Raw genomic sequence first — 576,716 nt, forward strand, 5'->3', positions numbered from 1 at the left:
CAAGAAAATAAGCAAGATGAGAATTGATATGATACTAAAGGAATGGAATATGAAAAATAACTCTTTCAAAGTTGTTCAATTTTGCCTTGAATAAGCATTTTGATATTTCTTCTTTTATTTAGACAATTTTTTTCATTACTTTTTTGGGGAATCCATTTGCACAGGGGAAAACAAACTCTTGGTAAACATTTACTGTACACACTGTCCCATATGGTAGTTAAGGACTCCTTGTGCACACACATTACTAGGGACAAAGGGACACACATCCTACCTTTAAAAATCATATATTTCTTCACCCTAAGGCTCTGACTTCAGAGAAGAGGTGAGGGGTGATGGAACAGTACACCCTGCCTCCCTTCATTCTTGGAAAATTCTGCAGAAGTAGCTCAGAGACTTCCTACAAATCTGAAAAGTTTATAATGTCCAGAAGATGACCATCCTGTCCACTCAGCAGGGGTGAAGGCACGTGTAATCTCCTTCCCAAAAAGCATAGGGAAAAGCTCCCTAGTGTTCATGGAAGACTTTCTACTAAACTAAAGCAATGTTCTGGATCTGCTGCAAAATGTTGATTCTCCCATGAAAGTCACCCTTTATGGGAATAATCTTTCCTAAGATCACAATTTCAACTCAGCCCACCATATTTTTAGAGCAGAAATGCTTTTAAATTCAAGTTAGTATTCCGTTTAACATCTGGACAATTCAGAGCACCACAGTTCACTTTGTCCAGTAAAATAATTCTATGTGTGCACGTTGCATAAATATAGTTGAAGTGGTCCTTTGAGAGCAAAAAAGAAACAATTTTATGCAGCTTCTATCAAGTCTAGAAGTCTAAAAAGTCTTGGAGAGCCAATGTCCATAATGTGGCAATGAATAAGCCTCTCAGGGTGGACTGCAAGTCTTGAAGCACTCCTTAAATCCCCACATCTGCTGTCATCTTGGCCAGTTTGTCCATAAACCAGACATATGAAATGCATTGGTGGACTAACCTAAACCACCTTCTTTGCTGAAAGATGTAAAATGATGCTGCTTTTTTTGCCAAAACAGAACTCAGTAGTGTGTTTTGATATTATCAGGGAAATGCAAACTGGTTTGAACACAATTTTGACTTGTGGCCACAGCTGTGGTATCCAAGGGGTGTATCTGCAACAGTCCTGTGGTAATCACTTGAACAATATATAAATTCAGAGAGAAAGAAGTCCCAGCTAAAAGCTATTTGAAAACAATGTAGCCCACAGGGCACCCCGAGATAAGCTGATTCCCCTTTCATTACTTCTTAACCATCCATTAAAAGCTAAGCACTCTATTCTGCCCCTGCTCGAACACCCTGAGGATCCTGGAGGTTTGTGTGAAGTGAATGAAAGGCACTGCCCCAATCTGTCATTCAAACTACAATTACACATCCATCTTTAAGAACCCAGGGCAGAAAGAAAATATAAAATAGAGGGAAACAAGAGATTACTTCCGAAGGTAGGAAACAAAGAACACATGGCCCATATAGGCATTTAACGTGTGTTTTCATTTCTGAAATGTTTTGTAGGCTTGCAAAAAAATTGGGTGCATAGGTTAAAGTAGTCCCTAGGCAACTTTAACGTGCACAACCAGCATTTACTGAGCTGATCACCATCCGTTATCACTGACCTTGGCAATACTACAAGAATCCTATATTCACACGGATAAACTCTTCTCCGAAACCCCACCAACTTATTAGGGATAAACAGGCTTTACTTGAGCACCTGGCATGTGTGATCCATATCTATCTATTTTTCATTCAGCTTCCTCTTTCCACCTCTCTTTGGACAGTGATTGCTTCTCCTCCGTTTCTCCTGCTGTGTGCTATGTAAGTAAGTTTTCGAGAGATCAGTTTATTCAACAGAGAAAGCTGACAGTGAATAATATCCAAAAGAGTGCAAGCTTATGTTACTCCAATTAGTCATGATGAAGTATGTAGAAAAATAAGAAATACAAGGGACCTAAGATTGGGGGGAAAAATCCTTTTGTTTGTGCTAAACTGTACAGAAGGTACTGTTACCCATTTTATATTGTTTACTTGATAATTGTTGGAGAAAAAAAAATTGAGTGCTTTTTAAACACCTTGTTACATTTATATTTTAGTTCAGAACCTAAAGTCAAACATGGCTTTTGCTATTATTTTGGAAAAGTGTAAAAAAAAGCCTCTGTGTATGTATAAAAATAATATAAGCTGATTAATACTCAGGATAAATAGCTGTGACTAGCACACTGACATTATATTAATACCATCTCAGTATGATTCTTGGGCCATACTGTATGCTTGATATCAGAAAAGCTCATGGCTAGGTATTACTGAAAAATAAATTATACCTATAAATGGTGAGATTGAAGAAAGCATTTCCAGAATAAAAATGAAATTCTTCAAAGATAAGTTACTCTTTAAGACCACATACCTAAGAAACGTTTAGGTTTTTCTTTTTTAAAAGCTGTTTCAGATTTAATATTTCTTCTATAGTAGAATGTCTGTGGAAAAGCCAAGAAGAGCACTTACTGCTAAGCCATTTCTCATATAGTTTCACTGTCTATTCTGTACCTTTTGTGTACCAGTAAAATTAATTTCCATTTTTAGTAGAAATTGAGTATTGCATACAATAAAGAGCAACATTGGAGCACCAAAAAAGTAAAGCATTGTGTAAGTATTCATTATACATGTGTATGTTCTGATTTCAAATATTGTAATAATTTCTTGACCAAGGCAGACTGTGGTACAGTTGTATATTTTTTATTCCCAGCAAACTGGAGGTTTACAGTTTTCACATTTAGCATTAATACTCTGGGATTATGTAGTTGAGGAGTTGGAGCAACTAACAACTATGCTTTTGTTGATATGGTACTAAGGTGAAATAGTCCAGTGACAATTGTATTATTTCTTACCTTTTCTTCTGTCCAACTTGTGCAGTAAGCTCAGTGTACTGTCAGGTTTCACCATTTACCTTATTTGCTATCACATTGTATGAACCTGTATAGTGATAAAACAGAATTACTTTTTTTTTTTCTTTTTTTAAGTTGAATTCCTCTTCACAGCAAAAATGCCATGGTTACCATTTCAATCAGACATGGGTAATCAAGTCCATAATAAGGGATCTCAGGTGTGTTTGGTATTTGGCTGGAAGATTAAAGCTTTATAAGTTAATGTCACTAGAACCAATGAGGAAAACAGCTGCAATATGGAACCTGACAGTTTACTTTTTTTTTTTTAATTTCTTTTTAAGGCTCAAGAGGAATGCATAAGGCAATGCTTGTTACTTAAAATATGTTGGTAGATTTTATTTCTCTCATGTACACACATTTCTATTATCTTTCAGAAAATTCCCTTTGAAAACATGATATTAAGAGTCTGGTATTGTTGATCAGGACTATCTGAACACACCAGCAGGTTTGCTGTTTGCTTGTCACTGCAGTGTGGGACCCGTTATATTTGCAATCTTCATAGTCTACATTTTCTTTGAAAAGCAGTTAGCAGCACAATGCAATCCCAGAGCTCGGCTCGTGTTTGTTTTCATCAGAATGCAATAATCCATTCTCATAGGATGGTTGTGTGAGCCACAAAAGTGTAAATGCCATTCTTGCCTACACTCTCATTGCAGGTGCTGAAGCAGCTATTTCTCCTTTGAAAGAGCCATGAATCTGCTAGTTGTCAGCAAACTGAGATTTAGATGCTAACTTTTCCCCTTGTGTTGCTGTGTATTGATCTCTTTTATCCTAATTTCTGTTTGTTTGTTGTTCGGTTCACTGTCTCTGAGTAAGTTAATCTGTTTAGACTTTTATGTATACACATGGCTCTGCTTTAGGCTTGTGTTTGCTTTAGGGTGGTGGAAGTACAAGAGTGCTCGAGGTGTCTGTTACATGGGGCAGGCTGCCTGTTATGCACACACCCTCAAGGATACTGGAAACCCTTGGTAACTGCAGGTTCACTATTTGGGTTTTTTCCCTTGATAGCTAGATTTGGTAAAGTATTACTAAAAAAAAAAAAAAAAAAAAAAAAAAAGAGAAAAAAAAAGTATTAGTAACATGGACTTCATAGTCAGTCGGATTTCTCTTTGTAGGATACCAAGAGGCCCCAGATCATTCAGATCATCCCCTGCCTCTCCTTGTGGGTCACTACATGACACCTTACTGCTCCACAATGGGCATTTTGATCCCCTGCCATCTGTGTCTTTACTCATTATTCCAGAGGTATAAGATAGAAACAAAGACCAGCGAACAAGTGAAAAAACAGAATAGAGTGAATCCCTCAAACCAATATGGAAAAAATTGCTAATAATTGCTCGTAAATTGATGGTAATTGCTAAAACTCATAGCAATTTGTTTGCTTTACATAAACAAATTACTAAAATATGTTGCTGTGACTTACAGGTCCCCAATTCATCTCACTCACTAAATGGTTATGGCTCCACACTTTAAAACACTGTTTATACACAATTCTGTAACAACCTCAGTGTATGACAAACTCACATTTGCATCTCTAAATTGGTATCTGGAGCATTCACACTCACAGAAGGTCTGTCTGAAAGGCTCCTAAGATCAATGAGAATTTTTCCATTGCTTTCAATATGCTTACTGTGAATCCCAAAGTGAAAAGTAGCTTGCAGGGATCTGGATATTGAGCAGGCTGATACACACAAGTAGGAAGTGCCAGACTGTAAATTTCTGGGGAATGTTTTTGCTTATGAGCCAGAGTGATGGGTTTGGTGTGAAACTTCTGCCTTTGGTATCCTTAACAGCCTCTCATGCAGTTGGACCTCCCCAGCATTTAGCAACAGTGACAACGACGCCTGACCTCCACTCTGGTGCTTCGGCTGCCACAATATCCGCTCCACCCCACGTCAGTGAATTCTAAATTTAAAAACACCCCTAGTGCTTCTTTCATGCACTTCAGTAAGCAATTTTTCTTTTAAATGTTCAACATATGTTACATCTATGTATTTTCTTCTCTTTCACTGCCCTCTATTTCCTCTCCATTCTCTAAGACAAGGGAATTTTTAACAATTTTTCCTCTGCTGTGCATGGGAACACCATTCAACTTGTGTTGCATCAATCAAAGCTCATCACTCTGCAGTCAGGTATATCAGCTTAATCCTGCTACAAAGTTCAGATTTTCTAAAAATCTGAGAACTGAGTTTGTCAGCCAACAAACAGCATCAAATTCCTTGTTCTGCGTGTTGAATGATGAAATGTCTATATTTCTTTTTGTGGTTTCTAATTTCCCAGCAGTTCAAATGGTTCTGTGATGGGAACTTCAAAAACTTTTATTAATTATTAGTAGCCCTTGTCAGATAAATTTAGCTGGAATCATATTCTTCTGGAACATTCAGGTCTATTATTACAGTACAAGGTCAGTTCCTGTGTGCTGTACTGTATCAAACTTGCTACAAATTGCTTTTAAACATGGGCTTCTAATAGTGACAGGGCTTTCCACATCTCTAAACTGAAAATTCATACAAACATTGATTGTTAATTCAATAAATGTGAGACCTGCAAACCAGCACAAGCCCCAGCTTTTAATTCCTGCACATTAACCCTTCTCAGAACCGACTGTAGTGAATTTCAGTGCTCCAGATTAAAATTAAAAAATTAAAATCTTGAAAATCACAGCCATTTGGGTAGTTTCAATGGAGGTCCAACTAAAAATTCAGGTTCTGTTTCATTGCTGACCGGTGACTTGAGTGAACCTCCTTGAAAAGCTTTGTGCTGTCCTCTGCTAAGTGTTCTTTGGCACACAAAAAGCAAATGGTGAGAAAGTAAGGTAAAATCTGTTTGTACTGGGTTTTTTTAATGGAGGTAATTACAGCTGTTTGCTAATTCCACTGAGGGGATCAAATTCTGCTCTCTAAAGGCAGTATAAATCCGCTGAAACCATCTGAATTATTCTGAATTCATTCCAGATAAGTGCGAGAATTTGTCCCCTTGGACTACAAAGACAAAATTTTAAATGTATTAAACAGGAAATAAGAACTCCAAAAGACAAAGAGTTAATTAGTACACAGCTGAATATATAAACTAAATAAATTATCCAGGACATATTGTGCCCAAAGAAGTGGTGCCAAGCGTAGCTATTTTGAAAAGCTGTCAGATGGAGGCGTTTGGTGGTTTGCATAGCAGATAGAGACTGCTGAACGCCTCCCTCGAGCCTGACACCATTGCTGCTGTATAACCTTAATTGCCATCTGATTCCAAACCCTTCTCTCTCTTTTACTGCTGGCAGTCACGTCCACCCGAGAGTGGACAAAACTCCAGATGCAGTAACTTAAAGTTGTAACCTCCCTTCCCTGAACTGATACGTGATAGGAATGCTTAATACTGAAATTGCTTGGAAAGATTAAAATAGCACTTGTCATCTCTCTTCAGAAAAAGAAAATAAACCTGATTTTCCAAGCTGAACGAGACCTGGTATAATTATGTGACAAAGCGAATACCAGACGCACAGCACCAAAGCAAAGCATCGAAAGCATAAAAGCCAAACAAAACATCCAAGTCTGTCTACTTTTCTCCTCATTCCTGTTGAAATAGTTGACATGTATGCATAACCAATCATACTTGGCACATCTGCATTCAGAGGCCAATTGTCTCTCTCAAAATAATTCTGATACTAATTGAGAGAATGATCAAGTGTAAGACATACATACCAATGACATGAGTCAGCAAAAAATACATCCAGCTGTTCTGCCCTTGACAGTCCTGGGGCTTACACAATATCTTTTTTTTTTTTTTTTTTTTTTTTTTTTTTCTTCAAGAAGCGTGGGTCACAGTTTCATTTTGTCCTTCTGATCATTAACTTCAAGGATAAGAAGAATGATTTCACCAGAACATCTCAAAAGAATTACAGTTTAGAGTTAAGTCCAGTGACTCCTAGTCTTTGTACCTCTCTCAGCTGTGAAACTGATCCTTTTCTACTCACCTCTGTGCTGCCAGTGCCTCCCTGCTCTGCTTCTCCCAACTTCTGCCCTTTCACCAATGCTTTCACATTATGTTATCTAAATTCTTTAGACTTTCTGGTGCTTCCTTAGGGTGTATTCAGCATTTTGCTCTGCTTTGAAGAAAATGCAACAGAAGGAGGAAGAAGATAGGGGATGGTCAGGAACCTTAGATATTGAAAAGATGCTTTCGAAAAAATTTCTTTTCAGGTTTCATATTTTCTATGCTGTACTCTGAATTACATTAATATAAAAAGGACATTGGTAAATTGTCATTACGTCCTGTAAGAACTACAAAAACAGATCTGGAAGTGTCTTTTTTCCCTTTTTTTACAGAAAAGGAATTAATTATTATCATGTTTTTTATTACTTTTAAATGTTAATGCAATTCATAATCAATAGTCCTTTGTTAACTGCAAACCAGTTTATGATGCAGTATTCCTTGTGTAAATTGGTATTTTCACTGTACTATTACCCCTGGTTCTGGCAGTCACTGAAAGAAAACTACATCAGCAGATGTCTTATTTACATCTGATGACAATATATATTTATATTACCACTAACATATAGTCTGCATTCTTAAGTGCTGTAAATTGAATTATCTCTCTAAGAGCATTAGAACCATTCATTTATTTTAACAAGCATATAATTAATTTATTCATTTCCCTATTCATGGTCAGTTAGGTATTTCTGTTTTCTCAGTAAATTAGGATATCACACATAAGATGCACACTTTCTGTGGCCTCCTTTCCATGTATTACTTTATGTGTAAAGAGAGTGTTTTTCCCTGTAAGGACATGCATTTTCTGCAAGTGACAGGGATGAAACTGGCTTTTTTATAGTGTTATCAAAATCAGATGAGCTCAGAAAAAGGAAATGTCCTTCCTCATACTCAGGACTTGACAGAGGGAAAATTGGTGATTTTCCATAAGTGAGGTGTTTGAAGTCAGATAGTTACTTAGGTCTCATTACATGTGGTTAATTTGGCTAAGAATAGACACAATCAAACCAGACATCAGTGTCTTAAAAGCCACTCATGGGATAAACAACAGCTTCTTGCTTTAAGCCACTTAATTTTTGCCATCAAATTAATATTTTATTATTCCTTTGAGCCCCTGACATGGTCTTTATGGTTTTAATATGTGCAGCACACCATATACACAGATTCTAAATAGCGTCTTGCAAGTCCATTGAGAAAAGGTGCTGGAACTAAATATTTTAGTTTCTAGCAGAAGTAATTAACTGTGTATAATGTTGTAATAGTTTAAGTAAAATTGAACAAGAGAATAAAAGTATAAATAAATTCAATTTCTGGACTGCTTGTCTATAATACTGGCTTCTGTTGTCATCTCTAAATATCTTTTTCAAAACTGTTGATTGAGTGTCCTGCTGGTAAGTATAAATTTTATAGCCTAAACCATCCCATATTTCACACAAAAGATTTCATAAAGGAGAAAGATTTATAATTTTTTTCACTGATTTCAAAATTATCAATTACTTTTCATATAAATTTTTGCATATTTACCGAGAAGGTATTCATGGCTTTTAGACTCTTTTTTCATCAGTCATTCAGAAGTAAAAGATTTATGAAGTGAAATGTTTTTTATCATGCTCTGATTCATACAAGCATGCTGGTTAAAATTGGTGATGCTTCAGACAAAATAAATGTTCACAGTAATGAATTTATACGTTTTAATAATGCAGAAGAGGTGAATTAAGAAATAAGGTGGCATGAATACATAGAAAAAGACAGATTAATGTGGGCCAATATTTTCAAAAAGGACTTTCATTAATAAAATATACTTTCTCATTTGGTTAGTACCTGGGTATTTTTTTCTGTATTATTGGGGAAAAAAGGCAATTCCTGCCACATTTTGAGCCATGACTACATCAAACAAGCACTAAGATAATAAATTGTTTGTCAGAAATGGTTAGAACTTGTCAATAGTAATCCACAAAAGGAGATTTAATTTTTTTCATATTTAATACAAATCAGGGACCACATAATTAGCAACTTGTAAACACTGTAGAATTACAAATGCTCTTAAGATAAGTTTATGTACATTTTGGGAAGTTTTCTGCCCAGCTCCCAAGGCGTGTTCACTGATGTTGGTACACTGTGAAGGATTTAGTCAGGTGGGTTTTAATAGCACAAATGGGATTCCTTTATGCCTTTGTAATATGTGCTTCTGTAATAATAAGCCTTTAACTGAAATTTTCCTTGGTCCATTTCTGTCTGGCTCCCAAGACATGTGCAAGGACTGTTCACAGCGTTGTACTAATATGCTTTACACAGATCATTTTACATTAATGTGGAAGTGAACATTTTTTACAGAACACATGACAGGTAGACAGTGCAGTTTCCACAGTGTGGCTCTGCCATGAAGATGCAGATACCAGTCTTAGTGGTCATTAGCAAATACCTGGATTAAATTCCACATGGACGAAATCTGATTATCGAGACAGCTTTCTACAAATGATGAGCAGACTGATTATAGAAAAGCACAGAGGATTACAGGAGAATGACCATAAAAAAGGGCAGAGTTAGACAGCTTAATCTGAGCAGAGTGGAACAGGCCAACTGCAGCCAAGTGGGGTAGGAAGGCTCCATTGGAGCATAACAAAGTAGGCCAATAGTTTTGGCAGTGGGAAAAGGAGCATGAGCCAAGTCTATCAGGAGGAAAAGAAGAGCTGAGAAGAACTGTTCTTCTGATGAGGAGGTGAATGAGCCAGCCTTTTTTAAAGAGAGAATCAAACCATACTCAGCAGAGGAGTGAATTGTATAGCAATAGCACTTGAAAAGCCTGAAATCAATATTACTTGATTGGAAAGAACTGTAAGTATTATGCCAGAAGAAGCAGTTTTAGGTTGGAAACAGAGTCAAAACCTATGAAGTACTCCATGTAAAGTAGCTTGACATGCAGGCAGACTGCTAAAGAGAAAGTGGGTGATGGCACAGCTTCGAGAGCTTGTGAAAATGTGTGTTAATCGATGCTACTGGCAGCAGGATCAGTGATTCAACAAGTGTCTCTCATGGTATTTGCTTTCCATCCATATTTCTGCCCTCTCCTCTGCCTTGCAACGACTCATTGAGAAGAGATAGGTAATCACAGAATTTTTGAGGAATGATTTTGAGGGACATGTAATCTAGTAATTTTTTCCATTCACTGCAAAATATGGCACAAAAGCAAAATGAGGGGAATTCTGTAACTGTTCAGCCACAGACAAATGGAACCAAGCAGTAAAAGTTTAAAGTATTTTTTATGTAGGTTAAAGCAAATATTTTCCATTTTATACCTCATAAGTTTGCATTGAAGAAAGTTAACTCTTTCCTTTAAATGTTAAATAGCAAATCAGCGACAAGCAGATTTCTCTGAATAGGAGCTGGGGAGATGCATCATGCTTCCTGTAAGAGAATAACAATCCATGTAACAATCATCTTTGTCCTTTAGTTTAAATATCTTTTATTTTGCTTTCACTCTTCCTGTGATGGTAATTCAGGTTAGAAGACAACAAGCAGTTCATAAAGCCAGCATGAAGCACAGCCCAGAGCTGTCAAGGTATGTGTATTGGTCATTGTGGCCAGAAGTCTCTGGGGTATCTTGTCAATGCAAACTAGAAGCTGGGAACTTAGAGGTTAATTTTTAAAAAAAATAAAAGCATAATAATAATCTTACTACCCTTTGTTAATTTTCTTTTTTAGCTTGCACTTTATTCTGGGTATAGAAAAGCCCTACAAATCCCTCTGGAATGATAAATGGTGGATGTTTTCCTACTTTTTGCTCTCCCAAAGCTCAATCCATGGTTGTGGTAATGATTAATTCTTGAGTAGTCATTAGCCTTTCTGTATAATCCTGATCTAGGAATGACAGTAAGAAGGATTCCTTATAATAGAGTGATGTAATAGTCTGGGAAATTAGACACTAAGAGTTCCAGTACAATAATGTTACATTAAAGAGAGATAATCACAAGAGGAAAAAGTCTTACAGTGTCACAGCATGCCTATGAAAGTCTCTGGGTTATAGAATCAAAGTGTTTTCTACAACGCTCTGTCCATGTCAAGCTTTAATAAGGCGTCTCATCATGACATTAGAAAAATCAGACTGAGTATGCATTATTGCAGTAGCTTCAAGCCAAAACCGAAAATCCTGGTTGTGTCAGATAACTCTTGTTTAAAAAAAAAAAATCTTTTTTAATTCTCCAGGGACTGTCTATTATAGGCAAATCACTTTCAAGAAATGAGCTACAATTTGTGGTAAATTAACATTCCTGAGAGTGCATAGGAGCTGAATTTCTGACAGAGAATGAAACTGCTCTAGAGACCTACATGTGATGATAAACTGTAGATCCAGGCAAACCCCCGATGAGGATTCATTTTGGCCTATGTACAAAACAGTGAAGCCATAACAAAAGTCTCAAAAATTTATGTGTGAAAGCCTATATGACAAAAAGCACAACAACTTCCCTCAACTATGTACAGAAATTAGTAACACAAAAGGTGCAAAAGAATTTAAATATCACTTATTATAATGTTTAATAGAAAATAAGAAAGCAGGGAGCACTGGGAGTAAAGCAAGAAAGATGATAATATGTAGAATGTCCTTATGCTATCTCAAATTAAGTCTAGCCTTAAAACTTTTCTATCTGTATCAACTATTCAGGTTTAGTTTCCTCTTTCCCCATTTTATAAAGGACTTTGAACTTCCTGCTTGATGTTAAAAGCAGTATATAAATTGAAATTCTATTATGCAGATAAAGATACTGAAAATGCTAAGAAAAAATTTTGAATGAGACACATTATAGCTGGAAATGCAAACCACATTAATCCAAGAAGTTTTTAGGGTTTAGTTCTGCCAAAGGAAGAGAGAAGTCAAGAGAAATAGTCTAAAGAATGCAGAAAGGAATATGAAACAAAATCATAGAGGACAGTAAACTAACTGAATAACAAATGAAAGCACACATTGTCACACAAGTCCAAACCAAGAGACCAGGCAAAAAGCCAGCAAATATGGTTGCAATATTAAAAGAAGGCATGAAAATCATCAAGCAAATTATAGACGTATTAAATGTCTGTATGTGGGGAGAAAAGGGGCAAAAGTTAGTGACACAGAGAGACAGTCATTGGATGGTTATATTTTACAGCACATGCAGAACACTTAGGGTTTGTCACAGTTCACATAGGGCAGTAATGAGGGCATCCTAAATATTAGATAAAATCTGGCCATGTTGGACTCAATGTGCATTTTGACATTGATTTTAACAGAGCCAAGATTTCCTTCATTAAGGGAGGACTTTAATACCCACCTCAATAAGGTAGGCAAAAGCAGTATTTCATTTTGTAGAGGGCAAACTCAAGACTCCAGTAGACAAAAGGTCATATTCTTTTAAGCTTTGTTGCCTCTGTGAGGTCTAGAGACTTTGAATTTTAACAGCCCTGTGTCTAGCATGTAGAATAAGATCTCAAGACAAGATTTAAGTGTTCGGATTTTCAATATGATATTCAGGTGGAATTAATTAAGTAACAAATCAAGAGCACAATTTTGAGCTAAGCCAACAAGTAATCTTACACTACACATTGAAAAAAACTTGGGCTTCCCCAGACCTGCCTAGTCAAAAAGCCCATTTAATGATTTTGAGGTTTTTTTAGCAAAAACTCTGTGAATAACTGAGAAATAACTGCCTAATCAGCTCAGATGTGGTACAACACAAGCACAGTCACACAGCATTGTTTCACATCAGAAGGTTCTCATAGTTCACCAGGAGACATGGCAGAGGACACATTCATCAGGTCCCCAGTATATGGATAAGGAATACCTTAGGAAATACAAAGTAAAGCAGTCTGTAAGCCAGCCCTTCAAAATCCAGGTAAGAGGGAAACAACTCCTTTGCATTTTTTGTTTGTATCCCTTGAATGAACTACGCATGATTTTTTGTCTTTAAAGAGATGTTGGAGGACTTGTTGAATGCATATTAAACAATTATTGACAAAAAAACTCTGAAATAAATACTGGGAGTACATCCTAGAACACTTACCCCTTTTCGCAGCTGAATGCCCTGCTAAAATTGAGAGCTATCTTTCATTCTTCCTCCTTATGAAGCTACTCTTGCTTTATTTGCTGTTTTTATTATTTGTTATCATCCTCTGTTATCAAGAAAGAAGGTGTATATTAATTCCAGAAAGTCTGGTGACTCACTCATTGTGGTGATTATGGCTTGTAAGCCTCCTGATGCGTGGAAATTAATCGTTCCTAGGAGCTTAAATGTTTCCTTGTCTAGTTTTTGGTTTCTGATGGTGCTTAGAGAGAGTTCCCACTTGCCAGAGCTCTTCAAAGAACGTGAACAATGCATCTCTCTCTATATATATATATCTTAAAGATGTGCCAGGTAGGAGAAAAAAAATTAAAGTGCTCTTTTATAAAACCACAAATCATAAAGGATTATTGGACCCTAAACCTTAACTAAGTCTCGTTTTCAATGAATAAGGCATATACAAACATTCACATTGCAACTGGTCGGAATATCAAAGTGCTCCAGCCCCCAGACTCTTGTCTTCATCCAGCTGGAAGCTCACTCTGCTTTCCCTAAACCAAGGATTACATAAGCACTCTATATCATCCAAAATCACCAAAGCTTCGGCCGGTGAAACCTTGGCTAAAAGCTCCCCAAACTTTGCCTGAAAGTGAAGGAGCAGTAACAAGGTCAGCCCCATTACCTGAGCTGCAGCTGCAAGGCTGTAGCTGTAGCTGGATGCAGGAAGGATTTTTGTGTGTGCCTCCAACTTCTTGGATCTATTTCTACAAAATGTGCTTTTGATCTCCCAGATCTCCCAAGGTTTTTGATTTATGAGCTAACCCTCCATCTTCCTTGCTGTGGGACTTTCCTCGTGACTATTTGTCCTGGAGTCTGGCAGTCTTTCCCCGGGCAGATTGTGCATGAATTATTACAATGTTCCTAATGCAGGGATCAACAAAACACCCTGTCTTATTAAAACCAAAATTTTCAAAATTATTATTTATGTATAGAGTTGCCTACTAAGATGCTGGTTTTAGTTACAGTGTTTGTTATATTTCATACACTCCATTTTCTGTTTCTGTGTCAGCCAGGGACCTCTCTAGGAACCTGTATAAGAAAGAAATAGAAAGCAAAATTATGTATTTCAAATAACTTTGGAGTTGTTGAGCAGCTAGAGTTTTAAGGTTGACTATCCATACACCATTAAACCAGACAAGAGTAAATATCACTCTGGAACCAAAAAATACCTTTTTTTTGTCCCCTACTGGAAAAAAACCCAATTCTATTATCAGCCTAAGTTTCTTAGATTTATGTAAAATTAAGTTGGATGCATTTTTCCACATTTCTAATTGTTTCTTCACCTTTAACTACTATAATTAGAGCTGTATTACAGATGAGGGAGATAAAAAGGTTTAGTACCAATACCTTAAAAATAATAAAAATAAAACTGCTCAAAACACTTCTCAAATATGTAGAGCACAGTTTACATGAAAGTAATTGGTATAAAAGATTTAATTATGCCACCATTGGCCAGACTATATAATCCACCTTAAGCCGAACCATTCAAGCCTTGCACTCCGAGTCTGACAGTGGGTGAACAAGGGTCAATGCACATATAACATACAAATAACCAGTCAATCAGCTGCATTCAGCAAGTAATTATGTAAGGTGTTTCATCATCTCTGCCTCCTTATATCTCTGCTCGAGAGCTCAGTCTGGGAGCTGCCCTCACCTCTGCCCAAGCCGCCGCCGGCCCTGGCAGCGCAGTGACCGCGGGGAGCGTCCCCTGCGAAGGGCAGGGGCACTCCCCAGGGCACTCCTCCTCCTCTTGAGAGTGCCCCAGCTGCTGCCAGAAAAGACAAAGTGAGAGAGAGAGAGACATGCACCAAACTAAGGTTGATGATCATAATCAATGCTCAGTTCTCCTTGAAATTCAAGTAGTTAGATGTAGAATTTGCTCATTTTCTCCTTTAGATCATCATATAGCTCCAATGTGCTAACAGCTGAGAGATATTATCACAGAAAATCAGTTAAATAAAACATATTTTATTGTCAAAAAAATCACAATATAACTCATAAAAGAATAACACGTTCAAGCACAAGGGTCTGTGAAATACATAAAGTAGCTGGAAAAAATGCTTTATTGGGATTCATTCATTGAATGGGTTATCAGCTTAAAGCATCAAAGCAAGTCAAGCCTCCTGAGTGCAAGATTTGGTTTTACTGATCCTAGAGCACCCTTGCCATTAGGAAACAAAATCTGAAGAAAAAAGTCCTGAGTATACAGTACTTGTTTTGTAAAATATATCCTACAATTGTATGTACAGAAAAAGACATAGATATCAAAAAGCTACAAAAAAACCCAACCAACCAAAAAACAAACAACAAAAGAGGAGAACAGAGAAATGCATATTTAAAAAATAAAGGCAATAATATTTGTTAAATGCAGAAGTATAGGTGGGCTACTCCCTGCTGAATAGCAATTAGCAGCAACAAGCAATGTTTAATTCCCAGTTGTGCCTTTAAATTATTTACATTTTTGTTTTAGTAAACCTTCTACTGTTAAAAGTTCAGCTGATCTGAATAGTGGTAAGGATTCAAAATTAGCAAGATTTGGGTTGTTTGAGAAAAAAATACTTGTACCATCTAGTTAGGAATTGCTTATCCATTGCCTTTATATTCTCCTTTCTTTTTTTTTTTCCCCTAAGAAACGGCTGACAAACAGTGGGTATATTATACAACAGCGATTAAGCCTAAACTGTTTTTTAAAAGGAATCCATTGAAAACCATTTTCATAGCTGTTATCATTTATTGTGGACTGTTTAGAGACTGCATCATGAAGACCTGCGAAAGTTATAAAGCCTGTGTTCTAGGAAAATACATACAAGGATGGGAATAATTTGAACAGTGTGTATATAAGCAATCAGTCCTTCCAAGATCAAGCCATAAATTTGCACAATTAAGAATTTACCAGGTTCTATAACCTAGTATAGTCCTATAGTCTAATACAAATGTTCTTTTTCAATTATATCTATTTCAGACTGAAAAGAATATACTTAAAAATCACTTATTTGAACAAAAAGCCATTAAATTAGAATCTTACATTTAAAAGCATTATTAATAGGAAAAAAGGTAATAAATCTAAAAGGAAAAGTTAAAATTAAAAAATATTTAGAGAGAATTTTGGACCTGATATGCAATAAGAAAAACATGATTTTCACAAACTGAAAATTAGTTTTGTCTCATATGGAAAGTATATAACCATCCTTCTCCTTCAGCCTCTTCACCCCTTGCATCATGCAGCAATTTTTAGTGTTGTTCTAGCATTTGGAAATTCCAGTATTCTCTAGAATTCCCTCTATATCTTCATGCTTCCCAGTTCCTCTAATTCAGGAAACAGTTGTGAAAGAACAGAGGATGCATATCAGACTCTAACTAATGAAAATAATTAAATAAAGTGTTAACATTTGCACTCCTTTATCAGTAGTTCCAAAATGAGATAGTAAATAAAGTTGCAGCCTAATTAAAACATATTCATGTTATCTTATCTATTTCTTCCCAAGTGTCCTAGACAGCTGTACATTACAAAATAGATATCAGAGATGCCTAAGGAGTAAATTGTCTTTAGGGAGGTGCTATTAAGCATGCATCTTCTTGTATGTGATACAAAACACCTTTAAAATGCAATCATACAGCTCCTTTTGTAGCAAAGTACAAGTAAGGTGCTATAAAATAAAATGGTAAAGCAGAATAAAAATGTTGCCTGTTCATTGCTAGCAAGATATTTCTCCAATGACAAAAGCAAGGGAGTCCCACATGGAATGTTATTATTTCTGTCTTATCGTCTCTCAGTGAGATACCACAAGTCCTAGCATATTAGGGTTTTTCTTATCTTGCCACTCAAGCAGTCATGTGCCTATACCAGAGTCCCAAATTTCACTCTAAAACAGAAATACTCTTGCACTCATTTTGGGGTGTGAATTGATTCATGACTCTTCACAGCTTGTGTTGCTAGTACAGTTTCTAACCTACTTTAATATCATTATCTAATAGCAATAAGGGATTTTGATAGCACAAGCAACAGCTCAGAAGTGTAACTAGCTCACACAACAGAAATTTACTGGAAAAAAAAGCTATACTTCAAGAATTTACCATGGTTGCTGCTTCAAAAACCTGTGACTAGCACCTTATTTCATCCCAAAACATGTCATTTTGCCTCATTCATCAAAAGCACTTACTTCAGTCTCAGGCAGCTGCAAAACCATTTGAGGTTATCTTGCCAGAGAAGGAGCCTTCATATCCTGCTTGACTTAAAAAGCACCTTTGCTCTTTACATACCGGAAGGTAAATACACTATAAAAATGCCAAGGCCTACCACAGTTCAGATATTTGAGAGCCTCATGAAGAAAAGGCACACAGAGAACCTGAGTAGATGCTGCCCATGAACTTTTCAAAGAATGCAAGAACATAATTCTTGCGTCTCTGAGGTGAGCAAGTCATCAGCTCACTCCTAATTCATTCCACTCTTAACAAGCTTATAGAGCAAAGCACTACAGAGAAATGTGTGCTTTAAAGAGAGACCAACAGCAACCCCACTCCCCAGCTGTGCTGTGAATCTTCTCAGGAGACAAGAGCTATGCATGGCGCCGTGTAGCATTTATTATTAACAGTAAGTGGCAGCAGTAATATAATTAAAAATTCCTTTCATTTCTTTCACTTTGCAAAGCAAAGGACGAACAGATTTGAACAATGTTCCTAAGGATAAAGCAAATACCCAGTCAGGCTTCAGAGATGGCACCTTCCTAGTGAATGCTATGCTCGTGTTGAGATCTCCCTGCTCATGAAGATAGGGATTCCTACAGAAACTGTAACAGATGCTTACATTTACCAGCATTAGCAGATGCCCCTTTATTAAAGACAGCATTGGAATGAACTCCCCTAGTTTAAATTTCATAAAGTTTGTTAAGGAAACATTTTTTGAAAACAGAGAGAGAAACTGTGTTTAATGATGTTCACATGTTTCCCCAAAGAATGAAAGCTGATATGTGCAGGCGTCGAAAGCATTACATTCTAATTTCATTACAGTGGGGGAAGGTACCTAGAAAAAGCAAAAAAGTAAATGCTGTTGACCTCCCTGACAAGAGGCTGAAAAGGAACCTGCTCTGGGAAGCCAAGACTTTTTGCCTCTGTAACAACTGGGTAGGTGATGGCTGTCTTGGAAAATTTATAGTATCATTTTATTTATAGCAGATGTCCTCTAAAATCAAACAGTTTTTGCTTTATGCTCCACAAATCTTATGGATAATTGCACAATGTAACGTGGAGGTTCAGTAATGCTGCAAATAGCAACATTATTTTCTAAAATTGATATAAATGAAAAGAGAAAAAATGTCCTGATACTGATCTAAGGCTTGAAGATAAAAGGTTAATCAAAACAAGACTTTTGCCTGTGCTTTCTAGAAACTTGTTGTTTTAAGTGGAAAAGGTAAAAGTTGAAACTTTGTATGGAGCCCACTAATTAAATTATCATTTGCCCCAAATGAGTCTTGCAGTTCCAATAAAGATGATCAGATGCCAAAATAAGCTTAAAGTATCACAGGTAGTTATGGACATAGACCTGTATGTAATCCAAGAGTTTATTTTGGATGTGTAACTTTTTGTTCAAGAACAGTCCTACTTGCATCTCTTGTTCTGCCTAAGTGAAACAAGTTCAAATGATCAATTCCATTTTTTTAGTGGAACTCATATGATAACTTCTTTTTCACTTCAGCTATAGCATTTTTTTCCTGACAAGGCATTGATGAGCTGCATCTTGCAGAAACTGCATCATCTCAAACCAGTTAAAAGAATCAAGAACAATTAAATTGGACATAATCCCATGGAAAAGTTTTATCAATACAGAGAATGATTAAAGAGGTAGCATCACTTTTCAATATAAAAATTTTAATTTCCCATGTTAACCTTCTTCCAGTTTCAAAGATAATACTTGAAGCCCGTGGATGTGAACTAAACCACTGTTGATTAAGTGTTTGCTTCCTTCATTTTTCCCCCAATAAGCAAAGTTGAAGGTGGAAATAAATGGATTTTTTGAAAGTAAAATAGAAATGGACAGAAACAATACATTTGTGAATTTGTTGTTCATTATGTATGGTTTGTAAGAATGCATATTTCAAAAAGAAAGTCATTAAAGTAATTCTGCTGTTCTGTTTCGCAGGTCTTCATGACAGTTTAAGCAATAAAATGCTTTAATGTTTCTAGATTTCAAAAACTGAAACCCCTGACAAGGACAAGATATTGGCAGAATTTATAATAATATATTTTTACTTATGTCACATATTTGTAATTTCAAGGACATGATTCACAATGACCCTATTGTAATGTTGCGTAGGCATTGTTCTACACTGATTTACATTAATATCTACAGAAGAGTTTTCCTCTCCTAGTACTGCTTCAGAGTATATGCTTGTCATTAAAATTCTGCTCACAGATGTGGGTTAAAATATCTCTAACCTTTACAAATGTATTATGTGGCACTACTGACATAGCTTTTATTGCAGATAAAATCTATAACAAATCCTGTGTGTGACAAGAGAGGAACATGATTTTGTATTAAACTCAGATGATAGAGATGCATTCCTTGCTTGTACTTTTAAAATGCTTTGGATATAGTAACAATGAGTTAGGCTTTCAACTCCATTGCTGTTAGAAAGCCATTACATCTATTATTTTTTTTTTTCTGCTTTGGTACTTTAATAAATTCTTCTTAAGCTGTCTTTCAGGAAAGGACATAAAAGAGTGGAAATATTTCAACTCACTTCCAATCTTGGTTGAATACATCAGAAGTAAACAAGAAATCAGTTCATTAGGATGTATTATGTAAGATCCATCAGTAAAAATCTTTTATAACCTACACTAAACACAGGCCACGATCCTCTATGTCTCTTTTCTAACTTCATGTATTCAAGCACATATTCATGTCTGAAAGGGTCTCACATTAATGGACTGATTTCCCAAGTATATTTTGCACATTCCACTGTTTAAACTGTATTTTGAACATTGCCCTACTTGTCCATACATGCTGGAAGGTAGTGCTTTCTCTACTGTTTTAGTCACAGTATTGTTATCTTGGATATTTTTAAACAAAAAGGCTTCATCTGTTTGCAAAGTGAAGGCATGTGTTGAACCTAGTGTTTAACAGATATTATTCCCGAATTTTTTTTTCTGCAACAACACAACCCCTCTTGCTTGTATCAACTGAGTCTGATTCCACCCTTGTCACAAAATAATGGTTTCTACTGGATAGGGTGAGAGCTCCCCTAGGGCATAGCTAACATCAAAATTTTGCAACCAGATCTAGTACTGTAACTTTGTCCTTAAGAGAGGTGAAGCTGTCGTTGTGCAGCTAGAGGAGATGGATTGCTGTGGGTTGACACTTAAATACCACAAGTTTGTTGTTCTTACCATGTTGAGATGGAGAATTTGACTACATTGTGATGTCAAACACACTTTAGGATGAGTCTGTCCTAAGGAGCATAATACAGTATGGTCATCCATTTCACAGCAGAGTTGGGATCTGTGTCAGAGCTTTTGACCATATTAATGCATTTTCCATATGTTTATATAAATACAAAAGCTTCCTACTTTTTATTCTGCTTTTAAAGGAAAGGAGATCATACCAAGTGATTGCTGTAATTTCATCTGTCAGGGTGGACTCACAAAATATATTGGAATCTCTTATTTATTGGTGGAAAGAGCAATATCTGAGTTAGCATATTACCTTTAATTCCAATGTGTCTTCTTTGGGAAAAAGAACTGGAAAAAGGAGGAAATTTAACCAAATAACAAATGAAATTAAATAAACTATTAATGATTATGACATTTTTAGTTTCCACCCTAGGAACAAGAATGCAACATAGGGATATGGGAAGTGTATCTAATGTGAAATCCAGTGCCAGGGCTCTTCTGATCAGTTCAAATAGGTTTGCATGCACTGGAAAAATGCTCGTAAGGGGCAGGGAGTATTTCACTCTGATACTGTCAGATCTCTGGATCTTTGGTTCTCAAGGACTTCTGTGATCTTGTACAGCCCCTAGCACCTTGGACATGCAGGAGCAGTCTAGGGCTGGGAAACAATTCATTGCACATGCAGGGAGGAATAAACTCAGAAAAGTTCACATAATTGTCTTCAGAAATTTGCAGAAGCAGTCCTTATTTACAGTAATAAAAACTGAAAGAAAATCACATGGAGTTTTGTTAATCAGTAATGCTCAGTGATGAAAGGGTGAGAAAGAAAACCAAAGGGGGAAGAGTGGGGAAGAGAACCAAACAAAAATCAGTGAAAAAAATGGCATGGGAAGTTGCAGAATTACTGAATTTAGAAATGGATGAGGGGTGTGATTTGGCTGATTAAGTTGATAAACTCTTGAACTTGAAGGTTCCATGCTTTTTCCATAAGAAGCAGGTATTTTGCAAGGCAATTCTCAGTCTGTGGATTATCAAAATACATGTTGTTCAGGACTGAGATGTTGTGCAGTGCACACTGCTCACCTCTGCTGGCATGGGACAGGGCTGGGCAGAGCTGGGAGAGAACCCTCCAGGGCACTGGCTGCACACTCAGCATGCAAGCAGAAAAGGTGACAGCAAGTACTCTAGTGTCTTTAACTGCTGTGCTCTTCTTATTTAACCCTTCCTTCAGTGCAGTAAGAATTTGTCCCAGGAGCTGAGGACTGAGTGGAGGAGCAACGATATTGCCCACCACTGAGTCACCATCTGTGCCTCTCCCCTCCCTGCAGGGCTGCTGATGCCGGCGCTGCTGAGAGCTGAGGAGCAGGGCATGAGAACAGATGCTCTGGGCCCACAAGTGGGTACCCATTCTTCCCAGTGCCCTCTCACAGCTAATGTTGGCTTGTAAAGTCTTCAGTCAACTTCTGTTCCTAGAGAATCCCACGTTAAGTATGTATAGATTTCGACATTCCAATTTAGACACAGCAGAATGTACACAGTGACACATTTCCTCATCTGAAAGAGTGTGAATTAAAATCAAGAACTCTCAAGTTATTTCAGGGTTTCAAATTATTTAATTGAAAGGTTTTGCCCCTCTCAGATAAATTATTTAGCCAGAGAACTGAAAAATAAATTCTTTGTAAAATAAAGTATTTTACCGGTGATAGAAATGAAATGTTTCATTTGAGAGTTGCAGGAATGTGAGGGGCTTCTTGATGGAAAGAGGATTATGTTGATAAAAGGTCCCAAACCCTGCTCTTGAATTTTCTCTGCAATTCACTTACTTAATAAGATTATGGGAACAGATACCATTTTGTTGTTGTTGTTTTAAATCTCTTTAATTTAGTCATGATGCTAAATCATTTCAAGACTTCTTTATGCAGTAAAGTAATTTGAGATTTGCAGAGAATATGCATTGAGGCCTTTTCTAACTACAAAATTTCCCTACCTTTACAGTGAGAATCATGATGCCAAATCTATTTTTTGGAGAAAGTCTAAAGTTTGAGAAATTCTAAAGAAAAGTGTTGTATGAAAGATACACATATATAATATTCATATTACAATAGAGTTCACAATAATTAATTTATTTATTCAAACATACATTATATCATTTAAAAATTTCTGGTATTATTTCCAATTATATTTATTAAATATATTATTCATATACATTTTAATATTAACACAAAAATCCTGATAAAAAAATGCCCAAAATATTTCCAGTTAATGTTATTCACTTATTGTGAACACGACTGACAGCAATTTCATAGAGATGTTAATGAATTTTACATTATATTCATGAGAATGAATGTCTTTCTCATCAAATAAGATGTACGAGGTTCTGGCCAGAAAAGTGTAACTGAGTTTGTAAAAATGTTAAGATGTAGCATATTTCTTACAGAACAATTTGCAGTGTGCATGGAAGAAAGCTGATAGTACTTGATTATATTGTAAATTACATAATTCTTCTTCATATACTATACTTCTACTGAAATAGGAGAGGGAGTTTTCCTCAGTTTAATGCCTTTTTCAGGGGTACTGAACACAGATGGATACATTTGTATCAGTCTAAACTTTTGTGTCAAGGAAGAGAGACGTCACTATAAATAAAATTCCAAGGCATGTTTGTCTTCAGTCTCACTAAATGATGGATTTAAAAAGTAATAAACAACTAAAATAAAAAAATATTTTTATTTCATTTTGGTATGGTAGAAACAATCACAGAAAAGTATTGCTGAATTTCTATTTTTGGCAAAAAAAATTTACTTGTTAATTATTATGAAGACTTTTGTTCCATTTTCTACTTGATTTTCTGTAATCTGTTTCCTTTAAATACAGCCTATCTTTATAGCCTCAAGACCAAATACAACCTGATTCAGATGACATACCATTGAAGTCAACAGAGTTGCCTCTGCATTTCATGGAGTTTTCTTTCCATCTTTGTGTGTGTCATATATTGTCACATCAGTGCGATTCAAGACAAATGAGCTCTCCACACAGGCCAGATCCTGCCAGGTACTGAGTGCCTGAAACTCAAACCAGCTTCAAAGCAAGCTCTCATTACCTCCCAGCATATCTGGCTCAAAATACAGTATTTTCTTGTATTTCTCCATAATTACCCTAGGAAATACTTTGAATAGTACAAATATTGAGTTTAGCCAACTGCCAGAGCCAGCCTCAGTGGTTTTGTATAGATCTGTGACAAGCTGCATTTGGTTCATCTTTTGGGTTTTTGACACCTTTTTCTCTTCCCTCCCTTCTCCACCATGCACATGTAACAACTATTTTACATGCAATTTTGCCCTGTAAACCCAAAATGAGTTTTACCCTTTTGGAGGGTAAGATATAGAGTTATGCTGTGCACAAAGTCTGAGTCCACATATATGCCTCTGTCTCTCAGGGGTTTTTGGGGCAGGTGATGTCTACAGTCCCCAGAATGCCTTCTTTTTACAAAAGTGGAACCTGGCTGCCTCTGTCATCAGCATGCAGAAGCCTCTGTCATCATAAAGGAAAATGTCAGCAATAAACTTATGCCACCTGCTCCAGGAATTGAAACATTCCTGTCCTTTCCCGGCCATCCCACACAGTCAATGGCTGCAATTCCACCGAGTTTTCAAAAACTTGCTCGGTGCATCCAGAGGAACTTTATGGATTGCTCTTGATCCCGCACAGTAAGTTTTGGAGCTAAGCCCACTAAAGCAGCAAAGACCTGCTTTCAGCTATAGATAAGGGAGAGAAGTAGAGCTGGGTTACCTCAGCCTGAGCCGGGACTGGCAGGGGAGAGCTCTGCTGTGCAGTTCTGTGGCTGAAACAGCCCCAACACACGGCAGGACTGAATCTGCCCTCAGCTTCTCTCAGTGCTGGCACAAACTACAGCACCCCTGACAATCCGACCCAAAATAATCCAAATTATATTTTCTGTGATAAATATTTCTAAGGGTTCAGGATGTGAGCAAATGGATGTAATCCTCCTCACCTCTTCTCATTTTTTTTCAAAGGAATGATTTGTCTGCATAAATCAGATCTTCTGAATAAAGTGCTGGTACTGTAATAAAATCATGAATATTAATAACAGGACAAAGCATACAACAAAGTGTCATGAGAGAGTGACACAGCAAGGAAAAGGTGGATAAGCTTTACACTCTTCATAGAGTAATTTCTTTGCATTACCTAACCCAGTGGAAAAGGCTAAAGTGATTGCTTAAATTCAATCTTCAATATTGCTTCTCTGCAAAAATAAATGTGATGAATTAAAAAGTAAGACTTGCATGAAGAATAGGTTTGCCTGAATTCCTGAGCAAACAGAAAACTAGTCCAGAAAGATTTCTTTTAAGACTGATCAACTAATTTGTTTGACCTTATTAACTCTTCCTTAGCAATTTTGTTGATTTTTGCCTATCAGCCCTCTGCTTCAAATCAGCTTTGACACTTATAAGGAATACAGTTTGGTAGTATGCAAATCACTTTTAATGAAAAGAGCTTCCTAAAGGCAACCACAGAACTGAAAAATTTAATTCATCCAGGTGCTGCCCAAACTGTTTTCATTCACTTCTGAAAGGGAGGAGTTGGGTTGCTAAAAGAAGTAGTGAGAGGAAGTAATAAAAATACTTCAGGAAACAAGAGTCCTTGGTTTAAAAAAAAAAAAAAAAAAAAAAAAAAAAAAAAAAAGTTGCTAGATTTTCTGTTCAAGTCTCCTGGGATGAGATTCTCAAAACAATGTCAGCATAGACATCAAATTGTCACTAACTGTAATGGCAAATGGGTATCAACATCCATTAACTGCTTGTTAAAAAGATCCCAAAATAAATGTGTTCATCTTTGACACTGCAAACACAGCACTCCTGGTACTCATTTGGAATAAAAGACCACAGATCCATTTAATTTATTCATCTTCTCTGGAAAGTTGCTGTGGCCTCTTCACAGGTAAAAGCTCAGTTCAAATGCAAAGTGGAAGGTTGGGGGCCCAGCCTGCTCTAGGTGACCTGGATTGCTCTTTGAAGGAATGTCTCTTTCTCCTTTTGAGTACACAGATAGTTAGAAAGATGAGGCTCCTAGTGCTGTATTTAAATTGAATTTTTAATATCAGGTTTTATTAACATGCTACAGGATTAGATAGAAATTACAATTCTTAGTCTTTCAAAATATATTTTTATTTACATCTTTGGCTTTAGCCCCATTAAATAAATGTTAGGATCACAGAATGATAGAATGGTTTAGGTTGGAAGGGACCTTAAAAGTCATCCAGTTTCAACCTCCTGCCATGGACAGGAACACCTTCCATTAGACCAGATTGCTCAAAGCTCCATCCAGCCTGGCCCTGAACACTTCCAGGGATGGAGCATCCACAGTTGCTCTGGACAGTTTCTCCCAGGAGCCTTCCCTTCCCCAGACTGAAGAGTTCTAACTCTGCATAAGAGAGCAACTCCAGCCCCTGATCACCTTTGTGGCTTCCTCTGAACTCATTCTAACAAGACCATGTACTTAAGCAGGGGACCTCAGAGCTGTTTAATTTTAATGCCTGTGGAGCTGCTGTTTAACGATTAATTTTATGTACTGTGTACAGTCACACTGAAATTACCAGAAACAGGAAACTAAACAACAGGCCCAAACCTTTCAGGAATCAAGATATGAAATGGGAACATTCTCAGTTGAATGTTATTTAATAGACTTGATCATCATACTGTTCCTGAAATTAAACAGCAAATCTCAAAATGGTGCTTGAAAAATGAATATTTCATATCCTAAAACATTATATTGGTAATTGGGGAGAAAAGAGGAGATTGCTGTATGTTGTGTTCACTTGCTGTTGTGTTCACTTGACTAATATTCTGTTCTACACAAACCAAAACAGACTCTGTTGAAGGGGGATGGAACAGGAAAAGAAACAACATGAATTAATGCCAGGAGAATGCCAAAAGTCTCCAAGTGAGTCAGTCACTGAAAACATCTATCTGTAATGTTAACAGTTCTAGTTTTTCAATTGCAACGACAAAAGTGGTGCAGTTGTTAGGTAGTCCTGAGCTGCAGAGAAGGCCCTGAGATGCCTGGAGGAGGGGACTTGGTGCTCCAGGGAGGTGACTGGGGATGCAAAACTTGGAGCAGGTGAGGAGCTAAAAGGGCTGTAGGGGAAGCCCTGCTGCAGATAAGGACAAAAGACTCAAGAAGGTTAATTTAGATTTCACTGCCACTGAAAAATTGTGAGGGAATTATCAGATACCCAGCTCGCCCCTTGGACTATTCTGGCAATTACAGGCAACACCATTAATATCTTCACCTGGAGAGAAGAGACACTGGATCTTTTATAATGACAATAGACTCACTCTTTTGTCTTGTTTGATGACATTATATTCATAAGAAACAAGTGGAAAAGGCCTCAAGTAACTCTGAAAACAAAGCTCCACTTAGACAAAAACCCACTGATCCTTTTCTTTCACACAGTTTAGCAGATGTGATTCGTTGCAGTTGGTCATTCCAAAAAGAGATGTGACAGAGTTGTATCAAATGTTAGACTGTGATATGAATCAATGCAATCAGATGTGATGACTACAGTATTACAGAACTCATTTTGAATTCCGATAAAAAAATCCAGAATACTAGTAGATAACACCTCTGAAACAGAGGGCTTCTGAAATTTTTGCTCATTTTTGTAAAACCGAATCCCACATAAAACAAATCAGATGTCTTGGATTTTTTATTCATCATACTGTTTCTAAATTTTTCTCTTGCTGAATTCTTTTTCTTGCAAAATATATACAAGTTTTCACTCATATATCTAAAAAAGAAAAACTTCAGGCACTTTAGAAATTTAAGATAATAGTTGCTGCAAGGATAAACTGGTGCTTTGATGTGGATAATAAAGACAGAACAGATTTATGAAAAAGAAAATTGAAATCTAAAATATTTTTTGTTTTAAATAATTAAAAATTATGTACATTTAGTTTCCATGGATTTTTGTAATATTTGTTTTCAATTTGATTTTGAAAAATACTGGAAAGTGGATAAGAATATAATTACAAATAGAATAAACACTCCCATATTGCCTTTTTTGCTTCTGTAATTTTGATGTTTATGGGTGAACTTGTTACATACTCTTATTTGGAAGTTTGTGGTATTATATCTTATTCTGTCACCTGATATTTATGGTGGTTTTTCTTCCCTATGTGATGTTCCCCAGAGCCCTTTCCAATATTCAGAGCCTCACAAGATATAAAACTGTTTCTCAGGGTCAGTTAGCATAGTTATGCATAACATGGTGTCTATGTGAAAGCATTCTATCTCTAATATGAAGGTCCTGTGCTATTTTTATTTTTTCTTTCTTTCCTTTCTTGCTTTCTCTAATCCATACCTCATTTTCAACCATTTCTTAGGTTTACTAGACTTTATTAAAAAAGATGTTGCTTCTATTATTCCTGCTTAACTAATGAAATTTAGTTAATCTCCTGTTTGGCAATTTCTTGTCTTAGTCTGGTTAAGAAATGTGTTTTGTTTCCTTCTGAGCAGGGTAACAGACTGGCACCAAGAAATGTGTTGAGGCCATTTATATGCAGATGATCTGCTGTCCTGCTTCTTTCACTAGGTGCCATAAATTAGCATTCAAATTTTGCTCAATTTTGTCAGTTTTTTTTATTCATTTCATATGTATTTAATCCCACATCAGCCTCAGTTCTTCTGCAATATGTGCCATATTGCAGCAGCTTTTTGGCTGCCACTGATGATTTTCACATTCCTTTAGTGTGAGGTTTTAATTCTGCTAACACTTTTGTTAATGAAATACATTTCACTTAATGGAATTAAGTGCATAGTCTGTCTATTGCTCATTACACTATCCAGTCTTAGAGTCTGGATTTAAATTTCACCCTTCTTCCATAAAGATTATCCACCACATTTTCGCCTAACAGGCACTCTGTTCTTTGTATAAAGTGTGGGAAAGCTGTCATTACAAGTAAAACACGAGTAATTGTTTCAATGTTCTCTGAAATGTTTTATTTTATTCCTTTTTCTCCTGTTACTAAATATGTTTTAAATGCATTTTCTACCATTTCATTATGTAGGGCTTGGAAGGCTGAACTAGCAATTTGATCACCTACAGACATCACAGGTAAACCTCAAACTATCCAGAACATCCATTTTTCCATTTTTTAAAAATACAGTATAAAAATACTTCAGAGATTATATTTAAAGTAAGAAAAAACATACATGTCTGTAAGCATACAGGACAATTAAAGTCACACAGAAATTCACCAGTGAAATTTTTCTCACTAGGCACCAGCTTGCTTTTTTCATAGATTACATACTTTGTGGAAAAATCCATGGAATCCATTTTTCAATTCAATTTTTGTTGGGATGTGTATTCTCAGTTTCTGAGTAATTATTCTGGGGATGAATTTTACATGAATAACTGAAGGTAAAATCTGAAGATTGGCTGCTGTTCAGACAGGTTGGTTCTGAGGTGAGTCATTGTCTTTTATGAAAACTTTGGTACAAGGTGGAGCAAAAAAAAAGAAAAGCTTTTGGAAATTTCAGGTTTCTTCAGGGAGAATTCATTTTTAATTGAATTATTTTCTCTCTCAGATCTACAGAATTTGACACTTGCTGCAGAATAGACCCTTTGGATTTACATCAGGTAGTTGGAAAGCTTTGTATCTGCCTCAAAGGATTAAGAGAGCTTTGTTTCTTTATTTGTTTAAGTTAAAATATTGTATTAAAATTAAATAATTGTTTCTAGACTCTACCACTTCTGGATGAAAGTTACATTCCTGTCCCCACCTTTGCTATTATCAGTAAGTTTATCTAAGCAGAACATTAAATATATTGCCCATAGTTGCACACCTGAAACAGGGAAAACAGGGTCCAGCAGCTGCACCACTGCTGCACCACATTTCTTCACCTCTACAAAGAGACCTGCAAAGGATCAAAGGTTTCCTTAGAGCCTTCCTTGGCATCTACAACACTTCATCAGAAGTTCTCCAGTTTAACAAAGCAGCTTTTCTCAATGAAATTTCTTCAGCCAGAAAATCTCTCTGACTGGCTTGGCCTCCTTCAAAGACTTCATTTAGAGGGTCACCAAGGATCTGATTTCCTCTACTTTCCTCCTTAGGAAACCAGATCATAGGCTCTTCTTTCTGGAATTAATCAGCTCTGCTGGAAGTATTTCAGGTAGAACCTTTTGATATTGATTATTTTGAATATTTGGGATTTAGTTACAGCTTGCACACGCATTTATAATAAGTTACAAGAAATCCAGGATCTCCTATTGTATCTGAATGTATTTGCTTGTTGCTGATGTTTACATCTACCTACATTGGGAAGAGGAATGAACAAAAATAGCACCAACAGCAATCACATTGGTGTTTTTGCATATTAATCTGACTTTTTTAGGTACTGAGTTATATCTGCTGGACTTTCCTTTCTGGGATGCAGCAGATAATGTGATAGCCAGTTGTTAGAATGTATTTGGCTTTTCTGCTGTTATAACCATGATTGGTTCTTTTCTGCTTTTCCATTGTCTAATCAACAGAGAATTGTTAACAGGGTATACAAGTGCAGAGCAAGGATGTTCGGGGGGATTTAAATAAATCAAAGGGACCTCTTTTATAAGTGAATCAAAATCAAGCCTCTTGTAAAGTTAAAAAATGTTTTCTTGCATTTCTTTGTCCATTTTCTCTAATCTTTTCTACATCCTTCACTCTCTCTGCCTGACTTGCTCTGTGATTTCAGTCATGGCTAAAAGTTAATATGCTTTTCTCATTTATTTTACTCCAGCAATATTTCCCTGGTAAACTGCACTCCTGTCTTTTCCTGCTACATTATCTTGCTCCTTTCTATGTTTCTTTTCTTTTTAGTTATCTTGGATGGAGTACCTAACAGATTCTGTACTGGATGCTAAAATAATTGTTATATCTATGACATAATCTTTCCTTATCAGACAGGTTTCAAAATGAAGGGTAGAAGAGGGAAGAATGCACAGTGCATCTACAGACAGCATATTCTGAAGCATGACAGATACACCATTGAGTCTGCTCGAGTCTTCAGCAACACCAGAGACACTGATTGGCACTAAACAGGGGGAGGGAGAAGACACATGACAGGTCACTGAGTTCAGTGGAATATATTACAGAAATTGGGAACAAAAGATGAGGAATCTCTCAAGCCTAGTCTTCTAATTGCATAGGCAACCAGGTGAAAGGACATTTTTAACAGAAGAATCATTCTCCATTAAAACACATTTAATTTATTTTTTTTTTTTTACCCTTACTAGAGCTATTGGGAGTCTGGAAAATTCACTTTTCTTATGGTTGAAATCCCTCTCTGCATTTCTTATCTAAGCATGAGCTGCTTTTCTATTTGTCAGCCTCATTCTATAGCTTTATTCAACTGTTTTCCAGTCTGCTGTGTAAGAAATACATTTACAGACACCAGTCATATCCTCTTTCAGTTTTTTGCTTAGTCAGACAAAAGCAGCTAAGTCTTTTACTCTCCTCCATGAATGGTGCCTCTCCAGTTTTCCAGCCATTGCAGTTGCACCTTCTTCCAATTATCCCAGTTTTTGCATATTTTCTTGATTCCAAGTGACAAAGACCACATACAGAATTTCAGATAAGGCTACACCCTTTACATGGCATAAATATTCTTTTTACTATTATTATTACAGAAAAATATAGTACCATATTTCATGTGTGTGTGTATAAACTATTCCGGTACTTGTATTTTATGTAATTAAAAAAACCCACTCAACTTTTGTAAGGATTTTGTTTCCTAGCTCAATGGAAACTGTAGATCTCATACCTCTTCTTGTCATGCCTGAATGTTAAAAAAAAGATTGATTGAAAGACTCATTTTTGAAAATTCCTGCTAGTAAATTTCCAGCAGTTTGATGCATCTTTCAATGCCACCTGTTGCCATCTATCCATTAGACAATCTCTTATCCACTTTACAACTCCTCTCCTAATCCCCTGTTTCCTATGTAATGCTGTATCATAAGCAGCACAGATACAGATAAGATGTATCACAAATCTTTTGTTTAGAAAATAATTTATCTTATTAAAGAGCGGTAACAAATTCTCTCTGTACATTCTATCTTTAGTAAATCCTTTTTGTGTGTTATCCCATTTTCCATTTGCCTCCCTGTCTTCAATTATTTTTTCCTTCAAAATTTCTTCTAAAGCAACTGAGGTCAAACTAATGGGTTTGTAGCTGCATAGGTCTCCCTTTTATAAATGGATAATACATTTGCTCTTCTCCAGTCAGCCAGTATCATGTCTGAGCTGCTTCCTACCAGCTTTGGGATTTCATCTTGTCAGATTGTGGAATGGACTTTTTTTGATACCTTTCCTTTCCATGTCCTGAGTATACTGTGCTTTTAGTTTTGATTCCAGTTTGGTAATTTTCTGTCATCACAGCTTCTTTCCCACTATTTATTCTTTTTCCCCTGAAAACACACATGAAGAAATATTTAATTGTTGATACATTTCCTTTGTTTCTATTAGCTTGTATTGAAGCCCTATTTTTTTTTTTTTTTGGACTCATCTGCATGAAGATTGTTTTCCTCTTTGTTTAAAAGCCTTTCCAGATTGTAAATCAGTTTGGCTGTTGACAATTTTTACTTTACTTTGTATTTTGACCTCTAATACACATCTGTCTGTTGATCCATCTTTTTTCTTTCATCCTGTGATTGCATATCTTATTAAAGGAAGGAGTTCTTCCATGTCATGGAATAGCTTGGCCACTTTTCCATGCATTGTCTCATCTCCATCTGCTACACATTCCACATGTCTTTAGCTTCTTTAATCTAAAGGAAGTCCAAGGATCTTCCAAATTCAAGGTCTTGAATAATCTGGTCTAATTTTACTAACAAGGTCTTTTAGGCTAACAAAATTTTCCCTTTCAGCCATAAAGCCTTATTTTTATTGATTGCTCCATTTCATTTAAATGAGCTTCACTCATGATCTGGTTTTGGACTACTTTTCTGATAGTATCTGTACTGCTTATCAGAAGAAAGAGAGTGGCAGCCTTACTGGCTGGTGACTGCTTGGTAAATATTTGCTTTAGTTTGGTCCAAATGTATTCTTGTCTGATGCATGCCATACCTTTGCTTTCCTAATCTATTCAGATTATTGGAAGGCAATTACACAAGTTTACTTACCTTTCTTCAGGTCTTTCCTGAGCAGACTGAACACTTCTGTACCTTGGTCCCACTATGTAAATTTACCTTCTCTTACCTGATCATCCACCAATATTTCCTCAACCAGAGCCCAGTTTTCATTGAGCAGATTTGCTTCTTGTTGGGTAGAGCATCAAGACATGAAGCTCTAACACGGTTTCCACATATCTGTAAAGATTCTTTATTTCCTTAAATAATGTGGATCTAAGTTCCAATTTTTTCCATGGATAGTCAGCCAGCTACTATTCCCAAGAGTCTTCCCTTTTTAGGCACTTTTCCCCTACCTAAAATGAAATCATTTAGTCTAATCATCTTTGATTTATTCCAGTGGGAATTTCTTAGCATCATTTCCCATTGAAGAAAATTAAATTTAAAAAAATATCCTTCCCCATTCCCAGCAGAATGCATTTTTCCTTTTCCACCCACATCTTCCGTATTGAGAAATTACCTCACATCCTGCTCTGTGGAATTGATTTAGTGACAGTTTATTTGTTTCTGATTAACACAGGCTCCCTGTTCAAGCAGCCACTATTTTTTCTTAGTCCATTTTGCCTTCTATTAACAGATGATCCTTACTTTCATTGTTCCTTTCTCACTAACTTCTCTACCATCGTCAATCCTTTTTGGATTCTAGTTTTTTTCTGGAGTTATTTTTTTCCACTTCATTTCTACCTTCTGTTTTGGTTTTTTTCTGTTGTAGTTTTTGAGTCTCCCAGACGACAAGCATATTATTTTGCTTTCCTCTGTTTCCCAGATTGCTCCACTTGTTATATTTTTACAGACTTCCCTGACTCACCAGTCTCCCCTGAGGTATCTCTTATATGACCTCTTGCTTAAAAAGTGCCCATAATTCTCCAGTTGCCCATTCAGTTTGCTCTTTCTCACACCATTTCCTCAAATCCACATTTTCATTCAACATTATGTGCAGGAACATCTCTAGTAAGGTCTTCTCTTGATGAACTTTAGCAGATGACATTGCAGGCATATATATATTTCCAGAGAATAAGACACACCCTACAGTTTCTGAATCCAGTGCACATTGTCCCTGGATTTTTTTCTTGTACCTTCCATGGCTGTCTCCACTCCTTACAAAGGCATTTCCTCTTACATGTACCCTTAAGGCAAAAATCCCTCTCACTACTGGATGATTTCTTTCTTTTTCTAGGATTCCCAGTTGCTGGTGACATACAGGTTGGTGGGACTGAATAGCTATGCCATTATCAGCTTGGATACTGCAGCACTGAGGAGTGTATTGCAGGGTACAGAGTAATAAGAACAAATTTGGTTCACAGTCCATCTTTTTCAAAGCCATCTATCAACCAGGAGGCTGTTTTACACAGCTATCATATACAGGTTTGATATTGAGACTAGACTTCTGAGTACCCTGCTGGAGTCAAATTCATCTGTTATTACCTGGTGAGTGGTCACTGGAAGTGGAGTGGTCACAATTGAGAAAATAAGAAATAAAATTTGGGGTCCAGCTTACAAGTAAGATATTTCCAGAGAACATAGTTGAAAGTTCTGGACTGTGCACAGGGAATTATGACATTTCAGTCAGGTTAAATACTATCTGGGTAAGTATCCAAAGAGACAGAGTCTAGTTGAAGGATCCTTCCCCTCTCAAAATAATCAAACTCCCAGACCTCCAGTGAAACAAGAGCATTTCTGAGAAGCACTTTAAATGGTACACCAATAACTGTGTCATATAGCATGTCTTAGGAAACCCAAATATATCCTCCATTACCTTTTCCAATGTCTATGGGATTGTTTATCTGTAGTAAATTTTACTTCAAAAGAAGCAGTTTCTCATTCAATTAAGTATAGTATTTATCCTATATTCTGTTCAGATAAAGGCACCATTCTGGATTCTGTGTTACAAATAAATGTTGGCATCCCCAGAAATGTGAAACCTAACAGACTCATGTTGGACTCAGCTTGATTTGCAAATGAGTTAGAAACAGACTTCAGCCGTGGTTGTCCTTGTACACAGTTTTATTCTATTTATCTCTGAACGAGCACTATTTTAGAGTAAGACATGCATCTTACAAGGCAACATTTGAGTCTTTTGAGTGCTAATACAAGTCATTTTGTCCCACCAAATCTCACCAATGAATAATTCTCAAAGAATGCAATTGCACCCATTCCTGTTTTAGGATGTTCATGAAAGAACACATGACCAGTCATTCTACTACTTTTCATGACTTTTGGTCTAATTTCTGAGCAGAATGAATCCATGCAGAGGTTCACAAAATCCTACACTATTGTGTACAAATAACTTATTTTAAATATTCTGAACAAAAGAAACAAAGTTTATTTCAGGATCCTCTTGGATTGGATGCAGGTTCAAGAGGGTTGAACATACTCTCATATTTCTCTAATCAGCTTAAGTACTGCATTTAAATCAAATCAGGAGTGTGCAACAGGTAATGTTTATGGTATTTATGGTAATAAGGGAGAAATTCTGAAGTGGTTGAATGCAAATTTTTTGTCTCTCTTTTGTCTTGATAGATTTTTAGATAACATTGAAACCAGCGGCTGGAACACACACCGCCGCCCTGTTAGGGATCTTCCCGCACAGCATGCTCTGAACGCTGCCATCCCTTAACTATTTTAAAGGCACCTGTACACTCACAAATGATAAATCCGCCATGGCACACTTGGAAATAACCCATCCCCACTTGTACAAGTTCCTACGTTCAAAACACTTCTGCGTTTCAAATCGTTTCGCGGGGTTTACCAGATTTATAATCATTTAGGCTTGCAGTCCAAAACCCTGGGTGCGCGTCAGGCTGAGTTATTAAGTGTTTATAGAAATCTGATCGAATGGGCCATCACAGGCTGGGGGAGCAGGGGCGGGGGTGGGGGCTGTGTGTTAAACTCGGCGGCGAGGACAGCTCCGCTCTCTTTCGGCTGCGGCATGAAGAGGGAGCTGTGGCTCCGCCGGCCGCGCCGCCGCCAGCGCGCCCAGCCGAGCGCCCGCTCGCCGCTCGCCCGCCGCGCTCCGCTCCCCGCGCTCCTCCGCTCGCCACCGGCTCCTTCCTTTTTTCCCTCTCTCTCTCCCTGTTTTATCTTTTTTTTGTCTTCTATCCCTGTGCCCCCGTGCCAGTTCGTTTAAATGTATCTGTTGAAGTGGAGATAATCCATGCAAATCAGAGGCACTGGCTCCCAGTGCTCGATTCACAAAGAGAACTCAGCTTCAGGAGGTCACTCGTTCACAGCTGCTCCTCCCATTATATTTTTCCCTTATTGCAGAACTACTGCATGTATACAGTGACTGAAAGGACTCAATTCACTGCAACTGCTGCCTGGCTTTACTTACAACTTTCTTTAAAGGGGGACTTACCTTCTATCACTCTTGCTAAGGTAGGAAGTCTGATTCTTCTAAAGACATGTAATGCCTCCAGTGTTTGCTCTTTATCAGATCCCACTATAATGATGTATATTGTTGTCAGAATTAGGTCCTAATAGATTTGCACCAGGTGCCTGATGCTTTTATTACTTGTGTGTATAGATACAACTGTTTAAACAGCTCATTTACTGTTTATTTAGCCAGCTATGTATCCTCTACCCCCCTGTTCTCTTTTCCTTTACATAATGGCAGGTAGGATCCGAGTGCAGAAGCTTCCTAATCTACAAATGTAATCTGCAGCCAAGTTTGTATGCTGTTTTAAAAATGTTTTCTAATGTCTGTGTAAGTAAATGAAATGAACTGTACCCCCACAAAAGAAAACAAGAGAGCTTTCTGGCCTGAAACCTTAATAAGGTGCTATCTCTGGAGCAGAACAAACTGTTGAAAGGTTTTAAACAAAAATAAAAGGGTCACCTTTTACTTTGCAGTGTTGTAAACAAGGAAACTCCAGGCCTCACTGCAAATGGGCCTGTCATAAATTTAGACCACAAGATAAACATAGTTAGTAGAATTACCAGCAGAAGTGATGAAATGGAACCCTCACTATTCTCTGTTAATATTTGTTGTTTAGAAAGGTTGGACAGGCAGTGCTTGCTCTGCAAACAAAGTGCAACTCTAAAACAACTATTTGAATGAGATTCCTAAAAAAACTCCCTAAGAAAAGGAAAGTCTCACTAAGTCATTAGTTATAGTCTAATTTTAAGCATACATGACTTGAAATATTGAACTAATGCATCTGACAGCACACACTGGTTTTATGAAAGCAGACATAAAATCTTGCATTTATTAATGTATTTTTCTTTGAATACATTGTCAGAATTTAGGGCTGAAAATAGTTATATAAATAGCTATATAAACAACTTTAGGTGTGTTAAATCACAAGTAATGGATTTGAAGACTAATATATTGCAAAAATTAGAATTTTTCTGACTTGTACTTGTCCCAAAGTAAAGTTCTTGTTTGTTGTTTTGCACAGCTGGATTTAAAAAATGACAGCAATTAGATTTGGAGCCAACTTGCTTTTGGATAACTTGCTATCTAACATAGTCAAGTTAATCATATAACAGTTCTGTGAGGCTTCAAACAGAGTTCAAAATGAAGATTTAGTTAACCAGCCAGGACAGAGAGATATTCCCAAACATATCCTGTCTAATTTCTTCAAGAACACTTGAGTCATACATTTTCATTTTATGTTTCTGGATTAGATATTTTTACTAAAAGTGCTTCAGGAGAGTATTTGCTCACTATATTAAGTATTTCAGTGCCTAAAATGTGCATATTTTCTCTTTGATATACAGTCTGCTTCTTGAACAAAAAATGCATTCTGATTTCGGAGTACAGTGCAAACCTAGAGAGCCTTGTCATTGTTAGCATAAAGGAGACATCTACACAAGTATTACTGTGCAGAGGGCAATCTTTCTTTCTCTGGCATTTGTAAGGTTACTGTACATAGAATTTCACAGATAAATATCTTCTGCTTCATGGCATTTTGGAGATCCTATTGGTATGCAGGTTAGCCTGTGAGGATGGCAACTGAAAAAAAGAAATATGTTTTATAGCAGTGTGTAATAAAAGCCCTTCACAATGATGTAAGTGGAGTCTGACCTTTCTTTCTTATCCTGTAATTAGAATTTTTTTTTAACTCTTTCAAGTGTAGAGTTTTTGAATAAATTTATGTTGGAGAGAACAAGCATATATATATATATATAATGTGGAGGAACAAACATATATTTGTGATACACGAGTTTTAAAAGTAAAATTTAACAATATTTTTTAGACAGGAAAAAAGAAATATATTCTTCCCAAAAACTCAACTTGCTCCACACAAATAAATTTTGATTTTCAGAAAAGAGGCATTTGATACTGGCATCCTGCCTCCTCAGAAGAAAAAAAAAAAAAGAATAGAAAGCAAAAAAGAAGGGGAAAAAAACTACTTCTTTCATTTTGTGAAAGAGAGGGGAAATGCATTTTAGAGAAGTGAGCTGAACTTCAGGAAAGACATTAAGGATCTTTTGTCTGACTGAATCTCTGGCCACGGTAAAGTTGGAAAGTAAAGGTGATCCCTGTGGAGTTTAGCAATATACAGAGATGAGATTAGATGAGTCACCACTGGAGATATGGAAAAGGCTTTCCAAGGAAGATTTTTTGTAAGTGGATTAAAATACTGTTGGAGCAGACAGCTATTTCCTGATTCTTTTCCATCTTTTACCCAATGCCCACTGTCTCACAGGGACAAAAGTGGTCCTTAGTGAGTCATCAGCAGCATTTCACATTTCATACAGTTACTTCCAAATTATGTACTCAAGTTTCCTTTAAGTTCACCAGGCTTACCTGACATAACGCAGTTTAATTCTTTGATACACTAAAATAAATGAGATGAAACCAGGTTGAGATGAGATATTATTAAGGCCTCTGAGTGTTTCTTCAGCAAACTCTCAAAGGAGAGAGACCCCGTGTTTCATTTCAGGCTAATTAATGCTATGGAGTTTTCTAGAGAAGATTGTCAGAGACTTTCTGCAGCCAATTTCATTTTCCCTTTGGTTTGATTTCTTCCTCTGCCTCTGCAAACTTGACATTGCTACAGTAACTCAGCCAAAACTCTCTTCTAGAAAGGTTTCCAGAGTCTCTCCTGTAGCATGCCTTGCAGCAGTCCATGGGACACAGCAAACCTCATAGCTGTATATAATGCAGGGCTCTCACTCCTATCAGGCTCTTTTCTCCTGGTTTTACCATCTTAAAAGAATGCTTTAAGATTGTTATTAAGTTCCACCCAACTTCTTGAAAGCCTTGTTTACAATCCTAAGCTAAACAACGCTTTAAAAAGAATTCTAGAGAGGGGGAAGAAATGGGAATCCTAAAAAGCAACTTGTAGAGCTTTTGAGAAAACTCATGGCTAAAAATAGGAAATTTAATTGTCAACAAAGTCCTCGAGGATTTGTTATTAGTATTTTCTATAATTGCATATAAAGACTATGTTCCCCACAGCTTCTCATCAAATTACGTACACAATTATATCATATTCTCCTTTTTTATTATTGCCTTGTGCTGCAGATTATTAAAACGTAATATTGCAGAGTATAGATATTGCATATCTTTTGCAGATAAAGTGTGCTTATACCTCTAGGGGTTAAAAGCTGAATCAGATCTATAACTTGCCTACTGACAGCCTTTGAAGTTGCTCTTTACTTAGTTATTTATTTGTTTATTTGGTTGGTTGGGTTCTGTTTATTTATTTTAGTCTAAAGATTTGGATTGACAAGCTTTAATATATTTGGAATTCTTCAGCAGATGTAAAATGCTTGGTAATGACTGAAGTGAACCTGAGGCTTTATATATCCATCTTCCCCAGCAACTGCACTGAAGCTTTAGCAAGAGTTGAGAATTTTATGCAAACAACTATTCTCATGAGAACTTCTTATTTTTTTGTCCTATCTTACTCTCTTTATAATTTCTAGAGGTGTTTTAAGTTGAACCCTTTTGCTTCCCTCTCTCCCAAATACCTGTCCTCAGAGTCAACATGAAAATTTTCACAGATGAAATGCACCAAAAGAGAAGCTGATAAAAAGAAAATAAGTGGAGTGGAAATGAATCTTTAAATGGCAAGTCTGTGAAACACTGAACATGGTTATCTGACATTATGTCAGTGAGTGTTATCTCTTGAGGAGAAATGAGCAAGAGCAGTCCACATAGGAAAAGTAATTGTTGCTTTACTTCTGTCTGTTTATTTGGGATAGCTTGAACTGCCTCCCACTTTTTTTATTTTTCTCAGTGTGAAAAGATTAAGTATTAGAAATGCAGCCAATAGGCATATGACTCAAAAGCAAAACTCATTTGACCTTTGGACACAAAATATCTAATGCAAATGAAAATCTAAGCAACCTCAAAAATCACTGAATACAAGAAATACACAGAATATGGGTCAGTAGAAATTCAACACTTTTAAAAATGAAAACAAAATAAACCACTGAAATCACTTGGTTAGCTTAATATTTATTTCTCCATTCCACATCAGGGTATCAGATGTTGCATTTTTGTCCATCTTACCTGGGGCAAAAGGCCTGTGGCAAAATTCTGCATTAGTTTTAACAACTGAAACTGAAAGGTTTCGGAGGAGAATATAGGGGAAAAGGAGGATAAAAGATTGTTAATCAATACATACATATTTGTCAAAAGCTAGGTTTTATAGGACACAAAGAATACAAAGGAATTAAGATGCATTTAAAGGGTGTGATGCTACCACTTCTTTGCTTAAAGGTTACACTCATCACATAAGGAACTTCATCCTTCCCACTGTTTTATTCTGCTCTTTTAGTAGTGGGGCTGGTTGGCTTTTCATCATTAGGGGGAATAACATGTAAAAATGCATGAGTGTGAATGGATAAAAATCTCTCACTCACTAGACACTTTCTTACTTCTCTTCCTGCCAAGTTATGAAGGATGAAGGCAGAAAAGAAAAAAATTATTCCATGTGAGACAAAGGACTGAGGGACAGATACAGGTTCTGTCTCTGGAGAAATAAGGCTAGTCACAAAAGGCCTCTGGAGCCAGGACTTTGATATCTGACTTGCCCCTGCAGAAAAGTCTATGACTTAGAAATTGTGCTCTAAGGAAGAAGATGAAATACTTGTTAAAGTCAAGTAACAGTCCCCATGCAATTTTTGCTCCTCATGTTTGTTATGGCTGTGTTACCTGAGTTCACAGAATTGTGACAGCATAATGTCAGTTGGCAACCTAAGATTTAAAAAAGAAAAGAAGTTTCAGTATTTTCTCCAGTGAACCTGAAAGTATAATATTCCCATTACCCTTAGAGCTGAGGCAAGAATTGTTTACCGGGAGGAGGGTACATATATTACATATACATACATATACACAGACCTATACACACACACACACATAGGGAATGTATATTTAGTTTTTCTTATGAAAATTTCATTGTCTGTGTTGAGTACAAACTTGATCACTGCAGAAACAGCTAGGTGAGTGAGCAGGCAGGTTGGAAGGGAGGATCCACAGGCATCCTATATTCCATATTTCCTTTGTTCCATATTTTCTCCATAGATTCAAAAGTTTCTGTTTCACCTGTCCAGTGAGAAATGTGTAACCTGGTGCCTCCTTTCTGAAGGGAGGCAGAGATGGTCAACAAAGAGATGTCCAAAAGTTGATAAGTGTTGAGCCTGCTAGAAAACTGCAGGCATTGCTCAATGGTTCCCCAAAGTCCATCAGCCAGCCCCAAAAATATGTCTATAAGTGAAAAGATCAAAAATGTTTCACAAGTTCATGCTATATGGCAGGATTTCATGTAAACCTAGAAGGATGGAAGACAGAAGGACACTGGAGAGTATTGAGGTAACATGGGGGACAGCCAAGGACATTATAGAGGACTGCTTAAAAGTCCAAGACATGGTTTACAGTCAGAATTTTTGGGTTTAATTTATCTAGAAATTACATTAATACATTGTGAAAAAACAAATACAGCACGCCATTTCTGGGGATCTTCTCTGTGTTGTTTGCTATGGATGTTTTCTCTAACCTTGCAGTCTCTTCACCAGGCTTCCCTCTATCCACCGCAAAAAAACACCAAAAATGTATCATAAAACCTGTTTAATTTCATACAAAAGATTATACTAAGTGTGCTTTTAATGTAATGATGTCAGTGGTGGATGATAATATGTATTAGGTAGTGCAAACTGCTGATTATCTGTCAGGATAAATCTGTTTATTTCAGAAATAGCAGTCTGACAACCCCCTGTTGTTAATCATGAAAGTACATGCTAATGCCAGGTACTGTTTGGCTGGAGCATCTCAGAGGAATGTGTTAGATTTGTGCTTTGACAGTCTTTACACTGAGTTTTGCAAATTTTCTGTATATATTTTTTTCACATATTTTTTAATACAGAGGCTAGAACAAAGCTGCTGATCTATAACTTAGATTCACAGCAATTCAGAGGATGGAATGACTTGTGAAAAGAGAGAATAGATTATAGGATTACACAGTGGTTCAGACCGTGCCCATGGTGCGTTCATCTGTAGTAATTTAAGTGCAGACCCATTAGTGATGAGTAGAAAAAAAACAAAATGAAAGTTAGGGAGTTCTTTTTTCCCCAAGACTCACTCCTCTTAAATTTGTTTATTTATTTTTCAGCATTTACAGCAATTCCTAATTATATCCTGCACTAAAAAGATCATCTCCATATGATGCTCATACCATTCCTTCCTAATGAAGTAAATGGCAAAGTGAACCAGACAGCTTTTATGATATTGTGAATTTGACCCAGATTTTGTGTTGTAGAAAATTACTACTATGTATTTTGAGTGAAACATAAATGGAATACTGAGGTACAGTTTGTCAAACCTTAGGTGAAAAGGTGTTTTATCTGACTTTGTTCCATTTTGATCATTTCATGAATGCCATAAAAGCTGAATAGCATAATAAAAATTGATATTTATATTGACATTTCAGGATTCTAAATAGAAGCAGAGAAAATCTAAACAGTCCTCAGTATCTCTGCAGCTGTTCCTCCAAAACCATCTGAGTTCTGACTAATTCACTTTTTCTCCCCATATACCCTCAATTGGTGCTAATATAAACATCTCTCTCTAAAGCAATTTCTCTCTGGAAGATTATGCACATCTTCATCTTAATTTAGAATTTACATGTGTACTTTGCATATTTTTGCATCAGTATGTGTTTTTTAAATTAGATAAAGGTCACTGTCATTCATAATCAAGAAGAAGGTGCACAAAAGGTCAGGATTCAATAAAAAAACTGATTAGATGTAGAGGTTTGTTCATATGATTCAGTATATCATTGGATAAGTGGAAATCATGAGTCAACAAATTAACCTTGGTATAATGGGTTACTTGCTTCATTAGGATCAGAAATGAGATTCACAGTTTTTTTTTCCAATATACTCCTTGTTTGTATCTGTAATAAGAAGAAATTCTATGGTGTTAGTAGTTACATAACTGAGTATTTTTATAATTTAATTTGGCTTAAAATGTGACACAAATGACAAGTCTAATGTGAAAAAAGAACTGAGGAACCAAATACATTTTCTATGCATATAAATATCAATGGAATAAAAGTTATCCACTGTAAAAATAGAGAAGTTAATTTAAATTAATGGTTTGTTTCATATAGGTTTTAGCTATGATTGAGCCTGATGAGTCAGGCTTTCATAATCTAGTGTCAGGAAGAGGTCCGAGTGCAAGTGAGCCTGAACTGAGGGCAAGGATAAGCTTGTGCTCCACATGTTGATTCTGCCACATACTTTCCATGTGTCCATGGATAAATCACCATCATTGACTGCATGGCCAGTGCAAAAAATGAAAAATAGTAAGAGGGTTTATATTCTTGTGTCTGCAGACATGAGATGACCAGGAGGGCTAAAATTTTATGATTTCCACCACTGCTCTATTTTTTACACTATATGCTGCGTCAAATTGGCAGAATCTGCACTAGAAACCATCTGAGGATTCTACACAGATATTCTCCAGCATAGACAAGAAATATCAGAAATACAAGACTCTACTTACAAAAGAATCTGGCCTAGGAAAGACAGTATCAATTATATATTGATATATATATATATATATATATATATATATACACTATATTCTCAACTTTGGACTGTATAAACTTGGTGCAATTTTTATGACTCCACCATAAGTTTTTCCAAACGGTTGGTTTGGGCTTTTTTTTGTTGTTTTTGTTTGGTTGGGTTTTTTTTTGCCATTGGAGTTGGTTTTGGAGTGTTTTTTCTTTTTGTCTGGAAATTATTGCAACTATTTCAAGCTCTACCATAGCCAAATGGTCTATTAGAAAATCAACATTACAATTAAAATAGGTATACATGTCTATGTTTCAGACCTTGTGTATTTCTGTGAGCTTTCTTCACGTCTATGTAGAATAAATATCAAGTTACTACTTGTTCATTTTTTTTTCCCTTGGGCAGCATTCTGTACCTATTAAATCCTAAGTATGAAAGAAAATTAGACTTGCCTGTTACCACTATAAACTTACACCCAGTGATTTTTAAATAACATGTAGGTGATCTCCCTTCTGTAAACATAAGAGAATTGGAGTTGCTCATAATTAAAGCTGCAAGCATCACAATACAAGCTGACACTTTTCTGACGTTCATATGCCTCATTCTCTCACAAAATGAAATGAAAAGACACTGAACCATAGAGAACTTTCTTTATTTACAATATTATTTACATTTTATGCAAGTTTAGTACAGCCATAGTTTCATTCTGTTATTCCATCCTTTGAAAGTCAGCTGTGTACGAGTAGGACTTTCAGCTGGGGCTTACTATGTGAGATTGTAGGATCTGCTCCTGGTCATTAAAAGGATGAAACAGTTCTTTGTAATAACCTGGCTTAGCGTACTTTAACTCCCAACCTCCATTACTTCCCCTTCATAGGTTTCTAAGCCAGATGTATTTGACTACTTCCCACCTTACAGAGGTCTACTATGGGCAAACTGATGTGTGCTGGCCTTGGAGGTACCAAGGCACAGAACCAGCATGGAGGTTGTACCTCCATGAGGGGGCACATAAATTACAAGTGCACTCTTGAAGGAAATACCCACAGCCTTCCAAAACAGAGCTGCAGCCCAGAGACAAAATAGTCTTGTTCCTTCTGGACATCTCTGAGCTAGAAGATGTGTTTCAGGAATGCCTCTGGTGGGACATGAGCAGTCGTGGACATTCAAACCACAGGAACAAGCCACAACTAGCCCATATTCAAACACATGACATGTATGTTGGGCTCTCAGTGTTGGTGATTCACATTAAAACTGACTTTAGTTGAGTCAGTTTCTTACTAAGGTAGATATATCCTGAGAAATATTACATGGAGAGCTGGCACTAGACAGAATTCACCAACTCCACCCCTTATTTCAATATTAGGAGCTCACTATATGTTCAAGTCATTAGTTATTGAATCTTGCTGCAGACCTAACACAGAAGAGAACTTTGGCTGCCTTATCAAGCCTAAGAAATTATACAGATAAAGGAACTTTCATTCTGTAATGTAACCATGTCCTGTGGCTGTCAGCTGATGAGGAAGATGCTCCTCACAGTGTCCCTTCTCAGTAACAGCTGCACAGTCACAACTAGAATTGAGATTAATTCCTCATGCTCGTCTGAAGCTGAAGAACTGACCTTGGGACACTGGACAGGATGATTTGGTGCGTAATTCCTAAAAAGTATAAACAAAGCTAATTCCCAGGAGTTTTGTGGCCACAGCTATTTTCAGCCAGTTTTGTGAAATATGGTAGGAGGTAACATAGATGCAGGTGAGAGGAGGAGTTTATATGAAATGACCAGACTTCTTCAGTGTCCTCTCCATGAGGCAGTGTGGCCTCAGCTATTTTTGTCATTAGGCTGCTCTGGGAAGAAGGGAAGGTTCTCTTGTCCTTGCAATATCTGGACTATGATGCAGCATTCCCTGCCCACTCCAACTTCCTTTAGCTGCACAGATCTACCATATTGTGATTTTCTTAGCCCATTGTTTCTGTGCAGGAATCTCTATAAAAAAAAGGTATTGAAAATCAAGACTCTCCTAGGTCTAACACTGGTACCTTTGGAAAAGTCACCTAGGTGAATTTTTCCAAACTTAAAGTTGCAAATTTAAATTTAATGTTTAAGCATCCAAATTAGTGGTCTGATTTTAATGTGTGCTGACATTCACATTTTCAATTGACTTCAAAGGAAGTTGTGAGTTCTCAGAAGTCTAAACCTATGAAAATCAAGCCAGTTAGAGACTCAAACTTGAAAGGTTTCTCCCATACCATTATTGTTATTTGCATTACTTTAGTAGCTTGACACCCCAGTTATACGACTAAAGTGCTAGGCACTATATTTTATATTTTTTTTCTTATTTTGCTATATGTAAAATATGACACACAAGGATGTTGTGATGATTGTTTTGTTAATATTTGTATACAGCTTTGAAAAATAAATACTCTGTAAACACAGATTATAATTATTCATGGATAAAAACCACAGATTATAATTATTCATTCCTTTTTGAAACAAGTTCCGTGGATTTTGAACCTGTCCTTAAGAAACAGACCTGATACTGCATGCAGAATACATAAAATAAAATGGAGGGGCCAAATTCATCATTTGCTGTTAAAATATATGCTATACCTGTAGTAGTTTGAACAGTAAACAGAAATTAAATAGTCTCATACTGTGTTCAATTTGAACAGAAATCCACACCATTTAACAACTCCTACATAATCCTCAAAGAAATTAAGTAGGATGATGAACCACAAAGCTTTCCTTAGAAACTTTTGTCTTATCCATACCTCTTTATTTTATTTAAGCTGATCCTTACTAGAAAATAGTAGACTCTTTGTACCTGGGACCTATGCAAAGCTTTCTTTTTATTTCCCTGTGTATTCAATAACTAAGCTGCTTGGAACACCTTTGATTTTGACAAAATGTTTTGCTTAAAAGAAAGTTTTTGCTCACAAATAACTAAGAAATTTACCAAAGCCTGTTTTTAGTTTAGAACTTTAAAATATGAGGTGTTCTTTTGAATGAGTTTCCATCCTCTGAAAAGCTAATGGCTTCAGTAGCAGCTTCCCCACTGACTTCAGTGACACAGAGCAGCCGCTGTGTGTGAGCAAATACAGCCACGATCTGAGGTTTTATAAGGCTAAATGCAACATATAGAATCCACCAGATCCCTAATTTTAGATCAAAATAGAGTGCAAGCATTTCTCAAGAAAAGGAAAACAGGATTTCTATAACAGAGCTTTTACTGTAGGTACTTTGGCCCATGGCTGTGACATCTCAACACAGGCACATTCCAGTGCCATCAGATCAGGAGTGCAGTATTAATGTATGCAAAAGTGCACATTGGTAGTTTCTATTTAAATAAGACAGGTGGTTTAAAACAGATCATAACTGATTAATAAGTTTGTTCATGCAGAATTTCATTCAGGCGTCAGGAATAAGTGCTCTGTCTGGTTGATAAATATCCAAGCTAAACACAAATGTTGTTATTTGTCAAATAGTAACTGTTTTAATGGGCAATTCTTCATGATCTTTAACAGCTATAAATTGATCTCCAGAACTCAGATGTCACAGAATAGTCCCTGTATTTCTCAAAGAATCCCCTTAAAGAATCCAACTTAAGGGAAAGAATAGTACCAAAGAAGGAAATGCTTTAATTTACTCCAGGAACAGAGTATATTAGGCATAGTAATGAGTATTTTACAAACAAGCAGCAAGGTTATTATTTTTCTACAAAGCAGATAATATAGTAATGAATCTAGACAGTCATTGTATATCTTCCAATACTTAGGAGTTTAATAGAAGTAATCATCAGGAATTCTATTTAGACTTTCAGACCTTTACATCTTGGATCATTTAAAATATTGATACATTATTTTAATCTGTATGGTGTAAACTTATTGATTTTTTGCTTGTAAACTGCACACTCTTCAGATAGATCAATTTTCACATTTACCATACCTAATTATTTTCTGTTTCCTTCTGACTTTAAAAGGCATAGACTATTGGTAGCCCCCTTTCTTTAACTGACAGTTTCATGACAACTAACACAATTAATAAAATAAAACCTGGAAAAGAAATAAGTTGTATTTAATAAAAGGCTTAGCACAAGTGTTTATGTCCTGTGAGTACAAGGAGCTGCGCATGTTTCCTTTATCTTGTAGTGTCAGGTAGCAGCATTAACAATATTTCCTATCTTTCATATATAAAGTTCCAGGTGATTACAAACCTGAGCCTGGGTAGTGGAAAGAACTTTGCCCAAAAATGAAAAGAAAGACATATGCTCCTGAAAAAGGACCCAGATCCATATCTTCTGGGAGATCTGGGAAAGTCACTTTTTTGGAAGCAGCATAGAGAGATAAATGCGATAACAAAGGCTCACAATTCTAGCAGGTTCCCGTGGAATAGTACTTCAGAAATGTGAGGTGTGAAAGAAAGGCAGTCTGTGCCAGATACTGATTAAATTTCAGTCATCTATCCAAAGCAGTCCCTAGTTGCTTGTAAAATGCTCCATGTAATTACAGCAACTACAGTTTTTAAAGCAATTTACACATTAGCCTTTCACTTGGGTTTCTTTTTGTGGGTGCATTTCTTCATTGGAATCAATATCCTTAAAATATATGTAAATAAGAAATATGACTTTGCAGCCATATAGACTTTAAAAATTCCATCTCTAGTATTTTCTTCACAGATTCCTCTTGGCTTTTCAAAAAGCTTAACTGTAATAAAATATCACACTCTGGATGTTTAGCTAATGTTGTTCAGTGACCCCAGCTGTAAGTCACAACCATATTTAAAACTGTTAAGGAGCTAGGAATTGATGCAAAATCAAACCAGGATATATTAAAATGCTGCCAGGATAAAATAATATTAAGGGCTAAACTTTGTCCTTTGCTAGTTACACAGGTGCAAATATCAGACTTGGAAAATCCTTTCAAAACTTTGTGCATCCTAATCTTCCAAATCTTCTCCTAGTCTTTGGGCATGGAAGACTTTACTAATGCAAGAGCCACTTACATAGTTACAGGATGAACACTGGCCAAGTAAAAGAGGTCTGGCTCATAGCTGTGGTATTCCAATTTTAAATTAATGTGTGAATTTTGGAAGGAAACTAAACTGACTATTTCATTAAAATTCTACTGGCTAAAAACAGAAGAAATGCAAGGAGTGAATTAAACTCCTCACAGTGAATTAAACTCCTCAACAGTCAGTTCCCACCAGAGCTGCACAGTGCAGCTGCAGGTAGCTTTACACTTTTGTTGTTGTTGTTGGTTTACTATGTTTGTTCAAGGTGTCTTTTGTATCTGTCAAGCACAGAAAAGCTCCCCAGTTCTTCTGCACTTCTTTGTTACCAAGGCTATTATCCTAACTGGGGCTAATAATATGAAGCACATTTATGTTTGTGTAGGAAAACTAGGGTCACTAGAGATAATCCAGAAAGCTGTTCCACAAGGGATTATCTAGGATGCTGTTTTCCAAAACTGTCACATATCAGAAAAAGGGCAAAGCACTTGTAACTCTTGTGATTGATCCTCTGTCAAGTCATGATTGCTGTCACCAGCAGGTTACATTCCTTCAGCAAAGCAGTAGGCACTGCTGAATTTTAAGCTAAACCAGTTAGGCTTTCAGTGTCATATTCCTTTCCTTATCTATTTCCATACCTCATTCTCTCACATCAGAAGACATAAATTTGTAACTGAAAAGAGAAGATGACATGGTGTATGTTGCAATATCTCAAAATTAGTGCTCCCCTCCCAATAATATATTTGGTCCTGAGGAGTCTACATATTTGGCTTATAGGTCCTGAAATGCCACAACTGAAGCATTTAATTTGCTCTAAGGTGAGAGGGTATGGAATGATTAATCTGATAAAAGTTAAATGCAGGCCTTAGTGTTCTATTAGACAAAACTATAGGTTTACAATTCTTGTGAAATAACAGATGTTTTCCAGCCTGATTTTGAGATTAAATGCTTATATATGGCTCTGTCCAAAGATTCTGAAGCCACTTTTGTACCATCAAACATCATTGTTTTGTAATGTTGTGGTCAAGAATGTGCTCTCTGTCTTTGTCTCTCCCAATAATTTTCTGTGGTTTTATTCCCTGTCTTCTTTCAGTCTTTGAAAGTGTGCAGTGATTACATCCATTGTTCTCAGCTATTCCATGAATTTTTTTAAGAATGTCAGAGATTTTATTGATTTTTTTCCAGTGAATCTTGACATTTGTAATTTATTTGCATTAATTTACTGTAATTAAATATTTGGTTTTTTTCAAGGGCATTTACTTTCAAATATATCTTTTAGTAAATCACATAGAGATCCACCTGTTTTCCTATACACATATTAAGGTGCAAGTAAGATTTTTAATTAAGCATTCACTTTTTGTTTTTCTAAAGTTTTCATTATCAGCTCTTGTTTAAAATGGTTGTGGGTTAACTATAGACTTTTCTAAATGTTTCTCCACCAAGTGCCAGTCTTTACAAAACTATCTCATTGCGCCAGTCTTTAACTTGCCTTGCATGAAAGGTGACGGTCTGCCTGATTTAACTTAGACTTCATGGGAAAGCATTCCTGAGGAAGCAATGGAAAATGGTTTTTCCCCTTTGGTCTGTCACCTTATTCCACCAGAAGCTGCCATTCTCCAAGCTCTGTTTGTGGAGGAGTTTGTGTACACATTCCTTTGCATTACAGACAAAATGAACTGGGAAAGCTTAATGGACTGTTGAAGGTGAGTATGAGCTAACCCAGCTCATTTTGTCTGAAATAGATTGAGAAGCACTCACATGACCTCCTTCCTCTCTCAGAGCCCGGGGTAGTTGCTTCCCATGATGGAAAACAGCACCAACCAATTCCGTGAGGTCTTGAAGAAGACTTTTTTCTGTGTCCTGAAAAGCAGGTTCATAACTCACATTACCTTTTCTTCAGCCTTTAGAGAAAGACTTATATCAACTGTAAATGAGGAGTTGACTTTTAGGGGAAGCTAAGCAACCAGCAATGAATTACAAGTAGGCAACACAGGTTTTTTCAAAGCTATGGCCATAGTCTCTATTGGTCATTTCAATTACTGAATGTCTAGGGGCAAAATGTCCAGGCCAAATTTAGTGAAGTCTGTAACAGCAATAGTAAAATGCTGTCTCTGGAAAATTCTCTCTTCTCTAGATGGTGGTTAATTTTAAAAAATTACTGTCTAGGTGTCTGAGTCTTCTATTATCTTTAGCAAAGAAACTTTTGGAGGTGAAAGGCTCTTTCAAACAGCCCTATACTGACTCCTTTTTAATAACCTGCAGAAAGCTTAATAAACTAAAATGTCCACACCAATATTCCAAAATATTCTCATGTTCTCCATACACATGAATGTAGCTTCTGTCTCCATTATTTCATACATTAGTAAGGCAACTGATTCATCTCTTCTACTCTTTTGCCCTCTAATATAATGTTTGAATAAGGAATCGTTAAAGTTCTCATTAGGTTTGTTGTGGGGTTTCATAATGAATTCCTTTTCACAAGCTGGAGAGTCTTTTGATTTTTGCTTGCATATTCATAGAAGAACTATGTCATAAACAAAGTCTAAATCTGGCACCACTCTCTTGCTAAGCCATGCTAAGACTGTGTTGTATCTTTCTACACTTTACCTCATAAAGAAAACAATGTCAATGCCAAGCATGGAAAGTGAAGAAGACTGCTATTTAAAGGATATTTTTCTGGCATATGAAGTACCATTGGAGGCACATCAAAAACAAAAAGAAAGTGCATTGCTTTTCTTCCACAGGCCAAAATTCTGCCTTGGTCCATCCCAATAGAAAGAACAATATACTTCTGTGCAAGATTGTTCAGTAAAGTCCAGCTGCTCAGGTAAAACAAATCTCTTGCCATATTTACATATGTAGAGATACGTAAAAAAAAAAAACATATTTCAGAGTTCTTTTTTAACCTACACTCTCCTTCTAACACAAGTTAGACATGAATAAATGAGATTTTTCCTGTCAACATGAAAAGAGAAGCATATATTGATAAATGATCTACATGGATGCACTGGTCAAGCAGTGGACTCAAGCTTAACTGACATGTTTCATTCAAGGGCAACTATATTTGCTTAGGGCAGCAAAAAAAAATTCTGTATCTCCTGATGATGTGGAACTGAATTTTTTCTCTCCCTTGCTGCTAGCTTGCTTTTAAGGCAGAACTGGACATATCTATGACAACTAAATAGGTATTTTGCAAATTGTACTTAGCTACCTTTATGAAGAGGTCCAAACCACATATAGTATAAGCATTGCCAGAAATTTTATCGAGCTTGGCTGGAAAAAACATAATGCTATATTCTTCTTGCCAATCAGTGCAACAGAATTTTTGATTTTTTTCTCTACCCTCAGCTAATAGGCCAGTATTGCAGGCAGAATTTTGATTCAGAGATGCTGTTCTTTTAGGGCCTTTTTAGGATACTAACAGAAATGTCAACAATAATACATAAAATCACTGTCATGTGAAATAATTGATAAGTTGATCAGTTCTCTATTCTATTTCTTAAATACATTTTCCCCAAGAATAATGATTATATTTATAGAAATATAATAATTTTCCATGCTAAAGCAAAATGGTATTTGACATTAACAAAAGGTCAGGTGTCATACTGTAAACCACAATGAGTATTGCTTTTAAAGATTATTGAATTAAGAGGTACATGTATTTGACAAAGTATAGAATTCCAATCACTGCCATAGTAGCAGTGCCCTTTTACATGCCATGGATTTATTGACATTTCCTAACTGTAAAAATGCAAAGTAGTTTGCATGTAACAGGCACTATCAATTTCAAAAATAAAAATGTCTCATTCAGGAACATGTATGTTTTCCTTCTGATTCTGCATGCACATATTTGAACACTCAAACATCTGTGTATCCCATTGTGATTGTGGTTCATAGGGACAAATATATGTTCACTTTTTGAAGGCACTTTTGCACTGTGCATCCTCATGCAATAATAAACCATACCTTTGTCTTTTCTTGAAACAATGGTGTCACTGCTCTGTAAACGTGCCCCAAGACTTTTCAGGGGATTTAGTTAAAATGAGTGTGAGGACAGCATCAGAGCCTCTCCGTGGTATTTGCCCACACCACAGATCTGTCACAGTTTGGTGTGACTGACGGGCCTTAACTGAAGTCCCAGGTCTTTTCAGGGTCAGAATCACTGTTGGAATTATGCCAATGGCTGTCTAGAGAAAACACCAGAGCTTCAATAACTGCCAGGGTGTTTCAAGCTGTGAGGGCAAATTAACTAAAAAGGATTTTTAACATTGATAGGTTTGAATAATAATACTTTGCAAATGTAGCACCTTTTATGTGTTCCTGCAGTTAATACTAATAGAAAAGCCATAGAGAATGAGCCTTCTATTCCACAAAGCTGTGCCATGTTACTAAAACCCTCTAACAAGAATAAACTGTTTATTAACGAAACTAGCTCAGTTTCACTTTAAAAGGATATTATACATTTCAATGCGTCTGTATTTTCAAACAACTTTTCTGGTAGTATCAAATGAGTTTCTTATAACAGGAGGTCTTGAGGTTTTTGTTGTTTGTTGTTGCTGTGATGTTTCTTTTAAATTTACAATTGATTTTTTGATATTTAGCAACAGAGCCCAAATTCCCAGATTGGCCAGTTCCATGTTCAATGATTAAAAGAGAGATTTTAGCCTAAAGATATGCCTTTTCAATAGTTTTCTGTATGTAGAATGAGGATTCAATGGAAGGTGGTTATCTAACAGCTTTTCATTAGTCGTTATCCACTTATCATCAGCAAATGTGTCATTCAAGGCACCCTTAACTCTTCCTTTGTTCATCCTTTCTGGACCCTTCAAGCTTCTAGTCTCTCTCACTTCTTCTGCTGCCTACAGTGTTCTCTGGTCTTTTTTCTTTAAACTCACATCAGCTGTTATACCCAGGAAATGAAGTTTTTATTATAAAGGAGCATTTAAAACTTAAAAAACTCTAAACTGTAATGCTTTTCTGTCAATAAATTGAAAAAATCTGAAAACAATCAAATAAACAAAAGCCAAAGACAAAATATGGATGCATTGTAGGATCTAATAGTTTGTGTACAGTACCTCAGGTTTTGGTGTAAGAATTGCCATGGTGGATAGATTGAAGGCTTGCAATGCCAGCAGCACAAAGGTTGTCACATGTAATTCAAAGTCAGAACTCACTTTTCAAACACGGATGCCTTGTCAATACTGCCAAATCTTGGATTTGGTCTATTAAATCAGCACTTAGGCAAATAAAATAGTCATTTGAGTGATAATTTCAAAATACTAATGAGATATTCAGATGTCAGTAACTGAAAAATACACATTGGCCTTTTGAATTTAAGCCAAGACAGACTTTAAGACTAAGACTTTATAGAAGGATGAAAATAATTTCTGAATTTATCTTAATCCTTCTGGGAGAGAGGCAGATGGGATTAAAGCTCTTTATAAAGTCTTCACTACTTTTGGATATAAAACTTTTCTTTATCATCTTACTATTAATTAGTTGTGCTTTGGTTTGTTTGCAGGTCAAAAGCATCCTTATTCAAACATCCTCACTTTCACTCTCATTCTATGCAGTTCTCACCATGACACTGCTCCTGTAGAAGTGCCTACATCACTTCTGTTGAAACAAAAGTGTATCACTTTTCTTGCCCTATATCTCTCTCTCTGTCATTAAAACCAAGGTTAGCTGAGCCTAAAGAGATCTGTGTTAGATATAAGTTTTGGCAGACACCAAAAGCAGCTTTTTTTCATCTAAATAGTTTTGTTCATATAGATAGTGAGTATTTAATTTTTATTGTTGTTCTTTTTTTTTACATATTCCTCAGTTTCCTAAAAAATGTTAAGACAATTAAAATACTGCAGATAATATTTATCCTAGAGATGAAAAGTCTCTCTTATGCTTTATTTTTCTTAGAAAATTAACTTGAAAATTATGTCTTTAATTATGATTGTGACTTTCAAGAACTATACCAAAGTATGGCTCAATGTCATTATTTTTTATTAATTTTTATTAGCATTAGTATGCTGTCTTCAAGCATAATAATTGTCCCTACTTGAAGTCCACTCTGCTGAAATCATTCTAAAGAGGCTGGAAAAATTCCTGTGTTGTGTTTAAGTGCAAGATAATACAAATAGTATAAACCAAAAGAAAATGAGACAAAATTTACCAATGTAATCAGTAGTATTCCTTGCAAGCCATAAGCCTTACCATTCACAGGTGCAACAGAGCAAAGAGGTTTTAAGGAGGAATTTGAAGTGGAACAATGATGTGCTATTTAACAGACAAATTAGCTCAGATATTATTGGGCATGTTCTCTACCTATTCTGATAATGTAATCTATCTTAGCTTATTTGCTAGCTCCTTGAAATTGCTAGGTATCCATTTACTGGATTAATTAATTAAACATATTTAAATTATGCATTAGTCATGGCTTTAGAAAGTTAGAGTAAATAACATAGGCTTTATTAATTTTTCCCCTCTCTTATAATTTTCCTATCCTCAGTCTCTAATTTTCATCAATTTCATTTTCTCTCTTTTCCCATTCCTTTTAACTTTTTGTTAATTTTTTAATAGTGCTAGCTGTTTCACCATTGGCTGACACAGGAGCAGATGTCTTTTCTCCAAAGCGACACCAGAACTGATGTGTGGAACAACTGAGAACAGAGTTGTCCCTAGGGATGGAGCACACCCAGTTTTTCCCATGACAAGTTGTCAGGGCTGGAGGCTTAAAAAATTAAAGGGATTTTTTTGTTGTTGTTGTTTTAAGTGAAATATTTTCCACCACTTTTATATTTTCAGAACATTGTTCTGGCCTTGTACAGGAGACAGAGAAATGTAAATGTCAAACATTTACTTCTGTTTAAATGGGCTTATTATACCACAATGTGTTGAGATTTTGCTCCCTACCGGCCGGTTCTTTTCACTGTCGTACCCTTTAAGCACTTTCCTTGCACCTGCCTGAGGAGACTAATCCTCTATTAAAACATGTTCAAACTGAGCAAAGGCAGAAATAGCAGCCATTTCCCTCAAACAAAATGAATCAAAACTTTGTAAAAAATAAATTAATCAGGATAGCTTTGGAGAAGACATTTGGCTGTTTGGTCTGTAGCTGAAGCCTTGTTACCTCGCTATATTCCATCTGGAGAGCAGGCTTTGCCCTTAGGGCATGGACCTGTTTTGAAAACTGTGCAAAGAAAACTCCCTCCCATGTAGGTTCTCAGTGCCACTCACTGTGAACCAGTGCCACACAGACCTCATTATTTGGGGATACACCAATGACTGCCATGCTCTCACTTTCTTCTCCAGGATCATGGCTATTTATTTAGATGGAACAGTAATAATATGGATAATGTGCATTTCTCTCCCAGCCTTGGTGCAGAGTTACACTCAACAAGGAACTGTGGAAGCATAACAGAGAAGAGTGGTGTTGCTGACTGGCTCACTGGGGAGAGAAGCTGCCTCCACCAGACAACAAAGAACTGCAGTCAAACAGGGCAAGGGATGGGGGGAAATCTGTTCTGCCATGGTAGATCAGCAGGCTGAATCTGTGAGCTCACACTGCACTATGCAAGAACAGAGTCCTGCTGGACAGGCCTCAGCAGTGCAAAGTACAGGGCTGATCACATTGCAGTCCTCAAGAGATAACTATATTTTAAAAAACCCTAAGAACATAATAACAACAACAGACACTACTCGCCTCCAAGAAGATCATTGCAACTGCTGCTCAGAAAGCCAGGTAGTTAATTTATGGTATGAAGTCACATTTTTCTACAGCCAAACCAATCTCAGCTGATAAAACCGCTACAGAGATCAAGGATAAACAATTCAATTTGCAGGCAGACAAATTATACAAACAAATATACAAACAAATGTGTTCATGCTAATTGCAATGAAATTTCAACTCCTTTCAAGTCCTAAGCTTCTTGTATCTTTTTAAGTTGGTCGATGAGTGGATCAGGTTGATATATGATGACAGTAAATTATTTATAGCCAAAAGAGTCACTTAAAAATGCAGTATTCACCATGTTATCTCTGTTTTGTGCAACTTTTTTTACTATTTGTTTCATAACATTACCTTTTGCAACATGGCTTTTGCCGTGTGTTTCCCAAGAATTTCAAAATTCCTCTGTCTTATGAACAAAACCACTCACTAATATTTTCCCTACAAGAAAGTGAAAAAAGGTCTGTGCTGTTGCTGAGAGACATGCCATACAACCTTATATCTAGACAAAAGAGAGCTGGATTTATGCTGGTTATTTTACTGGAGACCCAGGTGTGTCTAGATACTTCTCAGAGAAGTTGTATGGAAGACTAATTTAGAGTAATACACACAAAAGCAAGCATAAATAAATCTGCAGACAACACCCCTTAGTTTTCAGAAGCTCAAAAGGTACATTATTTTATTTTAGTCCCAAGTATTTTGATATATATGATTTGGTATCTGCTAAAAAGATTTCTTTCCTAGTGCCAGCAAAACACAATTAATGATAGCATGTTTCCAAATTAAGATTACATGGAGCACATCAGCAACTGATTGTGATTTTGATTACAGATTCCCACAAATGATTAAAAATAGTAAGAATTCCTTTACAAGTGCTTCACAAGTTTCATATAGACAAAGCAATTGTACACCACTGGTCATTCAGCAGAAGCCTCTTAGTATGGCAGGATGCCAGGTTTCTGCCCTTCCTATCATCCTAGCAGCTCAGCTAGCTTCTGATCAGCACAAAAATCACACTCTAGAAAGGTCAAAGCCAAAAAACTACAGAAGTTCAACAGACTGTTAAATCATAGGTCCTCCTGAGGTACAGCTTATGGACCAGTTTGTGTTAATGGTTGTTCTTCAAGACAAGTTCTAGCCCCTAGAGACACCCTGAGATTTCCAGCCCATGCAATACTCTAATTCAATCTTTGAAGCAACATGCCACCAGTAGGAGAAAACATTACAGATGTGAACCAGTGGAAGTTTATCAGACCCTGAGGAAATGCATTACTAGCACTGTTGAACTATTACTGGAGGGTTTGGGTTTGTTTGTGTTTATTTTTGGGTTGTTTTTTTTGGGGGGGAAGTTAGGGAGGGTGTAGACAAAATTAAAACTTCTTTGAAATTTCACACTATGGAAAACAAATGGAATCCCTAAATATTTTAGTTTCCGGATTATACCAAGGATATCTGGGTATAGCAGTTGAAACAGCCTAACATTTACTTTTTCTTAAAATTTTGTTAATAAATTTCTGTGTTTCACTTTAAATTATCAGCAGTGATTTTAAAATATGACCCTTTAAATACTACATTATTATTTCTAAAGCTGCAAGATGCACATAATCTGAACACAGTAAGATATAACCATTATAATTTGTGATGAATCTCCACTGATTTTGGTGGACCTAGCCATGATGTGATTAAACATGACATTTTATTGTTCTAGTCATCTTGCACAGCAGCTTTCTTTCACTTATAAAGCAATATGGTTTCATATATTCTTCTTGTCCTCACTACTGCTTTTGAATTACTTTAGTAACAGTTGTAAATAAGCAAAGCTCATATGATTTTCCTATTATCTACTTACTAGCTTTAGATTCCAAGATGGATTGTACCACATATGGGGAGATACAGATTTCAGGGGACCTGTATCTGATATAAACACATGGCTCATGTTAACATTAATGAGAAACTTAGATAGCACTTCTCATTTAAACATCTTGTATGTAATAAAAATAAAGGCATTTTTATTCTTTACTCAAAAAAAGGCATGAGACAGAAATATGCATTCTCATGCCTGGTCATTGAAGGAATATGTAGGTTATGAGATACATGGTGAGAGAAGTCACAGATTCTTCTCAATCCATTCAGTTTTGAAGGTCTGAAAATCAGAAATGTCCTACTGTAGCCAATTTAAGAGACTACAGGGATACAAAAGAATTGTGCTGATACTGTCTTCAGGGATAAATGTAAAGCTCATTCTCAGCCAGGTGATCTGTTCATCTAATACAGTCCTTTGTTCTACACTGTAAATGTACAGCCTTTCTCATCCTCCCTCCTCCAGCCCAGATTTCCCCTTTATGCTCCCCTGAAATCCTAGTCTTTGACTCAGATCTCTCAAAGTCTGTTTGGCTGAGGAATATCCTCACTTCCTGCTGTTCAATACCCTGAGCAGGGCCCTAATTTGCTGCCTGAGTTAACTTCATCCAAGCCATTGGGCGTTTGTAAATCCCATCACAGGGACTTCATGATATTCTTAGTTCTGTTTTATTCTGAAAACCCCACTGCCCAAGGTTACCATATTATGGGAGTTTCATTTCTCTGTGAAAACACAAACCCCAAAGCTGAAAACACAATAAATAAATAATAATCCAAATTATGGTTGTTGGAGGGGTTTTAATCTCTTTATTTCTGAGACAAGCTCTTGATTTTGCTAGAAGCATAAATCATGATTGTTAAACACTTAGCTATTCTGTACCACTCAGCTAGGAAAAATATTATTTCAAGAAAATGAATTTTATAGTATTTCATCTTAACCCATCATTCCTTGTATTTCAAAGAAAAATGTCAGTGCTCCTCATGCTATTAATGTCTACCATTTTCTGTTTGGTTGTGTCTAATACCCTAAGCATGGTACTGTTGAGGCCAACTCATAAACCGAAGCACGACTCATAAACTCTGCCTGTCAAATGACATGTAATGCTTTGTAGTCCCTAAAAACTGTTATGGAGATTTAACTAAATCTAAGGATAGAATTCATCTCTAAGAAAACACACAGAATGACAAAAATGTTTAAAATTATCTCATAACAAATGCCAAAAGAGGAGGGGAGGAGGGGTATATTTTTCCTTTAAGTGAATTTTTTAGGTGTACTCCATAGCCTAATGTTTGTTACTTTTATAAAAACACTTTAAAAATTAGAATAGATTTTGAAATGAAGATCCAGCCAAGCTTCTCTGGAGTAATACTCAGACATAGTAAACAATTACATTACATAAACCAACCATCTGAGCAAAAATGATAATTAAAGTAATGCATTGGTGTGCTTCATTGATTTATGAATTTGCTTAATGATTCCTGTTAGAGCAGAAGAAGCCATTATGCATTCACTGATTTTAAGAGACAGTATATAGTATTGTGACCTTTCACAAAAGAAGAAAAGTAATATTACTGAGCAATTAAAAAAATTGTAAAAGAAGTGTTGGTATGAAAAACTTTTTATAACTATTTGAAAATAACATCCCAAGCCCATAAATTTTGTTCATGAATAAAGCTGTTCCCATTTTTCACACTGATATTCAGAAAAGAGTAGAGGAATTTGCCTAGTGCATACTTGCATGTTGGATCCTGTCTGAAAAAAAATAAAATAAAAGAATCCAAGGCTAAATTTATCTGCCTTTGATTCAGAGTCAACCCAACCAAGTACCCCAGGTTCCTGGCTGAAGGATAGTGGCTCACACTCCCCACTCAATTACTGTTATTCATTGCGCTCATGCGCTCATCCAAAATCAGAGCTCTGCTGTGTGAATTGGGGTTAACACAGACACTGAAATACATACACTGAATATCTCTGACCCAAAGCACTTGTGATCCAGACAGACAGTTGGGGAAAACCTGAGCATACAAATGAAAGCATACAAATAATATCCTCCTGCTGAAATCCAGGGAGATTTTACTCCCCCCTGTTTCAAGCTAATTCTCAGTGATACTGAAAATCTCACCCACAAAGACCAAGAAAATGTATTATCTTGCTGTTATGGAGATAGGGAGCTAAAGCAGAAAAAGATGAAGTATTATCATCCAGGTCTGTGCAGGAATTTTGTGGCAAAATTGAGTCTTAAAAACAGGATCATAGATTTCTTCAACAGGTCAATTTCTGTCCTGTCCCCAGAAGTTTTGTGAAGAAGGTCTTCTCCCACCCTTAATGTGCATCCATTAGTACTAGTGAAATCCACACCAGGTACTAAAAGTAAATAGTATTGAATGCCTTCAAACCTTGACACAGCAGGAGGCATCCTGAAAGTAAGGAAGGAGGAGTCTTTTAAATTAACTGTTGTAAAACAAATGGAAGGGTCCAGAGGGTGCATTTGACATTTATCTGTGTATTTCCTTGCTTTTGTTGTTTTCTGTCATTGTCCTATCATTCCGTTCCCCTTGATTTTTGTGTAAACTTCCTTGTTTGTTTGCTTTTCTGATAACTTGTAGAGTAAACTTCTCCTTCACAAGAGAAAATGCAGCTGGGAGAAAAAGGCAGGGGGAGGTTTTCTGGCTGAAATACTTTCAACATGGCATCAGCATAGTTGCTTGTGACTTTGAGCGCTGTGAAACATTTGTTTGTCTTGCTTTCTTTCCTTGCTTTTCACAGCCCTTTTCAATCTTCCAAGCAGCTGATGGAAAGAGAGAGAATCCCTTACAACACTAAACACATTTTGTTATTTACTGTTAAATCTCTATTTTCACACACAGCAGAGATTGCACATGTCAATATATCCTTATAATTGTATGTGGAACTTGTCACATCAGGTTGTAAGCCCCTTGAAGTCCCAGAGCCCATTCTGAACTGGGTTGACACTTCAAAGTAAAAAGGGAACAAGTATGGAAAGCTCTTTGAAACACAAAGAGCCAAATGAAAACACTCCATCAGACTTCAATCCTCAATTATGCTTTTTCCCTGTCTATTTTGTCTGCCAAAATCCATAAATGACCTTCAGAATGGCAACATGATGATCTAGAGACCAGCTCTTCATCCCTTGTTATCATTTCAGCAGTTCAGCTCATTCAGGCAGTTTGACTTTCTTGAAGGCATACAGAGGTGGGCGTGAAACTCTGAATTTGTGGGACAGACCCTCAGCCCTAAACTTAGACCTTGTCCTAGTGGTGCTTTTTTCTCATCTGCTGAGATGGCCACTCACATTCAGTAGGTGAGAAAGAGAAGGATTTACAGATAAAAGCATGGGATGGTCCTAATATGACTGTTTGGAATCTTTCCATTTTGTGTTGTAATAAGTATTATTTTTACTCTAACAGAGTAAAATGGGTATAGCTTCAAAATTCTTGAAAGAAAATAAGAAGGTAAGAAAAGGGATATTTTGATTTACATTCTTTCAGTCCTGGATACATGATAACCATTTCAACTCTTTGCAATACTGCTAATAAAAAAGTCCTGTGATACCATAAACTGTTGAAGCATTTCAGAGATATGTAATAGAGTAAGAAAAAAATACACCAATAAGAGGAGGAACTGTGAGAAGAAAAAGTGAGAAGAGCTCCTTTTTCTCCATGAGCATCCAGCCTTCCCTGCAGAACCACAGTGGCTGCGAACAGCCAGCAGTCTCTCCCTGCTCCACAAAATTACCTGCAGAAACAAGAGCCAGCTGCTTCCCCAGCCCTTTGGTTACCATCTCTCTGTGAAAAACAAGAGTGAAAGCAACAGAAGAGTCTTTTTGTTCTCGCCTTAGAAATAGTACAGGAGCCAAGGCCCAATGCACTCCTTAAAGGCTACTTAAGTCTAGAAGTACTATGTTAAACATGTCTCTCTTTCTACTACACACATTTAAAGCCAAGATGGATATTATTTCAGGATTCAGAATATTTGGATTTAAACTCTTGCTGTAGCCCCTCTGAGTTTTCACATAGCTCACTGTCTGCCTTTGGAACATACTAAGGTAACGTTGATTTTACCTGACTCCTACACATGCTTATCTTTATTCACTGTAGGGAGGCTCACTGATGTTAGGAGGGTTTTTTACTATGGATTTACTGTGTATCAGATTAAGTACTTTTTTAATTCCTTGATGGATCACTGAGCATGCAGCACCAGCTTTTAAATTTATCACCATTACTGGCAGTAACTGGCAAAGCTTTAGAGGTGCTGGTAGAGACCACAGTCAGAGAGCCTGTCTTAAATCTAGCAGTCAAAAATTTGATTGAGATTCCACTTTAAAGAGCAGTTTGCAAGCAGAGTTTTGAGTGAAAGCGAAGTATCAGTGTGAGTCTGAAACTTATTCAAGCTGTCAATCTCAATGTCTTGTGTCTGTTAGCATGCCCAGCTTTGGTGTTATTGTTTGTTTGCATGTTAACCAAAATGTAGGTCTACATTTTTCCAGCACACACAGACTTCTGCTGACTGACTTCCATGGATGAGATGCAATCGAGTGGTAAGAGGCAGTTAACTTCCATCCAGCAAAGCCTGGAGCACAGGCGTGTGGAGCTGGCTCTGCACATGCCTCCCCTCACCTCTGCAGGTAGCAGATGTTTCCATATCACGCAGTTCCTAAAGCGCAGGTTGTGCTGTTGCCACATACGCCCGCCTTGAAGCTGTCATTTTACCCCGAAGTTCAGCATCTCAGGCTGTGTCTGTTTAGGAGCCAGCTTGCCTGGGCTCTGTAACACACCTGCTGCCCAAAGCCAGCAGAGACATCCAGCCCCATTCCAAAGAGGTTAATGCCCACACCTTCACCCATCAAATTGTTTGTAAAGACATTAGCACACCTCTTCCCTATCAGTAAGCTACTTAAATGCAGAAAAATGCATTTATAACCTAGGTAGGCTTGCCAAAGCAGTAAAAACAACTTAATTTTAATGTTTGACATTTTACTAGCCGGCAGCCTGACGTAATGAGGAGTAACATAAGGAGCTTCAGAGATAGAGGTATCTCCTAAATGTCTGGGCCAGTAAATGAAAACAAAATTTAGTGTACATGATTGAAAATATGAAGTCTAGGAGCAGTGAACCAAAACAGAAAAAAAAAAAAAAATCTAACCTATTAAATAACAAAAACGTGCAGCATACTTAAGAAGGAAAGAGACGAAGCAAAGAGATTTGGGAGATTACTGCAAAAAAAATGCTGATGTCTTTCTCTGTGTGGCTGCATTAGAAGAGACAAATATGAAGGATAAACTAACCCTAGAGACAATAAAGCAAAACAACACCGAGAACCTGAGCTGTATTAACCACAATCCAGTTTAGTATAAATTTGTCAGGGAGAGCAAGAGGCTTTAAGGTAAGATTATGACTTTAGGGAAGAGGCATATTACAAACAGCATCTGCCAGAGGCAGCCACAGAAAGCATTCTGCGAGAGATTCCGCTGGAAAATGCCTGTTCCTTGCGGAGCCTCAGTGCCATAGGAGGAGTCGGGAGCGGGCAGCATCAGGAGCGCCGAGCAGGAGCCGGGCTCCAGCTGCGCTGGGGCTGCAGGCTGTGTGCCACACAGGCACGGCAAAAAGGAATGCTCTCCCCTGTGCCTGGGCCTGGTGCTTGGCTGTTTCCATGGCGATCAGTGAGTTTGTGCCGTGTTGTTTTCTCCGATACCGGGGTGTGATGCCCGAGCCCCAGGCTGGGCAGGAGTTTGAAGGAGCGTGGGCTGCAGTGACTCGAGGCTGCAAAATGGCGGCGGTGCGCCCGGGGCAGGCAGCGTGCTGGGCAGGGAGCCAGGGTGGTGCCACTGCCCGGGGATGTGCCTGGCTAACAACAAACTTGATGTTTTGTATGTGCAAAACCTCCTGAAAGCTGCTGGGAGGAGGTGCTGAAGGTACTGCAACAGGCTTTGTGTGCTTGATTCTCGTCCTGTGACAGAGCTAATTTGCCTAAAGGACAGAGCAAATTTTTTTTTCCCCACAGATTTTTGTTCCTGACTCAAATTTAAATTTAGGGACTTGCTTTGATTAGATTTGGTTTCCCTTCCTCTGTCATTCACTTCGCTGAAATCAGTTGTGTTCCTCCCTTCCCTCATGTCTCAAGCTTTCGCTCTCTGCAGGGTCTGCCCGAGGCTGGCACTGCCCTGGCAGGCTGAGCCACACCGCGAAGGTGCTGCTCGGCGTGGGGCCTCACTCTTCCCTTGGAAGGGAAAAAACACAAAGAAAAGAACAACAAGAAAAACATAGCAGGCAGATAGGCATAAGAAGTATTTGTAAAGTTTGGCTCTCATTGTTTAAGATGAAAATGTAGTACTGGTAACTTAAAAAAGAGAAGATGGATGGATATTTAGCACGCGTCTTTCCTAGCAGTTACAATTGCCCTTCCAGCGCTCAAGACTTTTGTTATTAAGGAAGGGAAGAGAGCCCAACTGCAGCATTTAGCACATTTCTGCTATGGACTTTCTCTTCCTGTGGTACTGCAATATGGCATCTGATTGTGCAAACCTCCCAGGAATAAGTGGAATTCTTGCATCACTAATTCCACCTGAACACAATAGTCTCTTTATAGCATGTATTAAAACTCTAAACAAATAATAAGAGTAAAAGTTTTACCAGGATATTTGTATGGTTGTAATGGATTTTGATTAGCTTTGGAAATATTGAAACCTTTTGGAGAATTAATTTTACCATTTAGTGGCGTTTTAAAAAAAGAAGCAACAGAACATCACCAGCTTCATAAAGTTTACATGGAGAAGTTGCATGTGAATGTAACCAATATGAAAAACAGTGGCAGAATGTTCAGGTGTTGAAATACATTGCACTATGTAGTGCTGTAGTGATGTAAATAACCCCCAAATTAACTGGCTTTCCTGTACTCATACATAGTCTGAAGATGAGTGACTGCAGCTTGTGTTTCTTGAGAGAAACAAATTTAAGATGGAACAAATAACCCTGAGTGAACTTTGCACTGAAGAAAGAAAGGAGAATAAACTTTGCAGACGCAATCCAAATGGCCCAGTGCATGACACAGTTGTCTGCTAGGTCAGTGTATTTAGTATCTATTGCTAGTGGACAGTATGCTTGTCAGAGCATCTAAATAGTTTCAAACACTAGGCACGTAGAGATTTGAGGTCAGAGAATTGAAGTCTGAGCTGTACTATAAAAAATTAAAAACAAACAAAACTTAAAAAACAACAACAAAAAAAAAACTTAAAAAACAAACCAAAACCTGAAAACAAGCCATGATCCTGGAGAAATAAGCGAAGATGAGATTATATTCTTGGGTAGATTGATAGTAACCGTGAAGTCTATCTATTTCAGCAATTGCTTGTTTGTTTCCTTGTTCGTTTGTTCATTTCCTTGTTCCTTCCTGTTTTGACCAAAAAGGGAACTGCAGTTCTCTTTGTAACTCACATTTAGCTGTGATATGTGACTCTGGCAAGAATACTGAGCCAGAAGTTCACAGAGCACCTGGATTCTGCCTGCTTTGTGCTGTTTCAGGGCGATTAAAAATTCTTTCAGGCAGTTTATATGACTGAGTAAATTAATATTTATAAAGCCTGTAGGATAGCTTATGTTCAACACCTCTAGGGTATTTTTATTCAGGAAAGGCCTCAATTTTACAAAACAATGTACTTCAAGAGTGACTCAAGAAGGAGTGTTTAAATCCATATTGCCTTGGGATTGCTGAAAAAAAAAAAGCTGGTTTTCTCTGGAGACACTGACAGCTGGAATGCCAAAGTAGTTAATTCCTCTGCTGAGGATGTGGAGTGTGTGAGCTGCGGGGGAGTAAAGGAGAGTGATGCCTTATATATAAGGACCACTGCTACAACATTTTTTTGATGACTTTTGTTCTCTCTCCATCTCACCAGCTCCAGGCTTATCTGCAGGTGAGGTACACGGACAGAACATGATTTTAAAACAAAATCCCCGTAGGAAAACAGCTGTAAAGCTCACAGTGAAATGGAAGGCCAGGCTATGTTTCCATAGTTTAACTCTTGCTAGATGAACATACATTTAAGGGCATCAAAGAATCTGTGCTTGGGTGCAGTAAATGGTAAGAAGCTTGCTCTATTGTTATGTAATATCACTGGATACCAATATAATTGTCTCTTCAGAAGGAATATTGCATTATATATATATATATATATATATATATATGTGTGTGTGTGTGTGTGTGTGTGCATGTAGGTATGTGTATATATATATTTGGTAGGATTAGAGGTGGATGGCTTGATCTACTGAAAGTGTTGTGTCTCTGCTCAGACTAGAATGCTAAGGAATTGAGTAGTTGCAGTCCTGGGCTGTGATCAAAGACAGCTGCTTCTCCTCCCTATCCCCACATCGCAGGAAAATCCATTCCTGGAGATCTGGTCTGTGGTTTCTCCTTGTCGGTATAGCTGCGTTCATTCTTGTTTAGTGTAACAAAATGTTGCATTTTCTTTCCAAGTTTGTGGCAAAATATTTTGCTGTTGTTTCAAACTGCATTTTTAATAGGTTTTTTTTTAATTTTAATTCTATTCAGACATTGTAAAATCTTAATAGATACACAGGTACTCATAAATTTCTTGTTAACCTTCAGTGATGCGTGAGCTGATGTGGTGTCATGGTTTTATTGTCAGCATCTTTGGCCTCAAAGCTGTCCTTTTTTGGTATTTAAACTTGAAATGCCATTGGTTTTTTGGTTTGTTTCTTTTTTGTTTGGCAATGAATCAAGAACTCTATAGTCACTTGTGTTTGGCACAGAGATTTTTCCTGCCACCAGTGTTGTTGGGTTAATAGTTGTGTGTAAAGAAAAAATGCACTGCATATAACTTTCATAAAATATTAAATGGTAGAACTATGCTTTGCATCATCAAGGAAAAATGATGATTAGTCATTTTCATTGACCAAAATGTCAATGAAAAGTCACTCAGTCTGTTAGCCCAGCAGCACCTCTTCCAAAAACACACCGTGTATGTTTATAAATGTATCCAGAAGTTCCCAATATATTGCAAGCATGATGATTACAGCAGAAGTTAACAAGGGTCAGCTAATAATTACCATGACAAATTTGGGCCCAGATTTGGCCCAGCCTGCAGAAGTACTGCAGTTAGTTTGGGATCAAACCATTTAAAAACAGTAGTAGTCTGTGCTGTTACTTGCTCCTTCACAAATACCCTTGTGTTGAAACTGTCTCAGCTACTCAATCTCACAACCTCTTCCAGTCAGTACTACTTAGTTTGGGATGTGATGAAGCACTTCAGTATTGGAGGAAACCTCTGAGAGAATCTGTAACGAGTCTCACTCTTGGTTTTCAGATGGCAGAGTAGAGTTGGTAGAACACAGGTTCCTACCTGTCTTTGAGCACTCTTGCCAGCAATTTTTTGGGAGTCCCTGGTTGCCCAAAGTGTGTCTCACCTGTGAGTACTGATGCAATAGTGTGCAGCTGACCCCTTCTGCTTCAGGAACCAAATGCACAGGGACAATGAGAACAGAATCTCTTCAAGAGTCGTGTGAATGTACTTGGAGCATTAAATGTGAATGCTGGAGCCCTGAAATTATGGAAACACGTACGTTCAAAAGTCTTGTGCAGTTCAGTGTTTGCAGCCATGTAGAAATCCTATACCTTAAGTATAGGATTCACATTTTACAGTTTTTTTACTGTTTAAGATGTTTTTAGTTTCTGTGTGATGTGCTCCAAGATGACAGAGGTACAAGCTTTTTTATAAGACTTGCAATATTATTCTCTCATAAGTGTTACAGTATTACTTGGAACTGGAATTAAAATGTAATAAGACCAGTGTTTAATTATATTCAATAATAAATTTTTCTTTAATTTTTAAAAAAACGTCTTTCACAACCAGTGGTCTGCTGGACTTGGACAGTGAACTGTAAACCTAGAGCTTTAAGGGAGTCATTTCAACACTCAGCAAAACCTTTGCCAGGCTGGATCTGTTTCACTGGAGGTTTCCTGTTGCTCGTGTACAAGAGAAAAGGATCATTCTGCAGTGTAAGCATCCTCTAATTTGAAGAAATGGCTTTATTGCAGCAGTAGTTATTGCAATAACAGCTGGTACTGTCAACACTGCTGTATGGGAAGAGCTGTAGTGGCAGAGATTTGGTTCTCACCTACAATAGGAAGTAGCTTACGAGCCTCTCACTTTTTTTTTTCCTAGCACCAGGAGAATTAATACAGATTTCTTTTAAAAAATAAATGTTGCTCATACAGAAGGATCAAAAGGAGAAACCTAGAGCAAATTTAATTTAGCTCTTTATTGTAGCTGTGTATTTTGAGACCAAAAATAATTGCACTACTTGCATCTGGGAGTGGAAGAAGCCACAATGTGGAGTAATTATTTAAAAGTTTGCAGCTAACATTCATTCTTTGCTGAATGAGATCTGAACTGAGGATTTAAAAAAGCAAAAGGCATCTCAGTTAAGATGCCAGGTGTTCCAAAGCAACAGTAGTATTTATTTCACTATCTATGTTCATTCAGACAGTAATTTACTATATAGATTGCCTTTCACAGGATTTTTTTATTTTAAAAAAGTAAATAAAAGAGATTATGGCAATCTTCGAAAGAAGGCATTAAGGCATTCAACTAAATCTTTTTACAGTGCTTATGCACCTTATATAAAGGTCACGGATGGAGGGAAAGCAAAATATGCCACCTCCCATGTCAAATGCTGCAGTTCTTGAGAGCAGCAAATTGTTCTATTACTTGAATCTTGTATCCATTTGGGACTGAACAATTTTTTTCTGTAAAGCATTAAAATGTGTCTTCTGTCTGGTAGAGTATATCCATCACTGTACTGAAACTATTGTTCTAACCCTGAAAGCAGTTTTCTGCTATGGAGGAGCTTATTCTAAAGTCCCAGTTCATGTGAAAAGCCATGTGCCTGGGTTGGTTTTTTTTTGCTTGGGTATGAAGTAGGGAAGAAGGAGGTCAGGAAAGAAGCAATGTGTGTGTGAATGATTGTTTTTCTCCAAGAGAAGGGCATAGGCAGGCTAAATTAATCTTTATTTCCAATAAAGGGTGGAAACTGGAGTGAGAAGGGAACTGTCAGAAAAGGTGCATGGAAAAAATATATTAGATAAAGCATCACTTAAATGTGTATAATTCAAATGCAGAGGATATATCTTGCAGGAAGGATTGGACCAGGATTCATACTAGAGTTATGTATTTAAAATTTTTCCAATCCCATTATTAGTGTGACCATTGCTGGTACAACACTGGTGACTAGAAGGTTGCTCAGACTTCCTGGATGGTTTCCTCAAAATGGGGGTGTCACTGGTTATGCAAAATCTTCTGCACACCAAATGTTACCAAGGAATTATTCTCAATATTATCTGTACTTTGACCTGTTTAAGAAAGGAATGCCTAACTTCCTTTATTCTGTGTGAAGTGAAGTGGTTCAGGCACCACTTCTACAATTCCTGCCAGAAACAACAAAGACTCTAGGTTAGTAATATTACCATATATTTAGCTGCTTTCTAGAATATATGACTTTAAGTGAAGTTTAGGGGGATTTTTTGTTTGATAGAAATTGTTCTTTGGCACATCAGCAGAAGTTATGGGACAGGAGGAAGTGCTGTTTGTTAAAGCTGAAGTCATTAGATTAATATTTTCCATTGCCATTCTGTTTAAAAAAGAAAAAGTCATCTTTAAGGAAAAATACCTTAATCTTGTCTTGAGTAGTATTTTTATCCCTATATCTGTGACACAGACCTTCATAGTATAATTGCTCATTAAAGTGCTGTTGCACACTAAGTAGACTGAAGTCACTGCTATCCGTTTCCTGCAAAAAATTGAATGTTTCTGTAACTTTTGATAGTGACCTCTTTGTTCAAGTCTTGTTAGATAATGCAGGATTTTATTTTCCTTTGAAAAAGAAAAACACTTGCTTTGAGAAAGTTGATCTATACATGTAAATCTGTTTAAAATTGATCGCTTCAGCAGTGTTATGACACAAGTCTTTCAAAAGTCTTTTTAAAATAACACTAGCTATTTTACAGATGTCTTTGACAATATTAAAATCACATTATGTTTTTATTAACTATGATTTTTCTTCCTTGGTCTATCTTAAAACTGTTTCTTTTTATGTTTTTAAAAGTGAAGTCACTCCTTTAATATTAAATCAACAATTGCCATGTTCTATTATTCATGATATAGAACTAATTCTGACTCCTTGGAGGTAAACAATAAAATAGAAATGCAAGGGGGAAAACCCAAACACAACCCACTCTTAAAGCTGAAATGGAGGTGCTAAGCAGGACTGGAATTGGAAGTTATCATGCAATTTCTCATATGACTCCATCTACTAAAGACCCTATTACATGAAAAAATCTTCTACAGCTTATTTTATAAATAAAGTATTTATCAGGTACAGCCTATGACATTTACAGAATGAATCAGCATGATTTCTTGGAATATGCAAAGGTTTTTCAGTGTCTAAATAGTCTTAAATTACTATAAATGAGATTAAGACCTTCAAAGACTGTTCCATTTAAATAGCTAAAACCAGATTTTAACTAAACCAAAACAGAAATTTTCCTTAAAACCATTCTTTGGGGCAGAAACAGTCCTGGGTTTCAGTGAAGTGCTTCATTCTATGTATTTTTATTGTTTTTTTATCATACATTCCAATGACAGAAACCATGTGCCAGTTCTCAGCTCTTCAGGCTTCCCACAGGCCTCCAAGCCACATCCCTGCACTTTGGCAGTTCCCTTGGGAGGAGCCCCCCAGTGCTGCCACCTCGGCTCCTTCTGGGGCAGCACCAGCCTGGGATGGGTGTGAGGCATGGTGAGCATCCCCTGCAGCCAGAGCTCTCTGCTGGTACAAGGGTGGGGCTCTGCATCCAGTACCTAAAGCTTTAGAAGAAATTTGCTTATTTGGAACAGAACTTTGCCGCCTGTTTCACCAAGGATCAGAAATGGCAATGACAACATCAAAATTTTAATGAGATTTTCTTGTCAGTTGTTGTATGATAATAGTAAAATGATGCTTCTTATCATGATTTATAGGTGCTTCAGTGTTTGCAGTAGAAGTGCAGATGTTACCATTTATTGACTTCATAAAGAGAGACCATAAAAGATTAAGGTCAACTTTCTCAAAGGCTTTGCTATTTTCATTGAAGCAATAGATGGTACATGGTCTGAATTGTTTGAATTTTCATGTGGGCAATCTGTTCAAAAATCTGGGTTTAGAGAGACAGGGCTTTGATTAGCTCTTGATATTCTTGTAGAAGGGGCTTAGATGTGCTCTGTCTTGTAGACAAGGTAATGTCATGTAGTTATTCTCTTGGTTGGTTCAGATGCATAAAAGCTGCAATCAGAGTAGTTAGTTTTTCTTTATACAAGAGCAGTTAAGGCAAGATTTCATTTCAGATGTGAATTAAAAACTTGGATCTGTGCATGTAATATAAGCAGGTACAACTTTTGGAAATAACTTTCCTTAGTGCCTTTAATTACTGGAAAATAATATTTGTACAGTTGAACTAAAAGTACAAATCAAAAGATAGTTTTTTTTCAAAAATTCAGTCAAGGATAGTTTTTCCACTTTTTTTAAAAGCCATTCATGACACATAAGTATCAGAATATTTTACTTTCTTTCTAACTATCAGGTTTTTTACAAATAAAATCACTTAATAGCCTCTTTCTAACTCTGGAGAAAGTATATTTCTATCAAATATTTCTTAATGCAACATGATATTATATTTGGTGTAGTTATTAGTATGAAAATGGATAGCTTCCAGTAGTAATTAATATGATGTTCTTTTGTTTTTGTAAATAACTGCTGGCTCTAAGGATCTGTGCATGGATACCGGAAAAATGCATGCAGTATTTTACTACTGTTTCATTTCTAAACAGTTAGCATGTGAGTGTCAGGACAGCATACTGTAGTCAAATTATTATAGCAAAATTATTTTGTTTTAATGAAAAAAAATCTCAGGTCTTACCAGAAAGTCAACCCCAAGGTACACCAACACATTATGAATATTTCAACACCCAAATAAGAGCAGTATCTCTCAATATCTGCATAAAGTAAACAGTCTTTTTTGGCTGCATCAATATTATTGCTATTAGATTGTAGATATGGATGTTTCTACCTAGTTGCTTGATTGATGATGATAAAATCTGAGCCATGTAGCCCCGATGAGTTTGTCAGCACATTATTTGCATGCTGGATTCAGTCATTATCTCTAGATTGGTACTGTCTGGTTTCTCTTAGGGTAGGGGAATTGAGGATTCATAGTATATGGAAAGCAGACATAGCTAACACAGAAGTTTGATACTTCTAGAGAACTGGAGTTCTGCATTTGGCTTCGAGTTTTCATATGCTGACAGTGATTGGGCATAAATTTAATTGAGTTTTCACATGCCATTCAATAATACTTTTTTTTCCCCTAGGGTTCTTCTGCAACCCAGTCTCATATATTTTCACAAATTTTCACTCACAAGTGCTAGAAGACCAGTTGAATGCTAACCAAGCATCTAGCCTGGCAGATAAACCCTCAAGGAGGCAAGAAAGAATTATCTGTATTAGAGTGGCATTTCAGAACTAATCCCACATTCCAAAAAGGGGCATATTTGGGTTTAACAGTCTGCATTAAATAAGCAGGAGGTAAATTTGCAACAGAAGTCTTATTCTGTCCTCCCTAGAGGAGTCTGTTATTTGAGATGCCTTGCCCAGTAATGTGATGTGGGTCTGTGATTGAGTTGAAGTACTTCTAAGTCCAGTGGGAAACAGATAGCATCATCTTGTTTGATTTCTTTTTATTAGTTCTGCCTTTGAGTTTGTAATACAAAGAAGGATGAAACGAAGGTCTTCTAAAGCTGCAGGATTTGGGAATTTAGATATAGGGGAATATTTCTGTGTTGGCTTTTTTTTTCTTTTTTAATTGATGGGAGCAGGGTGGGGTTGACACAGAGAAAGAGGAGAGTTGCATACCTGGTGAAGAAGCTGATTTAACTGAGATTCAGTAGACCAATTATAGCTAGGAAGAATTACCTAATTTTATCCTTTCAAATGTGGTGCTTTGAACTGTGACTCCTGTGCTTTCCATTAAATTGTATGAAGAGCTATCTCACCTCATGGTCAATATTACCTGAACTGTAACACTTCCAAGATTACATATTGCTCTCTGACATGCTTTCTGTCTTTGTGACAAGATCTCAGATAGGTACAAATTTAAATTTGTTTAAATTCAATCTGAGTTTCAAGTGGTATTTTCTTGGTAAAAAAAAACCTGCTATGCCATAGTGCAGCTACTACTGGCTCAGTTTATTTCTGGATTGTACTCCAGCCAATAGCCTGGGAACCACAAACATTCAGCTCTACCATAATCCATTTTATATTTGAGATCCTGCTAGCTTCTAATACCCTATTCATCTGTATTATTCCATAGTCCTTAGGTAACCTACCATAAAAAGCCTATTTTATGTATAATGGAACCATAGGATCAATCTTCAAACAGCAATCTATTTTCATCATAATACTTATATTTTGTGTTAATATTATACTTTGCTTTGAAATTCTTTTCCTCCCCACAAATTTATGGAATCAAGTTAATGAATTACTGATTTTTTTTTTTTTTGTTTGTTTAGTTTGAGGAATCAGGTATTCACCAGGTGAGGTGGTACATGTAAAAGGAAAATCTGGGGTGTTAATGCAGGGCAGAGAAGAATTAATCCAAGACTTAACCTAGTACTCACCTGTTAATTTCATATTAAACAGTCTTTCTTGTTTTCATTTGCTCTTGCTACCTCCCACTGCAACAATTTACTGAAAAAAGAAATGCTAAAAGCATTGTCAAAAGAGCTACTCTTACATGTCTCTTGTCCCAGAGCAAGCTGGAGAGTTAGAGAATTATGTGGGAGTAAATTTAATCTCAGACATTTCCTGAGTAATTTTGCAGACACAAGTAGGGTGGCTGGTTCAGATTAAAGCCAGGATAAGAAGTTAAATTTAGGCTGCACTTTGATATGAAATCTTTGGAATCAATAGAGTGTAAACAGTTTTTAGCTATTCTTTGCTCTCTGTTTATGCCCTTGCAGGTTTTTCTCAGCTGTACTAGTATCAGCATGAGAGAATTGAACCTGGGAACTGATCTAGATTTTTCTGACTCAATATTTTTACAAGAAAGAGCTGGGAAAGGGTGAGATTACTAAAAGGATGACAGAAAATTTAAACAAATTTTGCTGCTGAGTATTTCATATTGTATAATCATGGCCCTAGAAATAGCTTTGTTTGCCTGTAAACAGCCAATTGCCTATGTTGTTCATGTTCATGGAGTAAATTTCCAAAGGACAGTAAGAAAAATATCTCCTCCTTTTAATAAATTCTGATTGTACAGAATGATAGTCTTCTCTTGTAAGAAAGTGAGATGTGGTCTTCCACTGGCTGATGTAGGCTTGATCCCATAAATCATGTGGTCTGGGAAATAAATGGATTGGACTTGTGTGGTTGCAGAATGTGATAAATAAAAGGCCCATTCTGGGAGCTAAATCCAATTCTGGCTTCCCAGTCTAGGCAAATGCACTGGGATCCTTAGAAAATAGTCTGTAAAGAGAGAGTGTTGAATAGAAATAAACTAAATAAACCTTCCCGTATGGCTCATTGAGAACACCAGGATCTTCTGTTTCAATGTCTGAGTCCTCATCTGGTTTCGCTCAGTAGAATGTGGATTTCTACAAGGTACTGCTTATTTCCAACCATTTTTTAGAAGCTCTTATAGTGCAAGAACTTCACAGGGAACAGCAGTAATAGTTTTAAATATGCCCTGATTAATAGGGACCACCCTATGTCTTGTGTGTTCAACATTTGGAAATACCTGTTACTTAGTCCTGATGAGACAGAACTCAGGAAGAAACTACAACTGTTAATAGTTACTTCTAAAAACTTGTTTCTTAATATGTCCCAACTGAGAATCAAGGAAAGTTGGGCAAGTGCTATTTTAGTGTCTAGTAGTATTTTAATCACTTGATAAAATGCTAAGTCAATATGACTGCTTTAGTGATATGATTCAAATACATGGAAACTCAAATTTCTGGAAAACTGTCCTGGAGGCTGCCTGCTGTTTCAGATGACTATCACTTCCCCTGTGAAAGGGCAGGGGGAAATGGTTCAAGCAGGTAACAGCTTCTTAATTTGCTTTCTTAGTCTCACATCACCCACATATGGAAGAACCAAAATCAGGTTAACACCCAAATTTAAACATAGTAGACATGTATTCTCATGATGTCAGTAATAAAAGTATGCATTAAGCAGCATGTATATTCTGGAAAGGAAGCTAACCGTTAAAGCCAAGAAACATAGTCTGGCACAAATCTTTTTACAAGTCCAGAAAGACTCGATGATCTACAGATAGGTGTAGCTTAACAGCAGGAAGAAAAAGGAAAAGGGGGTTGGGCAGCTGTCTGCTGTGTTAGCAGACAGTGCCAGAGAGTTGGGAGTAGCTTAAATGGATAGTAGTGCAATTCCACAAAATTATTGCTTTGTTTCATTATGAGTTTGGAATGAATACAGTCCAACACTGAAAGGTTTCACTACGCAGTGAGGATCTGGCACAAACTGTGAATACAAAAATAGAGAGAGATTCCTCAAATTATCAGGAGTTAAGATCATGTTTGTACAAATGTTAGCCTGTTGTCTTAATTCCTATGGTTTTTATCTGAAGTATTAACTTCTCCTTATGGGGAAATATTCCAAGACAGTTTATGGGAAGAATGTAGTTACAGTTTCTAAAAACCTGCTGGAGTAAGAGATAAGAATCAATTTTTAGTCACTCAGGTAGTAAAATACACAAATAAAATCAGTTTTAATAACTATATACTCAGATTAGACATGTTCTGCAGGTTGTTTGTTTCTATACACACTGCTCAGTGTATAAGCAATCAGGAAAATCTTTCTGGTTTAATTTAAAGGGCTCTAATTTTTTCCCTCTGGATTATTTATTTGATGATACTTCATGTTACTGACATAAAGACATCATACCATGGAGGAAGAAATAAACCTATTTATTGGCAAACGAGCACAGAGCCCTCCTTCAAGAAGAATTTTTACAGTGGCCCTTTGCAGTGCAAAGGCTCTTAGAGAGAGGGAGGTGTTTGACTTCTTGAAAGGATGATTGCCCTGATATTTTCAATCTCACTGCTAAACAATATTTTTTGCTTAATGAGCGGGGTGTAGCTATTTACTGTGTTGCCAGCAGTAAACAGAGCAAGGCTGGGGTAACAGATTCACACCATAAGCACAGGAGCTGCTCTTCAGTTCTGCAGAATGAGACACCAGAAGATCTGTCTGGTTCAGTGCACTAGTTCTGGTAGTCCTGCACTTCTCCAAAGCTTTCCTGTCATGTATTTGGGCACCAGCTGTAAAAATCTTAAACAGCCACATTCTCAATCCTTCCCAGTGTAGCTCCTAGGCCAGAGTAGCATAAAGTCAAACTAGATGGTTGCTTTAGGGCAGAAGGCTTCCTAGAGGGAGAAAAATTAGCCAAGGTGTTTCTTTAATTTGTCTGTCCCAGAGCCCTTGAAAACCACACTTGTCACTGAAAAAAAGTTGTCTAAAGGAGTGGGGTGGGAAAATTGCTATTTTGTCCATTATCCTTACCAGGTCTGGACTGGCTGGCACTGATTCTATCCCATTATCCTAGGGATGGAAATTCTTAGGTTTTTTCTTTTATTACTCCTTCCCCATACTGGGAAGTTTTGAGTTAGATTATTGCCTGCTCTTTAAAGCTATTAGGGGAATATTCTTTCTGTACACTTAGCTGCCAAATAAAGCAGCAGTTTAATAATTCTACTGTTACCTTTATGTTGCCAATCCACTGATATTTGTAACAATTAAGAAAGTTTCAGAATCTAAACAAAAATTTGAATAAGAATGAGAAATTACTCTCTAATCTAACCAAAACTGTATTATAGCTGCTTAGTGTCTGAGCTCAGCAGTGGGGAAGGGGAAACATGATAAATGACTGAGGAAGGACGTGCTTCAATAGAGCTCTGCTTTGGTCTTCAAATTAAGCCAAAATGAATTGGGCAGAAACATACTTTGAAACAGCGTCCTCTTGCCCCCTCCTTTTCCCCTGAGTACATTAATGATTACAAGATGTGGGATATATATCTGAGCAGCAACAAGAGCCTGCTTCCCAAAGTGGAGAGGAATATGGGAACGCACCCAGAGGAAACATAAGTTAGCCACCAAGCTCTTAGCATTAAGAAGTACTATCAGCAACAAGGGATTGTAATACCACACATGTATCAAAACCAGGCTTTGATTCTGTATTTTTATTGGGATGGTAAAGGTATAAAGTGGTACTTTCAAATAAATGGACAATTGTCTTTGTTTCCTTTTTTCTGAAGACATGTATTTAAAGGTCAAAACTATCTTCCAAAATGAACATAATAGAGCTTTACATTCCCTGAATATGAAATGGCTTTCTAAGATTTAATCCTATTTATAGTTAAGGAAACTAAGGCACAGAGAGGTGAAATAATGACAAAAAAGGCCAGAATAAAACTGTGTTCCTTGAAATCCAGTCCTATGTCGTGTTCATTGATAAATTCTGTGCATCTGGTGACCAACCTTTTGTCAACTCTTCAGTGACTTTTTATTGTTCTTAGAAGCAAAGCAAATTTGAGAGAGGCAGAAAGAGAATCTGTGTCATCAAACAACATAAATCTGTCTTCCTGTGCCTCATTATTTTCTTCTTTGAGAAATCTGGGAGAAAAAGGCCATGTATTTTCTTTCCCTTGCACTATTTGCTCTGAATGTATTTATTCTGGATGGATTGAGAGTGTATGTTCTCAACAAAAGGCATTTCTCATATTTATTGTTTTTCTCTGTAGATGAAAGGATTCACATTTCTGGTGATTTTTATGATGTTATTTGGCTAAATTTAATTTTTCATATCATTAATATTCTGATATCTGAACTTAAACATTTCAAATTGTACCTTATGTGTGGACTCTTCCTTACAAGAAGATAGTCTTTTAGATTATATGGTTATTTTAGTTCCTCTTATTTTTATAAAAATTCTTTCCTGCTCACAAAGCCCTGAATGGTATTCTCAGAGTAAAGGCTTGGAGTGGGACAAAAGATGCATTTTCCCTTTTCTCAGCCTGGGACTAATGGTATGATGGGTGTTTGCAATGGTATCTTGGGCCACAGAGGTGTACTAAACTTCCTTTCAAGATCCTCAAGAGCTGCTGCAAATTTAAGAGGGCTGCCTTAGTTCTGCACTAGGAAAATACAACAGCTTGTTGTAAGATGTCTCAAATCTCCTTCCCTTCTTTCTCCCTAGGCTACTTCTCCTAAAAGGTGCAGCTCAAAGATTGCCCAAAGCCTTTTGCATGTTCTTAACAGCAGTAAAGAAGAACATACTAGAATTTGTGTCTTTGGTTTCTGGTTAGACTAAATACTAAGCCATTTTACTAATAATGATACTCTAATGTCTAAGTTATCAACAAGGTAATTTATTGAGATATTAATATTACTTACTGTAGTGTGTTTGGATTCAGTTTTTTCTCTGTGCTCCGTAAATGTATACTGCTACATGTACAGCCAGACTTCAGCTTTGTGTGATTTATTCCATGGCTATTTTAACAGCAAGAAAAAACTGGCTTGCAGTTTTCTTTAATTAAAAAAAATTTTAAAAAGAGTCTAGGATTAGGACAGAAGACACCTTTGTCATCATTGTCTTCAAAGTGACTCTGGGCTGAATTCATCTACAATCTATCATACTATCCAAGTCAGTGCTAGCTTTGGTGACGATATAAAGGCAGAATATCAACATCAGCATTAACTTTCAAAAATTGGTTCCAGGGTTAGCTAATTCAGGTCAAAGTATTCATCTATGTGATATGTCAAGCCACAACAAGCTGTGTTATGGATTATATATTTTCTTTAGCCAAAGTAGGATCCAAAAGTGAAATAAGCGTGAATATGTAAACAGAGAAATATAGTTGGTGTCTAGGATAGAAGGAAGGTATCCTAGCAAATAAGAATTTCTAATTATTTCACTTTCTCACCTCTGTTTTGTTTTTTTTTTCAAAAATACAGAATTAGGGTAAAAGTAGTAAAAAAAAAAAAAAAAAGAAGTAGTAAAGAAATGCCAGTAAGTTACTTACAGTCCAAATTAGATGTTCACTTTGCTCAGCAATAACAGATATTTTCATGGCTTAAGAGGCTTTTCTTTCCTTAAAAGAAACCTAAATGAACTTTCTCTAATAACTCTTCTTTTTAAAGAGCATGGAAATCTAATAATTTCTTCTGGTCATACTTATTTGGCTGTTAGAGATCTGCTGTCAGTTTCTTTACCACGTTTGGATAATAGAGATAAGAAAGCTGGGCTCCAAAGATTTCATGCCACTTAAATGTAAAAAAAACTCCAAAGTGTCAGCAGAGATACTGATAATGTGCATTTACCTCAGAAATCTGGAGGAAGAAAACCCTCATCACTAGATTAGTGTGCTAATGCAGGACCTTATTGCAGCGGAGTTTGTGTGTGGGTACAGTGCAGGTCCTTGCACATGTTGGTGTGCAAATGCATACACATCCATTAATTGGGGTTTGCCTTATCTCTCATCTTGGATTCTTATCTCATTCTTAGTGGCCATTCTTAACTGACAGACCACTGATAAAAACACTTGGTGAAGTTGTCTTTGATACTTGAGTTTAAGTAATTTTCCTCAATTATTTTGAATTATCAGCTTGTCTTTCCCATCAGAAATACTGGTCATTTATGCTAGCTTTAAACAGGAAACCTTGGTTACATTTAATGGTTCTCATGGAAACATCTTCATTCATGAATCATCACTATAATATGATTGTGACTTTATTTGAGTTACTGAAGGGGCTCAAACACTCATTTTCTAAGAACCATAGAAGTAGGGCAAAAGCATTCTCTGAGGACCTGGAACCTGTCGAGATGGGGGTACAGGAAGTAAGGAACTCCATTAACCATTGCCTCTCTCTCTCTCTCCATATCTTCTTTGTTTCCCACTCCCTTTCCTTTTTGAGTATTGCTGGCTTGGATTTGGCAGGGAGCGGGGTCGGAGTCTGTGATCCCAGGGATGGTCCCATATTTTGGCCAGTTGTGGGAGCAGCAGTGAGGGATGGGTGACCAACCAAAGAATGGAGTGGTTTAGGAGAAAACACAGTGGGCTCACAGGCAGTCAAATGCTGTTTCCCAATTTGTTACAATCCCCCTTTGCATATGTGCTGACCTTGAGGAAGTTTTGGTGTTTATGCGGATGCACAAAATCCTTAGGCAGTCTGTGTTGCCTGCTTCCAAGGAAGTTCAGGCTTTTCAGGACAGCTGAGGTGGAGTAACAAAAAAAAGTGATACTCCTGCAGGGTATCCTTCCTCAGGAATTAGTAGTCAAGGGAAGTACGAAGTGCACTAGGAGCATGGGGGCTTTCAGGGGATAATACTAACAGTATAGGCAACCAGCTAGGGAAGGCTGGTAAACTTGTGCTAAGAGCTTTGGGGGAGAGGAGGAGGGGGAAAAATTCTGCTAAACAAAACCAGGTGGGTTCTATGGAACTCACTGCACAAGGAGTGGGGATAGACAGCTCTTTGTGAGAGCAGTTGAGCACTGGAGACTCGGGTGCAAGAGTTAGGGGAGGATGTGTACAGGGAAAGGGCAGCATAAACCACTATGGAGAAGGGTCAACCAATCCTAAACACTTCGAATACTACTCACCTGATCCTAAATTTAAGCAGAATTGTTAAGAAAGCAGAAACCTGGAAGCAGAGCACCCTGTACAGATTGGGAGTAGAGTTCAATACTATTTTTAACTTTGTTTCAATATCTGGTCCACTGCAGTAGGCATGGAGAGGAGACAAGCTGTGACATCTCAGCCTTCAGAAAGCTAAAAGCGGAGGATTACTGCAACACATTTCCTCTGGCTGAGGAGGAAAACTCAACCTAACTCTTTTTCTCACATAAAGGAGGTCTTGAAATTATGGATGAAAGCAAGATCCTCTCTAAAAGCAAATAAACAAAAAAGTCCTTAATTTATTGTCCAGAAGAACTGAATTAATGAAGACTGCTATGTTGTTATGACCTTGCAAACTCTTTTACTGTAGTGCTCATGTTAGGAGCATCAGGAAGTGGCATTACCAGGAATGTTTTCCAGCTACCTTATAGGAAAGAGATCACCAATCCTCTAGTTTTCAATAATACTCCATTAAGCTGTTTTCTAAACAACTTGAAGCAGCTTTAGAGGAGGAAGGCATCTTTAGCCAAACAGTGCATGCATCTTCAAACCCTGAAAAATGGTCATATTTCTGCTGAGCTTATTTGGGCCTATATGTAAACAGAGCTAAAATTCTGCCTTCAAATAAGCATTGGTCTAACCTGTGCATATACAACCTAGTGGCTTTGTAAGCAACCTGAAACAGTCCTGTCTTGACAGAAAGAGTTTATTTGAATTGCAGTAATGCCACAATATTTACCTTGTTAGCATTGTTTTTATATTGTTAAAGGAACGTCAATTTCTATTTGGATTATGTGGAAATTATAATGCAAAACAAAAAACCAAAAAAACCCAAACCGAAGCAGCACAGCCCAAACCAGTTCATTGTCTAGGTAAAGTGATTAAATTCTCTCCAGCTTTGGTTTGGTTGGAACAGAGCTGGCAATTACTGCCCAAAAGTAGAGATGCTTTAGAAGGCACAGAATAGTTTTAGATAATCTCAATAACCTCTCAGCTCAAGGTTAGTTGTTCACTGATTTTTGTCTAGCAAGAGACATGTGTTTTTGCTTTATTACACCTTGGGATGCGTTCTTCCTTTAGCTGAGGTAATTTCCTAGATGAAGTGCTGACCGTGGCTGGGCACGGCAGTTTGTCTCCTGTTCAGGTCTCTAATATGTGCTGTCTCCGCTGCCTGTTGTTGTGGCCTTTAGCCTGCTTGTGCTCCTGTGAGTCTCCTGAGGAGCAGCTTCAAGAAAACCCTGCTGCACCTTTGTGACCATGAGGGCTTTGCTGTCTCAGTGGCTGGCTGCAAGGCTCTCTTACACCCTGCGGAGTTCTGAAATTCCTGTTGGCAAAGGAGCGCTCCAATCTGCATTATTCTGGCTGCTGCAGGAAATGAACGGTGGCTGGAGTCTTGCCACCCTTTTGGTTATGCAAATCGGGAATTATGCAGAAGAGCTATTTGAGTCTTGTTTTATTTTTGCTTAATCAGTTGTCAACATGTTTATACAGCTCAGTCACTGTCACTTGCCATTGTTTTGCCCTGACTCCATGCTTGTGGAGGAGTTCATCACAGGGAAGGGCAGGCAGAGAGGCTGCTCCTTTGAGAAGCAGCCGGGTGAGGCTTGCAGACATTTCCCAGAGGCACTGGGAGGCCACCATCCTACCCAGGCACTGCAAACCCCACGAGGCAGAGAAGAAAACAGAAATTGCCAACTGGTGGATCTGCCTATTAAGCCCATGCCAAATCAGTCCCATTTCGTGCTGGCTTGTCCTGAGAAGGATTCCTGTCTTAATGAAAGCTGTGCAGATCTATAGTAACTTTATCATCTGTAATTGGGTTATCCTGGATTTGTTCCACCTAAGGTTGGTATGTGATGCAGATCCTCCCTCATGGTAGGAGGAGGGAAGGGTGAAGGCAGCAAGCTTTAATGTCTGCACTGCCACCTCCCCAGGTGCTGTGGCCAAGACTGAGACAGGTAGAAGTGAGAGTTACTCCCATTAGGCAGATAGAGTATTATAAACCTTTCATCCTTATTGGGTAATGACTGAGTGAAGTGAGCAGCATTCACCCACTTGTTCTCATTAGGGTGGATTCCACTGGGGCTCAGGGTTTCCCTTGGCATAGAAAACTATATTTCATATTTCACAACACTAGCTCTTGTAAATATGATGTAGAAATCAATAAGTTAGTTTTTAAATTCATGTTCCAGTTTTCAGGTTATTAAGGAGCTCCTCATAGCCTACTCTGTACAGATCTTACTGCATGTTCTGTCATATCCTCTATACTTTTGTGTTGCCTCTTAAAAATACGCACTCACTTGTTTTTTTGAATTACAGAAACCCCAAAAGGAATGATAGGAATGATTTTTTTAGTTCTCAAACCACCATGAATCATGACAGCTGCTGTAACTCATAGAGACAAATTGTGAGCATGTTTTTCTGGGGCTTTGGGGTTTTGGTGGTGTTTGGTTTTTTTCTTCAGATAACCTTACCATAGTTTGCAATTACTTTCAAGCAGTGTGTAAATGATGCATCCAATGTCTGCAAACATTGGTCCCCCACTAAAGAGTAACCAAGAATGTATGCCTACTAAAACTGTCATTTGCAGTGTATTTAGGGCAATATTCCCACCCCTCAGATAAAAAGCAAAGCTTATTTTCTTTTTTTTTTGTCATAGTCATAGAATTGGTGGCAGGTAGAAGCAGCAGCTTGTTCTCATAAATACGAAGAGCTGTAAACATTGATTAATCTTCATGTAAATTCCTTTTGCCACAACCCTGCTGACAGATCATTATCCTCTCAAATGCCTGTCTCTTTAGCCATACTGCCTTGCAACTTTTGTCATCCTCTATTAAGTAAACTGGGTTGTGCATGGCTTGGAAAGGAGAACAATAGAGACTTGGGTGTTGCAGTCGGGGCTGTTGGCAAATTAATAGATGACACCTCTTGCCACTTAGAGAAGCAAGAAGAGGACTAAATGAGTTCATCAGCACAGGGCTCAGCAGTGGTGTTTTGGCTCAGTTTATTGTGGCTGATGAGACACAAAACTAAACTCTAACAGTTGCTCAGCTCCTTGCGTGATTGTTAAGCCTGGTATCTTGGCCAAGTTCCATTTTGGGTCATTATGTTGTCCTTTCTATGTTCCCCTGTAGTTTCAGCTGGATTAATTCTTTTTTACTTCCCCTTCTGGAACCAGTTATTTGGCACTGCTGGCACTGTTTGCTGGCATCCCAGAGGCTGACTGCATGTCAGTGGTAGGTGGATGTGAGGAAGTAATCTTCATCTAAAGCCTTTAAAGCACTTGATCTAAAAAGATGAAAGGAAGAGGTATCACTGTTATTCAGTCACAAATAGAAAGAATTTCCTATGCTCATCATATTGAGGTTGACACCTGGTACTCAAGGAGAGGAAAAAGTCTTTTGAGTTGGTTTGGGTTTCCCCATTCTCCCCTTCATATTTCATTTAAAAGCTTGCCTGGCCATATTGCTTTTATCCAGTCACCAATAATGTGTTTATTACATTGCAGTATTTCCAAGGTTACACTTTGTCAGCTAGAGATGAAAATTGTTGCATCCAATTTCCTCTGCACAAATGACATTTTTTAGTCAAAATACACATGATAAGCAAGTTATTGTCCATCCAGCACTGAGGAAGGACACCTCCTGAGTTATTAGTAACGTGAATTTGTACATATGAAACAAACCAAACCAAGTCAAACTTTCCCCACAGCAGTGTTCTCTTAAATATAATGAAACAATGCTAGTTATTATCTTCTGTTGGTAGCATATGAGAAATGACAGATTAAATATAGATTATTACAAATACAGTTATGCTGAGTAATTTACATATACTTATAGGATCTTTCTTGTGTATAATCAAATACTTACCATTAGCTATAAATCTTTCAGTTTTCAGCATTGTCAAATGCCTTTGTCCATCATATTATGGTCTTAAGCAATTTCTGTTCTGTATTTTCATAATCTTCTTGCTAATACTGTGGAATAATAGTCTTTGGCCTTTAGTTGAAGGTGTGAGACTATTACAATGAGAAAAACAAATGAAGTGAACATGCTGACCTCATTACAAAATAAGTGGTTGCCAAACAAATATTGCTAGCTTCTTCCTTAGAAACAATCTGATATGAAGCAGGCAAGTATGTCTTCTGTTCAACCTGTAAATACTTTGCATAAGTATAATTAAGGACAAACTTTTTTTTTTCCACAGTCAATTTTAATTATGATCCTCTTCCAATGTCCATATTTTTCTTACCGAGGTCATGGGTTGATTTTAATATTTTCAGGCAATAACAACAGGACTGTTGTTTTCTATGGAAACTGAGATGTCAGATTATTTTTATCAGAAGCCACATTTTGTTTTAGACTGAAGATCCAAATAGTCCAAATAGTCACTCTTAAGAGATGGCATTGCCAAAATAATTTAATACCCCTACTTCCCCTTTTGCTTCCAAGAAATCTTACTATAGAGCATTTTTTTTCCTTGAGAAGTACCAGAAACTTACAGTAGTTAATATTTGGGAAAGTCAATGTCGTGGAAGGAAGGAGGGTATATCTAAATGTTAGGATGTTAAACACCATTTTATCTTCCTTTACATTTTAAGTACAATACAGAAAATATATATTTTTATTAGAATCTTTGTATAAAATTAGCACATAGGATAATTACTTTGGATGAAACATTAGCACATGAAAATTTTAAGAAACAATGCTCTTTAGGCAGGGCTTGCATGGAGACTTTGCGCTTATTTTAGAACTATTTTTTCTCCTTGAAAATGGAAAAACATGTTACTTGTAATTCTATTATTTCTAGTTCTTGTGTTTAATATCTAATTGTAAAAAAATAAAGAAACAAGTAGTGAAGCAGGAGGCAAGATCTTGATTGTAATGTGATTAGAAGTTTGAGAAAAGAATGCTAACAAGATGAAATTCTTTATAAAACTGTGCTATATATTTTTATTATTTTTTTGTAATAAAGTATATTTTTGTGATTGCATTAATGTTTGGTCAATTTTCAGAGGCAGTATTTTACAGAAATCAAAAGTATATCAATAGTTTTGCTAAATTGCATATGCATTAATGAAAAATATTTTTAATGAAATCTGGGTGAAAAGTTGAATTTGTCCTGACAAAGTCTCTAAAAAGGCTTTACATGATGTATGGTGGCCTAGTAATTTCATTTTGTTTTCATGAGGAAAGAATAGTAGCTTAGTCTGTGAGTTCGGTGGGCAAACATCACAAATGTTGCTAAGAACAGGTGAATAGTTTTTAGGAATAGGATCTAAGAACTTCACATAGAGTTGCAGAAATCAGACTTGGGAAATTGAGAGCTGATGCATTTGGTAAAAATAAAACACAACACAAGACTACTGAAAGGTTCAAGAAATGCTTAGACATTAGTGAAAAGTGAGCTAGACTTGAGTATGCAGGAAGGAATGAGTCATGTTTGTCTGCCCACACATTGGTGCCAGTGTAGCAGGCTTGTGAAGTGTGACAGTGTCTCTGTTACAACTACAGAACTATTTAATGAACACAACAGATGCATTAGCAAATTAAAAGGTGTCTGAAGAAGAATTTGAGTATGCTATGAGATAAATTACTCTGTTATAGATAGGTCAGGCCTATGCACATAGACTGCCTGGCCTGCCAGATTCTCCTGGCCTGTTTCTTTGAAGGCCACAGAATTTAAAAGGGGAAAACTGAGGGCTGGATTGGTTATTCTGCCAGGCTTATGGCCTATGTGCCTGTGGAATATTCTCTCTCTTTTCCTCCACCTTCTGTATCATCTGCCATTATCACAAAAACAAATCCATACTTATGCCACTGAAATGTGCATAGGAGGAGATCCTGATAAATGGCGTATGTAATCCTGGTCACATGGTGGCCATTGGTATTTGTGTCAAAGCAGGTGACTTAATGCTGAGATGCTCACACCTACTCATTGTATCATAGGGATGTATTTATGTCTCAGTTTGCAACAGGTAATCTGAGTCCTGGGTACTATTTTCCAGATGGCATTTGCAGCCTTGATTCTTCTTCTGGAATTAAATATCTAGGCCCTCAAAATCAAAATTATTTTTATCCCTGTGGCACTTTTCCCCCTGCTCTTATCCAGTAGTTCTAGCCTTTTTACTCCCTATGTATGAGACATTAAGATCTCTTCCTTTAAGCTGCTGCAGGGGTAAAAGCTTGTCTCTCTGTGTTGAGCACAGCATAAGTAGACTTGGTTTTGGTGACTGCTGTAATTAGGAGATGACTTGTTATTCCCCTTTAAAGTAACGTCTTATATGTAAATGTACTAGGCCTGTCTAGATAGGAAAGGCCTGTCTAGATAGGGAGCTGGGAAGAGCCTACTTCAGAAATCCAACTTTAGTGTACTTAATCATGGCAGGTGAAATCTGGAAAATACCCACATTTCCATAAACTAAGCAGTTTTGAAAGCAACCAGCGTTCTGTGATCCTTAAACAAGGGTGTTGTGTGTGTACTGAGAAGGTATTTGCTGAATCAGAAGGATTTGTGGATTCAGAACCTGGAATACTTCTCCATAAGGAAAATTTAGAAATCTTTAGGGTATCAAGGTACTTCAGTTCCTCTGTAAGAAACTTCATTAATTGCCTTGACTAGAAATCTGTCAGATCAGAACTCCCAGCACTGTCTGACCTGTGTGAGAGAAAAAACCACAACCCTTTTGGCATCTGTGGACTTCTGCTACTTGGAAATGCCTCCAGATTTGAGGTGCTCCTAGGGCTCGGGATCACCTCAGCAGGTTTTGAAGTTTTGGACAAGGCTATCTATAAAACAGAAATTAAGCTGTTCATTCTTCTATCTTGCATGGAAGAATTGGCTGTGTAAGACCTTTGGGATGCCAAGAAACAGCAGGGAAGAGGAGAGGCTCTGCTTTCTTCTGCCACCCTTGTTTACAAACACTGGCAAATACAAGTACTTCTTTTACCATAGCTATCCAGTGGAAAGTGCTATTCAGACAAAGAAAAAGTATTTAAAGAAGCACCTGAGTTTTGGAAGATACCAGAGGAAAAACCAAGGCAGATGGTGAATGAAGCTTCATAAACTTGTGTGGCAATAACTTTAATATTTATTGAAGAAAAAACATCCCAGTGGTTCCCCAATAGTTCATTTGTATGTGTGTCTGAAGGATGAAGTCTAAGGGAAAGACAGGACAGGGACATACTTACAAAATACAAGGAAAAAGGCCAAGTTTAACATAACCTGATTTTGGAAATAAAAAATAGATAAAACTTGGCAAGGAGTTGTATGTGGTTCTCCAGTTTATCTTTTAAGGGAAATCAACACTTGGAAGTAAAGTTGTGTCTTTGAGAATCGACCTAGACTACAAAAAAATACTCTAGTAGCTGAGAGATATAGCAAAACTATTTTCAAGTTTCTTATAAATTGCTTTTATAAATTTTTATATATGAGTGAAATTATGCAATTTGGAGTTAGTATACTTGGGAATAGAGGAAGGATTTTCCTTAAACAGGGAGTTTATGGAAAAGGGAGGAGAACTGACTCCACTTTCCCCAGTATTCTTGAACGATAATAATATTGGGTATTACAAGCAAAGGAGAACCCATCCATAACTGATTTTGGTATGTGGACATAAATTCTAGCAGTGCTTGCTGTCATATGGTCTTAACAGATTTCAAAAGTAAAAGTAACACCAAAATTACAGTCAATATTGAGAATTAGTTCTATAATAATTGTGAAGTGATTTTGTGTTCTTAGGTGTGGAGGGAACCAAAAAAAATGTGAAGTTCCATGAAAGTCCTGACATAGATTCCTGTAATTTAAAATTGCATTGTGCTTGGATACTTCTGCTTTAAAAGCAGGTGATAACAAAAGACACCTCATTTTAAGTTATGAATTTTTTTGGGCCCACTGTGGGCAATGAAAGGATTAGCTGTAATCATAACTAGGCAACAGTTGTTGTTCTGTAGTCCTGTAATAATCCACTTCTTTTCTTGCAAATCCTAATTTACTGATGTTGGTAGAAATCGGAGGTAAATGTAGTTCTGTCATAATCTACTTTCTGTCAGATCTCCACAACAGAAATGAAAATAGAAGATTATTGCACAAGGAAATGATTTTTTCTTTTCATAAAAGTAAGCAGTTTGATAACATTTCTATCACTTGAAGGCTGTCTCCTTCAAAGTGATGGAAACAAAAATGTAAAGCAAGTCTAAAGACTTCCATTCCATTAGAGTTTGCTGGAGGAAAAGGGGAATACTATTTTACTTAAAGCCTGGGAAACTGCAAGTTTCATGCCTCAAAATTGAAAGTTTCCTACCAGAAAGAGGACATATATGAGCTTCTGCTGTGTCCTACAACCCTAGAAACTCTCTTTTTTCTCTCTCCCCCTTCTTGTTTCAAAATGGAGGTAAATCAAAAATTAGTCTTTCATTTCCAGAAGAAAATGGTTTAGAAACACTAACCCAGTTTCCTCATGGTGAGACTTGGGGGATGTTGGTATTAAAAATTATTCTGGTAAGGTAAGTATGATTTAAATTTTTTACATGCTTCTAATTTCTTCATTGTTCTTTAGGAAATAAAATTAAATTGTTTTTATCCACCAAAGTGGAGGAGTGTGTTGTTAATGCAGGTAGTTTTTACTGGAAAGCCTTTATTCTGAATAATTGTGTATTCTGTTCAGGACCTTGCTGATGGGAAGCAAAGTGTTTCTCTCCTTCATTTGCAGTACTTAAGTGAAGAGCCAGATGGGTCCACTAGCTAGAGGTATAAAAGAAGCTCTCCTATGCCTTTGGTCTGAAGTTCAATATTGTTATATCCCTAACAGCAGCTGCTTCTGTTTGAACCCTGGCTTATGAAAAATGAACTACATTAAATGGGAAATCATTAACTATCAGCTGAGTAATAGTACTGTACTTTGTTGGCCTGCCTAAATCACCAGTGTCTGCTTCCTCACATGGAAAGAGTTGCTCTTCAGAAAAACACAGTGAAACACTGACAGAAGGGCTACTGCTTAAGCCTCAAGCCACACAAAAAATCCTCTCAAACAGCATTTTCTTTTTTTTCTTTTTTTTTTCCCTGTTTCTATAGTTTTGGGGTTTTCTCTTGTGGTTTTTTGGTTGGTTGGTTGGTTGGTTGGTTTGGTTTGGTTTTTTGGGTTGGTTTTTTTTTTTTTTTGGTTTGTTTGTTTTTGGTTTTTTTTGGTTTTCAACCAGTTACTGATGATCAGCATACAGGCAGCTGAGGAAGTGATAAAAGAGTTTTATGCTAAAATTCCCCGTGTGTGCATAGGTGTGAATAGACATACACATACCAAATATATAGACATGGGTAACTCTGTTCTTGTTCAAAATTCTCCCTGTTATGTGCTTGTCCTACTTTAAAATCTGTTAAATTGTACCTGCCTGCTATCTTGGCTTTTTTGTGAAGGCTGAATTTGCTAGTTTTATCTTGCTTTTATGCAGGATGTGAAGACCACAAACAGAAAAACGTATGCTATTTGAAAATCACATCAAATCAGGAATGATGTTGATGGCCTGAATAAAAATTGTTCCAAACTAGACCTTTATTTGTCTGAAAGAATTAGTTTCTATAAAATGTCACAACAGATTAGTACTGGAAAGCTCCCTATTGTGTGTAGTCTCAGAGTGCTCAAACAGATCAGCTGTGGCTTCTGAATCTTTGCAGCAAGATTATTTTTTGCTCAGCTTTGCTGTTTTCTGTGTTTGCAGGATGTTTGTTACTACTTTTTCCAGTGTTTCTGCTCTTAGTCCTTTATCATTTTATATTGTTATATAGTCAAGAATAATATAACAAGAGAAGTAACCATTACCATACAGCTCTCAGCTCAAACTTCTATAACCTCATATATTCCAAGAGCCAAAAAAGACATGAAATGCCCACTCCCCAAGTTAATGATGCTGAAATAAGGCAAAGTCATGCACATATGAAAGAAACCCTCTTATCCTTTTTAACAAAGAAAGTCCATGTCTTATGAGGTGACTTATAGCTAGAATTTATATGAAAACTTTCAGTGTTATGCTGTTATTTGTATGAAGTGTGCAACAGGTAGTTCTTGAGATATTAACTTAGAATGAAGCTACAACTGCTAGTGATGTTCCACTCATTAATACAGCTCCATGGAACTGTGTGAGATAAACATATGGGATGGGAAATGCTTCAGGAAATACATAGATGCACTGCAGACTTCTCCATAGCTTAACTTTAGAAGTTACAAGAGTTCCAAATCCTGCTCTAGTTACTTCTCTATCCTTTTTCTTTTTCTTGATGTAAGATAAAGTATCTGAAACTGGTACAAAAGAGCCTCTAAATGCAATAGCCAGTGCTGCAAAGAACCATGCCTTACTCTCTTCATATATTAGATAATGAATGCAATGGCACAATTCAGCAAAATAGCAAATTATATGACTACTGCTAGAGAACATACTTTCCTGCAACATGAGATAAATAATATTTAAATAAGAGAGTGTTTAATGGGATGTGGAACTATGATAAATGCATATATTACATATTCTTTGATACTTGCTGAGGCATCAGAGAACTGTGCTGTCTTAAAGGCAGAAATTCATGAGAATTGCTGTCTGCACTCTTAGCGTAGGTACATAGTGAAAATAGGATCCAGAGGACTTCTAAGTACTGAGAGAGAAGATTAACCCTCTGATTTACAGCATTAGCATCTCTTTCATTTCTAATGCTCAGACATACAGTTATGTATGTAATGGTGCCAAGCCTGAACCCTGTATATTCCTGTTGCTCTCTGAGGTCTAATAGTACAGATTAGCTGGCCATATCTGACTGTTCTGATCTAGCAAGGGTGTTCTCTGTGAAGCCCAAGAATGATGAAACAATAGACACTAAGTTAAGATGTCAGCTTTAGATCCTTTTGGTAGTTTTCTGTCTCTAGAGGTGAAATTTGGGAATCAAATATTCAACAAATGAAACCTTTGTAGAGGCAGACCATGTAGTTCATGATGAAAATAAGTGGCTGTGATCCTATTGATCAATTACAGGCTCAGGTGTAGACTGAGTCCTTTTTTCTTACCATCCTAACAGTTGAAGTGTAACAGAAATACAGGATATGAAAAGTAATTGAAATTGCCCTATCTTCAGTCATTGCCCTTAAATCTGACCAAAAAGACAGCAGTCTGAAGGTCCTGTGACTAATTTGAAAACTGTAAGCAGTTACATCAGTCAGCTGTGTTGTGTGATAGCCAAACATGGCTAGTGTTAGCAAATAATGAGTTGTGTTTGTTGTGGAGTTAGTTTCTATGAGATCTCAATCATTTCACACAGGACACAATCTATTGCTGAGCTGTAAAAAGTGAGTTCTGCCTCACTGCACCCCCACACTATCATGGCATCATTCTGCTGATACTTCCAGTGCTAAATATAAGTTCAGGCTTGAAGAATTAGATCATACTCCCTAACTTTAGTTTCCTTTTCATCACACTAGAAGGTGTGTCTTGCTTAAATACCTGGTTAAATATCTCCTGGCAGTTCAGCAAGGACTGTTGGCAAAGCAACGTGGCCCATACATTTTCTTTCATCACTGTTAGGGTATAAATTAACTTGTAAAGCACATCATTCTTAACATGAAAAAATAGGCCTCATAGTGAAGGGCATCATCGAATGTTTGCAATTAAACACATCATCCCCAGTGATAGTCTCTGAACATCCTGCATTTAGAATGAGTTGCACTGGAAACAGCATGAGAAAAATGTAGGCACCACTCCTAGGTCAGGACAAGATACCAGTACTCACCATTCCCAAGATGTCTTTCTTAATCCCTATGATTAAGCACATGAATTTATCCACCTCTTCTCCCTCCATCTCTTATCTCTTGTTTGTTTTTGTATCAGGAGCCACAGTGACTGGGATTGAACCTTGGTAAGCATGGAAGGTAGTGCCCTGTCTGGGACACATGCAGGGATTGTCACAGTCTCTTCATACCAAATAACTGTATTAGGTGGCACTATTATGAAGCTGTTTTAAACAAACAACTCCCCCCAGAAACCATAAAGACAGTGTGGTATATTTCAGTACTCAAACTGATCCATCTTCCAGTTTGACTCTATATAATAATAAGGCCCTAGAAATAAGCTTTTAACACTTAATATAAGATTAAAGGCTAAGCACTTTTTACTACCTGAAAAGCTTAAAAATACTTTGTATCTTTTAGGTTTCTTTTTAAAGAAGTTGCGCTAGTCAATTTCTTTTTAAAGCATTTGAGTTCTTAGCAGTTTCCCAAAATGGAGAGAAATTTCTGTTCTTTGTAAGCCAAATCAATCTCTGAAGAGCCTTATAAAAATAAAATAGCTTAAGGATGATACAGCAGTAAGAAAGGAGATCCATCTACCAATTTATCAGTCTATCTATTTCTAGCCATATCTATCTATAATGGTTAAAAGTTTTAAAGGACACTAAATTTAAGTATTTTATATTGCTTTTTATAAGGGCATTTCAATTTATCTCTATTCCTTTGGAAAGATGAATATTGTCACTGCACATTGTAGGCTTGTGTTGGCTAAAAAGAGTCAGGGGCATGACAGCATTTATGGAAGGCATGAGCTCAAATGTCAGCAGAGCATCCAAAAATGGATGAAGCATCACCCAGCCACTGCCATCTGTTGAGTGTTTCATGACAGCTGTATCTCCTGACCAGAGCTGGTGCAGATAATCATGAAAGGCACACAGGAAGCATACAACAGTTATACAGAGAAATGGGAGGGGGAAATTCCACTTTAAACATTGTTTTTAATTGTACCATAATGATTTTTTTTAACAGACAACTTGGTATGTAGCTTAGGCTCTGGCCTGAGCTAAAGCAAACAATAAACCACAGTGCAACTGAAAAGCAATTGAAATTCCCTCTGCAAGAAGCTTTTGTCCAGGCTAAGTATTTAATAGTGTTTCTCCCAGAGACTTCTGCCCTAAAGATACTCCTACTACAATAAAAGAAGAAAAAACTTCAAACAAACAACAAAAAAACCTGTGCTTCAACTATTGAGTCAACAGGACTATCAACCCAAATATTCTTGTTACTAACTTACTAAAGGGAATGTAGGGTTTTTAAACCTTTTTCCTCTTAGAGAGGAGGGAACTTCTGGCCATGAAATTTCAGGTCCTAACACTGTGAGGTGCACTTAAACTAAATGCTAGCTGAAAGAATAAATGACTGTGGAACAGAGTAAAATCATTCCAGTTTTTCTATCATTTTCCCCAGCGTATGGATCTACTTTATCCCCCAAGGCATACAAAACTGCCATCTGACTTTATTATTTCTGATGCAAACTCTCATAAGCTGGGGAGATTTCTAGATGAACTGGCAACCCAGACATGAAATCAATGGCACAGGCAGTAGCAAAGGGTAGGTGTCATTGCGAGGCAAAGTCTTTGATGTGAAAGCCTTCTCTTATCCTCTTATCTAACCCTTGCCTTCCCATAGCTGTGTCTCATATTGTTCTGTCACTTCAGTATGTCAGGGTTGCTGTTATTACAGCTCTGGGTTACCCAGCAGATGTTGCTGTGAAGTGGTACAGCACGAACAATGGGAGTTTAGTTCATCCCTTTGATAATGCTAATAAAGCACACTGCTCGGGAAGTAGAATTGCTTAAAGATAATACCCAAAAATTTGGAGCTGCGACTTTTGCACAATTTCAGACAACTTCACATGTCTACAACTTTATGGTCAAGTTCAGATGTGTTAGATGAACTTCAGTGCCTAACTTACCTGACATGATGCTAATACAACTGTTATACATATAGGGGATTTAGATCTTTCTGATTTAGAAGTGAATTGTAAAATGAAAATCACAGCATAATGAATGCTAACAGCTGTGCCTGAGCCTGCAGCACAGAGATTATTCAATAACTCAATGGGTTGCTGATATGGTCAAGCTGCAAAAGATTATTTTTTTCTTTTGTAAGAACAAGGGAGGTTGTGATTGCTGCCATGTAGCTCAACAGGATCCTCAATATCTCTAAAGAAATGATCCCTTCCAGATCCAGATAACAGCTGACCATGTAATCTATCCCAAAACAAAATTGCCTTGAGGACATACAAGCCAAAGTTCACTTGTAGTACTGGTTCTTCTTTTATTAATCCCAGAAAGATGTCAGGCTGTAGTATGTCTGCAATATACTTTACAGCAGCTTTGTTTATTTCTTACATCCATTCAAATACTGATAAGATGAGGAAATACGTAATTAATAATAATATGAGGAGGGGTGCCAAAGGCCATGACTTGCCTTTGTGATGCATTGCTGCATATCTGAACTGCTCTGCTAGTTTAAATACCTTACACAATGTTAACCTTATCTGCCAGCTAGCCTCTGTTACTATTTGAAGTAGGAGTGGGTAGGAGTTATTTCTGAGATGTGTGTGATTCCATAGTGTTGGGTTACACTTGAAAGAAAATGACATTTCAAATACATATATGTATAAAACATACATTAAAGCAGTGCACCTTTGAAATACCAGTTCTGCTTCTAGGTCAGTGGGAGGCTCTGGCTTACTGCTACATTAGCGTTTACAAAATTCTTTGGCATTTATATCTTTTTATTTTATAAGTTTACTCTGAAAGAAGCTAGTAAAACAAAACATAGGTCTACCCTCCCCCTGAAAGTCACTTTTATGTTTCTTTCTTTTTTAACATGGCAAAGTGGTTGTAAAATGTACTCTTGATTCTTAAATAAAACAGCATGTAAGTAGGATGGGTATGGGAAGTGGGCCCCTTTCTTGAGATTTTATAGACCGCACAGGACCTCAAACAGGAACAATGATGCTAAATGTAGATTTATTTTTAAAGGGTTTGCACAGGGTGCTTCGTATTACTAAGTAAAGACAGCAAATACTCCTAAAAATTTCTAAGAAACTGTTAAGTCAAGGAGAACTATTTCTTAATGATCAAACTTATGTTCAGTTGTAATACAATTAAGGAAGAAATGGGTGATTGCAGAATAGCTATTCAGACTCCTGTGAACCTTAACAGGGAACGGGATTGCCCCTCTAAGAAGAATAGGACAGACCATATAATTCGACATCTGGGATCTAGGAAGACCCCCAGTTGAGGGTACTATTGAAATTCAAAACCAAGAAAGAAGTGTGTGAGGGGGAACCCTGCAATAGCTGCAATTGTGATGCCTGCCTTGTTTATGATTAAAGCTGATTAAAAATGCAAAAAGTATATTTCATTGTAAAAAACAGTGAACTGGAAGAGAGGAAAGAAAAGGATTTAGAATTCAATTTTACAATTTTTAAATCCAAGGATTAAATGTGGAAAGGAGTAGATCTGCAGCATTTTGAGGATTGGGGTTTTTGTTTAAGACTGCAATTTTGTGCTCTTTTTTCCAAGGTAAGCGAATGTTAAGTACACTGAGATGCTATTGCTCCATGTTTCCATGCTAATAAGGCGTGCTTCCCACAGTGTGTGACAGAAAGGATGAATACCATGCAGTGCTAATGGTTAATTTGTAGTGGCATGTGTGTTCCTTGAATGTTTGTGAAGCTTCATGATTCACCATCACACAATTGAATCGCTCCTTTTTTTAAAGATATAGCGATATGTAATGAGATGAAGCAATGCTGACAGGGTTTTTGAAAGATACATTGTCCTCCACAGCCTATTCACTTTGTAATAATACCCCTTAAATTTGTTAATTTCTCACGATTTGGAGGCTAGAGTGAGTCCACATTGAATAATTTTGGTGTTGACCATGGTTTAAAATGTTAATTACTGTGGAATTTGTCACAGATAGTATCCAACCACAGTGATACTAATCTATGTCATGGATTTGAAACTCCTTTGGGAAGCTCATATTTAGACTAACTGCTGAGTGAACATGACTGGTAAGATTACAGAGACCATGGACAGTGAGGAAAAGCAGTAATGCTCCTTCTGAGTAGAAAGTAAACAATAGGGTGATTGTCCGCTTACACATTGGAGCTAAACAGCCCAACTGCTGAGAAGCTCTAGGTAAAAAACCTCTTTTCAGCAAGGAGTCTTGATGTTTTCTTCATGGAGCTAGATGTTGTCAAGGGTTCAGCTGAGCCACCCTAGTGAGTGTACAGGAAGCAAAACAGGATATTCTTGTATAGGCCCTGTTTTATGTAATTATGCAACACTTGAACTCTTGTGTATATTCCAGAATGAGTAACACACCTCAAAAAGGATCAGCAGCAACTAGTGACTGAAATATTCTTATGAAAAGTGGCTCTTGATTGAAATCAGTGTGTTTACATTTTCAGTTATCTTTGGGAAAGATTGTTCCACCTCAATGCACCCTCAAAATTAAGAAATTATTTTCACCCGGTTTCATTTCCTGTGTTTGTTTCTTTTAACAAGCAATCTAAATAATTTCCACTGTCTCTTAAAAAGGAACAATAAGGGAAATGATCAGGAAAATATCAGTACATCAAATATCCTCAGATATGTCTCGGTGGTACGCAGTATTTGATGAAACACAGACAAATTCCCTGAGAGGCAGCTGAGCAGAGGTTTGTGCCCAGTGACTCCCAGATCTGTACTGGGGGGCCTGGATACCCAGAAAATCCTGGAATGTGCAGTGAGTCCTGGGCCTGCTGTGTCCCTGTGTGTACTGCAGGAGCCAGAAAACACTGGAAGCTCTGGCTGGGTGTGCGTGTGCATGCACGTGTGTATCTGCATAAGTACACTATCTGCATAAGCAGTGTGCTGGGTTTATTTAAATGATCTGTTTCAATTAGAGTCTCTTTTGTTCTGTTTCTGTAAATAAAAACCACATGTTAACTTTTGAATAATCTCTGGTTTTAGTAGCCTGAGTGCTGCCATGTCCTGTTTGTACCACAGATAGTAATGAAACTGCTTTTATGAGTAAGAATCGGTACTGAATGTTAGAAACTAAGCCTTGTTTTCATCAATAAGTTTGTGTTTCATTTTTGTGTTTGGGGTTTTTAGGTTTTTTTGTGTGTCTGGCAATAATGTTGCCCAAAGAAAAAATTTTGGCTAAGTAATGGACATCCTTCTGCAGTCTGTGCACAAGCACAGATTTTTTCCATCCTGTTATAAGACCACTCAAAAAGAAATCTGTCCTCCCTGAAACAGAAGAGAAAAAAACCCTCCAGATCCCTTATTTAAATGATAGCAGTAACCCCATGTTAGACTTTCCTTGTTTTCTAATCTATATATACAAACCCAAATTCTGCTGCTGAAACTGTGAATGTCAACCAGGTTGTAAGAGTGCAAATGATGGCAGAATATGGCAACTGATTTGTAATTTTTTCCTGTTCTCAGTCTTCAGTGTAGCTGATGCCAGATAGCCTGCCTTGATCTGTGCTCATACAGTGTCACTTCATAGTGTGGAAGTCAGAGGGAAACTCCCTTTAGTTCTCATATTTCTCTTTTGTTACAGTTTGCACAGGGGCTATAACCTGAGCCTTTGCTACATTTTATTTTTTTTATGAGAGGAATGGAACTGCATTTAATATTTTTATTCTGAGAAATGAAACAGAAATATTAGAATGAACGGAACAGGCACAAAACACAAATGTCTGTCATCTCCATAGCCCCAGGAATATTTTAATAGTGAAGATTTCCTGGAACTATTAAGCAGTTTCATGGATCTCTCCTCAATGTTTCTTAAAAACAAACAAAAACATCCACAGAAGAAAAAGATTTGTTTTTAATTAAGAGAGTGAAGTATTTTTTACTGGGGTGTCAGCAAGTGCTGATTTCAGTGCAAGGGAAGAAGTAAGACCACATGGCTGGGAACAAAGCAGGGGGGTGAGGCAGCTTCCCCAATCAACAGCGGCAAGCTGTCAAACTGGCTCAATTGTCATGTGAAATCTCAGTCATAGCAAGGATCTAAGCAAGAAATCTATTTTTTTTTTTTTTTTTTAGTATGCTTTTAGCTTAAAGAGTAACAGTTCTGTTAAACTGAGGAAATGACAATTTTAAAAGTGTTCTGAAGAACCCCCGGTAAAGGTATGCATAAGCAGTCTTATTGTGGCAATGTGAGGCTGGGGTGTTTTCTTACATGTATTATTGAATTTGGGCTTTTTTCATCCTTCTAATATACTTTTTGTGCAATCTTTTCTTTTTATATTTGTTCTTTCTGTACTTTTCTTTTAGAATTTGTTTGTTTTGCCTCCTTCATTGCTACTCATGATGAAGATTTAGACAGCTTCTTCATATTAGCTTATTCTCAGTGCTTTTGTTTTAATTGTCATCTTTCAATATCTTAGTGCAAACTTTGTTATATTTCAAAATCTGGTACCTCTTATTGTTCTTGCCTAGTTTCGTATTATTTCATGACCCTTTCCCAGAGGCTTGACTTTTTATTTATTTGATATATTCTAAAGAAAGCTAAGCTTCAAAATACGTAGCAGGTATGACCAAAAAAAACCCAACAAAATAAATCAAAAATTAAAAGAAATATAGATACAAAAATACTTTTTTTTGCTAGAGCTTTACAGTCCCCAGATTCTTTGGAACTTGTCACACACATCATTTTGAGTGCTTTAGATGCCATCATCTATGTTTCAGCAGTAAATTACTTTCAAGAATTTTGGGCTTGAAACGTGGGTGAGAATAGCTGGGGGAGAGTGTCACGATCTCTGCCAAATTTAATTCTGGGGCATAATAAAAAGCTTTCTGAACAAAATTTTAATTTGTTATCAATCAAGCACAGCAGCCTGAGATATAGTGTAAATTATGGTGAAGTCTGTACTCTTAATTACTTTTAGAAAGCTTTAAAAAAGCTTAACATTCCCACCCTGTTTTTCCGAAATGTCTATGGAAGAGCTATCCTAGTTTATATCCAACTCTTAAAGTAATTGTCATTTCTTGGGGTGCCTTTTGAGTACCCCCAGTGTCAGTCTGATGTCAGCAACTTCCCCTGAGCATTATCACTGCAGGTTCCCACCGGTAGGTGTGGTGGACAAAGAGCTCTGAAAAGGTTAATCAGCAGCATTTGTTAATAACTAGGTAACAGTATCCAGCCTGCGGGCTACTGGTTGTTGGCAAATAGCTCGCATGGTACAAAGCTTGTAGTTTTTGTTCAACTGGTTGAGTGCCTTGTTGCCAGGCTTCCTGCTGGAGGAGGAGTTTGGCTGGACCACTGGAGTGTGTTGAGCAATGGCATTCATTGAGCAGCACTGCTGGCACCTCAGGGACTTTCCAAGGCTTCACATCTCCACACTGAGCTCACTAGCAGGAATTCAGTATTTTAAGCAGGAATAGAATAGCCTTCCTAACGATCCTGATTAGCTTTTGGAGTGCTTCCACTGGTGCTGGTGTCCAGCCTTGCTAGGCTGAAACTCAGGAAAATTTGCTTGATTGTCAGTAGTCTTTTGACGCTCTGCAGTCGCTCCCTTTCATGTGATTAGAAACATGGATAAACTCTCCAAGGGTTTACTGAGAAAGACACAGAGAAGAGATCAATTTACAAAGGTAGGAAAAATCTCTACAGTGCACACTTCTGCAGCAGCACAGCAAGTCTCTGTCCCAGCAGTGCCACTGTCACGTACACATGGGTGAAGAAAGCAATATGACGATGCAGTAAATAAGTAAGGCCTTTGAGTCAGGCTAATCACTGGGTAGGCTCAGCCTGGGTTAATGGCTGAGATCGTGTCCTATTACATTGTTGACTAATGTACTTTTCGGACAGAAGTTTGTACTGTAGACTTGGCCTCAGGTTTTCCTGGTTTAATATCTCTGTCAAAAAGGTGCACGTTCTTCATAAATCTTTGTATATTCATTGCATTTTCTAGGTTAGACAAAATATTATTTTTCTAGCTGAATTCTATATTAAGATGAAAAACAAAACAAACAAAAAAGAAAATTACAAACTTTCTGGTTTTGTTTGAAAGATAGCACACCACAGTAACAAAAACAAAGAACAGAATAATTTTTTGAGGCCATGTAATTACAAAAATATTTGAATTAGCTTCTAGGATTTTTAGCCTTAGTGTATCAGACTAATATTTGTCAAACAGGCTTACGGATTACTCCAAGTGATTTTAGCAGCTCCAGTGGGGCTAGGTATGGTGTGAAATATTACTCAGCATGAGTAAAGAGATCAGAACTAAGCCTAGATATGGTCAGAAGGAAAGAGGGTTTTGTCTGATTTGTCTATGATAGATCTGCCCTGCTGCTAACTCCCTGGTCTTTCATTTAGTTCTTTTTAGAGACTTTTGTTAAGACTTACAAGGAGTCCTGAGAGGACAATTTAGCTTTTATGAGTTTTTTGCAGAAGCAGGAAGAAAGAATCAAGTTGCTGGTTTTCTGTTATTGTTGATTTATTTTCTGCTTATCCTGCAAATGTTTATTTTCAAAATTTATTTCAAAAAACCCAAAACCAACAAAACAGAAACTGCAAACAACCGAGTAATGTAAATTGGGTTTTGAGGAAGTAAGATGGTGAACTTCAAGGTTGATCTGCAGATAAGGATTTCCCAAGTATACAACAACATTATGATCAGCTCTTGCAGCAAGGAGGATTATAGCTTTTGTTTTCTAAGAGAACTTATTTCCACGTGAGCTTGTCTCAGTTCAGAAAGGTTTAACAACTAAAGAAATTGTAATTTTTTCAGAAGATGCTGTAAAAATGAAACAAACTAGTACAGACTGTTAAAGTTAGTGGGCCACTTGCTGGGTTCTGGGCTGCAAAATAGACCTGAAGGCTTCTCCCAGGCTGCCTCAGGATCCATCTTCCCCTTTGCACAGGGAAAGCTCCTGGCCAAACTCCAGCTGTGATGGTCCCCTGGGACCAGCTCCCAGCAGGCTGGGCCTTCCTAACTCACCCTGCTCTCAGAGAAAGCTACACTTCTGGCAACAGAAACAGCTTCTGTTTGCCAGAAACTGTCTCCTATTCTTTTGTCCTTTCTGGTGCTTGTATTAAATAGTTACTGCAAACCAGAGAATCTGTGCTGCAAGATGGTCAAAAGAATTTATGGCCTTTGGAGCCGATGGGACTGAGTTTGCTCAGGATCATGCCCTTAGTTAGCGTCCTGCAGCAAAAAGGCCTAGAGTTTAGGAAGGAAACTCTCTCAGGGATTTATAGTATTGATGACTGTAACCAAGCCTGGCAGCCCTTGGATCTTACAGCTCTCTCTGGGCCTAATCAAAGGCCATTGACGTAAACTAAAACATTTGACTTCAGAGAGTTGTGGATCAAACTCTGCGTCTACACTGACTGGGTTTGCCTTCCCCTCAGACACAACCTCACTTTAAATTCTTTTCTTCTGACAGGCCTGTAGCCTCATTCCTCTCTCTTAAGCTGGGAGGGCATTTCACAGCTCTCTAAAATGCCCAGAAGTGAGTTTTCCCTTCTCACAGTGCAGTTTCACATTATACCTAATTCAGTGTAACTGCTGGCTGATCCCAAAAGTCCCGTCCCTGTTTTACTGATATCAAGTTTAAAGATCATATAATCCTGACAAGATGACTTGACACAAAATTAACCCAGTCCAACACATATTCCCCTCTGTGCTGTTTGTGTCCCTCCATCACCACAAACCCCACCCCCCCAAAAAAAAATATCCAAAAACCAAACCACCAAACCCAAAATACCACTGTCCTTTCAGCAGTTTTCCACTTTTGCCATGGATTAGTGTAATGTGACTCTGTGCCACAAGTCTCAAAAACTCTGCCAGGGGCATTACTTAAAAGCAAAGTTATTTTGCATTAAGGCATAGAACCCAGACAAAGAAAACATTACAAAGAATTCCAATAAAAATGATATGAAAGGTATTATTACCAGCATACAAGGCCTAGACCAGAAGTATTAATTAGATACTGATCCGAAGATAATGGTTAAAATGGATATTACAAGTCTGAAAACTACCCTTAATTTATGTTATTATACTTAATGTGATTCTCCTCTTATTCTTTGCTCAACCCAGTCAGCTGTCAGTCAACATTTAGCATTTTGCTGGAAAGAGCTATTTCTTAATTTTCAACCAAGTGTTCCTGGGCCACTGCAGATCTAATGTCACAGTAAACAGGGAAAGTTTCTCCATTCTTTCCTCTTTCTTCTACAGACTTTGGTGTTTCCTTTCAAGTCCATAGTCACTGTTAACAAGATAGTTTTTACTTTTGTCCAGACATTGATGCATAAGTAACTTCAGCTTTATTTTATTAGGTTATTTTTTTTCTTCACTTTAGATATAAACTCATTTTAATTCCTTTTTTTTTAAATTTAGATGGTTTAAATGTCATTTACTCCCATGTTATTCTCATTTCAAAGCATATACTTGAACGTCACTTAAAGTCTTGAACTCTTTTATTTGGGTATGCATATTTTGAAAATAAAAACTCATAAAAGGATTACAATGACTATTATTAACCTCTAAATTTCAACATTTCTTTATACCCCTATTGTGAGTCTAAGCAAGTGTTCTCAGTTTCCCTTGAACAGTAATGAGGCATTCTCCCTATGTGTTCTCTGTTCTCCATGGCTTGAAAATTAAAGCTGTGTCTTTAGCTATAAGATGTGCAGCACATCTTTCTGAAAGATAAAGTTTATATCAGATTCAAGCTACCCAGCTGTTTCAGAGCTCTCTTTTTATATCTGTTTTTTGGATTTTTTGAGTGGAAGCTGACTTGCATATTAAACTTCATATTAATTGTAACTTTTTGTGATACTTAATATCAGAGGTATTATTCTTAATATCAGATATTATTCTTATCTTTTCCAGTCTGATTTACTATTCCAATTTTTTAAATTTGAGGGTGTGTTCAAATTCCTATGGCAAAAATCACTCAGAAAGTAGGAAGATACTTAAAATGAATGAAAGAAGTGTTCATTTTGAAAGCTGGAGGTGAAACAGTTGCCTCCATACAGCTCGTGAGCATCCTGACTGCTTCCTTGCAATGAAATGTCTTACATTTGCCAGTAATTTTAGTGGTGGCTTGTTCTACTCTGATGTAAATGTGTGATATTAGAAGCTAAGTCACTTAGGTCTTGTCTCTCTGAGCAAAGGAGCTGCTGGAGCCTTTTTGAAGAGATTCACAGGTGATGAGTGAGATCTGCAGTTTCCAAACTCTCCAAGAAAGAAGAGATTTTTACTTAGCATATATTTTTCAGTTTGTACCTTCTGTGTCAACTGTTACCAGCACAAGTCCTCCCACTTTCATCAGGAAAGCTCGAAGTTTGGTTTTTAGGCTGTGTAACATAGCTTCTTATTCAAGTAAATGGAAAAATATATTGGAATGTCTTCTGATTAATTGGTTGGAAGAAGCTGAGTTTCTTGCCACTCAGATCCTTTTGAAAATCTCAGCTGTGTGCTATTTTGTGCACTCATGTATCTGGAATGTGACATCAGTGAGAAAAGGCACCAACTCGCAAGACAGTGTGACTTACTTACCGTCACCTTCCTTAAGAATTAGTTATTCCTTTGACCTACTTCATCAAGTAAATTAATACAAATAAGGATTTTCTTGAAATGCACTGTTTAAAAAAATATGGGTAGACTTAGAAATCAATCAGAGAATCTCTAGCTGGAGTATAAATGTGTGGGAAGTGTAAAAAAGTTTTCTTTATTTTTTTTTATATTTCAGCTCTGGAAATATCTGTGTAAATACAGTAATCCCATTGTTTACTCATACATCTGGGATCTCCATAGAGGAGAAAGGCCCGGGAAACACCAAGGCTGGTGGGAGCAGGATGAGAAACAGAAACACATGCTTTGCGGAGGGTCTTTCATATCTTCTTTTGCTTCCATTGTCAAGCTCAGTGACTGTGCTTGCAGGAAGAACAAGAATATCTTTATACAGATGTGGAAGCTCCCCAAAGACTGAATTTTGTCTGTACTATCAGAGAAGAAAATTATGCAGTGCTGGCTTCAGATGTGTAGTGGGTTGATCTTGGTAAGATGCCCACTGAGCCACTCTATCACTCCTCCTACTTAAGTGGACTGGGGAGAGAAAATAAGATAGAAAACAGCTCATAGTTTGAGATAAGGCAGTTTACTAAAGCAAACACATGCATGGGCAATGAAAAATCCCAAAGATTTCATTCCTTATTTCCCACCAACAAGTGATGTCCAGACATTCTCAGAAAGCAGAGCTTCAGTGTAGGCAGTGGTTGCTTTGGAAGGCAAATGGAAATAATAAATGACCCTACTTCCTCCTCCTTTTCTTAGTTTTTCTATCTGAGCATATATATATATATATATATATATATATATATATATATATATGACCAATGTCATATGGTATGGAATATACCTTTGATCAGCTTAGGCCAGTTGTCCTAGCTGTGTCCCCTCCCAAGATTCTGTCCAGCCTGCTGATGAGGTGGGAACGTTGGAGAGACAATCCTGGTGCTGTGCCAGCAATGCTCAGCAGTGGCCAGAGCACTGGTGTGTTATTGACAATTTTATAGCTACCAGTGCAAAGCACACACTGCGAGGGCTCTGCTATCCACCTCAACCCGACCTAACACAAGATGTGATCTCTATATGCTCAGCAGCACTTTCACATTTAGCTTCAGATATTAGGACACTGAACTCTGTCGACCTTGTGTTGTCACAAGCTCCCTGTCAAGTTCCCTGTCTCCATCCCCTCTTTCCTCTCTTTCCCACTGATATTTTTTCTCAGAATTTGAGGAGATGTAAATAAGAGAATAGATGCTATTGCAGAGAAGAAACAAGAACATAGTTCCCAAAGCCCCTTTTATTTCCCTAGGACACCTTTAAGCACACACACCATGTGCACAGAGATCTTTTCAAGGTCACAGCACCTCCAAAATACCAGCGCTCCTGCCATGCCAATACCAACCACTTGAATTCTTGGCTACATCACTGAGGAAAAGCTTGAACTAGTGACTTCTCTGTCACATGCAATATAGGCCAAACATGCCTTCATAAAATCCACAACATTGTCATCAAGCTCTAGAGACTGTTATGTTCTGTGGGCTTTGGCCCTGGCCTGGGAAATTTATCACCTAGGCTCAGCCTCATGTTCTGCCAAATTCAGTGAGAAAACTCCTCAGAATAGAGCATACCCAGCAGGCTACAAGGAGTATCAAAACAACTGCTTTAATGCTATTTTGTTTTTGCAGAACTTTGAAAGTCTTTTTATGTGCTCAAAGCAGGGTAACAAGTTTCAAAACCTGAAAAAAATTATCTTATATCTCTCCATCAGTTGAAATTATGTGACCTTTCTCAAAACAGGAAGCTATGGCAGTGGCTAAAGATGTGGAAACCAATTTTCCTACATAGCTAATTCTATTGCTGAAAGACTCAGATTTACTTTCAGTAATTTCCACTTGATTCTTCATATTCCCTGCTGAATAAATAAGCAAAGGAGGTATCTTCCATGTTAAAAGCTTTTCTAGATCTCCTTATTTACAGGGATATGGAATTAGTGTAACATTCGCCTTTCTCAGAAATAAAAACCTGAGCCAGAAGATTTGCAAGTTGCATTGTTTTTATTCATTTTTATAGGAAAAAAAAAAATCTTAAAACTCATTCTTTGAGTGTAAATTTCACTGTTAAGTGCAGATGAGAGCACATTATGAGGTTTCCCAGTGTATTTTGCTCTCCTTACCTGATTCCCCTGGGTCTTTGGAATCTATGTATTGCATTCATAACTTCTAAAAATCCTTCCTTTGAAAGTTCGCTTAGGGTTTCCTTTTTCTTTTAATATGCTAAAGTTGTTTGGTTTGGGGTTTTTTAATTACCTTTATGCCAATGTGTATTATCAGTGTACAAAAAGCTCTATCAATTTCTTTCTGTTTGCAATTTTATTCTGAGATGGTTCTTCCCAAAGCTATCTTGAAATTTCTCCCTCAAGACAAAACAGAATTTTCTCGTTAGATATAAAAGAGTACTTTTTCTTATCCCAAATTAAATATTCTCAAGAGAAATACTGTCTCATATTCAGAATAGTGCATTTTATCATCCTGAGAGAAAGGCATCCAGTCTCTCTTCTAGCTCATATTGTAGAAAGCTGTAGGACTTAGTTGTGGTGATGCCTTCAGAGGCTGCCTAGAACAGAGGCTAGACAGTGTTAAAAGAATAAAGTAGGTATTTATTAAAAGGCTTTCAAAGGATACACCTCGGGCAGTACAAGAGCCTGGCCGAGGCTACACCCAAGATGGACAATGGGTCACAGGTTTTCACACTTTTGCAAGTTCTGCTCCATTTACATCTTGGGCTTAATTATCCAATTACAGCTTCTGGTTATGAAGTCTCATCCTCCCACATTGCTCTCCTCAATTCCCTGTTGTTGATACTTTTTTGATATGAGCAACATTGTCCTTGGTTCTTGGGCTGAAAAAGGATTGTTTTGTCCAACCGGACTGTGAGGAGAACTTGCTAACACTTTATATGAAGTTCAGAGTTATATACTAATGCAGTACAAAATCTGGAAAATATGAAAGCTAAAACTTAAGGCATCAATGCAGCTGAGTTGCATAGAATCATAGAATACCACTTTGAAGGAGACCTGCATGTAACCCTTTATTCTGTTCCATGCTTCCTCAAACACTTCCTCAAGCACCAAATTTTAGGTGGGAGGAAGTAGGAAAATAAAACTGAGCCTTGCACTCGAAAGGACATCAGGTCTAATGTTCCTTTGCTGAGGATCAACCTGCCAGGCAAGAGAGCAACCAGCAAGACAGGCTGGCTCTGAGCCTCTTGTGGGGTGAGCACACGTAGTATGGCAATGGAGCAGTATCTTACATCTACCTTTTGTAATAGGAATTGTTTCCCACTTTGATAAGTGAGGGATATTTCCCCTTATTTCCAACTAACTAAACTTGTAGGGTAGTAGAAGGGAATGTGTAACTTTTAAAGGGAAAATGGTCCCCATTTTCTAGAAGGAGCACAATAAAATCATTGTCTTCTATTTCTTAAACATCTGTTCACACATCATTTTTTAAAAAGCAATGGTGTGTCTACAGCATAAAAATGCAAGCATAATCTTTAGCAAATTCTAAAGCTGCTATGGTTAAGCTGCAGACATGCACATCTCAATCACACTATCTTAGTGAAATGGGTTAAGCTTTCCTTCACTGTATGAACAGATAAAGAGTACTGTGCTCTTCCTTTGTTATAAATCTTGCCTAAAACTTTAAAATAACACATTGAAATAAATTATATCTATTCTTGAATTATTAAAAAAATATGTGTAAAAGAAACTGTCCTCCATGGGCCTGTAAGTTTAGTGCTGACATGACTCTTTTATATGGCCCATTCAAGATAGATTATAAAAGAAAGTAGCTCTTCTACTGTGTTGGAGATACTTGAAAAACATAATTTTAAAATAAATACAAGCTTTAACCCTTGAGGAAATGTCTTTCTAACATTGTATTTTTTAAGCATGTTGCCTTTTAATACAACTATTGCAGACCAAAATATTAAGAAAAGCTGTTGAACCTCAACCTCTCTTTTCTCCCCCACACTTTGAAAACAGAACACTTCTAAATGAGTGACCATTGCCAACCTGAGCCAGAGGGCAGCATTCACCACCTTATGGCATACTGCAACTTCTGATGAATCTCAGCTACTTTTTAACTCCTCTTTTTCTGTGCAGTACCAATCAATGCATTTAAAAATGGCTTGCCTCATATGGCCTGTTGCAAAATTGTTAAATAAATGACATTTTTAAACAGAACATATGCTACTTCTTTGCTTGAAACTACCAGCTTTTTCTTGTGAAAACTGTGCCATAGACCCAGGCATGCCATAGTAATAAAACTTAGGATTGAGGATATCAAAGCTCTTTAAAGACGATATCAATATCTGAATGTGATTCATTAGGTAGTAAAAAAGTTTCTTACTTAAGGCTGCACAGTGACCAAAACTGATATAAGAATAGAGCTCCTCTGCTTTCTTGTGATCTTGATTTAGTTCCTCCTTTACTACTCTGGGTATCAATTTCAAAATAAGCTTTTATTTTTGGGTTTGGTGTTTTGTTGAAAAGCTGTTGTTAATTTTGTTTCATTGTTAATATTAAATGTCTTCTATATCAGCTTAAAACCAAATTTCTACAGCTAATTCAGGCTAGAGAATTCCTTGAATACTCAGTTATTTGTAACTCTGTCCTCGCCTGTAACCATTACATAATCATTTCTCCCAATAAAATATTTTTGGTCAGATCAGAAATGTATGAAAGACTAGAAGATATTTCTTGGCTTCAGGACACATGCAAATCACTTATTTCAGAGAGAGCAAGTAATAAGATAAACAAGTTAAAAAAGGAAAAAAGCAGTGAAACACTTGTCTGCTTAATTTGACAAAGAATAAGTCTGGAGCTTTTATTGAATATCAGGAGTGAGTAGAGGAAGAAGTAAGAGAGGGAGGTGGATGCAAAGATTATATTGGGATGGGGACACTTTACGCTTAGTTCAGTTGTGGAAATATATGCTTAGCCATAATGTCAAATCCTGAAGCAACTTTCCTAAATCTGGTGGGAACTTGCTTGCATTACCTGAAGTCTAACATTCTCTGTGTTGATTTCCAAAGAATGTCTCCAGATTTGAATGAGGATAGCTGAAAGTAAAGCTTGACCAGAATTTTCCAGATGATGATGAGAGGGTTTTAACTGTGTTTTGTTTCACAGCAAGTGATGAGGGAGTTTTAATCTGCAGTGGCTAAGATCAGTTTGAAACCATTTGCAGCTGAGTACTGGCCATCACTTTGAAATTTAAGAGAAACCAAACATATTTCAGGAGATTTATTTCAATCACAGATAGAAAACAATGGGGTCCCATGGCAAGCTGGGAGTCTGCTCCTTTTAAAGGAGCACATGCCACTTCAAGGAAAAAAAAGCATGAAAGGAAGCAGTGGTGTGCAAATCAAAATAACCCCTTTGTCTTTCTCTCTGGATCCATGCTTGGGGAAGAATAGAGTGTAGGGGAAGAATTCAGACCTGTCTTTGTTCAGTCTCCAAAGGCAACTGCTTTCTCTCCGGATGAAAAAGAAATTTTGTTTTAAAGGTGGTGGAAGCCTTCCTTTATTTTAATAATCAATACAGGCAGTTAGCAAAAATGCTGTCTTCAAATTATTGAAAATTAGAAATTAATTGGTTTGGGTTTTGGTTGGGATTTTTGGTATGTTTTTTTTGTTACTGCCCTTCCACTGCTACATAAGATTAATCAGTTTTTCACCTGCTGTCAGCTACCAAACTGAACTTCTGGATTCATTCTGTCCTCTGCTTTTTTGCTAGATAAATATGGATTCATTTCTGGTGAGGGGTGCGATTAAATGTATCACGATTTACTTTTTAAATGCTTGTGATGCTTGTATCTTAAATCCACAAATATTTTGTGCTTTTTTTGCAGGTGACAGTACTCCAGTGACACCACCTTACCTGAAGCTGGGCAGAATGAAACCTAATCTTGGGTAAGAGATTATAAGTGATTGAGATGCTACTGTGACAAACATCATTTGATAGCTTCCTTCTTGCTGTTTCCTTTCATCCTTTCCTTAAAGCATTGCTGATGAAGTTGAGTTGAAGGTAGGCCCACCTAAATTTTTCATGTGCATTTATCCCCTGAATTAATGTTATCTTTGGCAATTTTCACCAGTTATTCAATGCAGTGCTGCCTGTCTGCCCTCAGAGCTTTCAGACTAGCTCAGGACCCAGGCTCAGATCACAAAATTGCAGCATGACATGCTGCCACTTAAGCACTTAATTATACCTAAGGAAACAAGGATCCACATTGTACCCTTTACAATAGAGCCACAAGAAAGAACAAAGTCCCAGTGCCTTGCTAGCCAAAGGGATCTTTGCCAGCACCAGGTGGTGGGAAGCATGAAGAAGTGAGTGGGGTGACTCCTGGCACTGCCTGTGCAGTCAGGATGACAAGTTTTTTAAAAATGCTGCTTTTGAGAGGGAGGCTGATAGCATTTGGTGTTAAGGGGCTGAAAAGGGTGCCATATGGGGCTAAAAAACCTCCTCATCATTCCTGATGAACCATTTTCAGTGCTCCCCCTCCTACTTGGATGATTTTACTTACCTGGATACTGTGCTCTTGCATCCAGGTTTTGCCAAGTGGTTATCTTCCTGCTTGCACCTGTTTATTCTGTATCTGCCTCTCTGGAAGGCAAGGTCTAGAGGGGTGCACCCAGTTATCAATGATTCTATTGGGATTTTTCTGTCTGGTTGAGCTAATTTCTCCTGGAGTTCTACCAGTGGTCTAATTTAATTACCTTGTTTCAAATCCAGTTTTAGTTGGAAACGCAAAGGAATACAAAACAATGAAATTAATCTATTTGAATAAACATGTACTGCGTTTGTTTTACATAATTTATCTGTGATATCTGTACCCAGCTTCTCTTTTCCAGTAATGATGGACAGTCTATAAGTCATTGGGCAGGGGCGACTAGATTAATGGCACTTGTAGGTCTTGCAGAATTTCTGAGCTTTGTAGTTTCATATAAGTTGCAATACTGCTTGCTTTCCTTGGAATACAAACACCATCATGCTGTAACTTCATCTTAAATACTTTTTTGTTCTCTTGCTAGAAGGAAACCTGCCTTTGTATAAGTTTATTTGGAGGATCCATGTTATATAAATTAATTTTGTGCTAGATAGATGAACGGAAATGAATTGCTAGAATGTTTAGAATGGATAAAAATCTGTATTCTGTATAGCCACTGGCTGGTGTAGAAGGTTGAGGCATTGTGATTTGCTCTCCTGTGTCTCTGGTTTGAATTTATAGGAGAATAATAGCACCACACTTAATGGCATACTATAGTGGGACACTGAAGTCATACTGCAAGGTGTTTAAGGCAGTAATAGAAAAATATAATTTTAAAACAGAAATGTGGATAGTCAGTGCTTAGGGTTTTCCCTAGAACTGATTTTGTTGTAGGTTATTTGACAAAATGTCATCTTTTTAACTATTGAACAAAACATTATATGAAACAAGTATCTGTCTTCAGGAAAATGTATCTATTATGTGTTTGGAGAGAGGTTTACTTTGTATTCTACAGAAGCTGGACGTGCAAATAGAGTATTTGCTTATGAATTCTTATAGTCATTGAAGAGATTTTACCTAATTCTTTTCTTTTAAATGAAAAACTATGACAAAGACAAAGATTTTAAGCCGATGATTGGGATCCAAAGGACAGATAATGCAGACTCCAGCTGTGTTTGTAATAGTTCAATTCTGTAAGTGAATATGTTCTCTATCTCAAAAAAAAAACAAGAATATGAGAGATATTGTGTCAGTGATTCTTCAGATTTTCATTCTATTGATCAGAGTTGAAGAAAATGTATTTCCATACACCTATCTCCTTTTTTCAAATTTCCAGTCTCAGTTCTTTGTGTGCTCCATGGTGAGGGTGTATACAATTATGCCTTGCTAGTAAAACAAGATAAAATAATATAATACCGTTACATTGTCAAAGAGATAAAGCATATGGTAACTTTTTGTTTTAGTTGATCAGCAGGGTGGCCTAGTAAAATGAATTCCCATCTCCTGGCTTTGGCTTATCTTCTGATTCCTGAGAGACACAACAAAGAAAAATAACAATAATAATAGAAGTCGTATTTTTGCTTTCGTTTGATGTGAATATTGCAGTAGTGGAGTCTCATGACGGAAAGGACAAATAATTGTGTGTACTCCCTGAATATCAATGGCATCGCATGCTGCAGTGTGACTCTGTTGAAATGCTGGACTTGTGAGATAATAATTACACAGTTATAATAATAGTAATAAAACCAGATTGAGTATGCTATCACCTCTAGCCTGGTTATAATTGGTACCACACCTAAAGGTCCTAAATTAGGTGTGCTCAGTACTAAACATAAATAGCATAAGTTTCTTTCCTGAACAACTCACATTTTTAGTGTTTTCATTTCTGGAATGTGCCACTCCTGTCAATTATCCCAAACATTTCCCTGAAAGAGACAAAGTCTCTGAACCTCATCTGCAAAGCTTTCTTTATGTATCCAAGAAGAGCAGTCAAACCATCCAACTATTATTTTCTCAGAAATAAAAAATAGGCAGCTTCTGCACTTTGTGTGTTTGATTTATTAAGAGTGGTTGTCCTCTCCTGATTTGAGCAACCTGAAACACGCAGCACCTCCTGCATTGCATCTTGCTTTGGATGAAAACACATGAGCTTCTAGACAGGGTTTTAGCTGCGGCCATACTGGTAAAGGAGTACCTGGTTCAGGAGGCCCTGAATGCCTGTGCATGGACTAGGGCTCTGCATCTTCATTTACCATTCTTCTTAAACATCTTAAATTTTGTGGTGTGAATCACAAGGCAGGATCATTCAGAGAACTTGCATAGCACATCATAGTGGTGTCCTTCAAAGCCTTCACAGAACCAGCCTCTTCCCCTCCTCCCACCCTTCAGCAAGCACCATAGAGGGGCTGCCTCTAGGAAGGGCTTTAAAAATCAGCCTCTGCCGTTCTTTAGCTGGGGGGGGGGGTTCTTCTGCCCCCTCCTGAGGCCACTGAGAAGCAGCAAAAGCTATATTCCTGAGCCTGTAATAGATGCAAATTGTGCAGATGAAGGAGACGAAGCTCTAACAGCCGTTGAATGCAATCTGTGAACACTACTGTTTCATTTATAGTGATGCTACCTAGGCATTTGCACTTAAAAGGAACAATAAAGAGGTGTCAGAACAATCGCAAGGCTGCAGAATTTAAACTGCAGCAAAGACGTTTTGAGCCATGTGAAATGTTGCCTGCAAAAGATCTCCTTTTTCCGTTAGTTTTTGTTATTACTGAAGGCTGCTCTAGTTCTCCTTGTTTTATGACACCGACTTGTTCATTTGCTTTCAAAGACTCAAGATGCAAAGAAGCAGGGAAACGAATTAAGTCAAAACTGCAATAGCTGGTGAAAACTGCACGAAGAATGTCATGGCTGCTCTTTATTTGTCTATTTAGGTTTGAAGTAGCTTTGCTATACAACTGGATGGCTGATTCACTAACTTGCCAGCTGCCTCTAGCAGGCAGCAGTAGAGCTGCTGTAATGTTTCAGTGTTATTCTTGCTTGCAGGACAAAGAGCTGATCCTCAATTGATGCAACCTTTGGAGGTATGCGTATTACCCTGGTGAGGATCTGAACTGCTGTTGCCTTTTAGTCTTTTTATTTGAAATAGAGGTTTTGAAATAGAGAAGGTGAGAAATTGCACACTAAAAAGTTAAATAAAAATCTAGTGGCTGTCAAACAACAGACAGTTACTGATTAACAAAGAATAACAGGCTTGCATATAGTGTCCTGTTAAAAGCACAATAAGCTGTGATTGTGTGCTGAGATTATGATTATCTGCAAGCACTTGTTACTTACTGCCTGCAAATGTGAAAGCTATGTGTGCTTAGGAAAAAACAAGGAAACAGAGGATTTGTTGTACCGCAGTAGGTGTGTTCAAAGTGCCCTAATCCTACTGAATAAGCACAAATACTGATTAAAATGGAATATGGAGTCTAAAAAAGGAATATATGTGGTTTGTACCAAAAAAACCCCAACAAACTGGAGTAAAGCTGTATAAATTTTAGGGTATGATTGGCTTTGTAGCTACAGCAGATTAAGATGCATTAGAGGACCTGTTGTCATTCTGGATCTTCTAGACTTCCTATGGGATACTATTATCTGATTTTTATTAATATCAGTCATTTGAATTCCATTAGTATTCAGATACCCTGATTTAGACTCAGTCATAGTAATGCAACTGTATCACAAAGAACTCACAGTTTAAATAGACAGGATAGGCAATTAGCAGGCAAATGTCCCACAACTAAAGAAGATCAAATTACCTAAGACCTTGTCAGATCTTAAGGTTAGTTCATTTTCTTTTTTACATACCTCAGTAAAATGAGTAATCTATAAAATAAGAACATGCTGTTCTCATATTTTGGAAAAGTTCTAGGAAAACTAATGATAGCAAAATGCTCTCAAAACCTTCTATTTGATATAAGTTTAAAGTGATGATGTTTTTCATATAATACTATTTTGAACTGTGTGAGTCTCTTGAATCTTTAGCTTTTAGTGAGGAATGTATTTCCCAGGGAAATGCAGGAGGGGCAGCAGGGCTGTTTGTTTTAATAGATCTGTGTGGGTCTGAACATGTGAGTGAAGAGGAGATCAGCAGGGCAAAACGTGCCCTAAATGCTGTAAAGTCTTATACAATTGTGTCAGGCAGTAAACCCAAATGAACTTGCAAAGTCATGCACTAGTTCAATTTTGGAAAGGAAAACCTGGCTTTGAAGCCAACCAAATCAATCCCTCGTTCAAATTAAATTTGAGTATCCTGTGAAGCTCCAATACACAACTCCAATAACAATCAGCATTTAAGGTGCAGGCAAATAATGTTTCATTTAAAAGAAATTGAATAAGGATTACTGACAGAGAAAGTTTTTGATGTTGTTTTGTCATTAAAGTCAAATTATAGCATTATTGTCTTAATCCCATATGTCTCAATCATATCTCTCTCCCTCTGTGCCTCTTTAGTGCACAAAAAGCCCTGTGCATGGTTGGTCTTGTGTCTTCATCTCATTAAAACCTTGCCATGCAAATGTATCGTAAGTGTTGCCTGAAGACTTCTGTCTCATGCAAAATTTAGCTTAAACTCTACTGGCATCAAATAATTTGTTATGCACAAACCTTCTGTTTGGTTTGCTGACATTTCTTCTTATCTGGCTCTCATGGCGATTCATTATCTTGTGATATGGATTTCCAAGTATCATCTTTGTATTGATTTTTATATCTTTAATAACCACTCCACAGAAGATGGCTCCACTTGGTGTCATTGATCGCATCAAAAATTCAAGGCTTACAGAAATACTAGACTGCTAATTGCTAGCAGAACATTTCAGACTTCATCTTAATACAGTCTTAATCTTCTGCGCTAACCTGACTTGAAGAGTTCCTTATTAAGGCTAAAGGGAAATTTGTGAATAACTGGAAATTACCTGGTGAGAATAGGGGAAACATGGTAAATGGAAATAACAAGGGTTAGATCTGAAAAACAGCTCTCTTTTGTCCCTTCCCCTTCACCTAAGTATCCTCCTTAAGGAAGAAGCAGTAAATAATCATAATTTTCTAGCTGTGGAAAAAAAAATGTATGTTCACAGCATCACATACTGTGCAGTGGGCAAATGGCATTGAGTTTCTGGTGAATCAAAAGCAGTTATTAGATTTGACAAGTTCAAAAATGTGTGTTGTAGGTCAATTCTTTCAAAAAGAAGTGATCAAAGAAAGGTAATTTTAATCTTTAATTTTTTATGTAAAAATTAAGGGCTCTATTTGTAAGCTAGACAGTTGAGTCTTGGCTAGGTTTGAATCCAGAATATCTGCAAATGTAGGCCAGAGCCACACTCTGAGAATCCTTCAGTCTGTTTAATTTGCCTTAATGTGTTGTTTAAAGCTTCTATCTCGTTAGGTTTTTCAGCAATGTGGTTTGTCAATGATAAGGAGGTGATATGTGTGTCCTATATCTTTTCATGACTGTATTTTTTCACTGTGACACTTTTTCACTAAGATTTTTCCCAGGATTTTGCACTTTTTATATTCTGAAACTTGAAAGTAACTGAAAATAAACCAAACTGAGTTAATGGGAAGGGTTTTTTTTAGAAAATCCAGTGATAGACAAAGAATATGTAGAGACGGCAACATGTTAAAATCAGGAAAGATAATTTCTCAAAAAAGCTGCCCTTTTAAATTGTTAAAAAGCTGTTAAAAGAAGTTTCTTCCAAAAGCCACATGGTCTGTGGATTAAACATAGCAAGGCAGATTGTCCAGCTACTACTAAGAGTATCAATCAGGGCTACTCAATCAGTTCTTGCCAATAAAAGGCACTGAGACAGCACCAAATCTGCTGGTTCAGTCAGACACTGCATGCCATCTGTGCAGTGGGAGCTGCCTGGTATGTTTCCTAAAAGATTAGAACAGTCAGAAACATAGGATCTCCCACAGGAATGTGAGAGACATCATATATCTGGGAACTTGGTGAGAATAAAAATGAAATGTGTTCATAGAGCAGGCTGGAATAACCTTGGTCCCTTTTGACCTCTGGGGTAAGCAGACCTCTTTTTTCACTAGACCCCCTCGAGTCTGTCAGGTTAGCACTAGTTTCTTTATGAACAACCTACATTTGGAGCTGGCTGTAAGAAACTCACATTATTCTCATAAAGTCCAATCAAAAACACATTACACGGTTAATGCATCCATACACCTCTCATGCTTTTATTATGTTCCTGTTGTCACTCTCAGACTGAGAGGAAATTGTTCACATCAACGAAATCTTCTCAAACAGGAATCTAGCAGCTCTTTTCATTTCAGATTTTTACTGTGTTCACCACTAACCTGGCTGAGGAGTGTATTCATGGAGTAAACCAGTCAAGGAAATGCTGTCTTCTTATTTCCAGGGAGACGAACAGGAAATATGAGGCCAGTATAAGCACTGGTTATTTACAGGGGTGAACAGATTTTTGTCTAGACCTGCAGAACAATTCCTGTGAATGATTATATATGAATGCACTCCTTAGCCATCAGAATGACTGAGGAATTTATGGTTAAACCCAGGGTAGGCTATGTGACAAAGGACAGTGATACAGCTGGAATGTAGTCTAAATTTACTCACTTCCAACTTTGTGTTGTTCCTCTTAGTTTAGGATTGGCTTCCATTAAAAAAAAAAAAAACGTTGTAAGCATTCAATGACATTTATTAAGGACATGGTATTTAGTACGGACATGTACACTACCTAACAACAAACAGAATTGGTAGATGCAACATAATGACAAAAATTTGCTGTCTGTATACTTGTACCTGAATTCAAATGTAAACACATCTCCTCCTTACCCCCCAGTAGCAACAGAATACTCATAACAGAGTGAACATGGTTTAGATGTCTATTGAATCTCTACTGTTCCTTCCTCTTAAGATTTTTTCCATCTTTTTTTTTTTTTTTTCTTAGCTATATTATTAAGCATTCAAGAATAGAGAGACACTGGGCAAAAAAGCTACTGGCTGGTTCTTCCTGCAAAAAGGAAGCACTGAACAGTAAAAGCTTAATAGATCACCCATTAGCTTTAATTTCTACACTTTTTTTTAAAATTCCATTCATTTTTTTTTAAGAAAACTTCATGTTTTGAAGAAAAGACCCATATTCTCATGCCTTACAGCTACAAGAAAAAGGAAGAATCTCAAAGTATAACTTAGAACTTTTAGTAAGCACCATTCTTCAAATCTGTCCCTCACTTTGTCCACCTGCCAGTGTTCATAGTTCACGACGTGTAGCTGTGAGGCCTGGTTGTGCTGCAGGACAGAAGGGTAATTCCCATTGATTTCAATGGGTATTACATGCATCCTGCAGCGGGAGAGTAGGGCCCTCAGGTTTCACTGAATAGCAAATAGTCATGTAAAATCCACGGATCCTATTCTTTCCCTGCAGGGTATGTTGAAGTCAATGGGAGTTACTTGTTAGACGCTGTGATGGGAAAAACTTATCCTTATAAGATAAAGAGGTCCATTCATTGATGCATTTTGATTAATTTTTTACAAAGATCCTAGTAATTAGATTTTTTTCTATAGAAAATATATTATCTTCTGACCTTTTTTATTCCATTTTATAATTAAAAATGAAGCTAACCAAAAGGAAAATGCATACAAAACAAAAGCTCACAGAAGAAATGTGAGAAAACTGAATTTACAAAATTGCCATGAATTTAGTCTAGAAGTTAAACAACTCTTTGTGAGAGACTAAAATGTTATGCTCTTCTAACACTCTCTGCTCCCACAAGATATCCTAGCAGAAACTTCTAGCATTGATTCTACTGATCTAAATAAGAAGCTAGAATTTCTCAAATTAACAGAGAAATTGACATCTGTTTCTTATGGCTTGAATTTTGAGACTGAGTTTCCATCAAATCAAAGTTTACACCCAAAGCAGATTTTAAATATCTCCTTCACTAGCATGTTACAACATTAGCTGAAGGAAAGGCTTTCTTCCCATCCCCCTGTCCTCTCCTACTCTTCCACCCCCAAGTGCTCTCCTTGAAAGCAGCAAAGAACTTAGGAAATCTGGGCAGTCTATCAGTTTGCTATGGTTCATTTTACCTAATCCAGACATCCAGCACAGCAGGGGGAAAACTGCTGTATCTAGTGAAACAAGAGCATGAATAATTAAAACTCTGTTATTAATGAACTTCCAGTCGTTATGTAAATGAAACTGATTTCAAGACTAATTTGTCAGCCTGAATTCTTTTTCTGTTCTCCTTTTGTCTAGGACAAGAACTCATCATAATGGACTTGATAATAAAACACTGGCAGACATGCTGTGTGCAGTGCCCATCTGAGTTAGGGCTCTTAGCATGGTTAATTGATACAGTTACTGCGGATAAGTCTATAAGGCATTTGTATGGCTTTACGTTTTACAAGCTTTTTCTTTTTTTTTTTCCCTCTTTTGACAGTGCTAGCTATTCTTTGCACATTCCTCATTACCGTTTACCTTTACATGAGGGGTGGCTTGTAATTACTGGCTGGTAAATACTTTCCTTCTCATTTTGTGAGCCGTTCAAAGACAGCAGAGTTCAGAAAGGTCTGTGGGAAGGGAAGTCTGTAGTTATCAAACAATGGCTAACAGTCACCAGGAGAAAAAGCCTGTCAAAGCACAAGGCTGCTGGGCACTGGGTCCTTGCCCCATTGTCTTGGATCAGGTGTCAGTCATCGTCCTGCCCACTGCATTTACTGTGATACGAAATAACCAGTATTGAAGTTATATAGAAAGCACTGGGAAGGGTGAGATTAGGTTTTAAAAGAAGCCCTGAATTTTAATTTTGTTTTACTTTCACCAAAACCAAGCAGGATCTTTTGAAATAGCCCATGCCGTAAATTGATTGAGCCCGTAGTAGACAGCCAGATAGAGTGAGGTAGGTGGGGCTGAAGGGTTGCCTTCAATTCATGATTTATTTTGAGGTTTTTTTATGTCTTGCATCTTGCTTCTGTCCTTTAATTACCACAAGTTAAATCTTTGTATTTGTCTTTCTTTTTATTTTTGTCAATATATTCCGTTTATTTTGGTTTATTAGTTCTGATTTATACTGTTAGGGAAAAGTTGTTTGTTCAGAAAATAGTGAAGGTTCAGAGGAGCACAAGCATATATTTCCCTATATACTGTGTACTGAGAAAGAAGAGGCTAACAAAAGAATCCTCAAAATAGGATATTAAGAGTATTTAAAAATAAATAAATAGATAAATCAATAAACCCAGACTGGGAGGAAACAGTGTCTGCAGTCCCTTGGAACCAGCCTAGCTCTGGTATCAAGGGTGGAGACTCAAAACTGGACATTTTACGTACAAGAAAACTGTGAAGTAAGAATTATTTATTTTAATCTGTGTCAGGAACAGCCCATCTCTTTTTTTTGTTTTGCTTTGTTTTTTGGGGTTTTTTTGTGGTGTTTTTTTTTTTTTTTTTTTTTTTTTGTTTTGAAGACTTCTTTTCCATTTTTTTTCTCTTTTCCTTCACCCTAAGCTTTCTCTCTGTGCCATCATTGTGTAGAGGTCTAAATAAATGCATATAGGGTAATATTTAGAATTACTGTCTGAGTAGACTGGACTACTGGCCCTTTTTATCCTGGTGGACCAGGCCAAATGTGAAGACCTGGGAGCTGGAAAGAATTAAGAGGATGGCAGTTCTTGAGTCAATTTGCCTTCACAGGGAAAGTTTTTGGCTTCTCTGCTAAAAGCTAGTGTGTCTGGGAGGGCTTGTGAGCATACCTTTGATGCACTGTGTTACACTCTCAATTGTGCTCTGTAGGGTGGTGGCCAACAGAACTCTGTCCTGTCTGAAAGAGGTTCAAATGCTATGGAGGAAGAAGTTCCTTGCCTCTCTAGGTGAGGCAGATACCAACCAGCCTCAGGCTTTCCTTTGCAGAGCTGTCTGGGACATTTCAATTCCCCTACTATCTTTCCTTTCCTATGCAAATTGTAAAAGATAGCCAGGGAATATTGTGTGGTTTCTGTCAAAGGAGGAAAAAGTTTTAAAAGCAGCACATTTCTGTCACACCTTGAGCTGGGAACTACATGGTGCTTTGAGCATTCTGTCAAAGACGTTTGGTGTACTCATGGTGTGTGTTAAAATTGCTGTGGGAATATTACTGGTTGAGAATATCTATTAGATGTATATTTAGAGGATGTATTTTAATATCTGCTAGCCTGACTTTATTATTTTTACATTGATAAGACCTAAAATAAATTAGATACTTGCTGAAGCTTTAAAACATTCTTGCAACATAAACGTAATGTAAAATCTAATTTAGTTCTAAGGTTAGAGCTGAAAAGAAGCAAAAAGAGAAGGGAAGAGGTTCCATGTTTTAGAGAAAGAAGTTTTGTGCAACAAAGCAGGTGTTTATAGAATGCTTCATTTTAATTCAGTGAAGCTAATATCCCAGTTTATGTTGTTTGGAGTAATAACAGTGTAACACAGAGCTGTAGAAAAGATTTGCAGGTTTCCTTTAGGTCAGTAACAGTTGCTATAAACACATTGGACTATTTTTTTATTATTATTCTACTCCATCTACATCCTGTAACTGGAGGGGAGGGGAAGGGGAGAGGGTTAACAGTTTTTACAGTTTAGAAGGCTTTTCTTTTTGTCACATTTAAACGAAATATACACAGGTGGCTAGGTGGCACTGTGGATTAATGTACTTCTGAATTAATGTGCCTAGAGTGGCTTGTATCAAAAAGTGAGTATATCTGAAGTGCAAGCTTGCATCCCTTCCTGGATCACCATGTGTGCAGTAACTTGAATTGCATTATTATTTATATCAAGATCAGAAATCCAAAATAATAGACACTGTAATCATGAGAGAATTACATTAATGAACCTGTATTTTGGAGTTACATGCTGCTTTGCAGACCCTGCTTTTATGCTGAGGCTTGCTAATTATTCTAACTGTAAGAAAGAGAAAGTCAACTAAACTGCAAACACTGTTTTAAAAGAAAATAACAAAAGAAAACAAGCTTTTCCTGTGTTGTATTTTGAGTTTAAAAAGTTACTTTGCCAGCAGTATGGGCACTGAGAGTACTGTGGAAGCATTCTAAGGCTGGGAGCTGTGGGTTCCTTTTGAAGCAAGAAGTGTTCAGAATTGCATGCTGTAACTACTGAAATCAAACTATCCCAAGCAGTCAGGCACACATTGCCCAAAGCCATATACAAATTATGCCTCTCTGCAAACCTATTTCAATGTAAATATTATCATTTTTTCAGGGGTATTCCTTCCACTGCAATAAAATTGATAAATTTAACTCAACAGCAACTTTGGTAAAGTTTAATGATTGCAGTAGCCTCTGCCTGAAGCCAGATGAACTTACTCATTGAAAAAGTTTTGCCTGTTTAAAATGTTTTGCTTCTCTAAGAAAAAGAAAGTAGAATGCATATAACCAACAGAACTCAATTATTGCACATTCTTAGTCTCCTCTAGTTAACTCCAGAGGTAATAATCACTATAGGGATTTCTAAAAGGTAATTACTGTATACTGCTTAATTATAATTTATTAAGATCAAACATACTTCAGTATTTAGTTGATGTAACAGGAAAACACAGTCTGTGTTTATAGTTTTAAAAGCAAACAGTGCAATCTGTACTGAGGCTTAAAAAATGTGGATTTTAGGATACAGGAGTTTAGGTGTCAAGACTACTGCATTAGCCACCTTTCCCTTTCTAATAGAAAATGCAGTTTCTGTAACCTGAGGCAATAGTTCTTTATTATGCATTGTACATATTCATTCTTACTCCTTCTTTCTACTAAAGTTGAATGTTGTAACAGAGGGAAATTGATCAGGTACAGAGTATTAACTGCAAGGTGTTCTTTCATGTGCAGTATTAGTCAAAGATGTATACAATTAGTTAAAGAAACAACTCTGGAAAGAACTAAGTGCCTGTAAAAATCAAACTGATTAAAAAAGAAGTACCTAACATCCAACTAGATCTATTTTCCTTAAATTGAAAATGAAAGCTGCCACTTCTACTAAAAGCCCTTGCAGCCAAGAGATTTCACAGCAGTTCAGTTAAAGCCTAGCTAATGAATATAAGTTACTTTAGTGGATTTTAGTTGACTTTGAAATTAAAGTCTGAAACCGTCGGATGCTACTAGCAGAGCTAGACTATAGCAAAATGGACTTAATAAACTCCATTGTGCACTTAGATCCCTAGTGAGATTTGCCTTCCACCCATGACCAATTGGTATTATTTTTGTAGTGACTGGTACTTTTGTCTCTGAGACTGGGATTTTCTGGGAGTGATTAGCACTTTTCAGCAGTGATTGACAGGTTGTAGCAGCAATGAGACAATAGGAGGAATCATTAGGAATTCAAATGCAGATTTATGTTTGCATGCTTTAGGACTGATTTGTGTAGAAGTGAAATCTAGATATGAGGGCAGAAATCAGCTATTATTTCATCTATTTTAACAAAATACAAAAGGAAAAAGATGAAAATGTGCTAAATAAAATAAAAATAAAAGAGAACAGGATAGAAAATAAGATCACATTAGTGTTAATAAGATTCTCCCACTATACCAGTCTTGGTATGGGGTTTTGTGGTTTGTTTTTTTGTTTTGGTTTGGTTTGGGTTTTTTTTTGTTTTTGTTTTTGTTTTGTTTTGCTTTTTGTTTTTTTTTTTGTTTGCTTTGAAATTTTTTTTTTGTTTGACATTTTTGGGTTTTTTTCTGGAGAATCATCTCTTAAGTGTTTTGTACAAAATTCTTCTCTAAATTTGTAATAGAAATGGTAGAGTACAGTTTGTAGTAGAAATATTTTTTAATACTGCTAAATTAAAATCCCAGCAAAAAATATGATCACTTTGCAGGGGAAATGTGTATGTTGGTGTCATACTAAAGCTTGATAAAACCGTCTCTGTTGCATCTAAACAAAAGGCCATAGGGAACTAATTGTAGTGACTGATTCCAAGCATTGACCATCAATTGATAATTGGCCATAAATAATTAGGAAATGGCACGTCAGTGGTGTAAATGATGTAATTTTAGTAGCTATGTGTCTAGATACTGATTGAGTGCTTTACAAGTAATTTTTCTTATTCAGATTATAAATTTAATATGCTGTACATGACAATTTAATCTTGTTTGGCATCAAAGTTACCAAGATAATACAGAATTATACAAGCCTAATCAAAGAGAGAAAAATCAGATGAACATCATTATTTTGGAGAGCTGGTTTAATAGGAGTTGACATTTTCAAAAGAGCATGGTTTTTTTTTTTTTTTGAAACAACAATTAATCTGAACTAAGTTTCTGAAGCAGTAGGCTAACAGAAAAACACTGAAAATATAGATGTGAGTGTGTTCTCACAAGGTATTAAATATTTAAAGTATGATTTTGTATAGCACACCGTTTACATAAAATGATCATAGCTCTGAATTTTTATTCTTAAATTGTGCAGTCTTCAGGGTTAAGGCTGTATTTTTTGTGTTGTGACTAAACTTCTGAGGATTTTGTAATCTTTTCCTTCTCTGTTGATATCAGCAAAGGTCTGTAACTAGTACGTTATATCTTAGTACAATCAGATTATGTTAAAAACCCCGTAATGTTAGCTAGCACACATTGCACAGAAATGCATAATGCCTCCCAAGAATTTAATTTAGAGCACAAAGGGTTGAGCATTTGTGAATGCTTCCGCTCTTATGTAGTCTAGTTTTGCTGGACTTGTTAGCATGTGCACTAAAAGATGTTTCAAAATTGATGACATTTAGTCCTGATGGTATTTTATCTCACATACTACTTAATGTTCACAAAGTGACCATTTTACTATGCATAGTTAAGATAAATCCTAATATAGGATTGTCCATGAAGTCAGCTAGTTCCTGGTTATCAATGCAGTCTGACTTGAAAAAAAGCTTCTAAAAAGTTCCAGATGAGCTGTTCTGGTGCCTAACTGGTGACCTAAATTGGTGTATCTCCAGCATAGTGCACACATTCACGGAGTAGTTACTGCTGCATCAGTGTGGGAAAGGTTTCAACCCTCCTCTCTACCTTCACATTTTCATTCTTATTAATTGGATTTGGCATCTGGAATCAAACAGAACCTTTGAATCTGTGTTTAACATTCAGCACGTATTTGTCTCCCACTGAAGCTGGCTTTGCTGTTGCGGGACCGGGAGGGGTGCGCTGGCTCGGTGAGCACAGCACAGTGCGGTGGTGGATAGGGTGGAGGAAATGGGGTCTGTGGGGTGGAGGCAAGAGCAGAGACACAATTGTGCAAACCAGTGTTCCCTTCCAGTGTCCCGCCAGCCAGCTTGGAGCATCTGCTGTTCCTGTGTGAGCAGCAGCTCCTGCTGCTGCCAGAAGTGACACCACCCTGCCTGTACTTGCCTGCCTGCACTGCTAAACATTTCTGCTTTTGGTTCCATTAGAGCTAGATACTAACCAAAACTGCTGTCAATTCAACATTAATATTATATCAAAAGAACAAAAAATCACCAAACTCTCCTGCCAGCTAAAACCTCTCCTGCCACCTTTGCTTTTAGTGAAGAACAATTTTAAACTCACACCTCTTCTAAGCATGATCTTTATTTAAAGTTCATTTCTTCCTTTTTTCTTTCATATGGTTTTATTCATATCTCTGATTAAGAAATAGCTATTTGCTCATTATCACTTTGCATTGGAAGACTTTTTTCCCTTACCTAATTAGATAGAAAAGGCTTTTTCTCAAAAAGAAGAAAAGAAAAAAAAAAAAAGGGTCTGATTGCTCCTTCTGCAATACAGTCTAGACAGTCTAAGGGAACTAACTAGGGAAAATTCATATCTGCATTCTAAAAAATAAGGTAATTTTTAAATAACTCCCAAGATAAAATGGACATATGGTAAGAGATTAAATGTGTAACCTAACCATATAGATATTTAGATTCACACTGCCTTTTTCTGGTTCTGTCAGTGCTTTGCATGGGGAGATAAGGGCAGACTTATAAGGCTGTGATTCAGTAGAGGCTATTTCGACAAGTTTCCACTCCGAGATTCTGTTCATCAACCTCTAATTAGCACTTCATCGCTTTCAGCTTTGTGTCACCCAGCTGACTAGAGGAAGATGACACCTCCAACTTGAACTGGGCTTTTTTCCATTTTCTTGGAGCTCATCAAGACATGTGGTGCTTTCTTAAAGTGCAGCTGGTGCTGGCACTTTCATTGTAAATTTAAATCGCTGTGTTTGGAAAAAGGTGATAAGAACAGTTTGTTTCATGTCCCTGGTGTTTAGCCTGAGGCAATTCCCAGCAAATATATTCAAGGCTCCTTCTGGTTTGATCTGCTACACTATTTTGTATTATTATTATTATTAATAACAATGCTAGAAAATATGTACCTAAAAGAATGCCCTGTACAGTGTAAATTTTTTTTTTCCACAGACACTAAAGTTTAAAAGAAAACAAGACCCCTTTAAGCTTAAATTTAGAAAAATATGGAGTTTATATATATGTTTGGAGAAGGAGTCAGGTTTTTGCAAGTTCTAGGTTTTTTTTTGCATTTTCTGTAACACATGTTTTGGTGAAAAAGAACTTTCATTTTTATTGATTTCACATTCTGCTCTATTGCTCATGCAATAACATATACCAATAATTTATTACATGGAGGTTTTTTTCTGCCTATCCAATTGTTATATTACTTACGAAATAAAGCTAATGAACAATGGTATGTATTTATATCAAAACACTTATGCTTATGGAAATATGCTGAGAAAAACAGTTTTCAACATTTTAGTTGTGTCCATTATACTCTCCTCTTAAACGTTTATTTGTGTACATTCACACTGTTACGATCTGAAGGTATACTGCTTAATGGATACATTTTCTGCCCTTTAAAGCGTCTGATAAAATGTGTACAGCATCAAGAAAAGGGACTAAGAATTTACACATCAACTTTTCTATTTTTAAATTACTATATAAAGCTTTTTTCTTCTGAATATGTACCCCATATGCACAACTTAGTTATACACTTAACCAAATTAGAGAAATTCCATCTCAAGAGAGCAGCTATTGTATGTTTATTTAGGGGAACTTTCCAAGCTCACAGTTAAAAATAATATTTCGTTTTGCCATAGAGTAGGAATTAAAAATCATGTTTTCTAGTATTTTTCTTTTCTTTCAATATTTTTACTAACCTATAGAAATAAAACTTATCTTAACAAAATTTCTATCAGTTTCTTTGTATTTGGCTTTTCTGGTTTGCAGCTGTACATTTTAATTCTGTTTGAGACCTAGGTCATAAGAACTGCAACACCACAATAAATGGCATTACAAGTCTGAGAACCTTCTATGAAGGCCTTATGTTGTAAGCACAGAATTGTCGCTCTCTTCAGCAAGGCAGAAATAAAAGCATACATGAGAAAAATCTAGCTTGATCCAACTTTTATAAACTGAGCCAACACATTGGCTTAGATCTATTTTTTGCATTCTGACTAATAGTTCTGGTGTAAATTGCTGTATTTCCATTGCTATAGAAATTAAACTCTGATTTCTCTGTGTATGGAGAGAGGCAACATATGTACATAGTGGCACAATCCTGTATTTATGATATTCAATTTTTCTATAAATATAGATGCTCTGTGATTATCAATAGAGCTTCTCATTAAAATTCAGATTTATATACAAAATGATGCCATTTTGTCTTAATATTTGAAAACCTAAAAATATCTCTATAGCTCTGAAAATCTGTATTTTAGCATTTACATTCAGCAGTTTATTGCAGTAGGAAATATTTCAAACAGAAGGAACAAATTGTTCCATCAAAGTACTCTAATAATTTAGAAGAGCATTTTTTCCCCAGCAAACCAAATATTAGGAATGAAGTTTAATCAAAGATCTAGTGCTCCATTTCCACTGAAGGCAGAAAATAACTGATTATTTCTCTGAGTTTTTGAGAATCATCCCCGTTAGGAATAAGATTAAGCTCAATTGCAGCCTTGAAGAATTGGCGTCCTCTTTACTGCAACCCTGTTACAAATGGTTTTACATTGTGAAAGGCTTCTCTTAATGATTGTTTGCTCTTTTGATGAACTAGCTAATTGTCTGCTGCTCCATTCATCTTAATTCAGACCCATTACCCTTCATTTTTCCTCTCTACCCTTCAGCAGCTACTGCCATGGCCTCACACTGCTATCCCACCCAGCAATGTAGAACCATTTTGCTGTGGTGCCACGAGGAGCCTCTTTCTGCTGTGTGCCGAGTAGATGTGAAGGAAATGGGCTCTCTCTCTGTTCCACAGACTTCATGGAGCTTTGACTGTTCATTGCCACCTTAATACTGCAAATCCCAGTTTGGCAGTTTCCTTTGTGTTTTACTGACTAGCCTGACTAACCCTGACTTGGGCACCCCGGGCTCTCAAATTAACCCTCCTCCTCTGGCATTTGAGAGGTTGGGTATGGGCCAAGGTATGTCCTAGAGAGACACCTGTGACACAGGATGAGGGTTTTTTTACTTTGAGCCCCTGGCTTCTGCCTTCTATTCATGACCCCATATGACAGACAAAACTGATTTTGTACATGCAGGAGCACGGGGAAGCCTCTGCACTGATCAGAAAATGCATTTGATGAAGGTTTACCTACAGGGAGTTTCAGGCTGTCAAGTGCATGAATCTCACATTCAGTATGTGGGGTTTGGCTGATCTGCATCTCTTTGCCTCTGTATTGTCTTGGTTTACTGCCACTGGTAAAGCCCTGTGGATGGCAATTCTGAATTTCCTAAAATTTCAAACAGAAGATTAGTTTTATTCATTTTGGTTTTACCCAGCAGCTGTCAGATCAAAGGTATTTTATAACCTTTGGCCGTATAAATAGTTATATGAATAAGAGTTGCTTGCAGTTTTCACATATTTTGACTTTCCCTATGTAGTGCACAGCAGTCAACATTTCTGAGAATGGCTAATGTAGTACTGGATGGAGATATCTGCATGGATTGACAATTGGTGATAATGAGGATCTTCTTATTAACTGGGGATAAGAGATATTTCCTGGTGAGGGCTGAATTCTCCACATAAAGAGATACAATAAAAGAAGGGTGGCAGGGACTATGTGTTAGTTGCTAGGCATTTAATTCATCCTCAGACCTCAAGGACTCAGCATGAGGAACAACCGAGATAAATAATTTGCATTGGTTGTGTCGTCTCTTACTTTTGCCAGAAAGTATCAGTTTTTTCTTTCCTATTAATAGCACTCATGGCAATTACTATGTTCCAGTATATCTGGTAAAGGATAACCATGTTTCTATGTATAAATGTATGTTAAATAAATGGTGCAAAAAATATTATGGTAATGGAAATGTTCGTGTGAGCCAAACCCTATCTGATAAACAGATACGGAATTTTTTCAGTGTAATTCATCACCACAATGATAACCTAGCAATATAACCAATATAAGTACAGATATAAAGGTATGAAACAACATATTGTCAGAAGCAATAAAAAAGATTTAGCAATGTGTAAACAGGATAGATCCACAAGAGGCCAAGCATGGCGGTAGTTTATTATACATACCTACCTAACTGAAAGTCATACTGAGAAGAATGTAAAAGAGAAAAGAGTGGTAAATTGTGATGGCTGTTTTTATTATTCTGCTCTTTAAGAGAGATCTAATTTGGAATTTGCATTTCACAAGAGTTCTGAGGTTTTTGTGAGTCTCATTTTAAGCGCATTTAGTATTTATGTAACTTCTAAATTCATCAAGGTACAAATATGAACTATAAACAGCTGCAATAGCAGCTCAGATAGAAGGTGTGTGTGTGCTGCTGTGCCCTAGGTTAGTGCACCACTAAACAGGGAATATAAACAGGAATGTGTCCTTTGTCCCCCCTGTGCAAGAGCCAGCTTTGGTATAGTGAAGAGCAGCCCCTGTTCAGTGCTCTTTATTGGCAGCACAAACCTGCCTAAAGCCATCACAGAGAGATGGGATGACAGTAATACAATTGCTGCTTTTGCTCTCTTTTGTGTAGTGATGCTAGATTAGTAGCTAAAAAAGAAATATAATAAAAAAAAGATCCCCAACTGTACACTTTCCTGAAGCTCTTTCTCAGTGTGCACTTGCTCAGAGCTCCAGGAAGCAATCTTACCAGTGCCAGCATTAGCAAATTAAGGTGACACATTTATGCATTATGAGATTGGCTTAAAAATCATAAAATTACAGAACCAGAGGGAAAAAAAAAAGGCTGTATTTCTTTTTTTTAATAATTATTTGCTTTCATTTTTATTAACTATTAGAATGTACTAGAATAGTATTTTAAAACTTTCCCTGACCTCATATTTTAAGAATTAGGGTTCTGAAAAATATTAAAGATTGTGAAATCTTAATTACCCATGAGTCTTCAATGCACACTGCAGCTGAAGTGGGCCAAATGCTCCAATGAGTCTCGGGGCAATGCAGACTTCCAGAGTTACTGCCATTCTTCACCATCTAAGTGAGGCTTTGTGTTTCTGGAACCTCTGGGAGACCTCATAGAAAACCTGGCAGTTACCACTTGTGATGGACAGAGTTATATGAAACACACCCAAAATATACACTTATCATTATTTTCATTTTATGATAAGCATACATTTAGTAATAAAGGATCTATGGAAAATGGGTGTTATTGACCCAGACAATAACTATAGGATGGCCTTAATGTAAACTTTAATGTGAGGTTATTGTGTAATAATTAAATTGAAAGCAAACACCTTTGGCTTTTGGTGATTCATAGTACTTAGGGTATACTTCATTTAAACCCAGTGGACATTGTAGTCTTGGTCCTCTTTAAGTCAGCCATATGGATTTCTGTGGAATGAGGATTTAGTCTGTAAGCCTTCCAACTAGCTAAATTATTGAAAAGTTTAGAACATGTTCTATCCTATTCGTCTTATGAATTATATTATGCTTTCTTTACTGTATCTGGAGTGCAGGAGAGTGTATTTTCTAAAAATGGGATGAGAAGTTTTTTTGTGTTTTCTACCATAATGCTTATTCTCTTAGAACAAAGCGTATTCTACGTGAACTTGATGGTCTGATATGTATTTAACATGTACAAGTCCTGCTGGGTAATTCATTATGTGTATACCGATGAGGATAACTCCTCTCTTTCCCTGTGTTGTTTTGATCTTAGTGAAGCTAAGTTTCTGCAAATAAAAACGTACATGTTGAGCTTTTAGCTGTTATGTGCTTTTACAGTGTGCATATAAAGGTAAATTATCTTAATTCTGAACTCTTTCTGTTTCATAATGTGATTGCCTTACAAACCAGAAACAAGTAGTAATGGCTTAACTGTGCCAACAAAGGACTTCACATGGGGCACAGGTTTGGAAATGAACTTCAGCACAGACCTTGTAGACATCTGAACTCTATAAATCCACAGGTGTTTAAGTAGCCCTAAGGGCTAGGTCAGATAGCAGACTTGTTTCAGTATGACTTTACAAGGATTTAGTACTGTGTAAACAACACTTGCAAGGTTTTCTCTTTACTGCTGAGTAAAACCAGTAGCAGGAAGAGCAACCTTTGATTTTTGTACCATAAAATATATGGTGTTCTTTTATTCCATAAGCAGTGAGATGCTGGCATGATTTTGAGCATGACCACATACAAAGTTAAACTTTCTTAGCCAAAGAGTTTTGAGAAAAGATTATAGAAATTGTACCATTCTTGAAAAGAAATTGCTGGGTTGCTGGAGAGTGTGCTTTTTCTTTCTTTTTATTTCATGCCTTTTGTTTGTTGTTGATTGTGGTCTTTGTTTTGGAAGAAGCATTCAAGTCCTTCTGGAGAAAGATAAATTAGGCTGTAGTTTTATATGCGAATGCAGTCTGCAGATCTTAGATCTGTGCATTTCCACCTAAAGTAATGTTGTTGTTAAAATTTTGTAAGCAGATGGGCTTATTTCTCAGTAAAGTAACCCCAAAGCATAAACTAGCTAGCACAGAAATACTACTGAAATGATGTTGGGCGAAAAAAAGAAAAAAAAGACTAGCTAATGCAGTGTGCTGAGAAGAGTGTCTATTTTTATCCCAAAGTCTGGTCTGCTAGTAATAGTGACGGATTTTCATCAGTACCTACAAAACAAAACAAAGCTACAAAAAAAAACCCAAAAAAAACCCAAAACAACCAAACAAAACCAAAAACCAACCAAGCCAAGAAAAGAAAACAAAACAAAACTGTAAAAACACAAGCCCCCAAAAAAATCCCTCTACTAAATGACTACCCAGAATAACATGGTAAGTCAGCTTGAATGGGGAAACAAGATCCTATGGCGAAGGCCTAGGGAGCTGAAAGGAGTAGAGCACTCAGAGTGAAAGGGAGATGACTGGAACCTGAGTGGATACAGTAATTAGGAATTGGAGAAGTTTGTGAGGATTCCTTAGGGAATTCAGTATCTGAGAAAGGAACTGAGAGAAATCTATTGAGGTCTATGGGAGGACAATTACTCCAAAAGCTTAATTAACTCACATGCGAATCTTTGTTGAAGCTCCTCCATGTCCTTGTTTTTACAGTAGTGTATGACTCAAGAAAATACAAATAATTTCTTTAGTAGTTAATGAAAGTTCCTTAATCACTGTACTAATCTGTAGGAGTGATAGCTGATGATTAATTCTTATGTTTTCCTGCAGCATTTTGGCTTCTGCTCCTTTGCTCCTTTGTTTAAACTTAAGTTATTTCAGTTGTGCTGTAGTTTACCGCAGTGTTTATGATGTGAGACTTTCTTTGCCTAATCAGCACAGAGATTTGCAATAATATATTTTGGAGATAGCTGGGTGCTTGCTAAATTTTGATGGGAGAGAGAGACAGTTGTAATTACCTTCACTGTCCTGGATTGTGCTTTTTGGGAGGTTGAGCCAAGTTTGTGCTATTCAGCCTTTTCTTTCTGAACTGAAGTGTTTGTCACAAATGCACACATTGAATCTGGTGTTCTCTTTGCCTTCAAGCTGCTGGTTTCCCTGACATCTCTCTGCCACTCCCAAAATCACAGGTTCCTTTCTCAGTCAGGGACTGCCCATAATGTACACAAAGGTGTAACTTCTGTTGATCCAACTTAACTGAATTACTGCAAGTGTTTCTTGGAATGCGATGATACTACAAATGGATTCTGTGGAAACACCATTACAGCTGCATAAACGAGAAAATCTCAGTGCTGAGTGGATATTTGAGAGGAATACATATATATATAATATACATATATAATATATATAAAATGTATATTTTATGTGTGTATATATATATATATATATGTAAAAATCAGAAATTTTATCCATCATCAGACAAATGACCAGATTTTGGTTCCCAAAAATACAATCTGAGAAGATTTTAATCTTATCTGGAATTGAACCCAAATTATGAAATCATTCAAAGGATTCTGAATTAAGTCTTATTTTGTCACCAGTTGATCAATTTTTAATAAATTATTTAAAAAGTGTACATTTTGTTGTTTGAGAAACACGTGTTTTAAAGCATTGTAAGCCAAGAATTTATTTTTCTTTCCTCTCCCCACCCCTTTCCATTCTTCAGGTTATTTAAAAAACCTGCTTCTTTAGAAATCACATTAGGTTTGTTGTATGCATTAAATGAAAGGCTTTCAACTTTCAGAGCAGACTGTATGAACAATTGTCTTATATGTACATCAACTAGTGTCCTACCTAAGTGCAACGGATTTGGTTTGTGTTAATTACAAGGTGCATTTAACTGTGTCTACATGATAGATTAACAGTTCCAAATAACATCATATGCAAATGAAAGGAAAATCTTTTTTATTTTATTTTATGGCACAGTTGAAAAATACAGTGCATTCTGAAAAGAAACAGAAATGCAGCTATTCTAGTGACTTGATAGTCTGTATGTATCAACTCTCAACAATAAAAGAAAACTTATATGAAATTGAATTATTACAACATTTATGCATGGTGGTCTTATCTTAAAATCAGTGTTAAAAATACATTGGAAGATGTAAACTAATACATACCATCTTAAATGGTGCATAAGGATATTATTCAATCTTATCCAAATATATTTATAGAAATACTCATAAAGCAAGTATATTTAGGTCTCATTTGTGGATTTCAAAATATTTTTCTTCTTCTTTTCTTCTTGTGGTGTGTTTTTTGTTTCGGTTTGTTTGTTAGTTTGGAGTTTTTTTGTAATTTTTGCATTATTAATCAATGGAAAATTTTCATTCATCTACCTTAAATTCAAGAGAAAAAAAATGAAATAATAATATTTTGCTAGTACCTCTCTACTGCTTTCAAGAAATTCTGAGGTTCAGCAGGGTTCCCTAACAGTTCAGGTCTAGTCTCACAATTACTCTCACTCTTTTTTTGTTGTTGGGATTTTTGTTTTGTTGTTTTGGGGTTTTTTGTTGTTTGGTTTGGTTTAGGTTGTTTTGTTTTGTTGGTTTGGTTTAGGTAAATTATATTATAGAGAATCATTAAAATTGGATAAAAAATATAAGATTAATCTTTTCCACTGGAATTTCATGTGCTTGAGTTGATAATTGTAAAGATCGTGATGCTCTCAAGCATTATTATGATTAGGATTATGTAAAGTGCCTACAACAAATGGTGTATTCATGAGCTGAGTGTTTTAACAAGGGCTGCAAGTTTGCCATAAACAGACTTTGTTGTAGGCAGCCTATGGAGAGCTATTTTGCATTTCCCCCCAGGTACCCCAGGCTGAACTCTGTACAGTTGTCATTGCAGAGGGGAAGATGTGGTGTTTTTAACAGGGTTAAGTGTAGTTGGTAGGACTGGATTTGCTGGCTGTTAATATGGGAGCAGTTGGATTTATTAACTGGAATTATTACTCTACCTTGCAGTCAGAGATATTCTTCAATTCTCTGTCAGGAATAAACATATTGCCTCTCTTGCTTTCCTCCAGCTTTTACAGAGGGGCTAGCATTTGATGCTCAATTTTTCAGGAACTCCTTGGTTAGGTAATGAGGTTGCTGGGGTTTTTTGGTTGTAGAAAAAGAACCTAAAAATGTTTAAGACCACAGAGATACACTGAGGAGGAGATTAAAATATTCCTACTGCATTGTGAGGCTGTGTACTTAGAGCCAGAGCTTCATGTGGTAAGTGGCTTTAACCATGAAATAAGCAAGCTGCATTGCACAAAGGTGTAGCAATAAGAACGATTTCATTAGGAAGAAAGAGAAATACAAATGTAAGGAAGACAAAATGTTTCTCAATTAAAAGGATTTAATATTGCACCAAGTGTTTCAATGTGTAGTATGCATGGACAGCAAAATATTGACGTGCTTGTGTGGTTATAAAGATATATAATTTTCATGTTTCTGTGATTTCTTCTCTATATTTCATTGGCTACTTGCCTATCTTTAATTTGGTGTTAAAAATTTTGCCTTATGAATTATTAAGATAGTACATTTTTATTCATTTTTCTCAGAACTGCTCGCTTAGTAGAATACATCAAAGTAAAAATAAGGTTGAGACCAATCCTTGAAATTCATGGAAACACACTGACATTGGAAAAACACCATAAAAATAAATTTGGATTTCCAGTCCTCTAGCGAGCTATGGGATAAGGAATTTCAAAGATTGATGTATCTTTAAGCCAAAAGAAAGTGTAGTCCTTGTTTCTTATATTTAGAATAACCATGTCACAAATAGAGAGAGTTTTGTAATTTATGGTTTAGTTTAGTTGAATCTCTAATTAAAAGGAAGCACAAAGTGCGTTTTAAGTTCACTTTGTTTGAATGAGAACAGGCAAACCCTTTCTTATAAAACTTCTTTCTTCACACAAGTTGCAGCTCTGAGAGCTCTGAAAGGACCTGAAATTAGTTGATAGAAAGTGGCTCCCCATAACTAATTCTAGCTGGGAGGGCACTGCCATTTCAGTCTTTTGTATTGCCTTTCTATTTTAAAAAAGATAAGGAGAAATCAGAATGCTAACCAACTGGGGCTGCCAGAAAAAGATATTAAAAATAAAGAAAACCTAGACAGAGATTTTAATGTCTATGGCCTCACCAAAGAAACTAACTGTTCTGTTTTAATAATTCTGCATTAGTTTAGGTTTCTAGTTCCAAAACTAGCAAAATGGGTCATCTTGTAGTTTGAAGATCATTGTGTGCTGCATGCAAGTCTAAAGACTCTAGTTTTGTAGAAGGGCCTCTTTTTTAATAGGCATTATGAAATAATTTACCAGACCGATCAGAGAGACTCTTCTTGTGTTAATCATAACAGTATTTCTGAAATAAGAATAGTAAAAATGCTTTTGATTCCTAAACACTAGTTTTTCTTAACATTTCAGAGGTTACTTGTTTGTGAAAAGGCTGCACTCGAGTATTCACTACAGTTCTCTGAATGCTGCCTCTCCTATAATTTATCTGTGCTTAGTTCTGTCTTGCTGTGATGTCTTCTTCCTTATTTTCCATTTCTGTTGTACAAAATGGTATTTTGGCAATTAGCAGTGCTAGGGTTTTTAAGCTGGTATATATATGTGTGTGTGTCTGTCTGTGTGTATATATATATAGATACAGATAGATATTTCTATCAGAAAACTCATCAAAAAAAAAAAAAAAAAAAAAAGAAAGGTTTGCACATCTTTATCACTGTGCATGGGAAACTGGTTATATGAGGCCATTACTTGATTTGAGAGAAAAAATTAATTGAATTCCGATGCAGCTAAATAGCACCTTTGTTAAAATCAAAATGACCTTGTGTAAATGTACTTCAGAAATTCACCCAGGTAAAATAACAGGTACAAGAATTCAGTAACTGCAGTGTGTTTTACAAGGTTGTATTTTCATTAAATTGATCACAATTTTGCCCTCTATTTTTTCCATGTATGGGGTGGAGTAGATTAACAATTTCCATTTTTAAAATGTTCTTGCTTTATAAATTAGTTCTCTTTCTTTCAGCTTTTATACTCCACGCTCCAGATAATAAATGTGCTCACAAAAGACTTGTCTGAAATAATGAAGCTGTTAAAGAACATTGTAATTTTTTACTTTAATAAAATTAATCTGGCCCTGTAAACTATTGGAAGGCAAACTTGCTCTTAGAATACATCACAGTACCACGTTTGTGACACTGATAGATAACTATTAACTCCTTTTAAGCTTTAAAATGCTTCAGAATGCCAGAGTAAAGAATCTAAAACTGCAGATCTTATTCAAATGAATCAGGATAGAGCAGATGGTTGAAGAAGGCACACAAGCAAGAAGTAAATCTCCTGTTCTCCCTTTCTGATTGCTTTGCCCACAGAGGAATAATGATTCAAAGAAAATCAGTAATCATGGCGGTTGCCATTAGCATATTCCCAATAAGGGAGCTTACATGAAAATTCCCAGAGAAAATGAATGGCTGCTAGTATAGATCAGTGTGCAAATAGTGCATTTCCAGCTGCCTCCCAAACCATAGATTTTTCCAAGACATTTAGAAATGAAGTTAGGAAAACGGAACTAAAAGAATCGTGCATTTGCTTATAGAAGAGATGGATATTTTATTAACCTGGCAATACAGCTATGCTTAACACCCAGGCCAGTTGTGATGCTGAGCTGAGTAGTCTCAAAGGTGTCCTGTGCTTAAAATGAAGGTACCAGCAACCCTTCAATAAAATACAGCGATAACCTTTTCCTGCTTGGTTGTCTGGAGAGCGTGTGCAAACTGCTGTAAATCCCTTCCCCGACATGTTTTCTGATTGCATTATTGTGAACGCATGTGGTAAATGTCTGCTTTCTTGTTGCTTCACACAAGTTATTAAGTTGTTCACAAATCAGTGGCAAAGCAAAACATTTTCTCAAAGTGTTGCAGAAGGAGCACTAACCTAGATAAATGGGTGTTTTCTTGTCTGTCCATAAGCAATGGGAAGCCCATTAGCCAGTGTAAATGAGCATAGCGCTATCGGAACAGTCAAGCTGCCGCCTTTCATTTATACGGAATTAGGATTTTCGCTTGGCATATTTCAAAATGAGAGCAAATTCAAGAATTGTATGCAGGATTGTCACATTCTTCTACTTAATATAGTTAAGAAAGTAATGTAACATTGTGTTATTCTCATTCACTTTAATTTCATCGTGAGGCAAAGTCTAAATCATCACTGCTCTGGCCTCTGGATTAGGCAGTCAGCTGCCATTGTTGAAACTGGAAAATGCATGTCTAATTTCTTGTGTGCCAGGCTGAATGTGTTTCTCCTATTGGTTCCAAACAACAGACCAACAGTCACTAAAATAAGTGCCATCACCTAGATGGTTGATAAATCTTCTTAGAAAAGCAGCCATGAGATGTGTTATTGACAGGTTTTGTTGCTGAAATAAGAGAGAAACTAGGTAAGGGTGACCATGTTCCTGCAGATGCCATCATTGATTGTGCCAGCAGGAGGCAAATGGTTAAAGGATTCAATGGAAACTGTCACAATAGTTTCAATTTTATTATTGAAGCCCAAACTTTCAAAGGCAGTGGACAGATTGCCTTCATTTTTCATCCATGAAACATCTTCAACATTTCCGAAAAAAGCTAAAAATCTTTTAAACTAGCTCTGCAGCCAATAATGCCTTTTATGTATACTAAGATGGTAGAAACCATTAATAAAATGCCTGTCAACAGCACATCTCCCTTTTCTCTTTAGCAAAAAAGGGAGAAATCATTAATTACAGTTTCTGTCACACACAAAAGACATGTTTTTTTGTTCTGGTCTTTTAGCACTTTAACAGCATGAATTCACCTAGTGGCCACCTATTCTGCAAAATTTGAAAAGGGATGTGTCCTTATCCATCTATGCAAAACCTTCTGAAGACATTGCATGTGTCTGCCTGGGCAACAAATGTGGTGTTTTGGGTTGACACTGAAAAGGAGGATTATGAATATGGATAGGATGCAAATACTCCATCTATCTTAATCAGAATACAGGAATTCAAGCTGTTGTAGAAGGAGGGGGAAGGAAGGGGGAGAAAACCTTAGAAACCTAAGCTGTAGGGGCCTGATTCTGCTCTTACTGCTGTCAGCAGGAGTTTTAGGTATTAAGGTTAGGATTGGGCAGTAAATTTACAGGATCTTCTGTAGGCTTGTCATTTTAGACACAGCTCTGCCAGACACATTGACTTTGATTGAGATTGCTTGCTCTGCTCAACTCAAATGTATTTTAAGTATTACTGGAAGGTGGACTTAAAAATCACTACTTGTTCATTTATCACGTTTGAAAAGTATATAATTATCTACTTTTTTCATAATAATTTTTTTTAAGCCATATTGAAAGGAATGCCTAGGCAGTTACAAGCAATAACACTTTTGGGGGCAGATAGTTGTTATTTCAATTTATCTAACCAGAATAACGGCAACAAAAAGGTCTTCAGTTTCTAGGTTTTTCCCTGTTCACAATTTCCTATAATTTAGTAGATACCTATGGTGCACATGTAAAAGCAGAATATTAACAAAATAGCTTCTAGTTTTTTTTCAATTTAATTTATTTCTGTAAACTTTAGGAATTACATTTTTGTAGGTTTTGTTTTTGTTCTGTGCTATCTAAATATTTTCTGCAATTCATACAGAGGATTCCTCTCTCTTTTGAAAGAAGTCATCACTGAAATCTGGCAAATCATAAATCAAAATGTTTTCATTGTAAGCATATGAGACTTTTTTCAGCCTTCAGATCTAATGAAAGAAAAAGCAAATACAATACTCTCATTCACTCAGAAGGTAAATATACATCTATTGGAGATTTCTGAAATGTGTCATTTATGTTTTTCACTTTCAATATATGTCTCATCAATTGTAAATGAAAGACCCAACCTGTCTATTTGGGCCTTTTACAAAAATATAATTTTGAAAAACAAAAAAACCAAAAACAAACAAAACAAAACAAAAACCAACCAAACAAAAACAAACAAAAAAAAAGAAGGAAAGTTTTAGTAAATTGGAAATTTAGGACCAAATCCTCACCTGATATAAAACCACTCTAGATAAACAGATTTAAGTATGTGTTTTGCATTATAAATGCAGAATATAAATCTAGAAATGGGGACTTCATTTTTTTAGTGCTCCTGCATTTGGTGTCATCACGTACAATTCCTTGATTAAGAAACATTAAATTTTACATGTTTTTTCTTCTGATATTGTGACTGCAAGTAGACCGATTTTTTTTATAGTCCAGTATATGGATAAAATATGTGCTAGGAAAAAAACCCATTTTACTATCTTTAGCAACTTTAATGCCAGAGTTAAATGGATTCCCAGTAAAAGCAAGGAGCTATTTGTCTTCCATTTCTTGTATGCTTTTGTATTGAGAAATCAAGATTTTGAATCATCTGTAGGAATGTAAACAAGTAGTTTTAGCTCACATGTTTCACATAATTTGTTTCTATGATTATGTGCCAAAATCTATAAGGACCTACTCCTGCACAGCTGAAGTCTGTAGAAGTCTCAGCACACATTTAAAGTCACGAACATTACAACTCTGTGTTTTAATAATTGTCTGACTCTGAAACGTATGGGCTTAGTATATTCAAAATTTGTCTGAGCTATAGTCTTCTTACATGCACGACTGAAGCTGAAATTTGTTTAATACTGTCTTTTCTTCACAATGTAGAGTCAGGTCTGTGGTGTTTTTGCTCTAATGTCAATGAGAAAGTTTTGTCAGAGGAGTAATTCATTTGCGGTCAGATGTCTGAGTATGGATGAGTTGCATATTGGTTTTGATCCAGGAAAATACATTTTTCACATCACTGAGATACATAATATGAATGCAGCTATTAAACTGTTGGTTCTGAAACACAGCAACAATTAGTCTGTGAGCTACACATACTATTTTTGTCCTAAATGTTTTTAAGTGCATGGTGAGCAGAATATTTTAGGAGTATTGGTTAAAAACATCATATCTGAAAAATCTGAAAAGTATTCAGAGTAATTTAATCTTTCACCAAGATTTAATCACAATAATATCTCTTTTGTGCTTTGTCAAATGCTCATCACAATTTGTCTCCCCCCATGGTGGACTGACAGATTGAGCAAATAAGCAAAGAGCCGGAACATTTGACTGTAATTGCAATGTCAGCACTGTTAAACTGTATTTATGAGAAGAAAGTTAACACTGTGACATTAATAACTTCATCAATCTTACACGTGTTTGCTTCATAAACAAGCACATATTTTTCTACAAATTCTCTATAACCAATACTTTAGTCATCTGGAATAAGGCCACAAATTCCCATTTTGGAAGAAAAGCGGGTACAAAAAATAGTTTGGGTCCATATTAGTACGCTTGAGAAATTAAAAAAAAAAATTAAATACCTGCTCTGAGCTAAGCTTTATAAACTGTGACTTTCCTGTCAGTAAACAAAACAATAATGACTAGAAACAAGCAATAGAATAGGCAGGATTAAAAAGTGTAGTATTTTGTCTTGCTGTGCTTCAGCTCTAAAATCGCTTTCAGCAGATACATGAAGTTTTTTAGTTTTTCTTGACTCTTTAAATCACTATATGCTCACCTGCACTTTCAGTGATTTATTGTACTATACCAAATGTACAGGCTAATAAAGACAGTTTGTTACTCTCTAATTTTGGAGGGACATAACACATAAAACTGCAGCAAACTCTATAAAGGGAAACACAAGAGAAAACATGACATGTATTAAAGAAGTGAATTCCTCCTTGGTCTAGTAAACCACTGTTGGCTGTCATACCTCTGACTACTGAATACTGACGTGTTGTTTTGCACTACAGCTTAATCAGCTGGGCCTAGACTGCTCCTTGGTGTTCATGTGCCCTAGGCAGTGTAAATGCTGTGATTCACATGCACCATCACATGGGCCCGTGCTGTGCATTTTGTACAATGGTGAATAAAATTACATGTTAGAATGATTGATCACATACCTCCTAGCTCTGTAAATTATGAGAAGGTAGAGTTTTAAGATATATAAAGTGATTGACAAAATTTTGAAGCCACTTGCATGTGTATGTAAGCCATGCTGCTTGTGATTCTAGCACAGGTAAGATTGCCTCAATAGGCTTTCTGGTTGTGCTGGAGAAAATGCAGCTGTCCAGGCTCTAGAATTTTTGAGGAAGTAGCCAACATGCTGCAAAAATTAAACAGGAAATGATGATGTTAATTTAGTATTCTCATTGTCTTTGATTTGTAAGTAGATGTGTATGTATACATACATCCAAGAAAACATTAACTACTTACGCTTACTGTGCTTCCACAAAGTTGGAAATGTTCTGGACTCCATGACAGGGAAAGAAACTAGTCCCACTTATGTTCATTTGCTGTGTTCTCCCTTAATCAGTCATCAGAAGTGATTAATAGAAAGAGAAACATTGAAATAACAAGAGGAACTATTTTGGGCATTTATTTCACTAAGGTTCTGTAATTGCACCTCCTGTGAAGTTTCTTGCCTGTGCCTCAGTTAGAGGAACAGGTAGATGACAAAGACTGTGAGGGCAGTATGCAAGAGACCTGTTTCCATAGGATCCAGCATATTTCCTTTTGGCTATAAATCTGCCCAGATGGTTTCCAGCTCCTTTAAGAGACTCAGTAGTGTGCTGTGATAAACTGAGCCATCTGGACCCAGCAACCTCCTGAGGTTCCTACAGTGACCAGATCAGCTAGTGTGGGCTTGTGTGATTATTGGCAGATCACACACATGGAGAAACTTGAGATTTCTATTCTTTAAGCACTATCAATCACCAAAGGAAAAAAAAAAAAAAAAAGAGTGGGATACTCTAATTTTAATGAAATATCTAATAGCAGTGGCAATGAGATCTTGAGATCTTCCAACAAATAGCCCACAGGAATCTCATCTTCCATAACCTGAGGACTGTGGGAGTCCTAAGATATTGTATAATGATAACACGAACCTTCTTGTCAGCTATCATATCCAGAGACTGCCTTAATTTTTTCCATAAGTCTTTTAAGCCCTGAGCTGCTCTAATAGCTCTTCCCCAAATGTAAGTCTCATACATGTTCGGAGATGGCAATCTGACTGTAGAAGGGAAGAGAAATAAAATGCTATGGAAATTCCGTTAGCAAATGTTTGTAGGTAATTACTATTCTCTGTGTGTCTGGAAAGGCCAGGTACAGTATGCCTCATTGATGCTGACAGAGTAAGAATAAGTAATATTATGCACATGTGTATCTTTTATATCTACAGGAAACCTGGAATAGAAATTTCAGCACTAGACAGGCTGGGAAAAAAAAAAACCAAAACATCCTCTATAAACTGAAGAAAAAAACTCACAAAAATGTCATGAAATAATATCCGGATCACCTTGCACAGTTGTCAGACTATAAAAACAGGCACACATGATGTAGCATAATTTACAGAATGGGTAAATCACAATATACTTACACAAAGGGCTGGATGTTGTGCTGGATCTTGCCTTTGAGGTCTCTGGAACATCATCACTTCTTTAAAGTGAAGACATTTGAGCTGTCTGAAATTTGACCACATCACAAAACTAGGAAAGCTTTGCAGTATTTGATGGACATGATGTGTTCAGGTGAGGTCAGAACTGAGTAAGCATGAAGAATGAGTCATTTGTCACCAAGGAGAGATTCCAGTGGGAAAGCAGAAATGTATTCACTGGGACAGTAATGGAGAATTCACATTACAGCTGCCTGCTTTGTACATGGCCTGTAAATACTTTGAAAGCTGCTTTCTGTGTATAAGCTTCACAATCCTGAGGCTTACTCTGTCTTTTCAAAGAAAGATAGGATAGAGGCCAGTTGGTTGGAGAACTTGTAAAACTTTCACTTTTGTAGATAAGTATCTCTGCAGCCAAGCAGTGAGTTCACTGCCAGAGGAGAACAGGGCACCTCTTAGTGAGATAATGTTCATTTCAACTGGCATATGGAAAATAGCATTGCCTAGTTTATTTTATATGGCTGTTACTCACATAATCTCTGCAAGGCGAAATATCAAACTGAATTAGTTTGCAATTAGTTTCAGAGCTTGATGTGAATAACTTGAGTCTCCTGAACATACTAAAACATAATGATTGTGCTTAGTAAACTTAACATGGGTTTGTGACGTATTCAATGCAGTCAGACCAATATATATGTGTACAGTATGATTATTGTGCCTGTAGCATGAAGTTACTGTCCAGCTACAGTTTCTGCAATAGTAATGGTAAAATGCCACTTTTTCCTTCTCTGCCTTAGTAAAATAATTATTACCCAAGCTATGTTTTGGTAGCTTGATTTAGCAGATCAATTCTGACATTTCCACATCTTAATTTTTCAAAACATCTGAACACATGAGAAATGACTGTTCACAAGAGGAAGCAAGGATTCCCCCAGTGCATTTCTTTCACTGTCCTATTGTCATTGTGCAATTTCATTGACCTCATACCCTTCTCAGATAACTGCTTTGCAACAGATGCAGAATAAAGAGCTTTTTGACAGGTGAGTTCATAATAATTTACTGTAAATCTGTCTGCTTGCACTGGAGTAAAAGACAAGGTAGCCAGCAGGATTTAAACAGTGATGTTTGGTTCTGGTTTCCTACCCTCCCTACTTCCCTTCCCTAGCTGAGCCTATTTCCACATCCTATGGAGGACCATTCAAGCAAAAAAGTCCTTTTTAAACTGTCATTCATGAAAAGAGTATTAGACTGCATATAGTTGGGCTGGCACACTCTCTGGCTGAGCCTCAGTGATCAGATGAATTGTTTGAGCCAGCTATTTCTTACAGGCAAACAGAAAGAACTTGTTCAGACAGTACAGTCACCCTAGAATGGCATGCAGGGATTTAGCAAAACGCATGCATAGGATGGCCTTTTTAATCCTTGTTAGACTCTTTCTACAACACAGCACATTCAGGAGTGATGAGAAATGGCTCTCAGTTGTTCACAGCCTGAATTAAAAACCACATTTTTATAGTTTGTTGGTGTTGCTGTAAGTGTGTTTATATTTTCTTTATGTTAATTTCCCCATGGAAATAAAAAAACTTCTTTTAACCTTTCCTTAAGATGAACAACAATCCCATGTGATGCACTCAGATTAATGCTTCCTGCCGTTTTTTAGAATGAGCACAAAGTAGTGACTAATAACTTAACAGTAAAATTAATCTTACATAGTCTGGCAGTATTATCTTTGTTTGGGAAATTAATATTACTGTGAAGACAAAATACACAATGATAATTGTATTTAGGAGCACCTATCTGTCAGCTGGAAACAGGGGAAAGTGTATGTCACATGTAAGTGGAGTAAGCAAAAAGTTTATTGGAAAAATTTTTGGAAACTGGTGGACTAACTAATGTTATAAGCATATTTGTCTGCACTCCTCATAGCTAGTATTTTTCATTAATATATATTGTGTTAATTTTCTTTTGAAAGAACCACAGTAAGAAACAGTATGATATTTTTAAGAATAAAAATCTGGGGTGGTTATGCAGTTTTGATCTTATGCATTTAAAAAAAAATACAATAGCAGTAAATTGTTATGATTCCTTATGGGTTTTAGTGACACTGAAAATGAGATTTGCCAGTAATCACAATAGATTGAGATGGAGTTTTGTTTTTCAATTCTGTTATTGTCAAGGTGCTAAAAGAATGAAAAAATTATTTCCTTTTTAATACATTAGAAAAATTTAGCTTCATTATTATTTTTTTTGCCTTTGTTTCAGGACACTTATAAAACAATTAGTTGTGAAGATAAAACAATTTTTTTATTCTTTGCCAAAAAAACCACAGGAAAACTTTCAAAATAAGTAATAAAATAAATAATAAAATTTATTTTAAAATCAAATGGAAAAAGTGTAGAATAGCAAACTTGTACAGATGCATTGAAACACATTACAAAACTGAACATTTTTCAGCAAAATGTGTAGGGTTACATTTTGATATTTTATTCACACCTCATACCTTTTATGGAGAGTGAGGCACTGAAAAACATTATTAATTAATATCATGTCCAACTCAAACTTATGCTCAATATTTTATTTTAATGACAAACATTGCTGTTCCAATATTTTGAATGTGAAATCAATCCTTCAAACAAATTACAGCAGCCAATCTCAGCAGTGCTGGTTCTGTGAGAATGTTAATCTTTTGTTGAGTAAATGAAATGAATTTATTTGGAGACTGTATGAAAAAAAAAATATCAGTTGGAGAGTGCAAAGTGAGAGAAAACAAGAGAAATTAAAATAGAAGAATAGAGTGTCAGATCATTTATTAAAATAATAAGCAAATTTTCCTGCTGGTTTCTCCATTGTTACTGAAATTTAAAGAAAATTCTTCTTCTGTCTGCCACAGCTTTACATTTTTAAGAAGTTTTGTGTCCAGCACTTCCAGAAGTTAAGAAGAGTCATGAAGATAGTTTTTATGTTCCTTATATTAAATTTTAATTTCATTATATTATTCACATGCTTTTTTAATTTTTTTTTTTTATTGCTACAGTACCTAAAAATATCAGATGTTATAACAAATAAAATCTGATTTGTGTCATTTCTACCTGGAGTACTTTAGAAGAACTATTTATTTGGAACTAATTTTTACCACTAAATTTTTAGGATAAGGGCCATATCATCAATGGGTCTTAATTACCATAGATTTGTCCAATTAAAATGGAGCAGATCCCAGTTGCCATGAGAGAGGACCTGAGTGGAAATGTCAGTCTGCTGGCACATCCTTTAACTGAGGACTCCAGCTGTCTGTGCAGTGGTGAGCATGACAGTGCTCAGGTGGAAATTTATACTGAGTCCAAACAAAATTTAAATTATTTTAATTTACTTTGGTACAACTGCATTAAATATCTTGTTGTACTCCTCTCTTCATTCTTGCCATTCCTTTGTATATACCTGCCCATTCTAATGCTTCTGGCAGGCTCCTGTCACTTTAGCAATAGTCAGTGGATCTTTGGGCACCTGCAGGAAGGATCATAGCAGTGGTTCTGACCAGAGGCCGCAGGATCCCAGAGAGGGGCTGGAGGACACACAGGGACTGATTCTACCCTGAACATGCCACCTTTGAGCCCAGTAACTCAGGCTGATGCTTAAAGAACTGGAGGATTCAATTGGGGCACTTGGTAGTTCCTTAGGAAGTAAGATGAGCAGCAAGCTGTGTATTTCCCAGGTATATATATATATACTTCCAGTGTGTGTGCTGCATCTCTTCCCATGCAAGAGAATTTGCTTCACACATGCATTCTTTAACTGAAAGTGAATTGTCACCTACCATGGTGTGCTCCTTGTTTAGTTCTCTGCTATGGTTTGGAGTGCAATGTTCTACATCAATTAAAAACAGATGAGAGAACAGTTTAGCTGAAGACTTTGTTTCCTTGTAATCAACTGCAAAACAGACCAAGGTCATGTAACAGATTTCTTCTTCACTCTCACTTAGCAGAGAAGGCTGTGTGAATGCAAATTGCTTTATTGGTGGAGGGAATTAAAATTATAAAAAGCTAGGTTTAAAGAAGTGCAAAATCAGGACTGTGTCAGAACAGGGACAATATAATTGTGGTATGGATTCCCATATGGGACTAAATTATCTAGATTTTACTAATGTCAGCAGTTCTATGTGACTGCTGGCATGCAGCCAATGTGCCACATTTGCTTCATTTTTTTAAGATGGTTCTGATTCTACACAACTTTAAATATGCAGAACGCTAAATTTGCTCTAGGTGTCATAGTGGCACTTCTGTGCTGCATAATTTTGCATGTTAATTTTACTTAAGAGAAACATAAAAGTAGCCTAGAATGTATCCTAATCCAAAGCAAAGTTACTATGATTTTGGTCCAGTATATGATCTCTTCAGAAAAGGACTGTTCAGTTGTACAGGCACATATCAAGGTTGTGTCCCTTTACAGAGCATTCCATTCAGTAATACTATTTTGTAGCAACTCAATAAAGCTGATAGTTTTTCTGGGTAATTACCCACAGCCCCCTGCAGGACAAATTAGCATTCATGACCTGAATAATGCTTACTAGAAAGAGTTCAATGGAATTTACTTAATCAGAATCATTGCTTTCTCATGGCTACACTATTTTTAACCTAGTCCCTATTGTCTGCTAATAGCAAAAAGCCTGTCAGTGCCAGGTCCAACTTGGCACAGGGTGTATAAAGAGAGAAAGATTATCCTCCTCAAAGGTACACAGTGTATTTTTAAAGCTTATGGACTGTATTCTGCAGTCTTTAGTCAGACCTTGCTTAGGTAAAAGTGCATTGAAGTCAGTGGGAGATTTTCCAGATGACAGAGTGTTGAATCAGACATTATGAAAAGAATTGTGTATATATGTTTGCAAGACAGTCCATGGTTTATAATTTCTGGTAACCATGAAAAGCTGACTAAGAGGACTTTCAAAGGTGAATTTTCTTCTCTGGGTTTGTGAGAGAAGGAAAAGTTCCTGCCTTTTTCAAGACATTTTGTAGAGTTGGTTTTGTTTGGGATTTGTTTTTTGTTTGGTTTGCTTTGCTTTGCTTTGTTTTTTTTTTTGTTTTTGGTTGTTTGTTTGTTTGGGTTTTGGGGTTTTTTTGGGGAGGGGGAGGGGGAAGAGACAGGATTGCGTTTATTTTTAATTACCATTGATATTTTCCAAATTATATAAAATAAAAAAAGCTATTCCTTTGATGGTTTTGATGATTTGTGTTTTGCCTTCCACTTCTTAAGACTGTGTAACATGTCAAGGTTAGTACAATACACGTGAGCCCTTCCAAGGCTTAACAAGAGACTCACTAGAGCAGACCAGAGGATTGGAGAGAATTTCTGAAATATTGCAGAGATTAGGTGTGGGCATGCACACACATATACTTACAGCCACAGCCACAAACAAAACCAGAAGAATAGAAAGCAGAAAAGTTACGTGAAATTGAGCTACCATTTCCCATGAAATAGTTAATGTTTTAGCTGTGTCCTAGCTGTGCAGGATTTATCAATCACAGTAATAGGAAATGGGAGTTGAACCCAATTTGAACAGAACTCAAGGGTTTTGGCAGTGTTGTCTTACCAGTAGTTTCAAACTATGGACAAATGACTTTCAGTTTCTGGCCAAAGGTGCCAATATTAAAGAAATCGTGTGCAGAACTATAGTTCTCTGATATATATAAAGGGTCCTGTACACTTTTAAGCAAAGGTCATTTGCAGTGTATGTTTGTGCAGTAGGATGTAGCTAAAAGCAAATTTCAGTGAAAGATTTAATGGCCCTTGGATGTAGACAGTAGTGATGCTGGAAATACAGAAACCCTTGGAGAACTGTTGAGGGCAGTAGTCTTAGTGAAAGAGAGTATGTGAATGAGTACTAATATATAACACATTCAGTACACCAAAAAATAGGTTTTTTTCTCTCCAGGTTAGCCTATAGGAGTCAGAGTAATGCCAGGTAAGATTAAGCAAGAAATGGGACAGGATGAATAAAACAACATGAAGTGTTGAGTAAAGAGAGACTCATCAGGGCCAAAATTATCCTTAGCTGTGTGTTAGCACAATCCAGTTCAGGATGATCCTGACTTACCTGTTTTTGTAATTGTTAGGAGGCATTAAGTAGTGCTGCTCTGGGAGGAATGGAGCAATAGCATTGCAGCTAACAGTACATTCAATTGTTCATAGGTGCAAAAAAAGGGAGTTGTCCTTTAGGTTATCATTTCTTTCACTTGAGCAGCACAAACTATGCCAGGATGTTTCAGGCAGAATATTTCCTCTTTGCCATCACTGAAGAAATACAGACTGCTCAAGTAAAGCAGGAACAATTTCTTACTTGGGGAGAGTGAGTACTCCAGTTTCAAATGCATTAGATGAAATAACAGGTTAATTTATTTTAAATGAGCATCATATTGTTTATTTGAAGAGGAGATGTAATTACAATGGTAACCTTAACAGTAGCAGAATTCACCAAGTCTTAGTCACTGAGGTGGAGTTTGTATCATCTGTTTAGCTTTGGCTGGACTGACTCATTCCCAAGCAGACTGTGACATCCTCTTGGGTATCACCTGTCCCACACCCATCAATTATTTAAAAACCCTTTTCTGGACCTTCACATCCATCCTTGAATTAAAACTTTTCCAGAAGAAGGCTAAAACCAGTTTCTAAAATCCTAAATTGTCAAATTCAAGTTTTACATTTAAACTTACTTTAGTGGATTCATTTACATTTGAGGCTAAATGGGATTTTATCCCAGGTTTATATCCAGATGAAGAGAGATTTTGAAAGACTGTCACAAGGGGAGCTTGCTTATGAAAATAGTCTTTAAGAAGTCTGAATTTTGCATTTCTTTCAAATTTACTCTTTTATCAAAAAGCTGGACAAGGCAACTAGACAAAAAAAAAAAAAGGTTAAGAGAGCTTCATAGGAATTAATTTTCTGTTTCACAGCAGCAATTCCTGTTTGCTTTTGTTTCTGCCTTTTACAAATGTTGAATCAATTGTTCACATTCTGCCATGATATTGACAAAAAAAAAATGTTAACTATAAGTATAATGCATTTGACATTATTTGATTTCTACTGTATATTGTCTGAGTGCACATGGTTAAGAGAAAACATTATACAATTTTACAGTAGATGTTAAAAAGTAAAACAGAGCAAGTAAACAGCCAGGCTCACAGAACCTTAGTTTTTCTTTAATATCAATGATAAGAACAGGTCTCACATGTAAAACATCAGAGTTAAGCTCAAATTAATTTATAAAAATAGTGAATTTGGTTAGCCACTCTCATCAGGCTTATTTGCTAAATACATCAGACCTGTAGACAGATTGGTGAAGGAACAAGTAAAGAAACTTCAGTTATTTCAAATACTCTCTTTATTGCCTGTGTATTCAAAGTTTGAATTCAAAGAAGGGGTTATTGATAGTGTTTAATATAAAACAATTAAAACCCCTCCATGGATGCAGGTGTGCAGTGCAGATTGCTTTGAGCACTATTCAGCAATATCTGTCTGTCTGGGATCATAGCTCTTTGCCTGAGACTGTTTATTCATTCTGATGCAACAGCTATTAGAAGTCATCCACACAGAAACTCTGAACGCCTTGAGAACAATTAAACTTGCAGTAGCACTGATAACCAACAGTAACTGTGACTATTTCCTTGATGAGATTCATATGCCCATTTTGCCTGGATGCACTTGATCTCTGGAATTAAATTCTGAGAGCTCCCTGCTACTCAGAGTTTGTGGATTATCAGACTGCCTATCTTGGACTTGAACTGAGGCAGCAGTACTCTTATCTAGTGAGTGTAAGATCACAATTCTCAACTGTAGTCAAGAACAAAGCAGACTTAAAAAGAAGCCTTTTAACCACCTCAAAAATTTTTACAGTTCCAAGGGATGAAAAACAAAGAGGTATCAAAAATACAGCACTGAGACTGGTAAACTATTGCAGTAGTTTGCAAGCACATAGAAACTAAATTCCTCCTCTCCAACATTTGCCGACCCTGCTTATATTCAGTGTCCTAAGTGGAGATAAGGGACCGGTTTTGCTTTGCTCATGTGGGAACAGGAACAGCAGGAGCACTGTGTTGGCTTCTCAGGCAGCTGTAGTCTGGGAACTGAGATAAAGTTGTGTGATTAGAAGTGAATAACTGAGAGATTGACATGACTTTAGTCTGTCTTGCACCGTGAGGTGTAATGGCATCTGACAAGACTGAAGAAAAAAATTCCCTTGGAAAGACACTGTTGTGTTTGCTCTGTATTTCAGTGGAAGACAAGTTGCCAAAATCCTGCCTTTCAAAATGGCCAAGAAGAGAAATAGTCCAAAAGATGATGTAATATGATACTTGATGGTGAGCAGACTTATTCTTCACAACCTACAGTCATGCTGCTCATTTATTAATGTATATAAAGGGAGTGGGAAACTGTACAAGATGTATCAAGGGAGGATCAGGCTCTTGGAGTCTTAAAGATTGATTTTGGTGAAAAAGACACTCTGAAAGTTGTTTAATTGGCTTTTCAATCTATGAAATATGTTTGCTTTTTCAAGAGTGAACCAAATCCATGTTTATGACTTGTTAAGAAAAGAATATAAAATATCATTACTAAAATATTTAGTTTATCTTGAAGAATAAGCAAATGTTCTAATGTGAGAGAATCTGCTTAATATTTTATCTCCTAAACCAGTAGGACACTTAAAAAGAAATATTCAGTAGTTATCTAATAAGATTGTTAAATGCTTTTGCCAGGTAAGAACTGATGTTCTGCCACAGATGTTCTTCATAAAATATTCACTGAACCTTCAGCAATTCTATGCATTGCACAGTGGCAGAACATAGTCCTAATGGATTAAATGGTTTGATTTAGACTTTGATTCAGGTGCACACTCCTGCCTCCAACTAGCCATGATGCCAGTTACTTTATTTCCTTCTAGATATTTCTGCAAATGGGAATTTTCATGCCTTTCACCACACTACTGCTTATTCTTCAGAGGATGTCCAACTAATATCCCAAACATATTTTACTAGCCTTCTTTTAACTCTCTTTCAACATCATTTGCTATGGAGTCACAAAAATTCATGGCAGTGGTGAGGTCCCTGGGACTTGCACTCCAGCTGCGCTAACCACTGTGATTGCACACATGCATTTCTTGCCTGTTCTCTGCATCATCACTGATATGGCAGGGATGGTCACAGCCTTGTCCAGGGCCAAAGGATCTGATAGAATGATGATGATGATGGGTGAAGGACTGCACACAAACTCTTGGGTTTGCAGTGATTTATATAAATAATCCTTTCCAGAGTGGATGTACTTAGTGTTATACATGGAAAGCTTGTTCTAGTCCTTAGTAAACTTCATCACTGTGAGCACTGTTGAAATTTACTTGCCTTTTTTTTTTTTTTTTTTTTTTTTTTTTTTTAAGTCTAAAGATGTTTGAGTGTTTTTTAAAGAAATGAATGCTTTATATTTGTGGTTAGAGTGACATAGCATTATCTTTCAGAAAGCAAAAATAGAAAGTCAAGTAGAGTAGTAGGTCTTCTATAATATTTGAGTGGGAGCTTTTTTATCAATAATGTAGCCTTGCCAAAACCAGAAGTATGCTGGAGACCATAACCTTTGGAAAATAATGTTTAGTGACATTAATCTACATCTAATAAAAGGGTCTGTATCATCACTTTGGTTTATATCTGCATTATTGTAGCACATAGGCTGTCACCTGCATTTATATAACATGAGACTGATTATTCCTTATCATGCACAAAATGCAGACCTCGGGGAAGAGTTCATTTTGGCCCATTTCCAGGGGTATGTGTAACGTGTTACGAGCAGAATACTGCTTTTAAGGCTATCGAGTGCAATTTGCACTCTTTTTCTCTTCAGTATGTCTTACGCTTGACAAGATAATTGCCCCCCATAACACACACACATCCTAAAACACATTCATTACAAAGCCCTTGTATTGACATATAGATACAGATACAGTGAAGGAATGTACTTGATATTCTTTATATAGTATGATATGTCTGGAGTATATCTTCGTAAGTAAAAGAGAAGCTGGCAATTGTAATAAACTGAAAATGAAGGAACAAAGTTGAGAACATTGCATGTGTAAGTGTTCCTCTTCTCAGGAAAACAGAATGTTCTATTTCACATAAATAACTTAAAGAGATGGTGATCAAAGTTGAATTTTTACTGTGGAGTTTCTTACATGTTTGTGAATCTTCTGACTTCTTTTTGTTGTGAATATTCCAGATGTTTTTTATTGTATACATTACCTAAGCATGTATACATGCATATACATGCTTTGAGTGTGTAGATATATGCAACATATGTTATCTGAGGAGTTCCTTGTTTGTTATTATTTTAATTCTATACATTAGATATACAGAGAATTTGCAATAAAATATAAAAGGCATTCTGTCTTTGAATATTTGTAAGTTGTGCAAAATATATTCATCATCATTACCAAGCCTGACTCTGAAATATTTTAGAAAATAAGCAAAAATAATTTCAAAACAGTTTTCTTAATTTGTTTCACATACATTCCTGGGAAGACTAAGTGTACTTAGGTAGACTTATGTAGTACATAATGATATTTTATAATTTATAATACTATTATGGTATTATAAAATATTATTTGTATTAACTCTTTTGCTTTTACAGTTTTTATGACTTCTTATTTTTGGCAGAGATTATAGACCATACCATTATTATTGATTAGTAAAAATACCACCCCCACAAAAAAAAAAACCAAACAACCCAAAAACAAAAACAAAAATACCAAAACCCAAAAGCAAAGCGACAAAAACCACCCACAAACAAACAACCCCCTCCCCCCACAAAAAAAACAACCAAACAAACAAAAACCAAACAAAAACAGAAACCAGAAAGTGCTAAATGTCTTGTGTTGGACTTTTCCATCCTTTAGTTTGCAAATTCTATATAGATTTTAATTTTAAATGCTTTTCACAGAATTTCCTGGTCCTTTGATATGATTGTATATAATTTTAACATTGTTCAACTCTGACAGATAGTCAGCTGTATGGTGTGATACTTCCTGCCTGTTGCTTAAGCTATAGTTTTTATTGAGTTACATAATCAAAGAAGATTCCATTACAGCAGCATCTAGATCTCACATTCCTCTTTGGTGAGAGCAGTAGATATGACAAATAACAGGGAAAAGCTGGTCATGCAGAAAGCAGTCATTCCCCCTAACCTCTGTGGTGAATCGTTTTGGGTAAGCTGTGACCTGCTCTTCCTTTGAAAAGCAGCTTGCTTATATCCATTCATGAGAGTAAAAGTATATCCTGTGGGAAATATTATTTTACATTATTTCCACTAAAGGAGGTTCAAGTAATGTGAAATAAACATATATCAAAGAGAATTCTATGTGGTAGGTTCTACCAAAACTCATATTGTGTACCTTGGGATGCAGATGGAAAGAAACCTTTCTCCACAAAGGTCTGTGTTTGCCTGTGAGATGCATGGTGTTCCTCTCCTTGGCGGTTACAGGAATTACACTTTTGCTCGGTGGCCTTGATTTGTAGCCACAGCTCAAAGCAGCTCTGTTCAGTGTAGGTAATTTTTGTTCTCTCCTAAACCTAATACAACATGTATGAAATCAATGGCCCAACATACTCATCACAATTTTTTTTTGCAGTGAGGAGTTCCCAGACAAGCAGCATTTTTTCAGGGCTTGCATTTGCCACGCCAGCTGTAACAACAATGAGCGAGTGTGTTCAGACAGCACGCTCTGCTTGCTTGGTGCTACTGAGTGACAGGAGCATGGTGAACCTTAGAGGGTGTCCAGGTTGTGTTACACCAGTCCAGGCAAAAACAGTCTGGCTAAGCACAAAGTAAAAGTGAAAGACTGACATTGTGGTGCAGTGATTCAGTGCTCTGTTCTGTTCATTTAAGTCCATATATAAAATACAGACCAATGGAAGCTTGCAGGGGAATAGACTTTGTTTCTAATGTTAATGATGAAGTCTGTCTTTAAAGGGACAGTTTTATAAAGACAACGAATATTGAAACATTTTTGGTTTCCACACTGGTATCTTTAAATAGCTGCTTTGTTTGACCAATACCATAAAGCAAGATAGGGTTTTTTTTTGACGGATGAAGATTCTTCTTTACTTCCTACAAGTACAATCAGGGGTATTTTCCAATGCACCCTCTATGTGTTGGGCCTGCAGTTCATAGAGAACCTGCAATTTTCAGAGAGGTTGTGTGTTTTCTTCAAACTTGAAATTTACTCATTCTAGCCATAGGTACTTTTCAGCCTATCACTAGGGTTACTTTCCTACCCCTGAAAATTTTTTTTATGTTTTAAAATCTGATGTAAAATTACATTATTTATATAAATATAAATCTATGATAACTCCAGTAAAGTTGGGTTTGCATGAAAATAACTGAGATTTTACACACGCAAATAAGTGATATATGGACTTTTACATACACAGACTATTGATGTGTATTAACTGTCTGCTTGTGTGCACTTAAGTTGTTAAATCCAGTTTAGCTTAGCTTGGAAAGGATAAATTCCCAGAGCACTTTCTTAGTGAAATTTGGGGCCAGTGAGGAACGTTGACTAGGTTTTTATTTTGCTAGCTAGAGTATCTTTCAGTTAAAGCAAATAATTTGTTATGGATCTATCCTGACAGCAAAGATGTGGGAATGTACAAGTAGTTCAGTAATATGCATTCCATTTGAGTGCTCAGTATGGGTTCTTTTGGTGTGGCCAGTCAAATGTAAAAACTGGACTGTAACATTACAAACGCAATATTAAAATAAAAATGCATGTGCAAATTGCAGTAATTACACATTAAAATTATGCTATGCTTTAAATTTCTTTTTATATATAAAGATGCATGCATGAAGTTTAGAAAATCAGTCCAGAAAACTTAAAGCCCAAATGAAACACATGGATCAGTAAGTAAACAGACTGAAAATTCTGTTGAATATGATGTCATCCATTTGCTGTAGGTCAGAAATAACTTCATACTGTTAATTATAGGTATTTATCATAGTTCATATGATTTTGTGGGGCCTTGTCAGTGATCAAAGGTGGTTCTTTGGACACCTGTCATCAAGTGAGTTAGTAATTGTAGAATAGCTTATTTATTGAATCTAATATGCCATTAAATAGACTTATTTTCCCCTTTCAGCAGTTAATGTTGTTGATAAAAGGACAGTTCTGTTTTAGTAAAGTTGATTTGTTGCAGTCAGGTACAATAATTATGTTCTTTTATATATACTACATGTTTGCTCATTAACACATAAAAGTTTTTCCATTACAGCAATTTTAAAAGTCTTCACAGGCAAAAGGCATGGAGAAATTGCTGTCATATATGTTTTCAGTATGCCCAGACAGACCCTTGAAATTGTTGGAAAAAAATAAGCTGGAATTTAGTCCTCATACAAAAATACTGCATTTGAGAGATGAGGTCTGCTTTTAGAAATCAAAGTGAACATATGGAATACAAAAATAGGAGGATTTGAACTAGAAGTGAAGTAAATAGTGCTACTATTAGACTGTATGACAGGTGGGAACGTTTTTTCCCCTGCTTTTCTGAACCTGAAAGTATATTTGTTCTAACCTTGCACCTGGATGCAACATGCTTTCTTTGAATCGACTTGCATTCTGCCTGGGAAAACCATTTCTGGAGAGAATGACCTCTGTGGGTCCTGCAGCTTGTTTGTGGGAGAGATGTGGGCCGGTTCAGAGCCCTCCCTTCAGAGATGACTCGGACCTCGAAGAGTTCTTCAGCCCCACTAGGGCACAGAAGAGCCTATTGAGGCTGTCAGCCTTTTTTCCTGCTAGCTACTTTTTTTATTAGGCTGATAAACTCCTGAATTGTTGAAAAGCAGCTGCTCTGAGGAGGATTTAGCTAATTCTCAGGGCGCTTCTGGCTGTGTGGGAGATATATTTACATGTGGACTATGAAGGTCCCTTGCATTGTTAGACCTAGGTGACCTCTTGCTAGATCAAAAAGATGTTGCTGGAATGCAATTAAAATGCGGTGTTGCTTTCTTTTAAAGCCCTGGTAACCTAATCAACAGCTCTCTTTCCTCGTCTTTTTGTCAGCTCCTTTGCAGTTTAAGATTTTATTCTGTTTTCAAGTTTGTGCCATAATTTGGTTTTACCTTATTGGAAAATACCTCACATACTATTATTAAAAGTCCTTTAAAAAAAGAAATAAAGGGGAAAAAAAAGTTTCCTGTCTTCTAATAGCCAGTTATGTGGAGGCTCAAGCTATTAATTTTCACATATTGCTCAAGTAAGCAGAACTATGTGCATTTGATTTTTTCCCTAATAATCTCAGATGTAGTTTTGTTGTAATGTAGTACACAATTCATATTGATTAACAGGTCTGTAAGCGAGATATGCATTTTATAGACACATTCTAGTGTGAAGCATGAGATCGAACTGTAAATAATTACGTTTTTTAAAAGGGTGGGCTTTTTTCAGTTCCATGGCAAAATTTCTACTTACTGAAACAAAGATTTGATTAAAACTAAAAACAAATTTACATTTGGAGGAGTTTCAGCACTGTTGTTTGCAATTTGTTATATGCCTTTACCTGGCATGCTATTTCACCCTTCATGACACACATCAATACCTTCTTTATGTCTGGCTATTACCACTCATTTAAAAATCTATTTTACATGATTCTTTCAGCCAAAAATGGACCGTAATGACATAGAATAGAGTCCGTGCTTCATAAATTCTCCAGGAATCAATACTTTGGCTGGGAATTTGTCAGTCTCACAAAGCTATGCATCATTAAACTTTACTATTATTACAGTGGACTCTGCTTCAAAGTTCACTACCTAGCTGATATTGGATGAACCCATTTAAATCAAGGAAAAGATATGAGACACAAATGCTTCTGCACTGACATGTATTTATTCAGATAATGTTTAATTTATGAAATAGAAGTAGCTCTTAAACTGCTCATTGGTTTATGGGCAAAGTTCAGCAATATAATCATTAAAGATTATATACTGATTACAAGTTATTGGCAAATGACTTTAAAATGAATCCATTCAGATTATTTTAAATATGACATATTTTGCCCATAGGATCTCATATATTAATCACACAACATTGAGTTTGTGAGTATAAACATCCAATTGAATTCAGAATCTGTATCCAGTCAAACCACATTAGCAGGAGTGTTTATTGCTATTAAATACAAACAGGGTTTTTTTGTCACTCTGCCTGTTTACAACATGGGTTTTCTTGGTAAAAATGCAGGTATTTGTGCAAACAAAAATATTTGTTACACACTATTGATCATGTGGTATGCATCATTATTTTGTGTGAAATATTTTAGCTCCCTTACCAAACAACAAGGATTTTTACATGGCTTCCGGACAGAATAATGAATAAACAATGAAATTCAGGAGTTTATGGATGACACTTGGGAGAACTGTTTATTTCTACTTCTCGAGATTAATCTTGAAAACAGAAAGCATATCCACAAATCAGGATTAATTTACAGAAGGGTTATAAGCAGAATAAAAGCTAGACTCAAAAGCATATTATTTGTATGCAATAAAGGAAACAAGACTGTATGTCTGCCTCACATACTTGCTTGATTGACCAAGATTTGAGAGCTGTCAAGATAGCTTTCTCTAGCTCTTCCACAGCACTCCAGACTACGGGCCAAATAACATTCAGCTCAGCTGAGAGTGTTTGTGCTGACACCAGTGGACATCACAGTGTGCAAGTACTTGAGAAAATACTTAGGATCAGGCTTAACCAAGTATTTTCTCAAGTACAAGGATCAGGATTAACTGGATTGGTTCAAGGGCCTCTTGGTTCCTCCTGCCTCAAAGAAACATGGATGTATGTAAGGCTCCAGTGAAATCACAAGCTTCTAAAAATGCAAGTATTTTTGTTAGTCCCTGGAGAAGTCACCTGCAAAAAGATAAAGGACAAAATCAATGGCTTGTTGGCAGGCACACACACAGGCACATGCCCTCTCTATCCTCTCCTTGGGGTTTCCACACCTGCCTGTCTGCTGTGTCAGCATCATCTCTCCTACTCAGGAGATCAAAAAAGGAGAAAACAAAAAGGGTCATTAGTTAAGAGGCGCAGGTGTGAAGAGACTTTCTAAACCATAGACTTTGTGCACCTGCTCTGGGAGCATTGCTGGGAATTGGGGCAGGTGTACTAACCTCCAAGCTTTGCCAGGTTTGCAGGGACTGCTTGCTATGGATACTGAATTTTCTATATGTGCAAGAGAAAATTCTGATCCCACTGCTCCTTTGTGGTGTGATCCAGTGCATTTACAGTCCAGGGCAAATTGTGGCACTGTGATCTCTTGCACAGCTGTAAATGATCTACAAAATAAGCTTTTGTTTAAAGCTAGAACAAATTCTGTATGTCTCACATCAAAAGTCTGCATTTTAAAAGGTGCACTCCTGCTTTGATTACCTTGTGCATTTTTCCTGTAAATCATAAATATTGAAAAGAACAAAAATAAATTACCAGGCTGGAATATTGCACTCAAATTTGCCAGGCTTCCCTCAAACAAGTTACTGTCAGTTATTTTATAACAGATATTGGGGTTCTTGCACACTTTTTTTTTTTTTTTTTTTTTTTTTGGGTTACTTAGTTGTTTGCTCATGTTTTGATGATGTCTTAAAGGTATCCACAAGGTCAGGTTTATCATTCTACACTCAAGTTTATGTGAGAGCTTAGTTAGGTGCCAAAGTAACTGTGCTGGGATCAGTGCTCCAATCCTAAAGATGCTGTTTGGAAATCATTAATGCCCCACTAAAATCTACAGTGTTTGCACTTCATTTGAAGCAGCTGAAAACAAGACACATCTCCAGTCTCTCATCCATGCATTTTCTTTTGATATATCTCTACAGATAATATCTGTTACACAGTTTTCTCATCACAGAGAATATTTGACTACATGTAGTTAATACAATGGGAATTGCAAGTTAGACAGGGTAGAGAATTGATACAAAAAGAGGACGACTTGCAAAGCAGGGGTACATGTGGCATGGCTGATAGACCATCACTGAGGTTTGAGAGAAACTGTCTAGCTTTTCAATAGTATTGAGCACTTCCTCAGGGACTCCAGCTACACAGAACTAGAAAGATAAACTTGCCCTGTCATGCACAGTCCCACTCAGAAACTTTCACAGCATTTCCACGGCGAAGGATATGGCAGAGATGCAACTGCTGTATTCATTATTGTGTTAGTATTCTTTCATTTATAACACACACCTACATGACTGCCATTTCAAATATAAAAGTCAATCTGAGGCATCTATCCTTGGCATCTTGCAACCTAATCTAATCAGCACAAATCACATCTGAAGTAAAGCTACTGTAAACCTGTATAGCTCTGTGGGGTTGGAGGGGAAGTGTGAAAACAAAAGTTTTTTGGTTGGTTTTTGTTAACCCCCTTGCTTTATCATTTTTATCATTGCTTGTTCTTAAGCAATTATAAGAGGTGGGAAGGGACAATAAGAAAACTTAAGGAAGAAAATGAGGAGGTGATGGAAATGGTATGAGGTCATTGAATATACTGGGGAAATGGGGAGAAGGGTTGACTGCTTGAGGTAGAGGCAGCAGCCTGGACAGGAAAGTATGAAGTTGCAAAGAGACAAAAGAAGCACAGCAAAGAGCAGAGTCTGCTGAGTGATTGTGGAGTCTGTGGGGAAGCAATATGAAGCCAGAAAGGAGATGCACATGGATTAGAATCCTTACAGGGATCCCTGAATGTGAACAACAAAAATTACTGGTTCTTTTAAGGAAACAGAAATGTCTTTTGTAAGATTAAGGACTGATGTTTTGAGCTGAGAGTGCAAGAAAAAGCTTTGTTAGCTTGAGACATACAGAAGATTGTAGGACAGATTCTTTCTCCAAAGCACCTGTATAAATGGTGCACAAGTGTTGCTACAGGCTTTAGGTTGAGACAGCAGATATGTCTTTGTATGTGCCTTTTGAGCCTAAGACTTTGTGACACATTCTGAATCTACATGGGGCCAAGCCAAAAGAAACATCCCTGCTGTCCCTCCCAGAGCCTACTCACCCTTTTGGGCCTTAGCTGCCTAAGAGGTGCGACCTTTCAAACCTACTGTGGAGGTCATCTTTTTATGCATGAAGTACAATGCTGACCCATTTGAACATTAATGGGGAAATTCCCACAGAGGTGGTGAAACAAGAGATTCATCAAGGCTGCCAGTGGCTAGCAACAATCCAGTGTTTTGAAGTGTTTTCTCTTTAATACTGCTGCACCGGGGGATGCTGGTGTACTTCTCACTGACTCCAGCATGTCTAGTTTTGGCTTTCTGCATGCATTGAAGTAGGCTGGACTACTACACTTTCTTTGGTCTTTCAAGGTTCAGATTTGGGAGTGATTTTTTTGTAATTATCTGCCTACAATCTGGTGTGTTGACATTTGAGGAATATGTATTTTGAACAAATATATTCTTATGAGAAATTCCTATTGAACTGCATGAAGAATATTTTTAAAGTAGAATTTTTTCTATTAAATGCTCCAATATGTTTTTAAAATTCCATATTCTTGGTATAACTTTTTCTTTAATTTCATTTTGGAGTAATTTACAATTATATTTACAATCCATTGGTTTTCTTCTGTGAGATGCTTGGTTCTTAGGATTTAAGCACCTGTTTTTATGGCAATTCAAACTCTCTCTGCTTTTTTGGGGTTTCAATGCACTACCAAAACTTTTAGAGGGAGGTATAGATACTGCATTCTGTATGCAAACAGCTCAGAATTTATAATTTTTTTTCTGAGGTGTCATTTAGTAAATAAGTAGGTTTTTCTTTAAAATTCATTAAGAGTAAATGGCTAGTGGGAACAATTTCTTCTCTAAATTCATAGTGCCTGAAGTTCTTTCTGTGATGCCTTTATCGTCCTTGCAGAATTCAACGATTACATATTTGACTTCAATTTACAAAAGCTTACCACTGGGGTAAAGGTAATATATTTGGTGTTTTGATATAATCTATTTCGTGAGCACTACTGTCAATATCTATAAACTTCTCTCAATACACCACACGAATGTTAACTTTTCCTTTTGACTATTATTACCTCCTAAGCAGCAAGGATGTTCAGGAGGGAAGAGGGAGAGGGATGTTTTGGATGATTTGCCAGCTACAACCCAGGGGACTACAGATGCTACTAGCCTTATTTTTATATTTATTGTAAAATTAAATGTTGACATAAGGTCTGGGAGATTTGCATGAATACAACAACGTCATTATTAGACAGCTGGGATCCTTGAATTTTTCCAAACTAATTCTAGGGGGAAAAAAAAGACAGCAGAGCTCAAATGATAGAATAGAATGAATAGCGCCTCTTGTTTTCTCAAGATATTATTCTGTACTCTTGAAAAATTATCGACAGTGGTAATTTCAGTGCTTCGTTCACTTAATACTTTTTCATTATTCACATGAAGTCTGTAAAGTCATGTAACATGCACATTGATCTCCTTTTTGCTATACCAGGTGCCAATTTTATTGCAGAATATAAATGTGTGCTATACAGAGGCCCATTTTTCTCCTCAGACAATAATGAGATATGTTTTTGTTGTTTTAAATAGCGTTGGTTGTATTAAAACATCTGGTTACAGAGAGAGGTTGTATTAAGCAAAGGGTTATGCCTGTATCTCCTGGCATATTCAGGACACAAGGTCAAATTTTGCATTAAATGGGTGAATGAAGGGTGAGACGTCAAGACAGGTGTCCCTGGCTGTGCTGTCAAATATTTAAAACCTAACATCTGCTGGCAAACCCCAGCCAAACCCAGTGATGGTCCAGAGTTAGTGTGTGTGCTAACTCCTTTCCCACAGAGCTGCTGTGTCCTTTAAACATCAGTCCATAACCTTAGCTGCCCTCCTCTGGGTGAGACGCTGGGCCCTGGGGAGCTGCAATGCAGGGAGCTTCTGCTCTCCATGGAGATGGAGACTTTCCCCAAAGAGGCCCAGCACTCTCACTGCTTTAATAGAGCTGCATCAGCCCTTGTGCCTCACTCTTGTGGTCCATCTCCTCACCACAATAAGGCACAGTGCATGAGTGAACGCGTATGCATTAAAAGCATGTACACTCATTGACTGAAATTCAGAAAGACTAGCAAGCATCCTTTCATCCAGGCTGAAGATAATATATAATTATCTTCTTTATGCTACTTCATGCCACCCAAATTGTGGTTGCATTAGTGTAGGTAGTTTCATTAACTCCTGAAAGAGTCCTGTTGAATTCCTTCCCTTTTCATTAAGTGGGCCACTCAAGGGTCAATATAAGTGAGAAGCCCAAGACAGGTGTTACTAATTGTGGAGCCAACTATTAGAAATAGAAGCTCCTCTGTCCTGCAGCAATGGCAGATTGATGTTCACAGCTGTTCCTAATGTTATCAAACATTCTTGCCACGAGCACACACCTTATTCAGTAAGTGCTGCATACAGAATATGGATAATAAATGGTTCTGCTTGTCAGCAAGGCAACTTTAGCTAACATTTGTAGCCACATTTTGAATTTTCTATAATGAAAGATTTGTCAAAGGCAAGTTTGCTTCAAGTCCTTTCTCAATTTTCAAACCTACATTTCTTCTCAGTTTACTAAAATGGCAAAGGATGCCAAATTGCTATTCAAAAAATCCCAAAGGACTGACAAGAAGTAGTGTATTAATTTTTTTTCTGTCTGTCTGTTGTCAGTCTTTCTTTCAAGCATGGAATTTCAGCATTAACATTTGGAAACCAAGGTCTTCTCATCACAGCTTGCTGAATTCCAATGAAGAGTTTGCAGCTTGTCAGTAAAGCTTCCAAAGCGTTGGAGGCAAGAGAGCACAATGCATCAACATATTTCTAGATTTCATTCATTCCCATCTTTGCAGTTCTTGGGAAAGTGGAAAGTATGTCCAAATTCTTGTCATATCCCTTTACACCTATTCTGTATGTCTTCTTGTCCTGATTAATCAGCCAAGTAAGGGAACAAAAGCTAATGCTGCTCCCTCACTTACTTGTTCCAGCTGTCCAAACTAAAGGCTGTACATTGAGCCAGGCTATTTCCTCACATCCATTTCTCCTTTATGTATAACTGTATAGAAAAAAGGAAGGAAGGACAAATCTGGCCTTTGTACCAGCACTCTTTTCCCTTCCCCATGTAAGCCCTGTTCTATAGCTGATTAGGACAGCAAGCCAGATAAGGAGAAAAAACTGACTTTCATAACTGCAGTAATGTAGCTGTTGTGGAGCAAAGGAAGGGAAAGGAAGGATGATTTTTGTCTTAGCCATGTAAAGTTGCCATGCTATGTTAACTATGTAGCTAGAAGTGACCACTCTGTAACATAGAATGTTCTTGAGCTGATCACTCCTTAACTGCAAAAAATATTCCAGAAACCTATGATCTTTTATTTCCAGAGTTTCAGTCTTGGAAAATACACTGCTATTACATGTTATGCCTTATTCATGACTGCATTGAAAAGTTCAAGCTTGCTTTTAGGGTCTAGGAGACACATTTATCCCCCTTAGTGCTACAGAGAGCCTTTAATAAAGTAAATGCTTTTCCTCCACTGAGCAGAAGGAAAAAAAGGAATGACTGGAAAAGGCCTTAGTGAATTGGGGCATGGTTCTAGGGAGGTCTCCAAGCTTCAGTAAGCAGAGCTGAGGAAAGCTGGGACAAGGTTGATCTAATGAGTTCATCATGACCCAATGAATCAATTGGTATTTCCAGCTGTGATTTGCCTCTCCAGCTTATTTAAACTGATTTGTTCTGCCAGTTTATTGGTACAACTGAGTGATTTTTCAGAACCCATCCTTGTTGTTTAGACTCTCCACAATTTCTCTCTAATTATGTCGTCTCATCTCTACAGTCATCTTTTATAGTTTTAGCCCCAGCACAACTGTGTTCGTCCCCTTTCCTATTGTGCAAAGTGGTCTGGCCCCTATTCACAGCAATTTACATCCTTGATTGTGAAACTAGAGGGTTTAAGTTAAAGACCAAGCTGTATTTTATTGAAGGTAGTTGCTTAAGAAGTTACAGTTTTCTGAGTGCCGATTATCTGCCTCTTCTCAGCAAATCTTTTGAGCAAGACATACACCATAGAAATGAACTTTCTTGTTGGGAAAGAATTTGAGAACATTTTATCTTAAAAAACACTTTTCTATGCCCTTTAGATATGCAGAAATAGCAAGGCTGTATAACAGAGAAAGACCTTGCTGTGGGAATCTTTAAACTTAGGCTGAGCTAAGCTGTGAGTTCAGATGTAGATGCCAATCACTTGTGCTGGCTGTGCAGTATAAACATACTGGGAAATACAGCACAAGTGCTAAAGCAAATCCCAGTCTCTTTCTGAAGGGCACATTTTCCACTAACTTCCAGTAAGACTCTAAGATTTTGTTATAGCCACATGTTTATTGAAAGCTAAACAAATGAACCTGTTTTATTAAAAAAAAAAAAAAAGACTGATGTCATCATATTATTATAAAAGACATAAAAGTAACTAAAATCTGAACTCAAGATGAAAATTAAAATTAATGCCATTTTTGGCTCTTTGAAGATCCTTGTTGGTAAACATAACAAAAGGTATTTTTGAAGTTGGAGAGCCCAATGTTATATTAGTTCAGAGGTGTAGAGGATGGTTTTTACTCAGACATCTTCTGAAAATTCACTGTAAGTAATTTTGCAGGATTTGTTACATTAGAAGTAAATCACCACATCATAAAATTCAGGATTGTTTTGAAACCTTGTAAGTGTTTTTGCACCATTTTAATGGCCACTTGCACCACTTGTATTAATGTGAACTGTGATTGTCCCCATTATATTAATTTCACTTAGTGTACAAGAAGGAGAGAGTATTGAAGCAGAAATAGGGTTTTGATTCTTAGTAAGTACCAGTGCAGTTCTGAAGATAATAGGATTATTCAAAATGTTAATTACTCTAATTTGCTCCAGTCTGATAAGAACTCAAGTTAGATGTTACTTCTCTCTCCTTCCCAGCAGTGGCATCACTGTTTCTCTGTACTTTTAAACATAAATATTTTAATGTTAGGATTTGTAAAAGCACTGGTTTTAATAAGGTAAATGATGCCATTGAAAAGAGAATATCTTGACTGAGTTCACATGGTGAAGGAAGGGAAGAGAATGGTTAAATGACTGATTTTCTGATTCTCCTTGTAATTCCAAAACAACCCAACTGCAGCCAGTGGCTGGAGTGGCATTATTGAAAATGTATTAAATCCCCTCCATCCACTGGCATTATTTAAAATGTATTCAGGCCCCTCCCTTGCCTGGCTGGGGATGCTGGACCTGATGTCCCCAGGACAGGGTTGTCCCTGCTGGCTGCTGGGGCAGTGTTGGCTCAACGTGCCATCAACCAGGACCCCCAGGTCTCTTCCCACGGCACTGCTTCCCAGCCTCTCATTCCCCAGCCTGTAGCCACAGCCAGGGCTGCCCTGGCCCAGGTGCAGGATCCAGCACTTGCCCTGGTTAACTCCACAGGGTTGGTGATTGCCCATCTCTGATTTGTCGAGGTCTCTGCAAGGCTGCTCTGTCCCTGAGGTAGTGGACAGCTCCTCCCACTTGAGTGTCATTGGCAATCTTACTCAGTATTCGTCCAGTTCCAGTCATCCAATCATTTATGAAGATGTTGAAGAGCACAGGGCTGAGGATGGAGCCCTGTGGAACTTCCACTAGTGACAGTATGATGTCACCATTCACTGTAACTCCTTGTCCACAACCTGAAAAAAAGCGATTCAACTGCCAAAGTGTTTCAGCCTTGTTTTACTTAAAATCAGCACCATGAAGAGTAATCTGGTTTTGTTTCAGTGCTAAGATGGGAAGTTCCTTTAAATTTGGTCCTTGTGCTTGGGCTTGGCTCCCTACAGTACATTTTTCTCTTATTGTTAGAGCTTCTCTCATCTTCATGATATTAAAATATAAAAAGTTGATGAGATAATAAAAAATCCAGTTAAGCAAAATTTTAAAATTATCCTTTTTATTTAGTTTAAATTGAAGTTCTGCCTTTTGATTGGCAGAGGAGATGAAGATCAGTGTCTATCACTCAGTAAAAACATTTTTGTTCAAGTATGATCAATTATTCTTGGAAGTGAGGAATTATTTACATGCAGTAAAGAATACTGCATGAATTGTAGGAGGATGTCACAGGTTACTGACAATCCTTCAAAACTTTCAGAAGCTTTTTTTTTCTTAAAGAGTTGGTTAACATGGAAATTAAAATATTTTTTGTCTTCATCTGACAGATAAAGGACTTTATTTTTGTGTATTTTTGTGTCTCTCCTCTCCCCCCAGTAGGATTGTGCAAATTATTTTAGGAGTACATGCTACACTAGCTGATGCTAATGAGAGAGGAGGCAGGAGGTTTAAGGAAGGAAAGTCACTTAAGCCTCTTTTATCTAGGAGAGCTGTGTTCACAAATGCATCAGCAATGTAAACTTCTCAATTTTTCACTCTCTACAAACTTCATCGTAGGTCATTTAATATAATATATCTGTTCAAAAGGTGCAGAGTCATTAATTTTTGAAATTTCAGAAGACTGCAAATAATTCTAGTTGTGTGATGGTTATTTTTATGGTGGGACCACTTACTTCCTGAAGTTGGATTTTGATTGACAAACTCATTTCATGTTAAAGTATCACATAGCCATCAGGTGGTTAAAAGCTTTCAGCTGTTTCTAGACTTGCCTGGATTTCAACCAGTAACCTAAAGACAAAAAGGTTTGTATCTCATTAGCAAAACCCTCAGCTATGTTGTGCAGCCTTTCAATTCAATTTAGTTTAATTTAAGTGAAAAAATTTAGCTGTGATATGAAACATAAGAGAAACATTTTACATTTAATTTTCTGGGTGTGTGTTTGTTTTTGTTGCTATTTTTTTTAAATTGGTAGATGGAGAGAGAGTCAAAACAGAGGTGAATTAAAAAAATTAACATGTAGACACTGCCATAACTATTTAAATGTCAGAAAACTCTAATCTAATTCCTGCTGTGACTAAAGAAAAAGCAGAAAAAAGAAACTTCGCTTCTTTGCTGTTCTAACATATTTCTAATAATAAAGATTATTGTCTTTGAACTCGCCCAGCCTTACTCAGCTCTCCTTTGTTAAGGCCATTAAAATTATTAGGACATCAAGCAGGGTTACAGTGTTAAAATGCTTGACTTTTCCTTTTCTCCAAACAGAACAGGCTGGTTTTAAACATGGCACACATCACAATAATCCAGTCTAACTCTTCCATCAGTCTGGCTGAATTTTTCAACAGATTTGCCCAAAACTGTGTTAAAAAACATAAATCATGGGATTAAACCTGTAGAGAATGATGAAAGCTGAATTCGTGTATATACATGTGGTGGTACAAATGGACTCTTTTATTATTTTACCTGAACGAGAGCAATAAATTTGAAACAGGTTTAACTGATGATATTGGTAATCCACAACAGATTTTGTGAATGTTGTTGAATGAACGTTGGTTTTGCTGAGTAATCTCTCAGATTAAAGAAGGGACAGATAACTCAAACAGTCTGTTGAGGTTCATGTTATTTTCCTGTTAAGTTTTACTCTGAATGAACACTATAGGAATCATTGCATTTTTTAGTAACTGATAAAGAGAACACTTGTTTAAAGCATCTATTAAAAGTCTAGAAAGCCCATATGATTTCTTTCTAGTACAGACATTCTTAAGAATAGAGAATTTTTTCATTGAGTTTAACTTGCTTCAATTAAATGTAGAATTTAAATTCAGATTAGTAATTTTTGGGAGTCTACAGACTGTGTTAATTCCTCCCTTGAATTGTAAGAAACATGATTCTCTTATAATTTATTCTGTCCTGTAATTTAGGAAGCCCTTTCCTGGCAATTATGCGAAAGCAATATTTAGCTGCAGGGAACCTTTATGGTGATTTGAATTTTCTAGATGAGGAGGATTTGAGCATAAGCAATTGTGGGTGTGTGCTGAAACAGGCATCATTACTACCTTTGTCTCCATTTGATAATGACAGAACATGCAATACAAGTATATGGCAACGATATGCTAATGAAGAATATTTCACCAATGGGGAAAAATTATACTGCAGAATCAATGATTATATCAACAGATCACTGAGATAACCAAGCTGGACTGAAACACTCAAACTGAAAACTTTGGAAAATAATGGTAAAGGCTTGACCTTGCTGCAGTTGGTGGAAGTCAGAAGCAATGTTTGCCATGACTGCAGTAGAGCTCTGAGTCTTCTGAGCCCTTTAGGTGGGGGTAAATTGAAAAGGAGGAAAAGAGATTTTGAATTAGCCCTATGGGAGATGATTTTGTTAAGGAGGTGTTTTGACATTCTCATCTATCCTTGTCATGTTTGGGATTTTAATGAGAGACACAGCACCATGCTTCTCTTTTTATATTTTAACCAGCCTACTTGACTCTCACATTTACAAAGATAAATTGGTGTGTAATCTGTGAAAAGAGCAAGGCAGATTGGTTACTAGTAAAGCACACATGGATACACATACTCCTGCAAACTGCAATGAAATCAGGATAGGAACTGCTGACATAGTTGGTGTATTGAGCTTTTAATAAGTATTGCATCACATATTTAATGTATTATGTTAGAATAATGTTCTGCACAAAGTGTTTCCTGTGCTTCTCATCAAATGTCATTGATGTGGATATTTAACACATTTGGTTATTTAGATGTATGCTTATTTGAGAATGACAAAAATCACTCAACTATATTGTTCTCCAATACCAATTCAGCAAGATATTTAATCATCTGCTTGTATTTAAAATAACCATTTTACCTCATCTACAACAATGAGAATCCTCACATGGTTTAAGTTAGGCAGGTGCTTAAGTATCTTCATGAGCTCAGTGATAACTGTATAACTATGGCACGTTGTTTTCAATGTCATAGACAATCCTTAAATTTTACTTGCCTGTCACCAGGAGTAAAATTTGCTCCATGCTGATTTTTCTCCTGCTGAGTATGTTTTAATTCCTGAACCACACTCTCCACATTAAATATTTCTCTGTGACAATTCCAGTAACATTTTCTAATCACAAAATAATATTTACCATCTTCCCCCATGCGGTTTTCAGAACAGAGGGAGCTGCTGCAGTTCTGTAGAGGTCATGAACCTGCTTGATGAAGCACAGATGAATAAAAAGTATTCTACTGATCTTAACAGGCTTTATTAATGTTCAGATCCAATACACATTTTTATTTAAATTCGTCTCAAGCCTAAAGGACACATTTTTCAATTGTTAGTTTGCATTTAGGTTTGTGAGATTAGTTTTGCATGTTTTTTTTTTTTTAAAGTGTGATTAGATATCTACAAATTACTTTCCATTAATTATAGTTACTGCACCTCACAGTGATTTTGGACTTTTAAGGCGAGAATCAACTAGCAATTTAATTCAAAATAGGCTTGCACGTTTTTCCCTAATCCATACTTTCAATCTCAATTTTGACCAAGATCCACTTTTCCTTTGAAATGACAAAAATAATTATTTGAATGTAATTTTTCTCTTATTTTCTACTTCCCATTCACTAATGGGAGTTCCATCCATAAATGGGAATATTTTTTCCCTCTGCTTTTGGAGAAACAATTTCAAAGGGTCTAAGTCAGTTTGTATGCTCATTAGTAGTTTTCCACACTTGGTGTAACTAGTTCTTTAAAGGCTCTTGAGTAACTAAAGAAGTGGTTGCTGAGATTTTTCATAAATATTTGTTGATTCAGTGGTAGACAGAGGCCTTATATTCAAGTGGATGTATTGTAAATTCCCATTCTATGTGTATCTTTATGCAATTTAGCCTTCAGCACTGAAGTCCTTTGCACACATTCTTTTGCAGTACAACTGCTGGGTGAGATGTTATCCTTCCCCACTCTTTCCCCACTGTTGGAGATTGCTGCTCCCACTGGAGAGCAGGCAAGTTGGGACACATTCTCATATCCCAGTCATGTCAGTGAGGAGTCTGAGGACTTTACTCTTAAACTGCTGACCAAGGTGCCTTTAATCTAAACCCTGGGACTTTGCATTTCAGCAGCTGAGGACATGTATGCATTCCATTCCTTGTACTCAGCAGAGGGGCAAAGCACAGTGAGAGAAGGTATCTGGCAATTTTCTGCAATTACATTTGCTGCAGTCTATTGGTAAATGCCCTTAGTCATCTGAATTCCCATTTACAAAAATATCCTAGACTTTCCTAAAAGATTGGCTTTTAAAACTATATTTAGATGATGAAGTTATAGCAGGTTGTTGCTAGGAAGTAGCATGTTACAGATCATACCCATGAAAACACAGCTGAATAAGTTTTAGCTGCCATTTCTCTCCCAGAGTTCAATCTTAGAAAGAAATGGTGCATTCCTTCCTGAAAAGTAGTAGTGAGATGCCCACTGAGCAACTTTGCAGATGCCAACCGTGCCATCTGGCACAGCCCCACAAACTGCATGCCAGCAATATATCCCAGACACAAGCTAAAATGAATTGCATACAACATTCCAGTGCTCCATTTATTTATCAGTGAAGATATGTGTGCCAGTTGGGATTAAGCTGTTGTTTCTAGAATATAAAGGAGCCAGCCCAAACAACAGGACTTCTGCTCTACAACCAGAGCCATTTCCTGAAACTGAAGCTTCAGCTGTTCACTAACTCCACCAGTTCACTTTTCTGATGTCCTGATAGGGGCAATCTGGTATTTATTTAGCCTGTCTCTCTTGCCTTCTCATTTGTGCTGAATCTATTGCTAATAAACATACCTAATTTCAGTATGTGAATGTTTTGTTTCAGTGCAGTTTTAACTGCTTGCACTTTAAGTCTGGTTTGTTGACTCTTGACACTGACAGCTGAATGCTTTGCTTATAGGACCAGATCTTCAATTGTAGAAGGAGTTAGCATAGCTTGGGGATTTTAGGTCATCTTTATACTTCTTGATCCTGAGGTATTCTAATTGTGAAACATGTCAGACCTGTTCTTGGGCTGCTCAGTGGCATCAAGAAGTCATTGCATCAGCCTGAAGCCTATGTAAGTGCAAAGTCATCTTTCCCTCTAGCCATGTCATCTCTGCTTGTTATTTCATAGCAAAGCAAAGGGATTTTATTGAAATTTGTACTAATGTAGAAAAAGATTCTTCCTTGGTTATCAGGATATCCAGCATTCATAACTGATCTTTGTTATTCTGTTACATATAATTCAAGGAAGAAGTAGAAGGCAACTACATCTTGTTTCACACAGTGATTATAAGCAAAAACAATTACAAGTTTGCCAACCTGATGAGGAAGGCTTTAAACTATGTGGATTAGGGTATAAGAAAGCAACCTTGTAGTTTACTAAGGGAACAGAGTTTATAGTTATTATGTAGGGTGGGTTAACAGGATGAACTATCAGAAAGTCTAAATCCCACCCTGAGGGCCAACCTCAAGTGCCTGTGCACAAAGAACACAGCCTGGGAAGTAAACAGGAGGAGCTGGAGCTCAATGTGTGGTTGCAGAACCATAACATCTTTGGGATGACTGATGCAGTGGCTGATAGGACTGAAGGTGCAGGCACTTTAGGAGGGCTAGGAATGGAAGAAGGTGCCAGGGGGAGTGCATGAGATAGTTTCTAGGGACTTTTCTAAAGAAGAGCTGTCAGGCTGCACAAGGGAAGACTGGTAGGTGGGGTCCTATGGAAGGAACTGGTAGGTGGAACCAGTAGGTGGGGGAACTGGTAGGTGGGGTCCCATGGAATGCAGTGTTGAAAGATGAAGGCTCTCAGGAAAGCTGGCAGATTTTTAAGAACTGCCACCTCAAAGCACAACAATGTTTATCCAAACACCCAGAAAAATGTTAATTATCAGTAGAACATCTTGGATGTTCTTGTGATGAATTCCTGTGCAAAAAGGATATAGAGAGAAGGCAAACATACAAAGGGGAAAAGAGCCTTGCCTAGACAAGCAGAGAAGGTGTTAGGAAAACCAAACCTCAGCTAGAACTGAAACTGGCAAGTTAAGCTAGAGTTTAACCTGGCAAGGGATATCAAATTCAGCAACAGCCTCTAGAGGCATATTAGAAATATAAAAGGATAATGTGCTAATGGGTGCTGCTAAATTAGTGACAGCAGGTGCAGATAAGGCTGTAACTCATTGCTCCAGTGTTCACTGACAGTCTCCCGTGCCTCTGACTAGACACACAGAATTGAAGGAGGACAGAAACTACTAGTAGTGGGAGAGGATCAGGTCAGAATTCTCTTGAGAAACTTGACCTATATCAGTCTGCAGAACCAGCTGGGAGTCATCCAGCAGTGCTAAGAGAACGTGTGGGTGAGCTGGACTTTATCCATCATCTGTGAGAGGTTGTGGAGCTCAAGAAAAGTCACTAATTATGGCAGGAAGACAAAATTCCTATCAATCTTCAAGCACATAAAGAAAGACAGCTCAAGGAAGTCTAGGCTGGTTGTGCTTGCTTCAGTCCCTGGGAAAATAATTGAGTGATGTTAGATTTTGGGCACGTGAAGAAGAGGGTGATTTGAAAGAGCCAACAGAAATGTACAAAGGTAAATCATGCCTATCAACCTGATTGCCCTCTATGATGAAACAGGTACATGTGTAGGTGGAGGGGACATAATGAGTGCCTTCTTACAATGACCTTAGCAGGGGTTTCAAAACAAGTTCCCTTGCATCCAAGTACAAACATCACAGTTTAAATGAGGGAACTACTAAGGTGAAAAACTGGTTGGATCATCCAGATCTAAAGGCAATAGCCCATGGTTACTACTCTGCTTGGTAAGTGTAGTTCCTCTATGACTTGTACCATCACTGGTTTATGTCTTCATCAGTGACCTGGAGGAAGAGACACCCATCAACTTTATGGTTTTTGAGATACTGGGAACTGGGACAATGGGAGCCAGTTAATTTCATCAAGAAATGCAAGGCCCTAGCCCTGGGAAGAATTTTTCTGTATCATCTTAGGCTATGGACTGCTGCATAGCAGCTCTGGAAGAAGGTGGGAGTTTATTGGACAATAATCTATACCAGAGTTGTCAGTCATCCTGGCAGCAGTAAGAAGTAACATCATGAAGGGGTTGTGTAACCAGTAGCACAAATCAAGGTAAATTATTATTCCTCTTTAAATAGCATTTGCTAGAATTGGTTTGGACCTCCACACAGGATAAACATTGAAAAACTGGATCAAATTCAGTGGAATGCCTACAAGATGTTCAGAAGCTGGAGCACTTGGCCTGTGAGGAGAGGCTGAAGAACTGGGGTTTATTTACCCCAGGAAAGGGATATCACCAAGGGGCAGCAACCTTCCAATATCTGCAATGACTTTAAAGAAAAGATGTACAGCAGCATCATGAGAGTTAACAGTCATAAATTGTTATAGGAAAGGTTTCACTAGATGCAAGAATTTTTTTCTCTTACGCTATGAAAATAAGTAGTCTTTAGAGCAGCTTGTCCAGATAGGTTGTGGGGGTCTCCAAGATAATAGATATTCAAGTCAAAATTCCTGCTAAAGGCTGTATTATGAGTTTTTGGTCTAAATTCAGTTTTGAGACAGCTTTAATCAGTAATTTAGACTCAGCAACCTTGCCAAGTCCTTTCCAACCTGAATGTTTCTATGAATTTTGATTTTTGAAAGGTTAAATTTGCAAACTCTAATTAAGCAAACTGTTAATCTTTGCATGTTGACTTGTAGAGCAGATCAGCTGGACAAAATTCACTTTGCCTAAGTGCAAATATACATGTGAGAAAAGAGGTAAAGAAAAAGTCAATGTCAATAATTTGATGATATTTCAGCCCCTCTGCTTCTCTGTGCTTAGTCATTCAGCTGCAATAGGCATTGTTAAATGCATTCCTTCACATCAAAGAAGAATTGGTATATTTTGTAGACTTCTGAGGAGCTGAAGATTTTTGCAGTAGCTTGGGAATAAATTCTTTAGCACAGGTGGTTCTGTACTTGTGATTTTTTGGTAGAATTTAGTGATAAATGTTCCTCTGACTAGCACTTGTTAATACAGGTGCTACAGTGAGGGGTAGGATTCAAATCAGTACATTGCCCTAAAATACAAATGATGCAACAGCAGAGGCTGGCTCTGGTGTCAGATGGGTCAGATGGATTACACTTGATCAGCTGCCTGGGTCAAGTGTCCCAGTACAGATCCGTTCTTAGCTGCAAGATATGTGAGTAGAAGTTGAATTCACAGTGGAGTAGGGATCTTACGTTGCAATGTCCTTGCCATTGTCAGCTTAATTCAGACCTGTAGCATTAAATTATTGTGATTTGTAGTATTTATGCTGGAAAACACAGGTGATTTAGCTTCCTATTTCTGAAACAGAAATCCTTGGGGGAAAAATGTCTGCGTGGCTTGGAGCAGTGTGATGTTCAGTAGCCCTTACAGTAAAAAGAAGGAGACTTACCAATTAAGTTTTCACCTCATCCTAATTCTTGAATGAAATGGCCAGTTAGGAGCTATTAGCTACTTTGGGGTGTCAGTGTTTCTCCTCTCCACAATTTCAATTACATGGCCATAAATCTATAAAATATCCAAGGGCTATAGAAGCATTTTATGTTCTACCAGCAGTTCAGCAGTTTCAGATCCTGCTTTTCCATGTGGTGGCTGTGGTGTGCACCTCACAGATTTGGTGCACATGTGCAAGTAATCCAACTATTTGATTTTTAGGGGAAACTCCTTTCCTGTCTTTGTATGCAGTAGAAGTAATGCAGATTCTTGGGGCAGCACATGCTGCTCAAAAATATAAATCCAGGTGGCTCTTTTCAAGCCAATTTGGCACTTCAGAACAGCAGCAACTTTTACTGCTTTGGTGTTCTTATTTTTTTTTTTTTTCCTTCTGACATGTGCATCTGTCATGCAAAAGTTGCTGAGTTCTCAGGCTCATCAAGCTTTTAGGGATTTTGCCATCCATTACATCTCTACATAATAAGTGAGATGTAAGTGCTAAGTTTGGATCATGGTACCAAACATAACTGATAGTAGCCCTGGGGCTATCCGCTGACTTTAGCTAAATTTAAAACTTCCATTCATAAATGCAGATTAGGAGAGCACCCAGATTGTTACAGCACAGCAACAGTCCCAGCACACCAATGTGTCTGCACGCATGCACACACCATTAAAAGGTGACCGCTAACTCAGGGAAGTTTTGTGCTCAAAAGGCTCTAAAGACTCGCTGGCACAATCCCTCTGATTGTGGAGCTGAGTATCTGCCATAGTGTTTTATCCAGCCACTCCAGGGGAATCTCAAATGCATGTGGAAAATGTCTGCCTTCACCTAGCATTCTTACTGCATTCACTTAATGAAAATGAGGATATTCAGTCTTAAACAAAGCATTTTCTTTTTTTATAAAGAAATCAAAACCAGTTGCAATTAAATAGCAAACAAAGGAAGAACTGGAATCCATAAAACATCAGGGGCAATATTTAAAGCAACCAAACTAAAATCAGTTCAGGATTTCTCTGCTGTATTTATATACAAGTGCACTTACTTTTAAAGTACCCTAACACTTAATTTTGCTTTCAGTTGTATTTTTTTATTTGTATTACATATGGTATTGTGATAGGATGTATCAGAAAGCCATAAAGTGTTCTTGCCTGTAAAAGCAATGTCCTTTCTTGTTAATGCCAAGAATTCTTTTCCCAAAACACTCATTCCCTGCTCAAGACACTGTAGCTGCTAATGAGGAAAACACTGCAAGTACCTCATTCAAATGTTTTCTTTTGTTTATCTACAGGGAGTTTACTCTGTAATAGTGAAGAATCCCTGAGTATCAATGAGTCTGAAAGTACTCATATTCTGCCAAGAATAAAGTTGTAAAGCTTTGTGTGCCAATGCTTTAAGTTAATCTGAAATAATGCAAAGGGGACTTTGTCATCTTGGAAGGCTTTTTAAAGCCTCATCGCTATTGTCTCAATTAATAAAAATATTCTGTATCATTCACATGGCTGCCTCCTCCATTGCCAGTTACAGTTTCAGTGGATGATGTCCCTCTGCGGACGCGTGTTGGGGCTGATAGAAGGGATGATATCGGCATGTGACAAATAGACCTTCACCCCAGTAGCTTTGCAGCACGTTTCCTAGGCAGCTCTGCTTACTCACAACCGTCTTTTCCAAGCATCACCGAGTGCCCAATGCTAATCAGTCCCTTTAGATTGCTTTTACGAAGTAGATAGCACATTAATTCAGCATACAAATTGAGAGACTATCTTTGATGGTGAAACAAGATTAAAATACCCATGCTCACATTTCAGTTTCATAAATAAAACATAAATAATGCAGTAACCCTCCCCAGCATAACAGATAGCTTCACAATTTCTCTGTTGAATACTGTTTAAAATCTACATCTATTGCAAACTTTGAAAAAAAAAAAAAAAAAAAAGGCCATAAACAAAATATTGTGCCTGCAAAAAGGCTTTCTTTATATTCCCATCCACAGGACCCTTAGTCACAATTCTGGACCAGGATTTCCTCATGAGATACTGTTTAAGACCTTTCAAAAAAAACCACAATGCCATTCCCATGATATATGCAGTTTTAAAATTTGTATTTCTGTATGGCCGAGGCTGTTGGGTTTTGTTATAAATATGTGAAATCAATAGATTGGCCAGGTCTCCATTTTTATAGGGGATACTGAATCATTAAGTACTGAAAGAATATAATGTAACTATTCAAACTGCTTAAAATATTTCGTAACCATAAATTATTATCCAAAAATATTTTTCGAGTAGATAAAAAGAGTTGTCAATTCTTCATAGTGAATACCTCATAAGGGGCTCATTTATGGTTGAAAACTGAATAAAAGCAGTAAATTAAGAACAGACGTAACCATAGAGAAGCTGTAATCCACAGCAGATTTCCTTGGTGAATGAAGTATTGTTGTGTGGATTTATCCTCCTTGCTTGTACAGTTAACCAGTCACATCTGTGGCCAAAGTGCTGTCTGTGCACACAGACAAGTTGGGTTCAGTAACCCCATGGAGGTAAGCACATGCTGGTTTACACTGTATTGATAAAGTGCAAAATAAACTCCACCGGCTGTTTCATTGGGGCATGCTATGCTGAAGGGCAGATAGAATATTGAAACTGAATTCCTGCAACTGGGAGACATAAAAATGCTGGGACATTTGAAAAACTGGAGGCAACAGCACGTTTCCCCTAGATTTTATATTAGTATTGCAGGCCTTGTTTTCTGGCAAGTTACAACAGACTGTGCCGCTGATTCACAGAATTAGTGTTTGTACTTCCTAAATACGATAATGAATGGGAGCTGCTTGAGCTATAGTGTTTGTGAAGGGAAAGCCACTTGTTATAAATATTCATTTGACAAAATGTAAATAGTTTTATAGGAGTGTAAACTGTTGCAAGTTATTTGATTCAGTACAGTTGTCTCTTCTGTATTGTTTGTCACAAATGCACATAATGAACCAGCTAGGATGACATGTAGACTTGACAGTGAATTAGTTTAGCCTTATTGCTGTTTGTTTAACTTTGTGATTACACACCAATCAGATAACTCATCTCCTTTGTCTAGAGAAAGCCACAGCAAGTTCCATATTTCTTGTGTCTCTCCAATTCTTTGTTTGTTCCAATACTTCAGTGTATTATTGAACACTAATTTTTATTTTATATCAGGAGATTGTAAACCTATTTGAGATCACTGGTTTATTAATCCAGAACATTAAAAAAAAGGAAAATCCTTTGTAAATTTGTTTTCATTATTGAGGGCTATTTTTAATTTTAATACATGCTTCCCTGGAACTAGATTTCATTTCAAATAAATAAACTTTTCTCTAGTGGTGTCTCAAACAGAATTAAAAAAAAAAAAAAAAGTAAAGATAGCAACAAATAATGTTATTTAAAATTTGTCATTCTTCATTTAGAATCCACTGTCTTCATAAAGATTGTAAGTCTAAACCGCATCGATTTATGTATCCTCTTTTGTTCATGTTGTAGAGAATATAGTAAATAATTACCATCATCTCAGCATCAAAAGTGAACTGTAGCACCTTTGTCTTACAGTAGATGACTATAAAGTGTTTATAAATTCAGGCTGCATGTGAACTGAAGGAATATATCTCATGCTGGTTTGATGTGTGTGCTCATGTTAAACACATGCTTAACAACTATTACTGCACACATGTGAAGGCACTGCACTTCTTTCTATAATCAGAAAACATTAACTGTGTTTAGAGGGCTGGTCCTTAACTTGAACTGAGTGAAAAAGAATTTGCAAACTCTTGTGTCCCTTTAAATTAATCACGGATTTTGAAGGTAGCATATATTATGTTTGATTTTGCTCCTAACTTAATTTAAAGTTTGAAATCATTGTTGTCATTTTGTACTGAGCTAAGAGGTCACAGCTCTATGCCAGCTACAATCATTTATAAGAAAACAGTGAATTTGGTTTAGGAGCATTATATCTATTGTTTTGGTCTAGATTGTATTTTCACAGGAGAAACAAAAAGTCTGGTGCTTTAGAAAGTAACGTGAAGAAAATATTTTTTCTCTTTCTTTTGTCCAGAAATATTTTCTGAAAGTTTGGAATCTGGAGGACTAAACTAGGTTACCGTTTTAAGGCCTGTTCCAAAGACTTCACCAGGCTTCCACCAGGCCCTTAGAGATTGCTGGAAAAGCAGAGTTATATGTTTTAAACAAGATTTTTTTTTCTTTACTGAAATTTATCTAAAACCCTTACTATGAAAAATTCAGAGCAGCAAATTATTCAGTGCTCAGAAAGATAATTTTCTGAAATGGCTGGAGGTTCATTTAGAGTTATTAAATGTTGAGAGATTTGGATTTTGTTTCTTTTTTTGTTTTCATTTAGTAAGATTTGTTTCCAAAGAGGTCAGCAGGACTTTTCTAAGGGGATTTAATTAAAGTTAGCAAGTAATTTTGTCTTCTGCAGCATGTTACATATTGTGAAAAGGTTATGGATTCACCCAATGCAGCGCATCAACAGTGTAAAGGTGATAGGTGAAATTCTTCTTGTTGCAAGTGCTGAGATATAATCATTTAAAAGGTCACTTGCGCTCAAGAAGAGCATTTATTTAAGTAGCAACTTGTTTTGGGATATGCTGCATTTTTAAAGGTTAAAATAGTTTCTCGCTGGCCAATGTGATCAGCAAGAAGCAATTTTTTTGTTTATTTTAAAAAATGTCTTCATGTTACTTGACTGTGTAGAATATTTCTTAGCATCCTATGTAACACATAACTGATTTGAAAGCTCGAAGTACCATGATTTTTCACAGAATTTCTAAAACTTAATAAACAGAAGATTTGAAATCTAGAATTAGTTTTTTTATATTATTATGTACATTGCTGTGGTAGTAAAGGTGTAACAATTTTAAGTGTAAAAATACAGGAGATGAGATTTCTCAGAGTATACTTTGTTATTTTGTATATAGACAGTTTTTCTGATAGGATATGCCAATTGTCCACAGTGAGGGGGAAGACTGATCTTTTTATTTTTATAAAGTGATTTGGGAGTGAAATAGATTAATGTAGGTGTGATAGATAGACCAAAGTGAATCATATTTTAAATAATGTGGAAGACCATAAAATCAGGGAGTATTCTTAGGGAGATGAAAAAGAGTTTGTTTAAAATTATTATTTAAATGATCATTTAATTCTTACTACATTTATGTAGAGAAGTTCAAGTGCAATAAAAATTATGTTGCATCTTTAGAGGATTTTTTCCCCTTTTCCCTAGAAACATTTTAAATTGGCATTAAATTTCTTTAGGTTACTGTGTTCCTTTCAGTCACACTGCTCAATAATCCGTAGACATGGAGGAGGAAAGAGCTCTTTTGTAACGGCTTTTTGCTGAATAAGATGCTGCGGTCACTCTTCCCCTTGATCTTAAAGATTTCCAGTACAGAGCAGCATTTTGTTCAAAAAAAATTTTTAATGCTTTTGTTGAACCTTATCATGTAGATATTATACTAGCCCTGAAAGCAAAACTATTTTCATGAGATGGTGTTGATTGCTTATATCCACTGAACATTGCACATCCCAGAGTAAATTATGTGAGCAGGAAAAAGAAAGGGGAAAAAGTGTACATAAGGAATTAACAGTTAAAAATGAACGACTTATATTTGTTTCAGGGTAATTTTTACTCAAATAAAGTCACCCTCCTTAATTTGCCTTGCTTTCCATTTGAAAGAGTGCAAAATCTATTTCCTGGGCAATTTTGCACAGCACAGATATTAATACTTTAGGGTTTAATTGTATCCTGTGTTTAAATACACTGTGGGTGAAACCCTAGACCTCTGCTTAATTGCTGTGAGAAAATAGCCTGATTTCTCTGAGATTAGGCACACGCTTATGTATACTTTGACCCACGAGTGCCTCCTTCAGAATTAATCTTCTAAGGTAGTGGGATTTGCTTTTGTACGTGCAGTAGACCCATTCATGACAAACGGTGCCTAATAAACCAACTTCACCCTCTGGACCTCTCTTTTGCTGTCAGAGTTTTTCTTCAGCTATTCATTTCACACATCCCTTGTCCAGTTGCTTATTAGCAAATAAACTTTAAAGCTGGCAATAGGAATAAATTTATTGATTTCTCTTAATTAGAGCCACTTAAGGTTTAAATATTGTGGTGCAGAACTGGAAATGTAAAACATTCACATTTAATTGTTAGGCAAAAATATTCTGAACTGGATTTAAATATACTGGATGTTAGAAGACAATTTTATTCATATTTATTTTTAACATTTCCTCTGTGCTATCCTTCAGCTGATCTATTCCATAAAAGCACTTTTCCCTCTGTCATCTGCTTTAGGATTGTTTCTATAAGATGTTAAAAAAAAGTTCTGGTTTTCAAATATTTATATTAGTCAAAGTTAGCCCTGTTTATACTTTTTGGCAATATAACTTTTTCCTTAAAAATGAAGTACTTCAGTTTAACTAAACAAAATGTGTTGAAATGGATGGTCTTATAAACTTAAGTACACTTGGCAACAGAAAGGGCTAAGGCTCAAACCAGAAAACACGGCTCAAGTGAGTAGCCCCTACTCATACAAATATCTCATTAACTTCAAAGCAACAATTTGTGTGAGTTGGAGTTTTCAAAGTTTGGCACTAACGCACCAATCCTGACTGCAAACACTGAGACAGATGTAGAAGTTTTCATTTTATTAATGCCATTAAAATCAGGAATTGATGTTGTTAGTATTCTTTTATGAGTTTTCAATGTTTGCAGGAGCATGTCCTAAAATTAGAAGATAGAGACATTTGTTTCAATTTTCAGCGAGCTTTAGTCAAAATAATCTTTTTGTGTTTTCATAGCTCTGTAAAGGAGTTCTCTGTTTTTGCACTAGAAATAAGAAAACCAGTATTCACATATTAAATTTTTAAGAATTTAGCAGCAAAGACTTTGACTCAACCTATTAAAATTATTTATAGTAGAGGAAATAATGATGTAGGAAAAGAAAAAAAAATCCCAGATGAGCTGATACTTTTAATTAAATAACTGGATTGAAAGCTATATTAATAAAATATTATTTAACTTCTATTTGTCCGAGCATACTTTCTGCTAATTATCAATTAGCTTATTTTTGTCTGTTAGTTGTCTGCCATTCCCTAAAGAAGTGATCAGAAACAGACTGAAATGCCGAGTTGTGGGGTTTTTTGTTTTGTTTTGTGTGGGGTTTTTTTTCTTTTCTTTTCTTTTCTTTTCTTTTCTTTTCTTTTCTTTTTTTTTTCTTTTTTTTTTCTTTTTTTTTTTTTTGTGGTAAACCCTCTAGCTATTGTTATGGCAATAGTCCTTGGTTGGCTGATACTGAACTACACGGTTGGGACTCTCATAAGGGAAATGCAGTCTTCATTAAAAAAGCCTTTTAACAGCAAGCCAAGCTTGATTAAAATCATACACAGATGAAATAATTTCTTTACAATTCCTTTGTAGTTTTGTGCATTCACAATAACTCTTTAGGTTTAGTAATGCTTGGGAGACAGCTGGGTTACTGCTTAAGATTCTGTTGTTACTTCCAATTATTGCTCAGAAATCACAATACATAATACAGTTTCTATTCAAATAACTGCAAGTATATTAATGTGGTATACAAATGTGAAATAGGTTGAGAAAAAGTAAATATTAGAGGAGACAAGGAATTATTAAGGCTTGCTCTCTTATATGGAATTCCTCTTATAAAACCTGAAAAGGTAAAACTTTTAAAACAATGAGGAAACTTTATGAGTTTTGTTATTGTTACTCTAATCAAACTGTGATAGTATAAGGCAACAACCTGAAACTGGCTTGTACTGTAAAATGGAACTACCACTTTGCTTAATTTATATTTGAACATTTATTAAGAATTTACATTTCCAAAATTTAGACTCAAAATGTAAAAAGAAACAAACTTCACTAAAAGCTTAGGAAAATAGGAAATGCTTTTCTCTGGCATGTAGTCAGAGGGAAAATATTGTTGGTAATGCTAAACAAAAGAAAACAAAAAAAACTCTCTTAAATCTATTGGTTAATTTTATTAACCAGAGTCCAATTAAGTAACCATAATCCTGTTGATCTTTATTACTGATGTGCATTCCTTCCATAGCATAAATTTCTATGGGAGAGAGCTTAGGGACTTCATGGATTGCAGAGACCCGTTGCAAATGACAATTCACTACTAAACAAAGCAAGAAAACAACTCAATCAAAAGGTCAAATTCCTTTCTGTGGGTGATGACAGAAGGATGATAAGAGGAAAGCCTTTTTCTTTCCTTCCTTCTTTTAATGTATCCCTTCCTCAGTAAATGCAAGTCTTTAAACTCCTCCTAATCAGCAGGACCTCCAGAGTGGGTCTCTCCTACCCTGCCAGCTAAACGAGGGCATCTGGAACATTAGCCATTAGTTGTGTCTACTGGTAGGATGAGTTGATGCAAAGCTCTTTTTTCAAGTGCCTGTAATATTTGACCTGCTTTTTCAGTCTCAACCCATGCCCTCACAATTTTCTTCACCTTAACCAGCTGTTTGCTTCTGTGCACTGTTCCAGTGAAGCAATTGAAATGCTTAGGCATGAAAAGCATCATTCTGTGCCATCCTTCCAGAAGAAGGATTCTTGTAACTTATCCTTAAGACTTACAAGATTTTGTCCATAGCTGTTACCAGATAGGACATTTGAGCATGCAGTGTGCCTATGTATTTACAAGACAGGTCCTCATATTTTCTTTTTGGTAATCCAGATACAGAACTATTTCTACATTTCTGCAAGCTCTGTGCTGTACTCTCACTCCCACAGCCTGGCTGCCTCTGTCTGGAGTAGAATAGGGATGTAGCCTATACTCATTGGATTGCAGGAGTTTGTATGCAGTTCAGTCGGTTCTGGATACATTTTTTTACTGTGTGAAAGGAATCAAAGACTTGAATCATGTACGTTTCTGTGCACTTTTCATTGGGATCAGAAATAATGCTGTGCTAATGCATAAACTCTTGTGAATCCCCAGAGACTGTGCTGAAGTCATGAACAACCAGTGACAAGTCACAGCATGTGGAGAGCAAGTTATGAATCACTGCAGTCCTGCTGTTCAGTATTTCACGTTTTCTTTCTTTCTTCTTTTTGCCCTCCTTCAAAAAATACAGACGTTGATTTGCATCTACTAAGCCTCTCTAATCTATACACTGCCAGGGTATATGAATGCTATTTCACAGGCACTGCTGTTTGTTCACAGCCAAAGCAGTCCTCTGCTGCAACACTCAATATAAAGAAACAAGTGAAATATCTAGACTGAAATGGCAATATCGTAGCAGCTTCTTAGCTACCAAAGATCAGAAAGCATTGCTAATACTAAAGGAGCTGCACCAATTCATATTTTTTCTAAGTCTGACTTTAAGTTTTAAGGACTAATGTTTTCTGTTGTCTTCTCTACAAAATATTTTTGTGTATTTCACATCATATGCGGGCGTGCAACAGCCGGGATTAATCTAGAAAGATTAAAAACAGAAAGATAGGTCAAGATAGATAGTAAGATACCAGGAGATGAAAGTAATATGATCTTTTCAAACAATTAATATGCCTGTTGTGGTTCTAATTGAAAACTAAGTAAAAGAATATAGACTATTCAAATATAGCCCCTTTTTAGATGGACATTCAGTTTACCAAAAAATATTAACAGCTACACTTTAGAGTCATAACCATAAGATCTGTATCATTAAGCTGAAAACGGCCATATTGCAGAGAACAGAGTTGAGCATCTGCAAGTAGGGAGCAGAAAAAAATTATATAAAAATAGTTACCTAGATGTTCAGTATTCAGGGAATTTACATATCTGTTATTTTCTTTTAAGTCTTGAACCCATTTATTTTATTTGCTTTCTAAATTTTCATGTTTTCCCATTACATCTAACTTACTAGATCTAAAATCACTACCAGTACTTAATTTTACCCGAGGAATAACTTTCCTGAAGAAATGGCCTTCTTTTGATTTGCTTATATTATTTAGTAGATTACTGTTTATACACTTAAACCTTTGTACTTCTCTTTCTTTGCCACTTACGTATTAATGGATGCATAAGCACTGCCAATCCAAGCCAGTATTGTTTCACAACATCTTTCCAGCTATGTGGTTTAAGTGATGGCTGTACCTGTTTTCTAATCCCTCTGTACATATTCTTTCATTCAAAGTCTTTTTAGGTTCTTAGTTTCATGCTTCAAAAGTATCATGATCTTTTATCAGCCTACAATAGGGAGCCTCTTCCTCAACAATAGTCCCTGATATGAAGGCAGATTGTAAATTGTCAGGCACTCTTAGACAAAGAATGCATTGGGAAAGGAGTTCTGAATAGGATTGTACTCTCGTGGGTTTTCAGTAAAAAATATCTCTAAGTTCACTATCAGATTTCAGTAAATTAAGGTCATCAAATATAATTGAGAAACTTTGTACAATTCAGCTTGCTTTTACTCACACTTCAATCTGCCATCAGCTGGGCTTATCAGAATGTACATATGTGATATTTACCAAAAAACAATTATTTTTCTGTGTACAGTATGTCAAATTCTAATATAATTTCATCCCACAGCTGAAGTTTTAATTGAGTTGGCATCTGTTTCCTCATTTGTGAAATATGTCCATCTCTCAGTAATATTGTTAGAACTTTTCTTTGTGTATTGATAGAAAAATATGACAGGGATTTATTTACTATACTTGTGGTAGGATGACCTACAGCAGCTCATTGTTACATAAAACAAGGTAGCCTAGAGGATGGTGCCATTTTAAGGCCACAAAAGTATTTTGTAAGAATACTTTACTCGAGGAAAAAAACACAAAGTTGTTTGAAATTCCTTCAAATCTTCTTCCCTCCATCATGTAATGTCTCTCATAGTTTAATTTATACAGATACCATAATGTCTTTAGTAGCATCTGCTTCTATTATACAGTACTGACAGTCTGCATGATGCTCTTGATATTTAAATGAACAAGTTCTAGTACTAATATTTCTGAGAAAAACTAATAGTGAAGTCCCTTTAAAGGCACATTTTGGGTATTATAATAAATCCAGCTTTAAACCTGACATTTACAACTTCCTTTTTTTACTAAGGGTGAGTGTGTCTTCCCTGCTTTTTATCAACTGGACCAAAATTTTCCTAATCTCCTTTTCCTTTTCTCCATTTTTTGCTATTTAGCATCACTAAAGTCAGACTGTAGAGACCATATCATTCTTTAAACTTCCTTCAGTTACTTATCCATGATGCACACAGATCTTAAATCAGTTATGACAGAACAGTTTTTTTACTGAATAGTGGCAAAGTAGACCATTACATTTGTAGCTCTCACTACTTTAAAACCTGAACAATGTTAACAAGCAAACTCCACTATGCAGACAATGTGTGTTGCCTGGTCTTTGGGAAAAAATACAAATGTGGCCGACGAGAATATTCACAAAACTCCTTTACAGTTATGTAGACTTTGATAAATATTACTCTAAACATCCATTTATTTTAACTGTTCTATTATCTCCACTTCATTTTTATTACAAAAGTTTATCTATATAACATTTTTAAAGTTCAAGTTTATAATTATATATGTACTTGAAATCTAAATAAAAAACATAAGAAGATTTGAAGTACTTTTGAGAGGCAAATTTGAAGAGCTGTGATTATTTATCTGTGACATCTTAATTCTTGAAAAGTAGGAGTATTGAATTACCTGTTGAAAATAAATGCATTTAAACAACTTGTAATTACATGCCTATTTTGTCTGCATTTGGATAAAACATTAGCTTCTTCTGGTTTTCCTCCAAGACTGATAAATTCAAATCAAATGCCATCCTGACCAAACACAGCATTGAAATGAACATAAAAGTAAAAGAAACAAAGTAAGGCTCAGTCTGGCTGTGCCATTTGTTTCAAGTTGTTTTCTTACAATTATCATAATAATTGGAAGGTTACCAGAAGTAATGTGGAAGACAGGGACAACTGCAAAAGTGATCCATGTCAGAGAAATATGAATACTAATGCACCTCCTCTCTAGGTGATCAGGAAAGAAGTTCAGTTTCCCTGGAATAGAGCAAAGTGCAACACAGTGATTTGTAAAATATGTGCATTAATTTAAAAGAAATACATTATTCAAACAAAACAGCTTATGATGGTTTTTGTCCGCTTTTTAACACCTCTTTTATAGTTAAAAATACATATACTGTTTCTAATAACCTATTGATAATAAATCTGGTGTTACAATATAAGGTGATTTATTTATTATGTAGCTTATAAATTGTATGTGTTGTCTATACTAGTAAGTATTGCTTCTGATTCGTGTAAAAGTGGCATTCCTCTGTTTCCCAAAAAAAAGCTTCCAGTGAAGCTAGTGCAGGGTTTTCCTGTTATTTTGTAGCTTGCATGTCTGTTTAGACTCCAAAAATTAGAGGTTTCCACTCAAATCCAACTTTAACAGTGTGGTAGAGATGGGCCCCCATAACATTTAGAGCCACTTGAATGCTCAGTATTAGTAGACCAACTATTGAATTAAAATGTGGGATAAACGGATTCAGAACTGGTGTTCCAGAGGAGCAACAGGTGAAATTATCTATGACCACAGACCACAAAGTCTCCAGTGTAAGTCAGATGATTCCATGAGTCTCTGGTATGTGGGGAAATGGTCTCATGCTTTTTTCTCTGCCTGTATCCTTTTCAGAAGGTGTTGTAGCTCTGAGATGGAATTGGATAAAAGATCTTGGGAGCGCTACACTTTTTTTTTTCTATCAAAGAACATCTTTTTATCTAGAATCTAGCAGAATAATTTTCAATAAGAGGCATTACGAGTGTACACCAAAAATCTGGATATATGATAGTGAAGGGAACTGATAAGGAGAAAGAATAAATAAATTATGACCTCTTCAAGCGTCGGGATGAGAAGTCTCCTTTAATTCTTATTTCCACATGATGGAGGGAAAGAGAAACAAGAGGAAATCAGGTGAAGGGTGTGCACATCTAAGCTCTTGCACTGGGAAAGGTAGTTAGATTTCCACTGAGATATTATCCAGGGTTTGCTTTATGAACAGGTTTGCTACGAATGTTGTGATAAACTCTTAGGAGGATGTTCCACAAACCTCTGTCTTATAATAAAAGTGTAAACCTTCTTCATAACTACTTTGTGTTAAGGTTTTCCCAGTAATTTCTCCTTACAACACATCTGGAGTATTGTCTGTTATGGTTAGATTTTAAAATCCTAGGGGGAGCAATTCACATTATCAGTAAAATGTTTAAGGGTAAGAATTAAATCCTTTCTTGGCCAATATAGTGAAGTGTACATTCAAACTTCAGACTACTTTTGATCACTTTCCTTTTACAACTTTTGCAAGTGGCATGCCCTGTCCCAGCCCCTTTATTAATGGCCAGTTGTAAATGACTTTAGCAAATGGAGCACCATTTGTCACACCATAACAAGTGACGCACTGTACTGTATTTCTAGCCCTACCACTTAATTTAAGCTTTGAGATTTATAGCTTGTCATCATCCTCTCTATCTTTCTGTTCCTTCTTTGTGCCTTCCCAAGTGCTAAAACAGCTTGTTGGGAAAGGGATTTAGAAGTAAAAACAGACATTTCTACCTTGGCTCAGAGCACTAAAAAACACTCATTCACCTCTTTCACCTGTGTAGTGAATTCTCCTGGTGGATTTTCTTCTCTTTAAATGCTCCTCCACATTTAACTGATAGTTGATGAAAAGATCCCTCTCTTAAATTTCTTTCCAAATAATCCCACTGTCATTCCACTGCAGTCACCTGTCTGTATACACTATATTTGTTTATTACCTTGAAAGACACAATACAGAATAGACAGCAGCTGACTTGTTTTGCAAATTAAAAAACTTTTATTTAAACTTGAAATTAATTCTTTCTTCATGGTGTGCTACCATGTTCTATTCCATCAGCAAATTTCCCTGGGCTACAAATTTGTAGCCCATTCCTCTGTCTAGGCTATATAGATATTTATGTAGATTACAGGCTCTGTGCCTTATTTATATACTGCCACATGGAAAGTGGCAAACATCCAAGCAGTGACCCCACCAGTTTAAAGTTTCTATGAATGAAACATCTGTTCTCTGTTTGTGAATTTGTTTGTTGGTTTACTTAAGAGCACTGAGCATTGGCCTTGCACATGCTTACCCTGTCTAACAGAGCAGATAGGTTGTTGGGGTTTACTTTTAATTATAGTAGATTGCAGACTCTTTTATTCTTGTTTTCCTTGTGCTGTTAGCAATTATCTTGCTCATTTACCTCCAAACTGGTGAGACCACTGGTCTCTTGGCCACAAAAGCCTAGGTGGGCACAAGGGTCCTGCAGCAGCGTGCAGGTTTAGTGCTCCCAAACTGCAAACACTTGGCCTGTTCCTCTACTGCCCAACATGTTGTAAAGTATTTTCACTGATGTAAGTGAAAAGCACAAATTCAGTGATACACATGCAGAATCTCCAAGCACATCAGCACTGGTATTTTGCATTGTTCATCTGCAGCTGTAGCTTTTCAGAGGAGGCACAGGTTAGCAGAGGACGTGTGTTAGGTGTGCTGGGGACAGAGCAAAGCCAGAGGAGTTCACAGCCCAGTCGTTGTGTCACTGGGTCTGTTTTCCACACTGAAAGAATGCTGAAGCCATTCCAGTGCTTCTTTCCTGAATCCTTGCAGTTACAAGCCTAAGCAGGGGATTGTCATGTGAAAATGGTATAAGAAGCTTTCAGAAATTCCATATAAATAATGTCATATGACTGGAACTTTTCAGAACAAAAGAACTAAAGATCAAGCAAATTGTTTTAGCTAGAATTCTGATTGCACATGTCTACCTTAGAGCAGCAGCCAGGACTACAGGCAGGATCCATGTGCTCATAAAGTGGGAATGGAACTAAGAATAGAACTGGAAAGTGATTCACTGACCTGCTGGTCTCCAATGTAGTCTTCTTAAACCTTCAGGATAAATGCCAAGGAGTCCACTAAATTTATGGGAATGAAGGCCAGAATTAATCAACAAATGAATTAGTGAATCAAATTCAGGTCTAGAAAAAGGAGGTACATTTAAACTAAATTTTATGAAGCTTTGCCTATTCACATAGCTTTGAATTTTAACACAGTAAATCACCTTGTATATTCCTACTTTAATCCATTATTTTCTACAGCATAGTCACAAATGCTTTTCTCATCTGATGCAGTTTTACTACATTGCTTTGAATGTGATCCCTTTGTATAGGCCAGCCAAAATCACATTTGTTTGTTTTCCTTGTGCTGTATCACATTGCAAGCCCTTATTTAATTTGCTGTTCACTACTAGTCCTCAGTCTTTCTTTTTTTTAGTGCTTTCCAAACACTGGCTTCCTTCCATAGTATATTTGTGTTTGAGATTATTTCTCTTAAGTATTTGAATTTTGAGTTTTCATTACTGAGAATTGTTTTGTCTTGTTTTTCAGATCTGTTCCCCAGCTCTCATAAACTCTCTTAAGTCTCTGTCATTTAAATAAATTATTTTTAAGTAAATAATGTGCAATTAATTTGCATTCCATCCCCTCTTTAATTTATTTATGAGTAAGAAAGAGGAAGATGCAAGCAATGGAAGAAAAGGGGGAAATGTTACAAATGGAATTAACACCAGTGATCACAGTATTTCACTGGGTTCCTCTAATTCATATGAATGTCAAAAGTCGGCATTATACCTTAATATATTTTCTGACATATCATATATATTGAAATATATATCTGTTCTCTGTTGGCTAGAATATTACACAATAACAAGAATATTTTATGTATTTTAAACTTGCATGTTTGGGTGTTTTTGTTTTTTTTTTAATGTTCAGGAACACATAGAGCAAAGTGATAATATTGTTTCCATTTAATGGAACAATACCAGTTTCTTGCTTCTTTTCAGGACAGAGCCATGTATTTAATTAGTGACTGTATTAGTTGTGCACCAGGTTAGAATGGCATCACAATGCTTCAATGGCATCACGATGTTTCCTTAAGCAGTGTTTTTTTTCTAAGAGCATAATCTAAGAGATTCCCGCTGGACCTGCTTTCTTACACAAACACACTTTAATAAGTGAGACCTCTGATGGGGTCATCAAGACCAAAATGAACAACAACAAAAAAAATCTTTGGTTCTGCTCCTATTTAGTTAGTGACCCAACCTTACCCTTTAAATATTGTAGGATCAACATACTGGGCCATGACCTCAAAGAGCTGTCATGTCACTTTTACTCTGCTTTTCTTTTAAAATGTTATGTAAGTTTGGGAACTCAGCTGCAATGCATGCTGTATCGTGTATCTAGATTTATTTCTCTGGATTAGGGGAAATATCTGTGGAAAGGGTGCATTTAATTATTCACAGATTTGTATTGGATTTTAGGATTGAAATGGCAAAACGGAAAAATAAAAGTGTCATCAGTAAATTTTTAGCAACTGAAAGTGGTCACCTTGGTAGTATATTCAGTAGTTCTGTTGAAATCCTTGCCCATTCCTTATCACTGCTCTTCCAAACCATCTCAGGTTGGTTCATGCTTGGACAAGTCTTTCAGTAAACAAGAATTATTGTAAGAGGATTGCCAAAGTAATTTCCCCAAGAAAAATCATATTCTTGAACACCTTCCCCACTGCTCTCCATTTTTTAATTATTTGAATCTTAATGTGCTTCACTGTTAATTTCAGGCAGGAATGTAACTTTGTTTTTTGCCTGAGATGTGTTTCATTTGTAACTGGGATTTTTTTAAACTGGTCTGGGATTCAAACACAAAGGCAAAATGCTTCTTTTTGTATCCTTAATCCCCTCCAAGTCCTGTGTATCTGGTCACATAGCAATTAACTTGAACATATCCAGACAGAAATATGTCACAAACAAAACATTATGTGATTGTTTGATGTAGTTATAGTTTATGATGGAAACAGTTTCTTCTTTACTAAATCTGCAAAGGTAACTTCTGAGCTAAAAGCTCGCAATTGTCCCATCTTGCTTCAGAATGACTGGATATTAATTTTAATTTTACTGATATATAGGAGCAATAGGCAGGAACAGCATTTGGTAATATGAGCAATATTTGAGTTGTTGCTTTAATGTTAACTGACTTTTCAAAGATAAAGGCAGAATTCCAGATGTGGAGTAATACATTTCAATTAATCTTTTTAAAAGTGACACTTGAGTGTAGACATTTATTCTTTTATTTTATCAGCACATGGCATGGTTTTGAAAACGCAAACATTGCTCTCTAACCAAAGTCAAGTACCTGAAGAGAAACAAAGCATCAAATATAAATTTTCCCTAGCATAGTTAATTTTTAATAATATGACTACTACTAGTAATAGCAATGATAATAGTAGTAGCATTTATAATAATCCTAAAACCACATTAGAGCTGCTATTCTGGTACTATGGCCAGTGTCATATTAGGACTCTGATACACATTAGGAAAGCACTCTGTGACACAAAATATATCCAAAGGATTGGGACAGAACGACATAACCTAAACACACAATAAGAATGCAGGACCACCTGCATTTTATTTCCAGGAAGGACCTACCAGCACATTTTATTTCAGAATTTTCTCCCAATATTTTTCTCAACCAATGCCCAAATACAAGGTAAGAAAAGACAGTAACTACCTCCATTATATAACTTAGAGTCTTAAGGAAACCTTGCTTTTTGTGATGAAAAAGGAAGGGCAGCAGACCAAACTAGAGCCAGAGCATGGTGTGTGATGATTTGTAGCACTGCATGGGAGTGGTGATGTCTGCTGCTTTCCAAAGTGGATGTGAAAGGCCAAGTGACATTTGCATCTCATAAAATAACCCAAATCAGGCAGAAATGTAGTTTTGAAAGTTCTCCATGTGATTTTGGAACAATATGGTATTTCATCAGTCTTTGCATAGGAACCTTTTGATTTTGTAAACTGGAAGCCATCATGTCAGACCTCAGTAAAAGACTGAACAAAGTTTAGAACATAATTTCTTCCTTAGCAAAAAGTTATTATTTTCTCTCATAGCTAGATTTTGCTACAGAGTTTGGAGTAATTTCTATTGCAAAATTTGTCTTGTTCTGCTTTTCGAAAGCTCTTTTTTTAGCAATACTTTTAAAGAGGTTTTCTTTTTTTAAATGCCATGAAAATTTGCATGAAGTGTAATAAGAATGGTTAGCTATTTTACTGGAAATAAAATTATGGCCATGATTTTTTAAAATATAAATAATAAATTGCTTTCAAATTTAGAAGCAAGATTGATGCATGCTGTATTTATCCTGCCTTTGGCGGTGAGAAAGTCTAATTCTGTTTTTCACAATATTTTGCAGTCATCTGTAGATCATCCAGCCCTCTTCAAAAATGTCCATGGTCTATCTTGTCTCCAGCTCACATTCCCCATCTGGGGAAGAAGGGTAATAAATAAAATGCTTAAAATTTAGAGTAAAATATACTTTATTATTTAAAAACTGTATCATAATTTCACTGGAATAATTAGAAATCTGGATTCCCAGCTGTGTCTGCCAGCAGTGGGAAGCCAGCTCCCGATTATGCCTGCCTGCAGGTATTGACAGCAGTCAGGAGCCAGGTTTTGGCTCTGCCTGCCGGGAGGCATTTGATAACAACTGGGAGGCAGCTCCTGCTAGCTGGCACAGGCAGCAGTCCTGCAGCTCACCACTGGTCTGCAGGCTGTCGAGTTATGTGGATCATATTAACCTCCAGAGGTCCTTTCCAGTGCTGTTTTCTAAAATAGGATGATATGATTTGCAATAAATTTCAGGGATGTCAACAGGATTTTAGAAGAGGCTTTGTTTTGGAAGATGCTAATGAGCTCTGCTGATAGATTATCCTGCTAGAGTGAAGAGAATTAATTTATTATGTCAACTGGAGACTTTTTAGAAAACTTGTATAAAATTCAAATCACTGCAGATTATCTTCCACTAGTGTCCTGAGAAAGGACTCAACTGTTGTGTAAGAACCTCTCACAGTAACTACACAAAACTCTCTCCATGCCCACCTCCATCATAAAATAAAACCCTGCACCAGATCACTGGTGATGTGATGGCTCACAAAGGCCTCTTCAGTAACTCAGCAACTGGAATTAACTTCACAAAGTCAATCAGAGCTGAAGTGTGAGAGGGTGGCAGGGGGGATGCAGGTGCTCCAGCTCTGCTCCCTGTTCCAGCTGCTGTAGCTTTTGTCATGGACCTGTGAACCCAAAAGGTGGCAGGAGGACAGCTTGAATTGAGTGAAAGGTAATGCATGTCCTACTTTGGTAAAGCTGATAAAAGGCATGTTTGCACTCACTGTCCTGAAACAAGTATATATGAACCCAAGGAGTTTTTAATTCTGATTACTGTATGTTGGACTTTAAAGAACAGACATCCTTGATAAATGGTACAGTGCTGTTTTTCTTTCTTTTCTGAATCTTTCTGATAATTAGTAACAATTTGCCTCCCAATTACCAGCTGCCTCTTTTTCATATCAAAATATACTACAAAAGCTGACACAGTTGAGGTAACTGGACTAAGAGCTTTGCTCTAGTTTCAAGACAGGTAATAAACCTGATTCTTCAGAATTTGGTAAGAGAATAATAATAAAAAAAAATCTTTTCGAATTTCCAAAGTTTGTTTCCAGTTCTTTTAAGTTCATTAGTGATATCTCCGACTTGAAAGGCACTGAAGGGTCAGATTTTGTTACACAGGATATGTGGCTCTCAGCAGCTGAAAAATCAGTATAATTTGGTAGTTCTTGAATTATGACTCTGAAATACTTTCTTCTAATAGTGGCAAGTAGCAGATAACAGGTTTTATATAATCATATTTCAAAATGAGAGGATAATAAACAGCAGTATTTGAAAGTAGGAATTATGAGGCAAGAAGGACTACTACCCTTTCCAAGAAGTTGGTGAAACAATTCCCAGTGATGACATTTGTTGGCAGTAGCCCCCGGTATCACTAACTAGGCCAAATAGACAGCGTCTCTTACCGCAAGGTAAAAGCCATAAATGGCAGAAAGATTTCCATTCTGTAATAATTCTATTCCTCAGTCTAACCCAAAAGTATAGAAATGAGGCTGTAATGTTGCAGTAATGCTTTAGTTTTCTGTTAGCTTGAACTGAAGAATGCTGCTACACAGTATGAAGTTGTATCTACACCTCTTATGAAAATAGTCAATAATTTATACCTGTTTTAATAAGGTTGAGCAATTTTAAGGATCGGACTACAAAACAAGAGCTCCCTGAGGATTTGTATGCCTTAAAGAGATATGTCAAATTTTTGAAGCTCTGAATTTGTCAAGATAAAAGGAAACACCGATTATGAGAAAACATTAAAACATTCTTTTGTTTAAATTTAAGACTGGCAATATAATTTGCATGTAATTTATCTTAGAATAGCAACTACAAATTCACAATTTTAATTTCATTTTTCCAAATAAAAGTTGTTCTTCTTAAGTTAAGCTTCATTTTTCCAATGAAAATAGCAGCAGTTTACGTTTTAAGATTTTCAAATTATCATTTTGCTTTTAAAAAGTAATCTATATTTATTCATATTACATATTTATTTTATGTTTCAACTATTAAGATTTCAAATTTCATTGTTTCCTTTAAGAATTAATTTTATCTTGTTTGAAATTCTTACATTTTAATTACTAGAAAGTACTTAATACTTTTATGAAGTAAGACCCAGTAGTATGGAATGTGTAATAGATTCTGAGTAGTTGAATGTACACTTACATCTTGAAAATACAGTAAGGTTACAAGACTGACACTAAGGAGATATGTAGTCATTAACTACTTCCAGGCCTTAATTCCTACAACTGCTATAATGTCCAGTGGTGCCTGATCCTCTATAAAGATCAGGAAGAGTAAAAGAAATAATTTGGTTGCACTGTTGGTGAGCAGGTGACACACTAAATCAGCTTTTTTCCCTCGAGGGTTAATATACATATTGAGTTATTTCCAGGGCCATGGTTTCCGCCTATCCATCAGTTTTGTGCAGGCTTTAAAAAATATGGTAGCAAGAATAAAATTGCATTAAAGAATATGGTAGCAAGAATAAAACTACAAATCTGTCAAATTTTGGTCTTTAGAAGTAAGACTCACTTAATTGTTTAGGAAAAGTCCAGTCCTTAGTTGTCTTATTCCTTTAAAAAGATGTTCCCAGAGTACATCAATTAAGTATTAAAATTCATTCCTTCCTTCCTTGCAAGTTTTCTTCTTCTATCAGTAGTTGCCTACATAGTCTGAAAGTACATCAGATAAAATTAAACTAATATACCACTATTGGCTGTACGTGTCTTGGGAGACTAATGATAATGATGTGAATTACAAAGATTTGTAGTAACTGAATTAAAAGTCTGTTGTTTGAAAATGGACAGGAAGTTTCCAGGAGATTTTGGTGTCTTTCCTTTTTGTCCATTATAGTCGAGTTCAAGACAATCCTTGAAGACATTTGCTTTCACATGTAAAAAATAATCATTAATTGTTTTGAAAGCAATAGAAATCAAAGGCAGTTAAACTCCATAAATTTAACAAGTATTTATCTCACTGAGTTCAGAAAAGAAGTAGATGGAATGTATTTCCAGGGATGGAATGTATTTCCAATATTATTAAGCATTATAACTTGTTTAAAAGCTCCTGAATTTGCAGTGCAGTGTACCTGAATCACAGATTGTATATTATTCCCCAGTCTCATTAGAGCTTTCAAGGAGAAAGCCATCTTTACTTCTACAAGCTTACTAGTGTGTCTGCCAATGCAATTTATGGTGCAGGAGTGACCATTAACTCCTACTCCTTTAAAACATATTTTCTCTTAGAGACCCTGACAACTTAGACATTGGACAAAAGTGTAGTTTATTGACTTCTGATTGAAGAAGATGGAAAAGTAGTCTACTAAAAAAAAAAAAAAAAAGTAACAAAAATAAAGTTTGAATTATGTATACTTTAAGGTAATAAACAAGATGTCCTAACTACTAAATCCTCCCATGAGCTTATATTGTTATTTATTACTTGCATTACACTGGAAATGTTAAAGAAGGAGTAGGGCCGTGTTGTGCTCGATGCTGTGTTGAGGGAACAAAAGCATATTTGTCTGAGAGAATTTACCAAACCCATTTACATTAAAGCATTTATTCACAATCCTAACTCTGCCACATATTTAAAATGTTAGTCACAGCAGTCATCTATAATTACCTATCAAGATGAATACGTAGCTCCCCTGTCAAGGCAACATTTGCTTTGCATTGCTGCCCCCAGCCCCCAGCAGGACGGAGCAGCCGCGCCCCGTCCTTGCACGGTGCCAGCCTGGGCATGGCTGGAGCCACGAGCAGCCAAAGGGGTGACTGGGCACCCCAGAGCAGAGAGGCAGGGGAGAAAGGGCAGCCTTCCTTCCAGATCAGCTCCCTCTTGTCTAGATCCCTGTGACAGCAGTGAAGCCTTGCTTCGGCCCACACTCATTCCTCATGCAACACTTACTCATGGCAATGGTCCTGCTCATTCCACTTTGACAGATTGCTGCCAGCACACCATTTAGTTATAAATATTTGCAGTATCCGGCTTTATTCATGACTAAGTAAGTTCAGTTATGAAATAATGCAATTGATACTTAAAGGAACACTAATTTTAACAGTATATTTTCCATTGTAAGTATTTTTACTGCTGTCAGTGGGAATAAGTTTAGATCTTGTTTCAGCTCCAGACCAGAGAACATGACTTCATTGCTGAGTTCAAGCCACTAACATGTGGTTGTGGGGATATTTACAGCATGTAGTGGTGTTTCTAAAGGCAAATACAGAAAGAAATAGTAATAGGCATAGAAAAAAAATATAGAGTGCACAGTTAAACAAAAATGTGGAGCTTCGTTATCTGTTTTGCTTTCACTAGAAAGGGCTTAATCATGCTTTCAATTACATTACATGGCCTTCCTGTGTTTCTTTGTTCCACAAAATAAGACTGTTCAGCCTTTTTCATGGAAGAATAAAAAAAATTCCTTGTCTTGCAAACAGTCTGAATTTGATACAGGATGAGATGCTGAATACAGCTGGTCTAATACTTGTATTATGACTTTGCTGTCTCTTCAAATCCTTTAAATTGTGAATTTCTAGTGAAATGTTGATGCAGATTCCAAGGAAATGTTGTTAAAAAACTTGGAATCTATGGATAGGAAATGACATCGTATTCTCTTTTCTCATTTAAAACAGTCAGAGATTTGGCAACCTTGGTAAAAATGTCAAATAAAAAATTGAAACTATTTAAAATGAAAAGTTTAATCAAAGCTTTGAAATGAACCAATAGGAAAGTCAGAACCTTTATGCTTTTCTACTGTTACATTGCATCTCAAAAGTACAAATTAAATGTCAAATAAGAATTGATTTTCCCATCTTGGACCGACAGCTACTTAATTTCTTTGATATTAAATATAGTATTAAAGTAATAGGAAACCCACAAAAGCTCCTTATGTTTCACAGAGATTTCTATTTGTTTTGCTTTCTTCCATTCTTTCTAAGCAGTAAATGGGAAACCACAAATACCACAAATCATGAAAGATCCTTACAGATCTTAAGTATTGAAGATCCTGTTCCTGTGTCCCAACTCAAGAGCACATAGGAAGAGCATTCGTAGTTTTACTTGCAAAATGTCTGAGCAATTGTTGCTGAGGAAAGAGATCTTGAAATTACAAAAGCTATCTGGAGAGAATAAGAAAGCCAACCCAATAAATTAGGCAAAACAAAACTAAAACCGTAGCTCATTGCTCAGTAGTGAGCAAAACCTATTAAGGGAGGAAGAGGAACAATCATTACTTCATGGTACTCTCACAAACCAGATATTTTAGAAACCTTCCTTCTCATACTCCTCCCTCCCCTTGTTTTAACTGTAGTTAGAACTCGAGAAGTTACAGAGGAAGGGAGATAGGATGATCAGAAGTGTGGAACTGTTTTCAGTACAAAGAATAACTAGATGCTTTTCAGTCTGGGATAGATGACTGATGAGGGATATAATAAAACTCCATAAAATCAGAATAGCATGGAGAAGGTGATTAGGGAACAATTATTCACTGTCTTTCATAATACAAGAGGAGTAGGCTTCAGATTATATTGTCAGATAGCAGGTTAAAATCAAACAATACATAATAATAGATAATAGCAGCTAAAAATTCTGGGGGGCTGTAGATAATAGAATTTCCATGCATTCAAAAAGCAATTAGACAAATTTATGAAATCCACCAAGAACTGACTCAGAATATGTGACAGCAGATGACTGAGAGATGGAATATTATAGTAGAGAGGCAGCACTAGATGCCTGTTTTATTGTTATACTCTTTTCTGAGCATCTTTTACTGAGCACTGGGTTATGGTGACTTTTAATCTGAAAAAATACTATTTTTACATATTAGTTGGTGCTTCCAGAAAATACAGCCATGCTCAAATCCTCTTGCTAGAATTTTCCTTTTTCTTTCTCTTTTTGTTGGACATGTAGGATACACAGCCTTTACTGCAAGCCACTGTGATGATGCTCAACACACCTGAAATCAGTCTCCAAGGTGTCTTTTAAAGGAATTCCATACACAGCTGCACCAGAAATTGGTCTTTTATTCTTGACAGAGTAAAATTCTTGACTAGCTTTTTTTGCTGTGTTTATATTTTTATTACAATAGCAAACAAGATATGGATTAGCCAAGGTAAGGAAGAAAGAGAAAAAAAAATCCAAAGTAAACAGACCTTTTCTTTCCTCTGTTTGTTACCATCTGTGCAGGGTTTTGACATCAGTGATGTTGCATTGCTGTCAAATGTATCTTGTGTCAGAATAGTATCAGAGATATACAAGGGCAGTTTTTTTTTGGTTTTTTTTTTTGTTTGTTTGTTTGTTTTTGTTTTTTAATAGTATAGATTCCCTTTCATCATTCCTGCCCATGCTTTTCTGGTCAGCTGATCCAGGCATCCAACATCTTAAAACCTAAAGGCAAAGTTGAAGTAGTTGAACTTACCCTTAGTATTTGTGAGTTTGGTCAGTGCCTTTCTGCAGTCACTAAAATACAGTGTTATCCAAAAGGCTGGTATTGTGTTACAGCTGCAGTGGACTCCCCTCATGTTGGTTTCACCCTTAATGTACATGAGGTATATGCAGTTCTTTTCCCACTCCCACATTTTGCCTTTGTTTCTGTAACACTGCATCTGTATTTCTTCAAATAGTTATGATGATACAATATAATGAAGTTCCCCTATTCTTCCTCTTCCTTTTACAATGATTCCCAGAGCAGTAAAGGGAATTTACTTACTGGCTTAAGAAACAGGTCCAAAAGCTATATGAAATTTTTCAGTGTCTAAAATGATATACAAAGTGCAGAAGACTAAGGTTCTTCAAATTACAGAAAAATATAGCAGTTATGCCTAGAGTTTGTGTGCCTTTGCCTCATTGGTAAATAGAAGTAAATAAATGAAACAAAGCACACCACAGGAGCCTATTCCATCATTCCTAAATCCACTTTCTCTTCAAATAGGCAGGTGTTTGCTTCATATACTCTGTCAGGCTAAACATACTGCACTCTAAAAAAGTCCATGGTACTGTTCATACTCCAAATATAGTGTAATGCCTGAAACACAAATTGAGAGGGAAAACACAGTCCAAATTTTACTGACTTTTTTGTATAGATATATATTCTGTGACATTCACAGCAGCATTTTTTCACCAGTCTTTTCAATATAACATGAGAAAGATTCAGGGCAACAAGCCCTGTACAGTTTGGTGTCCCAGTGGTAGCCTCATGGTCCCCATAAAGCATCCTTCCTCCTGAGATGTAGTGATGGAATCAAAGCTTCTCTATGTCTCACCAACTGTCAGCTGCTGTTTCAATTCCTTGTCACCTGCATGAGCTATTCCTTATTCAAAGTTATAAGACCAAAATGGAAAATTTCAGGACCAAAGAAATAAACATATCCTATATTTCCCCCCACACTGTGTGGTATGCAACTTAGATGTAGTTGATTATTTAGATTCATACCTTTGTATCTTTTAAACTCACAGCCTCATTCACATTTCTTACACTCCGGCCAAGTTTGTTGCAGCTTGTTATGTGTCATCATGTTTTCTTGCAATTCATCACTCTAGCTTCCAGCAGCCTAATCGGATGCCATGTAACTGAATTTAACACAACAGAATGTATAAAAAATATTTTTTCAAAATGTTTTCATCTGCCAGCATGTTAGGTACTGAGCCATGAATCTGTGCATAATGGGGAAATAGAAGCTGTATGCCCAGTGAAGTACGTCTGCTGTTTGTGAATTAATAAGCAGATCTCTCCAAAGTAAAACAGTATTTCAATTTACAAACATTTGCTGTAGCTATTGGCATGCCATTGCTTCATATTCCTGCTATTCACAGACCTTTAAGCCAGTGACTCCCTCCCTCCTTGCCCGTGACCAAAGGCACAACTCAGACATCTCTTCCCTGAAGGACAGTCTTGATTTGCCTTTATTTCTATGAACTTCAATTTTTTTTTTCTTGTTTCTGATGTGGCTTGACTAAAATGTAGAGGTAATTCCTGTTCCAAAGGAATAAATTAAGTGCAGTGTACAGATCAGCTCTACTTAATTTTCAAACTAAACTACTCAAGCTTTGGTGCAAATCTTGAAGTACTTAAATTATTTTTGTAGCTGTCCATTTCATTTTGTAATACATTTTTCTTAAAACAGTGTATGATGGAAGAACTGCTTTTGACATTTTAGGAGAGGAGACAAAATTAGAGAAAGGCTAGCATTGGAATAAAGATTATGTGTAAACTGTGTGTCACAACATAGAAAATAACCTAATGCTCTGAATAGTTACATAACCCACAGAACACCTATTCATCCCATCTGAACTCTTTCTACACCCCTATTTGATATGTTTATTTTATTAAAATGTTTGCAGAATCTGAAGATAAGTACAGAGCAATTATCTGGTTGAGGGAAATTGACAATATCAGACTTAAAAGGACAAAATTCAAAACCAAATTAAAATATGAGTAGCCCTCAGAAGGAAAGGGTCATGCATCTATTGGAAAAGTAAATGAAATAATATGAGAGAAGAATAAAACAGAAGCTTGAAATTTGGTAGAAACTTGAATTTGATGGACTAAGAAAGGGAAGCAAGTAGAAAATGCCAAAGATGATGAGTTCAAGGCAGCAGGTTGGTTTCAAGAGCTGCCATTAAGTTTGTGGGGAGAGGGATTAAAGAAACTGAGATGGGGGAGAGTGGACAGAGGAAAGTGGATTTACCTAGACAGAATGAGAAAAAGCTGTAGACATATTTTAATGCAAATGAGCAAGACTGGGTTATAATTTTGGAGCTACTCTCTTTTAAAAACAAATTATCTTAAGAACAGGGAGGGTTTGAAAAAGAGGAACAGTTGAGTACCAACCAATCTAAGTGGTGCTAACAACATTTCCTATAGAAAGTGAGAGATTCTCAGCAAATATCAAGCCAGTCTTTATAACATTTAAATGCCTCATATGTTAATACTGATGAGAATTATCCCATTTTCCAGGTTTACATATATTGCCTCCTTAACACAAAAACGCAAACAACGAAGTGACTGATATGTATGCAGCGGTAGATAACTAGTGTCTGATGGACCTGTTTTATTTTACATCCAGCTTTAAAATTAGAATCTTAAGCACAAAAAAACAATTCTCTGTGCTCTTGTGCCAGCTAAAACATATTTACGTCCAGCGAGAAATAATAGGAAAACTCCATGTGGCACTTTGATTACACACAGAACCCAAATCACTAAAGAAACACATCACAAATAAGTATTAGTAAAGGTTTATCAGCTCCACTGAAGTTATACTTCTCCAGACTCTGCTTTTTCAACACACCTCTGCAATTACTCACTTCAGAGAAAAAGGATGATGCCACTAAAATGATGAAACCTTAATATAACCTTTTCAGCAAGACATAAAATATATTGATTACTGACTGCTAAAGGACACTATTAAATAGTTTAATGTCTGATTCCCTTCCCTCCTTCCTTCCTTCCTTCCTTCCTTCCTTCCTTCCTTCCTTCCTTCCTTGTTTCCTTGTTTCCTTGTTTTCTTGTTTCCTTGTTTCCTTCCTCATTTCCTTCATCTCGCTTCCTTCCCTCCTTCCCCTTTTTCCATACGTGCTTGCCCAGCCAGTTCAACTATTAAAGAATTTCTCTCTCTGAGGAGGCCTGATGTCAACATGGTAATCTGTTTGGCGGCCCTTATGATGTCCCATGAATAAAACATATGACAACACAGTTTGAGTTGAAGAGCTTGCTATCTGTTACCAAAGAGAGTGTTTGGAAGCTCCCCAATGGCTCAGACATTCTGAATCCCAAAGGTTGTCTGCTTTATATTCCGACTAACCCACTCTGACTACTCACAAAAGGTGTAGTTAACTAATTTTCCCTGCCAGCATCCAATTTTTGAATGGCATATTAAAAAAAGAACTAATGCAAGAGACCAAGGATTTCACTTGTGTATCTGTGGTGAGAGAGAAATAAAGGATTTTCATCAAGCCAAGAAAGTGCTTCATGGCGGAGGGGAGAGAGAAAGAGAGAGAGAGAGAGAGAGAGAGAGAGAGAGAGAGAGAGGGAATTGAATTTAAGGAAGATCCCATATTCCTTACAGTAGAATGTTAAAATAGCCACTTGAACTTACATGAGGCTACAAGGGAAACTATGGCAGTTCAACTCATAAAATGTGTTCCTCAAATGCATTCTATTTGTTAACTACTTTAACTAAGTGAACCTTTTCCTTTGACTACCTGTTGAAAACAAGGAACTCTGATTCATGGTTCTTCCCACAAGGCTGAGAATCATTTCTTGGCAAGTTAAAGAGGTAAAACCAGTTCCTAGTTCTTAAGGCGGATAAAGTCAGTGTGGAATTGTTTAATGTGACCTTTCCAGAACAAGAGTGCTGTTGTTTTTCTGTTTTCGAGGGTTTTTTTAAAGCCTAGTCATTAAAAAATGCTTATAACTCACTTTTTTTTCCCACTGGAAATCTCTCCCTTTAGGTAGAAGCTTTGGCCATTAATCCTTTAATTATGTTCCTGCTTATATTTAATTTTTGATCTTCTATACTAGGAATCATAAAATGCACATTTTAAGTAACGGTTGGTTTATACTACTGCCTACCAGCTGCTATTGGTCAAACAACCTTTCCAAGGACTCTCTTTTGTCCACCAACAGTTGTCTTTTCAGGAGCAAACACTCAGCAGAGCACTTTTTACCCTATTGTTCTGTATTTAATGTTAGTTATTATCAGATGCTACTTATCCTTTCATAGTAGTAATATCTGCACAAAATTCCAGTTAGAGTAACTGGGTTAAATAGATGAGGTTGGAGGGTTTTTTGAGTAAATTCAAGCTGTGCAAGTGAAGAGTTACATGAATAATCAGTGCAACAGGTTAACTGAATATCAAGGAAATGTCTAGTTTAAAATAAATAAAATTAATGCCTTTCTAAATTTGGGGTTGATTACCTTCCTGATGAGTCTAATTTATTATATATTTCTGTCAATATTAAAATTGGACAGTTAAAATTGTACAATTAGTATTTTAGATGTAAAAACTTCTAGATTTTGATTTTAAGAACACATTAATATTGAAAAGCTCTAATCTCAAGGCTTGCAGAGGTAATTATTTTTAATAAAAATATTTTTTTTTAAATGGCATGCAAGGGGTTGATTCACCTTTATGGTTTTTGGGTTTTTTCATTCCCCCTTCATTTGGGTCATAGATGCTTGGAATGTCCATTCAATATTGTGTATTTTTTAGGATCTTGAAGGGCCCATTTTAGTGGTCAATATTAATGTTTTACCTGAACATATGGCTAGTTATCTTCATTGGGAATTTTGAAATCAACAGGAAATTTGCTTCAGTTAGGAATAAGTAAGAGTTTGTTTTGTTTTTTTATGGGAGTCTATGTGGCCTCCTTCAGCTTAGGTAAAACACTGTCACCACTGTAGCCCTGTCACCAAGTCTCCTTGCTTCTCAATTTTAGCCAAAATCTTCATTTTAACTCATGCATCAAGAGGAGGGCAAGAATTTCCTCAGTTTTGTGTTCTCTGCTTAGAATTTTCTTGAAAAAAGTTGTTCTTAATATTTCTTTGTTTCCTTTATGACATTCTCAGATTTTTTTTCCAATTGTTTCATTATAAGTACAGACTAGAAGTGCTAAAGGTTACATAACGGTAGTCCCAGTTTAGTCTTTCCATTATGTGCTTGCAAATTTATTGCTCAAACATTGTCCCAGGATGTCAATTACAGGTGTCAAAAAAATTATACAATAATCTAGTTAAGTATTATCTTCACTAAGCACTTTACCTGTGAGAAGAAATGGTGTAATAGGATAAGTGCATCAAAGCTGTATTAGTTTTGTTCTGTTCTGTTTGTTTGAGAACTAGCATTACAGCTTTGGAAAATTTGTTCCAAAGATTTGTTATAAGATAGACATTCTTTGATGCAAAAAGTGAAGGGAAGACATGACAAAGAGCATGAAAGAGGAAGAAGAAAGTCTTTATCTCTTTCAAGGGTGTCTCATGCATTTCAGGGGGAAAGGCCAGGTTTGGAATTGGGAAAAATTGTCTCAGTGAGAGCTGTGGAAATGCTGCATTATATTGCCTGTGGAAGCTCCAAAACAGATTGGACAGATATCCACTGACAATTACAGAAAGCATATTGGATCCCACCTTGGGCAGAGGGTTGGTCTACATGGATTTTAAATCTCCTTCTCAATCCTATTTTTAAGTCACAATTTTCTAACATCAGTGACACATATAGCTATACAGAAATACATTAAGTTTCATTCTGATAGAGCTCAGGCTCAGTGATAGGAGACCCTAGATCAAACATCAATTAAAGCTACTTTCACAATCCAGCAGAGTTGGAATGTAACCCTGCAGAATGTAGACACCATTTTGTGTGCTGTCAGCAGCTCTAAGGAAAAAAAAATTAGAGAAATTGTTTTCCATTAGTCTGACTCATTCTGTGATTCTGTTACTCTGTGAACCAATGCAAATAATGTAGTAGGCAGGATAAAGAATGAGACATTCCATTTCACAGCAATCACATGTGACACTTGAAAGCAGATTTTAAAGGAGTTTTTATGCTCATGGACAATTAATGGGCTCTAGATTATTTCTTTGTTTGTGAAGTTTCTTAAGACTAAAAAATGCAATCCGCTTAATAATTAGTGTTTTAAAATAATGAAGGGGATAAAATCTAGATTTCATGCTTATTATAACTCACCTTAGAAGAAATCATTCAGTTCACTGAGAGTTTGTAGTGACAACTGTCACATGACAACTGTCTTCCATATCTTTCTCTTCTACATATTAACATAACATCCATGATGTACCAGAGTATTTCTGTGAGTAGTCTGATGAGGTGCTTCAGTGGTATTGTGAGACACAGCAGATTTCTAGAATATGTATTAGAGTCAAGATAAGAGTAAAAAATTCATGGAACAGGAGAGCAATGGGGTTTTTGATGAGATATGAACAACTGTCACCTTATCCTTTGAAACATTCCTCTCCAAATCACTTTCAGCTCTGAATATGCTTTGCACAGGATGAACAATGATGGTGCCACACATCTGACTATTAATAGTAGACATGAACTGCTGAAGGGAACTGGCACTTAAAACTATTTGATGGAAAACTTTTTTTTGCCACAAGCAAATTCTGTTTTGAAAATTGAAGAGAATCCAATTGAAATTTAAGAAAACAGTATTGCATGGAAACATTAACTATAAATTAGACAATATTCATTTAGGGCTAGAACCTTGTCCTTCAGATGACACTCTAAAGACTCGGGATGCCCAACAGTGACAAGAAATTTGCTGGTGGCATATGCTAAAGGCAAGCACAGTTCCTCCAGAGAAAGTTTTGATAGGGAAGCCTCTTTACAAGACATTACATGACCAGGCAGGTGAGCTCCACTGCCTAATGCAAAAATAGGGAGCAACTACAAGAGGTCTCTGTTCTTGTTCTGTGATTGGAGAAGGTTGTCTCTGAAATCACGTCTCAGCTTTTTCCAGCTCTAATTTTGTGAATCCCATCCTGGACAATATTCAGTGTTGCTCACTCAACTTACTGGACTAATGTTTCTTCTCTCAGAGAAAATGTTAAATACCAGGACAGATTTCACTAAAAGTTTTCACTGTTAGCTTATGGTGAACACAGGTGATCCATGCATGAAAGGCAAGAAGACTTGCTAGCATGTCAAAAGCATTCTGATTAAGATTATTTGGGTCCTGCCTACATGCACACAGTGGCTAGAGCCCCAGAGTTGTGTATTAAATCACGTCCTTTTTTGTAGATAGAAAACTGTGTGGACAATTAATGGGATGTTTGCTTCAGAATAACCTGAATGAGCTGTCTATGCAAAGCTTTATGAAAGATTACTGTTACCTTATATAAACTATATTACATGATCCATATAAATGGATTTTGGGCTGTTTTTTACAATATAGAAAATAAGCTATTCAGTTTTTTGTAGTTGCTCTGAGAAAAATAATATCCAGTCTTTAAACCTGGCTTGGAAAATGCCACCTGCAAAATATAAATCTGGGACTACAAGCACAGTGAGTACTAGGAACACAGGAGAATATTTTATATTAAAAGATACAGAACTTTTCTTTCTTTTTTTTCCCTTATAAAAAAACCAGAACTGTTTATGAAAATCCTAAAACTTATAATAATTCTGTCACAAATGATTTTGTTATTTTTATAAAAAAGTGCTGATTTTTCCCCCCTTCATATTAAATAGACTTAACATCAATATAGCTGTTTTGTCTAACTTCAGCTTCTTGAAGTGAACACCTTATCATGCCAGAAAACCACTTTTTGTTCATGCACCTGCACAATGATTAATGGAGGTACAACCCTGGAAATAGCATTTGGCAGTTAACAGCTGCTACCAGCACTCTGGAGAGTGCACAGAACCTTGCAAAATTAAAGCTGCAGATTTGTTCTCCTCTAAAAAGTCGAACAGAACTCCTGAGTCATGTGTGAGGTGTAGATTGTGCATCATAATTTCAGGTATGCTCTTTACCTCTTGTCTAAGAGTGACAAGTTCAAAGTCAGCTGATATATTACAACAAAAGACTTCTCAGAAAACTGCCAGCACACACCTGGTGAGTATTGCCAACACAAGCAAAGAATTTTAAAGCAGTCAAATTAAAATAAACAACAAAAGTTGCAGTATGAAACATAACTGGCACACCTCAGCCAAGAGCACCCATTTAGTCTCAAAAAAAAATACAGAAAAGATAATGAAATAGAGGAGAACTAGGACAGCTGCACCAAATGATTTCTTGCCCGGTTTTGGTCAACATCAGTTCAGTATTGAAGTCACAGCTGTACCTCAGTGGAGTGAATGACCCCACTGACCTACACCTGTGGCCCAACAGCTGGTAACAGCTGGTAGGTGACAGTCAGACTCTGGTTACATGATACATGTATGACTGGGTCTTGGATTCACTTTGTCCTCACTAGTGAGTGTTCAAGGTGAGCTTCAAAAGGAAACAAAACCTAGTCTTCATCACCCTGAAGTGACCTGTAATATCATTTGCTACAGTAGCACACTAGACAAGATACCAGCAAAATTCAATATGTAGGTTGTGATAACTTATCTAAGGTAAATATTTTCAGGCTGCAAACTGACACCTGAAGGTTCTCTAGAAAGTTTGGATTTGGCACCAGCTTGGTTCCCATTAATTCATCAGTGTCTTACTGGCCAAGATCTTCAAGTGATTTTGCATATGCTTCCAATATCCATTTAGCCTCAAGGAATTTCTAATTACCGAGGGACTGAGGGGAATGTGAATGCTGATACAAGTGCCGGAGGTGACTGTCTCAAGAAATAGGAGAGTAAAGCCAAGTTAATCTAGTTCTGATCTAGCACAGCTTTGTGAGAGCTCTCTGCCAAACCTGCTGATACTGTTGCTAAGGAGGATATTACATACATGTTACATACTGATGTCCATCTTGTGTTGGACTCTCTCAAAGTCTGCTCATTGCTGGCTCGAGTCTGACTGGTTTCTATTAAACCTGGGCTTTTTTGTCTTGCTATGCAGATTGCTTTAAATAAGCAATGTTGTTTATTCAAGTCAAAGTGTTGCCATTCTCAAAAAGCTTATGATTTCCAGTTCCTCTTGATCCCTAACAGTGGTAGTAAAAGGCTGGGTAGAAAGATGGCTCCATGCACTTGTAGACATCTCACTCATGCACTGAAGCTTTTTATGGTTTATTAAATAAATGGATTTAATGGATGTGCTGGCCCTCTGTTCCTTCTTTAATACCTTTGAAGTACTCTCAGTGCTAGCTGTCAGCTAAGAAAAAAATATCAGTCAAACTAATGAATAGGTCCAAAGTTTCCCTCACTATTCTTCTCCCCTGAGAAAAGGCCATGGCATATTGTTGAAGCAGAACAATCCAGATTACTATCCTCCTCATTCATTCTCAGCTAAAATAAAAAAGCTTGCACCAATTTGCAGATTACTGGAGCATCTGAGAACAACTACTTATGGGGAAGAGAATGTCAGAGTAAAGACTGTCACAGAATTTTTTGGAAGGGAAAGGAAAGGAAGAAACTTTGCTTGAGAGATCAAATTCAGAAAATGTCTCTGCTGAGGAATTTGTGCCAAAGGGGCAATGGTAAGACACTGAGGTACAAAAGGAAACCAGAGGCTGGAGAAGCTGAAAGAAGAGGCGTCCCACTGTGGAATGACTGGAATGCTCCAAAAGGGAAGACTCTGTATTGACCATCTTGCTTGATCTGCATGTCAAAAGCAACTTCTGCCACATAGAAACATACTTGTGTTCCGAAAAATGCTGTGATAAACAAAGCATTCAAGGCCGTGCCATTGATCTCTTTCTCCAATGTATTTAGGGCAGGTATACAACATGAAATAGCATGTCTTTCAGAAAATCCATGTACAAAAGGGATAATGGAAGTAAACAATAAAGGTCGCCTTGCAATGATTGATTTTGCCATTCGTAGGAGTAAAGCTCACTAATGTACCATCACATTTTTAGCTATTAAGTCCTGTAAACCTGGGATATGATTTTTCAGATTAACTTACAGTTTCACCGAGTTCTCTAGGCAAACTCAAAATTATTTGAGTCTAAGGTGTTCTAAGGAGAACAACTTCCCTAAATAACAACTTACATAAATTAACAAGTGTTTTGGGTGAAAGATGCTGGAAAAAACATGGCAAAATGTTCTGTTCCCTGAATTATCCAAACATTTGCCATGTATAATGACTGCTTTTTGATCATTTTCTGACAACGGTGTGGATTTTGGAGATATGCTTATCCATTAAATATATATATACATCTCATTTGTTATGATGAGAGGATCCTTCCACAGAAAAATATTAGAGAAGTATACTGATTATTGTCATTCTATCTTCCAGTTATATTCATCCACACTAATTAGTTCTATAGTAATTCCAAAGCAAGTACTCTGGTAATTTATTGGGATGAAACTCTTAATTTTTCACTAATCAGTTCTGCATCTTATTCTGCTTCTGAGGGCCTTGAATGAGCCCCACTGGACAGGACTTTTGTCTCTGACTTTAACATAAAATTATCATCAAAAAGTAGTGGCTTTTCAGCTTGTCTGCTATGGAATTATGTATGTTTCAACGTAAGGGAGTTGATGCTGTTTATCACAGAATCAATAGCAAATTGGTCAATGAACCATCAATGCAGACATAGTTTTGCACTTGTTTCATCTATATTTCTTCCTAAAGAATAAATTTATCCCAAACACCACCTAATTTCCAGTCACGGTTTCTGGTAACAATAGACATGTATCCATATAGGTGTAGTTATGGAGATATATTATTTCTTCCGCTAAAAAATGAAAGTGTCTTGAAGTTAGTAATCCTTTCACTATAGTTAAAAGGTAAATATCTTCAGCTAGAAACATAAAAAATATTGTAATTCAAAGATGAATATTTTAACCTTTACTTAGTGGAAAGCCAGTAGGCCAATTTAGAGTTCCTCAGTGTGGTTCAAATGCCATAACCAATGTTACAAAAAGAAAAAAACTTTGTTCTTGAAGGTGATTGACAGAAGATATCATTATCTCTGCAACACGTTTTTCCCTATCCGAAATAAAATAAATACTAAAGAAATAGAAGCTGTAAGTTCAGAAATAGGGATTGTATTATTAATTATTTTGCAACCAGGGAATATTACATAATCTAATGACCAATTCCAAATGTTACTAGTAGAGCTCTGAAGGCTGTTGTATAATCAGCTGCTGCATACAAACTTTCCCAAAAGGTGAGCCTTGAGAAGTCAACCAAACATACTCTCACAAAGGTAACACAACTGCTACTCTGCATGTTTGGTGAGCATTAGGGATGTTTCGTGTGTAGTACTCCTTTGAGAACTATCAGCAGCAGAATCAGGGGCCATGGCTGCTAGAAAAGTCATTGAGATAGTACTGCCTTAGATGGCATCCCTGAGACTATTAATGTTAAAGGCTGTTTTTAGATAAAGAGTCAGGCATCAGCTCAGGAGATAATGCATTTGATGTGATTTGAAACACTCTGACTCTGTGAGAATTTGGAATTTTCCAGGTTTTAACATTAAAACAAAGGAAAAAAAAATCTTACCACCATTTATGTTTGTTTCTTATAAAGGAGACCTAGTTTGTTGGTCCTGAATTGGGCAGCATCTATCTTTTCCATCACCTTGTAGTAGTTTTTGCATGATTAATGAACATATATCCCTGAACTACAATTCTGCCAATATGAAATGGCTTTTCAAACTCACAGGAACAACTGAGGTTAGATTTAAACAATATGCAAGGTCAGCTGGAAATTTCTCCTTGGTTTGGTGACCTTCAGTGTGTCTCAGTTTGTGTCACAGAATATTAGGCAGAGATGCAAGACTAGCAGCATATACCTCTCATAAACGTGCATGTGAAGTGCCTGGGCCAAATCCTTATATTTTAGTGGATTTACCTTCTCTTACCTTCAGTGAAACCATACCCATACAGCCAGGTTGGAATTTGTCCCAAAGTGTTAAAAATTTCCAGGGAGTAAGACAGAACTTTAAAAAGACTACATTTGTTAGTAACAAGATGGCCAAAATAACTAAGCAAAGGATGTTTTCTAATGGGTGTATTGTTGTAGTTGACCAAAAGTAAACCAGACAGAGCTGACTTCAATTAGAAGAGGAAGCTGGGAATGATTGTTTGTTTGTTGGGTTTTTTTTTTAAGTTATCAGTCATTAGACAGAGACAAAAAACATCACAGTAGGAGACCTGTAAAATGGTTCTTGCAATCCTCAAGGGCGTTTCTTTCCATCTTTCAACAACGGAACTGGTCTATATCATAAGTCTTATTTATAAAGAGGCTTTCAGGCAATTTCACACTGCTTTTCTCTGATGCCGCCCAAAAAAACATGTAAACCCGAGGGATTAGTAGTGACTTAGAGGGAAAATAGTGTAAAGTTACAGGATGAACTGAGCCAGTGCAGCTGGCTTGATGCACCGTTCCCTTGGGCTACTGCAATGAGTGAAACTTATCTAAGTGCCCCAGCCCACTCCCGCCCAGCCCTGTGTGACTTGTTATATTGTGCACTAGAATTACTGGGGCTCAGGGGGCCCTCAAGTCTTTAATGGCCTATAGTGTGCTAAGAGAGGAGTTCACTACCTCGGAGCTGAGAGTTAAACCTCCTTTTATAGCTCTATTTTGACAGTAACAACTGGGAAGCAGGGTAAACAAAATGTTTGCTCACGCACTACAGTTGGTCGCCTATTTTTATTCAGTTATTTTTATGTTAGCATCTTAGCATGCAAAATAAATGGTGACATTAATTATCTGTTGTGGGTGTGTCATGAGTTACAGGTATCAATTATATTGTGTTACAACTAGTTAATGACACTGTGCATCCGAGATGTTTTCTTATATTTTCTCATTTAATAAAATTATCTGCAGAGGAGCTATCAAATATATAATAAGACAAGATCTGTTTTCATCTTTTGTTTACTATATTAACTGACTTACATCTGGTTAATCCACTTCCGATTTAAATTATTATGAAAAGTCTCATAAAAGCAATTGTCTTTCTGCAAACACAGAGAATGAAAACCAACACAAAATTCACTTATGTCTCCAATATGCATAAGCTGTCTTTATAAATGAAAGTCTTAAAAGCCCATCACCTCTGGAAAAAGAAACTATGTAACACACTCCTATTTGCTACATGAAATAGTGATTTGTTTTAGGTTTGTTTTGTTTACAGTTGCGTAGACACTTCCAACAATTCCATACATTGGAATATTTAGAATTCACTTGTCAGAAAGAATTATTGTAAGAAAGGGTAGGAATATAATTTAGACCCTTCAATACTATTGAATTGAAGTAGCAATTGTCTGCCCCTTCAAAGTTGGAATTTGAGTTTGTTTTAAGGGCTCTGTAATCCTTGTGATCTATGTTCCAATATTCATACTCTGTTAGTGAGCAGAAGGTTATTGGGGGTGGGTGAGGGCAGAGTTTTGCTTAGTAAATAGTGCATGATCAGACTTATTCTTTTCCCACTGAAGTGCCATGAGGATTAATTTGTTAATGTCAGTGCAGCACTTTGAAGACATAATAAAGAAAATAAAGTTACTCTGGTGATGAGTGCCACAGAAGTGTCTATAAATGAATAAAGTGCTGTCTAAGTACTAAGTATTATTATGATTACTGCCTGCATTTGCAAAGAAGTGGTTAAATACAGTGGGATGTGGGTGTAAAATTACATTTTAAATGGATCTATTTTTGAGATTACTTATCAGCATGATTAGTGTGATAATAATTACATTTATCATTAATAATACATTTTTGAAAAGTTAGGCAAAAAAAGCTAACAAGTTTGATTTTGATTTTGCCAGAAATGCACAGTGCTTTCCAAAAGCAATCTGTGGAACTTGTCTCTGGAATGCAGCTGTGTAAGATTTCACTAACATCTTGCAGGTGGAGCCTAATTTTAGTTCAGCCTTGAGAAGGGGGAATTGTTTTCTCTGATATGCACAGCACCATAACAGCAGCAAAGCAGGTGGAGCTTTAGACAAGTACTTGTTTACTTTCCTGTTTAAAAAAACCAACAAACCAACATAGATGAGTCATATCATTAATCATACAGTTTCAATTTGATTTTAACAAGTCTAACAAAATAGTCTGCAGTACATTTGACCTACTGATTCTCAAAAGTGGAACAAACCCAACAGAATGGGAAATGTTCAAAAAATGAGCATTCAATCCTAAATTTAGTGGAGAAGGAACTGGTAAATGATGGGAAGGAAAATTTAGAAATGCATCTGCTCAGTCACAAAGAGTAAGCTGCAGAATCAGTTTCAACAATTTCTCTGTAAGCTTCAGCCATCTCTTATTATTAGAGCTTTGAAGTAAACTTTATGTAGAACTTTGAGATTCTTGGACTGCAAGACATGAAAATGAACCAGAGTACAAAAGCTGAGCAGCAACTTGCTGCTTTTAGTCCCATTGGTAATACAAACTCAGTGTAATAAATCTTGCTCCTTTACTCTTGACCTGTTTATGTTTTAAGCTCACCAGAAATCCTTATTATCTGAATTATCAATAACTGATGTCTTTTTCATCAGTTGTTATGCAACTTCTCAGTTTGTACATGGCAAAATAGAGTAATCCCAGAGTGTCCTTGGGGTAAGCAGTCTATTACTAACTCTATTACTTGGCTAGAAAGGTTACTTTGCTATACATACTTCTTTTCTAAGCTTCCACATTTTGGATTAATGTACAAGATACACTGAGTATGTTTTTTCAGTAGCTTGAAAAAACAGAGGTCCCTTCCAGGGCTGTGTTCAACATGTTTTTATGTGCTAGATTGTAGAGTTGTTGGCTGCATCTGTGATTGCTTTTGGCTGTTTTTCTTCAGATGGCATTTATTCTGATATTTACACCTCAGGTTAACTTTTTGCATCTCACTTATTTAAACTTATTTAAACTAACTATAAAGTTAGTCTAATAGAAGGCTTCTCAGGTGTACCAAAAAAACACTGTTGTTGTGCTCTAGGTCACATATCACCTGTAAGGAAATCATGGTTACTGGATTAGAAAACCTGAGTCTTTCCAACTCTGGATTTCTAATAGTTCTTTTAAAATTAACTGAATGGACAGCAGCTGGAACCAACAAAGAACTATTGTTTCATATGTTGTTATTTCCAGCATCCTTTTGAAGAGTTCATACACTTTGTGTCCTTGACTATAAAGCCCTTGTCTTCCAAACATCTCTTTTCATGAACAAGAAGAGATGGAAATTTGTCTACAAAGTTTTTGGTAATTTCTCAAGTAGCATAAGCTGTTCCTGCACTTAAAATTAAATGGGCTCATCAGACGTCTCTATACTGCATGCTTTTCTTTTTCTCCAGGCAGACATGGCATATCGAAACAATTCCTGAGAAGGGCAGTAGTTTACTTGATCACTTCAGTGATCATCTATTTATTTCTTTATAACAGTAATAACAACATAATACTTTTTATTCAATGGCCCCATAGTGCCTATCATTTTTTCATGTAACTCAGCTGCCTCAGAAAAGCAGCACACTCTGGAGCATGATAGCACAGACTGTTGACTTCTTTCCAAGTAATTCTAGTATACATTTGATTGGTAGTGACATGCCTGTGAAGCTCAGAGATGGTGAACAGACTCATCTTATCTATATCTCACCTTATCTTAGCATTTACAAGAGCGCTTCCCCATGTCAGAATAGAGGAGCACTGGATACTGAAGTCACATTTTTGTTGAGTTGCATCTGTTATCTCCTTCTCTTGGATGCTCGGGGCCTGTGTGAAGTCTTGGTATCAGAGACTGACCTCTAGTCTCATTCCTGTCTATGCCCACTCATGCAACTCCATGAGGTGTGTGCTAACCTGAGGATCCACCCTGAACTGATCCTGTTTACACAGGTTTGTGAAGGATGACCAGGTGAGAATTAGAGAACTGAGTTCACTGGCATTTTTGAGAAAGCATTAATCCAGGAAGGATTTTGTGGCTAAAATCCTGTTCATACTCTGCTGCTGAAACTGTGCTGCCCCAGCTGCAAGTTGAATTTAGAACTGATGTTGAATGTCTTCTGAAATATTTAACAGAGATCATAGCATTTATAGGCAGTACCATAAACTTGAGCTTTCAAAATCACGAAGAATGATATCTCCAGTGCTGAAGAAGGGCAATTGCACAATGATTCCCTTTGGTCTATCATTTTTTTGGTATTGATTTATGCCTTCCCCGGGAGTAAACTCCAGCTACACGTGTAAGAGGCTTTACTCTCTCCATTGGAGCATTGGCAGTGTTGGTACTACAGCCTGCAGAAATTAGCATTGCAGACAGGGCTCAAACAACATTATGATCCTATCATAATACACAAGAAATGCTACAAAATACTGTTTGCTTCTAGTGTTACATGAACTGCAGCAGTGCTGGTCAGGATACTCTTGGGCAGGCGGTGTGGCTCTTGGGGATGGTGCTGTGCAGGGCTGGGAGCTGGACTCTGTGGTCTTTGAGGGTCCCTCCAAATCAGCGTATTCTGTGATTCTATGAATAGAAACCTGTCTTTGAGCCTGGCCTGTCCAAGTAGAGAGCAGAAGTATGTGAATATATCCTGTAACATTTGAAAAGAAACAAACATTTAGAAGGATATGGGAATGGTTTTTGCTTTTGCCTAATTTCAGTGTTTCTTGATTGGGACTCACAGAACTTAGGCTATTGCTAAGTTTTAAAACATTATCAAAGGCATTCTAAATATTCTAGTTGTTTAAGCTCAGTTGTTTCTGCAAATATTTGCCAAGTCTATATTTATCACTCTATGTTTCAGTTATCTCTAGTTTGTTAACCCAAAATAAGTCTTTCTAGCATTTCCATGTTCTCACCATGTCAAAATAATGTGAGCTGACAAGCCTTTTTTCCTGATTTATATTTTTTTATAAGTGATGAAAATGAACCTAAAATCCACCAAAGCTGAACATGCTCAACACTGAAGGAAGGAGCATAACAGCCACAAAAGTGTTTCAAATTAGGCTAAAGAAGGTGGGGTTTGATCTGTTCATTGTTTTTCAACAGTTTCTGTGTCAACTGAGGGAAGAGAACTTCCTATGCTGCTTATTGCAGCTAGAATAAATAAATTCTCTTTATGATTTATGTTATCTTAAAGAAACTATGATGATATCAACCTGTACAATTCTTTTTTGTCGTGTTTTGACTCTGCTTTTTCTGAGGACCAAATTATGTGGAGAGAAGAACAAAAGGTCTGAACTTACTTGGGAGTTTATTTTAGTGGGAGAGTCAGAGCATTTTTTAAACTGTTGTTGTCACTCACTTTGGTAAATTACTGGTACAGATAGGAGAAGCTCTAGGAGAGCAACTCTGCACCAAGAGCAGTCTGTGGCTCCAAGGAAATAAAGCTATAAACTCCCTTGGAGTAATTCAGTTCTGTAGCTGAAGAAACAGTCTGGATGAAATTTTGTAAATGTAAAATACCAATAGGCTTGATTGTATTCTTTTTTGTTTCTGAAGGTTATAGGAGAATGGTCCTATTGCAGTCATATTTGTAAGATAAAAGATCATAGTAATCCTTTAATTTCTCAGAGGAGATCTCTGCTGAAAAAAATATTTTAGGAAAGGAGTTCTTTCAACCAAATTATAAAGTTAGAGCAGGCAACTTTATTGTGAAAGAGACTGGAACGGAGCACTGCCCCAGAAGTCAGCATTTATGGATCTCTGCTGCAAAGAACTGTCTCTTCTACAGCTCCACTTTATTTGATGAGGAGTCCTGAAATCTAACAGTCAGCTCTTCTGCTCTGCCTCCTCAATTCCCTATTCTTGCCTGGCAAGAGCATGCCTTTTAAGACTAAAAAGCCATTTCAGAGAAAAAGAAGGAGTTTTTAAATTAACATTTAAATTGTCATAGACTAATTGCATGTTAGCATCAAACTAACATTGTTGATGTTGTTTTGGGTTTTGTCTTTTATAAGTTTTCTGTAACCCCTAATCAAACATGGGAGAGTATCTGTTGAAACAATGTATGTAATTTGTTTACATTGTTAGTTCAGATAATTACAAAGCAAGCACAATGGAAATAACTGGTTTCTTATTTTTGTGTGGAAAGTGTCGGGGGGAGGGGGAGGAGGAACTCAACAACTAACCAGTGGTTGTCAGCTGCTGTGTAAAATATTGCCTAATTTACAGTTGTTGCATATTAGCATTGCTAAGAATGCTAGGGACATAAAGTGTCATGTTGAATATAGGGTGATGACTTCATACTAGAGCAAGTCTGGGGATATGACCAGTTTGCAGTCACGAAGAAATCAGCTTTAATTAATTTGAGTGCCAGCACTGTGTATAATTACACAGCATGAGAGTTTGCATGCAAATGCTAAAATGCTGATTGTTGAAATACTTGCACTTACTTATTAATACATTGGGACTAAGCAATCCTGGCCTGTAAGCAAGGTATAGAAAGAATTCACGGTGCTGTTGGGGTAATTTGCACTGCCCTGTAGTTAGCAAGCAGAATTCATATAGTTCTGTTTCTAAAGTGATAAGCATATTAGTCATTCTTGTGGGTGACACACCTTGCAGCCCCCTCTCAGTGTGCAACTAAAACAAGATGATCTATTATTATTAAAGTTGTCAGAAACATAACAGCAGGATTTGAGTTTCATTTATTGTAAACACTAGCTACAACTCAATCTTGCTTTTCAATTTCAGTTTTTATTTACTTATTATATATTGTCAGTATTCTCAATTAGAAAAAAAAATGTCTTGTAGGCAACTGTAATACAGAAATTGTCATAGTAAAGTAAGCCCTCTTGTTTGATGCTTCACACCTTTCAAAGACCATGACAAAAGAATGTATGTAGTTTTTTTCTCCCCTGCCCAGAAAATACCAGTGCATAGCTTTTTTTCTGGACTTTGCAGTTGCTGTGTTCTGAGGAATCAAAATTGGTAGCCTGAGAAATGGAAGTTGTATATCGTCCTATCCAGTCTTAATCAGTGTGTTGGTCTTATCCGTGTGTGACTAATCCTGTTTGCAATCAATTTATCTCAGTATTTTACTGCAGCAACGAATTTCACTGATTAATTATATGCTGAGTAACATAGTAGCAGGGACACTAAAATCGCTGTTCCTTAATTTGGATGAAACTCTTTTGTCTGTTGATATACACAGGGAAAAATACATAGGTCTGTCCTTGTCATTCATTACTTTATACATCAGCAAAATCTGCTGCTAAACTAAGGTAGTCCACTTCTCTTCAGTATCTCACCATATGGAACGTCTTCATATCTTTAATCATGCTGTTGACCTTCTCTGGATCTTGCCAAAATACATTCATAATTCAGGAAAAAAAAAAGGAGTTTGAATGTACTTGTTCATCACACAATGATCTTTGTATACACCTAGGCAGTGAAACACAGGTTAATACAGGAGCTTATTTTGTATGCATCTGAAAATTTGCTCTGTTTTTTATGTTGCTTCTTAAAGAATGTTTTTCATTTGCAAAACATTAACATTTGTCAGGGTTATTTCCAGCCACACAGAAAATGTTCCTTTGTGTATTTTGATTATTTAAAGCAATTTTGCTTCTCTGATGTATATGTGCATCCAGCACAGCATGTTCACTGCTTTGAATGAATGTGTGGGGAATGCTGTTAATTTCCTCATGTGCATGTAGAGAAATGCTTTTACTGTCTACTGCATATGTTGAGATGGAGTTGCTTTGTCTTCTCTTTCACATTATATAGTGCAGACTTCTTTGTATTTGAAATGTAATAACTACCATAGATTACAAAATTGACAATAAGCAGTATATGCTAGACATTGGTATGGTTTGGGGCTTCCCAGGGTCTCCAGATGAATTCCAGAGTGCTCTATTAGGCACCAACAGTTTTACCATGCTTGGGGTGCTGGGTGGTTAAGAGTGGAGTCCAGTATAATTAGATGGTAGTTGGAAGATTGTACCTATATTACAGTGAGAAAATACTGAAAATACTGATGTCTTAAAAAAAATAATAATTAATACTTTGATCACTTAGGAATGCTCCGGAGTGCTTTAGTTCCAAATCCTTCCCCTAAGACATGCATTTTTCTGAGCACAGCAGATTCTGCTGCATAGCCAGCAAAAAGTGCTCATGGAAGCCAATACCTCCAGCATGCTGCAGTCCTCTTCCCCATGGATCCAGGGTCTATTGCCTTGGAATGAGTGTCACAGACAAGACTGAGGTGTTGTGAATAGCTCTATGACTTTGTGTGTTTTCACTGACCAAACTTCAAGGACAACTTGAACATATCATAGTGAGAGGGTTATGTACTTCATTCTGCCTTACATTTAAGCACGTGTCTAATTTTAAACACGTAGTTACTTCCATTCATTTCAGTGGTATTGTTGTACATAATTTTAAATATTTGCTCAAGTGATTCAGTAAATTGTATTCAGAAAAGGCATCAGATGCAGGAGTACCTGTCAATGTGATGGGATAGCTAGAGGCCAGCTGTCCAGTGGAAACATATCTCTTCTGTGTCAGAATTATTGTTCTTCTCTGGTTTAAATAAAAATATCACTTTCTCTGGATTTCTCCCATCTTCCCATATAAGGTCATAGTAGGCTTTTTCCTTTGGAGGGAATTCTGGCAGCCCTCATGAGCTGTCCTAGCTATGACATATTGTGCTGCGGCCTCAGTTCAAGTCATATAAAATTGTTATTCATATTTGTACTGTTTCTCACTGTGTATTTCAAGCAAACTCAGGTATTTTTAAAAACAAACAAAAAGACATTTTTTCATTGTTTTCAGGAGATTTCAGTAGAGCCCAATGCTGAATAAATAAATAACAGAACTGAAAAATATGTATTTCTTTTCCTGGAATACAAGTCAAGCACAAGACTACAAAGCGGATAGCTATGATTTAGAAAACTATAACTCAATATTAATGTTTAATGGATGTGGCACATTCCTTGCTGAGAACTGTTATAAATCACTCCTTGAAAGAAAACAACAGAATATTTGAGGAGAATGTTGACAAGGGTTTTGTGTGGTTCAAAGGTGACATGGAAACAATGGCCACCTGAAGACAGTATTATTCACTGTGACAAAGAGCAATTCAAGTATATTCATTTCCTAAACATAGAAAAAAGGAGTGACTTTTTTATCATTCTTTTGATTCTGCTTGAATCTTGGGTTTATTCTTATTTCTTCTAGGAAGAACATTTTCCACTCCTATCATTCTTAATTAAAAAGGGTTTTTTCCATCCCAGTTTTTAGTGTATCAGGCATAAATGCTTTTTGCTGTTTCGCTATAGCATTAAGTGAGCTGGCTGTGCCCAGAAGACTTGATTCTGCCATCCTTATTCCTGTTGAGATTGATTTTGATACCGGCTGTACCCACCCTGAGTAGTTTCTTTCTTCTCCATAATTACACTGAAGTCAGCAGGACTATTCATATTAGTAACTGCTCACTGTGTGATGGTGTTCAGAGCACGGCCCAGGAGGACTCACTGCTGGCCAGTGTGTTAAGTCTGCATGAATATGGGGAGCTGAACCTGGCCCACTGAGTACCCAGCTTAATGGCACTTTCCAGCGTAATTACTGCTCAGTGCAGTGGAAGCAGGGCAGGATCCTGACATTTTTTCTATCTCTTTGTTGCTTCTTTCTTTCCTTTTTATTTCTGGAGTGAGTGTATTTGGCTGGATATTTCTCTAGAAAAAGCAAGGTATGTGATTATAACCAAATGAACAACTTGGAACCACAAACGCCCCACAAATCAAATTTGTTTATAACTTGTTACTGCTTTTGTTTGTTTCAGAAAAGCCTATTACATTCACTCTTAAATGATACAATATGATCAGTGTGATCTTGTGGTAAACAATAAGAATAGCTGTTTCTCAGATTTTTCTTTTTGTGGCTTCTCAATGTTTTTCATTAAACAACAGAGTTTTCAGACTTTAATTCATAAACTCACCTTTTAGCCTCATCAATCATAATAAAAACCTTAATAGCTAAATGTTCACATCATATAAACTGTATTGTGGTTCACATCTTGGTTGATGTCTTTTTTGAAACATTTTTGGAACACTAGTTAGTTTCTGTTTTGATTATATATGTTGAAGAAAAACTGTATTGTTAATATTTCTTTTTATTTAAATAAATAAATGCTTGTTTGAAATAAAAACTTACACTGAGAGAGAAGAATACTGTTTTAGATGTCCGTGGCCCCAGTATTTTACAATTTCTGAACTTTGCTAATCTTTCTACATCTGTAGTTTAGATATTTTCTAAAGATTTCCTTCTTTCAGCTCCTAAAAGTGGATGTTTTCACCATTGCCCTAAGAGAAGAATTTATATCAGTAGGGATGTTGTGTATAAAGATACTAACAGTATCAGCAGTACAGTTTTGCCTTCAATGTGGTTGCTGAATAGATATCCTTGTTGAGCACTGTGAACCTATCACTAATAGCAGGTTAATACTAAAATTAACACACAAAACACAGAAGAGAAATACCCAAAGTCCTTACAGAGCTCTTAAATAGTACATGTGTGTTGTATTCTGTGTTGGCCCTCCCATGACGTCTTTAGTCTTTCTAGTATTTAAGATCATTGCTAGATCTGATGGCATGGGCACTTCAACGTGGTAGAAGTATTCTCACTGCATATTTTGCACCAGAGGTATTCATATCAGCTGGATTGAAAGGCAGAACTCAACATTTGAGAGTATTTCTAGTCTAAAAATTCTTAGTGTGTGTCTACATGTGTTTATTTACACACAATTTTGCAAATATATACAAAATATTCAAATATATACACATTTTAATTCTGTAATCGGCAAACATACAACTTTGAAGAAATATCAAAACATGCAGGTTCTGGTTCCACTATGATCAGAACAAATACTGGTAGATTAAATTCTATACCTTATGAGAAAGAACAAAGTAGAAGATCATTGTAATGGCCCCCTTGAGCACAGACTCTTCTTATTTGAAGTTCATTGATTAAAAATGCTGTGGCATTTTCATAGACTGTTGTGAAAAGCTGTTGAGCTGAAAATAATCTATTTTCAAAAAGTATTTGGCTGATTCTTTGGTAAAAGTTGTCTTTGGGCAAACACTTGAAAAATGATACAGCCTATTAGAGCTGAAACAGAGGAAAACTCTTGATAGCTGATGCTACACATCACTAATAGCCTGAAAAGTTATGGGGTTTAGACAGTGGTATTAAAAGCAAATTCCATGTGATACATTGAACAGATGCCAATCCTGTTCATGCAAGGGTCTCAATGTTAAAAAAATGTATTAAATCAACTTTCTGAATGCCCCTGTTCATTATTTTGCTGACTTGGAAACCTTGAAGTGTTTTGTATCCATTTCATTATCTCTAAAAAGCATGAATTGTAATGGAATTTACATAAAAATCCTGCTTTGGAGTGGAGACTTTACTGCACAGTCAGCTGCCCCCCTAATCCAATCTTCCCCAATGCAGTTGGCCCGCTGGTTGCCAAACTCTAACAGTGGGGATCTCCTTTGTTAAGAAAAGTATGAATTTGAGCTTTAAAATGAGCAGAAGTCTTTTCTATTACTCACGATGCCTCCTCTTGCTGAGTTTACATGAAATGTCTAGCAGGAGGTGTTATTAAATAGCCTCAAAAAATTAGGCAAAAAACCAATTATCTAGGAAAGGGACACAAAAGGCTTTAAGAAATGAGCATTTGAATTTTCATTATTGAGTATCCATGGGACACCACACCACTATTTGAATTTTGTTATTAACCCTTTGCATAAAAAGGATTTAATACTTTTAATCAGTTTTGAATTACACTTTGAGGAAGGCACAAGTTGGGAATTTTAAAAAGCCTCCTTAATTTCTTTCAGTATTATTTCAGTGCTCCCATGTTTGCACTTATCTCAAAAGAGTTTTAACTTTGTATTAGATTTTTTGTGAAGGTTGATTACATGGACATTTCAGTCTCACCTTCATTCTTTATTTAGCTGAAATTCCTAATCAGTTCAGTGGGGGGTAGACAGGACTCAAGTGTTCCTTTAGATGAATTTCAGCTTCTAAAAAATCTTAGGGGTTGAGTAATGTATTCTTGTTTGTTTTTTCCACTCTACAGATAAAATCTAGAGAGCATTCATCATCACCTGGATAGGAGTGATTTAAAGCAGTTCACAGTTTAGGCTGGCAGCCATTTTCCGAACTTCAGCAAAGCATCAGAATTAGAATGGCAAGTAATAATTTAATAGTGTTTCACTATTAAAACAGATACAGATAGACATATTGCTAGGGAAGTCTTCCTGGAACAGATCTTGCTTTATTAACAAAAAACATCCAACTGTCCCTGCCTCAAGAAAAATGCTTTCTTCATATTAACATTGCTCTTTGATTCTCCTGAAAATAAAGTGTTCTAATGGGTCAGTCTTGTTTTTATTATAAAGGATTCAGTCCCAGTGTCTATGTCTGGTCATGAAACTCTGCTTTTCCAGTCAGGTTGCTCTTTCCATTCTTCTTGTTTCAGACTCCTTTTTTTTTTGTTTGTTTGTTTGTTTTTTGTTGTTTTTTTTTTTTTTAATTTCCTCTTACATTTCTTTTTATAAGTTTTTCTCTGCTAAAATCCCTCTAACATTGGCATTAATCTGAATACTATTGAACAGTAAAAACAAGCTACTATGGCAGAGCATAGCTAAGCTCAGAAGTCATAGTCACTAACAAACATTTTCATTTGGTTTGTTTTTTTTTCTGTTTTTACTGGGCACTATTGATTTCTTCTGGAGTACCAGTCTTCCCAGAGCCAGAGGAGAGCAGTCTATTGGCCCTCTTCCAAAATGCATTTGCCAAATATTAGCATTAGAAAACTCCCAGACTTTCTAAGAGTGGAGACAATGGCAGTATCCAAGATCTGTACACCAGGATCCTTCACCTCTGCCCAATCAGACACTGTGCCAAACTATACACTTGCTTAGAAAAGATCCACAGAAACCTTTGACATCTATGGATTTACAAGGAGAGAGTTTACTGGACACTAATAGCACTGACGAGAATGACAAGCTATTACAAACATTCTTTTACTGTTTTAAAAACAGTTCCGTTTCCAGGCAAACATGACATCACTTCAGGCCCATATAGGAGATAGATCTTCAGACAGCAGTAAAATTTGGCAAATGTTTTTCTTTTTATGGTCTAATTTAATAGTTTTGTGTTTTTAGGTGAATGGCAGTGGCATCTCCATCTGAAAGGAATTCTTAAAGTGCTGAATTTTGTTGAGATAAATTGTTGGCCTTTGCCTGCTCATTTTCAGAGACTATAGTTCATTTCTGGGGAGACAGAAGGAAACATATGGGCATGCATGGCCAGCCCCCCTTAAATATTACTCTTGAGTGCATACTGCTAGTGAACTGAGTAGAACCTGGAAGGACTGACAGGTGTATTTTCAGGGCAGTACTACAAAATCAATGAAATAATGTGGAAACTGAGCTAGGAGAAAGCACAGTTATGAGAGAAATCAAATATTTTGGGCTATTCAAGAAACAGAAAATCAGACTCTGGTCTGCAAAATCTGCTTGGGAAAACTTCTGTTTGAAGATTTGTAAAAGGATTCATGGTTGATCCTTGTCCTATATATAAAAAATTATAACAGAGGAACCTTTAACATTTGTGTCCACATCTTTAGCTGGGGAAAAGGATGCAGTTCCATTAAGTCAATGCAACTGTACTAATTTGCACCAGCTGAGCTTCTGCTTCTTTGTTTGTGTAGCCTTGTCGGCACCCCTTGCAAGGGAAAGCAAACATTCATTGTTCTTTCCTGGGTCAAAGAGAAGTCAGTGCAGAAGGATCCCAAAGTTTCCTTATCTCATTTTCATTTTCACAACTAGCATTATTCACATACAAATGACTTGAACTTACAGTGCAGAACATAATGCATGTGCTTCTGAATGTACCTGACACTGGCTGATGGATGAGTAATTTCCATGAGTAGAATTCATGTATTGTCATTGTTTTATGCAACATAATCCATGCTACATTAATTCAAAATGTGTAAACTGGAAAAAACAGCATGATCTGAATCACAGTTCATTTCTGATGAAATTTAAAACACCTTTTACCCTAAAGATTTGCTTCTTAACCCTTTATTTCTTTAGCAGTTATTTTACTGCACTTATTCTTTTATCGTTTTGGTGTTACTGATCTTGTCCTCAGTGAGCTGCTTTTTCACTTTAAGTGGAATATCTGGATCCATGCAATGCTATTTGCAAACAAGCTGTTAGTGGCTGAGGCATGATCACAGAGAGATAGACAATGGTGCCTACATTTGCATCAAATATATACACTCTTATTGCAAATTAAGTTATATTGCTAGCTATGATTTTATTATTTCCCATATAAATACTTGCTCATATTCTCACAGGAAATTATGTGTTCATTAGAATAAGAGTGGCTTGATTAAGGTGAAATCCATATCATGAAGGGGTTTGGAAGTTACTGAAGAAGAATTTTGGAAGCTGTTTTCCAGGAAACAGTTAAGGAGTCACTTCTCAAATGTTGTGAGGTATTTCCAGTCATCCAGCCTCTTTCGGAATTAATTGAGAGGTCAATACTTAGTCACCCCCTAATTAATCAATGCTAAATATAATGTAAGAAATATCACAGCCAAACTGGAGTCCTAAGATCCATCTTCTGCTGAGACATTAGAATAACTTTCAGGATTCTGATTGAGGGTTTAGGGCTGAATGTTTCTTGTGACTGTCTCAGAAGAGTTTGCAAATCTCATTAAAATGCTGTAACCAGAATGAAATGTGGTTTGGAGCGATTTCCTTGTCCCTGATGGAAATCACCCGTTCCCAGGATATTGCTATCCCAGTTTTGCCAGGGACAATATATCCCTAAGGCTCACAAAGCACTTGGGAGTAAGGAAAATGTTTGGCCTTTAAAACAGACAAGGTTATGTCAAGTGTCAGTTATTTTAAAAGAAAAAAAGTCCCTGGTGTGAGAATCTTTGCAAATTCAAAAACTTTCCTCTTTTCAAGTGGTGCAAGCTGAGCAGTGGGCTCTCCTTGGCTGTACATTCAGCACTTTATCCATGAACAAAGTATAAATATTTCCAGAAAACCCATTTCTATATTTATTTTCAGGGTGACATCACTTCCCCTCTATATAGCTGGTGAGAGATGGTTCCATCCAAAGCCAGCTCTATTTTCAGAGAATATACAGACACATAGTCAGGGTGCTAGGTCTGGAATTGCAGTGGTTTTCACTGTAAATGAAACAATGATACTCTCCAGTTCCTCACCCAGATTCTCTGTATTTTTTTGGTTTAGTACAGGCTAAAGAGCACATTTTTTTGTGGGGAGTATCATGTGAAAATATTGACCACCAATCATCAGACAGACTCCAGTAGCAATTACTGTAAACTGTGCTGGTCCATCCAGTAACATTAATATTTTTAACAATTCTCTTTCCAGAAATAACTACACTTTGTGAGGATCAAAAATGAACAAAGTTCTTGTCTTTCTCCAAAGTATGTGCTAAAGCAAACTATTATTTAAGTGTATTCTTAAGTACACAGGTACTATTATAATTGATGCAGTGGGTTTATCTGAACCTTTGGTCATACTTTTATGAGTATCAAAATATGTTTTATTGCATTATTTATAGAAATGTGTTACATTTATATACCTTTTTGTTTGCTCTCCACCACTTCACCCCTGAGAAGAGGCTTTTAGGAGGGAAGGTGTTTGGCAGCAACCTGCTCATGTTTCAGCTGAGGGGTGTGTTCCCCTCAAGGAACAAGAAGGCTGCTTAACTTATAAATATCTCCTCAGCCTCTTTCTGTTTGAAAGGCCAGTGCTGCTGGGGCTCAATCACTGGTGGATAGGCAACCTTTCCTGCCTGGCAAAGGTAAACAATCCCCAGCTTTCACCTTCTCCTGCAGGAGTCTGAGAGCATTAGCTGCTTGGTAGATTGGTGCTTAGGACAGAAGGGAGCTGTCACTGCTTTTCTTTCTGCAGAGCACAATTTCCTGCATTTCCTGAGCCCTGGCTGCCCTGCCTCATTAAGTGTTCTTTGGAACTATTTCACAAAAAAAACCCAGAGATTTGTTTCCTCTTTGTTTATTTGCATGTAATGCTTACCTTGACCAGTGTGGCTGTGGTTTCTAGAGCAGGGTTTCTTATCTATACCAGAAAGCTGGATGATGATTTAAAGAAGCCAAGTAGCTCACATAGCCACACATCCCTCCATTGGCTCAATCAAGATCAAAGTCAGGGTGCTCTTACACCTTTTTTCTCCCTTTTAACCACATGGCCTCCCTCACTGCTGGCAATATGCATCTGAGTTACATTGGCTGGGAAACTGCAGCAGCCAAAAAGGAAACAGTCACACCTCCATAGCCTTGGGACTCAGGGCAGGTCAGGACAGGGTTAGCAGCTGGTTACAGGTAATGCATCTTTTCACTGGGAAAGGTCAATTTAATGTGAGATCCCTATCAAAAATGCTAACTCAGTGCCTTGAAACTTTTAGAGCCCCTCAAGAAGGGTTTCAGTAGCTACATCCTGCATCTTTAACATTTTAGAGTTTGGAAACTGGTTTCCTGGAGTTTTAGGCAAGACACCAGGTATCTTGGCTGCAGTAGATTTTTAGAACTTGAGTTGATATGGGAATTCTGAGTTGTGCTTTCCTTATGTTGTGTATTGTTAAATTATACACTCTGAGGTGCTCTTATGATTAGTATCGTTTACTCTCAAATTCTTGTGAATGTTATTTTTAAGCACTTCAGATATTTTCTTTTTAATGATGCATAATGATAACTGTGATTATTAAAAAATACATCCCTGTGCAAACTTAGTGATGTCTTAAGAATCCTGGAGTTCTTCAGAAAAAATTATAAGACTATAAATTAAAATAACATCTAGGCTAATAGTGAGTCAGTGTAAAAACTAGCCTTTTAGTTTGCTGATCAAAAGCTAGTGTTTTCATAGTGTGATGTCAAGAGGAAAATAATTCCATTGATACAGCAATTTTAGAGCACAGAGGGCAGAAACACACAATTTTTTGTAAACCTTTGGAACAGCTAGCAAAAGGAAAAAATAATAGACATTTTGATATAGTCAGTGCTAAGATCATGTGCTAGCAGTACCGTGAATGTTAATTACAGAATCTTGAAGTCTTTTCACTATTATATAAAGAATCAATTCAATGACCTGAGATCAGATGAAATATGAAAAGGCTTCTTAGTCTGCCTTTGTACCTTGATGGAGGCACTTTCAATCAGCGGAAACCAGTACACTGATTTACTTATTAAGAAGTTATTGAAAAGAGAACTCCACTGGGAACCAGCTACTGAACAAACTAATCTGGTGCCTTTCCAGGAGAGATGACCATCTAATGTCTGAAATTCACAAGACAAAAGGAAATTTTTCCTGATGTATAGATACATACTGATGCTGAATGATTGTTAAAAAGGATCACAAAATTCACCAGAAGCTTTGCTTGCTGAGAGAATGGGTTATGTCAGTTTAGGAGAAGGAAGGGGGATTTAGGGGAAACCACACTGTGATTTTTATGGCTATCAACTGAAATACGCAATATTACAAGAAACAATCTAGAAGAATAAAAATTCCTCCAAACTTCAGAAAATCAATAAAGCATTGACACTATCAGTGAGTTTACCCTAATATGATGTTTACACAGTATAATCTCAGACTTGACAGTGATTACACTACTTTAGGTAGATGTTTTGTAACAGAATTTTATGTAAACTTGAGTTACAAGAGCCCTTCCAAGAATCTTAATTTACCTTTACAGCAATTTTTGTCTATTGGCTTATTATTTGGAAAAGTCCAAATTAAGTTTAGATAATAATAAAGTCATAGAAATTGTATATAACTGATGGATTTGTTCCGTTCAGCTCCCATATCCATGCAGTGCTTTCTTGCTGAGCTTCCATATTCAACCAGTTTGACTGTGTGTACTTGAGAAGACCTCAATATGTCACTTTGATATTAATTTTAGAATACAGTTTAGGTTTCCTCTTATCTCCTATCTCACTCACCATCCTCAGCAATTTACCTAAGAAAACAGAACCAGGGAGGGAGACAGTGCTGGCAAGCACAGCATCAAGGTTCAGGTGTACCTGACTTGATGGCTGAGCATCATTTTACCTCTCTGTGGTGCCATTTCTATGACATTTCTGTTATCCAGCCTCATCAGTATCATGCCTTGTGACCTACATGTGGAGTACACTATGAAAGGCAGATACTAATTATCCTGAAGGATATCTCTTCTCAGATATTAGATATTTGCACAAAAAAATAGTTTTAAAGTAGTTTTAAAATGTTTTCAATCTCCTTTTTCTTGCATTGATGTCCAGGTGCCTGTTTTTAGTTTTGCTTATTATGATTATAAAGAAGTTAAGAAGCTAAACCAAAATGGAGCATTCGTCAGCCTTTTTTGTACCTTTTTAATCAAAGCACTTCACTTTTTTCTTTATCTTTTGAGGCAGTTGGTGAATGTAAAGCAAAAAGAGAGAATACAGAATACAAAACAGTAAATAAGTTAATGATAGGAAAATTTGAGAGGCTTACTAAGGTGAGTATGGAATGAAGTTTTTGGACATAGTAAGATGTCAAAAAATTTAGAAATAGCATTTTTTCCTTTTTTTCATATGTGTGAATGATAAGGAGGAAATACAAACCTCAGGTCTAACCTGTTGAAAGCTCAAAGTATGCAAAGGACCAGCAGTAGAAATTATGTCCAATAAAAAAGATGAAAGAGATGTGATAAAAGAAAATACTAAACTCAAAAGAATTATATACATTTATGTTTAGAAAAGAGCAAAACAAAAACAAAAAGACAGATTAGGAAAAATTCCTAATTGCTAAAACTGAGTAAATTTTGAAGGGTTAAGTATTTTTATTTATGTTTTCTGATATAAGCTGAGTATTTCAAAAGGAGCAAGAATATCTTAGGAGCAAGAACTTTTCATTATTTCTTTTTGTGAAAAAAAGTTTGTTAGTTTTTGTTGGTTTTTTTTTGCTTTCTGATTTAGTATTTCTCAGTCCTTTTGCTTGTGTAGACTCAGAACAAATGCTTGCCATTTCTCTGCCTTGAACATCTACATAGCTACATTGTAATAGATTTTTATGATATATAGGGTTAATGAATGCTATATAATGAATGTAGGTATAGAATTTTGAGAGCATACATTTGAGAGGATATTGACTTTCCATTTGAGGTGGGAAGTCATTCTGTAATTAGATGAGGGCTATACTTATTTTTGAATGGAAACCTACTGCTAGGTAGCATTTTCTAAACAAATTATTGCATGACAAGCTACTGAGGTTCTGTCATCAGGACAATGTTTACCAAGAGCTCCCCAGAATCATCCTTGATTACTGGTATTCAAGGGGAGGTTTACAGCACCATTTCTGGTCTGTGGGCTTTGCTGTGGACCTGGTGGATGAAGAAAATGGACACTGCTTAAGTATGATTTTTAAATGTTTTTAAAGGATGTTCACATGAATTTAACAAAATCAAAGGCACTGCTATTTCTATATTAGACAAACCAGATCTCAAACTCCATTTCATATACAAATCTTTTCAGCTTTCCATAATGCCCATAGGCCCACTGCTTCTGCAATATATATTCGTCTGTATTGATAGTTTTATTATCAAGAGGGGCTGTTTGATTCAGGTTTCACAAGGAGGGTAGGACTTTAATTTGGGTAGATTTTTCATAATGAAAGGTTCCATATTATAAGAGGTTATTGTATAGCTAAAGCCTGATATGTAGACATAAATCACTGTGTTATATCAGTGTTTACTGTGAGGCTGGTGAGGCAGGGGAACAGCATGCCCAGAAAACTTGTGGATGTCCCATCCCTGAAAGGCCAGACTGGATGGAGCTCTGATCTACCTGATCTAGTGGAAGGTGTCCACACCCATGCCAGGGGGTTGCAACTAAAGAGTCTTTAAGGTCCCTTCCAACCCTAACCATCCTGTGAGTCTATGATTCCATGAGTGTGTGGTATGTATAGGTGCAGTGGGTAAAATTTGACTGCACACATTTGAATAGAAAAGTAGCACTGCATCATGAGTTAAGTAACAGCTTAGGATAGGGACAGTTGTGACTGCCAACACCCAACCATAATTTTCTTAACTTCAAGGAAAATCCTGGAGAAATTTATACGGCTTTTAAGAACAAAGATTTCAGTAAGCCTTTGTTAAAGTTAACCCAGGGTAACTGAGCTGTGTGAGTTTCTGTCCTGCAGTGACAGATCGTGTCACACAACCCTGTGAAAGTGAGAGCAGCGTCCCAGGGTTGCTGCAGCCTTGCCTGGGTCAGGCAGCTGGCAGAAGGGCAGCGATGGCCTCGCAGCACTGTGTCCTGCACAGTTCACTTTGGAATGAATCAGGTGCTACCTGGGTCCAGATGCAGCCTCTGTGGCTCTTTACTGTGTCTGTGAAAGAAATTGTAAGTGCTCATCTGCAAGAAATGCAGAAAGAGCAAATATATACTATCTGTATACTGGATGGGAAAACTGTAAGAATTTTTGGCTGAAATTACATTTTTTCTAAAAAAATTAATTTTCTTTTTAGTTAGCATGCATATTTAGATTATTACCAAATGCTGCATCTGTAACATAAAAAATACAACCCAGGTGAATAGTACAAAGTATCCAGTTCTTTGAGGGTCATCCTTGTGGTTGCTTGGTTATTGTGTGTAAGTTTGTTTTGCACTATTATTTGATTAAGGCAGGACTTAGAGTGATCTGGCTGCCTTCTCAGCACTGAAGAGCTTATACACCTTGCAACTGCCTCTAATGTATTCCATTATTTGTGAGTTTGTTACTATGACATCTGGTTCTTTGCCAGGAATTTTGGGTGGCATTGCTGTACACTTCATTCTCAAAGTGCCAAGTGATATGGTCATGAAAAATGCTTCCTCTTTGCCCGTTAAAAAAATCCCAGTCATATCAGAGTTGTTAAAATTTATGCTAAGTCTATTCAGTGAAACATAAATAGTCATCACTTGGAGAACTTGCTGTGCAAGGCATGATCCTGCAATATGCTAGGTCCTTCTGAGATATTCTCAGCACCCTCAATTTCAGTGAGTTGCCTGATGCTCAGCACCTTGTCAGATCTGGCCTCTGAGAAGGAGCATGAAAAGACCCAAAGCAAACTGGCAAATATTCAGCTGTTTGTTGTACAAATCTTTTTTTCTCTCAAAAGTAGCAATTCAAACAAAGGATTAATTTAGAAAGGAAAAAATAATTAAAATCAAAAGAGGAGAAACTAGGATGTGTGAAAAAGAATGTTAACAGTATTTGAAGAGGCAAAGAAATTAGAGAGATAGAAAACCTAATTTTTATTTAAATAATATTGGGAAGGTTGTAGATGTTGTTTAGTATTGTCCTTGAATATTTTGCAAGTGCACAACCACTTCATGAGATGCCAATTGCTAAAATACAGAGTTGTGATTTAAAGTGACAATGTCACCTTGGTTTTAGTCCAAGTGATGGATTTTGCTATGAAATGGGTTTGAAATGGGTATACCAAACCTAACATGGAAAGTTGTTTTGCATTTGAGTTAATTTCAATTAAAATTAGTTCTGTTATAAGTATCACTCCAATAACTTGTTAGGAAAATTTTATCTCTTTTAATGTGAACTCAAATCGGCCTTTCAAGACACCAAGTACTCAGGAAGAGAGCTGATGCATCCAGATAGCCAAGACAGGCAGCAAAATTCCCAAACTGTACAGAGTAGCTCTGGATACTTCTTTTCTTTTTAACTATATGGATAAAAGAAAATTGACAAAAAGCCTTTTAAAAATAGAGGAAGCGTATTCTTAATTGCTTGCACCTGGTTTATGTGAAAAGCTAATATAGAATCCTGTAATATTGACTGACATAACTTTCTTTTCATTTTTTATTATGATAAACTATAAAAATGGCAAGATGGTAGAGTAGGAAGCTTTTAAATTGCAGATTGTGTAGTAAATCAACCTAATTTATGTCCTGTGTTTATTGGTAAATTCTCTGGGTTCATTAAAGCCCTGGAACTGCATTCGTATAACAGAATATGGCTTCTTTTCCTGGATTTTGAGTCCATTTTCAAACTGAACAGATCTTTTTGAACGTGTTAAAGTAGTAGCCTCATTTAACAGGGAGAGTTCATAAAACTTTGAAAATGTTTTAAATAATTAAAAGGGACACTGTTGATTTGAATTTTTTTCAAAATGACCAATTAAAATTTTTTTTAAAAAAATATGGAAGGCTTTTTTCTAATTCCTAGAAAATATCTAGAATTATTTTTTTTTCTGTGAATGTTTGGAAGTATCATTCAGAAGGCCAGATAATGTTGCGATCATAGCCATCATTATTAATCATGAATACTTTCATATTCCCTCCTTACATCCTTTCCTCTTACAGGAACTCAGCCCAGTGCATTCAGCCGGCCTGACTCCTGTGAATCATTTCAGAATTGTTTTAAACTTGGAAATCTGACTGCCACAGCACTGTTCTGTGCACTGTGGTTATTTTCATTCTTTGCTGCCAGTTGTTGGGAGAGGATTTGTAGGGCTGAGCTTTCCAGCAGACCCCTGCCTGCAGAGCCCACCCTGCCAAGCCGCCTTTCAGCCGTGGGGCTGTGACAGACAAGCTCTGCCAGATGCCGTTGCCATGATTTCAGATATTCATGCTCACAGCTGTCCATCTTACAGTTCTGCTGGAAATTCCTGTCAGCCTACAGGGAGGAGAGAGAGGAGCATGTGTCTGTACTTGAGCCACCCACATTCACACTGCCTGCTAATTCAAACTGCCAGTGAAAAGCCTTTGCCCTGGTCTTTGGGATTGGAGATGGAATTGCAATCTTCCAGTGGAGGGCAGGGTGCAAGGCTGGCAAGTGGCAACATCCAAAAGTGTGGCAGCTCAGTGCTTCAGTGTATGTGAGCAAGAGCACAGGCTACCTGCACACACAGGAAAAAATGGAGCAAAACCAGGTCAGCTACACTGCATGATGAGTTTTTAGATGAGAAAGCAGCATTTGAGTTCCCAGTGTCTTTTTAATGGCTTGGTGAAATATATTTTGTTTTTGCAGTAAAATTGCTAAATTGTGAATATTTTATCCAAGTAATTAAAGTAAATTTTTTACTCTTACACATTAGGCATAGAATATTTAAATATAAGTGAAAGAGGGAACCGTAGATATGATAATATCTGACAGTGTGTTTCAAATTACAAGCAAAGCATGTGCATACATATATGAATACAGCTGTGGTTTCTCTTCAGCATTAGGTAATGTTCTTTTAATGAAATAAAGGAGTGAAAGCTCCTGCTATTCTCTTCAAAGGAAGGGCATTTATATATTTTATATAGCACTCTTTATACTGCTGTGTTATGGTATGTAATATATTGGAACTTCTCAGCCTGTGATAGACCCCCAAAGGATAGACATGTAGGTCTAAGAGATGAAAAAAAAATCAAAGACATGATCTCTTGACAGAATTATATAACCTTCTCACACTCTCTGAACCTCATTGAATCCTGGAGGTGACAGAAAGTTGGCAGGCAAAGCAGAAGCAGCTGCTGGTGATGGCATGGCTGAGATCTGTGAATCTATTCTGGGTGATCAATGGTTCAACAGCCCGAGCCATCGATCACCACCCTGACCCCAGCTCCTGAGATGTCCAGCAGGTTGCTGGGGAGGCTTTAAGAAGGGAGTGGAAAATGGAAAGCAGGACATAAACAGCAAAGGGAGGAGAAAGACAGAGGCACAAACTCTCCTCATTAAAACTGTTCAGGACGTTGTAAAACTCAATCCTATGTGCATAGTACTTGATCACATGGAAGTTGTACTTTAAGGTGCATACCTGAATAAATGCTGAGAAATTCTGTTCTCTACATAGTCTGGAAAGCCTGCCTTCCATGGAATTTCAATAAATGCCAGAGGTCTAGTTTCTCTATGCACCTTTGGCTGTCTCACCTATGTATGCACATGAACATGAACCTTAGTTTTTACACCCTTTTATTTAAAATGTTCTTTAAAATATTGCATGTAATAAATAAAATACCAACATGCAGTATATGCCAAATTTTGCCAAAGAAAGCAACACTACAGAAGGGGTACAAGTGAGTTTTACTAAATGCATTTTACTCATACTCAAAAATACTTTAACAATTGAATTGTTTCACAAAAATAACTATTTTAGTGCAGTTGCATAATGAAAAATTACTTTGTTAGAATGGCAGAATAGATTTCCATATGCTTTAAGTCTCATAGAGTTTATCTAATTTTCTCAGTTCCTTAATAAAAATATATTTTACAACCTTTAACTGCAAAACTTCAAAAACTCAAATAGTCTGCAAAGGACCAGGCTGGGTTCCTTCTCTCATGCATCTTGTTATTACGAAAGATGCTCCCAGTTAAACATTAGCACTTTTTCTGCTACCATTCAGTGGGATAATGTGGTTTTATTATAGTACAGAATTGAAATGCACTGCGATTGCATAGATTTCATTGTTGATATAGTAAGTAATGCCAAAAGATAATTCAGTTCACTCCATCATAAATTGGAATAAAACCACTTTTTCCACTAAAGTAATCATACATGAATGTGGATATACACAAGGGGCCTGATCCAGAAGTTAAAGTCTCTCCCAATAACTAGAAATCTGGATTTTGTCCAAAGAGCAGATCTGTTGAGCAAAACTGGTACATTTTACATTGGTGCTTTTAAGGATGGAAGTGCCCTATAAAGGCAGAAGTCTTTGAATCTATTGTTTAATTAAAGGTTAGATTTGTTTCACAGAGCTCTAATCTGAAGGAAAAATAGTTTCATATATACAAATTGTTTTGTTTCATATAGAAAAACTATATCAGTCTCAGCTACTTGCATTTAATATTCATGAAGTGGTGAAAGTGCTGACCAAGCCACTTTCTGTCCAGCCACCAGTCATGGCTAACGCAAGAGGTACCAATTGACAGGAACTTAGCAAAAATGACACAAACGGCTGGAAATGAGAATCCAGGGAACTACAGGTCTGTCAGTCTGACCTCGATGTTGGGAAAGGTCATGGAGCAGATCATGTTTAGCTCCATCAGACAGCAGGTCAGGACAATCAGAGGATCAGGTCCAACCAACATGGGATTATGAGAGGCAGGTCCTGCTTGACCAACCTGATTGCCTTCTGTCACAGGGTAACCTGCTTAGTGGAGAGAAAGGCCATGAATATTTTCTGCCTAGACTTTACTAAATCCTTTGACAGCTTCCCACAATGTTTTCCTGAATGAGCTGCCTTCCCATGGCGTGGATGGATGCACTCTCCCACTGGATTAAAAACTGGTTGGATGGCTGGGCATAGAGAGTGGTGATGAACAGAGTTACACCCATTTCATGGCTGGTCACTAGTGGCATTCCCTAGGGCTCAGTGTTGGGGACAGTTCTGTTTAATGTCTTTACTGATGATCTGAACTAGAGGATTGAGGGCACCCTCAGGCAGTTGGCAGACACCACCATATTGTGTGGGAGTGTGAAGCTGCTGGAGGGCAGGAAGGCTCTGCAGAGGGATCTGGATGGGCTGCATCAATGGGCTGAGGCCAACGGTGTGAGCTGCACCAAGGCTGAGTGCTGGGTCCTGCGTTTGGGTCACAACAACCCCATGCACACAACAGCCTTGGGACAGAGTCTGGAAAGATGCCCAGTGCAGAAGGACCTGGGGACACTGGTTGAGAGCAGCTGAACGTAAACATGAACCAGCTGTGCCCAGGTGGCCAAGAAGGCCAATGGTCTCTCCTGGCCTGTATCAGCAGTGGTGTGGCCAGCAGGACCCGGGCAGTGCTTGCCTCCCTGTGCTCAGCACTGGTGGGGCCACACCCGAGTGCTGGGTCCAGTTCTGGGGCCCTCGGTTCAGGAAAGGCATTGAGAGACTGCAGCTAGTCCAGGGAAGGGCAATGGAGCTAGAAGTTTTATGAGAAGTGGCTGAGGGAGGTGGGGGTGTTCAGCCTGGAAAAAAGGAGTCTCAGGGGTGACCTGACCATGCTACAACTACCTGAAACATGGTTGTACATGTGTGTGTCAGTGTCTTCTGACAAGTACCAAGCAATAGGAGAAGAGGAAATGGCCTCAAATTTCACCAGGGAGGTTTAGACTGGATATATTTCTTCACTGAAAGGGTGGTCAGGCAGTGGAACAGGATTCCCAGGGAAGTGGCTGAGTCACCATCTCTAGAGGTAGTTAAAAAAGCATGTAGATGTGGTACTTAGGAACATGGTTTACTGGTGAACTTGGCAGCACGAGGTGAATGGTTTGACTCAATGATCTTGAGGGTCTTTTGCAGTGTAAACATTGTATGATTCTATAATACCAATTAGATTATAAAACTTCACTTGGAGTCAAAATGCTCAAAGCAGAAAAGAAGATTACTTTATATTTTCACTCTGAGAGAGCCACATTCTATTTGTTGTGTTATTCTTATGCATGCGTTAATACTTTTTTTTTTTCATTTTCACATATTTTCTTTCATTATGTAGCAGTTGGACTATAAATATAGCTGTTATTAAAATACAGTTTCCAAGTACAAAGAATCAGAGTAAGACATGCTTTCTTTTGTCCTGGTGGAAATTGGGACCACTTCCAGTGGTACCATTGGGATTACAGTATTGTAAAAATGAGACAGAATTACATTCTTAATCTTCCTTCCTACCATGGCTTAATATCCTTGTCTCCATGTTCAAATGCTCTTTAATTTTTGATCACTTCTAAGTCAACAAAGATGCATTGTTGTGGTGATAACTGTTGGATAACACTGTCATGAAAATAGCTGAATTAACTGATTGGAGTACAGTTCCTTATTTCATTATGTGACTCTGATATTGCGTCATGTCATTTCTGTTTCTCAGTGCATAACACATAATAATTTACACAGCAAATTCTTTCACTGTGAGATACATTGTTTTAAGGTCTCAATGAAGGGAAGTAGTAAACCTAACAAATACACTCACAAAGATAAAGAATTAATAATTTTGATCACCTTTACCTCTAATGAGTGCATCCATTTGCACCTGCATAAAATATGATTTTTAAATCCAAATTTAGTATGCATTTAACACATGCTACTACCACTATAGTTGTTTATGATTCTGTTTTTGATCTCAGTGTGCAGACCTTTGGCCATGTCAGTTCTGCACATCTCAGGTATCCTTTTTAGAGTTTCATTGCATCTGCCAGTCCAAACAAACCCTTCTTTTGCACTTAGCTTTAGAAGTACTCTATCCGGACAGATTTTTTTTGCAAAAGTTCTCAAAGCTGGTCACATATAGTCTACTGATTTGAGATGTTATGAGATGTGCTTGTCAGCAAACCTTCCTGCTATGACATTTCTGACCTGGATAGATATCTCTCTTACTCTTTCTGGGCTCTTCTGTTATGTATTCCCTCCATCCTTCTGCGTTCAGTTCTGTAGCTTAATGAGTTTTACAGAAATTCTCTTAATTTTTATCTTATAGGCAGAAAAAATATTCATGTCATTTTGCTTGAAATTCACAACACCTGTATGTTATTTTTTTTTTTAATTGCATTTCCTGCAGCAGAAATGGGAGCACAGTCAGTTGGCTCAGAGGAATTCCAAGACACCCACAGCTGGATAAATTCCTGCTGTTCACTTCTGTCTTGCCTATAGGCATTTTTTAACAGTTTTCAGTTCATGTGCACTTTTACCTCTTGTTTAATTTTAATTTGTCTTACAACATAATAATACCTTTAGGGAGTATTAGTGCTACAGTAAGAGCATACATAAATTCTGTATATACATGTACACATTGTGTGTGTGTGCATAACATACACAAAAACTGGGCAGTGCCTCCCCTGTAGTAGTTCCACTCTCTACCTTGGTTAAACTTAAAAAAAATAATGTGGTCACTTGCATAAACATTGATTAGGCTTTACAGAAAGGGTGTTTAAACTTGAGTAGACTGGAAACTAAGTGACTAGAGAAGTGAGCAGAAAATGCTGTGAGCAATATACCAAGCAAGGAGTCTTTACTCTTTACCCCAGGGAGAGGAAGGAGAATTTGTTGAGCATCTGGAAGTGGGAATTAAAAAAATAAAAGTCTTCAGAGTTTTACTCAGCTTTTGAATTTTTCTGTCATCCTACCCTGTGTCTCTGTCACACAAATTCCTTCCTCTTTGGCACCCAGTGAGAAATGGACCTGCAGCAGCTACAGGTGCCACACTCCACATTCTCTTCTTGAAAACAAGATTTTCAGGCTGCAAAGAGCCAGGGTCAAGAAAAACAGGGACTTCTCATAAGAAAATGTTTTATTTGGTTGACCAGGAAGGTACTCTGTGATGCATACCTGGATCACAGCGGCTCTTGGAGAAGTGGGAGGGACAACTGCTGGGCAGTGGGAGGATGCCAGGAGCTGTGCTTGTGCTGGAGGGAAACAGGAGAGTTTTTAAGCTACAAAGAATGTAGTTTATTATACTCAGAATGAGGGAAGGGGTGGGGTTAGGTTAAAACAGACTGAAGAAAAATCTACTTAAGAGAAGGAATCAAAGGTGGGAAGGAAACAAACTATTATTGAAAAGTAGAGGCAACTCATAGCAAAAATTCATAAACTGCTGATAAGAAACCTAGGGAGAACTGTCTACAGAACTGTGTGATGATCCTTAGTTTAGAGATTACATTGTATTGAACTCTACTGTACCCTGTGAAAATCTCATCCTCACCCAAAACTCATGTGAAAATGTTTTACTTTTGATTATTTCACATAAACACCAACAGGTAAAGGGCTTAATAAAGTTTAAAGTATTTTAGGAAGTCTGCTTTTTGTATAGATAACTTATTCCTAATATTTGTTGGGCACAGCTTTCATACAGTCCTAGAAAACAGTCAAAAGGATAGGGAAATATGTTCCAAAACTGGAATTCTTACACATTTATAGCAAAATCACAAAAAAAAGACTTTTAATGATGTGACACAGTTCCGTGAGGGTTTTTGCAATATCTTTGTCCTATTTCTAGCTAGAACAGGGTTAATTTTTTACAGTAGCCAGGAGAGGCATGGCCAGGACAAGGAAGTTATTCCATACCCCCCTCCCCACCCCATCATTGCCAGGGATTTGGAGAAAGGAATCCCTTTTCCAGAAGGATGGGAAGGGCTTGCAGGGTGGTGTGGCTGCAGGTCAGGTCACAAGCTCCTCAGTGAGCATATTTGCACGTGAATCACTCTCTTTTTTGTACACTTTTGAAATTAATATTACTGCTACTGTTCATTTTCTCATCTCATTGCCATTTCCAGTAAATTGTTCTTAATACCTGATCTTTGCCTTTTGTGTCTCTATTTGGAGAGGAGAGGGAAGGCTCAGGTGGATTTAGTAGGAGTACCAAATTGGAGAGCACCATTTCTAAACCGTGACAATTTTTTACAATTTTTCCTGTTTATAAAGTATTCAAACTAGGAATTTATTGTTTGGCCTAGATTTTCAACTGTATGACATAGATAATTTCAGAAAAAGAAAAAAAATACTATTATTGTAAAGACTATGTAACAGATTCTCGGCTAGTGGAAATCAGCATAGATCTTCTGAAGTTACACAAGTCAAAAATCATGTAGAAGTTATAATACAAGCATATTCATAGATATCAAAATTTTTAGATTTAAAGTTTTGGGTTTTTAAAAACATTTTTTTCCAATCCAATTTCAAAAACTGAACTTCAAAAGATCTTTACATCCCCTATGACACAGGGTTGTTTGTTACATATTGTGTATAGTTATATATAAAGCTCAGATATACAAAGTTGCAAGGAGATACTTATTTTAAACTACTGAGAGCAGTCCTATAAACTGAAATAGTTTTTATTTATAAGGTTAGACCTATTAATGTCAAAGACTATATACGTGCATCTCCAGAAGTGCTGCTGTGAAAAAGCCTTGTAGATTCTGTAACTTTTAGCTTTTTCATCAGAATACTGAAAAAATAACAACTTCACTGGTTGGTTGTGAGACAGTGCTGTCATATGACATAGGCCCACAAATGTTAGGCTTTGGAACCTGAGCTGGAAAAGTCTCTGCAAATCCATAATGAACATCCCATGTATCTTATCTTCCTTGCAATTTATGAGCAGATCCCTTGTCATGTATGGAAAGCACAGTGTGCACAGTTTTCCCTCTGTTTCCTAATAAATCAACACTTTATATTTTTTGGTATCTTGAGTTATGAAGCCTCTAGAAAATCTGTGGCTCATGTGGAGATAGAGTGTAGGAAGTGACTTTATGTTGTGTGGTCAGGGAGGTTAATCAGACTTTGTTACCATTGACAAGATGTGGAGTGGTTCTGACTCCATTATGCCTCTCTGGAACAAAGTGGTCTAAGACAACTATGTACTTACCCAGGGTTTCCAAAATCTTTAAGACAGCATTATCTGAGACCTTATTTAAAAGTGAACTGTGATAGTTGATTACATGCAAACAGATGAACAGCTATGAAAAATACATGTAGAACAAGAAGCAGTATAGAACGTTTCCTTTAATGCAAAAAATAAAAATTGACTATCTAAAGACACTCTTCAGAATATATGAAATTACATTTTAATGCTTTATGCCTATCTTTCTTTCCCTCTTTCCTAAATGTTTGACTATAATCCAAACAAATTCAATCCTTCTAATGCATTTCTGTGTTTTTCACCATAGACACTAAGGCAGCATTAGGAACTTATCTCTGTTTGCCCTTTACCTTAATGGTGACATGTTAGCAAACCAGATGATATTCTGTGTCAGAAATATCAAGATTTCCCATAACCTGAATTTAGTAATCCCTATGTACTTTTAGCTTCCTGACTCCTTTTGCTGTCTGCATTTCAATAAGGAGTCCCTACTATCTGCTCATCACTTCTAATTACTTTTATTTTAGCCCATGTTCCTGGTTTCTGGGCCAAGAACTTTAAAGAACTATGATGTACTCTGACGAAGCATTTAATCAGGGCTGAGTAATCCAACAAAAAGCTTTTCAGGGCAGGGTGGAATATGGGAGGAACCATATTGTCTGCCCAATTATTATGTTTCCTTTTGTCAGCCCTGAAAGAGTTCCTGCAGGGACCAGGAGACCTGCCCTTTCCTTGATGAGAATTCCCGAGTCAGTGGAAGCCTTGGGAAAAGGGAATAGTGGCAGAAGACAACATAATATCTGTGAAGTAGGGAAGAAACAGTGATAGGGAAGCACACACACTTTTCAACTCCTAAAGCTTTTGTCGTAGGAGTGCAAAACTCTCTAGAAATATTCGTGGCTATGGGTGAGGGGCAGAGGAAACCTAACCATTAATTCCTAAGAGGTGTTATCAGATGCATCAGGGTTTGGCTGTAAATTTGACTACATTGCTGTGGTGCACAGAGAAATGAGTGAGGAAATATCTGATTAAAGTGTACATTGCTGCTCAGGCAACTGAATGTTGCCATAGCAATTGAGATGAAATGTGCAAAGAAGTGAGATAATTAAATCTAACCCCTTTAGTAGTTTTGATAGTCAATGCACTACCAATAGGAAAAGTTATCTACAGTGTTAAAGATAAAACATACTCCTTGTGGAAGTTCTCCTTGCTGGTATTTTGTTGTTCTCTTTTGAAATACTTTGCTTCAGGTACCTAATTTGAATGTTCTCTTTACTAATCAAATACAGCTTTGACCTTGGTCAAAAGCCTAGGACTTTTGCTGACTTACTGTATTATGGGAAGCATGTACACAGAATATCCAGAAAGTTTAATCACCCTTCCTCTGCATGCAGTACAGTAAGGCCCAGGCTGGCACCTTAGAGCTTACAGTTCAATAATATCTAGAACGTGCTGCCCTCTTCAGGAGCTGTGATCAGAAATGGGAAGTTTTGTTGAATGCTCCAGAAACTGCACTGAGCAAACAGGAACTATAGGGCTGAATATTTTTTTCTTTTTGACATTTGCAATGCTAGTGCCAGAGGCACTGAAAGCAGTTATAACCGAAATAGACAAATCTGATTTTTCAGAAAGGAGATCAAAGACTTGTTAGCATTTCTTTAAATTTGAGAGCTGGGTGATCATACACTTAACCCGGGCAGTTACTTATTTCAGCCAGGGAAAACGAAATCCAGAAGCCTTGACTCACTTCTTCTAAACTATTAATTCTGCATTCTATATAGCAGCAAATAATCTGTTAATCAAAATTATTTGTGTCCAGAGAGTTCATACACTAGCCATCACACTAAACTAACTTACTTTCAGCTGCTCTGCTCATCTGAAACCATCTAAGTACTTAAACTATGACTTAGTAGAACATTAAAACATATACTTAACTCTAAGCATGAACATTGCTGCAATGCCTTCAGGAGGACACTCGTGTGAAAGTATTGAACAACTCATGTGTCAGCCTGGTGGATTGCATACCTGGCTGATAGGTGAGGACAGGCCCACAATTTTCAGTTTCTATCTTACAACACCATAAGTTACATTCTAGAATCTTAATAATTAAGCAGGTAAGAACTAGAGACAAAATATTTTGCAAATATAACTCCTTTTGAAGTCAATGAGAGCTTTTGTTTATTTATGAAGTAGTGACATTTTATTGTTATACAAATAGTTCTGGAAAAAGAAAATCACAGCTTTATGGCAAGGTGACTCAAAAGCTGTGTGGAGGAAAGGTAACTATTACTTTGCTGAAATGAATGGATTGTTTTAGTTAGAGTCCCAGACAGGCAGTTGATAAATGTGTACCTCACTCAAACTGCATGTTTGAAACTCAGAGGGCTGAGGAGCAGGGATCTCTGGGAAGCACACAGAAGCCAGTGCTTTGTGGGAACTTGGCTCCACTGAAACAGATGTCCAGAAGATTTGTTTTGAGCTTAATGAAATATTGTTTGTTTGGCTGAGAGGGATCCTGTTTTCCTGTGTTTTATAAAGGGAGCAAAAGAAATATCCCATGCTACATCTGAGTGAGGCACTTTGAAGGAGCTGTAGCCCCCAAAGAATGGAGCAAAAGCAGCTTTAAGCCCCCGCTGTAGATGCTGAGATCCAGGGCTGCCGCAGGCCAATGAATCCTCACGTGAAATAGAGCAGCCCTCAGGGATTGTTCTAATTTACACGAGCTTTAGCCAGCCTCCCTACTTCTTGTGCTGTGTGCAACCTAGATTAGGTCTGAATTTCTGCAGCACTGCACACCCTGGAAACTCCCTTTTTGCCCAAGGTAAACTCTTTGAAGAGAAATAACTTCTTTATTATACTGTGGAATTCTTCTCCCTTACCTTTAAATACCTATAGTTCATCTAGTGGTACTTGTGGTCATGGTGAGAACCTGGAATTGATCTATCATTTATGTGAGTTTTTACCTTTCCTCTTTAAAGATAATAGTCCTAGTTAGATGTCAACCTTTTCTTTTTGTAAGTGGCTCGTGACTGCATTTCTTGGTACTAGTAACATTTTCTCAACATAATATTTAATTAAATTCCTTAATTCTCTCCCTTGCATGTTTACTTAAAGATTTAATTTTCTCAAACAGTGAAAACAGTTAAGAATAATAAGTGGGTTTTAAGTGTTCTTCCTTCTTTGGCACAAAACTATTTTACCTCAGAAAACTATATGTGAAGCAAATTCTGTACCTAAGTCAGGCCATTTCTGGAGTAAATTTGTATTCTGCATGAGAAATGATCGCAGAATTTAGCCTATTATCCTGACAACATTTTATTCTGAAAGTGCACAATTGGTCCATGTAGCACATGAAATCACAGAGAAGCTTTGTGTAGGTACTGAGTGAAAGTGATCCCTCCCTCTCCACCCAGCCTTTAGTACAGGGAATGGTAGCAGTGATTCATTTCTTTCTAAGGAAAATAGAATAGCCATGATGTCAGGTGTAAAACAGAATGAAAGGGATCATAGGGAGAAGGAAGTGAAGAGAGTTAACGAGGATCCATGCTTTCATTTTCACACCACGGTTAGAGCGTGGTGAGGTGTGGGGTGTACTCAGTACTCCCTCAGGACCCGTCTGACCACTGCACACTTAGAAATTGTGAGCAGTGTTATTCTAAATGTAAAGGCTGATTAATTGTTTTAATAGTAATGGAATGTTTTCAATAGTAATACAAATTTCTCAATGAATTACGAAGAAAGCCTTTAACGTGTCATTAATTATTGTCTCTTCTGATCATAACCATTTAAGCTCATGTTTTTTCCCACTCCATAGCAGAGTGACAGCAAGCTCATGGTTTTATTTTTAAAAATACAGTCCCAAATTGCATGCCAAGATCCTATGTCTGTGTTTTGTGAGCACTATGCCGACAAATTCCAGCTGGCACGCAGTTCTCAATACAGATATGCACAATAACTTGTGTTTTTTTTCTAATCCACTCCCTGCTAAGTACATGTAATACATATTTGGAACTGCGTTAAACTATTGATCTATAATTTGAACATGTATTTTCTTTTTTTTTTTTTCTTAATGCTGATGCACTGTTTGGCAGTTAGAATCCCTGCAGATTAGAATATAATAACTAATAACACTTCCTTTGCTTTCTAGGGTCTTTATGGCAGAATGATGAATTCCATCTTTTCCAGAATGGTAAGCAAAAAGCTTTTTCTGTTTCTGATAACACAGAACAGAAGGTAAATTCTTGTAAGAAAGGGTTGCCAAATTGCTTGAGAAATAGCTGTACTGTACAATTTCATAATTATATGGCTTATACAGCTGAAAATATTTGAATATTCAAATCCTGTAAGCTACCTAGAAAAAATTTGCAGAACATTATGCCAATTACTCAAAAGAAAATATGTGAGGATTTAACATCCTTGTTAAAAATGTTGATGACCACAGAACACCCAAATATTCATTTTTAAAAGCAACTATTCATAATGTATAAATTCTCTTAAACATATCTATCTCTCTTCTTTAGGCTGAAAAGGAGTGGCTTTTATAGTGTGTTACTATTTGAACTGTATAAAATTGATCTTTATGTTTCACTAGAGCTTTGCTGTATGTGTGAATTTAAAAATATGTAGCTTATAAACATACACATCACTTCTGCATGCTATCATGTTGTTTTAATTCAAGTAGTTGGTTTCATCTTTCATCTGAAAAAGGCAATATTTATTTTGCCCCTCGATCATAGCATCTTTACAATCAAATAAAAAAAAATTCCATTATGTTGTATGTGTAAAGGTCATCCTAAAATAACACTTCTGAACAAACTACTGAATCCTATGAGTACATTGCTAAGGAGAAATGTTTTCCAGCAGGTCTTGGGCATTCACTTTACAAAAAATACCCTTTCCCACTACATAAAAACGTAGTATGAAATCAACATAAAACCATTATGTGGAAGATAAAGTGAAAAGAAATATTGCTTGAAAAAGATCTCACTAGAGAACAAGTTCTGGCTTAAAAAGTGCTTCTTAGTGTTACACTTGAAAGATCTTCCATCTTATCCGAAAAATAACTCAAAATGCTGTACAAAAAAGGAGATTATTCACAAAATCTAATGCATCAGAGTTTAAAACAATGATTCAAAATATGTGGGACTGATTTTTTGTTATATCTGATAGAAGCAGTATCAAAATGTGTTCAAGAAAACCAGCAGAAAAACACAAGTTTTATGATGACCTTTAAGAATTATTTCTGATCAATGTGGAGGGTTAGTTGTTCTTTGAAACTTTTTCTAGGAAAGTAAAACCTGCAGGTGAAGCTGTTTTGATGCTTGGTTTTGATCTGTAGCTCTACCCCTCTGATAAGAGCAACGAGGTGTGCTTTGGCCAGGTCTGTAATGCACTTTTACCTGCCTGCTCAGAGGGAGAGAATGGGCTATTTCAGAACTATCAAGCCTGCAGATCCTTCAGGGGCATATCTGTGATTAAAGAAAGGGAAAAGTCATGTTAAACTAGGGGTGGGGGAGACATAAAAAAGAAAAATAAAAGAACAGTCCAAACAGGCATGAGAACTACATTTAACCTCTTTCATCCACAAACATAGAAATGTTCAAGAAGAACTCAAGAGTCATTTTTAATCTAAGAGATTAACTGTGTGACAGTTAAGTATGTTTGGGATTAAACCATCAAAGGGCCTGCCTCTTTTGTGTATATTTGCCTATTAGCAGTGGGCTCTTGGCACAAGGATTGTAGTTAGGTTGCAGCCACAGACAGACACTTGTACTGCATACACCCTTCTCTGCAATGTTCATTAGACAAAAATATTGTCAAAGGTAAGTGTTTACCAGCAGCTTTAGTTCTACTTAAAACCATTTTAGCCTGAGGCTGATTTTTGTGAAGAAGGCTTGGAGGAAGGGAAGAAGAAAGACACAGCATTTCATTTTTTCATGAAAATAAATGTATTCAGCCACTATCCTGATCTGAGGTAGTTTTTAACTCTAAATTTGCATGTTAAGTGAAATTTTAATTATTTTTATTTTAAATCAAATGTGTGATTTACACTCTAAGTGAAGCAGATAGGACAAAAGCTTGGACTTTAAGGGCTACTTCAACAGAGACAGTAATAGATTGTTTTGGGTAGAATTACTTTTTATACATACAACCATGTATACCTCAATTAATTTTCTCTACCCTGCTCAGGAGTCCAGAGTAATTCTGTTGATTATGGATTTCCTTTATGTAAATATTATTTCAAATATAAATATATTTTCAAGTTGAGTTTAAGGAATGGGTTTAAGGGTTCTGTTTAAGGAATGTGAACCTGAGCTTTGTCACATTACTTCCTTTCAACATGACAAGACTTTCTCTAATTTCAAAACCAAGATAAATTTCACAGGATAAAATAAATTGTTGAATATATAATTAATATCACTTCAAGAAAATACTCTTACATTCTCATTTCTAACTCTACCTCTGTTAATGTATAAAGATTAAATGCACATTACTATGAGCAGTCATAATATCTAGATTTTAATCTAAAAGTGAACTTTTTTTCTATATATGTTAATAAATTATCTATTACGTCAAATTATTCCTAAATATGTGCCATTTTATGGTAGCATTTAATTAAAGATACAAACATTTTGTCATATATTTTTTATTCCACAAGTTTTAATATATGGAAAGTCATGTCTGATTAACTGAGAACATAAGAGACCCACTAACACACACGGAAGACAGCTGCAGCTAAAAACTGAAGAAGATAAAAAAATAGTTCTCACTTTCTTCTCAATTAAAACTCTGCAATTATTCTTTGAGATTATAGATCTCTATTGGGATTCTGGTTATACAGAACTTTTTGGTTCATTTCACAGGAATAATATTCATCTTAATTAGCAAAAACAATTGATGGACTTTTCTCTTTTTTACAAGAGGGAGTTCACTTGGTGTACTGATTACGAGTAGTAGATTATCCTGATAAATTAAAAGTTCTTGTCTTTTGGAACAGCAGCTGAATATGGTAGCTGTCTTCAGCCTTGTAGCCTCTTTGTTAGACATCACCTTGTTGAGACAGAATGACTTACTTGGTAAGTGGTTGACCCGATTTTTTGTCTGGCACCCTAACATTGCTGGGCATTATGCCAAGATGGATTCTGTAGCTATTTATGACTACATTCAAGGTTCTACTATGCAAATCACAACTATTAGCCAAAAAAACAGAGCAGATTTGATTCTAAATATTTCCATAGCTCACAAGGTCAAAGCATTTGTTTTTACAGTTTTAAAATGTAGTTGTGTAAGTAATGATCAGTAATGTTTAAAGAGATTGTCAACTCTAACATTTTATTTAGACTGATTTAGACAGTACATAAACATTTTTCCTCATGTGCTACAAGATAGTTGTATGGAGCACAAGAAAAAGAACATGAGCTGAAGTGAAAAAAATGTGTCTCATTTTATCAGTCTGTGACCAGCTTAGCCACACCACATAGAGTTAGAGTAAAGGCAAGTAAAAGGAAGATGAGCTGTGACAAAACATCTTGGGAGAGTGCAGCCTTCCTCCACGGCCGCCCTGCTGCAGCTGGCGGTGGGAATGGCACAGAAGGGCAAGGACAAAGCCTGCTCTGCCCACAGTGTGGGCACACCCACCCTGCCTGCACCTCCTTGCTGGGCCTGAAATCAGGCCTGAATCCCACACGAGTCCCTAGGCAGGGTGTGTTCACATTTATTTTTGCCTGACATTTGCCAGACCTGAATTCATCCAGCATCTCTCTGGTGGGTTGTACTTGCAGGCAGGAACAGGGCACAGTGGCCCCATAGATCTGCTCTTGCATCACACACTGAAATGGTGGTGGTGGGTGCTGGACTTCACTTGGAGATTTCTGGGGTTTGGTGTCCTCCCCCCATTCTCATGACATTCAACCCCCACCAAGACTGAAAAGTAAAAGTTGTGTCATTTCAAAAGGTGGTAGTGGTACAGAAGTTCTTTGGGATAGGTTGGCCGTTTGGTCGGTGTGCTCTCCAGTGTCCATCCTGAGTTGAATCCTTTGGTAATCATTGCTATCATCCTGCAGAGAAGCTGTTGTTTTGTCTCAGTTCTACAAAGTAAACCTATTTACAAAACTAGCAATGGTATATGTTATGTGGTAAGAACTGTGTCTACAGAAAATTGAAATGTGATTTAAACACATATGAAAATGATTTCTCATAAGCAGAAATTGAAAATAGGTTAGGTGCACAAGTTGTTACAAGATGGATTTTAAAAAGACATATATCTGTACCATATCCTAACTTCCTGACAAGCCTAACAAAAGCATTAATAAACCTTACGCATTAATAAACCTTACACATCAACAAACTTACCTATTAAAAATACTTAATTACAAAATAATAATTCCATTCATCCAACACCTAAAGATTCTTCAGCAATACAATGCAAACAGGCAATAGGTAATAAATAATATGGAATATAGAGGCAAGGGCATAATGATAATATAGGCTATATATAGTAGTCAATATAGTAAATTGAGATATTTCCTCTTAAAGAAAAGGGAAGCAGATTTAAAACCAAACAGAGTCTGTTTTCTAATAGGAGTTTTAACATACATTGGATTAGGTCCAAAGAAAGAATGTGAAGTGGGAGTACATGTGCCTTCATCAGACAAGCAACCTTCACATAACACCAAGGGTGGATAAAGGCTGCTTAATTTATTGATTGTAATATAAAATAATTAACAAGACTGAACCAGTGGTTCAGAGTATTTCTTTGACTAAAATAAAGAGTTAACATAAAAAAACTAAACCAGTTAATTGTTTTAACAGTTTGCCTTATCAATCAGCAGTTTTCTTTATAGTTGTAAAACAAAAAGCATTTTAAAAATATTCTATTGAAAAAGAATCTGAGTGTGAGTTAACAGTAGCTGAGCATAGTTTTCATTTGTGCAATGCTTTTTATTCATCACCTGAGTTCTGTGGGTTGTGGTGAAATAATGTTTTCCAGCAGAAGGGAAAGAATTACAGGTGTGAATGAGTGCAGAATAAGGCAAATTAAGATAAAGTAATTGGTCAAAGTCTGATTTCTTTGTTTTCCTTACCATCCACTCAGAGCAGGGCTCATTGATCTTAGTGGGGTTACTTCCTTTACAAACTGCAGGACTGAGAGTGCAGGGCTTCCCTGAATCATCTGTAACAGTATAACCCCTAATTCTAACAAGGTGTGAAACAGGCTTCCAACGAGTAGGAAAGATATTTTAAAGAGGGACAAAAAAAAAAAAATGTAGGTTGAATTTGGAATATGGAGATTTTCCATTAAATTCATAGGATTTGTACAAAGAAGTAGAATTTGATCCTTATTAATACAATACAAAGCCTTGGAATTTATCCATTGTTAAACTTCTGTGCTTTAGCCAATTCTTTTTTAAAGAGTCCCTTTTCCAGTGGGAGTCACAGAGCCCTCGGTTAAGGTAAACATTAGCAACTCTGTCCACAGACAAACCTAAATAATACTCAAGAAACTAAATCCAAGACATTAGTGATAAAAATACTTAGCATGTATTTGTTTCCTGGGAGCCTACATGGAAATTGAATTCTGCTGAGCTGCACTCACACAGAACAGAATTCAATTAAAAAAAAATCCACCTGAATTCCATGCTGTGAAAAGCCCTTGCAAATTTATTTTAGGGACTTCGGGTGTGGAGCCTGGACACAGTTTTATTTTATTTTTTAATGGAATCAGTCTTAATGTCTAAGGTTATTCTTTACTTGCCTCTGCTGAACAGTTTTCACATATAAGCCAACGGAGGACAACTCGTTATTAAAGAAGTCAGCAGGTGTCCTGTGCTCTGAAACATATTAAATAAAGAACTCAACGGGATCATGTTGACTGTGAGCTCCACAAAGAAATTAAATAATGAAGACAGCAGCTTTTCAATGAAGCCAGCTTTTTATAAGTAAAAAAGTCTTGTCATAAAGTGGAAAGTTCTCCTACATGTTTTTACTGGAATATCTATTCTAGAATTTTCTGAAAATGGGCAGTCTATAGATTTGAGACGCTAAAACTTTCTGACCGAAAAGTTATGCAATAGAGAGAGGTCAGAGTGTCAGGAACTGAATAGTCCAACTCTGCTCTTCTCTTCATACTTCCATTGTTCAACAAAAAAGCCATTGCAAAATGGCCTTGTTATTCTCAAGTTCGTTGAAGTGTCTTACCCATGTCAATATTAATATGAAACTCTCCTGCAAAATACAAAAAAAAAAAAAAAAAAAGATCCATTGTATTTTTACTTAATATTTTTTTAATGTATGAAGCCTTCCAACCGCAGAAACATTTAAAATACAGTCCCCTTTTTGATTTAAGTATATTTTCAGATAGGATAACTTTAAAACTTATTAGAAAGGTTAACTAATACAAACACAGTTTTGAACTTCCCACTTATTCTGAATTGTTGAGTAATTGCACCAGACAACTGTTTTTAGAGTGGTCTTTAATATAAGGAATCACAAAATTTATTGGGTGTTAATGTATTAAAAATTCTGTCATGCAGTAATTGTTTGAAGAAAATTGACAATTAAGAAACCTAACTAAGTTTCTTTTTGAAGAAAAATTAAACTTAATTTAATTCACTTTGGAAAAATAAAAGTTGACTTCAATAGAAGTAGGTCTGGGCAACTCAGAGTTGATTGGAAAATAAATTATCCTAAGTGCATCCAGACTCACCAAGCATCTTTAAGAAACAGAGTGTTCATAATGAACCAAAGTCTTCTGACAGCTTAATATGACTTTAAAATAACTAATATGAAAAAACATTGCAAAACTTTTGTTGACCAGGTGTTTTCCCTTTTTATCAATACAATATATTCCTATAATGGCCATCCCATGCTCTGTCATTAAAATGTAAGTTTTCCTTTCAGGTGCTTTGTCTCAGACATATGGAATTCTCATCTGCAGTTTTTACCTCCAGCCTCCCAAGTTAATCACTCAGGGCTTCTTGAAGAACAGTTTGCTGCAAACACAATTCCACAATCTGGGCCTCAGTGAGTTAGTATGAATTCATCAAAACAATTAAAAACTTCTCCAAAACTCCACACTAATTTTAATACAAGATTACACATTTCCCTATATTTGTGATTTCTAAGTTAATATTGTTGTTGGGAAAAACCTATTTGTAGGCCTGTGGATATGGTCTTGGTTCAGCAGAAGTTTGCTGACCTAGACCCGTGTGTTTGCAGAAGAGAGGCCTCAGCTTATGTTAAGTTATGGGTGAAAAGTAGAAAGTTCTGATGGCCTGATGCCATTCATTCCTACCAATAATTTATTCCATATCCATACTCATTTTTTCAGTCAGGAAACAAACAATTCTCAAATACTAATTCCTCCCTAGACACAAAGTTGAATTAATTAAGGTGTTTGCCAATCTCTTGCTGTCAGCCTGATGCTTCGTGTGTGGGTAATTGTGTGTTTAACAGAAAAATTTCCCAGAAAATTCAGAGGAAACCACATTTGTCCAGTTATATGCAATTCAGCCTTAATGTATGATGAAAAATATTTTCCCTACCACTTTTTCATTCCATTTCCCATTGCCAGATCCCCCAGAAAAAAAAAAAAAAAAAAAGAAAAAAAAGAAAAATCCATAGCAATCCTTATTTTTCCTTAAATGATGTGTGCATGTGAGTGTGGCTGGGTCAGGAGCTCTGCTAGAGCCAGCCAGGGCTGGGTGCAGGAGCCCCTGTGCTGGAGCTGCCAGGGCACTGCTGCACCCAAGGCTGAGCCTGCAGCAGCAGCCAGGCTGCTGCTGGCAGTGCCAAGTGCTGCAATCCCACCTCTGACACCCTGTAGGAGTGTAGGAGCTTTCCCTTGGAGATCCCTTGAGTGAAGCACAGATGGCAATCCCTAAGTGCCTTGGAAGAGTGAGTGACCAAATAAATTGAATTCATTCAAGCACTTTCAAGACATGTCATCCTTGTGTAGCATTTTGATCCCGTGCCTGAGTAAATGTATGATTAAATTTTTATTAAAAGGTAATGCTCCTGTTTTAATGATGGTTAATTATATATAATTAAAATGAAAGGATTAGTAATATTAAACATTTCATCAGAGGTAAAGATAAATATAAATACATATATTGTAGTATGATTTAATATGAGTGTATAATATTGAGCCTATATTATCTTCAATGCAGTATGTAAAATAGAAAATAAATAAAATAATACATTAAATAATATTATATTCTGGATGCTATGTAAAATAAATGCCTGGTTTATTACTTCTACCTTCATAAAATCCATTTGATTTTTGGAGTACACTATGCAAAGAATAGTTGAAGTAGTTTTAAAAATTCTCATAAGAAGTCCCTATTAAATAGATGCATATACTTCCTTGCTATGTCACCTATTCCTGTGAAAAGTTAATTACAGTGGTAAATGACCTACGTTTTTGACCACAGACTCATAGATTACAATTTGGAAATTACTCATTTCTAGCTAACATTAAATTCATACATCTTTAGAGGCCTAGCTTCTGATTTTCAGAATCTTTGAAACAGACCTTAAATATTCATACACAGGGTAATCCTTACTTATATCTGACAGATCTAATCTCATTTTGACTCCTTTTAAAAACTTCAGTGTTTAGTGTTACAACAGCACAACTTGATCACTACCCATATATACACCTTGTTTTGAACAAATAATATTCATTCCAGTTGTGATTTCTGCAGTTAGATACAGTGACTCTGTATCTCCAAATGTAAAATGCTGTGAATACACAGAATCTCTGTTCTGTAAAATGCTGTGCCCTAACATATTGTAATAAACTGAGAAATGTGTTAGCTTTTTAGATAATTCCTTTAAACTGCCTAGTTTTAAATAACAGAGATGTTTTGGATTCTGCAAACTATAAGGAACTAGTATTTTTCTAACAAGATCTTAAGGCCCTCAAGAATTTTAAGGATTTTTTATAAACCTCAATATGCATTTTTAAGCTAGATTTTGGCATTGTTTCATTGTAATTCCAGTACAACTCAATCGGTTTATTTTATAATTAAAAGCAAGGAAATAGTAACAAAAATACATAATATATGGTACTCGTGTTTATAATAGAAACATCCATAAAGAAAGAAACATGTTCTAACTCTTCTCATTACCCCAAAGGGAATTGCATCTTTAATCACACAAAGCACAACAGCTTTCTAATTTTGTTTAAAGTGTTTCAGTACTTACAAAAACCAGATCAGGTTATTGTAAATCTAGAGCAAATTAGAATCATTGGCCTCTGCTCAGCTGTATTCAAGAATACTATGTAAATCATAAATTTAATGGCATACTGCGACACACATCTGTTTCTATTTTGTAGAAGTTAATAATCTAACTTCAGAGTATTTAAACATTACTTTCATTAACTGGAAAATTGTGAAAAATAGAGACTGCTGTAAGTCATGTGTTGCAGCATTCTGCTCAGGGAAATATAAAAACTGTGAGTCTACACAGCAAAGCCTGAGTTTGTAAGAGATGTGCCACTGTCTGTTTCGTGACCTTGCAGCTCCTCTGTTTACCAGGGAAAACTTAACACAAACAGAGCTGCATTGCTGAGTGGAATCTGCACCTGCACGTAGTAGATTCCAGTTCGTATTTTTAGTAGCAAATGCCTTTCACAAGGAATAGTTGGTGCCTGAATTCCCTAAACTTATATAGATAATGACCTTATAGCTTTTCCTATACTTAGCATTCTAAACTCAGGTAAGTAACCTGCAGATCAATATACATATTGCAACTGATTTTATTTTTGACATTAGAACTGATAAAAATGCTGTGCTGAATAAATCAATTCCCAGTAAATAGTTATTTTTATAAAACTTACTTTTTGGTCTAGTGTGTACTCTGTCATATAAGTTGCTTCATAATAAAGTTAATATTGAAAATGTTATTAATTTATTAATATCTTATGCTGTATCACAAATGAGGCATCATGCACAATTTATGTAATTTGAAAAGAACCAATTTTGTGTGATTTGTTGGAGAGACACATCAGTATTTTCAACTTTTTTTTTTTTTGTTGTAAAGACAATAGCTTTTATGTATAAAAAATTATGTCACAAATGTAATTTCTAACAGATTTTTTCTCTTCAAATAATCTCGTTATTAAAAGACACACAATCTTTGGGAAGTCAGATGCCACTTATGTGCTCTTTCTCTTGTGTTAAAATTACCTGTGGTAGTAGATACTTTGCATTAGAGCTTAGGGTGCGTAAAGCTGAATGGGATTTATGTAAATAACTGCATGAATATGTATCCCACCTTTTACCAGTGCTAATTTCAATGAACTGTTTTTGAGAGGGAATTATATTAATATATACAACTGATAGGAAATTTGCACATTAATTTTACTGTCAACAAAAATTCTGATGAAAGCAAATTAAACTGACATAGCCATATAGAGAAGCAACAGGAAAAGAAAACCAAAAGGCGAAACATGGTGTAATGCAAATTTGTGGTTTATTCTTCAGTAATATTCAGTGCTTACATATGCAGAAAATTCTGCCATTCCTGTGTAAATGCATACAGGGTTATCACTTTGCTTTCCAAGCATGTCCTAAAAATTTAAGCGTCATAATGATATATTAAATGTAGTACTATGATTTACCAGATGTAATACAAAAAGATCATACTTTAGTGCTAAGTAGTCAACAAACAGCAGCCAGTGCTCACAGTGAAGAATAGCATCTTAAATAATAATTGAATACATTTTATTATTTATAATTAGCAGTAGTACTAAGCAGTCAGTCGATGTTCCTCAAAACAGGAGCATGGTACTAATGTCATTCTTTGACTGCAGTGTTTTTAGGAAGGCGTAGCCATACCTTCAATCAGATTCAAGTCTATTTGTCAAAAACATTGAGGTCTGTCAAAAGTAAATGATCATTTAATTAAAGAAAAAAAAGGTGGAGTATCTTTGATCCCTATACTTAGTGATATTAATTCGCTGTGCTGCAGGTGTTTGTAATATATAACAAATCATTACCAAAGCAGAGGCTTTTATAGGCGGTTTCGGGGAAGGAAAATGACTGTTCTTTACAGCTGCTGGAGTTACACCTGGCAATGTAACACAAACACAACAAAATGTGAACTAGAAGATGTAAGCCTGGAAACAAATCTGGGTCTCCCCCTCCATGCTCTGCTCGTGTCAGCTGAGATGGATTGCAAAGCAGTGCTGCTGCACAGAGTTGATGGGGAGGGGAGGGAGACTGAATGTGCTGCTGTGTCTAGGCTCCCTGACCAGTGATCCATGATGCATCTCTGGTATCTGCTCCAGAGGGAGCCAATCACATAACTTTCCCCATTTCAATGGCAATCAGTAACAAGAGGAAAAAATATAATCTTATAAAAAAATATGAGGTACCAACTCCTTGTGTTAAACCACATAACAAAATCAAAGCAAGTATAACCAATCAACTGAGGTTAAAGCACTTCCAGACTGGCATGAGGAACTGATGGGTAGAACCAGATAACTGCATGTAAAGTACAACTAACACTGCCTTGATTAAAGCTACCAATTGAAAATTAAAAATTAAACATTTGGTCTAACAGAATAACACATATTGAGGCATGGGAAAAACAGCAAAAGGAAACTGAAATATGCAAGTTTGGAAGCAAATACGGCTCTCATGCCTCATCTTTTGGTAAGGGAAACTTGAAAGATGCAATCATGAGGTGAGGAGGTCCCAGTGGGAGATTCTTTTCTGTTCATGATTGATTGTGAGCACCCTGTCCTTTCCTGTTCATAACCTATTACCGTATCTCTCAACTTGATTATTATGACTGTGGACCTGGTTTTCATGTAGGCAATATATAGAATTTCTGCAACTTGACTCCTAAAGAGAAACATGGAAAGAATTTAAGCCATTTAGTTTAAAGACTACTCTGCTTAAATGCTGCCTACCTGGGGAAGATGTCTATGCTTAACAGGCACTTCCATGTTTTTCATATCAAATTTTCTGGCAGCTGTAATACTCATCATGCCAAATGCTGCTTCAGTCAAGATAAACCATACTAAGAAGCTCTGCACCTATATTATTGCTAAGGTTCTGTGTAAAACAAAGCTGAGCAGTTAAAGGTGACAGTCAAACTCTAAGAGCATCTGACACCCATGAATGCAGTTAGTCTGCCACTAAACCCAGCAGCAGTCATCCCTTTATTTTAAAAATGTAGCTTTATTCTACAACTAGCAGTTAGAGACTTCTCCAGTGTATGAAACAGGGTCAGTTCTCACCTCTGCTTGAAGGGTTTCAAGTGCACATTTCTCACCAACTAAACAATTCTCTAACCCACAACCTGACTGGAGAAGGAAATAGTCTCCACTTCTCCCACTGAAGTCTTGCACCAGGCAGAAGATGATTCATGATTCACTGTACTAGAAAGTGAGAGCACCAGAGGGAACATGACTCTGTCACGTAATGATTTGGGCAATCAACTGAAATGGGGAAACCTCAGTTCTGGTCGGTGGTCCAAGAATTTGATGTATTTTTTCCCATAACGTCTCAAGAATGTAAATTTAACCTTACCCCCAATGTAGGCATCTAAATCTTTATGGGTTTTTAAAGCTGTTCACATCTCATTAAATGAGAGGCCTGTTCCATTAAGAATATGGATTTTAACAGTGCAGATTAAGTGAGGTGTTTGGGTAAGAAGAGAAAAGCATTCATGGATTCATATTTGCAAGTGCAATAATTTGCCTTTGAATTCTTTGTTTATGTTTTTTGCATTACCTTTCATTTTGTGATACAGAAGCAACAGAAGAGTGCCCAGAAACTTAGACAATATGATACTTAAAAGCACAGTGTAATAAATATAAGTTCTAGATTGGAGTCCAATTGGAGTTTGATAAAGCAAATTATTGCCATGCTTTTACATTGAACAGGAAGGTTGCAAGAGGTAAGAAGAGATCATGTGAATATGCTGAGACCACCACACGTGCCAGTTTGAGTCATGGGGTACTTCTCTCACTGCAAATTTCAGAGATTGAGCAAAGTCGTAGCAAATTGTATAATATAGTTGTGTAAGGGGGGAGGAGAAGGAGCTCCCTGCCTGTCAGGCAAAACTGTATTTATTTTAAACAAAAAAATATATGTAATTTCTCAGCATTCTCTTGGGCTTCTCTCCTTAATAAAACTAAAACAAAGCATTTTTTCCTGCCCAAATGCAGAACGCGTGACTATACAGACATAGCAGTTGGAGAAAAGGGAATGTGCAAACCTATTTGGAGAATTGGGATCTCATGACATATCTCTTTCTCCAAGAGCTCAGCACTGCAGTTCCTTTCCTGCTATGACCATTTAAGCTTCAGTGCTGAGCTTTTCATATGAAAACAGGGAATTGTACTCATTTCTTTTTTAAGTGCATCCTGCTATGTTACTCCTAACAGCTCAGTCTTGAAAACTCTTTGGCCTTTGTAAATGCCTGCAGCATTAAACTGTAAACTTTTCTCCACCAACATACATCCAAAATACCTGAATTCCAAAGGAATGTATTTCTTCAGTACCACTGAGCTCCACTGCTCCCACAGATTTACCTCAGAGGGTGAAGAGATAGCTGCAAAATACGGCATTAAAAACTGCGTCTGAATTCACTGGCAAAAATTATATTGATCTCTTTTAATTTATTAATGTGAGACAAAAATTCTGTTTCAGAATACGAGTTAATATGGCATGCACATGCTTTTGTTTCATAGCTGCATTTTCTCTGAACAAGGTTGTTTCTAATATTACTTAATTAAACAAAATTAAATTAATTTCTAAGAAACAAGAGAAAACAGCTTTGTTGAATAAAATGATCTTCATTTTCTTGAAGCTATTTAAATTAAAAACATGCGTCTCTACAGTTGGAAAAAAACCATTCATGGTTAAAATGTTTGAAGCCCATCAATCTCTTTAACCACACAGCTAATGTGTTCCTTCTGTTTTCTTTGAATGAAATCACCATGAGTGGTTAGATGTTGATTTAACATAAAGCAAGTGGAAATGGGTGTTTCCTTAGTCATGTGTAGAATTTATTTTTAAAAACAATTAGCAAGTGTTATGAATAAGTCAATGATTTTGTCATTTCTTAAATAATGATATAGATTATGAGTCATTAAAATTGATTACTGAAGTAAACTATGCAAAATGCAAATTCATATTACATTTATTTGTTAGAAACAGCTGCAGAATTCTCTTATTTTATTGATGGGTTTCATTTTTTTTTTTTCCCCAAGTGACTCTAAAATCAATTACTTAGTTTAAAAGACCGGTAATTGTCAAGATATATTTCCAAACTTTTAAGGCAATACATTGGATATTTCCTATTATGGGTTGTATCATTCACAGTTTATTTATATAAATTTGCCTTCAAAATTAATTAGGGATTTTCCTGAATAAAACATGCAAAATTTTCTCTTTTTTGTTTTATGTTGAACTGGTAAAATAATGTAATTGTTTTTTTACTTTTCCATGGGGTAAAAATTGAATTCTTTACATCATAGTAATTAAGTTGTGTCTTTATATCAGTGCACCAATTTTAGTTGATAATAATGCATACCTATATTTACTTCCTCTTCTGTCAGTCTTTGCCAACATTACATCTAATTACAGGTTCATTGATACGTTATTCACAGGAGTACAGACAGATAAGAGGAAATGTCAGTCGCTAGTATTTAAAGTTCAGTCATAAAACTCCAGTAATAAAAAAAATAGGCTGCATAAAATCTGTGTAAGCCATTACTCATGAGGGAACTGACACTTAGGGCAATACAAAGTATTATTTATCATGGTACTGAAACATTTTAAATTAACCTTTTTAAGAATAGCCAGATATAAAAATTCTATGACCAAAAAAAAAAAAAAAAAAGCTAAAGCAGTCTATAAGATCATATTACAGACATCATAATTTGGCCAATTTTTGCCACAAGTTAAATCATCTTTCTCAGATGCATCTCCTTCAAGTACACAGCTGACAGTTCATTCTTTTCCAGTTGTTACTGTCCTATACATGGTGCCTGGAAATGCTAATTGATACACGATTGTGATTATTTTAAAAATTGCTATGGATTTGCTTTTAATTTTTTGAGGACATCATCCAGCAGATTAATGAAAGCAACTGGAGAGTAATACACACAGAATATACACCTTAAAATATTACACCTTGAAATATTACAAATTTAACATTAGTTAGAGTGGGGATAAAATAAAATATTGTAAGACTGTAACATTTCTTCTCGTGCTTTCAAAGTAGATGTTTTGGACTGTTGCAGCAAAGCAAGATTTTAAGGAAAATCTACTTGTCTCTACTTCTCTGTATGGAATAAGATTCATGTTTTATAGGGATATGTCAAAAAGCAAATAGTAGGAAGTCATACTGGTGAAAATTTGATTGGTTATAATTCCTTCTTACATATTAATATTCAAATCTGGTAATAATTGTGGCTGAATAAAAACTAAAGTATCAGATTACATATGCTGTGAGTACACGTGTGTACAATTTTTCTTTTAAAGAAACATACACTGATTCATGTGAAATAGAATTAATCATTTGAATAATAGTATTATACCTGCCAAAACAATATACACCTCTGCCAGGTATTCTTATATCTTAATGCAGTTTTAATGAGAATTAATGGAAATGTGTTTTTGAAACAAATGCTGAAAGGTCTCTGCATTTTTAGCAATTGTTTAAAACTCAGTTTTACAGCCTACCATTGTAAAAGAGATGTAAAACTCCATCTCTGCATGTAGAAAGAAATATGATTCCAGAAGTTTTTGATGAAAAGAGGGAAAATGAACTTCAGTCCTACATTTGAATCCACATAGGTGAATTCACTTTGACTTCTGCAAATATTAGCACAAAGCCTAGTTCTGCAGTTCTTTTCAATCTTTTTGTAGGCAGAAAAAAAATTAGAGAACCCAACAGAGTTTTTTTTGTTGCAAACAGAAGAACTTCTCTCTCTCATGTCCTCTCAAAGGAAAACCATCAACCCTAGATAATTCTTGTATTATCGACAGTTTTGTGGCTAAATCCTGTTCTCATCAACTAAGCAAAAGTCTGTTAGCTCAGGGGTATCACTGCTTATCTGCAATTACATGAAAGAAAGAAAAGAGAGAAAGAGAGAGAAAGAGGAAGAGAGAGGGAGAAAGAAAAAGGACTTGTTAATGATAAAACGTTGGTAAAATCATAGCAAGTCAATATATATATCTCCATTTCTATGACTCTCTTTTTAAACATATTTCTTTGATAGATGCATCTAGTCCTTTCAGTGAAAATCAGCTTCTAAGACTATATTAAAATGCCTCTATAATTTGATTCCACTAAAAATGCATAAGGGGTGGTTACTTAAGGTTTATACAGGTGTTTGTAAGGAAGAGCAATTGGCTATATTAGCAATACACCAAGAACTTAATAGAGTTTTGCCTATATAGCCCTTTTTCTCTATGTTGCTCTCACAGAAACCCATACTTTTAACTACATATAGTAGGTACAAAACTGTTACAGAGACAGATTGTCCATCCATTCTGAGGCATTTTGCAGATTTAACCCAGCTGAAATCAGCCTTAAGAAGTTGCACTGCTCACTATGGCAGAACTCCTGATTTGGTCCCAAAAGCTTGAGATTGTTCTTCCACTCCCCAGTCCCCTGGGCAGACACCCTGAACTGAGGAAGGTCAGCATGGCTATGGCATGTCCATATTTCAGTGACTTCTAGATACTCACCCCTGAGACTGTTGCAAGCATTCTTGAAAGTTTAATGTGGTTTTGAAGAGCCCTGGACCAGCTCTATGGTTCTCACTACTCCATATTGCAAGGCCTTTAAGATCCAGTCTCCTTTTATCATGCCATGTTTTTCTTAATACATGCTACAATTTCTAAACACTAATTGCACAGGTATGCAGAGACATCAAAATGATTAAATAAAAAATCATTACCATTAACAAAGGTAATGATGCTGATTCTCCAGTGTGGCGTAGGTGTTGTACTCTGGATTGTCAATGTGCCTTGGACCTAAAACAGTTGATGAAGCCCCAAGTGGTCCGGCCTAGCACATGCGATTTCGTGAGTAGAGGCAGTTGAGAGGATTTCATTTCAGTGCTGCAGCGAGGGAGGGGATGGCTAAAATCCCCAAACAAAGGGAGGGGGCAGTTATCAGGTCAAGGCTGAGCGGCTTTGACCGCGGCTGTCTCTCCCTCCGGTCACCGCAGCCCCGGGCGGGCGCGGAGCGTGGGACGCACGCACGGCCCTCGCCCCCCGCTGGCACCGGCCCTCGCTAATGCCCAGCTGCCTCTCCCTGACCTTGAGAGCTGGGAATCGCCCGTGTTGCACATCCTGAAAGGTCAGAGCGGATTCTCAGTGTTTTGCATCCATACGGACGAGAAACACAAACCCTACAATACGAGACCTGGTTTCTAAGAGCAGATTTTTGGGACAACGCTACTAGACTGGGTTTTGTATCCAAGCACAGCAATGAGTCAACTGAGTATCCTTTAAATCGTTTCCAAGTGCTGTTTACCCTGCCCTGACATGTTTTCCCTAACGCATTGCTGCGCCTCGGCGCGCCGTCCCTGCCGGGCAGAAGCCGGGCCATGTCAGTGCGAAGGAAAGAAGGAAAGGACCAGCGGAGCCGTGAAGGCGCTGGGGTGCCGGGACCCCCACGTCTTCCCGCTCTGCCTGCCCTCTCTCGCTGCTCGCCCAGCCGGTGAACGATTTTTTGGGTGATGCCGGGGAAGGGGAGGCGGGGGACGGGCGCTGCGGTGCGGAGAGCCGGCTCCGCTCGGGCCCCCGCAGCGGGCGGGGTGCGCGGCATCGCTGCGCGGCCGGGTACGGGCACGAAGGTGCGGCGGGGACGCCTCCGGCCGGCCGGCCTGCGCGCCTGCAGCCGCCGGGGAGGCAGAGGAGGGGGTGGCGGCAGGCCCGAGGCCCCGGGCCCGGCCAGCGCCGGGGCCCGAGGCGCCGGGCAGGGGCGCCCAGCGGCTCCGCGGCGGCGGGCGGCTCCGCGGCGGTGCGCGCCCCTCGGCATCCGCGGAGGTGGCGCGGGCAGCGCCAGCGCGCAGCCGGTCTGCGCGGCCTCTGATGCCGAGCGGCCGCTATTTAGCCTTCAGCCCCCCATCCCCCCCCGTTCAAATGAATGAAGGGCGGAGGGGGACTGGAAAAAGACAGGAAGGGGGAGAATTTTGTCCTTCGCCGATGCCGCTCTACGTGATAATATGTTTATATGATTAGCTGGGCCCAGGGGTGGGAGCGCAGGGAGAAGGGGTGGAGATTGGAGGGGGAGGAGGCTGGAGGTGACTCCAGTTCAGAGCCGGCGGAGAGTCCGTGTCAGGACTTGGCGCTCCCCAGCCGCAGACGGAGCGGTGCACGAGCACGGAGAGGCTGCCATACATTCATTGGGATTTTTTTTTTTTTGTGTGTGTGTGTATGTATTGCATTTTTCCCATTACCGCGCGCGTTACTTGCTCAGCGCCCGATCTCCAGTCGTTGGCGGGGCAGCAGCACAGGGAGGAAGAGGAGAAAATCTGAGGAAAGGCCGGCCCCGCACTCCGCCAGAGGCCAGAATGTCATCCCGGGAGATGTGAATCCTGCAGCGACAGAGACACGGAGGAGGGGGTCCAGTGTAACATTCGAGTTGTTCCCCGCTGCCCCAGCTGCTGGCATCGTCTTCTGATCGCTTCACAGAAGGGACTCCCGAGGCTGGGCACACACACTGCACTGCGCCCGTCCTCCTCTCCATTTCGGTTTTTTTAATTTTTTTTTTTTTTTTCTGAATTTATTTCTTGTGTGCGTGCGTGCGGGAGCCTGGCTGCATCGCGCGTTTGCTGCGGAGCGGAGTGTGGGGAACTGCAGGAAAATGTTGACTTAGACCCAGAAGACCCTCCCGGCCGGCTGCGTGGAGAAGAAGCCGCCCCTGCTCTGCGCTGCCCCAGCCCTCCGAGCCGCAGCGCCGGCTGCCGCCCGCTCCCGCCCCAGCCCACCGCCCGCCCGCCCGCTCCCGCGCCGCCGCCGGGGCCCCGGGACTAACTCCGCCGCGATCTCCCGCAGCCCGCGCTCGGCGGGCTGACCCGGACCGCGGGTCCCGCCGGGGACACAGACCCCGGCCCGCCTTCGGCTCCCAGACGTAGGTAAGCGGAGCCCCGCGCCGCAGCCTCGCCGCGCTTTCCTGCCGGCGCCTGCTCCCTGACTCCTGATGTTCCCCTGCCGAGCCGCCGGCGGGGATGCACTTACTTTCGGGTCTGCCTCGCCCGCCGCTGCCGCGCGGCCGCCGGAGGAGCGACGCGCCCCTCGGTGAGCCCGCGGCTCCGGGCGCGGGCAGCGCCGCCGCTCCGCACGGCCGCGCTCCGCCCGCGCGGAACGGCCGCGCTCCGCCGCCGCCCCCCCGCGCCCTGCGGAGGGACCTGCGGCAGCCGCGGCCGCCCCGCCCGCCGCCGCCGGCCGCCCCGCCGCGGGGGCTGCGGGCCGGGTCCGCCCGCCGAGCAGGCCCGGGGCTCCGCGGCGCGCCCCGCGCAAAGTTGCATCCGTTCGCTAAATAATTACCTGTTGCGGGCTTATTTGTGTAACTCTGCCGAGCGCCCGGCTCCCAGCCCGTGCGGGGTGGGGGGTGGCTGTGGGAAAAGGAATAAATTACCCTTTGTCGGCTGAGGGGTGAGAACAACTTTTTTTTTTTTTTTCCTTTTTCTTTTTTTTTTTTTTCTTTTTATTTCTATTTATTTTCACATGTAGAAATCTGGGGCCATCTGGAGACAGAAAACAGTGTGTCATGAGGCACCGTTGCTGTGTCTGGCTCTAAAAATAACATCTTGTTGTTAGTCTGCGCCGGCCCTGGTGGGATTTGAGCGCGGTTTGTCAGAAAGTAAAGAGCTCTGCTGGTGCTCAGGTGTGTTTTCTTTGCCCAGAAATGCCCCTGTGCGCGACGGAAGGAATCCTGCGGAACAAATGTTCTGCTGTTTGGCTTGCTCAGACGCCCCGGCTCCCTCCTTTTGTTGCTTGCCACGAAAAGAGGTGCCATTTCGCATCATTCTGCAGAAATTGTTTGAATTAATGCAAGTGTGAATTCTTACCGTTTGAAGGAGGGCATTAGCATATCAAAGGTTCCTTAGCTCCGGCTCAATTGAGAAAACTTCAGCTTGTCTTCCATTTGCTTCCAAGAAGAGGCCCAAAGGGCAGTGGGAATTGTAAAGGGGTAAAATGGGGAGGTGGATTTGGGTTATGTTTCTGAACTTTTGCTGTTTTGCAATTATGCGAGTGAAAAACAAGGTCCCTCCGCTGCAGAGCCCTTGCAAGCGCTCGGACAATTACACTCTATTGATTAATGGTTTGTTCCGAGCAAAAAAAGTGACCTTTTATGACAGCAGGCACTGTGGCGTGGTTTCTGATTCCTCCTTTCTGGGAGGGGGATTTAGAAAGCGCTTTCTCCCGCGCTCTTGCTCTGGGTATGGCCTACACGTTACTGCCTTACTGCGTGGAGGGATGAATGGGGAAGACCTTCTAATTACTTCAGAAAACAAATGAAATCTTGGAATAAAAGACCTCTTGGTTCCAGGCCTTTGAAACAAATATGCTTCCTTCCTTAATGGGTGGATAGGCTGGAATAATAGATATTTTTATGGAGAGTTTTAAAAGAAGTTTTGATCACCACTGGCCATATGCTTCCATTTCCTTCTCATTCTAGAAAAAGTGAAAATGAGTAATTCTTGTAATCTCATTTCATCAGTGATATTGTGTTTACAAAGATAACATAATTTGTGGTTAGTATTACCCTATAATAAATAATTCTCAACCAGCTATGGCAGTAGTGCTGTTTTGGTGGCTGTGTAGAACATTTATCGCATTGCAAGTTGTTTTACGAGACTACATATTCATAGTTTTTTCTTCTTTTGTTGCTATTTTCTTGAGTTTGAAAGGAGATGTGGCCTGGCCTACCCTTTTAGTACCTTTGCAAATCAATATTCATAATCCAGCAACTCAAAAGCCAAGCAAAATTCAGTTATCCATCAATAAGTCGGGACATTTTCCAGGGACCAGATGTTTCTTGGGAACTGTATTCTGGTTTATATCTCTGGCAAAAAAGAACTTCCTAAATTTTCCTTGTCTATTGCTTCTTTCCAAACCTTTTACTTGAGTGATGCAGATACTAAAACAGGTATTTTGTGTTTTTAAAAAGTTGGTTTAAGTCACTGATATGTGTAGCATTTGGACTGTTGTTTGGGTGGGTTTGTTTGTTTAATACTTTTTTTTTCTTCTGATTCACCATTTCGGGGGTGTTTCTTTTACTGCCATGAAAGTGATGTGCCTTTAGAGTAGGATATTCAATTTCAGGCTTCAATTTCCTTTCATGTAATGCAGGAACTGAGTATATATGGTATGTCTTGGTGAAAAACACTCCAGTTGATCAAGTAATTTATATAGATTTCTGTTATTCTTAGATGGACACGGCTATTTGGGCATTTTGTAAATAGATGTATTTAGTGGCCCTAAAATTAGATAATTACTTTCAGGTAATTTCCAGCAGTTTATTTACCTAATGTCTTCATCTGTCTGAAGTAGTACCTTTTGGTGGTGTAAAAGGAACATATTGATGTGATTGCCATTATCACACTTAAGTTGCTGTTAACTAGTCTGCTTTGAATGCAGAGGGCTATAAAGAAAGCGCATTATCCTTTCAGCTATTAGGGATAATCTAAAAATTGTCTTGGAAATGTTGCACTTTGGTTTATATGAGGGCAACCCCAAATTCGACAAATCTCTAAAGGTAAAAAAGTAGTAAAAAGAAGATTTTCAACATTCAGATGACAAAATTGGACCACTTAGAGAAAAATTAATGTGCTCCAGCAGCACTTCAGCTGCCATTTTCAATCACTCTGGGTTACTATGTGTTGGCAACAGTAAAAAAGCAGAGACATTCAGATAGCTCAGGGAGCTGGTAGGTGGGGGAATCAGGATGTGGAATCATGTGGGGTAGAACAAACCAATTACTTCAGGTTTTGACTTGAGAATTTCCAGTAAACATTTTTTTTTTTTTCTGGCTTTTGGCTCCCCTGCTCATTAATAGACCAACATCAAAGCAGGCAACCAAACTTCCAAATGTTATAAAAACTAATGTAAAGATACAGATCTCACATGTAGTCTTGCAAGTCTTAATTTAAAACAAGCAGTTGGAGTTTTTATTGCTGCAATTTTCACAATCAGCAGAGACATTAACACCAGGCTTCTGGGTGTTTCCCTTCTTAAAATGAGCAAGAGGAAAGCTTTAAAAAAGCCAGAGTGTGCTTAGTTAGTTCTTATTTGATCACTTCAGAAGCTTTCTCAATGTTTTATCTCATACCATTTTGAATGTGTAAAGTCAGGAAAGGGGGTTACTCAGGAATCCTAGTCTCTAGTAAGGAAGCACCTTAGTAAAGTTTAAATAAGCAAGGCAGTACAGTCTTTATGGTTAATAGTATGTAATAATATGGCTGTTTTTATTCTGAAATGTGATATGTAAACATGACATTTTGATGAATAGATATTTTTAAATGATAATAGTTGTGATGAAGAAAATTTCCTACAGTTTTGAATTACAGCTTTTTAAAAAGTCCATCATTTTTACTTAAAGCTTTTGGAGAGAAAAATCTCTAGTTAGACAAAATATTTATCAAAGTTTTATTTGAAATACATTTCTAATAGTGTGTCATAAATTAATGTAAATCATAATAGCCATACAGTAGAAAGCATTGTTTAACATCTGGAGAGCACAGAAACACAATCATAAGTTTTTAGTGAAATTTGGACTAAAAGTTTATTTCCAAGCCCTTGCTCATCCTCTGTCCACCCAAAATGTTGACATACCTGTAAGAAAATTCTGTTACCTTGTACTATGGCTCCTCCTGCCTAATGTTATTGACAGATAACCTACCAGTAACACTTTATATCAAAAAATGCTCTGCGACTCCTCTGCATTTCCACTGCAGAATATTTGTGAATGATTGATTATACAGGAACTGGAAGTAGCAAATAGTGATTTTTACCTAGTCAGCTGCAAGTTAAACTACGTGTGGTGTGTAGTGGAAGTCATATCCATGCACAGGTAAACAAGCAGTCACTTATGAACCAAGACGGTTCAGAGCACAGGCTGGGGAAATTTGTAGTCAGTCATGGTGCTTGCAGATGTCATGTTAAACAGACTCTTTCAAAGCATTTTTTAGGATTGATGTTTGTGATGTACAAAAATGATTTGAAATTGCAAGAAATTCAGTTCCTTAAGTATTTATGTGCAGCTTTTAAACTTAAAAGCTGTCTATTATTTCTAAAAACATCCTCTGTTTGAAACAGGTAAAACATTTTAACCATCATGTTGTAATTGGATGTCAAGAAAACTGGAAAAACAACAACCTATTTTAAGGCCATTCTCAATACTGTTAGCAATCGTGCTTAATATTTAAATAGTTTTCGAAGATACCTGCATTTTGTTTCCAGCACTTTTTAAAATAAAAGTAGCAGGTGGCTCTGGAATATTGGTAACTTGTGATTTTATTTGAATATATACCTGGTGTAGAAAATACTTGTAGTCTTTATTTAGCAAATGTGATTCCTTTTAACATTCTTCATTTAGAAAGTGAAAGATGACAGGCCCTCTTCAGTAGATAATTTTCTAGGAGTTCGTGTTTCTTTCAGCCTGTAATATACAAGATGTGTTTCTACAGCATGGACTGGGAAGATTGTGTCACTTAATATCAGCAATTTAGTTATAGAAATACACTTGCTTAGTGAGTGCTACGATCTGACAGCATTCTCTAGATGCAAACTGATAGTTAACTAGAAATTGATTCCAAAAGGAGGAAGAAAAAAAGTCTTCAAATTCAGAATCATAGCATCTCCAAGCTGTGAATTGTTATATTAAATGGAGCATTTTATGGGTTTTAGAAGAATATGTAATATGCATATGTCATGAATTCATTCTTTCTGATTTTCATGAGGTACTCTAATGATTCAACCAACTCTAGCTTGCCATTTACCCAAATTATTTAGAAATGCAGGATAGTAAAAAGCATTGCAACCTGACTGAAGCAAGCACAATGCTCAACACCTGCAGGTAGAGTGCAGTCTCTAGCAAAATGCTGTTGGTTGTTACTCTGGCACAATGCAAGCTTAAATACAGTTTGCTTAGTTACAACAAAAATGCTTTTTTATGAGTAAGATACTCCATGTTTGGGGAATTTTTTGTGTGTTGTCTGCAAAGTAAAATCCCATCACGCATGTATACGTTTGTTCAATTATCAGAACAGCTAAGAGGAGGGAAAAAAAAATCAATTTACTCTGAAAAGCATCAGAAATAAGATTACCTTGGCTAGTAGGAACTTGCCAGCACTGTCTAAATTGCTTAATATTATCAAATGTTGCCATTTTTCATGATCAGTAGGAAGGATATTGACTATTCTACATGTCCAGGTCTGCTACTTGTCTATTTCTTTATAAAGTATAAGCATGTCTTATTTTTATTCCTACAATAGCAGTTTCAGATAAATCGGAGGATCTAACAATAACTTTATAAAATAGATGGAATAATACCGTTCACTGGAGAAATAGTATTTACTTGAGATAAGTGATAACAACTAGTTTTTCACTTGTTGTTCTTGTAACAGACAAATGTAAATACCTTAGCAGACATTTCAGAGTGAAAGGCAAGAGATAAAATGTAATTACTTTTCAGGGTGGCTCTGACGATGGCCATGTTCTTGTCTGTAATACAAAAAAAAAAAAAAAAAAATCTTTGCTCATCACGTCAGAATATGAAGGCCATTGTTACTTGTCAATATAAAAATATTTTCTGATTTCTGATTTGACCTTAGTATTCATCTTTGGCTCTTCTGTGTAATCTGGAATCCTTATAGCCATGAATTCTAGTTGCTGTTATCCAATGGAGCATTTAACAGAGCACCTAATGGACTCAGCTCCTGTATTTTTCTTGAATGCATAGCATCTTGCTTCATTCCTCACCAAAACTAACTTTGCTACAAGGACAGGCAACACGACAAGTTAGAATCAATGGACCATTTGTAGGTCACAAAGTCAGTTTACTGGAATTTCAGAGGAAACTGGTTGAAAAGAGAGGACAAATGTCACTTTGAATAGAGATGTTTAAATCAGACTTCTGCCTTAGGGTAAAATTTAGGTCTGTTGTAGCCTAGATGTAATGTCTCCCTCTACAGAGCACAGCATTAATCATGGCTTGACAAGTGATCATGGGCTGAGAGAAATGGGGCCTGTCTTGGTTGTGTGGTTATTTTTTTTTCTAATCTTAATCTCTTAGGAGCACATTATAAACACTAACATTTACACAAAAAGATTTAAGTATCAATGTCTGTGTTTCAGTAGTGAGAGTCGCTAGCTTCAGAGAAAATCTAGTTAGAGTTAATAAAAGCTACTTGTGTTTGTTACGTAGATTCAGTATTAGGAATATTTTCCTTTTAACGTAGAGCAGGGCTTTTTTGTCTTAAGAGATTTATTTTTTGCCATTTCCTCATACAAATATGGTAGAGTCTCCATCTGCCTGTTTGTTCCTTGGTGTACTAAATCTTTTTAGAGGTTTTTTAAAACTCTAAATCTTTTTTCTTTACAATTGTTTCAGAATGTGTTTATCACGCAAGAAAGATACTTCCTTTTGCAAAACAGACAGTATAGGGAAAAGGGGGAGCAGTTTTTCTAAAATGTAGCACAGATGAGTGGTTTTTTTATGTTCATGATGTGTTACTTTATTGCAATGGGTCACAAAACCGGAATGAAATACCGTGAATGAAGAGTGCTATTTAAGATCCCGAGTTCTGATGCTATGCAAATTGTGTTTAATATTTAAATAACGGATGTCTTGATTCATAGCTAGATGTGGGAGTGTTTAGACATTTTATGGTGAAGAAGGGAATTTTCCCATTTCTCGGGCTTTTTTGCTGTTTCCCGTGGTGGGGACAGTGTGGGAGCAGCTGAGCACTGGGTGTGCCCCAGTGCTGGAGAGGTGCAGCTTCTTCATGGTTACGTTTGTGCCGGCAACTGTTGGAAATGGATCGTGTCAGTGAGTAGCAGCAAAATGATGTATTGCTGGAGAACGATCCTTTAAAAATTAAGAGTACTTCTGTTTATCCAGTTGCCTGTGGATGTGATAAAATCCCCAGTCTCTCGTTTAGGTTGGGCTGCTGCTTTCCTTTGTGCCCTCTGTTGGTGTTTTCCCATCAGTCGACACCTCACACCGATTACTGCTCTGAATCCAGATGACAGAATAATAACGCCGATTACTGCTAAAAGTTGTTTCTGGCAGCTCGGGAGGGGATGACCGACCTTGTTCCTGACTATCAGACTTGCTCTGCTGTTGATGGGCTCGGGTGTGTGTAGAGAGAGCCTTACTGTGAGATCAGTGCTGCAGTGGTGGAGGGCGATCACATGCCAGAAGGAGACTTTAATTCACTTTTCTATGTATTCTCTGTAATTTTTTACAGCATTGCAGTCTACGCTGGGGTGAGCAGCATTCAGAAACAATTCCTTCTCAGTAGGCAGCATTGCTTTTAAATAAAGTGACATTTTAAGAAAATATTTCTGAGAACAAGTTCTGCTGTTGACTCTGCATTTCTCTGGCAAATTCCCGATGTCTGTGTTGATGGTAGGCATCATTCTTTTTATCTGATCCAGGCGTCCTTTTATTAGACTATTACACTGTTTTTTAGACTTTTTCAATGAGAAGTGACCAATTTGGGAATGTGAGAAGTGACCTGCTTTCCCAGAATGAATAATGATTGAATCTTCATTTTGAACAAAATGAGTGTTCTACAGAAGACCAATTCATAACTATTTTGTTGGGTGTGTCTCCAGCACCTTTTATTTGCTTTAGTCTAACAAGTATTTCTTAGACTGTCAATTGGAGGGTTATTCTTGTGTAAATCAGTATAAAGTGCTTAAAGGAGAGAAAGTGCCTAAGCAGTGGTGTATTCCTGGTTGAGCTTCTGTGCCAGGAACAGGGTGTAGGCTGAGAGTTGTTGTGAAGAGAGAGGGGAGGTGCAGGCTGACATAATCTGAAATTGAGAAGAAATTCTTTTGCCCTTCAGGCAATAATGTTACCCGTGCTTGAATAGAGCATCATCTTTCCAAGAAGTTGTTGGCTTTTTTCCCCCTGCTTTCTTTGCTTCCTCATTTGAGCAGGTGTATAATAGAATCTCATAGTACCTGGTTGATGGTCTGACTGTTAAAGATATTCCATCAGCAAAGAAGAGCTTTTTTTGCAGCAGTCTCATCCTCTTGAAGTGAACACCCAAAATTTGTCTTATATTTATCCTATGTAATGGCTGTAGCCATACTGAACTATCAGTACTGAAATGGCTGTATCCTACTGAAATAGGAGTATTTTTCTCCTCCATGTTTTTGGGGTTTTTTTGGTGGTTTTTTTTTTTTTTTTGGGTAGAATTTTTTTGGGGTTTTTTTATTTGTTTGTTTTCTTAAAAAAAAAAAGCTGATATTGAAACCTTGAAAGGTTGTATTTTGGAGATTATTTTCCCAGTGAAAATAAAAGTTGACACAGGGCATATGTGACTTTATGCCCAATGTGTATGCATTCATTTTATGAATGTTCTTCATTAATCTAAGGGCACTACTTGCAGAAAGTGAGATTTCGCTCTCTTAGAGAAACAAAACCATGGGCATACTTTTGTTCTTGCTGTGTGAGAAGAGAAATTAATGTTGCCTGATGGCTTCGCCGTTTTTTGGGTGTGTGCTAAAGGTTAGATAGGATGAAGGCTTAATTACAATGTACTTAAAATTTATAGCTTTATTCACTGAAGCTTTGTCCCATTTGCATTGAAGGGATTTTTATCTAGAGAGCTCATCCCATTACAGCAAACAAACTTGAGACATTTTAAGGTAAGGGTAATGTCTTCTGGGAGAAAAGCAGTTTGCTTCCAGTTGGATGAAAACTACATTGTTACTTCATGATTTGATTTAAATTGATAGGGAATTTTTTTTTAATATATATAATTTAATTTTCAGGATAACTTACCATTCAGTTCAATTGCATTTTAAACTTTGGTGGAGTGCATGTGTAATTGTATCCAAAAGTGACATTAGGTTTTTCCTCCTAGCAGTAAATAGAAGGGATGCTGCTGTTTGGTTGGTTTTCAGTTAAGACAAATGCATCAGATAGGATGGACTTGTTTTAACTGTTGGGAGTGATCTTTCATTTTTGTTTAGCTCTAGATAAACAGAGCAATTAAAAAAAAAATCTTCTTTTTTTTTTCTTCTATTGTTTTCTCTTTTGTTTTTTTTTGCTCTGAAAGCATTTAGGTGACTTTGGAAAAAGAAATTTGTGTGACTTGATATGGGAAAGACTAAAGCGGAATGCTTAACTTTTCTAAGGAGACAAGAGGAGACAGAGAGCTGGGGAAAAATGCAGAGTATATTTCCTGTGTTACCTCCTTATGCTGGATAACATTGGAGAAGGATTTCTGGGGGAGTTTCTTTAAAATGATGACTGATTATTTGGTTTCCTATGCTGGCTGTTGCCCACATTTTTCACATATTTTTGCTCATTCTTATTATTACCTGCAGAGGGAGCTTGTATATGAGATAATCAGAGTAATCAAGGCACTCAGGGCTGAATTGTTTCCAGTAAGTACAATTTCATTTCACTGTGCCTTTTCTGTTATGCAGAGCAGAAGGGCTCTGCAAGACAGCTTTTAAAAAGGCTGTCCATCAGTAACAGCAATCCACAGTGGGCAAAGATTTTAAAACATCAATAAGAACAAGCCAACTTAAAAAAAAAATACTTCATATTTCAAAGAAGTGCCTATTAATCAGAAGTTTATAAAAGAGACGAGGAAAATGATTTTTGCCGGTCCGGGTGCAAGAGGACTGTTTTGGTATTCTGTATGACAGGAAGCAGATTTTTGTTGCAAAAACTTTCAGATTCTAAAAATGTCATGTCAGCATGAGAGAGACAGCAGAGTACTTTCAGGTCTTCAACACATCTCATGCACAGTAGTGTGGTAGCCAAAAAGAAGTAGGTAAGTATTTCCTATTTTACCCAAGCAGTGTTAGGGATCATAATTAAGGTGACTGTGGATGAAAGGCTAACTCTTAATTTTGCTTTTTCTCTATTTAAAATATAAAGAGGTGAATGAGTTTTATTCAAATTGAGGAATTGATCCAGTCGAGTGCTAAAGCAGGCAATCAGTTGTAAGGATTTCTTTCTTAAGCTTTAATAAACGCTGACAACAAAGAGCAAGGAATATCTTAATCTAAGTTTATTTGCAAATTGTAACTTAAAAACTAGCTTGAAGAATCAGAAATTTGTACTTTAGGTAGTGATTTTTCCTTAATTTAGCACAATGAAAGAAATAATCTAGTGTATTGTGGGCTTTGTAATTTGTATTTTCGTTATCTGGATAATGAAAGTGTGTGATCCTTCGAAAAGTTAAGATTTCAGAGAAGAAAATAATATATAATACAGGTCCACTTGCAGAGAAAGAAGCATATTAGATGGTACTTGGATTTATTCTGTACTTATCTCTGGAAAATGGTGTCAATAATTTTATTTTAAAATATTTCAGTAAACTTAAAGATGATATGCTATGACATTGTTAGGAAATAAAGAGTTACGTATGCACATTCCATAAAACAGAAAAATGCTCTCCTGTAATAAATCTGTGGTGTAAATTGGTCAAATATTTTTTTTTCTTTTTTGCTACTTTAAATGAATAGAACTTTAAACTTAATATACATTTAGCCTAATGTGATACTAGGGGTTTAGTTTGGATTCTCTTTTTAAACATCGAGGAAGATTTACCATATCTGAAAGAGTGGTAACTCTGTGTCAATTTATTATTTATACTGGCTAATCCTTTCTAATGTGAAAAGTCAGCTTGTTATTGTAACACCAAATGGCCCTCTAAGTAGGGAAACAGTTAAGTAGATCTCCTGTAATAGGTTGTTGTCTAATAAAGAGATTTATGGTATTGGCAAGGGCTATTGTATAGGTATTACCCTCTCACAGCATGATCGTGTATTATCTTAACAACTCAGTGCCACGTTTATGTTGAGCATTTTCATAACAGGGTAAGAATATTAGCCACAGCAATTACACCCCAATAGGATTATAATGGTAAGATTTACAGAAAATATATAAATTTTTTCCTTTCTTGGAGATTTTGGTAGGTGCTAGGAGTTGAAAAGTTGTGCCATCCTTTTTGCATGGGAAAATACTGATGTGTAAGTCATGATGAAGAAAGAGAGATTTGTTAATTTAATCTTGTTGAGGAGTTGTGGAGAGGCAACGACATAATCTTTCTTTACACAGTCTGTTCTTTCTTTCCTGGTGAGGTAGAGATGTTTCAGAAGTTCCACTCAGTGGAGGCTGCCGTACAATATGAAAATCGAGACGTGAATGTAACTTTAGTTCTGTTGTGAGGATAATGCAGCTGCAATTAAGATATATTTTTAACAGCCTTGTATTTTGAAGGTAGAACAATGGTAATTTACATGCTATGCTGGAAGAGCCTACTTGAACAAAATAATGTAATTTTTTTGTTTTAGCTGTAGCGTAACACGTTTTCTCTTTCACTACTGCCAGGGTTTTATGGTGATAAGTAACTTAGATAATTTTTTAAATTACTGCAAGCAACAAAAGTGACAATAATGTCATACTTGTACAGTTTTCATATAAGTGACATTCAAGCTGTTCCTTAATTCTTAAAATTTTCCATCTGTTTTAAAAAAAAAACAAAAGTGAGACATTAATACTCACTTACTTGGCAGAAGCAATGTTCCAGTCACATTTAATAAAACTAAATTATGTTTTGTCAATAAAAAACATTTATGGGGACTAATTGAACAAAATTCATTAGGTTATATAGTCATTTATGAATAACTGCATTGAGTAGCACAGCAGTCTGCATGGCAGAGTATGATGAAACAGCCACATATTTTAAGATGGTATCTTGAGCTATAATTCAGTAAATACTGAAATAATGAGTGCTTAAACAAACCAAATATTTTATTTCTCTGATTGCCTGTACCAAAATCAGAATAAAACTATTCCAAATTAAGAAAATATATAGATGGCAATTCTTACTGTATAAGAAACTTCCAGTACATGTGGCATACATTGTAGACATGTAGTGGTAGTATTGGTTAAACTGGTAAGACACATTTCCTAGGTGCTTTGGATTAATTATATGTGTAAGTGTTTCTATAGAAAGATTCTGTACCCATCTGTCTTAAATTGCTATTGATCACTAGATAAAAGATGTACATGTTTCTTTTGACATGATATATTGCAGTTCTGAAAATGTGCTAGAAAGTTGTCCATGGATTTGAATGTGGGGTGGTTTTTTTTGTGTTTTATTGGAAAATAACTGGGACTTCAAAGCGGCTTTAAAGTCGCTATTCAAAACTTCATTATTTGTGTTATCATGGTAGTAGTGTATGGCTTCATCTGTGACCAGTAGCCCATGCATGTTGTATCTAGCACAAAATTCAGGAACTTTGTAGTTTTGTGTTCAGAAGAAGAATAACATTTTCCATTTTAGACAAACTCCTGTAGGTTCTTAGGTTGGCTTCACATTTCATTCATTTTGAACTGTGGAAAGCGATCGTATCTTTTGTCTATAAGCAAAAAGGAGACACAAAAGGATGAATGTTACCCCCACTGAAAGTGGAGCTCCAGCCGATTTAAGAGCGTGAACTGTGACTGCATTGTTGAGGGCAGTGCTTGGCTTGTTATACCCAAGCTAAGAAGAAGCCAGTATTTAGAATAAAAGGGTGAATAATGCATAAAAATTCAGTTAGAGGTAAAGCATTGTATCCACACTTTAATATTACTAGTATTTATAATTAATTTTGAAAGTATTAAAATAGATTGAAGTGGATTTTTTACATGGATTTATAATTTAAAGAGTTGTCTAATGTTTCAGAATACAATTCTTGCATTTGAAAGAGGAAAATATATGCAGAAATAGTCTTACCAAATTTTAGCCTTATGTGCTCTCCTGAAACATATTGAGAATGTGTATATATAACTGTGAGATAGATTAACCATTTCTTTTTGTACAAATGCCATAATGAATGGCCTCTTAAAATCAGTATTCTGTTTGCAAGACAACAAATCAAAGCACAAATTCACACTGTAGTCATTTTACTTGTAGTGTGCATTAGAAATGAAGCCACACTAAGTCATACTTAACTGCCCACAGACAACTAACCCTGAAGAAGGGGCAAGTCTTTTTCTTCTTCTGTCTTTTTTATTATTATTTATATCTCTTTGTCTGTTTGGAACAGCCATGCTGTTATGACTAATAAAGCTTTTGTATTTGGCAAATGGGATGCAGTAATCAGCAGTTCTTGGCTTGTGAGTGAAAAATCTGCCGAGCAGAGCACATAAAGCCAATATAACCTTTCAAATATATGCCTGTAAATAAAATTCTTCCTCATGCTTCTGTCACCTGTACAGTAATTCATCTATCCTTCCTACATCTTCACTTCTAATGGTATTATTTCTGATTACAGTGTTTTTTGATCAGTAGCATGATAAGCAAATATTGCCTGAACAGCTTTTAATTTAAAAAGACAGATATAAGAATATAGGGACCAGCAGTGAAGTCAGCATCTTCGTGCTATCTAACAGCCAATTGAAAAATTTGGTTTATTTTAATTATATTTAGCTTAATATCCCCCCAGTATATGTTTTATCACTAAGATTCCATAGTTAGTGAATCTTAGTTCTTGCATATTTTCCACAGAGAATCACTCAATATATTAAACAATTATTTAAAACAATTCTTTTTGTTTAGTGCAATTTTACAATTTTACAAAGTTACCAAAATTCTGACGTTAATTGAACCAGACTCAAACAAATGAAAAGTTTTAGTGGGTCTGCTGGAAGATGTCCAGTAATTTATTTTTGTTTGTACTTTAAGTAGATACATAATAACCAATGCACCAAATAAAGCTGCAGCATTAGCAAGTTATTAAAACTAATTGGTAAGGGTTTACGAAAAATACATGGGGCAGTGAGAAAATTTGCTGCTACTTCAGTGCTGTGGTTAAGCAGTTTGCACAACTGCGTTCTCAGCCTCTGCAAAGCTGAGAGATAGGATTAATAGATCCTTAACTACTTAATTACCGCCATTATTTAAGTTACCTAAAAGAAAACTGCTCAGATCTTGTGCATGCAGGGAGTATTAGCTGCTGCTGTACTAACTGGGTAGGTGTGCCCAGTGGAATTTTGTTGGGGCTCACAGATGCTCTAAAGGAGTAGCTCCTGGTATCATCCTCTAACGTTCACTCAAGCTCATATGACCATTGAGCAAGTTGTGGCTTTACTGCAGTGTTGGTGAAACACTGAATGCTGGTGTATACAAGAGATTTCTACCCCTTCCCACCTTTCTCAAAAAAAAAAAAAAAAAAAAGGAACAGCTTTGTTTCTGTAGGTTTGTGACTTGTAGCTCTCTGGTGGCATGGGCTGTGACATCCCAGGCGCAGTAATGGTCTCTGCCATGGCTGTCACTTGGGTCTGGGAAAGTATGCATCCTACTATCCTGCAGATCCACATTCTCAGCTTTATTCTCTCACTTGCTTCATGATAAAATGAAGGTGTAATTAGGACTAATTTAGCTAATCATAATGAGCTGGAGGTGGTCCCATCTGCCCTTCCCCCTGAAAACCTGTGATACATGAGTGCAATCGTTGTGAGAGTGAAGGGGGAGCTTGGTGTGTGCTGTCTGCAGATGAAGATCCTTGGAAACCAGGTTTGTCCTTTTTCTGTTATTCACAGTCAAAAAGTCAAAATCTCAATTTTAATGAAGACATTTCAAAGAACAGACGGGTTGAGAAAGATATTGTATTTCTTTACATGCTCCTTCCTCTTAAACATGGAAGAAGCCTTAGGCTATAAATTAAAGTGTTTTACCCTCTGTAGTTGATCTCAGGCTGCCCACTTGCCGTGAGGAGTTAAAGTTTAAAAAAAAAAAAGGAATTGTAAATGGCTTGACAGTTTCATGTTTTTCAGTCTGTGGTTATCTTTTGTCCCCCTCATGTCCTGTTTTTGTCAATATTTTTCTTTCACCTAGGAACTATAGCAAGTGGGAGGAAAAGTAACTTGAAAGAATGTAGTTATGCCAGAGATGCGTTTTCATGTGGGAACATTCATAATCCCTTCATGTAAATGACATTCACTATGGAAACAGTAAGAGCTCTTAGGAGCAGAAGGGTCATCCTGTGTTCCATAGGAAACACTGATTTACTTATCTCCCTTCCTGGAAAGGGCACACGTGTGCTGGGGCTGGGGGAGGCTTTGGCCAGGCTGCTGTGCAGGGCTGCAGGGGAGAGGTGGGGGGACCCTGGGCAGCTTTTGCGGGAGCAGCTCGGGCAGTGCTGTGGTTGGAGTTGTGTGGTTTCATGAGCATGGTTGGAAATGGAGCCACCTTAGTGGATAGGTGTATTTTGCAATTTTAATTTTGCCTGGTAGAATGTTGTTTTCTTTTTTCTTTCCTTAAGTCATTGGGTTCTCAGGTATTCTTCAGTCTTAGTGAGTTTCTGTGCAGCAGCTGGGGTCACAGGTGATGCTCATCATTTTGCTGGCTGGATTCCAGAATGTTTCCTAGAGACCACTTTCCTTTACCTAGAGCAAGAAGAGATGTAGATTTCTGTGATTTCAATAGCTTTATATTTGTGAGCTTTGTTGACAAGTCTTGTAAAATTTAAAATTGTTTTGCAATGTTTGTTAGTATCTCTACCACATTCTTAAAAATTAATTGTCTGCTTGAATAGTGTTTCCCAATCAACTTGAATTATTGATGTTTTGGTCCTTAGTGGAAGAGCAGTGGTACTTTTCCTCCCACACCACAGCCTCTTCAAACCCCTGTTTAATGAGTTGTACTCCAGTACCTATGATAGAATTATAACACACACACCAAAAAAAAAAAAAAAAAAAAAATTATGGCTTATTGAGTGGGGCTAAAAATGGGAAGTGGGAAACCTGTGTGTAAGTTCAGGTTTTCAGAAATTGGTGCTGTGTGGATGTAATCAGTATTTGCTGTTTGGAAGGTAAAACTGCTAGTAGCCATTGCAAGATAAATACTTTCCTAGACAGAAATGCAAAATTTAGTATACTATTTAAATATTTGAAAATAGTTAGATTAATGTATTTTTTAATTTTAGTTATCTTAAGCTGTTCTTAGACATGATGTGTTTTGCAAATATTTTCAAAAGTTAAATAAAGAACAACAAAGTTTTACCAATCCTAAGTAAATATCTGCTCATGAATGTGTATATACATGAGTACACATATGTCTGGGTCTGTATTAAAATGCTACTTATTTAAAACTAAAAAGTGTCCAGTTTATTTTTTTTTGTGAAAAAACTTGTGATATGAGGAGAAGCAATGTGTGTCCAGAGTCATGGATGATGGTTGCTGCTAGCCAGGAAAAGCCTGATTTCTTTCATGCGGCTCTAAGCCAGCTGGTGTACAGCTACATGTTCTAGTTAGTAAATAACACTGTGGAAAAGCTAAAAAAATGTATTTATTTAGGTGTTGTAAAATAATACTGTTGTAGTCAATTTGTTTTTTATTTTGGAGACAAGAAATCATTGGCATGAAATCTCTAGCTGTTGAAAATTTCCACTGTGCTTGCTCCAGGATCTTCTTGTACATTAGGGTAGTCTTGGACTAGATACTTTTATTTTTAAAAACCTAAAAACCTGCTATTTTAAGGTCAAAAATGTCAAATCACCTTTGGACTGAAGAGATAATAAAATAAAACTGAGTAACTTCTGGAGAGTATGTTGATAACCAAGCAGTGTTGGGTGAAGTGTTCTGTCATGTCACGTCTCTGTCTGTCGCTTATTACATATCTGAGAAGATGGACCTTTAGGTTGACTTGCTTTTCTCCTGTATTTTCATCTGTATTATTAATCCTCCTGTCTTGCTATTATTCTTCCAGAAATAAGATCTTAGTTCAGCCCAATAGTGACCTGTAAGTAAGCTGTACACTTATTACTGTCACAAACTCTCCTGGATTTGATTTTTAAACAAATTCCCAGAATGGGCAATGAATGTGTTGAAATTGTGGTCAGCTTTTTTTTAATCAATATTATTATTATGTCACATTAGCCACTTCTAGAATGTTGCAATGGCAGTGTGAGATCATCAGCCATTTATAGAAAATGATTACTTGCAGCATGGCAAATGTTACAAAATATTTGTGTGTGGTTAAGAGATGCAGACATACATCTCGTTGCACATTGTGTGTAGCACCGAGTCTGTCTGTCTCCACATTTAGTACTGTTTTGACTCAATTGTTCAGAGTTTTGTGGACTCTGATGTAGATTGGTGGGGGATGCAAAAGCAAGTAGTTGCAGTCCCTGTAGCGTGCAGTTGTGTCCTGGAGAGGACTGAGTTCTGCACATTGGGTTATGGGCAGCTTGAAGGAAATGGGATTGCTCTCAGGTGTTTCATGCGAGCAGGTCTTTGCCTTCTCTGTGCGGTGCCGTGTGTTCCCTGCTCCCTGCTCGCCTGGGTGTTTTCCGCTCCCTGCTCCCCGCTGTCCGCGCTCCTGCGCTGCTCCGGGCGGAGCCGCCCGCTCTGCGGGGCCGCTGCGCTCGGCCGGCCCTTCCCATCTGCTCCTTTCCCCTGCGCCCTGCCCAGGGGCTTTCCCGCTTCCTCAGTGCTCCGAAACACCTGCGGGGAATGCCGGCTTCCCGCTCTGCCTGCTCACTTGCCGTTTTATTTTTTTCCCCTCTTTTTTTTTTTTTTTTTTTTTTTAATTCCTTTTTTTCCCCGGCCCCATGGTGTGACTCTCACTGATTTCTGGTGAGTAGCTGGCAGCACGGGGGAGTCAGCCTGATGGTGATGATGATTTCATTGTGCATCTGATTTGCAATCTATTGCAGAAGTGCCTGTAATGCTGACTGCTGTTATTTAGTGTTAGGATTTTAAAATATTAGAGTACGTAGAGCACAAGTTAAATCAAAGTGGCTTGCTGAACATGTGTGTAAATTGCATTGTTTTGTGAGCATTAAGGTTTGGCACTATATGGTATCTTTAGGCAAGATGTGAAATCCGGTGATCTAGATTAAATTTGGAGTTTTTGAGATTGCTGAACAAGAAACTGGTAAAATGGCATGAATTCTCTTAACAGGGACAGCTTCTCTTAAATTTGCTTTCTATCTGTTTAGCTGTCAGCCATTCTGTCACTGAAGGCTTAAAGCTATATTCATGAAAACAAGAGTTTTCTGGATTTCAAAGAAAATGCTATTTTTGTTAAAAGTAGCAATCAGAGCAAAAGGTTAGACTGTCATCAAAGTGTCTGTAAAAATATGCTTAAGACCCTGTTCTGTTCTTGGCTGTTGGAAGAGACGATGACTTGTAAATTGCCTTTCATAAAAGTGAGTTTGATTTAAGGTATTAATAAAATCTAAATTTGTGCATTCTGGCTGTGGGGACTGAAGATTTTAATTTAGTGAAATGCCAGAACAATTTTTTTGTGCTCAGTTTGATGAGTGTTGTGTGAGAATTCCATCTTACTAAATTAGGGCAGACATATATATTACAGTGTTTACAAACTGTTATGATTACAACCTGTTAAATTTCATATTTAATATTCAGTCATCTTTGAGCAAAAAAGTCACCTCATTTTTGTCTCAGCACTGTTGAATTCTTGTGTTAAAATAGATTAAATTGCAAATGTTAATCTAAGTAACTGTTGAAAGTTGTGACCTGGATTTGAAATAGCCATGAGACTATCACAGCAGCAGTAAATCTTCCAGAACATGTAAGGCTGACACATGGTGGGGATATGTCTGATGTGAGAATTAGAGTGCGGGTGCAGTAATAAGGAATAGCCTGAAAAGAAAATAGTGTGCCAACATAATTTTATTCTAAAACAAAAAAACAAACAAACAAAAAAAGTGACATTTTCACTTTAATATAAAGCTGTGCTTTTAAAGGTAGCACACAGTAACTTAATAAAAACTTATTTTAAAATGGCAATCTAAAATTCAAGCTGTATTTAAGAAAGACTATTTGTGGCACTGAGGCACCTGGATCTTAATCCTCATGTGCTTCCTCTGGCAACAGCGATTCCGATCTTTGAAATATGGATGGGAATTTTGGGTGCAGATATCAGCCTAAAGAAACCATCAGTTTGAGGAAAAGTAGATACTAAGTATAATTCCCTTTTGTTTTATATTTTTTCCTATTTTCCGTTAATGACTGCTTTTCTCTCAGCTAAGCCTGGCCTCAGCCTTAGTTCTGGGTTCTTTTAAAGCCTGCTATCATCAAAAGGCCCTGAGTGTTAGTTGTCAAGCACTGGCATTGCTGGAATCTTTTATTATCTTATTGCTTTGATTTTTCTTCATCTCTCTTAAAATGTGTCAAATAAGAATGTGGGCGATGTCAGAAGAATATGATAATTGTAATTTTTAAAGCAATATTTTGATTTAAAAATGTTAAAACAATCCCGTTCAAGCAAATCTTGATGTTAATCAGGGGACATTAATTAGTAATTAAACCTAGCATATTAAATAATTTCTACATATATTTGATCCAGTTTGCTGTTCTTTTCTATAAATGAATATTTTTTATACAAATTTATTCTTTCATGAAGGGAAGAAATTATCTTGCAGATACTGGTCTACATGTCCAACGACAAAATTATCTTGGGGCACTATAAAAAGGTTTCTAAAACATACCAGTATAGTAGGGCTTATGCAGTGAGAGCCTGAAATACTTTACCTCTCTGTTTTTTTTAAAAGCTAGAATATGACTTTGTTCATTTCCTTCACTCCAGAGAAGGGTGATTGGCAGGCTCTGGCATTCGGCTGTCCACAGCTGAACTGCAGGGCTTGAGTTGCTTTGGCAGGGCTGCAAGTAAAAGTTTGTGCCGCTTTTGCCAACTGTGTTCTTGGCTCAAGCTGATGTTACACGTCTCTCGACTCCAAAGCGTGCTCTTTTGCCAAATTCTACCTAAAAATGTATGCTGGAATTCCTAATTAAATAAACCCCCTGATATTTATTTAACTCCTTGGAAAGGCAGGCATTTTTCACGGTACATGCTGCTTTGGTAGAAAGACAAATAAAAATTTCAAAAGCCCAAGGTGGATTAGAAAGTTATAACTGCTATTAGGAGAGAAATTTTCTTTTGCAAACAGATTAGTAGCTTTGTTTTTTTTTTTAAGTAGTGAAATTACGTTACTTTACCAGGTTCTTACCTGAAATTCTTTGTATATATACATTTTTCTTGTTTAGTTCTCAAGTATTTTTAAAATTGTCGCGCTGCACAGGATAATAGCAGTCCGTGTATAATTTCCTTGGGTTTTCCAGCTCGATAGCATTATAGCTGCCTTATTGCTGCCGTAAGCTGAAGGTACCAGTTGAACGATAAAGGTGTAATTTATGCCAAACCAGTCTGGAAGCTTTTTCAGAAGACTGATAGCAACTGCTTTTATACATATTGCTGTGTAAAATGCTTATTAATGTTAGCAGATGTTGCACTTTAATCCCCCAGAATGATTGTTTGGTAGCAGCAGGAGATTTATTAAGCTTGAGTTGTGTGAAATTGTGTGTGCATAAGCTGCTATTTAGATTGTAAAAATGCCATTGAAAACTGTAAAAAAGTTCTAACTGTAATTGGCAGAGAGGTATTAGCTGTTTTAAAAGAAGTATATGTGTACCACTGGCCCTTTTGCTATAACCTCTTTATCATTTATCTTCTTGTATTAATGTCACTGAATTATTAATTCATGAGCAGGGTTGGATAGGGTGAAGGCACTATTTAAATGTGTGGCACATGTATCCTTATCGCTGGAGACATGAAAAGAGTCATTTTGTGTTATCTGTAAAATGGAAAGGACATTTAAAAATTTCATTTACGGTAATCCACTTCACTTCCCAGTAAAACACCTAGATTATTGCTACTATAATATAATGTTCTTATTAAAATTTTGTAATCTTTCCACTCTCTCTCTTATAAATACTGTTGATAGACAAATGTAGACTAATTTTTTTTCTTTAGTTGCACATACAGTTCATGAACTGCAACAGAACATATGAAGAGCAGGGTTTTAATAAAAAACAATTCTCTTTAATTTCTAGTAAAAGAATACAAAACAAAAAATCCAAAATGTATTTATAATCATGAAAGGCTAAATAAATTATCATCTAAAATGATAAACTAATTAAAGAAAAATAGGATATTTTCCAAAGTAACAGTGTCATTGTCACATTGAGCCATCAAGAGCTATATTATTTAAAAGAAATTGTAAATGTGTGGTTTGGTCTGCTTGATGAAACTACAGAATATCAGAGGTCACATTGCTGCTAAAAAATGTGTTAAAAATGTATCTTAAATTTCATCTGTGCTGTACGGATGATTAAAAAAATTAAAATGTACAGGAAATATAATGTTTTCAGTCACTTCAATGGAACAAGTTCATTCTCTTGAATACTTTAGAAAGTGTTCATTCTTCTTAAAAATTCTTTGCATGAAAGCAATTTCAGGATACTTTGTCCTCAAGTGCTCGCAGTGGCTGGCATAGCAGTGCTGGAGATAACTCATATTCCATTTTGTTTAATATTTAAAAGATATCACTTCACACTTCCCTTTTTACCATGCATGGAAGAGACCTTCACTGTTTCCACAATACATGGGGAGGTTTTCTGTTTTTTCTCTTCAGAAATTTCTCTGCAGAAGAGAAAATGTTATGTAGGCTGCTAGGGAGAAGAGTTTTAAACAGTGGTACATGCAAGTAGAAGGAGCCTTCCTTGCTGAATTGTAATTTAGAGTTCTTGCTTGTAACTTCTCAAAATTTAATCATTATAGTTTCCTGACTTAGACTTTCTACAAAAAGAATACTGAAATACAAAAAAATAACTGAAATAATTTCTATTTTTCTATTACAGTTTGAATAAATAAGAAAGCCCAGTTTTCCCCAACTGAAAGAATGTTGCAGCTCTGATGAATGACTGGTACTTATTCAGCTGTCTTGCATAGTTAAGAGTAGTCACCAGAATGTTCATTGCTTATTAAATTGTACAAGAAAATACTCTTAACTGCAGCACTCTTGCACTATCATACACCTTGGCAACGTGTATGTCCTTGCAGACCCCATCATCCAGTAAGAGCACTGAATCCTTTGTTTCATTGCAGAATAGGGCCCTTTCTGAATAGATCCTGTAGATTTATATGCCAAATTTATTGCACACATTTTTCACATCCTCAGTGATGTGCAAGCAGTAGATGTGTAATTCAGTGGTATGCTTGTGTGTAGGCACAAGGGAGAGAGTGGTGTGTGCAGTGCTGTCATAGAGGGCTTCTCACCCTTGAGTTTGTGTCTTGAATGTGTGTATGAGAAAAGCCAGTTACAAGAGGAGAAAACCAGGGAGTCTGATTTTTATTTCACGATTTTAGAGTTTTCAGCCTTCTAAGTGCTACTGGTATGTAAAAGGGTGAACATGAAAGATGTGTCTTCTGGCACTGCCTGCTTTTTTTTGTGCTTAGGAAGTCCACACAGAAGTTCTCCAAAGGCTTACGTAAATTCAGTGGGATTTCTGCCTCTAAGTCATACTTGCCTGGAGAATCTCTTGTATGCTTAGAAAGCAGTTAAAGACTTCTTCCCTTCTTCTGTTGTCAAAATTAAAAATTTTGTTGTGGCTCATGGCCAAGTATGGGATGGTAGCACACAGCACTTCCCAGGTTTCTATGAAAGACGTGAGCCACTACCTTTTAATAACTAAATGGTTTGTAAAATCCAGGTTTATGGGATTATTCCTGGAAGTTTGTTTGGTGGCGGTGATTTTTAGTGGAACTAAAATGTGGTCTTCTAAATGTCCTGACCATCAGGCTGCTGGAAATAAAACAGTCTGATCATTATAACATTAATAATGCTTCAGAGAAAAGAAACAAAGCTAGGAATAATGTAAAAAGGGGTTATTTGAAAGAAGAAAAAAAAAAAAAAAGCTTAAGTACAGCATGTTTTAAAACTTGGTTAAAACCATGCATTATTGAAATGGTCTTTCATAAAATGCATTGAGCACATGATGGAAGAAGAAATATTTAAAGCTTCCTTTCCCCTGGTCTCTCTATATAGTCACAGATTTTTCACATTTCTTTGCATGCTCATCTGATGTATTTTATCCTAGATTATCTCATTGCTCCCAAGAAAACCCTTTTGGTAGTATTGATAACCTAATATATGACAGATTTTGGTCATTATTATTTCATTTAGTGGTCATATGTATAGACCAAGAGGGAATCTGAATATTGATTTTACTGAATGGCTAATAACAATGATTTATGAGTCACAGATTCAGAGCAGTGAGCCAAACACAGCAGAGATTACATCTTAGGTGCCACCATTGATTTTGATTCATATTTCACTGCACAATGATTAGGCCATGGTCTCACAGATGTTAATGTTAGAAAAATATTCCTCTCTTAGCAAAGATCTGCCCAAAGTACACTCAGTGCATATATATGACTACATATATGCCCACTGCTTCCAACTTTAAAATGGTAAATATTTTTCAATTGGTGATAAAGAGAGGTATCTCTCTGATAATAAAAGGTTTTGATATAATTTTTTTAAATAATCAAAAGTGATTTTACTGCACACTCAAGCTTGTTCCTGAAACTGGAACTATATAATTTATATTGAATACAGACCACTTAATAAGTACAACTGATAGGAAATAGATGCTTTAAAATGAATGTTAAACTAGCAGCTTCATGAATTTTTTTGATAATATTCCTTGGCACGTGCCCAGAAAAGAAGTTTTCAGTGCAGTAATTTCCAGGGAATTGTTGCTACCAAACTGAGGTTTGTGCTTGAATATCAAATGCCGAGGCTGCAGCACAGCCATCCCCCAGGAGGTCCAGTGTGTTGGGGCTGTATAGCCCCCATTAACCCAGTTATGGTATGGATAAAAGTGCTGTATGTGCATGATAAAAATATGTTCTTGTCTGCTCTTGCCTGTAACTTGATTTTATTTTGGAAGTTAGTAACATGTGGGTGTTTTGCTGGCTCTGTGCTGGTGTGTGGAGTTGTTCAACTTCAGCATCAGCTGTGAAAGACAGAATCATAGTAGAGTTTGGGTTGGAAGGAACCTTAAATTATCATCTAGCTCCAACCCCCCTTCCATGGCCAAGGACACATGCTGCCAGACCAGGTTGCCCAAAGCCCCATACAACCTGGTCTTAAAACACTTTCATGGAGGTGGCATCAGCAACCCTGTTCCAGCACCTCACCACTCTCACAGTGAAGAGAAGCTTCCAAACATCTACTCTAGTTTTACTCTCTTTCAGTTAAATCTATTCCCCTTTGTCCTATCACTGTAGACCCTTGTAAAAAGTCCCTTTCCAGCTCTCATGTCTCCCTTTAGGTAGTAGAAAGCTACTGTAAGGTCTGCCCAGAACCTTCTCCAGGCTGAACAGCCCCAGCTCTCTCAGCCTGTCTGCATAGGAAAGGTGCCCCCAGCCCTCTGATCATCTTTGTGACCTCCTCCAAAAGGTCCACATAATTCATATCTTGGCGGCCCCAGAGCTGAATTCTGTACTCTGTATCAGAGCTCATGTCCCTCCCTAAGCCCAGGTCCTAGTGACCATAAAGCAGATCAGGTGTGTTGAAATCCTTGCAGTCAATTAGAGAAACGCCATGTCGCTTCACATGTTCCGACATGTCTGACCACAGTCCTAGGACTTAGTTCTGTTTGTTTTGTTTTTCGGTCTACTTCCACTTCAAACAAGTTCTCAGCTGTGAAAAACAGTGGAGAAGAAGGAAGAAAAAAAAAAAGCTCAGCTAAGTGGCATAACAGCTTTGAGAAATACGGGCCTCTGCAAAGCCTTGTCAAGGCTGTCAACAAACAGTTTCCTGTCTTACAAGACTGCTATGTCTTTGGCTGATGATAGTCTAGTGATTTTTTTTTTTTCCGAGGGAAAGAAATGAGATCTTTAATATAAATAGATCATTTTGAGGATTTCTCTTCTGTGAAAAGTTTGAAAAGCCTTTGAATTTTCTTCAGCTGTTAGAATTGCTTCTTTAGGTTTGTCATATGGTTCTCAGTGCTTTTGTAAAGATACTCATTATTTTCTTGTTTATTTTTGATGTTCATAAAATCTGTCCTACATAGGTTTGAAAATGAGAGCTATTTGTTTTGCAGTTTAATGAAGAGAATGGCAAACAGCCTCAGACTGTGCCTCTGGTGTCCACAGTGATCAGCATATTTAACATGCTCAGCATGACACTGAGATATTACAGCTGATAACAGTTGTAATTGACTTACAGCATCCCTTTACCTCCCCCTTCTTTGGATGGTGGGGATTTATCTTTGAGTCCCCAGGAAGCTGTAATGACACAGAGGGCAGAAGTGGTAGAAAGGTTTTACCTGCACTGCTTTTGTCGAGGTGGTCTCATGTAGCAGTATGGTGTGGACTCAGGTGAAATACAGGGAATTTGCAATCAGGATTGAGCGATACATCCTGTCCACCCCTACCCCACCTTGATTCTGAGCATTTATCAAAGGCAAAAAGAGAAATTCAGGCTTGGCAAAAGGAGAGTGCCTGGAGCCAAAAAAAGCCATTCTTATTAGCACTAGCAAAGGTTTACTTTGCTGGCTTATTGAATGAAATCTCCCTTGAGTGTCCAGGCTTTATCCTGTGTTAAGAAGGGGCAGAGCTGGCTTGTTGGGAATGGACTGCTGTGTAACGTGTCTGTAAAACACAAGAGTGAGGCCAAGCTGAATTAGAGTCCTGATGAAGAAGGAAAATCTTTGTCTTTTCCTCTCAAATCGTATTTATTTTCTCTGTGAATGATTGTGGTAGACCACTGTAGTGCTGGGGACTGATGGACTAAATTGTGATGTTCCACTGATAAAAAAGTGTCAGTGCATTGTTTAGTGTCATGTCTTGCATAGGTAGATTGGATATTTTGAATGATCCATTATACTGAAGAGCTGGGAACTCAGGCTGGGGTGGGTGTTTCTGAGGTCTTTGTCAATTTTGGGGTATGCATTTATTGCTCACTGTTTCAGGCATTCATCAGGCATTAGCATGTAACTTCTGATCACAATTCAGCTGAATGCATTGAAGTAATTTTTTTGTAGCAAGATTGGATGACCTTGGTCAAGTCTAGTTCTTACTGTATTATTCCCTTCTCTCATACTGTATTCTTTCCATGTAACTTGTGAAGGAATGTTTTGGGTTAGAAATCCAATGTTCAAGGTGACAATTAATAGGGACTGTTGAATACAGAAGTGTAGATAAGACTCCCTGCTACCTTTTGAGCATTAAATTGCTTTAATAAAAAGTATTTTTAAGCCATTTTTAGATGGATCAGAGTTAGCCTTTCCTTTCACCTTGCAGTATGCAGCTAGTTTCATTGCAGCAGATCAGGCATTGGTTGTTTATCATAGGCAATAGAAGGATGCTTACTAGATCAGCAGTCTTGATTGTTGTCAGGATTTTTTTGTAAGGTCTCATAGCTAAAACTCATAACCAGATTTTCTACAATCTGGTACTGTAGCACTAATGTGGCATTATTAATGTAAATCAATTTTTGAATTAGCATATTGAAAACTTAGGAATAACTCGTGTTGAATACATCTGAAGATATGTTCGATGTTGAAAACTAGAGCTGGATCTCATTGCAGATAATGTAAAAAATGGTAGCTCTTGGATCATAAACAGTATTAGTCTCATTTGAGGATTTTACTAATACGGCTTAGAAAGTTTTACTAATCACACTTCACTAATTAAATTCTTGTGTTACAGATTATAGTAAGTTTAACTTTTTGCTTGTTTTAAATTGGGAAAGCCTCATGATGGGAAAGCATGTGGACGCATGATTTCTCAGGAGACTAAGTAGTCTATTACATTGTATGAATATATATCTATTCACCCTTGCCTTCTCTGCCCCCTCCTTTCCTCTGCAGAATGGCTCATATATATTACAGAATTACTCAGTTTCATAAACTGGGTTATGAAAGGCAGTGGGGGTGCTGCATGTGTGGCAATGTAGATCACACAGGATTTATAAGAAGGACTGCCTGGTCCTGCTAGTTCCTTGGCATGTATAAGCTGTGCAGCTATGCTTTATGTTCCTTACCTCTGTGTGTCTCATCATCTCAAAAGCTAGTACAAATTCTGTTTCTGTAAAAGGGACGTTAAAGCTTCACTGAGGCTGCAAGTGCTCTGCGGTGTTTCTAAAATGATTTGGAAAATTAAGCACTATAAAATACATCAGCATTAGTCTGAATGACTTTTAGCTAACAGCCTTGCTTAGCTAGAAAGTTCTCTGTGTTCTCCTTTGTCTTAATTGCCTTAAAAGCTGGACAGAACAGGAGGGAAAAGGCAGCTTTTGAGCATGCTGTGTCAGTTGTCCGGAAGCACTTAAAAGACCCTTTTTTGGCTTTTGAAAATAAAACCTTGGGAAGGTTAAACAGAGTAGAGTTGGGACATGACAGTCCTTTAGAGGTCTTTCTCTTCAAAGATAAAAGTATTTCAAGGAGCATGCTTGGAGCAGCTTTCTCTTATCTCTGGGGTGCTCTTGAGCAATGTTGTGGGGAGAGGGATGGCCAGCAGTGGCATGTATTCTGCAGCAGTCGTGTTCTGTCTCTGAGAAGTTTCAGAAGCACAGAAGAACAAGGAAGCAAGGCGGGAGCACTGAGATATTTGGGACTTGGAGCACAGCTTATGAATACAGTATGAAGAGATGCCCAGTACCTTTGCAGTGTTACAGGTTTGAACATTAGCCTTTCTATTCCTGATGTAGCCTTCTTTGACAGTGCATATGAGAAGAATCTTAACAAGGTGAACCACCCTACTTCCAGAAAGGGGTTGTGTTTTTGTTTTTTTTTTCCTGTGGGAGATTGCAGTATGGCCCAGAGGTAGGGATTTAAGTTACAAGTGAAATTTTCTGGGCAGCTTTTATTTGCACTCTGAAATTCATGCAAGATTTCGCTCTAGGGAGTTTCTCTTTGCCCCACCCACAGGCTGAAGCAGTCAGTGATGCAGAGAAAATGTTTATTAAGGTCTGAGGGGAAATAACTTACTTGTGCAGGACAGCCACTCACTGTGGTCTCCTTTTTCTGTTTACAGAGAAGTAACCTAATACATCTTTTCCTGCTTCTACTCATTTGGTTTGGGATTTGTTGTTGTTGTGAGATGCCACCGACAGTCTCTGTATCACTGATAGATGGATGGTCAGAAGGATGTGGCTGACAGCAGAGTCTTTAGTCCGAGTGCTCTCTGGCTCCAGCTCATGTCTGGATGCCTTTCTCAGGTTTAGCTTTTGTTATGCTGATGCTTAGTTGGAACTGCACGTTCTTCACGGAGATTCTCGAATACAGAGGCTCCATTAAAATTTGTTTGCTGTGAACATACTAACTTATTCAAAAGAAAAGAAGCAAACCCAAATCCAATTGCATCAGTTTTCAAACAGTTTCATTTTTTCTTGCATTTTTAGATAGGCTATAGCAATCTAAAGAGAACAATATATTGTACAAAACACTTAAAATTGTTCTTTAAAGTGCTTGAAATTTTTTCTTATTTGACTAGTTTGTGCTGGTTTTGGTATTTCAAAGGCATCAATATATTTTCAGAAACTAGGTCCTTAAAAAAGTGACTAAGTCAGTTCAGAAGGTCAAGAACTCAGTTGAGAAAAAAACCCAAAATGTTTGGCATACATTTTGCAACTATTTCCTAGGGAGATGCTGGGTCTTGCCGCAAGTGATGCTTTGATTATTAGTTTTATTTTTGACATAACTCTTTCTTCCCTGCTCCAATTTAAAAAGGCCCACAAGGAAGCAATGACTGAGGATGATAAAGCACGGGGATGTCACTATCCAGTTGAAGCTGAAGAAAGATACCTCAAAACCTGAGAGTGCAGTGATATGTTACAGAAATAATGATAAAAGTAGAGTCTCAGGAAGTCCACATCTTCTGGACAGACTGGGAATAATCAGAAGGCTGATTTAATTTCACTTTTAGCCATTATTATTCATCATCTATTCTCCTGGATTATTCTGATTGCTTACTGAAATTATGCTGAATAGTCTGTAGTATGTGTGGAATAGTTTTATGATTTTTCCCTTGGGTGCTACAGGTAAAAAATTAATCCAAACTCTTCCCAAGGTTCCAGCTGAACTATCTCCAGGGCTTTTTTTGTAGAGATCATGGTGGCAATTTTTTCTTCTTAACTCAGCAGGAGCTCCTATGCAATTTTAATTTCTGCTGAATGCAGTGCATCCTTTGTGGACATTTAGATTTATTCTCTTTTAGTTAAGAAAAGAGTCTCAGCCCAGTGTAAAAGATCTAGAGCTGGAATGTGACTGTGTCTTCATAACCACTTCAGGTCCTCCTGTCTCACCATCGAAATTCAGGTCACACCTTGTACCTCAGGGCACAAGAGTGTGTGTCAGGGAGAGCCACACTCTGCCTGTCCTGCACTCCCTTTGCTGTTGCCTGCTTCTTGTTGAAATATGTATGAAAAAAAAGTACCTGTGACTGAAGAGCACCTATCTGTAGTTGGAAACTGGAGAAAGGGTTCATTTTTATGGATCAATAATAAAATCATATGGTCTCAGATGTCAGTTTCCTTTAATTTCCCTGTGTGAGGAATCACAAACACACTTGGGTTGTGAGAGGGATGTCTCCAGTTCTTTTAAAGAGGAGCCAAGTAAAGAAACCTGCTTGGCTATTTAATAATCTCCACAGATACACTGCCTTCATTGAGAGCCAGAGAAATTGTTCCATCATGTTTTCTGTTAATTTCTCTCTTTCTCTCCTTGTGGGAAAAAAATAGTGTCAGTTTTGTTGCTTGTGTGCTCAGGGAACAAACTTTATCATTGATTATGATTAATATTTCTACTTCTAAAAATGACCAACATTTAATAGAATTTCTGTATCTGGTATTTTGTGCTCTTCATCCTTTCCACTTCTCCTTACCAAAAGGGTAAATGTATTTTTAAAGCCCTTAACATGCTCTAGTACTCATAAGAATCGTAAGTGGCCCTTAGATCCTGCCACTTAAATTTTTACACAGTCATTGTTACATGGTTTTAAAGTAACATTAATTTCAGATATCTCAGCAATATGTCCACACAGTCCTGTTCGTCTGTCCTGGAAAGACCAAGCCAATGTGACACCAGGCTCAGCCCTTTGCATCCATGGTTGCTGCAGTGTTCAGTGCTCTCCAGAGTTGTTTCACATCTGTAATATGTAGAGCCAGCTTTTTACTTAAAAATAATCTGTTCTTTTATGGATGTTGATTTTTCTCTAGCTTCCCAAACTCTAGTAGTCAGGGCTGAAGCATGACCTAACTTCACACAGTGAGATATGGAAGAGGATGTGTGTAGTTACTCAGCTGGCTGGTGAGAGAATAGAGTCATTAGCAAAAGGGAGCACTCTGCTGTCAAATCTTCTACCACAGCCACTGCACTCTATCACTGTAATTATATTTTTCAAATGCAAATGATAGCTTGAAGAATTCTTCCTTTGGTACATTGTTCACAGGAGCAGTTCAATTCGTATTTCTCAGTAGGAGACAAATCTTGTGTGAGGCTAAGGACAGAAGAAGGTCTCATCCGTTGTTTATTCCCTTTTCTCTGAAGATGTTTATTGTGTAGAAATACAGCTAACTGTGCAGTCATATGAAGAAGCTGCCTCACCAAACAGGGTGTTTTGTCAGCAAAGCAGCTGTTACTGCCTCTCTCATCCAAGGAGAGCAATCTTTGTGCAGCATGACAAGAATGCCAGAACCATGGCAGGGAGCAGACCTGCTCAGCCTTCCTGCTGCAAGGAGTTTCTGTTGTTTTCAGCCACTCCATGTTTCAAATCCCCAAGAAATATATATATAATATATAGTGCATATATATATTATAATATATAGTGCCATAGATTTCATTTTACTGTGGTTCTTTGAGGTAGAGAAATGCAGGTTGTGTCATATTTGTGGAGTCAGAAAAGCTTAGCCAACTCATCTGCAGGTCCAGTTTCTTATATTCAGTGCAAATGTTCTCCTGTTGGTTTTTTTCTTGTGTCTTAGTGCAAATACATCAGTAACACTCATGCTTTCAACTGGCATTATGCTTAGTGATGATTGACCTTGAGAGATTAAATCCCAGAACCCTGCCAAATTCCCAGCTACAGTGCAGTGCAGGCATGCTCTCAGTTTTTACTAAAAATTTCCATCTTCGTGTGAAGTAAAATTTGGTATTCCAAATTATTGGTGTTCAGGTACTGATAGAATTTTTTTTCTCCTTTTCTTCCAGATCCTATGCTACTCCAGGTATGAAGATGAATAATGCAGGCCACTGGTTTCGATGATGCTGGGCTTTTATAACTGGATTCATTAAGGAATACAAAGAAAATTCTTACAGGGATCAATAATGGTGTCTTCTGGCTGCAGAATGCAAAGTTTTTGGTTTCTGCTCATTATCAGCTTCCTGCAGTGTACTGAAGGTAAGCTTTAGTTTATTTTTTACTTGGGTTTTCAGATGAGTTAAATGGACTGTACAATTAATTTCTGTTAGATAACTTGAAGTTTGAGGATGACAAACTAAATGTAGTATATTCTAGGTTTAATTTATAAGACTTAATTGTCCGTTTTTAATGTAGAAAAGAAAATAGTTTCTTTTAGGTTTCATAGTGTCATATATTGAAATTGAAATGCAATGTTCAGGCAAGTGAAGTATTAATAGTCTTGATGGATAGGTGCCTTATTTTTGGATTCTTCCTGTATATCCTTCCTTTTCTATTCTAATTGCACAACCATTTAGAAGAAATGTATGGATATGTTAAATGTGATATAAAACAACTAAATGAAATACCCATTTTACTTTTCTAATTTCCCTCACTGAAAATGAAATGGCAAACACTTCATTAAGATTAGTGCTATGCAAGTTAAATTCCAGGAAATAAAATTCAAAAGTTCATACAGAAATAGCATCTACTTGAAAATATTTTTGCTCTTTTTAGAGAAAGGAAAAATACTGCACTGCTATCAAATGTGTTTAAAATAGCTGTTAAAGAGATGAGGAAGGAAAAAGATTTTTTAAGAAGTTGCATTATCTAGTCTTTATCTGTTTTTTTTTTTCATAAACTATACTTCATCCAGTTAGTCTGTCTCCACAGCTGTTCTTGTGGCCCTTTTAACAAACAGAGAAACATGAATGAGAAGGAAAACATGACTTCTGAATTCCTAATTGCAAATATTCGTATAGAGCTTGAGATTGGTTTTGGGTGTAAGCATTTTGATTGACTAGATTGCAGGTGAAAAGATTGGTTTAGTAATAGAATAGCATCTCCATGCCATCTCACATTATTCAGTAATTGTTGTATAATATGCAGACTCCCTTGCTGCATCTTTGTCATGATCTCACCAGTTTTTAAAGCAGATATGCACGTTACTCTGTCAAAATTCCCTGAATTTTAAGGTCAGATTTTCAGAAATACTTCTGGAAAGCTATCCTGCCTCCCCTTCTCTTTCTTCCTAAATTTGCGCAAGTAAAAAGGAACTATTATATACATAAAAAGTCCCTAAAATTTCAAATATTTTCTGCAGCCTTCCATGCTCACTGCATCATTTCCTAAGCTTTCTTTGCAGCCTTGCACAGATCAGGCCGTGCTGGCAGACGAGCTTTGCTGAGATGGGTTGTTCATCTGCACGTGTGAACATCCACATCTCAGGGAGTGCGTGCTCCGAGTCCTCATGGCTGTTCCTGGGGAAGTCTCATTTCACTTAAATAGCTTCCACAGTCAGTTTCCCATCCCTCCCCTCCTTCTTAAATGTTGCCAGGGTGTAGTTGAAAACTGGCATTTCCCAGAGCAGATCTGAGATGGTTCCATGCTTGGTAGGACTCCTGACCTGGGAGCTGCTGTCCGGACTGGGACTTGGCTGTAATCTTACTTGTACAGGACAGTAAGTACAAACAGCTGGAAGATAAAATGCTTTCCAGCCTCCTTCATAGGTAAGAAAGGTGGATTAGGAGACTGGAGTTATAAACTTTATGACTGGCTGGTTTGATAATAACTGGTGCTAATTATGAATGCACTTACATTGCAAAAGTGGTTGCACTAGGTGAAACGTAAGGTGTAAGAAGTAGAGACATCTATTTATGGGGTTTTTTCTGAAGTTTTAAAACACTAAGGTTTTTAAAAAAATATTACTATTGCAATTGTTTCAGATCTCTCTACTTAATGCATTTTACAAACATTCAGGTGCTTGCAGTTTAATGCTGTGTGATGGTTGAAAACATTTGAAAGTAAAAAGGAAAAGCGGACTAACAACTTTCTGTGGTTTGGTTACAGTTGCAAACAGCAGGCTGTAAAGCATGTTTTATCTGCTGAGTTTGGAAAGGAAAAAGTCAGCTGAGAACTTCTGCAGATTGAATTTTTGCCATTTGCGGAAAGTTAATTTTCATTGTCATCTGTAATATTTCAAGTTCATTTTATTCTGTCCCTGTTTTTCTTGCTTTTAGTAGCCAGTAGCAATCTTTTGATGCTTCAGTTGTGAATTTACTTTTTTAAAGTCTATACAAGAGCTGCTTTTTCAGCTAAAAGAAACAGGGAAGGAAATTGGGAACAGATAACAGAATCATGCCAAATTAATTGTAAATTCTTAAAATAAATGAAATACTGTGGCTCTGTATACTGGAAATGAATATTAATAAAGAGTTGGCTTCCAGCCACAGAAGAAAAATGAATACTGCATTATTACACTTTCTCACAAAATTACATTGCCTTCTGCTTCAGTAATAAGAGATGCCAAGTATAACATGCTTTAGTAGCACTTCATGCCTGGAAGTATGAACATGAACAAAGGTTAAAATAAGAGCATCTAACTTTTGCTAGAAATAAGAAAATCTTTAATTCTCTTGCTTGGAACGTATTTTTTTTTAATAGAAATCTGATGTGTATATGAAGGTTGTTGCAGTTACTGGGAGAGATAAAACCTGGCTGAATTCCCTGCTGTTTCATTTTAATGTTTCTGTACAGTTTAATGGAGAGGAAGGGGAAATGATCCTGGGTGTGGACAAGTGATTCATTTATTCATCTAATGAAACATTTTCCAATCAAGAAAAGGCTTTATAACTCTCGCACTCTCACAGCCTTAACTTTACCTCACCAGGGAATTAGCAAGCAGGCACAGTTATACGAAGGCTGTAATTTTCTTTTAGTGTTGCCTATCCAAACAGGAATCATATCTTCAGATAAGAAGGTCTTGGTTTTGCGCTTTTTTTTTCCCTGGCTATGTAGTCCAGATGGGATTGCTTTCGAAACAATCCATTCCTTCAGGTAAAATGCACCTGGAACAGACAAGTGCTGACAGCTGGACAGGAAAACCACACTGAGTTATTAGACACTGCTGGTACATCTGATCAACAAGAAGTCAATATTGTTGTGTTTGTTGTTACTGTCATCAACAGCAAGCATTGCAGCCCTAAATGAGGAAGAGACAAGAGGCTGTAAAGGGGAATGAAAAGCTCAAGTCATAAACTGGAGTATTACTAATCTTATTTCTGAAAGTTATTTTTCCGTCCTTTTTTCTAGCACGTTTTATATAGGCATGTCTTTCAAACTACGGTTCTATTGCAAAGGCAGACTCAAGGGACTGCCTTGGGAAGGAGTTTGGCTCAGCCTTGGGCAGGTGCCCGTGGCAGGCCTGGCCTGGGGACCTGGGGCAGAGCAGAGCTCCCTCTGCACTGAGCCCAATTTATGTGCCAGAGCCCGTGTCTGTCCCATGTCCTTGTCTGTCCCACCCCATGTCTGTCCCATGTCCTTGTCTGTCCCACCCCGTGTCTGTCCCACACCATCAGGAGGGGCTTCCTGCTCAGTCCCATGTAGCTTTGCTTACCTCTTTCCTACAAATTCTAGGAAGTTAATTACTTTTGACACCACCTCTTTTTTTCCCCTTATTTTTTCTTCCCTTCCTAATTAGGTGAAATCATCTAACAAGTTAAAAATTATCTGAGAAAATACAGAAAGCCAGTGAGTGAGATCACACACGTCTTGTTTCCATAGCAAAGCAGAGTAGAATGCATATTATGTGTATTATTGGTTTCTCTTCAAGCAAGTTAAGACAGATACACTAATATGCATATGAAAAAAAGATGTCAGAGTTAAACATTCTGGTGTAGATTGGTTTTTGGACAGTGCAAGTTTCGGTATTTTAAGCTTTATCTTGCTTACAAAGCCCACCTTTTTGACTAGCTTTTGATGCTGCTTGTTTTTATTCTTTTCTGCTGCTTGAAAAGCACAAGTGCCTTGGAAGCGCTGAAATAATTTTCTTTGCTAACATTCTATTTTAACTAAGGTTTAATACAATTTAAATCCATTTTATTATGAATTATTATCTATGCTTTCTCCAAAGGAAGAAGCCTCATGCTTTCATTATCTATTTAATTCTGTTCTCCTAAATGGAATTAATGTTATTTAAAGAAATCCAGCTTGTCTTTGCTTCTGAATGTTTGTTTTAATGAGCATTACACTAAAAAGGATATATTCCTGTAAATTCCAGCTATGCCAGCCAAAGAGCTGAGTGCTGAGCTGGAAGCAGTTCTAAGTGCATATTCAATGTTAGTGCATTTACTAAAGAAAATACTAAATACAGATAACGTACTTTGGGCCACCACAAAGATATTTGCTATTTTAGGGTATTACTCCAGCTCTTCAGCTTCCTGTGAAGCCACTCAGACATGGAGTGTCGAAGGCACATGACCCAGGTACTGAGCAAACTGTAAAAGCATGTCAGCTTTCCTGCATGCTTACTAGGAGTAATAGTAGGACTTTGTCCAGGATAAAAATTATAAAACACTTGTATCATGGCCTTGAGTAGAAATCAACTTCTGTTAATTAGTGGATGTAGGTTCTGCAAGGAGTGAAATGCATTATGGAATCACACCAGAGCAAAGAGGAGCACTGATTTAATTTCTAGCCATGGAATTTATCACAATGAGGGCTCTGTCAAGCCCCCAGTTAGCAGGTTTACAGAGGTTGCAAAGCATCCATAAACACACCCACTGTGCTAAGCCAGACTGGTATTGCCCACTCTTTGGAGGATCACTCTAATAAGCTTAATGCTTTCTTTATTCATATCATATATACCTGATATGGCTTAGGATTCTTTAGCAATTTTTTTTTCTTAATTGGTTAATGCAGATTAATCAGTTAATTCAGAATTTTTCTGAAGAAAGCAACTGCTGCTCTGGGTCATTTTTTTTCTGTCATGAAACATCATGCCATTTTTCAGTGCATACTTTTTCTGGGACATCTCTCTTTCCTTTTCTGAGGGAGGGCCAGCATATCATCTAAAGAGAAAATTTATCTAAACAGCAAGACCAAACTTCTTCATAAAGAAGAATGTCTGTTAAGCTTTTCAACTGCATTTCCAAAAAAGAGACTGACGGACTGCCCAAAAAATCCAGAGATACTTTAACATGCTGGCAGTGTTTATATATTTGTATATATATTCCTGGAGTACTGTAGTCTGCAGGATTCTACGCTGTAACATTACATTTTTGAAACCAAAACAATGCCATCACTATTTCAAAATGTGGAAGAACCATGTAGAAGGATGCATGAAGAACCATTTTAAATACAGTACTTACATTTAAATTAAAATTTGCTGGGAAGTATTAGTGTAAGAATCTTACAATTTAAGCAAAGAAATGAATATAAATGCATAATTACTCTGAGATGAGTAATAATATTACTATTTTGATATGCTATCTTCTCAGTTACTGAAAAACATTGTCCTTTATGAGGGGAGATTTTGCATATTCTTGGGCTCTGTGTTCAGAAGAAGAAACATGTAATGTGTAAAATGATAGAAGTGCAGTGTGTTGTGGTAAGGGCAGGTGCTGTATTTTTAGAGCCCGCTCAGCTGCTGCTGGAGTTTGCTGTCTTTAGTTGCTGTAACCTTGGTGGGTCTCAGAGTGTGGGGTGAGCTGTGCTGATGACCAGTGCAGTGAGGGGGTTTGTTTAACCTTCAGCTGACCTGCACCAACATCATTGCCTAAGGGGCTTTTATTTGTTAAATGTAAATCTGGGAATATTTTAGATTAGTTTATTATGATAAGGGAACCTTTGCAGGAATACAGTAGTAGAATTTGGACATGTCTTTTAAAAAGAAAATGGGTTTTATTAGTATTCTATACTAAATAGAGAAAAACATTTTTAATTGAGTTGTGTTTTAAAAATCTTTAATTATTTTTCATCTTCTGTTTTTTGTCAAGTGGAAGAATGCTGCTTGTTTTAGTAACAAGGTTTTTTTATATAGTTTTAACATGTTTTTATATTGTACTTTCAAGTCATAAGTAAAATATAACTGCCTGAAGCATCTGATATCAATGAATGCTTCAGCACTGGTTTTCTTACTGTATTTAGTGTCCTTATGATCAGATTATAAAAATTATTATAAAGTATAATGATTTTAGGTTTAATATTTGTTGCCAAGTTCTCCAAGCACAAAATGGGTTTTATATTTGCAAGCAGATCCATTGATGCTCATGGTCTGCCTCTGTAAGTAAAAGGCACAGAAAGTCATAGTCTGTGCTAATTGTATATTGCATGGATGGATGTGTTGGTAGCAAGAAGCTTATGCAAGATAAGGGCACTACAGAAAAATTACTTACACAAACAGCTCTAAAATGTGTTTCATGTATGTGCCCACTTCCATGTTTGTGCTAGTGTTCCAAATTGTGTTACATGAGGAAAAGGAGATAAAACTATTCACAGAGAGAAATTCTTAGCTTGTCATCCATACTCTCATCATAAAGGCACTTCAGAGTATAGGAGCTCCTAACAATGGCAAAGATGCACTTGAAAATTATCTGACCTTTAGTGGTGGTTAATTGTTGTCATCTTTATTCATCAATGTTGTTTTTGTAGAAGAATATTTACAGTTGTTCCTTTTGATTTTTTTTTTGTTTTCTTTGTTTTTTTTATGTTTGGGTTGATATTTTAAATGAAGCTCAAGAATACTGGATGCTTTTCCAGTCATAAGTCCTTTTTTTTCCCCAGGAATACTAAATTTTTTACATTTTTAACAGAGGGTATATTTTGTATGTGTGCCTCTGTAGATGAATCATACCTGAAATCCACAGACACAGTATAGTAAATTGAATATGCAGTTCTTTTTGATAGTAGGAGCTGAAAAAATCCTTTTGCGCAAGGTGTTCCAAATTTCTACCGTTCCAGAAAACTACTCTATTGGCTTTCAGAACCCAACTGTGCTAAAGCTCTGTGTGTTTCTATAATCTCTACCTCCTTACTTTCATTTGAAGTATAAAGAAATGGAGCTGTATGAATGTCAGCTCTGTTTATGGCTCTTTCTTTCATCAGGGAGACAATTCATGCATGTCCCAGTGGCATTAAGGTAACCTGTGTAAGTGCACTTGAGGGTGTTGCCAGTGGTAGAGGAGACTCCCTGCTTGCACCTTCTGAGCTTGCACCAGTCCAGGTGGCTGAGAATGTTTAATTATTTTTGTTTTCTCGATTTATCCTAGTATAAGAATCCCTGATGTTTTCTTGGTGTATAAAAGATGTGTGGGGGAGACTAGTTGGGAAGCAAAATGAATTTTTTTTTTCATCTGTTGCCTGAGCAACCCATACATGTGAGAAACCCAGGGGGACCACAACTTTCAGTTGTTGGATACAGTGAGTTTTATGAGGGATCTTGACGATGGAAGGAAAGCTGGCTTTTGTGTTCTCCCTTGTCAGGGATTTTGATGTCTCTCTCAGGAGTTAGGTAGTTTTGTTCTCTTCCAGCAGAAAGTACAATTAATGCAAGGTGCTGTTGGAGCAATTTTCTTGTTAAACTTGAATTAGGTAATTCATTTAGGAAACCTGAGAGGAAGTTGACACTGAAACCAGATTCGCCTATGTGCTGAACAGTTGGAAAAGCAATGGGAAATGTTTGCCTTTTATAGGCTTTAGTGCTGTTTCATATCGCTTCTGTTTTAACCATCTTTTGAATGAGCTTCACTCAGATTTTCCTGTTTGCCACTGCTCCTGTGCCTGTGATTAGATCTGCCTTCCACTGTATTCTCCCACTGAGAAATACAGTTCATTTCGCTCAGGCTTGTGAATTGCCTCTAATTGCACAATGTTACTAGAATTAAGTGCTTACTTATTCTGCAACATTGTAACATTTGCCAGTGAAAGTCTTTTGGAAAAGTCTGTGTTCTAGCTGAGCACTGATCATGCTTTTTAGTGGCTTAAGATAAATATGCTTTTAGTAAACAAAACTGAACAGTTTGTTGCTTACGTTTTTGCATCATTTAATTTGCAACAGATGAAACTGGCATGCGTGAAGAGTGAAGCATGGAAAGTACTAGAGGGCAAACGGGTGGTTTGTGATGTGGATTATTACCCATAAAATGGATAGGGTCCACAAAACATCACTTCATGTATTAATGCACCAGCTGGGGGAAAAAAAATCTATCAGCATATTATATCATGCATAAACTGCTTGGTTTAGGCCTTCAATTCAAATCCTGCTCAGTAATCTTCTCTATCTTTTTGCTAGTCTGTAGATCTATATAAGTATATAGATCTTCCTAGATATAAAAAGCATCTCTACGTTTTTAAAAATTCACAATACAAAAAGGCTGGAACTCATCCATATGTAAATTGTCTTGAAGGATTTGTGATACAGTGTTTTGTTTGCAGTGTAAACTGAGTGCTGACAGAAAAAGTCAGAAATACATCTAACCAGCAGTCTTTCCTTTACCAGTTACAAATAATCTAATGAAGTAGCAATTATTTTATGCTTTATATGTAACAATATAACAATTCTTTTGCTGTACAAAATATTTCAAATTTTACACTGATAAATCAACAGAGTACTGACTCAGTTCTGAGAACAATTCCTGATATGATATTTAGTCTTATCTCTTTGCATTATCTTCTGGCTCTTAGATTTGTCATGGATTCATTTTAACTGTATTTCTGTGTTGCCTTATTTTTACAAAAGATTTTTTGAAGTATAAAGAGAGACTTTCTGAATATTTGCTGTTAAAAATTAGTCATCATATTAATGTTATTTGTAACAGACTCAGTGATTCTGACTTTATTTACTTCAGAGCCTTATCTGGTTTGATTCTTTTTATTCCTTTTTTTTTATATGTCTGATTAAAAATAAAATAGTGACAATAACTGGGAAAAAACTAGTAAAGAAATTCTTTGGTCAAGGTATGAATGATTATGAAATAATCAAAATTCATTCTCTTGATCCTCTTTCCATCTGGAGTAAGGGATAAGGTTGTAACAGAGGTAAAAAAAGTGCATTTAGAAGGATTCATGGGTGTTAAGCAACAATAAAACTCTGTAACCATTTAAATGACAGTAGCTGACTATTTGAATTAACTTTGTGTTTGGCTTAATTTTGGGGCCTAATTATTCCTAACTTACCGTGAGTTGATTTCTATTATACAATACTGTAGGGATTTGTAGCTAAGGCAACTCAAGGAATCATTTTACATAAAGTACTTTTGTTCAACTGATTAGGCAGGTAAAAATGGAATGATAGAAAATGGGAACTCTTGTCTGATAAGGGCCAGTGAATTGTTACCAATGACACTATGAAGAAATAACACAAGGGAATCTCATTACTAAAGATCTTGAGAATTTTTGGCAACTCGTTTGTATCTTGATGGGGTGGTGTTAGTTAACTGTTCACAAGCAATTCTCTGGAGTATTAACAGAAAAAGACAGTGCATATTTTTGTGATACCTTGGTTTGGCCTGCATGAGGTGGATATTTCTAGATGCTTGTTAACTAAAAAATTTGTTCTTAGAAGGACTTTTTAATATGTGTTTATTAATGCTAGTTAAGCATTAAAATGGGCAAAAGATGCAATCTTCATTGCATGATATTTCACATTTTAGACATAAAATCATTTTTAGACATACAATATATCTCCAACATCCCACTTATTTATAATTACTGTTCCATGAAAATAGTTCTCAATTATGCTACATTCTTAAGACAACCTGGGGGAATTAAAGGAGAAGGAGGTATTGGAATAAATGCCTCTGGAATCAATTCCTGTTTTAATGCCCACACACATATATATCCTTCATTGGGAATAATTTTTCAATGAATTGGCTGCATAGTTAGAGCTTAAACCTGGGTAGAGATATATTTTGCCACTGTGAACATATATGCTCAGTTAAAATTTCCTTTTTATTCTTTGAGCATTTATAAAGTCATGCGTCCAAAATTAGATCTGCAGCCTAAGTAGGTGTTTCCTCTTGATTATAGTAGATTAACTTCCCTAGATTTAGAATGCTTAATTTTGATTTCCCTTCATTTTTCAAGCTCAACTTTTTTAGTTTCCTCAACGAAAATATTGAAGGTTACAAGAGTGCTTATTCTGCTGACAACACAATAGCATGTCTGTTTGTAGACCTGTCAACTTTGCCCATGTCGCTTCAATATACACCTAGACCTTACAGTCAGATACTTTAGGAGAAGCACTGCAGTTGTTTTCTGTGTTTGTTGTGTTTAGGAGGTCAGCACTTGGAGTACCTCTGATGAGGTTAATGGAAGGCTTTGATGCTGTTTAAAGGGAGGCAAAAAACCCACTCATAAAGCATATGCTAAAATGTGTAACAGCAATTTCTAAATTAGATCCCAAATAAATGCTTAAAACAATAAAATCAGACAATTATAAATGCATATCTTTCCTCTCTCTTGACAAATTCAATTTTTAAATGGAAAATTCATATTTTTGATCATGTATCTGCTGTTAACATATCTGCTGTTACACGCTTTCAATTAGTACTGCTGACAAGTTATTTAGGAAAGTCTCTGGAGCATGGGGAGATGTGTACAGCTTCTCTGTGCCTGGTGTTTGCTTTCCAAAGTGAAAGGATTCAAGATTTAATTATTAGAAGATGTTTGCAGTAGGCAGTGTGCCTTGGAAAGGCCATAAAGGGCGAGGCTGCAGGTGCCCTCCGTGCAGCTGGGCAGGGGGACACAGGGGACGTTCCTGCAGGGGACATTCCTGCCTGGAGCTGACATTACAGAGGGTCCTGCACACGGGTGGGGTCAGCCTCAGGACACTGAGCTGCAGCATTTCCATCTGGTGGTGTGGAATGCTGAGTCCTGCTCTGTCACCCACCAGCTCCCTCGTGGTCTCTGGCACCTGTGATGCAGGAGGCAGGGCTGGCAGGGTACAGCCTTTCCTTCTCTTCTCGGAAGAACTTTCCCCCAGCCTCTTCCCTGACCCATGTCACCCAGACATTTGACAGCTGGGAGAGGTGTAGGTCATGGTGGAGCTGTCGGAGTGCTTCACCCTTAAACAGATGAAAAAACTGAGATCTGTGCATCCACTGAAGCTTGGGAAACCACTGTGCCAGTTGAATGGGCGTTTTCTTTTCAAGATGGAAAACTGGTCTAGAACATGTTCTTTGTTGGAATACAGTGCCAGTTTGACACTTAACCTGATTAATGCTCCTTCGTGGGACCCTGTCTTTTAAAGTCAGAGTATCTAGAGCCTCATTCTCCTTGATTTAATTATGAAGATGGTGAAAGGTATCCCAAATTGTCTGCAAGGGTTTACAAATGCACATATGAAGACAAGCCTATGTGCCTTTATATGCGTGTGCTGGGTAGATCCAGAGTTGCATCTGATTTCTGTCCTGAGGAGGGAAACAAAATTTTTCCAAAGGGTTCATTTCTCAGATAAACTAGCACTTTCAAAACTACTTTAGGGATTTTAAGAGTGCATGTACTTTTACTGGAACAGAAATTGCCTCATTTTATCTCTCCTTCAGATTTTTTTCTTTCACTGGTAGTCAGTACTGAAAGCCTCAGAGGAAGATGCCAAAATACTTAAATGCAAAAAGTAACCTGCTTAGAGTGTACATATCTTAATTATCCACTGTCACTGAGTACCAGTAGATATTTCTTTACTCATTGCTCAGGATTTAAAAAAAAGTATTTAATTTTGAGTTTTGGAGTGCATTACAGTGGCCATGAGTCTCCTTGTCTTTTGTCAACTTTACTTTTCAAAGATATTGTCACGGAACATATTTCTCCATCTCTCACTTCTCAATGCATTTTCAGATCATTTAAGGAGAATAGTAAATAATACTTCTGCCTTGTAAATTTTGCCATCCTGTTCCCTCCCTCCACCCTCTCCATCATCCTTTTCTGATAATCAACACCACTTCACAGACCTCAGCTGTGCAGAGGAAATCATTCTGCTTCTCTACATTGTTTTCCTTAGCCTTGGTTGGTCACCTAATTCAGCAAACTCATCACTTCTCACACAAAAGAAGCTTCCTACTTTTGTTGTACTTAAGAAATTTCTGGTTATGAGATCATTGGAAAGCATTTTGGAAAAAACACCTGTGAGTTTAAGATGTGTACAGAACACAGGCATGGAAAAACATACTAAAGAGTCAAGAGACAAAACCTTATAAGTCTCATAATTTGCCAGTTTGTTTATTTTATATATTGGTACAAGTCATAGTGTCAGATACTTTCCTCCAATTTTGCAGCACAGCTATAAATTTTGCTATATCTAATTGCAGCAATCTTTTTCTGCTCAGCCAATGTGTGTTTATATGAAAAATACTTTTATATATAAATTTGGTTTACAGATGTTTAAGGGCTTGTAATTTTCTCTTTAAAGTCAAGCTTAATTTTTTATATGTTTTTTTTTTTTTTAATGGAAAGATTTTATGGCCAACACATGCCTCATGAGAAAAGGAAGAAGTTACAGATGGTCCAGAGTAGAGGGTCTGTTTCATACATAAAAACTTCATGTCAGCATTTCAACAGAGCAGTTTCTTAGGGTATCTCTGTTATCACTGACACTTTCACATTGACAAGCATATGGGATGTAGTGCTGAATGTGTAAATTGAAATGATCACATCTAGCATTTCCCTGTACCAGGTGCCAGCTTGCTGCTGCAGCTCTGCACTTAATGTTGAAGGAGGAGTGCTAGAAATAGTTTCATTTGCTAATTATCTCTTATCTCCAGCACATAGTCCTTGGGCAAACAGCTTACCCAGGTATTTTTGAGAACACCTATCTGGACAGTGCAGGACTGCAGGTGGTCCTGTGGTGACAGTGCAGAGTGCAGAACATGTAAGAAGTCTCCATCCATCTGTGCATGAGGTGGTGGTGGGGTTTTTTTCTCTTTTTTTTAAGTCTTCAGTGAAGAACAGAAGATAAATTTGTGATAATTTTTCTATCCTTATAAAGTTTGTGTGAAAAGCAGAAGACTGCCATTCCACAGCCCAAGAAAAATGTGTGCATGTGTATGTTACATTTGAGGGGTTTGTGATAACAAACCTGATTGTCCTGTCTTGTGATTTCAGTGGAAAGAAAAGTATGTACATGCCAGTGAGAGTTTTGCAAGGACTTGCAAGTTAAAATAAATAAAACCTGGTGGTTTAAGGAAGAGGTAGAATCTAAATTGCCTTTTAGTACTCCTTTTCCAGGATCCAGTTTAACAGGATTATATAATTTTACTAATAACACTTTGATCTGTCATTTATACAAAAAGGCAGGCTTTCCAAAGCATTTGCCTTACATGTTCTTTTTGGGCTAGACTTAATCACTTGCAGAACTGATAATATTTTCTCATTCTTTAAAAATTCACATTAGAGTCTTAAGCTTAATAGGACTGTGGTTTGAGTACAGAATGTTAAAAGGAACCATTTAATTCATAATCCAGTAATTCAGACAGCTAAATTATCCCTCCCTTTCCCTGATATTTATTAAAATGAATCCAAAGAAACTTCAGAAATGTTGCTGTCATCCAATTGCCCTTTTAGGTTTCTTTATTGCTGTACAGAACATTCCTTACTATGATTAAGTGCAAATCTGTTTGTTTATGATTTCTCCTTGCATTTTTCCACCCTTCTTATAGGAGTTACAGTTTCCATTCTTAGGCATTCTATACAGGCTAAAATTTATGGTGTTTGCTCATGAATCTGAGTGAACCGAACATCTCAGTTACATATATTTGCCCAAGACAATTTTATTAATAGTTGTACCTTTACACTTGTTCTTTTAGTTTTTAATATTTACTAGTACTCAGAAGGTGTTACATAGCAACTTGTTAATGAAGGAAAAAACACCACACCTAACAAAACCAAGAGAAGAAGCCCCCCACCAAACCAGCCCAAAGGGGAAAAGAACCTCCAGCCTGTAGTCCCAAATGGAAAGAGGCTGGAGAAATACCTGAGCATGCAATTACTGTATGCAAATCAGGCTGCTTTCAAACTCGGGGTGTGGTTTTGTGTCCTGGAGTGGATCTCTTCTCTTTGCACGTCTGAGCTACTGCCAGTGCGTGTTCTGTGCAGAGGTCAGTTTGCTTCATGGACGTGGGGTGCAGTGTCCCACTTTCTCATGGGGTTCAGTCCTGGGAGTTCCCTGCCCTGCTCTGGAATTGGGGTTTTCCTGCTGCAGCCCAGCCTGGAGTGCTGGATCCCCCAGCCCAGCCCCAGCCTGGGTTGTTTCCAAGCCCTGGGAGCGGCTGGGCGCTGATGGGGCCTCGCAATGCAGCTTCGGGATGGATCAAATTGGCTCGGAAACTATTTCCTCAATCTCCTGCCACTGTTCTAGTTTTAACAAAGCTTCAGTTTTCTATCCTAAAAGCAGGGATTTTTAAATGTTGATAATACTTAGAGATGGAGGCAGCTGCTGTGGGTTCTTAGGTGTTACTGAAAGTGTGTTAATGGATGCCATTAGGCATTGTACCTGTATTTTAGGTGCCTAAAACATAGTTATGAGACTGTGAGAGTGGCGTTTTCCAGCTCTTGGTTCTGCTGAATTTCATTAACCTGAAGGAAATGGGTAAATAACAAAGACCAAAAAGCATCCTGAGCCCAGGAATTTATTCCGGGCCTCTGAAGAAGTCATTTACCTTGTTCAAGGGGTCAGTTCTTTCTATGAGTCCTAGACCAGGAAAAACAGGTTTTTTCAGAGAATACCTCCAGGCCAGGTAAGGCCCCAGACCTTTTAACTCTGATTTTCATTATAATGGCTTTCCCAGTCCAGGCATGAATAGACATCTGGGAAGCTTATCTGTTCATCCTGAAATAGCCTGAGCATAAAGTCAGATCAGTCATTTCTTGTCTTTCTAATATTTGTTGTAGCAGTTTCATAAGTTTTACTGTGAGAGTTATGAGCTCAACAGGATTGATCATCTAGAAAACTGAATGCAGAGAAAACTGGACCCTTTCACAAAATTCACGATACAAAAACATGTCTCTAAATTAAATAAATAGGAAATATTCATAGTGAAATATTTTACAATGGAAAAATATTAAGTGATTTTAAGAGTAATGTTTGACATCATATTGTAAGAAAAGTAGTTATTAAAATTAAGCAAAAATTCTAATAATATTAAGCAAATTCAGTTTCTATATACTTTAAATTTTCTGCTTGTGTTTAGTACTATGCTGTGTTATGTCTTATAACTCCAACATAATGATTATTTGAAGGACAGTTTGGTTTTTTCAATTTTTGCATTGCAATGTATGTTTCTTTTGGCTTTATACTTTCTTTTTGCTCTTCAACTTTATATCATTAAGACTATTTTGAAGAATATGTAGGAGGAGATAAAGGTTGAGCTGCAGAAGTAAACTCTTCCATTGTTTTCATCATACTGGTATTTCCTATGGTCAGCATGTAATCTCCTTTGTTCTGTCAACAGTCAAAAAGTATTTAAGCACATTATTGTGCAGGTCACTTCTATTTCAAGATGTAGCTGTCACTGTTCTCACGTATTTTCTTATGATTTCATTATTGACATGGTGAGTAGTTGGTACCACAGGGATGGCACTTTCTGTGCTCAGGTTGTGCTGTTCCCTGCAGAAGAGACTGGATTCATGCAGAAGGCAATAAATCAGCTATTTTAAGAAACACAGGCTATATTCTTTCACCTTTTACTGAATCTTTGTTGATCTGAATCTGAGCAAAGGAATTGGTTATTACAACTGTACCAGAATCTCAGATTTGTTTCGTTTACTGCTTTCACTTAAGTTTCAGCTGGAGGAAACTGAATTTTGTAGTGACAAGACTTCCCAACTGGTATGAAACTGTAATGGACAGAGCTATGTATGTGCTGAATATTTCTAAATATATGAGATTTATAATCTGAAGTTCTACATTATAGTACATCTTGAATCTCATTTGAATGAAACATGATGCCCTGGTTCAAGTGTGGTGTCCTACCTAGTTGCAATTCTTAAAAAAATAAATTTTTACTCCAGAAAGCAGAAGGGGGAAATATTAATTTCCATAGCTGTATTTGATATGACTAGTTTTGGAAATTGTGAAAGGCAGAGATGCCTAAGGAGAGTTTTGATGGAAGGGAGAGGAAGGTAGCCCTAAGCAAGTGCTGTGAGCAGCCCTGGAGGGACTCCATCTCTAACAAAGGAACAGAGAAAAGTAGCTGGGAATAACTCTCTGAAGCAAGTTAGCTCTGGGTAAAGGAGGAGCTCAAAAACCTGCAAGCAAACCAAGACAAGTGCAAGAGCTAGGAAGGGTTTGCTTGGGAAGGAAGCTCTACTTTTTTGCTTTTGTATTTTACTTAAATTCTTTTCTGTTTTCTAACCAAGGAAGTGACCCTTTCACAGCTCTCAATTTTTAAAACTGTTTACCGACCTAACCTGTGCAGGGCATGTTCAGGACAGGGGACAACAGCACTGGGATGCATTTCCTGCACTGCCAGCAGCAGCCTGGCAGGTGGGGTTGGGTGTCAGACCAGAGGAAAATGCTCCCCTGGCTGATGCCTCACAGGTGCCCCGTTTGGCAGGAGGCAGATTGCAACAAGGCAAATGTTCCTGCAGGGTGGGAGGAAGAAAATGCTTCTTATGCAGGAAAAGCTGTGGCCTCTCAGGCTAAATAATTGCATGCAAGACTTTTGTAATGAGTAACATGCAGTTTGTCACATGGAACCTCAAAATAATGAAAAACAAATATTGCAGCTCTTCTAGTCCATTTTTGGACTAGAATATTTGGAAGGTGTCTGAGGGAGAAAAGCCTTTGTTCACCTACTCCAACTTTCTCTGCAGCTTGAGTGGGGTTGAACCAAAACAAGTAAAAACACTTAGCCATATGAACACAATATGCTTTTAAATAAAGAAGAAAAACAACTGGAGTAGAACTGCAATTAAAATATGTCTGTAGTGTTTTTTACATTGTTGATGCTCTGAAGGGGTTAGAAATGGTAACATATATCTTGCATCTCTCTTGAACCTGGTTGTTAAACTGTAATCTCATGAAAGATCAGAACCCTCTCAATTCCTCGTTGTCTGCAGAACTTTCATTTTCTCTCTCATTTCCCCTTCAGCTGTTTTTTCTATATTTCTGCCTTGCCTATAATTAAAAAAAATTTAAAACTCATGTCTGTTTTCTTTTGTAGTATTTCCCTTTGGGGCAATTTTTAATCTCCCAGAAGCATCAAAATGTTCAAGTTAATGTTGGTTTAGTGGCCAGTCCAGATAAGAAAGCATTCTTTAGTGCATATTCTTGTATCTTTTTTTCCCCTTTCACCCAGTAGGATTGTGGATTTCTAGAAAGGTTTGGAGTTTAGGTTGCAGATGTGTTCAGCTGCTAGTCTCTGCCTCCCACCAGCCTACCCTATTTCCTTGCCAATTTAAACAGCACTTTCCAGATTTTCTTAATGAAATTCGGTTCACCTTACTCAGCCTAATGCGAGTACTAGAGGGATGTATTAATTTAGCCTCGAAACTTGATTTGTGAGTTATCTCAGTTCTATCAGCCTAGGTGCTTGTTCAGACTTGGATCCAAGTTGCAGGAGGGAAAATTTCTTGCTTGAAATTTTAACTGCAATTTCTAAGCATAGCTAGCATTATCGATATATGAAAAATTAAGTTGTCTCATTACTCTTCACTTTAGAGAGGTGAGAAGTGTCAGCACTGCCCAAAATGAGAAGTCTTTAAGATTGGGTTTATTTTATTTATTGGTTAAATTTCATCTCTTCCCTAGGTGCTTATTCAAGAACTAATAAGTTCTTGCCTTCTTTACCTAAGACTCGTACTGAAATAAATAGAAAGCCATGCTGTGCATCTGGGGACAGTGCATGGCCCTTTGGAAGTGTTTTGCTGTAGGGTCTGTGCTGCTGTGGTACAAGTCTTATAACATATTCTACATTTTAAGCCATAAGAGAAGTGGAAAAAAAACAGACATGGCTATGAAGTTTTTTTTTTTCCTCTGCATGGAAAATGTGGTTCTCCTGTTAACACTGTTTATGCAGTTAGTAAGGAAAAAACCTGGCTGAAAGAAAGATATGTATCAGTAAAATTCAAAATAATTGGCATCAAGATAGTAAAAAAAAAAGTCACCGAGATGTAGCTTATTTTTAAAATTAAGGCTTTGAAGTTTTTTTAAAAGTGTGGTTTTTATTTTGACATAATTATATACATGTTACCAGCATTTCAGTGAAGACGACATTTCCTGAAACAAAACACATCATTTATAAAGGCTGTTGAAAACTCAGTTCTCAAATTATTCTGACTTCAGTGGTATGAATTACACATATAAGCAGAGCCTTTAACATAAAATGACTGCGGCACCGGCATCATCTTTCATCTCCTTTGCCTGCCCTGTCTCACACTTACTCCATCGCTTGGAAAGGTCAGATCTGTTAGTGTAAATTGTCCTGTACCCCAGTACAAGCAATAGAAAGGACAGGCAAAGGAATCTGTGTTATGGAGGATTATCAGTGTGTTCCTTTGTCTATATTTCACTAATTAATTAAATTGCTCAATCCTTCAACTACTGAGTGTAAAAAAAAATTGTGATTATACTCATTTGCGATTGAAATAAGTCAGTGTGGCCACTTAAAAAGCATGTTACCCTTCTCTCCATCCCTGGGACCTGTTTTCTACTTTAGATTGCCCCTCCCTACAGAAATGTGGTCTGAACCATGATCAGTTATGCAGCATGGGTGATCCACTAGCACTGAAAAATAAAAAGTAAGCACACACCACAAAACACCTAGCCTAAACATGGGAGGAGCAGCAAAGATGAAAGGCAAAGTCCTTTTTTCACCCTTTCTTTTTTTTATGTGTGTTGATGCTTGTTTATGCCATCTGAAAACATGCCTTAGTCTTTTAAAACTCCATTTGTAGTTGGAGAACCAGATTTTTCCAAAAGCAACAGGATGCAAGAAGAAAAATTGAAGGATAGAACCCATGATATTTTTACTTCCACTTTTGGGAGGAAATGAGCGATTTTTATGACTCTTTTTATTTAAGGCAAAAAATAGAACCCAGGTTGGATTTGATGTTTTAAGCATTCCCTTGCTTACTGTTTCGAGGTATTATCAGTTTTATAGGTGGATTTAATTTCCATGGAGTAAAATTGTGCTAATTTCAACATGTGGTAGGCTACTGTGATGTTATTTTTTTTTGCTGTTTTACAATTTCTTTTTCTGTTCAACTGCTTCATTACTTTTATTGTAAACCCACAAAGCAGCTGGTATAATGCAGAGATTAAAATTACACTTTTGCAAGAATGATGAAGTGTTAAACTACTTTTATTCTGACATTTTGGGCAGCTAGATTTTAATTATTTGAGTAAAGTTGTTAATTCAGCTCAATAAAAGCCATATCCACATGATAGATGTAGATGTCAAAATGCCACAAAGGGTTCCCTGCCTTTGATTAGAGGTGTTACTATGAAGTTAAACCCAGATTACAAGAGCATCTTAAATTCTATTGATTCTGTCATCCTTTTTTCTAATGTGCTGTTCAAAATCAATGTTAAAAAAAAAAGAAAAAGGCAAAGAATGGCACTATATTCCCCCCTAGACCTGCTGGTTTCTCTGTAAGTTACCAAGAGACAGTCTCTATGTCTTTCAGTCAAGAAAGAACTCAATGAAACAGGGATTTACTCTGACTCTGGCTGTCTTGCTTTAAGTTTCATTTTGTTATACATGCTTCACCCATCTTGGGACGTTGTATTGGAGTGTGTGCTTGGGGGATGCAGCTGTCAAGCATTATTTCAGATAAACAGAGCCCCAGCTACATCCTATCAGAGAAACTGTCCAGAAAATCAGATACTGCTTCTTTTGAGGTTGGCTTGCCTTTTGCTTACACGAAGCACAAAAGAGCTTACAGAGAGGAAACACAGTCCTTGGCACATTTTGACTAGTTGCAAATTCATGAATACTCTGTATTCTGTCTTTGTTTAAGGCTTAGTCCTTATGACCCCGAGGTTCAGTTACTCCCTTCCCTTTCCATTACCTGGCAGCTTCTTTTCTCAGGGAGATAACAATGGCAATTCTTCTATGCAAATTCTGCAATTCTTAAAGGCCGGATCCTTTATAAAAGAATCGGTAGCATTTTAGGAATAAGAAGAGGTAAAGAAAGAAAAAAGCTCTGGATGTAATGGGAGTAATTCTGCAGAGGACAGGTCACACAAAGTGGTTGCATCTTTTCCTTTTAAGTGTGTCTTCCAGTGTGTTTTGTTTGAACCTTTAGGGCATAACCTTCTTAGTAGTAATAGTTAAAGTTCACAGCTTATAGGATAAATATACCTATCAACCTTTAGCATTTGAACATGGAAGTGCAGTTAAGAAATGTCTACTGTATTGAGCAGAACATTTTACTTCTAGTATTGTGATTCTAATCTTAAAATTCTGTATCTTGCACAGCAGAATAAAAATTGGAACCAAACTTAAGCCAGTTGACGCTGTCCTGCTTTCAAGTAAAACTTCCACCATGAGATTTTTTTTTCCTAAAAGTAAATATTAAAATCATCATGCTTTAATTATTTAAAAATTTCTTTTAGATAGGAATTCTTCAGAAACATAATGTAAATGTTATGTTCTGTGACTTGACATTTATTGCATTTCAAATTTTATGCCTCAGATGGATGGCTTAAATAGGAATTAAGACAAAATGATTTTTTTTCTCCATTTAAGTAGTTGCTGGGAAAGAGGGAATAGTCTGAAAATACCATCTTGTAATCTTGAATTAGAATGAGTTATGCCAAGTAGCTGTGGAGGCCATTTAGTATTTCAGAAACACAGCAGGGGAGCTTTTTTAAAAGACATAATTAAAAACAACGGATGATATAGGCTGTTATGGATCTTAGGTCCCAGGCTTCCAGAATAATTGTGAGTTTCGCTAAAATACCTCTTGCTGTGGTTGCCTATTTGTGTGATATTTCACTTTAGTCAGTATATTTGAATGTGGGGGTTTCACAAGTTGGGACTGTGTTGGTCACTTCCACATTATTTTTGTTAAATATTGTTTATTTGGGTATAGATAATAGACCTTTTGAGAGAATATTTCAATAACATTCATGAATATTGCCGTTTAGATAATCTTACCTTAACTAAGATACTGAACCTTACCAGGGTATGTGAAGTTACTTCTACAGTTATAAATGACAAAGTTGTTCAACTGAAAAAAGGTCGGTATTTTTTTTCACTAGTTGTCAAATTGTATGAGTTGTTTGCAATCAACTCTACTGCTTTAGGTGCAGGGAATTGTGCTTTAAAACAATTCTGCATAGCTACACAGGGACATAACTGAAATTTCATTGTAGTATCAGCAGTTTTAGCAGGGACTGTAGTATTGGAGGAAAATTTCTTTACCACTAGCAGTGAAAATTAATGGGCATCTTTAAAAGACAGAGAATATAAGCGCATGCATAACGTTTTTCAATAGTATAAAAATATTCCTGAAACATGTTAAATGGAATTTTGAATTGAAGCCTTGTTTTCCTTATTGCAATGTTGAGCTGCAATCAGTATATGCTGTCCTCTGAATTCCAGTGCCACATCCAGTGACCACTGCAGACGTGGGTTAGGAATGCTGCAACACTGACCACTGGCATCTTTAAACAGGATATTATCTAATACAGTTTATAGCTTCATTCCCTGTGCCATTAAATAAATAAAGCATTCAGTGTGTGCATCAGTGCCATCAAGCATGAATACCCCAGTGGACTGGGAATTAAATGCCAAGTGAGGGTCAGAAACAACAAAGGCTGAATAACACTCAGCAAATGTATACATATTAGGTAAGGAACAGTGCCCCTGATGCAGAAGAAATTGAATAAGCACCTTGCAATGTCTAGATGGGGCATAAAGACTTCTTTTGTTTGTCTGAGCTGCTATCATTGACCCAAGTAGAATATTCCATTATTGAATGAACTGAACAATAGTTTATTACAGGTAAAAAGAAATCTTGGGATCCCAAATTCTGCTGTGCTATTGTACAATCAGGCCTGATCATTATTCAACCTGCAGCCCCTCAGGCCAAATAGACTAGTAAAATATATTTTGCAGTATGTTCTCTTAGCAGGCAAAACTAATTATCACTGTTTTGTCAGATTTTATGTTTTGAAATACAGTTATAATTTCATATTCTTACCAGAAATGCCCCTGTGCTAGTAGTGCTAAGTTTCCTTCTTTTCTAGTAGTTCAGTTTTGCTTTTGTGAAATACTCTGCTTTCTCCAAATATGAAATATATATGTTAAGAGACAGTATTGCATTCTGGTGGACCAGCTTGAAGTTACTGCTGAAGCAGCTTTTCCTCTTAAAGTTTTTATTTTTTTTTTTCTGAAAATATAAATTATGTTTTATGCTATAATATAAATGTAAAACAGTGTGTCTAGCTAAAGTTCCTAGAGGCTGAATATAGTTGTTTCTTGATTGGGTTATGTTTGAACAGCTCCAAAAAAAAAAAACCAAACCCATTCTTTTGTATATACTTAAATTGGTTGTTCTTAGTTATTATAGTTTGGCTTGCTTCATATTACCCTCTAGTGTAAAAATACCCTATAAATATTATTTTTGTTATTAAGAATTAGCAGGAATAATGAGCTTTTTGGCTGATCTAACTTAGGTCATTTTATTTTAGCATTCTAGTAGCCTCTCTATGCAACCAAAATGAAAAAGCAAAATTTGTATTATGAAACCTTTGTTAAAACAGAGGGGTGACTGCGTGGTAATCTGAATCAAGGGATAATTATAGGTGAGTAGTAACCTGAAATGCTTGAGTACTGATAACTGTCTGTGTTCCCATTTTTTTTTTCTCCAGTCTTCATATATAAAAATCAAGTTGGTTGTAATTTTGACAATGGGCTAGGAGAGTAATTGCCATAGTTAGCAGGAAAAAGCATTGTTATGACAGAATTTTCTCCTCAGTTACTTTAATGTGTTCTGCACAAAGACATTCAAAAGCTAAAAAAGTCTGTGAATTGCCTGAATTGATAGGAATTAAATAATGAAAATTAAATGAAATTTGTTTTGGAAATAAAAATGGAAAAAATCAATAATGCATCAAATTGTCATAAGAGGCTATTGAGCTCCTTGCATAGTTTTAGTAACTTATCTCCTGAAGTAAACTGGTGGATGTGCTGATATATGATAATACACACTTACCAAATTCTGTAATTTAATCCTCACTGTAATTCAATAGCCTGTTGCCTAAGACGTTGTAATCTCTTTAGGATGTACTTATCCATGAAAGGAGAGCCTACCAGCCTATTTGAGACTATATGTGAGTACAGAATTTCATGCCCTTAAAGTAGTCAGATGCCCTTTCTGTTGGGTAGTTTAAAAGATCTGATTTTGTAAAGTCTTGTTTCCTTAAAAAAACTCTGAAATTAAACCAAGGTAAAATAATAAAATTAAAACATCATAGTAGTTTTATTCCTTCAGGTGAGAGATTTCAGGACAGATCCTCATTAAATGAGAACAAGTTTAATTATGATGCCTTTGCTACCAGTGAATTCAGTGCTCCCTTTCTCTTATTAAGATATCTTTTGTTTTCCTGAGAGTCTGAAAATAGACATATAAACCCTGGAATTGATAAGCATGCAGTGTCTCCACTAATTCCCTCCTCTGTTTGTATGTTCAGAGCTAGCAGAAACATAAACAGGTATAATTCTGGGTACTTTAAGGCTTTCCTGTAATCTCCTTCAATGCTTTTTATTTGTGAATTGGATAACAGCACAAAAAGGTTTAGCTGCTGTGTTGATTACTCAGTAGCACAGTGTCTTTGGCCAGAGCTACAGCAGGTTTTTATTTGGTCACATGAAAAATGTATCCAGTGTTCATCAGTCTCATTAGGGTTTTGAAAGTTTGATTCAGGTGTGTAAACCCAGCAATTTGTTGTAATGAGGGGTGAGTGTTTAAAATTATAATAAAAAATATTTTTATGTGATTAGGACTGCTCACCACGTAAGGAGAAGAAAGAATTTTCCATATTATCCTACTTTAATGATTCTATTACAGTTTCCTGGAATAAATGAAATACTGAAATATAGACAATTATAACTACAATAACTGAAGTAACTGGAATACAGATATTTTTGTATTGGAAAGTAAATTCAAGGAAACTACATAATGAGGTTTGACTATTTTGAATCCAGTGAATAGTTTAAAAAATTACTTTAAAAGGTAGCAGTTGGAATAAGCAATAAATTGCCACTTGGCTGGATGTAAATGCAGATTACAAAATCTGTAACATTATCTTTTACTCTGTATTTGTGAAGTCCTTACCTTATTAGAAGAAGTAATATGGATCTAACATCTTCTGTAGAACAACAACATGAGGGTGAGCCTGTGGATATGTCCCCTGTATCAGAGTCCAGTGCCTCACACAGATGGACACAAATAATTGTAAAAAAAAACTCTGAAGACAGACTGTGAAATATAGTTTTAGGCTCAACAACCTTAGGTCAATGGCATTAAAATGTATTCTATCTTCAGTCAAAAAGATATTTTTGTCTTCATTTTCAACCTCTTCAATCCAATCTATGTATAAAGTATGCCATTTAATAACTACAAATAAACTAATTTATGTGGATTCTCAACAGCATATGATTTGAACCCATTAGAGTCCACACACCCCTTCATCTATCTGCATCCATTATTACCTGTAGCTGTTAATTTGTAAAATGATAATTAAGATTTTGTCAATTACTTTTTAAAAGTTGCAATAAGTGTATTGTATCACTATGATGAACACGTTCAATTTGTGCTTGTATGGCACAATTTCCTCTTAGGCATCCTGTAATCTCTACTTCATTATCCAAACAAGATTTCAACTTTCTTTTCAAGTACATCCTCGTGATTAATTGGGCTATTAGCTAGAAGGTACCTCGTGTCTGAAAGGGTAATGGAGCACTGATGTTTTGGGATGTGTGTTTTGTTGTCCAGAGACCAGAAGAGGCACCCCCAGGATTATGTCTATAACAGACTTGAGATACCCTGTTCATACTTTAATAAGCAATTGGAATGGGTAATCTGGTAATGCATCATTGTAAGTAGTGAGTAGTAATTGCTGGAAAATAAACTGAGATCTTACAAAACAACTGCATGCACGCACTTGTGGATTTTCCCTGTAGGTCTGGAGCCAGGAATTGAGGCAATCACATTTGTACAAGTATGTTTCTACTGAGAAAAGCAGAATAAAAAAAATGAAATAAAACATGTGACTAAGCTTTCTAAAAGTAGTGTTCTTTCAAGACTGATAGCCTCTGGCTAAACTCACATATCTTGTGGAAAATAATGTAGAATAACAATTTTGTCTTACATATTTTCCCCTCTTTTAGAAAAAGCTGGCCTGCCCATACACACTTTAAAAAAAATAAATACCACTAGATTGTATCAATAAGCATTTATGAAATACTGATTAGTACCTTTCAAAATATTTACAGTGTTTGAATGATGTAGCTCAAAGTATTCACCAAAATACTTAATATGTTAAATGGCTAGAGAGGTATTTCTGATGGTCTTTCTTATTTTTTTGTCTTTTAATTTTTTTTTAACTTTATCATTACGGAATGGTGGGCTCTGACATTCCACTGGAAGATCCTTACTCTGATAAATTACCAAAAGAGTGCTGAGGCTGTCAAACACTCATTCCCCAAGAAGTAACCTTTCATATCCTGGCCTGACCACTTGGATTGTTTCATACAGAAGTTCAGGGATTTATATCGTACGTGCATTTGTCACAGTAGGTATCCAAGGTGGACTTCAAATTTCACAACTGGTCAGAAGGCAGTGCTTTTTTGTGTTCAGACAGCAGTGAGTGTTTTGCTTTGCTTTAGAATGTGCTGCTGTCGAATGTGCCCAGCTTCTTGAAGCTTTGTCCTACATTCTGCTTGCCATGTTTGTGAGCACAGTTGCTAGTCAGCTTGTTCCTCCTGTAGGAACTTAAACGCAAATCATCTCTTCACCCTCTACTGCATTGATTTTGTGCCCCACAGAACTGAAATTCATAGATTCTGAGCTATTTCTGTAATGTTGTAATAGATGTTTCTCTTCAGAGGAGCTGCAGGTTTTCCACATGGAGCTCTCAAGAGCCTCCCTGCAGCCCCTATAACCCCCTGCACACGACATAAGGCCTCAGAACCCAACGGGTTCCCAGCAGAGGACACCCCTAAAACACTGTTCTCCCTCATTCAAATCCTAACTCCTGGCTCCGTATGTTCAGCCTCCTCTAATCAGAAACATGTTCTTAAACAAAAAAAGAAATCAGTAATATTAACAGTAAGTAAATTGCTTCAGTCCCTGCTGCATCCACATCTCCTCCCAGGACAGGAGAAATGTGGCATTTCAATGGGCCTGGCCTTGCAAATGCAGACAAGGCTTACTTTGCTGTTGACTGCACGGTTTTATTCTTGGTTTACACCAAGTTCAACAGCTGCCCAAGTACGCTGTGGCATAAAACTGAGTGTGCCCAGAGCTGCCCAAGTGTGTAACTACTCACTGTTGACATTGTGCTTCCTCACCCTCCCTCAACCTTGAAGACAGGCAGTATAGTATTTTACAAGCTAATTGTGCATGGTCTTGCTGAACTGTAAAACAATAAAACACAAACACTGATTTTGAAATCTGAGCTAGAGAACAAGCAGTTTAAATACTGAGTGACTTTGAAACCGGAGCCGAAGAACAAACAGTTTTGCCCAGGCTCACAACCTGGAGTGCTGCATTAATTCACCCGATCTGTTCCTGACTGCTCCCTCCCGAGGTGTTGGGGGCTCTTGTCTGTGTCATGCCAGCTGGTGAGGTACACTTGTTGGGTTGAGGATGGCTCTCCGCCAACCTGCGTCGCTTCCAAACATGTTGAAGTGAGTAAAATTTGGATTTGAAGTATTTAGTTACTCTGAGCCAGCTCTTCAAGGTTTTCTTTTTCCCATCCCTGGTGACAGCCCCTTTTGTTTTTGTTTTGTTTTTTTTTTTGTGCTGGAAGAAGCAAAACTTGCAGGCTGCTGCTTTGAGACTTGAGCAAAAGTTTCTGATGAACACCAGATGAAGAAATACCATCTTTTGTAAATGTTTATGTTACAGTTAAGAAATAATTTCTTCCTAAGCACCTGTACTTTTAGACAGTAGAGTCTACCTAACCGTTTGGGGATTTTAGATTTCTTAGCACTTATTTGTACTTTTGTTTGGGCTCTTGGGTTCTCATTAGTTTGGCAGATGTCTTGCTCTAAAACTGTGTGATGCCTTTCTGGAAATGTAATAATACAAATGGGACTATACAGATCGATTGCGATATTCTCTTCAGTTTGGTTTAAGCTTTGGTCTGTTTTCTTCGGCATATATATATGTATATATGTAGCTGATATTTTCATTTTTTCTTTTCAGTATCAGTTTTTATCAGTAAGTAACTGCTAATTCTGGAAGCAGTAATCTTAGACATTTGCAATATTGGCCTGGGAGGTTTGGAGATGCAACATTCAGCTTGGTCTTGCTTAACATCAGCTATGTGGTCCCAGCCTCATGAGAGCACTGTGGTCCCTGTAGCTTTGTGGAGCCCCCAAGCAGGATGTGAAGTTGCCAGTGACCTGACCTGGAGCTGTGTGCTGCTAGCCCATGGAGAATGAGTTTATCTGGGACTTAGTTCTCGGTTAGCACTGAGAACCTTGCAGGCCTCTTCTTCCACCTGACATCTGGAGGTGAACACTAGTTCCTATGTTTAGCATCTTTCAGAGGTCAGTCTGCCAGGAGTCAGTCTTGTTTGGCTGCTGGTGCCATCTCCCACCTTTTACACAAAAATACTCCCATGCAGGTGCACTCACACAGGAGCTGGAAACTGGGAGAGTGTCTTCTGTGCTTGATAGGAGACAAACATTATCTCTTCTCAGGCCACCCAAAGCTCCAAGTTGAAGGGGTCCACATGCCCATCCTGTCAGTGGTTTGCTTGGGGGAGGTACAAGAAATTTTGCAAGATACAGTTCTAGAATGGTCTAGTCCTGATGTTAGATATGTATCCTCCAACCTCGATCAAGTAGAAATTGTCCGAAAGCACGAAGGCTCGCTGTCAGTGATCTCAGAGGAGAGAAAATGCTTCTAACTGGGTCACTCAGCTCTGGTCATGCTTCTGTTTTGATGCAGTAGTCTGTCAGTTCTAGGCCAAGTTACTGCTGCAGTTGTAGCCAGAATAATTTCTTCTGTCCTAAAATGAATGAATCCTCAACTGCTTTTGCGTTACAGCTTTGTAAGAGGTAGGTTTCTGGAACAACCTGGTATTGAGCACTCAAAATACTATTACCGTTCTACCTGGAAAATGCTAATTAATTCAGACATACTGTTTTCCATGAAAAGCAAATGCTGAGTGGCTTATTAACCTTTTTTCTGAGGGAGGTGGAGAAGAAAATGTAGGCATCACCATTATTCCACCCGCCCAAAGAGATGGGCAGGGAAGAGGTGGAATTGCAGTTTATTATTTCTCCCCAGTAAGAGTGCCAGTGTCATACACGGAGTTCATTATCAACTTCTTCTCACAGGGAAGTAGGAGGAAGGAAAAAAAACAGAAAAGGTCATTAGTGTCTGCTTAGCAGAAGTGATGTCAGGAGAGGTGTTTTTGTTCATCTCCCTGTGCCTGGGAAGGGCAGGGGGAGGCCGGGGAGGGTGGGCGGGCACAGCCCTGGGCGCCTGCAGGTGCTGGGCTTCCCTTGCGGGCACTTCTCGGGTTGCATTTAATGAGAAATGTTCAAGCCCTACCGGTTCCTTTCTCCGAGAGGAATGGTGAAAGCATTGACTTGCTCTGGAACAAAAGAATGGGAGGTGCTAAATTAGCTTTAGGCATAGTGCTGTCCTCTGCAGGTGTAGAAATAGTTTGGGAGTTCTTTGTTCGTTTCCATTTATTCTGTTCATTTCAATTCTGTGACAATTTCATCAAAAGTTAAAGTTATCTACGAACAGTGAAAGTGTAATTTTTTTTTTCTTCTGATCTGTTACTAATTTTTTTGAAGTGAGCGGATGGGACTAACCTGGTTTTAAAATTTTGTGTGACCTGATCACCACACCCAAACAATTCATTTTTTCATTCCAGAAAAAGTGCTTTTTAAATATCTCCATTTGTAATGCAAACAAGTTGGATAACTTAATTTATGTGACGATAATGCCCAAGATTTGAAGAATTGTGTGTTTAGTAGAATGCCAGTCTGTTTTTTTCCCCAGAAAAGTAAACATAAATAAATAAATAAAATCTTTTTGATACTCATTTAATTTAAAAATAGTACTTATTTACTCTTTTCAATATAAGAAAAGAGGAAAAATGTAAAAATCTCCATTGAAATAGCATTAAGGTAGATCTACAAATTGAGAAAGGGAAGTGCAAATTCAGTTTAAAGTCTATGTTTATCAATGTGTTTTGTTAATAATCACTGTTATCCTTTTATAATAAAAATACAGATAAAAAATAAAAGTAAATAAGGATAAATTGATTATCTAAATATAGGTTTCTTTCTGAGAATTTAAATGCTTGGACTTTGATTTAAATGGAAAATTAAGTGATTCTGAACAATTTGATTTACATTCATCATTTATGTTTCCAGAGATATGGATGGCTCTGCTTGTCTCCCATTCCTTGCTTATGCAGTTATTCCTTGGATTAGAATTTAAATTATTATTGTTGCATCAACAGACTCTTCTCATCTGCAGCAGGCAAACAAGGCCAGCGATGCTGCCTGTCCTGTGTAGGGAGAGCTGTGGGGCAGAGAAACCAGAGACCTCTCTGAGCTTTACTCAGCCTTTCCACCTGCAAGAACCTGTAGAGCAGCAGAGCTTCTGTCCCTCCCGGGAGTCTGAGGGATCTCTCAGACTATCCAGTCTCACCACTTGCTCAGGAATTTCTGAGTAATACTTGTCACCAGAAGGGATCTCTTTTATCTCCTGCTGCCTGTGTAGCTCCTTGGAGTTCTGTTTTCCTATCAAGTGCCCTTGGGAATTTGCTAAGCACCCTGGAAGTGACCTAAATATCTGCTTTTACCATACAATTAACATCATAACTAGCCTTTGAACATTCCACATTGTTTGGGTGTTATCTTGAATTCACCTTTTAATACCAAAGAAAGAGCAGTGAATGTACTCTACCTGCAATGACTGCAGATTAACAGTAAGGAAAGAAAAACACTGCTTGTGTCTACCAGTAACTTAGATAAAAGAAGCCCTTTGGAGTGTATGTGAATCAGGCTAATTCTTGTGCAGCCCTATGTCTGGGCATCAACTGCACACTGCTGCTCAGTCCTAATGTTTTCCTTTGTAAAGCAAGACCCGTATTTAAGGATTTGAACTCAGACTGGGGGATGCTATTCATATTTACATTCCCTTCCCCTCTCCAGATTTCTGTGAGTGTAACTTAATTAGTAAGTTGATCTTAACCTTTTCCTGCTGCTGCTTAATTTTTAGAAATGCTAACAACCTTTGGGAATGGTTAGGTGGAGCTATTCCTGTCTAGACAGTAAATACAGCTTAATGACTGTCCTGGTCTTTAAACAATCTTTAACTCGTTGTGAAGTACAGGCTCCCTTATGCTTAGTAGCTCAGGGGACACCTTCAGCATCCTTACCATTTTTCACACAGAAAAATCCCAATTGTATAAACAAATATGTGTATTTATTAGCAACAAAATCTTATTCAGACCTTTACATGTGAATCCCGCATGTCATATTTTACTAATGCTCAGCTGAAGCCAGGCAGGGTAATGAACAAAGCCTCTGAATTTGCAATGGATTTGTGGGGACTGACCCAAGCTTTGGTTTTCAGGGGTACTGCGACAGTGTATTATGCTTTCTCCACCTCCTGACCAAAATACAGGAGTTAATTTAGCGTAATCTGCACAGTCTGCAGAGTTCTTACTGACCTCTGTATTTCAAAAGTCACTGTTCTTTATGGAAGTTTGAAAGCAGACATCAAAGTAGTAATTCTGGCGGACACTGAATTTCACACAAATTCTAAGGGAGTTGTCAAAATGTGAAAGCAAACATCACAGAAGAAAAGCAACCAAATGCTAGTTTTAGTTACTTTAATCTCTTCTGGATTTGTTTAACACATTTGTGATGTTGCTTACTGCTGGCTGTGTACTCTTTTGGGCATGAAGATGGCCTTGATTCTTGTCTCAGGCAGTGTTTCTTCTCACTTCATCAGAAACTGGTCCTGATTGACAACAGACATTTGTGTTTTTAAACTGACTGTTAGAAATAGTCACAATGCCACAAAGAAAAATAGAAGACATATGTCCCTAGGAGTGTGTAGTGAACGTAATCTATTCAGAGAAGTAGTTCCCAGTGGGCTAGCAGCAGGGAAACTTAAACACATGTATCGAAGGATTCAAGAGTCAGTCTTCATCTGTTTATCCCAAAAAATGTGTGCTTTAAGACAAAAAAAAATCATCTATAGAAATCTTTTGTGATCTGTTGCAGATTTTACTCAAACCCTTACAAATAAACTTCTGTAACTTACTTTGCTGAGCTCATAAATGGTCGTGTCTGCGACTGCTAAAGATTAAGGTGCCTAGATTTATGTGCAAAACTTAGTTTTTAATGTAGATTAAATATGAACAAAGTGCATGCTGTACTTATTCATGTTCTATTACAGCCCACACAAAGAAAATAGGAAAGTTAAGATTCACGGTCTATTCTATAATTCAGGGTTTTTACTGAAATTTGAAGGCAATTTAAGCCACCTACTTATTTCAAAGGTAGTATCGACAGACCACCTGCTGTTGACATGAACTAAGAAAGATGGAAGGATGTAAATGACTTTAGTGATTTGCCTGCCTTTGAATACAAATGAGGCTAACAACCTCCCATCCTGCACTCTGGCAGTCAGCTACTGGAGTGTTTTCAGGGTGCTTTATTGGAAAGTGAATGTTGTCACCATGAATTATCATTAGACTTTGTTGTTGTTGATAACTGCTTGTTAGCACTGGATAATTCAAGTGTAATTCGGTTAGAATGTTTTAGGTATGTCACTAATTACGTATTTTGAACTTGCATTTGACAAGGGAAACTACTTCCAGCTGAAACTTGGGAAGACTTCTCTTACCTGCACATTGACAGATTTGTGGTGGAGAGTGCGATTCAAGATGAATTAGCTGGAAGAGAGAAGATGCTAGAAGGCTGCCTATCGCAATCCTATTGTCATAAATCGAATTTTCTAAGCTCAGTCAGCATTTTCAGTGAGTCCAGGGAAGATGTGTAAACTTGTCTAACAGTCATCTGTTCTTTTTTGTTGAGAACACCAGGAGACTTAACTTTTAAGTCAAAGATTCCAGAAATGTCTGCGTGCTTTTCTTTTAATGCGGATGCAGAGGCCTTTGTGATGAAGACATTTCTTCCAGTGGTGAAACAAAGAACTAGGAAGCAAACGATTCAGGGCAGGAAGAGCTCAGTCACTTTTTGGGTTGATGAGATAAAAATCTGAACAATCGGGACTGTCCCTTCGGAATAGCTTAGCAGGCTGCTGGGGGAGGTTTTTGGACTGATTTCCATTCATTGTTTTCAGTGACCCTTCTTGAAGAGCCTGAAAGACGTTTTTAAAGTCAGTAGCTCTTTTCTCTTCACTTGTAAGTTTTGAAAGCACACTGCAGTGATTCATCTGTGGTTGCAGACTGCCACTGGCTGTCTCCTTCCATGGCATCAACCATCCCTTTGAATATTTGCTACCTATTCCTTGTTTATGCGTGGCTTCAAAAGCAACAGTTGTCACAAAGAAACAGGCTATCCTAAATGATAGCTTTCACTGCCTTTAGGATCACAGGTCAAATTGGAAAATGAAGGTTCAGGGATGATTTGATAGCACCAGATACTAGCCTAATATCTTTGTAAACTGATCTTATAGTTTAATTCAGCATCATAAAACTCCAGCCAGAGAAATGTCTGCTTGCCCTTATATGGACAGCTATCATAGCAATAATTTGCTTATGAGATGCTTTTCTTTCTGGAAGACTAATGTGCCTTGGTTCCTATGAAAAATAAATCAATTTCCTGTGAAAACTGGCATAAATCAGATTGTTTCTTCATGTTTTGCAGTGTTTGTCAAAGTTGCTGTTAGCTATAGCTCAGTATTGTCTCATGATGAATTGTAGCAGTGGCTGAACAGAACAATATTAATCTGTTTTTGTTAATCCTGTTTTGTAATTAAATACATCTTTCATATAAATCCTGTTAAGATTTGAATGAAAGGGGATTTATGCAAACATGACTTGCTTTTTGTAAGATAGTTTTAGGATTATGAAATGAACACTGTGAAAAAGAAAAGTTTGACTTGCTCACAGAGTAAAAGATTTTCTCTTTGTTATTTTTGCTTTGCTGGTGCTATGAAAAAAATATAATAAGAGCATTCAAGCTGGGTTGCCTGTGGTTTAACTCTAATTCCATAGGCTGCACACTCTTTCTCCCCAAAATCCCCACAGCAAGTGACCTTGTCAAACAAAAGTGTGGAATAATGGGAGGCAGCCCAGGGACTGTGGCTCATTTACAAGCAGCTGTTTGCTACTGTCAGAACAAAGGCAAATCAAAGTTGCATTAACGGGGTATGACAGGCACAGTGAGCAACTCCCCAACAATGATCATCCTCTCATGTTGTTCTGGTTATAATATTGGTTTGCCTGAAGGAGAAAACAGTCATAAGGTCAAGTCAGACATCTATGTTTGCAAAGCCTTTCAAAACTGCACACATTATTCGGCTTATCAACTATTGATGTTTTTAAACAAAATTAACATAACAGCAAATAAATGCATATTTATGTGCATGCTTGGCTTTTTGTATGAGTATTAGAGCCATGTAGAGAATTAACAATTGTATCTTCACAGCAAGTTTGTAGTCGTGTCTGGCCTTGTGTCTGATTCAGCCAATCCAAGAACCGAGGCAATTGTAGATAATGTGGCTTTTGAACATCTGCATGGCATCCTAGCAAGCTTAGAGGATCACTGTCTTCTGAATAGCTTTTGTAGTTTACTGCTTTATAAGAACTTTTCTCTGTACCTTTCAAAATACCACTATATTGTCTTACCTCATGGTAAAGAAATTACATAAATGATGTACAACCTTCCTTGGATTTCTATTAAAAGTGTGCTCTGGATCCTGAGAAACATCATGAGCAAGGTCTGTTTGACTTAAATGAAGCCTGGCAATGTGGGGCTACTGGAAACTGGACACTGAAAAAGAGCACAGGAAATTTCTTATGGAATTCTGGAATATTTTAGGGGAAACGATCCAGAATCTAGCCTATGAGTGAGCAGTACTCCCTAGCCACAACTGAAAGGAATAAGCAGTAGGTGAGGTTTTAGCCATGTGAATGAGCCTGTTGCATAACTTGAGCCTGTACTGCTCAACCCAGTCTGTCATCCAAAATTAGGATGAATCAGTTAGACTGGCTAAGAACATGTCTGAGAAAGGCTTGGGAAGAAAGGAAATTCAAACTGAAAGGACAGGAGAATTGCTGGACTTAAACTTTATAACAAGGCACACAATAGGAAGCACATTTCTTAGTGTTTATTGTACCTCACGTAGGGTGATAAAGGCTGAAGGCAAAATGACTTTTAACAGTCCCCAAAGTGCAGTATTCCCTGAGAAATGCAGTTTAAAGTGCCTTATTGCCATTATGAAATTTATAAATAAAAATAAGGAAAGCAGTAAGACTTGCACATTTATTGGGCAAATGGATATGACTACTATGTCATTAATAGCTGATCAAAAAGATCTATTTATTCCATAAAACAGCGAGAAACTGTCTTTTATATTTAGCAAGTGTTTTGCTTCTGGTATAAATCCCTGAATTGCTTGATTGTTTTTTTTATAGGGAGAGAGAGACTAGGAGGAGGAACAAGAGAAAAAATGCTTTTAAAGTAAAATATAGTGCAGCTTTAAAGCAACTGTGGAGTAGATTTTGATAAGGGCGTTTGACATCTGCTATATTTCACAATTCAGATATGATAAACTAATTTAGAATTTAACAATTTGAAGTGTAGTTACTTTATTTTCAGCCTAATTTGCAGTTTAGTTAGGCATGCTGAGGAGGTACAGATGTGAATAATGTGGATAAAGGCCAACTAAGATGCAGCCAGTGTATCTCCTAACCCTTAGAGACAGTGTGCTTGAATTCTAAATATTAAGGGTAAAACTTTCAAAAGTGCAGTGGCTTGCATGCATACCAAGTTGTACTGACAACATCTTTTAAAGTGCTAACATGAATGTGAATTTAATTTAATTTATTCTCACAAACTTGCAGTTCTAGCTGTATGTGTTATAGTATCATGTACAGGTGCCAGCCAAGATTACGGCTCCATTGAGCTCTACTCATCCAAAAAGTTCTATATTTATCAGCATGGAGAGCTTGTCGAGTTTCCTTTCACTGCCGTTATCAACTGTTTTGAAATATTCAAAACCTTAGAGTGATACTGAAAACTTACCCAGTGTCCAAAGCACATTGTGTATTTTGAAGTGAGAAATAGAACTGTACTTGTAAAGTGTGCTTGCATTTAGCCTAACACTCAAAATAGAAGAACACAATTTGCATAGGAAATTTGGTAATACTGATTTATTTCTTGGAAAGGTTCAGATTTCTTATACTGCTCTAGATGTCATACAATGTGCAGCACTTATATATCATCATCTTATAGTAAGTGTATTCAACAATAATTTAAGAAGCGGAGATTGAATTTTGTTGTTAATCAATCTGTTAAACTCACATGACAATATCCTAAATTCCTTTCAGTTAATGGTCCTACTCTTTCTGGGAGAGGAGGACATTCTGTGCATTGCTTTGCTTCAATAGTGCTAAGAGACTAGCAGATGGTCACTTTCCAACTGGTTTCCCTTGGAAAAAAGAAATTAAAATATTATAGCGCCGGGGAGAGATGTTGTAATGTGTCCCTTTCAAATTAACAGGTCGTTTTTTCCTACTATTTTATGATTGTAAAATAGCTCAATGTCACATAAAAGGTTAAAAGCTGGAGTAAATGGCATCATGGGAAATTTGAAATAAATAGGGTCTCATATGGTTTATGGCTCTATACTTGAACACACAAGGAATCTATTTCTTTCCTTGAAAAGGCATTCTGTGAGAGCTTACCATGTTAATATGAATTGTGGGCACAGCAGATTCCATTTCAAGTACTTATAATTCACAAGTTAATTTTTTGTATGTTTGTTTACTAAATCAACACCTTTCTAAGGCTACTTGTTAAAACTTGGCAAGCCTAAGAAAAAATGTAGTACTTTCAGAAAAAAAAATAAGGAATCCAAGATTCCAGTTCTTTGAATTATTCTGCAGGTGTCTTAGTGGTTACTTTTCATAAAGCACAGACCTTCAGAACTGATCAAGTTTTAGACTCCAAACTGTCAGGTATTTCATATTAGTGCCAGATTTGTTTTTTCGTGGTAAAACTGCCTTCACTCTGATGTTCTTCAGTGTCCTAGTTCCAGCAGCCCTACTGAACAAGGGTACCACAAATTTAGCTCTTTTGTCTGCTCCACTGGCTCGTTAATTGCTATGCAGGTGAAGAAAGATGATGGGAAAGCCTCGTAAAACTTCTTACTAGCTCCTGAGGTGAGCGAACCCTTATTTTGTCTTCTGACATGCCATCACCTGTGCTTGTTACAGACTCGGTGTCCAAAGGCTAACAGGAATTGCCTAAAACAGAACTTTAAAAATCGAAGGGTTTCCAATTTATAAGTCTGTAGGATTGTCATGACAATGAGAAATGCTTTATCTTTCAAGACCATTAGCCATAGTAGCCTTTAAAATGACCAGTCTTGTGCAGCTAGGATGTTTTTATACTGAATCTGATACCAAGATAATTTTTGTTTTCAACTGGGGGTTGTGAACTGTACCTAATCCTGTCAGGTACCTGGGAGGAGAAGGACCAGGGAAAGAAAGGAGTCAGTGGAACATTGTCCTGTGCACAGAGCTTTTTCCTCGAGTTGATGTTTTGTAACTTTCACAAAGGGGAATACTGTGGTTAGCTGTTTTGAAATACTATGGTTAGCTGTTTTGGAATACTATAGTTAGCTGTTTTAGAGTTTCAGTCTTGCCTTGCTCTCGCAGAAAGAGGCCTATAAATAAGTTGCCTATAAATAAGCATCACAACTAGTTTGTTTCAGAGTGCCTTTAATTTGTTATTCCTGTTTTGGTTCCAGTCCTTTTTGCTAATATAGTTGGTACTCTGTGAGGAAATGCAGGACACATTGCCTGTATTTCTTCATGGAGGAATGTCTGTGGTAATGGCAAAAAGAGGGTGTTTAGATAGGTGATGAAACCTGGAGATAGAGTTTCTCTAAAAGTCGCTTAGGCCAATTACAATTAATGACCATTTCTCGTAACTACAGCAGGAGACAATTGTGGATGTTCCAGCTGTGCAGGGACATATTAAGATTGCATTTGAGTTCAGAATTTTTCAGAAAGTGTTTATCTACAGCTTAGTGCTACCACGCCCAACCTCGGAAAGCAGGCAGTGCTCAGCAGGCAGTGCTCAGCTCGGGGCTGCCCTGCTGCTCTGCTCTTGAGTGTCTGAAGGCCAGGCAGTGAGCTGACGTTTGCAGAAGCACAGGAGCAGCATTCCACTGCTCATGCCACCTCTGCCCGCTGCAGGCTGGCGCTGACAGAGGTGGGATGCCCTTGGTTCCCTCAGCTCCAGGACAAACCGCCTGTTTCAGTTCATACGGTGTGAGTAGCACGTTGGATTCAGAAGAAGAGCCAATAATGCTCTACAAAAACTCTTCTCATAATAGCAAAGCTTATTGAAGTCCAGAATTTAGTGTTATAGAGGATAAGAGGTTTGAAAGCTATTGTTCAAAATTGCAGGAGTCTAAGCAAAAAGATGAAGACAAAAGATAGTGGATAGAATACTGCTCAGAGTACATAAAAATTCTGAAGAATTGACAAATCAAATTGGCCACCTGGAAGATTGTTCAGAGGAGAAATATCAGCTTATTATGGCTTCCTACCAACAGAAGAAACAGAGGTATTTTTTTCACAGTGGATTATGATGGAGCAGGTCCTGGGTAATATTGAACTCCTTTCCCAGCATAATGTGTCACTGGGAAAGCCAGTGACACCATTCTTTGAGTCTTGAAGTATGTGAAACTCTTGGATGATAAAAACAGATTGTCACAGAGATGTTTAGCCCTAAAGGTTCAAGATCACTGAAATTTGGCAAGAGACATAAAAATAAACTGGTTCCTGTCATTGTGCTCAGGAATTCAGACTAATTTTTCAAATAAGAATGAAATAGTAGTAACAGTGTGCTGTAGTAAATTATCTGTAAATCAGCTACAGGCCTGTTTTTCTTCTGATGGATGTACATGTGTATTTTGCAAATGAATGTATTTATACTCAAATGGCTCAATCATTTACTTTTGTATTATCTTTTCTGATGGAAACTTTTATTATCTTTTTTTTTTATTTTTGTAAGGCAATCAAGTTTTAGAGGCATATACAGTCATACAGAGAGTAATGTGTGTTATTCTAATTGGTTGTAACTAATCCATAATTGTACCTTTTTAACTGGGATGACAGCTAGAGGGGCTTCAGTTCTTAAATTATGTAGGAATAATTCTTCCTATATGTGATTTAAGTTTTATAGCTGTAAGAAGCATTTGGATTAAAGACTATTTTGAGCATATAAGAGGCAGGAATGCACTTCAGCCTGAATTATCTCACGATACTCTGCAACTATGAATTATTTTGGAACAAAGGTCAAAGTTCACTTCAAACTCTCTTAGCTACCAAATACCAGCATTATATTTCCTTGAAAGAAAAATATGGAAGGGATTTGGATTAGGTTTGGAGGAGAGTTTAGTTTGCTTTGATTGAGCCTGCTGTGGAACAAACATTCGTTGCTTTTTATGCACTACTTGTCTACAGATCTGTTGAACAAAAGATTTTACCAATGTCCTTAGTTAATGTTTGAATAATTGAATATTACAGCAGAAAAACTGTGTCATACCATATGTTTTGCTGAGATGTTTGGTTTATCTACCAACCTAACAAAAAAGATGCCATTTGCTAGAGTCAATAAAACTAAATAGCCATCTCTGAGTAGTAGCTGAGCAGACAGATGAAAATGCTGTTAACACACCCCTTTCAGTAAAAATGAATAAAAATAAATTAGTAAATTTCCTTTACCCAAATGGGGTGTTGAGATGAAGTTTTGGAATTATGTAGTGAGTATCTCCAGTGTCCCACTGAAACTTGAATCCTGAGCTGCATCTTTTGTATTGTTTATATACTGAAAGAAATTAAGATCATTAGAATGGTGTATAGCAAAGGATTGAAATCACAAGGGTGTATCAGTCTTACTACTTTTAACATGTTTTGCTAACATTAAATTTATAAAAAGATATTAAAGGGAATGGTTTTAGTGATTGTTGCTTGGAACAGATTAAGAATGAAAAGAAGATTTATCCATTGGTAAAATAGCAAGGAAGCAGTCAATTAGTTGCAGAAGATTCAAAGAAGAATATACAGGAAATTTTTCTGGTAGTTTTTTTTCTCTCTGTAGTTCTTAAAGGGAGTTTTTATGGGTTATTTTTTTGTTTGTTTGTTTGTTTTTTGTTTTTTGTTCTCACAATTCTTCCCTGTGTCTCTAGATTTTCTTTTCCTTAAAGTCAGCTGGGAACATAATGTACATGCCCGTTGTTCCTCCTATTTCCTTACTTTGAAGATACTTCCTCTAAAATCTGCTTCAGGATTTCTTGAAGGATGAGATAGAGACACTAATATAGTTATCCTCCTTTTTGGCCTTCCTGATGTTGAAGCACTGAGAATTGCTTATGCTCAAAGTTTGGTGCTTGTCCAGTGGCCATGTGTGATTACACCAGAAACAGAAGGAAAAAACAAGTTTGGATATGTTTATAGAAGCTAATTATCATCTCAGAGGAGAAAGACAATGATGCATTGAGCTATCTGAATGACTTGGCATGGAGTCAATTTTTAATCTATTTTGTTGTGCTTTTGAAAGCATATTTGTCTTGTACTTCCCTTTCCCTCTTCATCTCTTTCATAAGCATCTTACATGTCCATGAGTGAAACAAATGGCTGATTCCTGCTTCCAGAAGTGCTTAAGGGAGCAGGAGCACGGGGAAACTGGAAATACCTGGGATTTGTGACAGGCTGAGATAACCAGGCTGAAGATGTTAGCGCAGTAAATTAGGGATGCCTTCCCAGTAAACACAGGAAGTGCAGTGCCACATGAAGCTGGCTGTCCTGTGTCCCAGTGAGGAGCTGTTGGGGCTGTGCTGGAGCTCACTGGTGCATCCCCATCCCATCCCCATCTCCATCCCCATCTCCATCCCCATTCCATCCCCATCCCCATCCCTGTCCCCATCCCTGTCCCCATCCCTGTCCCCATCCCTGTCCCCATCCCGTCCCCATCCCATCCCTGTCCCCATCCCTGTCCCCATCCCGTCCCCATCCCATCCCCATCCCATCCCCATCCCTGTCCCCATCCCCATCCCATCCCCATCCCATCCCCATTCCCCATCTCCATCCCCATTCCATCCCCGTCCCCATCCCCATCCCCATCCCCATCCCATCCCATCCCATCCCATCCCATCCCATCCCATCCCATCCCATCCCATCCCATCCCATCCCATCCCATCCCATCCCATCCCATCCCATCCCATCCCATCCCATCCCATCCCATCCCATCCCATCCCATCCCATCCCATCCCATCCCATCCCATCCCATCCCCATCCCATCCCATCCCATCCCATCCCATCCCATCCCATCCCATCCCATCCATCCCCATCCCTGTCTGCAGGCAGGGGATGGATGGCGCCGGGAGCCGCCGTGTGCGGCCCCGCTCCGGCGAGCCCGAGCTCTGCCTGAGGAATAGAAAAGCCACTCTCTCAGTCTCTGACCAGAATGCATGATAAGGCTTGATGTCAAAAAGGGCAAGATTGGGCTCACAGCAATTATGGCAGAGGCATACTGGTTTCCTTGACAACCAGATTGAGGATTCTTTGTGATTTATTATTTACCACTTCAAACTCTCATTCTCTGATTTAATTAGGGAGAAGGATTTCCATAAGTCCCCTCCCTTCCAAATTTAAATACCCCCACATTATTGCTACGACCAGCTACACCTATCCCACATTGATGTGGCTCTAAACCAGCTACAAATTTGGCTCTGTATTTAGCATTTGGAACATTGGGCAGGTTGCTCAGACAGCAGATAACTGAAATTCAGCAGAGGTTATGTTGGGTGGTGACTTGTTAATCTGCACTTACTAGCAGGAATACTAGGCCTCCTAACCTTCTCTCCCCACCCAGTTTTTCAAAGGACTGCAACAAGTGATACTTTTCAATTGTCCTTATAGCTATGGGAAAGATAAAATATCTGCAAGTGTCAGTTGCCCTTGCTCGGGCAATTCACATTATTTTCTCCTTGAAGGCTTTATTAGCAATACATCAGCCACTGCTGTGTAAACAAAGAGTGTAGTTTGATACTTGGGAGCTTTTTCTACTACCAGTTGGATAGCTATTTGAAAAGAAAATATCTCCTAAATTGTGGCTAAAGTTGGGGAGTACAATAGTCTGTTCTAACTTGAGATGTATTTCAAATATGTGTTTCCCATGTTTATAAAGCATTGACTGAATAGTGATCTTCAATGCCCCTTCTAAATTTAGTAATTCAGAATAGAAGTCTGAACACAATAATATAAATAATAGAGATTTTTATTCAAATGTCACTGGCAAATTTGTATCATTATACATCAAGATTGAAATTGGGTCCTCCAAAGGGCATTTTTTCTCAAAGTACTTTCCTGGGTTGCATATTTTTTATTTCATATTCAACATGAGGAGTCTGCTGCATTTAATAAAATAAAATGAAGGTCACAGAAGATCACTGGTTTTCCCATAATATGTTCCAGTAGATGACTGGAAAAAAGGTAGTGTTTGAAATGCATCGAGGATCCTCTGCACAGACTATGTAGAAAACTTGTGTCATTTTTTAATTATAGGGAGGACTTCTTATTTTAATTGTGTTTATTTCACTACATACAGTCTTTCAGCTGTAGCACTCCAGTTTTAATTTCAAAAGTGTATACATGTTTTAGCATCTCCACCTCAGGGAGTTCCTGAAGTGAGTCAATAGGTGTTGGTCTTCCCATGGTGGGCTGAATGTGAAGCTCACTGAGTCAATAAAAAGACTTACAGTGACCTAAACACTTTTTGTGTCAGGTCCTGGCTCACTCATGCACCAGTGCCCCATTAGGCTGTTGAGGGAGCCTGGCTGCTGGGGGAAGATGCTTCTTTAAAATTGAGTAGTCTAATGAAGCTCATTAATGCATTTTTCATTAGAACAAGAATATTGAGTATCCAGGTTAAATTCTAAAGAATCTGTCCTGCACTCACTGAGGTTAATGACAAAGCTCCCAATGATATTAGTGATGCAGGATGAGAACTTAATTGAGGTAATTAAGATTCTGCTTACCTAAAATTCCCTATTATTTTCAAGTAGATAAAATATTACAAAATTGCTACCATGAAGAGTTGTATAATGTTGGATCTCAACACATCCTTCAGAGGTGACAGCAATTCAGTGGGAGATAATACTATTTCTGTATTTTGCATTTGATTCATAAAGGGCCCTCGTAGTCTTCTAGAGGCTTGTGTATGTGAAAACCGTTGTGGAAAATGGAGTTCCTTTTGATTTTGGAGCTCAAACATTGCCTTTATTGTATATTTAAAGATAAAGTGGGCCATGCATTGCTGAATCCCAGCAAGGATTTGGAGGTCAGATTCAGCAGTGGCAGCGATAGAAAAGGCGTTGCAGTAGTGCTATAGCATTGTATAAGTTGCAGAGAGTAGTTTAATTAAATGCAGCTCACTTTGCAGTACTGCAGACTTCCTAAAGTCACTGTTTGGACCAAAAGAAATGCTGTTTGCTCACTGAGTAGAATAGATAGGATATCCACCTGCAGTGCCTTCCAGGGAGTCTAAAGCCTCTGTTATAAATGATTGTGTCAGGATGCCTAATTTAAATAGTTACCCTAACACCTGCTCATTCCTGCCGCCTTTGGACACCCCTAACCTTCTCCTTCCCTCCTTGGCATCCCCTGCAGATTAACAATTCCCTCCTCAATTACGCTGCCATAATGGCCACTTTGATCATGCTCTGAGCTCGATATGGAAATTACCTTGATGAAGAGCACAGCCTGCAGAAGGCAGCAGCAGCGCAGAGCGGAGCGCCCTGGCTGCAGCCCCGGCACCCGAGCCCGCAGCGAGCTCCGGAGCCTCCCCCCGTTGTACACCTGACCAGTGCAGCAGCAGAGCACTGTGCTTTTGGGAGAAAAAAGTGGAGCAGTCAGATCTTCTGTACTTCACAGCTGTCTCCTGAGATACTTGCTTTAAATATGTGGGGAAAGATGTTTTTTAAAATGAAAACTCTGACCTGGGACAGTGAAGCACCATGCAGATTAATTACTGAGAAAATTACCTTTCACATCTGTAGTAATGGTGCAGCACTTCTATCTTGCTGGTTTTGAGTTTATATTTGAGCACCTAAGAGCGATTTTTTTTTTTCCTGGGTGTGGTGCAGAGCTTTCCTAGTCCTTGCCTTCATTATGGGTTGCATTAAGATCAATGCAGAGGTTTGGAAACACAGTGTTTCAGCTATTAGATGTTTGCTTCTAAATTGAAGTAATCAGCAAATGCAAAGTTTTCCTTTTTGTGTTGTGCTACAGTGTCTGTTCATCCCTCTTGTTACTTTCTAATATAAATAGTATTACATATGGAACTCTTACGATTATGGAAAATTGCTTAGTTACTGTCTTAGAGATTTCAGGGATCCTGATTTTTCATTTATTTCATTTGAGACTTCATTAGCTGGTTCTCTAAAAGCCGAGAGCATTCTTGCCATACACATTGTGATGGTTGGTGAGGAGGACACAAATTCCAGTACTGAAAACCAGAATTCAAACTTAGAAGACCTGAATTTGAGTCCAAATGGAATTTAGTTACCCTGTCTCTATCTCCCTTGTCTTTCATGTTTGCAATGAGGCATATGGATACGCAGTTCATTTAAAGCAGTTTGACAGTGGAAAAGATACCTGTTTCCTTTATTTACTCTGGAAATGGTACCCATGTTGCCATTCTTACTCCCTGCTGCCGAAGGAGCATGTCAGAACTGCATATATTCCTTAGGAGTTTTTTAACTACCTTGTTGTTTACAAAAAATGAAATAGTTTTCCTTTCTTCATGCAATTTATTATTCAGAGGATGCTCTTATGTATGTAGAATTATTTCATGATTCACAGAATGTGACAGAACCTTAAGTATATTGTAAAAACTGTGTGGTACAGCCCTCTCCTCTGTATAACAGTATTTTAAAAATCCACAAATATTTCATAGAAGGTAAGGTCAGGAAGAAAGCCTTTCACTCTGACAGTTATTTTCCAAGATTGCATGCTACTCTTGTCTCCCAGCTATTTATGGGAACATTTAAAGTGACGGCACATTTACCTTTAAGTACATTCATCACATAGCTCTTCTTGTTTTCAAAAGGTATGACTGTATATTCTGATTTCAACTGCAGGAGCCCTGCCTTTATGTTTCCAAGGGTTCTACTTTCTACCCCTGAGTTCTCTGAAATGTTTCTGGGGCTATACTTACAAGAAGGGGGTTGCTGTGCTATTTGCATGCTCATAAGCACTCTTTAAGCAGCTTGCCATGATTAAAATGAAGCAACTAACTTTTCCCCTATAAATTATACTGTGACAGTTGACTCCACCCCATAATTTTACTGAAACAAGAGAGAATATATGAACTCTTATCTTGTTTCTTGATTCCATTTCTTATGTATATATTATTCTGTTTGAAAACAAGAAAATGCCCCATTTTTAAGTTTGCAGTTGTGATCTCAAATATTGCCATGTGGTATCAATTGTACAATAATTAAATCTGTTATTTTTTTAGCACTGGGGCTGTATTTGGTATTTTAAACTCTGGCAGTTGTAGAATAATGTCTTATTTTAAATGAGTCAGAATCTTCAGGTATCTTAATGAGATTAAATGTTTTACTTTCTTATATAGGTTAGGGTATAGCCTTCTAAGAAGGTGATGTACGCAGGACACTAAGGGTTGTTATTAGCACCCAGTATGTCACCTGCTGGGATGATTTGGCTTTCACCAATGCACATATTCCCAAGGAAATGATACATCTCTGCATGGCTTCTATCAGCCTCTGAGGTGACAAGGCTTTGGGTTTCTTAACGATGGGAAGAAAATAGTTCTTTTGTCAGCTGCCACTCTGAATACTGATGATGGAAATTCCCGTTTCTTCCTCTTCCTCTACCCCTCCTTAACACATGGTTTCCAATCAAAAAATGATTGCAACAACTGGAAATATAAATTGTTGTCAAGATACACTTTTATAGAAAATAAAAGAATATTTATTTTTATTCTGCTACCAGTATCCTGTGCAGAGGAAATAATTCAACGGGAAATCCTGTTGACACAACATTTCTGACACATCAGCCTTTGTGTGTCTTACCTCCCTTTTTAAGAGGTTGTTTCTGATTCAGAAGCTTCTCCTTCCTGACAGGTGGTGTGCTCAGAGAGTTCACAGTAGGTAAACTGGAGATAACCTTCAGAGGGCGGGTTTACAAAGACCATGGGACTTACTTGCCTAGAGAAATTTTGAAGATGCAGTGTATTTAATGGCAAGAAAGAAAAGGGTAGAGTGCTTTTTGTGAGCTGGCAGAGGATCAAGTGTGTATGATGTGAAGGAAAAAAGGAAGGAGATCCTTGCAGCCTGAGAACAGACATCTGGCTGGCAAAAGAAAAGAAATACCATTGGCAGAGGAATACTGTTTTAAACTGGGATAATTTTAGATCAAGAGGGCACAGTGTTGCTCTCATGCATACAGCTCCACTGAAAGGGATGGGAAAGGTGCATGCATATGAGAATACAGTGTGGTGCTAAGTGAGAACTGAAGAACATGTATTTTTACATTAGATATTTAGATTTTCATGTTTAGATCACATGGTTTCCATCTGCCATATGTAGGCATTGCTAAAATGCTGCCAGGAACCAGGCTCTGGTTTGGTGACTTTCATTAAAGGAATTAGTGGTTTCTCTCCAGTTTCAGTGTGGCTGGATTCAAAGTGCAGAAGCCCATTTTCACAGTTTAGCATTAATTAGCGCTCTAATGGCAGCCTCAGCAGGCAGGTGAAGGATTAAATGGGCATGAAGACCAAACTATCTCTTTCAAAGCAGGGTCGAGACATATTGGGCTAATGTGGGGATGTGTGCATGGCTGCAGTCTGGCTGTTCTTGTTCCAGGTGACTGAAGGCCTGTGGTCTACAGGTCTGGCAGTGTAGCACTCATCCCTGTCCTCTGTTCTCTCCTGCTATTGAGGTGCACACACTCTCCCCACACGCACCCAAACCCTTACAAAAACACAATCAAAAAAACCCTTTAATTCTGCTGGCTCAGAGAGACACATTCTTGCCCTTCTGAATGAGGGGTGAGAGCTGTTTGGGAGAATTTAAATGAGATCCTTGCCAGCAGTACACAGGAAGGATCGACGCTGTTAGATTAAAAGGCTGAGATGCTGCTGCTCATTTTAGGTTTGCTGAATCATTTAACAAGGTGCAGAAAGTAGGTAAGCCCTGACTCGGTTTTTTTTGCTGAAGAGAGCCTCACAGGGTTATATTTGAGAACTGCATGGAGACTGAAAACATAGAGGGAAAATTGTAATAAGTTTCAGTGAACCTGGAAGGCAGGACCCGTTCTGGTGTGAGTCAGAGGGTGTAACTCTGGCTTCTCTTCTGAATCTCATTAAGCAGACATACGTACTTTATGTTTATGTATACTGAATATTAAGTATATAATTACAGAAAATTACATGCAGTTTTAATTTTGCTGCTCACACTGAATCTTGAAAAGCATTAAAACTTGTCAAGGATTTTTAAAATTTTAATTTTTTAAAAGGCTAAATCATGTTCAAATAAAATGTAAAAAAATACTATTAAAAGCCTTCACTAGTTACTTAATATTTCTAAAAGCTTTTATTGATAGGAATTCATATTCCATTTTTTAAGAGACGGGCTTCCAGATTTTAGTTATGCAATTGAAATATGAAATGTCTGAGAAGCAGAATTCTAGAAACCAGTGTTATGATTCTCCCCTTACAGCTTATTTATTCAATTAAGAAGTTGCTTGGCTTCAGTGTTATTTAAATGGTCAGGTCTGTGCTTTAGGACTCTGTGCCTCTTTGTTAAAGTTCACATAATGAGATACATTTATGTACTTTGTTTTGAGATAATCCCATTTTTATGAATGAGTTAAAAAAAAATGAGGGAGGTGTCTCTTAGTAGAAAATAGTTTTCCTTCACTAAAAAATCCCTTTTCTCCCAATGTCTGCTCCATTCCACATCTTAATTGACATACATCAAATGGTAGAGAATCCAGCTGTAGGAGGATATTTTTGAAATGATCACTTCCTGCCTAATTTGACCCCGACAGAACAGTGGGGTTTTGTGTGCTGGGCTGCAGCACAGGCTGGCTGTGCAGGCTGCTGGGTTTCCCTGAAAGAGGAGCCGAGTGCTGTGAACTCCAGACCTCTGTGCACTGTCAGAAGCTCTTACTGTGCCAATGTAATCTTTTAATAGACATGCTTGCCAGAATGACTTTTTCCTTCAAAGATAGAATGAGAAAGCACACTTGTCATTTAAATTGCCTCTGCCTTTTGTAGTAGTTAGTAGCATTCTGTTGACCAAGGTTGGATAATTTTAAAGCTGTTTAACAAAATAACATGCTTGTCTGTGTGAAATACAGAGTGCTGAGAGACAGGGGGAAGTCTCCCTTGACAGAGTTCATGGGATTCTTTAGAAACTGCAGGATGCTGGGACTTGTCTGAGGAATTACAAAAGCTTTGAGGCGCCCGTGTTGAGCATTTGCATGATTTTCAGATGGCAAAGTGTGTTCAGCTGTCTTCGTGCACCCTCCCGTGTGTGCATGTATGCACTTCAATGGAGAGGGAGAGAATTCTCAGCACAGTTTTCATTGGGCTTTGCGTTTGTTAAACATATATTATTGAAATGCTGCCCAGGACACATCACTTCATCTCGTGTAGAACTTAAATCATCATGTTGCACGATATGGTAAAATAAAAGAGATTGTGAAAGAGACAACTGTAAACATTCTGTTTGAAAAGATGTGCTCTTTTCAAAAGACCTTTCTGTTACAGCCAAATAACACAAGAAGCAATATTTCCTTGCTCACAGAGACATATATCTATTTCTGCAGAGATTTGTTTTGGATTCTCAGTTCTTCCAGTATCTTCATTCTTTGAAATAATTTTATACTTCCATGTTGACTTTCTCTGTGCTTTAAGTTTTAATCAAAGGTTCCTTGCTTCTGATGTCGAATACTGATGTTAGCCTGTTTACATTCCACTGTTTTTCCTCTGTATTCAATGAACATTCAAATATGGTGGTGCCTTTTTGCTTTTATCTACCAAACTTAGCACACTCTCTTATTATTGACAGCTCAAAAAGATGATATGCTAGTGGGCAGGATGCTGTGAATTATTAACTTTTCTTTGCGCTTTGACAAATTCAGGTTACCTTTGTAAAGAGAAATAGATTCTCTGAAGGAACCAAGACAGTGGAATGGTAAATAAGGCTTTGCAAACCTAAATTAATTTTTTTTAGCCAAATTTGAATTTACCACATTTCCAGAACATGATTCTGAATTACAGTTCTTGTACAGAACTTGTATTTTCATTTCATAGACTAAAATATCAGAGGAGAGATTTTGATTGTGATTTTTCCTTTCAGTTTGTCTTTCTTATATGGGTTGATCAATAAAGAATTAAAGAATGTATATTGCCACTAAACATCCCTTCTACCTTTTTTTCTTAGCAATGAGATTTCACAAAAGCAGTTCATTTGCTCCTTTCAATAAGGAGCCTGCACCCAACTAATTTGAGAACAGATAAAATGTGCAGGAAACATATGTTTGCCAGGAAGCTTTTCTATAATCAAAACGGTCAGCAGGACAGAAAAAAAATGGGTTTTCTTTTTTTCTTCTTAGGTGTTAATCTTCTTCCATTAAAAAGAAAACATAAATTAAAAATTGGCATACAGCAGTGATTAATATACACAGGCATGAGTGAATCAGAGGCAGCATATGTTGCGTGAGGTAATAGACGCTTATTTGAGTTAATATTTAGGTTGTGCTGCAGTCCAGGCCAGGCAGCAGCGAGGCCTCTGCAGCCGGGAGCATTTTGGGCAGGCAGCAGGAGCGGTGGCAGCGGGGCACAGTCTGTCTGCCTGGGAGCAGTGAGCAGGAACGGGAGGAATGCCGATGTCAGCTGCCGGAGGACAGCCAAACAAAGTAGGTTTGTTCGAGGTTCGGTGAGGAAAGCAGCAGGTTTAATACGGCTCGGTTTGGAAAATACTCACGAGGAATTGCATTGGAGATACAAAGTTACTGGTGACAACAGTAATTATTGACAGAGCCACATACTTCGGTCTAAAAAACGCTGGAATGATGCTGAAGCATTCAGATGCCGGTTGTTCACACTTCCATCCTGTGGCAGTGCATCTGTTTATCGGGAATTATCTCCTGAATGTAAATGAATTTCAGTCCTAAGTCATTGCACCTGTTGCCAAGAGGTATTTATTCCAATCACTTGCCTAAAGCGCAGGGAGTTATTGCTTGACGTTTTATGGCTCCAAAAAAAAAAGCTGTCGTTTCAAAATCATTTGTTCAGAGAGGAGAAAATGGAGCAAAACAGTTCATTTTATCCTAAGCACTGCTATTTGGCAGTATTCACATTTGCACGGCACAAAGCTGCAATATTGATTTTTCGCTTACAGGGCCTCCCACAAGTTCTTTCTTCGATTGTCAGGATTGCAAGATGGATTGAATTACACTTTGCTTGTTGATATACTTATTTTTTCTTTGGTGATAGGAAAAAATTACAAATAAAGCTTCAGCATAAAGATCATAGTAGCCCTGCTAGTGGACTTCAAATTTATTTATTTTATTTAGTTAAAATTCTTTCTGCGCCACAGAGATTCCTTAGAGCAGCATTCCCACCTAACACATACTGCATTGTTTTGCTTTATTGCTTGCTGCTTTTGCAATGTAAGACCTACATTGCAATCTCAGATGTGTCCTCTGTTGCCTGCAAAGTGATCTAACCTTGCTCTAGTATTTTTAATGTTTGTCCTGATACAGAACTTCTTGTGGATGCCTGCAGGGGGAAAAACTGCAGGATAAAACACATTCATAGTCGTTATAGCAGTTGCCATAGATGATGAAGTAAGATTTGCAGGCTGCTGATTTCTCTGTAGCAAAACTGCAGAAGTCTTGTGTTTGAATTCAGAGTATTTCCTAGCAGAAGTGGAGCTTGTGCTGCAGGATCCACAGTAAGGGTCAGTGCTGGTCACAGGGAGCTGCGTGTGGCCCCATAACTATCCTGAGCTGCTGCTGTACATGAAGCCACTGACACTTCAGCAGCTGTACCCCATGCCCCTTCCCTCCTGCCCTGGTGCAAACACCTCTTTGGACAGCTGTAGGTGCTGTTCCCCTTCTTGCTGATGGAAATTCAGAAGGTCTGGGAGGAGGGGACTCCTCCAGGCAGGCCATGGCAGTGTTGCAGGCCATGGAATCCCAGCTGAGTGCAGGAGATACAGGCACCATTGCTGCCAGCTGGAGGGATGAGCATGTACCCCTCCCTGTGCCTGTTTCGCCCCCTCACTGAGCTGTGAGTTACTTCTGTCTTCATTGTATTCATTTGCTGCATGGGAGGAACATGCAGGGTATTAATGTGATGGATTTGTGTTTCAGCTCTTGCCAGCTCTCAGCCCATGACACCTCAGCAAGCCTTTAATAACAGTGTTTGTTACTGCTCATGGTATGTGCAGCCACACTGAGGGCCAGGAGTGAATCTGAGATGGAACTTGATGCTTTCCACAGCACTGTGACTCCTTCCCTTACTAACAAATACTGAAGCATACTGGCCAAGTAACAGTATTGGTTTCCTGTGGTATATGGTTTTACAAAATATAAAGGCAGATCTGGTCACTGGGCTTTGGCCAGCTGTTCTCCTTCTGGGCAAGTTCATGCCCAGTCAAAGACCTGGTCCTCTGGGACCTCATCAGTTGCCTGCAGTAGAGGGAGGTTAGCAGCCCCTGGCCTAAGTTCATTACACAATTTGTAAAAAAGCTGCTGCTGGTGCGAGGAATGTGCAGGCAGAGGAGGGGTGGATGGAAGGATGGGCTCTGGCTGCCAGGGAGCCACATCCTTATACTTGCGTGGTCATTATAAAAAACTTTAGCCATCTTAACAGATAGTCATCTGCATATAGTGTGAGTTTTAATACACAGAATTCAATAGAAAAAGTGATAGCCTCTGGTTCATGGAAAAATTTACTATCAAGGGGTTATCTCAATTTGTTCTTGAATTTTTTTGGTACTTGGTTCCTTGGTTCTTCCAGTGCATCATACTTTTTAAGAAAAAAAACCACAGAGCTCCAACTTTCCATACGTAGCAGCTATTTCTCTTTGCTGTCATAACTGGTCTCCCAACAGCCTGCACAGAAATATTAATGGCCTTGTGTTACTGTATTATAAAGGCATTTTTGAAAATTCAGGATTTAGTATTTTAAACAAATAGGCTTTTAGCACTGCCATATTGCCCAGCTAGTTTTCCAAAAGTCACACAATTTTGTAAGAAACAGAAATACTGTTTAATAATAATGAATCATTAACTGTGTACAAGAAACTGTAGTATGCAGATACTTTTAGTCTGATGTAATATATTCTTTTGCATTAAAAAATGTCACAAAAAGACAAAGCATCTGGATGAATAGCTGAACCTTGTTGTGTTTCTAAAGTATTTTACTCTGCTTCCTTGGAGAAGTTACTTATGTTTAGGAATTCTATTAAGCAGAAAAAAGTACTAAATATTAAAATTGCATGTATTTTGTGAGAGATGGAGAGGTTTTATGCAGTACACACTGTGATTTTTGGTACTGCTAATTCCTGTATTTGTTTCAAAATCCTATCTGTATGTAGTTAAATTTATGTAAAAGACAGTAAGGAGCACTGGAGTTTAAGTAGGTGAAGTGTCAGCATGTATATTTGGATCATGTCCATGCTGAGGTCACAAAATAGCTAAGCAAAAGTAACCAGTTCTTCCTGGAGAATGGGAGACAAAGTAAAAAAGACTAATGAAGTTGGAAGTTGGAACTAAACTTTGGGCTTTTTTGTGGTTGTATTGTTTTCTTTTTTAAAATCACTTCTGCCAATCCTGCCTGCTCTGCTGCTTCCCGCTTCCAGACATGGTCTGTCTGACTGTGCCCAAGGAGCAGAGCCAGAAGCTGAGAGAAAAGAGGTGGAAACTGGAACGTGCAGTGTAGCCATGCAGACAGGCACCACTGTCTGCCCTGCCCAGATTAGAAGCAGTGAAAAGGAATTTCTTCTTTTCCCAGATTAAGGACACATCAGCCATGGTAGGGATGTGACGGTTCCATGAAAGATGCCACACTTGACATGGTACCAGGTCAAACTGTGTAAAGGTGCACTTCCTTTAGCACACGACAGTTGCTGCTTATGAGGCAGAAAAATAGTCCAGTTCAGTGTATCCTTTAGGCTCAATGCCATTTTGTCCTTGTTTTTCCCCAGGTTTCAGCAGAGCAGCGCTACCGTTTGGTTTGGTGAGGAGGGAGCTCTCCTGCGAAGGCTACTCCATCGACCTGCGGTGTCCGGGCAGCGATGTTATCATGATAGAAAGCGCCAACTATGGACGGACAGACGACAAGATCTGTGATGCTGACCCTTTCCAGATGGAGAACACAGAATGCTTCCTTCCAGATGCCTACAAAATTATGACACAAAGGTAAAAATGTACATATCGTGGTCAGGACTAACGAGGAAAAATGCCTGCATTAATACAGAGAGAGGTATATACTGTAAGTAATGTTGAGTTGTTATTGCCACTTTGCTGTTCAGGTTGTATCGTTTCTATCTAATAATATTTAAAGGAAATAAAAACCACCAGCTGCAATTAGAGGTTTTAGGGTTTTTTAATTCTGTAAACAAACCATGAAAAAGCAGGAAGATAATTTCAAGGAGAATGAAACAATTCAGTTTTTTGGAGTTCCCCATCTCCTTGTCTTTCAGGGGATCAAATAGCCCTGAGAATGTTTCCGAATGATTGCTGTGTTTTTCAGTAAATGCAGTAAATCCCTGCCGTAGTTCCTAATAGTAGTTCCCTCCAATGGAAAATGTCAGAATGATTGCATGCCAGGATGATTATATGTCATTATGCATGTGTGTACAAACATACATGTGCATATAAGTACAAGTTAGTGACAGTGCTTGACATTCAGAGAAGATAGAAGAACCAACCAAGAATCATAAGACCATTGAGGTTGAAGAAGACTTTTAAGATCATTGAATTAGCCTGGTGCTGCCAATTCCACCTCTAAATCATGTCCCCAGCCTCCAATAAAAGTATTTTTATTACAAAAGGTGCGTGAGGGTTCAGATTCACAGAAAGTTCTGTGCTAAAGGCTGTGTAGTGTATGCACAGCAGTCACCTCCTACTGACAGTTGTGGAAATGTCAGCACAAAGAAGTCGCTGGCATTGCTACTGGATTAAACTAAAAGCCTGAATGAGTTCAGCATTGGTTGGAAGTTTTCTTCCCAGTACCATTTTCCCAGGGTGAGGAATCTGAACAAAAAGGGGATGGGAATAACCTGAAAGCTTTCTGGTGCCCGTACACAGATGTGTCAAATGAAATAAGCAACTTGTCCTCCTGCCTTCTCTGCTCCATTTCCTCTGTTCTGTTTGAACATGGTAACACTTAGTAACATAGTCACCTCTTAAAAATAGCCTTCCATTTTGATTTACTGATTTACTGGAGTTGTCATGAGTGGGACTCTTACAATTTTTTATCATTTTTATGTGAATATGCAGATGTTTTCTACTTCTGTAGTCTAATATTTGGGCTGAATCTCAGCCTTCAGTTTCAAATGCTGGAGGTAAATTGAGGATATCGGGTCTTTTATTTCTTGTTTTGTGTTGAACCTGTGGCTTGTTTTGTGATCAATAAGGGAAAGCCTCCATTGCTACACTGTTAAAAAGGTAATATAACTTCTTTAAATCATGTTTGAATTATCTTCTTGTGGTTCGAGTTCGTAGTTGTTAATTAGATCAAGCCGGATTTCCATCGAGACTGCAGCAGCAGTGTCATCATCCTCTAATCTGTCAACTCCCTTTGAAACCACCTTCAATTGCTTTTGTAAATGTAGTGCTGCTCTGTAGACTTCCTTGTTGTGTAAAATGCATGTTGTGTTTTGATCAAAGTCTTCCTTATGTTCACTGGAAATATACAGATTAGGGTAGTCAGAGACAAATGTAGAGGCACAGTCTTGCTTGAAGTGACATTAGACTGTTACTGAAAAGCTGAAATTTCAATCTTTCCCTTTCAGTTAATCAGCTGTAAATATATGAAAGCAAAATGTATTTTTGAACTTCCCCCATCTTCTACTCTTATGCTTTGTTCAACATTAAAATAAAATTATGATCACATGTAAGACATTGGTTCAGATTATCTATGTTCAAAGAGTTTTGCATTTTTGTTTGTCTGAACAAATGACAAAGATCATTTGACACTTTGCTTTTTATTTTTGTCTGACATTTATAGCAATTTGGAAGTTTGCTTTCATAGTTTTTTTTCTTAGATCTTGTCATTAGGTAGAAAAGATGAGTCTTGTCTTGCTAATTTTTTTCCAAAATTGCTCAATTTGTGCTATATTGCAAGCATAGAGGAATGTTGCAAATTTCTTATGAAATATTAAAAGTTCTTATATTTCATTTATTTATAACTGTGTCAGTGATTGTAATTTTTTGTTGTCTCAGGCAAATTGTTGTTTGGTACTCAGCACATGTCCTTGATCTGATATATAAAAGTAACACATCAGCTGTATTTTGATGGCAGCAAATGCATAGAAAAATCTAACCTGAAGGACTATCAGATTCATTGGTTTTCCTTTTTATTTAATTGGTTAGAACTTTTGATGACAGTGAAATCTTCTCTACCTTTAGAAATAAGCAGCAATAATTTCTATATTTCTACTTAAATCCTGCAGTGTTTACTTTTAAGGACCTGTTTTTATCACTTCAGTCAACTGTGTTACCACTGCAGCTGACCACTATTTCATTTCAGTTTAGATGTAAAGTTAAATCTAGTTCTGTAGCAATTATTAAGTGCTCATTATTCATTTGCAGCATTAATCCACAGCTTTTGCACAGCAACTACATCTTTTGCAATTACAAGGTGAAAACACTAGCTTAATGAGATCAATACTGTGAAATCCGAAGACTGAAAAATAAGATGAGGTTTCCAGTTTAACACAAAGCCATGTAATCACGTGCCCTGCTCCCCTTCCAGAGAATTTGAGATAGTAGCACACAGACCTTGCCACTGTCCACTGAAGCATCAGCTCCTCTTTCTCAGAATGAGCTGCTACTTAATCTTTTCTACCTCACCCTATTCTTTCTTTTCACTAGTTCTCAAAAGATTTTTAATCTAATGTGTTCCTAGGAAGCCTGACTAGAACATTAATGACTTCATTACTTTGCTTTTACCTCTGTAAAGTAGTTATTAAATTTTTAGTCCCTGATTGAAATTACATCCCAATTATTCCAGAATAAAGTCTTTCAGATGTGTTTAGATTCTATGTAAACTTCAGACCAGAATGGTTGAAATTAAAGCTTTGAAGAAAGAGACTAGACCTTTAGAAAATCCTTCTCCTCTTTCACACTTCTCTGATAATTAACCCCAGCGTTTGCATACCATCAAGTTTGAGAGATTCTACCACCTGAAGTTCAGTACAGAAATAAGCTAATTTCTGGAATATTTGGTGAGCAAGTAGCATAAATGATTGGCAGAGGACCCATGTTTCAGGCACATTTAAGTTCTTAAAATAGTTCCACTCCTCTGTGCTCTGCTGTCCTTTAGCAGGGACAAATCTCCTCTGTTTCCTTTTCATTTAAAAAGAAATTAAATGAACAGGGAAGCAGAAGATGCAAAGCAGCCTGAGGAAATTGCTCTACTTGCTTGCTCATAAAGTGCATTTGTGTAGCCGTAGCAGAAACTGCCATGAAACTTTGAAGTTGATAAGGCTAATTCTGGTTTTTATAGGCATGGCAGAGATTTGAAAATTAACAGCATAAAATTTACTTATGACCTCGTATTATCTATTTCTGTGGCAAGCGGATTGCAGGTGGATCTTGGGAGTTCCGTTCAAACCACCTGGGTGTTTATGAATATTTTCTGTCTCCAGTGTCTCCTATGGTCTGGACCATAGGTAAAAGAATAACAGATATTTAATAGCTATTTCTAAAGATGTACTTAAAATGTATTTCAAATCAAAGGTATCTTATGTTTGTAATTTTATAGTGGAATAATACGTTCCACAAGGTGGATTCTTGCATGCTGGGACTATTCTTTCTGAATTACAATTAGGGGCTGTTTAGTAGGAATCATTTTTCTAGTCCTAAATTTTTTGTTTAGGAGAAGTTCAGGGTTATTTGTTATCATGATTGGATTACGATCTTTGTGATTCCAGGACAGTGCAATTAGATTTTTTTTAATTGACTATATATTTAAATATCTGCTTGGATGGTGTGGCAGATAATAATTTGGAATTATATAATTTTAAATCTTTATAAACCCCATGTTAAAAATGATGGGTCTGTTCCAATCTGTACACCTTATTTTTTAAGAAATTGTAGTTATAACTATTGTTGGGGCTAATAGAAAATTACTATTTTGTATTTAAAGAAAATGAAGCCTATTCACTCAGAATCTATAGAATAATTTACATAGATGAAAAATTCAAACATTTACTTTTGACAGCCAAATTAATATTAGGTTCAGAAGGAAAACACTGTTTCCCTTGCAAATACAGGCTAAAATACCTTGAATTTTTAAATAGGAACTGTATGTTCTCTGATCTGATACTGAGAGTATTGTTGGAAACACTGAAAAGAAGAAAATTCAAAATGTTTCGACTTCTTTTGCAGACCATGTAAACATTTACATTAAAAAAAAAAAGAGTCTCAAGTTGGGATATTCAGTTTCTTTTGCATCTAATTTTTGATCTGCAACAGAAAGGCAGTTACATCACTTCTGCGCTGAAATAGCCTTTAAATTCTATTTTCACCTACAATATGTAACTGTGGCTTTTGTGTACTTTACATCTTTGCTAAGCATATTTAATCAGTAAAATTTTGCTTTCTAAATATGCACAAACAAGGCAAACTTGATTTTCCACAGGTGAGTTAAACATAAAAATATGTCAGATATAATAGATGAACTTAGTCAACTGTAATTTTTTTAGCTACTCTTCCCATTTAAAACATTGCTGCAGAAAAGTAAAAGGATTGAAAGAGGAATCAATCCTCTTCAGTAGTGTTTGTTTTTTCTGTTGCATCTATCCTGTCCTATCTATAGCACAAGCAACACATGTACCTTCAATTACCGTGTCCATCGTGACACCAGGGACGAGTTCACGCCTGGGTTTTTGTTACCATGAACTTTTCTCACATGGCAGTGCTCTTAACCTGTTCTGTCCATCATCGCTCTGAGACAGCTGCACTTCAGCAGAGGGGTTTCCCAACATGAGCACGAGCAACGCGCCCCTGCCCTGCTGAGCGACCAAGGCAAAGCTGAAGGAAGCAGCACATCCATTCCTACTCCCAGGATTTAATTTTTCTTAATGCATTCCATGGGAGATTGGAAGACTGGAGATGTTAATTCTTTCCTATCTATTCACATGTCCAAGAAATGGGTAATTTTGAAAACTCCTATATATAAAGGAGTGAGCCATTTTGAAAGAAAACAAAATGAGTTGTATTTCAAAGACTCATCTCTGAAGCCCTCTTTCCTGTTCCTGCTTGTCAGGTCTGCAGAGAAAGCACTGTCACACCATATTAGTGTCCTTTCAAATGAAAAGAAGTTTGGTCTGTTCCATAATGTGAGTGGATAAAACAAATCTTCCACTGGACTCCAGGCTTGGGTGGACACTGGGTAAAATCTATAACCGATGAATCCCATTCATCGCAGCAAAAAGGTGTAATCAAAAGGAAACTTGGCACAGGGTGCTTTGCTAATAGAATGCAGAGCCTGCTGTGGGTCACTGCAGACCTGAATTCCAGTCTGTGCAAGACTTCCAAAGAGAAGCATTTCAGAGCCTCTTTCAAAAACAGCTCCTTCAGACAGGGCCCAGGGTTGATTCAGTATGTAAACTGCAGCACTCTTCAGATTGGAATTACTTGGTGGTATGACTTCCAGCCTTTTTCATGGGCTGGACTTTATCCTTTGCCATTTGGAGCTGCCTGTAATGGAGGTAATGGCACACTGCACTTCGAGGGTCTGCCAGGCTTAGGCAAGGGCTCTGCTGACCCCTGCTGCTATCCTTGCTTTTTCCCTTGCTTTTCCTTCTGCAGCCGAAGGTTGCCTCTCTTTGCTAAAGATACTCTCAGGTGAAAAGTGTTTTCGAATAAGAAGTACAGATTGCTTTTTTCTGCTTTCTGCATGTCTTTTTCTCTTCTATGTCAGAGAAATCACAGTGCTGATGACAGGGTACACAGGCTGTTGTGGATCGGGTGCACTCTTGGAATTTGCACACATTGGAAGTTCTGTTGTACTGATGCTGATCTCACAAACGAGGACCTTTTGCTTTGGCATGCCAGTGCTTTGTGTTCCAGCTTGCTTACAACTGCTTCAAAAACATTTACCATATAACATTATCAACATTAGATGTCTTTTTCTTAAGCACCCTTTTAAAACTAAGACTTCTATTAATCTGAAATAGATCTTAGTACAGCAGTTAACCGTGTGACTATTCTGATGTAGCAGAAGCTTAAAATTATGAAACTAAGCTTTTCACAATAATGAGCTGTGGCCAGATTGATTTGTGTTTTGCTTTCTGTATGTTAGTCACAAGACTTAGTTATGACTCGAATACAAAGAAAAAGCAAAAATATATGTAGACTGTTTTCATGAACAAGGCATGATCACAGAGCCTAGAATTTTCCTGAAACACACCGCAGTCCTTGGTGTTGTTACTGCAGAAAACAGTAGTACCTGTGACTGAGAAGAACCTTTTCTGGCATTGTGTATTTTCACTATCATTAATTTTTAATATGAAAGTAGTAGGTCTAGTTTTACTCATGAAAAATAGGGGGATTTATTAATGGGGTTGTTCTATCATGGCATTACTTAATAAATTAAATAGAAATCCTCATATTACAAGGTTCTTAGCAGTCAGGTGAAGGGAAATAGCTGTCAGTGGTACTTGATCATCATTTTGCAGTGTGTTCTATTTTAATTTCCTGCAGAAGAAATTTTACTACACACGTGCAAGCACATAACACATGGGCGCGTGGCTGTAGTCGTGACATTGGACAGGCTACAAAAGAAACAACAAAAGGATCTTTTATACCAACTAATTACATTTAAAATTTAGATTTAGTTTACTTCAAAAAATATGGGATTCATTATTTTACTAGGGTGTAGCTTGATAGTCTATTTAGCGTTTTCTTATCTTACATTCAGGTAATTTTCTTCCTTTATTATTGGCAAAACCACAATCAAATTCTTCTTAAGTCAGCATATCTCTTATCTGGCAGGATCCTATATACACACTCGTCAGTCTTTCCTTGCTATTCATGGGGTGAAAATAAATGTAACTAACTATACATATATATGCATAAAATTTTAAGTATTATATGCTGTTGCTTGTGTATTTGAGCTTCATAAAAAATACATGCTTCAGCGTCTGATTTTCTTGTGGGTTTTTTTCTGCTTTTTCTGAAATGATCTTTACTAGGTGTGCACACTGTTTAGCCCAGTTAATCACGTACTATATGTTTTGGGTATGTAATTACCTCTCTTAGTAATTTGCTAATTTTTTAGAGAACTTGACTGAGACAACATTGCTTAACCTTCACCACCTTTCAATTGAATTTTGTGTCTTCTTGAATGAGTTTGCATGAATTTTACATGGTTTTTATATTTCTAGTCTAGTCATTATAAGTTCCTGGTTCAGTTGTAGTCAGAGCTTTATTATTAAAAAAGTTCTAATTTACTTATATATTGCTGCACCAAATTTAGTTCATATAGAATAATAATGTAATAGTTGAAGCCTATTAATTCCTCCCACCCCAATAAAACCTCTATAATACTTAGCCAAAACAGCTACATTATCTGATAAGTTGATTTAGGACTTTATACATGTGTTCATATAGCCATTTATCTTAGCCTTTTCTGAGGAGACCTTTATTAAGCTGTGATGACTGCTGAATATGAAATGTAACCAAGATTATTTTTTTATTCAAATATAATTTAAATATTCATCAAAGAGGAGTTATGCTTGAAACTGACAGAGGCTATTAACATCAAAAAATATAATTAACTGCACTGGGTATCATGAAGCAGAGTTAGCCAAATAGCCGAGAGGTCTAATTGCTCTAGAGTCTGAGAAGCAATAGTTTTATTTTATACTTTTGGTGTGGAATTAATAGTGGTGTGGTTTCCTACACGAGGCAATTAAAAGCTGCCTGTTAAGGTTCATTGCACTATAGGAAATCTGTTGAATATCACTTAGTAAACAGAACTGACATGGAAAAGGTACATGAAGATGGGCAGAGCAGGGTATAGATCATAAATTAGGACAGATTAATATGAATTAAATATACGTAAGTAAATTATGAGTGTTTCTTTCAACACTTTCTAGTGTTGAGAGTCAGCAGTAGCCATGAAAGTGAAAAGTTTTCATTAGTGACATAAAGGAAATGGAATTTAAAGATTATTACAGTGAAGATGTTTAATTCAGAGGAAAGAAATAGAAGAGTAACATGAGTTTAAAAATTAAAAACTATCTACAGAGTAGTAGAGAAATTAGCAGATCTCATATTCTGTAAATGTCTTCCTGCCACAGAATAATCTCCTACTTACAATAAAAAGAACCTTCTGACCTTTGTGGTTCAATTAAGCTTTTAGTTGTATTCAACAAGAAAAGTCTTCTTTATTGAATCCCACAGATTCTGCCTGTGCCCAGAGTATACATTCTAAAAAGGGATGACCATATTCATGGTATTTTGACATTAATGAGGTTGCTGAAATGGAAGAGTTTAAGGATCAAAGATACAAGCAATGGTGGTATTTTACAGCATTTCTTTTTTTTCCCTCTCTAATAATAAAATTGCGATTTAATTGCTTAATAAATGGGCCATGATTACTGAAAGACATGGATAATTTCTCTCTTTCCATTTTATCTTCTCCATATTGCAGAACAATAATTAGCAAAAATACTACTGCCACAAATGAAAGTTTTTTTTTTTTTCCCTTCGTGTAATAACTGTGAATGAAGGGAGTTTGCATTTCTGTCCTTTAGTATGATACTCAGCTTCCACGGTTTTTAAGAAGCAATCTAAACAACTGATGTCATATTGGCAAAATAAACTTACACAAAGAATTCAACTAGAATTCCTGCTTTATATAAAGATTGGCTGCCTGTTTCATACATTATTTAGCAGGCTCACCCTGTTTATATCAGTGACATAAGAGTGCGTGCTACTTTCTCAGAAGAGCACTGTCTTTGCCGCTTCACAGCACAGTGCCTTGTACTCCCAGGCTTGCACATGGTGTTAGCAGATATTTAAAGCACTTCAGCTTAACATTTTATAGGTCATGATGAACTGAGCCTATAAAACAAGTTACTGCAATGAAGTTAATGCAGTCTTCAGAGTGTTACATAGACCGAATACTCAATATTCAGGATATTTTTAGCCCACTGTAGACATATCAATGGGAAGGAAAGGTTCTTACCACAAGCAATTTTTTTCCGTGTCCGACCTGATTTACAATACACTTGCAGTACAGAAGCTTTACTACAAATTTACTATTCAATGCCAGTTTTTCAGGTTTACCCAATAATACAGTAACTATAGGGACCTTTGAATTTCAAATTGTTCTACTACACATACATATACATACAAAACAGAAAAACTAGAAGAAATGAGGCACAAAAATTATTTAATTGCGCAGGCTGCTCTGACCAAAGTCATGACTTTGAACACCTTGGAGGAAGAAATCTTACTCCTTCTTACTTCCTTCAAACTGTCCAATATCTGGCAAGATGCGTATTTTGCTGTTGTAGGTGCAAAGGCATCTATATTCCTCTCTTAGTAGTAATTTAAACTGTGATCTTAAACCTTACTGTTCATTGCTTCTCAGATACCTTGCTTCTTGTGATATACATCTAGTGAAGGAGCAATTTGGAAATATATTTAATACACACATTTTTGCAGCACTGTAAAATTGTTTTGCCATAGCTCAAGAGTTTGTGCTCTGTCTATTAAATACTTTCTTTTAGGCTGAATTGTAAATGTAGCAATAACATGACAGTTCTGAACCCATAATCTTTCCCTGTTTACTGAATTTATTACAGACATTGAGTTCAACTCTACTGTTACACTCATGAAACTGTAGGTGTTTTCTCATCTAGGATGTAGCAGCAGTGATATTACTTTCAGTATATTATTCTGGAGTCAGCATCACTGGTGGGTATGAAAAACATAATTTACTTTGTGTATTTAGCTTTCTTGGATAATTTTGCTGCCTTTGTGACAGAGATACAGCAAAAGAACACCTCCTAGAGTCACATTTAAAACAGGAGCACTTTGGGTAATGTACTGTAGACAGAACACATTTGAGTTAGAGCTCACTTATCATGAATGCCATCAGCAGTGCCTTGTTGCTTTCTTATCGGCCACTTCCTGCTGTCAGCCCAGCACTTATTTCAATAGTAAAGGATTTGCATCAAATGTAACACAGTATTATGTATGGCTAACATGTGGGTTTTAATTGTGCAGGCACAGAGACTCCTTCAGTGGTAGACAGTTTCATAAAAGGATTAGGGCATTAATATTTTTGACACAAAGATTATCTGTGCACTGACAAAGTGAAGCCAATGAATTTTCTGATGTATGTTTTACAGTGGTGAATCTGCTTGGCTTGTGTAAAAACCATCTACAGAATAGACAGGATTTTTGCAGATGTGGGAACAAGCAAACCAAAGCAGTCCCCTAAACTTCATTGGGCTCAAAACTGGAAGTTCCAGGAACCAGAGAGTGCACAGTTCAAATCAGTAACTTAATCCCTTTTCTTCAGATTCAAAGAAAAAGTGGGATTGTGCTTTCCAAGTTAGAACAGCCTACTTTTGCAGGGGAAGTCCTGTACCTGGAAGCCCTGCAAGCTTTCCAGATGATAATTAGATCCAGACACCACTGTGGGTAATGAATAACAGTGCTTTTGTGACAGGCATTCCTCTCAGAAGAAAAGAAAGTACTTGTAGTGAGGACTCTCAGACACATTTTAATAGGAAATGACACCACTGTTACAGAGTTGATTAAAGATCTACCAAGGGACAGCACTTCTGGAAAAAATCAGCAGATGAAATGAGAAAAGTTGTAATTTTATTATTAGTTATCGGTTAAATACGTGTAACTTTAAGGCAATGAAATCTGCAGTAAAAATTATGAGAAAAAGGACTGTACCTTCTTGCTAGCAGTTTGCACTTTTATAAATCTCTTAAAATAACCAAATTGTCTTTTGCCTCTTGCTCAGCATTTTGCTCTGAGTTCTGTTGAGCTGTACAAATGAGTCACTCTGCAACCCTATGGAGCTGGTGGATATGCAGCAGTGGGCACATGGCCTCTCTTGATGAAAATAATAACCCAAAAAGGGGATATTCCCCAAGGCAAGTTTACAAAAAACAATTTATTCTTTTTCACCCTGTAAAACTCATCTTACATGCAGGATCTCTTGCATTATTACAAACTCTAATCCTCTGAGTGGGTAATTAACGGACCAGAAAAGCCATTTGTGGAAAGAAAGAGCCATAAGGGTGAAAATATTTCTCTGCTGAATGATCTTTAAGGAGTAAATAATTACAAGAGTGAGAGGTTTGGGATGACCAATCTAAATCTGAGCATAATTAGGATGAACACAGTTTGAAAATCGAAGCAGTTGGCATGTGCAACAATTCTCATTTCTGAAGACTAATTAAATATTTAAAAGCCCAAAACCCCTCACTATTCACAGAAAAATAGCCTGCCACAAAAGGGTCTGTAACTTTGCAGATAATTAGGAAGGGTTATAGGGGAAAAATGACGGTTTGGCTCCAAGGTTCTGCGAGGTCACGTCTTATTATGGGGTATCTTTTATATGGTCTGGTAACAAGATCTTGCTAATTTAATCTAAGTAGGGCATCCCATAGCGATTTCCCATTTTCCTAGTTAAAAATATGATCATTTTTCCATATGTCGACTGCAATAGGTGAACATTTTTGTAAATAATTTCTCCTAATTGATACAAGCTATAATATTTTTAATTATTCAAGGTGAATGCATGTGTTAAAGTTGAGTTAGGGCTGTGCCCACTGCATGCCTCATATGAAGTTGTCCTCAGCCAACCTGTTGCATAGGGAAACCAAAGCACTCTATGGAATCTGGCTGTCTCAGTGGCTAGTTCTGTTAAATTATTAAATCTTAATTTCCTGTTAGAGGAAATTTTGGTGAATATGCATTTTTGTATGCAGAAGAGATGTGTTAAACTCAGGAGATGCATAACAAATCAAGCTGAATTTGTGTTGCACAGACCTGGAGGTCTGATGGAAGTGTGAGCATTCAAAGTCTATGAAGGCTTCTGTTTCAAAAGTTGCAGTAACAAGTCATACCTGTCATCTAACATACCTTATTTTAGTAATTAAAGTGGGTGATTGTTAAAAATGTATTTCAGATCTGCACAAATTAACTTGAAGGATAAGGCTACATGTTTTCAATATTGTAATTCTCTAAGTTACTCATTTAATAATGACTCAGAAGCTATCTTAAGTTACATAACTTTTAACTATGTTATGAATATGGTACATGCCAAGCCATGGATAAAAAAGATCAACTGTGCTGCAAAAAAAGAATTCTAAAGGGTTTTTCCTGTTATCCTGTACTCTCTGCCTGCTAGTCTCTTCTCCTGCAAGTCTGTTGCAGTGTTATTCCTAAGGATCAGACACTGTGCTTCAGGATTTTCTCTTGGATTTTCTATAGCTCTGCTCTAGCACTGTGTCTCTGAAATAAATGCCCCTTCGTAAAGCTCTGGGTTTATTTAAAGCCCCACATTTCTCCCCTGAAACCTGCTCAACACACGAGGCATGATGCTGCACCCGTGCTCATTCCGTGTGAATAATCTGTGCAAATTGCTCAGATACACGATGCTGCACTACTAAAGTTTTCATTAGTAAGTAAGCATAGCTGCAGGCTATTTATTTTGTCTAAATGTTGAAACATTTAATTGGATCTTTTGAACTTATCACTTTTCAACAGTGCAGATCTACTTGGCTTTGTTGGTGCTCTAAAACCTGCACTGCCTGTAATCCCATGCTGCATCTTGCTTGCAAATATGCATGCATGTAAATAATATGATAATTATTATTATTATGAAAATTACTGTATTTCCATTTCTTATTACTCAGACGGGGTTGCATTAGAAACATTTTCTCTAAAGAACAGGTCTATTCTGCATCACACTGTTACAGGGTTTGGGTTTGCACCTTCATAGACCTCACCAGGAGTATGTTCCATTTACTTTGCACACCTCATTGCATCTTTGATACTTAGTTTTACTGTCCTTGATTTACAGCCATCTCCTCACAATCTCTGATTGGTTAAGTAGGCCCTTGGTATATGTGGTAGAAAGTAGCAGAGATAAAAAAGCAGGATTATAATAGCACCTAAAAATACCAAGAGAAAACAGGAGTTATGTATTCCACTGGAATCCACTTTTTTTTTTCCTTTTTCTTTTTTTTTTCCTCTCCCTGTTTTATCTGATGCTCCAGTTTCAGGTTAATGATAACCCCATAATAATAGCATTTACACCAAGAAGAAAAGTATTAGAACAAGGATGAACTGTAACAAGAAAAACTATTTCTGATAGCTTTGATGTGAGTTAAGTGAGAAGATTCCTCATTTTAACAGTGACTGCTTTGAACTTAGAGACATGAATACTAAAAGGCAAATGGGTCATAACTAAATGTATTAAAGTTGTAAGAAGAGGTTGAAAGCAAGAAATATAGTTAAATTACTTTGCTATACAAGTCTGATACACATTCATTGACAGTGAATCAGACTGGGTAATTCTAAGAAAAGGCCTATGGGAGTTGCATATTTTATGCTGTGTTTTATTGTCTATTTGGAGTTTTTATGCTTAATGTATACCCTTAGACTCCCACAAGATTACATTGTGTAAAGAAAGCACAATTAAATATTATTGCAATTTTTTTGGGAAAATGGAAACAAAGCTATGAGGCACCTTCTCCTACAATATTAATTATACACTATTTAGCTTCATTATATGTGTCTACTTGGTAATTGGGAAGATTCAACAAATCATCAATATTATATTTTGAAAGAAAGCAGAAGGAAAAAACACCTTTTTTTTTTTTTTTTTTTTTGTCCCAAATATTTTTCATCCAAATCTCCCAGATTTATTACTGTAATAGTCACGTTGCCAAGTGCATAGGAAATCCTAGGGCTAGTTAATGAATTTTCAAACAAAGCTATAGGATGCCTCACTGCTTTAGCAGTCATAGGTGAGTCACCAATATGTAGGCACATATCTTATGGCCAAATTCTGCTATCTTACCTGCTCATGTATCTCTTTTTGTCTTTTACGTAATGAAAACTGCCAAGCACAGCTCACTAAATCCATTTCCTCTTTGAGCTCAGTAAAATAGGTGCTATTTCCTTTTTGCATGCTCATTCCCCTATAAGAGTTTTGAGGCTTCTAACAGAAAAATAATTTTTAGAAAAATCTTACAAATGAATAAGCAACGTTGTCAGTGGTCTTCCTGGGTTTGAAGAGGCCAGTCCCAGGATTAGAGATGTATCCCTAGGGGCATGTGGCTCTGTAGGATGTGTGCACTCGCTCATCCTGCATGGGAAGGGTAGAGCTTGAGCACTGTGGAAACAAAAGTGATGGCTGGCCAATCCTCCTTCAAATCCAGGCTTTATAGGAAAGCTGGATTTTCTCAGCAGGTCTTTTTACCAGGCTTTGGTTTGGCTTAAATTGCTAAGTCATTAGGTCTCAGTACGTAATAATGTATGGCTTGTGAGGTGAATTTGAAACTCGGAATTTAAATACACGCTTTTAAATTTCTCTACTGTGGCATTTCTTTGTGCATACTTATGTATCAAAAATAAATATAATAAAATAAAATCTCTGTTCTCTATTTTATATGTAAGTTTTGTAATAAGACATAGCATTTGAAAAATATCTCCTGTCTTCATACATCTGTAACTTTGCATTTAATGACAGGAGTGGAGGTTTAGTGAATATTCATACGAAAGCAAAACCACATCTCACATGGCAGTTGTAGAATATTAGGAATACAGCTGTAAAGACAGCTACTTACCCTGGGTAATGAGGAATTTTTCAGTGTAAGTCATCACATGAAGTGCATTCATCCCATATTCCCATATCTTTTCACTCAGGCTGCAGCTCACCCCGGGTGAATAAGGAACAAGAAGACCATATGGAGTATGTGGTGCTGCAGCTCGGAGTTTACGTGCCTCGAGTGGTGTTTAAGCAGGTTGCTGCAGGCGATAAGCAGGAACATGCCATCATGCTGGCTTTTAAGTATTTAATCAATATGCTGGAAGAGAAATAGCATCAGAACTGGCTTGAAAGTTTCAAAACATACCAAGATAGTTTTTGTAATGTATCAACAATGTTACTAAAAATTAATTTTATTTGCTAAATGTGGTTTTATATTGTATCTTTGTTTTTTGGTTTTTTTTTATAGTAGTGAATTACATGTGATTGTTTGCTGTGTTTGCATTTCACCCTACTTAAGGAAACACTACATTTACAGAAATACAGCATTAGGAATGCCCAAAATGATCTTGATAGGTTTTTTCTGGCTATTCATTAATCCATATGCTTTTCAAAATAGCATCATGTTTCTTTCATGTTACTATCTTTGTCAAAGTTGTGTATGCAAAACAAAAGCATTTGAAGGATACATTGCAATGTGGTCATTATTTAATATATACCTTATTTTTGCAAACTGCAAGAACCACTTGTTAAGGATCTGTTTGTATCTGTCTGTGTCAGAAGTGACTTGCCCACAGAGATGACCTCTTCCCTCAGGTTTGATCCATGCAGTGCTAATGTCTTTCCAGAATCTGTTTCTCAGATCCTCATGCTTCATTTTCTGGTCCAGTCATGATACACTGTGGTTTTCATTTTAATGCTGGAGTATTTGTTCAAGTCCATAGATTGTGCGTTTTTAATCTTCCTTAGAACAATGGTGAATAATAGCCCTTGGCAGGAGATAATGAAATTTTCTTAATTTATATTTTCAAGCAGAAGCTTCAATTGAAAATGGCATCCTATGGCCTGCAGACATAGCTCTAGTGCAAGTTTCAGGGGAGCTGTAATAATAATGCAGTGCCAGCAGTGACGAGGAATGATAGGACAGTGAAGAAGCAATTTAAGAAAGAAAAGAGAATGTACCAAAGCTTTATTGTAGCATATCTAATGATCTGCTGAAGATTCCCAATAGCTTTGGGAGCATGACAGGAGAAACTAATGTTATCTTGCCAAAACAGAAGCCCCTGCTTAATCAGCAGAACAAGATTATTGATTAAAACACCTTGCACAATAGATTGCACATGGAATCTCATCTCCATACATTGCACATGAAAAAGTGCAATAATAAGCATAAAGTAATAATAATAATAATAATAAAAAAAGCAAAAGCAATTTGTTGGGAATTGTACAAGTCAAGATTAGAGTTGAAATACAAACAAATTATCATGGAAAATACAGCTGTCCTTATAGCTGAGCAGGGAGGATGAATGCAGCAGGGACAGGGCTACATCATGAGCAGAAGATAATACCAGGCCTGCTGGAGCTGCTTTACTTTCCTTTTTCTTTCTGTATTCATCTGAAATGTGAAGGGCCATTCCTCATTTGCACAGTCTTCTTCCTGAGGTGAAAGGAGTTCAGACATTATACTGTAACTGTTAATTAAACACTCCATTTGATTTTTAGATTACTCTAAGTGATGCATGTGCATTATGAAGATGTAACCTTTCTTCATTCATACTAAAATACAGAAGGAACGCGTGTCAGAGTACACAATTGCTCTTTGCATTCATGTGAATAGTGGTAATTCCTGCATTTCCCCTTGCAAAACTCTTGTCGCTGCTAGCACAAGAACCTGAATTATTCTTTCATTACTACAGGTAGTTCTTTCCTAACTAGCATTTCAAATTTAATTAATACATTACCTTTCCTAAGTTAACTGTTACTGAGTTATACAGACCTCTTTGCTGATCTGCTGTATTTCCTTGTAAATGACAAAATCATTGCATAATAAATCTTTGTGAATGTTGTGAATTCTTCCTGAGTGTGAAGATATTTCTCAGTGTGCAATCATACAAGTTTTAAGACTGTACATAACCCCCTGAAAATGTCCATATTTTAACATATGCTGGGGAACTATGCAGTTATGTGGATTGCAGAGCACTTAAATGGTATTTAAAACCTACAGAGAACTTAAACACTAGATTGCAAACACTGAAACACCAGAGTATTTGTGATTTGTCTTCTTAAGTTTGCAGAAATTACAGCTGGTTTCTATCACTCCTTCATTGGAACAATTCTAAAAGCGCTTGAATAGATAGACCAAATTAACAATATGTCATGTAGAAAAAAAAACTTGTTAAGATGAATGAGGGACTTCAAGTTATTTGCCAGTTCAGGTTTTCAAGGTTTAAATTTTTTTTTTTTTTTAATTTTTTTTTTTTTTTAAATTTTTTTGTCCTGATGGTGTCTAGGCCAATTTTGCAATTTCCAAGGCACTTTATTTCTACAATAGTCTTGCTTTGGAGAATCCTGTGACAAAGAAGGTGCTTGCACATTACAAAAAGGAATGGGTCACCATATTTAAGGCTGTAACAGCGGAATATCTTCTTCTTCAAGCACAGTGTTTCTAAGTGTAAAGGTTTCTTAAAATTATGGAGTTCCGATGTGGCAGTGATGAGGTATCTTTGATATTCTGTAGCCACGTAGGATAATCTGCTGTTTAGTGCTATTCTGTGGAGAGTGGAGTCTCTTTTATCCAATATGCTACAGAATTTGGGGCTTCTTGTCTTTAAGAAGTTCAACTGAAACCCTTACCAGTTTGTAATTTTTTTTTTTTGTATACAGTAGCAGAAGTATAGGCCAATAGCTAACAGAGAAGTATCCCTGGTTTTACAGAGAAAAACAGTGCAGCAGACAGAAGGCTTTAATTTATCCAGAGAATGAATCACAGTAGTGTAAATTCCCTGAATTACTTGTCTCAGACTACCTCTACAAAATTCACTTATTCTTGGTCTCTTCTCTGTAACCCGTGAATTAGGATTGATAGCTGCTGTAGTTGCTGTTGGTTTTTCCTAAAAGTCTCACTCTAATGGAAATATGACCACTAAATAGGTAAAAATGGTTACCTGAATGTCAGCTTTTTAAACTGAAAATCCTAATCAAGTGTCTTTAATTTGAAATCTTAGAAGTGTATGTAAATCACTCAGGTTTTATAAAATACAGCCAAGAGTGCAGCAAAATCAGTGATTTGAATGTGCAAACCTACAACTTAAAGCACAAATATACTATTCATTAGTTATTCAAGTAAGTTCTTGGGGAAGTGCTGGTGGGTCTGGTACCACTGCTGTATACTGCAGCAGTGGACATAACTCATTGTTTTGTAACTGGGATCTTGGGTTTGGCCAAAGTGGGGCAAAGCGTGACCATATGCACAGCAGGTGAAACTTTTCATAAGGGAATTGTCAAAAGTTTTTAGAGTGTTATCAATTTCCTGTAAACACCACTCAGTGCCTGAAGTTTGACTCTGACACTTACTGTACAAAGAAAAAAACCTGCATTTTCTTCTGGATTATTATTACACATCCTTTTGATAAAACCTAGCATGAAGTTCTTCTCAGTTTCTTGGCTGATGGCAGCAGTATGAATCTTTTGCTGGGAGAAAATGAAACTGAAGAAAACAGCTCTTCACAGGGAAATTAGTCTATCTTTTTCTCACTGCTAAATATGACCTTGGATAGCTTCATTCTCAAGCAATTTCTCCCAACATGTACTCATTTTGTTTTGTAACAAATAAATAATTCTCTCTTAATTGCTGCTCATTTGAGTATAAAATAAAATTTTCATACAGCTCAAAGCTGTGGAAGCCATCATACTGAGGATGCACTAGAAGAAGTCTTGTAGGAATTACTTTGGCTTTGGCATAAAGCTTTTGCTAAAGGAATGCAAATTTAAGGAAATTTGCTACAAAATCTTACATCCCAGATTTTCTCATGCTGGTTAGTGCACCTGAGGTGTGGCATGTACAAACCCCTGTACTGGGGATATTGCAGAGAGGCCTGTGAGGTTTGGGGCCACGTTGCCTTGTTGCCTTCTCCTGCTTCTGCAGCCTCCATCTACAGCACACACACAGCAGCACTCTGTCCCTCATGGCAGGGGCTGTGTGCACGTGTTCACACACTGAGTACAGTGGTTTTCTCAGCATGCTGCGTGCACATTTCAGCACTCCAGCCTGGCCCTGAAGCCACTGGGTGTGTCAGAGTTGTTCCACACTCTGGCATCCTGCACGAGCTGCTGCACTCACTGACTGAGCCATTGGGCTGGGAGTGGGGTGGCAGTGTTTGTGCAAAAGCTGTGCAGGGGACCTGGCTTTGCCCTTGGAAATGGTGGCAGATGAATTCCTAGCACCCATCCGTATCCATGGTTGTGTATATACAGAAATCCCTGACTATATCCAATTAGTTCTGCAGTTATGAGGCTGAAAATGGTAGAAATGAGCAACTTTTAAAAAAAAATTTAAACAAAAATTTTAAAAAATAAGAAAAAGAAAATAAGAGTTAACTGATCAACTCAGAGAGCTTTTGTCTCAGTTTGCTCAGCAGAGAGGCACAACATGTCCTGACTGGCTCTGTGCTAGTTTGATTACTGTATAAAAAAGGAAGTCATTTATAATAGAGTTCTTTGAATATATTTGCTCTACCTTCTATGAGGTAGCATGAAATATTCTAATACCTGTTGGTGCTGTACAGCTGTGGAAGGCCACTGCTATAAGGCAGATTGTTTTAGCTTGGGTTATGTGCTATTCAGGAGTATGGGAAGAAGTAGGGCAATAGGGAAGTTGATGTACAGCTGGAGTCAAAGGCTAGTCTATTATTTAAGTTCAGACTTCTGTTATTCAGTTTGCTGACAAACAAAACTAATCCCTGAAATCAGCCAAGTTCTTTCCCTTTTACTCACCAAACTCCCTGACCTTCCCTTTTTTTATTTCCTCTTCCTTGTGAGTGTTTTCCTGTATTACATTTTGACTATCTCTTCAAGATTAGGTGATTGTTCACTTCTAACTTCCAAGTTAATACTTGGGGTTTTGGTGGTGGTTTTTTTTTTTTGGTTGTTTTTTGTTGTTGTTTTTTTGGGTTTGTGGTTGTTTTTTGGGTTTTTTGGGGGTTTTTTTTGTTTGTTTTGTTTTGTTCTGGAAAAAATAATAGTAGTCTAAAATCTATTATTATTATTATTACCCTTCAAAAACATGAAGTTCAGTAGATCCTCACAATTAGAGGCATTGTAATAAAGTTCTTTGTATGAAAATGCATTTTCTTTCATTGTTAAGCAAATAATTGTTATGTTTCAATCTTCTCAAAAATACCTCTGAATTAATTTTCTTTACTGCTTCCTGTAGCCTAACAGAGGAAGCTTAGTGTCCACCAATTGCTCCTAAAATAATTAAAATGGAAATGATTATGTTCTTTGTCTGTAATAGCTCTTCCAACCAAAATAATTTCCTTGAATCACAAGAAGAATCTCTCTGAGATGTAAATGTGAATAGTTATTCAGCAGGATGTATGTCTCTAAAGATGGAAGGAATTACTCATTGTTGTTATTATATATTATTCAAAATAGCACATTTTTTCAATCCTATTGTCTTTGCATTTTGTCTTCATTTTATTGAACAGTAGTATCAAATCAGTCTGAACTTGGTACTTGATACAGTTATCTCTGCCAGTGGGGACAGTTAAGATAACATTGATCTCCAAATTTAAAAGTATAAAGCCTAAACTAAAATATTGTCCTGAAGTCTTCTTTTGGACTTTGGCTAATTAGTATTAATTAACTTTGTTGTCTTATGGATTGAACTGCCCAAGTGTGAAGAGAGTTAGCACTGAATGTAGTCCTTTAGTATGAACTAGCAAATTAAATGTAATTTTAAATTAATTAGCTTGCTTTCTTTTCCTATTACAGGTGCAACAACCGAACACAGTGTATAGTAGTTACTGGGTCAGATGTGTTTCCTGATCCTTGTCCTGGAACATACAAATATCTAGAAGTTCAGTATGAATGTGTTCCTTACAGTAAGTATAATCTTTTTATTCTTGCTCACTTCCTCTGGCCCTCACAATTGAAGCTGGAGTGCTGTTCCATGGAAAAGCAGCATATGTTTATGGCCCATGGACCCATTATGCATGCAAAGCACTTGCAGACTAGGGCCTCCAATTAGCTTCACAAAGTGTGGAAGGAAGCCATGGTGTGATGCTGGCCAAGTGTCTGTCTGTGTTCTTAAGTGTTTGGCTTTTAAGGCTACTGTTTTTCCAGAAAACAAACTCAAATTAGCTATTCAATAGGCCAGATAGAAATTTGTACTTTTGCCCGCAACCAGTTGCTGACAAATTGGCTTGGCTCACAGACTTGTAAAGCAGGAATTGACTTCAATTTTAATCATGATCTGCTTGAAAGGCTACCTGCTGCTGTGGTGACTTTGGGTGCACAGCAAAACCCAGCACTGACATTCAGAGGCAAGTGACCCAGTTGGGGGACATTGTAAAAGGATTTTGTGCTTCGTTATAAATGGACGCAGATTCAGAGTGAATAATTCATTAATGAGGTACTCACACTGTGTTCTCTAAAAGCAAAGGGGAAAAGAGTGAGAAAGAAATGTTTGCTTTTAATTGAAAGATAAAATATCAGTTGTGTTCTCGAATCAGCTAGCAAAATAGAGTTTTTCACTGAAAACAAAGTAAATAGTGAAATCATGATGAGATAGAAAAATGTGAAGTTATGGCTATTTCAGCAGTTTTGTACAATATTCTTTATAATACCAAAGTTCAGTAGCTTTAGACATACTTCTTATTTCCTTGCAATAATTAATGCTTTTTTTTATTGATATGTATGCATGTTCATGAAAGTTCTGCAGATTCAATACTTTTAACTGGTTTTTCTTTCTTGTAAGGTCATTCTTTGCAGTGACTTCTCTCTCATCCCGTAACTCAACAGAGAAATAGCTGTGCTTGCAATGGAATTTGAGCAGTGCACTGATCATTCCCTTGAGTTATTATTAGGCATGAATTTCGTGACCTGCAGTAATCCTTAACCAAAGTCGTATTTTCTGTTGGTACAGGAAACAGGCCAAGTGAGATGCAAAAACACTGTGGCGACAGTATATATTGAAAAAGAAAAGAAATAAGTTCTGGCATAAGCAAAGCCATGCCAAAACTGTTCATACTGTTTCCTGCAAAATTTAGAGTTCTGAAACTGAAATACTACTCCGTACTGCTTCACCATACTGAACCTTCACTGTTGTTAAAGCCCAAGCACAGATCATCTGTTTTTTCTTCATTTCTGCTGTGTCACTGTAAAATGGTTGCTTGCTGATTTTTTTTCCCTGTACCATTTGTAGGTTTGGAAGCCTACTGCAAACAGTGATCCCTAGTACCATTCCTCCTGTGTGTAGTATTGGTGGCTTGTTGTAACTGTTCTTATTGTGCCACTTTTGAGGAGTGATGTCTTACCCCAATCTAACCAAAGTTTTGTTCCACAAAGACCACTTCTGCTTTAGCACTGTTTTAATTTCCAAATTCTCAGAAAAAGGGCAGTGCATCTGATTCCAAAACCTGAGGCCAGTCAAGTGACAAGAAGTTACGTTTCCAGTTCCAGTAGGCTAGCTCACAGAGGAAAAAATGTAATGCAAATAATGTTCAAACATGATTTCTTGTGCTGTTTTAGGAAGAGAAGTGTGGATATGTTCTACTGATTGGGTATTGCTATCTCCAGGAATCTTTTCTTTTCCAGTTTCAGAAGTATAGTGCCACAGCGCGGCCTACCCTGTACTCTAACTTGTAGTTACTTTAATTTTAAAGTGTTTATTTCTGTTTACTGTCAGTTGCATTGGCCTACCATTTGAACTCTGTAATTGTATGCCTATCATAACTCAGGATTCTGGATACCTTCCTGTTTTTCCAAGTTCTTTAAGTTTTGGAGTTTGTCAACTGCAGCATGTACAGTGATGACACTGCCCAATTCCAGAACTGTAAGAGGCATCACCTGTCATTACCAGCAGTCATCAAAAAGATTGCCAGTTACTAAAATGAGTTTTGAAGGTTGATTTCATATCACATTGTGCTTCAGTAGCCATTTTGATTGTTGACTCTCTTCCCTGTCCCACAAAGCCTATCCTGTTATTTTTCCAAGTTTCTTTTTTTGATACCTGGTAAACTCACATTTTCAAGTCTAAATTTTATTTCTTTATTTGTTCCAGAGCTCCTTATCTAAATTTACAGAATGACTGAAATAATTAGATTTGCAAATAGAATCTGTCTCAGTGTAAGAGACTACTTATGAAGGTAGGATAAGCTTTTGTGGGCCCAGGAAAGGAGGAGTTTAGTGACCACAGCACTTCTAACCAAAGTTTATATATTTAATGAATTTTATCTTCAGTTACTGCAAGACTAAAAAATTTGCAATACTCACTATGGTAGCTTTCAGTCCATGAGAGATGACAAACAGCAATTATAATAGGTTTTGTGGTGAAAGGTGAGAGTTCTTACACACTGGGGTTGCTGTCACCCTTGTACAAAATGCAGTTTATGAGATCCTCTATGTCTTGCTGGCCTCCAGAAATATGTAACTGCTTTGCTTATTGGAAAGTACTTAATTTTGCAATTTAATTAAGTTTGAAAGTACTTAATAAATGCTTCCTTTCTTGCATCTGAAAGTGAAAAGAAAAACAAAAAAACAGCAAAATAACTTTTCAGATACTCAGATCTCCAGCAAAAATTCCAGACAAACTTGATAGGCATTGCTTTGTCCTGAAATAATGAATGCTATCAATTAAATTACAAAGAGATTGAGAGTACAATACTTGACATTTCTCTCACTTATGATTCACGATGTATGTTGGCACTTTGACTAACAGAAGCCAGCCCTTTTATAAAGAACATTAAAAGTGCCATTTTGTGTATCTCTGCATTTTTATTTTAAGCCTATTTTGGACTCAGGAATTCAATAGAAAACATTATAAAGTGTTTTATTCTCTCTCTATGTGTATTGATTGGACTTTGCAGCATTTGTTTATTTCAATAAGCCCATCTGTCCCTGAAAAACATACAGCTGTACACCAATGCATGCAGAGCAGACATGCCAGTAATGATTTTAGTTATCCCTATCTTTTCCCCCCTGTCTCCTATTACTAATTCGAAGCAGGTACAGTATCAATATTGCTCTTTGGTGAGAAATAAGCAAATGCATGGAAGTTCACAAACAGAATCATCTGAAAGTCATTAATACTAATGGTGAAACCCAGGAATTCATCTCAGACTACATCTTCTGTTTACTCAGATAAATCCAGAATTACAAATTACAAAAAAATGAGTATTTTGCCTAAAGATGTATAACAGTGCAAAGGCTAGGAAAACTACTGCTCATTTTGAAAATATTGACACCCTCCAGTTCCCCTGTAAAGTTATGGAATTGTTTCCTGAACAAATGCTAGATCAGATCAGCCAATATCATTCTCAGAATAATCATATGTAATTTTATTAAATGAAACTGAAAATCCAAAACTTTATATGAAACATACAACGGAATTCTTCAGGATAATACTGTAATACTGAAAATGTAATAGCTGTGCAAATAGTTTTGAAACACTTTCCTGGTATCAGCAGCTACTGTTACACAGCTTGGTACATCTGTCATTTTCCAGGTCATTTTATGAAACCAAGGGAGCATACTTCAAAGGCCACAGAGTACATGAAATAGGTTTTATTGCAAATAATTATTGAAAAGCTATTTACTAGCTGGGCTTCAGCTATATATCTTTCTGTAACTTCCTTAAAACTTCCTGGGGGAAAAAATTGCTACAGTAATATAACTTTATTAATTGGGTTCAGTTTATGTCTTCCATGTATGGTGGCAGGATGGATGTTTGTTTTAGGCACAATACTGTTCTTGCATACTAGCTTGCTGTTTCGGGCTTAATCAATGATGCTGGAGAATATCTGAATGACCTAATTGTTAATCTTTTCTTCTCTTTTCCTCTTGCTTACTGTGCTTTTGCTTCTTTTTTTCTAGATGTTTTTGCTTATTCCTTCTAGTCTGATTTTGCAGTTGTAGACTCAGAAGTGGCAAAAGTTCTCAAGATTAACATTCAGGAAAACAAATAAAATACAGCCTAAGGAGACCCAAAGGCTGCAAGCTGCTTTCATTACAAGAAAGAAAAGCAGGGAAATGTCTGGGGCAAAGATGGGGAAGGTTTAATAATCACATATGTAAACCTATATAATTAATATACTGAATTTTGTATTTCTAATTATCAATTAATACAATATGTATATGTGCGCTTGCACATATATCATAAAGTAATATGTCGCTTAAAAGCCAACTTGATTAGCATTATGCTTTTAGAAGAAGAATGTATATAGCATGTATTAGTAAAGTAATTCATTATTTATTCAGGTTCACTAAGTGAAACTACATGTCAACATATCTGTATTCCCTCCTTAATCTACTATAATTATTGATCCATGTTCATTTGCGTAACCATAGAATCTCTCTCCTGCTAGGTTATCCTGTTGTCTGTTTCTCTTTATCCAATATAGTGCAGTTCTTATTCTCCCTATATTTAGCGTCTGTTACTAATTTAATCTTTTAGACTAATAGTCAATTTATGTTAATCTTCTTTCTTTTTTCCTTGCACTTTTTTATTTTTCTTCCGATGCTTAAAATAGAAGTGGAGCAAAAAGGTAAATAACGTATACAGTCCAAACCCCAGCTCCTTGTTATGTGCCTTATGGATGTTAACCTCTTCCCTTCCCCTCCCCACAACACTCTTATATTATGATAATCAGCAGGATCTCATAAGTACACCTCATAAAGAAGTCGACTGTTTGCAATAAAGTGACTTGGCTGCTTAAAGTAGGTGGCGGGGTATAGTGTCTGAAGTACTTGGGCTGGAGGGAAGACTCCCTTGCTTTTTTCTCTCCCTTTCTCTTTGTCTTTCTTTTCCTCTCTTTCTCTCACCCTTGGGTAAATTCTTGTTAATCAAGTGTCATCTTGCCTGGCTTCCAGAACCCTCTCCATAGCATGCCATGGTTACAGGGTTTCCTGGTCTGTTTCATTCATTGCTTTGGTTGTGTTTTGTTTTCTCTGCTCCTAATTGCTTTCTCTATATACCTGATGATTTGTTTTGTTCCTTTATTTTTAATCGAGGCACCTCCTTTTTCAGCCTCACCACTTCTTAAAGTTCTAAACAAGTTGATGCGATTTTTTTTGGACTGAAATGACCTAGCACACTGCTGCACACCAGTTAAAAGCTCTGGAGCGTTAATGTGTACTCACTAAAAGTCTGAAACGAAAATGGAAGAGTAGCTCTACATTTTCAGCTGTCTGTGTATGCCATTGAGCCTTGGTCTGTACTAGTGAAAACAGTTCCCATCCACTTTCCATACTGGTACAGCAAGAACATGGTAACTTTAAGAAAAGTGGATGATAAAGGGTGTTAATTGCATTAATTATAACATAAGGTATAATCTAGTGCCAATTAAATTGATTTTTTTTTTCTTCCTGACACAGTCATTATGATTTACCTACCTTTTTGGGTTTTTTTTGGTTTGTTTTTTTTTTTAATTTTTATTATGAGCCGGTCTTAATTTGACGTAATTCTTGTCTTACTTCTCTCTGTGACTGTTAGTTTTTGTTTGCCCGGGGACGTTGAAAGCAATTGTGGACTCACCGTATTTATATGAAGCTGAACAAAAAGCAGGTGCTTGGTGCAAAGATCCTCTCCAGGCTGCAGACAAAATATACTTCATGCCATGGACTCCGTATCGCACGGATACTTTGATAGAATATGCTTCTTTAGAGGACTTCCAGAACGGACGCCAGCAGACGACGTACAAACTCCCAAACCGAGTGGATGGTACTGGATTTGTAGTGTATGACGGCGCTGTCTTTTTCAACAAGGAAAGAACTCGCAACATAGTAAAATTTGACTTGAGGACTAGAATTAAGAGTGGAGAGGCCATAATCAATTATGCTAATTACCATGACACCTCTCCCTACCGATGGGGAGGAAAGACTGATATTGACTTGGCAGTTGATGAAAACGGCTTGTGGGTAATTTATGCTACGGAACAAAACAACGGGATGATCGTAATTAGCCAGCTGAACCCCTACACCCTGCGCTTCGAAGCCACCTGGGAAACGACCTACGACAAGCGGGCAGCATCCAACGCTTTCATGATCTGTGGTGTCCTGTACGTGGTGCGGTCGGTGTATCAGGACAACGAGAGTGAGACCGGCAGGAACGCCATCGATTACATCTACAACACCAGGTTAAGCAGAGGCGAGCACGTGGACATTCCTTTTCCCAACCAGTACCAGTACATCGCCGCAGTGGATTACAACCCCAGAGACAACCAGCTGTATGTGTGGAATAACAACTTCATTCTGCGATACTCCTTGGAGTTTGGCCCGCCTGATCCTGCCCAAGGTAAGAATTTCTTTTTTTTCTCATTTTTCATCTCTTTGTGTTTCCATTCAGAGAAATAAGTTACAATATTTTTGCTCTTAGAGTTAGCTCATGACAGAAAGGCGAGGAAGGATTTTTTGGCTGCATTGTGCGAAGCTGAGCAGCATTACAGCGGTGCAAGACAAATTTTCAGAACCTGTGAAGAGAAATAGAATTACTTTATTTGGTTTACAGGCTCGTACTGTTCTTTTTTTATTTTTCTTTTTTTTTTCTTTTTTTTCTCTCTTCCTTTTTTAAAATGCAAGTGTGTAGCTTTTCTGCGGTTGAGAACGAGTTGGGGAATTCTTTACTTTATACCATCAGTCAGTTTGACTCCAATAGCTACACGGAGCTGGAGTTGCTTCGTGCTGAGCCAGAAGCCTGTTCCCATCCGCTCAGTGTTACCTGCCTTCTGGATTGATCGCAGCACACACGCAGACCTTTTAACTTCTTGGCGCCAGCAGTGGAGAGCAATGTGTGCTGGGAGGTCCCAGAGGAGACATATGGGGTTAATGTGCAATACCAAGCATAAGTATTTTTCTGCAGCCTTATTTTCACAGTTTCTAATGGCGGGTTAGACAAGATTGTCTGACATCTTTTTAGTGGATTTCTCAGTAAGCTCCTTACAATTGCATTCCAGCTTGTTAGAAGTTAGTACTACTTCTTGAAATGAAAGATACTAACTGTCAAAAGGGAAAAGAAAAATGGAGGTCTCTAGGTGTCAGAAATCCCTAAAAATGGCATGAACAGGCACAGCCACATATTAACATCTGCAGAGGAGAGTAAATACTAGGAGAAATGCTCTGTGGCAGAAGATGAATGCAGCAAAAGCTGCTTTAGCAATGAAGGTAATACTTCACTTCTCTCATCTAACTGCTATGCATGTTTAGCAGCCGTTTTTTCTACTCAAGAAAGTAGTAATAATGGCTTCTCCACATGAAAAGTTGCTGTACTGCTTCAGCAAAGCTGATTCATGCACCGCAGTGCAAACTGCATTATGCACACAATTATAACAACACCCATATAGCTTTTCCAGGTACAAAACTGCATATGAGGCAGCAGAACAGGGTGGTTAGTGATTTCCAAAGCCATGGGTGATCTGTCCAGTTTCCACAGACCTCCCTGGCAATACCTGGCCAGGCTCAGGCAGGTTACAGGTGTTTGGGGAACTGGCCAGCTTTGCTCTCTGTACATTGACCAAGTCCATTCCTCAGGGAGGCTTTGGGGCTGCTCTTAGCAGAGAGATAAACCACCTGTGTAATTAAAAAAAAAAATAAAGCTTTCATTTTCATACATTCTCATGCATTCCACTTTTCATTCAGTTCAACTGAGACAAAGATGCATTTTAAATTCTCCAAAGCTTTAAGAGTAAAAGGACAAAATGGAGGTGTAGGCAGCTGCTGTGAATGTGAAAAAAGCTAATCTTTAAGTCACTGCATAAAAGAAAAAGTGTAAAGAAAAAGCAGGGGCAGAAAAGGCTTTGTGGAATCCTTTCTTCACTTTAGTAAACCTCCAAATGTCTCCAGGATGACATTTCATAATGTTTTTATTATGAGAGAGTCTTCAAGATCTTAAGTTATGGTGTATGTGCTGGCCACATCCCATATGCTCTCAAAACCAGATTTGGGCATCTACCAGCACCCTTTTCACTTCCTGAGTTCCTTGCTGGCATGCGAGGAAGAAGCAGAAATAGTTCATTCCAACAAGACCTAGGCGAGAATGGGTCCAGGGCACACTGCAGGGTACTTGCCTCTCCTCTGAGCTATTTGCCCATTCACCCATGAAGACAGAAAAGGAATATTTGAGTAAGTTATGAGTTGGGTTTTAAATGCATCAGTAAATATGTTTTGATTCTGGTCTTTATAAAATATAGAAACAAACAAAGACACTCATTTTATTTGAGCATATGATGCATATAGTCACAGTATTTTTCTTTAGATAAAGCCAATACCCAATATTTTAATTTTGTATGGGTATGTACATTGCAGATCTAAGAATATGTTTCAGGTCATTTCCTCTTTTGGCTAAGCCAATTGCCTGTAGTTAGAAACTACTAAATGAAAGGAAAAAATATCTAACATAATTGTCCTTGAGATGTACTGCTATAAGAGCAAGGAGAAATTCTTTATGGTGTCTACTTCTATATTTATTTTTATTATATTTCCAGTTCCTCTTTGTTTCAGCATTGTTTCTGTGTAAATTGCAGCTCAGTCCCTCGACTATTATATAAAGGATCTACACATGTAATACACATTTGGATTTTTTTATCTCATATGGAATTTTAAGCACGCTTGATGAACAGCATTTTCATGTTTCTTTTATTTTAATTTGGTTTGGGTCTTTTGTGGTCAACTCAGATTTCTTAATCATCTACTCAACAACATAAGAGTTACAATAAAATTCTGTAAGTCACCTAACACAAGAACTTTCTTTTAGTGTCCTTTGCAACAGTACTGTAATATCAAGTATTTAATGGTGTCACAAGGTCAGTATCTCAAAATTGGAAGTCATGGCCCTTTCTTTTCAAATGGTTAACTTGGGACTATTGTGGAAAACTCAGTAATCTGTGGTTCCTCCATTGCCAAGTGAGAAATAATGATAGATAACACACACACTGATTTTAGTTTGTTCCCTATATATCTGTCTTGGCTATTAGTTTTTGTCTACACCACAATGTCCAGCTCCCAAGAGCTTCAAAAACACCAGTCTTTCTTCCTAAATGAAAGATGAATTTGTCATACTTGAGTTGCACTTTGCCTTCAAATTTGCTCCCGGAGCTAAAACTTGGGCTCATCCATGTCCTGAAACTCATGGCTTTGTTTTCTCTATTGTCTCCATCATTTTTAAATCTCCATGTTGACACCTCTGAAATACTGCAATTAACCTAATGTTGACCTTGCTCTTGCTGCAAATCTACACCACTTTCTCTTCTTGAGACTTTCCCAGTATCCTTATTTTCTTAGTCTTCAGGAGAAACTCTTCAGATTTCTAAAACTGTAGTTGCTGGAGGTAGACTACTGCTTTAGTACTCAGACAGTGGGGTCTGCTGCCCTTATCACTCCTCCCTTAACCCTATTATTTTTATGTTATTTTCTTTCTTCTTCTCTTGGAAATTATAGTACACAGATGCATCATAGAATGATGGAAGGATCATTAAGTCCAACCATAAAGCTCACCCTGCTGAGTCCACCACTGAACCATGTCCCTAAGCTCCAAGTCTGCACATCTGATGCTGAGCAAATGCCCCAGCTGCATTTGCAAGGGGTCCTTCTGTTTCTGCAGTGCTGGTGTCTGCCAAGATGGTGCATTTGCAAGGTGTCTGCCAAGACAATGCTACGTGTAAAACATTCAGCGTGCAGCTGTGCATCTCTGGTGTAGATGTAGAAATGGTTTTCAGAGCTACAGCTGTCAAGTACCACTCAGATGTTGCAGAAGAGCATGTTTTCTAAGATTAAGGACAAAAAATATTTAAAAATCAAAACCCTAATTTTAAAATTAAATCAAATATATCAGGCCTTGCAAAAAGACGCTGAAAATTTTGAGACAAACCAGAGTTTCTATATCCTTGGTAAATTTAGTGGATACATCCAGTTACATTCTTTCTACAGGAGGTACCAAGGGTCCAAATGAATCCTTGGTGAAACAGGAATTTTTAAAGGAATTCTAAGTTAAAAAACTAGGAAGAATGAGGGAATTTTCCCTCTAAAAAGTGAGTATGAGCATTACATTGTAAGGTTTCCTTGGTAACAAAAAGAAGATAAATCCTTTTGTTTTGTGTTAGTGCATTAGGGAGAGATTTCATCTACACTCATCCCAATTTGTGCTAACTGTTCAAACTGTAGTTGTCTCCCCTTTTGTGCCATGATACCCATCATTAAGTATTATTGGATCACTGCAGGAAGAGATGGATGTTGTGAGTATGGACAGAACAGAAACTCAGAGGCTAGCATCACTGAGGGCTTGAGGTAATAGGAAACTAGTACAACACCAAGAATCTACAAGAAAGTCATGCAGCAAATTAAGAAAATTGGGTCTGTACTAGCAAATCAAATCTGATAGACTATAGATGAATGAAAAAGTGGTTGTACAAGTAAAGACAAAATAATGAGGACCAGATAACATATTTCTTAACCACAGGTATTTTGCTAATTTTTTTTTGTCATGTTTGTTATCATTTTCTAGGTGTAAATTTATAAATGCATAAACATTTCTCTTTCAATTGAATGGGATTTGGCAGGGTCAATAGAGTACTGACTAACATAATAGCTGGAGTCACCTATACGTAATTAGGTGACTCTTAGTACCTTCCCTGATATTAACTGAAACACAAAAACAGGTACAGAGAAGTAATAAGCAGAAGGCAGGAAAATTGTGATTTACACAGGTTTATGATCGTTGTTACTTTTACAAAGCAGCTCCATGTATGACACCTTTTGAGAATAAAGGTGGGCACATAGATTTTTATGTGTCCAAATAAATTGAAATACCTGGCCTATAAAAATACACATTTAACTTAAAAAGTCCATGCAGCTGATTTCTCAAATGATCTGGATGCCAGAGGGGGGAATGAAACCATTTTCAAAAGTGGCACATCATTTGGGCATTACAATTAACACAATTGTAAATCTAAGGTTAGAATTTTGTTTTGGGAGGGGATATATTTGATTTGGCTTGATTTAGATTTTTTTTGCCCGCCTAGAATAGAAACCTGTTGGCAAGGAATACTAGATAGCTTGTGTGCTTTCTCTAAATCTGTTCTTCACTGATAGTTGGGGAAAGAAAGTTACTATTCCCCTGCTGTCCTACAGCAATTGTGTTAAGTTTTTTATAGACATCACACTGCTAAACAGGTGTTAAGTTTTACTCCAGTGGTGTCTTCATTTTTAGTAACAGATAGGATACATAACTGTTTAAATCAACTGTTAGGAACTGCATGAAACAAATGTAAATTAATTACGCCTTAATTTGAGTCTTTGGATTTACTTCTTATTGCTCTTTTCTCTTATTTTCTTAATTTTAATGTCTTCAGCTGATAATAAGAAGAACCTATTCTTAATAAAAAAATAAGGCAGAAAATTCGATTTTCTCCTCAGCATAACAAGGCTAGTGAAAAAGTCAGAATAGAATCTCACATTGTAAAATGGCTTTTTTGGAGTTGGATAAAAACTACATAGCTTCACCCCTGCTGCTTAGAACAATAGGTTAATAACCTTGACATGGAATTTGTTCTTCTTCTCTGTTGCAGCCTATTAATCATCACTGCCATTATCTTGTATTGGCAAAGTGCTCTGCAAGGCAGAGCCTGCAGATGCCACCACCCTCAGCTTTTGGAACAGGACACATCAGGTGGTGGCAGCTGTCATGTGTCTTCGTGCAGCTCAGGAGAATGGCTGAGCAGATTAAGTTCCACAGGTCATAAAAGACAAAATGACCTGCCTTCTAAAAGCTAGATATATTCCTTGAAGTGATGTGTTCACTTGTTTCTTAATTTTCAACCATCTTGTTTCCCAGACTTCCTGCACTGTCTGAAGTTTCCTGGTGTATTCTTAAATATGATGACTTCTTTTTTAAAATTTGATTGAAGAGATAAGTTCTTAAAAGTTATCTGCAATGTTTTTCATTTTTTTTTTTGTGGGAGGTGGTTTAAAGTCTTTCTCTTACAATGTGAGATTACTTCTATATATATATTTCTATGTAGTACTACCGTGCTATGCAGGTTATTTTTTAATCATATACTTTGAAATTTATTTTAATGGATAGCATGAAAATTGTACTAATTAAAGTTGTGTAGTGACAGCAGAATTATTTTAGCTCAGGGTGCAACACCAAATATGTTCTGAAAATTGTTACCTCACCACTGAACTTCAAAGTGTTTTATGAATTCTGACACTGATATTTTGCTTCTGAGACAAAACTGTCCTAAACATTGCAGGGTTTGAGTAGTAATTGCAATAATGCTAATAGCCATTTTGATGTTTAAATATGTATTAATTAGCAGAGTGTATTAGGAGATGGATCGTAATAATTGGTTGTCCCCTGCATCATCCTCCATCCCCACGAGCTCCCTGTTCCCAGGACCTGATTCAGCAGGCCTTGCCTGACACTTGTGCAAGTGATTGCAAATGCTTTTGACAAATGTTAATTGGGAAGCACTAGAAAGCTGGATGCATTGTAATCAAAAGCAAATTAGAGCAGTTTCACAAGATGTCAGGCAAGCTCTTGCAGACCAGATCTGAGGGTTTCAATAGTCACTGGCTACACCACAAGTTCAGCACAGTTCCACAGGCTGTGTTCAAGCAGCCAAGAATGAGGCTGAAGAGAAGACAGTCCCTGCAGAAGTTTGTGAGCAGGACAGGGATGATAGGCACATTTTTGCCTTCACTCTTGAAAAAACAGATCATGATGATCAAAAGTGCATCCTAAATTCATGTGCAAATAAAAAAACAAATTAATATTCTAAACCTCTAATATAAGTGAAACATAACTGAAAAAGGGTTTTGAGAAAATTGTAATTTGCCAAATGGCTGAAATTTAATATTATGCAAAACATTAATTTACAAAACAACTGCTGAATAAAGTGAGACCTCATTTTGGTTTTATTTTATTTATGATTTAATTTAGAGAAGCTGCATTGTCCAGTAAGTTAAGAGTGCAACAGCCTAGCAGAACAAGAAAAAAAGAGAAAGAAAAAAGCCAAAAATATTTTTTGTGAGTTTATTTGTTCTCAGCTCAAGCCTCTATATTTTTCTGTGCCTGTAAAGCATTTTGAACACGAATGAATATTTGGAAATAATGATAACTGTGGCAGTTGCTTTCCTCACTTGCATTGTTTCTCAATATACACGTGAAGGTGTTGCACAGCTATTCCAGCCTCCACTAGCATTAATTTATATTATCTCTCCAAGGCCTAAGAACCCTGGCATGGCTTGGGCTGTACCTCAGCAGCTCCAGCCATGGGTTCCTGCCATGGGTCAGTGGCAGGAGCAGCTGCACATCCTGAGCAGAAGGGATTTGGCCTAGGTCTGTCCTGGTGTTTCATAGAAGATGAAAACTTGGTCCTTGCCACTGGCTTGTATGAATTGTGTCTTCCTACCTGCTCTATCAAAAAATGATGTTACAGCCCCAAATGTCCAAAGAGGAGAACACGTGTACCTGCTGGGTGCTGCCTCTGCTTGGAGCTGATCGGGCAAGCAGCTCTCTCAGGCAGCTGGACTGCTGGGTAGGAAGATGTTATCACAATTATTGCCCTGGAAGGTGTGTGCTGGGTGACTTGAAGTTTTGGGGTCTGTTTTTCAAAAATGGTCTCGTTAGTTACAGCCCGTTGCCTTTGTTGTTAAAGCTGGACTACATTGTTCACGGCACACTGATTCAAATGATTCTATCTATTGAGTTGTTCCTGCTGCAAATGTGATTAAGTAATCTTTAATTGCTTTGAGCGTGTTTGTTATGTACTGATAATTCCCTAGTATGCCTTTCAGCTTTCAGAAATGTAACTATCAATTTTTATTACAGAAGAGATTATTTGGAGAATGTGCTGAAACATCATAACAGTATGAGCTGGGAGTAAAAAAAGGAAAAAAAAACCAAAAAAAAGTCAAAGTTATATCTTAAGCATCCAGAATAGCAATAAGAGTAATATTAAGATAAAGGAAAGGAGACACCAGAGAATCCTTGAAAGCTACATAAATAGCTTTTAAATAACTTTTTTTATATATAATTCTGAAGTAATTTATTTTATTATTACTCTGATTTTTCCCTGTGCAGTGCCTACCACAGCAGTGACAATAACTTCTTCAGCAGAGCTTTACAAAACCACAGTGTCAACCACTAGCACTACATCACAGAGAGGTCCTATAAGCACAACATCAGCTGGAGGAACAAAGGAAGGAAGCAGAGGACCCAAACCACCACCACCACCCATTTCCACAACCAAAATTCCTCCCGTGACAAGTTTTTTCCCTTTGCCAGAGAGATTCTGTGAACCGACTGAGGCCAGGGGGATTAGCTGGCCTCAAACACAAAGAGGAATGATGGTTGAACGCCCTTGCCCCAAAGGAACACGAGGTATTGCCTTTAAAAATATATCTTGATGTCAAGCAGACATTTCAAAAGCAATATGCAGCTCTCTCATGATGAATATTTTTTCATCTCAGGCTGTCTGTCCCATGATTTTTTTTGTTACCCAGAGAGTTCAGTATCTACAGACAGTGGTCAAATTATAATCTGCAATCATCATTTGAGCAGAGCCACAGAATTATCTTGCGCTTGCACTTGTGTGAATCCAGGTCAAATTTTAGGGCATTGCTTGAGGACTGTCGTGAAATATGCTTACAGCTGCCTTTCTCATTATGAACTCCCCTCTGGATGAGCTCCAGGAAAAATCAGGGGCTTTTTGTTTGTTTGCAGAAAACGTCTGGTACTTTTCACTGACTTTTTTTTTATTGCTCTTTGTAATCTACATTATTTCCTTACATTTTTGTCAATTATTGTCAAGTACTACCATTAGCAGCATTCAGAATTGAAGGTTGTTTAGGAGCAATGTAGACAATTTCCTGAATGCATGCAGAAAAATGGTTTCCATTTCACTGTAGTTTTCTACATCTGTTGTAGGAACTGCCTCGTATCTCTGCGTGGTCTTAACGGGAATGTGGAACCCCAAAGGCCCTGATCTTAGCAACTGTACCTCACACTGGGTAAATCAGCTGGCTCAGAAGGTTGGTTGAAACATTTTAATCTGGTGTACACTGGTGATTAAGGATTTTAACTGAGCATTAATATTTGAGTTTGTTGAAGCTGTCTTTATTACTCTGTGTTCATTAAAAGTAGGGGTTATGTGTACTCCATGTGCAAAGTACTGGCCAACAGTTAGGTTCTTATTTGTGTCTTAGTATGCCCTCTCTAAATTCTTATGTTGAATTTGTGATTACATGTTCTCATCACTATTTAAAACAAAGTAGCTTTTCTTGTTTTCAAATACCGAAAGCAATATTTGCTTAAAAAATCAAATACTATACAACACACAGAAAAACCTGATAAACAGCAAGGTCTTTTTTGTTCACTGAAAATTACACTGTAATAAATAGATTTTTGTCTGAGTGCATGGATAACAGTATGATTAGACCACAGAACCACTTTCTATGTTTTCCTTCCCTACTGAGATTTACAAAGTTTATGAAAACTGGATAATTTGTTGTCAGTACAAGGCTTCTTGACTTTCAAATGCCTCAAGCACTGGTATGAACAAACAGATTTCTTACTGTCTGATAATGGCAGTAAAATAAAAGTGAGGATGAATAGAAGATCGAGCCCAAAAGTCCCACTCAGATTTCTGGTTTTGATGGCTGTTAAGAACTGCTTTTGTGTGTCATGGATCTAAGAACCTTTAATCTTCTGAGATAAAGAGAACATTATTGGTCTCAATTAGTTACAGATTTCAGTGTATGTGCAAATGGTTATTTCACCACAACAAAGGTACAGAGAGAATTGGAATTAAGAGCCGCAAGCAGAACAAGGGGCCCTGCTGAGATAATATAAACTGTCATTTCAGATCAGAAGTGGAGAAAATGCTGCTAGTCTGGCCAATGAACTGGCTAAACACACCAAAGGACCTGTCTTTGCTGGTGATGTTAGTTCATCAGTGAGGCTGATGGAACAGCTCGTGGACATTTTGGATGCTCAGCTTCAGGAACTACGGCCCAGTGAAAAAGACTCTGCTGGAAGGAGTTATAACAAGGTACACACCTCCCATCACCTCCTCCTGCTGGGATAACAAATGTTCTTGGGTTTGGTATTCTTTTCCTTTCAGAAATATTAATCTATACTTTGTTCCTGCATGTGTATAGTTCTGGAATAAGCATATGAGAGAAAACAGCAGTAAATACACAGTGGAAAGTTGTAATTACCTTCTTTAGGGAATAAGATATAATTCACAATAGCTGACTGGTCCTAAAATACATAGCTGTGTCCCATATTAAAATCTGGAATGCATTATAACTAGTGTGAGGGAAATGAGTATTAGCTCTCAGAAATTCTGTAACAAATCAGCATGTTTATCCAGTGATCCTTTTAACCCTGAACATGTAATAAAATCAGTGGAATTCTGCATAGGTGCAGGGTTTTATTTTAATCTAACTTCCTGCAGAATAATAGCACTTTCTTAGACTTCTAAAGACACCAACATGACTTATAATTGATCTTTATAAAAAGGCCTTACTGCACATAACTAAAACTTGAATTAATGTTTTCTCTGGAAACATGTTCCAAGAAACATTTCAGAGAAAATGTGTCTTTGTGGTTTAAATACAAATTACAGTGTTATTACCTTTCCTCTTTTTCTCAGAGGAAATGTTATATTTCTCAGCCTCTTCCTTGCATGAGCCTAGTCAGCAAGCCACAAAATTAAATATTTTTGCATCCTCCTTTACAGAGAGAGATATCCATGCACTCCTCTGTTATTTTGGCAATAGTTTTATTTACAGTCCCTAGATGCCCTTAAAATAGTTTTCCCAAAGACAGATCAAGGGCCCACACACAGATTTTTTCCTTTGACCTTTTCACACAAACCCCACCATTTGGGCAGAAGTTATCTAGACACCTGAGTAAAAGTTGCTGTGCTGCTTTTGCTGGGGTAGAGTTAATTTTCTTCACAGTGGTTATTATGGGGCTACGTTTTGGATTTGTGCTCAAATAAATCTTCCATATCCTTGATAAAAAGATACTTTTGTTAATGCTGAGCAGCACTTTCACAGCATTATCTTCTTTTCGTACTGCTGTGCTGTCAAGGAATTTGGGAGTGCATGGGAATTTGGGAGGGGACACAGCTGGGAATTCTGAGCCCAGCTGACCAAAGGGGTATTCCAGACCGTGTAACATCATATTCAGCATATAAAGCTGGTGGGAATTAGGAAGAACTGGGAGACTTCAAAGTTACGGTGTTTGTGTTCCCAAGTAACAATTCCATGTGATGGAGCTTGGCTTTTCTGGGAATGGCTGAACACTTGCCTACCCATGGGAAGCAGTGAATTAATTCCCTAGTTTACTTTATTTTGTTTCACCTACTGAATTGTGTTTATTTCAACTCATGGAGTTTGTCAGTTTTACCCTTGTGATTCTTTCCCCAGTCCTGCTGGTGAGCAAATGAGCAAGTGGCTGTGTGGTCTTTGGTTGCCAGCTAGGCTTAAACCACAGCTGGGAAATAACATTTCCTGTGTGATGTTCTGTGTGATGTAGCCATCATGGACAGAAACTAGATTAATGTCCAGGCTCTCATTCAAAATTAGGATTTGAAACACCAGAGTATTTTTTTTTTTCTCTTTCTGAAGTTTTCCAGAATCTTTCTAACTTCTGATTTTCTTTTTCCTTATTAAAAAGCTCCAAAAACGAGAGAAGACGTGCAGGGCTTACCTTAAGGTATATCTCCTGTGCTGTCACCCTGCTTTCTCCCTGCTTCAGCAACCTGCCACGCTTTATCATCTTGCTGCATGATCCTATGTATTTCAGTCTTTGATAAATGTGTATTGTGCCCCATATCAACTTTACAAATGTTGGCTTTGCACAGGTATAACACTCAGAAAAAAAAAATCAAAGTTCATACCTCTTATACCTTAACTTGTTCAAAACTAAAAGAGCAGAAGGGATATTATCTGAATTGGAAGTAACATCTCTCTTGTAATAAAATTTTGGGCAGGGGGAAAAAGCTTGCAACTCAAAGAAATTAGTTCACCTTGGTAGAATTTTATATCAAAGACTGTTTAGAGATAATTTGCTTGTGAGAAAAATATACATTTTATAGCTTGCTTTGTGTGTATTCTTATGCCTAGTAAAATCACTCCTTCTTACAGTTTTGAGAACTGTTACAATTCAGTGACTTGAGGATACAATGCAAAAACAAACATTTCTCTAACTTCACTAGTAAAATGTGTGCCATATATGTCCGATTAACCAGGCTATAGAGAAGGTGTGTAACACATTGCTTCCTGATTTCCAGTTCCTTTCATCAGCTGTAGAATGGCTGCCTGTAGTGGCCAGCTCCTTTGCTGCTGTACAATGCCAGTAACGCCACCTCGCCCCTCTGAAGGGGAAAAAAAAGTCCTAGAACAGACATGTCTGGCAGTGAAAGGTTTTATTGTAGATTTTCTCAAGACTTCTTTTAAAATACTGATTTTTACCTGTATCCTCTGAGATGAAATGTAAGAATTATTTTTGGAAATAATTTTGAAATACTTTATAACATAATAAAAAAATTAATATTCTTACTGAAAAGATATTTCGCTGTGCAGGGCACTTCTGTTTTTTATCCTGAGGCCCTGGAAGTGGATGGGAGATGTCCAGTTATACAGAAATTTGACAAAAAAGACAAAGATCTGGAGAGAAATTAACTTTTCAAGCAATAATAGTTGTAATATGTTTTTATTAGAAACTATATTTTAATAGTAAAGTTTAATCCAGCAGATGTGGTTTAGGTAGAGTGGGGTTTTCTGCTTCCTTTTCATTAGTAAACAGGATCGTGAGAAGAGCAGGAACGGGGCTGCTCTGACAGCTGTGTCACAGGGGCTGTGGGGTTTTTCCCATCCATTTGCCTCTGTCTGAAAGGAGAAGCACTACAGAAATATTACTGGGCAGGTGATGATTTTCCACAAGTAAAACACAGAGTTAGGCTATCCCATAATAAATGCAAAGTGTATTGTATCAATGAATGCATACCATCAGTGCTATATGGCTATACATGAGAAACCAGAGCAGAACCTTAATTTCCAACTGGTGTCATTTTCTGTAGGTCTCAAATGGGCTTCTCTGCTTAGATAAGACTAATAAACCTCTTGAAATTACAAATCAAAAGCTGACTTACACTATGCAAATGAAGCGAGTTCCCACTTTGTGACAGAGAATTCATTTGTACCTCAGATTAGAGGCTCCAATCTGTATTTCTTAGTGACTAATGAATCTGGCCTCTGCAGACCAATTTCTGTTCCACTCTAGTTAATGGTTGCAGCAGTATCAGTGTGAGCATTTTCACTATTCTCCCATTAGAGAAAGAAAAAAGGCTTTAAAGCCACTTCGAAGTATCTTCCACCTGCCAGGAAGGTCGTGGTGGCTCACAATGCAGACAGAAAGAGAATATTTAAATGGATTAGGCTAATTAATCTTGCTCTGACAAGAGCCTTGACCAAGTTTTCCCATTCGTTTGTTTGCACAATACAGTACACCAGACTGACATCTTTCTGTTTGTATGTGTTCTGTTTCCATTTCCAATGCTTTTAAATTGATCAAACAAATTATATATGTGCTTAATGACACATTAGGAGTAGGTAAATGGGACAGAGTAAACAGGGTGTTAAAGCAGTGGCTGCTGTACTCGATGCATAGCACACTCAGTGTACAGCAATGTTATGCATTAATGTAAAAGCCTGCCTTCAATTGATTATCTGATTACTCTGATTGGATTATTTTGTAAAATAATGTAATCATGTCACTGAATTATTCTTCTTTATTTATTACTACCTTATATGCAGCTCAGTGAACCTTAAAGCATGATTATAGAGTTGTTATAAGTAAAACTTTTAAAAATAGCAGATTTTATTCAGCTTTACAGTTTTGCCTTCACTGATAACAGGAACGGTCAGTGGACATTTTGTTTGCTCTATTGATTTCCTTTTCTGAGTGACCTTTGTGCAGGAATGGGAGTTGGTATTCCCTTTAAGTATCTATGAACAGGTACAGGAAGAGGAGGGGGAGTCAGAGTGGCCAAAACTAATTTTGAAGCACTGAGTCAGCTTCATTTCATGCCTCCTGTAATAAAGAAGGTCTGTTTGTCATAGACAAGTAGTTTATAGTGCTATGGCTGTGCTAGTGGGGCTCAGTTTCCAGAGGACTATTATTGTCATTTTAGCCTAAACTGCGGAGTGCTAATTTTGGCGTTAGTGTTTTTAAATAGAAGTTACAGATTTTGACATTAAGATGAAAGCTTCAGGCAAGACTTCTGGCATTTATTTTTATGTTTTTCAGCACAATAATAATACCATACTTATATCTGATACAAAACAAGTCAAATTTGCATGTTTACTGCTTAGAGACCACACAATGCTAGTGACTAGCTGCGCTTCTACTCATGCTAATCCAACAAGCGGATGGAAAATATTTTAATGTTGAAAATAGTGTTCTTGTGCCATTAAATCACAGTAAATCATCCTGACAGTTAAGTATTATAATTGTCGCCGTATAACATTGGGAATTTTCCCCAGCTGCCTAGGGCTTCAGACTTAATGATAGTTTTCTAATGAATGCAGGCAGTTGTGGATACGGTGGACAACTTGCTCAGGCCTGAAGCTCTGGAGTCCTGGAAGGACATGAATTCTTCAGAACAAGCCCACGCAGCCACAATGTTACTTGATACATTAGAAGAAGGAGCTTTTGTCTTGGCTGATAACCTTGTAGAACCAAGTAGAGTCTCAATGCCCACAGAAAATATTGGTAAGTAAACTTCTTTTCATGCATAAATTAAAGTTTGTGTAAATTGCTTTACAAAAAGAGGAAAAAGTACTCCAGGTAGCGACATATTTCTGAAGGCTGAGCTGTGCAATGTTTGATGGAAAGGTGAGTGCTTCAAAGCAGGGAAAACACTCTTTTCTTGTTTGGTTCTTTGAAATTAGCCTTCTTCTTTATTGTCATTAGTACATTATAAAATGGAAAGTAGTTGATGTTGCAAGGTTGATTTATCACTGAAAAATCATTAGCAGAATGCGTGGATGTGAAGAGTGCTTAAAAAGCAGAATATAGATTTTTTTGAGGGAGCTGCTTTCTGTAGAGCTGCAGAAAATACGCTTCTGTTAAATATAAACTGTTCCTAATGAATTTAAATTACTTTTTTTTGCAATGTACTATGCCAGTTAAATATATTAGGCACTCAGCACAGGCCAAATGTTTATATTAAACATGACTGCCTTCAGGTAAAAATGTGTTCAGTGAACTACATCTCCCATAATGCAGAATAGCTATGCTCCAGAGACTGCAAAATAGCTGGAGATAGTTGGAGCATAATTTAGAATTTAAGTGGTGACAGGGAAATGAAGGGGTTTGGTATTAGAGATGTGCAAATATTGTTGTGCAGGATGTGTTAAAGCAAAAATCATTGCTCTGCATAAAATTAAAATTCCTTATTACAGAGATTAATATAGTCTCAGGGAGGTACAAGGAACCTGAAAGTCTGCTAATATGCAGAGTACCAAGATAGAGACTTGGAATAGACTGCAGAAATGAGACTTTTCACGTTTCAGTGTCTGCATATTTGTAGCTGTAAAAGATTCTGCCTAGTTTTTAATTGAGTGGGAAGATACTGGGAAAGGATGGGGAAAAGTCTCAGCCTGTTTTTAAAGGAACTGCACCAGTTGTTTTGAAGGAATGTGGGTAGAATCACAGATATTCCTTTGGATTTACACAAGCAGTTCCATGGAGATGAACAGACCTGAATATTTCTTGTGATAAGCTGTCTTCATGTCATAGTAACACTTCCCAGATGCCATGCAAGACTGAATTCCTAGTACACATATGTATGTATGACTTGGAGAAGGAGAAGGGATTTCCCAATTTCATACTTTTTGTCATTCTGTAGTTCAGAGTTGTAGCTAGACTGGTTTAATATCACACAGATTTTATCTACCAGTTGTCCACTCTCACCTATATGATTTTATCTATCCAAGGAAATCCAGCATTCAGTGGTAATCCCATGAAAATCTCCCAATATGCAATGTAATACTGAAGTACAGCTGAGTGGCATCTTATTTTTCAATTTAAATGCTTATTACCAGAACTAATGAAATGATTTCCTATAAATATACAGAATTAGATGTAGAAAAAAATTAGAAATAATTTTTAGCTATGTATACTGATTTAGCTAAATACGTGGCATGGGTATACTTAGGTATTCTTTGCTGACTGTTTAAAAAACTCTTTATATCTAAATCAATACTTAAAGTTCTAAATTTGTCAGCAGAGGATTCTGCATAGACATTAAGATCCTCAAAACTAACATTTTTTTCTAACGTGTGTAGTATCTTTAAGTATATTTAAAAACATCTTTAAGGATGTTTAGTGGGCACAAATTTGAAGAATGTTTGATATCATGTTAGCACTACAAGAGTGCTGTCATTTTAGCAGTGTGCATTAGATTTAGTTAAAGAAGCTAAGTCTGGGTGATTGAAGCATGCAGTGCAAATCTGCCTTACAGACAGCCATGTGAGAAAACTAAATAAAGACTGGGGGGAAAAATTGTCGTCTGGCATATTGTAATCTGGCCAAGAGACTTTCTCTGCATTCTCCTTTTTTAACAGTTTTTTTTTCCCCTCTGGTCTGTTTAGTTTTGGATGTTGCAGTGCTTTCTACTGAGGGCCAAGTGCAGGACTTGCGATTTCCTCAGGCTGGTAAAGGAGGCAACTGGATTCAGCTCTCTGCACGAACCATGAAACAGAACAGCAGGAACGGTGAGCCCTGGGCACGGAACAGTACAACTCCATTAACTTCTATAAAACCGACCTTACCTAGTTAAAACATCAAAACAGAAACACCACTAAGCTGCTCAGTGGCTTTTTTTTTTTTATGATCATGGGTACCTGGTCATTTTTCTTCAAGTCCGTGGCCTGTAAATACCTCTCAGTTTACTGATGCTTAATTATCATTAGAGTACAGCTCGCTGTACACCTCTGTGGAGTGATGATGGGCTTTTTTTTTCTTTTGTAGGATTAGCCAAACTGGTTTTCATTATTTACAAAAGTTTGGGTCGTTTCCTCAGTACTGAAAATGCAACCATAAAGTTAGGCAGTGACTTGGCGGGGCAGAACAGCACGATCGCCGTCAACTCCCACGTCATCGCCGCCTCCATCAACAAGGAGTCGAGCCGGGTGTACCTGACTGATCCCGTGCATTTCACACTGGAGCACATTGATGTGAGTTATGCTAATGAGTCAATGGGAAGGTCACAAAATCAGCAAGAGAGAAAGGCAATGCAGAAAAACAACCTTTTCTCCATTTGAATTTTAAATGTTGGACTAGGTCAGAGATGCAAGTTAAGTCTATGAACATAAAATTAAATGAGCCTGGTTCAGTGATTATTAGAACTTAAGTGTATTCTTAATGAAAGCTAATTCAGTAATCAACATGAAAATGTAAATGACTCATTTGTTTCTAACTGAAAATTAACTCTTACCTTAGTAGAAGGGTAGAAAATAACTGTTAAGATTCTTGATGGTTTGATGTAGTAAGTTTTATTGACTCTTTAACGTTTTACATTAATTTTGGAACAAGTTACGAAAGCTTATACAAATTATTCAAATTGCATTTATTCACGAAAGAAGAAAGTATGGTATCTTGATCTGTTATACTTTCAATTTATGTATACTTTCTTCATGGTATTTCATTTAATGTGTTTCTTTGCTCTTAAGTATGTAGCTTTCTCTTTTCATGTCTTACATGGGGAAAATAAACCATCGCTATTGTGATAGAGAAAATATGGTTAGATTTTTCCTCTCATTTTGCCTGTTTTTATAAATCTCCTTGGATTCTTTTTTTCATCAAAATACATAGGCACTGGGGAGTGAATATTTTGTGATAACTATTCATATGACTTTGGCCTGACCAAAGGTGAGAACCAAAGGAAAAAGATCCTATTTTCAAATTGTGAATTACAGGAAAAAAAATTCACTATAGCTATAATGTACCATCCATGCATAAAAATTGAAATTGTTTAAAATTGGGTCTACAGTAATTGAGACTACACTTCAGAGTGCTTCAGACTATAAAGTCCCCTATAAACTAGATGTCTTCCTTGTGCAACATAGTCCACAGTTTTGCTGATGAAAACTTTATTGTCCAAAACGTGCAAAGTATAATCTAAATTACCTTTTATACATATTAAACAATTGTTATTGCCATCTTAATGTGTAAAAACCTCATTTTATGTTATCCTTTTATCTCCCAGCCTGACAATTATTTCAATGCAAATTGTTCCTTCTGGAACTACTCAGAGAGGACTATGATGGGATACTGGTCTACTCAAGGCTGCAAACTGGTTGACACAAATAAAACTCATACAACATGTGCTTGCAGTCACCTCACCAACTTTGCAATTCTTATGGCTCGTCGGGAAATTGTGGTAGGTATCCATGTTTCCAGCCATCAACAGGGAACAAACTTAAAAGACTTAGCTTTACATTTTTAGCAGGATCCAAAATTGTTGAAGTTTCTTTAGTATTTATAGCTCCTACCCACTCTTTCCAAAGTTGCTTTCTGTAGCATTTTTCTTCCTCACCCATAAAGTTGCAAGCAAAATAAAAGGGAAGAGAAAACAAGGAAGAAGAAGAATTTTCTACAAGCCATATTTTAATGTTACTGACCAACCTTACAACCATTTGATAGACTCTCCCTCAGTACAGATGGAGAGGCTCTGTTGAGACAGCTGTGCAGACTGTTTCCTGGAAGCCCAAGTGCCAGCTCTCCTTGGTGAGAAAGGTGAAAGGGCTTCCATAGTGGTTGTTTAAACACCTCTTTGTAGTCAGAAATTTTGTTTTCTATTTAAAGCACTTCCTGCATGTCAGAGGCCCAAGAGCATGCAATATTTGCAGGGAAGTGGGACTTCTCATTAAACCATTGTATTTGAAAAGGTCACTGCAAAGAACTGAAGCAAGGAATCTCCTTTAGCTAAACATGAGATTGAAACCAGAATTACATGGGCAGCGTATTCTGCATTTTGTCCTGGTCATTGTGAAAGCACTGCTTTCTTGTCTGCTGTGGAGTTGCAGGTCTGTAGGAAGTCCCAGGGAAAGCTCTCCCTTCTCTCTCCTTTATCAGACCCTAGTGGTCCCTTAAAAATGTTATGGTTCTCTGTTCATATTTCCAACGAGTCTGCAGTGAGCCATAGGAAAAGTAAAAATGCTATCTGATCTGAATAAAATAGTCACATTTTTCTCTCAGACCTGCTCCTCTTCTGTTGACCCTGATCTTGCTCTTCTGGGAAGCTGACCTGAGACTGAGAAATTACTGAGTACATTTTGCTCATCTCATGTAATGAAGAAGTAGCTTTTTCTGGATACCTGTGAAAATAAGTTTTTGTTTATACTCATAAAGAGTCATATTAATTTTCTCCATTCTTGGTTATTTCTAGTACAAAGATGGAGTGCACGAATTGCTCCTCACTGTCATCACCTGGGTGGGAATTGTCATCTCTCTTGTTTGCCTGGCCATCTGCATCTTCACATTCTGTTTTTTCCGTGGCCTGCAAAGTGATCGTAACACTATTCACAAGAACCTTTGTATCAACCTATTCATTGCTGAGTTCATTTTCCTAATAGGCATCGATAAGACAGAGTACAAGGTAAGTTTTCTCTCTGTGTACTGGTCTTGTTCTCTGAAATAACTGTTTGAAACCGATTTGAATTAAAACATGACAACACTGACAAGTTTTTAGCACTCTAACACAGCAAGGCTGAAATAAAAGCTCAGCATGAAAATAAGATCGATATATTCATACATAGTATTTGCATCCATCCAAAATATGCTTTTTATTTTCAGTTGAGAAACACTGACTATTAACGAAGCAGGTGGTTAGACTTTTGAAAGAAGAGATGAAATTGAATGTTGACTATTAGGAACATGAATATGTTTTCTATATATATTCAAATGTCTTAACAGGTATTGACTACATTTTTATATATATTAGTACAAAGCTATTTCTGTACGTATACAAATTTTTTACACTTCATATTCAAGCAGGTATTTTGATAGTATTGGTAAAATTAATTCATGATTCATTGGGTTGAAACTAATAATCTAGCATAGCTTCATCCAGAATTTGGCCAATGGGGACAGAATTCAGACCAATTTCTGTTACAACAGTAGAAATTTCCATATTACAGCAGACAAAACTTGTGGGGCAGACACTTCATAATTTTTAAGATACATCACATTATGCATAGAGAACTAACTGTTCATGTCTAGGATTATCTAAACTGTAAGTCCTAAAACTGTATCAGTTTCAAAATTAAAAAGTTGCCAATAAAATTAAGAAGTCCACTCCAAACTTGATGACTGGGAGATGGTGCAATTTCCATATCTTCATTCATACTGTTCAGTTAATTGACTTTCTGTAGCTACTGAGCACATATTAGTGTTTTCAAATTTTCAGAGTATGTTTTGATGTAGGGAAGGTGCTCCTGAATTTGTGAAAGGTTTCTAAAAAAACTATCTGCAGTTCTATTGCACACTGTTCAATTGGAGAGGCAATGATGTGAAGGTTTTGTGGTTTACATTTCCATCTCTCTCTTTCTTTGCAGATTGCATGTCCAGTTTTTGCAGGTCTCTTACACTTTTTCTTCCTGGCAGCCTTTGCCTGGATGTGTCTAGAAGGAGTGCAGCTTTATCTAATGTTAGTAGAAGTATTTGAAAGTGAATATTCTAGAAAGAAGTACTATTATGTTGCTGGCTACCTCTTCCCTGCTACAGTAGTTGGTGTCTCAGCAGCTATTGACTATAAGAGCTACGGAACAGAGAAAGCGTAAGTAATTGCAAGTGACCTGAGTGTTTTTCAAGTGAATAATTTTTTAAAGCCTATTAGCTGTCAGAGGGTCCCTGACAGACTAAAATACCATCTAAAAGCTTTATTGGTAAGAGAATGGCGATGCTGTGCACAAATTACAATCAAGTCTTTTGTAATTCTCTAGGTTCAGGGGATTTGTACTCTAGAGAGACCAATTCTAAATTATGGTCTTTCTTTTAACACAAAAGATTGACCTGAAACAAATTGAAAAAGTAAATAACTTTTTGTACTCAGATGTATATTAAGCAAAATTTCTCAACTTAAAGTATCTGACAAGCTTAACCACCCAGTTTTAAGCTAATGCTTCATTAGATCTCTTTGTTCAGCTGTCCCTCTAGCTAGCTCTCATCCTGAAGTATGACAGTACAATATTCCAGCCTATATGTTTTATTTTGATAATATTTTATCAGGCAAGTAGAGTGGGATTAAAATTAGTGACTGCCAGTTATTTACAAAAATACAGATGTATATAGGAAGTGACAGAAGGTAGACAGGAAACATTTCTGAGGATTTGCGTTGCTGGAGGCATGAATTTGCCTTTCAGTAGTGTTTATTTTGTCCTTTGATGAAATTAGTTACAGAAGGGGAAGATATTGTTGACTACAAGAAAGCTGCTTGATGTTGCTACTGATGAAAGACAAATAAGAGAATTCAGCAGGGAACTGGGCTGCATGAAAAAGGAATTGCTAAGTGAAGTTGGCCCTAATAGGTTTATACGTCATTTAGTCTGGTATCTTATGTATTCCTTCTCTACAGTTCAACTCCCAGATGGGGCATTTTATTTATACCATATTATTATTCAGCAAAACATGACATCTGAGCATTTTCTGTCTCATATTCCTCAGGCGTGAGCACTTAACATCTGATATAAAGTTAAAAGCAGACTTTGAAGATCATATGGGAAGCCTGCAAAAATTATTTACTGATGTTAGTTTCATTAGTCCATGATAGCACCTGTCACCAAACCTTTTGACTGAAAGGAGAGCTTGCTTTGGTTTTGTTTCCCCTTATGTTAGTTATTCCTGATGGTGTGGTTTCAAGTTCAGTCGTGTTACACAGATTTCATTAGAAGAGGTTCAGGTTAGGTGTTGTCCATGGAATAAGTGGTACTGTGCAATGTTCATCATTGTTTACTGGCAAAGTATTACCTTAAGAAGTATTTTTGCACTTTTCATTTTTTGGACTGAGGTGCTAATGCAGCTTTTCACTTTTCATTCTCTTTCTTCCATAATAGTTGCTGGCTACACGTAGATAACTACTTTATCTGGAGTTTCATTGGACCTGTTACTTTTATTATTCTGGTAAGAACTTTGGTTTTTTTCCTTTCTTTTTAGGTTGCCTCACAGCAGATTAAAAATATTTAAAATTTCATTCCATGCCATCCTTATTAACAAGACATTCCATTAAAATGCTTTACATTGCAAACAATTTGTAATGTGACTAATGGTTATATAAATATGTAGAAATCTTTAAAGAGTGCTGACCGAATTATTGATTGTCAAAGCTGTGGTGGCACTTCAGCATGGCCATTTTTTCCTAATGGCTTGAATTCTGAAGGTCGTATTGACATGTGTAGTCATATGAAGGATCAATGAAATACTAAACACAGGGGTTTTTAAAAGGAACCATTCTTACTGCTTTCAAGTGAGTCACTATGGTACACACTCTAGAATTTAACTGCTAAATATCCAACATATTTATCTCAAAAGGGTATTCTAATGCATTGGGTAATTAAATTTTTTGTTCCATTACACTTACACAGTATTTGTATGTGTATTTGCATGTGCACATTTGTCCATGCCTACTTATGTGTGTATTTGTGTTACATGTAGTGCCTGTCAGACACAGACATTCCTCTGGTTTAGAATAAATGATTATATTTACAATTATTTATAGATATAAGTAATTATGTTGTTATGTAATCAGTAGAATTACTGTATCTTTAAAGCCTGGCTTTACTTGGAAAATACTGTAAAAGCTGGCTGGGGACATAGCCTATGTACATAGAGGCCTTTTCTCATAATTGCTGATAGTTTGGAGGGATGAATTAATTAGTTTTCATGCTTTTGAAATCTTAAATAGTTGCATGTTTTCCTGCCCATCCACAGTAGCAGAGTTATGAAATGTTAGCAGAATTTCAGTTCACTTGAATTTCCAAATTCAGGAATTATATTTTTCCATATTCAGAAATATTATTTTTTCAGTGTGAAGCACATGTGTCAGGCATAATTTTGAAATTTCTTTGAGTTTTACAGATCTGTGTGCCAGACATATTATTTCAGCACTTTCTGTACTTACAGTACAAACTGATACTTTGATTATGGAAATTTCTACTAAAAATGCTCCTGGCCAATGTTTTGGTTTGCATTTAACTCTGTTTATATCAAAAACTATTTGAATCCTTGAGCGATCACTTAAGAAAGATAGTTGTGCAAGGTAGAGGTTGTTAGAGTTCATTGGCATGTTTTCAAAGACATGGGTGTAGATGCCAAAATTTATTTGTGTATGACTTGAATTAGAAAAATTATAGTGTTTGTAAGATTTAAGTGTAGACCATAATAATTGTACAGAGTTTATTCTAAATACATTTAAATTAAATCATGTCTCAGAATGATGGGGATTTTTTAAAAATTAAACCTACAATTGCAATTGAAAGTCAGTCTTTCTATGTTCAATATGACAGACAATATTTTTCAACATGAAGTTGTTTCTTGCAGTTGTAATTATTCTGGAAATTGTTCTGCGTTTCATGCTACAATAGTTAAGTGACCCCAAGTGTGGTTGAGAGGTGATAATTTTGCAGGTTTTTTTGTGGCTCCTTCCTTATTTTATTGTTACTGGGGGTATTTTGCTAAGTCACCTATATTTCTCTCCCTTCCTCTAAAATAGCATTTCACATGTGAAGCCTTGGGCTTTGCTGACGGCTTTTTCACTTCCTCATAACCAGGTCAGAGTGAGAATAGAGGTGAAGGACATTTAATCATATTGACCATGTACAGACATAGTTCACTATTATTTACTGGCCGTGACATTATTATCCTCCAGCAAATCATTTAGACTGAGACGCAAAAGGCTTTTGGGAGCAGTATTCCCAACTTGAAAAATACGAAACAGCAGGTAGCAATCACAGCACAGTTCCTAGGAGTAATTCTTCTCTAGCAATTGCTTTGCCCTCTAATCGTCCCAGCTGAGAAAGCAAGGGAAACCAGAGGAAGAAGTGTGAGAGGTGTAGCAGCTGAAAAATAATATGTCATGTGCACTGTAACCAAAGAGCTCTATTTGTAGTGTAGCTTACTTAGTGTCAGTAGCATGTGAGAATGTCGCCTTGGTAAGCTTTTCAACATGTTGCTCAAATCACTTCTGTGTTTCTCAGTTTAATAGTTCTGCACATAAACTCTTTTTTTGACAGTATTGTCCTCTGTTAATTTACAGTTTTCTTTCTCTGAACTTCTAAGCATTTTTACTTGTGTCTGTGCCCATTTTTGCACAGAATGAGAATGGGAAGTATGAGGGGGAAGCATGAAGCTGCTCAGTACATCTTCTGAGGAACTTTTAACTTCACTATTTCTATAGCCTGTCATGCCTTTGGGCACCAGGGTTATTATATCTATGAGAAAAGAGCATGTAAGTAATGAGCGGTGGGAAACCATTAGTATGCCTGAAATGGTTTAATGAAAGCTTGGATCATGATACGTCAGGAGCTGTTCTTATCATTTGGACAGCTCCATCTGCATCTTTAATAATTAATTCAGTTCAGTAAGAGTTCAGTGTGCACACTCATTTAGAAGCCTTCAGAGAGCACCTCTCTCGCTGCCAGTCCCAGGGAGAAATAGGCTTCTGCATGGCTAAGAGCAAAGATCTGGAGATACAAGAGCAGTTTTAGAGCTGCATTTGCCAGGTAACAAAAGCTCCGGGGAGTTCAAAAAGGGTCAGAACATGTGCAGTTCAGCTAGGTTACTTCAGAGTGGTGTTTCTGTTCTTCTGTCTTATCGTATCCATGTCAGCACTGCAGGCTGTGTGGAATGAATTTTAAGCTGCTAAGCTCAAGGCGGACGTGATTCCATTGAGCAGGTTCATGGCTATAAAACAAACAGTGCACTTCTGTAATCCGTGGTCAGAAAAGCCTGAGCACTTTGACTGCTATGAAGATCTGTATTCATTCATGTCCAAGGAATGGGTGGAGTTGGTTTAATTTAGCCCGAACTGTTGCACTTTGCTTCTCCCAGCTTGCAGGCAGAGCCCATGCATTAGTCTACCAAGGGTTGTCTAAGCAAAAATTACTAAGATGCCCCATTAATATTAACTAAGATGCCCCATTTCATTAACACAGAATGTGTTAAATATTCTCACCCAGACTGAAGTATTGCTTATCTGAGTCAGTAGATGGACAGATGTAAACATAACTTAGCTCCACAAGTGAAAATGGACTGTATTTGTAAGCTTATTTTTTATAAATAATATGTGTTTATCTTTTTATAGTAGACATTTGATAAATGGTATTTTTCTATTAGTCACAGGGGAAATTTATCATAGTTTTTGCAAAATCTAACTTTATTTTGCTACAAATTCATTGAATCTGCTAATTAGCTAATTCTAATTGATTAGTATTCTGTGCAGGTTACCGCACCCATTTTTTTAAAAATTAATTTGAGTTGAACACATTCCCCCTCTCAAGATTCCATAGGTTTCAGGGTCTAGAAAGACAAATTTTCTACTTATATCTTCTTTCATGTCCAGTTCCTTCTGATTTCCAAATGAGAAATGGCTATATGTGTGTTGCCTGTGAAAGAAGCATGATCTCCCAGGGTGCTTCATTTAATTATTACCATAAAAACTGTTTATATTTTATATTTTAATGTAGTAAGTTGTTATTTTTATATATATCAATTGTCTTTCACTTTGTTCTATCACATTACACTTACCATATTAAGAGCTGACAAGGAACTAGTATATTAGAAGATACTCTATTTTTTTTTTTTTTTTACTTTACACAAAATTTTAAAATCAGGTTATAGATTAAACTAGTTTTCTATCCAGTATACCGTCTCTTCTGGTAGACAGTAAGTTTTAGAAACTAGATCAGAATCAAGTATAAGCATAAATTAAATATTGTCCATTCAAATTTTTGCTTATGATTACCAGCTAATGTTTTAAAAGATCTCATAATAGCTCCACCTTCTGTAGCTGTGTGTTCTGTCGCTCTTCGGTATCACAGTAGAATCATCAAATCCAAACCTGATGCCTGACCAGACTTTTAATTTCTTATTTTTAGCTTTCGAAAGAGTGTTGGTCTGATTTGCAGACATGCAGCATGAAAGAGGTTTTACAGACATGATTAAGGGTATAATTTTAGGACTGTTTGAGATGTATATATTGTGCATCTCTGCGTGTGTTAGCACAATGTATTTGTATTTTTTATTGGCTTTGAAGAAGAAGGGTACTGTTCAGCTGCAGATTTTGGCTCATCTGGGGTGGATGCAGCCCAGATGTCAGGATGAGGTCCAGCCAGTCACTGACCATTTTATGTTACATGAAATGATGAGAACACCACCGCTGTCAGAGGCCCATTTTTTTTCCTAGAAAGTTGCTCTCAAAAGTCTCTCTTGCTGTTCATTTGGACCTTTGTATGACCTCAGAGTACTGCATGCCTGTGGTGAATATTTTCTTAAAGAAAGGTGTCCTACTCAGACCATCTGTCAAGCTTGGGAAACATCTACAAATTCATTTGCTTAGATCAGTAAGAGTTCAATCCTCACAGAAACAATTCGGGTTGAAAGGAGCTCCAGGAGATCTGTGGTCAAGCCTTCTCAGAATAGCCTCAGCTCTGGGCCAGACCATGTTGCTTAGAGCTGAAAAAACTTTGCTTGCACAAATGAATACAAAGCCCTAACTGTGTTTTCTTCTCCCCCCTCTACATATTTCTCACCAAGAAAATTAATTCAGCTATTCCTTATAAAAGCAATTATTTTCCAGCAAGTTCCCTTCCCTCACTGCTTAGTGTATTCATGAGAAAAAAGAAAAAAAAAAACGCAGGATGCCCAAAAGTAACTCATGATTTCCTCCAAAACAATCAATTTCTAGATGAAAAACAATTAGGGAGCCAAAAGCAAATCTATAGAAAAGTTTGGTTACAGTATCTCTAAGCAAGCAAAACAGGGTTTTTTATAATGATGTAAAAATGATGCCAGCATGTTTGAACAAGTGGCAAACCATGGTCTTTTGACTGCTGAAACTGAAAACTATGTAACATTTCACAGTGATGGAGAAACAAGTATCATATGCTCTGTTGTCATAGTTACTTTGTCTTCAAAGTACAGTATTTTTCCTTTTTTCTTGGAAGGACTTTTTCAGCTGCTGTGATATGGCATTATTATTTCTGTGGGCTGATTTTGTGGGTCTGTACATAAATTACAATTAAAATGTCACTTAAGAAGCTGCTTTGTGCAGTTTCTCCCTGGTGCAGCAAGGACATATACCCAGTCAGAGCTGAGTACCTACATAAAACCTGTTTAATGCAATGGAGCTTGGCTAAATCTGGGGTAAGGCCATGTCTGCTCACGTCACCGAGGAACCTCAGTGTGTAAATACAAGTTTTGATTTGTCATGTGGCAAACCAGCACTTCAGCTGTACAAAGAATCAGAGGATTAAACCCTATTGTTTCATAAGGCAGTCATTTATGAGCTAAGCCATATCTATGAGTTTTTGATCCAAGAATGATGATGTCAGTATAATACAGGATACTCCAGGGTAGCTACTTAGGCAAGGATTAGCTTCCAGCTGTGCTGTAAATACTGCTCTGAACTGGATTGTGCACTTCCAGATGCATAGGTTGCAGCCAAAGTTGATGTACATGTTAGGATTGACACAGGGCATGTGTCTTAACTCTTAATCTGTTTGTTTTCACAAAAAGCAAATTGAGGTTGCATTTTTTCAGGCAGGCTGAAGAAGTTCATGTGATGTCAGCTACTAAACTGTGCAAGAAACTTTTTCAAATAGAGAAAAATGAAATCTGTGTGCAAAGACATGGAACTAAGGGTCAGGTCTGTTGCAGAGCCCTTGTCCTGTCTGATGAAAAGGCCAGGGAGAGAAGCAACTTGTTTTCTCATCCAATGAAGTTACACCGTACAGTGAAAATGTAGATAAGAGGAAGAGATCACAATGATGTAATGAAATGGTTTTTCTCATGTGGTTAGTAATTTCCTGTAAGAATCATAAAAGATAATCACCAAGATCATGAATTATTGACATTTCTATTAGATTTTTCAGCAATGGAAATATGCATAACCTACACCATGTACATACATCAGCTTTAAGGTTAAGTGTTTTCAGCCAGTTCTTGAAACACAAACAAAAATCAATCTTAAAAGCTTCTTTTTGTTATTTGTGTCACAAACACCTTTTTCTATTAATCTCAACATACAATTGTAAAAATTTTGTACTTTGCATGGTAAGATCAAAAGTTACCAGACACTTTTCTGGTGTTGACAACTGCCTTATAGTTCATGCCATCCATCCTGATTTTGAGACAGCAGCAGGAGCAATAACATGATTGTCTGTAGAAGTAGGAATTATTTCTGTAATACATGTTCTTATTAACAGACTCTGATCAGAGCCTTCAAAATATTCATCTTTTCACAATTAAGACCAGCTCTTTATTAGGATTTCAGTAACATTTCTGACCATTGAGGCATGATTAGTATGACCAGTGTTACAAAAATAGTGAAGATTTTGAAGCTGTCTCAAACCAAAGGCTTCCCAAATTGAGAGACTGGGTATAATCATGCTCCATCAGGAACCGCTTACATATATATATATATATATGGAAGATTATAAGACTGGGGTTCTCTATCTAATGTATGTGTTATAAGGATGTCCAAGCATATTCTTCCATCTTCTCTTAACTTTTGGTCCTGACACTTTGTGTGCACCATTGTAGTAGCAGACAAGGATGTGTCTTCTTGCTGAAAGGACATGGCTCTTACTGGTTTCAAAGATACAATTTTGTCCAACTTTTCTATGCAATATAAGACAGCACAAACTAATTACTGAAATTAATTGGATACCCTTTTTTAGCTTGTGTTCTGCAGGCATCCTTGTATTTGGCTCGCCTGTGCTTTTCACAGGCTTTGAAATCGATAGGAGAAAGGCACCCAGTAACTTTGATATCTGTGATTCTGTTTCACAATAAGAGAATGATAAAAAATTTCCTTCAGTATCTTCCCTGGTGTTACCTGTATGAATGACACAACAAGAATAAGATGCCACAGTCCTTCAAGTGCACACACAGTCTCGCTTCGACAGAATTCAGACTACAAAGGGAAAGAGGGCAGCAGGAGGGTGCACCACCAGCATATGTCTATGGCACTGTTAAGTTTGATGCATTTGCTACATCTTTGTGTTTCTTTTTCTTCTTTTCCTCTTTTTTTCTTTTTTACCAGTTACATTTAAGGTTTTTTCAAGACCCCAGTAGGATTGTGAGAACAGAAAGGAATAAAAAAAAAAAATAAAGGAGAAACCAGCAAAGGTGAAAAGCATTTAAAAATCAGGATGGGGTGATAAAAAGACAGCTAGTATAGCCCAGTAAAGCAGTAACAATTGTCCTCAGAGAGTGAGGTGGGGAAGAGGGCGGAGGGGTGGCAGGTAAAGGTGAGCAGGAGATGAGCAAAACATGCTGGAGGACAGAGCTGAGCTGACAATGGCAAGTGTTGGACATGAGTTAAATACGGTGGTTCATGATGATGTGGTGCATTTGGGAAATTAGGAGAAACAAGGACTTCTAATATTTTTATCGTCTCATTCTTATTTGCAATCACAGTTTGCAGACCAGCTGATATAGTTACCAATTTTCACTGCTTGGAAATAAACTACAGGGTTTTTGTTTAGCCTGTAACATCATCATTATTCAACCTATTACTTGAAGTAGTTTAATTTCATTCTTATCTGTTTTGACAGCTGAATCTTATCTTCCTGGTGATCACATTGTGCAAAATGGTGAAGCACTCAAACACTTTGAAACCAGACTCTAGCAGGTTGGAAAACATTAAGTAAGTGCTTTGTGTTCAAGTATGAGAACTATGATTATTTTCTGATTGCTGAACTGATTGAAAGCTACTCTCCATTAGGAGCACATGCCATTGTCTCCCAGCAACTGCAGATGTCAATTAGAAGCAAACAGAGCCAATCCTGCTTTCGTCACTTTGTTGCTGTAATGTCACAAACGCCGGTCAAAATTAGATAATTTCAGCCTGGAACTAGTGCCAAGAAACTGTTTCATGGAAATGCCAGAGCACTGTAGTAATTTCGTTTGCATTTAAAATGCAGTTCAAAAATGATGTTCCTGTTTGCATGGCTGATATGATTATATTAAGTTTGTTTTGTTAAATGACTTTTTGATTTAGGGATTCTGAGCAGTTTCTACTTGTAATCCTGTTCTCCCAAGAGAATTGACTCTATTATTATTGTTAACTTGAAGATTATCTGCTGTTTTCGTGCTAATTTAACAAATGTTTACTTTATCATGGTGTTCTACTGTAGTATCCCTTTTGCAGACTAATATAGGTTTTTGATAACTAACAAGGCTTTGGTAGCTTTCACTTCTTTAGATAGCTTTTTACTGTATTCTGTTTAGCCTTACGTTGTATTCAAGTTTTTTGTTACCAACGCTGAAGGGATGGTGCCACTTTCTAACACTGAGGGTTGGATGTGAAAGGGTCTTATAGATCTGCTTTGAAGGTTGGAAATGGCAAAGGGAGACTTTGTAAGGATAACATTGTGAACTAGATGTTCTAGATAGGTCAGTATCAGCTTCATTGCATGTTGCATGAGGAGAGAGAGAGAGCTAATCTTTAGCATCTCTCTCTTTTCTTCCTTTTCCTCTTTCTGTCTTCTCATCCACACCAGTAATTACCGTGTTTGTGATGGCTACTATAATACGGACTTACCTGGGTAAGATAGAACCCTACATTAACAAACTTCTAGCATGAATTTTAACTTTACAAACTCGGTCATATTGTGGATTTCCCTTAATTTTAATTAACTATTTTTGAGATACCTGATTTGCTAAAGACTTTTAAACTATTACATGCCTTTATACTTTTAAATTGCTTGCCTCTGCATTTTGAATTTCCTAATTTTGACTAATTTTTATAGACAATTAAAAATGCTCTTATTAATTTCTGTTTAAATTCTGTCTAATAATTTTGTTTCTCTTTTCTGCTTATAATGCTTTCTAGCTATGAAGATAATAAGCCATTTATCAAGTAAGATCATTAGTTAGATGTGGAATTCACTGACTAAATTCCCTTTCCCTTTCATTCTGTGCTGTTCACTACTTCCTTTTCCTTAACCTATTCATGATGGAATCTTTTTTAGATTGTTCTGTAAAGCAATATCCATATTTTTGTCGCATTTCAGCAGGGTTTCTTCATGCGGAAGTTACATCCTCTAGCTTCAGTTTAGCCGAGTTTATCGAAGCATTAATGATTTGGGCTCTAGGCTTTTAATCTGCTGTTTAACCTTTGTGCATTTGTGTTACATTATTTGGTGTCATATGGCAGCACCACTGTTTAAAATCTATGGTGTGATTAGTGGCTAAGCCAGATTTATCAATCTCTTCTCTAAAAGCAGATAAAGCAATGGGGTAGCTGAGGCTTGTGCTATACTTCTGCATATCAAAATACGCATTTCAAAATAGTTTTGACATCTTGTGCTGTTTTTGAGAAAGACAAAGGTTATATCTACTCTTGCTGTTTTTATTGGAGTCTAAGAGTACTGAATGGAATTGTTCTTTCTTTAATAGATAAAAGGTTAAACCCAAGGAATTTTTACATTTGAATGTAAAACTAGTAAAAGTCAACTGCAGGAACTGAAATGTTAATATTGGATTTGGCGAAGTATATTCTCATAAGTAATGTTACTAAAATTAATTTTCTTTTACAGATCCTGGGTCCTGGGTGCATTTGCTCTCCTGTGTCTCCTTGGCCTAACATGGTCATTTGGTCTGCTGTTTATAAATGAGGGGACCGTTGTGATGACATATCTCTTCACAGTATTTAATGCTTTCCAAGGAATGTTTATTTTCATCTTTCATTGTGCCCTTCAAAAGAAAGTAAGTTACCAAAACCACAGATAAATGTTCCCTAACTCCTTAGAAATGCCACACAAAATTCTTTAAAAATAGAGATAAAATTAACAATTTGAAGAACTGGAGTATTTTGAAGTAGTTTAAGGAGGGGACTAGAATTCCAGTAGAGTTCTTGCTGTATGTGCTATTGGGAGTCGTGTATCTGCTCTGTGACCCAGACAGGTTTAACATGGATGCAGCATTTCCAACTTGGGCTTGAAAAGTTTGAAGGTTTTGTGAAGAAAATGTAAAAGTTTAACACTGGTAATGTGGTATATATTAGCCTGGACTCACAGCCAAAAATTTTATGTCCACATGAAACAAGTCCTGCCTTCACTGCAGTGCTGCAAACAAAGGATCAGTTATGATATCAGCCCATATCAGCCTGGAAATGTTCTCTTTTTCTTAGATCAAGGAAGAGTACCTTTCCTGTGATCCCGTTAAGCTGCTAGATAAAGCTATGGGTGATAGGCAGGGATTGTACTATGTGTGCTCATTCATTACAAAATTAAGTGGGATGTAAAAATTAATTTTATTAGGAACTTTAACACACCTTAGAAAAAAGTAGTAATTAATGCTAGACAGCTGCTATCATTAAGTTTTCTGAAGATGGGAAAGATGCCAGCATTAATACTTTTTTTCAAGTTCCCTCCCCCAGAAATCCCAGTAGCTTCACTGGAGCCTCCCTCACAAGTGGGATGAGCTAAATTAGTTCTGCTCCCTTTCACTGGATGAAAGCAGAAGGGTCCCGAATGAACTGGAAGGAGGGAGAGACAAAGAGAGACAGATGGAGACAGAGAGAAAGCTTGAAGGGGACAGAGAAGCAAGCAGGAGAGAAGGAAAGTGAAGGGCGCAGCTCTGTGGGACCCTTTTTCGGGTTCCCTGCACCCCTTCTCTTCCCCAGAGCGTGGAAATTGCTTCCAAGGATGCTTTAGAGGTGTTTTAATGAAGAGTGCATTAAAAATGCTGAAAGCCTTTGTTAGAAGTCAGGACAAATAAAAGCAATGAGAGCTGAGAGAAAGGGTGAACATCAAAAAATCACACCCTAACAAACTTAACATGCAGTATGTCCTACATTTGGAAATACCCAATTTCCAGTATTTAGATTCCAAATATTTTTACCAATGTTAGGCTGGAGACCTAGCAATTATTAACTTCTATTATAATTAGCTCACCAGAGACATAATTAACTGATATTTATACTGGTTCATAATGGTTTCAGACCATTGGATGAAGTGTTGCTTAAATACAAAAGTCCTATGCTCATGTTCTCAACTGTACCAGCTCTAACATTACCAACATCTCTTAAATTTTGTGTAGACAATGGCATTCAGAGGTGTTTTAGGAAAAGGTCTAGTAAACAGAATTTTACCTAGATGAATGACACTCAATACTCGTTTGGAGAGTCCAAAAGCACACTTAGGGGATTGAGCCTAAGAGAAGAAGGTAGGGAAGAAAATGCAAACATTCCCAAAATGCAAATATTTTCTACGTTAGGGTTTCATATAATGTTTCCCCTTTTACTATTTTTATTGGACTTGAAAATCAGAAACAGATTCCTTTTTTATTTCTTTTTACAGCTGTGCATTGTTTCTATATAAAGTGGAGTCAGCAAAAAGCAATATTAAAATACCAGTCAAGTGTGAAAAAAACATAACCTAGAGCAATAAGATTTATACCTGAAAGAATGTTAAAGCTGCCATTTAAGATTTTTAAGTGTCACTGCCTTTGACTGGATATTGTCCTATGCTCTGTCTGCATAGCTAATGTAGTCTTTTTATTCTGTTATTATTACTTGGTCACTAAATTGAACAGAGAAATAGAATTGTGGAAGTGAAAACTATTATGTTTCCAGTTCTGACGAGATGATATTGCTGTTGCTTCCATCAGTTTCCAACAAGCTATAATTTAGAAATAATGACAGTGGAATGCGCAGTCCTGGCAGATAATGTACATTCACTGCAATACAGGCATTAGGCAAAGCCAACCCTGGAGGGTGGTATTTGGGTAAAAATACAGTTTTGATTGCTATTCTCTCTACTGTGTAGTGGCTTAGAGTATTTAATATCCATTAGTGTTCAGGAATGTATTTTCTTAGGTGTTACACCATCTAGTGATGATGTATATAGACTTATGTTTTCCAGGGTTAAAAATTATAATTCTAAGTTGTTTCATTTCTGTTTTCATTTCTTTACATGTCTTTTATGCTGATGTAGATAGGGGTTGACTGAAAATATATACTATGTACTTTTATAAAAAGCTGAATTATTGTGCCTAGCTTGAAGTTAAAGTACAAATTATTCAACTTTTCTTCATCCTTGTGATTTATAGCTTGAAGTTAAAGTACAAATTATTCAACTTTTTTTCATCCTTTGATTTATAGAAACAGCACAGTATGTATTCTTTCAGTAAAACTCCTGTAAAAAACAGCACATTACATATTTAAATCCACACAATTAATTTTTTGCATTTTCTCCTCTCCCCTTTTTACATACACATAACTTCCTGTCTTATATATTCATAGGTCAGGCAGAATTTCCAGATAAGCTGAAATCCCTCTTTTCACAGAAACTCATGAGTCTCATTGATGTAGAAGAGACACTTAAGTTCCTATGTAATCTGGTGGAAGATTTATGAGTTTAGATTTACACATCTATTCAAATTCTATCCACTGTGTCCTTTCACTGGTGCAGTCTTGCTGCCAAGATGTGCACACACTCTTCTCTTATCCAAAAATAGAGTGAAGCAGTCATGGAATATAAGAGAATTAACTGCTCTGTAAAATTATCCTGATTACTTTTTTGGCAATTGTTATCACACATAACAAAACTAAAGTTTCCAGCAGGTCACTGGAAACAAAAAGTGGATAAATGTAGCCTAAATCCTGAAGTCATTAATTAGTTTTGCAGCTCTGTCAGGGAAAAAAAAAAAACAAAAAAAAAACCCAAATCATAAACATGGGTATATTCAAATTTCTAGATTCAACAAAGACAGGAATTAAAATTTTATGTTTTGGTCCTAAAAGTGAAAGGTGCTTCTTTCCCAGCCTTTATGGTTCAAAAAGTGACACTGGAACACTGGCAAGTGGCTCCCCCAGCATAGCTGGGGCTGTGCCTGGAGGGGGGCAGTGCTGTTTGTGAGCTCTGTTGTGCTGGGCAGGTGTGGCCATCTGAAGCAGCAGCTGGATGAGCTACACAGAGTAAGAAAATTCCTTTACAGGCATTGGAAATTTTACACTCAGTATTGGAAATCATTGTGTAAGGGCTAGTACTGAGCAGTGCTCAAGCCCTTCTTGCCTGCTAGGATGGGAATACAGGCTTGCTGTACTTTCTGCACCAAAAGCTCTTATAAAAACCACATTTTTCAGCCAGCATTCAATTCAGGTAACCTTAACTATCTTAATCTACGATATGAAAATGAAATAGAAACAATTCTATAATCAAGTCGGTAATGATTATTCAGAGACATCTCTAAGAAGTGTGTGTATACCTTGGAAATAATTGGTTCAAAACTCCTGGGTAGCTGCTAATACTGCCACCGAGTAGTAAGAAATATGTGGGTTTGCTAACAGCCAGCAATTCAACAGACAAGAATTATCTATTTGCTTGAAAAGTGAGTAGTTTCAATGCAAGGTTCATGTGTTTTTACCTGCAGCTATTTAAAACTATTTTGTGTGCTAAGCAATTTCTTTCCCCCCCCAGGTACGTAAGGAATATGGGAAATGCTTCCGACATTCCTACTGCTGTGGAGGACTCCCAACAGAGAGTCCCCACAGTTCAGTGAAGGCATCAACCACGAGAACCAGTGCTCGCTATTCCTCTGGCACTCAGGTAACAAAGATTTTGACAGCATCTTTTAATTACCTTATTTATGAAAAGCCTACTGAGATATCTTCCAATCAGAAAGACTAATTGTCTTCTCATTATTGTCATTTACATGGTAAATGCATACCTCTGCATTGTAGAATTATTTCTTCTTAAACAGTTACTTTGGTCTAATACAAATATGTTATTTTTTCTTGTAATTAGGGACTGATTTATAGGAAGGTTTATACCATCATGTTTCATTGAAATAAAGTTTAATAAATTAGAGTTTTAATTAAAAAAATAAGGAATTTTCATTATGTGCTAGAAAAATTGTTTACTTTAGGCTAAAATAAGCACAAATATCCTAGATAATACCACATGAATAGGAAAAAATCTTTTTATAATCTACTATGCTTTTGTCTCACTGCTTTGTGTTAACAGAGTCGGATAAGGAGGATGTGGAATGACACTGTGAGAAAACAATCGGAATCATCTTTTATCTCAGGTGACATCAACAGCACTTCAACACTTAATCAAGGTCAGTCACTGGGAACATTTCAGTTTTAGAATCCATAAATTTATTACAAATTTTATATAATTTAACACAGGACAATTGATAAGAATATTAAAAAAAAATCTGGAACAAGTGTTCTCTAAAAGCAGAGTTTTAAAGTTATCCACCAGCATTTTGAAAACCATGTTCCCTTAACTGGCCCCTGCTATAGAAGTTGAATTCTTCAGTTCATGGGAATGTATTTAAATTAGTGTCATCAATAATTTAGCTTAAAAGCAAGATCATAATTTTAAATCTTTCCTAACCTTTATAGGTTAAATCTGAAATAGAAATATGAGTGCAGTAACATTTTAATGCATATTTGACTGATTTTTAGGTGCAGAAATTTTCCCAGTGAAATCTAATTGATATGATTTCTATGCAAAAGATGTCTGTAAAGCATTTATCTTTTCCATTTCAAAGAGCATCATATCTGTAACATGGGGTAGAATCCAGATTTTCAGGCAGAGAGGTCAAAACTCAAAACTTCTCATCTCATATAGACTTTGAAATCTTAACCTCATTCTCATATCCAGACAGAAAACAAGGGTGTTAACCAAGGCAGATTGTTCCTCCTTTCTCCCTTCCCACTGTGTCTTGGAGGCAGTTTGAGCCAGCAGTGGAGGGAGGACTGCTCTGTGCAAGCCAGGTTTGAAACCTGTTCTTCAACCCAATCCTTCAATGAAGAGCAGGGAGCCCTGGCTCACTGCAACCAGTTCCTGCTCAACTCAGAAATTTCAAGCAAAAAATTCAAATTCAGGATTTGATAGCAGGGACGTGTATTTACATTAATTTTGGAAGTAAAAACTGTGGTGTTTGCAAAGCAAAAGGTATCAGAATGCATTATTCTCCTTTTGCTATTTGGTACATAGACCTGTGTGTCTTGCTGCTCCTCCCATCCCCCCTCTTATGAATCCTGCATGTTTTTCTGGTAAAAATCATAATTAAGTAACTTCTCCTAGGTAGGAAATGTATATTTTTCATGTCCCCTTCAGTGTCTTACTAAAATTCCAAAATTATAAGCACATAAAATTTGATATTTACCCTAATTTGTTGTCTTTGCCTCCTGAGGTTTGCTCTAACTGTGCTGCACTATTAGTTAATTCAGTGTTGAACAGAGTTTCTCCCTGTTTCAAGTTCCAGACTCAAGTCACTGGAGATGTTCTGCCAGGATTAGAAATATTGGTATCAACTCTATTCAGTTATGATTTTGTCACTATGTCAGTGATACATACGTATAAGGGTTGTTTTATAATTAATGACAAGTGTCATTTTTCCATTAAAATAAAAATCAGGCTTTTAATTAAGCTTTTTTTCCTTGTGACAAAGGAATTTGGATTGAAAAAAATCATAGCTATAAATTACATGTAATTATTCTAACCAAAATTAAATATAATATGCAAAATTTAAAAAAACAAGCAAAATGTATTTCAGTTATTATTTCTACTAAGAAGAACTTTACAATGGAAAAAAGCTATGATCATTTTTTTAGTTGATCACTAATACAAACTTTCAAATAAGATTAGCATAGTCAGACCATAATTCTCTGAGTGTAAGAAATTTCTGCTCATTTCTGCTACTAAGTAGCTCTGAAAGTACAAAAGCATTAATATTTGGAATATATATCATTCCTTGCCAAATAAAAATATTTATACTATAAAAATATAGCTGTCTAATTGTTCTTGGGTGTGTAATACACTGATCCTGATGTACTGCTTTGCAAAGTAATAAAAAAGAAACTTGAATTTTATCTTATTGAAATGTTTAAATTAATTTTTAAATCATGACATTTTTCTTGTAGTAGCTAGAAGTCAGAGATTAATTGACTTTTTAATAATTTCTCAAAATATGCTGTTTTTTTATCTGATTATTCTGAGAGTGTTTAAATGGTGTTGCATTAACATGCAAATTTGAGTTTACAACAGTTTAAAAGAGTCTATTCATGTCTGTTCTTTGTCTTACATTGTTTGTAAACTGATAGTTTCAAGAAATTTGTCGTTCAAGGAATTCTTTTTTAAAACCTGGCAGATACGTTTGCAGCATGAATGTCCCAGGAGAAAATGTGAATGCTCTGATTTCTTAGAGCAAATATTTTGCTTTCCCCTCAGCATGCATACTTTTGCATATACTAAGATATGCTTCTTGCAATTTGTCATCCACTGTCTGTTTGAAACCAGCAATTCCTTTCCACTATCTGTGTTTTTAGTAAAGTGAGTAACATCTCTGATCCTGTCATAAGAGGTTTTTCAATACATTTCAGTTTGAGAAATTCAGTTCTGTCAATTCTGGACAGAAGTGTTTCCTATGATCATTTTTAAAGTCCTAATAGCTTTATGTACTACCTTGATCTCTAAACATTTAATTGCTGCTCTTGTGTAACAGTGATTTTGTATACATTAGTAAATACCACTTTCACTAGATGTTTACTTTGGGGATTTGGACAGCACCTGTGAGTTACTGGAATCTAACTGTATTTTCCTGCTCCCATTTCCAATGCATAGCTCAAATACATCCAGAAATTTTCAGCTGAATTACATTTTAGAAATCCTACCTGATTCATGATGAATAAAAATTACTCTTTATTGAAACTGTCAGGCTAAAATTAAGCAACTGACAATTTTTTTTTCTGTTTCTTTTGCTTTAGGAATGACTGGCAATTACCTACTAACAAACCCTCTTCTTCGACCACACGGCACTAACAACCCCTATAACACATTGCTCGCAGAAACAGTTGTATGTAATGCCCCTTCAGCTCCTGTGTTTAACTCACCAGGTGTGCTTATACTTCCTGAATAAACTGCTTTTCTTGGCTCACTCCAAATTCCCTCTTTTCCCTAGATAGAAACTGAAGTTGCAATACCCCAGCCGTACAGTCTGAATTTCTGAAATAAATTCAAGAAATGCAGTGTTGCCAATGTCAGCTTGTAAAACTGCACTATATTATAGTAATGCCTTTGCCCTAACAGTATTTACCAATAATTATCCATGTTTTTAACACAGGTGGCATAAATCTTAATATACTATTAAAGGACTGACACCACATGGTCCGAGAGCCCATCTTCAAGATATATATCACTTAGAGGTATCATGTCTCTGCAATATAAGGTTGACTCTAAAGCTTGCTGAGAAAACCCTGCTTATGGAATGGATGAGATGCTAAAGCAGTGCAAGGCATCTTGACGCCTTTGGATACCCCGGTGTAGAAAATTGTATCCAGTCAAACAGACCTGAACTATAGTATAGTGCAGCTTTATGGGAGACCATTTTCCTGTAGGAAAATCTTGAGATTAACAGTTAGAAAAGTTTAGTTCTGTAGGAATAAAGGGTGTCATCATTTACCTAACATTTTGTTGTTACATTATCTACTTGCTTTTTTTAACGATATTGCAGTTCATCAGTAAATATCTTGCAGATACTGTTTTGATGAGTCCTAAGATCACTTTAGTGTAAATAGAGTGATAAATCTTTGAAAAAGAGTTCATAAAACCTTGTTTCCAGTTTTTATTTCAAGTCTCCTTTTTAACTGAACTGTAGTTTCTATTTTCATTCTCTTGTTTTCTTACTTTCCTTATGCTTTCCTCTAGCAACCTACAGAGAGACAAGTATGGGAGTAAAACTTAACTTTGCCTATCAAATGTAAATTTTTTCAGCATGATTTTTAATGGGCACAATTAAAACATAACTAGCGGTCATGAAGTAGACTCAGCGGGCAAGTGGTTCACAATTTGCAAATAAAATGTTTCCACATTCAAAAAGTACTTGCAAACTGCTTTTTGGGAAACAACATGAGGTCTGTAGCAAACCCTATTGGTAACACAAGTTATGCAATGCTGAAATAATTTGCTGTTTAAAACCAAAGCAGTGTCATGCCAAAATGCTTAACAATTTACTTATATTTTTACATTCCTACAGTAATCTTGCTACAGGCTATGAAAGATTTCAAATTAATTACCTGATCATGGGCAACAAAATTTGCTTCATCAAACCAATTTGAATATATTCTAGAATGCTTAACTCTGCAGTATATCATAGAAAACTCATTTTGGATTATCAGATATATTTTGATATCTCTTTAGCAGAGGAAAAGAAAATTAAAATTACAGAATTAAATCACTTTCATGAGGGAAATGAATCCAGCATGTGGTCCATGTGTTGTCTACTTTTATAAATGCCATATGTTCTGCACAGCTAAATCCATTGCAAGAAAAATCTTGGAACATACATGAAATTGCAAAACCACATAGTTGTTTAATCAAAGCTTAAAGAGGCCTTTCAAACAACCCTCATCACTGTTAAAATCAGTACACATGGAGAAGAGTTAGCAATAACACAAATGCAAAACGACTTGCAAATTGCTCAGAATTTATTTGGAAATGATTATTCTGTTTTTTAAAGTTGAAGACAAAAATCTTTTCATGAGAAAATGCAATCTCTTTTTAATTGAAAACAATATTTCCAGAGAATATTGAATTTTCTAGGATAAGCTGCAGCTTTAATTATGAAAAAAGAAATCCACAAAAAACAAAAATGTAAAATCTTTTCCAAAAAACTTTTCCCTTATACTCCTCCAAGCCTTGCATATTATGCAGCAGCCTCACAGTGGTCAGTCTCATTTCAGTAAAGTCACTTCATTCTTTCTTTACTTCCAGACATATCTGTAGATAAAGTGCTTTTCTAGGAATGCTCTAACCATCTGATTTCCATGGTTCAGACTGTTTAATTTCTTGCAGAGTTTTTTTTTCTTTTTTTTTTCGGTTTTTTTTCTTTTTTTTTTTTGCTTTGCTTGGGAAGCACTGTGCTGTCATAGTTTACATGTCTTTGTGTCTATAGGAAAACATTTTCTTTATCAAGTTCTCAGAAAAAAATGCCAAAACCCAAAGCATAAAGACTTTAATCATCATAAGACTTCATTTCCCCCCCCCCCTCTTAAACTCCTTTTCATGTTTTCAGCAGACTTACCCAATCTGTCATTCCCTCAACAGCTATGAGATATCAGCCATGGCTGATTTCCTCTTCCCATTCCACAACTAATATTTATTCTTTGGTTTAATTTCTGTGACCCATACTTACAGAAATTCCTAACATTTCTGCATTTGACTTCCATGCCCATGGTAACTGTGGGCCTAGCTCTTAATTAACTATTCTGGTTCATTCAGTGCTGTCACTGTGACTGATGCAGACTGCAGGCAAACTTTGACCTTTAGGAACCTGGGGCCTTTGTTGGCAGACAGAATATTAGTGCAAAAAATTACATTAAATGGGAAAAGAAAAGCTGTTATTGCTTAGTAATCTAATTTGCTGAACCCTTGCTCTGACTAAGTTGCTGAGAAGCTCAGTTATTCTTCATCATGTTACAATAAATCATTTTACTTTCTTTTATATATCAGCTACTCTTAGGCCAGATAGCCTGAGCAGACAGACATGATGTGAGTTGTCCAAAGTGAGTCATTCCACCTGCTGTCTATCGTGTTGTTGGATGGTGCTTGTGGGCCCTGGTCCCTGTAGTGTGAAAGATGGCTGTCCTTGTTTAACATAAATTCTTTGTATTTATCCATTTTTTTTCATTCTTTTCTTTACTTCATCTCAAAAAAAAAAAAAACCAAAAAAAACCAGGAAAAAATATTAGAAATGTTGTTAAAGTAGTTGCTTGCCAGTTATGTGGGTTTATGTTGTACATTTACCTTCAGTTATGTCTGTGATCTAATTCCTTTTTAATTTAGTGTTGTTTAGGACAAATTCTGTTAATTTTCTTTTTCTAAATCATGGTGATGCACTTCAAAACATAGATGTTTCCAAATGAATTGCTTTGCATTACATATGCAAGGGCATGGAGTGAACAGTTCCTTGTGGAAAAGTCACATAATTGACACTAAATTAAGAAATTCAAATGCCACTATTCCCCACAGAAATTACACGTTACTATTTTTAGAATGCATCTTTCCTATAAGGTGTGCAAATGTTTACATTTGGGAATGTTCAATAACCTAACTTTTCTCAAGTTTTACTTCCAAGTACAACTTTGTCCTGAACTACATTAAAGAACTTTGTTAAAAAGAAAAAGAAAAAAAAAAAAACAAACAGGTGATAAAAACATGTCGGGCAATAACCAGAGCTGTCTTTTTCAATTTCAGGACATTCACTGAACAATGCCAGGGATACAAGTGCCATGGATACTCTACCGCTAAATGGTAATTTCAACAACAGCTACTCACTGCGCAACGGAGACTATAACGACAGCGTGCAAGTTGTAGACTGTGGACTAAGCCTGAATGATACAGCTTTTGAGAAAATGATCATTTCAGAGTTAGTGCACAACAACCTGCGGGGCAGCAGCAAGAACCACAACCTGGAGCGGGCGCTGCCAGCCAAGGCCGTGATCGGCGGGAGCAGTAGCGAAGATGACGCCATCGTGGCAGACGCCTCATCTTTGATGCACAGTGACACCCCCGGGCTGGAGCTCCACCACAAAGAGCTGGAGGCCCCCCTCATCCCTCAGCGGACTCACTCCCTTCTGTACCAGCCCCAGAAGAAAGTGAAGCCCGAGGGAACTGACAGCTACGTCTCACAGCTGACGGCCGAGGCTGACGACCACCTCCAGTCCCCCAACAGAGACTCTCTTTACACGAGCATGCCCAACCTCAGAGACTCTCCCTATCCAGAGAGCAGCCCCGACGTTGAAGAAGACCTCTCTCCTTCCAGGAGGAGTGAAAATGAGGACATTTACTACAAGAGCATGCCAAACCTAGGGGCTGGCCATCAGCTTCAGATGTACTATCAAATCAGCAGGGGTAATAGCGACGGCTATATCATTCCCATTAACAAAGAAGGATGTATTCCAGAAGGAGATGTTAGAGAAGGACAAATGCAACTAGTGACAAGCCTTTAATAGTGTAGCAAAGAAATATTAAAGGTCACGTTCAAGTATTAAAAAGACTTAATTGGCCCCGTGCAGGCTCCCTCATATCTGCTCGAAGAGACAATTCTGTTGACCCTGTGGTTCTCCAGTAACAGGGATGACTGGACCTCGCAGTTCTGTGAATTTTTATAAAACAAAAACTTTGTATATACACAGAGTATACTAAAATGAATTATTTGTTACAAAGAAAAGAAATACCAACAAGGTATTTACGATATCTTCTGCTGCTGAATTTAACAAAATTGTGAAAAAAAAGAGAAATAAACACTTTCCAGCCATTTTACTGCAGCAGTTTGTGAACTAAATTTGTAAATATGGCTGCACCATTTTTTTTTTCCTAGGCCTACATTGTATTATATACAAGGCGTAGGCTTTAAAATCCTGTGGGACAAATTTACTGTACTTTACTGTTCCTGACAAGACTTGCAAAAGCAGGAGAGATATTCTGCATCAATTTGCAATTCACTGCAAATCTTTTCCATTAGGGCAAAGATTGAATACATGTCTAACCACTAGCAATCAAGCCACAGGCCTTATTTCATATATTTCCTCAATTGTACAATGAACCGTTCTCATGAAAAAATGGCTAAAGAAATTATATTTTGTTCTATTGCTAGGGTAAAATAAATACATTTGTGTCCAACTGAAATATAATTGTCATTAAAAATAATTTTAAAGAGTTTGAAGAAAATATTGTGAAAAGCTCTTGGTTGCACATATGTTACAAGCTGTTTTTCTTACACTGTTCATAGTACGATAGTTTGTTTAAAATACAAGTTCTACCTGTTTTCACTTATTTTTTCACTGTAAACAGTGTTCTGCTTTGACAAGTTAGTTTTTATTAAGTTTTGAATTTTTATTGCCAAAAAAACATAATTTGGAGAGAAAGTTGTTTTAGAAGCCAATTATGCCAAGCCTTGCACAAATTTGGTGTAGCTAACAAAGATTGTAACTCAATTCCCTGTTCATTCTTTAATCAGGGTTGGGTGGTAAGGGGTAAAGGGGACACTGGACACTTCTCACAAGCTTTCTCGTGAATGAAAGGTGCCTGTCCTTTAAAAAAATAAATAAAACAGAACTATAACTCTTCCATATTCCTTCTGCCTATATTTAGTAATTAATTTATTTTATGATAAAAAATCAAATGAAATGTAAATTGTTTCAACAAAATTCTGCTTTTTTCATCCCTTTGTGTAAACCTGTTAATAATGAGCCCACCACTAATACCCAGTGTAAAGTTTAACACCTGTTTGACAGTAAATAAATGTGAATTTTTTTCCAAATAGGTAAAATGTGCATTATTATGTACAAAGCATAATTGGCATCAGCATTCCTTCAACCCAGATGTGTCCTGCCTAGAATGGCATCTTTACATTTCATGATTTAAATGTCGAGAATTCAACAGAAACTGTCTATAGCTCTACAGAAGACAGGTCATCTTTACTTTTCTTTTGTCAAGATTGAGTAGGCTCAAACCCAGATATAGCAGGGTCATTAGGAAAATGTACTGTAAATTCATATATTTGCATAACTTTTAAGTAGGCATCTGCACTGAAATTAAAAATAAGGTGGTAAACACCACTCTCATGTTCTTGGCAACAGTAATTAGCAGTTAATTATTAGTGATGAAGATACATTGTTGCAGTGGGGAAAACACAAATAAGCAGCATTTGGCTAGCACTCTGAGTGCTATCTAAATAATTCATCCATCATGGCACTGGTTTGTGTTAGATAAATAAGCATGACTGTCCCTATTTTTATCAAGCTAGAGAATTGCAGAAGGCAGCTGATGCCCAAGATGTTATCTACAAATCAGTAGCTAAATTGAAATCTTTGTTGTGTTGATTCCCAAGCCTCTTTTGTTCCTCTCATCCAGGGCCTTTCAAAGATAGTATCAAGGACTGCATTTGTCACCACTTCCTAAACTGTGTTCTTTCAAATAACTCTCAAATTAATGCCCCATCATCACAGAGACCACAGTTTCATCTGTGGCCACTATTACTGTATGGTAACAGCAAAAATTAACTTGAAAGCTGTATCATTACCTTCTAATGCATTGGAATATATGAAGTCCTTTTGGAAAATAAATCGATGCATTTTTAAGAAGTTTGGATTTCAGAAGAATGTTTTGGGCGAGACTTCCTACTGCTGAGAAAGTTCAAGCTCTAAAAAACTAAAATCCAGGCTGAGATGGAACTGTGGGGTTCAGGTAACCTCAATATTCTATTCAGGACTGTGACACTAGCAATTGTTCAGAAGTAAAAAAGCATCTTCCAGCATCAGTCACTGGTAACTCTTGCCAGTAAGTTCCTTAACACTTAAAAGTTACTGTGTTTGCAGTAGAGTCACTGAAACATTAAAAATTTAATCAGAAAGGGTTTACTTCTGTTTAGTACAGAATGCTTTAAAAATCTGAAGTCTCTATGAAATAGGACTTAGTTCTGATTCAGGGTACACAGCAGACTTCTTGGAACAAAATTTATTCCCTTGGACTGTCTGGCAAAAGCATACTTGCTGCCTTTTACCTAGGAAATCATGTTCTTAAGGATTTCAAAATTATGGTACTCATGTAATTCCAGTACACATGACCTAATAACATCACCAACTTTCTGCCGAATCTTCAACCCTATTTAGAGCAATTACTCCTTTATGTCTAACTAAAGGTGGCAAAACTACATACTGGAGAAAGGTTTGTAGCATTGTGATCTTAAATACATATTCAATTGCAAATATAACTAGTATTCGTAAAACCAGAAAATGTAGCTGATGAACCTAAGATGAACCAGCTGAACCTAAGTATCATAAGGGAATTCTTTTGTTAGTTTCTTTGTATTGTAGATGTTGCTTTTTAGTGAGCCTGGGGGTTTTTTTGGGTTTGTTTTTTTTGGGGTTTTTTTTTTTTTTTTGGGTTTTTTTTAAGTGTTGAGCTAGTGAGTGTCCTGTGTTTAGCCAGCAGCCAATACATTGCCAAATTTCTGTTGGTGTAATTTCTCAGTGTAGTAGGTTACAGTATAATTATATAGTAGACAGCTTATTGTAATTTATGTTCTAACATTCCTGCCATCTTGTCTTGGGATCAGAAGGACAGAAGAATTCAGAGGAAGAGTTCAAGAACATTGAAATAATGGCAGCAGAATTAATGGAAAAAAGTGTTTCTTCAGGCTCATCAGTTAACCAATTCCTATGATGGTGCCCACAATATGTTGCTATTTCAGGCACTATCTTTCAGAAGAGCTGTAATTTTCTTATGGCTGGTAATCGCCTGTTAGTATCAGTGTTAACCCTACTGGCTCAGTTCAATTCTTCCTTGTAACTTCAGTCCAGTTATATTAATTCCTACAAAAGATTGAATGGGATGTGCATTTAGTGAACTGTTGTATAATGGTGCTATGCATTGTCTAATATAAAATACATCTCAATTCTACATAAGTGAACCATAACATGAAGAAATGCAACACTGGTAATAACTTCTTAGTTAAAACTAACATTTATCTGTAAATTCTACAATACACCTTTGCTTATTTTAAATTTGAAATGAAGTTACTAATAAAGTTTACATATATTCACTTATGTAGGCAATAAAAAGTGTTTCAAGTTGCCATAAATTATGGATAAAATATGTGTCATATTTGATGTTCTAAGTTTTAAGGGTTTTTTTTTTACTACTCAGACATTAACAGAGCAACAAAAAAGTAAATGGTCTCTGTGTACTGTAGCTGGTGTTACCCTCCTTTGCCTCAAAAACAACTAAACTTCTCTTATAGATTTGATAGATTTGATTCTATGACAACATACAGTAGTGTAACTTAATCCCTGAATAAAATTACTTTTCAAAATCAAGCCACAGGTAGATAATCATGTAAATATGTACAGATATACACACACAATATTTTAATTCACTAATTCTAGGGAACGATGAAGAACTTAAAAAGATGGGATTCAGCAGTAATCCTTCAGTTTTTCAGTAATCCAACAAAGACACGCCAGAGAGATCACAGTAAAGCATTCCTTAATTTTTAAAAAAATAAATGGTGACAGTCATCTCCCACATTAATGAAGAGTGGTGGTACTGTTGCAGTGAGCAAGGATCTTGCTATATGGCTGCACTGTGGGATGAGGATCCCAGATTCATGGATGCCACTGGTATTCTGGGTCTCTATTCCACAGTGACACCACAGTTTTGCACTGAATTGGAGATAAAAAATTATCACTGTCACACCTGGAAGCAAGAGATCTGTGTCTTTCATTTGCACAATCACTTTGTAAATTATTAGGAATTCAATTATTGGCTACAGCTCAATCATCTGGCTCTGCCAAAAGTCTGGAGTAAAGGTTCATTAGGAGCCTGTCTGTTTCAACAGAGTGTTTAGGGCTTTTTTCAGTAAAATCTTCATGTGGTTTTTAGAACGACAACTTCCAAATCCTTTTATTCATGCAGGATAAATTCTCAATGGTATTTCATTAATTCATGCCTAAGAGCATTAATATCTCTTCTTAGTGTATTATGTCATCATTAATCTCAGCTGCTCCCCATCCAAGCTCCTGGCATGTGCAGGGGATCACACCATGGTGCAGCCTGAGTGGTTATAAATGCTACTGAAAATCACACAAACCTCTACTCAGCAGCAAGGAGATTTTAAAGGACCTTTCAATATCATGCACCAGCTGCTGCAAACATCATTCTGGAATCCCAGATGGGGGAAGTCACAGTTGCATAAATTATACTCAGAATAGGTAGCTCCATAAAGAAAATTTTTCTACAGAAAAGTTTGTGTACTGAGCAATTTCTTCCTTGGGTGTACACCTTCTTTTATATGGTTAAGTAGGAACCCTGGCACAACGTAGACCAGTTCAAATTTTAGGCAGCAAAGCTGAGCACAAAAGCATCAGTGCACATTAAATGCTCAGGTTCCCAAAAAGGAGGCAGTAGATTAGTACCTGTAATCTGTTTTTTTAAATGGAGAACCTGGATCTGTGTAGACAGCATTGGACTAACTGGTCCAGTCCTATTGTAGCATTAGAATTGTTTTAAAATAACATAATGCTGCTGAACATTTAGCTTCCATGATTGCTTAACAGAATGATTCCCAAAGGTTAATGAGGTTCTCATGCAAATAATTAATTTTAATTCTCTTTAAATAGACCACATAGCTTTTCTTTTTTTTTTTTTTTTGCACTAGTAATATAAATAGAAGCTTCTTAACTTGTATTCATAACACTACTCATTGTTTTAAACACTTGCCCTCAGTTTCCTATTACTTTTTGCTAAACAAACACTTGTTTTCAGCATCCTCCACCTCTCTAATTATTTAGTTGCCAGTCTTCAGAGTTACTTTTTGCAGTATGCTTTAAATTAAATTTAAATTTAAAATTATGGGTTCACGTTGATATACGGATGGGAGTTGTATCTTTTATTCTGTGCTACTGCCACCCCTCCATGGTCTCACATGTTTTGTTTTCATAGGATCCCTTCACAGCACACTATTCCACTAGGCTGGACATAGTAAGTAATGACCTAAATAGTTATGGTTAATTTAGAGCCCAGCAAAGCCTACAAATACTTCCAATTATTCCCTTGAATGTGTGCCCAACCTTGCATTTCTCAGCATTGCATTTCATCTGCATCACACTGCCCATTTATTCACTTTGTTAACCCAGGTCAATCACAATCTTCCCTAGTTCTGATTAACTGAAGTAATTCTGTGCTAACAGCAAACAGTGCCACCTCCCCAGCAGCATGTTCATCCCCATTTTCAGATAGCACCAGTTGAACAGTGTAGGGGCACTAGACCATTAGCCTTTTGTCATGCTAAAAAAATCAACCATTTAATCCTGCTCTACCTCTTAGTTTCTAATGCACAACTACTTTAGCTCTCGCTTCCTTAATACGTATTTGCTTTAATGGTTTCTTGGTAGGCATATTTTTATATGGATTTTTTTTTTCTTTTTTAAATCCAAATAAATTACATCAACCATTCCCTCTAGCTGCACATTCCCCAACAGCTGCACAATTGACTTAATTTTAGTATGTTACAGAGGCACAATTTTCTTGCTCTAAGCAGTTAAGTCTCTTTTGGCAATGTTTCCTCTACAGTTTGTGCTTAAATGTGGATCTGCTAGATGTCAGACCCAAAAAGCACTTCACTGTTCAAAGTGAAACTTTGGTGGAATTTAGGCACTTAAATCCCAGGTACAACAGACATTACTTCAGGGCTAGAATGAATTCTAATCTGGAAGACAAATATGTTTTTGTCAGTAGAGCATTTTTATCATCCCAGGTTTAGTGACTGTGCATGTGCAGCGCTGTCATTGCAGCCAGGAACCATGAGCAGTGTCACTGCCTTGCTGTGCTTACCAGTGCAGACCCTGAATGCCATAATCTGGGAATTAGGTTACAAAGGAGCTCCTTCCTTCCCCTGCTGAAGCTGAAGTCCTGACAATAACTAGCCTGGAGTAACTCTGATGTAAATGCCACCAGCAGAGCTCTGCAGCACCCATGGATCTGCCCTTATTCCAAATAGATCACTGCAGCAGGATCTGCATTTGACAATCTTTCCAAATCTCTCTGAGCCTGTGTTTACCTTATTGGAAAACAGGTTCTAAAACTTCTCCCAGTTTCTTTTTCTTTTCATCATGGAAGCTGAAGGCTTCCAAGTTTATTGTTCCTTGAGAAAGGGTCACAATTCCTGCCTGTACTCAAAAGCACCACAGGTTCCAGCCCGGTGTCCCTCCCATGACAGAAGGTGTGAGGCTGCAGAAGGGCCATGTCCTGTTGGTGGCACTGACCATGCCAGGGGACCTGCAGGGTGCTGTGAGGTGCTCTCCAGCCGAAGGCGGGCACTGCTGCAGCAAGGGCCACGCAGGAGCCGCATTGCCCACGCAGAGCTGGCAGCTGAGGAGCTCAGAGAGCCGGCCTGGGGCTGGCAGAGCGGGCCGCCCTCAGCCTGCCCTGCGCAGCTCCACGGCCTCTCGCTTCCCGCGGTGCCCCAGCGCAGCGGCAGCCACGCCGCGGCTGCAAACGCTGCCTGGGGCTCTCAGCTTCCACCTCCCTCAGGCAGGAGTGCTTTAGTGTGAAACTACTGCTAAAATATAGCTGAAATAACTGATGGGCTATCTCCATGACAAAGCCTAAATAAGTGCAAGTTTACACAAAAAAGTGAAGATTTCCAAGCACATTAGAGGTTGCCAGAAGAGCCTGGACTTTTTTCAAAAGCAGGGAAGGAAGAGGAATACAGACAGATGGAGAAGAAAATAAAAGGACAATATAAAGCAAATGAGGTTCAGAATTAATTTTTCCCTTTCTCATTTCTCTTCTTAACAGCATCACTAGGTGCTGCACCTTCAAGGCAAAACTGAAAAATCTCAGAAATGTCAATCTGTCTGGGTAATTTGACAAAATAGTTCAGAAAGCCAGTTCTAACTCTTCAAACTTGTTGATTCATGTATATGACCTAGCCTTCCCAGATTACAATATGCTTACAGAAAGCAGACAAGAAATTTTTCATTCCAATGTCTAGAAATGTTCAAAGCACGCTTTCAAAATCCAATTTAACAAAAACCACTTACTTCAATGGACCAGAACTCTACCACTCACAAAAACCGCTAAAAATGAAGGAAACAATCAAAACACCTAGCAAGAGAAAGATGATTAGGGATTTACCTTAGAACAGGTTTCCCATAAGTTATCTAGGCAAGTTTCCTAAGGCTATGAATACACCCTTCCCTGAGAACAAGGCTCAGTACCAGCAAGGCACTGTTACTCATGCAGGGGTGCTGCAAATACCACAGTACTCTGCTTCTCAGCATCACTTAAGGAATCTGGTCCATGACCATTCTTAGAAGTGCTAAAAGTGTCTGCAGAGACAATATTTGTATCATATTTAAAGGATTACTGTCCTGACCAAATACTAAAAGTAAACAAAATTGACACCTGTATGTAAAGAAGGAGAGCCTACAGAAACAGTCCTACAAAGTGCAGTGTAACTTGCTTTCATGATCCAGCTCATGGTGAGCACACAGAAGTTGCTCTTGGTGTAGAAAGTACACAAACCTAAGTTCTGAATAGTCTGACATCCAAAGTAAGCAGGTTGCTGCAGCAGGGGAGGTTCTTCTTGGTCTCAGCAAAAGTTTGATGCATGTTAGCTGGCACTTATCAGACTACTTGGTCTTCCCATATCAAGATAAGAATATGCTTATAGTTGGAAGTGTTCTAATTAGGTCAACTTGGCTATTGTTCTGTGGTTTGACAGATGCTGCATTTAAAGTAATTTCAAATACTAATTTTTAGACCTTTTCTGTGAACTGATAAATCAAGTGCTATTTATTAATGGAATTATTCTTTTCTTTCTTAATGCTTATTCCTTCTGGCTTGTAACTTTAATTAGAACCTGCTATCTGTTCATATTGGTAATAGTAACAGTTGTCACTAGAGTACAGATGCATAGATTCAGCTCATAGTGCCCCTTTGACATTATACTTAAAGCCTAACAATCTTCCCAGCTTTGTATCTGAGCATACCATCCATTAGTGCTTTATCTCACTGCCACCCTGAACTCCAGACTCTAAAAACTAACAATCTGATTGTTTTTTAACCAACCAATAATGCATTTTCTAAAGACTAGAAGCTGTACAAAAAATAGCTTCATTTGAAGACAAATATCAGCCTATCCAGATTTTTATTACCATAGATTCTCCCAAGGCAGTATTGTTTCTTGAATAATTATCAATCTAAGCAATCATGTGCTAAAGCAGTCTGATTCACTCATTAAACATACACATAGAAAATAACTTGGTTACCCTGGTGAAAACAAACAACTCCTCTTCTTCTTTTTGCCCTCTCCTCAACCCTTTCATAGAATATAATGACTGCATTGAAAAGTAATCAGTTAATATTTGATTTTGCATTTGTCAGGAAAAGGTAATATCAAATATATTTTTTAGAGCAGAGGAATTAGGATCTGGAAAATTGCTCAAATAATACTAGTCTTGTTTGATTTGTGTCTTTACATACTGACTCATAGGTTTCAGTAATTTGAAAGGAGTCTTCCAGCAACTAGTTGCAATCAGTTAGGTTCTAAAAGCTTGCCAACTTACTATTTAGATAAACTATTCAAATAAACTTTTCATTCCAATAAAACCTATTTCCTTTTTCATTATTTTTCACTCTGTGATACAGAAAATGCTATCTGTTTCACAAGTTTCTGATTAAATATATCAGGAACAGAATAGCTTTCAGGTCTCTGTTCATTGGGAAGATACAGACAGACTGCACTTAAAATGGTCTGCATACCCTGTGTGAGAGTCAGCAACACCAGCCAGAAAAAGGCTTATGAAAGTATCCATTTGCAAATACTGCAGCTTAAAGGACTTTCATTTGCAAATGCAGCAATTTAAAGGACTTTTTGTTTTTTTGCATTGACTCATGTAGTCCATGATGGTACAAAAGTTAGATTTATACCCATAAAAACGTCTTCAAACACCCAGCACCACTGGCTCACAGGAAAGGTGCATTCTGCTGAATGGATGGTGATGATGCTTAAAGCAGGCAAGGGATGATGATGCTTAAAGGGCTTCTGCATATCAAATATTTAGTCCTCATTTGTCCTCACAAACAGAATGAGTGATCTAAAGTTTCTCCAAATGACGTTTTAGTTCAGCAAGCTGCTGTGTACCACAGAATAAAGTATTATATATTCTTGGCAAGAAAAATGTGGTAGCTCCAAACAAACAAAGCTGTGGATCTGCTCAGAATTCTGCAGTTTGTGAGTCCTGGGTGCTGGAGACAGCAGGACTTCTACATAGCCTGGTCTAGTGGAAGGCTCCCTGCCCATGGCAGGGAAGGTGGAAGCAGATGGTCTTTAAGATCTCTTCCAACTCAGATCATTCTGTGATTCTGACTTACTGAAAGCATCCAGTTGAAAAAAGTTACTATCAGGAATGAAATTTAATTCCCTAACACACATTTGAGACATCAGGAAGATGCCTGGTGGGCTTTGGTGAGTTATGGAAAAATGCTGCAGCCTCCTGATATAACTCTCAGTGAATATTTTTCCCTGAAATACTGGAAGATTATCACAATCATTTCATTGTAGCTACGAGTCAGTACACAAACAGGAGTTCTGCTACATCAGGGAGTGGAAGAGCGTGGAGGATATGCCCAAATAAGTTTTTGACTCAATTTATGCCAATCCAAAATTAACATATTTTGATTGAGGTCTGTGAGATTATTCCAGTCGTGCACCAGTTAACGGGAGCAGAGTGAGGGCTGGTGTCTGGTGCTATTTCCTGCCACTTCTCTCTGCTGCTCACCCCCTCTGTTTTATTACCTTATCGCAGAGCCAGTGCTGTTCCACATCCATGCACTCCTTCTTGTAGAATCATAGCTAAACTTAATGCTCACTACTTAATCAATTTTCTCTCAACAGGTAACAAATAATTGAACAGTTGGGGGGTGGGGAATGACAAGATTTAGTGTGTTACTTCCTCATAGGAAACAAGACAACTCGCCCATTTATATTTATGCATATTCAATTTCTTTCATTAGCCAAATGACCCCAAGAGTAAAGGAATCTATGCCAACTCACCCAGTTGGTAGAAAATAACAAGTACCATGTACTCCAAGCCCAACACTGGACCACAGTAAATAACATTTTCAACTACAGAAAAAAGTGAAGACAGCAGAAGACAGGAAGTTTTGCAATGTACTTCTTTGTTGCCATGTTTTGTTCTGCCACCAGCAGAACAAAGATTGCTGTTCATAACAGTAAAGCCTACAGTCAGGCCCTGGCCCCAGTTAAATAAATAGCAAAAGTTTTTACCAACTTCAGTGAGGCCATGATTTCTCTTTTGAATCGTTAAGAAAATCTTTCTCTATCTCAGTTTGTTGATTCATTAAAAATAAAGGCAAAAAATACCTCAGTTTTTCAAAATTATTTCCAGCCATGGAAAAATGCTTTGTTTCTTCACTACTCATAATCTTGTTCCACATGCATCACCCCCAGTAAGTGCTATTTCACAAAGGAGAACACACACAGTTTTTCGCCCACTAGATCAATACCTGTCTAAAAGTATTTACTCACCAAAAGGGCTGTGATCCTTTTCTTTGTCACTCTTGAACTTCTGTTCTGCTCTTGAATTTTTTTTTGCTTTTTGACACAGGTTCTTCTTTTATTTCCTGGCTATTGCTAGCCCCTAATAGGATGTTTTTTAGTTCTGTGTTCTGACATTTATTATAGAGTATACATCATAGCTTTTGTCTAACCAGAGGGTTGGTCCAGCACTGAAATTGCAGCTGTTTTAAAATGCTACCTATAAACACACACTTTATCTTCAGTTCCTGTTCACAGTAGCTCAAAGGAGACAAGAAGATGATGATCAAAAAAAGGAAATGGAAAAGACTGATGGGAGACTTATTTTATAGAAACAGAAGAAGAGTAGAAGGGCAAGTAAGACATACAGGTAATCTACTCTCTATTGGAATAGGGAAGCAGTTATTGTATCATACTCTCTGAATGTATTCAACCAAACAACTCATATTCTGACTAGCAAAGACTAAAGTGATGAAAAAAGCAGGAATAAAGGATATTAAATAAGCCCTGGATAGTTGACTGCAATATTCACAGCCTTTGGAATCCTTTATCTTTCCTGCAATTGGCTGCTGACACACCATTTGTCTTTAGAGAAGCTCATGCTTTCTTCCGACTGTCTGAAATACAGATAAACCATGTTCACTGTCAGGAGAGACTTAAAACCTGTATTCTCAAAGCAGTATCTGGAGCAAAAAGCAGTTTTCACTCATTCCAGTCCAGCTGAAAGATTGTTACAGAGATGGAAGTACAACAGGAAAATTAATGCAGTCACCCTTTTGGCATCAGGGGTTGATGACCCCACTTTAAATGATCTTGAAAAGATTTAACAACAGATCCCTCATCTACAAGAAGAATGAGCCAAATACAGCAACACTGGGTGCCCAGTAGGCATGGCCAGTGCTCCCCTCCTGGGCCCTGACACAAAACGACCACCAGAATGCCTGGTTTGGGAATGAGTCTCTCAACAGAGATGTTTCTTTTAGCTAGGGCCCCAAATTTTAAGTTTCATGTAACATACATCCCACCTGAGAACTTACCTCCTACACTTTACTCAAAAAAAATGTTACAGGGTCTGATTTCACATTCCAGACAACATAATCTTTACTTATATCCTGACCTTTTTCTTCTTATGCTGATGTGCTTCCAGGGACTACTAACTTCTGTCCTATTGCTCAGAGGAAGCAGCATTTACAGTCCAGATTTTGATACGAAACACATGAATTTGGAATAAAATCTGAAGTGAATCTTTGTCAATATAACTGAAAGAATAAGAATACCTCTTTTTTTCCTCCAAAGGGCAGCATTTAACATATCTCTGAGCTTGAGAAAATGGGAAATTTGACAACACTCTCTTACATAATGAAGTGTTTTAATTAATTCACTTTCCCAGGTTTCTAGTGGCAGTTACCTGTTTCAACCTTAACAACTAGTCATACTGACATAATCACAAAAGAGTACACAGTGCACAGTGTATGATCAGAAGCATATAATATGCTTGAAGTGTAAAATGCTCCAACAATAAAGCTGAATAAAAAGTATTGTTTAGTTATTGGCAGAACTGATGCATTTATAATTTCATCCAAATAGCTCCAACTCTGAAAATAATGCCTGTGCATATTTTTTTCAGGGTGGCAAATGTTATTTTACATTTATTAAGCAATAGGTTAAAATCAGAGAAAGGAACATTTTGAACTACAAATATATTGTAGCTTCTACTGTTTCAAGGAGGGGAGTGGGGCTGGTTCTCAAGGTGTGTGTCAAGGGTATAAGGAAAATCTTTTCCCTATGCATATTGGATACCACGATGCACAAAAACAAAGGACAATTGTCTTCCTAACTCACAGTATTTTCTGCTCAAAGCCTATTGAAAGAGTAAATAACTCGATATATAAAATCTAAAATGCCATCAGTTGGGTTTTTTCTTGCATCTTTCTAGGCTCTGAAGATAACAGCATCCAGTGAGCATATTGGTTTTGATTTAAACAGGCTTTAGGTCATCACACGGCTGTTACTACTTCAGCCACTTTGTGTCTTATTTGCTACTCTCTCATTACACCTCACCCAGAAGTGTCAACTAAGAGCTTTCTGGCAAGTGACCACCTTTCTCTGTATGAACAGAAAGGACAATGGATGTTGAAAACAAACTATGATGTGCCATCATTTGCATTTTTTCTCTGACACTCCAGAACAAGTCTGAACAGTGTCAGTATCTGCTCCAGTCATCTAAATAGGCAAAGTTCATTGAATTAATGACTTTGCCAAAAAAAGAACCAAGACTCCAAGAAGATTAAATGACATTGGTGTAGTTGGAGGTGTGCATAAAATAGAGTTTCATTAAACAGTACTGTAGGAGGCGAGGCCAAGCACATCAGCATTTTATATAACCTCTGTGCTAGACTGCTATAACTGTATTTCACAGATGCTTTCTTTCCAAGTTCCTCATTCATTCCAAAGCCAGAAGCAAACCCAGGTAAGTGCTACCAAGCAGAAATATATTCTTGTTTTGTGCTGTTCCCTCCATAAGTTTGTGCAGCAGCAGTGTCTAATGCAGCACAAATGACCCAAAGCTGCATAGACACTTTTCTCCTCTAACAATAAAATGACTGCAGCTGACCTTGTATTAGCCTGGGTTTAAAAGAGAATAGCAATGAGAACTGTATCATATCAGGGTCTTCATTCTACTGCTGTAGCAATTAGCTGTTGAAATCAATAAAATCCTAACAATTTGCTTAAAACTTGGTTTTCTATCATCTGTCTGCCACAAACCATCATGCACACACACACATTCTCTCTCCAAAGAAATATTAAAGGTACTTCATTCATGTAAGATCATGTAAGAGAGGAGTCTTGGTTTTGGAATTAAAGGCAGCTCAACCAATTTAATCACCCAAAACTTAAACAAAAAATAAAATATTGTACAATCTATCTACAGATGACTAAGAGACAAAGTCAGTCCTGCAGTGCTTAGGACTACATTATTAATAGTATTCTGTAGGTTACAAGCTGATTTGTCCATATTATTTCAAGGTGACTGCATTTTTATGTAGCATATGCCTAACACCATGGGTACGATTACCACCACTACGTAACGCCAGTTTTCATGGGCTATTAATTGATAAATGACAGCCAACTCCTTTTTAGCTGCTACATAAGTCCTTTATTAACACATTAAATTAAATAAAGAGCGGGATAGTACAAATCATAGTGAAGGACAGAGAATGAATTTGTTATTATCATGCCCTGACTTCTGCAGCGCTCAGTAACAGGGCACGGCTCATTGCCTGCTCTCACAATGGGTCAGCTGCACTCTGGAGACAACAAATAGTAAAATCAACAGACACCATTCTTTTCCCAGAAATGCTTAAAATTAAGAGGAGGAAAGGACAGAAATCTCACAGGCCTGTGCTGTAAGGTTTTGGCTGCAATGCTGCATGAGATGAATGAATGCTCTGAACATAGCATCAGCCTGAAAAATAAAAATTTACCAAAAGGAAGCAGGATGATAACAGAATAACAAAAATCACAGAAGAAGAAATAGAAACAAAGTTTTGAGGAAAAAATTAAACAACAAATCAAAAACCCCAAACACTGGAGCATGCTGGGTAAGGACTGTGAGAATTTCAATGATGGACAAAAATAAACACAAGTATTTGTCCAGTGAGATATTTAGGCATGAAGACATAATGGCACTGAAAGAAGAATCCAAAATGAATCATCCTTCATGTTAAGAGCAAAGAGCTCATGGAAATCTTTATTGTAGCTAATTTAGTATATATTTTAAAATAAACAAATCCTGACAGATTTCTAATAAAAATAGTCCATAGTACCTAAAAATATTTGTTTTGTTGACATTTTTGAGAAAAATTTCAAAATAGTTGCATAAAACTAATGTAAATTGAAGTTATAAACTTAATACATGCATTTGAAAAGCATGTTAGAGCTATAGTCCTGACAATGCTAAATACAAGTCATAACAAGACATGTCCTTCCCTGGAAAATTTTAAAAGAAAGCATCCCCTTATTTGTCATTCTATACTTACAGAATAATACAGAGCTTATCTAAATGCTCTTTATTATAAAATAAACTGAATTTGCTGACCTTCTGACAGGCTGCAAAAGGCATCTCTCTGACTGAGATTTTGGTAACTTGGCTCAGATTTAGGAGTATAGTCAGGCAACTATCTAACATCAACCTTGTAGAGCTCTTTACTGGTTGTTACAATGTCAAATAAAGAAATGGTAACCAAGAACCAATGAATTATACTTTTTCTAGTTTTTTTCCCTTACCAGCACTTCTTTGCCAAAAAGTATCAAAGTTCTGGAATTCCTGCTCAAAACAGAAGGAATAGAGTTTAGCTGCAATTGTGTTTTCAATTCTGAATACAATTTTGAATTCTTGTTTTACCTGTCTTTATTGAGATATGTCAGACTGTCTTCTCATATACTTCTTCAAGTTTGCAGGAAGCTTCAAAAATCACAGTTTTCCTGCTGAATTAATCCACAGAATACAGATAAATTTAATGTGTACTTGGTGGTGTAGCTGAGAATTGAAGAATTTTGGGACAACACGGCCTCCATATAACAGAAAAATCTCCCTTAACACTTTGTAATAAATACTTTTCCAGAATGATGAGACAGACACTTTTACTAATGATTATTTTGTTTAGCTGTTCATGGTCTCTTCTCTGGAACAATTTGTCTGAAGAAAGGCTCAGACAACCAAGTCTCTTGTACCCTCTTCTTGGTCAAAGACTTTGGACAAAGTCCTTTTGCTCAGAGAGGATGGCCCAGCATAGGCACTGACAGCAAACAGGGGAGGAGGCCTCTGGGGCTGGTCTGCTTTGAAGGTTCAAAAGATTTCCCAACAGCTGCTTCCCACCGGGCCCTTTACAGGCTTCAGCCTCAGGAGCAGCTGGGAGAAAGCCACAGTCTGGATCTACATTCTTAGGGCAAATCTCCAAGGCTGACTAATTACAGCTGAGATTTTTCTGCCCCTCTAAGACACAAGGAGTAGCCAAGCCATAAACAATGAAAATAATTCTGTGTTTAAACAACAGTATCTAGTGTCATTTTAGACACCGAGTGAAGACATCTGCCCAGAGAGAATCCCAGATGGGACTTTAGAGGACCATTCTAAGAGACAGAGCCATTGCTATTACATGTCTAATTCCTTTAAACAGAAAACAGAAGTTGACAATGTTTTCAGATTTATTACTTGAGGCCATGATCCTTAAAACATCACACAATATTTAATATTAATCACGGCACAAATATTGCAAAGATAAAGATTTGCACTCCTGCTGATTTGAAGGCAGTAAAATGTGTAACAGTGTTCATGAAGTTCACAATTTGCAGAAGGCCCACAAAACTTTCATTCATTTATCTCATCTAAGAATGTCTTGCCTCTCATACTTTTCTGTTAGACACACAACTTTATGAAGAGGTTTAGCAGAAAAAAGTGACATATTACAACCTTTGCTATTTTATATTCAAATACATTATCATTCTACCAACCAAAGAGATGACAAAAATCCTTTTATGTTTGTATTTAATTCTGTGATTTAAATTGGAAATATTGTGGATTATGAGTTGTCATCTTTGTTTCAACCACATATATATTCTTAAAGGCATAAAATTGTTACCATACAAATGTTACCATACCATACCATACCATACTCATGGTCTGTCAAATTTAAATGCTGTCAAATTTAAAAAAGTATATTACAGTTCATTATCAAAACTAAATACAACATATATACACATCTCATATAGACATTAAAATTGTCCCAGCCTTTGTTCTCAAAACATCAGTGGCTTTTTTTATGTCCATATCTGCAGTGACTGCCTTTTGTAAAAGGTCTGGTACACAGAGAAATAGGAACTTAAAGAATGGTGATGGGAAGGTGTAAAAAGTGGTACAAAATGAACAATTACTTTCTGAAATCCTAGTAGAAATGGAAGATGAAGCATTTGAGAGTAACTCAAAATCTTATCATTTACCTGTCAAAAAAGACCCAGATCATTCCAGTCTCATAATAAAGCTATTCATCTACAGAGTTTGGGGATGACAAATATGAATGATCTTGCCTGTACTTTTGGAGTTCAAAAGCAGTCAGGGAGGAGATTTTTTCCTCTCCTTGCAAGCTGCATCTTCCCATTTGTCTTATTTTCCATACAGACTCAGGTCACTTGCAAGTGTCAAGTAAGTCCTGCTCAACAAAAAGCAAGTACTTAAACACTTTCTATTCCAATCACTCACTCTAAAAATAAGGGATTTTGGAAAATAATAGCAAGACCTCCATGCTGCTCTAGAGCTTCTGCAAATCATGCTATGGCAACTATTTTTCCTACTGCCAAGAGAACAAACTGGATGTTTTGGGCTGAACCAAAACTTTGCTATTCATCATGAAGAGGAGAAGAGTCCTCTGGGGAAAATTAGCCAGGTATGATATTGCCATGTTTCAGTATACTTAGGAATGAGATGAAGAAGGTCTTTAGTTCTCCTGATATCTTTAGAGTCTCAGTTTTCATTTCCATCTTTCTCTTCTATCCTAATTTTATCTATTACAGTGTAGGAGAAATTTTAAAGCCAAACTTGGGCTGCAAAATAAATCCTAGGTCAGAAGTATTGACTACTTGGCATTCATTGCTGACAGTGTCAAACAGGTGAAGATGAAAACCTATCTTGAAAGCATAGTTAGGAAGGTTATTTAAAATAAAATAAACCCTGAAATGTCAAACACAACTGTAATAGTAGATGTTGGACTACATTCAATACTTCATTGCAACTGGACTTCTTGAACCTGTGTCAAATGCTATAAATAAATTCACTTTCAGCTGCAATTGAAGATTCACTTTTGTTTCCAGATAACTGTGAAGACAGATAAAAGCTAATCTGTCAATTTCAGAGGTAGTAGGAACTAAAAATCATTTCCAATGAGAAGACAGGAGGCTGAACTTAATTCTTCAGGAAGATCTCTCAATACGGATACTCCCTGACTGAAGGAATGCATCTATTCATGCACAGTCAATCATTTGGTGATACTACATTATCTGTGTTTTATATGACACTTCCAGAAACATATCAAAATATGTCTGGTTTACCTTTTACAGAGTTCTGATGGATTATCAGAGGTACTTCTGCCCCACTATATGCATATCTATATATATATTCATACATATGTGTGTGTGTATACACACACACACACACACACACATGAGCTTTGAATTCACCTCTTGTTTTTTCCAGGAAAAAAGTAAATCTATTACAACAGCAGAAGATAATTTTCAATTCCGACGTCCATGAGTTTTCAACTGACTTTAGTGATATGAGTTTGTGTCTGAAAATGGTATAGACTGAGAACCTGTTTCGTAACAGTGATACAGGAATTCTTAGCCATGACAGGCCATACAGCATTGCCTAAGAGGTGATGTCCTCCTCAGGCAGATAGTGGATACAAGTTTTGACAACTTTTAAGTTACCTGTAGTTCAGTACAAGAGTGAAATTCATAAACCACATACAAGCTGCTTACACTGCACTACCTTTTAATCTGTGCATAAAACACAAACTTGCTGCTGAGTAATGGAAGAAGTGAAGGAAGAAAATACAGCAAAGATCAGAAATGAGGACAGATCTAATTAATATAAGCAAAAGTATAGCATAGCATACAAGGCAAAATTGCTCTTTGGAAACCATGGATGGCGGATTATTAGCAATTTCAGAGGTGCATTTTTACACTTGAAAATAGCAGCTCAATAGCCTCCAGAGTCAAGGTTTCTGGTCTCACTACTGAGCTGCTGTTTGGCTGAGTGTTAGTGCTTCCAATTTGATCCAGCCTGAAACAGAAGCTTCCATGGTTGGCAGCACTGAAAACACAAATTAAAACTTTGAAAAATTATGTTAGTGGAAAATATTCACTCTCAAATACCACAACACTGGTTTGAGTCAGGCTTCCTTGAACACTCTAATTTAACCTCTTGCATACTAGAATACTTTCTATTCTCCATTACTTATTCTTAAGGGGAACTTGCACAGGTTCACCAGCTTGCAAACTCTGAAGGCACTTACAGGGTTAACATAACTGTACCACATAAGGAGGATATATATTCCTAGGATATCTTGCATTTCCATGAATAATATCTACCTCAGAATTAAATAGCTAATAAATAGCTAATTGCTGGGAGCTGTGTATTCATGCTGCTGGGCACTTAGATGGACAGCTACTCTGATGAGGAACAGAACATTATTCTGGCAAAGGCCCACTCTACAGACACTGTAGTATTTCTTATGCTAGCACTATCTTTGCTATCTTTTTTATATGATCACACTGCAACACTATTATGTTTGTGCAATTATGAAATGGCAGAAAGGTCAAGGGTTTGCTGATGATCAAATTTAGAGGTCAGTGTCAGACCCCACTTGTCTGACCTAGCACAGTCAATCTAATGAGACTGATTTATTTTCAGGGCAATTTCTTAAGCAACAGAAATGCAATCTAGCAAAACAACTGTCAGAGAAGGATGCAATAAAGTGTTGATAGCAGCTTAAGATGATCCCTTAGTAGGATCTCTTCATCTGCCCCTAGGTTTCCTAAGCTCAAAGTAGGTTGCACATAATTTTAGGTATTCACATACAAAGCTAAAAGATTTTGAATGTAGCCCACATTTCCATTAAAAAACAAAACAAAACAAAACAAAACAAAAACCTACATGAAGAGGATCACTAGAAACACAGGAGAAGCCAATGATTTGTTCATCTTTCAGGATTTCTAGAACAGGTTACTGTTCAGGCTCTCAAAGGAAGTTAGGAAACCCAGTCTCCCCTGACCTGGGGATCAGAGTAACCCTTCTACTCTTCAGAGTCAATATGCTCAGGAAGACAGAATTGTACCTTTGAGAAAAAGAGAAGCAAAGATCTCTTCATAGGTTGTGAAGCCTGTGGGACTGGTGACACATTGATGCAGAATTTTGCCTTGGAAAATCATCTGCTCCTGGCTTCAAATCCAAACTGGGCTCTGTGGCTACCACACCTGATTTCAGGGCTAAACCCTTCATTCAACTACTGCCACATATACAGCAAGCAAAGATCACAGAGCAAATAAAATGTTACATATCTACCAGCTCTACTAATTTGGATCCTATTAACTTTTCTCCCCTCTGCCCCTAAAAGTCTTCTAACTCCTGATTTCCTCTTGGCTCGTAGGGAATTGTGCTGACAGAGGTAAGGGGGGAAATAGCAGCAATCATTTGCTCTCTTACATTGATTCTGCCACAGAGAAGCACAAACAAAACCTTCAAAGGACCTGATCTAACCTCTCTCAGGAAAGCCAACACCACCCCTTACCAAGTACATAAACAGCACATATCTAAAGGAAGATCAAACACCTGCACATAAGATGTACATAATCCTACACAAAACCACCAATTCATCATCCTTGGGCAGTTAATGTAGATATTTTACTATTAAGGATTTGATTTCTTAGTTCAGCTAGGAATTTACATGAGTTGCTCTAGGAAACCAAGTTGGGGAGGTAATTGTAAAGGCAACAGCAGAAGCTGTATGTGTTTAAACCCCTTCTGTAAATCTCTGTACAAAGCTAAATATCCTGAATGTGAGGGGGAAACAGCTGTGACAAAAAGCATCTGTTCTTTTGAGTAGCTGTAACACAATGAAATCTTTAAAGTGACAACTCAAGTATGGGGAAGGGCATTGCTTAGATCAAGCCCACATGCTAATGCTCTTAGTAGATATGCTCAATGGAAAATGAAAATTAAATTGAACCATTTGGCAGGGAGGAAGTCTTGTGAAAATTTCTTGCTTGTGCAATAAAGAAAATTAATTTGAACATGGGAGAAGAAAATAACTCAGAAAGTGGTCTGATAGAATGGTTCAAAGCCTCCAATATGTAAAATATTTAGCATTGCATCACTCCAAAAAAATCACTTCTTTGGACTTCACCTCCTTCACAATTCCTCTAGCTTCACTTCCTAAGTCACAATTTTATCAGTAAGTGGCAAGAAAAGGATGGCATTGCAATACTCTGGGTCTGGGAAAAAATTCTTTCTGTCATGTGCTGGCCAAGAGCACCCACATACAAAAAAAAAAGAAAATAAAAAAGAAAATTTAATTTGGTGAGAGATAGGCCTGCATGATTAAGCAAATGCTGGTTTTTATCTGTGATTAGGTAGGAAAGAAGGAAAGCGAAATATGCTTTGGTTCTGCTGTCAGAAGATGTGCTGTAGCCAGGCATCATAATTTATTTCTCTCAGTTTTTCTTGTAGCATAAGAATAACAGCAACAATAAAGAGAACAACCAAAAAAGACTCAGAAGACATGGCACTGGGGCAGGAGAATCAGGTGCCATACAGAATAAATAAAGACCAGTGAGGCAGACCACATCAATAATGTAGGTCAGCAAGAATGTCTAGGAGGAAGCCTGTGTAAAGCTTCTGCAATTAAGAAAAGAAAATCCTTTGACTTCATGGCTTGTCTTCTGAGATGAATATCCCATGGCTACAATTAAAAATATTGTTTGGGTTTGTTGACCCTTTCTGCACACATACCCCGAGCTTTTAAATAATTTGTTTTTTAAGGTGAAAGGAACAGATCATGATGTGAGTGTGTGGGAGTGTGCATGTCTTACACACTCACACACACACTCTCACACCCAGCCACACAGTTACACACTCACACCCACCCACTCACACACATTTACACACTCACACACACACTGCCACATGCTGAGTTACACGCACCCTCTCACACTGAGTTATTTACAAATTAAAGATCTCTTGGCACAGACTCACCAAGAAAAGGTATCTGATGCTCAAAGAATATGCATAATAATGCTGATCTGCTAATTTTCTAAATCACTTTTCTAATCCCTTCACATTTCTCTATTCCATCAACCAAACTAAAAGAATTAATATTACTTAAGTTTGAGAGGTGTACATTTGCAGAGGTCATGGATTTCCTGATTTTATCAAAATTTTCCTATTTTCCATTATTCTGAAAGCTAAAAAAAAAAAAAAGAAAAATAAAAAAAATCAGGTTGATCACTGCATTCCATCATGTAAATATGAGCAAAAGAGAAACATCTGTCCATTGGTCTGGAGGTGTCTGGCCTTCCATTGCTCAGCTTCTCATGGCATTTGAATGTACTGAAGTAATCACATTTTAGTTTTTTTCTTGGCTCTTGGAAGACAGCATTTCATGAGCCAATGATTTTTTAAAAGGAATTGAAATAAGTAAGTCTGAATAGTTTGAGAATAAATTACTCCGACATGAAATGAGCTCTTATTCACCAATACTTACAAATAGGTTTAGCAAAGATAAAATAATGCATATTGTAATTAATATTTTAATTTACTAAGAAAAGCTAAATAGTGATTAAACCTCCTGCCCCTCCCCTTTCCCCCTGACAATAATGAAGCTAGGCAGTTTCAAGAGAAGCAGAGCAGCCAGGAGTTTAATGTTGTTGATTAAGAACATGTTTCCATGGTGGCTATTATGTCCCTCTAAGAGATGAAAACAAAACCAAGCCTTATTTCCTTTTAGAACTACAGGGCTTCTTCTGCCTTTATAGGACAGACAACAAGAAAATGTTTGGGGATAATTAAAGGCAATTAGGCTCATCAAGGCTTATTTCTGGTCTAGCTCCACTTCTTTTCTCTACAATGTGTACTAATTGCTGCTTCAACATATCAAGTAGCATGGATTACTTTTTTTTTTTTTTGTACTTCCACAAATAAGACTGCTTGGTCATTACCAGCTTTGACAGTGTGAGTAAGAGACTCCTGATTAGGTTTTTGTTTTCTTTTTTAAAGATTTATACTACATGTCCTATTGAATCTGATAACAGAGACTATAAATTAACACTTAGCAATTGTGTAGTACCTTCTGCTAGAGGATCTCAAAGTTCTTTGCAAACATTAATGAATTAATTCACTATACTCTTTCATTGTGCTTAATTAGTATCATCATCATAATTTTGTGGACTACTGAGTACAGACAAAGGTGTTGCATAGCACATTCAATGTTACAATGTTGGTCTCCTGTTCACACACAATTAGCTTGTTTGCTATAAACATGCCTCTCGTGTAACTTCTCTTGCATCTGGCTTTGATTCATTGATAGTCATTTAAGTTATTCAAATGTCTAAACTTCAAAGAGAAGTTTCTAGAGGGAAAATAGCAAGAGGCAGAGGATATCCAGAACTATACACAGAAATATTAAAGGGCCTCTATATTAAATGTTGCAGAAGATAATTTTGGGGAATTCTGGTTTTGGAAGCAGAACAGGTTTATTAGCAGAACACTACAACTATCAATTTCTGACAGCTCCAATCCTTACATGAAGACCTCTTCATGTAAAACATACCCAGTTCAATAGCTCTCCAGGACTGAAAGCTGTTGGCTGACACACACATTAATTTTTCTACCAGAAAATGTCTTCCTTTACTGGCTCTAAGTCCAGAACAGGCAAACAAGAAACTTTGTTTTAGAAGAATCACAGAATCATGGCATATTCTGGGTTGGAAGAGACCCCCAAGAATTATCACATGCATATGCTTTTGTGGGTTTGAATATTTGTGAACATTAATCAGCCATACCTCCTCCAGCACTGAGAGATTATTAAGATTGCTTGCATGTATGTCTTGTAAGAGACTGCAGCTGATGCATTCATTTCACTTCTTTGTACACAGCAATTTGTTAATGAATCACACATCTCAATAACTGTAAATTAAATAGATTCCAAATTTTCACCAAAGGCCAGTCTGGATCCACGAATTAGACAATTGTTCAATCTTCTCATTCTCTTGACCTGTCCAAGAAATAGAATAACATAGATTAATTTTCTCACAAACCAGGCATGTTCATTCATCACATTTAAAACCTGGATACAATGCCTCGGATACACTAACACGCCCAACCTCCCACCTCCGTGTTTACAAAGCCACTAGATGGAGGAAAAGTTACTTAACTCTTGTTTAAAGTGTTTTCTTTTGATAAATATTTAATAATGAAAAATAAAGTAAGACTACAGACAGGAGTTATAGCACATCTGAGTTTTGTCACTAGAGAACTGACCGCAGTCCCATCTCTGCTTTTGGTGGCTTGAACTGTTCTGAGAGACAAGAGAGGGGCTCAGCTCCACAGACAATAAGAAAAATTTTTGCAGCTTGCCAGATGCTGGCTGAGTGCTCTGGTGACACAAGAAATTTGTAATGGGTACCAGGGTGTCAGACTCTACAGCACCATCCTGAGAGGAGATTCAAGGGCCCCACCATTTCAGAGACATGACAACACAGGACATTTCAGGCAGCTCCAGTGACTGAATGGCACAGTGGATTCCCAAATCATCTGACTCTGTGTCTTTGGAAAGCCGAACAGCAGGATTGTGCTGCTACTGTGTGTCTTTCACATGTCCTACTCAACAGTTCTGCAACTTTTAAATGTCCTGATTCCTCATCTGCTCCCAAGTTACTATAGATTCAGGATTGTTACTGACATTAGTTTAGCTTGACCTGCTTATAGTTTCTCTAGGGTCTGGAACAACAGAAAAGGAAACAACACGGACATCAGGTGCTCTGCAAGTCTTTTACTCGCACCTTAATGCTCATATGGAAATGGATTATATGGAGTTTAAATAGATATGGCATTAGCACTTCCTGTGGTGAATTTTTTCAAGTAAAAGGGCTAATTTAGTGCAGAAAAGCATGCAGGATACCAGATATAGTGTAGAGAAGCAGTTTGTCTGGAAATTTCAAGCAGTAGCCTGTACTTTTGTCCAGCTAAATAGACAGGCTAAGAGTATCTGGCTATAAGGACAGCTGACTCTGCTGCTATTCACCAGTTTTAAGGAACATGAAAAATGTCCTGCACAAACATTATTGGCTCCACCAAATCCAAGCAACAACTAAGTTGCTTAAATCAGAATGCACTTTCTATCTTAATTCTTCTGGAAAATTATATTCCCCCAAAGACATCAGTACAACTTAAAATTGCCCTTTTCTGAGAAGAGTGGCACAAATCTCACTTTGCAAGTTTGCATATCAGAGGGTAGTCCATTTACAACTCTCAGGAAGGTGTACTTTGGGATGAAAGAAGAATTATTTTCTTTTTCCCAACTGAACTTCAGTGTATTCTACAGGTATTGTGAAAGCAAGAAGAACACACTTGGATTTTCTTAATGAAAGGAGTATGATTTAATAAAAGAATATAGCACATTTTCAAATGGCCAGAGAGAAATAACATAGCTTGCCCCATTTTAATAATAGAAATATTTCCCTCACTTCTCAAAAGCTGCTCCCATTCTCAACCCATGCCTTTCCATACTAAAAATATCTTGGGGCAGCTAAAAGATTAGTCACATGGTGCACTATAATCTTGTGGTTCCATGTCATTTATAACCAGGAGACTGAGAAGAATTTTTCCAATTTATAAATCAACTTAACTTTAAAAAAAAATATTTCACAAAGTATTTCCGCAGTTCTTTTTAGCAGACATGCTGAGCACCATTCCTTATATCTCATATACAAACTCCCTGAACAGTGTCTGATATAAAGCCCTCCTCAGTCATATCCTGCATAACACCTTCTACACTGAGGAAAACAAATTTACCCACTTTAAGCTGTCTTTAACCGAATAGGAGTCACACCTGTTGAACAAAGAAAGCTTGGCTAGACCAGTTTTTCTAGCTTCCCTTTTCTCCTTTCCTCTACTACATTTGCAAATATTTGTTTGGTAGGGCTAGGGGGCATTTTGAGACCCAGAGTTTGCAGTCCCGTCCTCAGTCACTATTTTAGACTTCAGCTCCTGAGTATAAGTAAATTCTTCATGGTTTGGCTGATCTTCCAGATAGGCAGCAGCAACTCTGGGCTCTCACACCCATGGTGCTCTGAAATAGGTGGGAACGAGGCATCTTCAAGAAGATTTTAGACCATAGGTTACAACAGAGATACACTTAATGCAGAAGGGCATAGCCTTAAACAACTTTTGTTATTTGCTACTCATGGGGACCAGATCCAGTCCAACAGTACCTTAAACCAGTTACCATGGTCTTCCTACTGACTCCAAAACCAGAAATCATTTTGACATTTAGGAACTGAATGCATGCTGCTTTTAATCCAAGACTCCTGGAACACCACATGGTGAAAGGGGCTGTGGAATATCCCCCATGCAAAACCTCATGTTTTCCCCCACAAGAACACTAGGTTGCAGGCAGACTTCACAGTGGATCAGAGTCAGTCTGACAGAGTTATTTACTGGAGATGCTGCTGATGCCTGACCAGTTCGCCCATTACTTACCATTGGTTTTGAGGCATTTCTAGTAGATGGTTTGTTTTCTGATGATGACTGCTTGAGATCTCCTTTCACTGTTTGAACAGCTATATGTCATTCCTATTTTCAGAAAAATAATCATGTATCCCATGAATTTTCTTCTACCTAAAAATGTTATTTAAGACTCAGATATTTGTCTCTTAATGTGAAATCTGCTAGTGCACAGGGCAAAGATGGACAACTGTGGTGATAATACATTTAATTTTTGGGCAAGAACTGGAATACTATTTCTTCTTTTTTGTCCATTCTTTGAGTTATTGAATACGAAAAGGTTAGGCCATTACTACTCCCTATGGCATCTTACTGAGATTTCAGGCATAAATATACCACAGTTGAATCATCACTTCTGAACAGTAGGTGCAAGTGGTGAGTTACTGCACAAGAGTCTGTCACTTCCAGTGATGTTGAAATGTCCTGTTACAATTTTCAGTCCTAATCAAAGAACCATTGATTTTAAACTACAGTGTCATGGATTATATAATGGGAAACCAGTTAGGTAGAAAACTCCTTCAATAATTAAACAGCTGAAAAAGCAGCTCACTACTTTGATTACCTGTGGCTTTGCCTTCTGCTTCAGCTTTGATCTGGACAAGCAGGTAGAGAAAAAGTTTACATAGAAGGTCACATAACTTCAATCATATAACACTGGAAATCTGTGCTGCAGATATCTATATGCATATATATACATACATACTTATGTTCATAGATATAAAAAGACATATAAATTCTTTTATACATATATATATATATATATATCTCAGGCATTTACCTAATGTTCACACTCCAGGCTTTTAACTGCATTCAAGTGCATCCAAAGCAAGTCTGGAGTGCTCTTTAGCTCATAATAAAAGCCACCTAGGGCAGAATTTTCCAGAGCCTACACCTAGGACTATATTTCCAGCCTTCCTTTATCTACTGATACTTTTGATCAGGGACAAGAGATATTTTCAAAGGTCTCAGTTGAGATGATTCCATGGTTCTTCTTCTGAGAACATGAAGTTGATTAGTAGAATCCCTGTTCTTATGTACTTCATTGAAGCTGATCTTTTCATCATTTGCTTAGAGCAAATATCAGCTACAATTTATTACAAAATAACATGCTCATGCTTCTAATATTAAACTTACTGGCTCCTAAATGCTTTCAACTCTATTATATAAAATGCAGAACAGTTTTGTTTTTAATCCCCCAAAAGTGATTGCCTGGATGCACAGAAGATGGAATGACGTTTCCAGCTGGAGCTGTTTACATATTGCAAAGAAAAAAAGAAAAAAGCTGGGGAAATAGATCGTTGAACACCAGAATTCTAAATAAATAATATTCTAAATAAATAATATTCTAAATAAATAGCACACGTGTTGCTACTGTGCTATAATACTAATTTCAATTATTTTGCCCTGCCTCTCCTCTCCAAAGATAAAAGTAATTTGAGCACCCCAAACATGTCTTTATATCCCCATCCTTTCAGCCTGTGATCACACACACCATTAGCAATGCTCTGAGCATTAACCCCATCTTCACTGTAAACATTTTTTTCTATTACTTTGACATGGGCTCCCTATGGAAGTTTATGATGAAATATTTTCAGAACTTAACCTTTTGGAAAACATCACTTGAATCTAGTATTTTAAACATTTAACTTTTTGCCTTTCTCAAGTGGCGAAATCAGTTTTGCTTTTCATAATCTATATATTGGTCCTTCTGCAGGGAGGAGTCCCTGGCTGTCACACTCTCCCCAGCACAGAGAGATCCAGCACAATTGACACTGTCCATGTTTGGCATTATTCTTTAAAAAAAATAAAACACTTTAATCCAGTTTCTCAAAACCAAATCTTTACATAAACACGACTTTAGTACTTTTGACAAAATGTTTTTTTTATGCCTTTTCAAAAACATATGAAATGGACAAGTAACACATTGCCATGCTGTAATTAACAGTAGAAATCCATCTTTTATTCAAAGTGAATAAGGATTTCAGAATAAAATCTGGTGCCTATCACAGAAATCCCCCCAGTCGGGGAAACAAAGCACATATTTATCTATCAAAAAATGGAGGGTGTAAAAAAAGGTCAAAATTTGTAATATCTGGGGAAAAGGAATATCCAGTGCTTCAGATTTCTGCTTCTAGCTCTCACATAAGGTATTTCCATTTTTTATAAAATATGTTTTACCACACATTTCTTACATTACAAATGAATGTACTCTAGGGTCGCAGAAGCTGGGAACAATATGAGCAGGTACTCCTGCAATACAGCAGGAGTGATTTACAGCATGTAATTTCAGTGAAACAAATTGGCACCTAACCTATAGTATCTTTGTTTTTATCTAGTTGAAGGAGATAACATTGTTTGTGAAGTACATCACATTTGTTATCTTGCTCTATCTCAGAGTTCCCTTGAAATTACTTGTTCTTGTTTCACTTGTGAATAGGTGGAAGGAAGGGAAGAAACTTCTTTATTCTTTAACATACACACAATTTTAACTTGACTCATCTACTGAAACAGCTCTGATTTATTATTTACAAAAAAAGTTCTTGAAGAGATCCATAGCATTTAATTTTAAATTTGCCCTTAATTATGATTCACGATCCAGATTATGATCCATGATCATAATTTTGACTGCTGAAGTCACTCAAATGCTTTCAGTTGCAATTATTACTCAGCTACATATAAGTAATTACACATGAGTGGGAGAAATGGCTGAAATAATTTCTCTTAATCCTGAAACTTTTCTCTTCAGAGGCCCTTTCAGCCTTCAGCTTTTAACTCAGTTTCATGCTGCCTTCTATTCTGCCTCTCCTATTCTTCCTTGACATTTTTACACTTGCTGTTGTTCTTATTCAGTAGACTGGCTTCAGGGATACATTTGAGAACATTACAAATGCAACATGGAGAAGATGGTGAAAGTTGTTAAAATGTAAATCTGTTAGGCAAATATTTTTAACTATTTTAATTTAAAGCTAGTAAAAAAAAAAAAAAAAAAAAAGCCCAGAAATGCCAAATATGACACCACTAAAATAAAATTAACTGAAACCAGCTGGCAAAACTTATGAATTTAGATTTCCTTCCCATTTGTTTTATGATTTCAATTTTTTTTAAAGATGGAGATATCAGACAAAATTTTGAAATCACCATCACTGGAAAACAAGAATAGAATAAGAAAAAGCAAAAAAAAGTTCTATCTTACTCTTTCTATTTCCATTCTTTTCCTTGGCAGCCTTCTAGACTATTGCCTCTTGCATTGGCATATCTCCAACAGTTAGCAATAGTAACTTCTGTTAAAGACAGGTAGTTCTGCATCTACATAGAATTTTTTACATAAATTAAATGGGACCTATCATTTTATCTAGTAAAGTTAGTTCAGAGATTACAATTTTGCATTTTTAGTTTTGCAAGTAGGAGTCAAATAAGTGACAAATATGGGTAAAATACTCACTTATGTTACTCTGAGAGAATTCAGTTTTAGGGGATGGGTACAAGAAAATAAGATAAGCCCTTGCACATATCTGTGATTACTCAAGGATATAATTTAAATTTTCTTCTATAAACAGAATATTTGCAATATAAACAGGTAGACAGAATTCTGAGCATATCATGCATAATTAAAGAAAAAAAAAATTGGCCAATCTTTTATTTCCTAATGAATTTTCTTAAGACCCAACAATCTTAGAAATGTCTGTAAGAATTCTCATTAAAAATCAAAAAATTCTTCTATAAATAAAATAATTATTCTTCTATAAATAATTCTATAAATTATTCTTCTATAAATAAAAAAAATTCTTCTATAACTTTTTTTTCCTCTTTCAAGAGAGAATAGGCACAGCTAGTGTACAAGTTTTCTTGCTGCCTTCACTGTCAGACTTTCCCAGGATGCTATATTGAGTCAGAACCCATTAAAATCATCAACAAATAGAAATGTGTTTAACCTGGATTTAAACCCACAGCCTGATCCAGCATTTAAGATCTTGGCCAGGAATTTGCTCCACAGTCACCATCCATAATGACTGAGAGGTCAGAGGCTACTTTGCTGCTCACAAGTGCAAACGCAACAGCAAATGTTCTGGAGTTCACTTGCTGCCAATTGTAAGGCCAAGGTTTGTTTTGCAATAGGGCATGGAAGATTAAAACAACACAGGAAACTTGGCTAGAGAACAGGTCCAAGTGGACCTCGAAGGAAGTAATTACTTTGGACTACTGTACTCCCTCTTCCTCCCTTCACTCTTTCACTTCTTTATGTGCTTAATTGTAAATTACCCTCTACTCCTTCCCTCACTTAGTTTTGCCTTGTAGCAGTGAAGACACACAAAAGTGCTGGTACTAAATTCCCACTGTAAAACCAGTGCCAATCCTTGATGTCTACGAGCTCCAGAGCACTTTGAGCACCGGAGATAGTGACATTACAAGGCTTGTTAACGTAAAATCTTCTTTGTGTTACAATTTTTGCAATACATTTTACAAAAATCTACCCCAGGGAGCCAAGGGGCAGTTGCTTCTTTATTACATTTTAGGAGAGACACATTATTAGCGTTCCAGTCTATATATTATGAAATTAAGTGGATACCCTTGGGGTTAATTCCTCGCTGTAATTGTAATGAAAAGAAACAATTTCTAACCCTCCATTTAGGATCTATATCTATTAAAATCCACTAGTCTTAGTGACTCCTGGGGCCAGTGAAGTACTTCAGTGTATATGAAAAAGGGCACTCCCACAGTGTCCAATATAAGTAATTTATAAAAATAACAGCCTCCAAGTGGGAAAACTAACAAATGAGTTTTCATTGAGCCCCTCCCTGCTGTTTACTATTGCATGATGGATTCATCAACTACGTAAAATTATATGCATATCAAAATCGTGGAACTGGGTTCCAAGATTAGAGTTTGCCTAGAGTAAGAAAGGTAGAGCAGGAATCACAAAATACAATTACTAAATACAAGGTAAAATGATGCAATAAAGCCATAAAGAATCCTCCCAAGAAAAAGAAAAAAGTTAAAAAGCAACACTCCTTTTCAATGCCTTCTCTGTATCAAAAGATACTGTTTGCTTCAATTAATTTCAAATTATAATAGAACACATTTTAAATACTCAAAGATGAACTATTTTAAAAACATTTACTTTCTTTTGAAAATGCCTAATTTCTTTAGTCTAGGAGATGCATAGTAGCAACAATGCTATTGCCTGTTTTCAATGTCTTTACTGTTTATCTCGCTGTACTTTCTCTGAGAATTCCCCCTCAGCAGTGTTTTTCTGCTGACTTTAGTACTGCCAGCTTTCACATCATCATATGTGTCAGGTTTCACCATCTCGCCCACATACTTGTACCCCTGCTCGCTGTTCATAATGCCCAAAAGAGAGAGAAACATTTTCAAAAATGAGATGAGAAAAAATGGATTTAAAACCACAGTAGCAAAAGGAATACTGTGTTCCAGGAACCTGCTGTTAAATCATTTTTATGAACTGACTAGATTTCAGCTTGAGAGTGAAGCTTTAGCATGTAATTCAGTTTGTTAATAACAAAATAAAATGTATATCATCAGATAGTGTCTTCCAATTTAATATTCTTACTAAGATCATTGTTTCTATTAGGCTGAAAACCGTATAAGTGCATTGTTGTCTAAGACAGCATAAGTTCCCATTTGGAATGCATGCATGCTGAACAGACTTACTAATTTAATAGCAGAATAGTTTTCTTCTGCTTTGATAGAACTGCCTTGTGAAAAAGAATGCCCCTTTAAGATTTCAGGAGTGGTCTGTCTTTTTGATACTTGTTTATCTGCAGTTGATAAAGCTTTAATGCCATTTATCTCTCTGGTTTTATTCATCATAACGTAAGCTCCCTTAAAATAAAGGAAAAGGGTCTTACCAGATGTGAAGAAAACAAGTAGTTGGTTATTTTAAATCAACCATTCAACTGGCTAATAAAATATTATGTAAGTTGCTCTGTACAGAGGAGTTTAGGCTGTCATGGTTATTTTAAGGTAAAGAATGAATGTAGCATCATTTAGTATGTTCATGATCAGCAAAAAATGGGCTTATTTTTTAGGTATTAATTGCAAATTCATGTTAATATGTCACCTGTTGCTACTGGCAAGCCATGGTCATTAATGTCCTTATTTTTCCAGTGACTACAAACCATCTACAAGCATGAGCATTCACAGTTTGTGCATTCTCTGGTCACCACACCAGCCAATGAAACCGGCAGCACTACTTCAGGTTGGTGTCTTAGTGAGGCATAAAGTGCCTTCTTGAAAGGACAAGGACTCTTGCCTGCTTTCAAATTATTATAGAACTTTAATACAACCATAGCAATAGAAGATGAAAGTGGAAGGCTGACAAATGCTTTCATTTTTACCATTGGCACGGCATGACATGCTGAATATATGGGTCTTTAGCCACTGATGATTTTTAGAAGTTACATAAAATGAACAGGTGGCCTCCATCTCACTGGACAGGTGTTGGTATCACATCTAATGAAGCTAAACAGAACTACTGTCAATAGAAGGCTGTAAGTGTAACACTTTTCATGTCATTACATCCCTTTCAATAAATCAAGAGCTCTTCAGAAAATACATGAATATCCCTAGGAACTGCAGCACTTTCTAATATTGATTGTGCAGATGGTAGACAGGGCTGCACTTCTCAAGGCCAGTTGCTAATTATCCTATATCAAATATGGATAGGATGACTGCTGGGCAAATAACTGAGTAAAATGTTGATACTGGGAACCTCAGAAAGAATTGGAAATCATTAAAAATTAATCAGGGGGCTCCAACTTTTGAACTTCTAATTGTTTCTTCCTTATGCCTTCATGGAAATGGGTTTATTAAAATTTATCTGCAAGTTCCTGCAATTTAACTGCTGATCATGCACTGAAGGGAGCTTTCTTGAACTGGGACAGAGCAACACACTGTTAAGTCTGGGATGCTTGGAAATCATTGTCCTAATTTGCTATAAGAAGCATATCCATTTTATTCTAGCATTAAAAGTAGTATCCTAATTTTGAAATTAAAATGCTACCAATAAAGTGCTGAGAATGAGTCCTTTTATATGTGAGAGAACATGGGCACAGTGAAGAAAAGATGATATAATACCCCATAGATGCTCAGTTTGTGTATTATGCCTATTTTCTTTGATAGTTGTAGAGATTTTATTTGTTCTGTGCATTTTGTTTAGTTTTAGGAAGTTGAAAATAAACCTAAAACACAGCACAGATTCTAATAGCACATTTCAACTTGAATAACTACACTATAACTACCTAAAAAATTATTGTAATTTCAATTCCATAATGTACCCTTTACTTTTTTCTTACTCATATCCCTTACTTCTGCAAATATAAACATCAGCGCATTTATGAAGGAATGTATATTTGCCAGCTCTGAATGGAAAATACATATAAAATTATCAATACCGCTTGTTTAATACTGACCAGTAAACTGAAGAAAGGAGTCAAAGCAACGATCAATAGTGGACTATTCAAATAATGTAGAAACACACTTATGTTTTAGTTATTATTTATGAAATAATGACCAAAAGTAGGAATTTTATTCTTACAGAACAAAAGCCAACAAACCAACCAAACAAAAAACCATTCTATTTTAATGGCTTTTGTTCATTTTTTTAAAACTTGACATCTTAGTTACTGATGTAATTTCTTTTTAATGTACTTCTAACATGAATAGCTGTATTTTTCAGACTGTATTTCATGAAAGAGGAAAAAATCACATGGTAGAACCCTGTCTCAATGTTCCCTGTCAAACCATAAATACAAGAAAGACTATAGTGCTCTTGGTTTATGATTGGAGTTAGAAAAACATTTGAACATGGTGAAAAAACCAATAAAAGACCCAGCACTGGTTGATTCAGTGAAAATCAGTATAAAATTTTTCTACTGATATGAAGTGAATCTATTTTTTCCTCATATAAAAGGACAAATCACACCCATACATTTTGCTGTTACATCCTAACTACAAAGGCATAGACCAAAAGCATAAAGTAAGAGCAAATATCACTCCAGAACCTAAATTGATTCAGTGTTCACCTGGGAGAATGGAATTCTGGCTTTCAGCTTCTGCTTTCAATTAATATTTGGATTATCTCCATCCTAAATACCTCCTAGCCATGTGGATTGAATCGACAAGCACAGGCAGCAACTGAGGGCAGGATTTCCACATTCCTGATGGTCCCTCAGCACTGCTGGGTGATCAGAGAAGATCAGGCATTTGCTAAATGAGTGCAACCTAACCTGAAGGCCAGGCTGGGCCTGCCAGTGTCTTTGACCACTTTGGGAAAACAAAGAGGGAGAAAGGCCTGTCATTCCAGACCAAAGCATGCAACAAATCTTATTTAAATTCATAGCTGAGCAACTGAATCCGGGCACACAGCACAAAGATAAATCATCAGTGGGTCCCTCAGATTAGCACCAAGGTGCCTTGCAAGGGCTGAAGACAAGCTACCAAAAACTGCAGCTGAATTTGATGTTCAAGAATTATCTCCCCTACCGTCTGACAAGTATTTCTCAAAATGTGCCTGCCCCAGCTAGGAGAAAGCAGAGTGGGATCATGCATGACCTGTGCTCACCCTGGCACACCACACCAGTCAAATATGCCTGCATGAGGGCTTTCAATGAGCAAAAGGAAGAGCTCTGCACCTCAAGGAGCCTTTGGGCCCTGTCTTTTAAGCTCACACATTTTCCATTGTGAATAACTTGCTACTTGTTTAATCCATGGAGGATTTTTCTAGGAAATAAATAAATAAATAACTAAACAAAGTGAATACTGTGCCATCTCTTTACTGGCAGGTAAATTATTCTTCAGTGTTGTAGATATCTGGAGCTATTTACAATCAAGCCGAGGAGCTGTTGTGTTCAAGTAATTGCACAAGGCATTGCCTCCTTTAGGACATTTTGCTTAGAAAGTTGAATTATCTGAACTGCTTTGTTCTCCACATATGTTAAGAGCAGATTCATCAGCGAGTTAGACAAAATAACCAAAAACAGTCTCCACAGACTCTTAAATAACAGTTCCTCCCCTTCCACTCTTGGCATTGCTACAAATGAAAAACAGAATATTGGAGGATTGCTACAGATCCAGGCTTTTTCATTTGCAAAGAAAATTTGAACTTTTTTAAAGAAGCATGTCATAGTTCCAGGAGAAGATACTTTACTAGTGAAGGTTCATTTCAATAGCTGAAAAAACCCATGGATCTGACCAGGGTTTGTTTTCATTTTTACACTGTTGCTGTACAAGCAACTGAAGAAGAAGCTGAAGAAGCAACTGAACAAGAGTGCTCTTTTTAAATCAAAAATTTAAAACTGTTAACTTTGCTCCAAGGAACAATCTGAAAAGAAAAACAAACCAACCAAACCATAATTCAGAAATATTTAGTGATATTTAAAAATAGCATTCAATTGCAAATGATAAGAGGGGTCATGAAAGTGTTACCAGCAGGTTTATGCTCCATGTAGCCTTCTTTCAGCGACACTTAAAACAGAATATGCATTAGATTTTCCTTCTGACCAAAGCCTCCTTCTAATACATTAAATAAAAGTATTCAACACTCCTCTTCCAGGCCAGTTGTGGATTGATTTGTTCATTAAATCTGGAATTTTTCTTCAGGTTGTTAAAGTTATTTACTCTTTTTTCTAATGGCTTCAAATTAGATTACTAATGCCTACAGTACTGAGTTATACCATTTTACTTACCAGAGTTGGTTTTTTTCATAGTACATACAGTATTTTGAGTGCTCAGTAAGAAGTTTGCAATAGTAGAAAATGTTAAGTTTACAACTCGAAGTTCTTAAAAAATTGAATGAGAAAAACATTGCCATTCAAAATCAAGAGAAAAATATTTTGCTGAGATAACATGCTGGTCAGTACATTCCTACTTGAAACCAAACTCTTCGGTACAAAACAAAGTTTCAATAAATGGAAGGGCAACACAGCATTAATTTGGGAACAGAGCAGCAATGTGTGAAACTATTTTAAAAATAAGTAAAATGCTCCCCCAAACTGGGTCAAGAGCAAACAGTGTTTGGACACTATCCTCCAGGCTGGCAGGAGAAAACAGCTACACTTCATGTTTACCTGCACTGCCTCCTCAGGTATCTCCTGCTGGGTCATCTGTCCAGCTGAAATGTCCCCCCTGCATGGGGTCAGCCTGGTCTCAGAACTTCTATAGGTATTGAGAGGGATTTTTTTGCTCCTTGATAGATGTCTCCTGGAATGTCCATGAAGATGCAGCCCTTGCTTCAGCTGTAAAATAAGTCCAGGTGTTCATCCAATGCTTTGGTGATGGAGAAAGAGAGATCTCAGACAGCTCATACAGAGCTTGAAGTCTTCTGACAGCTCCTCACCATCTCCCACCATGCTGTCAAATCTTTTTCAGAACAGCAGAGTCCAGTCTAATGAAGATACATTTCAGTAATTAGTCGAAGACTCTGCACTCTTGTTTATATCCTTAGTGCAACCTCTGGGTCAAGCATGGCCAAGAGGAAGTACAGCACATGATTCCACTCATTAGCAGAAAAATTCAAATGGATGATCACACTGCCTCAATGCTTGATAGTTGCTTGGTTTGCTCTGTCTCTTCTTACATCATGCTCTTCAATATTAAAAAATCAATATATGAACAGATTTTCAGCTGTCATGTATACTCTGCAAACTACATCAAATAACCACTGAAATTAAACTTAGCTGCTCTTTCCTTTAAAGTAGATTTAGATTGTCATAATTTTGGATATACTTACAATTTTACATGCATCTTATATATATATATATATTTATCACTTCTTTTTTGTGTATGTAGATATCCTTCAAAAGTTCCTCCCTGGAGATTTCTCATCTTGTGACTATTTTCTTAAGAAAATGTAACTCCAAGAATATTTGTATTAAGATGTAAGGTGATGTGTAAAAAAGTATAATGCAGTTGGAAGAACACAGTATTTAATTATTCAGTAGAATTATTAGTTTGAAAATTGAGTTAATAAACAATGGAAAGACAAAATATATACTGTTCAGATCTCAGTATTTAATTCCAAATTCTTATTTTGGCCATGTGCCCATCCTCTACCAAGGTTACTTAGAGAAAAATTAAGAAAATTTAGGATAATTTAAATATTTTAAGAGCGGCTTTTCAGGATAAAATCATGGCTATTCATAATAAAATATACAGAATATTCTGATTATTTATTGCTTTCTCAGAAAACAACTGAGGGCAAATATTGCCATGTAGTATCAATATTAAGATTTCTGGGAGAAGTAGTACAGCATTTTTATCATTCTCCCCATGTGGGTGACAATGAAATCCCAGAAAGTTTGGCACAAAGCTGATTTTTTACTGTACTAAATAAAGTCAGCTTACATTTCCTACAGCAAGAGGGTGACAAGGACAAAAGAAGAGTTTAATATTTTAAAAGTTCCAAAGACTGTGAATTCTTTTTAGATGGAGGTAGCTTGATTTTTGTTGTCCCATCTCTTTTCATAGATTTTTTTGATAACTCAGAAGAGAAAGAAGTCTCCAAATATAGACCAGCACATCTGTAGCCCAGATAAGAAAAGTGATATACAGTCCTACAATAAATGATATCTCAGGGAACCATACCAGATATTTTCATGAGTACTAAAGAATTTCCATGTGGAGAGCAAACACTACTAGAAAAAAGGAAGAGAGGATAAAATCAAAAATATTTCAGGGACATGAGGAAAAAGGGGAATAGAAGGAAGTGCAACAGTTGTCTTTGAAACTGCCCTGATAGTGATTTTTTCCATGTTAGTAATTTTTTAGCTAGGGTGTCTGTAGTTTTTATTGAAACCTTCACTATTTGCATTGGACCCTAAAAATAGTAGAATTAAAATGGATCACAAGGGTTTTCCTCCACTGGAATTATGATATTCTGTGGGTGAAATTGAATATTACCTTTAAAGAACTAATAGAAATGCCTTTCTTCCAGAAAACCCCTCCTTTACTTCATTTTTTCTTTCCCAACATTGGCAATTGTTAGTAATGCCTCTTATTTTTCAAGTTCTACAATGTAAAATTAAAAGGAAAATAGTTTCAAATGAACAAATTTTCCATCACATGAATAGTTAATTCTAAATTTGATGGCAGTTACTTTACAGTCCTCACTACATATAATTCCCATTTAGAAAGCCTTAACACTAGAGTTTTAGTAGAACAAGCAGTTCTTACTTTAGTATTTTTTTTCCTTAATCCAAGATAAATCTCTATAATTACAATTGACTGCTTTTTAAAAGAACAGAAATGGCAAATGGGTCTATCTTAAATTAAAAGATCTATTACCTTTGGTCTTCTTCTCAGCTATGTGTTTTCTCTGGAGGCACTTTCTCATCCTTATGAAAACTAACTTACTGCAGGTGTAGAGGGAAAACCACATTGTTAGATTTATGCACTAAGGGTCTGGATAGGGAAGAGATACACAAGTTTAGAGAAATGGGAAGTAATTGCCAAGTATTTAATGTATGAACATATTAAAAAATACCTGTAGCATAAGATATGCATCAAATAAGACATTTTTATTGAAGGCTGAATTTTCATTCCCTCATAGAAATGGGACATAGGGAAGTAAAAAAGTAAAGACTCACTATTTCTGCATTCAAGAGCTGAATGCCTAAAAAGCATAGAGGCACTTCTGGTAAACCACAGCTTTGTACAGCCATACCACAGAAACCCTCATGGACAGCAGCTAAAAGTGGTATAGACTGCCAGGATATCATGGCATGTATATTCATGTATATTTTGCTCTCAGGATTTTCTTTGTTTCCTATTTTCTATAAGCCTATCTTTTTTAGTTTCACTCTGTTAGTGCCCCTTTTCTTTCCTGCTCTCTGTACAACTGTGGCTTAAATTCTGTACCTCAATGACCCTGGTTTTGTATGCTTCTCATTCTTCTATTTCCTAGGCAGAGAAGCAGCAAATATCTGCTAGATAATTCGAGATTTTCTAAGACCTGTTGTACCCTGAAATTAGTGAACACTGGCAGCATGTACAACAGGAACAATGCTGGAAGCTATCTGTTGGTTGAAGCTTTGATTGCAAAGTCATTTATTTAACAGAAACCAATACCATTTGTCTAAGCCCTCACAGCATTCAATGGATGGTATGTACCCCATATTAAAAAGACCTGGATCCACACCAGTTCAGCTTTCTTTTACCCTAAATAAATAAATAAATAAACTAATTTAAAAAACTCCCCTGAAAACAAAAACCCAACACATTATGAAACGAAACATTACTCAAATGCAAAAATAATTATTTCACTGGTCCCTCTTCCAAAAGCTTAGTTTTATTTATACTGAAAATTATTTCACCTAGCTATCGTAATAGCTTCTATATTTCGATAACTTCTGCGTTTCAGACCTGTATGCCTATATTGCTCTTTAAAATGGCACCATATGACCACACACTGGCATCTGCTGGAGGGGTTTTAGAAATCATGAACAGTCCAGATAGCTTATGGCTGCTGAACACAAGGTATTTTGACTCTGCTGGCTAATTCCATTTATTTCAGCAGAGCTGTGCCAACACTGAATCTGAGCCCTCTATCTAAATTTAATCTGTTCATTACTTCTGAAGACTATTGCAAATAAATAGGCAATCAAGTAGCTAGAAGGACAGAAAAGAGGGATATGGTGCATAATAGGTAACCATACAGAAGAAAATCAAAGCACTGATTCCTTTCCTTCCAAACAGCAGACAATAACAGTTCAAACTAATCACATTTCAGATTTTCTTTTCTACGTTTGGTACTCTGGAGACTTTATTCTGTTCAATCTAAACCAGCCCCTTGGTAATTGACTTCACCGATAACTGGATCAACCTGCAAGTAAGAGCTGGATTGGGATCTGTCGAGCATAAAGCTCTCTGCTTTGCACAGCAGTGAAAGCTGCTCCCACACTTACACAGGGTAAGCAATTGCTAGGAAAGGCTTCAGATGCCCTCACAATGTCTTTTACCTTGACCTGGTAAAACAAGCTCAATTTTACCCAGTTCTTGCCTTCCTCACTCCTGCTATATTTAGAGTGACACTTATGAAATAGATATCTTTCCCTAGGGAATGAAGCTAAGAACAATTCAGTTTACAAACTCTAGGCTTAAAAGATCCTTTTTGATAATGCTTTCAGTAAGGACTAACTGAAATATCTCTTTACCTGGAGTGCACAATTCACCTCTACACGCCTGTGGACTCTTGCCACCTGTCTGATATTTTCTAGACTTTGCCAAATAGAATTCTATGTATTTAGAAAATTTCAATAGACATCGCTATTTAAAAAACTTTCCAAAGGCACAGTTGAATGTGCCTCTGGGTCAAAGGAAAATCTTATCTCACCATGGCTTCTAAATCTGTGAGATTTTCTGAGGAATGGAGTGTTGAAATCTGATTGCTGAGGCTGTGCAACAAGAATGAAAGATAAAGAGAAAGATTAAAGATGTTTAAAGTTCAGATATATCATTACTACCTTTCTCAGCACATTGACATAGGGATTAAATACAGTTTCTCAGAAAAGTGAAAAAAAATAATTTCAATAGGCTCTAGTCAGAATTAGGTAATGTAAGGACTGTTATCCCCACACATAAAATAAGAATATTCTGTAATGAAATAGAATAGTCCTTGAAGTAGGACGTTTAATAATAATAATCATCATCATCATCATCATCCTAAAAGTTCCTAGTTCTGATCAGACTTCAGAATTTTTTTTATTATATTCATTTATCTCTTTAAACTTTTCAGGTCTGCATGTCTTGAATTTTGGTGTCCTGGTGCTGGCTGTTGTCTCTGTCTTCAAACTGTTCTTCAGAAAGTGTATTTGTTTTCCTCTGTCCTCATACTAAATATCTAAAGTGTCAAATGAAGCTCTTCCGTCTTACAACAGTAATGGAATTCAATCTCCCAGTGTGGAGCACAAACTCCTGCTTCACTCGATCATCACCATTTAGTCTTTGGGAGATCTCACACGTGGCTGATCTACAGCTAATGACCAAGGCAGGGTTTCAGTTCACTGCAAGAAAACCATAACTCCTGTCAGCCACAGCCACTCTACCAACCTACAGCAGAAATGTCATGAACAGCCCAGAGGAGAGGGGCAGGCAGAAGAACAAAGGCAAAGTGCCCCAGGTTTGTACATAATTTTTTTTTTTGAGCTACTATGACTTTTATTCATTGGGTTATTAGATAATCTAGTATGGGTTTTTGATTCTTTGAATAGCTCACAATTTTGCCTAATTATTACTAATGAAGTTAATTCCCTGCCTCTCCCATGACTGTTTTTAGCAGCTGAATACTCAATAAGAAAAGGTGTGGGGAACAATTGAGGAGGAAAGCAGTGAGTTGTAAAAAGGGAAGGGTATTTCAGTCTAAAATACATTTTCATTTCAAAAGATTAGCATAAATAATGTGTGCTTACCTGGCACTCACTTTTCAAAATTTAATTAATGCTAGGAAGACACTTTAAGACATAGTGCTCTAAAGGTGCTTGGAAGAAAAAAAATTGTCCCCCAAGTGTCTGATGTGAAGAGCCCCTAGGTGACACTCAGAGTAATGCACTTTTTGAGCACTTAAATTTACTAGTGTCTTTCAGTGCTCCATTAACATAATTTGGCACAATTATAGATATAAACACTTTATAAGCACTTAGTACTAGGAGTATCAAAAAACTGTTGATCTCCATCAGTTTATACTGAAAACAAAAAGCTCCAGCACAGCGCTCCAATAAATGCATATAACTGCTCCATACTTATCAATAACATTCAAAATATGCCAAAAAGGAAAGAGTGTTTCCCACACGATCCCTGGATAAATTCTTTAAAGATTTTAAACACCCATGTAGCAGGCTATCTAAAACAATTAAAACTGCATGAAATGAACAATCAGATTTACTCAATCCTGCTGCTCCCTGACTAGGTAAGTCAACAGCGTTTTTGGGAAAAGGAAAACCAAAAATAATGCAATTCAGAATAACAATCAGCACCTTATCTATCACACTGACATGTTAAATCTCCTGGAAAAAGATTAAGAATACACAGGCTGGTATGTAGTGCAGGCCCAAGTCAGAGTAAGTGAGGTGAAACTGAGTGCAGGTATGGCACACAGCACCCCACCTACAAAGTTTTGCTGTTTATGCTCCTAACTTGAAAAAATATTTTGGAAAAAAAAAGCCCACATGAAATGTGCTGTTCGCTTTCTTGATGCAGTTAGTGAGTCCCCCACATACCTTACACACTTCAGAGTAATTCTTTAGAAGACATGTTTTTCTCCCAGAAGGTCCTCTTGAGGACAGGCTCTGACAGGCAGAGTTTGGCCAGCAGTGAACCCACGTCAGCTGCCTGTGCACGCACTCCATTCCTCATCTGAGCCACACATCCAGGCTTTGTGCTGAAAGTTCCTTCCCTTCAATGGGGAAAAGAGCAACAGCACAAAGCTGAGCTCTGCTCACAGAACACTTTAATATCACCTCTCCCTCTCTTTTGATCCATGGATTTTCTTTTAATGGAAATCATTTTCAATTATTAACTTTTTAATTAATAACTTCTGTGCAGTCCAAAAATTCAGAACAGGGTGAGCACTAAGTAAACACATAGTAAAATGATCTGTTTCTAAAGCTTGATTTGAAATAAAATTAAAGGAAAAAAAACCACAGGGTTTTTTTTATCTTTTCCTTTCTCTTGATATTTGTAATTTAGTATGCATTTACTCAAGTCAGAGGCTGTGTTTTCTAAAGTAAATTAAGTACATAAACCTTGAAACATATTATCATCTCTTTTTATGTATGGTAGGTCAGCTAAATTTATGAATATTTCACCTGACAGTCACGGTAATCATCTTAACTCTTCATGATATTTTTGCCAGTAAAGTGGAATGACAATTGATCATACTAAAGACCAGTCATCACATTAAGAAGATTTTATTTAAGTAAACTAAAAACCGAAAAGATTGTGTAAAAGGTGACATTTTTCAGGCAACATTTTTGAAATGTCTTACTTTCACTAAGGTTAGCATCTAACTGCTTTTGAAAATAACCCATTAGAAATTGTCTCTATTTACCTTGTTAAGTACTGGGACTGGGTTTTTGCAGGATCAATCCATTTTGGTTTAGGGTATGTCTGATTTGTCTTCAAATTATCTCTGTCATGTGCAATTACTGAAACATTGCTTGCTGAAATCAGACCAGAAAATATCTTATTTTGCCTTTGGAATGAGACTGGGAGTGGTGTATAACTGAGGAGCCTAAAAAAAAAGGCACAAAATTGCTCTGAAAAAGGGTAACAAAAGAATAAAAGGAAATTTGAGACAGTAAGAATTTAGGATTATCTGAAAAATCAAACCAATTTTTAGGCACCTACCAGTAAAGACTGCCTTCCTTTCCCTGTCTAAAATTTTCCATATACCAATTTAAGACACTGTTGCAGCAAAGCACCTAAACATTGCTTAAATCCTCTTGAAGGCAGAGGGATTTAAGTATGTGAATAAAATGATGTGCATACTGAAGTACTTGGCTGGGCTGGATTGCACTGTTGAATTTGGCCACAGCCAATTTTAAAAGATTACTCCAAGACTGAAACTTTTATCTGTAATTTCCTTGACAAAAGAAGATATATTCTGCTTTCCTTTCTCTAATACATTTGAGATAAATAGGAGAACAGAAACAGCCAAAATTGGTTATTTTACAGGGAGAGAGAAAGATAGTTTTCAAGAGACAAAATACAAGCAGATTTTTACTTCCTTTGGATAAATATATATTTCAGGTTCTCAACCCATCTTTTATAACACCAGATCTTCACAGTTAAGGGTTCTGTCTCTCTCAAGTTGCGCATTATGTCTCTCAAAGTTTTGGGTGTTGCTGTGAAAAACACTCACTGTTAGAGACTTTTAAAAATCAGCCCACCCTTTCTTCCCGGAATTCAACTGCAGTTGAGAAAAAAGTCTAAAACTATAACTTAAAAAGCTTTATCCTCACCACCATCTAACCACAGAGATATTTCTTTGTTTGACTTGGTCCAATTCCTCTAGGATCTAGAGTTTGCTTCAGAGCATGTTCAAAATTATTCCAGTTTTAGCAGTTCATTTAGTTTGTCTTAAGCTTGATAGGAATCCAAAAATTATTCCGAGAATATCTTAAATCCTGAAGGGTGCAACCCAGGGGGTGGAAAAAAATATGCAAAATATATACACAATAGTCTCAATTTAGTCTCAATTAAAATACAGCTAAATATTCCTTCATAATGTATGCAAGAAAAAGATGGCTCAATAGCCTAGAAGGGAGAGTGGCACTACAAATAGGAAACATAGTCAATTCCTTTTCATCCTAAGAGTGCTTACAGCAGAAAATCTCTACACTTAACCTTGAGGTTTCTTCTGACATGTGCATTTGAAAAACAACCTTCTGGTCTTGAAAGAACAGTTCTAGGTGTGTAACATGGGGACCTTTGGGGCTGCAGATTCCAAGGAGGCAGAGTTCTTAAAAGAGTCCTTAAAACTCTACTCCAGACAACTTAGCTCTAGATAGAGGAGTAATTTAAAGCATATCTTGTCATATAGCCTTACACGCCTCTACTAAACACACAAATAACTTAGGTTATATTTCCAGCATGTTTTCTAGTTGGATAATGTAGAAGAGACTAGAGGACCAGGGATTGTACACTTAAAATGTTGTTCCTGAGCAAAATCCCTTTTGAATCATTATTGTTTATATCTAACTTAAGTATTAGACCCTTGAATTAGCCCTCCTCATGAAACAAGTGGTTTCAGTTTAACAGTTGTTGTGACTGTAATTTTATTATTATAAAGCAATGAAAGAAATGGGTTGGTTATTTTCTTGTTTAAACAAAAATAATATAAAGTTCGATTGTTACACTACACTAGTTTATCCACCTAATTCCACTAGCAAAAAAAAAATATTTTCCAAACAAAACCCAACAGCGGAACAGTTTATTTAGATGATAACTATCTGCCTTTTATGCCTGGGCTCCCACTATTTTGCAAAACACTCTGGCACCGTGGGACTATTCCAATCAAGTGCCATATAGGAGTCACTTAAAAATGGACCTTTCCATAGAATGGTATGGATTGGAAGAGAGCTTAAATATCACCTAGTTCCAACCCTCCTGCCATGGGCAGGGACACCTTCCACTAGACCAGGTTCTCAGAGCTCCCTCCGACCTGGCCTTGGGCTCATTCAGGAATGAGGCATCCACAACTTCTCTGGACAACCTGTGCCAGTGCCTCACCACCCTCAGAGTAAAGAATTTTTTCCTGATATCTGATCTAAACCTGCCTTCAGTTTTAATCCATTCCCCCTGGTCCTGTCACCACATATACTTATGTGGAGCAGAATGCCAGATTTCTTAACAAAAGCATCCAGCAACAATGAACCTCACCCTTTTGCTCATTTTCAAACCCTGAATTAATTCAGCATACATTATAAATCACTTTCCTCCCCAGACAATAAACATTTGAGATCTGTCATTCCATGGCCCTTTACTCACAAAAGGTCTCATTTTGTTCCACCCATGGGTTGTTTGGGGTTTCTTCTCATCACAGCTTTAGTCATAAAATAACTTTTTACCTAGAAAAAATGCATTAGTTAAATACATAAATACGATTGCATGAGGACGAGGGGGTATGTAAATAACAATATACTAAGACAATCACCACAGTTAAAACAGCAGAGGCATAAAGACACTGATGGAATGATTATTTGAGTGCTGAACTATGCACACATACACACCCCTGTGATGGAAATGATATAAATATTGCGTACTGGGTCGGACTCAGCATCCAGTGATTGCGCTTGTCTCAATCAATGAAAGGGTTATAGTTCAGCATGGATATGACAACAGAACACAGTGCTCCAGAGGAAAATGTAAAACAACCTTAATAGCAACACAATCAGATCCACTTAAAGCATCATATAGTCATTACATTTTGGGAGGCAAACACATTTGTACAGCATCTATCTTAATATTTTGCATGTGATTAGCTTAGGTCTATCACACTGTGTAAGCATGCCAATAACATACTGATGAAGTGATACCAGCATAAATGAAGCTTTCAGTTTTTTGTTGTTTGTTTCTCTGGTTTTTTCCTTATATTGTCAAGGGCACTAAGAAGCATCCAGTAAATTGTGCTAAACTGAGGCTTGCAGCATCAGCTACAGTCCTGGATACTTATGAAAATAAGACACAGCTGGAGCTGAGTCTCATATACCTTCTCTGTGCAACTGTATTTAATACACAATGACCTTCTCTAGTTCTCTGTACAGAAAGAACATATTAAATGTCCATTGATTTTTTTTCTAAGTATACTTACATTGTTTTTTTCACTGTATGCAGTTTTTCTTGTCATTAGGAAGTTCCGAAGACAGTCTTGAGAAGTATAATTTATTTCAATAGGCTGAATTGTGTTCAAATCTTCAGTTAATTCCACAATCTGCTTAAATATCTATGCAAGTAAGTTGTTCCACTTCCAAAACATCTCTTGTTTGGGTACTAACTGGCCACCATGGACAAATGGCTGCTTATACCTGGTAAGGAAAGGACATGAAATTCCTTAAGTCCACCATGTGTTATTAAAATCTGATGCCTTTTTTTTTTTTTTTTTTTGTGCTTTGTCAAGAGGGAACACAAATTTGCAAGAAAATAAGCTTTAAAATGCTCTGCTGTGCAGATTTTTTTTCTCCCTTCTCAAAATCACTCATATCAATCTACTTGTTTCTTCTTTATACTCTTCCTCCCCACGACCCTACTGCTCATAATGAATGGAGCTGCAGGCACTCCAAGCACAGCAGCTAAAACTGATCTGAGGGAAGCAAATTTGTGGGAAGCACCACAGAGCTCAGCTACAGAAGCATAGAGATGTGTGTCACTTACAGCTGCTGCAGATCCCATAGAAGCATAAGGCTTGGCTTGTACTCTGGGGCAGATTTCTGACTGAAATGGATGGAAAAAACCTCAGCTATGCAGGCAAGTGCTACCAGTTCATATGATGTGGGGGAGTGTGCCATGCTCTTTTGGGTTGGTGGGTGAGAGGTGGAGACCTTCTTGGAGAACTTACAGAAAAAAAACATGACTTATAAAAGAAATGAGGGCAGTTTTTTGTTGTCCTAAAGTGTTTGAAAATATATTCAATTATTGCATTTATTCATGTTTAATCTGTAAACTTGCAGTACAATTCTTCAGTTAAAAAAACTTCTCCCATAGCTAATGTATGAGGAGGAGATTGCAGTAAATAGTGTCATTGGGTAATTAGAATATTGCAGTAGGGGGAAGCACAGAACTAAAATTTAAGCAGCCTTAATGGCATGAAAATCCACTGGGCTGTGTTAACTAGGGCTGTCTAGGTAGGTGAGGTTTTAAGAAACTATATCGAGATCTGAACATTGTCTACAGTAATTTTGAATATTAATAAAGCACCATTGTGGACCTCTGCATATCCAAATGTGAATTGCAGTTTAGGCTCTTGCAGCTGAATAAATAATATTTGTTATGCTATAAACAAGATTCTGAGGTTTTTACCATCTACATGATTGATTCATGCATACAGGATCGATATCTAGGTCATTGCTTTCTTTGTTTTTAACAGTTTGTTCCTCCATTATGAAAAATTGCTGATCCAACCATTGCTCATTGCACTAGAATTTAGCTTTTGTGCCTTGTATTAGATCATAATTTCTATATTGAAAAATTACCCTGTGACTACATTTCTGATGACAAGCCTGCTGCTGCTCTTTCACACATTTTTTCAAATAAGAATAACAGTGGTCAGTTGTCTAGATGAATACTTTCTCAGTACTCACAGGGTCACATTTGTTTGCAAGGCAAGCGATACAAAACATCATTAATAGAAAAATAATGGCAATTATATTTCTACTAAAGACTTTAAACCCTTGCCTCTTCTGCATTTGAGGCAATGCAGTTGAAGACCTTAGGAGTGGACAACTGCCTCTGTAGAAATGTATTTCCAATTACTGCCTCCCAGAAAGGTTTTCCATTGAGCTTTTAAGAGTTTGGCTACATACTTACATGCAAGGAGAAAGATATAACATATAAGGGTTATGGCACGTATGATGCCTCCACAAGAGTTTTGATTCAAGGCACGCCTGAATAAAAATATGAGCAAAAAAGGATAAGTCTGCTCACTAGCAAATTATCATCTAAATCTCTAATAAAGTCAGCAAGACAATAATAATTCTTGGCACTATTTTTTACCTAAATAATGGAAAAATATTCCTCGTCTACTCTGTGGCACTTATCTGAAGTATAAAGGACACCATGCCCATATGGGAGTCATCAGCAGCCCTACATTAATAAATGCAAGATTAGCAAAGAATAAGGAGAATTCCACTCAGAGAGTGCTTTTCTCAGAGAATGTTTTATGATGAATATGAAGAGATCCTCTCATTATTGTAAATTGTTCCTTTATCTTCAAGCAAAACAACTGTAAAGTAGTTTATAATCCTTAAAATATTAAAATGCACAAGAGTCCAAAAAGACCACTTTAGAAAGTATTTCCTGAAGAAAATGCATTCCTTGTAAAACTTGAAAAGGTTTACGGTAGTTTACCAGAATAACCAGGGATTCATAGCACTGTAATTGACTGCTTTATCTGGACTAGAAAAATTTTAAACATCAATGCAAATGAACCGAAGGAACAAAACTTTACAACATCAAAATAATTTTTCTGTATTACATAAATTAATATCCTAAATAGTGGAGAAGCTCCTCCATCCAAGAAAAAATTCAAATACATTCTCTTAGCCCCTTTGAAATACAGCTCATGTACATTTGGATAATGAAAAATTCAACCAGCTATTTCATCCAAAATAATAACAGTATTATTTTATCTGAAAGGTAAAAGGATATAGTTTCATACTGAGTGACATGGACAACAAACTGCTCTAGTGAATGAAGACAAAAACAAATCCTTTGCTTTTATAGGCGAGACATCATGAAGGAAACAAGACAAATTCCATGAAGGATAGAGACAAATTTTGAGCTTGAGGTTTACGGGCATTCCTTCCCTCCAGCTCTTGGAAATAAGGCTAGAACTGTGCACATACAGATGAGAAAATGCACACTAATTGTGAACCTGATGGGTACTAAAGAGTTAGTATGGATCAAAGCATAACAAAAATCTCAAACCATTTACTCACTCCATATTAATATATCTCCCGCAGGGTAAATTATGACCTATCACTGTCCTTTTCTAGTTAGTTCATGGAATTCACTATTAAAGGCGAACAAAAGTCAATCCAAAGAATGTTTCATCTTAGAAAATGTTCAGTAAAACTTCCAATGATTTTGAGTCAGGGCTAGTTCAATGGAGTGAGAATTAATTTTTAAAATCAGTGTAATTACTGATTATGCTGCTTAATGGAATAGCATTATATGCCTTAATCTGCTTCCATCAATTTGGATAAAAATTTTCTATTTCTTAAGAAGCCTCCTTTCAGTATTCATTTTTACAGCTATTTTTCAGAAGATGTGTACACTCTCCACTGTCATGCATTCCAAACAGGTTCACTAACCTGTGGGATAGGTGGGAATACCTGTGGGTTGAGAGGAATTCAGTGTGGAAATGGGAAGCAAACCACCAAAACCAAGACTACCAGAGGATTTAAATTACAATTGCATCCAGTGCATGAAGTTTCTTTGTAGGAAAGAGGTTTCAGATGCAGATCTATTTATAGAAGAATATTAACTATTTTTCCAAATGGCCATATTAATTTATGACCTCCAGCAAATCCTACTGAAATGAACTGGGCAAAAATTGTTAAAAATCATACACAGTGAAAAGTAGGGCTCATCTCTTTCTTAATTCTAGAAGTGCTTCCTTCTCTAAGCTTTGACCTTAGTCCCATTATATTAAATGTTACTGTCACAAAGGAAATCAATTCACATATTCAAATTATTGACATTTACTTTACAAGGAAAATAATCAGAATTATAAACGTGGGTCATGACTATATTTTGCTTGTATGTTACAAAGCTCTGTGTATCTTGTGATCATAGTTACACAATATCACTGGTACACAAGAAACAAAGCCTTGTTCTATTATGAAATCATCAACACACCTTAAACAATTGAATTAGACTTCATAGGTATAATAATTAATATGTGCAAAAAAGAGGAACAACAGATCAAAACAACTTAATTAAATGCCAAACTTTACAAGCATATCCTCACCTCTGATACATAGACTTAAAAGCATATAGGCAAGACTCACAGTAGGAACTGTTCTTTGGTTTAATTAATTACTGGAATAGTTAAATAGGATTGACTGAAGGAAATATAGGATCACTTAATGGAAATGCAGGAGTTCATAACAACCTCCAAGGTGCAAAATAAGAAATTATTTGATCTTGAACAAATAGCTGTTTCAAACATTCTTTTAAACTTCCAAGATTAATTCAAAAATATTATGTTTTTAAAGAAAAAGATTATATTTTGAGTAATTTAAGGAAAAATTACTACATTATTCTCAAAATGATTACAAAATTCTCAAAAAGTACAAAACAGATTAATTTTAAAACTGGAAAATTATCTGAGATGTGAGCTGTAAAAATTAGAGCACTGTGGCAAGCTCTAATTCACCCAGTCAGCTCCCTTCACATTAGAAAATGCAAGGTTGCTTTTTCTTGGCACCCTTCTGGGATAATATTTTCTAAATGTTTTCATTTGGAAATATTTTTTTTTTAATATCAGGTACAAATATACATTTCTTTAAAATATTTACAGGTTTTTGTAGAGCTGTGAATAAATTGCTTACATGCGTGAAAGACTAATGAAATTATTTTATTATGTACCAGCTATGTACAGAAGGCCATAGCCAAGACTCCTGCTGAATTCCTATCAATGGACCTCCACAAGCCAAACCTTGTCTCCTTCAGTGAGGACACATGCAGACACAAAGACTTCTATCACATCTATTGACTAAACCCAAGATCAGCTGGAATTTCAAGTCACAAAAAATGGCACTATTCCAGTCTCTCAATAAGGGTTATATACCCTTATCACTTAGAAGATTTTTCATGTGAAAACAAAAAAATGATAATTCTACTCTATATATTGATTAGATATAATTAAAAAAAAATCCTGAACAAAAAAAACCAAACCTACTTTAAATTTAGGTAAAGTTCAGAAATATAATTTTAAAGGATCTAGCCCCAAATTTAGAGATAACAGAAATGTCTTTTCATTGTATTAGATTATATTAAGGAAATCTGAGATAACTAATCTCAGGACATGCAGTTAATTAAGAAGTGAACTGGAACAAAGCTCATGGCTTTCAAATCAGAAGCTAATGTGTTTCCAGCTGGAATGCATGAAACCCCATGGTAAGACTGAAAATACACATTTATAAACTATGTTCTTCCATGTTTTCTGTGCTCTGGAGAAACCCAGAACAGTAAAAGATACATAGTAATAAATCACAGTTAGCCCACAATAACAGAGAAGGTTTTTTTATAATTATCTTTTTGTCCTCCCAAAAAAAGCAAGAACTCCTTTCCATGAAGGGAAAATGGAAAATTGACAATGGAATAGCACTTGCTTGGACAAAAATAGTCAGTAAAACCTTTTCCCCACAAAAGTATCTTATGCAAATAAATTGTTTGCTTCTGCAGTCCATCAATTTTTTTTTTTTCAATTTCTTAACCAAATTTGACAGGAGGATTTAGTTTTTCCAGTTTAAAAGCTCAGTCAGAAAGTTAAAAATCTGCTTTAGAAAAACTTAAGAGAACTTTGTGATTGCTGTTCATTTGCATATAGAGATTTAAGCAAAGATATTAGGTGTGGTTTAGATCAATTTCAAACAGACATATAACTGAAGAAAAGCTCTACCTCATAAACTCAATATAATAATAATATTCAGAGAAATCTGTCAATAAAGCCCATTTAGTGTCTGAAGAATTACAGTGCCATTGCACATGTGCTAGCAGAGTGCATGCTCATAAAATGAGATGTAATCAAGACACCATGTTACATCCATGAAGTAATGCCTTCCTTAATCCCTGAAAAAGGTCCTTCACTGTGCCAGGAAAGAAAAAGAGAGCAAGGAAATCTAGAAGTGCTAATTATACTGCTCTCTGAAATGAGACACTAATTCCACATTTACACACTTTCACTTTAGACTACCTAAACTAGGAATATGCTAAAGATAAAAGAGAAAGCTGCATGATAGAGTAATGAAAAACAACGCAAAGAGCCATTGCTTCTGCAATTCAGTTTCGGCATCCTTAGTGAGGTACTACTGGCAAAAGGTTTTCTAAGAGATTCAATTAAATAATTATTTATTATCAATGAATAGGATTTTGAAAATGATACTAGAACTTACAGCAGTAACAAATCACTCCAAATGCATATTATACTGTCTATTGTGCAATCTAGAAAGAATATAAATTTTAATGAACAAAATTCAATTTATGTCTCATTTGATGCCTACAATCTTCATTAATATATCATTATATGTTCCAAATAATCGTTATAAATAGAGGTCTAACAAGTGAAATCCACTGATGTTCATCCCATTATTTAAATTAAACACCTTCAATTCCATTAGGTCAAGTCACTTGTGTTTCTGCATGTACTCACTCTTAGCTAATCCAAAATGCCAGTAAGGATTTACCAATCCTAAAACTAAATACCTCTGTCTATCTCTAAACCATTGCAGTTATCTGTTATAGAATAAATTAGAAATAATAGGATTCTTGTTTCTCTAGACTGTAACTATTTTAGTAATTTAGAGATAAAAGCAATTAGTATTAGATCCTTTTTGCATCTCATTTTATTTGGTATTATATTGAATATTCTTATTCTTTATTAGATAGCTCCTCTACAGGATTCTAATATTAGCATGTCTTTTGTACCTTTTAACTATGTGAAACATTTCCACTAAGGGTAATAATAAGACCTCTTAGACATCTTTTCCATTTACTAGTCATCTAGCATAGTAAGACTAATATTTAATGTTATTAATAATTCTCAAGTCAGGAGTTCAGAATTAAATAAGGAGTACAAAAGATTGCTAAATTTAAATCAGTGTTTAATTTTGGTAGAGGTATGCAAATCAAGAGCTGGTGCAACGCCTGGGAGAAAACTGCTTAAACATGCTTGAATTTCTCCTTAGTTCTGTTTAACCCTCGGGTTTTTCTTTCCTGATAAACATTTTCCCTAATGCCTGCTGTGCAAAGAACAACAAGAAAATCACCAAAGCTCCCCACACCGTATCAGTGACTTTTCCTCAGTCATTATCTTACAGCTGCCATAAGTAGCATGAAAGGTATGATTTCTGCCACTCCCATCAGGGATCCAGGGCAAGGTATTCAGCATGGTGTCCCACAGGGAGAAAATATCATCTGGGAGTTGCATCAGTATCTGTCTAAATTCAGCCTCCAGCCTCCAATGCTAGTAGAAAAACATTCCTAGTGCAGTTAAATGCACGTGATTCCTTTGCCTGTTCTCCAGTAAAACTGGGGCAATAGAGTCACTCATCAGCTAGTTTGCTGATGAGCCCATTGACTTCTCTACTAATGACAGCTGTCAAGAGGAAAACAAAAATCCTAATATAAGCTGATAATGGGGAGTCTAAGGGGAAATGAAGTGTACATTATATGCTGAAACATTATAGCTTTATGTAGCAAAACAAGATGTGCTACGCTTTTTAAAATACATTGAAAGTGTTCCTTCCTTGACAAAACTTAAATCTTTGGTATGTCAGGGCAGCTTTTGTTGGCTTTAACATCCATAACAACAATACTTGTGAGCCTGGAGACTGTCTCAGGAATATTTGGTGATTAGAACTACTTTTTTTTTTTTTTTTTTAATATTATTGGTATTTTTAACCTGAAAGAATGAATTTGTAGGTCTAACATTAGTTAAAATATAAATATATTTAAAACCAGATTTTTTTTTTTTTGTATATACATACATATAAAGACAGAAACATGCCTTAAAGAACAATACATTAATTACTGCATTACCCTCAGTTCTTGAAAATCCTGATTTTCAGGGAAAAATACTGTCATGTTCTACAGTTACATAAATCAATATACAGAATGCTTAGAGACTACAATATTGTAAATACTAGTTTATAGCAATACCATATGCACCTATAGATGTTGTGGACACTTTTTTTCAGCTCAGAATATAAAGCTTCTATCAGTTTTCAGATGGCAAAACCTATAACAACATTTGCAATTAGCAAATGTGACTTAGATCTATCCAATATTTGCTGAAGATAAAGGAAGAGGTGTAAAAAGTCATATACACTTGAAAACTAAAGACTAAGTACACATAAATCAAAGTTCTGTGGGACTAGATTATATCCGTGACATTTTATCCAATTGTTTCTGTCTCCCCTGTTATTTTTTGTTAGAGATCTGAAAGTATAAAACTTCAAAAGTCTTATGGGGATAAAGCTCATGGGGTGAGAGAGAGAAAAATAGCCTACATAAAAGGTCAGGAGTTGTGGAAAGGACATAAAGTTGAACCCAAACAAAACATAAGTATCATGTGAGATAGACTCCTAGGAATATTTCCATTTAAGTTATCACTGACAAATTTTTGAAAATAAGTGCAGGTATGTGCACATGTGCATAGAAACAGACAAGCCAATATATCAATACAAGATTAAACACCAATGCTACAAGACAGTGAACAAAATATTGAGTACATACACACACTGTCCATGTCAAAGATGTTGCAGTTCTTTTTACTGCAATTTTTTGAGATTCAAATTAATTTCAATTTTTTTTTGTAGTAGTAGAAATGCAAGGCTTATTTTAGCTTATTTTTTAAACCTTTGGTTAATGTAATACTAGCCAATATAGAGTTCTGGGGTACATTTTATGACATCAATATTTCAAATAAAATAAAACAACATATATGCATATGAAAAAATATAAATATATGTATTGAATTCTATAATTGTCTTTCCATTTGAGTATGTCTGCTACAAACAATTTTTCTTGGAAAAGGCAAATAGTGTCTACATGCATTTTTTTCCTCAAAAGGAAATCTAGGAATTGCATATGGTTTTCTTTTCAGGCAAAATAGCTTTTAAATTGCTCTATAGATCTATGTAAAAAATACCTTTTTTGTGTACAGTGATTCTTTTTATATTTTTGCATTAAAAGCTGTCTATATACACAGCATTGTGAACACACATTAGAAAATTTAATTAAACTATTAAACCTGTTACCTATTAAACTTGAACTAAAAGTTGTCAAATGCCAGGGAAGACATTCCAAAAATGTAAGCACTCTTATACCACCATAAAGAAAATATACCTGAAAGGAGTTACAGAGGACAGAGCCACATGAAATAACATCTTTCTAAGTCTAAAACATAATCAAAAATAGCCCATAAAAATCACACATACCTATTAAGAGAAACAAATACCTATGAATGTAAAGGAGGACAAGTAAATTAATTTCATTAGTTGCACTGTGTAAGGCCTTAATCGAACAATGATTTATGCACGTGTTTATGCACACAAACTACCTCATGGATAAATCTCACACATGTAGTTCAAGACAAATTAGCTGTTGCAGGATCAGGTCCTAAGTAAGTGCATGCTCAGATGATTGGGAAGCTGTTCCTGAGATTGATACTCAGCCAACTTCAGTGCTGGCTATTTAATTGAATAATCCAACCGAATGCAATTGAATTGGATTATTTGTGGAGTTAATGCAACACAACATGAGAAAAATGGCAGCATTGCACCATTAGAGATGACAATTGTTGGTTGATCAACCTGAAGTTATCATGCTGCAATGTTAATGAGAAGCCTGAAAAAAACCTCAGGGGAAAGAGGCAAAGAAATGCTTCCTTAATTAAATAATATGTTAAAATCTTTAGTCATTACTACCATCAATCTATTTTCATGGATTGTTCAGGAGAATTAACCAAGCCAAAATTAGAGGTATCATAATGTCTTAAAAACCTATAAACATGTAAGACAAAATTACTTAAGTGTGTAAAGTTGGCATGCAGAACAGAATTAATCCCATTTACTGAACTTTGCTCCTATTTAGTTTCAGTCTTGCAGGGGCCAAGGCGATTACCTAGCTCATTTCACAAACTAATTCTATGAAATGTTAACAACCATCCCTAAGTCACCATTTGCTTTTACAAACACATCTATCCTGCCGTGCCATTGCCGGCTGATGAGTGATGAGAAACATCAAAACAAAGTAATTAAAAGAAATATAAGAAAGATGGTGCATCTTAATGACAGGCAGTATTAATTATGCCCTGTGAATGCCCGCTACAGCTCAATGGCTGCTGCAGGAAAGAATTATTAGTGGCAACTTATTCTGATTTTGTGAGCCAAATTGAACTTGGACTCCTAGAGTCCATCTAAACATTCATATGAACTGTGAGAGTAATTTTATAGTTGAAAACGTGCATAAGTCCCCTGTCACAAAGTGGTGGCTGGAATAGAATGGCTGCCCACAGAGATGGAGTGTGGAGGGACTTACACATCCCTATTCCATGTCAGCTAAATAGGAGGAGGGACTTTTGGGCCAGAAAGCCTGTGTGGGGAAATTTGAATACCAGGATCCTTCTACTGCTTCTATTTATTATTTGCTTCATCATATTCATTTTGTGGTTTTCTGCTAAAACAGGTGCAATCAAGCAGAAAGAGCCTCCCACAACACACCAGTGATCAGCCACAAGCCACATGCAGTGCAGTGCACACATAACCCACAGGCTGTTTTCAAAATACTGACTGAAAACAAAAACACAGAAAGAAATCAAACCCCCTTTGCAGGAAGTGCTCACGGAAAATATGAACAGTGTCTTCCAGGATACATAGGGTGACGGGGAAGGATGTTTGATTAGCTCTTCTGTGTGCTGCTGATGACTCACAGGGAATTCTATAATACTTCTCTATTGGGGAGAATGATAAGATCCAGGCTATGTAGGGATGAATCAATCTGGCTCACCTCCTTTTGACAGAAGGTGTGTTTAATTTAATATAATTATATCCTTGTAGCGTTTGCCATGAATGGATAAAAAGGTGATGGCCAACACTGGTTATGTGCCCTTAGTCTAATCCAGTATTTCCACATTCCTGATGTTTGGAAATGGTGTTCTCAAACCTGAATTAATCTAGTTTCAATTAATGAAATATTTCATATGAAATTCATGACCCTTACTATGTGTCAGTGAGAAGATGGAGACTTCCAGAAGGCCAGTTGCCGTTTAAGCCATCTGAGACAAACTAGTCTTCACTAAGTAAAAGAATGATGGAAGGCAACCTAGAACTTTGGTGTGGAAGTCTTGAGATAAGGGCCAATGCAAAAAACTATTTTGTGAATGAGAATTTAAAAATAAATAAAAAAAGAAAGAAAAGGAACTTAAAAACTTAAGTTGTTCCCAAAAGAAAAAGCATTTTAAGTTAATAGCCACAGTGAAAAAGAAAATCCCATATGGAATGAGTAATTTTTCTAACACGTCTTTTTTAATTTGGAATAAGATTTGTGATAAAAATGTTAATGCTGGGGATTTTAAGTGACAGTATATTATTCTAACCCATTCCTTTAAAGTCTCAAAAAAAAGAAAAACCCTCACAAAAGCTCCTTTGTTAGGCCTAGTTTAGGCCACCTTAAAGCTCCTTTCAATCAAAGTACAGCTTCTCATTAAGGGAAAAATGATTATTAACATCCTCATTTTGCTTCCTCATGTGAATTATTTGCATTCAAAAATGTGCACGGCATTAGTTTCAGGGTAAATGCAAATATGACAGCGGGATTTCTCACCAAGCTCCTTTTTATTATTAGCTCTTTTTATGCCCTCCATTTATTATTCCCTCATCATTTTTCATAATGTATTAAAATGTTACATTTCCTAAAATAATAATATTTTCCTTCATTTGGTAATTGTCTCAGTCCAGTATACAAAAGTCTCCACCACAGTGCCTACAGTCTACAATTTGGAATAGTTTATAATAATTGTTCATCCCTGCTTAGGGGAGCCTTGGGCATTAGCTATCACAGTCACAGAATCCCTACTCTCCCACTGAGTACATGATTATTTTAGGTGAAGTTCATGTAGCAGGGGGATAGGGCAGGGGCATGGCAAAGCTTATATTGTGACTGTCCCTGATAGACTCTCAGCTGGTGGTCTGAAGATAAATTGAGATGTTATTCAGTTTTTGAGCTTCATCCGTTCCATGTCTGCCAGAAATAAGGCCAGTTCTAAAACATATTTTGAGTTTATTTTAAATACAACACTAAAAGAAAACAAATAAACTATTATTCTGACTCATCTTCCTGACATTTTAAGAGAAATTATCCTGGATGCTGAAGATTAGTCAAAACATAGTGTGTTCAGTTAGAACAAAATCAAGTTACCAGTGGCAAACTCTCTGCCAGGGTTGTATTTGATAAACTGATTACAATTACTTCTTTTTTCCCTGGTCATATTAAAGAAATGAAAATAGATCTGACTAATAAAAGCGAACTAATAAAATCATTTGATCATCCTGATTCACTGCACTTCATAGTGCCAAGCTTCCCTGTTGACTCTCAAATTGTTACTGTCAAATTCTCAAGCATTTATTACACTCAGGATGACTTACGTGTCCCTTTTTTCTGTGACTGTTTCGATGTCCATCATGACACCACCACCACCATTAAATTGCAACAAAGACCACTCTGATAGCACTCAATGAATATGAAATAATGCTGTTTCAGAGTACCAAATTCTGCAATAAAATCATCTACTGTGTTCTGTATTGACATGAACACAACATCAAATAGGAGATGTATCTGAATACATTTTAAAAGTGTTCATGGTTGATATAATTTTTAATTTTCTTCCAGAGGAGACCCAAAGATTTACCATAATATCATTTACCACTGTATCATTGAAACATTCTTAATGAGTTTGACCTACGATGTTGAAAATTACTGAGAGGAGTAGAACCAATAAAGCAGTTACTGGCAGGATATATGTTAAAGAAGATCATATCCTATTTATATCTTTCCTGTGCCTTATTCCATCTCACACAAAGGTATGTGCCCATTTTGTACTCATGAGTGTCAGTGTGAGTAATCTATGTAATTTTGAGTTCAAGTAGCATAACTTACTGCCTTGGAATTTGTTCCTTTTCTTGAAGTGGTTTCTGAGTTATAGTGGATTCGTTTTCTGCAATGTTCTGTGGGAGAGACTCAGGTTACCTTAGGGATCATAATGAAATGCACCATAAAGAGTTAGATGTGAAGAAAAAAGCAGAAACACATCATCCACATCATTTGGTTGTGACCCACTTAGCCAAATAAAAAGCACCATAATTCAACTCCAAAAATTGTTCTACCCATGAGAATTCCAGAGAGACATGAATCAAGGGGGAGGAAATATGGAGGATGAGTGTGGCAGTGAATTCAACAGACTGCAGGATAATATCCTTGTTCACCAATGTCTTATCAAGCCTGATAAGTATTACAATGGGCATTTCTAGTGTTTGTAACAACCAACAGTGAATTTCACATTGAAATAATCTTTTGAACCTAAGAAATTCTAAAAAGTGTGCTTATATGCTCTTTTTCACCTTTCTTCTCTATTTTCCTACTCTGATATGAGGATATTCAGCAATTATCATTATATGTTTTTAAAGACATATTTGGCTCAGCTACATTTTTCTCATTCTTTAACCATAGATAATTAAATCAGTAACTTATTCCCTGTTCTTTCCAGAGGTCCTTCAGAGCACTGTGCCTTTCATTTGGGCAAGTAGTACAGCTTATTAAAATAAATTCATTTTAATGCCATCTAATTCTGCAATGATCAGTTAATTATGGACTCCTGTTTATTTTCCAGTCCAAGATGAAGAAATAAAATCATCACCTGACAATCAGAGGAGTGCATTTCTATGACTGAAACTATAGTGTAGTACTCAGATACACCCTGAGAATCTCATTTTTTCAGGAATAGTAAGGAGAGGGCCACAGGTTGAAATGAAAGGCTATATTGGCTGTTTATTAATTTTTGCCAGGCAGCTCTGCTTCCACTTCCTTCACCATATGGAGATGTTCTGAAAAATGGACAATACAATGGACAATTGACCTACAGATAGGTCAAAACCCCAAAATCTGAGCCCCTGTCAAGACTAGTAAAATTATGCCATTCTCAGGAACTTGTTGAAGGGCCAGTTAGCATTTGCCATAGAAACCCTATTTGGAGGGAATACCATAGATTTTATATTTTCTCTTAAAGGTAAAAACCACAGAAACTAAACAGCTCTTCCAAAATTCTTTCAGCATTTTCTTACTTGGAAAGTGGTGGCTTTCCATCTTGGAACCTGACCTTTCTGTTATATGCAACTATTCTCCCTAGTGGAGACAGCAAAGAGTCGTCTCAGAGTTATATTTCAGAAGAGGGTGCATGTCAGAATGATTAAGAGATTATAGTCCTGTGTTTCTGTTCCCCAAAGCTGAATGCCTCACATTTTTGTTAGGGAATCAAGAAAACTTTTCTGTTGACTGTGCCAATAGCGGCATTATAAATCTCTCTTCCTTCTCCTCTCGGTGTTTGTATTTATCTGTTCCAAAGTCCCTCAGAATGGGGCAAGAATCTCTGTTTGGAGTTGTGGTACATCTGGATCACAAGCTGAGCCACAACCATCCTGTCCTAGGTGAAAGAAGTCAGGATTCACTGAGGGCAGGATATGCACAAGGACAAGATACAGACTGCAGTCTACAAAGCACATATATCACACACAGGATGTTATTCTTTAGACCTATGAGACCAAATCCTGACCTACACATCTATTGGCTTCCAGCTACATAAATATGTTGTTCCCCAGATCAAATTTATAGAAGTAGGAAACCTTGCACATCTCCAGGCAGAAGTAGCAGCATGGATACTGCCTCAGCTTTGCTGAGGTCATAGTCTTTACAGAGCCAGCAGAAAGGACTGGCCATTAATTTTCTCCAGTATGATTTCACTTTTCTCATTATGTGCAAAAGCATTGTTCCAGACTAGTAAGCTGTGGCTGTAGGCTGGGTAGAATGCATTTCAGTGAGACAGCACTCATTAAAAAGTGCAACAAACTTCATTGTGAAGGTTATCCTTGCTGCTAATGATAGACCAAAATGAAATCTGCCCAGACAATAAGGACAGTGCTATGCTAGTGACAGTAGGGCGTCTTACAAACTCCACTGTGAGGCACAGCCACCAATGCCCAATACACTTATGTTGTAATTTAACCACAGCTGGTAACAAACTACCAGAGGGCCTCTGGCTCGCTCCACATCCCCTGCCCTGGTGGAATGGGGAGGAGATTCTTGGGCAGAGAAACATACTGTTTATTAATTTAAATTTAGTAATAGTAATAATAACAATAAACAAACAACAATAAAAGAAACTACAATAGTGAAAAGGAGGTAGAGAGGACTGAAACCCAAGAGAAACAAGTGATAGAATTGCTCAGCACCTGCTAACTCACCTCTCTCCCAGCTGGGGGCTTCTGGCCAAAGCCTTCCAGTTTATACACTGAACATGACATTTTATATTATGGAATATCTCTTTGTCCAGTTTGGGTCAGCTGTCCAGGCTGTGCTCCCCTGAAGGGTTCTTGTGTACCTGGTCACTGGCAGAGCATGGGAAAATGCAAAATCCTTGATTTAGAATAAACATGTCTTAGTGACAACTAAAATTATCATCCTTGTTCTCATACTAAAACAAAGACACAGCATTGCACCACAAACTAAGAAGTAAATTAACTCTATTGCAGCAAAAATCGTGACTACTTAGAGGATTTTACACTCCAACTAGGCATTTCAGAGAAAAAGCCAAACAAATAATCTAAAAATTCTTTTGATTTATTTAGATATTTTTATTTGCCTATTTCACTATTTGATTTTCTCATGAAAGAAATTTCAAAAGCTCAAGTTTCAATGTCTTTCTAGTACATGGAGAATGATACCTATTCATACAGAAATAAGCTGCTTCAAAATATTTTCTAGGGGAAGGATATCTCCTTCATCTGCTATGAGATTATCTGTATTCAATTTCACTTGATTTTGTCTCACTTTTATCATGTATGCCATTCCACCTGCCAGAGAAGTTGAAATGTCTATCAGAATATAGCAATATATATATAGGAACAATAGGTCTGGATCTTTTATTAGTAGTTTTTCCTGAATATACACTCTCACACATCTGCAGGCTGAGAAGAAAATGATAACTCTTATACACATTTTTCAATTCAATAAGATATGATTGGCATAGCATGATTTAAAAGAGATATTGAAGCAGGTATCTCCTGATAGGTAACTATCAGTGCCTCACTTAAGCTCAGCTCATCCAGAACAGAGATGAAGGTCAGGATGGTGATCCATTTGAGCCCATTTTTTTAGGAGAAACTTTATTGATGAGACAAAGTTTGTTACTTTTTGGAAGGGTAAGGGGAGCATTCCATACCAGGATGGAAAAAAGAGGAAATCAGTGAAATACAGAGCTGAAATGAGGCCTCTGAAAAAGGAATGAGGAAGCAGTTTTTCCACAGGTACTCAATAATAAGAGCAAATATTAAAAGTAAAACCAAATACATTCAAGATCCTGAACCAGACAACACTACTTAAATACTCACCTTTTACAAATAGACATTTTCCTTCTTACTTTTTAAGGCTGTGAGACATTCTGGGAAATAAGAATCTCTATGGATCAGTGCAGGTGTTTTTTGAGAAGAAAGATATAAGGCAAGTTGCATACTGTGTGGAACTCTGCTCAGCTGAAAAAAATTTATCAGGCCATTATTGCCTGTAAGCAAAAATATGAGAAAAAAAATAATATGATACAGTCCATTTCTGTTTGCATAGATGAAATTAACAATTTTCACAGTTTCTACATCTTTCTGGGAAAATTGAACCCTAAAGCTTTGTCGTGACAGTCTCTTACAAAAAAAAGCATTTATTTTGACTTTCATATTAACGCCTTTATCAGATGAAACTTTTACTTAGTCATATTTATATGAATTTAAGTAGCAAGCTTAGTGACTCAGCTTTCTAGTGGGCTATCACCTGCTTTCTTTCCTTTAAAAAATGGGAGCAATTATTTACACTTATGAGAACAATGGGGACAGCAATGCACTAAAGACAAAAAATATGAAAAAATATGAAATTATCCACAGAAACATTACAGAGAAGATACAGATGAAGTAAATGCTCCCACTAACTACTCATTTACTGACCTGCATCTTCAATTACTTACCTGAATAAATGACACAGCACAAAGATAATCTAAAAGACCCACTTGGCTATTAACCCATTGAAAATGATGAGCTCATTTGTTGAGGAATTCTGTTCATAATGATCATTTGCTACAACTGTCAGTGCAGTAGAAGCTTAGCAAGCATAGAGATGAATTCAATGACAACATTTATTTTTATAAAGACACAGATTTGCTTAAGCCTTTGCAGTACGATCCCTTAATTTGAGATTTAGAAATCCAGTTGCACTGGAAAGATATAGTTTAAAATGTACAAAAATTCCACAGTCTTAACTGGAAAAAAAGGTGTCGGGACAGGGGATTTTTCCTAGTTTTTACATAAACCTGTTGAAGCCAGAATTTAATAGTATAAATTGGCTGCTGTAAAACCATTATTTGACATTAAAACAAATCCAGATTTCTAGTACACTGGGATGATAGACAATAGGGACACACAATATATTAGTTTTCAAAACTACAGTTTGCCTTAGAAAAGTGAAAGCACTGTACATTAATGGGAGAACAATGTGAGAAATTTGAATGAGAGTTCCTGGTTTTCAGTGTTGTTATCCTGATGCTCCTGCTGAGGCACCTTCCTTTATCAGTTATACTATTTGTATGTGGATTAATTCTTCCAGCAAACATCTTTTGCACTGGGACAAAATGAGATGTTAGAATCATTACAATGTCGGTAGAGGAGTAATCTTTAGAAAAGACAACAAATTCAGCAGAACAGTTGTTCTAGCACTTATCAAAACTTTTCAAAATGTTAATTCTTCTCATGTCCCTAATTACTGAAGCACACTTCTTGTATCCTGACAGATAAACCTGTTTAAGATTCTAAGGGGCTGAAGAGAAATGACGTATCCAGCCCTGAGCACCTTCCGCCACATCTCTGACAACAGTCAGCTCAAGGCACTCTGACCCCACAGATGATTATCTGTGAATTTACAATGCTGTCTACAAAAAGTGCCAGAAAATTAGCACTTCTGAATGCCTATTTTGCATTCTTCAACTACACTATTAGAATTCTTTTGTCAAGAGAAGCATGCTACATCATTGTATTCATAATAAACGCTCTTTGATTTGTATGACTTTGTGTTTGTAATAGACCCAAACAAAGATCTCATTTGTTCTGCTGGCAAAAGCTAATCTGTACAAGGGGTTTTTTTTATTATTATTTTCTGCAGAAACTGCCTTTCTGAGCCTAGAGATTGGGTTAGCTAAAAGCTTCACATTCATTATCTTTAAGGTACCATGTTAATGAAAGGATTTTAATCATTGACATTGCTTTGTGAATTATTATTACACAAACCCCTGCTGTTGAGTAAGACAAAATTAACCCAGTGTAAGGGGCATTAAAAAAATCACAGCTAATTAGTAAGCTAACAGGAACAAAGAGAATATATAACGAAGATGTTGAGAGGAAGACACGTAAAATCTGTAGCTTCCATTCCAACGTTGATCTTTCTATATGAAAATCTTTTTTTTCTGTCTGATTTGTTCCATTAGTCTTGAGCATTTTTATGTTTTGTAATTAGTTTTCTAAGCCACAATGTCTCACTTCTCTCAAACTGTAGAAATCCAAAAGCTCATAATAGAAAATGGAAGATATTTAAAAATGTTTTTAAATTATTTCCCTAGCGATCTATATCAGAAACATAAAATAATTCTCTGGATTATTCTGGGAAATTATTTCCTTATTCTCTGCTGTTCTCCATGAATTGCAGAATACTTTAACTAATCTAGCCAGGTTCCTTTGGAATAAGCCCTTCATTTTAATGGATTGATACTATTGTCCAGGTTGTAATTCCATATGGAGCAGATAAATGAAGCCATAGGTTTAAATCACTGCATGGCTTCCCTTCCACACTTCTAGTCATGCTGGTTTCCAATGGGCATCACATCATTGTGCTGATGTAAGAGCCAAGGATGAGACAATCAAATCACAGAGAAGTATTCATGCTGGGTGCCATTTGCCTATAATTGCTCTTTGTAAGTTATAGTTTCAGATAAAGCTCCCAAAATGGAATGAAGACAAAATAATAATTAAGTCTGTTTCTCTTTTTGAGCCTGACAAAGGCTTTAAAATTTTTTAACGTGTTTGCCCTTCTGTTCATTATTCCACACATCCCCCTCCCTTCTCTCTTTTGTTCATCAGCCTTTTCAGCCTGATAATTAAGACTCAAAATATTTGCTGCAGTTGTTTTTTTTTCTGAGACATCAATTGGTTTGTGTTGTAAATGTGGAACAACAATCATCTAGTTCTCTTGTGTGCCAGTAATTTAGTATTTCAATAATCTCCAATTGTTGAAAGGTTTAAAACAAATCAACATTTCTGGCAATTTCCATTTCTTTGTGGGGGAAAAAAAATGTGAACATAACAGTTACACCCTATAGTCTTCTATTTTCCTTTTTTCACCTCCTTTTTATTTTGTGATCTTTATGAGGGAATTAAAACACAGGGCAATTGTATGGCATAAAACACAAGACTCACTTCAATAAAAACATAACATTCTTGCACAGGGGCAGCTTTTACAACCAGTATCATTGCTTCAGCTCTGCTAGTGCTGATTAATTCCATTAACTCTCTCTCAAATTTTCAGTTAAATAAATGAAAGGTAGTATCTAATATATTATGCAATGGGCAGTACATTTTCATATGTAGAATTTTCCATGGAAGGATATTATAGTGTTTCAAAAATATTGGCTAACCAAGACAAAAAACTGTAATTCAAAATTTTGGTAGGTCTGTGACATATACAATGGATCCAGGAAGGGCAATGACAAAACTGGGAACTAGATGTCCCTAGAACACATTTCAGAATGATGAAATTTATTCTATTACCATAATCCCTGGGCAGTGTTCCTCCCTCCACAATATCAAATATTTAGGGAAATGCCTTAGTCATTGTTTTAGGGAGATCTGTGGATATTAATCAAGCCTATTATCTGAAATAGATTTAGCTATCCAGTTCATGTAGCACTGAATCTGTTTGCCATCACTGGCCTGGTCAGGTAAATCAGGATTAATTCTCAGAACAGAACCAACCTCATTGTCCTCACTGCCACTGTAATTTTTCTTTTTCATTCAACCTTGATACTCTAGGAACAAAATACAGTTTTTTTTCTACAAGTTTTCCTGTAACACAACTTTCAGAGCACAGAAAAGCAAAACAGAGAATGTTCCTAAAATTATATCAAAATCTACAAATGATTCAGCTGAAAAACTAGGATAGACTTTCAAGCTGCAGACAAGAGAGAGACTGTAGAGTTCTCTGGCTCCTAGAAATTGGAAGTGATTCATTAGGCCAGTTGAGAAATGGCTGGCAGTCACAGAAGACAAAATTCCATCTCCCATGCTGTGACCCTTCCCTGTGTGCAGCACCTTACTCCCTAGTCCTGGAAATGAGGAACCTTATGGGGACTGCAAGATAACAAAGCTACTCAGTCACACAAGCTCTGCCTCCATGCACTATTGCTAAAGTGCCATCCACTCTCCAGAGGATTACAGCTTCTTTCCTTCCAGAATACTATACAGATGTGGATACTTCTCTCCTTACAGAATACTATACAGATGTGGACAGAAGTCCTTGGATAATCACAATTCACAAGCTTCTTTCAAAATTTTAGACAATTCTGGCAAAGATTTTCCATGCCTTTTTCCTAGCCAACAAAATGGTTCCTTTTCCCTCCTTGCACTAAATCAGTCGGCTTAATGCTGACCTGCAGTAAATCCTGCAAAGTGGAAAACTACCAATAGCTTCGCTTGCAATAATCCTTACTTCTAGAGATCCATATGCTGCATTTGACTAAGCATGGACTGAAAATAAAGAAACTCATGAAAGGAAAGGAACTGAATGTTTTTTTTCAGATGTCCACAGCAAATCTCTGTTGTCTATTGAATGTCATGTTTTTACTTATGGTAGATGCCATGTATTTATGAAAATTAGATACATACAAGTCTATTAATCTATATGGGTATGGCTTCACATATAAGTGTGGATGTGCATATGTCTGCTAGAATTGCATAGGAAAACTGATCAGAAAAATAAGACTATCAGCACTGGTCCATTTGTGGTTTTCAGTTTCACATGTTATTCAGATTTCATACTGATATCTGTAAAAATGGTATGTAAGAAATTAATTCATGATATATAATAGAAATTTGTAACTTATAGCAGAACAATTTCTTCTCAAGAAATATTAATAAAACTAGCTATTAAAATATGAAAATATGGAGATGAAGACAATACCCTATTTGAACAACTACTTCACATTGTTCTAAATGTTTCTGTTTTTTCACAAAACTTATGTATATGGTTCTATATTAGCATGTCTTTAAGTTTGTTGCTGGGTAGAGCTAAAATTCCACTTTTTTTTTTTAAGATGAGTTCTTACTATTTGAACGTTAAAAACCAAAAAAAAGAATTTCACTTCTTCATCTTATACAAATGATTTACAAAAGTTTTTGAATTTTCATCGTTGCTCTGCTTCTCTGCAAAGCAGTTATCAGACCCCATTGTGAACACTTTGGAAAAACACAGCCTGGCTGACAAATTAGTAGTATTTGGTGGTAATATTACTAATTCAACATTTGAAAAGGCTGCTCACTGGGGAAAAATGACATGTTCTCTAAGTCACAGGAGAAGCTAGGGAGATAGTTAATGGGTGTTGGCTGTGCTGCACATATTGTGCACGACACTGTTCACATTGCAGCTGACTGACTGCCAATAGATGTGGAAGCAATTGTCAACAAGATTTATTGTTAGTTTCACATCTATACAGTTAGAGACAAAAGGCTGAAAGAGTTTTGTGAAGTTCAGTCCTGGCTTCTCTGAACAATAGCAACACACACTGATTAACATTAATGCTCTCGCTGAAATAATTTTGCAGCTTTGGAGGTCTTAAAAGTTATTTTCTTGAAATAGCAAAATCCCCACAACCCTCAGAATTTTTTTTTTCTGAGATCAATACCTGACTGACTTCAGTTCTAGCTCACAGAATAGGAAATTTTCAGTTTAGAACTGTTTTTGGAAACCTCAGGAAACCTTTCTTAACAAAAGAAGTAGGGCACACAAAGTAATTAAACAGTAACCACTGAGGAGGAGCAGATGTTTCTTACTCAAAATTACAGGTTGTAAGGAGTGAGGGGAGGGGGTCTGGGGCCAGGGTTTGGAGAGGGGGCAGTGGGTCATCTATGTACACTTTAGAGTTAACTCACCAGTTTGAAAGACCACAACAAACTTGTTATATAAATGTATGAATTCCAGAGGCATGAATTTCAATGAATGCTTTTTTCAGTTTCTGTTCCTGCGGTTTGTGCTTCTAGAGAATGTTTTTAACCTAGCTTCACTAAGGCAAAATGGTATGATTTCCATATATTTTATATCCATATACATTCTAACTTCAGAAGGATAGATTTATTTACCAAATGCTACAGAATTTAAGCAGAAATCAAAGCTCAATATCTCAGGCATTTTTGTGTCTAGCCAGAGCAAAGGGTTTGTGTCTTTTGAATGATAAAAATATTTTGAAGGCTCTTAGGATTGTCTTGCTTGAATCTCTAATGTGTTTATTTCTTTGTCTCAGAAATCAATTGAGGTGAATTTAATCACATATTTTGTAGTAGAAGACACCTCTAGCTCTGGAATCTTCTTAACTAATAGCTTGAGAATATGATACATGAGACAGACTGACAGGAAATAACCAGTTGGATTGTTTCAAACAAGAATTTCTGCAAAGACACCCTTACACGGAGGGGAGAATGCAGCTACAATTAGAGGACTTGCCCAGTACTACTGGATGTTGCAGTGCCCTGTATCAGGATCTTGGAAAGCAAATAGGAAGTGTATTTAGACACATGCAGATACATGCCAGCCAAACAGCTGATAAAAGTCTCTGTGTTCATTATTTTCTCCACCAAAGTTGGCACAGATTATTGTAAAAATCATAAAAATAAAAAATATTATCTCATGTAATCCAATTGCAGATGGCATTTCTCAGCACAGATGCAGCTGTTCAGAGAATCACCTTGGTATTGAAGGACATCTGGATAACGGACAGCACAAGAGCATCAGAATATGTAGAAAATAGGATGGTAAAAATTTATGGCAGTTCTGGGTTGGAATTACTCTAAAGTGTCCTAACAAGTATGAGAAAAGCTGACGTTTCAGATAAGCAACCAGCTTATCTAAACATTATTTACAGGGCAATCACTTTTTTTTTTTTTTTTTTTTTTTCAGGAAGGAAGCTGACATTGTAATGCCAATTAAAAAAAAAAAAATAAAATTCACTACTAAGGAGAAAATCAAAACAGTTTGAAACAGTCTTCTGATAATTGGGCAAACACTATTACAAAGTACAATATGGGAAAGAGTCTGGACAGATCTTTGTTCAAGGAATTAATTGTTACTTTCCGTTGAGTGTTCCCAAAAATAGATTTGACATTGTATTAGGTTTGCATGGCCTTATTTCAACTGGGAGGATGGAGGGGTGTAGGGGGGGAAAAGTATTTTTTCTCTTTCTCTCTCCCTCTGTTTTAGGATTTTTTCCTGTTTTCCAAAATATCTACCATTTTTAATTATTCTTCATAAACTACTATAGTCAAATTTAGGAAAAAATATCATAATAGTGTATTTGAAAATAATATGAAAAGTATTGTCTATGTATGGGAAATACAACTGCTCTTTTCACATATGCTGAGAGTTCCATGACTTAAACACAGGTGCATGCACACACAAAAGAACTACCTCTCCAGCTCTGCCTACACTGCCCATCCACAGGAACACAAACAATACACCCACAGGGAAATTTAGTTCCTTACAGCCAACTAGTTCCCAGAATTAGCAGAAATGTAAATCATGCGAGGTGCTGAGAAATCTGATGACTCTTGTGTATCTGCCTGAGCCAGAGTAAGAGCACTCACAGAGCTTTAAGAGAATCAAAAGGTATTACAAGGATAAAGCAGAGTATTAACAAGGGTAATTTCTGAGGAAATGAGGCCAGAGGATGAGGTACATGCTGCACTGCATTGTGTCCAAGACAGACTCCCCTCTGAATCCTTCATTCTAACAGTTCTGTGTTATGCACATGAAATAAATTAAAACTGGCTACAGAAAGGCTAAGAGGAGTAGTTCAAACTTAGTGATTTCAGATGGCAGAAATTTCTGTCAATTCCTTTCTTCTGCAGAGAATCAAATCCAAAGCTTCACCAGATTTGTCTGAACAGTCCTGCAGACTGACAGCAGGACCTTTTTTGGTCCTCTCCCTGGGTAAAGACACAGATTAATACTTCAGTCATAAGCAAAGCTTTCTCTGCCAAGGCTTAAAATCCTGTCTTCTTTCAGGTCACTTATATCCCCAACATTTAAGTGCTCTTGTTCAAATGAGATAAAAGTTAATTTTGAAAGAAAAGACATAAGGAGTCAAATCCCATCTCCTTGAACATTACTGTGAGCTAACGGGTAGAAACATAACAGTCTGAAAAATAAGTTAATTTGTTGGACCATTAAAATAATTTGTATGAGTAAAGATACAATTGGCCAATTTACAAAGAGGTCAGGTAAGGCAACAAATGATTTAGGAGAGAAAAACTATCAGGTGTTTAAACAAAAATATTTACCATGGCTGTTTTCAGAGATAGCATTTCAGCTCTCTCTCATCATGCCTACTTGATAAAAGCAGTAACGGAAGAGCTGTTTTAATTACAAAGAGTCAGTGTAGCACACACCACTATTTGGCGGTTGGGTGGCATTACTGCTTAGTAACGCAGAAAGTTTCCAGAGATAACATCTTCATTAGTGAGACTATGATGTCCTACACTGACTTGCTTATAGGTCCACCAGGCTGAAAAACAAATGCTATAGATTAACCCTTCAAACATCATGAAGAATTTACTGCATGTTTCCTGAAGAGAAGGAAGAATTATAGAATAGTCTGGTGGCTGATGCAGACAGCCGTGTGGTAGCCCATTTCTCTTTCTCCCATACACATCTGAGGCACTCATCTGTTTGACATGAGCCTCTTACCCACTGCTCACCTTCCCTTTTTATGTGTCAGTAAAAGCCTAGTACAGACAAATTAAGGTAGTTCAGAACATGTCCCTGGGTTTCACCAACTCTTCAGCTACCAGCCGTAGGACAGATTAAAACTTCACAGATGTGAGGAGAAGAGATATTATAGCAAAGCAGTAGTGCCACTACAGATAAGGTTAAGATGGCACATTATAAACACCTATTCACAGTGGCTTATAACTTTAGGCTAAAAATTTCTCTCAGGCTGAAACTGGGCATATCTGAGCTCAGCTTGGTAATGGTTTTCCCTGTCTCTTCATACCATTTTGATTAGGTGTTTGTGATATGAGAATGCAAACAAATATATTTCTCTGGTAGTTTCAGATGGCAATGAAATGTGTTTCTTTCATGAAAAACCTGGAGACCAAGGTGTTCCTATCACGTTAACAGCCATTTTATTGTCCATTATTTCCCCCCAAAATATGATTTTTAAAGTGGCAAAATTTATGCCATTTTTTCCAAAAACCATTCAGGGCAGCTAAGGGATGAGGTCTCTGCCTGTTGGCTCTGAAGGATGTGCAGTGTCCCTCTGAGCCTCAGGAGCTCACAGTGCTCACCAGCACCATGCAGTTCAGGCCAGCCTTTGCTTAGGTCTTGGATAAAAGCCTCCTTTGGAAAAACAGCATTTTTAGGAGTTCAACATATTAACCAAAACTTCCATAGTTTGGAACGAGGAAAAAACAAGTGCCATTGTATAGCACACAAACCCATTATTTTAATGAGGCATTTATTCTAATTGCCTAATTTATTTTGAATTATGCCTCATTTATTAAAACCCTGCATTTTTGTTCTGATCTTTAATGAAGGATGTAATGAAATCCCTAAATACAGTACTGTCTTTTTTTTTTTCCTGTGACCTTTTCCTCCTATAAGTTTAGAATTTTTGCCAAATATTATAATTTTTCATCAATCATCCAAAGCAATAAAGTACAAAGTCTTACTTGTCTGTCTATCTGCCTGGCTCCGTTCAAAGTAGTATCCACCTCAACAGGTATTTAAAACAATAAATTACTGTAATAAACCTGTTGAATGAGACACATTTTTTTTTACTTTTTTGTTTGTATTTATCATGCACCAAGATATATACTGAATTATTCTATCACAAGCAATTCATAGCCATGAAAGCACGGTTTTAATGAGCCTAGAGGATGCTATATCTATCAAAGCATATTTTTCAAGAGTCAGACTCACAGTGGGCAAAGTACAAAAAGATAATGAAATGAGAACAGGAAGAGGAGAGAAAAAATGGTATACCAACATTTGGAGAGGGAATATAAAAATTATTTGACTTAGTTATTCTTGATATTTTTCAAAATTTATTTCTAATTTCCCTTGTGAATTAATTTTTTTCCCAGCATAGCCTGTGCACTCTGTAGCTCCTTCATAATTCTGGAACATGTGTGGTATGTATTCAGGGCACCAGGCTGCAGTGAGCCTGGTGTGCTGGGAACAGACATGTGATGGCTTCATGTGAAGGAAATCTCCTTAAAAGCTGTGGGGCACCATTCTTGTATTTATTTCAGATGGGAGACATTCAGATGGGGCAAGTATAGACAGCAGTGAGATGCTTGTGGAAGGAGATCACATGTTTCTTACTCTGGTCACTCCATGTGAAGAAGTGGAACAAAGCAAAAGGCAAAACCAAGTAAAAAGGGATTTGTTGTTGTTTTTTGAAAAAGAGATCAGAAAGAGAACAGGACAAAAGTTATAACTATAATGTCAGAGCAAGAAATATAGGAAATTTTTAGATGTAACACACTCACCAGCAAGCCGCCCACTGAAACAGGAAAGCAATGATTTGGGTGCCTGCATCCCTGCTGCCCTGAGAGCCCATCAGGAGTGACAGCAGCACCTGGAGAGCCCCACGGTGGCTCTGCCCCCTCCCCAGGACTCCAGCAGGCACCAGGGCAGCAGGGGCTCAGCAGGAGCTGATTTACTCAGCTCCTCAGCAAAGCAAATTGGCTGTGCTGAGCTCGGTGCTGCCTCGCTTAGGTTGTTACCACTGTTTGAATTTACTCTGCCTCAAGTTTCTCTGCATTACACTGCAGGCACTTTTGCTGGTTAAACCTACAGAAAGATTGTAGAAAGACAGTTTTTAGATAAATTATACACCTTTGGAGCTCCTTCTAAAAAGCAGTATTGTGTTAGTAATAGAGCGCAGTAAGGCTCCTCCCAAAATACTGGATATACAGACAGTAGGAACATCCACAATTACATTACAAAGAATGAAATAATTGCAAAGGCTATAAGGGAGAGATATGCTTCAGGGCATAAACCTCAATTTTAAGTTCCTTATAAGCTGCTGGTACAGGTAAGGTTTGGATGACAATCCTGTATGGTATATTTTATATTCCTAATTTGATATACTGATTAAAAGCACCTTTCATCTGTTTGTTCTAAAGAATATTTTCAGTATATATTACCATCTTTATAAACATAACTTAAAAACCTGAGTCAAATGTGGTGAAGATTAACTTTTTAAGTCAGCACATATATACCAGCAAAATAAAAAAAACAACCACCAAGAAATGCAAACCAAAATCACCAAACTTAGGAATGTTTAGCATTTAGCTTCACATTCCAACTCACAAATGCAGGCATCTATCTCAAATGTTACTTTACTAGGGAATAGCTTTATCTGTTATAGTTATGTCAGATGACTGTATGGCTACAAAAATATTCCTTTAAGAGATGGATGTTATTTCTTCTTTGTAGGAAGGACTGGTCATGGTTCAGCAAGACTGCAAAAATAACCTTAATTTAGGTGTGGGCTGGTGATAATTACTAGTGATTGAATGCCAATGACTGAGAGAGATAAAAAATCCCATATAATGACAGATGATGGTAGAGGAAAGTGCTGCTTAGACTGACACTGTACCACTTCATCAGACATTATAAATTAAGGGTAAATTAAATTAGGTTAAATATACAGTTATTTAACAACACTCAACCAAATATTTCTTTGCTAGATAGCAAATAAGGCTTGTATTTAACCAAAGATTAGTGCATCCAATTCTAATACCAATGCAGTTTGTTTTTATAGGATGATCTAAACCACGCTTTATGTTGACATTTCTATTGCCTACTTAATGAAAGCATATCAAATATGCATGGCAAATAAATAGTGTGTTCCACATAAACCTTCCCTGCATACCTCCTATCTTTTCTTCTTTGAAATATATTTATTCTAATAAAAACACATATCACTACAATGTAACTAAATCTTATTTTCATTTTTTCCAGACAATAAACACAAATCTAGATGGTTGTAACTATGGCTGTACCACTGTTTTAAAACACAGCCCTGAGCTGTACCTCTGCCTCTCTCTAAAGAGGCAGTCTGCTGAGAAAGCACCCTTGTGACAGAACAGATTAAGACTATCTGAAACTCCTTAATCTACTGTCCATGTAGACAGCGCTGTTGCATCACACATGATGCAGCAGCAGAAATCAGACCTGGCATCACATCCTGACTACATTCCTCAGCCTGCACAGCTGAACTGAGCTCTGTGCCCACCGAGAGCAGGGGAACACCTCGTTTGATAGTGCCTGGCTAGTTCTAGGAATGGGGAGTACATTTCCAATACAGTGTTCAATTTGTCTAATTGAACATATACTGTGAATTAAACTATCAAATGAACAAATCAAAACATATGTCTATTGTGCATGTCTTCTGGATACTCATAAATAAGTCTAAAGATGGAAGAAAGATTGCAATTTTCATTTAAGTGTTTTCATTTAAGTGATGTAATTAAATCTATCTTTCTTATTTGGGTGCCCTACTCAGCTTGAGCACAGAGCAGGAAATTAATTTTTATCAGCAAATATATCAAGATAAAGGGATTCATTATTAATTTTAAATTTCTTCTTGAATTCACAAAGGCTTTTCAAATAAATTGCAAAGGTTTGGGGTTTTTTTTTGGTTTTTTTAAGACAACACAAACATTGTATTTTTTTGTATCTTCAAGTGCAGAAACTACAAATCTCAAATTCCTTAGCTCAATAGATTCTGAAACCAATGTATATTCCCGCACACCTTCAGGTTCTGTTATTTTATAAAGGAGCTTTAATGCTAGTCCACCTGGTAATTCACTTTGGGATGTCTTCACATACCACTGACAGTAATACGGCTCATTTTGGGTGATTAACTTAACCCCCAGTATTACAAGTGCCTTGCTACATTAGCATATCTTTCAAGGAATAGTTGCAATGTGAGAAAATTGCCTGTAGGATTATTTGCAACTAGGAACCTGTGAAATGTAAAATAAAATTGAAGACTATAAAGTAAAACATCAAAGATATCTAAAATATTAATAGCCACTGCTCCAAAAAGTAATTTAAAAGACTTGAATGACGAAGTGAAAATTACTAATTTAAAAACAGATAGCCCTGGCAAAACAAAGTCAGAAGTTTTGAGCAAACAATAGATAATATGAATTCAATGTATGCACAACATGAAAAGAATGCAAGTGATACTAGCAACTCTAGTAACTGAAGAAGGCTGGGACAGAAATACCTAACCAAGCAAGCAACTAGAGCTATACAAATGAACAACAAAGTTGCATTATATTGCATGTAGGCTACCAAAGAGAAAGAAAAGCAAGTGCTCTTTAATCCATCTAGTTTTCTGTTATACTTTCATTCTAATTGAATGTAGGCAGAATTTGTGGGCAGAAGGATTTTCATTTTAATTGAAGAATTTGGAGCTGACAGGCATTCTCACGCTGCTCCAAATCTTGTTTTTAACTGCTCTCTGTAAACCATGCTTCAAGTTTCAGTTGGGTTTGTGTGGGAGATTACAAGCCTCAAAGCTAAGATTTTGAAACCTACTTCCCTTTGGATACGTGCTTTTTCTTTTAATAAATTTCAGAAAGAAGAAATAAACTCAGATGAATCATAAAGGCACAGAAAGTAGGAGGAAAAAGTCTCTAGTCTTGAATGAGGCCCTGATTCTTCATGACAAATGGCAGAGCTTTGGGTTGGATTCATGTTTAATCTTCCTACCCAGCATTGTCCCAGAGGTGTTCTGATGTACTTACACCTCTGCTGCTTGGAGCCCCAACAGGGCAGGAGCAGACAGCCCTCGGGTGCCCAGCCTCCTCTGCCGCTGTGCTGGGGTGCCCCAGGTTCTGGATGTCTGAATGAAATTCAGGGCACCTTCAAACCTGCTCCAAGGCCTGTGCAACACCTGCAGGTGAGAGCAACAGGATGCTCTGTCCTGGTCTGCTCCTGGCTCTGAGGGGTCACTCCAGCTCCAAGCCTCGGTAGGAGGCTGGGATTCACTGAAACCCACACTTGGCCTCTGAACCTCTTTAACCTGTTGTTGCCAGGGCTGCTCTGTGGAAACTCTTTCATGTCAGAAGTCTCCCATGATAAGGCATTAGTACATGTTCTGCAGAAAACAACATAGTTTTGGTTAAACAGGAGCTGATTTAGTGAATAAAGAGATCTTTTTAAATCCTGTGATCCTGCTGTTTCCATAGACACTTACAGTCTATAGTACAAGTTGATAAAAAACTGAACTTGTTTGGGAAGTTCCAGTGCTTAGAAATGTCAATAATTTAACCAGCTGTGTCTAAAACAAGAAAAGAGTTTTCTGTATTAAATACTCCAGACTAAATTCTTTAATTCTTGATACTGTTTTTTTTTTAAACCTGTGATTAATATATCACAAGACCCTACTAATAATCATGCTCACTTATACCGTGATACAGTGTGAATAAAAGGATTAAAAACCCAGAGATTAAACTGCATTTCTAGTTTATATTTAATAGTCAGGGGACAAAGCTCTTTCAAACTGACCTATCCATCCAAGCAGCAGATGGAAAAACAACACCAGCAGCTATTTTCAGATGACTTGCTCTAAACATCAACAGGAATACAATACCTACAAAAGAAAGGTGCTTTTTGTTCTTCTTTGAGCTATAGCATGTAGAGCAATAAGGTAAAGGCACCTAACTGTGAATGATTCACTTTTCTATAATAATGTCTGGAGCCTTTCCTCATTGTGGCCTGCTTACAAGGTAGCAGAAATCACCTTTGAAATTACTTAACTGAATAATAATGATTATTCTATGGATAACCTACAGCAAGGCTGCTGTATCTTCTATTTAGTTTCTTCTTCCACAAAGGGAATCTTTCTAAAGAATACTAAATTTATTATATTGACAAACATGTGATCCAATCTATCCTTTATGGTTTCTGTGGGCAACCAACAACCAGGGATCATTCAGAGCAGCAGGAAGAAGGCTAGGGGGATTAGACCCACCTTTCCCCACTGTTGCAATGAAGGCATTTTGATAACAGTTACAGAAATCATCAGGAAATTGTAGCACTTCTGTACTGGGATTTAAGAACAAAGTTATTCTTCACTATAAAATAAAGCTTGGCTGAGCCAAACTTAATTGGTCTTAATGGTTTCCCAAAATTCTTTTCTATCTGCATGCTTCTATGTATCATGAGCTATCTGGCCAAAAGTGGTTCAGTGAGAGCAAATGAGTGACCTTTGTAGTGAAATCTGTCATAACTACACCATTCAAACAGACATTCTAGTACAAGAGCAGAAAAAAGGTATTATGCAGAGATAATACTGTTAAATGAGGACTAAATGACCACTGCTGTTTGCTATTAATTTCACTATTGATTTCTGAAATCAGCTACTTGATGTATCCCACAGATCCTGGATTCTCTACTCAATAAATGTGTACACCAGGATTCCCATAACAGAAGTCAGTGCTGATTTTTATGAGCAGTGTCTCATCTGTTATGAAATGGAAAGGAACGGTTAAGCCAATTTTTTTCCTTTTTCTTTTCAGCTTTACACTTAGTACCATAAATTTGAAGAGAGAATTATGCTTCTTTCAGCTGTGAAATACTGTGTCTTGGCAGTCTCCATTCTGTGTATATATGATCCTGAGGCTAGTTGCCACAGATGTCATGAGCAGGCACATGGAGGGCTTTCAGCAGCTGAATATTTGGGAAATGAATTAGTATACTGATTCTTTCATATTTTCATTGGGATTTATGCTTTTTGTGAGGCTACCTGGGCTAGAATGCTCTCACCTGAGCTGGTAGCTTGACTGGCACTCACATACCCACTTTTAGACACTTTTAGATAGATCTCATTTCTATGAGGATTTGATAAGACAACTCTGTGGAAATAATAAACAGATTCTGTTTATAAAGGACTTGCTAACTAGCACTCAAAAAAAAAAACAAAAAACGCTTTTATGTGTGAGGTCTTTTTCTTTGAATTGATCTTCACTGGGATAAAACTATCATCTATTATCATAGGATCCCATTCAGTTCATAAGTCTACAGAGACTTGATTTTGTCTGAATACAGATAAAAAAAAAGTAAACTTCAATGTTTATCAAGGAAGGAGGATCTGACCTACTTTTCTCAGATTTCCCATTGTCCTTAATAAGGATTGTAGAATTTATGTACTGAGACATGCTGAAAAGTCCAGATTTTCAGAATTACAGGAAACCCAAATTTCCAAAATAACAGTGAATGGATTAATTGATGACCTTCGCATGCAAATATTTAAATACTTAATGAGAAGAGACTCCAGAAGTAACAGGCAAGTTTCCAGTGCCTAGTTCTTTATGTTTTGTCCCTAAAGAAGAGAGCCAATATGATACTACAACTGGCCATTTTTACTCTGCTGCCCTTTCGCACTCAACTCAACAATCAAAACTAGAATTTGTGCATTTCAGAAGTGGATTCACGTGGAACTTTGTATTGTAGAGCCTCCTGTAACTAGTGTAGACCAACAATAAATTCCTTCCTCTGCTCAAAGACCTGGAACAGTTACTGCAAGGCAATGGGAAAGAAGAACCATCCTAGACCACAGATTCCTTTCCCACAGTAGGCAGATGTGAGTAACTCTGAAAGATTCCAGCATGAAGTCCAGCATCAAAGGTTACAGATGAAATCTCCCTGCACCATACATCTGTTGCCATCTGATCTGGCTGTCTGGGACAGACTCAGAAAATAATGCAAAAACACATGGCCCAAATATTTTCAGATCTGTTATCTCTAAAATATTACAAAGGAATTGCAGTTCAGTGATATAAAGAATAATAATATAAAAAACATGCTTGATTTTAGAAGCCTTTTTTTTACCACCACAATTTGTGGAAGAAAATATAACATATAAACCACTTTACCATTATTTTAATAGATACATCATATTCCCCAGCATCAGAATTACAAAGGTATAATTTTTGTATTTATAACCTCTATCCTCATTTGCAGTGAAAATCTTACACTTTTTTTTAAAGATATTTCACTTGGAATACTTACCTACTTTGCTATTTTGCTTTTATTTATTGTTATTACATACTTTACTCTATTCCTTCTATGAAAATAAATGGCAAAAGACTAACTCATTATACAGGATCTCATAAAACTCTCACATTTCTTGGGAAAAAATGGTTTATGCTAAGATTGCTACTGACAAGCACTTTCTTAATTGCTAGAAATGTATACACAAAGAATACAGTAGATCTTAGCACTGATATTGCTGCTGAGACTACAGTAATCTCTGTATCAGAAGTCAGTGCCATAATTTTATTCTCTAGAGGGTATGACTTGATTAGGGCAGTCCCATTGTTTCATCTGAAGTCTTAGCAGATTAATACTTTCATCAGGGCATCAATTTGTCCCACTTTTCTTTCTGCTGCTCTTTGTGAGTGACACAGCCAAAGGAATGCACCTCTTTAAACTATCATTCAGTTTAACTCCTCCTCTGCAATTATACTCGCATGCATAATACATCATAACAAATTGGATTTTGCAAAGAAGTAACAACAGAAATTACATTTGCTTGTGGCATAAGATAGAAACTGCTCTAATAGAGAAGGGGGGGTGTGAGCAAGAGATAAAAAAAACTAATGACTTAAAACCACTTACAGAAAACAGTTGCCTTCTATTTTTCCAGGGTTTCTCCTTCTTATTTAGCATAAAGAAAAACTGAAAAAGCAGAATGAAAGAAAAAAAAGGAAATATTAAAACAAATTAAAGAGCTTTTCTAAAAAATTGTACAACATGTTTGTCATTTTAGCAGAAAAGTTTATTTCTGGCTTTAGAGATTAAATATAACTGCTTTACTTCAAGGAACACTTTCGGTCTGAGTAAAATTTATAACAGAGATAACATCAGGTGAAAAATCATATAGAAGAAATATCTTCACCAGATCTCCTGGCTGGAATAAGGAACTTCCATTTCCCTTTGATGAGTAAAAGCCCCTCCCTTATACACCCAACTCTGTGATGGTTTTCCAAGTCTCTCTAAGTCTAGAAGACTCAGTGGCTGATTATTCCTCCTCCATGCAGCTATTTGGAGTTACTGAAGAGAAGAGGCAACCAGAATACCATTAGAGTAGCTGACTGGAGCCAAAAACATATCCCCAGTGTGCATGGGACTTCAAGACAGCAACCAGATCAGTTGTCTGCTCCAGATCCCTCAAAAAAGTAAAATATGCATTTGGCAGAATATCAGCAAAGAATATTTTGGTTTATAAAATAATTTAGATGAAAGGGATGAATGTTTCCAGTACAACACTGAAATCATTCTAATGTTTTAACTCTGAGATTGTTTGTCTTCAAGATATCCTTTAAAAATTAAACCATGTTTTTTTCCAGGCAATTTTTTTTTTCTAACTTCAACTAATTTCAATTCTGTGGTAGGAGCTCCACTTCCTTTGAAAAATAAAGAGGGATGAAGGAGAAATCAGCTTTGCTGGGACTATATCTTTAATCTTTAAAAAATAATGTATGTTTGGCTCAATATTTAGAAAAGAAAATTTTGTGGGTAAAATCTGAACATTTGATATGGGATTTCCTCAAACTTCAATAACATAAAAACATACAGGTATGCAGGAAAGATCAAAGGAAAGGTCAGGAAATAAATAATTGAAAATACAAAAGCCAAAGCACAACCCCCAAAGCCGGTAAATAATGTCACCTTAATGAATTCAAAGATTTTTTTAGCATAGACTTTATAATGATAGATATTCCCTGGAGTGTTTCACTTAGCTTGAGGATAGTAGCGGTGACACAGGTGGCATGCTGAAGCTGTAAGTGATCTAGATATAAGGGGTAACTGTGATAATTCATATGAGGTGGGAGTTTAGACAGTGAACATTTCAAAATACTCATGTTAGTAAGATGGAGCATATCTGTATAGATAAGGGATTTATTCTTATTCCCTCTAAAACTGTGTCCTATTAACTTTTACCTTAATGATGGATGATAGCTCCAGGACCCTTGCAAGACCTCACAACAAGGAAGCATTATACTGTGAATTATGTGAAGAGCAGAAATTAGCAGCAAGATGACAATTTCTAGACTGGTCTTAAAATAACCAGGTACTGTCTTTCTTATAATTAAGCCAAGAACTTCCTTCTCAATTAGACTGGCAGAAAATCCTGCTCAATGACACTGGCAGGTGGATACGTAGTTATTTCCAATAGCGTTAGTGTTTGTCACAGGGATAGAAATGAATTAGAGCTGGGAAACAGGAGGGCCTTATGTGAACAGGCAAGTTTGGCTGCCAGTTATTTAGGCTGCGTTGGCAGGCTGTTATCTGAGATACAACCACAGCCAAAACTGAGAAAAGTCCTATCTTTTCAGCACATACTGTGTTCGCCTACTCTTCTTATTAGGATGAGACATTTGGTTGCTTACACAATTGTCATCATATTAGTGGCCATTTAAAAGTGCCCTCCAGCTACACTTTTCCCCACACTAAAACTGCACAAACAAACCACTGGAATTTCACTGTGAGTAAAATGAGTATCTGTGGCAAATTATTAAAGAGCAGGTTCTAAGCACGTTTCTGTATTTAGTATCTTCCTGTCACAACCCTTTGTTACAGTAAAACTACATTTGCTATGTTAATCTTTGGCTTTCACATTTATTTTTATACTAATTATATGACTATATTGTTACACAGGTAATTGAGGGACTTGTCAATTAAATTCTCATTTCTATTCAAGCGTGATGAGTCTGCTCTTTGCACCTTATGCACATGCACAGAAGAAGTCTGCCTCTTGTAAACTACGCTTTGCTTGATATATGTGGGTATTTACAGTTTATCAGATATTATGCTGAACACTTCCATTCTCTTATTTTTTTTTTTTTTTTTTTGCAATGAAGTGCTGCATAAAAAGTCCATTTTTAAAAGTATAAAAATAATAATGAAAAACTCCCAATGGATTATGTCCAAAAATCATAATCAGGTCTGTACCTGGATGAGATTTGTTTAATAATTTTTCCATTCTGTTGAAGTTAGATGGCACATTTCATGGCTCTAGTCCTTCTTAATAAAAAGAAATTCATTTCTAAGGCCAGGGCAAGCAGAATACTTGCATGTTAACAGATAGTGCTGTCCACTACATAAAAAGGAATTTCCCACAGGAAATGCGCTGACACTGACCTATCTACTTTTTTATGATTTTCATACTAATCAAAGTGTGCAACAGCATAACAGGTAATTATACCATTTAAAACAATAATTTTTTTAGATTTTTGGCATTCCTTTGCATTATATGCAAGCACAAGCAGTACAGTATTATGTAGTACAGATAATAAAAGTCTAGGTCCTTTCCCTTTGTCTAAAATGAACAGGAAGTTGACTAGTAGCAACAGGTGGTGGAAAAATAAATTGTGTTTAGGAAATTCCATCACTTAATAATTTAGGGTGTAATTAATAATACAGGAAAACTGATTAACTCTTTTTATGAGTTTTAGCCTGCTATGTTCTTCTAAATACACAGAGGATATGCCATCGAAATCACAGCAAGTCTAACAGTTCACCTCAATGACTTCTAAGACTTGCACATCAAACTTTATAAAACAGTGCACACACTGATCTGGAGCAGTGGATACACAGGTTTGGCTTCAAATTAAAGGCTGGAAAAGAAAGGGTATATTGGCTTTGCCCCCTAATTAACGTTAGGTTATCCTGTACAGTTTAATTGCCCACAGACTGCAAAAATGCTCCAACTGTTTCCTCACAACATACAATATATGATATAGATAGTTATTGGTTTCCAGTGGTGGAAAAGTTAGTCTCAGAGGACTGGGAGGTTCAGTAACCTCCTTAACTTTTAAGTACTTAATGAACCTTCTTGATGAAGCTAGAAATCTTGTGAGACCAGGCTTTTAGAAAATACCCAGTCCTGTCTATTTCTATCCAGATGAGATGTACCAAGACAGAAGCTCATATAATTAGATCCACATTGATTCACATTTTTTTCACTCATAGGACACCCTTGAAATTTGTCAATACAATATGCTGTTATTCAGATGTTATTGATTATAGTAAAGATTTGTTTTGAAACAGAGAATTCAGTAATGGTAAGGACTTGAACCAAACCTATTACCTTGTTACTCTCAAAGATGACATCCATCGAAAGGCTTTCCCAAATCCCAAGGGCTTCTCTGCCCAGAGCTGCTGCACAATAACACGTTTTCAGTCCTGGCATTTCATCACACATCACATCCTGCATTGCAACACCTGGATTCAGCATGCATCTTCCCTAATTTAAGAAAAACAGAAAAAATTGCAACCATAGGACATTCCTGATGCATCATTGTAACAAGAACTTTAATCATAGTCTAGCTATGGAGAATGAAAGCAGTGCAATGGTAGCAGGGCTGATGAGCCAAAAACCTTGTTGCACACGAGGATTGCCAGAGCTGTGGGTGGGTGAAGGACAGAAACCCCCTTGATTTCTGGTACAACTGTTCGTGCTTGTCAGCAGTACAAACTGGTCTCTTCCTTCTTCAAAGATGCCATTATTTTCCAGGTGTCACTGATTAGACAAGCCTAAATATCCAGTTCAATTTATCTAGTGATAATCAAAATATATTTTAAAAGACTGGACAAAACTTAACTATAAATGTATTAAAGGACTGATACTATTCTAGACTTGAAAGAACCATTCATAAACCAGACCATGCCACTGAAATTGCTTAGAGGTTGAAATGGACCTGTAACTGTAAATAGATGGAAGACATTCATCCTTATTGTACAAATGCATTCAACAAAAGTTTCCCCACACAATATCTTTGTATCTTTTGAAAGAGGTGACAAAAGTACATGGCTTTGAATTCTTCTCAAACCATCATAACGATTTTTTTTGCTTCATTAATTTGTGGCATCCCACACTACTCCATTCTCTCCAGTCATTTTCTATATTTCTCTCAATCACCAAAGGGAATTTGTCAGATCATCTAGAGTTGTATGTCATTAAAACATTGATGATATCCACCTCTTTCTGTGTTTTACCACAACTCAAGTACACAAAGTGCTTAGATAAAATCAATTCATTTATAAAAACATCAGGCTGCATTTAAATATAAAAAAGAGCATTGAGGGGCAGGAGGAGGAATTATAAAGAATATGAAGGAAGGTGAATTCTTCTTTGATTGAAAATGTGCCCCAAATCAACCAGTTATATATACATCCTGAGAGTATATGGATCCCTTGATGCAACTAAATTACACAGCACTATCCATAAGCAGCAGTTTCTATTATCACTGATTGCTACAAGGTTCCATCCCATTTTGTCAGATGAAGCCCAGTTTTTGGTTATTTACATGTGTCACCTCTCAGTTGGATTACAGCCATGTAGTTCCTGGGCACGAAGCCATCACACCTTAGGAAACTCCAATTAGTACAACATGCTGTAATACATGAGCTGCCCTGAGCAAATCTATCCTTACAGGGACTTTTTTTTTGACTCCTAAAGCAAGGGAAAATCTCAGTTACCACTTTCAAGACAAACAATAGCCTGGGGCCAAGATTTTTAGAAGACTAAATTTTGATATCAACAACCTTAAACTACATCTTTACTCTTTCAATACCATAAAGCTCAGAAAGGGAGTTACAACTCATCTACATAGGAGACAGAACATCCCCAATGATGGAAGACAAAAGTAAATTCAATGTGCACTTCTGTGATCATACAATATTTATTAAATACTTATTGTTACTAGAGATAAGAAAACAAAAGAGAAGAGAAAAGAGAAAAGAGAAGAGATAAAAGAAAAATAATCAACACAAACAATAATGCTATCAAAATCATAGCTTCCACAATACATGTTTTTGCCCCTAGGGAGAATATTTTGAGAATAAAAAAGAACACACAAGAAGGAAATATAATAATAAATATTAAACAGATGTTTCCTAATAATCTGCTGAAAGGCACCCTCACGAGATTAATGAGTGCAGCACAATGACTATGTAGAGCTGAGAGCGTGGAGTACCTGACCATGAAGTCATGTTCCAATAATTTTGCTCTTTCTTTTCCAGCACATATCAAATCTATGGTTTAAAAGAGACATTGTTTTTTTAATGAGCATATTCCTCACAAAAGAGAAGGTGCCAGTGTAGTGACAAAAGCTTCATTACTATCTACTGACTATCACCTTTCTGAGAAGAGCCCAGCTCTTTACCAGAGGACAAATTTCTGTCTTGAAACTGCCACTGCTGCTGGCAGTCTCAGATCACAGGCCATGGGACACTGGCACTTTTATTTTCTCTCCTCTGGTGATTTTCCCTCCCAGTGGGATGAGCAAATCAGTGCTGGTGCAGGAACAGAGGCTGCCAGGTTGCTGCCTGTGCCTCCTGCACTGCACCTGATGCTGTGCCCAGCCCAGGGCTGCTGTCTCCAGGGCCCTGTCCAGCACCTTTCTAAAGCAGTATACTGACTCCAAAAGACAGATTCCTACTGCAACAGCCACACATGAGAAAATGATGCCAACGCTATCAATGATGAGTGTTCTGCTTGCCATGTTGAAAATGTTTGTCCTGTTGTGCATATCCATAAATTAAGCAGCTGGTTTTTTTCCCAGTTAAGCACAGACCTTACAATTTATAATAGGTCATTCAGAAGTGTGTCTAGTCTGCCTATCCTCACTAAACAAAAATCTAGATTCAGGCTTACAAACAAGGAGTCAGTTGTAGCACATTAATTGGGAAAAATAACAGCAGAATAAAAAACAGGGGAAAAAATTGTGGAGTTGTGTTCTTAAAGGATTAACACTGGGAAAATCTCCAGACCAATAAGAGAAAAAAAGGACAAGTGCATCCACGCTCCAAACTTGATGGCAAAACTCCCTCTCTGCTTATTTCAGGGAATAAGAGCTGCTTATGTGTAATTTAAAATAAACATGCATTTGCACTTGCTAAACTGACCTTCAGACCCCGTAAGTTTTTTCAGTGAAAGCCATACAAAATGCTTTGTTCATTTGTCATCTCAGTATTCAGCTGGTATGCAGATTCCTGCAGACAGGTGAAGCTTGTGTCACAGGTCATTAATCAGATATCCTCCCCCTCACATACAAGAAACCATGGCAATTGATCAGTGATCCTTAAATCTTTTAGAAGTCACTAAACAGCAAGAGTTCAACTCTTCTTAGCAATAGAAAAGTTGAATTTCCTTACAAACAAACCCCTCTTCTGCCACTGCATTAAATAACTCAGAAGGAAACACTGGAATTTCACATTGTGTGCAGAGTAATGTATCCTTTGAAAATATTTATTTCTTCCCTCCATTCCACTCCCCTGCTTCTGTGGTGATGAAAAAACACATCTAACCTTTATAACCTTGACACTTGCCTGTAGTAATAATCTTTTCTTATCCATATGAAATGCCATTTTCTGTAACTCTTAAATATGTCATCAGTGACATAGAGCAAATAGTTCAACAGACAAGGACAAAATCAGAAGATATCAGCAAGAACAACCTCTCCAAACTGAATCTTCCAGTCCATGTGAGCTAGGCTTGCTGAAGACTTAAGCAGAAACTGAAGAGTTGAGGATAAAGTAGAGGATAGACTTGGGTTGCTAAATTAATCTCATCCTAGGGAGAAAGTCACTTAAGAGTAAAAAAGCAAGTTAGTCTCAGCTGTACCTCTTTATCACACTGGCAGTTTTGGAGGGTGAGACTGCAGTTATAGAGCAAGGAACATTCTCAGTCCTCACTTCTCCTTTTGCAGTCAAGCAGAACTGGCAGAACTTACTCAATATCTGTATTATTTAATATCCTGTTTGGTTTGGAAACCACTCATTCCATTGTTATGCAATGCTCTCCAGGGCACTGCCTGCTCCCCTCTTTGCAGGTTTGGAGTGGATCAGAGCTCTTGAGACCACAGCAATTCAGGCAGGACACAATGAAAAACATAAGGGAGACTGGACAGGTCTCAGATTTCATACACGGTCTTGGTGTAGTTATTCTTAATGGGTCAATTCTGACTCATAGGATTTCATGCATCTCTATGAGTATCAGGTTTATTAAAAATGCCAAAGAGCTGCCATAAAATGAAAAGGATATGGGGAAAAAAATCATTCTCTAAAATTCAAAAAGTCAGTTTGGTGGTATTTTCACCCAAGTTTGCTATTTTCACTGGCTTTACAGATGTCACGCTTTTAATCTGCCAAAAACTTTGTCTCCTGATGGGGAGAAATGTGATTTTTTTCTAAAGAAAAGAATGGAAACAGAAAAGAAAATAAAAACTAAGACATTTTCTTACAGATATTTTAGTGAAACTGTTGGTAGTCCTAGAGTTGGTGACAACTGTGTCTTAGAGAATAAATCAATTCTGGTGAAGTGGTAGATTGTTGGATGACATTTTTTTCTTAGGTGAAAATATTAAACTATCTTTTAAGTGACTTTGAGATATTAGAAAAAAAGAGTGAAGGAAGGATTCTGATCAGAGCAAAGAGAGGACAAAGGTAAGTGAATAAAGGTCTTCTCCATGAATCTCTTCTGCAAATCATCACTGTCTGTTTAGACTGTAAGGATGTCAAATGGGGATAGCTTCCTGCTGGAGCTGCTTCAGGACCCTGGTAGGTCTGGGCACCACCCCAACAGCCACTTACTCTCACCACTCATCCTCTTCCACTCTGATAATCACAGCAGAAGGTTGATTATTGGGTTGTAAAATACAAGGGATTTAGTGCTGACTGCAGCACTGAGTGCCTCGTCAGACTCCTCACTGTAGATCATTTTCATAAAATTTGTCAAGGGTCTTGGCTGAACTGTATTTTCCCATAGTTAATCCTCTGTCTGTACAGCAATCTGGCCCTGAGCTGCCTGCACTGCAGAACACGCCTGGGCTGACCTCCCTGCATGCCCTGTGCATTCATCAGGATGCAACTGGCCCAGCCACCCACTTAGCAGGTCCTGACAAATACTGCCACAGGCACATGTGGACTGACCACAAAGAAAAGTAAAGACAGTGAGGAAATGAAAAAAATCTAGAAGAGGTAATATGAGATTACTGCTGACAGACTTCCCTGAAGTACACTCTGCAATGTGTAGGAACAGTCTGAAAGAGGAGTAAGACGTATCTCCGACTTCAGGCCCTGAACTTTGGCAGAGTTCACAGAAAAGTTCACCAGGAGCCAAGCTTAGAAATTTCTGATAAGGGTGAGTTAATAAAATGGAGAATGGACTTAACCCATGCCCAGCGGTAGTAGTACAGCAAGTACTGACTACAAGAAAATGGAGTATTAAAATGCAAGTTATCTGCTTGACCTTAATACCAGAGAGAAAAATAGCTCAATTTTCCCCATTTTCTGGTCCATTTCAGTTTATCTGTTGTATTTCTGCTTTCCTTTCTTTCATTTTAATTATAGGTAATGAAATTCTTGTCACTTTAGATCCCACTTATGACCATATTCCCAGTATTTAAGCCCTGCAATTAAAAAAACAGGCAATTTTTGTGTTCTCTCTCCAATACCTCACTACTTATACTGTTGAAAATGACCACGAATATCTGCCTAGAAATAGGGGAAAAATAAGGGTACAAGAGTACAAAAATGCATTGTGTTTCATCTTGACAGACAACAATACTCTCCTTAGGTCATGTTTCCATACTGAAAATTAAATACAGTGGAAAACAATAGAAGCATTTTGTAAAGGAAACAAAGATTATATTATTCAAGAAGGAAAGGAAGTAATACAAAAATAACTCAGGAGGAGAAAAGAAACAAAATGTCAAGAACTCCAACATTTATTTTTGGAAACTTCATAATTTTGTTTTTAGTAACTCCTCCCCAAGAAACAGTGTTTTCTTCCCTACTCCCCTTTAAACACAGACCATTCCATTATGCATGCATTTCCCTAAGTATTTTTAACAGACAGTTTTCCTAGTAAGATGACTGATATGTTAAAAAAAAAAAAAGAGCTGGATGTGCAACTGAATGAGAAACAGGACTTTGATCACTCTCACTAATGGATCAACTGACAGTCAAAAATATGTGTCATTTTGTCTGAAGGAAGCCACTTATTTAGCAAAATTCAGTGATGTTTTCAGGTGAATGCAACTATAGTTAATTTAAGTCTGTTATTTACAAAAGAACATAAAAACCTATTAGGTTTCTTGGCTTAAAAGCTGAGAGAAATGTACTAATACAAACATGGTTCAAAAGGTATGGGAAATGTGTAAATACAGCCATTTCAACACAGACTATTTTTATTTCTGTAACAGCATTAAGATGCCTGATGACCCAAATTCAAGAGCACTGCAGCATACAGTGTTTTATACAGCAACTTGACCAATTTCCTAACACTTCCTTCTTTACATACATTTTAAATACTCTCCATAAACTGACAAGTAATATTGGTTGTTGCAAGCTCTTGGCAAGTGATATTTGTAAAAGTATGTTAAAATTCTTTCCTGTGTTGACATCATTGTCTTGTGTTCACAGGAAAAAGTTGCTGAAGACACCTTCATGCTCACATTTATTCATTTTGCCTGACTGAAAAAAATGTCGATTAGTGACTTTTAGCACTGAAAATTAATACTTTGTCAGCAATGATCTACTTTACCATATTTCTAATATTTTGCTGCATATTCACAAACTCATTCTCATTTCTGAACTTCAGGCTTATAACTTCTGATAAAAGTAATGTTATATTCAATTTGAAATAAGTTGCATGTGAAATAATTGTAGTAACTTATAGGGGTGACATTCCAAACTTAAAGCATAATTAAACTCAGACTCCAGTACTTAAGTTTTTACCTCTCAAGGTTGTTTCTAAGTATCCAAGAGGTGCACAGAGGAGAAAAGAAGAAAAGAAAGATTCCTGTTTCTCACTTTCTTGAATTCAGTGTTTTGGTATGGCAGTGTTGTACTGACAAAATACTGTAAGGAATAAAATCTTTATATGCACTTTCTATTTAAAATGCAGTATTCTCTTTTTCTTCAGATAGCAACTACTGAAAAAAAACCAACAAAAAACCATATTGTAATACTGAATGGTGAACAATCACTATCACCCCGAGGCATTCTCTATGTAATGTAGCAGGAGCCCGTGTTTAAACACATCTGAATGTCTGACACGTGCTGTATGAGCAGCGTCTGCCATGACTGCGCTGTCCTAGGGCCAAAGACTCTGAACTGCTGCCTGAACCCGCAAGCTACGGGTTTTGAAGATCAGGATTAAAATACAGCAGCAATGGGGAAGAGTAAAGATGCTGTTATCCCTAGGAATTCATTATTGAGTTATTCAGTTGCATCCTTTTCACAAACACTAAAAATTCCTTAAAAATACACACAAGCCACAAGAACAAAACAGTGTATGGGTCTTGGTTGCTGGCTGGGGTTAAACCATGACAACTCCCAAGACTGGGAAGCCTGAAGGTTCACAGCTTCTGGCACCTGGCTCCTTCTCCACCTGCAGCTTTGCATTTTCAAAGCAGGTTCAGTTCCCTGGTAGCAGGCTAAGGGAGGGAGTTTCTGTTTCGAGCATCACCAACAGGATGCAGCAAGTGACTGTAGTGGCAGACCTGCTGCTGCAGGCAAAGGCACACCTATCTGCCATCAAACTCACAGTGCAGGCAGGTTTGTTGCTTCCTGGGGGGAACAGAGCAGATAAGGAGGGACCCAAGAGGCTGTGCAGTCTCCTTCCTCTGAGGTTTCCAAGGACCAGCTGAACAGCCTGAGCAGCTTTGTCTGACCTTCAGCTGGCCATGCTTTAAGCTTGCAGGTGGACCTCATGAGGTCCCTTCCAAACTGAATTATTCTGAGATTTTATCAGGCGAGGAGAACATATTGCTCAAATTATGGGCAAAGTGTGCGATAGCATCTTCCCTCAGCTACAGCAGCATTATATCATGTGAAAGAAAATGGACTAAATTTATGCCAGCTATCAAGCATAACTAGCTGAGAACTAAAACTTGTACAAAAGAGAGGGAGTGGAAAGCAGTTCCATCTCAAAGCATATCAGTAAAATGCATTTGCTTTGTTGCTTCAGGCCAGGAGAGTTCAGGTACTGCAAGAGATTTTATGCTTTAAAATACAGCTAGGGTTACACATCAGCAAAAATATTCAGTAAAAAAATCTCCTTACAATAATAAAATCTCTTTACACTAATAAAGTCAGAATGAAAAGCAAGACCAACTCTTATAATTGTGGCAGTGCATTGCAATTGTGATACACAAAAGCAGAGGCAGAGATAGCAGCAAATGCAGTAGCAGTTCTGCAGTTCTCCATCCAGCAGTAGCAATCACAGATGTTCTCTCTCACCTTTTACATCCATCCAGCTTAACATATTCTCATTTCATTTTTCCCCATTCATAAAACCATTGATTTACTCAAATAATTTACCTCCAAACATCACCTCAAGGAAGGAGCATGGAAACTACCAAAAAACATTTTAGACTCAGTTTTAAAACTTACTTAGGGCTTGCAGTCAACAGTGCCAATGTGCTCTGTGGAATAAACACCTACAGGAAGAGCATGGGGTGGACTTCGATGGATGACCAGGCTGACAAATCCCAGGTATAGGGAGCAGCAAACTGAGGTAATTGTTGGCACCTGGTGTCAGGGTCGGACCACTGCTTTTACTTCCACCTGCCCTTTTTGTATCCTGCCACTAAGTGCTAGGAGGATCTAAAACATTTTCAAAGAGAGAGGTAGTATTTAAATGCCCTTTCCCCTTTGCTCTGCACTGGCATAAAGAAGCTCTGTTATGGCATCTAGAAGCAGTATCAATGATTTAAATGATCCCCTTTTGAGGATGAAACCACTTAATCTACCTCTGCCTTCCTGACATGAAATCCATATGCCTAGTTTCCCTTCTGGTGACTGAACAGTATTTTAGACAAACTGCTTCAATGGCCAGACTGTTAAACAGGCAGAATAAACATTTACTCATTTTTGTTAGTAACCTGCTTTCCCTTCCCATGGAAAGACATTGTGAGCTGCCTGTCTGTAAAACTTATTGCAGCAGTGCACCCAAAGAAGATAACTGTAGCCCATATCTTTTAAATACTACTAATGTAGAGGTCTGTCCATACATAAATATTTATGACAAAACAGCTGGCTTTAGTAGAAGATGTTTAACTTATAAGAGCTCAATTTTATAATCAAGGCTAACAAGTCCCATGAGCACAGACTGGAATGTAAACATCCATTTTGGTGATTCCAACTGAAGAATGCTCTACCACAAATTTTCAAATGTGAAGAAGGAGGAAGGAAAGAAGAGTATGTGATATGAGAAAAAGCACCATTAGTTTACTTATGCAGTTCAACCATTTATATAATTAATGAAACATTAATAATTTGTATTTAGTTTATAATAGCTTTCCTAGTTATGGCCATGATGGTGGTTATTCCTTCCTTGGTAAAGAACATTAGTATCACATGCTTTCATTATAGTACCTGTGCCTACTAAAACTGCAATTAAATTTAATATGTGAAAATTTAAGGCTTTTTAAAAACAGGACAATGTCTCATATGATCAATATTTATCTATTTAGGTATCTGTTTATTGAGCTAATGTGTGTGTTTATACAAAATGCACAAATGTTATACAAAAAGTATATAGTAGCAGATGCTTTAAATAGATTAAATGTTATTTTTATACATTTATGAAGTCTGTGCCTCATATTAATAAAATGAATTGTCAGAATTTTCCATTGTTCCACTTCAAAGCATGCAATTATATTATCTTAATTGGAAGCACTGATGTGTTTTTACCAAGGATGTTTATTTGTATTCTGACTACTGAGATATAAATACGGGACCATTTGCTACATTCAGTTTTCTACTTACATGATTTTTTGTTCTCTGCACTCAAACTATCATACTGAGTATACTTCCAATGCAGGAACTATGATTTTAAGATAATATAATCTAAAATACTTTTTCTTATTGAGATCTCTGCTTGATTCTCTGTAGTCACAGAACTTGTTAACTGCAAAGTGTTAACATTAGTGAGAAGCATCACAAGTTTTTGACTTGTGAATTGCAGCAGAATACAAAAGGTTAGGAATTCTTATAGTGAAGCATTGGCATCCACTAATCCAAAAACAAAGCTTATGTGTTATTTCTTATCAGAACAGTCAGCATGGATATCCAGAAATTTTTATAGCTTCTGCATTAGTGAAAATATAGTTCTGAGAGAGGTTCTGAACTGTGGGGATGAAAATGGAATCCTTTCAGTTTTCCCTTAGACATCATTTACCAAGTAAAAATATATTACCTTGCCTTGAGTTTTGTTTACTGTGATAAAGTTTTGCTTATCACAATATAGAGAGAAGTCTGCTCATGGTTTGACAGTACATGCACACCTGCGGTCAATGGTAGTGAGAACTGTGTGTATTCATTAGAAAACCAGCCTTTCATGTCACCTAGTAGAACATGCCATCTAATTGGTGTTTTTCCTCAGATAATTTGCTATTAACTGGCAAAAACTGGCATTCCAAAATCTAATTCAAAAGTACTTATCAGATCATAAAGTTCTAGATATATCATCTAATTAAGGTTTAACTTCACAGAAGGGTATGTTTTTGGGTTTTGCTTTGACTCATCTAATGTGCAATGAATGTATTTCTAAGGGTTTAGGCTTGCTTAGTTTTTGGTCTCCTGGTGATTTACACTTGAATTTGCATAATAGCACCAATGAGACTGTCTCAGAAATGCAATTCCCAATACAAATCTAAAAAGTGCACATGAAGTACCTAGCTGTAACCTTATACACTCACATCTGTTCACCTCAGAATTGTCTAATGTGACCTTTTGAATTTAGCTGGGGTTTTTGGTATTCACACAGTGTTCAGTCCAATGAGAAAAACATTTAGGATTTCTCACAATGTACACCAAGCGATGAAATGTCATTTCTCTGGGGGATGATCAGAACATGTTTAGTGTTAACGCTTGCATTAGCTGACACATGAGTGCTGATTAAATGAAAAGGTCTGCAGCCGTCCCAAGCTGACAGTGTACAACAGCAGCACAGGTACTAATCATGCCTCCCTTTTAGTCCTGAGCACAGAAATATGTGAAGAAGAATACAATGAGAGAAAACTATCCAAATTCTAAAAAAGAATAAAATCCCAGGGAGGTCTCTGACAGCCCTGTACCCCAAAAATCAGTATCTGCATTCTCAGTATATTTTGGGGGGTTATTTCAGAGGGAACAGGAATGGAGTCAAAATACTGAGTCAGTAGTCTGTACTTTTCAGTGAAACTTCCCTGCATGGCTCCAAAATCTACCCTCTAGGCATGTTTAGAAGATTATGGCAAATCCTGTGACTTTTATGAACCCTTGCTGCAGTGTCTCATAGCTTTTTACTTCCAGAGGAGACAAAAAAAGAAAGACCAGAGAAGCTTTAATTTTTTACAAAACATAGAAGGTAAGTAAACACTCATTTTAATTTGGTTAGGAGTGAAGTGCTGTTAAAGCCACAACATTAGAATACCATTACTAAAAAATAAATTTTGCTGAAATGCAGATAAATCAGAGGCTTTTCCATTATCAGAGATCTCCTTGTTTGTAATGAGCATATGTCTAGCAAGGAATTAGATGGCTTTGTCCTTGCAGTTGGGATTGACACCTCAAGTGGAATTCATCTAACAAAATGCTCATATGTTCCCTTTGCCCCTCTCTGAGCTCATCAGTGTTGTCACACAAGTACTGCATGAGGAAGAGGGCAGGATGGCATTTCTGTCACAGACCATCCTGGTACACACACATTTGGCTACCTCAAGATGCCATTAAACTGCTGCAACCAAACTGAGAGAAAGGCTGTCACTGAATAAAAGGAAAGAACAGAAATGGTTTTGTAAATCAGACCAGCTAATATTTGTCAGAACAACTTTCTTCACCCTTTTCCAAAGCTTTTATGAATGAAAAAACGCAACTTACACAGGAGCTAAGCAGACTGAGGGTCCATGTGCCAAGGTACAAATATATCTAAAGGTGGGTAGAAATGTGGCAGCCAAGTACACAGGAGGCATCCCTCTTCTAGGGTGGTCCAGGCCAGCTGCACTGTACTGCTGCTCCCTCTGCCTGGGGCAGAAACAAAGGCACCTCTCTTCTCCTCAAAATCTATATGCTTAATAAATAAAAATATTGATTTGTCAAAGTACCTTGAAGATGCTGTATCTAAAGCATCTGTGACCTGGATGGGACACTAGAGCTGCCTAATCTTTGCTAGAATTTTTAGTGCTATAACTTTCCTTTAGCATGAAAGTTCCTCCCTTGGAAGAGCTTGTTCTCATTCTTTGTGCATCACTGATGGCTTCAGCTCACTGGAGAACTGATCCAATCCTCTGGAATCAGCTTTCAATGATGCAAAATGCAATCAAATCAAGGAACTGCCCTAGGATATCAGCTAAAGAATAGATTATAAAAAAAGGTTTCAAATTTTAATTTCAGTTCAGGGAAGTTTTTTTATAAGCATTTCTCTAGGTGCCCCTGCAGAAAACAGTTGATGTAAAATGATTACTACCAATCTTGACAACTTCCTACTAAAAAAAAAAAAAAAAGCCCACAATCAGACAAACCCCACAATGTTCTTTCACCATCTGTAAAAACTGAAAACATCAGTACACTTTATGGATCTAACTCTGCTATGCCTTGAATATTCCAGGAAACCAAGTAATAATTCTTGTCTTTAAAAGTAAATGTACTAGAGAATTTGCCATTAAACATATACAATATAATGTTTTGAGTATATATGATAAAACAATTTTCTTTTTTCAAAGATTCTTTAATGTGTACTAAGTAATACATGAAAATGTGTGGCTGTGTGAGACTGCAACATCACCTATTTTATGAATTCTAACTAGAAATACTAAGCATTGCTTCACTTAAAATGAAACAAATAATAATAATAAAAAACCAACATCCAGCATTCCCCAAGGAACAATGATATGAGCAAAGGTCTCTGCAAGTTCCCTTAACAATGGAACAAATCTTTATATTGCAAGCCATAAGGATGATTGAAGGGCTCCTCAGTAAAATGTGAAAAAATATAGGGGGGGAAATATTTTAGACGATGCCACACTAAATTAGGAGTTTCATGCCTGTGAAGAAAATCCAAGGAAAATCTATCTATGGGATAGATTCCTTCTGTTGCATTTTTCTCATAATGAACCTACCTAATGCTAATTTTAAAGTCCTATACATAAAAATTAAAAATAAAATATCTGGTGCACAACTCTTTTTTCTTAAATTATTTGATTGTATTCACAGAATCAAAACCAATGTACATTTTGACTATACAATTTAACTAAATAGAAATTAAAAATCTTGAACATCTCCAGAAAACTATACCTCATAGTACCAGTATAATAGCTAATTTAGTATTTCAGAAAGGTTATTTGTCCATTGATTTAAGTAGCAATTCTTATTATTGAAGAATTAATCAAAGAAAGAGATTTTCAGGAATTTCCTTTTTAGGTGTTTTGCAATGAAAGTATTCTGGAGATTTTTTTAATATTCTACAATGAAATAAAATTTTATACATTAAGAGTCTCATTTTTGTGAGGGAGATATTTAAATTGTGCATTTATTAGCCAATATTGTTCTATTTTTAAAATTACTGTCAAACTACATATGTCTGGTAACTCCCTTTGAAGTAAATGAGTAACATTTATTTTCAATAAAGCTTTCATTTTAACTAGGCACATTAGATATCATTAGTACAAATTCATTATAAATTATACTTCAGATTTCACGGAGAGTTATTTACCCAGCCCTTTTTTATATTTGAATGTTAACTAAGATAATATTAGTTTTAGTAAATGCCCCGCAGTTACCCAGATTTTAATATGAAATTATTTTTCCTGTTTTCTATTATACGCACAAGACACAAATATAAAACTTAGGTTTATTTCACAACTATTAAGTCCTATATTTATTTTCATTCTGATGCTATATCTGAATGTAATTTAAGATGATGCATTGCAAAATACTATTTTGAATGTAACTAATTACTTTAAAAGTTACGTGAATTCTAAATGATTGCCCAATTATAAATGAGTCTAATGCTGTTTTATATGATTGATCTTTAAAAAGTGATTTCTGCTTAAGGCGGCGCTTTCAGCCTCAGGTGTTACTGTTATGTATAGTAAATATAATTCGCGCCATTCCTTGTATGAAATATGTAATATTGGATACTTGTTAACTCATGCCCGTTGTATTAGTTTCCACCCCACCCACCCCTTTGCAGACGAGACTGAGTGTATATTGGAAACTGATTTACAAGTAAGAGGATGTGGCTCGGCCGGGAGATGGGCCATCATCGGTGCTGATCGTCCGAGATGGATATCACGGAAATCCTCAGACAGATCCATGTGAATGAAGCCTTCCCGTAAACGCTCAACAAGAATTCACCTACTCCGGACATTGAATTATTTCTCCTCATCACCAAAAAAGAAATTCTTATTAACATATGGACTCCGAATAGAAGAAAGGACTGATTGCTAAAACCTTGGCCTCAGGCGGAATTTTCCCTATAAAAACCGCCTGTGCCAGGATGGAGGTGTGGGCATAGGGGAAAACCTCTGCTGAGGCTGACTCCTTGTTGCACACCCAGGGTCGACCCCGGGCTCGGCTCTGTCCTTTCTGTGTGGCTGGCTAGCTAGAATTTGACCGCTAATAAAATTATTTTCATTTTTAATCTGTCTGAATAAATTCTCGTTTATAACACTACCATTGCAGGAGGTACATTTGGTGGTACAGGGTACGTCTGTGGGACAGCTCAGGGCTCCTGCAGGGCTGTGGGGACCAGAGGAGCCATGCCGCCCTGCCGTGGCACAGGGGGTGCTCCACTCACCCCAGCTCTGCTGCTCCTGGGGAGCTGCCGATCTGCGCTCCAGAGACGCTGGGCAAAGCCAAAGGGAAGGGCAGAGGAGAGGAGGAGCCGCAGCCTCCCAGCAGCCGCGGCAGCTCGGCTCACCCCGGGAGGCAGCGCGCCCTGCGCGGGCCGGGCCGGGCCGGGCCGGGCCTTGGCTCCGCTCTCGGCCGCTCCCGCAGCAGAGGCGCGGCGAGCGGCCGCAGCACCCGCAGCCGGCAGGATGGGCTGCGAGCCCCGGCTGCACAGCCTCCCGCGCCTGCTCCCTGCCCGCACCGCGGCTCTTTGCTGCCCTGGCCCTGCCAGCAGGAGCCGCGCCGGAACAGGGCGTGCGGAAGGATGAAGTGCAGCCTCTGCATGGCCACAGTATGGCTCCAAGGAGCTCGGCCACAATGTGGGTCCAAGGCTCAGCCCCCGTGTACAAAAACGAGGAAATGTAACTGAGAAGAAATTTCCCGGATTTTTCTGCCAGAAGGATTCATTACTTTTTTCCTTTTTTTTTTTTTTTTTTTTTTTTTTTTCCCCTAGAAATGCCAGGGAAGAATAACATCACTGAAGCAGGAACGACAGAATAGATGTGCAACATGACCCGTATAATTAAATAAAGGAGGCAAATGGCAAATCTAATGAGGGAAGAAGTATGTATATGATCACTTTACCTGCTATCTTTAAATAGTAAATGTTTGTTTTCTCTGATTACATTTAGATACTTTTCCTTTCCTGCCCACCCCAAATTAGATGTGAAAGAGGAACCGGTGTTCAGGTAGGAAAGGTAGCCAGAACTCCAGCTGTGCCTGAAGCTAGAAATGAAGTAGACAAAAGAATTTTTGTGCTCTTAAGAGCAGCAAAACAGCACAAAGGATAAAATGACCTTTTCCCTTTGCCTCTTTTTTTCAGTCTTTGTTTCAAGTGGGCAAATCTCTTCAAAATGAATGTTCTCAAACAATCACCAAACTCAAGATTTTTTCCGTTCTCTGTAGACAGAAGAAAATATTTGGAAAAGCTCAATATGAAATGCTAGTCTGATTTTCAAAAGCTGTCAGTAGCCACAGTTTCTGAGATCTGCACATGTTTAGCAAGTAAGACCTCTCTCAGCTTTGTTATCATAGTCATTACATTTGAAAAAAATAATTAATAAATTAATGCATTTAAAGAGTTAAATTCTAGAAATAAGGTGGGATGATGTAACCAATGCTTTGTCAATTAACATTTTTTCTTCTGTTTCCATTAATATTGCAGAATTTCTTACCCATCTTTAAATTGGCCAATTTTTTATTATCTTATACATCAGGTCTGTTTTGAATAAGTCTTCCCACTAAGAATTAAGAATAACTGGCATATAACTGGACAGAAAATTAAAAAACAATGATCAAAATTCTATGTGATATATAAGATTGAACTTCCTAATATGTCACTGACCCTCACCCATGCTTTTTAGCTCTAGAAGTTTTTCACTGTAAGAAGCTCATGTTATGAATTTTGGCTGCAAAGTTCTTTTGGAACTTCTGTACTTCTGCTAGGACTTGCCAGATGAAGCAGAACACAGAAAGCAGCCCTGAAATTACCTCCATGACAATATAATATGCAGATTGATCTCCACAACTGCAATTCAAAGTCCAGATGGTATTACTTTCATAAGTCCCATCAGAGCCTCTAAATGCCACATCAAAATTAGTTTTTATTTTTTCTTAGTCTAGTGTAATGGACAAAACTTTAAGTTCATCTCCTACACAAGGTCGAAAATTTTATTATTTTTCACAAGAAATCACAATGTATCCAAACAACTCTTGATCATAATGTTTCACTTTTACTTGCATTACTGTTATTTGGTGTGCATAACCTTTTTATTGGAACTTTTGAAAAAAACCCAGAGTATTCTGTAACAGGCTCTTATCCAAAGGCATCGGATTCTCCTCTTAGTGCCCTGAATTATCTCTGGAAAAACCCACAACTGATAGCTGACTCAATTCACGTATCGCTGCCTACTCAGATGCTCACTGTGCATTGTCACATGTGGGAATCAAAATTATTTCTGCTGAGAAATCATTTACATTGCTGTGAGCCTACGTCTATATACGACTTTCATTAAATCACTTTCATTTTGTGTGTGTTTCACCACATCTCCCAGGCTGACTGTGGCCCACTTTCAACATGGCTGCTTCATGTGACCTGGAATAGTGACAGTGGAAGCTCATCCTCCTAAAAAAGCTCTTTTATTGTTATAAAAATTCCCTCTGCTTATGAATTATTTAGTGTCTGACTTTTTAATGTTGATTTTTTTTTCTAAAGGAAATTTAAGAGGTACCCAAATGAAATAATTCAAAAAATAACAACTTGGCTAATCTAAAGTGCCAGGAAAACATTAACCTTACTGTTACAAATTAACTTTATACACATTATAAAACACAACTATGAAAATAATGGAAAAAAATAGTGTAAGATAAAGTAAAAGCAATACATAATTAATGCCATAATAAAAGAGCAATATGATGGAAAACTGTAATGGAACTAAATACAGCACTGTGAAATGCAGCCCATAAATGTGCATAAAATATGCATAAAGGTGCAACTGCTCTCAGCCTGGTCGCACAAAAGAGGATTTCATGAAGTGACTAATGGTTCACTCATTCCTACCTGTAGCCTAGGAAAGTACTGAGAGACAGGAATTTTATTTGTCACTTGAACCATTGGTATTGACTGAAGGGAGAGAAAAGCACCAGGGAAGTGGTAAGGAGAGGGTGGGGAGAGCAGGGCTGCTGAGGAAGCTGAAAGAGCATACGAGGTGTTGCAGTCAGCAGTAGAAAATTTTATCCTATCATAATTTATTCATACCATGCTAGTACCTAAGTACCATAATCAGGTTTCAATACCTTGTTGTGACAGGCTCTGGAAACATTTTGTTAAAGGTGGTGCTACCATTTAATGTGCACTTTGGTGCACTCTCAGTGCCACGCTAATTACTCTTTCAGTGTACCAATCATCTACCAGAAAACACAAGGCAAGTGTTATTTGGAAATGTTGCTCTTTGGCATTTTAGGATAATATGTAAGAGTACTTAGGCATTTCTTAAATAAATTATTTTTTAAATTACTTCCCAATGTCAAAAAACCTTACGAGGAAAAAAAAACTATGCTTTTAATTATGGCCAATCTTCAGAATCAGGGCTGTACTGTATCCCAAACACTGAGCACAGTTTTCCCCAGACAAAGAAAGAACTTGGATACCCTTTCACATACTGAGCATGAGACTGACAAAAGTTGAGTTTTATTCAACCAGGAGAATGAGAATTTCTGAGTCGGATTGCTAAATATTCTGTGTTATGCTTGGCTTTCCCGCATTCAAAAGATAATTCATGATATCTCTTTCTAAGCTGCCTCCATCTTTCTTCTCTTTGTTTATTTGCCTATTGTCAAGGACAGATATCTGACTTCAAAGAAATAAAATTGTGCTGCACATCTATCTGCCTAAATTACTTGAAGTCCTAATCTTAAATAATTTTGAAAATTAATAGTTGTAGTGAAATTTCCATGTTATAGAGGTTCTGTTCCAAGCTAAGACTATGCTATACTGAATCATACTGTTTTCTGTTTTAATCTATAGAAAATATTTATATTTGACATAATCATAACATGACATATTCCCAACTAACATATAAGCTGTGTGTTAGATACCTTTGCTGAAGCCTGTGCATAAAGAGAAACAAATTTTGTTTTAGGATGAATTACAGAAAGGGGGTACTTGAAAGAAATGTGGGCAGAAAAGCTTTTGTGAACACTGGAAAAATAGTCATATGAAGAGGGTGCAAGACATTTCCTTCCTATTACTTTACAAATACACTACAGCACCATGACAAAAACCAACAATAACTTAATAAAAAAAAGATGAGTCTATAAAACAATATGACAAAAAAAGAAAACCTGCTTTGACTAGGAGAATTTATGCTTCTCAGACCACTATGATTATTTGAAATGGTAAACAGAAGAATGGATAAAGAAGCAGAAATGAATATGATATACTTACGACTTCTAAAAGCTTTTGATAAAGGTCATCACAAGAGACTATTAAGGAAATTTAGTAACCACGAGGTAAGAGGTAAATTCTTGTCAGTGATTAAATGCTGGCTAATAGGAAGGAAGCAAGGGGTAGGAATAAATAGCCCATTCTCAGTGTAGGAAAGATTAATAGTGGGATACTCAAGGGAACAGCAACAAGGCTAATATTGTTTAATATATTTAATTATTATGAGAAATGGGTCAAAATGCCCCTACAGATCTAAATCTTTCTGAACACACAGAAGGTTTGAAATCAGGATCTGAAATTCAATAGTTGTAGCTCAGAGTCCTTTAAACCAAGTGGTCAGAAGAAAAATGGGAGAAATACACAAGAAATACAGAAACTCAAGGCACCTGGTCCAGAAAAGCCACAAGTACCTGAAATACATTTTCCAAAAATCTGTATTTCAGCAATGGTTGTTGTTTTTAGATATATGAAGCAAATCCCTTTAAACATTCAGGATGATATTCACTAAATATAAGCTCTTCAAACTACTCTGCCTTGCCCTAATCATTCTGCTGCAGTTCAGGACTCTATCAGGAGAAAAAATTTCTCTTCTGTTTCCCTTCTCTGAAAACATAAGGACATTGTTTCTTTCTTCAGAGGCATGTGTAAAATCCTGGTCCCCTCAGCACAGGGGACAGATATCTTAAACTATTTTCCCTCTGTTTTTAGAGCAACAATCCTTTCAGGCTCTTTTGTTCATTCATTTATTTATTTAGGGCAAGCCTACAGGCATACAAGAGGGACAGTGTGTGGATTTCTGTTTGGTTTGGGATTTGGTGGGGGAAACACAGTCTTGCTTTTCTCTGTTTTTTCACCAGCTTCTTTTATGTTCTTTTTATTTCTTTTCAGGCAGAGACCTCAATAAAACACACTCAGTTAAATCAATGACAGCAAATACCATGTGCCCTTTTGGTTTTGGAAGAATGCAATTGAGAAAACTGTGATGTCTAATACAGCATAGCATAAGAAAGTACAAGGATAACATACAAGAAGTTAACAGGAAGTGAGTAAATCTTTCAACCGTATATTTTAAATTAAGCCCAAGTCATGAAAGGCAAGGGACAGAATTCAGTGGTCTTGATAGGCTCCCAAGCCTTGTTGCACTTACACACCTGACAGCAAATTTACTAATATTGTCTCTGTGAATTTCTGTTCCTTTTGTCTGAATCTTCTACAACAGTTTGAATTACAGAGTACATATAAGCAGTCTACATTTTGCACACTCTCTGGACCAACACCAAGAAGCATATTCTACATTAGTTTGTTAAAAGTGGATCTTCTCTCTATTGATAATCTGACATGAGATGCAAGATATAGCACAGGTGAATATTGGAAATCAGTGAGTTGTATAACAGGTCTCACTTAGCACAGATTTATTGTGGAATCCTACCACTATATGCTGCATGCTGGAACATTTTGCACCCTAATAATATTTCAGAGATGAATGAAAAGAATGAGGTGAATCTAATTCTTTTCAGCTCAAGAAAGCTCACTGGCATTAGGAATTTAATTTGACTGGCTGACTGGAAGGAATAAGGGAAAGCTGCAGGGCAGTACTGGGAAGTGTAATAAAGAAGGAAAAAAGTCCTCTTCCCTGTGCAGTGCACAGGGCTAAAATTGGAGGGGCTGTGTGTGTGCCAGTACCCAAAAGCAGCAGAGAGTAGGAACAGATTTTAGTAAGTGAAACTGCTATTCAATTCTTTGCTTGTCTTTTTCAACCAGAGCTGAGAGAAAGATGATTAAGAAAAAAGACTTGTATCCATAGTTATAGAGATTTATCCAGAAAAGCTACTGAAAAATAGTTGCCTAAGTATTTGCTTAAGTACTACATTTTTAATAGAGTATTCTACATAATAAAAGAGCCCTTTCCAATTTAGCAATGCAAGTAAAATTTGTAGGGAATTTTGATTCTCTAGAGAGATCAGTGAGTGGATATACTGTGAGCACATTTACGGGTGTGCTCAAGTGCAATGGTAAATAAAGGCAAGCTTTCTTCTTCTATATATGAATAGAGAGCAAGGAAGAACAATAGAGCAACAAAGTCTGCAAAGTTGCCTCTTTAGATTTTAGGATTGCTGTCCTACAGAAGCAATTAAAAAGAGAATATTAATCAACACACAACCAATTAAAATTGACAAGTGAAGAATTGAAACATTTTTGAAAGGGATCCTGTTCAACACTGTGTTTGCACATTCACGGAAAATTAAGTGTAAGGAGACACCTGCACCCATGTAATTATTTCAACAGTCTTTAGGACCAAGCTTCTTGCTTGATGATTACAAAATCCCTGTGCATAATGAGCTTTCTTGTTCAGAAAATCAGTCACATACATATTTCAGAGAAAAACCTACCTGCTTGGAGATGGAAAATAAGTTTTTATTGTTTTTTATAAATTCCTGTTATCTGTACAGGAACAAAACAGACAAGAGCATTTGGGATGGCATTTGTTCTTTGTATTTGTCTCCTTCCTTCATAAGCCATTGGGAAGAAGATTATTTTGAAATTCCTGCAAACACTTGCCCTGCTGCATCAAGCCTCTTCTAGTTGCCAAAAGCCAGAAAAGGCTCTCATGCTAGAAAATATTCATGCTTGTGAATACTGAAACTGTGCACCTGCAATGGCACAACACTCCTCTGGAGCCAGTAGAGTTAATTGTTCCCTGTGTCTCAGCTTATTTGGCATACCACACTGCCACGGAGATATATTACTAAAGAATTGGAGAGGGAGAAAAAGATGTACTGTATATACAGTCTATCTATTAACAAAATATTTTTGTTTGTTTGGCACAATCCCAAGAAAAATATAGCTCTTCATTCTTGTTTTGGTACATACTAGAACTTAATTCAGACTGAATTAAATTGGTAATTTAGATCACTTTGTTAATTTTTGCATTTGAGTAGGAAGACTATGTTACACCACAAACAAAAGAGTTACTTTACTTCAAAAGTATATTACAATTACTCATAATGGCCCCCCATTTTATGAAATGAAAGACAAAGCACTAAGCTTTGTGTGTCATCATAGTTAAGTCTGCTAGGAAATTACATACAAGCTTTCAACACCTTAGGAAAAATTAATTACATAAAATCTAACAGACCAAATGGTCAAGCATAAGGAGTAGCATCACTCGTATTGATGAGCTGCTGTATAGCAAAATTCTCATATTAGCTCTTTGTTCAGCTAACTATGGTATGTAATTTTAACAAGCTCTCTTTAATGTCATCATTGCATGTTGACCTGCTTAAGGTCTTTTACTAATTGAAAGTCACTCCCATGGATCTCATGTAAAGATGACATCACTTTTAAGTGAAGAAGATTGATGTAAAGCAATGGACTCATGCTGTTTTTCTAAATTTCTAATATTTCTGTCAATTTTAAATTGCTACTTAGATCAATTGATGCTTTCATCTATTATTAAGGATTTAATGGATTCTCTTCTGTCTGTTGATTATACTTGAGGTAGAATGCAGGAGGTTCTCAGGAAAAGATTTGTTACTCAAAAGCTCTCCATCATTTGTGATTTGCTAATGAAAACTTCCCAGTTTTCAGCATTTAGTTCAGTGTTCTCAGTTTAGATTTGAAACTCTGACATTGCTTAGAAAAATACTTCCTTCATTTTACCACTCAGTTATCCTTTTAAACAACAATTGCTGTTCCTACTTCTTTGGAAACTTTGCATTTGCTGAAAATCCTGTGGAAACAATAACCTGTAAGGATTCTCCTTTTGATGGGTCCATATACACAGTACTAAAAATTTATAAACACAGTTCCTAAATTTTTGAAAATTTTAAAATTTTTACAACTTCTTAGTCTACATCTTTAGATTGAATTTTAGCAAGCAAATGTTAAACCTTCATATGCATAGAAATACATGTTCCTATTTCTGATTACATGAAACATGTTTTAAAAGGAAGGTTTTACAGAGTTTTGGTAGCTTTGCATCTGGTCCTTCTTGAGTCAAAAGGCACTTTTGATACATTTTGGATGCAGCTGTCATGGTTGCATTGCTTTATTAATCTACATTCAGGCTTACCATCAAAAGAACTGGACTGAAGCAGGTTCCCTTTTAAGTCAATAAGAATCACATTTCACTTTCCTCAGGAGCCTGTTCCAGTGCCCAGCCACCCTCTGGGTGAAGGCTTCTCCTGATACCCAGCCTAAACCTGCCTGACTCAGCTTCAGGCCGTGCCCTGGCTCCTGTCACTGTCCCTGAGCAGAGATCAACCCTGCCGCTCCTCCTCCCCTCACGAGGAAGTTGTGACTGCAGTGAGCTCTGCCCTCAGCCTCCTCCAGCCTGAACACACCCGGTGCCCTCAGCTGCCCTCACAGCTTCCCCTCAAGGCCCTTCACCATCTTTGGTCCTTCACCATCTCCTTCCCCAATGCCATTTAATATCAGGTACCTTCTAGGATGATAACTGAGGGAGGGGAGGCTATAGAAACACACCCAAAACTTGATTTTAGTTTCTTTTCATTGATTTCATTTTCTTTGTATTCTCATTTACAAAAAGAGATTATCACAAATAAAACAACCCAAAATGGAATCAACGAACCAACCAACAACCCAAACAAAAAACCCCTCACACATTGCCAGCTATAAGAAATCTGCCTGCATCCACATCTGCTCCTGCTGAGAGACCAGGACCAGCAGCCAATACTCCTTAGTATTTTAAAAAAACACAGAAGTATTTTTGAGGGCCTGTATTTATGCACCACAGTTAAAAGCTACCAGGTGATGAAGAAGAATACATCTGACAAGAATGGGAGCTGCTAGGAGCTCTGCAGATGTAATTCTGTATAGCTCTTGATGGCATGTACAGCTCTATAGATTCCTGTAAAACAGGCAGAACCTCCTGCAGCTTTTCCTGGAACAATGAGCTAAACAAATGTTATAAGGAAAAAAAGCCTCAGAAAATTATTTTTTTAGGAAAAATGTAAATACAGCATTAATGTCCCTCATATGATTTATTGCTACATTTTATCTTTAGGGTAACACAAGTCCATTTTGTTGTTCTACTTGATGGTGCTTTTTCTCATGTATGGTTGAGCATAGAATAAACAGGCTCATAACTGTCAGCACATAAGTTACTGCCAATGCTGCCTTGGAGTCACATTAACTTATATACCTAATTTTTCTTTTTCAGATTTTTTTTTTGTTGTTTTAATTAATAGCTTTTCCTACATGTATACATTTAGAATTTTCTTGTTTAGCTGACATAGTATACTTTTGGGGTATCCCCTGTGGGTGTCAGAGAAAAAGATTGATGAATTATAATTTGATGAAGGTAGTTACGGTAGCAAAAAGTGAGAAATAGAATATTTGCAAAATGCCAGAGGTGAAGGAATAAGACACACATGATTAAAGTTGCTATAAAATCAAAGCTGTAAAAGCAACAATAGCAGTAAAAGAGAAATATTCAGGTAATGTTGGCTTCCCCAGAACATCCAGTGGTGCCATGAAGCATATTATTTAGGCAAGTCTGTTAGGAATACATGGAGTTTGGATTGGTTGTTTTTCTCACTGACTACCACACACATGTTGAACCATAAACATTTTTTGCTCCAGGAATTTTGTCCAGAACAAGTGGGGATTGCAATTTCCTAATAGAATTCACAGTGCAAACTTTTACAGCAGCCCATACAAGGACTAACTAAAAGGAAGAAAGGTAAAAAACCTGGGGATCAGACCTGAGCAACAAAATGCAGCAGAAAAACCAGAGAGAAACAGGCTTAGCAAAGGACTGAAGCAAGCAGGATATAAAGGCTATCTTTAATATAAAGTACTTTTCATTGTGGTTAAATACAAACATTTGTCATATTGGTGTCTGAGTCATTTGTCCCTCAAGTAAGTGAGGGCAAAACAACTAGAAACCAGCTTGTCTTTTAAGTATAGTCTAGAACTACTTTTTTTTTCAAAATATCTATAATTTTCTCTCTTGTAACACTGTTTCCAATTTTGTTAACAATTATAGATAGAAGCCTTGATAGAAGCATATTTTCACCTTTAAGGTCAGGAATGATAAGGTATTTTGTCCAAAACACACTACTTTGATTTAACTCAAAAAAACCTGCCAAAAACCTAAATGAAGCTCTACGTGTGCAGACAAAATCCTGCAAACTCCAAGACTGGGGAATCTCAGGAGATAGACATGTTGCTACATGTCAGCCAGCATCCCTCTGGGTGGGTAGGCAATGGGGAGACAGTTCCTATGGTGGATAAACTCATGTTTTTCCTATTCTCTATCTGCTATGAATAACTATTGAGAAAGAGCTGAACTATATTTTATACATTGTTATCAGAAGAGCTCTAAAACAAATAGCAAAAGAGAATAATCACTGCACAAAGAAGCAAAGAAATAGACTAGAAATGAAATTATTAAATACAAGTGTTAGAAAGAAAAGTGCAGTGACAACCTCTTTACAGAGTTACTTACAGATGTTAGTGTGAAGCAGGGGCTACAGAAGAGTAAAAGAGACATGTTTTCAGAAAGAGAGCACAGAAGTTAAGTTGCTGAATACTTCTTGCCTGTTTTAGTTCATACAGCAGCTTTATCTGCTAGTCCAGGGAAGCAACATATTTCCCACACAGAAAATCTCAAAAGGTTCAGGACAAAGCTGTAGAGCAGTAATGATGAACAGAGTTGGTGCCTAGTGTCACACTTATTGTTGAAAGATCCATGCCTTATTGCTCCTTTGTGCCAGCCAGTACAGAGCTCTGATAGTGCTAAAGCCAACTCTGTTGCCAGTGGTTTTCGAGAAGGCTGTGAGAAAACGGACAACAAAATTTCAGCAGAACCAGATGAGACTTTATGTGACACCAGCTTTTGTCATAAACCTGGAATTCAGACCAGGTTTGTCCAAAAATGTTTTCAGTGACTCATACCAAATGTTCACCTTGCACTCTTTTTTCAGTGAAACACATAACATATGGACTTGTTTGCAAAGGGACTGAGGAATGGCTTTAGTTTGACTCAGAGATTCAAAAGCAAAAATTAAAAGTGCTAAACCAGAGCAACTACAAAACCTGCAGCTGCATTCAGAACCACACTAAGAAAGGACTCATACCAAGGAGGAAAAAACAGAGATTTCCTTCCTCTGTGTCATTTTCTAAGAGATGCTGACAAGCACTGGAGACACATTTAAATGTAGCTTTTACTGGTTTAACTTTTTCTCTCCATCTGACAGTGAAACAGAGGATGACAGGGTTAGCCCTGGAATCAGCACAATTGTTCCATTGCCAGGTTAGGGGCTTACCTGTTCTCCCCCAGTGAAGAAATTGTAGCGAGTCTTTTGTTTCCATAGTGATGGGATGTTATGGAGGCTGGAGGTTTCCCTACTTCAAGGAGAGTGGGAATGCAATGGAGAAAGCTCCTAACTAATGGCAGTGAAGGGCCTTCAGAGAATTATCAGGTGCTACAACATCTCCAGGAGTGCCTTGCTTTTAATGTTGTCCCTGCATTAAAGCTGATATTTCAAAGCTATCCAGAAATACCTAATTCTAATGGGAGATTGGGCACCAGAGTTCTTAGGGTTCATTTTTCAGTTTATCTGAACAAAAGATCCCAAATACTAAGTTTTTCATGAAGACATATACATTTCATTAAGCAAGTACATTTGGCTTTGTATTAAATGAAGTTTTTATGAACACAGAAAAGTTACATTCCTAAATACAATGTACTAGCACTTTTGATATATACTAGACTACTTATGTCCCCATCTGTTCAAAAGACACTGTCTGATCCTTTATTCCTTCAGGTTCTTTATTGTGTCCTCATTATGTATAGTACTAGCTGAATTTGGACACTGCAATATTTCTCACATTAATGCACTCCTCATGTTATCTGATTTTTGCTTTCATTTTCCCTGAAGTCTTTAGCAGACATGGTGGCCATCTCACTGAAAACAAGGCCTGAAACTAGCAAAAAAAGCTTCAAATCTATTTGAAAACAAGTAATTGCTTATTGTTTATCTTTTTTTGTGCAAGCTCATTGAAATTTTATTCACTAATATGCAGTGATATTTATCAGGAAATTAAAATTAAACTTCTCCTATGAACTAACTTTAAAAAGGAAATACTAAAGTAAAATCAAATTTCATTAGTCTTGATTCCATCCAGTCACCAAATCTGAGCTTCTAGTTTTATTATGTTGACTCTAAGACCAGCCAGCAACTTAAAGAATTAGCATCTGAAACAGCAAACTTGCAAGGGTTGAGAGGGAGCAGACAGAACTATGCAACACCCAAATCTTTGGAATGTATGAAGTTTACCTGGTTTTGTATTTATAAATCCAAAGCTCTTTCCAATTTACTGCAGACTAAAGGTTTTCAAGAAAATAATGTATACAAGACCTCCTGCCACATTTGTGATGACCAAAAGCAAACCTATAGGCTCTTGTTCCAGAACAATCTCTTGATTTTTTTACTTATTGAAGTCCAACACCAAAGGGCAAGAGCCGAAGTAACAAGAATCTTAAGTGAGACACAAGAAAATGCCCAGTGATCTAATTCTGCAAACATAATAATTATCTGTGTATACAGGTGAAAGCTTGAAAAATATTATTCTAGAATCCACCACACACAGAGACACTGAGTGCCTGTTCTTGCTATCCACAAATTCTCTCCTGTGTTTTACAAATGGTATTATCTTTAAAAGCCAAAGAGATTTCTTATAAGAAAAATGTAGTATATGCCCTTAGATATGTGCAGACACTTCTATCTCAAAAAATACCATAGAAGAAAGAGACATTAGTTGTGAAGGAATTATGCTACAAAATAGTAGCTCCTGGTACCATAAAATTACAGCATCCATTCTCTACAGAGACAACAGGGATACTTCAAAACTAAGACTGTAAGTTATGCTCTGTATTAGAGAAAGTGTGTAAAATTGAAAAGCAATCCCAAAATTCTAATGGAACATAGTGTTTTAAATGTGACAAAAAAGTCACTTCAAAGACCCAAATCTTACTTTGAATACTTATTCCGCAAAAGCAGAGGATGAATTTTAAAGTGGGATTTAATGTTTCTGTTATAAAATACAATTTTGTCAATTACCGAATGTTTACATGTGCAAAGAAATGTAACTTTGTAGTCTTTTCTGTACTAGAGATCCTATTAAATTCTAATATCTGTTTTATCTTTCCAAGCAGAATCTTTTTGCTGTTCAAAGGGAGTAATCTCAGGATGAAAACTCTCCAAATGGAAATTAATTCAAACTGTGCATGACACTGGATTCTACAAAACTGACCAGTTTTTCAATATCTTTAGGTCACTGTAGATCTGATATGATATTGTATGAAATTCCATCTGAAATATCAGGCTTTGGAATATATTTCCAGTGTTATTTCTGTAGTTTTTAGTACTTCTGCAGTACTGAGGCTGTTCTTGGACAAGAAAGAGATCACAGCAGGAAAGAAATCTCTTTCCTTCTACCAACTCACCTTCACCAGAAGCTCTTTACTAAAGAAAGACAGTCCAAGAATTTTACTCTAGTTTTATCTATCCCTAGTTTGATCTATAAGTTTTCCTGCTTAGAAGATGGAATGCAGTAATGATTATAACCTAGATCTAAAACTGAAAACCTGGCTTTTATATTTTAAGAGAAAACTTTGGGGTTTTCCTCAGGCATTCTATTTTTGCTTTCATACATGCATTTATGAATGTCTGTGCAAGGAATACAAGTGCTCCTTTTGCAGGAGATACATAATCCTTGCAAGTAACCTTTTTAAAGGTCACACAGTAAAGATAACACAGACAATTATTCCCTATAAATAAACATTCTTAACTATTCTTAAAATGAGTAAGGAAAAAAAATTTACTCTATTTTCCACTAAATATTTTTGTATTGTTGCACTTGTATCTAATCAGGGCTGGAAGCAGATTTGGGGAATACAGAAAATAAGGCAAAGAAGGGAGTTGAAGGCCAGTCAGAAATATAAAGTGCTATAGTCTAAAGCTCAAGCTAGTTCTGAGAAAATGGTGAATGCAATAATGCAGACCCAGTAAGGTTCTGAGATGAAGTGACCTGCTGGCAGCTGTAACACCTCGAGGTTTAGTTGCAGCTACTGAGGTTTATAATGAGGGCAGGAAATCTCCCAGATGAAAAAGTATTCTTTCATTCTGCTTTGGTTTTAGTGAAATTCTTCCAGCACAGGAAAAATGCTTTACCTAACATGCAAACATGATCTCTTTTCCACTTGCACAAGGAAAGTCCCAGCCACCAACCTTTCCAAAGTGACAGGACCACTCTGGGGAGCTCACTCTGGAGCTTTTTCTTTCCTAGAGAAGCAAAACACTTTGTGCCTTTCTCCTCAACAGCATGTTTGACCACAAGTTAATTCTGTTGGATTGATGACAGCACTACATAAATTAAATATGGAAACTCTCAAAGCACTGATTCACATTCACTCTCTAAGAACTTATGCACAGGGTGCAAGGGGTGTCTTTGTGGAAAAGGACAAAACCAATTATACTAAAGGGACCACACTTCTACAGAGGAGAAGTAGCAAAAAGGCACCTCATCAAAGGTTACCAAATTATTACTGCTATTACAGTTTGTCCTCAAAATAAGACATTTTTACAACACAAGGAGACACAGATTATTTGTGGTCTGGCAGCTGAACTGAAAGAGAAAATATTTGCTCAAAAAATAGTTCAGAGCAAACAAAACTTAAAGAGATTAGGACTCTTGTTGCTGAAATGAAAAAAAATATAAAAAACTCTTCTTTTGCGTCCGTAAAATTGCAAAGGAAATGAGAGATTCCCATAATAGAAGACAACCTCTTTTAATAAACAGATCACTTGATAACAACTTGCACCTGGCACATGGAAAATACGGTTTAAGTATCTACCTTCAGCTGAACCAATGTTTCTAAAGCACATGTCCTAACCAACAGGCTAGAGGGGAATTCTTGTCTTTAGATTCTCAGTGTAAACAACAAACAGAGATTTTATATATCACCTGTAAGATATGAAAAAGAGATGACCTTCCAAATGCACTTTTATTTCCATTACTCAGATACCCTTTTTGACTTTCGAAATCCACTTTTATTTCAATTACTCAGCTACTCATTTCAGAGCTAGGTATATTGGCTTGTATTATCACATACAGTACTGAAGCAGAAAAATATTAGGTTTAAGCCAGTCTTGTAGCTTAGTAACTGATAAAAAAAGGCATTTGAAGTTGCATCCCTTCTCTTCGACTTTGTAAAGAATATTTTATGATTAAGAGACAAAAGAATAAGAATGGTCTGAAGTGCCACAGTAATGGCACTCAGGTGTGCAACCAAAGGTACTTCATCCTGCCCCTGATCATTTCAATGTTCCACTATTTCAGGTAAGAATAAAATAGTTTCAATATCAGAGTGTGGTTAGTGTGCATCTTAAACATCACAGCATCTTCTTGGTGTGTGAGTTTTATGCCCTCAGACAGGTGTGTGTGTATGCACATGTAACACATATGCATATTTACATACATATACATAAAAAAGAACTGACCTTTGATTTTTCCTATCTTCAGAAACATGTACTTCTGAACCATTCAGTGAAAAGGCAACACAATATTATAAGTAATTTTAAAAAATCCTCACAGATAATTTTTTATTTTGATAATTCCAAGCAGATGTTATTACAACAATGAATGCTTGAAATTCTCCACTTTCCAAGGAAAGCTAGGGAGGAATCAGATGAAGCTGATCCAACCCTTCACTGATTGTTATGATTGGCTTTCTAGCCCTTTGAACCTTGGAGCAGCAAAACCAGGCTGTAACGCAGATCAGAACCTGGCTCTAAGCCTTTGTGTTTTCAGCAGCAGAAAATACAGTTTTCAATAAGCACAATGAACCTCACAGGCCTGACAGATCTTGAAAGTTTGGTCCAAGCAGTTTAAAGTAAAGCCATACATTTCTGTACAGTGTCTAGATTCATATAACATGTCTTTACAGAAATGTCAGTGTTGACAGATAAGATGGAATGCTTAGATGTATTTAATGTCTCTCCTGCCCTGCTAAATGAGAATTACAGTGCCACAGTTTAATGTGCTTGTAAAGTACCTTATCAAAAATTTAAAATCAGTTTTATTTTTAAAAATGCAGGAAGAATTGTTAAATAAACATAAACCTGTGTTATCTAAAGTGTTCAAAGTTATAACAGTCTCTGTGGTTTTTTCCTCCTCGCTCTCAACACTTATAACTGAAGTTGTTTGAAATGCAATTAGTGAGAAAACTTTGAAAGGAAACCTTGACAATTCTTTTCAATAAAAATATTTATTTTTACTTTACTGGTCTGAGAATGTCATGATTTTTCCTTTGGGGCTCAGATCTGCACTTTAATAGCTTGATAGATCATAACTGTTAGGTTATTATAAAATGCTGACAGATGAGGCTGTGATTTGTGAAAGCTCCATATGAATTTTACTTTTAATTTCTGTTAACATTTGACAGAGCTTCATGACTTTAGAACCACAAAGTTCATTGAAATTCAGCAGTAGTTGAGCACCTTGCATACATTTCTCATTTACAGATAACACTTGTACATCTCCTGACACAAAGTTTCAAAATTAATCCAGTCAAAAGCTGGAAGAAATACACAGTGTTTTATTTTACAATAAAACTGAATGCATCAAAGGGCCTCTGTGTTAGTAAATTGCTCCAGTTGGGCATAGAGAGGATTTTTAATTGGTTTGCATCTTTCCTGTCCTGACAATGTTATATCAAACACATCAAAAAGTAAATAAATGACTGAGGTTGCCCCTAAGGTGGCATGTCAGCAGCAGTGTTCCTCAAAATTATTACGAAAATCATGAATGGCTCATACAGACTAACAGCTTCTGGAATTTTTTGATTATTTGTGTAATAAAGTAGGAACAAGCTTTGTGAGTTATGAATCAATATTTAATGAAATCTAGCTTTCATAACTGACATCTTTACTTGTTAACATAATCAGCTATTTGAAGAAAAATGTACTAAGATAATAAAATAAGAAGCAATAAATAACTATACAATAAATATAGCAAGAGTAATATAATCTTTCTGGTATTCTCAAATTTCATGTATTAGTCCTACTTTACTAACTAGGGCAAAATATTACTCAAAACTGCTTCTATATCTATGGTTGGAGTGATAGGGTAGTAGCCTGTGTAGAAATCATGAGCAGTTTTAAGAACTGCTTCATATCTGCTTCTATCTAAGAACTGTTTCCCTCTGAGGTTCCTCAGAGGGAAAGAAACTCACCAGGAGAAGAACACTAGCCAACAACAAATCAGCTGTGCAAGCTGGAAATCAAGCAGGTGAAGCCTGGAAATGTACAGACCCTCTCTTGACAATCGGCATTACAGGGTAGATAATCCAGATGTCTTTCTGAGTATTCTTTCAGCTCTTAAAAGACAATTTCTGTATTCTTGCTTAAGAGTGACTGCAGAGGTTATGAATGCTCTATTCTACTTCAGAAAATTGCCGAAGGTGTAACTCATCAGTTATTTCTTTGAGAAATCCTTGAGATATTTCTTGAGGAATAAGAGCATAAGAAAATGCCTAATAAGATTCAAATTTTCTTCATCTCATGGCCACAATTGACCTAAACTAGCATTGATTCTAGCAGAATATGCAGACTAATGACAAGTTTATAATTTCATATAATAGTTGCATCATCTTTAGTACTTTATTTCTAGTTAATTATCACCTGAACAGAACTGAAAGTGAGAACACCATTTTCACCTTTCTAGGTGGGATGAAGCTAATCCAACTCCATAACCTGCTTCACATTTGAAAATATCAGACAGCTGGTACTCAGATCACAGCAGAAGGTATTTAGTGGAAACAACTGTCAGATTTGATTTATTTAGCATTATTCAGATTTACAACCAAGGCTTTTAACTGATGTGTGAATTCTAGGGAGACATTTAAATGCCTTTTTCTTATTTTGATTGTTTGTTATAAAATTTTCTCTTTAACAAATTTACAGAAATGCAGTATCTTTTATCATCATGACCAGGGTCCTTTAGGTTTTGTTGACATGTACGTGACTTGGGTTCTATGTTTATTTAAACTACAGAGATATGAGACATTCTTTTTACAGCCCACATTTTACTAAGGACTTCCAACACACTTCTAATGTTTTCATTCCATCTGCACAAATATTCAATAAGACACCAGGTAGCTATATTTATTCTGGTGACGAATATACAGGGTCGTTCAAGTACTAAATGTGGATTTTCAAGTGCCAGAAGTGTGGCTCCCTTTCATTTCCCTAGAGTAATAATTTTATTGACTACTTCCATGTAGGCAAGCATCTTTCCCTGGGACAGAAACTAACTGCAGGTAGTTAAACCAGTCCTTTTTTGGGTGGCGCCGCTGGGCCGTGCCAGCCAGGGGCTGTATCAGTGCCAGGAGAAACCATGCGGCCAGGGCAGCGCCGCGTGGCCGTGGCAATCTCGGCGTGGCTCGTGAACGAGGTTTGTCTACTCTGGGACCAGCACCGGGAGTGGCCCCAAGGCCAGGAAAGGCCAGGGCAGGGCGTGGCTGCCATTGGCCTGGTCTGGGAGCGACAACACGGCCAGGACTGCGTGGCCAAGATTGGTGCAATTGGGGCAGTGCTGCACGGCTGCAGCTATCTTGGCATGACTTGGTTTGCTTACCCACTTTTAACTAGCTATGCTCTGGACAGAAGGACACAGCAGAGGCAGCAGTTTTATTTCTTTTTCCTGGTGCCTTCCGTGAAGGAAAAGTACAGGGTGGCACGGGCAGCCAGCGCGGCTCGCGCAGTGCTGGCATGATTGACAGCAAAAGACAGCGATTTCTCAACTGCAGAGCCTGGGTGAGATCAACCTTTCCAGGCTGCAGAACTCTATAAAAACTGTTTCAATTGATAAAGCTTGAGAACAAATGACCCTATGAACACCAATTCTCTCCTGAATCAAGAAAAGGAAAGGCTGAAGACACGTAGAGAAAACAACATGGGAGACTGATGTCAGTAAAGAAGGAGTCAAATTCTAGATGGGAGAGGATTGAGGAGATGCTTTAGTTTTGGGCTGCAATTCTCTTGTAAGGCTATGGTGAAGATATATTTGATATATCAGACTTTGCTTTTTCCCTGTAATTAATGCATTGGTGGGATGCAGTGTTCTAATTACAGCCGTGAGCTGAAGCACCAGTGTTGAAATAAGCAGATATTGCAGTAGCCGTGATCCAATGAGAAGTTTGAACAGAGAGAAATGAGAGAGATGAGAAACCTTGCCTCAGGAATAGAAAAAGAAAACATCTATGTCCCAGAGGTGGATGAAGAGAATTTTTGTTTTTATGCTAGAACAGTGCACCCTTAAAATAGAACCCCAAGAAGTTGACATGGTCCATGAGCACAGCTGTGGGAAAGCTGCAAGGCCTGGGAGGGACCTTCACACTGCAAACGGATTTTCCTTTCCTGGGGGGCTGATTTGCTGTGACATTGAAGCCACAAGAGAACTGTTTCTTGTGGAGAAGTCTCCATGGCATGGCAAGAGAGACTCCTCTCCCTAAGTGAACTGAAAAAAGACTATTCTAGGGGGATAAACTGACTGAAGTTCCAGGTTTTGTCTCTTTACATTGTCAGTGGGAAAGAAAAGAGGGTATGTTGGGAGAAATGTTCTGAAGGTGCATTCAGATTTTCTTATTACTTTTCTTTTAATTCTGTTAACAGGTTTCTCCTTCTACCCTTCAAAGGTTTAAACCTGTTTTGCCCTCCTAATCCATATCTCACAGCAGGAAATTATTAAATAATTCTAGTGGGTGCGTGGCATTTGACCAGCACTAAACCCACTACTATAATTGGTGCATTGGCTGAGAAACTCATTGGGGAACCAAAATCACATCACTTACTTGGTGTTTCTGCCCAGTGTTAGCTTAAGCCAGTACAGGATTACAAATGAAATGCAATAACTTGAGAGATGGACCAGGATTTCAATTCTTTGCATGCTGATCTGACTTCACCTTCGAGCCTCCTGAATTTGTTACCAGTGTGAAATAGAATGTTGCGTAAAACCAGGCATTTGTTTAAAAAAAGAAGGAAAATGGAATGAGTATCTTCATTCAAATACCTCTCTTCGATAATTCACACTTTGGCATAGGGAAATTGTTGTGAATACACGTCAATGGAACATCTCTTTGCAGTCATATGTGAATGAATGATGTGAAATAAGAAGTTATCTTTTCTTTGACTTTATCCTGAACTGTTTCAGAGGTATCATAGTCCTTCATGTTTTCCAATGGAATAACAGCATGCCAAAGAGAAAAAAAACACTTGATGCTTATGAACATGATCAACTAGAGGATGTTTCAGATAAGCATCACAGGCAGAAGAAAAAGAGAAACATTACTGATTTTTGACAGAGCTGCAAGGACACCTCTAAGTGATTTATCTCAAGATAACCTTTTTCAGATATAAAACTAGACCATTCTTTGAAACACAGTGTAGTCAGATAGAGATGAAACCATAAAGGTCATGATACATTCTGAAATTCTGACACATACTGAGGTGCCAAACACATTCAACCACAAAAATTTATCCTAATGTAATTCCTATTCCTGTTCCTGAGACCTTTGTGAGGAAGAGTCAAATGATTCTTGTATTTTCTTATGCAACTAGACAGGAAAACAAGAAAAATCTGCAAAGGTCTGCAAGTCTAAGAAATGCTATTGAAGTGGGAATTATGCAAAAATTACAGAATAAAGACATTAAGAATAAATATATGGCTGAATTAAGACCATCATACTATTACTTCTGCTCTCAAATCTAATATATCATATGCAAATCATTAGAGATGCAGTCAAATAAGAATGTATAACCCTTTATTACATGTCCAATAAATTTTAAACCAGGCACATTCTACACAGATTAAGTACTTTTTCTGCATGAATGATTTAAAAATCTAAATAAACAAATTAAATTAGGAATCTACCATGCTCTATTGGCAGAGTTTTAGATATAGTCACTGCAGTATCATGAATTCCAGGAACTGGAAGCATTCTAAACCTATTCAGGGGCATATTCATTATATTCTGTCATTAAATCCTTCCAAAAATAATGTCTTTTCAAGCACTGTGAAAAACAACAAAAGTGATGCTTGTGAAGTAGCAGTAGGTATCCAGTTATGGCCACTCACCAATAAAACTGTTACATACACTCAAGTATAAAACAGAATTATATAAACAGAAACAATTTCTGACAGTGATCTATAGCCCCACTTCAAAAAGGAAATCTTAGTTGAATGACACATAGAGAATTGTAATAAAAAATTAGCTCAATACCACAGTCACAGGCTACATCAATCTTTGTTTCAAATGACAGTTTCTGATTTTGAGTTAAACTCAAAAAAAACCAAGATAAGTTATTTTGCTCACCAATGTCAGAGAATCAATATTCATGCAGGACATAATTTTTTGAAAAGAAAATATCTAGTTTTTCTTTTTCCCAGCAATGATCAAAGGGTTAGTCTCACATGGGATTTGAAAACACCTGTATGTGACTCTTTCTATATATCAAAAATGTTGATCCAAGTTCAATCAAACCATTGTGTATTTTCCCATACCATCTCAAGCTTTTATGAGTCTTATAGACCCTCTCAACATCTGTGAATATAGCACTAAATTAAAGGACTTAATGATAGTCTCATGTTTTCTTCTATTCCTACTGAGATCTGAAAAACAAGTAGATAACTCTAATTTAAACTATAATATAATATTATTTAGCTGTTAAATTTCTATTTTCTTTCAAGTTGATTATCACCACAATAACCAGACTCAGAAAAGAATTAAAAAAAATAAATGCATTTCCCTTCTCCAGATAACAGAAAGAACATGATGAAAAAGTGTGTGTGTGTCTGTGCATGAGCAATGTAATGAGGGAAAGCCAAATCAATGAGCTGCATTTTGAATGCTGTGATAGTAAGAGTAATTTTTATTTATTTCTGTGGTAAGTTTCATAAGCTTAGTTCTCCTCTCTGTTAGTGAGATTTCCTCTTCTGGTCACAGTTTTGTGATTCCAGTAGAATGTAGCTGTCAGAGTTTATAGCAAGGAGTATATTTAAAATATATAGAGCTCTGAATATCGGGGAATGAAACAATCTACAACATACATTCACTAGGAGACTGAGTGGAATGCAGAGCAGAGAAATGATGTTCAGTTCCTTGCAATTTCTACCACTTTGAACTTTCATCATTATTTGCAGTTTCTTTACAAAGAGTAAACATCTGGGGATCAGAAACCATCATTGCAACATCTGTGCTCAAGAGACTGAATTATACATTTCTGGAATACTAGGTCCCAAATATAATAGAAATTTTTAAGCCATAATCAATCAGAAATCTGCAATAATATGAAGGGATCCATGATAGCCATATAACATACCTATAAAATATAGACAATATAATTTTTAAGGATTCAATAAAAGAAGAGCAAGGCTGCTGAGGTCACAGAGTCATAAGGGAGAAAGATTTCCTAAGACTCTGGTTCATCACCATTCCTCCAATCTCTCCATCTCCACCTAACAGGCAACAACATTTCCTTCCTCTTCACAATTGCCTTTCCTTTTGTGCCTTGATTCTAATCTACAGGACCAGAGGAAGAGTAATTTTCATTCAGCATAGTCCAGGTTCAGGGCTGCAAAGGAGTGAAGGGGTCTGAGATACCACACAAGCTACCAGGTGCCTTCAATGGGAACTCTAAAATTAAGGCATTGTAAGGAAACTTTTTAATCACACACCTGTGGATAAGGCATTTATACAGTTACCATGGACGTTCATCTTCTGTCTAATCATGAAGATAAACTTCATTGTCTCCACTGCAATTTTCCTGACATGATTAGAGCTGAGAACTCAGGAATCAACAGAATATATTAATCTAGACTAGATTCAGCATCTTGACAGGCTTGAAATGATGTTGCCTAATATCAAATACTAAAGCAGAACTCTAACTAAGCAGAGGGAGAGCAGAACCCAAGACTCCTCTCCTTCTGGCAAGTGTCCTGATCACTGAACTACATATTTATGTTTCTCTGCTTGCCAGCTTTCTGTGCAATGGTAGAGTCACACCAGGAGAGGGACACTGATGCCTAACTGGTTTGGTAGGCATGTTCCCAAGAGGCAGAAATACCAAATCAAATGTGCTTCAATAGAAAGAATAAATAGGATTGAAATACTGGAAATTCTGTGAGGCTGATGACTTGACTACAAACCTGCAATAAGAAAGAGTTCTTCATTCATATGTGTTTTAAAAGACAGCAATACCTGAAAGTCAGAGAGTGCAATGCATGCCTCCCAGGGGATTTAGCCTTTTACAGTGCATGCCTCAGTACTCATTGTAAATTGAATAATATCATTCTAGACAAATTTAGACTAAAGTCTAAATATGAGTGTGCTTATATACAAGTAACCTAGAAGATGCTGGCACAGCTTACAGGTGCTTCAAACAAACTTGTGTTGAGATTATGATTTGAATTTCAATTAATAAAATCAACTCCACTGACTTCAAATCTCCGTATTACTTGAAAAACAAGAAGCATCAGAATTCAACCATCATTCTACAAGCTGCCTCTACAGTTGCTGAACTAACAATTAGTTAAACAAATACTCAAATATTCAGTTCTGGCCTCTTCTGTAACTTGCTAGGATTTAAAATTCCAATTGGTATTTCCCACATTTTCCAAAATTTCCTACATTCCAAATGCTTTGTGAATTTCCATTGGCTTAATAACCTTATTCTTCTTGGTGAATGTCATCTGTTTGGTAAATATCACCAGATGTCATGTGTTTGGTAAATAACATTAACTGTGTGCCTCAGCAAAATAGAGAGGTCAGACTATTTACATGGGTCTTAAATTGTTTATCACTTGTAGTACAGATAAGCCCGATTACAGTTAAGGGGAAAATATACAGTGTACGTGAGTAATAGACAGTTTTGGCCATGAATTAGAGCATAAAGATTCTATAGGATACTGTCATAGGTCTTAAATCTCTAATAACACTTCAAAGGTAAATTTTGGTCAGCAGTCACTGACTAAGAAATCCAGGATATTAAACAACTTTTGAAAATCTCTAGTTTTGTAACTACTTTTCTTCAGGAAAAGTCAGATAACAGCTGTAGTGAAGACTAATTCTTTTGTTTAATCTGCTTTTTATTGGTAAAGCCAAGTACTCTGTAGGTGCTTGGCCAAGAAAATATAGGAAAATATTCAGGTGTCATTGTATGTAAATTTGAAGTTTACACACTTTTTTAGCCTGGCAAGCAAAAATATTTCACCCAGGATATTATGCATGCACAGGGCTGCCAAAAATATGTTTAAATGCTACAGATCTACAGTGCCATCTGGCTCAGCAGCTTTTCAGATACAGTCTAGAAACATAAGAGACAGAAAGACACTGCTGGATATCTCATAAGAGGTATCTATTATATCTATTTCCAAGGAATCAAAGATCTTGCCTAAAATATAACAGGCCACTCTCAACAGTAACCACCATATTTCCCAAGAGAATTAAGGAAACAAATAATGAAGAACTTTCACAAGCTCTCAGTGGTGCAATGTATTCACACATGCATTATGGATATATACATCAATATACTGACCCACCTTTGGATTGGTAGGGGTGACATGGCTTTTTACGATTTACAGGACTAACATTAGAACTAACTGCACAATGCAAATTATGAGAAATAAATACCAGCTATTTCTTAGAGGAAAAGACAAAATAAAGGAAACCCCAAATAAACCAGAAATCTGTCTGCTTATCTATTTCTGATTGATCTTCCTGATACTCAAGATACTTCTAATTACTCCACCTGTTTCACAGCTAGCTTTACGTCTGGGGTCATTCAGTAATACAGTCTGCCTCTAATTTTCTTCTCTCAACAGCATTCATAGACTTTGAAAAATAATTTTCTAAAAAAGATAATATGTGTTTCAAACTAAGAAAGTTTGGAAGGGAAAACTGGCTACTTGCTAATAAAAGTAAATGCCTCAGAACAGCAGAAATTAAAAGTATAACAGCTAGAAATTCATGAAGATGTAATAGAATAATTTAATATTAGAACAAAGTGGGGGGGAAAACCCACAAAACAACCATAGTCAGCAATATACTCAGCACATATAGTTTCTTCTCCTGATTCCAGATATTGTCTGTAGACCTTGTTTTCACAAATGTTTCATATTTTGTCAATACATTTTCTGGTTTCATTTCTTTAAAAATAACTAATGTTATTAAAAGCCTGAATTGTATTTAAAATATCTTAATACTCAGCATGAAATATTCTGTCTGACTAAGGTTTAAGTAGTATTATACCACTCTATAAGAAATTCTTATAATTCTGAACCTTTTTTAAAGAACCATGATTTTAAGTCTTGGGGAGAGGGAAACCTAAAGGACATTCAGTGCTAAAAAGTATCAGGAATTTTTGAATCATTATAATTATGGAGACAAAAAAAAATTGTTTATGTCATCGTACAAAAATGAGATAGACCACACTAAAATTGACCGGCTAAGGATAGAATTAATTTTCAAAGTAATTACAGAATAACAGCACAGGATATTATTTTGAGCAATAAAAACAGGTCTCTTCCCAGATAACTGTCTCCAAAAAGTCTGAATTTTGGGGAAGAAGAATTAAGAACCTTGTATTTCTGCTGCAGTAGGAATAGTGCAGTTTATTAAAATGAATAAATAACCATCCACGTTTTCTAACTGTCTGTCACCAATACAAGCTAATTGAGTAGGTGGGCTTGTTATAGACTCAGGAGGCAGCTCTCCTCCTGCCTGGCTTGCTCGGCTGTCTGTGCCAGGGCACTAAAGAATCTGTCACTGAGCAGAGGAAGAGAAATCTCTCCTGTGTCACACACCTATAAATAGGCATGTATGTATATGTATGGGCATGTCTCCCTGTGTTTCATTTTCTAGTGCAAATAAACAAGCACATTCAAAATCCACTCTGAGCATTTCTAACAATTAAGTTTTGGCAATTTTCGAACAAGACAAGGGCAGCAGAATGCACAGCCTGTACTCTGTTTATAAGAATATAAACTGTGCATGCCTGGCTGCTCCTCACTCCCTGCCTAACTTACTCCAACACAGAAGATGGGATTCCCATTTTCCCAGCTTCCACCTTCACTGGTAAGAAACAAAGAATATACATGCTTACCAGATATATATGAAGTTATATCTTTATCTGTGGATGTCAATATAGAGTATAAAGCACTAATGTGACACAATTAATAAAAATAAATATATTCAAATAAAACACATAAAGACTCCCCAAACCCATAATAAAAAAGTTAATGCTTCACAAAATCACTAAACAAACAAACCTATAAACCAAACAAAAGAATCCAAAATCACTTTTCAGCTATCTTTTCCGCAGATGCAGTAAAAATAAGAAAATCAATATTGATCCACAAGCCCTCTCTCCTGGCTCACAGGTGGAAAATTCAGCTGCAACAGCCACTTGGGCCTCTACACTTGATGACTCTTCCTCTTTCCTATAACTATCTTATTAGAAGAATCTTGCCTGCAGCTTTTTTCAAGGGGTCAAAAAGAAATTTAATGTGATTATACTGGGGGAAACACAGCCCCTTGGAACTCCTGCACATCAGCCAGGAAGCTGTTCTATTGCTTATGTCAGTCTCTCTCTTACTCTGCCAGCAAGAAACACCCTTTGTCAGGCCCCATAAAGAAACAGTAGTCCAAGATAAAAACCTTTTATTTCCTGTCAGGAATAATGAGAAATGAAGCTAAAGTATTGTGCTGACAAGGATGAGAAGGCAATATTGAAATCAGAGCAAAACCCAGTATACACTGTATGTAATTTGCTTAAACAGGAATCTAAGTGAGCAGTGTTAACAAGGGCCTGCTTTGTTTTCTGAGAGGCAGAGAAACGTGAAGCAAACTCTTCCCAATGAAAACTGGGGCCAGACCACCTGCTGCTGCCTTCCGTGGGACGAGGGTGGCCTTCAGGGAGGGTGGCAGCAGCTGGCGGGCACCCAGCCCTGCTCGGGCGGGTGCCGGTCCCTCCGTGCGGCACCTGCCAGCCCTGCTGGGGACACGGTCCCGGTCCCTCCGTGCGGCACCTGCCAGCCCTGCTGGGGACACGGTCCCGGTCCCTCCCAGCCCTGCTGGGGACACGGTCCCGGTCCCACCCTGCGACACCTCCCAGCCCTGCTGGGGACACGGTCCCGGTCCCTCCCTGAGACACCTCCCAGCCCTGCTGGGGACACGGTCCCGGTCCCTCCCAGCCCTGCTGGGGACACGGTCCCGGTCCCACCCTGCGGCACCTGCCAGCCGTGCTGGGGACACGGTCCCGGTCCCTCCCAGCCCTGCTCGGGCGGGTCCCGGTCCCTCCCAGCCCTGCTGGGGACACGGTCCCGGTCCCTCCCAGCCCTGCTGGGGACACGGTCCCGGTCCCTCCCAGCCCTGCTCGGGCGGGTCCCTGCGGGCCGGGCCGGGCCAGCAGCTCTGCGACAGAGCCGCCCTCTGCTCCTCAATCACAAATCCGCTTGAGTGAAGCTGGGCCTGCCCAGTGCCAGGAAACAGACAAAGCCTCTGCAAAGAGTCAGCCCTCAGAAGGGATAAAGCAGCTCCTAGAGGAGAGACGCTGATTAAATAAAGTCCAGCAAATGATGCCAATAAACAAGTTTTCAATTATCAAAGGACACCCAGGCAGCCAAAAACAGTCTGTTAAAAGCTGTAATCACACTATTCTACAGTACCCACTTCAAAAAGTAGAGAAACATATAATATATTTTGGCTGGAAAAGAACACATAGAGCAGACTATTTAAGAAAATTGCAACCTGCTACAAAAACAAGCTTGAGTGCCTTCTATTTAAGAGAGTGGGGCTGCATTTCAGATCCCATTTCTTACTTCAGGTGAATTATATCTCTGAATTACACAGCAGTTATCTGCCTGCATGTTTTACTTTGACACCATTATATCTTCCTGTCCTTGACCCTGTCTGAGACTGACAATCTCTGGGGACTGCTAATGGGGTAAATTTTTCCATTAATATGTTTGTATTTATAAATTAATTTACTTGGGCCATAATCATGTATTTTCTTTATTTGCTTTCTGAAAAAAAAAAACTCGTTCATTTGGGTTTTGCTGGCTTTAATATTTACTAAAGTAAATTCCAAGCATGTAGCCAAAGGTATTAGGAGTGGAAAGAGGCTTTTAAAGTGTACTGCAGTGTGTCAGTGCATTTATATTTGCACAAGACAAATGATTCTCACTCAACCAGCCAAGGAAGAGAGAGAAAATTTGGAGATTTCTTGGCCAGTCATAATTAACCAATACAGCATGAAGAATAGGTGCTGAAAGCAGAAATTCTGTTGGTGATGAACAAAAACTGTTTCACGTCTTATCAGATGGTACTTGAACATTTCTTTCAGACTGGATAGATTCAAAGATGAGTTATGGTCATACTGACTATGCACAGAGTGGAAGCCTACAGAGTGTAAGTCCCCTAAGATAGGAGCTCAGAATCTGTAAAACATTTACTTGTTTTGAAAGACAAATCTATATCTGCACATACTCTTTGCTACAGAAGACTTCCTGAAATACCACAAACCAACAATGTTTTTTGTCTGACCCATTGTCTCATAGTATTGTGTCCTTGGGAAGACCAAATCTGAATGTGGGTTCGAACACAGAGCATAGAGGGCCCTGAACAACTATTTTTTCCTAACTAAAGTACTGTTCAGTTCTCAAATTATTTTGCTTTTAATTCTATGTTCATGCAACAGCAGACTAAGGGTAAATTATTTTATTTGGTTTGCTCTTTTAGTAATTTGCCACACTGAAAAATAAAAAGTGCATATCAACTCAACAAATTAAAATCAATTGTGGTTTAATAATTTTCCCTTTAGCCAAGACCATTAGCATGGGACAATTAAGTAAATGCTAAAAGCTAGAAGAGGAATTTGCAAGGCAAAACTTCCATTCCTGCTGCTGAACAGCAATGGAGGAATTCCTAGGAAACAAAGACACAAGCACCCTCTGTCCCAAGGCAGCAGCAGCAGAACTTTTCTCTGACTGATTTGACAGAACAGGACCTTTCTTCTGATGCTCCCACCCAGTCTGACTATGTCCTGCACAAAGCAAATATCTGTCTAGAGTATTTTCTGTTTGCAGTATCACAGAAAATGAAAGCACCCTCTTACTGTATATTAGTAGCCTCTCTCAAACTTCCATGGAAAGGGGCCAGGGCATCAAAACCCAAAAGCCTTGCAGAAACCAGAGACCATGTTTTCAGCCATTTTTTTTCAGCATCATAGCTATTTAAAGCATTGAAAGCTGGTATAAGTTTGCTTCTTATTAAATGATGTTTATTTGAACCTCTACAGTCTGAAAATTAGTCTGAATTCTTCCAGATCAGGTTTTATTATCACTTTGTAAGTGAAGACAAGATGCACAACACTGCAAATTCTCTTATGCATATTTAATGTATTTTTCCGCATCATTTGTGAGGAAATGTGAAATTTGTGAAATTTCCTCAGCTTTGAGGAAAGTCTTTAGTTCTTTCTAGATTATTGAAATTGATTTGCACTTCACTGCTCTCTTAGACCTTTGGGGATATTAGCATGGGACTCCACCATCACTTCAGGTATTATATGATCTTGATGTAATATAGTGTGATATGTAACATATGTGATTCCCATAATTTGTGAATTGTGTTTAAGAGAACTACAGTGGATAAAGTGACAGGCTTGTTTAAGCAGAGGATGTTCTTATTTAAACTATTGGAGAACTAAAATGTGTGTTTACACATGGTTAAACTCAAAGCACATCCTGATGCTATATCTGGCAACCAGAGTAAGAAACAATTTTCCTTGGCATTTTATTTATCAAGCAGACCTTTACAAGGATTAAGAAAGATCTCAGCAGGAACACATAAGGATAGTTTTTTTCATGGAGATTTTTGTGCCCATTTGGAAAACAGTGTCTCCTGACATAATTTTGCACAGGAGTCACTCTAAAAGGAAATGCACTCATGCTAAGCAACTTGGACATGATGAGCAAAATATTTTCTGGTATATATAGGCTAAAAACATTGCTGTGACAGGTTAGTGTTGAGCAGCTTCAAACTTAGCCTCATCAATGCTGCAAGGATTTCCTCAACTGTCACATTCTAGAATCAGATTCTTTCCATGTATTTTGATGTATGTTGACAAATCGACTCAGCTAAGAACTATATTTTAAAGAACTATGTTAACTATGTAAAGAATTATGTTTTACTATCTGAAAAGTATTATTTTCACAAAATATGGCCTTTCATAATGAAGAGAGTCAAGCTTTTGCCTCTCACTGTTCCATGTGTGCATGCTGGGACAAACTTGTGTCATGGGAATATGCCTCTGGGGCAGTTCCAATGGGAAAATGCTCTCAGACATTCAAATAAACTCTGGTCACATATTTCTGGTCACAAAAATCTTTACAACAGGGAATTTCATAATACAGCATGCATTTTGCCTGAATCTCAGCTCTTCCAGGTTTACTGGAAGGGAACAAAACACAGGTAAACAAGTATGACTGAAAATTCTGCTCAAAAAGCCCAGGGTTAAGAACTCCAGCAGAGTCCTGCTGAAAGCCTGTGACATCCATTCCACTCAGTCAGAGCAGTATTGCCTTCCTTCAGCTTCAATTATCATTTTCCTGGAGGCTGAAGGTAAAAGCCTATTCTATACTTAGTTTTATTCCTAAGTGTTTGTGTTTCCCCATCAGGTAAGTTTGACATCCTACACAGGCATAGCAGGGCACAGTTGTCTTTTTCTGTGCTAACCAGTAGAAATTTATATATCACAGTTTTATTAATAAACTCTCATGTGATGTTTTAAGATAAGACTTTAAGATCCATGAACATAGGATACATAAGTCTTTAAGATACATTAACAGATTTGTTATATACATAGTTACATGTAAAGTGAAACAAGTGAAAATTCAGGTCCTAAATATATAGCTCTGCAACAATTTGTAATTAATGCATCAAAGTCTAAGAAATTTGGGTTCCATGCTCTCTACTAAACAAAAGAGTTTACTGCAGAATTTATTAATTTAAACTTGGGGTTTTATGATTTTTTTTTTTTTTGGTGTGTGTGTGGTTTTTGTGCTTTTGGTAGAGCAAAACAGATGTAAATTATGATCTTAGAATTTTATGAGCTTATTGGCACATGAGATACTTTAAATATGTAACCATAAATGCTATAATTCCTGAGGATAATGTGTTAGTACTAGATGACTTTGAAAATCATCTGTCACCTTTTGGAGTCCTAAAATAGGATCTAAATTCACCTGGAAATCCATTTCAGTTGTGTGTGCTGGTTACCTGAAAACTAGAATGTTATTGAAATTTTCTTCTCATATGCTTCACTGCATGATCCATGCATAGAATTACTGTTCATCAGCATGGGCTGTGTCTGCAATGGGATTCCTGCTTGTTATCCAGCTGTGAGAAATGCACAAGCTGTAAAATAAGTTAGGAAAGGAGTGAGAGACTGAAACCAATGTAAATGAACATACTGAAAAAGGAACAAAAGTGTAACACTCTTTATAAAAGGAAACAGGACAAGTCATGGATAATTTAGGGTTAGGACCTAACAATCATGTTCCCTCCAAACCTCCTGATCCCTTGGAGCAGATGGTACTTTCTCAGTTCTGAAAATTTGTTTGGTTTTTTTTTTTTTTCAGGGACCCTTCTCTATGAGAAATCTTGCCTGTGTGTTCATAGACAAGTTCTTCCTTTCAGCTTCATTCCTTGTACAGAAGTAACCTCAAAATTCATTCAAAAGAGGTTCCGATTCTAATCTCAGCTTATTAGAAAATTACCTGTATCTTATGCTTGTTATCCCCTTTGAAAATAATTTATAGCAAGTGTTTATTTATTTAATTAAATTAAGGTTAGAAATTTCCCAGAGTTAAGGAAATTCCCAGAGTTTTCTAAATTCCAGTGTTTGCCAAGAAATTACTGACCCCAAAAGTATCAAATAATCATAGCTATAAACACCAAACTTATATACTGTCAACTGTACTTACACAGAAGCTAAGATACAGCTTTCTGACTTACTCAATACTTGAAACTTTATTATTGATTTTGAGAGAATGTGTGTATGAGTGCACTCTGCAGACTACTTGACAGTAGTTGTTCAGTCCAAACTATAAACATATTATGAATTGTGAAACAGGTAAAGACTGGCTGCTTGCAAACTACCAACTAGTAACTTCTAAGAGACCAAGATATGATCTCTTCTTACAGGGTAGCAGCTTGTTGTGATCATGATTTTTATTTACAGAGAAGAAATTATTTTTAAGATTTATGCTTTAGAAGAAAACACAAGTATGTAAAACAGTGTTAAGAATTAAAGGATAACTGTCTATTATTTTGTTACTAAGGTTTTAAAAAAGTAATGCTTCTCTTCTTGCACACCTTTGGTTTTAAGTCTATAAAAAGAATTCTTGAAAATTATTAGCAATATTCTACATTCTCAAATACAGTGAAGAATTTCCATAATGAGAAATGTTTCCAGTACATTTTCTTCCTAGGAAATTAAAAAACCCTCAACTTTGCCACTTCTTAAATGTTTTAATGCTTCTTTATGGTGTTGGTTGAAAACATTGGCTGCTGAAAAACGCTGTTCAGTGAATTGTGAGATGTCGCTATCCAGTAAATAAAATGTAAACAAAAGGGCTTTAATTGGATCATCTTAGTACGCAGATAAAATAATGAGCATTAGGACACTGTGAATTTCAGTTAATTCTCAAGATTTCTGTTGCAAAATTTTTCTTTAATTTTTTACTTTGAACAGAGTTAGGTAGTTTTTAGTTTTAAGAGCTTAATGATAATATATTTCTTCCCAGTTATAAGCTGATGTATAAGATAACATATCATTTGGTAACCTGCCATTCATCAACACCTGAATAACATTTCTTTGCCCACAGATAACTTTAGAAAATCCATTTAGAAACCCATACATAAGTTTTAGAAACCTGCATTTTAAAGCAACACAGTTTTATCTAGAAACAATGACCCCATCAGGCATATTCTCTTTTGAAAGTTTGAAGAAAAGATTCCACAAACCAAAATCATGTATAAGACATTGTAATCATTGATATCATCATTGATCTCATAACAATAAAATATTTTATCAATCTTGTATTGGTTTATCTATAATAATTCAATATTCCTGTCTAACAATTGTAATTATTTTACTTTTCTTTAAATACGGGGCTCCCTTAAGGTACAGTCACAAACCCCTATGGCTAAACTACTGAGAACAGCTTCCCTAAATAATCACTGATGAATGATCTGCCAGTCTTTGTGTATATTTGAAATATTTTTGTTAATTACTTGGAAAGCAGTACCTTGAGCACTCTTCCTTACTCTCTCCAGATAATTGTACTGAATAATAAGAAGCGCCATTACTATAAATAAAAATCCATTTTCCCTTGACACCCTTAAATGCCTACATTTCTTTTGTGCTGAAAACTAGGGCGGTGGTAGGCTATGATATTTTTCTTGTTCCAGATCTGAGTCTTATTTTTAGATACATTATTACTGCTGAGGAAACAGAGAAGCTCTGCAAAGAGTGTTTGTGTACCACAGTTACATATTTTTTCCATCTGGGGAAGAAAAAAAAGAGATTTTCCTCAGCCTCCTTTTAACATATGGAGTTTGTCACATCAATCATTGGTGGAGAACATGTAGTGGCATCCATGTCATATGGGTGACAGGGCTGTTTTACATAGCATCAGTATTTTAGATTCATGCTTTCCCAAGCTACAGAACACAGACATTCTACTTAGCAATTCCCATAGTTCCTCCAAAGAAGAGCTGCCTTTTGTCAAGTATTTTCATTAAAGAGATGCAAAAATGTTACAAACAATCCCTAAGTAATGATCTATGTTCTTCAGCATGCAGACTTTCTTTAGCTTGTATAATAAATTTGAGCTGGGTGCTTAATACGTAGGGGGATCACACTAGAGGAACCTTTCCCTTGGTGCCTACAGTCACATAGAAACCATGTCTTGCATTTGTGTGTGGCTGTGTAGAGGCTCAGCCAGTGAGATAATATTTCAGAGAAAATCAACAAATTTGAGGCCAGTATCAGGGGCATTCCCCAGAGGTGTTTACTGGGTCTCATCTTATTCAACTGGTTAATCAGCAAGCTGAACAAAGTGGTAGAATGCACCCTCAGCAAGTTTGAAGCCTATGAGACAGGGGGAGTGGCTGATATCCCTGAAGGCTGTGCTGCCATTCTGTGAGACCTGGACAGGTTGGAGGGTTGGGTGAGAGAAACCTAATGAGGCTCAACAAAGGCAAATCTGGGTCCTGCACCTGTGAAGGAATAACCCCAAGCACCAGTATGGGCTAAGGAATGACCTACCAGAGAAGAGCTCTGCTGAGAAGGGTCTGGGAGTCCTCATGACTGGCATGGATGACAGGTTGAGCCAGCAGTGTCTGTGGCCAAGGGAGTAAGTGGGGTCTTGGGGTGCATTGGGAAGAGTGTGGACAGCAGGTGGAGGGAGGTGGTCTTTCCCCTCTGTTTGGCCATGGTGAGGCTCATCAGGAGTACAGTGTTCGATTCTGGTCTCCAGATCAAGAAAGACAAGCAGTGGAGCCACAGAGATTATGAGGGTTCTGGAGCATCTCTCTTATGTGGAGAGACTATGGGAGTTGGGCCTGCTTAATCTAGAGAAGACTGAGGGAGGATTTCATCAATGCATACAAACATCTCAAAGGTGGGGGCCCAAGATGACAGTGCCAGACTCTTTTCAGTTGTGTGCAGTGACAGGATGAGGAGACATGGCCATAAACTAAAACTCAAGATGTCCCATCTCAACATGAGGAAGAACTTCTTTGCATTGAGGGTGTCAGAGCACTGGAAGAGGCTGCCCAGAGAGGTTGTGGAGTCTCCCTATTTGGAGATATTCAACACCTATCTGAATGAGTTTCTGGGTAACCTGGTTTAGGTGACCCTGCCTTGGCAAGGGGAATCAGACTAGATCATCTCCAGACTACACTATCATCTCCAGACTAGATGATCCCTTCCTACACTATTCTGTGAAAGTTTATAAAAATTCTTGCCCCATTTATTTGTCCTTCAATTTTTAAAAGTGACATCTGCATTAAATCTCAAGCCCCAAATGTATCAAAGTGGGCCTTTTACAGTTGACCACTCTTCTGTGACTGCTCACCTACTATCACCATTCTTATGGCTCCTTTCCTATACAAAAAGGATGGCAGCTCTGTTCTCTTGTCTGCAGGCACCATAATATTGTCAGCAATTAAAATTTACCCTGGTAAGGCACTTACTGCCTGTTACTGTTCAGTACATTGGCTTCTTGACCTCTCTGCAAATAGCTAGATAACTAATTTAGGGTATAAATGGCTGTGATAATTATAATTCAATTTAATTTCCTTTCAGTAATTCACACACAGATGTTTTGATAGCACTGAAACTATTAGCTGAAGAGACCACACACTGTACAGTGCCTAAAAATTTAGCTCTGTGTCCTAGAGGACTTAGGCAGGATATGAATGCAAACCTGCAGTTTCTGAAGATTATCATTTCTTAGAGTGGAATCCTAAGAAATCCACAAATCTCATCCCAATAGGAGGCTCAACCTGGAAGACCTGAATTTTGATGTTTAGTTTTTCAAAATTAAACAGTGCAAATATTTATAGGGCACAGCAGTGCCTAGCATAACATAGTAGCATAATGGGTAGGAAAACCCATCTTGTTGCCCCTCTTGTGAAAAACCTGACAGGACAATTTCCTGCCTATGTTGATCCTGTCGTGTTCTAGTCAATGTTTTCTTGGTCAGAGAGCTTTCAAAATATAACACCACCAGTGAAATTAGCAGTGTTCAATGTTCCCTGCATGCTTTTTAACTATGAATTCAGTGAATAAACCCTTACATTAGGAGAATATGATTTAATGTCCTCTTGCTTGTGAGAATTCAAATAATTTGTCCTAAGAAATTCTCTGTTCTTAGTGGGCATCCTCCAGTATTGAAACTGCATGTATGACACATGGGCTTAAATATTCATTCAGGAAGAGAAAAAAATCTCCTTGTTTATTACTATAATACTGAAACAGGCCTATGTCTGCAAAGCTCTGCTGCCTGAATGCAATGCATTTCACAAAATAAGTTCATTTTTGAACTGGTCTCAAGATCTACCATCTATGCAAATAAACACCCAGCAACAGGAATCCCTACAACAACAAATTCCCAGCCAGTCAGTATGAGCAGCAAATTAAGTTTGTCCCACAGAATTCAAAATTGTAAGGGAAAGCAAAAATATACTTTATCACTCCCAGAGACACAAGCAAATATTAAGAAGTCATTGTCATTCATGTCCCTGTTGAGTCTGATGACAACATTTGACAAAGCACATATGTCATTAATGTCCAGCATAAGGAATGTATTCCTGCCACAGGACTTACTGGGATTAATGCCCCTGTAGGACTCTGCCTAGAAAAGCAAGCTGTCACTGCTGCCTCTGAGTGTCCCTCTCAAAGGAAATGTATCACTTTGCTTTTAGAATGAGATAAATAAAATAAAGCACCAAGCATGACACAGAAAAAACCAAGGAACCTCTAAAGCATGAAGAGTTTCATGTCTCTTCCATGGGATTTGTACAAAAAAAGGATCAAATGACACAGATGTCTGATAAAAAGCAAGGCAAAGCCACTGTGAAGAGCATGCCTATGACAACCACGACAGGGGAGCACCTTTTGTTCAGTAGCCTGCAAATTTTGCAAGCACACAAGCACATAAACGTAGAAACTTCAAGTCTGTCTACATAATGCATTTTAGATGGTTTTCCCTGCTTGAAGAAATCGTAAGTAAACTGTCTGTAAAGGTGATTTGTATCCCTGGGTATAACTGTTTCATTGGGCTTCTGGCAGCAAGCAATTGTTTGTCAGATGTGATGCTCATAAGACCTTTCACTATAGTGATACTAGCAATTGCCTCTATAATACTTAACACATAAAACAAATTACAACAATATCCTTAAGATTAGCATATAAGTAATAGTGCTATATAAAAACTCATAAAAGCAAAATGTATGGCTACAATAACCATATTAAAACAACAATAGTTCTGCTTTAAATAACCATATGAGCCATGTTTGTAAGATATTATAGTATTTACTGGTTAAGCATAAGAAAAAGGCTATTGCTGTCATCTTAGAAGAAAGAAATTGATTACAGTTTCTATCATTCCTGTAGGTTTTGGAAGGCTAGCTCATGACAAAACTCCAACAGAACCATCTAAAGAGCTTCAAGAATACTTTGATAGTTTTAAAATAATTAAAACAAATTCTTTTGATGCATCCTTTTCTTTTTTGGGTGATTTTTTTAGGGGGGTTTGTTTTCCAAAAGTGTACAATCATATGTTATGGACAACAAAAGAATATGATATCATTAATTGAACAGTTAATAATCTCACAGGACTGGACAGCTGGACTTCTGAACCACACTGGTGACTTAAAAAGTCAAATTGACACTAATGCTAAGAAGTAAAATTTACACTGATTTTGAACTGGAATACAAAAATTAATCAGGACAATATATGTATTTTAAACAGCGACAACATTTAGGGCCTGGGAGAAGTAAAATACAGAATGGATTCCTTTGAATGAGCACTGGACAAGACTAAACATTGAGAATATTTTTCTGTGTGTGGACATTTGAAGACAAAATCCTTGCTTTGTCACAGTACTGCTGCTTCCAGTCAGTTTTGCAGTTAAATTTTTCACTTGGCAGCAGAAGTGCTGAAATTGAGTGAAAATGAAAACTAACAGAAAGGTAATGTTTCTGAGACCAATAAATGCTAAAGGAAAGAAGGCTATCCCTAGAGGTGGGAACCAATTAAAAGGCCTTCTGCACCTGCACTGAGGTGTTCAGGGACAGGGCACAGGAGTGTGGAGGAATGGCACAGAAGCCCTTGGGAGCAGCACAAGCTCTCTCCTGTGCTCCCTGCCCCTGCCCTGCCTGCTGGCAGCTGCCCTAAGGCCACTGCACTTCCAGCTGGGAGATTTGGGACACCCTCGAGTCCTGGCTCAGCACAGTGACCCACTAACAGACAATCAGGCAAAGCAGAGCCAAAGAAAGAAGCACCAGTCATTTTTCATTTGCCTATGGACAGGCAACTTATGATCATACTCTGATGATTACTTTCTATTGAATGAATCACCTTCTGACCTATTCTGCTCAGTCATTTTCATTGTACACTAAATTCCGTTTGCCATGTCAGACCCTCAATTTTATCAGATCCACTAACACAATTTTCCAGAGCAGCAGCATTAGCTCAGCCTCCTCGTTTTGTCTCTAGTGCTTTGTAGTTCAATTTGTAGGCGGAAATAAAGACTTGTTGGAACTCGTCTCCTGCCCCCAAGGGTAATCTTAATCCAAATCCAAGGGCAGAATCTGGGGGCCAACCTCCAGGCTTTTCCTCCCAGCTGATATATCAGCTGATGATCCATATAAATTTTATCAATATCATTGAATAAAAAGCAATTAGCACTATCAAAAGAAGATTTCCAGCATTGAGAGATTCAGATACCTGAAAAAGCAGCACATTTGTTTTTCTTCCTGATAAAAATGGGAGGAGAAAACACAGTCCAAAAGCTTCAAAGCATCAAATGAACAGAACATTACAAACCAGCAAATGAGAATTGAATAATTTCTGAATCCTCATGTAGATTCATACTTAGCAGCTATATCCATCTTACAAAATCAATTTCAAAACCTAGAAATTATTCCTTTTTCACAATAAGAGGATATTATGTAAAAGACAAAATATGTCAATTTTGTATAGAACAGAGGACTTATACATTTTATTTCCCCCCACCCATAAGATGAAAGTTTTAGATTTGCTAAATGCTAAGTAGCCTGTCCCTTTCTTTAGTCAGAATACTTGTTTTAGCATTGCCTAAAGCAGCTTCATTGAGAATTAACCATTTCCAAGGCCTCAGAAATACTTACAGGACAATTTCAAGAAACTAGAAGCTCAGGTCATGACTGTGTCATCAGAATAAGAATGAACATTGCACTCAGTGCACTGGCTTGTCAGTTCATTTGCACAGATCATAAATAACAATGGTCCAAGCATAGATCCCTGAGGTACTTCTGTAATGACATCCATTAAATCTGACATGATGCTGTTTAATAACACAAGCTGTATGTGCCCTCCTAAGTAGCTAGCACCCAGTTAATTACAGATGATTCCATTCCTAATCCACTCAATTTATCCTATAAAGGAATATAATTTATGAAATAGACAATAAAAAACAAATTTAAATGCACTCCACACACATTCCCTGGAAACAACTTGCATTTAATCTGCAGCATTTAAAAACATCTGATTTTCCCTTTCTAAATTAACCATTAACATTCAAATGTTATTCCGCTCAAGAGTTCCTTATTATTGCCGTGGCAAACTAATACAGCGTCCAGTCTTCATGGTGCTGCACACCAGCAAGGGGTGCTCCGTGGGAGCACACCCAAATTAGATTACTGGTGTTCAAACTGTGCCTCTTCAAGGCCTGCAACCCAGATCCTGGGTAATCTGCAAGTCTGAGCAGGGCAAGCCTGGTTTGGCCGTGTCTCGCTGGCTCTGGATGCGGTCTGTGCTGCCACACTTCTCTCCAGGGAACAGGGAAAATGCTGAACGAACATTCCGGTGCTAAGAGGGCATCAGTGCTTCTTTTGGAGATGAAGAAAAGAAGCTGACGTGATTCCCAGTGACAAGCAGAAAGTGTGAGAGAGGGAAAAAGGTGAGAAAGAGAGGGAGATCCGAGACACTGCTTTGGCTTGCTCTCTCACTTAAGAATGAAGGGAGAGTAGGATGTCTCCATGGCAACCAGCAAAAAGCATGGAAAAGCAGAGAGTAACAATGATTATAATAAGATTAGAAGAGGTCACACAGATCATCAAATAGTCCCCCAAAATCTCAAGCAATCATACAAAAATAGCTGTAGCTCAGTCTAGAAGTGCTCCATGGAACAAAAGCTCCACATACAGACATATCATAAAATCCTTCATGATTTATGATTTATTTCTGTAGGTAAAAATCTGTAGGTAAAATAAAATTAAATTAAATGAAAGATATTATACTCTGAAGTAAAGGAGATTCAGAGAACAGGTATCCTACATCTTTGTGACAGGAAAGAATTTACTTGATCTAGAGGGTGATTTTAGGACAAGCATCTCACCTCCTGCTGTTGAACAAGGCTGGCACAACAAACTCCACACATCTGACCTGAACAGTCTGATCTGCAGGAGAATTACTTCATGATACCAAAATTAGGAGCCATGTCAACCCTCAGGATATAAGCAAAATGCATCAGTGAGATTTCTAACACTAAAGGGAACACCACATCACCCCTCCTGCATGAATCTTGTCTCTGACACCGTGTCAGTGTGGGCTGGTACAGAATGCACACGTTTCTTAAAGGGGTGTCTGTGAAACTGAAAGCAGGCAACTGGACCCCCACACACCAGGCTTTAGTGCAACACTCAATTCACTTCCAGAAGGTAGCCAGACATCACAGTGGGGAGTAAAATATAATGCTCCAAGGAGAAGGAATAATTTGGTTCTCTCACTAGTGGGTGGATGGAATTTTTTTTGGAAGACGGAGAAGGAACACATTCACATGCTTCACCATTATGCCAGAGCACAGGAGATAAATCTAGATGCTACTGTCTAGACAGAATAAAATAAAGATACTCAGTCTGAAACTGAATGATGCTCCACACCTTTAGAAATATGCTGAGTCTTGTCATTTGCCTCTGATATTGGAAGGAAAAAAGTGAGGGAGACAAAATTGTTTGTGCTTTAATGCACTTACACTTGTTAGACACCAGTGACTTTAAATTTCCAAATACAGTCCCATGGTTATATATTGTTTTCAATATCACACTGATTTAAAATCAGACAACACACGGTATAAGTCTCCACCAAACTGACACTGACCTGAGATGCAGTTCAGGGTGAAAATCTGTAACTGATGCCTGCATGCTCCATGTGACTGGGAATAGGAAATAAAGACTTTTCTTATCTATATTCCCATCCATCACACCTTTGTAGAAAGGATACTTCATGTTTCAGAACTGGGTGTTTCATGAATTCATTGAATTCAGGTGCCCAAATAAATAAGCAGAAAAATTAGGTATATTATACATGCATTTGCAGAATAGATTTTGAATTGGCTCTCTTACATTGCATGATGATTTGTGCTGCATTTTGTTGCTGTTGCAACTGTTTTTCCAATAGTAGGTTATGTCTAATTGGGCAATTTGCATATCCTTTGTGCCTGTCACATTGCTACTCGTGACACTTCCTTCAGGAGTAACTTGAAAGTGCAAATTATACTCACATTGTAATTTCTGACTACAGGACACTAAAGAAAGGCAGCTTAGCTGAAAGTCTGAAACCAGTATGCATAAGATACAGTTTTCCCACTCTTGTGTGAAGTGCAGCTAAACTTTATGGCTGCTTTACTCCAGAATGAGATAATCCACATGGCAGACTCAATTCCAGCTGATTTGCCTTAACCTTCCTAAGTCCTTCTACAGACATGGACTTAATTTGGGTTTTCCCTCTGCCCTTCCTTCTTCTGCAGGTAACTGTCTCAAGCTTTTTTCTGTGTTAACTATTTGAATCTCCATTCCTAAAGCTGTTTTCTTTCTACTGATACTTTCTGCAGCTGTGGCAGATTGCATTGTTTTTCCTTTCCTATCAAAGGGCAGAGGTGATATCCAACATGTTAGCTTCTTTTCAGCATGCCTGGCAGCAAGGCATATGCGCCTCTGCCTCTCACACTATTTTCTCCATCCTCTCTATTACTGTTTGCAACAGATGTTTTCTCTGGCCTCTGCTTCTTTCTGTCTCAGTGCCCCTTGATTCCACTGGGACATTTGTACCCTGTCATTTTGAAGTCTCTGACAGCTTCCTCTGCCAATACTAATGCCATTATATGTGCTAACAAATATGTCCTACACAGGTACAGGCGTCTGTGATACGTGTCCCAGGCACTACCATTGCACCAAAGGCTTATGACTATCCCTGGGTTAGGGCCAGGGAAGTCCAAGGAGAGCATCTTTATCCCATTCATGCTTTATATGAGCACTAGCGTAACCCCTGAATGTTCATCTCACTAGACTTCTTAATCAATCATACAATGTTTATTAAGAAGGAACTTTTTCGCCTCTTTTCTAATATTTTTTCAGTAAGAAGGAAATATTTCCAATTCCTCAGTGGCTAAGCAAGTGATAAGTCCACTAATGAGGGGCAAAAGCAGGACGCATAGCATGCCTGGATAACGAGAGAAGTGCTATTGCCTTATCTTTCCCTTACTTTAATAATCTCTCTTTAACAGAAAAGCACATAGTTCAATACACAGCCTTGAGCTTTAAACTTCTGCTTGTCCTACAGGGGATTTCCTGCCCTGTCGGGTGAATTCCACTTAATAATACTGAATTCCTCTAACGGAACAATCCCTTCCTGTGGGAATTTAAAGACTTCAAGACTGTTTATTATATTTTAACTGGTGATTTTCCCTGTAGCTTCAATTGTATTTGGTTTAATTGCACAGAAAATGTTTATTCCCTTCTTATATTTTTCTTTCACAGTCTCAGCTCACTTCTACTTTTCCCACAAAGAGAAGCAAAGTTACTTTTAGGTCGTATTATCGAGCCAATATGCACTTAAGGATGCACTTAAACCCCCCCACAGAGAGGTGTTATTTGCAAAATGTATTACCTTTTCTTTTCTTCAAACACTGTGTGTAATCTCTCCCTTGCTCGAGTCTCTCCAGTGTGACATAGGTAAATTTCACAATAACAAAGCAAGTTCAAACACCACCTCACTGTACATTATATGCCCTCTGGGAGACTTTGCCTCATACATGGTTATTTTGGACCCCTCACAAAAAAAGCACCACCGCTCTACAGAAATAAATACGTGTACCAGTTAAATAATATTTTTGTTATACCTAGAATAAGAGATCCAGGGGCATTTTAATATTAAATTATTATTTCCATGCAGCCTAAGCAGCGAACCAGGGTTAGTAAACCCATGGCTCCTTAGCTGGCTCAATTTACCAGCAGTTCACACAGTCCTGCCTCTCAGGTACCTCAGGTAACCAGCAGCAGATCCCAGGAGCTATTGGAACATGCAACCACCCAGGATGGGGAAGAAACAAAACCACAAAGAGGAAGTACTGAACTCAATGCACCTAATTCACCCTGGGGCCTCAGTGGCCACCCCATCCGAGGCTGCTGGACCCCAGCAGTCCCAGTTTCATGTGCCACGTGTTCCATGGCTGCTGGCTCCCAGACATTTCTGCTGGCTTGTGTCAGGAGCGCAGGTACCTCGAACCCAAGGCTCTCTTACTGCTGTACAGCCTGTGGCAAACAGAACCTGGGCAGGTATAAATCACTGGCGTGGGATCTCACCCTGCTGAGAACGGTACCCCAGATGTTTTACAGAAGGTTTTGACCTCAGGCCATGGCAGACAGTATGCTGAGAGGGGACACCTGACCAGGCCACACTGGGAAAGAGTAGAGTCATGGGAATTAGCAGTATGCTAGTAAAACCATCCTACATTTGGTCAAGTCTCCAGTTGGCTCCAAGCCTAGTTCAAATAAGGTCATATCTTGAGTTCACACTGTGATTGGACCTGTGTCCCTATACCTGGCTGCGTGTGCCCCATGCCCAGGGTCTTTGGAATCTCTGTACCTGCTCACATTTGTTATTTTCATTAGTAAAGCTTTTATTTTCCTACTCCCATCACTCCTGTCCTTATTTATTAGCCATCTCCTCCCAGCTAAGCTGAGCCAGGGGACCACAGTGGGCCCTGAGCTCATCCACCCCTGCCCTGAGTGTGCTTCAGTTAGAGCAGGAGACCAGAGAACAGAGAGTGTGAGGCAAGACAGGATGGGAATCTCAGGTGAGGGAGATGCACCCGTGTGTCCTCTATAGTGGACAGTCCTTAGGACTGACACAGTTTGTGGTAGGACAAAGCATGGCCCTGTGGATATTCTCAGTTCAGTCAGAGAGAAAAGAGAAACATTTCTGCCAGGCTAAGCCTGGGAAAAAGTCTGAGAGGAATGTAAACAATCTATTATCTTGCTTTCCGTTCATATTGTTTATAGATATGTTCTACCACACCGACCTAAGTCCAGTGTACCAGTCATGTGAAATGTTTTTACTTTAAGACCAATGAAATTAATGTTCACTATGTTCTCTATAAAAGAGAGAGTGCTTTTAAATAAACACTCAGTTTACCTTCTGAAATTGTATGAGTCATTTCAACCATCCCTGGCTTAACAACGTCATGGCCCCATAAGCAGATGTTACTTCCAGGTTTTTGGATCTAATCTTACCTGTTATTCATTTAATTTTGGAAATATTTTTTCTCCATAAAAAAATGCCAGTTCAAGGAAAATATTTACATAACATAAAGTAGTGTATTACAAGTGTAATTAGTGTAATGCAAAATGAAAATGTCGTCATTCTCTTTTCCATTCCACATGTAGAAATCTGATTTAAATTAATTAAGTTAGAGAAATTTGTTTGGCACTGGTAATATTAAAGAGAAGGATTCAACCATACATGATTTACATACCTCTAGAAATATATGATAAGAAGTGTATCAAAATATTAATTTTTTACTTATATTGCACTTAATATTAGAATTTCTATTTAAAATACATTCAGATAATAAAGAAATCTAGCAAGGAATAAATATTCAGGCTATCTAATGAAACATATTTGAATTTCAGCTTAGACACTTTAACTTTTAGTTGAGACCTCAATCAAAGCCAAAGATCTAAAAATCCACATACTTCAAAAGAGATTACTTTTGATACTGATTCTGTAGCCTGGGACTGTCTTTGAGGTATGTAACTGAGTTCTCTGATGATATCTGTTTCAATGCTGTGTGTAGCCAAACATTTGCCAAATGCACATCATTAAATGGATTTTCTTTTTCCTTAAATGCATTTTTATACCCTGGAAGTTTGTTAAAAAGGAAAGAAAATCAAAAGTAAACCTTAATAGAGTTGATAACCAAATCAGAGCAATCTTATAAAAAGGTTAACACATAAATTGTTATAGTACAGTTTTTTTCTTTTAATCTCAGAGGTAGTACAGAAATAATATGGACCACCTTGTTATATAACATTACAATTTTAAAAGGGAGATGTGCTGGTGATATAGTAGTTTTACCATCTGTAACCTCTTTAATTCTAATGAAAGCAATAATTTTAATTAAATGCTACAAGTAATAACATAGTATAACACCTCAAATTGAAGAAATAATTTCCAGCATATGGCATAAGCTTTTGTATTTGGTCCAGACCAACAAAAAAGAAGTGTTTTATTTAATATTTGAGGTTGTAAGACATTTTTATTACCATGTAAAGTTTCAGAAATATTTCTGAACTATGGAAACCAGTTTCAAGTTAACAACTGAGGTTCTGGATCCACTTCAAAGCTAGCAAAAATAAAATAATACTTGAAGTTTAGACCTCTCTGAAGGCTGTGAAAAACCCTTTGATTTTTTTCACTTTGAAAATAGTTCACTTAAAATTTTTAACTACAATAGAGATAACCACCTAATGGCTGCTCAGTGGATCCTATGAAATAAAATCAGCTTCAGTCTGTAACATTTAGGTAGTACTCAGGAGAAACATTTGTTAGCAGAAAAACCACAACACTTATTCTCAGTTATAGAAGTGCTCATCTTGATCTGAATGGCTCAGTTTTTGGAAGAATTTCCTTCCCATATTAGTCATGCCTACATGCTTTCCAAATGATTAGCAGTCTAGACTACGCAAACACAGCTTTGCCTTATTTGCATACCCATCCCAGATATTTTAAGAATCCTCCCTTGGTAACTGTATCCTGATGGAAAATGCAGACTTCCTACTTACAGAACAAATAAGAAAACAACAGAGCAATTGACATCTGTCTGTATGATATCATACAGATTACATAAAAAATAAACATCCTTGGCAAAGAAAATAACACGATAAACAATAATATTTCATATTCAAAATATTATTGCAATGTTTTTAGCTATCATAAACACAAACCCTGTAAATCTGTGCTGTACTGTTGGCATTCATGATTGAGTCTTTGCAACCATAAAGGCTGGAGAAAGTTTGAGGACAGAGAAAGCAAGCAAAGGGAAATAACCACACAATTTTCCATTTCCAATAGCAACTAACTTGATTATTTCACATTCTAGAGTTAAAGCTTGATTTACTGTTCCCAAGTTTCAGCTAATTTCTCCATTATCAATGTGATACTGAATGAGTAAGTGAAGGATTCTCTGAGCCTGACACATCTGACAGATGACAGATAATAAATCAGTTCTCCCATCACAATCCAGCCTCAGTTCTTTGGAGACTACATTCACACCAAATGATCCTGAGTTTAAGAGTCACAAACATTAGGTTTCTGGAAAAAGTCAATCAAAGAAGGAAGCAGAGTAAACTTAAGAGTTACTTTTCATGCTGAAGATACACTTGTGCATCAGCATGAAAGAAAAGACAGACAAGAGAAGTTGGCAGTAATGCCATCTTGTTTTCAAAAATACATTTTTTCTTTGCCTCTGCAGGAGAAACCTTTTCATCATTCATGTGTTAAGCTTCATTTAGAGTCTAGATGGTTGTGCCCATGTACACTTGCAAATAAAATGTTATTTATGGGCTGATCTAACAAATATTTACTACTGAACATATGGGAGAATGTTCAGCTGGTGTAAATCAGCAGAACCACCAATCTCATTTACATTAGCTGAGGCTACAACATGTTATGTTTATTACATTAGGGACCCATTCATATGGATAGGATTTACCCTGGTAACCATCTATAGGTTCCTAACTCCAATCTACATATTGATGGTGACAGCAGAATACCTTCCCTACTTATGCTTTATGCAATGCAGAGCTTTAAACCATTGCTTAATGAATATTTTGTTATATATCATATACAAATTAAAGATCAATGTTGCATTCCTGATATTTTCATAGAAACCAACTGAAAAGTTACAATATTTGTTTGTAAACCCTTACTATAATTATGCAGTCACATGAAGTACTCAGCAATGCACACCCCAGACCAAAGAGGTGTGAGCCATAGCATAACCCTGAGCACTTCCTGCGAAGGGCAGTAATCCTTTGGCTGCTGGTCAGGGCACTCAACACCTCATAGGATTTATTCAGCAAGTCTCAGTGTGGAATCAACAACTTGTCAGAATATTATATCAAAATCAAGGGGGGTTCTGGAATAAGAGACAATGAAAGCACTTTTTCCTTACAGACCCTATTTATCAAAAGAGGGAAGTGTTGGTGTGATGAGCTTCTACTGTAACATTCACAGTGATCCATCCCCATATGTCAATTAGCTTTACATTATTAAAAAAAAATAAAAAAACAAACCCACAGGTAATCAGTACTTGAATTTGCCTTTCAGCTCTGGATGAAAGGCAACGATAAATCTAAAAATTACTAATGCAATTTGGAACAGAAATTATGCAACAATAGAAATTTCATATACTTTTGTCACTTGTTATATAACCACAATTAGCAAGATAGATTTGTCTATCTACTAGGCAAAGAGGATAACTGTATAGCAGGATAACTGGAGGTAAAACTGAGTTTTCTCCTTTCTACTCCAGCCTGTCTTTTCTCATTTTCTCTCAATTACCATGTTTTCCATATTACTTCCTGAAGCATTTATGGCTTACATTTCAAACCAAGGATCACATATTTAAACATAAATCCCTCCAGGTTCTAAACTTCTTTACTCATTCTTTCTCTTTCCAGATAACTCTTCAAAGTTGTTGCTCAAGTACGTAGTAATAAAAGGTAGCAGACAACTGACCTCTATATTTCTGGAAAAGTAATTAGTGAAACTCTCTGGAGACCCAGAGACATGGGTGATATATTACCACCTGTAAGTGGTTTAGAAAGGCATATTTTACAACACCCACACAGTTACAATCAACTTACGTATTTTAATGTAGAAGCATTACAACCAAGTTAGACAGAGATCCGTTTTTTAAGCAAAGTATTTCAGTTTATTTGGACTGATACTGTCTCCTTTAAAACATATCTTATTATAGATCTGATATCACAAAGACAACTGATAGTGGAGGCAGACATAATCAACTCAAGTTTTCAACATTCCTTAGCTCATCCAACAACCAATAACCATCTCCCTGCTAGGATTTTGCAATAGAAGAAACAATGTAAACTAGGCACACTCATTTTTCATCTTCTCCTTAGGGGATTTTTGCTTGTCATCATTCCTGCATGCATTTACCCCTTTATAAGTGAGATCTAGAAGCTGTCTTCAAAAAAATATTTCAGGTAAACAGTTGAAAAGTGTGATTGCCAGCCAGTGATCTCAACTAAGACATCTTATTTCCTCTTTTAAGACAAGAACTAAATCTTAAGGTATCACTGAAAACACATTCCTTTGAGTAGTTATGCATTTCTAGGACTTCATAATTTACTATTTTCCCCTTTAAAAGGAAAATATGAGTTTTCATCTCAATGGTCTCATTTTAATGTGCTTGAAGTGCTAGATACAGCAGTGCTACATACTGGACTTCCAGTGAAAACATTCCAAAAGACTACAAAAACCAAAATGCCAGAAGGAAAGAAATCTACCATACAATACTTTTGCCCAATCAAATTTAGTTGATCATCTGAAAAAAAAAAAAAAGTAAATAAAGCACTTCTGGTTTTGATTTGGCTAGAATCCATTTGCTTCACAGTAGCTAGTATCAGGCTGTGCTTAGATTTGTGATGGAAATTGTTGAAAATTCAGGGATGTTTGCGTGAATGCATTTCTTTATAGGTATATCCTTTATATTGCTCCTGTCAGAGTCTCTACAGGGAAAAAGAAGAATGGTTGCATTCTCACTCCCTCGGTCTATTCCAAGAATGACTAAAAATGAGAAGCTGCAATTGCCAAACCTTTCTAGCTTCCTGTATCTGGTGATAGACATGCTGGTGCATTAACAGGAACATCATGATGCAAACTTCACAGTATTGCTCTCTTCCTGGTTTAAGGGCTAGACAGTGTAAGAGGGGAGATGGAGTTGCCTGGCATATGTCAACCAAGATTTCATTCAGCATGTTGTGCAGCTCTCACAGATCCCTGTATCTACACTCAATGTACTTTTCTAGTGATATACTGCAACAGAACAACTTTTACAAACTTTTGTCTTTATTTTAATCAGAAATGGAGCAATGAATGCAAGAAAAAAAAAGCACCAGCAATTCAAAGTTCAGTTCCAGAGAAGTAAAAATCAATTTCTGATTGCATGTAGGAATAGTTCTTGATTAATAATGTTCATGCTATGAATAGACTTACTGGAAGAAGGAATGCAAAGCAAAAATTTCATAATGATTTCTAGTAGAAGCCTTCATGACTAGAATCCAGTCTAAGTTGATTTAGAATTCATACAAAGGTATTGGTCTACTATTTGGAATCTGTGAGGGCTATCAGTTTACTGGTATTAATTATTTAAGCACTTCTCTTGATGCAATTCTTTCTCCTCCTGATAATTTTTTAAATTTATTTTTTTAATTGAGAACTAAACAAGGTATTTTCAGAAGCAATATGGCTTCTGAAGGGAGATTTCTTCATACTGGTGAGAATGTCTGTTTTGAACAAGTTTGAAGTGACATAAGCCAATTTCTGATTCAAAAGGCTTTCTAACAAACACAGTACAGTTGATCTGTTTTATTATATTTCCCGAATGAAGTGTTAAAAGAGCTATAGAGATTGGGGACTGGGGCTGACTAGAGCCTTATCACATGAAACTAAGCTATCTCTCAGGCAAAGGAGCCTTCACTTTGCCTACCTTGACATAGGTAAAAAAAGTGCTAGAGTTGGGTTGTAAAAATAGAAATCCAAACCAGATCAGGTATCAGTGAAATCAAGCTGCTTTAATCATGACATTAAGCTGGTTAAATGACTGATATTTTGTTTGGTTTTGTATATATTGCTTTGTTTGGTTTGAATGGTTTTTGTTTGCTTCTTTTGGGTGTTTTTTGCTTTTTTTGATGGTGTGGCTTTTTGTAGTGTTGAGGTCTTCTTGTTTGTGACTTTGGAGCTTTTTATGCACGTGATTGCAATTAAATTTGACTGCAATAATGTTTCTAAGGATATAGCTCGTTGCAAACTAAAGACCCTCAATAAGACTCTTTGCATCAGATGTTGCATTTTCTGATTTAGTTGCCTCATAGAATCATAGAATCATCAAGGTAGGAAGAGACTATCAAGATCATCAACCCAGCATTGCCACTGCAACCTAAACCCTCAACTGTGTCACCCAGCGCTAGACCCACACACCTCTTGAACCCCTCCAGGGGTGGTGACTTCACCACCTATCCCAATTCATGTTAAAATACAACAGAAAAAAGGGGGGGTTTCCTATGGGTCTTCATCTATTTTTAAAGAATAATGAAATTAATTTCCCATTAAAAAATACATTTTATAGAAAAATAGAGTGACCTGATACAGCATGTCTGTAGGCAACTCAAAATAAAATCTGGGTCTTTCAGTTCTTAGAGCATGGGTGCCCTGTGATTGTACATTTTAAGCATCAGCATAGACCAGAACCCAGCAAAAGATAAAAGATTCAAGTTAGTTAAGCCTTCAGAGTAGAAATCTGATGAGCCTGCAAGCCTGCAATTACAAAGGCACTTTGAGCCCTGTCTCAGTGCATCAATGTCGCTTCATCTGTTTTGTATGCTTTCTAACCTTTCACATTCATAGCCCCAATACTCAAAAGTAAGTGTTCAATGACACAGCTGAAAGTTTAAAACACACCTTACATAAGTACATGAATTTCCCACCATGGGCTGATGTTCTCACAATTTTGTCCAAGCCTAGGTTAGAAATCTTTTTATGTAAGATGGTCTCCCCTCAAGTGAGCATGCCTCATGCATGCTTCTGTAGAGAGCAGAGTACAAATACAGGTATGGAGACATTTTTCACTTCATAAATACTCCCATGTAAAAATAACTTTTCTATCTGTGAAAACTGCTCTGAGTTCTCTTTATAAGAACAAAACGAGAAGAAAAATGTTTTGCTTTATCATGAAACATACAGGGAAATCCTATTTTCTTAATCTGAGAAAAAGTTTCTGTTCAGCTGTCATACTGCGCAATTGAATAACTGTAAGCCAAACAAATTGTACATAACTCTTGCTAGTTTTAAATTGGTGACATCTAGGAGTAGAATTTGACCTAGATTTTTCTCAAGAATATGAAGAGAAAAGAAACAGGGAGAAATGATGCAATCAAGCCACAGCTGATTCAAATTTCTGTGGACCCACTAAATCTAGAACATGGTCTCACAAACAGTTCCTTGACAATCTCCAGTGAAACAAGCTATCAGAAATGCCAAATATTGTTAGCTAATTCTAGAAATGTGACAGAATTTTGCTTTGGTTCTAAACCTCATAATTTATCATGGCTTTGTGTATTATTTGTTTAAATAGAATTCCTCCATAATTTTGCCAAACACTGCTGGAAGGAGCTGTATGTTAGTAATTCCAATCAATAGACATATTCAAAGAACTGAACATAAACCTAACTTAGCTGATTGTGAGTTTTGACTCTGGCTGCAGAGTCAAAAGTTTGGAGGTCTTGTTTTAATTTTTACCAGAGACAGAGCACAACAGACCCATCTCTTCTCTCACAGAACAGAACAGTGCTGAACCATGTGGTATAAAAGAGATCTTCATTCACTGACAGAATAATCTTCTCCATTCACACACACAGAGTTCTGGGACTAGCACAAAGTCTGAGCAGAGTTTGTAGCAATCTTTGATCTTCTAGAGCAAACTACTGCTTGCTGTATCACAGCAGCAATTTGGTTGAAGCTGCTCTTTTCATTCCACCCATTCTCACAATCTGGTATGCCCTGGGGAGAACATAGAAATGTACCCTGTACCCATTTATGCAGCAGTAAACTGCTGAGGAGAGACTTCAGCATTCAGAGTTTTTTATTTTATTTGACTGTATTACATTGCTCCTGAAACCTCCCATTAGAAGAGTAGGGGAAAACAGAGTAGTTAATGAACCTAACTATGGTTTTAAGAGCCCAACTTTACCCTGCAGATACAATTATGCACTGCTAAATAGATGTTGATGCAATTTTTATCAATGTTTCTAATAACAGCCACATTCTTACTGAACAAAAACTTCCTGCTCAGTGTCTTTTCCAGAAACATTCTTATTTCTTACACATGTAGGGGAATTATTTTCACACCTTCTAGCTCTTCATTGCTAACCTGTCTGAAGCTAGTTCTCCGAAAGGCTCAGGAAAGACTCTACTGTTTTCCCTAGATTTCTACATCCAAACTCTGGGATCTAATGCATTCAGTGCTGGTGTTCTGTCAAAGTTAATAGTCATAATTGCCTAATTATCAGCTCTAGTATGATGGTAAAACCTTTTAACATTTCACTTTCCCCTGAGGAATGTGTATTGCAGTTTCTGGAATGCTGCCTTACCCTTCTTTTGGGAATACTTAGGCAAAGAATTCATTTTGCTCTCAGCTAAATGAAGCTTATGCTCTCCCTCTGTAGCCATACTGTCTCTTTGCAGGGCTGTTTTACATGAAGTGCATACATCTACATTGAGATATACAGTAAATTCACCAGCATGTTCTGTTTGCCAAATTCCCATCTCAGTTACAGAGATGCAAATCACATTCTGAGTAATTTTGTTGAGCTTATCAGAATTAGTTTAGCCATGCAAAGTCATAATAGTTTAAGTTCCCTCAGATTTAGTCACTATACATGCTGAGGTGTTTGAGGTACTTAAAAGAGTCCTGTGATGGCTCTAAACTACCAGAACATACCTTCTGGTCAAAGTGACCAAGAAGGGTCACTCTGTAGGGGAACTGAACACAGTTCTAACACATCTGGGCTGGATTCCCCACTGGCTTATTCATGCAAAGTCACCTACATCAAATCACAGTGAGATACACCAGCTATAAAAAATGTAGATAAGAAAAACATACCAAGTAGGTGCTGAAATTTTTTGAATAGTAATAACTTTTCTTTATGGCAAATACAAAAATATAAAGAGATTCAAGTTAAGGGTATTGACTACTCTGGCATTCTAATAATAAACCTAAAGTTAGAAGTCCATCCAATGAGGATTACATTTTGTAAACCATGGCTTCCTTTCTTCCAACTTAATTTTACATCTTATTGTTTGAAATGTAGGGACACATTTACAATAAAATCCATAAGAAGTAGGTTTAAATGGCAGAGGGAACAGGATAGCTGGAGCAGCACAGAGCGCTGCACAAAGGAGCTTCTTGTTTTATTGATCATCTCAAGAGTAACCTGTCTGAAGTTGTTTTGCTTGCAATGTTAACTCACTTCTAAAGTAGCTCAGATGCTATGGGGTTTGGGCAGATATACTGATCATGAAAGTTTTTCCTCCTCTGCCCTGACTAATTGCAAATTTTATTAATGAAATACTATATTTCTCTTATTGGACAAGTTTCATGTTGTGTTCCTGTAACTGCATAATTTTGATTCTGTTCCTCCATCATTCTTGAAAACTCCACTGCCACTTAACCAAGGAGATGTATAAATTAATTCCCTAGGACCAGGATATCTGCACTGCACAGTTTAGAGAATTTTCTTACTAACCAAAACTTTGAAAAACTGACTGTCCCAGAAAAGGCCTTCAGAAGAAAGAAAAGTGCAGCAAGTGATCACACAAGGATCCCTTTTATTAGGCTAACAGAGAAATAACCTTGTGTGAGGACATCCTTTCAAAAGTAGCTAAATCTGCTGATGACACAGAGCTGAGAAGTAGTAAATACAGTGGAACAGAGCAAACAAAGTCATAATGATATAGATAGAATTAGGCTTATGAGATGCTAAGTAGTTTATGCAGTAAACCATGTAAAGAAGTAAAAGGTAATGAGGCTAGGGACCAAAAATAATCACAGAGTCCAAAATCTAAATTAAAGCACAACAGAGAATAGAGACCAGGAAAAAAAAGTGAGAATAAGATAGTTCAAAGTGTTTTCCATGATCATACACAATATATTGCAGCAATATTTTGCAGTGATTAAAAGGCAAACAAAAGTTCAGAGCAAGAAATTGTAAGGTAAAGTGAATTAATTTTTTTTCAAGGGAAAGCATTCTGGTACCACATGAAAGACTACTGAGGCCACAGAATTATGTGCAATTCTGATCACCACATTACACTGCAGAAATGACAACACAAATGATAAATTACTAGATGGACATCAAAACATTTTACACTTTGGGAGGATAGGTTATTCACTGGAAGAATAATTAGCTTCAGATTAGTCAGATGCAGATTTTTAGAAATATTTTACAAATAATCATAGTGTTATATCTCATCTTTAGAGGAAGGACATGGATTGATGACAGTATGATAGCAAATTCAAGCAAAATGTTAAATTAGGTATTAGAAAGTACAAACAGTAATTCAGCTAGACATTGAAATACTTTGCCAAGGTACACCATAGCAATTCTATTTATTTTAGGTTCTCAAAAGCAGGCTGGATTAATTCAGTCTGATTCTGCAATTTTTAACAGGCAAATATTCCATTAACTTAGCAAGAGTTCTGTATGCAAAATACTTAGTATTGAACTCATAATTCATTAGACTTTGAAGGAGCTGAAAAAATGGAGAGATACAGTTCATACTGACATCAAGGACAACTGTGTTGCTAAAATACCTGCACAAATTATTAGAAATGCTGTTTTAAGAGGCATAACTCTGAGTGAATTATTTAAGTACATGCTTAATTTGATAGCCAGAAGACTTCTGAGACAGTCGGTGAAACCACTCATTTAATTAAAGGTAAGCTCCTGTTTAGGTCATGGGGGTAAACTGTGGGTAAATGCATAAGAGATTTGAAAGAAGGTTTTTTCAGTGTGCAGTCTACAGACGTCTCATGTATTCTAAAACCTGTGTAGGCTCACATACAAAAAGGCAGAATATAAATACCTTAATGTTCCTACATGAAGCTAATTCCAATGTTGAAATTGAAAGTGGGCCAAAATTTGGGTGACAACTTGACTAGGTCTTTGAAGACTGATTTTAAAGCATTCATAATATGAAAACTAACACCTGTCAAGGATCAACCATAAAAATAGAAGGGTGTTTAGATACCTAATATTTCAAGGAAAAAAAGTAATCATTATTAAAAAAATAACCACTTAAATAACTTTAAAAAATGTACCTGATTTCATTTACTTCATGTTATTAGGTATCTTTTAACCTTTGAACACTACAAAATAAAATATTTGCAAAAAATTGGAAAACACATCTTGATGGTGACATGATATATATTATAACATTACAAGATACTGCATAAAACCATGTGTCTTGTAATATTAATTCTAAATAGCTACAAACAGATGTTGCTAAAGCAATTTAGATCACATCTTTAGTAGATATTAATTAAATTATTTTCAGAGTTTTTAACTAGTTTCCACTCAGGGAATACCAAAATCTTCAGTCAATAATGCCTGTATTAAAAATACAGCACTGGTTGGGTACTGTGACCAGCAGAAATTCTGTGAGAACAGCAAGACAGAAACATCATAAAAATGCAGGGGAAAAAAATAACCCTCCAAAGCTCATAAAATCAATGATAAGAAATTATAAGAAAAATTCTAAGAAAAAAAAATCCACCAATCAAGAAACCCCCCTAAAAAATAATGAAGATGAACTAGAACTGCAATATATGTAGGACACATAAAGGAACAGAGAAGCAAATAAAATCAGTGGTAATGAAAGGGAATATAATTTTCTAGAGAGATGAAAAGTAGCCTGAGGGAAGCCTCCAGAAAAAAAATTTCATGAAAGTGCTACAAAACAAGAGGAAAGGTGGAAGAAGAAACCAGTAAGTTATGAGAAAGTAGAAATTGCACGAAAGCACAAAAGATGAAAAATAAAAGCACAAAGATGAAGAAAAGTGCTAAAAACTGTTAAAAAAAAAAAGCACTTTTCTTCCCCCTTCAATATATTTGCCCTTTAGGAAACGTTCTTTCATTTATTTTTATTTCTTCAGAAATTGCAAGATAGAACTGCAGTGGAAGCAAGGTTCAAACCTGTTTCATTTTTACCCATGTAAAAATTAAAAACCCAAATACCGGAGATGACTCTGACAAGCTGTGAGGCTTTACTTCGATGCTTGAAGCCATAACATCCAAAACTTCCAGTGGGGGATTATACAGATGTGCAGAGCCCCTGACAAGCAGCTCCTACATGACAAGACATGCATTTAAAGCTTTTCACTCACACACACTTCCATCCCTTTGCCTCCCTTTCAGAATTGCCTGCACATCACAGACAGTGCAACATGTAACACAATCTGCAGAAAGACTTATCAGTTATTATTACTGTTGTAATACCTGATCAAAGCAAAATGAAAGAGAAGTCCTTGATAGGGAGGGGACAGTATTGCAAGTGTGAAAAACATGATCTCGCCTTTCTGAAATGCCTGTTTTCATAAATGAAATTGTTTCTACTCTCCCCTACTCAGAAAGAATCACTCTAGTGATTGCTCTTTCAGCTTGGATTTTCAAATTCTGTAAGACCTATACATGTACATAGCAACAGACAGAGCAAATGTTCAAAGTGAGGAGTCCAAGCTAGAGAGAACAATTTTGGTATTTAAAAGACTTTTTGGCAAGGATTCTAGAGGCACAAAGATTATTTTTAAGTACTTTTCATTAGAGTTTAGCAGGAATATGGTTTTCTTCTACCTTAAAGATTTCCCAAAGCTTTCTATTAAAAAATCAAGGGAGATCTCTAATGCAGAACAACACTGCATTTTGGATACTTCTCTGTTCTGTTTCTGACTGAGAACTCTCATCCAATTACCTACATCCCAAAAAACATATCAACTAGCAAACTACTATGTAGTCTGGTATGCTGCTTTCCTTTTGGCCATTAGCTAAAAGTCCCCAAGAAAAGTTCAGTCAAGCAAATGAATGTAAAGAGCTGCTAGACACAGTTTTTTTAATGAGAAAATATTGTAGCTGTAAAAGCCCAAATCAGTACTTCTTTTTGATGCTGTGTGGTTCTTACATTTCTATCTGAATTTGGAAACTGAATCACTAGCTAAGCTCCTTCTAGGTACTAGCAAGAAGATAGAAATGCAAAAAACCCCCAGACAGACAGATTAGAAGAACAACCACGTTAACTATAAAGAAATGATAGTTCAGTTCAATGTACTTCTTTTCAATGAAAGAAGTGGAATGGAGGATACTATACTGAGTAGAGTGATAACATGCCTAAAAAGACCCTTACATTTCCCAGGTATTTTCTTTTAAGTATTACAGTGATCTGCTTGGCTTCTAGAAAACTAAGCAATTTATATATTTGATTTATTGTTATTGGTGTGTATTGTGCCATTTTGATTGATTTATTTCCCCTATAGAAAAAGAGCTATTTCCTGTAACAGTGTCAGAGATAAGGTGTGTAATGCAAGCCAAATGGAGCCACAGTGTTTTCATGGAAGGAAGAAAAAGTATCAGAGGGACCAGACTAGACATATCCATTGAGGATTTTGCCTGAATTAAGAGTTACTTACATGACTGCCATCTAAGTAAAAGGAAAAAAAATTGGCAGTCTGTAAAATTTAAGAACACAAATA

General features: G+C 37.0%; 1 protein-coding gene and 1 long non-coding RNA gene across 14 annotated transcripts; both read left to right on the top strand.

Moving 5' to 3' along the window:
* The first annotated feature begins 35,653 nt into the window (after positions 1 to 35,653).
* Positions 35,654 to 247,106, top strand: LOC144246762 (uncharacterized). Its single transcript, XR_013340456.1, has 3 exons — positions 35,654 to 35,979; positions 110,182 to 110,242; positions 247,068 to 247,106. It is a non-coding gene; the product is annotated as an uncharacterized LOC144246762 (long non-coding RNA).
* Positions 247,107 to 265,893: 18,787 nt separating this feature from the next.
* ADGRL2 (adhesion G protein-coupled receptor L2) lies at positions 265,894 to 421,397 on the top strand. Of its 13 annotated transcripts, none has more exons than XM_077785409.1 (25): positions 265,894 to 266,039; positions 297,185 to 297,374; positions 349,824 to 350,037; positions 370,598 to 370,707; positions 376,317 to 377,117; positions 384,900 to 385,199; positions 385,746 to 385,849; positions 386,683 to 386,868; positions 388,506 to 388,544; positions 391,421 to 391,604; positions 393,488 to 393,610; positions 393,867 to 394,072; positions 395,104 to 395,277; positions 396,286 to 396,495; positions 397,454 to 397,674; positions 398,951 to 399,017; positions 406,670 to 406,761; positions 407,618 to 407,662; positions 407,950 to 407,976; positions 408,656 to 408,824; positions 412,541 to 412,669; positions 413,087 to 413,183; positions 415,843 to 415,971; positions 416,783 to 416,800; positions 419,330 to 421,397. In XM_077785409.1, the coding sequence occupies exons 2-25, from the start codon at positions 297,302 to 297,304 to the stop codon at positions 420,082 to 420,084; spliced, it is 4,473 nt and encodes a 1,490-aa protein (XP_077641535.1). In that variant the 5' UTR covers positions 265,894 to 266,039; positions 297,185 to 297,301; the 3' UTR covers positions 420,085 to 421,397. The 13 variants fall into 13 exon arrangements, with proteins under 13 accessions (XP_077641535.1, XP_077641536.1, XP_077641542.1 ...); XM_077785410.1 differs by having other exon boundaries at positions 413,087 to 413,150; XM_077785416.1 differs by lacking the exon at positions 416,783 to 416,800 and adding an exon at positions 418,586 to 418,638 and having other exon boundaries at positions 419,330 to 419,440.
* Positions 421,398 to 576,716: the final 155,319 nt, after the last annotated feature.

Source organism: Lonchura striata, chromosome 9, assembly GCF_046129695.1.
Source record: "Lonchura striata isolate bLonStr1 chromosome 9, bLonStr1.mat, whole genome shotgun sequence".
NCBI classification, from domain to species: domain Eukaryota; kingdom Metazoa; phylum Chordata; class Aves; order Passeriformes; family Estrildidae; genus Lonchura; species Lonchura striata.

Bases quoted from the DNA above. Each gene is read 5' to 3' on its own strand.
- ADGRL2 (XM_077785409.1), top strand. From the start codon at position 297,302: ATGGTGTCTTCTGGCTGCAGAATGCAAAGTTTTTGGTTTCTGCTCATT. The intron at 385,200-385,745 runs GTATTGCCTTTA...CATCTGTTGTAG, and splicing joins TTGCCCCAAAGGAACACGAG to GAACTGCCTCGTATCTCTGC. The intron at 397,675-398,950 runs GTAAGTAATTGC...CTTCCATAATAG, and splicing joins AGCTACGGAACAGAGAAAGC to TTGCTGGCTACACGTAGATA.